Source organism: Melozone crissalis, unplaced genomic scaffold, assembly GCF_028551555.1.
Source record: "Melozone crissalis strain CALT ecotype California unplaced genomic scaffold, PUWL_Pcris_2 ptg000029l_1, whole genome shotgun sequence".
NCBI lineage: Eukaryota > Metazoa > Chordata > Aves > Passeriformes > Passerellidae > Melozone > Melozone crissalis.
In genome coordinates, this window is record NW_026535807.1 from 5,938,790 (window position 1) to 6,515,505 (window position 576,716).

Consider the following 576,716-nt stretch of genomic DNA (forward strand, 5'->3'; position numbering starts at 1 on the left):
AACTCAAAGCACACATCAAGCAGTTCTGAAGAATGAGCAGAATTAGGTGCTGTTATCCCATAGTTCAGGTGGTTTTTGGAAAAAACACCTTCTGCATCTGTGAGTTTGGGCACAGGGTGCTGTGGCTGGACCTGCACTGAGCACTGCCCTCTGTGGGGAATGTGCCTGGTGTGGCTGATGCCCTTTCCTGCCTCTCAGGTCCCCAGCAAGTTTTCTCCTCATGCACAAAGTGGCTCCTCTCCTAAATTATTCCCTTGGTGTGGGATTCACATCCTCAGAACCTGAGAGAAGCAGTGAGAGAAGCGGAGAAAAGAATGATCAAAACAATTCTTATCTCACTGGCTGCTCCTGTGCTGTACCAAAGCAGAATGCAATATGGAGACTGTTTACCCAAAGTGTTTTATTTTTGTTTACCCCAAGGTTTTATTTCCTTGGCCTGTCAGGGCCCAGTGTGTGTGCAGACTGTGTCAGTCAGCAGAGAGTCATGAGATTCTGGGCAGTGGAGTTGAGTTGAGTTGGGTGCTTGTGCAGATTCAGTTTAGATGTAGTGTAACATAATATAGAATAATATAGTGTAATAAAGTAATTAATTAGCCTTCTGACATCCATGGATTCCTCCTCATCATTCCTCCTGGATGTCAGACAAAAATATCACCGATAGTTGGAACATTTTTTTTGATGCAGAGATGCTCTGGCTATATGAACCAAGAAGAAAATTACATGATGTTAGGGCACTGCATATAGCAGAGTCTGGCACAGAATAAAACCTCTGGGAGGTACCTTGCTAAGAGAAAGGATTTCAAATGTAGTGGATTTCCCTGTCCCCAGTGCTCAAATTACAGCTGAGTCTATGCTAGAAGCTTCTCCTGGGAAAGCAATAGGAGTTAAGGATTTAAATTTTTTGGCCAACACTTCTTTGCTGGCAAAAGAAGTTTTATGCTGGCATAGCAGCCATGACTTGTGCTGGCTTGATGTCATGAAAAAATGGTATCCCTAAGGAGCATTGCTGTGCTGTGGAACTTTTATCTACAACTCAGTCCAGGAGATAATTTGTGACTGTGACTAGAGTCAGTGTATTTCTTGCTGTAGTTTATGTCATTTCTTTGAATAAACCAAGCCATCATTTCAGTGTTACCTTGGCAAAGCTTTCCAGCGCAGACAGAGCCTATGTGTTGATTGAGAGCAGATCCAGGGGCGCACAGCACTCACTAGAAAGGTATTTGTGTGATGAATGCTAGGCACCTGACTAACTCCTCTGGCAAGTGTTAAAGCTGTGAAGTGCACTGGCCCTGAGGCAGGCAGGGACCTCAGCAGATGCTGCAGATCAAAGGGAGGAGCAGAGCTGCTCTGTGGTTTCATCACTGACCGTGGCAGGCAGCAAAGTGCTGCCTTGTCCCACATGGAAAGTGGCTCAGCCATTAAGCAGGGTACAGATTTGCAGTTGTGCTGTCTCTTGGTAATTATTTCCAAGGCTGATTTAAAGTATTAAACAGCTTCTTGAAGTGGCGTTGGTTCTTTTGAGATTAACTTGGGGAAAGTAAAATTTGATGCAATCACTGCCAGGAGCTAAGACAGAAATGACTTCAACCAAGGCCCAGAACTGTGATTGACACAAGGGGTGCTGGTCTGCAAGACCTCAGCTGGACTTGTAGGGAACTTTGTTTTTCCCTCTGTGTGAGGGTGCTGAACTGAGCTGGGAGAGGAGGATCTGAATGTCCTGGAGGTCTGTCTGCCACTGTGATTATGTAACTCACCTCAGGAGCCCAGGATAAATGATTTACACTTCCATTTAGAGCCTATTTGTAGCTTCTCATCCAGAGGCCGCCTGGGCCGCCTCCTTCCCCATCTGCACTTCAAATGTCTCAGAATGGAAAAGTGTGAGGAGCAGGATCTTCCTCCCAAGACAGCCCTGAAAGCCATCTTAAATTATGGTTCTTGTGTGAAAAATGAGTCATTAGGAACCACAACATAATCTGCCTTCTTTGAGTAGTTTCAAGCCAAGTTTTCATAGTATTCTCTTTTTATTTCATCTGGATAAGTGCTTGACATGCACTTATTAAAAACATTTCCCTTTAAAACACTGTTTGTGCTCATCACCAGACTTTAAATATGTTTAAGGGGAGAGGGCTGGAACAGATAATTGTGATCTGAACACCTCACAGTGCCAAGTACTTGGTGTCTTGATGGCATTTGCTTCCAAACCCTGCAGTCAAACCATGGTTCCACTGTCCAGGGCAAACATCACACCAGTCCTGGAGAGCCACAGGGCTGAATGATCACAACCATCCCCCTGTGCCTTATCCAGCCATTCCAGCAGCTCCAGGCTTGGCTGTTGAACTCATCTGAGACATTTCTTCTTATCCTGCTCACCCTTCCCAAGGAGATACCAGGTCTGTGCAGATTGGGAAGGATCTGCCTTTCCCTCTGCAGGTGCCCAGTTCAGCCCAGTGCTGAAGATCTACAGAGATCTAAAGATCTGGAGTCCACCAGAGTTAGGGCAGGGCACAGGTCAAGTAATTCCTCCAGCCTCATTGGGAGGGAGAGTTTTGGTCCAGAAATATCTCCTGCTGGCCTGCTCCACGTGCAGCCCCTGGGCCACACAATCCAGGCATCCAACACGCTTCCTTGGGGGAGGATGCTTCTCCAGGTTCAGTTTCCAGTCTGTTCTCAGCCCCTGTTGGCATAGAAACACCCTTTCCAATTAACCTTCTGCAAAACACACACACACAGAAACATTCTGCAAACAAATGATCTTCTCTTTCCTTTCTGTCTCTCTCTTTCCCTTTCTTTTTTTCCTTTTGGTCTGTGAGAATGTGGAGTCAGGAGGTGTGAATCTGGGTCTTTATAATTTTAGAGCATTTCACATTCTCTGCAGGCTGTTGCCAGGCTGGGTAGCTGCTCCCCACCGATAGTAACAGGCAGACAAAATACTGAGCAACCAAATTTTCGCTCTCATCCATCCCTGTCCCGCTCATGTTGTACGGAAGAGAGTGAGAGCTGGGCCTAATAATTATGCAAATTGCTCAAAGCAGGAAACAAGTGAGGATCAGTAGAGCCAGGGCTTTGGAACAGGACAGATCCAATACAAAGGGAGCTGAATTGCTGCCAAGAGCCCCATCCCACTGCAGAGAGTGTGTCCTGCATGCCTGTCATGGCCCATCAGCACCACACTCTTGATGGGTCATGCTGCCTTTGCCAAAGCTGGAGGAGATGGTGTCCAGGCCTGCCTCATCTCTTGCTGAAATTGCTGAATTCACAAGTCAAGAGAGCAATCCCCTGGATTACCCATCTCCTGTGCTCCTGCTGCCTCCATCCAATTCCTCTGCAAGGCCCATGTCCAAGGAGCAACCTTGATATTCCCCTGGAAATAAAGGGAATATGGTTTGCCTCTACATAGTGGTGGAAAGGAGAAGTTCTCATCTCCAGAGGATTGTCCCGAAATCCAACAAGGGAAGGGATCCACTGATGAGAAAAGTTGGTTTTCTGGAGGGAAGGGAGCAGCTGAGCACTTTATCCTTCACCCCAGCACCACACTGCCTCCTTTATTCCTGCATAGCATTAATCACACAGCTCTTCTTTCAGGTCAAGGCTGTTCCTCCTCCAAGGGTGGATTTGGGCACAAGCAATGTCTTCAAAATCCACAAAAAATGTTGTACCAGCAGAGCTGAAGTCTAAACCGACTTTTCCTAGGTTGTTCCTAGGACAACAGCATCTTAACTGTGTAGTATCCAGCTGTGCCTTTGTCTTGAAAAAAGGAAATAGTAGGATTTGCCAGAGGATACAGAAAGCAAGAACACTCTTATTTTTTGCTCCTTTGAAAGTTCAGGGAGGATTGTGGTGTCCTAAAAGCTGGAACAGAGGAAAAGGTCAGTGAAGAACATGCCTGCAGCATGACAGCTGAAGACGTGTGCAATGAATTTCATTTCAATACATTTTTTAAAATCTGGTCTTGCATAGAAAAAATACATGCTTCAAATGTGGCTGGTTACTGACTCTGAGGAAAAAACCACGCTGCACTTGGTGTCTCTGCCCAATTAACTGTTAGAAAAGAGGATATGTGATAAAATTTTTGTGGTGAGAGAGGCTTGAAATACCTTCTAGGTGATGGCAAGATGCAGCACATGGAGGGAGTGACAGGCATTTTAACCCAAATACCTGCAGGCAGGCTGCTGACTGCTTGCAGTGCCCCTGGAAGGGGCTGAAATTGCAGCCCATCGTGGGGGTACAGTGGCATTCCAGCCTGCTGCCATTTTCATTACAGCCTTTGTCAAAAAGATGGATACATGTTCTGTGCACTGTTCTTGGTAATAAAATAAGAAAGAAATCTTTTTTTTTTTTTTTAATGTTCTGTTCTCATCTTAGATCAGCTCTCAGAGTGAGCCATCAGTCAGATGGCAGTGCTGATAGATCTTCACTTTCACTGCATGCTTTCCCTCACTTTTGTGACAAAGATTGCCAGACTAGAAAAGAGTGTGCCATTAATTCATTGCACTGTCAGTATTGGGACTGAAATGGAAGGGGGAACATGGCACAAGATGTGCCTTTGCAATGAGCAAAGATAGCAGCAGGAAAGAATGAAATTACTGGAAAGGAAGCAAAGTTTGGCCAGAAGGTAAAATCCCAGCCATGCTGCCATGCTGTGTCACCTGTAGCTCTGCCATTTGGGTCCATCTCCTCAAGCCTTGGCTCTCTGGTCCTTGTACCACATCCAGCACGGTGGGGCACCAACCCAGGCTGTGCCCAAATATCAAAATGTGCTGAAAATAGATGCTGGGTAGTCCATCTGAGCAGATATGCCTGTGTCTCCCTGGGTCTGGAGGACCTGGCGTGGCTGTGAAATGCCTCATGGCAGGGTTTGAAGAATGTGTGAGCTCAGATTGTGTCCTTCTGTCCTTCCCTCCCTCATTCCACCAGGGACCTTCTCTGCTGATTTTAGCAAGGTTATCTGTGTTCCTCAATTCCAGGGCATCATTAGCCAGGAAAGCACAGCCTGAAAGTGCAGCAGAGCACCAGAAGCATTTCAGCCAGCAGCTCCAGTGGGGTGCCACAACAGCCTGGTGTGTCAGAGCCGTGTGCAGTGTCCTCAGCAAATGTGACATTGCTGTGCCTCGTGCTCCTCCAGAAAGGTCAGGTGCATGTTCAGCAGCACTGGCTGTTGCCATGGCCTGGGACAGGGCTCAGGCAGAGCAGCACACATCAGCTGCTGTCAGCACTCCCTCCCCCTGGGAAATCTGCAGCAGAGGGTCTCTGGATTATAAAATGTCATTCTGCTGTTACCAGTCTGTCACTTCACCTTCCTGATGGCACCCTGCTCTTCTCTCACAGGTCACTTCTCCCCAGTCATTCTCTAAATGCATTAAATATTGATTCTAAGACATAAGGGGACTGTAAACTTTCAAAAAGGAGTTTTTTAAGTCTTAAGGCTCAAATCAAAAGACGTGTGATCCAGATCTCAGGTCTCCCTGCTGAGGCCCAGGAAGAATTAAGGTCTGGACTCTGACACCCTAAACAGTGAAAGATTCACCTCCCTGTGAAGGTCTTACAGCCCATTCTGTCAGCCACACTGCAGAATCCATGTCTCTCTCCAGCTGCTTTCATAAACAGTAATGAGGGAATGATGCTGCTGTCTAGTAATCAAATAATCATTACTCTGTACTTGGAGGGAAAACCAGCCTTTGTAACAATGAGCAATGCCATTGCAATATACAGGGTCTGAGCTAGAGATAAGCGTGGCTGAGAAATCAGCTGCAGCATCAGATCCAAATTCAGCCTGCATGTTCTTCAGGACCTTTAAATCTGGAGATGAAAAGTCCTCCAGCTCTGGGGACAGTGGCTGTTGATCTTGCTTCCCTCCTGCTTTCTGGTTTTTGCTGCCTCCTTTCACCAAGTCCACTGCATTCAGTGAGAAATCACTCAGAAAGCTGAGTAAGGCTTCCTTTTGATTTGCCCATCTGGCCATCTCCCTTGCTATCTGCTGAGATGTAAATAATGGTGGTTTTTGGCTTGTGTTGCCATCTGCAGCTGCAGGAAGAGGCACTCCCCACCCACCTCACACTGCCCCATTGCCCACCCTGTCTCTACCCACAGCCAGCCTTGCCCCACTGGGATTTGCAGTTGTGTGGGGCCATTCCCACCATGCCTGCCCCAGGGAAGGACATGCCCCAGTGTCCTTCACACATTTCCTTTTCTGGATCACTGGGAACTGCCTCAGGAGCTGGAGAGACATCCAGAGCTGCCAATGGGCAAGGTGCTCTCTAACCCAGATACTCAGTGCAAAAGCTGAGATGGCTGGCTCGAGCTTGGACATCTGTCATGTCCATCTTCCCCTTGCCGCTCCATTTCCCTGCGCTGCAGGAGGACCAGGGGTACACAAACAGGAAGGGAGCTTTTGGCAAAGGCTGCAGAGCCAAAGTTTTGGGTTTTTTTCTTCAAAAGATAGGCAGGCCAGCCCAGAAACAGGTGGGAAATATGTGTATTTTCCTATTTCTAGCTGCCTTAATATCAAAACTCAGCTCACAAAACCAGCCAGCAGACACCTTTCTCATTTGCAGATCCTTCCTCCAAAGTTAAATCTCCATATACTCATGGCTATGGCTGTGTCTTTCCCTCCAAGCCTCTGCCTTTTTGCATTTTGGCTCTTTACCCACTGGAGTCCAGTTCTGAAGCAAATACATTTCTTTCTCTCTATCTATTTCTTTCTATATTTCTTTCTGTGGCCTTCAAATCAACCTCCAGGACGTACATTCTCAGGGGAACAAGCTGGAGATTTATCCTTTATTTTAATGGATGTAAACCCTAGGAAATTTCTAAACTTTGCTATTTTAAAACACACAGGCTGATAAGAAAGGTTCTTAATGGAGACTTACCCATGTGCCTTGCTTACACAAAATCACCCATTATGATCCATTAGTATGTTACCAGAGTGAGGACTGAAGATGTTGATCTTCTGTCACTTCTCATTCCCAGGCTGACCTATAGGCTTCTCTGGAGATAATTTTGTAAACATACATGACAGATTGCTGAGGCTGTGTATTCCTTGCTTAAATCAGTCCATCCAGGAAGCAATCCCAAGCACAGAGCAGGGAAAGGCTGGCAGGTTATGCTGCTGAAAGCCTTGTGGGATTTCTCCAAGCTCCATACACTTTATGTCATGTAATTGGTATGCTGGTAGTGGATCTGTTATAAAGAAATGGGCTTAAACATTTTCAGGCACAATTTCTGTATGTAAATCTTTGCCAGCAATTATCATACGTAACCAAGGAGTTTTGCTAATGATCGAATAAAATAAACCATCCTGTTCATTCTTTTCACTCTGTTCATTATAATGTTTTGGCCTCAAAATCTAATTACAGATAGTTTGACTGTGTGCTAAGTTTTGCTTCCAGCCTCTTTTGTAGGTCCATTCCCCAACCATATTTCAGCACTCTGCTGACAATGCTGCAGTTTCTTCTGGACCATGAATTTATAGGCAAGGAAACAAATGGCTCTTGCAGACAGTGCGAGCAGAAGAGTAAGCAAATCAAAAAAGCAGATGGTAAGTGAAACACTTAGTGTAATTCAGGTTCTTAAAGAGAGTAAGTTCACTGCACTGGGCAATTCCAGTATCTTATGAGAGGCATCTATCCTGAGCAGAACACAGTAATGATACCTGATTGAAATTCAGAGGGAAACAGCAATGCAGGCTGTTAGAGCAAAGGCTGGGAATCACTGGAGACTGAGCACAGGTTAGTTTGATGGCTAACAACCCAGCTGAAACAAGCAGAGTGTGTTTGGGTTCCTTCTTTCATAAATCAAAAGTCTGCATCCAAGGCTATTTTTTCCCCATTAAGAGAGGAGGAGGGCAAGAAGTGAAGATCCCCCAGGAAATCTTGCATCTCCATTCTCCTGTGCAGGGACTCCCAGCTTCTTCAGCCACAGGCTTAGTGAGGGCAGGTGCAGGGATGAAATAGCAAAGCACTGGGCTGGTACAGCTGAAAAGCAGAGGTCATGCTTGCTGTTTCTCTGTCACCTGTTTATCCCAAGCTCTTTGCTGCTCCAAGCACTCCTGCAATTACCCCTGCTCCTCCTGAACAGCTCTGTGCTTAAGTAGCCAGGGAGTGAGATGGCAAAGGTGAGCTACCAAATATTCCTTACAAACAACCTTATCCTCTCTCCTCCCATCCTGTGCTGAAAAAAGACAGGAGAGAGGCAGCAGTGAAATACAGGTGTTAGTAGGAAAACAAAACTGTTGATTGTGGAGAAAGAAGTGAAGTAAGTGATGGAGAAATGCACACGGTGGAAAATGCTAGAGGGTAGAAAAAGTGGAGGAGGATGTGAACAGTTTCCAGCCTCAGTGTGTCCCAGGCATCAACACTTGCAGTCAGCACATTTCTGTGCATTACAGAATCTTCTTCAAGTCACTGGAGGTATTCCAGCATTCTGCTCATTATCATTTTCCTTCCTGAACTGGATGTGGCTGGACTCTGAAATGAGGAAGCCTGGATTCTCACCACAGAGTGCTGAGTGCCAACAGGCAGAGGTGGGCAGGAACCTCTCACTGCCTCTCATTTGGGATGGGCACAGTCAAGGTGTCACCGTCATCCTTTCTGGAAAAATCCCTTTGCCCAGGATTCTTCTCCTGGGAAGCTGAGAAGCCTCAGAAAAAAAGGAAAACAATATTATCTCATTTGTTTCTCCTGTGTTTTGCTGCTTTGGAATGTGTTTGGACATTGTTTATCCAACAGGCGATTGTTTCATGTGAATTGTTTTGAGTCATTGACCAATCAGTGCCAAGCTGTGTTGGGACTCTGAAAAGAGTAACGAGTTTTCATTATTATCATTTTAGCCTTTCTTTAGTATAGTTTAGTATAGTATTCATTAATACCATATAGTATCATAAAATAATATAAATAATATTTTATTATTTACTATAATATAATGTCATAAAATAATAAATTAGCCTTATAAGAACACGGAGTCAGATTTATCATTCCTTCCACAAATACAATATCAAGGATGGGGAATCTCTGCTGGAGCCCGCTCACCTCTCCAGCTCCATGCCAGCTTGTGGCTCTCCCTGCACCACCCACCCCAGGCCAGGCACAGCCCCAGGGCCTTTAGGAGGTTCTGTGAAGGTCACCTGCCCTTGCAATGCTTGCTAAGGAAGAATTTTTATCCAGCCAGAAGAGCAAGGGGTGGCTCAGCTACAGCTCTTTAACTTATGTAATGGAAGATGATCCACATCCTGCTGCCACTGAGGTCACCCACAAAATAAGGCTTCTTAGGGAGGCATGAGGTATGATATTTGACCCAGACTCTCTTCACTTTAAACAAGGTTGATGCCAGTTTTTTCTTGCCTTTCTTTAAGACAGTGAGGGGAAAATTGCCTATCCAAAGAGACTTGATGAAGCAAAAGACTTGTAAATTAGAGAAATGGAAGAGTTTCTCCTTCTTTCTAGACCCATTTTAGCTCTGGCAATACTGCACAAAAGCTCAACAGCAGTTCTGGCAGCCAGAATCACTGCCCTTGGTGCTGGGCTGCTCAGGACATCCCTTTTTCCTGCTTAACTTGTCTGCAGCTCAGGCCTCTCAGAGATTATTGATTTTTTTTTCCCCATTCTCTTCTTTCTCAAGCTCTCCCAAGGCAGATGATTTAAACAATGTTTTTAAAAGTTTGTGGTGAGACGATTTAAAAATGTCGTTGAAGGCTCTGATCTCTTGGCAGGGATGGGAGAACTTGCTTATGGCTTCTGCAGAGAAAAAATATCGGTGTGCTAATCCCCTGAAGGGCTCCTTTCACCACAGCAGTTGTTACTCCAGCACGACCACCCTGCCTGCAAAGCACTGCTCTGTGGGCAGAGCCTGGGCTCCTCGGGGCTCTGAGGTAAAGCTGGAGCATGTGGAGCAGTATTAAAGCCATTCTGTTGTTATTACTTAGCCAGTTCCTGTGCAGCCACGTTTCCTTGAGCTTTTTAGCAGCAAATTCATCAAGTCTAGAGGATCTCAAGGAGTCCCGATGGTTTGGCTGTGGAAGCAGTGGTGGAGAAAATGCTCAAGAGCCTGGTTAGGTCCCACCGAAGCAAATCCTATGGAGACACATCCACAGGCTTCTCCATCCATCCTGAAGTTCTTTCTAGAATATGAGTCTGCCCACTGTGCTGGCCTTGTGCAGCTACGTCTATTAATTAAAAATTAGGCATTTAGCATATCCATATCATCCATATCCACCCTGGGTACTCCAGCCACGTTAGGAATTTCAGAGGTGGCCACCAAGGTGTTCTACAGCCCTGGCAGTAATTTATTCCAGTTAAATTGAGCCATACCTGGTCATGGCTCCGTGCTACCCTCAGTCCTGGCCACACGCAGAAGAGGAAGAGAGTGCTGCTTTCAAATATCTTCAAAGTATTGAATTATTGCAGGATTTAATGTTCAGTAGATGAAATTACCCTTTCAAGTGACCTCAAATGTAATAAAGAACCAAGACTAGTCAGTGCAATGGTTTTATTGCAGAAAATTACAAAATGATGTACTGGAGCAGCATAAACTTGTAATAAATTACCTTGAGTAATGAACCATGAAAAATACCAAAGGCATGTAAACTGTGTATTTCTGAAGGAGGATGCCTGAGCTGGGTAAAATACATACACAGATCCCACAAGAAAATTATAGGTGTGATTTAGTTGGATTTGTTACTTCCTGCTGAGACCTGATCATGCTGAGTTGACTGCAGTGATGTCTGTGGTAAAATTCCTCTGAGTGTAGAGTGTCATTTTTATAAATTAATGGAAATGAGCTGACAGCATCAAAAGGCATAAGAACCATAAAGGGAGATGTTTTCTTTGGTTCATGCTTTCTGTATCCTCTACATTTTGGGGTTTTGTTCTAGTTCAGTCATTTAGAGCGTGTTTCCTTCCCGCCAAGCCTCTGCCTTTTGCATTTTGGCTCTTTACCCACTGGACTCCAGTTCTGAAGCCAATAAATTTCTTTCTATCAGTGGCTTTCAGATCAACCTCCAGGATGGTACATTCTCAGGGGAACAAGCTGGAGATTCATTCTTTATTTTAATGGATGTAAACCCTAGCAAATTTCTAAACTTTGCTTTTTTTAAAACACTGTTTCTCTAGAAAATATATTAGGGTTAGCTCCACAACTGGTATAAATATGGAGAGTTCCATCACTTCAGTGGAGCTGCACTGATTTCCATCACAGCCAGGAGATTCTTGGGGAGACTCATTGGTGTAACTGCTTCGCATTCACTGGTACAAGGGAGGATAAAATGCACAGGGACTTTAACTTCGCTGTGAATCACTGTTTTCAGGCTGTGGAGCTTCTCACTGAGAGACACATTCTGCATCAGGAGTACATTTAATCATTTTTAGGGCTCTCCTTGGCCAGGTCAGACTGTCCCTTGTGTGAGAGGATTTAATCCCTCCTCAAAGGCACAGGCAGTGGTGCAGGGGCTCTCTTGGGTTGATGTGCACAAGCATCATGTGGAATGTAACCTCAACTGCACATTACAAAGCCAAATAGGCTGTGAGAGAAGGAATAGGGAAAAAGGATAACATCCTATTTGTACCTTAAATACAGCCCCATGCGTGGAGAAAGCTCCCTGCTGATCAGGAGGGGTGCAGAGCTGGAAAAGGAGATGTTCTCACCATCCTGGCTGTGCAGGAGGGCAGGGTGAGGACATCTGAGCAGGCTGGACCCTCAGGTCTGGGGTCTGGCTCCCCATCTCCAGCTGTGTCCCACAAGCACTGAACTCAGGGTGACCCCTCTGTAATGAAGGGAAGTTCAGCTGAGCAATGGGTGCCTGGTGCCTGGTTTGGAAGGGTCTGCAGGTCCCCTCCTCTCCTGCCACCACCCAGCACAGGGCACAGTGCCTGGGGCTGTGTGAGAGCCCTGCTGCAGGGTGAGCCCTGGCTGCAGGCAGGAGCACACAGAAAACGCCCCGAGAGGCTGCAGAGGAGTTATTTACTTTCCCATGCCATGGTTGTGTATTTTGGTGTAAATGATGGGTAAAATGGGAGATCAGACGTGCTGGGTGTGCATTTGTAAAGTGCCCATATGACTCCTGCTCCTGCCATTATCCACTGGGAAAGTGCCAGTGAATATTTTTGTAGAGCTAATGGGGCTCACAGCCACCTCCCAGCCCTTGCAGAGGATGTGCAATAATACTCAGAGGGCTGGCTCTTGAATTAAAATGAATTAATTCAATTATCTTCATTGAAATGAGAATAATTTTGAATGCAAACATATTGTAATTGATATATTATTTCTATTTGTAAAAGATGAAGAAATAGTTCTGAACCAACACATCAAATTTGAGTTATCTCACAGCTGGGTGGATTTGATGCAGCCTGTTGGGGAGATTAAGTCCAGCGTCGAGTCCAGCATTTAAATTATTATTAAATATTTGTACAGCAACTAGAAGTCATGGTTGACAGTAAATTGCTAGCATGTGAGTGCCATGTATCTGCAGGAAAATCCTCAGCTGGAAGAGAGATGTGATGGAAGCAGACAAGGCAGACAAAGGATGTGCTGTTGGGGCAGATGGCAACAGTGGGAGGGAGTTATTTGCCCAGGGTGACAGAGGATAGCTGGGGCAGAGCTGGGGATGGAAATCAGACCTTAAGGACAGCAAGGGTGCTCAACTGAGCAAAGCTTGGCCTAAAATAAGTCTGAGTTTTTAGTCAATCACTCAAACCCTTTTCAATGGATGTGGTAAATTAACATTTAGCTAAGCTTGGGACAGCTTATGAAGGGATGTGGAAAATTCTGTGCTCGTTGTAGTCTCTGAGCTGATGTGGGTTTCTTTCTCTTAGAGATCTTCCCCACCAATCACAAATTCCTGGATTAAATCTTTGCAGTGCTGGGTACATTTCAGAGGTCTTGGTTCTTCAGAGCCTGAGCTGGGTGACAGTGATGGTCCCTCAGGGCCTCCAGATGTGGGAACTGGAGAATCTTCTGAGTCCTGAGCAAGGCCCCAAGCATGGGCTGTCTGAACTTCCATTTTTGAGATCTTTGATTTCAGCTTAGGGCTGGTTGCTAATAGTAATAAAACATAAATGGATACAAATTCCAATTTTTCCAATTATAAATCACTGAAATATTAAAGAAATCTATAGATTTATTTCACTGAAATATTAAAGAAATCTCCAAGATTTTGTCTCTTTTGAGAACCAGGCAAAAGAATGCAGAATTTATTTCCAGTTTTTTTCACAGTGAAACAATTACTGTGAGAGCCCAAGAACAGACAGCAAAGCTTCAGGCTTGCTGAAATCTTTGAGCTTCCCCTCACATCTCTGAGGATGAATCATGGGAGCAGAGATTGGGATATGGACCAGGCACATCACTGCTGCCTGCTTGCCACAGAACTATGAAAAGTATTCTTGCTGAATTCTCTAATCCCCACAGCTCATGATGAATTACTGGCATTTATCTATCTGGCCATAACAGCCTCAGAGCTCACAAATCATATGTTCATGCCACTGCCTTTTGTAAACATTTATTTTAAATATGCATTGATTTGTATGCACTGTTATTATTCATCAAAATATTCTCTTCTCTTAACACTTAATAACAATAATAAAGATTAATGCCAAGCTCCAATATGGATAAAGGCTGCATGACTATGTATTTATTTTGCAAGTTTAATTAAAGCTGTTTGTTACAATAAAAATTAATGTTATTGTCTTTCATGTGCAGCACAGCCAATGTGAAATAACTGGATTTCACATTGCAGCTATTTGAAATGGCACTGAGCTGGAATCAGTCAAAGGAGATGATACTGTGGATTTGTTTGTGTTTATATCTTTTTGATGAATGATAAGAAAACAGAATTCCTGCAGTTTTCTTTTGCTGGGGGTACGTGGGTGGTCTGAACCACTTCGTTTCTTTTGTCACTGTGGGAGTGCCACTGTGGGTGACCTCTGATAATCCATTTACCCTCCTCAGACCCTGCTTACCCTTCAGGAACTTGTTGGATTGGAACCAAAATTAAGGGAGGGCTTTTAAAACGTAAATGAAAGAGATTAAATAGTTGATTGCTGTATTGTGAATAGTCCTTGGTGTTATTCGGAGGAGGAACCTGGGTCTGGTGATGGGCTGCAAAATGCTGGGCGGTGTCAGTGCATTTCTCTGTCCTCTGGGGCTATCCTGGAGAGAAGGATCAGTCAGATCCCTGTGAGGGATGGACGCAGAGGGGTTTGCTACAGCCAGGGCAGGCAGCCCTGCCCTGCAGATCCAGCCAAAAGCTCCTGGGAGGCTTGACCAACGTGTTCATGGAGAAGGAGAATGCTCCTGCCTCTGGGAGTTATTTCCCATCCAAAACTGCTTCTGAAACTCCCAGTGCTGGTCCCAGGCGCTGGGGAATCATCCAGTGACTCCCCAAAACACTGGCACAACCTGGAATGGCCACTGTCCTTGTCTGTGGTCTGCCAGCTCAGCAGATTCCATGGATTCTGTGCCAGCTCCAGCTGTGACCAGGAGCTTTAGAGGGTGCTTGAGCAAATTGTGCCAGGAGGGTGCTGAGTAATTAACTGACAAAAGTCCTTGTTCCAAATCCTAAATTGTCAAGGATGGCCCCACTCTGCTCAGCATGAATTTTGATCCTTTTTGAAGCTCCTAGCAGAAAGTGTTGCTAAAAGTTATTCCTTCCTGAAGTCTGCTGAGTTCTTGGCTCAGAAAATGAGATCATTTTAATCTGGTGGCCAAGTCCTCACGTGGTTTCAGAGTGCCCTGGCACCCTGTCCCCAGTGCCCACCCTGAGCCAGGGCCAGCCAGTGAGGGCTGGCACACAGGAGCTCCCAGCTCCTCATCCCCCAGGGGATTCTGATGGCCTCTGCTCCTGAAGCTTCATATCTAAAAATGAATAAACCCCTTCACATTTCCCATCTGTCTCTGGAGCTGAAGTCTCTGCCCTGCACCATTGCAAGAAGCAGATGGCACATCCTGCTACTGCAAATAGGCTTCAAAGTAAGATGTATTTGAGTTGCTTTATTTGAATCAATAACTCAAATATACTTTGGATTTGCCATCTTGATAGGCTCGCTTGAAATTGGTGTGAGTACTTAGGTTGCAAAGAAACAAGGACGGTCACAATAAAGAGTAGCAGACACAGCCTGACAGGGTTTTTTGTTGTTGTTCGGGTTTGTTTTTTTGGTTTTTTTTGTTTTTTTTTTTGTTTTGTTTTGTTTTGTTTTGTTTTTATTTTAGTTATTGTGCAATGCAGTGTCAGTGTCCCCCACCCCCTTAACTTTATCAGTGCTTGCAGACCCACTCCTTCCCAGCCTGTTCGGACCGTGAATGCAAATCTGCAGCTGCCTCAGCAAAGTGGTAGCATTGAAAGTACTCATTGGGGCTGAACTGGTTTGCAAATGCGATGTTCCCCTTGGCAAAAAGATGTGCTATCAGGAGAAAATCAGCAGGTCTGGCTTTATCCAGCAGAGGGCAAAGCCACCCGCAGGCTGCCCGGGCTGGCAGGAGACCCTTCCCGGCTCCTTCCCTCCAAAGCAAATCACAGAATAACCCAGGTGAGAAAAGTCCTGTGAGAGCATCGAGCCCCGCCGGTAATGAAACGTGCCCAGAGTCCAAGGATGGCACATGAAAAATGCAGTGTGGACAACGGGTCCCTCTCACAGGTGTGTCCCTGCACGGGGGGCGGGAAGCAGCCTCACTAATCAGGGGGTGTTTTCATCATCTGTCATTTATTGGCCTTTCCTCTGTGTGCTGATTTCCATAAAGGGTGACGTTAAGGACCCTTTCTGCTGGAAACTGAGACAACTTTGCTGGAAAGAGCTGTGAGCAGAGCAGGGAGAGAAAGGGGGGAGCACAGGGCAGAGCCAAGGATGCACCCAAGGAGGAGCTGTGTGTTTCAGCCCTTCTGCCATAATAACCTGACACCCTGAAATACCCCTCTTTGTTGCTTATTGCCCTACCCCAGACACCATTATATGGTTGAATATATGTTTTATATATATATATAAAATATGTGATATATAATATATGAGATATAATATAATATATATAATATGTAATTTGTAATATATATGTTATATGTAATAAAATATATAATAATGTATAATGTATAATATATAATATATAATGTATAATATATCATAAATTATACGTAATATATAATACATAATATATGACATATAATATATGACATATAATATATAATATAAAATATATTATATAAAATATATAATATATAATATATAATATATATAATATAATATAATATATATTATATTATATTATATTATATTATATTATATTAATATATTATATTTATATGTTATGTATTGTGTTCACTGTGTCTGCCCACTAAAAGAGGCGTTTCAGAATGGAGCTTTCTAGGGCCAGGCTGACCCACTGCTGCCACTGAGATCCACAGGAACCAAGGCTGTCCTGCTCACCATAAAAGTGTAGATTTATCTACCATCCCTCTGCATTATTAGCATTTGGACAGGCACATGGTGTGATTCTGGAGCTTGCTCTGTGCAGGGCCAGGAGCTTGGCTTTGCAATCCTCGTGGGTCCCTTTCAGCTCAGGAGATTCCATGGATTCTATGCCAGCTCCAGCTGTGACCAAGAGCATTTGAGGGTGCTTGAGCAAATTGTGCCAGGGGGGTGCTGAGTAATTAACTGACAAAGTCCTTGTTCCAAATCCTAAATTGTCAGGGATGGCCCCACTCTGCTCAGCATGAATTTTGATCCTTTTTGAAGCTCCTAGCAGAAAGTGTTGCTAAAAGTTATTCCTTCCTGAAGTCTGCTGAGTTCTTGGCTCAGAAAATGAGATCATTTTTATCTGTGTTTTATAAAGTTATGATCATATTCTAATCAAAACACTAATCCCAAGGCATTTCCAGACGCCTTGCCAATAACTAACAGAGACAGTAAATATGATTTGATACCTTAGAGCTCCTCCGAGTCTGATTCTCATTGAGATGAAAGCCTTCAGGCAACTGAGAATTTGGCTCCTACTCTGCTGATGAAAACCTAATCAGAAATAGGGGTGGGATTCCCAGCAGTTCCCAAGAGATCCTTGCCTGGCTCTGAAACGAGCATTTGGAGTTTCATTTCTGGCAGTTGTCTTTCGGAAAAATAAAGCCTGACATTTTAATGCAGGCCCTTCATACAAAGGGAGATTTTTAAAAAGCAGAGAGATCTGCAAAGCCACACACAAAAAGAGGAGAAAGGGGGAAAATTAGATGGAGGAAACATCTGCTAAAGTTTTCCTGCTATTTCAGGAATGTTTGTATAACTCAAGCATTCCCTACCTCCTTTTGTATCACAGACAGCATCTTTGCTACAAGATTATCTCCCCAGCACACAGCCTCTCTCCCTGCTTGCTTTTGCTCACAGAGAAAAGCAATATTGGGAATGTTCTTAATGCATCTGAGTTTTGTTTTAATGGAGCAGCTGGGGACAAGAAGGGCACTGCAGCTTGCTCAGATTGCAGAGACCCTGCATCTCCTCCTGCAGCTGTTAAAGCACATGGAATGATGTGATATTCCATAACCTGTGACTCTGCATCCAGTGTAGAGCAAACACCCCAAACCTGAGGCAACCTTGTGTTTCTTGTTATGCAGTTAATGCAAAAGGCTGGTCTCGTTAAAATTTTAGCAGCAATTGGGCTTAGATCCGTGCATAAAATGTGCTGAATACTGGTGTGATTATTGAATTTGCTCAGCCCTTGCTGAAACTGGAATGCACAGAGCCCATTACATTGAGGATAAAAGGTAAAAACTCACTTGGATTGTCCTGGTGCCATCATAAATGAATCATCACTTAGCTATTAAGAGCCATGCTTGATCATGCAGTTTAGAGCACACCAAAAGGAAGCACTGGCTGATTCATGTGGCAGCATCAGAGCACAGCACATTTCCCTGTGAAATGTCTGTGAGGCTGGGCAGAGTCAGATGCACTTCAGTTGCAAAGCTGGAAGAGTGTTCCTGATGGATATATCTACTTACCTCCAGGCAGACTGAAAATCTGTCTTCTGGCCAACCAGAAGGGAAAGAAAAGAAGTAAGGGAAGCCTTAGTTGAACACTTTTGGGTAGGCTGTCCCTCTGGGTGACCTTGTACCTGTCATCATCTCCATCTCTGCCTTTTTCACTGCAATGTGGCCACCTGCCCACAGGAATATGGACAGAAACACCAAATTGTCTCAGTTTTTAAAGCAGCTTTCTGAAACAACTCCCCCATCTGGGTTTTACACAGTAACATGGGGTCTTGGTCCTGATCCTAATCCTCTAAGGGTTTTCCCCTCCTCCATGCCTGTACAAGAGACAAGAGACATAACAAAATCCACCCTGTAAGGAAATTATTTTTTTTTCCTTGCTCAATCAGAAACATATGATATTAACCTGTGGAGAAAAATACATCAACTTTTATGTTTGCTCCTGCAGTAACATTAGGAATTGATTTCAGGACAGACTAAAGCAGTACTAGTTAGTACTTTAGCAGGACTGTAAAAATAGGTATCAAGTTCCTAGTATGAGAATCATTGCCTAGATACCAGAACAGCAGGCAGTATGGGAAAACCTTAAATAGACAGTGATTATGGATGTAAGGGAGAATGTGTAATTTACTGTGGGCATGGCTGGGCTTAACACCTGTATTTAGTCCTTAAGTTCAGCAAACTAATTTCCAGAAGCCTAAATTAATAAACTGAGTGGTGTTTTCTTCTTATTAGAGAGACTTTAGTCCTTGTTTCCATTTCCTTTACATGCCAAGTAAGGCGCTTCTCTCCCTCAGGACCATGGGCTGAGTGAGAATTGAATGTATAAAGCCCTGCCCAAAAGCTGTCTTTCCTCTCCCTGTCCTCCCCCCATTTTCAGGGGGAGAGGAGTGGGATGAAGGTCTCATCCAGAACTGCTCTTCTGATCATGGGCAGCACAGAGACTGTGGGCATCAGGCTGTCTGGACAAGGAAGCATGCCAAATATCGTTTTATATATATAAAAATTAATGCAGACTTAACACCTCCCTTAACTCCCACATGTTTCAAACACCAGAAAACACTATCTGCTAGTAGTTGTAAGCCTCTTTCTAGCACAGACACTGCTCAAACCTTCCATCTTTACATATTTTCCCAGCTGTGATATGACCTGTGTGCTCTCTCACATGCAGATGAGATACCTGGCAGATCCCCTCTGCTCAGAGTTGCCTTCCTGCCTCACGTGTAACCTTTGTGCACTGGTTCCTGCCCCAGCTCCATAAGGAGTTAAATGTTCTTATATCTATCCTGAAGTAGTTTGCCATGCCACCAGTTTCAAGGAAACTTTCCAGAAACCTCAGTGGTAGCACAATGTGAATGACAAAAACCCTGCAATGTGGGATCAGCCACCTCTGCTGTACAGCAGAGCATAATGTAAAACAGAGTTACAGCTCTTAGTTTCTTCTGTGTGCATGTGTGTGGATGTACCAGTGCACATCACTTTTTATTTCTCTTTATAAAGCAAGTTCTGAGAACATGGATGGAGTAAAAGTACTAATTCACTGGCTGAATTCTAACTTTTGGGTAAACAATAGGGATCTGCTGAAGGCAAATAGAGCTTGCAAAGTTTTCTCCCCTTTATATGTCTCTGACTGAGCTCCTCTGGAAATGACAGTGTGGTGCTAGATATGAAAAACAATTAATGAGCATCAAATAATTCAAATCTTTCATCTAGGAAACATTTTGCTGTATTTATTTTTTCCCATAATCTTTAAGAACGTGGGTTCTGCTTTCTGTCAGGAGCAAATTAGTGATCTCCATTTCTTATTCCCTGCCTGAGGAAGAAGGTTTGTGTCAGTAACAGATCAGAGAACGAGCAGAGATTTCGGATCAATTTGCGGCTGATGTTTGTTTGCATTGTTTCAGAGCTTGGTCATTTTATTTGATATCCTTCAGCTATCACATGAAATATCCCCTGGAGCCCAGGGGAGAGCTTGCAGCTTGCCTCTGCAGGGGCTCTGTTCTCCTTGAGAAAGAAAAACCCTTTAGCAAAGAGCTGAGTGACTGTGCAGTGCCTACCCACGTGTCCTCCCCCAGCTCTTGGCCACTGATCCCAGCTAGCCGTGAGCTTATTGACTGCTTTGACAGATGCAGAGCAGAAAGCAGCTTGGATCTTTAGTTTAGTGCACTTAGGGTTGTTTACTGCATCGCCCTGAAACTGGGTTGAAGGTTTTCAAAAGAAATTTGGGTCTGAAAAGTAATGACCCTGCTTACATTCATGAGTTATGCCTCAGGAAGTGATTTGCTGCACACCAGTTTGGGGAGGTGCAGCAGCCTCTCTGGGGGCTGAACAATTCCACAGCCCTGGAACTGTTCAAGGTCAGGCTGGATGAGGCCCTGAGCAAGCTGACCCAGTCAGTGCCCTCTCTGCCCATGGCAGGAGGGGTTGAAATTAGATTATTTTTAAGATGCCTTCCAAGTCAGGCTTTTCTATGATTCCATAATTCTGAGGCTGGAGTCTGGACAGGCCAGAAATTCAGGAGCAGGAGGAGCTCAGAGCTGGCAAAGACCCAGTGTGGCACTGCCCTTCAGAATGGGGGGACAATGAGTGAGCCCCAGAAGCCCTTTGCTGGTACCAGATGAATCCAGGGCTGGGGCACCCATTTGGTGAGGAGGTTTGGTGTCAGCAAAGCTGCTGAGCAGCTCCTGTGACACTCTGTCACCAGGCAGAGAGAGAGAAAGGTGTCTGGACATGCAGGGGAGTTAACAGATCAAGGCACAATTCTGTTACATCGCTTGTGACAGCTGCAAATTTTGCTAATTGCTATCGATTGTCAGGAAATTTTATTAGACCAGGATGTCAGCTCAAGTTTAGCCATAAAAATGTGTATTTCAGCTAAGATAATAATCAATGGCAGCCTTTAAATGCTACAAACACTTTTCTGATCAAGCAGATTGAATGCTGTCTTCCAACAGGAGCAACAACTTCAGGCTTTAATCTGCTTTATTTGGAGATCAGGGCTGAAAACTGGATTGTGCATGTCTGTTGAATGCCAAATAAAAAGCTGTAAATCTTTCTAGTAAGCAAAAAGAAATGATCTAAAATTAGGCAGTTCCACAGGAAAGGAGTCCTGTGGTCTTGCTTGCCATCCAAGCAGGGTCTGGGAAAGTTTGTTGCTGTTATTTGTGTGTTGTACTGGATAGAATAAAAGCAGCCTCATTACAGATCTGCATACTCTCAGCAGTAATTCCATCCATGAGTGTTGTGTCATTTAGTTCTAAAGAGGAAAGGCAGGAGACAGTGCCTAGCAGAAGGAGCAAGTCTTGGGAAAAGCCTTTGGAAATGGATACATAAAAAACCTCAAAGACCTGAAACCCCCATCACAGGTTCCATGGATTTTTTTATTTTTTTATTTAATTTTATTTTATATTTATTTTATTATTTAAATCCATTTTACGCAGTTTATGTAACTACGCAACTTACGTAAGTTGGGCACTTTATGGTACTTTACGCACTCAACTTTACAACAGTTTTGCTTCATGGCACTTAACGACAGTTTTGCTTTATGGCACTTCACGATACTTCGCTTTATGGCACTTTATGACAGTTGAGCTTTGCAACACTTTACTTTATGGCACTTTACAGAACTTTTACGGCATTCACTTGACGGTTTTGACTTTATTTTGTGCCCCAGATTTGGGGTTACCCATTAAGCAGCCATGTTGCTGGGCACTGCTGTGGGCCCAACCCTCATCCTGCTCCCAAGGATACGGCTCCAGTGCCCTGACCTGGGGATCACCAAAACCCCAGTGCCAGGTTGCAGCCACCCTGCCCACCCCACCCACATCCCTGCAGCTCTTCCATGAGGTTTTGGCAGTGCCTGGAGCAGGGAGAGGCACAGAGGGAGGCAGGCAAGGGACAAAGACGCAGAAGCCAGAGGCAGGGCAGGGACTCACAGGAGGCACAGGGTATATGCCTCCTTTTTTTTTTAAAGCATTTATGGGCACACTACATGATCTGTGCCATGCTGTGGGAAGGGATGTCAAAGAGGTTATTTGTAAAACAAGACACCAGGAGGTCAGTGGTCACCCCAGCTCGTGGTGACAAACTCCTGTTTGTGTCAGCCACTGCACAGGGATATCAAAGTCTAACCCCAGCCAGGGATTAAAGCTCAAGTCCACTTAGCCTTGTGAGACAGCTGTATCTGGAAGTTTTGGGACAAGTCAGAGACAGCAGTGAGGTAGATTTAAATAAATTAAAGAACTTTTTGGCATTTCCAACAAGCAGGAGCATTTTCAGCTTTCAGTACAGGATGAGGTGAGGAGGGCAGAATGCAGATTATAAAAAAATTATAAATTATAGATCTAAAAATACCCATCACATTTAGATGCTGCAATGAAACCAATTTTCACTCAGGAACACAAAAAAAAAAAAGAGGAATTTGCTAAGAATCAATTGGATAAGACATCTGCTGAGACTGCTGTGCTGTTTCTGTTAAACATTAAGCACAATTAGCTGCTGGTGAAAAATGCCATTTTAACCAGCCCATACCCAGGTGTGCACCAGGGCCTGTGCATGATCACAGAGCTGCTCAGACCTGGGCATCACAGGGAATTCTTGCTTTCTGCTCAATTTTGCAGTCTTGTCTGTTTAGAACAAGGACTACAAAATCCAAGCTGACTGTGGACATATTCTGTGCCTTTTTGCACATATTTGTGGTCACAGATTGATTGATGGAGCTCAAACACTTTTAGAGACTTTTGGCTGAACGTGGTTTCTCTGCCAGTGACCTTTAGAGATTTACAATTGCTGTCATACTTTCCATGTGAGTTACGTTCCTGAGAGAGGGGTAAGGAGCAGGGAGCTGTGTTCTGTGGGATACCCAGTGCCAAGGATGCCATGGGACACTCATGAAGGAGGGCTGGGTGGCCACAGCAGGGTTTGGAGCCACCGTGTGAGATAAGGACTGAACAACTGGATTTTGAAAAACCTGCTGAGTCAAACTTCCACCCAGCAGCTTGGTAGGCATTCCCAAAGCAATCTCTTGGACTGAAAAGGGCTCAGGAGCTGGAGGCACTTGGAGAATGGAAGTTCACATTAGCTGTGACAGGTACAGCAACAACAAGCTGGAGAAGCTCCAAGGTCAAACAACGCCAGTGAGATCCTACATCTTGTTCAGGAGCCACATGTCACACCTCTGCGTGTTACTGAGAGCCCTGGTGGGAGCTTCAGCCAGCTCCTGCCATCAGCAGAGGTTTGTGACTGCAGACTCAGATATTGGTGTGGGATTGCTTCGGGGGGAACTGTCTGTGCTGCTTGTCTTGCATTGATTCATATTAAATGCATCAGATGTCACACCAGGTTCTCAGTCTAACTCTTCAGGCCCAACAGCCATAGTTCCTTTGCTTTATTGACCGTACATGTTATTTTTGTCCATGTGCTCCTACAAGTAAATGGTTTTGATCTTGCTCTCAGTGTGTTCCCTTTGCTTCCTCCCATGCTTAGTGGAAGGCATAAATCAGCAAAATTAATTAAGGATTCTTTGAGAGCTCTAATGCTTCCAAGTCTTTCAATGACTTTATTTAAACAGTCAAGGATGTGAAATGCTTTTCAAACCCTCTGAAGAGATGGTGGTGTGTGCATTGTTTATGTGGGGGATGGCAGGTTGCTGCCATCAGTTTTACTCAGTCTTCAGGCATTTACTGCAGGCCAGAAGCTGTAATGACAAGGAAAGAAATTTACTCTGTTGCAGACAGAGCTATTAAAAGAAAATTCTTGTCAAAGTAATTCTTATCTCATGACAGGAATGCTGAATTACTGCTTATTACGGGAAAGGGAATTGGAAATGTGTTGGCTCTTCTTCCCATTAGAACTTTTGTTTTATTACAATTGCCATAAGCCCACGCACACTTTTTTTACAAAATCTTTAAAAATATGAAATCATCCTGCATTAGGTACTGAACATAAGATAATGTTATCAAAATTAAAGAGCAGCTTACTCAGATAGGTTGGCAGAGTGAGCAATTCCTTTTTTTGGCAGTGTAAGTTTTTTTGCATGTCCCATACGAAAGCAAGAGTGGGGCACTGGGGAGTAACTCCTCCATTCCTCTGGGACACCAGAGAGGTAATTCTTCCTAGAAGAGACAGCTCAAACAGTCCCTGGCACTGACCCCTCTCCTCATCCCATCCCCATGTCACCATGGCTAACCAGGGTGCAAATCCATGAGCACAGAGCTGTCTGCAGTGGGACTCTGCAGGCCAGCCCCACAAGTAAGGTTCCTGGAAGACACGGGATGACAGTGCTCAAGGTTTTATGTGGCCCCACAGGGTTGTTTTGCATTTGTGTTCCAGCCCAGTTCCTGTCTCTCACCACTCAGCCCCTCACTTTTCTTCCCTTGCCCATGTGGCCTCGGTGGATATGGCAGCCCGATTTGCAGATCTGCAATGCAACAGAGCAGCACAATAAACCATTTCCACTTTCCTCTGGTTTTAGACCAAAATACTAAATCTAATTGTGCTTCAATTTCTATCACAAATGTCCAAGGCAATGGTGTGGAAATAATCTGTAGCTTAAAAAAGAAATCAGAACAAATACTGTTCTCAGTTCCTTGCATAATAGAGAACATTAGTCCACTGACACCTTCCTGCAGAAGCTGTGCAGGCTGAGATTTTTTGTATCATTCCCAAAGTGTGCCCCAAAAGTGCACACACACATCCAGAGGTGTTTGGGGTGTACCAGAGGAGGAGTGGGTCCCTGTCACCCTTCCAGGTGTGGGCAGCAGCACAGCCTGGGCTCCCCAGGGGTTCCTGACCCTGAGCCTGCAGCAGCCACGACACTGAAACCTTTTCCTGTTCACCAAGGGCATCATCTTCTCTTCTCCCACCTTTAGCTCCGTCTCCTAAAGCTTCTGCAGGATAACCGGACACAAATGTGAATCAGGAAACTGCCTGATACACCCTGGCTGACCAATAAATCACTGGTCCTTGTGCCTGTGGTGACAGGCCCTGATAAACAGTGCCACTAACCCTTCCCTTCCAACTGCGTATGTCTCCCAAAATGCCCTCTCCATGAGCTCACCCTCTCCTTCCCAGCACAGCCCCACACTCCAGCAGCAGCCAGCCCAAGGACACAGCCTGGAGTGTCTCCCCAGAGGTCCCTCTGCTAAGGCAATGGGCCATTCTCTTACTATAATGTGCTTTTTTGTCCCTAAACAAGCAATCCCCCACTAGATCTGTATGGCCAGCTGCCTGTTACCAGCTGGGGTGGGGTCCCCTCCAGCCCTGGGAGGCAGAAACCCAATGAAGTCAAGTGTGCACCAACCCCTTGGTCATGTCCTGCTCTCCTCCTGGGATGAGGACAAGGACCCAGCTGGGTACAAAGCCTTTTTGCTAACCTGGCCCCTCCTGTAAATGGTGTAGGAACAGGAAACCATTTTCCTCCTCTTTAAAGTTTTGGTGTAACTTGAGAGTCAAGCTTTATGCAGATTGGAACATGTTAGTAATGTCTGGAAAGTAATTACAGCATGTATTATTATTTTAATATTTACCAAGTGCTGACAGAGTAATGCTTTTATTAAATCTTTAGGGAGGGTGAAATGCATACCACAAGGCATGGTGAGATGAAGATAGTCTTCTGAAATCATTCATTTAAAATTCAATTTTACAGTCACTTCCCTGTGATCTACTTTTAATCATATATTGGTTTCTTTGCATCTTAAATTATATAAAGTAGCTAATGATTCTAACTTAAAGTTCTTTATGGAAGAATGCAAATAACATTTCTGCCTAGTCAAGGCATGCCATGAACTTCTCACTGAAAACCAATTTATCATTATATTGAAGTGCAATGGAACTTTGCTGCAAGCTTGAAGTCTTTCTTTTCACTTATTGCAGTTGTGCAAGAGCAATATGCCAAGGGTTATCAGCAGATCTTAATGTTTAAAATGGAGATTATGAAATTAATTAACTTTTGGCCTCTGAATTATTTTTTTCTACAACAAGGAGAATCTACTAAAGTAATATTGCAAAATCAAAGAGCAGAATTTCAATCAAAGAGCAGAATTTCCTCACATCTAATACTTTGGATAATCCAATCCAATTCAATCCAGATTTTCAACTGACTTTTTTTGCTGAAAGAATACTTATCATAACCAAGCATTAGGGTTAGACTTTTTAATCCAACTTGCATACTCCTTAGAGAATGTATAGTCTTCTGTGACTTGTCACCTAAGGGAATACATTTCTTTATGAAAAAGCATTGAGTTTAACACATTAATTGGCTGTCAAAGTGATTGTAAGAATTAGTGAACTTGATTTAGATGCTCAGTGAAGATTTGAGTCACAATGTTGGTGAACCTCTGAGGTTGGGTCCTGGAATAAATGTTTGTGATGTGTCCAGTCCAGTCTTCACTTTAACATTTGGTAACTCAAGCAATTGGCCCTTGACTGTTTTAATTTAAAACATGTTCACAGACTTGAGAGAAAAATCTATAGCAACATAATTATATGAATATATGAACTTCAAGACAGCTGAGGGACATAAAATGACTGAGAAGCCCACAGTCTAAAAGAAATGAGTAGCTAATAGGTGGGGTTCCCTGACATCTGGATTTCACTACAGCAAACCATTGTGGAAACCTGACTGGGTTTCATTTGCTCATATCCCATGGCTTTAGCTAAAATTCTTAGGTTTTATACTTTGTTTTAATTCCCAGGTTATTAATTGCCCATACAGATAAGACGTCTTAATGTGCGCGCACTCTCCTTCCATTGCATTTCATTAGGAAGAGATCATTCCATTTCAGCCACACATCATTAAACGTTTCAAAGCATATCCAGAAAGGCAGTTGTATATATGAGACACATTATTACAGGTAATATATTTTGCTGAGCCCTGCAGATAAAGAGGCAGCTCTGCCCTGGCCGCTGGCACCGGTGTGCTCAGGGCACACGCAGCATTCATCGCTGTACAACACAAACTCTATTCCTTTTTCCACTTCTTTTTCTTTGCCTCTCCCCTCCCACCCTTCAGACACCAAGGCTGTGTGCCTGCCTTTTCAGGAGAAGAGAACAGGCTGCAGCCTGAAAGCCCAAATCCGCAGTCAATGCAAGGATGAATGCTCCACACCAAACCCCTCGTGTAGTTATTTGTGTGAGAGTAAAGTTCAAAGGCAGCGAGCTACAAAACACTGCCAGCCCCCTCGGTGTGAGAGGATGGGGAACTGAGCCCTTAATCCAGGCTGGGCTGTCTGGGAGCCCTGGCATGGATGGATTTCAGCTTTCCCCAGGATTGATTAGCGCTGCAGCGCTGCCTCACTGCCTGCTGGCTTTGAGCGAGCCCTGTGTCTGTTTCCAGCCACTCTTATCCTCACAGAACCTCTCTCCAAGTTCAGCACACTGAGCTGCCCACAAGGCAGCATTATTCTTGTCAATACAAATATAATAAAAGTCAGCAGGAGAGCGGGCAGGCTCCTTACACTGAACAAAGGCTCAGGAGAGATGTGATTTCTTAGAACAAGCAGCAAATACACAACTGCCCTCAGATATAAAAATCACCAGTCAGTCAGTACCCCATTGAAGGTATTTTGTTTATTTTTTTTTTTCCCAGATGCACTTGTGCATCTGGGCTTCCTCAGAGACCTTTTCTGCAGCTGTATGTCAGATTATACTTAACACCATTATCATGGTGAAGGCCAGAAGTCTCTATTAAGAGACTCCTAGCTGGGCACACAAGCTGGCATATTAATTTTCCAGACACTGTAGTACAACTGCACTAATCCACTGAGCTGGCTCAGATAAATAAGGTCCTCCACAAGTCAGAAGATGCTCTCAGGTGCACCCTGCATGGTGCAGCCCCACAGGGGCCAAGGCTCAGTGGTGCAGAACTGGGTAATCACAGCAGCAGCTGTGCTGAATCTGTGCTGGCCTGGAGTGCACGTTCATACAGCCATAGGATACAGAAGGGACAGAACACAGGGTTATTGGGAATAACTGAGCAAACTGGCTTTTTAAAAATTATTATTCTTTGAGGGAAGGTAAAGAGAAATTTAAACTTAACTCATTTCTCCCAGTCCCCTTTGCTGTGTGGTGAAGTAAGCACTTTGTGCTATTGTGAGCTTTATTAGATGGCTTCTCACACACTTAAACGTAATCCTTCAGCCAGGAGATGTCTACAAATCCTATTCTTTAAACAAGCTTTGTCTCCTGGTGATTTGCTCTTTGTCAGCCATCCATGCACCTATTTTTCATATTTATCCACTTTAAGTTGCATTAGCACCAACTCCACACCAGTGTGCAGCTCCTGGTCTGGCTGTGCCTCACTCATCCTGCTGGCTGCCTGCAGCCAGGCATTGGGATTTAAAGGAGGTTTTTCTTGAGCCAGTTACTGTAGCTGGATTAAAGAACTGACACAACTATCACTGCTTATTCTGGCCTGATAGATTTACTGTGATTCTTTCTCTAAAAGCCACATTTAGAAGGAGCCTGGTGGGGTATCTTTGCACATGTCTAGAACTGCAGCTGGTACAGAAACACAGGGTGCTTGAACGTGGTGCTCTGGGTGTAACCAGTGCTGGCACAGTTCTGGGAGGAATTTTCTCCCCTTTCCAACACACAGTCTGTTACAGAACTGTCCTTCACCCCATGGGCCATTCACCTGCATCTGATGGACTGAACATCGACTATCTCTGAGTCAGAAAACAGGATTTTGATGAGAGAATTATTTGAATGGGGCTATCAAATCCTGCTCCCTCTGCCTTTAAAAGCTCCCTCAGTGCCTGCATTACTTCCTTTCCATTTGCAAGTACAAAAGAGCAGCAACAGGAAACTCTCAAACCAAATGGAAAAGGAATAGCATTGACATGAGACAAAGTGTTCACAACCCAGCCCTGCTCCACTCAAAGCAAGGTCTCCCCTCAGCACATAGGATTAGACAAAAACCCCAGGATTTTCTTTTTTAATCCTAAAAGCTGTTACTTGTATTTGATAAATAAACAGTTGCTTTTATATGCCATTGAGTGGTGTAAATGATAGCAATAACACCCCAAGGTGCTGGCAAACAAACTGTGTATTTCAAACGGTGGGTAATGGGGAACTGGGGAGGAGCTTAATTAACTCTGCCACTAGGCAGCAGCTGACTTTTGTCAGTCCAAGACAGACCAGAGAAAGAAATGCATGTTCCCAAGGGGGCCACAGGATGGTAACAGTGATGGGACAATTTGTGTGGCTTCACACCCTGGGCACCATCACCCACCAGGGAACAACACAGTGGGATGGGAGGAAGGGAAGGGACCATGGAGCAAGCAGGAGTGGAAGGAAAAACGCGATCCTCTTGGAAGCAGCAGAGGGAAGAGGAGTATCCTGGAGAAGTCTGAACGTGGCAGGGGTAAGAGTGGGTTACATTTCACACACAGGAAGGATTGCTTTGGCACCAGCATCTGTATGGGCAAAGGTACCAACCCACGGTACCAACACATGGTACCAACCCCTGGGCACAGGCAGCAAGGAGCAAAAGGGGAGACACTGGTTTGCCAGGAATTTGGGGTACATACCTGAGTGTAGTTTTCTACTGGCAGCACCCCATAAAGGCAACACAAATATGCAGTTTCAAATTCCTAATTAAGACTGAATATAGAAAGAAATCCCCCAGTTCCTCCATGAAGTCAGATAACTCCAAACACAAATTTTCCTCTCTCCTGGAGCAGCTGCTTCATTTAAGTCACTCAGACACCTCCATTCCTGCTCTGTAGGATGCTGATGGATGGAGAAGTTTTGCAGAGGGGCTGAGTCCCAGCACATGCTGAGTCCCACCTGTGCCAGCTCCCCTGTGGGCACTGACTGTGAGTGACTGCCTGGGGAGGGAGATCTGGGGAGCCCAGAAACATCCCTGCTCTTCATTTGCTCTTCATTTCTGTGCATGCTGCTGCACAGGGAAAAGCCACCAAGCCTTTCAGAGGGAGCAGGGATCGATGTCATTCAGATCAATCCAGCAGCTGGGAAACTTTGGGTGAAAGTGTAATACTGTGAGTGCTTCCAGCCAGGTTTCATTCAAGTCCTGATACTGAGGTTTTAGTACGGTGCCAATTTTAGCTTGAATTGCCTGACAGCTCCTCTTTGTGAACAGAAGCAATATTGACAGAATGGTACTTTTTGAAAGGTGAGTGATTTCCTTTTTTCCCCAGAGGAAACACACTCCATGTGTAATGGGATGACGCCGTTTCTTTTCCTTCTGAACTGAGGCTGCTTAAAATGAAAGTCTGAGAGACCTGGCTTTCATTACAGTCATGGTTTTGTGTTTTCTGGGAAAATAGGCATTAGCTATAGGATCTGAGGCCTTGCTATTTCAGGGAGGTTCCCCTTGGAGTTACTGTTCAGGTGCCTTCTCTGGGAAGCTCCATGGAACACCAGCCCTGGGCAACTCCTGACTAAATCCCAAGGGTCTTGGGGTGAGGAAGGATAAAAATCCTTAAAATTGCATTTTAATGGAGCTCTCCTTAATTATTCTCTTGAGCTGAAGGGGACCATGGTGTATTAAGTGGTATCAGTACCACAAAGCAGAATGTGACCTTGAGGGCTATGAAAAAACCTTTCACATGTGCAAAGGCATTCCTACTTCCTGGGTTATCAAACCCTGCATCCTAAATCCCAGCCTGCTGTCCCCCAGACAGAGAAAACTGTTTATGCTAGGAAAAAAACAATCTGACAACTGTAAATTTCTCTGCTAGGCTCCTTTTTTCCTTCATCATATTATTTTTTCTACGTCTTGTCATTCATGTCATGCCACGAGGAGAAGCAGCAAAGGATGAGCAGCTATGAATGAGTCCGGAAATCACAGTACAGTGGTAAATCACAAAGGCAGCGTGGCTGTGTCACCTCTGCAGCTTGGAAAGGATGGCGGGGTCAGTGGACATTTGATTTCCACCCACCTCTGCTGCCTGTGACCTGCCTGCTGCAGGGAGCTGCTTCCCTGGTGAGGGGGAGATAATGGGAATCCTCAACACTCTGTTACACAATGCTCTGACAGGCTCTGCCTAAGCTCAACGAGATCCAGAGATAGAAAAGTCGGTGTCATAACAAAAATCGTAATTAAAGTTTTGGTCAGATTGAATCCATTACATCTCTCCCAAGTACCCAGTATTGATTTCAGCCCCAGCCCCGGGGATGTGTAGCCTGATACCTCTGTAATCCTGCTAGCAGAGTCCTAAGCCCATTGCACATGCCATTTGTGTGGCTTAAGCCCAAGAAAATGCTTCCAACCAGCTCCAGCTCTGTAGGATTCCTGTTTTATTGGCTCTGAGCAAACGCAGGCCAGTGGAAGCTGCCACAAGGAAGATGGCTTTTGAGACACCAGCTGTAAATAGGAGGGAAGGGGCTATTTTGGCTATATTTTTGTGTTGGCATAAAACTGCAGCAGATTGCATTATTCAGTGGGTAATGTAATGTTAATGCAGCCCTGTTGCTGGGGGCGAGAGAACTTAAGGTTTAATCATTTTGTAATGCACTTACATTGCCCGTTTTAGATTTGTCAGCTGTCATAAATGAACTGCAGTTTTATCCCGGGACTATATATAGAATTACTATTTATATATTTTTTCATCTGCAGCTTATGCAGTTTAAATGGAAAAAAAAAAAAAAGGAAAAAAAGAAAGGAAAGAGCCAGGATGGAGCAAGGGGGATGCACCCTTGGCTGTGCTCTGCTCTGAGAATTCCTCAGTGCATCCCTGTAGGAAAGTGCTGCCTTCACCGAAGCCTTGGCTTAGGTAGTTGATATTTTCAGTAAAACAACACCCATTTTCAGCAGAGTTTAAATGTTGTAGGGAGTGAGGCACAGAGAAGTTGCACATGAAAATGCAGCCACATAGAAATGGCAGTTGTAGAACTGCTCTGTGTCTCACTTATCTACCATTCATAAGAACCCAACTCCAGGAAATCCCCTCCCATGGCATCACTCCTCACCAGTTTTTATTGAAAAACCATAATATCCTTCTGCATTCTAAATTCAGACTAAAAGCCACCCACATTACAGCTTTTTGTGTACATATTTTTAGCAGTTCTCAAACAAAGACAATTCCTCCTTGGACTGCCACGTCCTGCTGCTTTCCCTGCTGTGGTTCCTCACAGCATCACTGGAGATCTCATGGCGTGTTGCAGACTGCCTCAGTGCTGATTAATGTCCTTGCCAAGAAAAGAAAGAAGGGGTTTGCAAATGGATTTGCCTCTCCTATCAGCTCAAAGTGCTTGAATGTGTTTGCTTTTTTGGGGCAGCCGTTTGGAAAGAAATCCAAGGGAAACTTGAGAAAGTAGAACGTCCTGCTGGTCTTAAATTCCAAATATTCCCATTGTCTCCTCTTTTAATCGAATTCTTACTCTGAAAGTGATTTCTGTGGGGAGTTTTGCCTTGACTGTTCTCTCTGCTGCTACATCCTACAGGCCAAGGGAATTCTTTTCTCCAGCAATAATAGTTGATGTTTTTTAAGAAGCAAGAATACCCCTGTTTTCATCCATAGCATTTACCTACAAAGAACATGATAATTTATACAGCAATGCAGCCTGTGCTTCCTGCTGGACAGCCTGATTTATCGACTGTGCATCTGTTTCATATAAAGTGCCCTGAGCAGAACAAAAACCTCCATTCTAGCAAAACCAGGACAGTTTCTCCAGTTTTCAATAAATCATGTTCTACCTGTGGGATACCTTGTTAACGACTATACACTAAATCCAGAGGGGGTTTTCCTTTTTCTTTTTTTTTTTTCCTCTTTCCTTTTTTTTATTTTTAACCATCCATCCCAAATATTCTGAGTTTCTGGGGCCATTTTAATGCCCTAGTTGCCCAGACAAAACTCCTTCTGATTTCTGAGGGAGTTTGGCATTAGTAAACTGGCTACATCAAATATCTCATTAGTAAAACACTAATGAGATATAAACCAGCCTTGTAAAACCACGAGGCAAAATCTTCCTTCATTCTGCTTGTAGTTTACATCTTTGCCTTTACCGAGCCAACTTTTATTTCTGCACAGGATGGAGCTGAATTTCCATTAAGGAGCCTGATTTCTATATCCAGGGGAAATACCTGGATCCCCTGTATGGAAAAAGCCTCCTTAGGATGGTTTGTGTTGGAAGAGAAGCAGAGGACAGTTGCTTAATCAGGACAGTGAAGGGACTGACAGCTATGGAGGAGATGGATGAAGCTCCAGCAGAAAATGCTGTTTCCCCTTGGAGCCCATTCCTTCCTGGAGGAGATCCCAGCCCCTTTTGCCCCTCCCTGAGCACAGCCCTGCCACAGGGAATGCTCCTCACTGCTGCTGCCAAGCTCTCGCTTGGAGTCCTCAGCACCAACTTTCCCCAAACCACCTGAGGTTTTGGGAAACTGAAGGATGGGAGAAAATCCATGTTCCCAGTGCTGCTCCACTGAAAATGTGTGAGTGCAGCCAAACCAGGCCCAGGGGGCCTGTGTCTATCAAAGGCGCTGATACAAAGCCAAAATCATCATTTGAAGATTTAAATTGATGTAACTGGGAGTAGAAATTGTTTTTTTACTGAGGGCATAATTCATGCAGGAGGATGCTTATGGCATCCAAAAGGCTTCAAGCTAGAGTTACAGTACTGACAGTGAAGTACAGAGGTGTCTAGGGAAAAGGGAGTACATTCCTGCAAAACACCACCACAGGGAGCTGTGACAGAGCTGGATCTCATTTCCTACCCTGTGGGCTGGAGCCTCACTGCATCGGCATCCCCCTTGTCCCCCTTCTTGTCTGCTGAGCCCCAGCCAGGCCAGCAGCTCCTCAGCAGAGCTGGAAGGTCTCTGCAGCACCAGATCCACCTCAGATCCACAGCATCCACTGAGGGTGCTTCCCTGGAGGGGACTCTGGGGAGCTGACCTGGAGCACATGGAGGCACACACTGCCCTTCATATGGGGCTTTTCCTGGGGACTATGGGGGCCTTGATTTCTGACAAGACCTCTTCTTCTCCGCTGTAATACAAACCGCCATGTGAAAACACCACAGATGGGATGAGCAGAGTCCTTGACCTTGTTTCTTTGCTGCACAAAGCCAGGTGGTGCTTCTGCCAGTTCCTCTATTGCCAGTCAGGAGTCAAACAGCTCCCTGTCATTAAATTGCCAGTCCTTTGTCCCTGGGCATAGTGCACAATGAAGTCACCTTCCCAACACTTTGCCAGCTCTTGGGACGTGTTGCTATTTCCGTGTTATCTGCAGGGTTATTTGCTTTGCCCAGGTGATGTTGTCACCAGGCTGCTGGGCCAGACCTTGGGGACAAACAGGCAGCCTGCATGTGACACTGCTCTGCAGGGGACACAGAGAAGCCCTTGGGCTTGAGGACACCTTGGTTTGCCTGTTCCTCTTCTCCTCAGCAGCAATGCTCCACCTCACCCTGCCACACGGTGCCCAGGGTGCCATTCTGGGCTTCTTCCTCCAAGGAATTCTTTCCAAAACACTCTGGTCTGTGGTGGTTGTGTCTATCCAGTGTTTTATAAGGACAGTTTCTGTTTCAGCTTTTTTTTCAGCTGCTTTTTCTGTCTTTCTGATGCCTTTGCCAGTCTGGCCAGGACTGAATTTGGCCCCTGATAGAAACTTCTCCATTAATCAGAGATTTGCCTCAGTGGCAGGGTTGTTCTGACTTCTAATTAAGTTTACAGTTTCTAATTAAATTGATTTGAGATCCTGGGGTGGAAGGCCTTTTAAGAGAAATCATATATTAAAAATTTAAGATTTTTTGCTCCAACAACCTTTTTGTGTAAGACTAATTTTAACATCTAGACGTGAAGGATGAGTAATCCTTTCTCAGGCTTTGGCAATGTTAGCTTTTTCTCATTCACCTTTATCAGAGAGGCAATAAAAATTTGCTAATCACCTTGACAAAGTTACCCATGTGAGGGTGAAATATTTGGCAACCATACACAGCCAGGATCAAAAAGAATAAAGCTGTGGACTGAGGAGGTGTGTGAGACCCAGGCTGCAACTGTTTTGCCCCTCTTCCTGTGGTGGTTTTTAATCCCAAAAATTATTAATTATGATTAATAAGTGATGTTTGAGAGGGTGTCTCATATCCCACTCCTGAGCCAGTCACTTTGAATGGGCTGTGGCTGTGAGCTGCACATCATCCTCAGTCAGATAAACTTTACAACTTCATTTCTTGAGACTCAATCAACCAAATCAAATATTTCCCATGGAAGGTTTGATTAAATGTCAATAAGATGCGGCAGAGAAACTTACAAAATGATGAAAATTGACCAACACACTCTCCTTGCTTTTGTATGTCAAAGTTATCTTAAATCTTAATAAACCCTAATCAATGCCTACTTTATACTCACACATAAAACAACCCTTCAAGGGCCTCCCTCGGGAGCCTTTAGAGGGTGTTTGGGGTCAGAGCAGGTCCTTACATGGTGTTTTCTCCAGGGCCAGCTGCACATTTGTTCACTTTTAGTCCTAGAGAGCAGGGAGCCTCATTGCCTTCATGCCCTGCTTGTGTTACAGCTTTTTGTGATGGGAACTGAGCCACCCCTTTGTCATTTTGGGGGTCCACTGAAACATTATCTGCCCAGTCCTGTCTTTGGAGAAATGCTGAGGGTTTGACTGATGCCTCATTCAGGATCACTGAGATAATGAGAGGAAGAGCTGTGGACTGAGATGTAAGAGACACAGAACTGTGATGCTCCTGTCCTGCTTCCCTTGGTTGTGCTCTGTTCCCAATACCTGGACAATTAATGAATGCTGTTTGATGGGTTGTGTCATTTCAGGAAACTGAGAAAACCTGACCCCCTCCAAGGCTCTTGCCTTGAGAGATAAGAAATATGCAACAGACAAAGGGCTGAGAGGCTCATGGATTTTTAACTGGGAGATTTTTTTTCCTCCAAAGTAATGAGGACTTCTTGAAAATGCTTTTCTCACCTTGAAAAGAGATGTTTTGATAAAGCTTTTTTTAACACTTTGAAATGTTTTTGATGTTTAGAATGAAATTGCTTTCCAGATATGCAATCTGAACCACGTTCTTGATGTTGAAAGGTAAAATAATTATAAAATAGAATTATAATAAGGCCAGAGAGGAAACGAGAAACATTTCAAACTAATGTAAGCAGATTCAGGATGAACCTTGTCTGAATTTCCTTTCACTTTTCAGCTTTTATTCCTTTTCTCCTAAGCTAAAACAGAGAAATATTTCAGAATCTGCCACATGCAAAAACATTTCCTTGCCCAGCTCTAATTGCTCAATTGAATTATTTGCAGACAGATCACAACTCCCTGCAATTAATCAGTTCCATGAATGCTGTTTTCCCCCAGTCCTTGACCCATGGCTCATTCATGGACTCCATGCTTGTATGATTTAATTTAGCTCACGTGGCCTGGGAGCTTTTCCTGTTTGCACAGGCCCTCACTTCAACTCAGGATTTGCATACAGCTTCTAATTCTCCCTTAACATTCACCCTCCCAAAACCTTTTCTGCCTCTGACCTCCCATGCTGGGATGGAGCCCTGTGGGAAGCTGATGCATGAGGAGCACGAACCCAGCTGGAATGAATTTGTTTGAAAATCTGGGAGGACTTTCACTGAGGTTGTTTTGGAATTGCTCACCCGGTCCTAATTGCTTTATAAGTTTAATGGAGTTAATTCTGACCACTGGGTGCTGGATCAGGGGTATAAAGGCAGCACAGAGTGATAAAACCTCATCTCTTAACACAGGGAAAGTGCTGAGGAGGAAAATGAGGAGCAGGGCAGAGATCTCATGCAAGGGAGATTTCAGACTCCTCTGCAAGAAGTTGGAGGCCAAGGTGATGTTCCTGGAAATTCTTGAATTTCAACTCCCGTAAGCCACAAAGGTGGTAAGGAACTGGGGGTCTTTTTGTTGTTGTTGCTGTTTTGGTTTACTCCCTTCTTCACAAGAGCTGGTTACTGGAAACGACAAGAAAATCAGGGCTGCCAAGATATCTCAGTGGTTCATGAAAAACTGTTGAGCTTGGTTGTTTTGTGAGTTTTTTGTCTGTGTGTTTCTTGTTTACTTGCTTTTGTAGGCTTGCCATAAATTCCAGTTTAGGGTAAATCTGTAGTTCTCCTGTTCCTTTGTCAGTGGAAGAAATCTTTAAGTATGTGAAACCTTTCTGCTGCTGATTATTGCAGAGATTTTACTGCCGGGTGAATCTGCATTTTACAAACAGGAATGTTGTCCAGGTGGATGTTTCTGATATGCATCAAAGGCTATATCTGATAATGTTCTCCTCAATTGAAGGTGACAATAATGATAGGAAATAAATTGGTCTACTTCTGTGCATATCCCAGAACATTAATTTCTCTGGGCAAACCAAGATTCTGAAGAACAAAATACTAAAATTGCTTAAGATGAGGCTTAACACTTAATCAGCCAAATTCCCTTTGTGTCTCTTACCTGCTCACCCAGAAACAGATTGCAATCTGCTTTTGTACATGGTTATGAAGGGTGAGCAGTGGCGTAATTCACAGAAAGAAAATTATATTTGCAAAATACCTTTTCTTGGAGCGTTGCCCACAGAGTCATGCAAAGTTTAGCTGCTAAAGAATCCCTCCAGAGCCTGGCCTGCTGCAAAGGAAGGCTGCTCTGCTGTTGTGCTGCCCCAGGCCATGCACAGGCTCTGCTCTGCTCTGTCCCCTGCTCTGGTCTCTGTTACTGTAAGCAAAGCCCCAGCAGCCAATCCACAAAATTAACTTTGGAGAGCTCTGGCTTTATTTCTAGTTCTTCAGCACCAGGGCTGTTGTTTGACAGAGCCTGAGGTGGATCAGCCAGGCTGGGCCGGGCAGTCCTTGGCCACACCAGGGCAGCTGCAGGGAATAAAGAGCCCAAGCACAGCTCAGAGTGTCAAGGGCAGCAATAAAACCTTATCAAGAAGGAATCACAAGCACCTAATGAGAATCAGATGCAGCATAAAGAGGCCACAGGCAAGCTCTTATCCAGATGCACAGGGAATTATGTACATAAACAGTGGATAATTTGGTTTTACATCTTATTTTTCATCCAAAACTTCGGGGAGAAATGACTTGCTTACTGGAAGTGGGAAACTTCTCCTACTGTGTAGGCAAGCTGCTGTTACAAGCGCTCAGGGATTGCTGCCACAGAGGTTGGGGTGATGGAGCTGCCCTGGAGGACCTGGCACCTCCACTCAGGGTGGTCTGGAGCAAACATCACCAAATCCCCTAAGCAAAGTGCCCAGCTCTGGGTGGGACCCTGCAATTGAGAAGCCTCTGGGAGAGGAGAGATGAGCCAGAGCCCCCATGGCTGGGGCAGGCAGTGATGGTGTGAGGTTGGGGTCCCTCACACAGAAGGTTCTGCTGCTGCAGCTGGGCCGTGGACCACGGGCAGAGGTGGCTTTGGGTTCAGTCCCAGGGCTGAAGGAGGGCTCTGCCTGCTGGGCCTCCTGCTGGTCTGGTTTCCAGGCTGGGTCGTCAGTGCTTTAGAGGGAGATTTGCTTCCCACATGAAAAGGAAGCTGCTGCCAGCTTCACCTGCCTCGTGCTGGTTGTGGTTGCAGATATGGCTGCACTTGTTGTGATAAATGCAGGGAACCTGCACTGAAATGCAAAGGGAAGGGTGGCTGTTAGCCCAGAAGGGCTGAAAGGCAGATATCTTGGTGTGAAGTCTTGCTTGGCCTTGGTGAGGTGCATAAAGCTGGCAAATTGCACAAAGCCCTTGCCTTTAAAATGAAGCATGCCTTAGACTTCAAGGTACCATAGAGGGGACTGGTTTGATGTAATGGAGCTGTGTCTGTTCTGAGGCTGTTTGGGGTTGCCCGACTTGTTCCCAGCACTGACATTCCCAATCTGGTAAAGAGGGCTCAGTCCAACCCCTGCACTGCAGAAGCCATTTCACTCAGGGGGCCTGGTGACAATGGGACTCGTTCTCCCCATGGATCCAAACCTGCCTGACAGCCCCATTCCTCCCCAGCACAGAGCTGACTTCACAGAACCCCTCTCTGGCATGGACCACAGAGCTGAGCCAGCCCAGAGCTGTGTGTCACCCCCACCCCTCGTGCCAGGAAGGCTTCTCACCCTGTGCTGGTGTCTGTGCTGCTTGGAGAGCACAATAATGTGTTCAGGGCACATCTGCAGGAGTGTAAATGCTGCTGCTTCTCCCTGGGGAAAGGGATGCCCTCAAGGATCTGGCCCTCTGTTTCCCTGCATTTTGGTGTGAAATCCTTTTCCAAGGATGCATCTCCCCAGGAGCACCCCAGGATAAGCAGCCCCTGCTGCTGTTACCCAGAGGGGAGCCCAGCATCCTGCAGAACCTGCTCCATTCCTGCCAGAGCTGTGGAGCTGAACCAGAATTGTGTTAATTACCTACTTACCTGTGAAAACCTTAAGGTTCAGCATTAAGGGCAAAGAAATTATTACTCAGGGGATGTTTTAATGAGCAGAAAAACCCATACTTTGTTTCACAAGGCCCTTTTTTTTTACATTAAAACTTCCTGGGCTTATAATTAGAAATTTAATGTTTTGTGAACTGCAATTGTTCAGAAACTATGGGGGAAATGGTTTATTTCCCAGCTGTCCTCTTGTTTAATGAATCCTCTCAGTCTTTTTTTTTCCAGTGGTTAATAACAGCACTTATGCCCACCTTGTCTCACAGAGGAGTTTTAAATCTATGGGGCACCTCTGATTATTTTATATACATATGTAAAAATTCAGGCATATGTACACACATAATACATAATATTCTGATTATTTTATATACGTATGTAAAAATTCAATGAACCATCACCAATGCAAGTGTTTGGCTGTTTGGGAGCAGAGGAGAGGGTGAAGGAAAGGCAGGCAGTGTGGGGTCCATGGGCTCCCCAAGGAATGTCCCCTCCTGGCTCATGGGAGCCAGCCTGACAGGCAGGGTGGCGTGGGGGAGATTCTCAGGGCCAGGACTGTCTCTTCCAGAGGCCTTGGCACCATGCAAAACACTTAATAAATGGCACAGTTTAGAGGCAATTAGGTAATTGCACCTCTCTGCTGTGCTCCTGAGCTCAGCACACGCTCCAAGCTCTGGGCTTAGGCAGGTGTTACCTTGATCCCTGCAAAGCTGAGTTTTTGGAAGGGTCTCTTTGTTATATGGTTTTTTCTTCTATTTAAGTCCAGAAACTGTGGCAGGAGAGCTGCTGGCTGTTTCCTGCTCCTCCTGAGGGCACCCAGCTACCCTGCCCTTCCTCACATCTGCAGCCACAGCCCATGCCATGCCAGGGTGGTATTTTAGTGCACAGCACTCCCCATTTCAGGGGTAAATGAGATGACGAGGCTTGGGGCATGTAGAGACACCTCCCTTGCAGTGCAGTGGGAGACACCACCACTGAAAGAAGCTGCACAGGGAGGAGAGAGCCAGAAATAGCCACCAAGAGGCTGGGTACAGCTTCAGAGTGCCTCCTCATTAATCTCAGAGCAAAGTCACTGAAAATAATCCCGACCTTCCCTTCCCCATCCATTTGCAAGAGGCAACAATTGTTCCTGTTCCATGGCAAAGGACCATGCCTGGCTCTCAAGAAGAAAGGCTGACAGGGCTTGGACTTGTCACTTTGGAGCCCTGAGGAGTGTTTGGCAGGGACAAGGTGCTTATCTGAGCTGGGAGGATTGCAGCAGGGCACATTTCTGGGTCCGGCTGTGCACACTTTTCCCCCTTGAGGTGTCAGGGAGAGGTGTCTAGCAAGAAGGCAGCAGCACAATGGGCCTGGAGGATGCCTGGCTGCAGGAGGAAGGCTGCAAGCAGAGAAGCAGGTTTCTCCAATGTGGGAGCTGGGTTTTCAGTGCAGGAGCTGGCTCCTCAGTGGGAACATTTGGGGAACAGCTGGTATCAGCTATCCCTGCTCCTCCTTGTCCACGGGGATGGGTTGCACTGCTGTAAATCACTGCCTTGGCAGCAGTCCCTGTTCACACCCCGTGCCTTGGTAAAACCGTGGGCTGGCAGTGGAAGTTGTGGAGAATCAATGCTGGCTTTCTGCCACCTGGGAGTGAAGGCAATCCTTGGGTACCATTGGGTGAACTTTCTGGGAGGTTTTTGCTGCCTGAGAAGTGGTTGTGAGGGACAAGCAAATTTAGATCTAACCCACATGATCTACATATAGCAAAAAATCCAGAGACACCCAGAAGGAAAGAAGGGAAATTAGGACAACAGAAGTTGATGGGCTGAAAACTTAATTAACATGTTGAGAAATTTGACCTGATCTCAGGCTCTTCTCCATTCTCTTTTCCTTTGTTGCTATTGGTTTGGTTTTTAATATTACTGCTTAGGATAAATTTTACTCTGAAATTAGGAATAAATTATATCAGCAACATGTCAAGCTAATGTGTTAATTCTGTTGCAACACAGTGGAAACATGATATAAGAGAATTCCCCCTATCTACCTTCCTCTGGTTTACTCTGGAGCTCAGCTAGTAATCTTGCAGCCCTGTAGCTTCAAAAAAGGAAATAACAATCTAAAAGTTGTCTGTTTATTGCATTCATCTGTTGTGCTGGGATGAGGAGCAGCTCCTTGTGATACACTTGGAATAACACATCTGCTGCTGTGTTATTCTGTTCTGTGTTACATCCCAGCCCCTTCCCTTGCTTTCCATGGCAAACAAGCAACAGAATGACAAATAAAGCCATGGTTGCCATTGCCAGTGCCAGCTCCTTGTGCTGCAGGCTGGATGAAATATCCACACAATCATGGCACCAGCCCATATTTATTTAAAAATATTAAACTATTTATAATGGAGGGGTCATCAGCATGCTGCATTCATTAGCCAGGGCTCCAGGGAAGAGATGGCAGCACACAAAGAGCACAAACAGGCTCCACACAAAAGGAGCAAAGAAGCATCCTTTGGAAATGTCAGTGCTGAGCAGCAATTAAAACCAGCAAAAGTTGAAATACAGGGAATTCCAATAGTCTGACTGTCAGGGAACCTGTGGTGGGACTCCCATGGGTGCGAGGATGGGTGGTGAGGTCTGTGCTGCTGCACAGTAAAACATGAATGGATTTTCTTTATGAAAGGAAGATTTAAATTGCTGTTTGTGTGGAGAACCAGCAGTGCTGGAGGCAGGCAGGTGTGCTGCAGGTCGGGGAGGGAGGCAGGGCTGGGTTTGTGCCAGGGCTGCATCCTGCAGGAGGCTGAGCAGCTTCTCTCTGAGCTGTGGGCAGGTGCCAGGCTGCACACAGGCGAGTGTGGGGTTTCTGCCAGGAGAGGCTGGAAAACATCTCTGGAGGGGAAGAGGCTGCTCTGCATGGCTGGTGTGAGTCCAGCATTGGCTCAGGCTGCTCAGGAATGGCCACTTGACCTTGCAAAGCACTCGTGGGCATCTCAGGGCAAGTGGTGTTAGAGTCAGTGGAGGAAAGGAGGGAATGGGGGGAGTGTGGTCTCTTGTGGAAAGTGTTTCTGAGCAAACAGAATTTGTTCAGTAACCCCATTTGAAGTGACTCCATGCTATTGCAGTGATTTTATAGCTCTTAGTCCACTCCATCTCCCACTGGAATCTGTTCGGGAGGGTTGTTACTTCTCGTGCCATTCCATCCCTGCTGATTTTGCATGCAGAGAAATGCTGCTGTGGTCTTGAAGCTCACAATTAGGATAATGAACTGAAAGAGGTCAGAAGAGATGAAATATTCATTTTTGGCTGGCCATGCCCTTTCAGGAATTAATTTACATTGGGCAGTTATGTGGTACTTTTCCTTTCATATTTTCTTTTCTCATTCTTTTTTAAAATAGACATGGATCACATCCAAAACCCAAAGTGCTCAGATGGGCTTTGGAGCTGTCCCTGGCTCTTTATACTTCCCATTTTCCAGGCTGCCTTCTGAAAATGTGTTTTTAGAGGTTTCTCACTCCAATTTTCCCATTACCTGCCCGCAGGATTTTCATGTTTTTAGTGACAACAAAGTTGCAGCTGGTGCAAAGTGGCCAAAACAAAACCAGGAACTATATTTCCCTTCCTTCTTCACCTCAGGGTCTTCAGCCTCTCTGATTTCTGCCTTTGCTCTTTCTTCCCTCCTGCCCTGAAACTCCGCTAAAAACTTCCCAGCTTTTAGCAGTCCCTGCAGGCACAGAAGGAATGATCCTTAATTCCCAATTTCCATTCTGCTGCTCAGGGCTTTTTTAGTCTCAGGGCTTTTTTATTTCAATGCAGAATTATACAGAAATTCCTTCGGGGACTTTTCACATCCATATTTCCTTGTACCTCTGCTGCTGAATCATCTAGGAACTGAAACTTCCTTGGCTGGAGAGCAATGTGTTTTTATAAATTATCGACATGCTGAAACTGGCCCCGGTCCAAGGCAAGCCTTCCACTTTGCTAATGTGCCTTGGGTCTAATCCCCACCACACTGAGGAGGATGAGGATGACTCATCTCCAGCCGGAAAGGCTGGATCCAGGACCCAGTGACACATATGGGAGGTGGAAACTGGGAACAGATATGCCAGGAGTGGAGTTGGAGCCAGCACAGAGCTGCAAACACAACTCTGTTGGTTCAGATGTTGTCTCCAAAGACTCACTGGGGAGCAACAGCTCCCAAGAGCAAGTAATTCACTGCAGGAGCTCTTGTTTTTCCCAGTTCTGGAGCTCTGATGGGCAGTGGACTGTGTCTGTCATTGAACAATGCAATTCTCTTTCTGTGGATCTGGATCTTCACCTAAAAGCTCATTTGATTCACGTCAGGAGTTTTAAGACTTTATTCTACAGCAATAAAGAAAAGAAATGAGCCTGGCAGTAAAAGGGTGTTGAGGGATGATGGTGTCCATCCCTGTGTGGTGCTGCTGGGATGGATTTATTGCCCAGGCTTTGCACAGTGGTCCTGGGGCTGTGGAAAGCCTCCATGATGTCATGCTGGGAGCTGAGCTGTTCCTGCTGTGTGATGGGAGCAATATCCTGATTTGTCCCTGCTGCAGTGGCTGCAGTGACAGGTCTGGCAGGGCTGTGCAGTGCATGCCGTGACCTCTGTGGGCAGAGCAGGAAGGTGGAGCTGCTTCCTCCCCGAGCCTGCCTGCCAGGGACATGATTCAGATTTTACAGCTAATTGACTGCACTGATCTTGCTGCCAGAAAGGGATAATATTCAATGAGTCGCTTGTCTTTCAAAAGCTGCTGTCCAAAACTCTGCATGCACCTTATAAAACCAGTCCTGTGACTTGCCTGGCTGGTGGCTCAGGGGCACAGACTCTCCCACGACCCCCTCTTTATCTTCTCCCTGCTGCTCTGTGCCCTGCAAGCAGTCCCTCACCTGGGCTATGTGCTGACCCAAAGACAGGATTTGATGTGATTCCCCTGTATCTTTCTGTTCCTGTTTAAAGCCTTGCTCCACAGAGGCTAATGAGTCTAGTGGAAATTAATGCATCAGCTCCTGCTAGCAGGAGGAGATGGACTCTAAGCCAACCAAAACTGCTGGGAGCACTGGTTTGAAACCCCATTAGCCCCAGCCCCTTGTGCTGAGAGCTGAGTGTTTTTGTGGACAGCCCTGAACTTGTGGCTGGAGGGCACAAGATAAGAAGCTCATGTGGCAGACAAAAACCCATCAGCCCATCCACACTGAATGCAGCACAAGGAAGGAAATTTGGGGACTTGTAAATGCCACTCTGAGGAGGCTGGCATGTGCTGCTGCTGCTGCTTTCTCCTTGGCCTGCTCATCTGCCGCCAGAGTTCATTTGCTAACACTTCTTCCCCAAGCTGGCTCCCAGCAGGGCTGATTTCCATCCCTGCCCGCACTGGGGAGCGATGCCAGCTCCAGGATACAGCCTGTCATACTTTGGTGATGATGCTTGGAAAACACGGAGCAAACAATGCTGCAGGAACAACTGAGCCCACACAGCCTCGGTGAGAGCTGTTCCCAGGAAGTTTGCTCAGCCCCTGAGTGGTTTAGCACTCGGGATGGGCTGGCAGAGGATGCAGCGAGACGCGCTAATTCGGGCTGCGGTTCTTGTGAGAGAACGGCGAGACGGGCTGGGAGACAATGCCAGCTAATATTAGACAGCAGGCAGGGAGTCAGGAATCCCATCCCAGCTGACCTGCTCCCAGGCCCCAAATCCCTCTTTGGAGCTGTCTGGAGAAAAGGAGCATCTCCCTTTATGCTCCCTGGGAGCCGCTTGTCCCAGCCAAGGCTGCTGGCTGTTATTCCCTATAAATAGCAATGATGATGAGAATCTTTCCATAGCGGGTGAGGCATGGTGGGGCAGTGCCTCACATCAAAGCTGCTGCTTTTGTTGGACCCAGCTCAGATGTGCAGTAGAGGCTGCTTTAACATCAAGATGCTCTTGTGGGGCCAGGGAGGAGGAAGTTGGTCAGGGATGTTTCTGCATCAGGCACCGCCATGAATTCTTCTGCTTCCCTGCTTCAAAAAGCAAGATGGGGTTTGTGTATCTTCCAAATCACAGAGCGATATCTCGTGGTGTGTTAATTGGCTCTGCTCCTGAGAATATTTGTGTGTGCTCAGCCTTACACATGTGGCTTGTCTGGTGCCTGTAAATTACTCTCAGGAGCAGAGTACAGCCAGGCCCCAGATGGCTGCAGGATCAGGCTGTGCTGTCTTTGCGGCCTTGTCTCTTCTGCCTTTTGCCAGGACTGTAATTCTGACCCTGAGAGGGATCTCCCAGCCTCTCCTCACCATGAAGGAACGGCATATTGTGACAGTGTTCACAGGGGTCTCAGGATGAGGGAAGAGACGAGGATCTGACTCCATATTTCAGAAGGCTTGATTTATTATTTTATTATATATATATTATATTAAAAACTATACTAAAAGAATAGCAGAAAGGATTTCATCAGAAGGCTAGCTACGCTAAGAACAGAATAGTAAAGAATGATAACATAGGTTTGTGCCTCAGCTCTCTGTCTGAGCCAGTTGGGCTGTGATTGGCCATTAATTACAAATATCTAACATGGGCTAATCAAAGATCCACCTGTTGCATTCCACAGCAGCTGATAATCATTGTTTACATTTGTTCCTGAGGCCTCTCAGCTTCTCAGGAGGAAAAATCCTAAGGAAAGGATTTTTCATAAAAGATGTCTGTGACAGCATATCAATACTGCTCCAAAGGAACTCCTTTCCCAAACCTTCAGCTTGTCCCATCATTGTGCCTTACTGCCACCTTTTATTTCTTTTAATCTTGCTGAGGGTACTTAGACAAGCCTTTTGTGAGGATGAAATCAATTCTCTATTACAGAAGTCTTTCCTCAACTCGGTGTTTTTATGAGGGGAAAGGTATTTTTGCTGTTTATTCCTTATACAGAATTGCTATTGATATGCTGTGTATTGATTCTTTACTTTTGAGAAAAACAAACCCCTTCAAGGTGGAGCTGGTGGACAAGATACTGCACTGATGTGCCAGTTAGTCTGGGGAAGCTGAGCCTTTGTGGCTAGTTTTATTTTCAAACCAAATCATGAAATTGACAACTCTATAGACTTTGCTATAGGGAGAGATGAGTTATTCCCAGCTTTTTTTTCCTGATCTTTTTCCATATTTAAGCCATTAGACTTTAATACACATCCACCTCAAGGGACCACCAACTTACTCAGCATGCAGCATGTTTGAAAAGGGCAGACTTTGCCTCTTCTGTATGGCTCCATGAAGACTTAAAGCAGAAATCTTTCCTGATGCAGCCTTAGTTTTCAGGATTTTTAGGGGGAATGAATAGCAAGTTTTGTGTTGAAAATACATAGAGAAAATAGAAAGAAGAGGACTTGAGAGAGGTGAGTCAACAGGGGAAGGACAGGGAAAACAGCATCTCCATGAGCCTCAGCAGAGCAGGGCTGGAGTTTTAGGATGCAGTGAGGCTCTCTCTGTGTCTGCAGAGGGAACAAGGATGATAAGGAAGGAGGAGAGAATGAGGCTCTCGAGCTGAAGTGAGTTTGGGTGAGTGTTGGTGCCTTGGGCAGCTGGGCTGAGCTCTTGCTGCACAAATCAGAGGTGAGCCCTTTTCTTTTTCAAGCAGCAGAAACAGAGAAGTGGAGGTTTATCAGCTGAGACAGGTGAATTGGGATCGCTTATCTTAGCAGGACACAGCTAGTGTCTACTGAAGGGTCTTTGGTAACTCATGTGGAGATATGAAAATAGCAAAGAAAAATTCCTGGAGAAGAATGTGACTTAATGAGACCCAATATCTACCAGACTAGGAGGAGGAATTTTCTTCTTTTATAGCTTGATCATGGTCAAAAAAGTCTAGGAAAAACCATTTTATTTTATTTTAATTCATTTTATTTGGACTTATTTTATCTAAGTTTATTTTTATTTTTGTATTTTTTTATTTTCTTTCATTTTTTTACTTTTTACATTTTATTTTACTGATTTTATTCTATTCATTTTATATAGTTTATTTTATTTTACTTTTAAAAAATTATTTTACTTTTCTAAATTTTTAAAAAACTTTAAAATTTATTTTATTTTTATTTTTTATTTTATTTTTAAAATTTTTATTGTATTTTTATATTTTTATTTTATTTTTGAATTCTATTTTATTTTATTAAGTTTTATTATTTAAAAAATAATCTTATTTTAGTCTTTATTTTTAAATTTTAAAATTATTTTATTTTTACTTTTTTTATTTTTAATTTTTTAATTTCTTTTTTATTTTTTATGTTTCGAAATACTCTTGTGGGTACTGGAGACCTCCACTCCAATAAAATCTGGACACTGCATTGGCATTTCCTTCAAGTTTCTTTCAGAAAGTGGAAACATATGGCAGGCTTAGCTTCCCCTGCAAAGCCAATGTGATCCCTGCTCTAACCAAGAGGCTTTGCCTGCTCTGTGCCAGACTTCAGAGCTTTCCAAGCCTGGCTCCCTCCATGCCAAAAAGCCCCACCCACAACAATCCTACCCTGGAACAGAACAGCTTCTGCAGGGAAGAGATGCCTGGATGAAATGAATAAACCTGGGAATACAAGTGCTAATGAGAGTTAATGAAATCTACAATTTGTAATTGATTCTCTAGAATCTTGCTTTTTTAAAATGACTGGGCCCCCCTGAGGCTGGCATCCTCACTTCCAGGTGGTCACTCTGACCCTTTGCTTCCACCCAATAAGCTCAACCACATGCCAACATCCCCAGCCTATTGTGTGTGTTATTTAAGCCATAGGATATGACAGAGCATGTTTTATGGAGCCATTAATTTATGCTGTGGGTGACTTTAACCACCCAAGAAGTATATTAATGGGGCTATAAAATACACCCCAGAGTGTCTTAATATGGTTATGAGATTGATCTTCAGCTTTTTATTCCACTATGTGTGATATTATTGAAATAAATTGTAGAGGAAGGTGACATGAAGTCCCACTAAGGGGTGGGTTTCCTTTTTCTTCCCAGCATCCTGTGGCCACAGGCTCACTCTGAGTCAGCCCTGGGTGGCTGCAGGAGGCTGGAACTGTCCTGCACAAGGGGCTGCTTTTTGAGATGGAGTTTGCTGGCCCAGCTCTGTCCTTGAGCTTAGGCAGGATCTGTCTGTGCTGCCTGGTCAGTGATTTAACCAGAGCTTCTCATGTCCTGACACTTGGGAGGTTTGTTGTAAATACAGGGTTTGTTTAGTACCTGGGGTTGGGTCACCTATTGAAATGTTTGCCAGGACTCAAAGCAGCACCAGCCCATCTCCTCCTTGATACCAGCGAGCAGCACCAACCAGCCTGCTGAAAAATCCTGGATGCTGCACAGAAAATTCTCCTTAACAATAAGAGTTAAGTGAGATTGCTATAAAAACAATTCTTGTTTGGGAAATAACCACAATACATGGCTTTCCTATTGACAGATTCTGGTAATGTGAGTGTGCCCACAGGAAACTTCAATGTCTGGGAAACTGGATCTTGTTTAAAGTCTTTCTTCTCTCTTTTTTTTCCAGGTTCTATGTTCTCAGGCTTTCAAAGCCTTGTGGCCCATGATATCAAATATCTGGGGTTTATCTGGAAAGTAAGAATACATTTTGCCATATTAAATAAACTGTATTTTCATTTGTAGTCTTAACCATTGTCATCTTTCTTTGTGCTCTCTGGTGGGAGTACAAGGCTGTGAACTGCCATAAACCCACAGCATTCTCAGTGACTAGACATGGTTTTCCATTCCAAAAAAAGTCAAACTGTGGTTTCCTCAAGTTTTAGTAGCAAAGCTGAGAGAATGAGTTGATGCTTGGGGGAGCTTTGACCCATTTTGGAATCCAGGACACAGCACGAAATTTCAGAGATGTTTGATACCAAGACCATGGGTCAATATTCTATTTGAAAGAATAATTTGAGCTGTTGTGTGTTTGTAGCAGGGCTCAAAGCGTGTAGAGCACCTTCTGAAGGGGGAAGAAAGATCAGCCTTCTCATCCTGACAAATTATCAGCTGCCAACACACGGGCCAGAGCGATTGCAGACAAAAGAGCAATGGAATCAGGCTCTGCTTAATGGCCTGAGCCCACTCAAATCAGCTTTCACAGGCTGTCATGGGCTGTGAGCTGGTAAAGAGCAGACCTGCAGGAGACGAGGCTGGAGCAGCTGCTGCAGGTGAGGCAGGATAGCTGCAGTGAGGCATCCTCAGATGAGAAGTGTGCCCTGAGCTTCTCCCTGCCCTGTGTTAATGTCCAGCTGCTCCCCAGGTTGGTGCCCTCTGAAGATTCCTTAATTGCTGTTTGTGAAGTGTTTGGAGACGCTCACAAAAAGGAGAGTGTCATTATTAGAACTGCAGTTGACAGAGATGAAGACAGCCTGTTAATCATTAAATCCATCCCCTGCCAAGGCAGGACCATTGTCCCTGGGAGAGAGGCCAGGCTCTGCACTGAACTGCAATGCCAGGTTGGTGTGGAGTAATCACCCAATTATCCATCAGCTGGTGCCAGGGACCCCTCTGGGCAGGAGCAGCCAGGCCATGGGTCAAGGGCTCAGCACTGTTAAACCTGACCAAGAGCCTCCTTTAACAGAGGTGGCTGGAGCAGCTGTGCCCTGGAATAATCTCCTTGCAGCAGCAAGGTGCTGGGCAGTCATAGAGTCAGCAATCAGGACAACAAAAAACCTTGGCTGTGTTTGAGCTGTTGTAAGTGGTGCCAGCTTCCAGGGTCTGGGGTTATCCAGATTGACCACCTGGATGCAATGAGGTGATAAAATGGTAGGAAATTGGTCCAGGACAAAAACTGAAGTGAAAATCAAGATAAAGTTCTGGTAGAGATTTACTAGTTTTGTTAATTATCAGCAAGAACAATTTTGGGAACACGGTGGCCCAGACACGAGTACAGCATTAGGATTACAATGGGGACAGCTCACGCATTCAGCACAGTTGCAGTGTTTGTAAGCAAAACTGAAAAGGGCCCTTGGAAGTCTGTCATCTCATAAATTTTACTATCAAAACTTGTTTTTCTAAATAGTCCTTTCCAAAAATTTTTTCCATGAGGCATGAGTAGTTCTGTAAGATCTATTCAGGGCAACCACAGCTCATGTGATGTTCACATGGATCCCAGATGATTTTTAGCTTAGCAGGGCTGTCACATAAGGCATCCTGCAAAATGATGGTGATGAAAATACGTCACACCCAGGGCTGGGCTGTGAACTAGGGGCTCCCTGCACCGTGAGCTCACGTGTGTGACACAACAAGCCAGTGCATAGATGAGAGAGAAAGCCTTCTTCACAAACCATGCTGGTGCTTTGTAGGGTCTACAGGAGCATTTATTGCCCAGGGGATCCAGCCTGAATGACCTATCCACTCTTTACTGTTGAAGGCACAATAAAAAGTGTGCTGTCATCCTAAAAGTGACAAATGGGGCAGCTGGTTACTGAGCCAGGAAAAGCAGATGTGAGGCAGTGATTGCTGCTCAAACATAAGGGATCAGCACAGCTTTAAGGATGAAAACAAATATGAAAATAAGAAACCTGTTGGAAGCAAATGGGGGCTAGATACAGCAGGTACACTGAACTTCATGGTCCACTCCTACCCAGGAAGGCAGGCTCTGCCCCTAGGTTGGAAAGACTTTTCCTGAGCTCTGGTAATCCCATTTGCTCCCCATGGGGACCTGGCCAGAGGTGCCTGGGGCACAGGGGATGGGGCTGACTCACTGCTGTGCTGCTATGTGACATTGGCCAAGCCTCTCTCGTGCCTGGCTGTGGCTGTGCCACCCGGGCTGCAGAGCGGCGTCTGCAGCCATGGGAGCTCCACAAGACAGCCAGATGAGAGATTGCAGCTGGGGAAAGGAGGATGGAATGCAGGGGGTGAGGGAAGGACAGGCTTCTCTGCTCCATCCGAGGGCAGGGAGAGCACCCCGGTCACCTCGCAGGTCTGTGAGCTAAGCCTGCCGATCAGCTGGGCCAGCATCAGACGATGTTAGGCTGAGCTCCATCCCTGAGCAGCGATTCTTGCCGAGCCTGCGCCTCTCCTGCATCGCGCATCACCGCGGGACACGCTCGGCTGGGGAGAGGAGAGATGGAAAAGCGACGCGGACAGCAGCGAAAGTCTGCGGGCTGCAGCGTCTGAGCACACATTAGGGCAGCGCAGGCAGCCAGAGCTGACTCTTTTGTTTCCCTGTGTCACTTCTCAGTCCCGATTAGCAGCAAAATAGGGCACGCACACATCTGACAAGTGAATTCCTTGCTGGAAGGGGTTCGGTCATGCATAAGACTGCTCAAAATGAGGCCTGGCTTTCAGGTTTGGAAGCATGGAGCATGACCTGGAAGGGACAGCTGGTACGTGCACTCTTACTTATTTTCCCCTTTTGAGTTTTGCACCAGTTTTGAGTAACTTTGAAGAGTTTTGGGCAAGGTCAAACAAATGGATGCCCGTCCCTTTCCCCAGCAGCCAGACCTCGCTATTAGTCTTTCCAGCTTCTAAACAATTGCACGAGGACAAAACAACGTGAAAACATTATTAACGTCTCAAATTCGAGCACTCAGTCAAAAACCGGAGTGGAGAACGGAGAGTAGGAGCGCGACTTTCACTCAGCCTCGTGCAAGCGCTTTGATATTATTTAAATGACAAACTTGTGCAAGTTTTTCCTCAGGACTTTTACTTTGCGTCCTCTCCTGTAACAACCATCTGGAAAGCGCAAGGTAAGAAGTGATCGCAGCAAATTGGAAAAACCTTAGAAATCCACGCGGGAAAGCAAAGATCTGCCGCCCCTGTCCCATAGAGCATCTCCGGGGGCGCGGGGCAGAGCACAGACGGTTCCAGCCGGGGGTTCACCCTCAGCGCGGCCCGGGGGGCGCGGGCACCGATCTCTCCTTAGGGGAAAGCGGTCGGTGGGCGCGGGGAGGAGCCGGGGCCGCACGTGGGCCGGGGGGGCCGCGCCGGCCGGGCCGTGCCGGGGGCGGGGAGCGAGCGGGGGCCGGGCCGTGCCGGGGCGGGCCGTGCCAGGGCGCCTGCGCCGGCGGCGCGGAGCGCGGCGGAGCGGGACGGACCGAACTGGAACAAAACAAACGGCGCTTTGTACCGCCCGAAAGGCTCCGCGCCCCGCGCAGCGCCCGCGGAGAGGGGGCGGCAACACCGCGCGCCTGCCGGATTTGCTTTTTCAGCGCTTTAAAATTATTTTTAATTTTATTTAATTTTTTTTTCTTGATAAGAGGGGAGAAGGGACGGCGCGGAGGGGCGGGCGGGAGGCGGTGCGCGCCCTCCGCGGGCGCGGGGCCGTGCGGGCGGTGATGGCCTGAGCGGGCGGCGGGTCCGCGCCCCCTGCGCACCTGCCGAGCGCGCTCCGCGGGCGCGGAGGGACGCGCAGCGCCATGTCGCGGGTGGTGCAGAAGAAGAACCACTGGTCCGGCCGGGTGCGGCAGTGCGCGCTGACCCGCGGGCCCGGCGGGCAGCTGGGCTTCGCGCTGCTCGGCGGCGCGGAGCACGGCGAGTTCCCGTACGCGGGCGCGGCGGCGGGGGACGGCGAGGCGGCGCTGAGCGAGGGCGAGCTGCTGCTGGAGGTGCAGGGGGTCCGCGTGTCGGGGCTGCCGCGCTACGACGTGCTGGAAGTGATCCGGAGCTGCAAGGACCCCATCGTGGTGAAAGCCGTCCGACAAGGTGCGAGGGGAACGCGGCGGGACGGGGGGAACTCGCTCCGCGCTCCCCGCGGGGCTGCGGGGCCGGGTGGCCACGGGCGAGCGCGGTGCCGGGGCTGGAGAACATCAGCCCTGCGGCTGGGGGCCCGACAGAGGCAGCCACGCGTGTGCGTACCTTCGGCGAGGGCACTGGTGATGCGCGGGCACCTCCTGGTCCGGAGCCGGCTGCAGCCGCCCCGCAGTCCCTGCCTTGCGCTAAGCGCAGCGAGCAATTGCGTGAGACTTTCCCAAAGGCACCGCGGAGCCGCCAGCGCTCCCTGCGGGGAGCCCGCGCTTGTCCCGGGCAGCTCGGTGTCCGGCTGACCCTCGGAGAGGCTGAGGGAGCTTCACTGCTGGGGGAATGGGGAGGGATCCCCTCCTCCAGCAGCTGAGCATCCTTTGGAGCTGCTGAGTGATGAGTGGAGTCTAGTTCTGAAAGTGCAGCGTGTGTTTGCCGGCTGCCAGCGTGGGAAGAAAAAGCTTGGGCTCTCCTGCATCTTCCTTCTCTGGCTGAAAGTCAGCATGGATTTACCTTTCTTCCCCCTGGTTTGCCCTAGGTGAGGGCGCATCCGTGCTGCCAGCCCTGCAGCGCACAGGTGAAGGAACAGACAGGTAGCTCTGCTGTTTGGCTGAGGAAGAGGATAGGAACAGTCCTCCCATGCCGGATTAAAAAGATGCCACTTCACATCCGTGTACACTCCACAGTCGCTCAACAGGTTAGCTAACAGGCCTGGCTGATGGGCTTGTGATTTCCCGGACAGGACTTGAATTTAGTGCCAAGGAGCTGTTGGTGCTGCCGCAGCCGCCGAGGCTGGCTGGACGGGCAGGAGGAGCAGCACTGCAGCTGGACAGCCGGAGGTGTGAGAGGCGGAGGAGCTCCCCGAGGTCAGCTCCAAGTGCAGGAAGGAAGGGAAGTTTTCTTCGTGTTGCCCCAGAGATTCCTTAGGGGAAGGTTTATTTGTCATCCAGACGTGAGCATCCTAACGGTGGGGGTTTCGCTCTGGCTTGTGGTGCGAGGGTTTTTTCCCTGTACTTGGTTCAACCCAGCTGGTAGCTGCAGAGAGCATTTCTGGCCAGCTGGCAGGACTGTCACCTGAAGTCTTGTCCCTGGGCTTGCTGATGAGCTGAGATGAAGGGCTGCAGGCACTTGTTTCATCCTTGGGAGCTCTGGAGCCGGAGCAGATGCCAGCGATGGTGTGGAGAGGAGCTGGGCCTGTGCCCTGAGCCACCACAGCTCAGTGACTTGTTAGTCCCTTCCAGAACTCAGTAGCAATATTCCAGCAAACACTGTCAAACTCCCAAAATACCCAGATTTTTGTTAAACAAATGCCTGTTTTCCCTGCTGCCTTCACTTCATTGGGAAGTGGTGAGGGAAACTCAGCCTCCTGATTTCCCTGCCCAAGTGGGAGGGGGAGAAAAGCATGAAGAAAAGTATGAGGAAATTAAGCAGAGGGTTTTTTTACATACTGATTGTTTTAGCAGAAGTATTAAAATGCAGCTTGTGGTGTTGCAATGTGATCGGTGTTGGTGGGTGAAGGAAGGTGTGTATAAAACCCTGCCCAACCAAACAATTTGTGATCAAACTTCTTGTTGTTTTGGAAACATGAATTAGTATAAATAAAACATGTCCTGGGAATAAACTGCACATGACAGGACTTGGTGGTAAATGTGTCTCAGCTCCAGGATATGGTCAAAAGAAAGGGCAGAGAGCTGAGTTTTAGCGTGTGGGTTTGGTTTACCTGGAAAGTGGGAGAAAAGGGTTCAAAACTCATCTGTGAGTCAGGGCAGGCACTTAAACCTTGGACTGTTCCCATCCAGAGCTGAGAACCAAGCCCTTGGTTACTGTGGGGTTATAGTTTCTTCTTTTTTTTTTTTTCTTTCTCCATATTTTTAAGAAATGCTTTATTAGCCAAGAATGTGGAATAGAAATAAATATTCGGTTGTTAAATCACTAAATATTTTTGTGGTCTGCAAAGCCTGTCAATGGTAGCCTGGCATCTGCACACTGCTCTTTTCAAAGCACAGCTCTCCCTCATGTATCAGAATCAGAAGCATGAAAGGAGAGTATTTTAATTAAAGTTCATTACTTCTGTGTTGATTAAAGATCTGATTATAGGAATGGCAACTGTCATTCAACTGGAAAAGTGTGGCACTAGAGCAGACAGCCGAGGAGTGTGCAGATAAGACTGTAAACATGTTTTTACATAGTTACCCAGATTTTTTTTTAACATAATAACTTCTTACAAAGTTACCCAGATTTTTCTCCTCCTCACAGTTCGTAGTTTCTAAATGATTGGTGCTGAAGCGCTGGGGCAATATTAGTCTGGAAATGTATACATTTGATTGCCAGTCTGTTTTGTATGACATTTACAAGGCTGGAAAAACAGGAAATTTACTATAAGTCAGTCATCTGCAAGCATGAGCGGGAAAATAACGGATCTGACCTTGCCCTTGGTGAAAGGGATGAGGATGGAAATGTAGGTGGGACAGGCTGTGCATGAGCTTTGTCATTCGACCAGAGTTTGGAAACTTACAGGTTTGCTTGCAATGTTTTGGGTTTTTTTCCTTGTTTTTGTGAGTGGTAAGTTTGAAAAATACATGCAAAAAGGAGGAGCCTCTATGAAATCTCTTAATGGAAATTAATTGATATTTAATATTGGTCATATGGGATTTTTTGGTCCTTTGCTTACCTTGGGAGGAAGAGTGAAGAAGGCTAAATGGAGCTTTCTCTTTCTTTTCCCCTTAGTCCCCTTTTTTGCTATGACATTTGAGAATAAAGCTGTGCCATTGTAGTTGCCTGTTTTGGGGGAGAGAGAGGAAGAATCTTGCTGCCATGTATCTTAGTAACTTTCAGAACTGTCAAATGTGTGAAAAAGCCTCAGTTAACATGTAGTGCTTTTATGACTGATTGTTTTCCATCTTACATCTGTGCCTAAGTTCTGATGAAATTGGCAATTAACTGCTGTGGAGTTAATAAATGTATTTTTATTATTACTTGGTCACAGAGTATGGAATTAATAGATTGAATTATAGGAGCAGTGGTCACATATTCTAATGTAAAGCTGGCATTGCCTTCACATAGTGATTTCCCAGCTGTACTGTGAATGTTGTAGCTTCCTTGAATGCATTTCACATTTGTCAAAATAGCTCAGTTTGATAAATTGATAATTGATTTCATTGGATAATCAGTTATAAAGCCAGGCACACCATTTCTTCTCATGGATCTTGGTTAACAGAGTCCAGCATAAAGGGAGAGAAGTTTGTTGTGCCATCCTCCAAAAGAGAAGAATTAAGATTGTATCTGTAAAAGATAGACCATGTTTTATTTGAGACAGGGTGTCTGAGTTTTAATTCTCCCTCAGTGAGAGATTTCCAGGTTTTTCTGCTCCCTGGTTCGATGACCTGTGCCAAACCACACCAAGCCAGATGCTTGGTATGGGAAACTGTCAAAGTTAATATGCTTGTAAATTAAATTGGTTTTTCAGTTCTCATTTCAACGCTTTGCTTCCCTAAAAAAGTCTCAGAATCCCAAGCTCCTAATGACCTATTGCTCTGAAACCAGGAGGTGCAGAGAGCAGTTTGTGCAATTCATAATTTTGATAGGACTTTGCAGCTGGGATGATCCCACGGTAGGGAGGAGTTTTGTGCTTGTGGGGTTTTTTTAGCCCTGTACAGGGCAGACAGGAGCAGGCATGATCCCAAGCAGAAACAGTCACTGTTTACCCAGTGCTATGGGCTGCATTTGTTTCTTTTCAAACATTAACTTGACCCTAAGATAAATCCTGAAATACAGTGCAGTGACTCAATGCTTCAATGTCAGGCTGGCATCTGCTGCACATGAGATGTTAAACTCAGTTACATAAATTCATGTGAACAAAACCAGCCTCTTCCAAAAAGTTTCCATGGGCTGGTATTTAAGTATTTTCCTTTTATTTTCCTGAGAGAGCTTGTGAGACAATTTCTGTTTGTTATTTTGGCATTTTTTGGTAAAACATTTATTAAAAAAAAGAAGGAAGAGTTGATGCATCTGTAGATTGCTGTGTGTTTGGTGGTTTAGCACACACAGGGGAGCAGAGTGTCACCTTGTGAGTGGTGATGCTGAGCATCCCACGCTCAGTGCCCAAGCCTGGCTCTGCAGAATCCCAGCACTGAGTGTGGAGCAGGGCTTGGGCTGATGTGCTGGGCCAGGGAAGGGAGAGGCTGTTTAGAGAGTGAGCTCCTGCTCTTCCCAGTTTACCTCTGCAGCATCACACACGAGCTCCAGAAAGTGTTTTCCTCCTGTCTCTGCTAGCTCAGTGCCAGTGAATTCTCTCAGTCATTTTTCCATCTGACCCAAATTCTTTTTGGACCCAGGTGGATTTCAAGTGGAGAGAAAGAAGTGTTGCCATCTGAAAACCTCAGAGATGTTCTTGTATTCTTGATTTATGAAGCCTGTTTTCAGCTCTGACAACTGGAGTAGTTGTGAACGAAATGTAAAATTAAAAAAGGCAGAATCTCTTCTTCTCTCACTGGGAGCATATTTTGCTACAAATCAGCAGTCTTATTTCTTTAAAGAAGTACTGCACTTAGTAGTCATGAAATGTGTATATCTTGTATTAAAATACTGCCTTGAGCAAGACCTTATCTTTACTGTGCCTGGATTTACAGTGCAGAGCTTGCCAGCATTTAGAAGTTGATCCTGCTTGTGGCAGAGCAGTCATCCATCCTCTCCAGCCACGGAGCAGCACCCCAGAGATGGGCAGGAGAGCCCAGGAGCCACATCGTGCCTGTTATAAAAATTTCCAGCAGTTAATGTGATACTTCTCACAGGCATGAAAGGGGGCTATGCTTCCCACAATAAAGTTAATCTTTCCACCCATTGAGATGGGACTCCTGGCTCCCTCTTTATGGCCAGTCAGATCACAGAGCAATTAAATCACAATTAGGGTCTAATTATGAGCAGTCATTCAACACCACTGCAAAATAAGATGTTAACACCATCCTGCATGTTGTTCCGTGTTTTTAAGACCGAGTTACAACTCCTGCATGAGTGAATTATTGACCTGCTATCATGAAATTTAAGATTCATCTTCCATGTTAGAAATGTAAGAATTTTGGGTTTTTTTAACAGGTTTGAAAACCAAGCCAGCAGTAGCTCCTTGCATTCCTGGGTTTGGCATTGTCATTTTCTCCTGGTTCAGCTCAGGCTGTGATCATTCATGCCTCTCTTCTGGCTGTTGCTGTATCTCTTGATCTGATGCCTGAGAAACACCCTTGCTCCTTTGGCAGTGTGTGCGTGCACAGGGAAACATTTGCCCCAGGGCAGCTGCATTGAGGTGCAAAGATATTCAGAGCAGCGCTTTAGTGGCTGTGCAGAACTGATGATTTGAGCCCTCTCTCATTAGATTTCAGCCTGGCTCAGTTTGAAGTAATGTGGAAGCTGAGAAGATGCTGCTGCCTCAAGGGCTTTTTTCTATTGCATTAGCAGGGTCTGGGCTGTGGGCAAGGACGGGATCCTTGGGACCTCTCCTGAGGTTTTTAAAAATAATTGGCCAAGCTTTTTATTTGCATTCCTTTGCTTAGTTCCAGACACGAGCTATGCCTGCTAGTTATTTCAGGTGTTTGTATTTTTCTTTTTTCACACTTCCTCTGACTTTGACTGGAACTTGTAAATCAAAGCATTTGGTTTTGATCTTTGTGTGCTGCAAGTGACTTACGTTTCTTGGTGAAAAGCACAGAGTCGTGGTTCTCTAAGAGCAAGTGCCATGAATTTATAGAAGCACCGTGAAGAATTTGAGGCAGAATGTTAGCTGAATGTGTAGGGATCCTTGCTGTGAGCACTCAGTGGTACTTGGAGGGCTGATACTCAAATTCTGCATTGTCTGAGCTCCTTCCAGCTCCCTGTCCCAATTCCTGCAGCAGCAAAATGCAGATCCTCCTGGTCATATTTCTCCAGAGTTTTTCTCCACCTCAGCTGTGGAAAATATTTATTTTTTCCTTTTAGAAAGCGAATATGAAGTGACCTTTTTGCACCAAGGGCACGGGGCTGGGTCACTCCCCTGTGATCTCTGGAGATCCTCTCTGCTCCTTGCCTGTCACCGGGGGCATCTCCTGCAGGATGGGGACAGCAGCAGCTCCTGAGTGACAGCGCTGCTGAGCCTGCAGGAGCAGAAACACCATTTTCACCACTGGCATCATTTCTCTGTCTCTCTGGACACTTGAATGTTTGTTTGCTCAGTCTGTGGTTTGGTCTGTGCCTCAGTGTGGCTGTGCTGTGACAGGCAGGGACTCAGAGCTGGCAGCACAGGAGACCCACAGCATCAGATGGATGAAGGTTGGGGCTTCCTGCAAGGATCTGGTGTTGGGAAACACACATAAACCTAGGCTGTCATCCAGATTTTGTTATCTGCTGATCTGAGAGAGAGCTGTGGAAGAGGCTGCTGCTTCCAGAGCAGTTTGGCAGCTTTTGCATTGCACTGGTATGCTGGCAGATTGGGATGTTTATTTTTTCCCCCTTTTATTGTAATTTTTTGCTTTTCCTTCTGAACCAAATAGGTGGGCCAGCATCTCTCTTGGCCCTTCAGGAGCAGTGTGGCTCAGGGTAAATGGGACATTTTTGTTGAGATCCACCCTTCAGTTTCCAAAGGTCACACACTCCATCCACGCTTCCTCCTGTGACATTTTAAATGGTTTCCAGAACTATTTCACTGCTACAAGCAGGAATGATGGCATCATGATTCTGACTCTGGCATAATTCTGTGTTACTAATATTATTTTATTTTAATATTGTTTATTTTGTTTTTGTAATATTATTTAAACCTTTTTTAGTAATATTATTTTAGTAATATTTAATTACTAATTAAATTACTAATTTTTAGCAATATTATTTAAGCCTAATTGTTTGTTTTGTGTTAATAATATTATTTTATTTTAATATTGTTTATTTTGTCTTTGTAGTACTATTTAAACATTTTTAGTAGTTTTATTTTATAATTTTATAAAATTTTATAATAATATTTAATTACTAATTAAATTACTAATTTTTAGTAATATTATTTAAGCCTAATTGTTTGTTTTTGTGTTAGTAATATTATTTAAACCTGCAGATTTTTTTTTTTTTTTTTAATCTGCCTCTAGTAGACCTTGGAGAAACAAAACAGTTTTTCCTTCAGGTCCTGATGTTTTGGATTACATTTTTACACACTTCATTTTTGGCTAAAGACAGTTTCAGTCTTTATGGTTGTGAGGGTTTGTGTGGTAACTTAAAAGAAAAATAAGGTTTTAAAAATATTTATTGAATTTCATTAACTGTCCCTTATTAGACTAAACAAAATACTTACTACACGGTGTGAAAATAATGCAAAGTGCCCTGTCTTCGTAATGGAACAGGAAATCAAAACAAACAAAGCCTTTGGGATGACTTGCAAAGTGGAACAGATGCCCTTACAATTGCAAGGCATTTGAATAAGGAATCAGTTTTGCATGGTTTGCTAATCCCTCAGTAAAGAGTTCATTGTCTTGGATTACACATCTGTAATTTTGGAGCCCTCAAGTCAGTGTCTCAGGACAATTAGAGTGGGAAGAGACTGACTTCTTTCTTCATATCCTTAATCTCTGGCTTGTTTTTTAAGAGGAAAACCTCAACTCTGGGTTTTTCATTTAGTTATTAACAAAAAGCCTTTGAAAAAGAAGCTGCCTGAAATCCAGCTACTCCCTCAACACAAACAGAGCTGGGCAGATATTGTGTGCTTTAAAAAAACCCCAACTTTGATGTTCAACCTGTCTTATTCCAGTGGTACAAATCCTGCACCAAGTGGGTGTCAGACCAAGCTGATGACAGACTCAGATGTCTCAGAGGCTTTTGGATGAATAAGAAAGTTCCCAAACAGGCTGAACTGGGCAGGTGGGGACCTGGGCTGCAGAATAACTGCAAAATGGCTTTTCTTCAAAATCGCAGGAACATGCCCATCCTCCTCCTTTCCCAAAGGCTCAGCCACAGCTCCCAATTAGCAATTTAAAGGCAGGGGTACAGGTGGAGGTTCCTGAGCCTTGGAGCAATTCCCTGCAGCCCTGTGGGAAGCCAGGGGTGGCTGGAGCAGAGGTGGAGAGAGCAGCAGGAGATACACAAATGATACCGAAACTTTGGGCTGGGGGAGAGTTCCCTGTTCTCTAGTGGAGTTGTTCATGCTGAGGCTGTCTCTAAAAACAACATCTGAGTGTTTTCTGCAGGACCAGCTTGTGACAATCCCACAGCAGTCCATCATCTTGTTCTGGCCCTTACAGGAGAGCTGGAGAGGGACTTCTTACAAAGGTGGGCAGTGATAAGATAAGGGGGAATGACTTCAGTGCCCCTGGAGAAGGGCAGGGTTAGGTAAGACACAAAGAAATTCTTTGCTGAGTGGGTGAGGGTGGGAAGGCCCTGGCACAGGGTGCCCAGAGAAGTGTGGCTGCCCCTGGATCCCTGGCAGTGCCCAAGGCCAGGTTGGATGGGGTTTGGAGCAGCCTGGGACAGTGGGAGGTGTCCCTGCCATGAATGATCTTTAGGGTCCCTTCCAACAGAAACCATTCTGTGACTCTGTGGTGCAGCTTTGCTGTTGAATATTCTGTTAGGATGCGGTGCCTACAACATCTCCTGCTGCCCCAGGACATTGTGTGGCTCCCCTGTGTGGCACAGGGACAGTGGGGGACATGTGGCAGAGCACAGCCGTGGGGAAACTGATCCCAGGGAGCTGGGGGTGATAAATCTGCAGCTTGGCTGAATTTGGGGACACTGCTGTCTCCAAGCTGAGTCTCCTCTTTGCAGTGCTGCTGCCTGGGGGACAGCACTGAAGACAGGACACCTGATGGGGCTTTGGCAGCCACTGGTCCAGCCCAGGCTTTGTTCTCTCCCTGTCCTGTGGGCAGAAGAGGGGTTGGTCTGGTGCAAAACAAAGAATCATGTTCTTCTATTTTCCCTGGAATGCATTTTTCCTTAAACAATGAAGTGACTAATGTAGAATATCTTCTCCATGGGCTCTGGTGGTGGTTTGGAGGAGCAGCAATAGCCTGACTGCCATGGGCAAGCCCAGAGGTTCTGCTGGCTGCTCAGCAGGGACTCTGAGGATCACAGAATCTGCTGTTTCTGTATAAAATCAGTGAGTTGTTTACTTAGTGGGAGGGGATGGCTTGCTTTGTTGCTGTTAGATTGTCTTTGCTGGTACCCCAGCAAACGCTGTGTGTTTGTTTGATGTGCAAATAGCAAACTTGCTTAGCAATGGTATACAGTGTTTTGTTAACTTGTGTGTAGCCTGTGTGCACTGTGGGGTCCTCCCTGTCACCTACTGCCTGCTTTTATTAATCAGACTGGTTCCAAGTGGAGATCTGAGCTGACAAATGCTTTTATACATGTCCTGTAGCTTTCCTTCTATTTTTTTTTTTTTTAATCAAGAGGTATGGGCATGCTGAGATTGTTCCCTCAATCTCATGTGGAGCCATTTTTGTCTGGACTAAGCTCCAGTCTGTAAATCCCTCCTGGTGCAGGGAGCTTTGTTTGCTCCAGGTGGAGTGAGGCAATTAAACCCCCACTGTCTGTCTCTGGCTGTCTGTGGGAGGTGTGGAGCTGCTCTGGGCAAAATCCAGATGGGCACTGAGGATATCAGGGCTGTGCTGGTCCAAGGGTTGGCTGCTCAGTGAGGTTACATACAGAGGAAAATTTTATATCCACACACAGCCTGTGCAAGAGGTGGAGCTTGTGAAAGTATTGTGTCACCCATCAAAATAGTTTGAATTCTTTGGTGAGACTCTGAGAATATGTGATGGTGTGTATTTATGAGTATAAATATATTTAACTTTTTCACTTTTCACTTTTTCACTTTAGCATCCCTTTTGTCAAATGCTGCTTCAGTGAAAAGCTCCAGAATGTCCTTTTCTTCACTCTTAATTTTCCTTTAAAATGGAAACTAATCCCATGATTTCAGCAGCTCAGGTTGCTGAACAGCCAGTGCCATGGGTTTCACCATGAGTGCTAAAATTCATTGTTGGCACAGCTATTTGGAAGGTAAATAGGAAGAGCATGAAACCACCTCTATTCTGGCTGAGAACAGTTCCCGTGCCCATTATCTCATCACGAGATGCAGGAGCAGCCTCTGCTCCTGTAGAAACATTGAAAATCATTATTGTGGTGATGCTGTGGTGAAACTGTTTCAGTGATCCTTGTCCTGTAAATCATCTGCAGGAACAAGCTGGTTTTGAGGGATGGTTTTGAGAGATGTTTGCTCATGAGACCTCAGTGGCTTTCAGGTTAGGTGATGCAGCTGCTGAAGAAGATCCAGATTCCTTTTCCTGACCCACACTAGGGGCAGGTGCTACCCAGACCTTAGTCTGGCCCCTGTGAGTCATTCTGAGTGTGCAGGAGGGAATTCCAGAGTTCAGCTGTAAACTGCACCTCGGAAAGGTGCCCAGTTTCACTGTGCACAGCGGCCTCTGGCACGTTCAAGGCCATAAAATGGCATTTAGCTCCCTCATTCCAGGGGCAGGGGGCAGTTACACTTTAACACGGGGTCACTCCTTTGTGAGGGTGGGAAATGTGGTGAATACCTGGATGCAGGATGTCAGTTTGTCAGCAATGATGAGTTTGGGGTTCTCTTGTGCCAGGCAGGGCATGGACCTGAGAGTTGTCCTTGCCTGGGTGTTTACAGGAGAAAAATGAGGGCTATGGAGAGCTCAGTGATGAGTGGGGCACAAAGGCTGTGGCTGAGTTGGGGTGTTAGTGACAAGGACATGGACCCACAAATCTTGGCTCCTTTTTGCTGTGCTTGGGGCTCTGCTGCTTCCCAGATCCTCATTAAAACAGGGGAAAAGGGTGAATTGCCTAAGCTGGAACAGCTCCCTTGTTGTATTTCCAGGTTGTCCTGCTCAGGTGGAGCTTTGCCACAACAGTGTTTCCGTAAAATGCCCTATAGATTGTTTTCTTTTTTTTTTTTTTTTTTTTTTTTTAATTTGTGCTTATAAAACCTGTAAAAGGCTGAAATTTTTATCTGCAAAAGAGATGGATTAGGCACTAGCCAAGGCTACTTTTCCATTTATTTTTGTTTTCTGTTGCCAGTTTTCCAGTTGTATTAGCTGATGCTAGAAATACCCACGTATCAGTTTTTCCAGGAGCTAAACACAAAGAGGTTTTTTTACACAGTTCTAAGCTGGGACAGGATATCTTGGTCATATTGCAGGCTGGCAAATTGGGATGTGCTGAAGTTGTTGCACATGAGAAAAGCCCCAGTAAAAATGAGAGTGCTTAAATTTAAGCATGTGCTAACGTAACACATTGCAGAGGGCTTTTTGTATCTTGTCTGTAAAAGGTGCTGTAATCAGCACTGAGGCTTGCCTAAACCAGTGTGGAAATTGCTGTTTGCCTAAAAAGCCGGGCAAGTTGTCACAATCCCAACATTAAAAGGCTGCAGAGGATTAACCAAAACCTATTTCCAATTGATTTAGTGCAGCTGATGTGCAGCTCAGCTGTGTCCTGCTGAGTCCCCACACCAAGTGGGTGAGCTGGCACTGCATCCTGCTGTGGTGGCTCTGCCTGCTGTCCCCTGGGGGATGCTGAGGAAACAAGGGAGCCCTGGCTCACAGCTCTTGGGTGTTGTGCTGCTGGAATGGCTCCCAAGGTATTAAAAAATCTTTTAAAAGTATTTTTTTCCCAGCCCCACGCTTGAAGAAGAAGTTGAGATTCCTCAGGTCTGGTTTTCAAGGTTGTTTATTTGCTCTTATCTAATACATTCTTTCTCTGACCTGCTGAGATCTGTCCAGCAGGTTGGGTTGAGGCACAGCGACAGCCCTTGGGATGGTGTTACCTTTTTATACTAAGGACTACATATACTTTATGTACAATAATTTTCCAGTACCTATCACCTAACTTAGACAGTCTGTCTCTACCCTAAACCAATCCAAAAGTGCCACCATCCCAGCAGAAGATGAAGGACAAGAAGAAGAAGGAGAAGGACAGGACATGCCTAGATTCCTCCATCTTGCCTCTTGAACCCCCACTCTAAATCCCCAAAATTCTACTTTTCCACCCTGTGATAAATTCGCTGTCATTCTACTCAAACCTTGTGGCTTGTAAATCTTCACACAAAGTTGGGTTAAATAGAAGGCACAGGTGTCTTTGACCCTGTGCCAAGATCTCTGAGCCCCTTGCCAGGGTCTGGAGTCCTCCAGGGCAGCCAGAGGAATGTCCGGGGTTCTGACACCCAGGCTGGCTCCTCACAGTTTGCTTTTATTTGCTGTATCCTTCTCACAGGTTGCTTTTACTCTCTGTGTCCTTCTCCCCCTGGGCAGAGGCTGCTGGATCCGTGGCTGCCCGGATGGGATCTCACCCCTGGCAGGGAGCACCACAAGCATTTTTCCATGGTTCTCTTGAGTTGGCAGGGAAGGTTCCATCAGCTGCCTGGTTGTTGGAGCCTGGCTCAGGATGTGCTGGATACAATAATTCCTTGGTGGATTTCTGACAGAAGAGCGTTTCTGCTGCCTGCAGCACCTCCTGCCCTCCAGGCCCTGGGTGTGTGCTCAGCAGGAAGGTTCAAAACTTTCTTTCAAAAAGCTAGGGACTTTTTTAACAGGCTTAATTAAAGCTGGTGTTCCTCTTTTCCTGTATTTGTTGCAGGTGGAGGTAGATTTTACAAATAACAAGTGACTTTTGATGCTGTTCTGCTGTGGCTACTCCATTTTTGTGAACCTCAAGCATCTTCCAGCAACCTGTGGGCTTTGTCAAGCAGAGCCTGCTCCTCCCTGAGCTCTGGCTGAGGAAAGGCTTCCCATTACCAACTGATAAACAAAACTTCATCAAGGCCTCCAGAGGACAGAGCTTTCAAGTACTGGGACACAGCAGCAGCACTGCTGAATGCTGAGAGCTGTGTGAACAGTGGCAGGAACAGCAGTGAATATTTATTGTGTGCTTATTTCTCCTCAGAGTCCCTGATGTAGAAGAGATTTCAGCATTATGGTCCGTTGTGGTGGATCACGTTCAGAGGACTTTTTGCCATAAAAACATTGTTTCTAGCTCAGGTGTAGCTAAAAGGTGCTCTCAGCCTCAGTTCTCCTTCAGCTGGTGTTGCACATTGATGCCTTGTTGTACCCAGGTGAGCTTTAATTTGTAACATTTACAGGAAATGTGGCTGAAGCTTCCCCCTCTTGGAGGTAAAGATGCAATATTTGCATTTCTTAGCACTTGGTCACATCACTGCCTTGGAATCAAGTTTAAAAAATGACAGAATGGTAAATGCATTGTTTTCCCCTTCTCTCAACTCTGCATTTCCTCTGCACTGGTCAAATCAAACAGCAGTGACATTTCAAAGTCTTCCTGAATGGCAGAATTAGAAATTCTCCTTTTCTGAGGAGTCTGTGGGAGGAGGTTTGAACATTGCATGCGGCCGTTCCGGTAGGAAGTTGTTTGACTTGTCGAAATCTCTCTTTTACTGCACAACCTCGATTGGAAATGACAAATTGCTTAAAGCAGTTTCCATGTTAGACTTTAAAAAATTCAGTTTCTTTCCACTCAGAACACGTGGAAAGCATTTGTGCACTTGCCTGACTCTGTCTCTGTCCTAAGGCTCACACTCTGGCTTTGGACTTCATGTAATTTTCACATGCAGCTGCTCGGGTTTGTTTCCCTCAGCTTTCTATGGAATGGGATTTTCTCCTGCCTCATCTTAGCTGTGAAAACTCAAATATCTGCCTGGTTCAGACTTTGGGGACCATGGAATGAGCACAGGAGAGACACTCCAAAGTCTGTGCTTTTTAGAAGTGATGTTCAGAGCATTATAAAATCCATAATTTAAGCAGGAGAGTCTGGATCCACAGCCAAGTTGCTGTAATGTCCTTTAAAGAGCGTTGAGCGGTGTTAATGCTTCACAAAATGACAAAGCATCTTTTGCTTAAACATCCTCAACTCCTTCTCCGTAGCTGTCACTGTAGCAAAGGACATTTGTGGCAGGTAACAGATACTGAGCCAGGCAGTTGGCTGTAACTGCTGTAAAAATAAAAATTGCTCAGTTGAAAAGGATTTTTCTCTCTCTCTTTTTTTTAAAAAAGAAATATTTCAAGCTGTCATTGTGCTCAGGTGTCCCTGCAGAGAGCAGCACTCTGTGTAGTGTGCATCCCATGAGGATGCATTGCCAGTCCTTGCATTTGGGCTTGTGAAGGGAGAGAGGGTGCAGAAGAGAAGTGGGTCCCCTCAGCAGTGCTCAGTAAATGGCAGGCTCCAGAAATAAAGTGGAAATTATATTTCTGCAGACTTGACAGGCTGGGAGATGGGGCTTTCTGCGCTCTTCCTTTTGCCTGGAGTGAGTTGCAGCAGCGTATGAATTTGCAGAGCTGTTTTTGGTGGCTCTGATGCAGTTCCCGTGGATGGAGCTTGGTCCTTCCCCGGGGCCACGAGCAGAAGGTCGTGTGTGTGTGTCTCTGTGTGTGTGTGTGTGTGTTTTGTGTGTGTCTGTGTGTCTCTGTGTGTGTGTCTGTGTGTCTCTGTGTGTGTGTGTGTTTTGTGTGTCTCTGTGTGTGTGTGTGTGTCTGTGTGTGTGTGTGTTTTGTGTGTATCTGTGTGTGTGTGTGTATGTGTGTGTGTGTGTTTTGTGTGTGTCTGTGTGTCTGTGTGTGTGTGTGTTTTGTGTGTCTCTGTGTGTGTGTGTGTGTGTGTGTGTGTGTTTTGTGTGTATCTGTGTGTGTGTGTGTATGTGTGTGTGTGTGTTTTGTGTGTGTCTGTGTGTCTCTGTGTGTGTGTCTGTGTGTTTTGTGTGTGTGTATTTTGTGTGTATCTCTGTGTGTGTGTGTCTGTGTGTGTGTGTGTCTCTGTGTGTGTCTGTGTGTGTCTGTGTGTCCCCTGGTGTCCCCTGGGCTGGAGGGCAGGTCCAGGGCTGCACCCAGCTCTGTGCAGCTGAGGGCACAAGCTGCTCCTGTCTGGCTGGGAAGGTGCCTTGCCTCAAATGGCATCAGATGGAAAGAGGCTGGCACTGCCCCATTGCTGTGCTTGAGACAGCCCCCTTGCTCAAGAGGGATGGTTACCGAGTTAGACAGCAGTCAGGAGGGGATCTGAGGACAATCCAGATGCTTTTTCTATAACTCCCAGGCATGTCACATCCTGGCATTTCTATTTTTACCCACTTTTCCTCCAATACTTTCTTTTATCTGTTATGATTCCTTCAGTTTTGGCAGGTTTGGGCTGATGTAATATTTTAACTTTCTTTTTGTAGCTATGCCTTTCTTTGCCATTTAACGTTTTGCTCCAGTGTTGTTTTTTCTCGTAGTGGTAGTTTAAATAGTAACAGTTACAAATTTTCTGGGTTCTGTTTTTGTTGTTCCTTTTGTGAGTGGTTTTACAATTACAGTGTTGCTGATGCTGTTTAGTTTGGAGTAGGATGTGTCACAGCAGACTCAGGTGAGCTGTCCTCTCAGCTGCTTTCCTGATGCAAATACTGGTTGATATAATCTGTTTCAGAAGATAGCTTTAGAAACAGGTGCCCTCTAGGAAGAAAAATCCATTCCTGGTGGAGTGTCCAGGTCTCTCTAGGCAGAGGGCAGTTTGTGCCTGCAGGCTGGAGCCTTTATGTACCTTGTTTATGGTGTTTGTTGCCTTTTGTGCAGTATCAGATGCTGCCTTCGGCTCTTTTTGTTATGTGGAGAAATGTCTGATCCATTTCTGAACCCTGCAGAGCTCCCTGATACCAGGCATAAGATATTTTTTTAATAGGCATTAAGCCTGCCTTGCTGGTTGTGTGTGTCTGGCTAATAAAGCCATTGCACCCCAAATACCCTGCAGACACAGATATCTGTTTCAGAACCAGCTTCTTTAGTTATGTAACAGCGTGAGAGCTTTAATCCCTTTCCTCTTGGAAGCAGTCTGGATCCCTTTCTGCTTGTCCAGCAGCCAGCACCATCACCAGCAGGACTGCTGTGTTTCCACAGTTTCATACCCCTGGTTGATAATTAACCCACTCCTTTAATCATGGTGCCATGTTTGCTCTGACCTTTTTTCTTTCCCGCTCTCCAATTGCAATCCAGATTAAACTCAGCCTCTTCCCAGCAAAACACTGGAGTTAATATTCCACCAGAGGTGTGCTGATAAACCCCTTTGTTACCTGGAAAAAACTTAGCTCAGTGTGCACAATTTAATATCTCAGGTCAAAAGAATGCACCAATATGTAGGTGTAAGTGCCTTTAAAATGCGAGCTGAGCTCACAGGTTCAGTTTCCTGATCAGCAGTGTTTGTCATAACTGACATACCAGCGAGGTTTTCTCTTTGAGGGGAGTGTTTGATTTTTAGAGAACACAGACCCACATTCTGTGTGAACTTGCACAAGCTGGGAGTGGGGACGGGCTCTGGCTTTGTTCCCTGTCCCTGACAGGGTGGTGGCTTTCAGAGGGCGGGTGGCACCAGGGTCTGGCTGGGGATGTGTCCTGGGCTCCAGTGGAGAGAGGATGTGTCCAGAGAGCTGCTGCAGCCCACTTGTGGGGCAGGGCTGAGAGAGCAGGGCTCACCCCTCTGCCAACAGGCAAATGCTTCCAGCGTTTTTGGTGCATTCCCAGGTGTGGGCATGGCAAATCACACAGCATTCAAATTAATGAACCCTCATGCAGTTTTAACTAGAATGAAAACTGTTGCAAAACTTATGTACTGAATTACACCAAAGCCTGTTTTACTGGGAAGAGTTGGGTGTTTGTCAAGCCACTGGGGCTTAGCTCCTGCACTGCTCCCCTTTCAAAGATGACATGTTTTGATTTATCTTCCTTTCCCAGAACCTTCTTTCAGCCTTAGAAAAGCAATGCTTATCATCACTGCTGCTGGGAGCCTGTGCAGCAGTTTGAATTACTGCCTTTCCCTTTCTGCTGCCATGTAAGCCGGCATAAATCTGTACATTACACCAATTTACATTTGGTGGGATTTGTCCTGACACGTCCAAAGCTTCTGACTCTTGATTCCTTGTATGAGCAACTCCTTTAATATGGAGCCCTGGGGACAAGACCCAATTTAAAATAGAGTTGTGCAGGTAAAAGCAGGAAGGCATGGACTGTTCTCCTGTGGTCTGCAGCTGAACTAAGTGAGGAGTTGAAATCCTGCTCTGCATTTCATCTCCTAAAGGCAGTGCCAGCTTCTGGGCTCAGCAGGACAGAAGCTGCTGGGTGTGGGCACCCAGGATCTCACAGCAGGAGGAGGCTGAGAACAGCAATTCCTCAGCTGCCTGCAGAATGAATCTGTGTTGCTCTTCTCATATGTATTCCTTTTATTTAGGTTAGCCTTGCTTTTTGAATTAAAATATGTATGCACAAACCACTTCAGGTTCTTGTTGATGTGGGTTTTGGTATTCTTTATGTATTTTTTACCCTGCCTAATGTGCATTTCTCTGTTTGAGGAAAAGGTAGTTTTAAGTAAAGTGCAAACTATAAAACTTCCATTAACTCCATCAAGGGGATAGGATAGCAATGAGCCCCAGCTACCTCTGTGAAATACCTTGGCATGAAGGTTTACTACACTGGCTTTACAAGATTGAAAGCTTTTTGCCCCAGATGAAAGGAAGGCTTTGCTGTAAAACCCTGTTCCTTACTAATCTGGCTGTTCTGAAGTTAGATGCTAACTAACTTGCTGTGTGCTTTGTAAACCTCTAAGGGAGAGCTTGGACATGTGTGAGTAGCTGAGTGATGTATTAAATAAATGAAGCAGGGAAATGTGCCATCATCACTTGATAGAGACTTCTGTCACTTGGGACTGATTTTTCAAAGGATCTAATTTCTAATTCCAATAATGAGATTTTTAAATATGTTCCAAGCCTCTTAAAATCAGTATCTCTAAAGGGCCAGATTTTAAGTGACACCTAAAATATACAGGTTTCTTATGGAGAATGTTATATATATATGCACATAGAAATTCATCCCTATAGAGTTTACAGCTAGAAACTTTTGGGGAAAAAACAGTCTATTGCCAGTTCTGGGCTAACACTTTATTTTTCTTAGATACTTTTGTAATTCTTTTTATGGGTACTGAATTACTTGTGTGACACACCACGTTGCAGACAAGGGCAAAAGTTTAGCAATCTGCTGTGCAGAAGGGCTGATTTCATTGCCAGCTGCTGATTCTGGCTGTGCAGCTCTTGTACCAGCCAATTAAACCACACTCATTACAGCCTTTGTGGTTTGGAAGTGAAGTGTTCCTGCCTTTAACTCGTAGTTTTACAGGATGTTGGTTTAGGCTGGAGGTTTGCAAAGCTTGAAATCTTATATTTTCCTCTGCTGTGTGCTCCAGGGGTAGGGGAGGTGAAGAAGGAGAGCTCCATGGAGAGTGGAGTGGGAAGGTGAGACTGTCTTAGAGCACTGTGAACCTGCAGGCACCTCCTAAAATTTTCATTAAATACCTTGGTATGTGTGTGCCAGGCTGCCACACACAGGAATGGTCTTGGCTGCAGTGTTGGTCCTGGAAAAAAAAAAAGTCCAGTGCTGTAGGAAGTGCTGAGCATCCCTTCCTAAGCAGGTTCCTTCAGCTCCCCAGCCATGGATTTTTGCCTGCCACCCTCGTGGGGAAATCCTGCCCTGCTTGGAGGCCAGTCTGGGAAAGCTGCTGGGCAGAGATGGGCGGAGGCAGGGATGGAGGAGGAATGTGACCCTCTGAGCTGCGACTGGTGACTGAGCTATTTTAAAGTCAAACTTAATTTTTAGCTCTCCATAAACAAATCTCTGTGCCAGCTTCTTGTGTAGCTCTGAAATCGCTTGTGCCTGCTGTGTCTTCTGTGGGTGCCACAGGGAGCAGAGCTGACCTCTCCTTCCCCAAACGCCTCTTGGCTCTCAAGAGAACCTTTGAAGAGGTGTTTTGCAGAGGGATAAACCCTTCAGCTCCTCTGAATGTTGCATGACAGCTTCTTTATCTGCAGGTAAACAGATCTCATGGATTGAGCAGGATGCAGGTTACTGGGAGCTGCTGTCCTTCACCCATCCATCCATGGGACTCCCTTTGTCCCCTGTACTTTCATATTGACCTAGAAATGCGGTGTTTTCCTTGGAAACACCACGTGCAGCATGGGCAGGGAAGCAGCAGGGATCCTGTCCCTCAGGAGGCTCAGTGATGTTTAGTTTCCTTCTGACATTGCTGCCCTGTTGATTTTAACTTGGAGACTTCAGTGAAAACCACACACACTGCTGTGAAAATTCATACTTAGTAACAAGTAAACAAGTGATCCAGCAGTCTGACTGAGTCAGGAAATTCCCTCCAGACCTTGTGGGGAGGAGGAGCTCTGCATTTTTCTTGTCCCTCGTTTATTTTTAGTCTTGCCTCTAACGTTGCTGATAGTGCCATTACAGCCCTGCAGATTAAAGCCCCAGCATGGGGTGGAGTTGAAAGAGCCATGCTGCAAAGCAGTCAAAACCTCCAGGATTTTCCAGCAGTGTCATGCTACAGGCAATTAATTTAGCCCATTATTTGCCTGCCTGGGCACAGCTCAGTGCCACAGTTCTGTGAAAGTCTTTGATTTGCTTGTGCACTTCTTGTCAGAAGCCATGTCTTCAGTGACTCTGTCCCTGTGACTTGAAAGGGATGTGATGCTAATATTTTGGGTGTAACAGCTGTCTTTTTAGGCTTCTTTCTCCCTCAAATATATATTTTGCCTTTGCTCTGAGGGTGTGTTGTGTTTTAGAGTGGAAAGACAAGGGTTTAATCCTGTACAGCTCCCATCACTGATAACCTTGGTCTGAAACTGTCAGTAATCCCCACAGGGTTTGGGTGCCTTGGAGGAGCCAGTTTTGGCAGCAGCACCCATCTGCAAGACCAGATGATTTATCCAAGAGCTCTTGGCATTTCAAGGAGGCCCTTTTCTTGCCATGGCTGGCTGTGTTAGTCTGAGTCAACAGGAGGGTGTTTAAGGAATTGTTGTTGGGTTTTCTGAGTCTTCATTCCCTGCCCTGTTAGTCAAAGCCCTCAGACGCGGCAGAGAATGTTATTTAGGACTGCCTAGAGCTTGAAAACTCTTAGAAACAGCAATTTCTCTGAAGAGCTGGTGTGCAGTCTTGGTTGTATTACATCCATTTCATAGGAAAGTTTTGCCCAAAGGATGAATCTAAGGTCATTTGTCTCCTCCATCCATACCTGGTCTGTGATGAGAGAGGTGATGGAACAGACACAAAGCTCACTGTGCACCTGGGGAAGTGTCACTGATATTTTGGCAGGACAAGACTTGGGGAGCACACAGAGCAGCCCTGACAGTGCAGGACCCAGAAACAGCATCTAAAGCTGGGCTTGGGCTTTGGGCTTTGGCTTTGGGCTTGGCTTGGAGAGCTCTCATCACCAGCAGCCTGTCTCTCTGCTTGCCTGGACAAAGCCCTGTCCTCTGGGAGGGCTGGAATGGGAAGGTGGCTGCTCAGCCCTCTCCAGCACCTCATGGATTTACCTCAAGGCATATCCTCAAACAGTGACTAGGGAGCTGATTGTAGAACAAGGGCCTGGCTGTGCTCAGGTGCAGCTCTGCTGTCCCAAAATCTGTCCCAAATCTGCTGGGCTGTGGAGAAGGAGGTTGGTCTGTCACGGGGAACCTGAAGAACGTGTTTGAAGACAAGATCTGCTGCTTTGCTGTTTGGGGTTTTTGTTGCAGACTTGTGCCAAGCATCTGCAGGCTCTGATCAGCCTCTTTATACCTGAGCAGCTTTAACAAAACCTTTTTGTTTTCAGTTGAACTGGCTGTTGGGTTTGCTTTATTTTTAAACTAAGCAAGATCTCTGGGGGCTGGTGCCAGTGGAAGTCTCTCTGTGATAACATAGAAAGGTTCTCAGTTAAAATGCAGCTGAAAAATAATTTTAAAATACAACAATGTGTGCAGGGGTGGTTACAGAAACTGAGGAGATCTGTTTCTTTACTTGGGAATCTTGGATTAAAATCTGTTGTTACACGACAATCCAAATGACAAGTTTTATTCAGTCTCCATTATTCATGCAGTGAATACCTCTTAGGGCTCCCCATAAATATGTCCTTTTCTAGACTTTCAATGAGTAGGCAAACACTATGTGTTTATACCAAATGCTGGAGGATTTACAAGTAACTACCATGTACTTTGAAGTAACAATATACACAATGTATTGTATATTTTTGTATTTGGCCTATGTTCAATATAAGATTAAATGCACAGGCTTTAAAAAAAAACAAAACCAAAGACTTTCCACTGCTGAAAGCAAAAAGCATGATCTATAATGAGGCTTTACAGTATATAGAATTTTTAAGGGCAATTTTAAATTTCCTTAATATATTTTCCATTTAGAAGCATGTATTTTGCACTTCAAGTAAGATTCTGTTGGTTGCACTTAGCAGCAAACAGCTGGGGATTCTAGTGCCTTAACCACACAGCAGCTGCTAATTAAAAATATATAATTCTACCCTGATTAGCTTATAATGATTATAATCCCCTTAAATTTGATTATTACCACAGCGTGGTAACCTCAGCCATCCCGTTTCATTGTGGGGCCTGGGAGTAACAAAACTAGCAATTTAGAGCTGATATCTGGCTCCTGAAGGATTTCTTCCCAGAGAGCAGCACAGGGGAATAAAGGCACCCTGTTCCTGTGTGGTTTTGGACATGCCTGTTTGGAGTTTGGATTTTTTTGTTCATCTGCAACAGTGCACTTAGTTCTAGGCAGGAGGGAATTTTCTTCAATGCTGCTTTGGCTCTGATCAAATTATTCAGTTTATTCTTGTTTGTTGATCTGAATTTTCTCTTTCCTTCTTTCCTTCTTTCCTTCTTTCCTTCTTTCCTTCTTTCCTTCTTTCCTTCTTTCCTTCTTTCCTTCGTCTTTCCTTCTTTCTTTCTTTTTTTTTGTTTAAACCACCTGGTCAACTTTGCAAAACAAAAAAGCTTTACAAAACATAAAAGTCGTGCTTTCAGCCCTGGGATTGCTTTGCTTTCATCTCGTGCCCATCTGCTTATCCTTTGCCAGTTTTTTCTCAAAATATTTTGTAACTCTCGATATCAGGGAATGGCCTCCTTCTTTCCTCTGCAGCACCTGGGTGACATTGTAGGGCAGAGCAGTAATAAATAACTGCTGCTGGAGAGCAGCTTGGAAACCCTGAGCTCTGGGCAGTTTTTTCCCCTCTTGCTGCAGTCCCAAGACATGAAAAGAGGCTGTGTCAGAAGCCTGTCAGAGAGATGCCCTAATCTGAGAGTGTCAGAGTCACTTAGAGTTCACCTCTGACTTCAGTGTCTGGTATTAATGGAAGAGCTGAAAGGCCAGTTTTAATATATACAGGAGATAACAGAACCTGTCATTAAAAAAAAAATGAAATAACATCTCCCAGAGCACACAGAAGGGACTGCATCAGTGTGTTCATTGGGCAGGGGAAGGCTGGTGCTTGTCCCAAAGGTTTGGACAGCAGAGCTGTGCTGGCCAGTGTGAGCTGAGTTTCTCCCAAGATCTCTGTGTTGGTGGGACAGCCAGATGAGTCTTACTTTTTTTAAAGCCAATTAATTATGATTTATTCTGTATCTTGAATAACAGAGCCTGGATGTCTTACTGTGTAGCTGTTGTACTTCAGACATCAGGGCAAGCCTAGGTACCTCAAACAAGAGATAAAGGAAAGAGGTTGTTTTTTTTTTTCCTTAACATCATTCTGATTATTCCCCTCAGCTTTTTTTAATTGCTTGATTGGCTGTGGTGTTTTGGATTTCTATAAATTCATTTATTGAGATTGACACGAGCATTTTAGCGCTTTTTTTTTTTAAAGTGTACAATTTATGCATGATTTTGATGCCGACATGTTCTCTTCCAGTTTCATTCCACCACATATGGGCATTTGCATACAAATAAAAGGAAATGTCTTCTGTGTGTGTGGATAATTGATAGCCATTCCTTAGGTAAAGTCAGCTAATATAATGCTTGTTAATTTTAGAGCTCTCCTGTGGTTGGCAGGGAACCGAAGGAATCGATCAGGCCCTGAGAGATGCAGTTTCTTGTAGCTCTGAAGGATGATCTGTCTGAGAGTCACGAGTCCACAGTCAACTTCTTCTTGGGTAAAACAGAAAATTTCAGCGATTTCTAACTTTGCTTTCCACTCTGCCTGAGATGTGAGGTGTCTGTGCAGAAACAGAGCAGCAGAGATTTATGGTTCTCCCGGTGAAGAGGCGACGTGCACTGCCGTGACATCTTGTATCTCAGAAGTTAATCACAGCTTTTCTCTGTGTTGCTGGGTTACACTGCTTTGAGAAAAAACAGAAACTGCTATGAACAGTATGAATAGCTGAAACCACAAGTCCCACTGAGATTACAGCCAGCTCCTCCTAAAGGAAACGGATTCAACCACCAACATAGTTTTTCATTAGAGGATTTTTTTTCTGAGCGAACAAAATACCCCTATTGTGGCATAATTGTTTAGTTTTTGGAGATGTAGGCAGAGTTGCAACTACATGACTGGTTGAAATAATAATTCAGCTAGATGAGGGGGGAGGGCACAGAGACATTTGGCTTTTTATTACATTTTGTAGCATGTTGCAGACTAATGCAGAAGGTTTTAATTTTCTTGGTTTCTGTGCATTTTGGCTCTACAAAGGGGGGAAGGAGGAAAGTCTGTCTTACATTTCAGGACAAATCTAAATCTGATGGACAAAAGTTTTTGCTATCTGATTGAAACCTTTTGTTGCTGAGGCTGAGTGACTTTACCAGGCTGGCATGGCTGAAGTGATTTCTGTCTTGGATCCAATGTTTTGAACTGGTAAAATGTATTTATTTGTGGTTAATGGAAAAGTTAATACTTTCATTGTAGCAATATGTAAAAATCAAGCTGAGTTTTAACTGAGGAAAATAAAGTATAGGAAAACCATGTAAGCGAAGTTTGGACCCACAGATGTAGTTTAATGTAAGCAATTTTTGATTTCTGGTACCTTGACCTTTCATACCAGAAACACCCAGAGTTGTACCCAGTTCTTCAAGATGTGCAAAATGATGGTGATATGATAAACCTAATTAAACAGAAGATAGTGAAGTTTACCATATTAATGCTTGTCATCTGAATTTACTTCTGTGTCTTAGCTGGAGGCCCAGAAATTGCTTTGGTCCATTCTTTTCCTGCCCTTGTATTGACCAAGTACATCACTCATCAACAAAAGATGTTGCTGTTTCATCCAGATGGGCTCACCAGAAAGCAACATTTATTTAGGGGTTTAGGAGGTGCAGACAGTTAGGAATTTAAAATTATGATCAAAGAACGGGGGATCTTGAATCTGTGCTTGTTAGTGTGAAGAAAAGACAACAGTTTTCAAAAACTGTTTGAATATCTACCCACTGGAAGCTGGATGATTTAAACAGCATCACTTTGGGATATCTCCATCAGTTTTAATTTTACAAATCGCTGTAGTGTCCCTGTACTGTCCAGGCTAAATGTAGCAACCATACTTGGAAATTTTTAAATACAGGGTTGGCCAGCCTCTGTTTCTTTGTAGACTTTTCTCATGGAATTGTCTGGCTGGTTACACCATGACCACCAAACATCAGACAATGCAAGGAACTTCTTCCCCTTGCCCCACTTGATTTCCATCTCCCTTCCCAAAGGCAGTCCCTTGGAGTGGAGGCTGTGGTTTGCTTGTTTTTTTTCTTCTCTAGGAATTTTGTGAGGAAACTCTTGGACTTACTCATAAAGGCCTTTCTAACATCTGATCTTTGCTAGAAAGTTTTCCAGAGAAAAGCTGTGTACATGTTTGTTCAGAATTCCCTTGGGAATTAGTAACAAATGAGGGAGTAAAATTATTTTGTTGATCTTCTTCAAAAGCTGCTGAGCACCTCATGAGTGCTTCCATGGCCATTGCTGGGTGGCTGTTAAAATGACTGAAAACTGTTGGGCTTAAAAACTGCACTGTGACCCTGCCCATGTTTAGGGGCTCTTTTTATGCAGGCTCTCATCAGATCTTTGGAAAGCCAGTAGCATGCAGTAGGCACTCTGGAAAGTAAAGAATGCCTTTTCATAACTCTGGATTTAAATACTCTCATTTATTTGGTCTTTAATGTTTTGTTAACCATCTAAACCAGTTTAGATTGCAGCTAGAGATTCAGCAGCAAAACCAGATAAACCAGTATGTTTTGCTCCCCTGAACATTTGTTGATAGGAAGATACTCTGAGCACTCCTGTGTGCTCTTGCAGAGAGCTGGGGAGAGGAGCAAGCACGGAGCCCTGGCAAGCCAGTGCAGAAGGTGAAACTCCAAAAGAGGTGGAAAACATCCAGAGGAGACATGTACTTCAAAAAGAGTTTTTTCTAATGAAAATAATCCATCATGAGGAAATGAGAATGTTTGAGGCTCATTCAGCGAGTGGGAATACAGTTTGAGAAACTGATACAAGTAAACTCTGAATTGAAAGGGAAATTAATACAGACAGTTGATTAAAAATAGGACAGAATTTTGAATTTTAAACTTCATAAAAAGGACAAATTAAATGTTGTTAAATGTTGTTTTCATAAGCAAAGACAAACCTGTGAGAGACAAATCAGAATGGGAAATAGATAGCAAGGTACTAATTTAAAAACAAACAAACAAACCTATTAAAAGCAATGTAGAAGAGGGAAATTGCTTTTAGACCATATGAGATGGCTTGTGACTGTTGGTGCAGTGTCCTGTGGCCACGTGAGATGTTGGAAATTCAGTCTGCTGTGCTTCTGGTCACTGCTGTCCTCTGGAGCATGGGGATGTGAATGACCCCAGGTGATTTGAGAGCAGCTGTCATCCCTAAGCCTCTGACTCCTGCACTGCATAATTTCCTGAAGGGAGGCTGGGGTGAAAATTCAGGACTACAAAAAGACCCAAATGTACAATTTGATGGAAAAGTGCCTACACAGCCAGTTTAGGGCCTGCCTGGCCCTTTGGTGTGGATTCACTGGGTGCAGGGATGCCCAAAGTGAGGAGCAGCCCTTCTGGAGCACTGTCCAGCTGTGCTGCACAGAGGGCCACTTTGAATTCTCCCTTTTCCCTGCAGTGTCAGCAGTTCAGAAGCAGGCACTGAGAATCTGAGCAAGGCTGTAAAATAGGGCTGCCAAGGGCCTCTGGAGCAGCTCAGCCCTCCCCAGTGTTGCCTGGAGTGGGAGAGCTGTGCAGTGACATGAGGCTGGGCAAGTTTGTCTCAAGGCCAGAGGCAGAGAGCAGAGACGGCTCCCATCCCTGCAGCTGCAGCAGGACAGTGAGGGGGTTTATCCAGAGCCCCCTGCAGCTGTGCAAAATGGAGAACGCTGCCCCTAAGGCTGCTTGGGGCCTGGAAGCCTCTGGGCTGTGTCAGGGCTTGGAAGCTCCTCTGGTTTATTTGATTTAACTTGCATAATTATGTGAGAATGCTTGTGTGGGGTGTATTAACCATTGCAAAGCAAACAAAGTTGGTTTAGAATCATAGAATCATTAACGTTGGAAAAATCCTCCAAGATGATCAAGGCCAACCTTCAAACAAACATCACCATGGCCTCCAAGTCTGTCATGAAATGCCATGTCTCCTTTTTTAACACTTTCAGGGATGGTGACTCCACAATTTCCCTGGGGAGCCTGTTCCAATGCTCAACCATTCTTTCAGTGAATAAATTTTTCCTGATATATAACCTGAACTTCCCCTGGCACACCTTGAGGCCATTTCCCCTTGTCCTAAAGGGGAAATGTTTTATCATCTCTTGCAGCTTTTAACAGGGGGGATAAGCATAACATTGTTTTATTTCTATGGTTTTTGAGGCAGAAGATTTTTAACCTGCTGTGCTTTGAGGTTCAAATTGATCCAAATATCTGCAACAAGATCACCCTTCTATGCAAGGAGCCTCTTGGGCAGAGCAGCGGAATATGGAGTGGGAAATTATCAATGGCCCTGGCCCACCAGAGCCAGGTCAGAGCAGAGGCTCAAGAATTAACCTAGAAAAAGCCTGGGGTTTGCAGTGGTGAAGTGAATTTACCTGTGTGTCAGGGTGGTCTGGGTGTGAGACTCCTCACAGCCCCAGCTCCCAGCACTCCCATCAGCATGTAGCCTCAGGGAGTGGCAGGGCAGGGCTATTTGCATTGATAAGGAAATGTCAGCTGGTGTCATATGGAAATGAGTTATTGTTTTTATACACACACACAGACACTCTATGAAATCTCTATCTTGTTCCTCAGGAGCCAGCTTTATGAGGAAATGTTTGTCAAAGTGAAGGTAGCTATGGTGCAAGTCCCCAAAGCAATAAAAGGAGGTTCAACGTGCACAGCTGCTTCAAATGTAATAAATTGTGTCTCAGGGCTGCAGGTGTGTAGCAGTATCTGGGGCTTGGTTTTGGTATTTTTTGTTTTATCCAGTTTCTTCACTAGATCTTTAAAATGAATGTGTGTTCTTGTCAATGTGCAATGTTTTTTGTAGGTACATGCTCTAGAGGGAAGATGAAGGTGTCTTACAGAACCTAGGTTTGTCCTTTCATGTTGCAGAGGCAATTTAAAAAGTCTGGAGGGCTGCCTCAAGGACAGCACCCAAAACCTGGGGAAAACAAAGTTATCACATGGGAGTGGGCACCTCATCAGCTGCATTCCTGGGAAATATGGGGGAGAGGAGAGGTTACATACCTGTAAATGGCAGCAGGCTTTGGTTTGGAGAAGGCTAATTGCCATTTGGAAGATAGGATATATATATATATAGAGAGAGAGAGAGAGAGAGAGATTGATGAAGATATAGGTAGATAGATAGATAGATAGATAGATAGATGATAGATAATTTTTTCTATTGAAACATAAAATTATAAAAATAATATAAAAAATATAATTATATTTATATAAATGTAAAAATAAAAATAATTTTTAAATAAAAATATTAATAATATTTAAAAAACAGGTTTTCTACAGAAATCTCTGTAGTCTTCCTAATTTTTCTGGTGTGTAAGCACAGCTGAACCTTGGGCAAAATGCTTGTTGACCTGGGAGCAGTCTGGTATCTCAGCTTATCTCAGCTCGTGGTTGATCAGAGGAGGTGTAAAATCCTTCCTGGACAGGGACATTTGGGAATCTTACCCCAGAAATAAATAGTGCTGTTTTTCTGAAGTCATAACAACATGGCAAAATTTTGCCAAAGTTTTTCCTAGTTCCTTCACTTTACCAAAATTCAGTAGTGAAGAAAAGAAATAAACCAGCCTCTTCCCAAATACATAAGTGATGGTTTTCCAGCAGAATTTCCATTTGCAGCAGTTTTCAAAGATTTTTTTTTTTTTTTTTTTGTATCCCATCAGCACACATGGCCCTGGCTCAGAGCAAGTGTTGATATTATCAGTCCCTCCCCAGCTCAGGAACTGTTTGTTATATTTAAAATTTTGACTCCTTATTAATTAGAAATATTGCTACAGAACTTTTCACTGGGTCTACATTTTTTTCTTTTCTTCCCCATCCTTCTTCCTCTGCTGCATTTCCTTTGTTGCCAAACTGGATTCTCATAAGGTGCTGTTCCTCCATCTCACCTGAGAACTATATTGGGTTAGGTTGGGCACCTGCCAGCATTGGAGGTAGCTGGGCTAGTCCCAAGCAATCCATTGCAATTTGCATACTGATGAAGGTGGGGAACTGTCTCTCATTTAATGCTGTGAAGTGAAATAATTATTTTCCCACCCAGTGACCCGACATGGCTTTATAATTAATTTTTGTAATTGGTGGAACACATGTTTTCTAATGATAGCAGTCAGTTGTCTGCCAGGACACAGTGATGTATTTACCACCAGATTGCTGCCTTTGACTAAATCACAGTTCTACTCTTTGAGCACTGGATGATCCATGGCTCTGTGTCAGAGCAGTGTTTAATTGACTTACAGGGTTTACTCAGAAGTTCTTGGCTATAGCCTTGTAAATACCACTTCTCTGAAAAACCAGTCGTAGCAGCTGGCAAGCTCGGTATAAATTTTGTGTGAAATGTTTTTTTTTTAATGTTTGCAGGTGTTTCTTTGCCTCCCTCCCAGGGGAAAGTCATGTTCTTGTAGTGTTTGTGAAGCAGGGTTGTTTCTGCTGTGGGGCACTGTTATGTGCAGGAAGGACTGTTGATGGAGTTAAGTGTGTGTAAGTATGAATATATTTGTAATTTACATCTCCATCTCTGCCAAGCAGAGATGCTTCTGGTGCCAAGAGCTGCTGAGGGGTCACCAGCAGCTCCTCAGGGCAATGTTTAGCTCAGCTCTGGGCATAAAACAGCTGAGCAGAGTGTGGTCATCCTTGAGATGGGCATGAGAAATTAGCACTGATTTGTTGGATAAAGATTGCTTATCCAACAGTTCAAATCTGATAGGGATGAAAAGTTGTTTTCCTCAGGTGATTTCCAGGTTTTCTGCTTTGTTGGGAGCTTCTGTTCAAAACCGTTCTTATTTCTTATTTCTAGTATTCATTATCTTTCCCAACAGGGAAACCACTTTGTGTTTAGCAAAAGGGTGAGGCAGAACCACCTTTGATGAAAATGTTGGTTCACAGCCATTTCATTACAAATCAGTGCAAGTTCCAGCAGCACTTGGGCATTTTGCTTGCAAATGTCAGCAGACAGCCTGAGTGATGTGCACAAACCCCTGGAATCAAGCTACAGAAGTGCTTAAATAATTAAATATTACCTTGAGGTGAGGACCTTGTGTGGTGGGAAGTAAATGAGGATGATAAAGCTGGGTCTCCTGGTCAGATGGTATTTTACAATGTGAAAAGCCATCTTTTGGGGACTGGGCCCATGTGTACTAGGTCACAGCTCTGTGGGGGCTGGAGATGTCCCTTTCCAGGGGAAGATGAAGGGAGGGTGTCCTGGGATGACAGTTTGTCCACATCAGTGGGTCAGGCCAGCCTGTGGGGTGGGGATTGGTGCAGGACAAATTTAGGGGATGTTTTTTGTATTGTCCCAATAAGCTGATGGGGTTTACATCATCTTGAGTCCTGGGGGAAGCTGTGTGGCTCTGGTTTTGTGCCCAAGCAGCCCTGTATAAATTGTGAGGGGCATTTGAGCATTCTGCACAGACAGCAAGAGATGGCAGTTCCTGACCTGGGTTTGCTGGAGGGAGGCTTCAGTCAGAGGGCTTTGTTTGTGTTTTTGCTTTTCCCAGATGATGTGGCTGAAAACACCTTCCTGCTGTGTCCACACTGAGGTCTCTCTCCCATGGATGTACCTGAGTGAGCCCTGGGAAAGGCCCTGCAGACATGACTGGGAGAGCTGTAATTAATGCCCTGCTCTGAGCAGTCCTGAGTCATTCCCTGCTCCCAGCAGGGAAGGGCTGAGAGGGCATTGCCCCCAAGCAATGGGTTTGGGGCTTGCCATGAGAAAGAAGGGTTTGTGTGCTTCCCTTCAGGTGTGATCCTGTCTCATGGTGTCCCTTGTTCTTGCTGCCCTGGTGTTGCACACCCCAGCTTGCTGAGCTGCTTTCCCTGCTTGCTCTGCACCTTGCCTTTGTGTGTGGCTGCACCAACATTTGACAGATCACAAACACCACAGGAATGGGTCAGACAGAGCCAGGATTGCTGCCTCCACCCCCCCCAGTGACAATTTTGGTCTCAGTGCACATCAGACTGCCACTAAAGGGAAGGGGAACAGAGCTGAGAGCTTAAATACTGGCCAAAGATACACTCTCACCAGGAGGAAATGTACAAATGTACTGACTGCTGAAGCTGACTGTGGGAAAAATTGCTGCTATTTCAGATTTCAAGGTGTGAGGAAATTCTTACTTTACCTAGTGCTAATTTGTAAATTGTAACCACATGAGTGTGGCTGTTGCAATTCAGGAGTGGCATATACAACACTCTTGATGGATGCTGTGCATTTCATTTCAACCACATAACCTGCCTTGGGCTGGTTTTTAACATATCCCTTTGGAGCTGAAATTTTTTTCTGGAGGTCTCTTTAATTTTGGGTGGCCTGCATGGATTGTAACAACTCAGCACAGTAGGGATGAGTAAGAGGAGACAGTGTTATTTCTGAATTTCCTTGTCTTTGAAGACTGAGGTTAGATACTTTGTTCTTCTGGATGAAGTGGAAGCCTATGGTTTAATTTTTCTTGAATATGTGTATGTATTTCAAGTCTGTGCTTTCCCATAAGTGGTTTGCTGGGCTTTTAGAGGTTTCATTTCTTAAAATAAAGAAAAAAAAGAGCTGGAAGCATCTTTTAGGCTGCAATTGCTTTTGAAATCTCACTGGGAGGAATGGGTTGAAGAATTGAAGAGCTGTGGTGCTGCATAACATGGGAACCCCATCTCAAGTGTATGTTCAGGGCAGCTTTTGCTCCAGCAAAGGGCTCTGTTCCAGTGGTCTGGCAGAAACCCAACAATACTGGGTATTTTACTGTCAAACAAATGTAAAATACAAACAGTTTTTGTGCAAGGGGCCCCCAGTAATGCCAGTCACTCCAAACCTTGCTTTTTTGGAGGATGCTTGGCCCAGACAAGAAGATTTTACCAAGCAGATTGAGCCCACCTTCTGTCGAGACAGGGCTCTGCTGTGGGTGCTTTGGGAGCAGCTGCAAAGTGCGTGTTGGAAAATTGGAGCAGTTTTCCTGTAGACTAAGGCAAAAATGTAAAAAATGGACAAGTGAGGTGTCTGCAGCAAGAGGGTGCAGGGGATGAGATGTCTGTGTGTGTCTGGTGCTCTGGGCAGAAATGCTGGGAGGTGAGTCTTGTTCTCACCTTTTTCTGAGGTTCTTCAATTCTCTTCCAGATTCATTGCTCTTTATCCCATCCCTCTGCTAAAAAGACACAGAAATTCAAGACCATCCCACCAGCATCTGCTCGGTTATTGCCTGGGCATCTGTGTCACCCTTGAGAAATCTTGTTCTGAGTTGAACATGTTTGTACAAACTCTCCCAGCTCTGGGCCAACAGTCTGCTGCCAGACAACCTCAGCCATTCTGCATCTGTCCTTGCCTTGTGTCAGGAGAGCTCCTTTGGAACGAAATGAAATTGAAGGGCGTTGTTTCATTTTGTGTGGCAGCTCTTAAATGGGAAATTTCCTTTTCCCTTTCACTTTTTTAACAGTGCATAGGGATGGTCCTGCTCACCTGGCAGCTTCAGCTGAGGCTGCCCAGGACTTTGGGCATCTCAGAGTGGGGATTTGAATTTTTTGTGAGTCAGGAGAGATTTCAGGAGGGATGAACCTGTTGGTTTGCAGTCCCCAACCTCTTGGAAATGTCTTAATTGCCAAGATTTAAGGAAAGATCTGTGGGAAGAAGTTTCTTATAGAAGGTGGTTTTGTTTATCATCTTGCTGCAGTTACATGGCCTTTGATTCTTTTCTATTAAGGAATGAAAGTGAATAAAATTTAGTTACATTTCCTTGGCATTTCCTCTGCAACAGTTCATTTATTATGTATAAATGCAGTGTTATGTGTTCCAGGTAATTTATATAATTACTGTGCCATTAAGTGTGTCTAGTTAGAATCAACAAAATTAAAAAATGTGAAATTTCAGTGTCTGCAGTAGTGGTTGCCTGGTTATATCCTGGATGGGATTCCCATGTGAGATCCTTCCTTTCTCTTTTTTTTGTGTCTGTGAACCTTTAACACCAGCATGAGTTGCATTAACACTAAATGATTAAACAGGAAAAATATTTCATTGGAATGACATATATGTAAAACATGACTTCTTTGGTGATGTTATTAGAATATTTAATGTTTTCATTTCCTGGCCTCTGGGAATTTAGCTATGCAGCTTTAACATTGCACTCCAAAGGAAACAGGGAATGGTTTCCCCCTTGTTAATTCACAGAGCTGCTTGCCATGGGCTGTTACTGAGGGCCAAAATTCAATGTCTGAGACGATGCCAGTAATTAAATATACGTGAACTGTTGGAGCAGCAGAGATTTAAGGCAAAAATCCACCCAAAACAAAACCTAGTCCTCTGAAAGTAAGAATGTTGGATGGGATATATCTTCATGCTTCAGGACATAAATCAATAGTAAGTTTGAATTTGGAAAGAAGGTTTTTCTGAAGCACATCAGGAGGAATTGCTGTCACTTCTCCACCCTGAGCCTCCCCTGCTCCATCAGGATGCTCTCCCTGCCAGCAGAGATGTTTAACATGAAATATCAGAGCATCAAAGGCTTGTAAAAGGAAGGGATATATAAAAAGGGGATTCCTCCATTTCCCCACTGTTTCTGGAGCTGTTTGGTCAATTGCTGGAACCAAATAATCTTTCAGGTCTTTTCCAGCCCAGGCCTTTCTGTGATTCTGTAATTGTTGTCCATCTGTGTTCAGGCCATGGTTTCCACCTAGCCAAAAATTCATAATTAAGGACTGCAGGAGTGCTGGGGGATGTCTGTTCCTGGGTGGGAAGCTCTGCTGAACATTTTAAAAAATAATAATCTGTAATATTTAAAATATCTTTGTCTTTATGGGTTTTATGTGGCCATCAATCATCATACTGCTGTGCTTCTGCATGAAATCACTGCCCTGGGAATATTTCTCAGTTTTCAGCCAAGGACTATCAGGCAGCCCATGGATGTCCTGAATTCTCCCACACTTCCCTATCAGCAGTTGTCCAAGGCTTGATGGCTCTTCTTTCATTCATAAAGATTGGGAACATTGTCAAGCCAGGCATTCCTGGGGTTTAAACATGCTTTTGGACTGTGATTTCTTTGGAGTTTTTTGTAGCATTAGATGACAAGAACTTGGTGGATGAAAGTGGGTTGAATTCCAGCTGGCACCCAAAAAAAAAGGCAAACCAAGAGCTGTGATTTTTTTTTTCTTCTTTCATCCAGGATCCTCCCCAGGTACTGTACTGTTCCTGATTTTAGAAAACAGTGTTTTCCTGCAGGGGTTAGAATTGGTTCATTCAGCCCTGAGGCCTTTCTTTGCTCCACAGTGGCTTTTATCAGTTCCAGTCTGAGAGCACAGTGCCCTTTTCCTTGTGAGAAAATGTGAAGCTGTGGAGGGAGGGGAAGGAAGAAAAAGAGCAGCAATGTTGTTTCCTCTCTGAAGTCATCACTACAGAGCTGGCACCAACGGCATTTTAAGAGATGAGGTGCTCCCCATCCAATATTGGGATAGAAATTCATTGTGTGGAGGATCAGGGAAGTTGGGAAATAAAAAGCACAAAAAAGAAACAAGAAAATACTGATTTGAGCTGGGAAGAAGGGGAAGGGCAAAATGTAATAAATGGGATAGTTAATATTCAGTGATTTAATGGGGTCCTGTCAACCGTATCTAAGAGCTCTTGGATCCTAATGAAAGAATTCAGAAATGTTGGGTATAAACCAGCTGCTCTTCATAAAGCTCCTGTCCAGCCAAATTGCAGTCAAGGGTTTTTTAGATGTTTGCCTGATTGTACATTCAGTTTTTCTATTTGTTTTTAGAAAAGGGTTTGACTGACATGGGATTGATCTCAGGAAATTAGGGTGACACATCAGTTTTGGGGCAAAAATTTGCTTTTCTATGTGGGTGCTTTCTTCTGTGGGGAATAATAGATCAAGCTTCAAAATCTGAGCAATTGCCCGAGTTTATTATTTAGCTGTGCTGGTTTCTGTGTGTGAAATCTCCATTTTCCCACAGATTCAGCTTGTGGAGGCAGCTTTGGAGAAAGAAATTACTTCAGAGCTTCGAAGAAACAAAAAGTGCAACTTTAACAAATTTCATCTTGACCAAAAGCATTTAATACCAAGAATATTATAAATGCTTTCTGTTGGAATTGCTCCCTCTGGGCTGCTAATCTAGGAGCAATTCAGGCATTTGCTCCTGACCTTACCCCCTTCCTGGAGATCTGAGCACTTTGCTCATGAGAGTGCAGGACAAGGGAAGGAGGGGCTGGCAGAGCTGTTGTTTTCCAAAGGAAATGAAGTCATGTCACTGTTGGTTGGAATTGCAGCCTCTGCAATGTCTTCAGAAAAGGTGACGCTCCTCAGAAAGGAAAAACAGCTGATGGGAGGTCCTTGAAGGTGCCTTGAATGTTTTTTGTGCTTTCTTCTCTGCCAGCAGTGCAGGCTGGCGTAGCTTTATGTGAGCTGGTAGTTGGTAATTTTATCACTTTATCTATTTGTTTTCTGATGGATGGCAGATACATCCCTTGGGATTAATTCCCCAAGGTTGCACCTGCAGGAGCATGACACAGAGCTGTGAAATCCCCAGGGCATGGGGAAGGTGGCCCTTGGTGTCCCCACAAACTGTGGTGTGTGATGTGGTCCCACCTCACCTTATCCTGCATAATCTGCATTTTCACATTGTTCTTTGTAAGGATTGTGGTCCTGGCAGAGAGGGAGTGAGGCTGCACACCCAGGCACCTGCATGGGCCTGTGGGATAGGTTTCCACCTGCAGGGCCCTGGTGTTTCTGCATTGTTTTAATTAATGAGAGGGTTTAAAAACCTTTCAGCCTCGGCAGCAATGTGCAAACAGAGCTGGAGCCAAGCCTGGCCTCCTGCAAATGGCAGCTTTGGGAGCTGTCAGGAGCTTTTGGTATCTGCAGCAGGTCCTTGCTTCTGCTGCAGCAAAATGCTCCTTGGGACTGCTCTGGAGGCTGGGACCCACTGGGGAGAGCTTTTGTCTTGCTGGAAATAACCACACTGCTGTGCCCCCAGCCTATTTTAGTGATCAGCTGCCTTTTGTTGATGTTATTTTCTCCTTTTTCTTCCCCCATATGGAAAGTCTCAGTGCTAGTGGAGCAAAGCAGTTTTATATACTTGTTTTTTGGAACTATTAAAAACTTCCAATATTCTTCTCCTGAGCCCACAGCAGCCAGGGAGCATGGTGCAGCCTCTGGAAGGGGCTGAGTGTGGGAGGGTGCATTTGGGATGTTAGAGTTTGGATGTTTGGGTCTGTTAGTCCTCAATTTGCTCCACATCCACCAGGCTTCATTTGCATTCTCAATAAGCCCTTGGCTTTTTGATGCCAAGCCTTTGCACACCCTGTGCCCTGTGCAGGGGGCACCTTCTGCAGCCCATCCCTTGTGAAAGCTCAGGAAAGGTTAACAGAACTGTTTATCCACTTTTTGCTCCATTTTTTACTTCTTCCTGCCTTTCCTGTTCTTACCCAGCCACTCAGCCTGTGGGGGGGAGAAAAAAAACACAACAGGTTTCCTTGCAATATTGGTTTGAATGTTCTGGAAAACAGGAATCATGAGTCACTGGTCCTAAATTAACCTTTGTGTGCGAGGCTGAAATGACATGAAGAGATGGGTCACCTCTGGAGACAGGAAGAGTGTGGTAACATGCTCCCAACTCTCAAGGCTGCAGTTCAGCTCTTCCATTTATAAAATCCTCATTGGGAGCCTTGTAAACACCTCTGTGTACATCAGCCTCACTCCTGGATCCAGGGTTTCAGCCTGGGAACAGCTTTTAAAAACAAACACCCCTCTTCTGTGGCTCTCCCACTTTAAAGTTTCTTTACGTGTCCTTGGAGCTTGCAGAGATCAGCAGTTTCTGGAGGAATTAGTCCAGCCAGGTTTCTTCTGCAGAATGTAAACACAAGGTTTCTGGATTTTGAGTCTTGAGGGCCTGGTTCTGAGCTACTTGGTGGCTCAGAAAATGGGTTTATTTGCATCTCATAGGGAATCCTTATCACTTGAAAGATACTGGGATTTCATTTATTTTTCCCTCCCTTCTTCCTTTCCACCTTTTCTAGACTCTGCCTTGCTATTGTAGCTGGACCATCTCCTCCTTTCCCTTCACACTTGGGCTAAATGCTCCTTTAATCCTCTATTGGCACAACCATCTGTGTAAATGTCCTCATCTGCACATGCTGTGCAGCCAGAAGAGATTATTCCAGCCAGCCTTGATTGCCTCCCATGGCAAGGAGGTCTGTGAGGTTCCCCTCCTGATTTCTGAAGGGGTGTTTTGGCCAGGCAAGGTCTGTCTCACTAATTCAGTCCTCCCTTTGCTCAGGTTCTATTTTTAGGCACTGCTGGCTTTGGCTTTCTTTTTTCTTTTTGACAGAACAAAAATAGAACAATATTTATGCATCATTTGGGTCCATCCTGAGGTGTGTTGTTGTTGGTTTTTGTGGTGTTTTCTTTTTTTCTTTTGTAGCCCTTGATCTTTGTCATTTTGGTAATCAGCATTAACCTGAAGGGTGCTGATTTTATCAAACCTTGGAGTTCTAATGGGTTGATATTGTTTAAGAAGCCAAAACAAGCCCCAGAATCTACCTAGGTTAAAAACAAATATCCTAAGTCAAGATGAAATTCCTCCTTCACTGAAATGTGGTTTAGAAAAAATAATTCACCACTACAATGCCTTTCAAGAGCTTGACCTCGGATTGTTAATCTTAAAACTATGCAGTGCAGATGAGGTTTTTCTTTTCTAGAGAGAGAAGAAATGCCATGTTTCTCAAAAGACCTCCCTAGAATTAAAGGAAACAAAACCAAAACCCAGAGTGCATGATAAATGGAGTACAAGCTAATCTAGGAGTTACAAGAATTTCATGCCATCAGAATCAGCTTTATTTTGTTAATTTGCCTTTTTTTTTTTTTTTTTTGCCTTGCCGTCCCATTATTCTTGTTGCAATTTGCTATCTGTCAATGTACACATGCTAGTAAGTGCTTTAATTTTGTGTGAGAATCTCCAGATTTGCAAGTTGAAATGTTCCATATTTAGCCTCTGCTCATATGCCTTACATCCAGATTTCATCCAGGCTGCTCAGCTTGGGTGGGCTCTGAGCCTTTGGGACAGTCCAGTTTCTGCTGTCTCAGAAAATAACTGCTGAGGTGCCAATTTCACACCTGCTGCCACACAGACCTGTGTTTGGGTCAGTTTGCATTCCTTATGGACAAAGAGCTCAGCCCAGCCTCCCACTGCCACTGGCAGTTCCCAGATTTTACCCTGTTAAACTGCACATCACTTCCAGTTACTTTTTACAAAAGGATGAGGAAATTTCTGTGTATTTATCAAGGAGTTTTATCCTCCAGTTTTTCTTTTCTGTTTTGAGAGCTATTTTGCAGGACTGAGTTTCTGTGGAAAAATGTGCTGGGTTTTTAGTAGCTAACAAAGCACAAATAGTGTGACACCAGAATTGTGGTGTGGGACACCAGGGGTGGCTTGATGCTCTTGTCTTTGTGTAGGGATGTCATGGGAATATGACACTTGGCTGTGAGAAGGTTGATGTATAACAGGGAAGAGTTAATTTCTAATGAAGGGGAAATCTTTGAGGGAAAGGGAAGAGAATTCCTATAATAGAACAAGTGGTAGAATTTCAGCTCCTGCAGAAAACGGGCAACAAATAGAGAGGTAAATAGGAGAGGGTAAAACATTGCAGCTGCAATTGGAAAAGCTGTGTTTGCTGGAGAGTCTTAGGTTAGAAGATGCCCTAAAAAAATAAATGAGAAACAGAAAAAGGAAACCTGAAAAAATGTGGTTTTTCTTCCCATCTATCCTGTGCCAGATCCCAGTTTGATTTCTGTGTGCACCTGCAACCCAGTTCAGGCTGAGAAAGATTTTAGTAGGCAAAGGTCTGCTAGAATGGAAACATTAAGAAATTACGATTTTTATATTATACGCATTTATTTGGAAGATTTGGTTTAAGTTTTTTAATGTGCAAATGCAATAAATATGAGGTGTTGTACATCTATATTAACTGTTTCCAGTATATTATTTCCTGTTGGTAATGCTCAAGGCCTTGTTAAAATGAGGTTTATTGCAATGCTTGTTCACACATTTATAGAAAAAGGGCATGTGTATAGTCATCCATTTCAAAATGAAGCATCAAATGGCAGTTTCACATTGGAGTGTAACAGAATCTATGTTTGAAGGCTTTTCTCTGCTTTACTGGGATTTTTTCCCCTCTGCTTAGAGCCCAGTGCAGTCCTTGCCTTTGTTCTCCTGGCTGCTCACTCATTACTGTTTGCATCTCCAGCTTATAACAAAACAGTCAAATGCTGTAGTCATTCCTCTCTGAAACCTTTAATGAGCTTATCAGGAAAGAACTATAAATATGTATCTTGTGCTTCTTGCAGTGGGAGATGCTTCCTCAGGCCATGAATAATTATGTTGGGCCACCTAAGCTAATTACAGACTGTCTCACTATTCAAAATACCCTCTGGGTAACATTGTTAGGACTCTCTTTCCAGGTTAATGGTTTCTCTATAGCCTGAATATTACCTTGGCCTTTACTGCCCCGATCAAAAATGCTCTGTATGGGACCTTTTGCCAATTTTTTCCTTTTTTCTGCTAAAAGCATCATCTTTCCTCCTCCTTAAATGATGAATCAGAGGGACAGGGCAGAGCCTGTCTGGATCAGGCTCTTTGGAGTGCATCCCTCAGTTCAGCAGTGCAGCTGTAAATGCTTCTGTTGAGTGGCAAGGTGGGAGACAGCAAGTCCTGAATGTCCCTGGGAAATCTGATCATTTGTGCTGCTGCCATGATTACCTTTCAAATCTGTTCAGTGTTGTCTAGCAAACTTAACTCACCCTCTCATCTTCAGGAAAACAAATGTACCAGTTATTGCCTACTAGAAAGTGTGAGCTGAGCTGTGTGGTTTTTTTTTTTTTCCTTTCAGTGGGCTTGCTGTGATTTTGTTTTGACAGATTGAGCTGTGTTTCACTTTGCTTTCATTTTTCACCCTGTCAGAAGAATTTTTAGTGCATTTTTTTTTCCCCTTCCCCAGCCTCTTGCTGTCTGTATGGATCAGTGCACTGAAGCAGTGACTCCCTCTCCTCTGCATTGCTGCCTTGCAGCTTCTCGTGCCACAGGGGCCTGAGCTGAACCTCCCCCATGGGAACCTTGGGTCAAACCTTGGGTCAAACCTTGGCCACCTCAGTGGGCAGGAGAGCTGCTAGGGGTAGGTGAGCCTCCAAGTGGGGATGGCTCAGGCAGTCTGAAATTTTTCTTTACTTTTCACTGTGTGACAGTGGTCACAAGGGTTTTCAGGTGAATTCTACTCTAAACCAATCTGTAAGTGCCACCATCACAGCAGAAGATGGAGGTTAAGAAGATGAAGGAGAAAGGCTGGACAGGCCCAGTTCCCACCATCTTGCCTCTTCAACTCTCATACCAGAAACTCTAAAATCTACTTTTCCACCCTGCGATAACTCCACTATTATTCTACCTAAACTGTTGTGGCCTGCTGATCTTCATCTAAGGTTGGTAATTTGCTCCACGGGTCATAATGAAACCCATAGGTGTTCTGGGCTCTGTGCCAGGGTCTCTGAGACCCCTGGCAGGGCTCTTGGCTGCCTAGGACAGCCAGAGGGATGTCCTGGGTGCTGGCAGTGAGCCCCTCAGCAGTCACTGTGGGGATCTCTGGAAGCTTCATGCCCATGGAGTTCTGAAGTGTTGCCATGTTAGAAGAATTCTGCTGTGCAATAACCAGAATAATTAGAAAATGGGAGGGCTCACACCAAACTCAGCTGAATCCTGCCAGGCCTAAACTGAGCTGATGCTGAGTAGTTTAGTGGTGGGTGAGTGACTGAGCAACACTGATTGAAGCCAGGGGAAGCTGAAGTCAGGTTTAACTGTGCCATCTTCACGGCAGCAGCCTCTGAACAGAGCCCTGCAGAATGGACTGTGACCAGTGGGGTAAATCTCTTGGTGATGCTGCAGCCCCTGCCCTGGGGACCCCCTGCTCCAAGGGGAGCAGCACAGGAGCATCAGCTGCTGCCAACACTGCAGCATGTGTGCTGCTGGAAAACGAGGTGCCAGATCCCTCCTGCACTGAGGGTTCAGTCTGGTGTCATAACCACCTCAGACACATCTTGGTTTGCTCTTTTTTGTGTTCGTGCAGGGTGTGCACATGGAGCTTTCCCTCCCCAGGCTCCAGGTCCCTGTGCTGCCCACAGCAGCAGGTGTGGCTGGTTCCTGTGGGTCCCTGCAGTGACATTTTGCTCCCATGGCTCTCAGTGCCTTGGGATGTGTTCTCCAGGGACCAGGCACTGCTGCTCTGCCTGCAGGGAGCTGAAGTGATCGTGATCATCTATCAAATTCTTAAGTACTTTTTTTCTTTTTTTCTCTTCTGAGCTTGGATTTCTTCTTTTGGCTGCAGTTTCCCTTGTTTTATGGGCTGTATGTGCCACTCTTTCCTGCTTAATACTTCATTTCTTGAGAAGTTCAGTCGCAATGCAGTGATCAGCAGGTCTGGCTTTATTGTGAATTCTCCCAAATCCTCCCTCAGTGTCTAGCAGTGTACTTAGGACAAGCAGAGATTTATTTGCATAACTGGTCAAGCAGAGGTTAGTGTGAAATAAAATACATGCATGTGCTTCTCTGGGGCTCCCCCAGTGCGAGGTCAAGGCTGGATTATTTTTCCTGAGTCCTCCCATTGTCAGAACCTCTCAGGGATCTGGGCTCTGGTCCACTTGCTGTCAGTAGTAGTTTACTTTGCTTCTCAGTAAATTGTCCAAGTTTGCAAACCTCCCCCAAGGCTATCGTATGACAGCATCCCTCACGTGATGGGGCTGGTAGCAGGAAAAAAAATAAAAATCTACTTTCTTGTAGTCCAGGCATACAGCCCTTTAAATTATGTATGAGTGAGGTGCTCAAAGGATGCAAAACCCTTGAAGTTGGCTCAGGTGTCTCATCTGCCCCCATTGTCCACCCTCCCTGATGCTTTATCATGGTGCTGGGGTGAATTTGCCATTCACTGGTGAAACAGAGGGAGAGAATTATCTGGAGAAACCCAGCCAGGGCTATTCCAAGATAACATTTCTGGCTGTGCTGGTCCTTGAGGCACAGCCTCTCTGGTGCAGTGCTCTTTGGAGAAGTACTGCCATGTACTTGTCCTCCTCTGGGATTCCTCCTGAAGCAATTCCTGCTGCTTTTCCTTGAGACAGAACTGTGGAATGGGAGGACACAGGTTCTGACAGCCCCTGGCCTTTCCTCATGGACAGAATGAAGCCCTGAAGCAAGGCAGGTCAGTGCCCAAGTGACACAGAGCTCTCTGGATGGCTCTGGGCCAGTTCAGGTGTTGCCTCAAGTCCTGACCCTGGGGTGAGCCCAGGCAATTCCCCTCTCAGGTATCCCTAAACCTTGGACCCAATATGTTGGTTATGCCTGGATCTGCTGCATGACGTGCTTTGGGCAGGGCCTGAGGACAGGCTGGAGGGAGAAACTCATCTCGTGGAAGGTCTCTCCCTTCAGAAGGTGGATGATTATTGGCATGTGCCCCTCATGCCCTTTCTGGTCCTCTCCTGCCTCCAGAAGTAACCAGAGCTGTCCTGAGGCACTGGGGTGATGCTGGACAAGGGATTTGCCAACTACATGCAAGGCCCAGTGTTCACAGTCAGTGTCTCCACACGTTTCCAGTCCCAAATCTCTCTGCGTCATTGATTGAGAGATTCGCTGCTGGAATTCCCTTCCCTGATGGCTGGAGAGGGATCTGAGATGAAAGGAAGGTAGTGACAACAGAGGAAAATGGTTTTTCCACTCCTTCCCTTTGAATGTAGAATGCTTCATTCTGCCTGGAGTTTAGCTACAGGTTACATTTAAAATGTTTGTTGAAGCTGGCAGTGGTTAGACTGGTAGCTGAAAATAAATAAAGGCAGTGACTTGAGACAGTGAGATAGAAGACAGTGGCAGCAGGGTTGTGACTGATTTATTTATTGCAGCCTTGAGAGCAAGAGCTATTACAGAGGACAAAATTCCTGTAATGTTTATATAAGGCTGTAAGAAATTGATTACAGCTCAGGTATGTTTTGTTGCATGCTGCTGGGAGGAATCATAAAAGCCATGCAACAAAATTTTGAACATCATGTTATTGCTGTTCTGCTCAAAAGCCCCATTTGCCTCAATGGAAACCTTTCATTTGTTCTTTTTGCTAATTCCAGCTGTGTTGGCTTCCAGCTTCTGTGTGTTGCTGCTTGCAGGATTCAGCTCTTTCAGACTGCAGTTCTCTGGGGGTGAATTGTTTCTTCTATTCTCAGCCATTTAAAACAAACAAACAAACAAAAACCTCAGGATTTTGAGGAAGTGTTTCCCCACAGATGTGTTAGCTTTTAGTTATTATTTGTAAATTATTATTTCTAACTTGTATTATTTGTCCTCTTCTCTCATACTAAGAACTCTGGAAAGGCCTTCCTAACGTTCTCCCCACTTTATCACACCTAATCCCATTCTCCCACTGAAGCATGCAGGATTGATGCCGCAGCACAGGGTGCCAGCAGCAGCTCTGGGAGAGGGCAGCTTTCCTACAGCCCTCTGCCCTGCTGGGACCAAGCCTTTCACTTGCATCCTTGTCCTGGAGGATGCTGAGGGTCCTCAGCAGTGGCCTGAACCCCTGGCCACCCCCTTCCTGCAGCTTCAGAGCGAGTATGAGCAATAGATCTTGTAAAGACTCATTTGGGGGTTGGCATTTACGATGCTCTACAGCCAGAAATCCATCTCTCCTCTCGCTGTCCTTCCACTTGCCCAAGGCAGTGTGCAATAAATCTCTGCCTCTGAGCATCCATAAGCCTCCCCTGGTAAATGAAGTTACTTTCACCTGTTTACGTTCTGATATTCTTTCAGGGAATGTGCATTAAATTGTTTTTCAGGTGGATCTCCTCTAAATAAATGACATCTTGTGTCGCTTCAGGAACTGCAAGGGGCAGTGGAATGAAAGTCATAAAAATAAAATATATGCATTGCTGGTGTCCAGCAAGACTAGAGACTAAAGCTGCCAATAAAAGAGACACAGGAGTGTTGTCACAGGGCCTGTGGTCTCTGCAGTCGTGGTGGAGCAGCCTGGGTTGCTCACAGTGATGCTGAGTGATTTGGGGCAGGGATTTCCCCTGGATTTGAGTTCATCCCTGAGAACACACTGCACACAGTGCCTTGCCCCTGTTTTGTGGATAACTTGGAGCTGCCTGTAGATGCTGGTTTGGCCTTTGCTTGGCAGAGTTTTGTGTGCAGGGCAGACAAGGTGGTTTGAGGTTATGAAGCCCACCTGGTGTTTGGCAGTGCTGTTTGAGGTGAGGGAAGGTGAGTGGGGCTGAGTGTGCTGACAGACTGTTCCAGCACAGGTAAAACGGGTTTGATCCAAGCTTGTTAGTCAGTAGCTGAGTTCATGTGTTGCTGCAGCTGTTCTTAGCACACCTCTGCCCATGTGCTCATGTTACTTCAAGGAGAAAAGTCTGGTAAGCTGGACACAGCAGTGCTGAGCTGCACAAAAGCAGCTCTAAAATTGTTAAGCTGCTGATTTGAAGCCATTGCATCACTCTGTCACTGGCATCAATGAAAGCAGCACTTGCCACTTATCTCCTGGCAAATGCCTATGATTGAGCAGCAGAGAGAGGGATTTAGATTGTCATTTCTAGCTTCACTGATGATCTGACACTCTCTGAGCAATCATCCCACCAGATCTCAGAAGATGGAAGTGCAAATCCCACTCAGTCTGTTTGAACCAAGAAGGAAAGTCAATGGAAGCACATCTGAAATATCTGCAACCACAAGGAGAGGATTAAATAATACAGCCCTCACACAAAAGGATTCAGTTGTGTTTATTTTGACATTAAGAGAATGGGGTTGAATGGGAACGTGTGTGGCACTGTTTTCAGCATGTCCAGCATTTTGAGGTGTAGTTTTGTGTGAAAATGAAGTGCAGTCTCTGGTTGCAGAATCTTAAATATGATGATACTTTATTTGAAAGTTCTCAAACAGTAGATGTGGTGCTTTTGGGAGGACTGAAATGTTCACATATGATTGTTTATGAAGCTGGATTTCATTTCCATACTAGAAAAAGTGCCTTGACATTTTTTATTATTGTTATTGCTTTTATTATTCTGTTATTGATTTTATTTTTCTGTTAAGTGCTGAGTGTCTTTGGGCCTTCACTGACTAGAGGGAACTGTAAGAGATTGAGTATATCTGATACTTCCTATGTACAAGATCCAAGCGTGGATTTGAGTGCCTGGCTTCTCTAGTAAGGATCTTGATTCATGTAATGTAAACTTAGAACAACAAAATTAGATTCAGATGCTCCCTTCTTTTTCTTTTTCTTTTTTTTTTTTTGTCCCTGTTGCAGTCCTAAGCCAAATGATTTACTGTGGAATATAGTTGAATTGCTTGTTTTATCTCATAAAACAAATACGCCTTTGTTGCTCTTTTGGGCTGATGTTTTCCTTAGCTTGCAGTTGTGGCTTAGCTATACCCTTCCTTCCCTCTTGGACTTTTAAATATTTCTCACACCAAGCACAGAACTTGAGTTTGGTCTTCTCTGCTGGCTGATGAAGTTGTCTTTGCCATGCCACAGGAGCGTGCTGCCTAGGCAGTGGAGATACTCTGATAAACCCTTTGCTTTTGTGTTAGAATTGGTGTTTTGTTTTGATACAGAGTGTATCATTTCCCATTTGAAACCGCTGTTATTGTATGCTTGGAAAAACCCTCTTACTTGGCATTGGCAAAGGAAGCAGGGTTTAAAAAGAAAAAAAAACCACTTTAATTTAATAAGCAGTATTTCAGGGTTCCTTTTGTTACGTGCTACCTTTTGAACTCTGCAGAGCAGCATGCAGATCTAATCCTCGCTAGCGTCACGGCCTGGGCTGCACAAGTAAACACTTTAAATGGGAGGAAGCACCTGCGCATCGCTATTGTCTCTCTTCTCCCATTAGCAAAGCCTCGGGGCTGACTCTGCTCCAGCCAAACCCTCCAGGCAGTGGGAACCCACAGGCAGAGAGAGAGCAAAGCTCCCTGCCCTGGGCTGGAGCAGTGGGAGCAGCTCCTCGGGGACAGCTGGCCATGGAGGGGCTGCGTGCGGACACCCGCGCACGGCTGGGGTACCGCGCGCTCGCCCATCGCCTCGGCACCATGGGATGCACGGACCACAGGGATCACAGGAGCCTCCAAGGTGGGTCTGGGCAAGGTGTGCTCTGCCTGGGACTCTTATGGGGCTGGGGAGCCTGGTGAGAGCCACACTGCTCTCCACACAATGTTCTGGAATTATCGCTGTCGTCCCGCTCATTTGTGTAACCGAGTGCTTGACGTTATCGTTTTCCCATGGAGTTTGTGTTTTTACACCATTCCTCATCAAGGAGCTGGTGAAATGTGTTATGGGCATAGATATAACCTGCAGCAAGTTTACAAGACAAGTTTTAAAGCTGAAAGAGCTGGTTGAATAGAAGACTGCTAAAGGGCAAAATCTCTTTAATTTACCTGGGACAGGTTGGGAAGTGACTTACCATGGCTCAAAAGTGTCAGCAAACAGAAATACTGGTATAAAACTTCTTTTGAGCTAGGAAACCAAAACATTTTAAAGTTCATTGATTTGAAGCTAAATTTGGTTAAATTCAACTTAAAAAATACTAGGATAAGTCTTCTGTTTCCATTACTGTATTAATGTTTTGGTTTGTGCCAAGTGAGAAATAATGGGGAAGCATAGGATTCACAGGATAAAGTGCTTAGTGTGATATAGGAAATCTTGTTAGAGTAGCATCACTTTGGGATTTTTAGGTTTTCAGTCTCTATGAGACATTTTGTAGTGGTGTAGTACCTGGGGAGCTGGAACTACATCTTAATTTATTGAGTGTTCATTTATTGGCATTTGAAATGCCTTTGATGAGATGTTAGTAATTATTTTATTAATCCTTCTAACATCAGTTTCTATTTAGGAGAAATTGTCTTTGTGCCCTCTAGTGGAAAACCTATTTACTAGAAAGCTTCTAAATTGAGCAAAGTTTTTGCAAAGAAAGGTGGAATGTGTGAGGAAAGCCATAGAGGAGCAGAACAAGGCTGGAGAGATGAAGGGTTGCAAGGGGTGGACGTGATCTGTTCTTCCACTGCTTCAGTCCTCCCAAAGCTGTAGTGGTGATGACGTACACAGACTTTGTCAAATACAGAATATATTATCCAATATTCACATCAGCTGGACTTGGTGAAATTATTCTCAGTATAATTATGAGGAAAATCCAGTCTCAGCAAGCTCAGAAAGCTGGCCAGTCATTAGTGATTGCCATCAATGTTCCCCGGGGATGTCATGGAGAGGGAAGAGCAAAGCCAAGCCCACTGGCTGCAGATAAAATAAATGGAAAATCCCTTCCAGCTGCACCAAGGGGAGCTAGGCATTGCAGCAGGAGGAGAATGGTCATGGTGGCAAGTCTGGAGATGAACCACAGAGGTGGGAGGCTCAGCAGATGAGGCTGGAGAGGGAATACAGAAGGAGCTGTATTTGGAAATATAAGCCTGAGTGCAAGCAACACATTTTCTGATGCATAAAAGATTTCTGTAAAAAGGATGATCATTAGCTCCTAGTTGCCACGGGAGAAAAATACCTTGATTTGCCTGAAAAAAAAAAATATTCAAGGTGCAATTGGAGAAGAGTTTCTTACTAGAAGGTAATGAAGCAAGAGCAAAAGAAATTGTGAATCTGCTTGACTGGAGGATTTGCTGAGCAGTTAAAGCAGTGCCTCTTGCTGATGGTGTGATTTCTCCCCCTCTGCTGCCCTCTGTCCAACCACCCACTACACAGGGTCTATTTCACTCATTACCCTTCCAAGCTGGACTTGTTATTTCTGTTGCTAGAGTTGGTTTCAGGGGCCAGGGGTCAAAACCAGTAGCAGTGCAGTAGGCTATTGCATGGCCTTGGGATATAAATTCTGCTCTCAGTGCAGTCATGAAAACTTCAAGCGGGGATGTAGATCACAAGAAGCTGCTGCTGTCCCATTTATCTTCCCTTCTCTGTTTCATTCTGGAGCTGCTCATTCAGGATGCTGTGAGAGCAACAGATGTGAACGTGAGGGAGTCCCCACACCCCCCTCCCATCACTGTCATCCTCCCTTTCCTCGCACTGGACTGCCATTCTTGTTTATTTTGGTTTGAATTACAATTGCAAACTGCCTCTTGCAGTGTTGTTTGTGTGCTGTGTGCCGTGAGTCACTGTTTGTGTTTGCTGCTGTTTGTGTTGCCGATCCTCTCCCCCGTCTCACACAGCCACAATTCCCCTCCCAGGATCCTGGAGCCTCTTCTGTTCTGAGTCTTCAGCACTCCTGTGAGTGCAGGGAAAAGCAAGCTCTCAGGGAAGATCCAGGATTAGCCTTTTTTTTTAAATTTTCCTTTGTTTTAGCTTTCTTCTGGCATTTTGTAAGGGTCCTTGTCCAAATCAAAAGATTCCTTGGAGATTCCTTCCCTGAGATCTCTGTGCTCAATTAATCTCTTCTCAAATTTCTACCAGGCAGTGAGATCAATACTGTGTTTTCTGGCTTGCAGATTTCAGGAAGGAGGGGTAAATCATGTTAAAAACACCTTTTTTGAAGTTACTGAGGTGCTCATATGCAATCCCAGAACCTGCCATCACAGTGGAGGTGTTAATCCCTTCACGTGCTTTATCACTGGGGTGGAGACTTCAGCATCCTGCTCAAGATCATAAATTTGGACCAACAGTTGACCACACTGGCCTGAGAGTGGTTGTGGGTGCTCTGGGTGGATGGGGAAGAGACTCTCCATGCCCTCATGGCCTTGGGTGATCCCTTGTGCTGCTTCTTCTTGCTCCTGGTAAAGTGCCATCATTGCCAGCCAAGAAAATCCTACAGCTCTGTGCCTGGGAAATCTCAATGGTAATGGCTTGCAAGTCACTCTGTGGATATATCAAGGAGAAAATTTCTTTGTGTCAGCTTAATGGAGCTTCAGCTCACAGAGCTCCATGTGGGAGAATCAACAGTGGGTCTCAAGTCTCTCTCAGGTTGTCCAGAAGCTCAGCAAATGTTTGATTGTGAATCTACTATAAAATAGCTGCAAGATTCCTGTGCCTCAATTAACAGCCTTGGTAGAGAGCAGGCAGATTTTCAGGTAAAAAATGTCCAGTTTGACTCTTTAAGTGTTCTCAGGTGGCCTATGGAATGTAAATGTTTTACTCTATTTGTAATGCAAAACCTTTTAATTATCTCCAATTCATAAATCCTTAGTTTGTTACTTGACTGCTTGTAAGAGAATGCTCATCTTTTAGTGGGTAGTAATCAGTGTCAGAGGAAATGGGGAATAAATGGTGTGTTTTAAATGGTGTCAGTTCCAGAACAGGAATGTATAATTTAAGTCACTTAGATTTAATCATCCTTTAAACACTGAATCCCAGCCTCTGCTACTTGTCTCCCAGGAAGCTGACAGCTTTTTAATGCCACTATGGCAACACTGGGAAGTTCCTTAAACTGCTCCAGGCTGTGATGTGGCTCTGTATCACATATATTGGTGAATCCATGGCTGGTTCTCTGGATGCAGCTGGATGCAGGGGTTGGTTGGGCTCTGCTTCACCCCCTCCCAGCCCCAGTTTTGGAAGTCTCAACTGTTTTACCTTTTTACAGAGCTGTAACAGCTGTTGTAAGTACCACAGCAAATGTAACAGCTGCTGAGGGTGGGATTATGGAGCTGGGGTGTGTGCGTAACAGCTAAACATATTCTAGCAATTCAGCAGGTTGAAAAATAAGGCAGATCAAGCTGTGTTCATCATGCTCTGGAGCTGCACGGTGGGGATGTTTCCTGAGTGGAATTGTGCTGGTTCAGCCTGGGTTCCAGTGCCTGGAAGTGTGAGGCTCTGACCTCATGCATTTCAGCAAGGAGACAGGGCAATGTGGGGTGCAGCAGGTCCTGACCCTGCCTGGGGAGCAGAGCAGCAGTGCCCTCAGTGCTTGTGGGACCCCAGCAGTTGTGACCCTTGTGTGTGTGGCTGCTGGCATGCATGCAAGACGCTTGTATTCACTTCAATGCCAATGTGCAAGATTTCAACCTGCACATGTTGATGCATATATAAATACATGTGCACATATATAAAGGAGACTGCAGGCACTTAAAAAAGCAGCTGAGAAATCCTGTTTGGGATAATGTGGGATTCTGGCCCCTGTGGGATTCTACCTTCCCTCTGCCTGCTCCCTTGGCAGTCTGGCTGTAGATAAAATAATTTAATGCAATTCTTGCTCCCAGCAACTGGTTGATGGCATTAATGGAGTGAGTGGAATTTCACCCATAAAAAAATACATCTGGGCTTGCTGGGGAATGAACCCCACAGTCAGAAAGGGTCAGTGGGTTCAGAACTGGCCACCTTTATTTGCAAATACCCGTCGATATGGCATTAGAGCTGACTGGCCATTTACGTGGGCAATAGGTAGCTCTTGTTGTGCCCAGCAGTCAAATGGTACAGTCTTAAATTAGAATAGTCTTAAATTAGAAGCTGCCACTTCTACTTAGAATAAACTTTGCATTTCTCTGCGTGTATGAAAACGGGAGCGTTTGGAGCTTGGCGGAACGCGCGGCGGATTTGCCAAGGAGCCCATTAGTGCTGGCTGAGAGCGAGGCGGGGCACTGGGAAGGAACATCTTAATGAGCTGGGGTGAGGAGGTGATGTGGGGACATGGAGAGCTCGGGGGGACATGGGGACACGGAGTGCTGGGAGCCACCTTCTGCTGTGCTGTGGGAGCATCCGGCTGTAGCTGCAGCAGCGGCAAACTCGGGGAGCTGCTGGTGCCCAGGGAGGAGCAGGAGGAGAAGGAGTATTGGAATATGACCAATATAGCTGGACAGGACATGCCTGAGCTTGTCTGGCCCTTGGTGCTGAACCAAATAGGGGCAACTGTGGTGTTTTCACCCCAGAGACACTTTTGGCCAGCTGGGTATGTGGCGTTTCACCCCACAGACACCTTTGGCTGGCTGGGTGCATGGTGTTTCACCCCTCAGACACTTTTGGCTGGCTGGGTGTGTGGTGTTTCACCCCACAGACACTTTTGGCCGGCTGGGTGTGTGGTGTTTCACCCAGAGACACTTTTGGCCGGCTGGGTGTGTGGTGTTTCACCCCACAGACGCTTTTGGCTGGCTGGGTGCTGCAGCTGGGCGCGTGGAGACAAGTCCAGGCCTGCAGGAGCTCTGGTGGTGCTGGGATGGAGCTTCCCCCCATAACAGCATCTGCTCCTCAGGTTTCACCTCTGATGGAGAAGCTTTAAGGCGATGGTGAAGGAAAGGAGTTGGTTCTGATGGAGGGTTTGGATCCAGAGCTTTATTCTGGCCCACAGGCCTCTGAATGCAACACCAGCTCCAACAGAACTCCCTGAGCCCGTGGTTGCTGCTCCTTTGAACCCTGGGGAGAGGGGCAGTGAAGGGGTAGGGAGCCACCCACCAGGTACATGAGAGGAGGTGTGATAGCCCAGTAGATGGGTCGAATAACAGCAAAGGGTGTCAGTCATGGTCTGAGCCCAGCACAGCCCTGTGGGAGTGGTGCTGGCTTCACTCAGGCTGCACCTGCTTGGAGTATGGGCAGAACTGGCCCCTCTGGCTTCCAAAAAACCTCTTACAAACACACAGGCTCAGCACCAGCTGTGGTGTGGGCTGGGTCTCCTTCCCAGCAATGCTGCCATGCCACATCTCCCTTTCCCCACACCAAAGCCACCCTGGACGGGGACAAGAGACCCTCTGTGACCCTCTCTGGTGCCATGGGAATGACCCATGTCCATCAGAGCACATCTCAGGTTTCTGTCTTGAGAGATCAGCTAGAGGTGTGGTGGAAAAATCTGGTGGAGAGGGGCATAGGGGTTTATTTTTTATTAGTATTCCTTAATTTTAGTAGAGCTTGTCTTGCTGGAGTGGCTCAGACTTTGTGGAGGGATAGAATGTAAGAAAATAAAGGTAGTGCAGAAGGTAATCTCACACCTGAGGAGCTGCAGCTGTGCCAATCACCAAAGATTAGGAACAGGCCTGCCCTTAACAGGCCACACCTGTGTCCAATTAGAAGATGAGGGCTACAAAAGAGTGGGGTTAGCTGGGTGAGGAGAGAGTTGGAGTTTGTTGGTGGTGCTGTGAAGAAGAAGGTGGTGTCAGTGCTGTGAAGGGCTGACTATGAGAAATCACCAACAAGGTATGGGAGCTTTGCAATATGATGACAAAACTTGGCAGGTGCCACCAGGCTATGCTGCTTTGGCTTTCAGTGGCAATTTTATCTCAAAAATTAGGGGATTTCTAGGGTTTGAGTAGATCTAGTGAAATGTGGAGTCTTTTGTCTGTGTCTTTAGAGCTCTCCAGGTTGTATTTAATTTTTAATTTTATTATTTGAAAGATAGAGCACTCTGTAGTGACAGGAGGAACTAAAGGTATAATTGGGAGTTTGTTCTGTTCATGTCACCTTGCTTTATATTGCTGAAGGAGTGGTAGAAAGCACATAATTTCCTTAAATTTATTCACTGCTCAGAATTACTCACAGCATAAATTTCTGGGGGGGAGAAAAAACCCAAGCAAACAACTTAGATGCTCATGTAATTTGTGAGATAAGCTCAAAAAGAAAAAAGAAGCATTTAGTTTACCTCATGCCCACTCCCCCTGAGATTTAAAGCAACAGTGACTGTTGAAGGACTCTTTGCTCTAGGATTTTCCCAGTTTTGTAATGTAAATGTTCATTTTTCTTGTTTCCTGGGCCAAAAGATGATCTAAAAGCCTTTTCCTTAATAAAAGTGCATGTTTCTTCTTTATCACATAGCTCCAGGAGTGGAGTTTTTTTAGGAAAACCATCAGATATGTGTGAAAATCATCAGTGTTGGCAGCATTGAAGTCGTTGAGGACAAGTTCAGTGCTGTATTTGCTCAGAACTGAGAGCATTGGGACCAGGGAGGTTGCAGCAGTGTGCTGTGCTGAGCAGCCTGGCTGTTTGAAAGCTCCTGCTACAAGTGCCTGCGATCGTATTTTGAAGTTTATTTTCTGCTGCACTTGATAAAACTTTGTTCACTGCACTGTTTGACTTTAAAAGGCAAAATCCTGGAGAAGTGCAAGTAGCTTCTTCAGGGGAACATGGATTTTGCTCTTGGCAAGCTGTTGATGTCAAAGCTGCAAGTGGAGGTGCACTGTGCACCTTTGCTGTTTGGGGTGCTTGGTTCTCATTTTCCTGTCTCTGCTGACATGGGGCTGTCCAGTTGGGTGTCTTGAGCTGTACTGTGGTCCCAAAAACAAATCCTTGTGCAGGAGGAGACCAAAGCCATTCTGATGGTGGCTGGTGTGGCCTCTCGGGCTGCTTTGCTGGTTGTTTGTGCAGGAATTCCCAGTTTCAGCTGAATATCTTTGAATTTATGATTTTTGTGAGCTGGACATTGAGCTCTCCCTGCTTCATGGTAAAGCATGAGGCTGCCAGGTCCTTTCTTGGTATCACCATATCCCCCATGCTCAACATCACTTCCCAGATGTGCTCTGTGGTGGCAGTGAGCCCTGGGGAAGGTGTGTGGCTCCTGCTCAGGGTTAACCCACACCTGCACCACTCCATCCTCCTCTTGCCTTTTCAGGTAGTTCAACCTGTGCTAAATTTCAGAGTAGAGTGATCCTGTCTCATACCACAGCTCCTGTGAGCACTAGGAGGGGCCTGAAGTAAGAAGAGGGCAGGGTGATCACACCTGTGTTACCTGTGCTCATGCTGACAGCTTCTGTCTGTACTTCTGTGTTAGCACCCAGGGACTGGTAATACTGGACTTGAGTCCTCTGCTTTCAGTGTGACTGAGCTGCTTCTGCTCCCCCTGAGACCCAGCTCAATTGAAAGGGCATGTTTACAGGTTGGGAAGACCTGGGGAAATGGCAGATAGGCTAAAAATATCTAATTTACAAGGCAGATATGCTAAAAATGGGCATTTCTGTGGCTGGCTGTGCACATCAGCATGCCAGCTCAGCCCAGCTGGCTGGGGGGATGTCAGGCCCTGCACAGGCCCTCAGGGGAGCCCTGTCCTCATCCCAGCCCTGTGGCCAGTTTGGCACTGGTGTCCTGCATGGACAGCACATTTATGAGAAGTTGCTGGTTTAGGATTTTCACCTGGGGTGCAGCATGGATGTGTTGTGGGGATCTTGCTGAGCAGTGGGCACAGAGATCCTGCACCTGGGAGAGCAGAGGCTGCTCAGCCAGCTGTGGGTTTGTGTGCTGCTGGCATAAGGAGGCTGTGTGGAAACTGGATCAGATTCTGATGCAAGATTTCTGGCAACCTTCGACTCAGCAGTGCCTGAATCAAGTGTGCACTTCCAGCTGTGGGGAAGCAGCCTGCCTCTTTCCTCCTTCTGCCCGTTTTCCTTCCTGATCTGTAAGGTTTCACATCTCCACTCCAGCAGCTTTGGTTCTATTGCTGGCACTGTTTGGATACTAGAGGAGACTTTTTTTGGCAGTCACTTGAGAGCTGCTCCTTATTTGCCTGAGGTCTGGGTTTACAGTGATGCAAGCAACGTGATACCATTTAGCAGCTCTAATAGAGGTCAAGGTGCTGTTGTCTCAGGTATTGTAAAAATGCCTTGTAAAAGGCTGCACATTATCCGAATGGGCTGCAGGGAAGGCAAGCAAAAGAAGGAATGAACCAGGCCCTCACAGCTGCTCCTTATACATGTGAAGATGAAGCACAACCAAGCACGCAGGTGTGTTTTGTCAGCACCTGAAATGGGACCCAGCTCTCCTGAATTTTGCTCTAAATGACTTTTTGCCCATATGGGTTGATTCAGAGTTAGTTGCTAAAACAAGCTGGACATGAGTCCTTGCACCTTCTGAACACAAGTGCTTGGCTACACCAGGACAGGATCAGAGCACTGCCCTTTCTGGCAGCCACCTAACCACAGCCAGGGCAAGAATTTTACTGTTTTCAGAGAAAACCAAGAAATTGAGGAGTATTTTTTTTTCCTTAAAAGAAAAAAAAATCCAACAGTTTTTTTAAATAAACTTTGCTGTTTGTAAATCTAATTTCCAAAAATTAGAAATGTGTGCTCTTTGCTCAGTGCTTTATCCCCCTTTGAGTTTAAATGCCTTGAAAGGGATCCTGAGTAAAGCCCATCCATTAGGGATTCTGGGACATCCCTAATCGACTTTCAGGGAAGTTTTTCCCCCTGAAACCTGGCCAGGGAGGAGGTGGGAGCATGCTCGGTGTCCCAGGTATGAGGCAGGGGCCGCACCCTCTGCCAGCAGCTCATCCCTCTCTGCCTGGGGATCCCAAAACTGAGCGGGGCAGGGACAGGAGGCAGCAGGTAAGGAATGCTGAGCGCTGCTTGCACTGAGCCTGGGCAGGTCCTGTCTTCTCCCCAAGAAGCAAGGAAGGGGCTTGAGTAAGAGGGAGTGAGTCTGGGAATGGTTTTTGAAGGTGCATCCCCCAGGCAGCTGCTGCAGCTCTTTGTTTGCTCCTTCTCCCCATCCTTTGGAGCCATGTTGAGAGCTGGGGTGGTTGGGTTTGTTTCTGATGGAATTCCTGCTCTGGGGGCTGTCAGGGCAGAGCTTGGCCCATGTCTGCATGCTCAATACCATTGTCAGCTTTGGATTCTGCTAATATTTTTGGAAATTAGGTTTACAAGCTGCAAGTTTTATAAAAAAAAATCTGGTGGGTTTTTTTTTCTTAATGCTCAATTTCTTGCTTCTCTGAAAATAGTAAAATTCTTGTCCTGGCTGTTGTTAGGTGGCTGCCAGAAAGGGCAGTGCTCTGATCCTGTCCTGGTGTAGCCAAGAACTTGTGTGTGTTCTTTGCTGCATTGAAAGCCTAAATATTTATGTTACAGTTCTGGTTCCTTGCCATGATCTTTACTTATATATCATTGTGGTTACAGTTCCTAAATGATTTGAGCTCTAATAAATAGTTTATTCTGTTTCATATCAACAAGCCAAAATAATAATTGATCTTTCAGGATATAAACTCCTTTTATTACTTGAGGTATTGTTTACTTTTACGGTTCAAGTTGTTTACAAGGAATTGTTTTTATGCAATATATTGTTCACTTGTGTATTCCAAAAGAATAACAATAAAACATCATTGTGCTCCTGGTTTCCCTTTGAAAAGGCAAAGCAACTCTCCAAGCATGGCTGCTTTCCATGCTGTAATGGTTCTGTGCTCTTTTACCATTGTGTTCCTTAAATAAAAAGCACAAGATGATCCTGCAGCACAGAAACACAATTGTTCCTGTAAACAGTGTGTGCTCTGGTATCTGTGGCAAGTCACTAGTTTCTTGTTTATTATTTTATCTTCTTAATGAGAAATCAAGTTGCTGATCCTTCCTTGCTTTTTGGAACTAATTGTTCCGTGATTTTAAAAGGCACTTAATGTAATTGGGAGTCATTAACTTGTGATACAATGTGATGTAAATGGAGGAAGTCTCTGTCTGAAGGGCTCTCATGGCACAGTTATCCCAGCAAGGATTGCTCTGGATGTGTGTTCAGTGAGTTCTTTAAATCCACAAACTTCTGTTGCTTGCTGCAGGAGCTGGGGCAGGGACCAGCCTGTCCATGGGCATTGGAAATTTGTGTTTCCCAAAGCTAAGCAGGGGCTCAGATAGCTGCCAGAGCTCAGCTGTGACCTGTTCTGTGTTACTGCCTTGTGCCTGCATGTCCTGGAGATCACCAAGGGGCCGTGGTGAGGGTGGCTGGGAGAGTTTGTTCTGTGCTTTGGAGGGCTGGTGATAAATGTCAGTCCCCCTTCACCCCCAGTCATCTTGGTGGGCAATGGAAACAAAGGGCCCAGCTCTGGGGAGAGGAGGGACATGTCCAACAGGTGCCAGAGCTCAGTAAGGGCTGGAAATCCTTCTGGAACACTCAGAGGCTGGAAGGGGCTGTAGGCACTTGAGCTGCACAGGACAGGTGGGATGCAAGGGGCTGGGGGCTGAGCTGTGTTAGTGCTGCTGAGATATGTTAGTGCTGCTGCCCTGCCTGCCCCTTGCCTGGGCAGGAATGCAGCAGGCAAGTTGTTTTCCTTCACCAGACAGGAGGAGTTGATGTATTTTCATGTCTAAATCTTACTACTAAGTAAGTGTGCTGCTCAGTTTGGTAAGCATGACCCCAGCCTAGAAATACTGACTGCTCTCACTTGCTGGTGTGCCTGGTGCTCTTTCAGCAGCAGCTTTGTCACAGTCTGTTGGTGACAAAAGCACCTGAGAAGGGCCTGGGCTGGTTTCCCTGTGAGGATCCCTGGGTGTTCTGCTGTTCCTGCACTGCTGGCAGCTCTCCTGAGCTCCTGCACCATTCAGAGCAAACTTTGGGTTACCTCACCATCCACCCTAATTAGGTGCTTTTTAAGGCAGAATGTTTCTTTCTTTTTCTGTTTTTCCTTCTCCTTTTCTGCCTTGCATTTGCCCTGCTGCAGCCCAGAGGCTTTGTGTTCCCTCTGCAGAATCTTCTGGCAGCAAAGCTTGAGGGATGTGTCCCTGCTGTAAAACACCCTCAGATCACTTGCAGAAAAGGGAGATTACAATCCCTGCTATGTTTTGCATGCCACAGCTTGAAACCTTCAAGCCTGGGAGGTGGGCTGCCCAGCTCCTGTCTTCCAGAGAGAGCCTTGGAGAGGAGAAAGCTGCTGCCTCTTGCTGCTTCCTATCTCCATCTCCAAAACTGGGAATGAGTGTAATGGCAAAACAAAGCCTGGCAATAAGTGGCCTTCCAAAATTGTGCATTTTCAGTCTTCTGATCTTGCTGCCTTTTGTCTCTGGGCTCTTCTGACCTATTCATGTCAAGAGAGCAAAGAATCTGTGAGGCTCTGATAAATTTGTACAGCCCCTGCATAGTCTAGGAGAAGGTTTAATTTGATCTGACATTTACTAATCTGCCAAGACTTTCAGTGATTTGTTTTCATACCAAGTTGAGTTTTATATCCCATTGAGAAATGGGTAAACATATTACACTGGTAACAACAGCAAGCGTGTGAAGCCAAAAATTTGTATTCATGCACTTGAAAATTCCTTTCTGCTTGCTTTTTATGGGGATTTATTTCTCTTGCTAATTGTCAGGTTGCTGATTTCATTCACCTGGTGAAGTGCTGGCAGATTCTTAGCTGTGAATTATGTGAGCCATTTTGTTTGGTTTAGTCTTGCATTGCATTCATATTTTCCTAAGGCTGTTGCCTTAACACACTGGCTGTAAAAGTGATTCCAAATATCAGATCGTTTTTCTACCCACCACATGTGACTGGCCTGACAGCAGCTTGTGTATAGATATTCTTGAATTTATGTCCTTAAATGGCTCTCACACCACAGTGGGAAATTCCTTGATTATTTATGTTTTTCTCACACTTTGTGAGTAAATTGGTGAAACAGTGGAATTCTCCAGTGCGTTTTTTGTGTGTTTTGTTGGTTTGTGTGTTGTTGGTTTTTTTTTCCTCCCTATCAATTTCTTTTACTTCTTTTATATATTTTAGGATACTCTGATTAGGTACTAGTAGAAAAAAATTGTGTTTAGATCTGGAATCTGTGTTCAATGAAGTCATGCTAGGAGTTTACTTGAACCCTTAGATTAAAAAAAATAATTTCACAGTTGTAATTGTTGTATCTGAAGCCCAGAGGATGATGATCCCTTTTTTGTAAATACTGTTTCCTTGCAATGCCACATTTATGCCAGATTTTTGTAAGTTTATGCATGAGAAAATCAGTTAAAAAAATCAGTTGAAAATCAGAGAAAGTTTTCCCTCTAAAGGAAAAAATAAAATCCCAAACCAAGAGTGTGCACCCTGTCCTTACACTGCTAATTTTGACTTCAAGCCTGAACAATGCCACAAAGTAAAGCATAGTGCTAGATCTGACTATAGATATTCCTGAGCATGGGACACCCCAGTAGACTCGACCACTCTGCTTTCCTAACATCCCCTTTCTGTGGGGAAAGGGCTCCAGCCAGCACAGCCAGCTCCAGGCCCTTGTTTCAAGTCATCATGTCCTTGTTTTACTTCCTCAGATTGCATTCCATTAACCTTTAGCTTGCTTGCTCACTGCAAACTGATTTCTGACAAGCACCCGAGCGAGTTTGGGGTTTCTGGCCTCCTCCACCCCTCTGTGCTCACCATCAGGGCACTCCAGCTTCCAGCGGGAGCTTGGGAGTGCTGGCTGAGCTCCTCAGCATCCTCCTCCTCACCTGCTGCACCATCCCTGCCCAGAGCTAGGGAGGGGATGCTTGCTTAAAGCACTGGGGGATGGTTTCCAGCCTGCTAAACCCAACAGCAATCAGGAAGGTGATATTTTTCTGGAATTAGTGAAATGTTAATTGGCTGCCAGTAAACCTGAGTCAGGCACAGCTGCCTGTGGGTTTGGTTTGGTTTAAAAACTATTCGGGATGAAATCTGTTGACAGCTTAAAGATGTGTAGTGCTTTTTAATTTGTTTAAATTTCCATATTCTCACCCTGAGTAAGTTGGCAGAAGGTCTGGGATGCTCACCAACCATGTTACTCAGGTTTTGGTATCAGCACATTAACTGCACACTTGGCACTTTACAATTGCAGTGGCTTTGTGTTAAGCAATTCTTTTGATAATAATCAGAGATTCTGATGAATTAAGAGATTAATCATGTCTGGGTTCTTTCTTAGGGTTTTAAAATTATTACCAAGTTTTGAAGACAAAAGGCTTTTTAGGCAGGCAGCTTGATTTTTAGAGGGACTTCTAATAGCTAACAGTATTGAACACGTAGGGAAAGTCTGAGCCACTCTTTACAGTAAATCCTCATTCTCCAATATGATTTTTGCTATGTATCTCATACTTTAAAAAAAATAAATCAATACTTTTTATTTTCTCTGCTGCCAAAGAGAGATTATTGTCCATTTTGTCAAATGCTGTGAAAAGTGGGTGGGAAAGGTGGCTCTGAGTAGAACTCTCTGCCCTTACCAGTGGTTCTGCTGGCTGTCCAGAATGACAGAGGAGAAGTTTGTCTGTCCATTTTGGGCAACACAGCTTACCTTTGCCCAAATGTAATGTAATTGTGAGTGTGGCATTGCTGGGGAATGGTGCTGCAAGCCAGGGTGCTCTGCAGTCAGGTGGAGCAGGCTTTGCAAGACACTCACAAAGCCAGTGTTGGTAAATACATTTAAATACATTAATTGTCAGTATTTTGGACTGTAAATGGGAAAAGATGGTGAACTAAAGGGGAGTCCTCCCTTAATTTCAGCTACTGCTGCTCTTTAGTTTTATGGTCCCTGAAACACATTCCTCCCCTTAACTCCTCTTATTTTGTGGGGCTGTGGCTCATCCACAGAGTGCAGAGACATCAGCAGAGAACTGCTTAATGTAGTAAAGACATTTTCCCTTTCTTTTTATCTCCATCTCCTTTTTTTTTTTTTTTTTTTTTTGTTAATGACCTGGCCAGTGCACTAAAGAGTTTGATTCTGAAAGCCTTAAAAATGCTGGTTCAGGCCCAATTGCCTTTATATGCCAAGGTTAAGTATGATGTAGGTTTTAAATGTGTCAGAAGAAGCTTATACATGCATAGCTTGCTTTATGTCTTCAAATATTTGACATATGCAAGAAAAAAAGCTGTAACTCTTTGCTCACTGAGATAATTTTAAAAGAAGCTAAAAAAAAAGAGATTCTTCGGTTGCTTTTGCCATGCTGTTACCTCATTAATTCAACTTGATATTCATCATTAGACAGTGCAGTTGGCAAAGTTCATCCCCTCTTCACCCAGGCAGGAGGGACCTGGACAATTAATGCCAAAGTGGAGATGTTTGAGTGGTTTTTGGAGAAGGCCTTCTGCAAAGGAGCAGGTTTTCCACATGAAATATCATCTTGTTATCCTGACCAGGAAGCTGTTTGTTTAATGGCCAAGAACATCACAGGGTTCTTAGTTCTCCTGCCCAGAGTTCATTGTCCAGAGATTTAGCATCTTTGTTAACTGTTTGCTGAACAAAAGTGATTTTAATGCTGTGTATTAAGATAGGCTTTCACTGCAGACTAGCACAGCTGGGAGAGTGATCTAGGACATGTCTGTTATTGTGGAAAGTCTCTTTAAACATCTTACTCATCTTTTCTATACAGAAGTACCTTCTTTTGTGTTCTTTTTGTTCAAGCAATTGGGAGATTAAGTTCTTATTAGTCCACTCTTGAACAGCTACAGATTAAAAAAGGCTTTTTTATTAAAGCTCTGTTGTAATTTTGCAAGTAATGCATTGTCAGGAAATCGAATACATTTTTTTTTACCAGGGTGGATAATTAACCACTAAAGCAATTTATCAAATGTTACCCAGTGGGTTCCCTGTCATGGAAGGTGTTAAGTCAAGGATTGATGTATAGGGAAATGCTGTAGTTAAAGCAGAAGCCAGGGAGGAATTGATGGATATGATGTGGCCTCTGTTACAGGGGGAGATGGGAATAGATCATCTCAGAATCCCTCGAGGCTATAAATCCATATGGATCTGTTACCTATAAATACTGATAGGAGATTAGATCTGGATGTGCAACATGTCTCTAATTTCCCTGAGTGACAATGGTGCCCCATTGAGGCATTGTCCTGGTCCCAGCACGGTGTCACCTTGTGAATTAGTGGGAGATTTAATGAGCACTCCTGGGTGGCTGCCCCTGTGTGTGCTCAGCAAAGGGAGCCTGCCTTAGCTGGACAGAGGGGAGATCGGGGGCTCAGAGACCAGGATGGCACTGCAGAAAAGATTTAATGTGAGAACCATCCTCCTCCACTGTTAGCAGAAAAACCCTCCAAACTGAAATAAAGATACTTATTTGTTTTGGGCTTTTTTTTTTTCCCTAAGGAAAGGTGTCAGTGCTGAGGAATATTTTTTTATATTTTTATATATATATAATGTGTGATATGTATGATATATATGTATATAATATATTTGATATATAGGATATATGTATATGATATATAAAGTATATATTCTATGTATCAGATCTATATATAAACATATAACATATGTATAAGCATATATAAAAACATCATATAAGATATATCTATATAACACATATATAAAACAACATATATCATATATATAAAACCTATGTAACATATATATGTCATATATATATTAAAATATATATATAAAGACTAAATTGATTTTTTTTCTCTGTGCTTTTTTTTGTTGAATGCATTTACTTGCTCACTCTCCTTAATAGGAGAAAACCTTGGAGACTTTCAGGTTTTAATAATCCCTGGCTTTGAATTCCATCCAGTTCTGGTTGTAAAATGAATCCCCCCATTTTACAGCTGAGTAACTTTGGGAAGTGTTAGAAACCTGCATTCACCCTTCAGCATCAGGATACTCCACATGTTTTGTAGGATTACTGGGAGTGTGCTTAAGAAAATGTTTTTCTATTTGTACTTCTCTGCTAGCCATTGGATTCATACTAATGGTTATCTTTACTTTGTATTAGCATTTATATAATCACAGATTTATTTGAGCTGCAGCCTGTTTTGAAAGCCGTTGCTGGCTGAGTGATGGTGTGGCTGTGGTTGGTGCAGGAGGAGCCTGCCCATGAATACTAAATGCTCCTGGAGTGGTGCTTTGTGTATTGGGGACTAATGGAAGGGCTGCCTTTGATCCAATCACTTTGTTATTAAGTGTTGAGAGGGCACGTAGAGTTGAATGAGGGGGTGAGAGAACTTGGATTTTAGAATCAAGGTGCTTAGATGTAAAAACAGATTTTAAGAAGTCCAGAGTTGGTTGTTTACAACCAACTGCTGGTTGGTTTATTGTGAGTGGTTTGTTTTCCAGCAGCGACTCTATATTTACTTCAGTGTTGATGGGTTTCTGCACGTCCCAGCCCTCCCCAGTGAATGTAGATGCTGGAATTTGGGTTCTGTCCCTGTGCTCTGCACAGGGGAAATGCTGCTGGAACCTTGGGGGGCCCAGCTCTGCTTTGATAAAGCCAGGGCAGCAGAGGTGCCCTTAAGTGGACTGTTAAGGGCAGTGATGAGAGCCCTTCCCCTCTGTTTTGGAGATTTTTTTTTTTAAGGAATTATTTTTTTTAAAGGAATTTTTCATGTCCCTCCCTGAGCACTGAGCCAGAGCCTTCCTGGGGTTCCAGCTGCCTCCCTCTCCCCATTCCCAGGCAGGTGATGCTGTCTGGCAGGGATGGAGAGCAGGGTGCTGCAGGGAGCCTCCAGCACTGGGGATCTGCTGCAGTCTCCTGAGCAGGTCCCACACACAGATCTGCACCCTGTCTTTGAGACAGCAATTCTCTTGACCAATGGATTCAAAGGTCCGTCTGTCTCTGCTTTATTAACGCTATTTATTGCCTCAGTGTTTGTTTGGCAGGAGGTTTTTGTGTTTAATACCAGCCCTGCTGCCCATTGCCAGGAAATTTAGAACCTGTGAGTGATTTCAAAGGCCATCTGACTCCAAAGCTTCCAGCAGGATTTATGTTTCTGCTGGTGCAGAGTTACAGTGTCATAAGCTTTTTATTTGTTCTTATTATATCACGGGCATCTGCAGACTGTTGGGTCCAGTTTTCTTCAGCTGTTTATGTGCAAATACATCTCTGATCTTGTAAAAGGAGGTCATTCATTATTTCCACTGACTGCTGCTCCAAGGAAAAGGCTCCCCCCCCCCCCCCCCGAATAAGTCATTAAAAGAAAATGGAATTAGTTGTGCCAAAACTGATGGCTACAAAATGCATATGACTCCACTGTGCATATGGAGGCTGAAAAAAGCTCTTGGTTATTTGGAGTATAGTCTTGATTCGGTGTCTGATCAGGTTTTACTCTGGTAAATCTGCCTTGCTGTCTGCAGTTTAGCTGGCAAGGGAACCTGGGGTGTGCTGCCAGGGCTGCAGTGGGATCCCTGAAAGGCTTAATTTAGTTTCAAATTGTTGTAAACAATCATTTATTAAACTCCTACTCTGTTTCCTGCCTGGCGAAAACAGTAGCAAGTTCCCTTCCAAGATTATTTCTAAAATTTTGACTTTTGATGGAATCCAAAGGTTGCAGAGTGCAGGACTTGGGGTCTGGTCCTTCCTCCTCCTGGTCCTTGCAAATGACTTATGAATTCTGAGTCAGGGCTTACTGTCCAAGCCCATTTCTGTCTGTTTTCAAAATAATGTGTTTATTAATGCAGTGTGATTTGAACAGCTGCCAAATGTAACAATAACTAGGTTTAGTTGTTGAAGTACTTTTCTGGAGACCTTCACTTTTTGCTTTCTGATATTTTCTTTTTTCTTTCCTAAAAAAGGAGGTTTTGCTGACTGACATGATGTATCTCTTTTCCCGTGATGGATTACACATTTTCTAGGTACTGGTCTGGTGTCTGTATGGGGGTATGTGGTGGGTGTTGGGTCACTGTGGGATGGAGCAATACAGTCATGGCATGACCAGTCCTGACCCTTTATTTCTGCTTAAAGCTTTAGTACCTTCTGTCTAAGGATATGATGCATCCAAATAAAGCACATTTCTGTGCCACTAATAAAATGTCTGTAATAAATAATAAAAGGTCTGTAACAGGCTTCAGATCACTGAGTGATAAAAATCCACTTTTACTCCTCCCCCAAGTTTTAGCCATGTCTTTCAAATGTCATGTGGAGGTGTTGTCATTTTCTGTATCTGCTTGTTGTGCCTTGGACAGGCAGCAGAGATTTGTGTGGGAAAGCAATATCCTACACCAGGTAATACAGCTGAATGACTTTTTAGCTTTTTAATGGCTCTGGAGAAAAGATGGATGTAACTCCTGAGTCCTGGCCTGACAGCACTGTTGGAGTGTGTGCCACACTGGCAGTGTGATTTGTCTTCCCCACATTTCATCTAGTACACATTTGCTTATCCAAATATTACTTTGTTATTTTTATAGCTGTCACTTGCAATTCAGCTCAGAGCAGCAAATGTCAGAAAATAGTTACAAACAGCACCAGCATTTTTGGTGGTGTATTTGTTTGGTGGTTCCTCCATGTAACTATTGGAAAGGGGAAGTATGGAACAGCAGAATGATTCTGTGAGGGCAGTCGAGGATTTCTGTTTTTTTCATCCTAGGCATCCCTAGCAGGTGGCAAAGATTACAAGTTTTGTCCTGCAGAGCTCCATTTTTGTGTCTCAATGTGTATTTTTACCCTGGTATTGATCCTTCTTTGTACAAGGATTTCCAGCATGGCAGGGATGGAGGGCAGCCTGTGTTGAGCTCAGCTCCAGCTGGTCTGGAGGCACAGTCACAACCTGCTCTGATATTCTGAGGCACCAGTCCAAGCAGCTCTCCAGTGTGGCCTTAAGGCAGAATTCCTGGAATTCTCTCCTCTGGATCTTTTCCCAAATGTTTCAGATGGGGCTTTTTGAAAAATAATTTATATTATCATCTTTGTAAGGAAAGGTAGTTGTTCTGAAATGCATGTTTCTATGGAGTCATCTTGCTCCCTGAGAAGGTTCTCTTGAAAGTGAGCCCTGCTGTGCTTCACTGCTAGCATGATGTCATCTGGAACCTTATCTGTGAATTTTGGATGTGTTCTTGTTGTTGGAAAGAGCACTGGTGTTGATTCTGCTGATATATTCCCAGATATGCTGCTGGGTTTTTAGCAGGCAGATTGAAAAGGAGCACTGTGGTATCAATTGATGCTCCATGTTCTGCTGTGAGGAGTTCTGCAGTAATGATTTGTAGCAAGAAACTGCACATCCTAGCATGGATGCAGATGTAATGACAATTCTTGAACACACTGATCACTTTGAAATCAGCATTATTTCAGTTTTCTGGCAGGTGCTGGGATAGATAGGGGATCTTGCATGTTTTTCTTGAAGTCAGTGGACTGTTGGCATGGCATTTGAAGGTGTTTGAGGCTGGGAAAAAATTTTATGAAATCTTCAGGAGTCCTGCAGTTGTGGTGAGGAGCTGTTGGGCAAACAGGGTGGTCTGGTGGGAGGGAAGCTCCAGCATTGGCCTCCAAGGTGGTCTCAGCAGATTGTCCCTGTGAAAGGATGATAATGGCAGCACTATCATTTCTTAATTTCTGATTTCTATGAGCTTGGCTTGGGAAATGGCTATTTCCATAAAACCTAGGCCTACAAAAGGCAAGTTTTGTTCTCATTGTTGCCATTGCTATGAAAGTTATTTTGATGCTGTTGCTCCATTTCTGGGCTCATCCAAAAGTAGAAGTTTCCAGCTTGGTTGTGTGATTTGTACACCCAGAGGTGCCATCCCAAGGTCAGGAGCTGGGGTGGTTATGAGATGGTCATTGTCTCTGGGGCTGTAGGAAGGACTCTGGGGAACCTGAGACTAATTTCAACCTTTTTGTTAATATTTTTTTTTTCTCCCTTCTTTCTCCACAATGCAATATGGCTATTTGTGGAAGCTTAATAAAACCCAAAATAAATGTGGACTATTTCATTTTGCTTCCCCTGTAATTGCCAGCCCATATCTCCCTCCATTATCCTTTCATCTTCTTTTCTGGCTAGACTGGCTAATAGTTGCTTAGTGATTACATTTAATGGTGTGAGAGCCTTTTAGTTTGAATACCCTGCTTTTCTTTCCCTCTTCCTTATAGAGATGTTTACATTTTTAGCCAGAGCTATGATTTGTCTCCTATATAATTGCATGGAAAGCAACAGTTCACATTCCTAGACGGGCATCCTGAATTTATTTTGAAGTCATTCTAGTGCCTTTCCCATGCTTATTTCACCCTGTAGAGTCTCTTGATTAGTTCAACTAACTGTTCCCCCTTTCCATAGATTTATTTCTTTGGCGTGAACTGCATATTTTAGCCTGTCTGGTGTGGTCTGTAGGGCTTTTGGAAATTAGCAGTAAGCAGGTTGGGGTGGGAAAGGAAAGGTAAAGGAAATGTTTCACCAGGTTTCATGTAGCTGGAGTCTGTGGGGTCACTGGGATGCTCTCCTTGCCCACAGCAGATGGTGCTTGCGGGGCTTTGCCAGTGAAGGTTCCTCACTTGGAGCAAAGCAAGTGCTGGCAGGAGCTCTTTGGTGTTGGCTCATGGCCATGCTTGGACAGTGTGGAGGTGTCATTTAAAAATTATCCACTTCATCAGTGTTATTGGTGCAAATGATCAGGATCGGGCTCATCCAGGGAGAGGGGCTGAATTTCCACCTCACCTGTGTGGCTGCTGGGGAAGGAGTGGCCCTGAGCATCCTGCCTGTGCCAGCACAGCTCTGAGCTCATCCTTGGGCTGCTCCTCATGTGAGATGGGAAAAGAGGATGGTGTGAACACCCAAGGCACAAAGCATCACCCCTGGAATGAGAGTGCAGTGCTGTTTCTTCAGGAGAAACCTGCTGTGCGGTACATAAAAAGTTAGAGAGGCTGAAGCATTGCAAGCCCTGTAATTCTTCACTCCCCCCATCTCTTAAGGCTTTTATCTGTCCGTGTATCTCCTGTTCTGGCACTGAGAAATTTGGAAACTTGAGGAAGAATGTCCACTCTTAGTCTTTGATGTAGGAGCATGGCTGACTCATGGTCACTAAAGCCTTTGTTAGGGAGCGAGGAATTTTTGCTTTTTGTAAAGAGCCAGGAGCTGTCTGTTTTCATCACTGAGTTTGCAATCCCAGCAGTTGGAATGAAGCAAAATTCAAAGCTTTGGAGAAGTGGCTGGGGGTGTGTGGAATGAGTAATGATCCAATATGAGGCCTCAGCAGGGTGAAGAATGTAAAACTAGCATCTCTTCTGCTGTTGGGGTTTTTTTTAAGATAAATTCACTAGCAATGAGAAGTATTTTAAACGTTGCTGCTGTTGCTGATAGAAACAGGCCATTAAATTGCTACAGTCAACATTCCTTTGGGTCCTGGTCATAAGCCAAGCTGCCAACTATTTGTAAATTTACTGACAGTTAGTAAGCAGGATACAATATTTAAACTGTCAGAAAACTAATATTCGCTCCTTTCAGGGAAACATAGCTCTGTTTCTCTTGGGCTCTGGCTTTTGGTAGTGTTTGGTTAGTGCTTTTATTGTCTGCTTCTCTGAACTCCAACACTGACCCAGGAAAAAGCAGTGAGGAGATGAAGAAGAGGCTGCCTGCTCCCCCTTTCCCTGTGCACCCTGTTATCATCATCCTTAACAATATCCCAGTCCTTTTTGGCAGAGATGCTCCAGATTGCAGCCAAATTCCTGGGCTCCCAGGGCCAGGGTTCTCAGTCTTGCCATGGCTTGCAATAGCTGCTGTTCCATCCCAGAGAGCTGTAAATAGGAAGACAGACATTCACAAGTGCTAACTATAAATGCCTGGTGGCTTCCTGGGGTGTGCACTCAGAGATAGTGCAAAGCAGCTTGAGAGAGTCTAGAAAATACTTTGAACTTATTTATCATGCTACTAAAATGTTGTGGGAAAAATGGCAGGATCATTTGTTTGCTGCTTGCTGTTGAAATGCAGGCCTGGTATGAATTAGCCATGCAAAGAGAGCTCTCTGCTGTGAGCCAGCATTGCTGGGAGAAATCTGCTTTTCTTTACTGTACAGCAGCATTATGGGTTTGCTCTGTTGTGGACCTTCATCTGAAATAGCTTTTTGTGTCACTACTGATGTGGACATTGATAAAATAAGAATCCAGGTGGATTTTCCCTGGGCCCTGCTGAGCAGTAACTTTCCTGTCCCATCAGAAGGGTGAGGAGCTGAGCTGTTTGCAGGGATGGACCTCTCTCAGCATGACAATCCTCCCCTTGCTGTGCCTTGCTGAGGGACCATGTGTTATTTGCCTCTGAGAAGTGATAATTTCACTGGGCACTCTAGGCTGTGGCTTTGAAAAGCCAGGAGGATGAGTTTGAATGGACTGCTGTGGTGATTAGGTTACAGGCAACAGCAAAATAAGATATTTACTTCTTTTTTTGTTGTTTAAGTTAGAGAAGTCTTTTTTTCAGACTTCAGGAAAGCCCCTGTTGCATGTCAAGATTATGCCAAGCCTGGAATGTTTGGACCCAGAGGGGATAAAGGGCACAACAGCTGCTCCTTGCAGAGCAGTGGGTGATCCCTGCTGAGGGTTCATCAGCACTGCCAGACATCAGGGCTTGAGTTCTGAATTTCAGCTGGGTGCTGCAGAGCTGGAGCCTTTCCCCTTGCACGCCAGAGGAGCAAGCATGCCTCTGTCCTGCTGGTTTTGTCAGGATTTTTTCCCTGAAAATAAGGGAATTTTTTTCCCTTTCCTCCTCAAAAGCAGCATTCTGCCCCGAGCAGTCCTGGCCTGGGTGAATCATTGTGCTCACAGAAGAAATGTGTTGAAACTCGCTTGCATTCCCCGCTGTCTGTGCTCCTGGGGCACAAAGTGTGTGGGAAAGCTCTGAATCTCCACCATCACCTCTGAAGTTTGGCCCAGCCAGAAGATGCAAGGAATTGGTGGGTGTTGTGTGATCTGCAGCATCCTCCAGCTACAGCTGACATTACCTGGGCATGGAGAGGCCACTTGTGTGTGCTGTTGCTGCTCAAGTGCAAATAAATATAATATTTATCACTGTGTGCTGTCAGCGTGCTAGAAATTAAGCCCAGAGCCAGCTATAGCAATAAGTGTTTTACCAATCATTGTAGCATTTGTCAACATTATGGGCTGCAGCCTGGCAGTAATAAATGCATGGTGCTCCTGCTGGAGCAAATGGCTTTTCCAAGGAGAGGTGTATTTAATGAAGAATGAACAGCACAGGCTGTAAAAGGAACAAGATCAGTGTTTTTTACAAAATGGTTGTAAATGGAACAAAGTGAGGTGGCACGGGCTGTGGAGTGATGTCCCCAAGGGTGCCCTGGAGTCAGCTGGGTTGGGCACCTCCACTCTTTGGAAAATGCATTAAAATTAGGAAAAAGAGGCATTAAAATTCAGAAAAAGATGCATTAAATTAAGGGAAATAAGGCAAGCAACTGGTTGCTGGCACTGCTTGCAGGGCTGGGAGTCAGGAGCCAGCTTGGTTTGTGCTGCAGCCCCTGCGGAGCCTCCTCACTGGGAGAGATGCTGAGGCAGAATTTCACCTCCCACCTGCCCTGGGGCAGGGATAAGGGGGTGGGCTCCTCACACTGGAGGGGATGGGTGCTCAGAAATGGCCTCAGAAAGGAGGAGGGAGCTGCCAAGGCTGTTGTTCCCTCCCTCTGGCTGGAACTGCACAGCTTGACTTTTGGTTTCTGCTCATCTTATTTCAAAAGGGCAGTTTTGATGCGTGTTCATCTTGCCAGATGGTGGTGTGCAAAAAAAGGCCTGAAAGCATGAAGGGAGGAGGAGGAGGGAGAAGCATGTCCCTGCCTGGGACCTGGGGAAACCTGAATTCTGGAATTGCTGTCAGCTGCTGCAGAACCAGAGGGTGTAGCCTGGACTATGGAAATTGGGATTGTGGTATTCATTAACAACACATCTCCATCCTACCACAGGTGGTGAGGCTTTAATATATGGGGGTTATACCAACTTTTATTCTCTTTTTATTAGCCCTGTACATGAACTGTCATGTGAGAAGTGGCTGTCATTTAGTTCCAGGACTGTTGTGCTCTGTGTGTATGAGGGGGTTTGTCTTCCCTTGTGCAAAAATCCTTCTTTTCCACAGAGGAACATGTTTGCCTTTTTTTCCCCCCTAATAGTATGTGGCAGGTAAAGGTGGTATAAAAGCAATGGCATCAGTTGAGATCCAGAAGGTATTTTCATCTGCTGGGGGGGAAGGAAGGACAAGATGTGGTGAATCTTTTCTGTCTCCATATCCACATTGCTGAGGAGCACTGGAGTGGGACATCCAGGGCTGCTGTAGCCCAATGGTGATAAAATCATTTAGGAAAAGTTGCATTATCAAAATACCAGGAGAGAGGAGAAATGAAGCTCTGAGTCCATTTGTTGGAAGGACAATGTGATTAAAGATTCAACTGAAGTAACAAAGCTGTTGGATTTAAAATTAACTTAATGTAATGTTTGTTTCCTGAAGAAAAGTTGATGTGTTATCTCCCTAACAAATAGCTCATGCTGCAAAAGTGAAGCATGACACCTTCTACAAATCAGACTGTTTGACTTTTATGAATGACAGTGTCACATATCACTGTGTCAGCAAGATTCAGGGATGATTTTTCAAATCGTTCAAAAGCATCTATTTTTCATTGTGTTTTTCCTATGATGACTATTCCGCTTGTACCCAAAATATTACTGAAGTAGACTTTCTCTGTCATCACTGCTTAGAAGTAAACACAATAAATAGTAATATATATGTTATGTACACTATTGTCTACATTGTGTATATATCTAGTATATATATCTATAAAAGCTACACATCTATATTTACATTTAAAATAAAGTAGCTTTAGTAAACACCTAATAGAGAGATTATGCCTATGCAGGTACCAGACATTGTGGCTGCTTTGTTAATTCATGTCTCTTAGCTACAAGTCACAACTCAACTGGAGTAACCTAGAGACCTTAATGCAAAGGTGTCCAGAGGTACAATTGCACCATCTGTGTCAGAAATGGCTCTTTTCCTCCTGTTCTGTACCTCATCCCTCCTACAGTGAGATACTTAAGGTCTTAAGGCTTAATAACAATTCTGCTTCACATCTGTCTTTCACAAATGTAGTTCTAAAAATATTTATTATTCCCTCTAGGAAAGAACTTTCAAGTCAAGTTTCAGAAGATCCTCTGTTGTTGCTCTATCTATATGTTTAATTTATGAAATCTTCCTTAGTTGAGGTGGTTTATCAGCTCTAGGTCAGGGGGACTGTTGGATCATCAAGCCTGACCTGTGTCAAGCCATTGGTTCCTGCATTCAGCTGCAGCACGGACCCCAGGGTCTGAGCAGAGCCCTGGGAATGTGGCTGTCCTTCTCACCCAGCTTGTTTTTTATCCTAAGAGGATTTTTTTCCCCCATTTTGAGATCTGGAAAGCTTGTGTTTGCTGAGTGTGCTCTGGAAGATCACAGGAGCGCGCTTTGTTAGGCAGAGCATCTCTGCTCTCGTGTGAAACAGCAGCATCAGAAGGAGGGGGCACAGCCTGGGCTGCCACCCTGCGTTGATCAGCCTCTCTGGGTGACCCTGTAGGGCTTGCACACAGGGAGTGTAAGAACAGGTGTCACTGTTACAGAAGCAGTGGCAGGAAGGGGAATTTCCATCTGACATGGATTACACATCCCAGCGCCTCAGCTCGCTGATTCACCCCCATGGAAAATGGGAGCTGTGATACCTGTCAGAAACCTGAGCTTCAGCCTTGCAGGGAATCTCATGAAGTGGCAGGCACAAGACTTCATCATCATCATCATCACCTTGGGGAAGGGAGGGGAAGACAGTGCAAGGCAATATTTACTTCTCAGCAGTGATGAGGTCAGGTTTCCAAAGCATCAGTGCTGTGAGTGGTGATGCTTTTTAACTGTGGAGTTGAAAGGATGATGCAGCTTCTGAGTGTTGTGCCAAAACAGGCAAAGTGTGTCAAGAGATGACCATTGGCAGTGTCTAAAGGGAAGAAGGTTGATATTTTTAATTTTATTTTTTTTTTTTAATCTGGCTGAGGAGCTGGTCTGGGAAGGGTTGCAGCATGATAGGACTGAGTTCTGAGCAGCTCATGGCAAACCCAAGTGAATGAGCTTCAGTTCAGTTAGAGCAGGGGAAGAGATTATCCATATCCTTTATACAGAGGTGCTCCAAATTTATGAAGGAAAGCACGGATTTATTTTTTTTTCCCTGTGGCCGACCATGCTGCCTTAAGTACTTTTGCAATCCCCTTTAATTAAAGGGTGTCTGTCAGCCTTTCTCAAGTTTTCTGTTATCATAAGCAGCACAGTAATGGGTAGCTGGAGAGAACACCACATACCTTTTGGTGCTAAATGAGCTTTTCAATCTGCAGTTTAGCTGAAACATTTTAATACCACCCAGGTGTTGCAGTGACAGTACATTCCAACTATTCTAGAGGCTCTGTCCATCTTGTTTTCACCATGTCCTGTTCCTTGTCTACTCTCATCCCATTTCAGATATTAAGTTTGGAGCTACTGTGAAGATCAGTTTCAAAATCTCTGGATTTTAAAACTTTTTTAACCATGGTGACCACACAGAAAGGTATAAAAGATCTGCCTGCAGGAAACTTGGTCAGTAATTCTTTACCACAAGCATATAAAAATAAAGTTAACTTTTTGTAGTTTAAGAGTCTGAAGTTTTGGGTTTTTTTTTTTAAGCATTGCTTTGAACCAAGCGTTGATGACCGTGGCATCACTGAGGAGAAAGTGTTTCATGTTTCTCAAGTGTGTGCGTGTGGTTTTGTACGTGCCTGGCTGCCTGCCTGGTGTTACAAACTAAAACAGTGCTGCTTCATGGTGTTAAAAAAAAAGTCTTAGAGGTCTTGTCACTGAGCTCTTTGTTTGCATAGGGAAACATCTGTCTGAGATTTAATGTGCTGTTGGTAACGCTGCTGTTAGAGAGCTGTAAATCCTTCCCACTTCTTCTCCAGGGATTTGATCATTGTGTTTTTCCTCTCTTCCTAATCAAAGTGCTGTAGTTGAGTGTTGTAATTAGTATGTATTAATTTATTGATTGTCACTGGTTGCAGTAATATGTGATAATAACATGACAGAATTTTATTAGTTGTATAATAAGATGTTTAAATATTGTCACTTTAAATAACACTAAAATAGAGCTTTCATATGTTGTTTTTTATTATCAGTTCGTTATGATTGACTAATTGCACTTGTTTGCATTGACACCATTCATTCCTGCAAACACAAGCTGTTTAAAGATTTAATTCTCATTTTTTAACTTGTTCTCAGGCAATAGGAGGGGGAAGGGCTCTTGGGCAGAGTTGCATGCACTAGGTGTGTGACATAGGAAAATAAATTGTGTTTTCTGCTACTTACTCAGCTAGTTTGGACACAAAATGAAGCATGACTTTTCTCCTCCCAAACTGACAGCATGATTTTTAAAACATGAAGTTGTCATCTCACTTTGTTACCTCACCAGCACCTCCAGCCTGGCAATTTTCTTGGATTGCAGTTCAATTTAAATTCCTGGTCAAAGTGTTAGATAAAACCAGTGCTCCACATCAGTAACTATTACCTGGAACACGAATGTGGGTGTTTTTGCAGGATGGATTGGCATGTTGAATGTTACCTCCTTTAGCACTCTTGTCTCATCTATAGCAGCTTGTTTCAATAAAGTGCTGTGAAATTCCCCTCCCCAGAAGGGAGTTTGTGTGGGGAATGGGATGCCAAACCCTTTATGGGCTCTTGGAAAATGTCTTTGGATTCTCACAGGGAAAGGACTGTCCATTTGGGTGGGGAAGGGAGTTTGGGTGCCTGCTGTTCACCTCTGGGGGTACCTCAGCCCCTCTCATCTTGGCTCCCTGGGGCTTTTCTGGGAGATTAAACAATATTTTTGTCTGTGGGCAATGCTGAAGGTGTCAATTCACTTGCTATTTCTTGTGACAGTAGCTTGGGAACCTTTTGAGCAGTAGCTGAGGCAGCAGACCTCCTCCCATGGGTGAAGTGGTCCAAGGGCCACTGGGGACAGGACAGGCAGAGATGCTGCAGGGCATGGCTGGGACTGTGTGTGCACTTCTGCAAGGCTAAAACACCTTGCTAACTCAGCCTGAGACAGGGAGGCAGCAGGAAAGGAAGAAAGGTCAGGAGGCACCACTAATTCTTTGCTTCTTGTTGGCCCCCTGCATGTCCCAAAATGTTTGTACTCAAAGGCAAGGTGAGCTTGTGTGGGAGAACAGCTCCAGGTGTAAAGAATGAAGAGTTGGTGATTGGTGCGGGAACCTTCAGGGAAGAAGGGGAGAAGATAAAAGGAGTGTTTTCTACTGTGACACAAATATTTGTCAAGTGTAAAACCTTCACAGCTCCACGCTGAGTGTTTTGGCTGGATCTGCAAGGTGCTCTCCAAATGTGTTTGTGTCTCTCCCCAGAGGCATCTGTGCCCAAAGTGCTGCCAGTCCTTAAACAGAGCACTTGCCGTGGGCTGCTGGATAATAAAGCAGACTGGGAGGTACAAGCAGTGAATTTTCCTTCTGAATAAGCACATTTTCCCTGCCTGTTCTAGGAGCACGCTTAATGCTACTATAAAATGTGTAACGCTAATAAATGTCACCTCTGTGGATGGATTTGGTGTTTGGTGTTTTTTTCCCAGATTGTGTGCCGGCCCCTCCCGAGCTCTTGTTCCATAAATCAGGGAGTAATGAGTTGTGTTGCTGTCAGGGGTATCATCTTGCAGTTTGGCAGTGGCTGTGGTCTAACAAATGGTCCCAGAGTGGCAGAGCCCATTTGAAGAGAGCAGAAGGTAGGCTTGTACAGAAGTTTTGCCAGCAACATCCATCAGCAATTTCATCTCTCTCTTATGTCTTTATTTTTTTTTTTCTGGTGTTATGTTTGCTTTATGTTTTCAGGAGACAGATTGCTCTGATTTCTAGGGAGAAATAAAAAAATAAAAACCACCAAAGTTTGGTCAGAAAGCTTTCGCAAATCACTGGGAACTCTGGAGTGTGCTGGTCAGCCCTCTGGGCTGTGTCTAATTGCTCTGTCTCCCTGCTACCATGGGAAATTTACAGTGATTGCTCTGTTCTTTAAAATAATGAAGCTTTTGCCAGACTATTTTGCCTGTAGATAGCGAAATGTCTTTTGTTTACAGCTGCAGTTTGTTCAGATAGGGAGGGATGATTTAACTGCAGATGCAAAGTGTGGTGGCACTGGGGGAGTTCAAGGCCAAGGCTTCCTACATTTTTGCATGTTTTCCTTCTATATACACAGACTTTAGTTTCTTTAGAGCAGCAACAATAGCAATGATTATTGGGTATAAGAAGGGAAGTGAAATCAGTTTTGAAGTTTGAGTGCTATTGAGGAAAGGCGGAGATAAGGAAGGGAAACTTAAATGAACTGTAACATCACACATTTGGAAATATGATAAAGACTACAGTTTATCAGAGACTACCTTTCCCTGGAATTAAGCAAGCAATCCAACATAAAAGCAATTATTTCTGTACCCAGGAGTTTGACCGTCTCATTTTTCATTTTCATGGGATCTGCCATGCAATCACGCCTAATGACAAATCTGCAAACCCAGGGCAGTACATTGCTGCAAAACTCTGAACCCAGACTTTAATTATAAGAAGAATGCTTCCTTCCTTTGGAGGGACTATTTTTCTGCCTTCAGGAAATGAAAAGGAAATTATTTCACTTTTGTATACAGGAATGCAAATGTCAGTTTTCTGATGTAATGGGAAAGAGTTCAGGTGGGATTTAGTGTTTCTGGCTCAAGGCTCTGGTGTGAAAAATGGTGCCTGCCTGTTAGACCCTTCTTGGCCATGAATCTGAAGTTCTTCACTGTATGGAACCTGTCTTAGTCATAAGGAGATGGGTTATGCTATGGGGAGAGGAATTAAGCTTTTAGTCATGCTTCGCCCTGTCTTATTTATCAATTGCAACATGAAGCACAAAGTTAAATCAAAAACTTAAGTTAAAACAAAGAGCTTGTGTATAACGAGCTCTTTGCTGGGAATCCAAACATGAGCCAGTGCCTGGGATTTTCTGTCTGTGCTTATGAAGGGTCAGCATTTAAGATTTAAAGATTTAGTATGTGTATTTCGGATATCAGTGTTGCCTTACCAGCATGACATGACACAAACATGGCAACATCTGGGTGACACCACACCAGTGTGTCTGTGTGTGAAATGACTGTGTGTGCATGCAGGGTAAGGCTTGCCCATGAATTTAGCCTAGGCTCTAGGGATCTGTTAGTAGATGCAGTTTTATTACCAGATTTATTGTTTTTTTCTGAGGATTAAATGGCATTTGGAGCATGTCAATTTAGTCAACTGATGCTTTTGTTAATCATGTGCTTTACTGAAGCAGCGTGGCCTGAAAAGGGGACAGAACTGGCACTTAGTTATGTGTAGCAAACACGGGGACACTGACTATATGAAATACATTTAAAACAAAAAAACAAAACCTAACTCCTTTTTCTCTATGTGTAACATCTGTAAGTTGAGGGTTAGTGCAGTAAGCAAGAGATTAAAGGCAGCAGGAGCTTGGAAGGGATTTGGTTTGTGTTTGCAGTTGGCTGGTGCCTTGACTCCTGCACTGGGGAGTGGAGCTTGGAGCCAGCTGGCCAGGAGCTAAAGCCAAGCTCTGGGCTGGGGCTGTGTGCTTTGAAACCCTAGACCAAGGATGTGAGGCTTACTCAATGAGAGGGTGTGCAGGATGGGAAAGCCCTGAGACACAGCTTGGCATGTGTGGCAAAAATAGAGCTTTCCCTGTGGGGGAAAATGCACTTCCAGCTCCGCTCCTGCCCAGTGGGCCAACAAGGAATCCTGGAGACCTGTTTGGGTGCTGAGGATCCTGAGTTTTGCAGAAGTATGTGGAGTCTCAGCCAAGTTTCTAAAAGTCAGAAAGATCTTTCACGTTCTGGTAACTGACAATGCAACCATATTGCTAGTATAAAATTTAATTGCCAGCATATGGGCCATTTGTCCGACCACAAAAGCTTTTATTCACATGCTTTAAATTTTTAAAGGCTTGTTATCAGCAGAAATATCACACAGCATGGAGGGGTTCCTTCTTTTGCGGCCACTGGGCTGTGTGGCACAGTGACAGAGTGGCAGGAGTTGTGTCACCTCCCCTTTGGGTGGGAGCTGAGTGTTTGGGGTGGGGAGCACGTGCTGGTGGGCTCCCCTGGGTGAGCAATCAGTAAGGGACTATTGTCCATGTTTTCTGTGAGGAGAGGAGGGGCTGGGCACAGGGGAGCTGTAATCCTTTGTGGGTCATGCAGTGTACCCAGGTATTCAGATCACTTCTTTAGAGTGGCATGTGGCATTCTTACGGGTAGTAAATTATTGTCTGTTAGACAAAATGTCATTTTGTTGTCTCTTGCAAGCTTCATTTGTGTACAGAAGTGCCACCATGGTGTGTTACCTCCTGGTCTCATCTATTCATAGCGTTCTCCTGGTGTTTGTGCAAGTCTTCTGGAGGAGAGGCTTCCGAATATTTTGTAAGACTATGGAAGTGTGACTGTGAAAGCACTTGAAAGCACTTATGACTTCTCTCCAAATGATTAGATTCCAAATTAACAATGTCTTTAACAGCAAAAACATGTACTGTCCTGAATTATGAACAAGGTGAAACACATGATGCCATCAGCATTAGGTAACTAAAGACAAACTGTTGTTCTTTTATTCCAAGCACTTGAAGTTCATAACTTTGTTTATCAAAACCAATATATTTTCAAATCTGCTATATATTTAAAAGCTGTCTGGACTGCAAAAGAAATGTTTTCTGCTTGAACTACTGAGGTGTTGCCCCTGGTGAAGGATAAAGATTGATGTTGGTGCTTCATTAGCTGCTGTGTGGAAGATTCCTCTGTTGCATGTTGGAAATACAAAACTGCCAGAGAATTGTGGGTCATTTCTTCAGACCCCTACCTGCCAGAAGGGATCATGCCTTATATATAATGCTTTCAGAGAATTTGACATAATTCTCCTTTTCTTGCCTCAGATGTTCCAAATCTCTTTGGTTTGGTAGTAAAAGCCTTCACAGGGAACCTTCTCCTGTGCCACTGTGGGCAGGTGGGCACAGCAGTGTCCAAAGCACCTGATGGTTCTCAGAGAGTGGCATTGGAGTGCTCAGGAAAGTCCCAGACATTGCCTCATGCTTTACATCTTCTCTTTTTATCAAGATGGTTTTTCCAGCAAATGTGTTTTTATCTATGCCCAGCCCAAGCCTTCCCTGCCCTGTGTTGGGGAGGGCTGGTGTGGGATGCAGGGAGGCTTTGCAGGCAGTGCTCTGGGGCAGATGTGTGCTCGTGCAATTCCTGGGAATATCTGCTGCTCTGGCCTCAGCCCTGATTTGTCTTGGCATGGCATTACCTATTTAGCCCTGTACAAAAATAGAACATATCCTCCTGTTCTCTACAGGCTGTCACTTTTTAATTGCTATAGAGGCAGCACTTCAAAGAGTTTCTGTAAATTTTTTTTCCCCCCCTTAAATACAAATTTTTTTCTCACTTGAAATATCATTAGTGGATCAAAGAAGGCTTTATCATTTCCTTGGGATAACTGCTAAAAGCTGGTGGTTACATTGTTGCAGTGACCAGTTTCTGGGATTATTGTGTAATTAATCATCTTATTGAAGGAGAGAAAACTGAAATGGCAGTTAAATCATAACTAACTTCTTTGCATCATCCATCAAAATCCATCAAGGGCTTTTCAGAGCTTACTGACTCTTTTCCAGGTTGTGAGTCTGCCTCTCCCCAGCAGTCTCAGTGGTTTCCAGTCGAGCTGTTCTCTGTAGGTTGGTGCCTGAGACAGAGCATTGGTCCCTGTGTGAAATGTCACTATAAAGTATTATAAACCATCTTTTGAAGGGATCTTGGGAATTCAAGTCTTTTGTTACCAGACAGGATCAACTTTGCTTCAACCTGCATGAGCAGATATTTATTTAATGTGCCCATTAAAAGACCTTCTGACAGAGACACTCTCCCAGCTCTGTCAGGTCACTTATTTCCATGCTTATCAAGGATGAGAAGCAACAGCCAGAATCTGGAACTTGGGGAAATTTCAGCTTGCTATACTTAAAATTTCTCTCTGCTTGCTTCTCCCTTAATTATCTTGGGTGTGTTTCCTTGTGATTCTGGTTGCTAATTAACATGGTAAAGATTATTCCTGTGAGTACAGTCAGGATTTTTTTTTAAAATTTTTATCTGCTGATATCTGTGCACAGACTGCCTGAAAGATTGAATCATTTAACTAAAGAAAGAACAAACAAGAGGATTAATGTAATCTGTGGGACGGGGACAGGAGCCTGGAGAGGGTCAGGCAAGAGCTGCACAGGGCCCACTCCAGTGCCTGGTGAAAAGCACACATGGTTCACTGCCTGCTGAAACTGGCAAATAGAAATCCTTTAATACTTCTGGCAAATAGTGAATGGCAAAATCTTGGTGTCAAATACGAACGTTCTCATTTACATTTAAATAGTTTAGGTTTCCTTGTGTGTGTGTCGCACATAGGATAAAACAGTGCTCTGTTATTGCAAATATTACTTGTAGTGAAAGCAAATATCATTGTCACCAGTGTTAATCTGCTGCACTCAGGAGTCTGTTTCCAAATATTGATTTCTGGTAAATGACCTTTATCAGTGTTGCAAGGTTTTATTTGGGAAATGTTTTGTGTCAAAGCCTGGCAGTGTTCACTGGTGACCTGGTTACATTTGTTAGAAGCCATCAACATCAATTTGCCCCATGTCTTACAGACCCTGAAGAATAGAGCATCCCCTCTCTCAAAATTTAGGGGCTCTGATGAGGTGGGGGCCGGTTGGGATTCAGTGACAATCACAAGATGGAGAGGGATCAGCAGATCTCAAAGCTACAGGTTGACCACTTCCAGAACATCAGCTGGGTGTGATTTTTGAAGCCCCAGTGTGGATTTGAGTGTGGCACAGATGTTTCAGGAACCGTTCTGGCCTGCAGAGCTGGATGCTGGTCCTCATTTGCCAGCTTGGATTCAAAGCTGGGGACTGACTGAACCTCTCCCACCAAGGGATTTTCTGTTTTTAAAATTATTGCAGTTTATCAGGTCTGACTTGGAAATAGTTTGCTCATCTACATAATTAAGCTATAAATAGCAGAGTAAATGAACTTGCTTTTCAACTTTTCAATGAAGTTGTTATTTCTTCTTGAAGCTCAGGAGACTTATTGCCCAGAATGTGAGTGATTTTCCTAAACCCTTGTCTTTGCCAAAATAATGGTTATTCATCCTGGGATTCTACAGAGTCAGGTGCTATTTGGGAGTAATTAAACAATGATTTTGAGTTATGGGAGCCTGAGTGACAACAGGAGTTAGGGAAACCTCTCCCATTTTTGAATTCTTCTGTGTAAATGATGAAACTGGAAGCTGGAGAGGAACAGGACAAACAGACATGGTTTTCTGTTGTCATTTCACTGTCTCTGAAATAAAAATGAGATCACTGAGGTCACCAGCTGGCTGGAAGTCAGCGAGTTTGTGTTGGGAGCAGTTATGCCCCTTGGCCAATGTTATTGATAAACCAGATAACAGCTCCTGCCATTGAAGTTTGCACTTAATTTATTGCAGAGAAAGTTGTGCTGTGTCTCTAGATGGTTTTTCCTGTTGGGATATGCTCTGATTGGAGCCAGGATGCTGGCATGGATGCTGCAGTGCCAGCCCTTGTGCCAGCTGCTGGGTGCCACAGGGCAGGGAGCCAGGAGCAGCTGAAATGGGGGATTGGGTCACCAGGCTGGAAACTTTGTTTGCTGCCTGTTGGGAAGTGCTTGTCCAAAAAAAAGATGAGAAACTCATGCTTAGTTTTTAGATGGAAATCAGCCATGCACAACAAGAAACAGCTTAAAGTGGCTTGGAACTCAGTCTCTGGTGGTGCCAGAGCAGCAGATGGCCCGTTGTCACTGCCGATGAAAATTATGTTAATTAATATATTACAAAACCGACTCCGGTTGAACATTTGTTTCTTATGAGCATGTGATTATCAGCTTTTCTGGAAGATAAATTTTGGGAATGTTTCAACTGATATATTTCTCTGAAATAGCTTTCTGGAGGTTTAATGAGCTGTTTGTTTTTGGTGCTGTAATGCTAAATGGGTATCAGTCATTCTGCTGGTGTTAAAGAACTTGGAGATAGTGGAAAGCAGAGTGAGAAAGCCTAAAAAATACTCTAGAATGTGCACTCTCACCTGTTGCACACGTGGGTGCCCCAGGGATGGCCACACCATGGCCCTGACTTGAGCAGCAGCTGTTTCCCATATTTACAGCAGTGGTTTTATGGAGGGATGGATTGAGTGAAGATCTGGATTTTTTTCCTATTTGTGGGCCAAGACTTTTTGTGCACTTTTTTTTGCTCTGAAGGAAAGCTGTAGAAATCCAGGGTGTTTTGAGGGGACTCTTTGCCCACCATGTAGATTTTCTGGCTTTTATAAAAACCAGGCTTGAGAATGGCTGTTTCCTTTGGTAAATTGCCCAAGTCAGGGCCAAGTGTGTGTGTTTTTACAAATAAATATTACCTTCTACGTGGCCTGATACAATCAAGATTTCATTTCTGTTCTTCTAATTTACTGAAAAGTCTTACATGCTGCCACTGAGGACCTTTGCACACAACGTGGAAAGCTTTGCATTCCTTGCCTGTAGAAGCTGCTGGCTCAGGCTGAAGAATGGTTTTTTGACAATAGCAGGCACAGATGCTTCAGAAGGTGTAAATCCTCCCCAGTGGCAGATGCAGATAATCTGTCCCCTACTGTTAGCCACATCCTGATCTCTAACAGATAAAGACTGACTTAATCCCCAAAGCATGAGCTTTAATATCCTTTACAAAAGCCTCCTCCTAATTCTCAAGGCCCTGATATGGTTTTCTCTCCCGTGGAGTCTGAGAGCTGCTCAGGGCTGTCTGAAAGGCAAGGTGGTGTTTGCTGGCAGGGCTGTCACTGCCCCAGAGCTGCCACCAGCTTCCCCTCTGCAATTTGCAGAAGCTGCTGACTTTGATTTACTGTTCATTAATTGATTAAAATAAAAAAATATTTTTATTATCCCCTCTTTGGCTTGATCTGTTTTGTTTTCTTATGCCAATGGTTGTTTGTTGGTGTTGCAGCCCTTGCTCCAGTGTGATACAGCCCTGTTCCTTCACCTCTGCAGGGAAATGGAGAGATGGGGCTGTTGGCCAGGAGAAGGCACTAGGCATTGCTTTGTTTTGTGACCAAAGCAGCCCTGTCTGGGAGCCCTTTCCCATCCCAAAAGGCTGGGATTTGCCTTGCTGCAGGTCAGGGGTGGCTGGGTGGGATCAGGAGCCTCTGTGGCTGTGCAGCTCCCTGTGCAGCAGGTGGAGCCCAGCCTGGCACTGGTGCCAGTGTGAAGGACAATTTTGTGCCACAATGGTGCTTTCAGCTCAGGAAAGCACCTTGGATGGGTTGTGAGAAAAGGCAGTGTTGGTCTGTGCAGAGAGCTCCGTGCCCTCTCTAAACACCTGCCCCTGTTCTGTCTCTGCAAATTCTGAGCAAATCTGACTTTTACCCTCAGTAGAACCATGAGTGACGCTGCTCCACCTCCAGCAATCACTTGGAACATCTCCATGTGCCCAACTCTGTGTAAGCACAAGGCTGACTCTTCCCTGCTGTATTTCCCTTCACATTTGTGAAGCGTTCGAGATCTTGTATGGAGATTACAGCAGAATATTTTGGTTGCATTTCCCCAGTCACTGTAAAAGCACAGTGCAAGTGCTTGTTTTGGAAGAATCTGGAGGGAGTAATGAGCTTGTGCTGAAGGTTGAGGGGTTTTGATTTTTTTTGTTTTCTTTTTAGGGAAACATGTTTGTTTTAAGTAAATTGAAAGGGACTCTGAACACTCATGAGAGCAGCTTTTAATTGCTTTGTAGCAAGTGTTATTTTTCTTCACAATCTCACAATTAACCTACTCCCTGTGGCTTCCCAGTGTAAGTTCTGCTGTTAGTACAAATTGATTTTGCCTCTGCTTTTTGTATTGGGAAGAGAGGGGAAATTAATTCCCAGTGCCCTTGGCTCACTGGAAATCTTTTCCTGCCAGGGTCTCTGAACCTAAATGGTGTTCTGGGATTATTTAAGGGCTGAGCATCTTTGTATGGTCCTGAGTGCTATTGCATTTCCTTCCACTCCCCCCTCCAGTCTTTATTTTTGCTAGAATTTAAATTGCAGCTTGTATTAGAGATGAGCAGGATTATGCAGGTGTGAGTGACTCGGGGATAAACCTTCTGTTTCAGTGGCTTGTTAAATTTGCAGAAGGAGTGGGGAAAACATCCTCTGTCATTTTGGGCTGAAAATGTGAGTGCCTGAACTAAACCAGCAATTCATTATATTTGAAGGAAAGTTTGGACAGGGATTTGCTTGCCTAATTTGAAATTGTCTTTGAATTAGTCTGTGACAGCCTTTATATGAAAACTCCAAGAGTTTTATTTTGCTGTCAGTGCCTAATCAGTGTATAATGGCAGCTTGAGTTAGTGAAGAGGTAGCAAATGTGTGCAGTTTGCACAGCTTCCAGGGCCATAAATAGACTCTGGCACACATTTCTTTTAAAATATTGATCTGAGGAGCAAACAGGCATGTGTGTAAGCATCTCACCAATTCCTGCATGGCTCTGGTAGAGGTAAGAAGGACAGTAAAATCCCAATGGGTCTGTGTGGCAGTGTGGACACACAGCTGTCTGTGCATATGCTGCTGGTGTTCTAAATCTGGTTTTTTTTTAGAGTGGAGAGGTGTGGGAAAATAGTGACATTAGATACTGCTGGCAAGTGCTGTGTGAGCTGGCAAGCCCTGTGTCTGTGCTCTGTGCACACATGGAAGGGCTGCTGGAGGCTGTGGGTCATTGTTTCCCGTGCAGGGTGAATCAGCCTGACCTCAGTGGTGGGGAAATGGTGCACAGGAACACCCCAGCTGTGGGCTGAGAGGGTCTGGGTGTGTTCTGATGTGTCCTCAGCTACATCCAGAGCGAGCAGATATCACTGGAGAGGGGAAAACACATCTTACAGCCTGAGAGTGCTCAGGAGAATGAGAAATGATGGCCAGAGGATGTCAGAAATCAGCCAGGAAGGATTTCCTAGAACATGCCCTGGAGCTCTGAGAGCAGCTTCCACTGCCAAGAGGCTGCTCCTGACAAGTGCAGAGAGACTCTGGGTGGGGGTTTGGAGCAGTGCTCCAGTCAGTGAACCAAAGATTTGCAGCCACAACCAACTATTAGTAACAGATGGTTTGATCCTGGAACTGGAGGTCAAAACCAAGAGGCTGGTGGTGTTGGGCCACGTTTGTCTTGTCTTGCTCAGCAGCCTGGGGGTGGTGTCAAATAAAACATCCAGCCTGCTCCTTGGTTTCAGCCCATGTTTCCCCTTAGGGGAGGACAGAGGGGTTCCCAGTGACCCTGACCTGACCATGCACAATGGCTTGGCCATCACTGCCATGTCACACACTGCTACTCCTTCCTGTGGATCTTCTAGAAGTCCCTTAAATGCCTGTGGTCACAGTCTGTCTCTCTTTAGGGTGGGGTATGATGTATGTCTGTTTTTTAGTTGCTCTTAGTGTGCTTTGCTCCATAATTTTTGACCCCTTCACTTGAAAAATGGATCTCAGGTCTGCGCTTTCATTGCTTTGCCCGCTTGTGTAAGTGATGAAAAAGATGTGCTGAGGATGTCAGCCTCACTCATCTCTTGTACTTGTGTTGCTAGCAGGGTTTCTAAAAGCAGAAAAATCAGTGATCTCATTCTGTTGCAGAGATTTGTAGACAGAATTGCCTTTATCATCTCTCTCTCTCTGTATGTGGATGTTGTTCTTCCCTTCACTGTCTTTTCTCAAATACATCTTGACATAGGACATGTCCATGCAGGGATCTTCAGGAAAGCTGAATTAAATTAACTAGAGGTGTGAATTTAAAAAGGATTATTTAAACCTCATTAAACCTCTGTGTTTGCACACTTTTCAAAATTAAAGTTGCTTCAATTTGATTTCAGTTCACTCCACTTCCTAAGTGGAGTAATCTCAATTTAATTAAGGCAAATTAATTGAGTAAATGTCCAAAGAGAGATTTAATGTCAGGTAGAAGAGGAGCATTCAAGGAAAATTAGTAAAAGGAAAGTCGAGCTTATTCAAAACTAATAAAAGCAGAAACACTTTCCAGTGTGAGATGTTGCAAGAATGAGACGTGATCTGTGGCAAACACTGCAATTGTTATCTTGTAAAGGATACTATCAACAAGTAAGAACCATTTCTTTCGGCTCATATGAGCAAACTCATCACTCCTTCAATTCTGGGCACCAGCCCAATATTGTGAAAGGAGAAAGCTACGTGTATTGAATGTCTTCTTTTTTTACTTTATTCATTCCTTTAGGAACCAGAGTAGATTTATACCAAATGATAACCTGTTTGTTTTTATTTTACCTCCCTGTCTCCTCCATCTGTTTCTTGCACAATATTTTTCTAGTGCCTTTTTTCTTGAGGAGAAAAGAGACTGGGAGGAAGAGGGGAGAAAATACCCCCCTTCTTTCATGTGGAGGTGCTTATCTCCACCTGTGCAGGAGGTGCTTGGCCAGATCTCATTTCTATCTTGTTTCCAAAGGAATTCAGAATCTGTCAGCTCTGCAGAAGGTTCCACAGCAGCAATGGTGAGGGAGGTGAAGGGGAGTCACTGATGGCAGCAGGAGGGTGGAAGGCACAGGCAGGATGTTACCTGGTGCTGGAGGTGCTTAGTGACCTTCACTCTGATTTTCATCACCTGAGAAATGCAGTAATTAATGAAGAACCGTCTCTGCTGCAGAGGCAGGGTTTGAGCAGCATTAAACATCATAAAAGACAGGAAAAAGTTGTGATTTACAGTCCTAGGACCTGTTTCCTCTTTGGACAGGCTGAAGCACCAGGGGTTTTAGCTTTGTTCATGCTTTTGCTCTCATTGTTGGGTTAGCAAATCCAAGCATATGGATCAGGAGTTCTGTAAGTATTTTCCAGTTTCCTTGCTTTGCCTCTGTGACAGAACAAATATTTAGTGAACTGAAGCTCATCCTGGGATAAGCTAGGCCAGCAGTTTGTATTTTTTATCCTCTTATGTTGTATTTTTAACGGTGGAAATGAGCTTCTCTGGGTTTCTCCTTTGCTCCCTGGCTTGCAATTGTGGGATTTTTTTTTGGTGTGGGCATTTTGGGTTCTTGCCCATCTCTTTTTTCTTATGGAGCTCCATGCAAAGGGCTTTTCTAAAGGGAACAGAACTGGTCTTTTTCCAATACTTCCTTCATCCCTGGAGATGTTTATGTGTCACAAGTACAAACTGGATGGTCAGAGGGAGAAAATGTTGGTTCCTGCTGTTTCTCTATGTAGTGTTTATTCATTAGAACCATACTGTATCAAAATGTTTGTGTCTGACAATGGTTTTTCTTTCTACTTTGTTAAACCCAAACCCCAGGTTTCAGACATCTCATGGCCATGCAGTGCAAGAGGTTGGTTCAAGACATGTGTAACATATCAAGCTTATGAGGTTTTTTCCCTTTTCTTGGTATTTTTTTCTGCTATCTGCAAGGCCAGGCTGTAGGAAAGGAAAGACTGGGCTGGTTTATTATATGGCATTAGGAAATGGATGTGGTTTTCTTTCCCCTCTGCAGCATCTTGCCTTTTAGAGGGAAGAAGCAGTCAATAGGAAACAGGTGGTGCTTGGTGCAAGAGTTTCTGTAAGCTGTATCTGCTTATGTGAACTTCAGGTCTTGACATGGTTTCTTGTCTTGCCCAGGCTGTGCTGACAGCTGTAGCTCTTCTGAGAAAGCTGGAATGGGCAGACAGTGAAGCCTTTCAAAACAGGAGTTACTTTATCCTTCCATTTCCCGTTGTGAAGCCTTCTCATTAGGGGGAATTTCTTACCCCCTGCAAATCAGGCACTGAAATGATGGAGGCTCTGCCCCCAAAGCCTGTTTGCCATGTTTTAAAAGCAGAGAATGTCTTCCCTGTTAAGAACAGAGATCAAAACGCTTCACACACAGCCAGTGCCCAAGTACAAATCCAGCTTGCCCCGTGAGCCCTCTTGGAAGCCACAGTCCCTGTTCCCAAAGGCTGCAGCCAACATCTCTGTCAGTGGGGCTGGGTGGGAAGGCAGTGTGGGGATGGCAGGAGCCTGGGTACCTCCCTGGGAAGCTGAGCTGCTGGGACAGAGTGGGAATTGCATTGTTGTTCTGTGGGGCTGGCTGACCTTGGGCTGAGCTCTGGCAGAAGCTCAGTGATGTGTTTGCTGCTTTTCCATCTCGTGCCAAAGCTTTAATGAAAAACATTTAAGGAAATATTAAGGAAATAGTTGCAATATTTGTGTCTGCTCTCTGTGGCATAAACTGCATTTTGCAAATTCCACAGTGCAGCAAAGCAAAGAGAAGGTTTTCTCATCCTTAGTTCTGAACTGTGGTACAGCTTATGAATGAGCTTCTAGTGAAATTAACAGACAAATGTTAATATTTAGAGCAAATAACCTTTCTTTTTTTTCCCTTCAACTTTCTTCTGCTTCATTGTGTAAACTAATTAACAATAAAACCTTAAACAAGCACTGTGGCAATGTAACTGCTGTCTTTACATATATAATTGTAATTAAAAGGCATTTCCTTATGGTCTTTCAAATCTAAATCCTTATACAATAGGGTGTCTCTACTGCAATGATTTTCAGACGTTTCATTAGTTCTCAATGTACCAGCATTTATCGCTTTCTGCTCTCTCTCCTGAAAACTCAGTGGCTGTTAAGATTGAGAATTGCATTGCAGTGCTGTCTACGCTAATTAGGTTTTTTTTCCAGCCTTGGTTTATGCCTCAGAGATGTGCTGCAGAAAAAAAAAAAATCCCAGTTAGATAAAGAAAGCTGTTAGAGAACTAATGAATGTGAGCAGCTTGACTGAGAGGTGGCATGAGCTGATGGCAGAAGGCTCTGGGGCAGGGAACACTTTGGGGACCAGCAGTCCATGAAAACCCTGAACTCACCCAAGTGAAACATGACCCCTGTGCCTCATTTCTTTGATTGTAGAACCAGATCAGGACAGCCCTATTAGCAAATAAGAAAGATGCTGCCAAGAGTGCTTTGTACTCTCTTCCGTGAAATGCTTTGCTGCCTTTCCACCAAGAGGTGGGATTGAAGTGTTGCAAGGTATTTCTCTGAAAATGTGGCTGGGGGAGAGGTGAGGACTGAGTGGTCATTCTGTGGCTTCCTTCAGAAAGTTGCCTACTGTCTTGTACAAGCACAAAGTCCTGTCATGCTCCTTTGCTCTCCAGGCTTGGGTATGTGTGGAAGCCTCATGAGCAAAGAAAATGCTGGTTAGGATGCCCTGGCCAACCTGAATTGCACTTCAAAACTCTCCCTTAGAAATGCAGTAGCAGGATCCAGTTTTCCCCCAGCATGGGCAGTTATGGGTAAAGGAGAGGGTGGAAACCTTGGAGTCATCCTGCTGGACCCAGTGCCAGAGCGTGCAGTCATTTTGGCCAAGAACAGTCCTGTTCTTCTGAATCTCCCTTTTAAGCTTACTGGTATCTCTTTTGTTTAAGCAGAAGTGTTGGTGCCAGGATTTTTATGTGTAAAGTGTTTAACGGCCATGGCTGCTGTGGTTCTGATGCCTTTGAGATGGACACAGATGAAGCAGTGAGCAGTGTAATTCCCTCTGGCATGGAGCACTGGTCAGAAATCTGCTGCTCTAGTGGGGGATCATTGACAGGGAATACAAAAGTGAGAGGTGTTTTAAGTGGGTTCTTTTCCCCATCCCTCCCTTTAAATTATTGACCTTTTTTTAGCCTATGGCTTTCAATCAACCAAAAACAGTGTTCAGCTGTAGCCAGCGTTTCTCCCTCTGACATTACTGATGGAAAGGTTCAAATTGAAGATTCCCTGCAGCAGCCTGTCATTTTGTAAGTGCCAGGAGCCAGACTTGAGCCTCAGTCCTGGCAGTGAGGATTTATCCTGCTTAGCTCCAGGATGGGCTCATCAGGCTATGAGCAAGCCCTAAATCTGCCACATAACAGTCAGCTGCAGTGATTCTGCACAGTCAAAGAAATGCTGTCTTATCCCTTTCATGTAGCATTGGCATCATGTGCTGGGGGTTGTTGTGTGTTTTAGCTTACACAGGGTAGCTCTGGGCAGATAGCTGCCATAATGAGGCTTTTGAGAGCATTAACCCTTGGAACATGGAGCTAATTTGGCTCTAAATCAAGAGATGGAAATGCACAGGACTGTCACAGGGAGAGGGAAACATGAATCAGAGGCTGTTTTGATAAAAACATTGTGCTTTTGGCAGAAGTCTTGCTGAGCATGCTGCATCCAGGACACACAGCTTTGTTGTAGTCTCTTCTTTTTCTCTCCAATTGATGTTAAACACAATAATTAAAGCAACAGAGATTAACCTGTCAAGCCAAGCTTTTCATTTGTCCTCCTTTATTTTTTCTTTTTCTGTGAGCTGCTCAATTTTCCCTTAATTCAGCAGATCATGTATTTTAAGGAAGGTTGACTCTACAGCATGTTGGTGGCAGAGGGAGGTAAAAAGTCTTGCTCTCCATCTGGAATTTCTTAATATAAATACTTGGTTGTATGTTAATGAAAGAAAATTGTCTTTGTTAATAGCCTGTCTTCTGGCAATAAGCTTGACATAGCAGGAGTTTTGAGGCATTAAGAATAGAGATTTATTTCCAAATGACCATCCAGACTGTTCAAAAGGATTTTGATTTTCATAATTAGTTTTTTCTGCTTGTATTTTTTACTGTCTTTATCTTCTTTGCTTGAGCAACACGAAGCTTTTCATTTAAACACATGTACTTGCATTTCTTTGATACTATATCGGCTTGATATAGTAAATGCATCCAGACAGCGCTATAAATCTTCTATGGAATTTCTGCCCAAAATGCCCATTATGGTGCAATGAGTGTTAGTAGAACCTCTGTGTAAATGGTGTTATATCACAACAGCATTCTGGTATGAGGAAAGATCAAGCAATTGATCTGTTCCAGAGCAATGGAATGTTTGGGGCTGTGGTGTCCCACCTCATTATCCTGCAGAGGGGCCCAGGAATTTTGCAGTGAAAGGAGCCATAGCTCCCCAGGTGCATTTTTCTGCTCCCTCCTTAAGAGTAGATCTTAACTGTGAGCAAACCACATGCAATACTGAAACAGCCATTAAGTACCTGGAGAAGCTTTTCATGGCACAGCACAAAGCTGGGCTGCTGCCCTTGAGGGGTGCCAGTGATCAGCCAAGCTCCCTGTACAGAACACATACCCTGCTGTGTTGTTCCTGCTCCCTCAGAGCACTAAGTGGTCCAGTTTTGCTCCATTTCCAATTTACCTGCTCAAGCTGGTGATGAGACAGACATCAGAGAGGTTGTGGAGCTGCCTGTGAGCTGTGCTTGCCCTGTGGGGTGTCCAGGGGAAGAGTGAGCATCCCTTGGCTGGCAGGCTGGCACGTGCTCCTGTCCTGCTCTGCTTTGGCTTTAAAGGTGGAGAGTGAAGCTCTGAACTTGCTCAAAGGGCACGGCAGAGCTGGGAGCCACCACCTCCCACCTTTAGATTCCTGGTGTGGTTTATTAGATTCCTGGTGTGGTTTATTAGACTCCTGGTGTGGTTTATTAGATTGCTGCTGTGCTTGGCTGATCTCACCTGGATGGCCAGGCTAGAACCAGCTCCTGAAGGATGTTCTCCTGCTGGGAGGGGCTGGTGTAGACAGGGCAGAGGAGGCTGCATTGTGACACAATGTGGTGCACAAATGCACCACATTTGCTGGAAGTGAGCACCTAGGAGCCTCTCCTGCTGCTCTGGGCAGCCTTGGCCCATTGTGCAGCAGGGAATGGGAGTGCTCCTTTGGCTAGTTAGTTTGGTTAGTGAGGTGTTAAACTCAAGTCCATGAGTCTTCCAGGGAATGAGCTGTAGCACAGCACAGATGCATATTTTACATTTTTTAATGGCATGCAGCAGGTAGAGCTAAACCAGCCTCTCTAACTTGTATCTTTTTTGCTTTATTTATCTGCAAAATGTGCTCTCCTGCTTTGCTGGAAGCCAGAGTGTTTGCCAGCCTGGCTCTTGTGTGTCTCTGGGATTTAGTTTCCACTCACAAAGGCTGACTGCTGCTATGCAGGCAGAAAACCACAAAACTTTGATTTTAGTTGGCAGTCATACTTGGACCACTGTAAAAGAGAAAATGGATCTGGGCTATGTCTGCCCATAACTCGCCCACCCCTCCACACTCTGACTTCTTAGAAGAGATCAAGGCAAATGCTCTGCTCTGGATTAGAGTTGATACAGCTTTGAGATAGACTATTCCCACCATAGAGAAAGGGTAATGAATCTGGGGAAGTTTGTGAAGGTATAGGATCCTGAATGTGTCTCTAATGCAGCCAAGTTACTGCAAGTTATGGAGATAAAGTTGATGGACTTGAAAGTGCAGCTGTTTTGGGTGCTGATCAAGCTCTGCTTTTAGAGCTTAAAAGCACTGGCACTAGCACCTTCTGGGGGTCTTGGTGGCCCCTTCAGCAAGCTCTTTTGGGTATATCTTAAAAGAATCAGTGCAGTTCTTCCCTGCAGTGAGGATGTTCTTGCCCTCTCCAGGACTTGCTCCCCAGGGAAGCAGTGAACCTGTGTCTGTGCTCTTGGTTCTGTGTTCTGTCCATGTCAGAGGATGCTGACTGGCCTTTCTGACCCTCCCAATCTGCTCATCCCTCATCTGCTCTCTATGACCACCATGATGAGAAGCTGTCCAGCTGAGCACAGTCCAAGGTTAGCACAGTTCAAGCAATTACAAAAGGAGGCCTTGTTCTGTTGTTTAACAAGGCAAAAACAGCTCTACAGGTGTCTGGGAGGAGTTGCATAGAAGATGCTCTTACATCTTTTCAACAGAATGCTTTTTGCTCTTCTTCTCAATTACCTTTTGCGTTGTTCTTCTGTGGGCTCTTTTCCCAAGGGTGTTTCAAACCCAGAGCATGTTTTATGAGTGCAAGCTGCTCTTTTTGTCTGTATGGGTGCACCCACGCTCGCTCTTGTCTGGCAGCCCTCGACTGTTTGTGTTCTTTATGAAACAATCTGCTTTGTTTCAGTCCAACAGCACAATGCACAGGATTGCTGTCACTGATTGTGGGGAAAGCAGCTTTGTCACATACTCATCATGCAATGCAGGAGAGACTCCTCTCATCCCTGTCTGCTTTTGCCCTGGAAAGCCTTTGTGGAGGTTCAGCTGCTGCTGATTTTCTGTGTGCTGGCCTCTGGCTGCCACTGCAAAAGCGAGACAGTGGCTCCCTCTGGAGCCAGCGCCACCGAGCTCCAGGGACTGTATTGCTGATGCTGTCACGATTTTCAGCTAAATATTTCAAGCAGTCTTTAGTTTTGCCATTAAGGAGGCCTGTTTCCTGCCCAGTGGTATTCTTAGAAAACCGTAATTAGCTCAAAAGTTCAAGCAAAAGCTGTACAAAGAGGGGCATAGGCTTGATGCTCTATAATTATTATTTTGTACTTCCATTTAGCTGTCACCTTCCATCCCAGATGTTTCTATAGAGATTCACATGAAATCATATCTTTGAAATAATATCTTTGCAATATTTCCATGGATAAATTTCACTGAATATGCCTGGCTGTAAGTGGAATTACCCCTTGTCAGGATAGACCAGTAGAGCGGCCAGCATGCAATGAGAGCAGTGCTGTGGTTACTGTGCATGCTCCTGGGTGAAGTGATTGTCCTGAACAGTGAATACCATTTCCACTGTTGGGCTTTTTGAATTTCATTCTTTAGATGAACTAGCAATTGTCTCAAGCTTGTAACCTGTGCTGGGAAGGAGGTGTGCTCATCCTGGTGGGTGTTTTTGTGCCTGAGAGGTTCCTGAGCAGCTGGGGCAGCAGGACACTGCCTGTGCTATGGACAGTCCTGTACCCAGCCATCATTTTCCTTCTCATGTGCCAGTCCCTGAAGTGTCACCTCTCAGATGTCACCTGTGCTGTGTGCTAGGAAGATGGCAACCTCTAAACTGGGGTACTATCTTATGGAGAGGATTGATAAGCTATGATGGGGGGATTTTGCTTAATTGTTCTGTTTATATTCTCTTAGAATCAAAACTATTTAGTATTTCTATTAGTATAGTTTCTGCCCTCACAAAACTAAGGCAAACATTCACCCCTCCTTTTGAGACACAAGATCCACTAATTTTGATGCATACCAGCTTCTGAAGAGCCTTCCTTAGCTGCTAAGTGCTTTCCAGAGGTGTTTTCTGTTGGTATAAGGATGACCCACAGAGATGTGCAGGTTGGGGTACAGTAGAGTTCCCTGGGCTCACTTGTGATATTTTTCACTGTGCCTCTGGAGCTGCTGTGAAATCAAATGTCCTTCAGCAGCCTTAATTTAAGAAATAACTGAGCATCAACCCTCTGCCTTTGCCAGACAGATGTTGCTTCTCATGCCCCTTTGCTGCTAGAAAATTTTAGCATAAATTGGGCTGTGAAGTATTTTGGCTTTCCTTGATTGTTCTGCCAATATGTGTTTGAATGACTGCTCTGCTGCAGGAATTTCCACTGAATTCATCAGATTTTCTTGCAGGCTGAATTATGATGTTTTCCTTAGCCTTGTACATGGCTGTATTTCAACATAAAGAAAGTTTTGACACAAATGCTGAATTTTTATTATCAACAGGCTTTGTGGTGTCAAGGAGTAGAAAAGAGTCATTGTTAATTGTTTCATTATACAGAGCCCTGATCTCAGGCTTATAGAAATCTGAGAGCAAATGAGGAGAGCAAGTTTCCTTTGAAATGTTTTGAAAAGGTTTATTAGCAGGGAAATTGATGTGGAAAGCCCTGAATGGGATGGCACAGAGTGAGGTATTGGAGCCAGTATTGGCTGCTCCCCTTTTGAACAAGTGTTTGCCAAGGAAAAGTATCACTATTTTGCCTCCAATCAAAAAGGCATAATAACTGGACCTGTGAATGAACTGTGTGTTTTTCAAATAGTTGAATTAAAATGTATTTTTTCTTTTAGGTTGCATGTACTTGCTGTGTTTCCCAGCAATTTGTTAAACTAACATGTAATTTTATTTTGTATTGCAAAGGGATGTCTTATTTGTAATGCTTTTCATAGAGTTTTTGGAAAATGCTAATATTCATCTTTGTGATAAATACTATGGTGAATAAAGGAAAATATATATCTTTATAGCAATTGCATTCTAATGCACTATTAACTAAAGCAGGTAATGGGTTATCTTCTCTGTCTAAAAGAATTGTAGCAGAAGAGCTTTGAACCTGTACAACATGCCTTTACAAACCTGAATTATGAAATAATGACCTTGCTGCAGACCTGCATTCTCAGCTCCCAGGCACCACTTGGAGCAGAGCAGTGCTGCTGCTCTGTCTGCAGCAGGTTTTCTGACAAATGCAGCCCAGAAATAAAGCTGCCAGGGCAGCGTGTGCTATTCTGCAGCTTTAAGGAGAGATGAATGCTTCCTTTCATAGAATATTTTAATATCAGCACTTCTGAGCGCAGTTTAAGCACATAAATCATTTGCTTACCAGAAGAGAAGTGCAGCATTGACTTTGTGGGCATTTTGAAATCTCAGCTGACATTTTGAGGTGACAGCAGAAGTGCAAAGCACCTTTGGTGTCCACACAGCACCAGCGTCAGCAGAGAAATGCTCAGGCTGCCTGTCACATGAATGTTTGTCCTGCATTGAGTGGGCTTATTGGCGTTTCACATTTTCAATCTTTGTGCTGCCTTTGCCCACCTCGTGCCCCAAGCCTTTATTCCCTCACTGGAATAACATCTGCTCCCAAGCAGGAGTTTTCTGCTTTAGGTTTTTAAAACGTGCCCTCTCGTGGTGAGCAGCAGTTTGCGCACTCTGAGGTTATTTATTAATTTATTTGTGAAAATCCTGTTGTAGAACAGGATGTCATGGTTGTCTCTTAGTCCTGTGGGTAAATGTCTTAAGATAAATATTCCTCTTTGACTCTTGTGTCAATACAATGCTGGTTTTGCTGAGGCTGGAGGATGTGCCCCTTAGTGCCCAAGGGATGGTGTGAAATCCTTGGGAATTTGGGGTTGTGAGTTTCAGCAGCTTTGAAAGTTATGGCTGTGGCCATTCACCTTGACTTTGTGAGGTATATTTAATGTATGTACTGCAAAGACTGAATCATTGACTTGTTTGATTGCTCACATCAGGTACTGTCCATCTATTTAGTCTATTCACTGGATTGCAAAGAAGCATTAATTTACTTTGAAAAGACCAAAGAGAAACCTGGAATGTGATATTTTTGTTGTGCAGACTGTGACCCTACCACCTCTGAACCTGTGACTGGTACTGTTCCTTATGGCTTGGACTCCAGCTTTTAGGAAATGGGGGCATTTTTCTTTATGGAAGACAAGTTGCATCTTCCTAAGTCTTTATTGCTATGCCTACCAGACAGTGATTCAGTTAAAGATATGAATACAAATGGGATTGTGGGGGCAAAGGAGCATCAGTGTGAGTAAAATCTGTAATTTTTGAATAATACAAGTTAAAAAAAACCCAAGAAAATCCCCAAAACTATTCTAAATGCTAAAGTAATTATTGTTCTTAAAAGCTTTTTTTAAATGAAACATGCAACCCATTCAGTGCAGACAATTTCTTCAGAATTATGCTAGAGGTTTGAACTTCTCAAACTTCTCCTCCAGTGTCTTGTTAATTTGTGCCCAAAGCCTGTGACTTGACTGACTCATCAGAGCAGATGCTAATCTAGGATAAGGCTCTGTTTGCACAGGCTGAGCAGTGAATCACCAATATCTGAGCTATCAAACTTGAAGCACAAATGCTAGATGGGACAAATATTGATTATTTTAGTCTAGGACAGCTAAAAAATTAGAGCTTTCTCTAAACTTTTCTAGAGCCTGGCTGGGACCCTGCAAAGTCGATTTGAGATGAGTTGAATTAATTTGCTCACACGTAGCTGTAGAGCAAGGCTGTTTGCATTAATAGTGGCAGTGTGGCTGGCTGGTGATGGAAGAGGTCATATCTGCAGTAATGTGTGCTGGAGCATAAATTGAGTGGTTGAGATGAAAGGGAGGCTCAGTAACTTGCTACTGTTGTGGAATTTAAGAAATTTGCACTGCTTCCAGCTATCTATTTAAAAGTCAATGACTGGAAACCAAATTACTCCTTGGCCTTAAAGGCACCTTTGAGTAATTTTTCATGAAGTGATTAGATAAGGGAAGGGGGTGAGCCAAGAGATGATGATTATTTTTCTGCTTTATCTCGTGAATTGTACTTGCAAGCTGTAATACAACCAGAAGTTCCCTTTTAAGAGGAAGTATTTAAATGCAGGCATTACAAATTATCCATTGTTATAATGAAGGCTTCTCTCAGAAGTCAAGAACAGTGTGAAAGCCAGGAGCCAAACCCATCTGGAGGCTCAAATTAGTGATCACAGGCTGCCTATTTAATTGTGACAAGGCTGTAATCATAAAGGGTGCTTGGCAAGGCAAAACCTGTTCATACCACCCATAAACATTGAAGAAAGTGCTGCCTAGCACATAACTTGCTGAACATGGTTGTGCCTCTCTTGGCCCATATGGATTTTAAACATGTGCCTACATCCTGTGTGCTGTTCTCTCTTGAAGAGCTGCCCATATTTAAATTTCAGGGGGAAAAAAGGAGGTAAATCCAAGTAACTTCTTGATCTTTGAAAACAAGATGAGCTCTCTGATATTTACTGTGTAAGGACATGGAACAAGTAATATGGAGATTTGTGGTGAATTTCTATCTTAAAGCAACATATCCTGGAGCCACTCAGGTTAGGGATTTGGGTGAGGTGAATCATGTACTTCCCATGTACTGGAAGCCTCTTGTATTAAGGACTTTTTCCTGAAGCATAAATCTAAGATCATATTTGTATTAAATTCATAAGGAGCAGAAGGAAATACAGTTGGGACTCGGTAAACTTTTGCTGGTTTTACTGGCAAGAGGGGGGGGGATCTGTGCTCTTTGTAGGAATGCAGGCCTTGATCTGTGCACAGCTGAACGAGGCATTCAGATGTGGAGTGGAAACAGGAGAAGCTGCAGTTGAAAGGAGGGTTTGTCAGGGGGATTAAATGGCCACTTGTTAACTAATCGCACAAGTGTCTTTCATCTGCTCCTGGCTGTAGGCAACACAGGAACATGCTTTCTATTAAATCTGTGGTTCCACTGAGGGGCGCCAGCTTTCATTGTTATCATCATTTTTTTTTCCCATTTTGGGTTTTTTTTTTTCCGTTCTAATGGGTGAAACTGGATTTCGTTATTTTAGTGGTGTGCATGCCCAAAGTTCTTATGTCCCTGCCAACAAAATTAAATCTCCTTTCAATTTGATATAATTGCAACATATGTGGGGGTTTATATATTGGTTATTTTTTTATAATAGCTTCTTTTTATACCTTTTTGAAAAGAAAGGAAAGTTTAGGTATATGGAACTACTTCATTTGCAGTTCCTGGAGTGGTATATTTATTTGTTCTAAATGAAGATATTGGCCCATGACATGGGTTATCTCAGTGGTATTTAAAGCTATTCTGCAGATCTCTCATCTTTATGGTCTTTATTACTTTTATTGCTATCATATGAACAAGGCAATATAATGTGTATTTCTGTCATATGGTATTGGGACTTTTTGTCTTTTCAACTTGATCTCCCATGACTCAAATGACAAACCTAAATAATATTTTGATTTCATTTCTGGTCCTAGTCGTTTGTAATAGGTTTTCCTGGACTTCTGCTCTCAGATTTCATGTTTTGGCCATACTATTTGCAACCAAATGAAGGGAGCACCTGATTTTAATGGACAAGATAAACCTATGGAATACTCAGTCAGATTAGATGTTAAAATCCTTGGTTGTTTCTTGCATCAGGGGAGCAAGTCATGATCTAGTGTTGATGATCTGTGTTGCAGGCACTGGTCAGTGCTCTGTGTCGTGTGTTCCTTCATCTCTTGAGAGACACCGGGGAAGTATTTTTCATTTTTCTGTGATTTTTCTACTCATGACACAAAGTACAAGGTGAACTCAACTGAAAGTCCAGTGAGAAAGGGGCTGAATTTGCTGAATTAAAAGGAATTCTGCTTGTGATGGTAGAGAACTTTCCCTAAGGTGTGCTGCTTTACATGATGGAGTCCCAACATTAGCTCAGCAAAATAGGTCTTGTTTGCCTTGGGTGCCAGTTCATCAAACTGTATTGAGGAAGTATTTACACTTCTCCCAGCTGAGAAAGGCATTCAAGCATGTAATTAAGTCCTATCTAAATCTGTGGAATTTAAGTGCAAGGCTCAAGTTAAACACGTTGAAATGCCCTGCTGAACAGGGAGGGGTTGCTGGGTGGAGGGCAAGGCCCATCTGTGTTTTCCATTTTGGTCAGGCAAGTGTGATGTGAGAGGCCAGGTGTGAAAGCAGCTCCTTGCCAACATCCTCGTGCTGTGCTCTCTGCTCTTGGAGCATTCCCAGTCCTGCCAAAACAGCTGTTTATCTGGGGGTGGAGGAGGGTTTGTGGTTTGGTTTGGGTTTTTTTTTCCCTTTATCCTTTGTGCTTTGGTGAAACACAATCCCGCAACAGGAGTGGAGCCAGCCCAGCAAAGATTTCTGTGATGGTGTTCACAGGGGTTCTTGGACTGGGGAAGAGACAAAGATCTGACTCCATGTTTCAGAAGGCTGATTTATTATTTTATGATATATATTACATTAAAACTATACTAAAAGAACAGAAGAAAGGTTTTCATCAGAAGGCTAGCTAAGAATAGAAAAAGAAAGAATGAATAACAAAGGTTTGTGTCTTGGACAGAGAGTCTGAGCCAGCTGACTGTGATTGGCCATTAATTAGAAACAACCACATGAGACCAGTCACAGATGCACCTGTTGCATTCCACAGCAGCAGATAATCAATGTTTACATTTTGTTCCTGAGGCCTCTCAGCTTCTCAGGAGGAAAAATCCTAAGGAAAGGATTTTCCATGAAAGATGTCTGCGACAGAGCTCAGCTGACACCACCCTGGTACCCTGAGCCCAGCCTGGGGCTGTGCTGTGCCACCCAAGGCTTCCCCAACATGGGGCTGGCAGTCAGTTTGCTGCCTTGGTGAGGAGCAAAAACCTTACTAGAGCACTTTAACTCCATCCAAAATAATGGCACAGTTATTATAAATACACCCCTGCTGTGCCCCAGGACAGGAGGAGCTGCAGGGTGACACTGTGGTTGTACAGCTGCTCCCAGGGGAGATAAAGAATGGACTATTAGCAGTGCAAGGCACCTTCCTCCCACCATCCCTGTGTTTGCATTAGTAGTTATAACCAGTGTAATTGTATTGATTTAAAAAACACCACATTAAAGTCATCCCTCCCTTTGGTACAATTATGCACCACTTTATGGAGGCCTTTAAATCAAGGTAAATCTTAAAACGAAAAGAGTGTTGGGCTTGATCTTTTGTTATGGTTAAAAAATAGTGAAATAAACTTGTAGGTAGGGGAGTGGGGTGGAGCCTGGATGCAGCTGTGGGAAATCACAATCAATGTTTTGGATTTTTTTTATTTTTAGCTGTGATTTAACCCTTCACTGGGCATCCATGTCCTGATTTCTGACTCTGTTAACGGACTTAGTTTGCTGTTGCTTTTTAGGCCTCAAAGGCTGAGAAGAGATGAGTAAGCACCATTGCTTTTCACTTTACAGTGAGTAAGCACTCATTGCTTTTCAGCAGAGAAAAACTCAAGATGGCAGAATTACAGTAGAATTACTGCCTTGTGGTGTGGTGACCATGTCCCTCTGCCACCTGCCCACCCTTTGTCTGCCTTCTGAACAGGACAAGGGAAGAACCAAAAAGCTTATTGGTCAAGGTGAAGGCATGGGAGATTGCTTACCAGTGACTGACACAGGCAAAGCAGACTCAGCTTGGCTAAAAGTTCATTCAAAGCCAGTTAAGCCAAGCTTGGGTAGTGAGAAACCAAGCTGAATTCAAACAGCTTTTCCCCAGGCGCAGCTTCACTCCATCATTCCCCACTCCTCTAAGCCCTGCTCTCCCCAGGGGAATGCCCAGTCCATTCCCTGCCCTTCCTTCCTCCCTCCCCAGCTCTGGAGGCTCCTCATGGGCTGCAGTCCCACAGAGCTGCTCCAGCACAGGTTTGTCACAGACATCTTTTATGAAAAATCCGTTCCTTAGGATTTTTCCTCCTGAGAAGCTGAGAGGCCTCAGGAACAAAATGTAAACAATGGTTATCTGCTGCTGTGGAATGCAACAGGTGCATCTGTGATTGGCCTGTGTTGGATGTTTCTAATTAATGGCCAATCACAGTCAGCTGGCTTGGACTCTGTCCAAGACACAAACCTTTGTTATCATTCTTTATTTTTCTATTCTTAGCCAGCCTTCTGATGAAATCCTTTCTTCTATTCTGTTAGTATAGTTTTAATGTAATACATATCATAAAATAATAAATCAGCCTTCTGAAACATGGAGTCAGATCCTCATCTCTTCCCTCATCCTGGGGCCCCTGTGAACACCGTCACACAGGCTCATTGCAGTGAGCTCGATTTTGGAGTCAGACTCACTGTGCACCCTGTACCAGGTCCAGTGGAGGCTCTCGTTTTGGAGGCTCAAGCCATCTGCCAGATTTGCTGTTGAGCTTGGCATTGCTGTTGGGCCGCTGCAGTCCTCATTATCTGCATCCCTGCAGCATTAAGAGCAAACAAAATAAGCTGGAACATTTCAAATCATGTGTTTGAAATAGTTTTAATTTTACCCTGCATGCTGATATTAAAATGCTTTGGTATTTTTTTTTAATAGCAGTTTCTTCCCAGGGTTTCAGCACTTTTCTTTTATCTCCTTTATTCTCATTTTCACCTGTCTTTTGTGCAACCCTTCCACTCATCAAAGCCTTAATGAGATTTAAGAGTGAGTCTGGTTAGCAGGGAATGAAGTAAGTGTTACAGGGGTCATTTGTGAGTGGCTGAATAGTCTTGACTTCAGATTTCTTTAGCAACTATTTTGAATTACAAATTCAAAGAAGAGGAAGAATTAAAAAAGAAAAAAAAAGAAGATAGAGAGGCTACAGGAACAGAACAGCTACCTGATCCCTGAGCTGGATCTGCCCATGTGCTGCTAGCCTGGCTCAGCCAAGGGACTGCTGTTCATACCTGATCTGTTCTGGACTAATATCCCTTTATAAAAATATAGATTATACCCTCCCCAGTTAAGCAGAACAGTAAAAAGGAATTGTACATTTATCTGCTGCCAGTGACTTAGGTTTTTTTTTATTTCCATCTAACTAGTGTGGAAGTACCTTCTTTTTTCTCCAGAAGATTCTGTGTGGCACAAGACCTTTGAGATCTGGAAATGCTTAATAACCTTACTCAGCCTACAGTACTGCCTTTTAGCTGAATTTAACTTGGAGCATAAGGTTTAAACTAGTTTGTGAATATTTCAGTATGAAGTATAGCTCTGTAGTAATTTCAGTTGCTGGAGAATGCCCTACCAAGGAGGGCCCCTGACTGATGAGGTGATGATTTTTCCCCTCTCACTGAAGGAACATTTCCTCTGTTTAATATGGTGCAGCTTCACTTTGCACCAGAGATGAGGAGAAATCAGTGACTCCACAGAGTCTCACCTCAGTCACAAACCTGTCCTGGTTGGGTGAGGGGAGTTCTGGGGACATCAGAGCCACAGCAGCTCTCTTGAAATAGCATCTTCTCTGTGCTGGGTCCTGGGGACTCTTCCAGAGCTGCAAAGAAGCATTTCCCACTGGTTTTTTGTCTCTTCCCTCAAACAATGCCAGTTGCTCCTGACAACAGAGATTCAGCTGCAGAGACAGGCCCTAGGCACTGCCTTGGCTGGCAGCTGGGACTGCAGCTTTTCCTCTGGTGATTAAAATAAATTCATTTTACTGACACTTTCAATGGGCAGGGCATTTCCCAGCGTGTTATGGGAGGGAACAGGTGGTGCTTGCCAGACAGTAAAGGTGTTTCAGGTGCACTGACCTCTCCAAACCTTTTCTTTGGATGCACTAACACCAGCTTCCATGGCTCTCCCATGTAGTTCCAGATGCACACTGTGTATTCTTTTTATTATCCCTGTTTATTAACTGTTCAGATTTTTGGTTTGAATTAATGCTCCCTTTTACCCATATGCCCTTTCTTTTGCATTTAGTGACATGGTTTTGTGCTGGGTTTCCTCTGAATTGTGCTTGCTGATGCTTGAGGGGATGGGGGCAAGTCATATGGATGGTTAGGCTCAGATTCTGTTTGTGTAAATTGCTTTTAAAATAAGCTGAAGTTGAAACAAGTGCAGAAAAACTTTGCCTTTTCATCAGCTCCATGAGCAGCTGTGTCTTGAGGAACTGGGTTCTGCTGATGTGTCCACTCCTGCCTTTCAGGATGAATGATGAGTGGTGTATAACTGAAGGCAACAGCATAAACTCTTTATATTTGGTTGCACTCATAAAACTGTGTGTTATTCCCCCTCTATTTTTTTGCGTTTTGCTGACAGCTCTTGGTGATGATGTCAGTAGGAAGTGAAGGTGCAAACACTGCATATCTTTAGAATTATATAGAATGAAAGGCAGTGTTGTTTATGAACAAATAACGATGTTCCACTTTTATTTCGTGACTTCAACAAATCATCCAAATGGGAGAGACTTTGTATAAACTCTCTTGGGCTGTTATTGACATGAACTAGTGGATTATAACCATGAACCATCAACAGTTTTAGTTACTTCTGACAATGTGAAAAAAAAAAAGTTTTCTGGTATTACTTTACAAGATGCAGTGATTAGGAGTAATAGCCTTGCCATAATTTCATGAGTGTTACCCATGATTATAAACACAAAAATATCCCTGGTGTTGAAATGTGGGCAAACTGAAACTGTGCTGGGATCTACCCCAGGGTCCCTTTTGTGTACCCACAACTGTCTGAGATTGGGGAAAAAAGAGCATTTGGCTGATTTTCCTCTGTGCTGCTGCCATGGAATTTCCTATGGGTCGTGTGTGCATCAGGGGGATGCCTGGCAAGAAGACTCAGACCTTCTGCTGCCCACAGCCACATTTTGTTCTTTCCTGGCTGCAGTTCTCTGCTCTCACAGTGTTGGTGATGCCTCTTCAACCCTTCCCATCATAACCCCAGGGGGAACTGCTGGCTCAGAGCAAATTTAATAAAGTCTGTGTCCACCTAAAGGTGGGGACCCCTGTGCAGATACACTTGGCTGAGAGGGGCTTGTGGGTCTGCATGGGAGGTGAGGGGAGAGGGAAACTGGGAGATGGAGGAGCTGCTGGGATTTTCAGCTTTCCCAGGACACAGGGACAGCCACATCCAGAGTCTCAACACCACAGCTTGCTGGCTGGATGCTCTTGTTGTTCTATTTCTGTTGGCCCCATCTCGCTGAAAATATGGGAAGTTAAAAATCCATTAGCTGCTTCTGCCATAAACCCAGGCTTTTCCTGTTCCTCGCTGAATCTTACACTAGGGAGGCAAAAAAAAAGCTGCCTGAACTTGGTAAATATCACTTTAATAACACTGTAATAACAAATAACACTATAATTTCATATCGACAATTTATGCTTCTTATATTTCTTAAACTCTGGACCAAGAAAGTGTGGTAATAACCGGTGTCAATTTAAATAAAGGAAGGACATAATCATAACCTTTGAAATAACTGGAACTTTTTATGTACTTTGCAAATATATTCTCTGAAAGGTTATGCTAGTGCTTTAGCTAGACACAGAAATTTTAGTGTCTTTCTCCTCATAATTTCTTCAGTAGCGTTTTCTTTTTATTAGTATAATTATTGCAGGTTAGCACTGCTATCATTTTCTCTTTTCATGGTTCTGTAGCATGCTATTATTTTCAGGAAGCAAAAAATAGGTGTCTTTTATAGTGCCATTACTGTTCTTCAGCCTTTAAATTTCCTATAAAAAGCTAGTTAAGGGGTATGATCCTAGTGTTAAAATTGCTCTCCATGGTATGCAATAAGATGATTTATAACATAAATATAAACCCTTAATAGGCACCCAAAATGGCAACCCTCAGAGATTTAGTAGCACCAGTACTAAGCTTTTGATCACTTTAACAGTACATTCCTAGAATTTTTATGCAGAGAAGGAAAATTTATTTCCTTAGCAATGGATCTCTGGGCATCATTGACTTGTCTGGGTTTCATTCTGTTGCCCTGGAATTTAGGCAATTTATTGACAGTATTGAGATGTAGGGAAGGCAGTCCTGGGGGTTTAGGATGTTGGCAGTGAAAATTCAGATCAGTTCAGAGGGACTGAAGCTTTTCATGCACAAAAAGATTTGGTGTTTGTTACCCACACCCGGGAATTTGTTGCTGTGAGTGGCACCAGTTGGCAATTCAGTAGCTGGAACTCTTGGAGCTGTGATGGAGATAATGAGGCAGCCTGAAGCTTTGGGGCCGTGATTTTTGGTGGCCAAAGGTTTCTGACTCATTGGCCGTGTTTTTCCAGTAGTTTTTAGTGTTTCTGCTCACCTCATCCTGCAGCACAGTGCAGCTGCTCTTCCCCTGCAGCTCTGCATGAGTTAACCTGTCATCTGCCAGGACAGTGTTTCTGTTCCCTCCTCTCCTGGGCAGAAAGGGATCTGCAAGTCCATTGCTTTCCCTGCCAGGGGAGGGTGTACTTATTTTAAGTCATTTGGGTTAGCTGACCTTTGTCTGAGGCCCCATTTGGCTGCAGTAAGGTCAGGGCAGAAGGCCCTTGGCAGCAGAGCACGTGCTCTGTTATCACCCACCTACAAGTAATGAAGTTTGCACTGTTCTGAGTTGGGTAATAATTAGTTCCCAAACTCCCTTTCTCTGCATCCTCTCTCAAGTTTCAATGCAGCAACACAGAGCTGAGTCTTTGGTCTGAATCTGAATAATCTCATTATTTTGAATGCTGGGGAATGTGCTAGTGCTACCTGTTGTGCCTTTGCCCTGTCCATCTCCCTGATCCTCTGCAATATGTAGGGCTGGACACTTGTCCCACAGGGCAGGAACTTGGTAACCAGTAGTTGGGGGAAAAACCACACAAATATATGGTTTCACAAAATATGTGGCAGTATCTAATATGGGTACATTTTAATACCAAACATTTCCAGATTTCATCAGCAATTCAGGTGACTGACCTCATTTGCTGTCAATATTTACTCAAACTGCTGAGAAACTACTTGCTCTCTAAGCTGCTGGAATATTAATTTGGCTGCAGATAATGTTCAGTTTTGCTGTTTCCCTTTGGCATTTCTTTATTTGCTACCAGTAAACACCCAGCTTCCCACCCTTAGCCAGGGCTTAGTCCTGAGATGAGTGTTGGTCTGTACCTAAGGCTGCAGTCATGACTTTTTTAGCCATGACATTTTTTAGCCTTTGGAAGAAGCAAATGTTAGGAAACTAATTTTCTCCCCACGCAGCTGTGTTCAGAAAGCTGCTAGTGAAAGCTATTGATGCTAAAATAACACTGAATTTTTAAACAAGTGCCTCATCCTGTTGTACACAATATGGTGTTCTTTTAAAGTTATGAAGTAATGTAAAGATTCTCTTTCAGCTTTTATTGCTTGCATACCATGAAACCATAGAGATGTATAAGCTTGTTTGGCTGTGCCATAATCTTCAAGCTAATTGCTAAGGTAACGTAGCTGCAATGTAGAACCTGCAGCAGTTCTGCAAGCAAGTCTAATTGTTTGATATTTTAGTTTTCCATCCCATTTCAATTGCTGGTGTTTGTTTCTGCAAGTCTGTGTGTCATATTCATAAAGCCATATCAGAATATTTTCAGTTTTCTTTTAAGAACTTTGTTTTTATTACTGTATTTCTGGTATAAACAGTGCATTCATCACCAGGATATTCTCGTATGCCAACTCAAGAAATTAAAAGCATCTGGGAAAGATCAGCTAAATGTTCTGACCTGTCCCTTTCAATTACTTTACATTTTATATTTTCCAGTATAACCAACGCCAGAGTCACATGTACTCAATGTCTAAACGTTTGTTTTACTCTGAAATGAGGAGAGGGAAGTATTTTTTAAAGACCCACCATTTAACAGTCAAAACTGGCTTTGTTATTCCATCTCTCTATGCTGGAAGTGCCTCAGGTGGGATTAGGGGCTCTCTGTTGTGCCCTGTGAGCCCTGACCTCCCAAAATCAGGTGTCTGGGACAGACAGGGTGCAGAGGGAGGGCTGAGGTGTGGAGTGAGTTGTCCAGGACTAGCTGGCACATCAGGGTCAGGATTGTCATTGTTTTCTGTCTCAGCTGATGTGTGATGAATGTTGTGTGTCAATGCAGTGCCCAGGGAGCCCAGTTTGTGGGGCTGATGTCACCAGGGCTGCCATTCTGCCCCAAATTCATGGGGACCTCTCAGCGATGGTAAGCTGGGAAAGAACACAGCCATTAAAAATCTCTCTGAAAAACTTTTCAGAAATGGTGGCAAACATGAAGGAAATGCCAGTGTGAGGTTTATTTGAAGCTTTCTCTAGAAAACATTTAGATAATTCCTGTATGGCTATGAGCAATTTTGCCAGCCCAACACCAAGCAGATAAGTCACTCTGTTCCTCGTCCCAAATGTGTGCATTTTAAATGGGGATGTCACACTTGAGATCCAAGTCCCCAGACTCTATCAGGTTTCCCGTGACATTGAAGTGTTGCTGTGCAAACAGAGTCGTGTGTCACCATCATGTGTTAATGACACCCCTCGGTGTGGATGGTGCCTTCAGGCACAGCAGCTCAGTGTGTGGGTTAGCAGAGCTCTGCAGGAAGGAATGATCCCCTGTACTTAGGGGGGAATGAGGCAAAATCTCCCCTCTGCAGGGGAACCAAGAGGTGCTGCTGAGAATTAACAACCAGGCTTGTGTTGTTTCCTAACATCAGAGCCTGTAACCCTGGAACGAATTTTGCTTTTCTTTCTGTGTAATGTTGAGCTGAGCCAACAACATCTGTGTCAAATTTCTATCAAATATGGTTAAAACCTGTCAGTTCTGACCCACCTCCATCACACACCTGTAGCAGGAAGGGGTGTTTGAGCTGAACTGAGCCAGGCAAGCAGTGTGATCTGTCATTATACTGAAATGGATAAAGGGGACACTTTGTTCTCCTCATGTTTTGGGGCACTGCTGAATCCATATCTGATAAACCTTTCCTCCTTGTTGTGGGGTTGCCTGACGTCCTGTTTCTTGGGAGAGAGTGGCCAGTCATTTGGGTATAGACAATTGTGCTCTGATATTATCTCATGCTGCAAACCTGCAGAGAAAATAGAATGCATCAGCTCTGATCAAGCAAGTTCAATAATGTCCCTTGAACTTGGAGAAACTCTGGAAAGCCCTGTAAATGCAGCTTTGTCAGAAAACCTGTTAAAATATGGTCTGGTTATCTCCTGCATTCCTAAAAACAGGAGAGAAATTTGTCTCTGAAGTGCCTTACTTGCAGATAGAGGAAGTTTAAGAAAATCACATTAAAAGATACGGGGTGCAGGGAACTCTCCCAAATTTCCTGTGCAGTAAAGCTGAACTTCCTTTAGTTTAATTATTAAATGCAAGATGGCTTCCTCACACAAAGAGAAGCATAAATACTGCAGAACTGAGTGTTTTGCAGATACTGTGATTACACTGATGGATACCTATTCCTTTCAGCTTAAGCCAATGCTCTACCCCAAAAGCCTATGACGTAATTAAAATGCAATTAAAAACTTCCAGGGGAAGAAATTTCATAGAGCTTTACCTGAGAAACCCAGGGAGCCAGAAGAGGTTGTTCGAACGTATTAGGTAGTTTTCCTTGTATCTTCATGAGTTTTTATTTATGTGCATTAAGAGTTCAACCCTAGGCTTACTAAACTTTTCTTCCATTGCCTCTAGTAGCAGGATTGGAACACATTTGGAAGAGGAAGAGGGGAGGAAAAAGAGGGCACAGTTTTTGTGGAATGAAATGTGGCCATTCTCAGTTCTCATAGTTTCCTGGGCACTTGCACTTTGTCTGTTTGATTTGGATGGATTCCCATTGCTGCTTGAAGATGTCAGTAAAGAGCTGCAGTGTTTTACTGATGCTTTCTCTTTAGCGTTGTGGGTTTTGTCCCTTGTGGAAGCTTTATACATTAATACCTTTTTTAAATGAGTATAATCTATCTATGACTGCAGCTGAGGACCTCATGGCAGCTGTATGGATTCTGCCTAGATCCCTGTGGAATTCAGATGATTCCTGGCTTATAGGTTTGTTCCTATTTACTGCAGAGACTTGCACCAAAAACATTTAATACCTGAGCAGAGCCTCAGGGGTCTGTTCACATCTAACACAGATTGATCCAGATGGAAAGGAGCTGCAGATCTGATGCGAGTGCAACACAGGGGAAAATGAAAATGCTCTCTGAAGTTTCCCCTGAATGCCAGCCTGGGACTCAGACCAGAGCCAAGCCGCTCTCACTGCTTGAGGCTTCCCTGTGCACATCTCCCACCTGTGCTGGGGCTCAGTTTTAGATCTGTGTGAGACCCCAGAGCAGGGGAAGGTGCTCCAGGAACATTTTCCATGCTCCTGTCCCAGAGAGCATTCGCTGGGTGAAGCAGGACCCTTAGGGGATGTGTGGTGGTCATGTTTTGGGTATTAGCTCCCTCCTCCTGATGCCTCTGGGATCAAGCAGCTTCAGTCCTTGTGCAGGGGGTAATTATGGGAAGTGTTGTACTCCAGTGAGCTTGTATCTGGTAAGAATGTTAATCACGTTGCTGTATTTGGTATAAATATTTACATCTCAGCCGTTTTAATTGGAAACTACTGTTGATTTTAAAAACATTCTACACAAGTGATGCGGCATCTTTGCATGCTTAATAGGAGGAACTGGTTTCGTGTGTGATTTAGGGGACTAAATAACAGATTAAGTTATGCAGAGCAAAATGTAAATGTGTGTTTCTTATTTATGTTTTTCAGGTAAGAAATTGCATTCCGTTAAGCAAGGCTGCCTGAGGGAGTTGACAGATGCTGGCTCTGTGCATTCATTTGTAAGCTACCAAATCATGCAAAGTATTCTAGCATTAATCCTGTTTGATATTTTGGCAGCTTTCTGAATTAAATTATTGCTTTTAAAATATCCAAACAAAGTATTTCCTCAAAATTCTGTTGTTCTTTTCCTTCCCTTTGCAAAACTGTTTTCTAAATACTATCTAAATTAAAGAATAGTTTCTGGTCCTTCCATAAACCTGCATGTTTTTCAGTGAATTATATGCAAATTTTTCCTGATTACTCTAGATCTTTCTGATATCTCTCACATAATCAGTTGCATAGATTTTTTTTTTTTTAAATAAGTGTTGTAAGAGGCAGTCTGCATCTCTAGTTCAGTTATATATTTAGGTATTCCCAGACAGTATTTTATCTCCATATTGATATATTCTCCCCCAGGATCAAAGCTTAATTTTGCCTCCCCCCCCTTTTTTTTTCCTTCTTTTTTTTGGGTCCCTCTCAGCAGTAAGCAATATAAAAGGCGTAAAAGTGTTGCTTCCAGTCTCTTACAGCTAGGAAGTCTACCAACAACAATCAATAACTCTGAATTTCTAGGGTAAATTAAATGAAAGCAATATACATGATTCTCCCTCATTACACAGGAGAGGAACAGAAAGCTAGAAACGTGATCTGGTTCTTGTAGATACTTCATGAAAAATAATACAGCTTTGCAGGAAGATAGCCACCAGGAGTCTAAAATTGATTTTCTTCATTATAGCTGTTTGAGATTTGCATTTTTCATATCAAGAAACTTTTAGAGTGGGAGGCATTTTTCCTTCTGAAATAGTTTCTTTGGTAAGACAGGAAGAGAAAAGATTTTATGTAGACAAAAAAACCCTCAAGTGTTACTTTAAGAAGGCAAAGCTACTGCCCATCTTTGCCATGGATCCAGTGAGGCACAGGTGCAAGAGAGTTAATTCAAGTCATTAATCCTAATATGACAACATTTCCTTGCCTTTCAGCACCAAAAGTGTTGTTTGAAGGAGGTCACTATTTTATCTGTGGAAGTAGATGGAGAAACTTGCCTTAAAATTACAGTATGGGCCCCTGGATCTGCATGGGCTCCAATAAGGAGCTGTTTAAATATTGATTTTTAATGGTGATTATTTTCATCAGGCCTTATCTAGAGCATGGCTCATCTCATGAAAGGGGATTTCAGCTGGTGTGGTTCAAGCTCCCATGGCTTGGTGGGACCAGGGAGCCTGATGAGCCTGGGGCAGCTCCTGGGGCTCCATCCCAGTGCCACCCTGCATTTCCCTGTGCTGAAACTGCTGAAATTGGCTTTTAGACAGAAGGAGCTGTGGGTTGGACACAAGTGAAACCCTCAGCTGCCCATCTACTGGGCTGCAATCTGTTCCTCTGCAAACAGGGACTTGTGTTGGGTGATAGATGATGGCGTGTTGAGAAGGGCTACCAGTCTTTTGGATGATATGGGCAAGCCTTATTGCTCTTAGCTGAACATAAGGCTGGGAAAATATTTGGCAGGAAGATGCCTTTGCATTTTAATTAATCAGTGGTTTTTTTTTTTTTTTTTTTTCTTGGAAAAATATCGAACCCTGTGCACTTGGTTGGCTTTGATGGTGGAGACCAATTCCTCAGCAGAGCCCACAATTTACTCCTTAGTATCAAAACAGAACCCTGGACCTGGGCAAAGAAGGTGATGTGGGGGTTATGCTGGTTTAGAATTTGCCCTGCATCTTCATTTTGATTCCCTGCATGATGTTTCAGCCAACAGAGGTGTCCCTATAGCATAATAAAAGGGATGGATGTGAATGTTTTTGTTGCAGAAGTTAAACCCAGATTTATATATCTGGGAAATTGGCTCTGCTATCCAACTGATGCAGTGTGTGAATTTTCAAACACCAGGCTCTGCTGCAGAGATTCCTCTTGCCCCTTTCAAACTGTTTCCTCAGAAGGAGAAGTGCCAACATAATTTGAATATGCATAAACTGTGGAGGAAATGATGATAATTAACAGCAGGGTGGCCAATTTTGAAATCCTGTATTTATCATTCTTTATAGGTCTTTTTTTATCGTTCTCACTTTTCTTCAGTCTGGAAAAGATTTCTCTTAGACCATGGCTGAGGAAAAAAAATTCTGAGGTTTTCTTGGAGAAAAGAGAGAAGGTGATCCAGGGAAGCCAAAGCCTAGTCCTGGTGTTTAAGTCAGTTCCAAGGCTGTTATTTATTTTACCAGTACTAAGGTTGAACCTCTAGCTCATCCAGCACTCCAGACTTCTGTAGGGCAAAATCAGTACAATAGAAATAGGTTCCTCTTCTTTCTTTGTCCATGCTGCTGCCTTTAGATTTAACACAGAATTTCATTCCTATGCTGGTTCATATGGAATATTATCATCATTAATTCATTTTTGCCATCGTGTAGAATTTGAATCAGCTGGGAACTTCAGTCTTCCAATTCGAAACCTAACTTAAATCCATAAGGAATTGCAGCTGTTGTTAATGACTCTCACATAATTAATTTCTTCATGAAACAGAATGAATGCATAAGTGTCTCAGGTACTAAATGATCTGTATTCTTACAATGCAATTTCAATTTTAATTTAATTAAACTGTGGGATATATCGTTGAGAAACATTATATGTGAAAAAGAACTTAATGTGAAAGGCAAAGTGCTATTATTCTTGCAGTGATAAAACCAAAATCACATGGAAGTGGAAATCTAAATCAAGTGGAAGACTAGTGCAGAGCCAGTAATCTCTGTTTAAAATGAGACACTTTGCAGTCAATAATTTAATCTCATTTGTTTTCAGACCAATCTTACTTTAAATGTGGCTTTTCTTTCATTGCTTTGTGTTCCTCTGCAGAGCAGGTCATGGCATCTGAGGTGGCTTGCACGAGGCACCTGATTTTACTTATTTATTGCACTTTTGTACAACTGTAAATCTACTCAATAAACACTCACTGGCCATTAATCTCTTAAATTCCAATAGATGGCAATGGTTTACACAGTTCTTGCCTGTTGTTTTTACAGGCCATGGTGATTACTGTTCTGCAAAGGCTTGTGAGAAAATATGTGAGCTTTTGTCTAAGCAATGGCCTGTATGTTGTGGGTTGCTGTGGTTTTTGGGGGTTGGTTGTTTGTTTTAACACATGCACTGTAATTTAGTGTTTTCAGAGTGTTCTGTCTTTATAACCATATATCCTGTGTACTAGTGCTTGTGACAAATACCATCAAATTATTTGGATTGGAAAGATTCCTGGGAGATTGTATAGTTCAGCCTCTTGATCAAAGATGGGACAGCACTGATGTTATACCAGCTTGCTCAGAACTGTCACATTCATATTTTCTGAGAAATCCCTTTGCCCAGGATTTTTCTCCTGGGAAGATGAGAAGCCTCAGAGAGAAAGGAAAACATTTATCTGATTTGCTTCCCCTGTGTTTTGCTCCTTTGGAATGTGGTTGGAGATTGTTTATCCAACAGGTGATTGTTTCATTGGTTTCATGCGAATTGTCTTGACTCAATGGCCAGTCACTGCCAAGCTGTGTTGGGGCTCTGGAAAGGGTCACGAGTTTTCATTATTATCTTTGTAGCCTTCTGTAAGTATCCTTTCTGTGTTCTTTAGTATAGTTTAGTATATTCTTTAATATAGTATAAAATAATAAATTAGCCTTCTGAGAACATGGAGTCAGATTCATCGTTCCTTCCTGCCATGGGGCATCTCACAAATATAATACAGGGTTTTGTCTACAGTTTCAAGGACAGAGATTCTTCAGCTCTTCTGGCCTCCTGTAGCAATCCCTAATTATACCCAGGGAGTGTGTCCAGTATTTCCAGTCCAGACAGTGTCATTGTCCTTCCTCAATGAAGAGCATGGCTGTGTCCTCTGTAAGCCCTGCCTTGGTGCTTGGTGGGTTCTGTAGCCCCCCCAAAGCCTTCTCCTTTCCAGGTCAGCCTAACTCAGCCTCTCCTCACAGCTTGCATGCTCCAGTGCTCACCATCCTGGTGCTCAGATGGACTTCCCCAAGCTGATCAACATCTTTCTTACATTAGGGGAGCCTCAAGATTGGAGGCACAATTCCAGCTGTGGCTGAAAGAGCTGAGAAAGGGGAATAATGATTTTCCTTAAACAAGTGCCTTGTGCACTTGTTGTTGCAGCCTTTGGATCCTGGCACCCTTCACTGCTGTTAGGGCTCCCATGCTGCCAAGGGCCCACCTGGATCCCAGGTCCCCAGGCAGTGTTTGTACAGATGTGGTCCTGGACAAAAGTTTGCAGAATACTGGTTTTTACTAAGCAGGGTAAACACTGCATTGACATCCTAAAACTTAAACTCCCATCTGCCCTTGCCAAAAGAGTGAGCCACCTGCTATTAATTAAAACCAGCCTACTACAGCTAATGGCTAAAACCCAATTCAGGCCTATGCATCTTCTGTTTTAACCATTCATGTGACTCTTCTGGCATCCTGTTTCTTTTGAAGGCCAAATTCAATGCTTTCTCTTGACTCCCACAGGCTTTGAGCTGTGCCTAAAACATTTCCTTTCAGTCAAAAGCTGTCCAACTACTGCTTTCTAGACTGCCCACACACGCAATGAAAGAGCCATGTGGAGGCATTAGAGGGAATTAGAATGAATTAGAGGAGCCAGGTTTTATAAAGGCTGCAGGAAATGCACTGTAAATGGTAGTGACAGAGAGGAACTGCCAGTTCCTTCAAGCTGAAATCTTGTTTACGTCTTTGTGTGCGTGCTTTTTCCTCTTTCACAGAACGAGCTGCCTCTCTGCCCTTCCTCACAGCTCGTTGCTGTGTTTGTCTAGCAAGTCACTTGTCTTCACTTATGCACTATATTTATCTTCATCCAAGTCACCTTTCTCAGTTAATACCAGATTTTCCACTGCTGACATTAGTGGGACCCTTTTCCCTGTCCTCTCTCGTTCCCAATTTGCACAGCCTTTCTTGCCAGCACAGACCTTAGACCCCAGGCACCATTTTCTTTTCCCATCAGGTACAGTTTAAAAAAAGAAGCTGTCATTTAAACTCTTGGCTTTTAAAATAACTTTCTGCTAGAATTGTGAGGTCCAGCTGTTTTCTAGCACTTTTCTTAATATAATTAGAAGTTTAGACACAGGTTTATTTCACAAACCCAAACCCAGATTTTTGCAAAAAGGAAGCCCAGGACTGGTAGAAATACTGCTGCTTGTGGTAGCCAAAATTTCTTAATTTATTTATCTTCAGACAGTTCTGAAGTAAGAACTGAACCTTTTAAATGGTGCTTTATTATTTTCAAAGTGCTCTGAAGTACTTTCTGAGAAAGCTGAGAGTGGCTGCAGGCAAAACTAAGAGCAGTTCAAATGCCACAAGAAATGGCAGAATGTAGGGTGTTTTTGGACAAAGGGTCCTTGGGCCAGCACCCTCTCCTTGGCTGTAGCCATTCTGTTGAGTTTCACATGGACAACAGTGCAGAGCTGTTGCCTCCTGTTTTCCCCTGCACCTAGGGAATATTTAACTGTAGGATGTGTGAGTTGGTCTCCTCCTGCACATTTTTTATGCTCTGGGAGTTGTTTTATTCCCAGGGGACTGTGTGTGCCAGGGCATCCTCTGCTGTGGTCTGCCTGAGAGTCACCTTTTCTCCATTCATCCTCACACTCCTGGGATCTGAAGGCTGTGATGGGTCAGACTTGACCAGGTGCAATTTGCACCATGTTCTGTATAGAATTTGCAAAATGTGCCTTAGGAATTTGAATGAAGTCCCTCATGAGCTGAAGTGATGTCGGCTACCTGGAACGTGGATCTGGAAGGGAATTGTCCTGGGGAGGTGCAGCACAGGGGTTTGTGGTGCTGAGGAAACCTCTCCTCCCACTGAGCCCCAGCTGGTTTGCTGGGCTGCAGCAGGAGAGGGAGGTCTGTGGGTGCACAGCTTAGTGCCTTAGGACGTGTTTAGGGGTTTGAGGGGTTTGTCTTTGGGCACAGGGGGATATCTGACCCTGCCTAAAGGCCTTTGCTTTGTTTGAGCAGCTGCTGCAGATGTTTGGGGCTGGCAGTGTCCCTCCAGAGGTGTTCTGGTGCTGGGGTGGCTCTTGGACCTGGGAGCTGTCTCTGCTGTCAAGTCAGTGTATAGCCTTGGGGCAGACTGCTTAATCTCAGCTTGATCTCCTCTGAAGATCTGACCTTATTTCCCTACTGTGTAATTTTTACAGCCACATGAGGATTGAGGATTAATTAGTTAATGTCTGTGAAGTGTTTTGAGTGTGTTAGTTAAGGGTGAAGTATTATTGTAAGTCTCTAGGGGAAGTGTCATCGTGTTTAACATGTGTACTGGCGTCTGTCCTTCCTAGAAACTTGTCACAGATAAATCCTGTCCCAGATCCTTTGATTTCCATGTCTTCATTATTCATTTTGGCCTATTTTGGAATGCGTTTTTCATTTGATTTGAATTAGAAATATAACTTCTATGTGGCAGTAGCATGTAAAGTTAATTTCAGCTTTTGGACGTTACTAGTTTTAGCAGTATGTTTCCTTGGAGAGCTAGCCATTACAATGGGAGATGGAAAAGCTGGCATTCTTGCCTCTGCCTCTAAGATAAACTGCTTTATAGATTTTGATTTCAAGTTTTCTGTCTTCCTCTGCGCAGAGTTTATCCCGTGACTTTTGCTGTGCTTCTTATCCCTTAATTCCTTGCTCCTTCCCATCTCTAATGCTGTCATCAACTGTTGTTTAGTGGAAAGCTTGTGAATGTGCAAACTAATCATCTTTCCTTCTGCCTGAAGTCTTCTCCCTGGGGATCTTTAGAAGGCAATTTCTTTTCTCTATATCGAGGTGTCAGAAATCACAGATTCTTTGCTTTGCTGATTTGGTATTTTTGAGCTCTCCCTCTTCTTGTTAATAATCTGTCCTACCCTCCAGATGTGTATTTTGTGTCTCCAGTGAGTTATGTCTTGCTTTCAGAAGAAACCTTGTAGGTGCTGTCAAGTATGTGGGTTTTTAGACAGTTCAGGAATCCTGAGGTGGTGTCTGGGCAAATTTCTCTGTAGTCCGAGGCAACCCTTGCTGTGGCACAGGGCAGGGGACCATGCCAGGCTGGCATCCTCCCAGAGGATGTGTTCAGGGAGGATGGGATTACCTGGTGGTGCAACCAGCAGCACCTGAGCTGTTGCTGGGGCTGCTGGAGGGCACAGGGCTGTGGTGTTTCCCCATCTGCTGTCTGCAGGCTGCTGTGGAAGGGCCCCAAGGGAAGAATTGTAAGTTCTACATTTGCTCTTGCTCTTTTGGCCTTGGCACCAACACAGGGACTGTATTTGGCATGAAAATTGCTTTTCTACTGCAGCTTGTCACATAAATGGTGCCCTAGGTCTAGAATGGACTAAATAGGACTCCACTCTAGCCTCTGTATATTGTGTTTATAGACAACTATTTGTTCATCCATATGGGAATTGCTTTCCATTTTTAGCATCTGTATAAAAATCCACACTATATATAAATATGTATAAAGATCTGAAACCTCTTCCTGTAATGCTGACACTTTTAGAGAAGTGGGGGGTTACAGCAACTAAAACAAAATCCAACATTTGGCATCCCGAAGATCTGCCTTCTGACACAAAGTGCAGTCATTCTCACACAGGCCAATTTTCTACTCTGCCAATACTTTTGAATACTTGGGAAGGTCAGTGGCCTGGCAATAGAGGTAACTCGTGGCTAGAAGTAATGGGAAGGCACCATCACAGAATGGTCAATAGAGAACCATTTATCTGCCTTGCTTGCTCTGAGCTTAATGTTCACAAAATTGTGGCTTAATTTCATTCAGGAGTGTTGAGGGCAAACCTTGTGTTGAGAATGGCTTTCCAGTGCTGCTCTGGGAGATCTGTGCCAGCCCTTTTTTCCTGTCTCCTTTTTTCCTGTCCCCTCTTTAGCAAGGTAGCTCACAAGCTGGCCAAGGGAGCCAAAGTGTGCTGGGCCCTGAGCTGCAAACCCTGGCTTGCACTTGCTCAGACCTCTAGAAATTGTTCCTGTGCTCTGATTTGTAAAAGGAATGAACTATAACTTTGTATAACTCTTAATCTTGCTTTCTTTTTTGCGTGTTTGTGTAAAATACAAATATCTTGAGGTGAGAATAAGTGGTTTGGTCTAATCGGTTTCCATAAATATTTCATTGGTGTGATTACCTGCTACTTAAACTTATTTTCTTGCATGGCTTGCGCCTGATTAAAATACAAAATGTAACTCATTTCTGTAGTGTCAGTTTGAAATAAGTGTGTGGATGTATTTGTAAAACTTGTTGGAGGAAAGAGGGGAAAAAAGAGTCATGCAGAGGAAAAATATCCAATTGCTTTCAGCAATGTGAGATGAAATCAAAAAATACTCTGCCAAATTTGTGAAAATCACTTGATTAAAAAAGTATTTTGAAATGCTGGTTGTAGGAACATATAGAAAAAGAACAAATCAGGTCTGAATACATTTCCCTTTTTTCCCCTTTTTCATTTTAAACACTTGTGCTAGAGAGCTCATATGTAATACTGCAGCAGGTCTGAAAAATCTGTCTTAAACACCTATAAAAATTACTGTGATCCTTTTGGATGTAGGGACTATTTTTAATTTTTTTCTCATTTTGTTTTTGCTTTTCTCCCCATCAACTGATTTTCTTTATGGCATGCTCTGTTATTTACTGCAAAAGTAGTCAAGGTTTTTTCTAAATTATTTTAATGACATAAATTATATCCGAGAGATCTCTTTAGAGTATTTTGCTTCTTTCTGGAAGACTGAACTGCAGCATGTACAGGAGTTCTTCCTCCTTTGTCTAATTTTTTGAGGTCTTTTTCCCTTTAATTAGACTATGTTTATTGTTCTTAAATCCACACCAAAAAAACCCCAGCTGATGTCAGCAGGCTCAGATCACCATGGAGATCTTCCTAAAGTAAAACCTGCTATTAGTTACTATTGGCCAGTAACAAAAAAAAAAAAAAAAAATCCATGATGGATCAACAAAAGCAAGCTCCCCAAAACCCCAAATCTTCTTGGGCATTTCATACCTCATCAAAAGGAGCTGCAGGTTCATGGCCTGACCCCTGATAAACCCCAGCCCTGCAGCTCCTCTGGAATTGCAAGGGTGTGTTTTCCCAGGATGCCCATGCCTGCACTCTGGGAATAAACCACTGCAGAGGATCATGAATAAGCTTCCATGAAAACAAGAGATTCCCATGTTGACACAGGACAGGGAGTCTGAGTTTATCAAGCTTGAGTTTCACCAGGGTGATCTGGGCACTATGAGCAAATCCTGCCCTGTGAGGAGGGATTGGTGCCAAAATTGGTGCAAAAATTGCACATATTTGGGTCTGAATGCAGGCACTGCAGTGAGAGGGTCTTTGCTTGCACTGAGCAGGGCTGGTTTGTGCTTGGAGGCTCCCTAACGCCAGTACCCAGTGGGTGGCACTGCACAAGCTTTGCATGACTCTGTAGGCTTTTATTTTATTTTTTTTTTTTTAATTCTCCAGCTAGTTTCCATGGTGATGACTGCAGCTTTGATGCCTGTGCAGAAGTGGAGAGAGGGAAAGGAAAATAAGAGGGCGATATTGCATTAAACTAGGATTTGAGTTACCCATGGAAGTCACAGTGGTCACAGCCAGTCCAGGCAATAGTCCAGAGCACAGAAATTGTGGATTCCTGAAGAGCATTTTCCAACAAGCTGTTTTGATAGGGTAGTCTAAAGGTGGCAATAAACCTTAGAGATTGAGAGGGGACAAACCAAGGCAAATGTGATGTATTCACATTAAGTGAACTAAACTCACTTCTGGAGTTTTTAAGGGATTTCTGCATTATACGGGTAAAGCTGTGATAAAAATTATAATGCACAGTAAAACTGAACATGGATTCTCCTGAGAGTAGTTTAAAGGAATACATCTAATTAACATTGTGAATTTAAATACCAGGTCAGAAAACTTTTTTGTTTTTTTTTTTTTATGAACTCATTCAAATTTTTGCACTGATTTAATTTTATTTTCTGGTACAAGATATAGTTGTCAGGCTTGAAATTTGGATTTGTGAAAACTCTGTCTAAAATTCTCTTTTGAACCTGTGGAGCCTCCTCTGCAGCACTGTAACTTCCAAATTACACAGCAGAGGCCTTGGAATTCAGGCACTGCAGTAATTGTCAATACTGTTGACTTTGCACCATAATCTTTTGTGACTGCTATGAGACGTGGCTGAATTTAATGCCCACAATCTACAGCTTATCAGCATAGATTGATCCAGGCATGTTTTGTGTAAAAGCTGCTGATCAAGGAGTGCTACAGGTTTGTTTCTCAGACCTGCTTCTTCCCTGCTGCTTCAATTCTATCAACTTTTCTCCTTTATCTTGAGCAGAGCCTGTCAGATGGAGGGGGGATCTGCCAGCCCTGGTGAGGGGGCAAAGTCCAAACATGCACTTCACCATCTGGAACTCCAGAACCACATTATTAGCTGGAAATTTAGCTGTGTATTAAAGTTTTTGTTGGTTTGTTTGAGCTCTTTTGGGTTTTGTTTCAAAGAGGTAAAAAAAGAGATGTCCAGAGGGATGCTTTACTGGTGCAGCTTGTGGGAGAGAGATGTGGACCATGGTGGTCTTTCGCCAAATTTCCCCCCTCGAGTAAAACTGCAGCCCCAATTCATCATTGGTGATATTCTGGCTACTCCCAGTTTTTCTCTCTCCTTCCTGCATCTCTCATTGCTCCTTGATCAGCAACCAGACACCAACACAAGTCTCCCTGTTTGAGAGACTGCCTCTCTGAGGATCTCACCCACCCCTGAAGTGATTCTGCCCTCATATTGCTAAGCTCACTTTGAGACTCCAGATCTTGTGTTTCCCCCCCCAAAATGTGCTCCATGTACAGCCACAGGTGGTACAGGGGGAAGGTTTGAGCCTGCATCACCTCTGGAGGAGCTGAATTTAAAGCTTCTTGTCTGATGTTGATTCTTTGGTTCTGAGGTAAAGACACATGTAGTAGGATGTGGAAAAGTGTTGTTGGAAAGACAGACTGTTGCTTCTTTGACTGCTTGAAGGGAAACAGGGATGACAAACCTTGTTCACAGAAATTGCAGTGTGTGTTAGTGCTTCTCAGTTTTCTGAAGGATCAAACAGGAGGGAAATCAGCCTTTTGTCAGCTCTGGGTACCTGAGTGTGCACAGGAGGTACGCTGGAGTCTCAGGGTTGGACAAGAGATGAGAAGAAAGGAGACAAAGATTGCTGGGCTTCCTTTTTCTTTTCTATAGTTGCTTTGCTGTGGATGTACCTTCCTTTTCTCATTCTCAGTGTGAACATTTTTCTAATGAAAGATGATCAGCTGCATTAGTCAGATGATTCCTGATCCTCAAAGCAGCTCTTCTGTAAGGGGGGATATCTGGGCATTGCCTACTATGAGTCTTCAACAAGTGATCTCTCTAACAAAGGATGACCAGAGAAGATTAAATAGAATGTCCCACTGTGTTTAATACAGAATATCTAAGGCTATTTTTCCTCTATAGAGTTAAGTTACATTTCAGGGAGGTGACTTGGTTAAATTGACTTAATGGGCATGAAACCTTCACTGTCATTGTGAAAAATCAGCTTACTCAGAGGAGTTGTTTTCTGGACTTACACAGGTTCTTGCAAGCTGTTTAAGCAATGCTAAATATATTGCAGCCAAGAAAAGCTGACAAGGATCGTAGCTGCCAAATTTCTAATAGCAACTTTGTAACTTCATTGCTTTTTCAGCAGCAACAACAAAAGAGAAAAATACTGTTAACTTGGCAAAATCCATTTTCTGTTTCTTGGGGTGTGGAAACAAACCTCACTAAAATAACTGAATGTAAGTCAGCAAAAATATAACCTGCTTTCAACAAAAATTGGAGCTATGTAACCCTACCAGTACCTAAAATCAGTGTATGGCTTCCCTTGTTGAAATTCATCACCCTTCTGCAAACAAATTAGGCAGTCTGAAACTCGAGACGTGAGGATTAGTGAGGGCTTAATTAAAACATCATCAGTGTTGTCCCTGCAGAATCAAAATCCTGACACTCTGGTTACTGAACTATATTTGAGCCTTAATTTTAAGTGACTGCCTTTTACTTTAAAGGGATCATCACTTAGAAACTTTAACGTGGATTTCTTTTCAGGATTGTTACCTTATGTTAGCTTGCAGATTAAAAATAATTCTCAGTATTTTATTAGTGATATGATACCATTTTCAGATGCTGCAATGTGCATCTAGAGTTTTGCCAAGTTAATGATGGTCTTGACTATCAAAATACAGTATTTATAGTTGGACAAAGTCTTTCAGATTTACAACGTTCATCGTCCCCAGAGGTCCATGTTTCTCAGAAGACTGCTATCAGATTTGCTTTAGCCTGTCAAATAAGCCCAAGAAATGCATGCCAATTTCAAATCCTAATTTTCAGCAAAAAGTCTTCTTTTTCAGTCTTGGCAAAGAGCACTGGAGTCAATAAAAATTTAAAATTAAAAATACTGAAGGAGTCCAAGTTCAGTAAAGAAAAGAGAGCTCATATGTCTAAGGTTATGATCAAGAATCCAAATTGGGGACTAGAAGCTAGAAGTTCTGGTTATATTTTGGTTTTTTGGCCTTTCTTTGTTATATGTCTATGTAACAGAAGACACTTCAGAAACTGGTGCAGCTTTTGGCATTCTGAGGTAGAATTCACCTGCCTGTAGCTAAACCAGGGCTTTGTACATGCTGTGCAAGAGGACTGGCGAAAAGATCTCTGTAAGATTGTTTGGTAAGTCAGATGTATAAAAGGAGTGCGCATTAAATGATAGAAAATACTTGATTTTCAAAGGACTGTGATGAATTACAAAGTTTATGTTTGCATATTTTAAGGTTCAAGGAGAACTTGTCTTAGTTCTTGATTTTCTTTCAGAATTGAGACTGTGCACGTTGCTGTAGCAGGTGGTGAAAGCCTGTTTTTCTAGGAGCTTTAAAATAAATTTTGTTGTTTAACCAACTCAGCTTCCCAAAATTGTAGGAACTCTGACTCTGCCTTTGACCTTTCCATGTTTTTCATCTGGCACATTAAACAGTTTGTGGCCAGCCCTGTGCTACTGGATGCATGACATTTGTTAGAGGCTTTGCTGTGGTGAGTAATAGTGCAGGGAGAATATATTTTGTGGACCTTTGCAGATTAAATGCCTTTATTCCTGGGTACCTGCAATTTCAGGAGACTGGATCTGACATTGATGGTGGCCTTCAGCCTGATGTTCCTCAGGTGGTTGGGTGGAGATGTGACTCTCTTGACTTGCAGTCTAATGGGATGGGATCACAAGTGTTACTTTTACAGAGTTCTGTAATTACCTGGGCATATTCTGGGTCTGCAGTCTGAAATCACATATTAAAAAAAAAATAAAATAATTAAATTTCAAATAAATTTGAAGTAGCTTTTTTCTTTGTGACTTGTGGTTCAGGCTCCTTTGTGAGCTGTGCCAGTGTAGTGATTGTCATAGAATGGCTTTAAGGAAATTGTGACCATGCTGTGTCCTAGGAGTGAATAGCTGAAACTTGAAAGTGATGAATTCCCTACAAAACTACTCTGTTTGCCTCTCACTCAGATGTAAGTAAATTAGCTGTAGTGTCACTCAAGTCAGGGCTTGAGGAGGAATGTAAATGGTAGGAGTATGTGATCCTGTATTTCAGGGTATGCCAATTTAGGGGGTTCAGATAATTTGCATAGTCTCAGGTTCAGATCTCTGAATGTCACTTCAAGGTTCTCCCATCTTTTGGGTATAACACCTCCTCGTCTCTTGCAGTTTAAGCAGAGCTCCTGTGCACAGACTGCTAAGCCAAAATGACCTATCCATGACTTTTAGAAAACTCAAAAGGGCAGATCTGCTGTGTTATCTCTAAATGTCAACATTGAATCTACTTGATTTTCTGCAATAAAAGCAGGCGCAGACGTAAACGAAATGCGCATCAGATTAAAGTCTTCAAGAAATTTCAAATAGCTATTGGCCAGCAAGGATTTTCTCAACTTGTAATCTGAGTTTCCCTCTGGGGAGACACAGGACCACTTTGATGGCTGCATGTTTGAATTATTTACTGAGCATTGGTCTTACTTTTTTGGTGTGGCATCGGCCTGAAGCCACCCAAACAACAGGCCAGCAGCAGCACTGGGGACCAGCTCTGTAAAGCAACATCTGAGCTGGCTGTTTTAGTCCCCCAGGCCTGCTAACCACAAGTGAAAAAGCAGAAACTCTGCCTTTGCTTACGTCCTGGCTACGAATGCAAGCGCAAGATTTCCTCGTGGCTTTAACATTAATGTGCTCTAAACTGCTAAGTCAGAGCTCTTATTTTCCCCTTGAGCTGGCAGCTCAGGCGAGCTCCCTTTAATCCACACATTAAGCACACATTTTAAAGTGTGTTGTTTTTGGAAAGATGCTCAGCAGCTTCCCTTTTGAATGCAGACACAGAGGTCTCTTTCCAAAATTGATGGCCTGTACCAGAGTGAACCGCTCTGTCTCTGGGCTTTGTGAAACACCCAGTCTGTGAGTTCAGGGATCACCTTTCTAAATGGGGCCTCATAAAAGGCAAGGTGACAGGAAGGGCAGCTGGAAGGGGGGAAAAAAATAGATGAACCTCAAGAGTTTGGTTTGGCAAGAAACAGTGCAAGTTCATTTTGCCTTAAAAACTTTTACTGGACTCTCCCCTGGTTTAATTATACCTTGTTTTTATGACTTTCATCATGCATTAATATATAAAGCATATGGATGTGGTGCTGTGCAAGTGTGACTTAGTTCCTTGAGCCTTAATTTCTCTCTCATGCAGCCAGTGGTATCAGGGGAATGATGTCCTGGTGGTTTTCCTGACCCTGGCCCTGCCCTGGCAGGCTGATGGTGGAACCCAGCACAGAGGGCTACACGCTCACCATGGAGGGTGCAGAATTAACAGAGCAAACCCACAACTTAACTCTCCTGAACACTTAAATTCTATGCAGTTATCCAGCCAGTGCTCGCACCTCTCACTAATGAGTTATGTCTTGTGAAGAGGATGGGCTGGGGTTGGCAAGGTGAGATTCCATCTCTTCTCCAAACAGCAGGCAATAAAACAAGAGGAAACTGCCTCAAGTTTCACAGGGAAAAACTTAGATTGGATTGTAGGAAAAATTTCTTCACTGCAAATGGTGGTCAGGTATTGGAACAGGCTGCCAGGGGAAATGGTAAAATAGAATTCTGAAAGTGTTTAAAAAAAATGGATGTGGCATTTAAGGGGCATGGTTTAGTGGTGAACATGGCAGTACTGAGTTAATGATGGGGCCTAAAGAGGCTTTTTCCAACCTAAAGGGTTTTAGGGTTTTATGATTCTATGATTCCAAGGCCACTGCACTTGCTGTGTGCTGGCAGTCATCCTTTCTCACTTGTGACCCATCTAATTAAGGCTGCAGCAGGATCTGCTGCTACCTCTCATTACTGTGTTCCTGGGAACATTTCTCAGTGAGGCAGTTTATTTCATTTTGTGTATCTAGAAAAAAATACCTTGGTTTCTTTAGTATTCCTGTAGTCTGTCAGAAAACTTAGCATTTCTTGAAGGCCTTACCTTTTGGGGTCAGCAGTTGTTATAAACAAGTCTCATTCCTAAACATTTTGGATATTTCATATAAAGGCTTCCTATATTTGCAGTTTAAAAAAAAAATTTTTGTGGAGGCAAGACAAATGCTAAGACATTTTGCTTGCAGTCTGCTGATGTCTTTTGCAAACATTAAAAGTATTGCTGTTTCCACTTGATTGATCAAGTGAGCTGCAATGAAATTTAATTTTGCTATGTCATTTAAAATATTTCAGTAGAGTTAGAATGCCTATTATGATGCAGCCCTGTTGTGTATACTTTGTACTTTTGGGTAGATTCAATATCTCAGACTCATCTTTAGTGCTGAGAGGCTGGTGCTTGGCTGTAGACAGTAAGGCTGCATCTACTCTATTTGTGGCATCTTTTCTTTTTCTTGTTAACTGGTCATTTTTCAAGGCATAAATAACTTATCTCCATCTGGGGCAGGCACATGAAATCAGAGAACCCCTTCCAACCTTTCAGTTATTATTAAAATAAAGACAACTTTAATTGGTATCCAGGTGTCTGAAGACATGCTCAGACACAAGAGATATGTGGGAGAAAACTTGTATAGGCCACAGTGTTATTAATACAGCTAGAATCACTTTGATTCCGGAAGGGAGACATTTGGTTTCAAATGAAGTGTTTTTTGCCAGGCCTCACTCATTTCTTGAGCCAATGCCAAGTGTCTGAATTTAAAATGCAGCGTTATCCTAGAAGTTATGTCAGACTTGCCTTTATCAATGTATAGGTGGATGAGGAAAACACGAAAATAAATGCAGTGTTACTCCTTTTAATGTGTGTAGATAGACAAAAATCAGGGTTTTCTAACATCTTACACTCATGAGAACAAATTGCTGATGGAGTCAGATTTTAACTCGTTTACAAGTGTGTTATACTTTCTGCATACTTTTTTACCTGTGTTAATCTCAGGAAGTCATCAAAATTATGCTGGATAGCTAAAGATTAGAGTTCTAGAAGGTAAATATTGGGACATCTAATTGCTAGTGATCAGGTTACTTTTAAAATTTCTAAATTTGTTCTACAAGTGCAAAACATGTCTTGATTTTGGAGGAGTGAGGGTGGATGCTGTAGCAATGCTTTGTTCCTGTACCCCTGAAGCAGCCAAATTTTCATTCCCACATAAAAGCACTGGAAAGTGCCAGCTCTCAATGGTGTTTTCTTGTCTCTTCCCTCTACCTTGCTCTCTCCATATCCAGCTGGAGGTTCTGGCCAGCAGGTTTATAATCAACACTGCCCTCTGCATTTCCAGTTTCTTACAGAGATGTTTTAGTCTCTTTTGATGGTATATAATGACCACGCAATTTTCTTCCATTGCTCAGTGTGGGTTTTTCAATGGCAGAGCTTGCAGGGCTGGAGCAGAGGCTGCTGGAAATGGTGCAGCCCAGTTTTCCTGGGGTGCTTGGAATGGCCATGCTGAAACTCTGGGGATTGCTTTATACTCTTGTCTGTTTTGCTGCAGATCTGCTGTCAAGAATTAAACTTCCTATGGGGAGCCACAACCCTGCCTGTATTGATTTTTCTGAACAGTTGCTCTGTTTTAGTGCCCTCGAAGGGACTATACATCTTTTTAATTAAAAATAAAGTAAATATCAAACGAGTGATGAGGGGTGCAGTGGGCAGAAAACCAACTGCATATTGACTTTTTGTTCTGGAGATGAATTTAGAGAAACAGCTTACAAGGGACTCCAGAACATGTTAGTGTTTTACCCTTACTGGTTATCTCACATGGGGACCTCGTGGGAAACATTCTGGCATAGCTGGGAAATACAGCTGATCATTTACTTGAGACTCTGGAAAATTCAAAGAGATAAATTCACCAACAGATTTTTCTAAAGGTCTCGAGGTTGGTCTTCACTGATGCTGTGGTTTCATCCCTGAAATCTCCACATTTCCTCAGCTGAGCATTTGGCTGCACCCTTGTGGGGTGTGGTGTTCGTCTCACCAGTAAGATGTGTGTGGTCTCACAGAGGGGATTGTGAGTTTAAGGCTCTGGGCAATCCCAGCATGAGAGAGGTTCTGAGGAAAACTTTGTGGAAGTGTTGCATTAGATTTCTGTTAGTGTAGTTATTGTTAGTTTTTCATCCTTATTTAAAAGACCTTATTCATAAGGGTATGTTTATCTACTGCTAGATGCTTAAAAATAGTGCTCCAAAAGAAATTGGAGTTTAGATTTCTGGCACATTAGGAAGCTGGCATGCTTTATTATTTACATCCAAGTTAGATAATGTCTCATACAGGATATCTCATATGCAATTAATTCACAGCTGTCTTCTAGGTCATTCATTTCCATACCAGCAAGGTATAAAGCAACTGAATCAAGCTTGTAATACCTCTAAAATGAGTTCATGAGTTATCATAAACTTTTTTTGCAGATGTGTTAAGTTTCCATTTGCACAAAAACTTCCCATCAACCACCTGCAGCACAGAAATCTTTGCTGGCATCTGTGTAGAGATTTGGAGGCATGAAGGGAGGTGAGGAGGGAGAAGAACTCCTCTGATTTATTTTGCATGCCCATGTTTGGTTCATTGTGGGCATCAGTGATATAACATAAAGAAAAAGGGAAATAAATTTAAAAAATAATCAGTAAATCTGAGCATGTCCAGGACAGTGTCATTATTTCAGATATTTAAGGGTGTAGAAACAGTCACTTTTTGGGGATGCCCCCAGGCTTGGGCAGAGCTGGCAGTAATGGTCTGCTCTTGCAGGCTGTTCACTGGACCACCCTGCAAAAGAAAAGAGAAAAGTGGAATTTCACTTTTAAAATTTTCATAGTAAGCATTGATTAGAATTGCTCCTACAATTGGATGGCAATAAATCTTATTTGACAGTTCAGTTGTGTTGCAGTGGGAGATGGATGGGAAGGAGGGTGCAAACAATTGATTATGCATCTAACTGGGCAAGAGCAAGGCAGGAATTTACAGGAGGAATAGTGAAGCTGTTTGGGCCAAGTAAAGTTTTTAGAAAACAAGCTCAGAATTTTCATGTAGGGATGATGTCTGGCTGTTGGTGCAGAGTAGGGCTGACAACACCACAGGGTGCTGCCTGGGCAGTCAGTGTGGTGGCTGCAGTAACTCAGTTGCTCTCTGGGCTGGAGATAAATTGCAGAGACAAAGGAAATCTTCATTTCTGTGGTTTAAATAGTGGTTTAAAGACCATGTTCTTAGAGTGGATCAATAAAGTAATCTGTGTCAGGTAGAGGTGAACAAAAGCATCCAGGGAAGTAAATCTCTCAGTGCCCTGAACATCTTGGTGGGCAGACTGAAGATGCTTTGTGCTGGCTGAGTCTGGGCTGTATTTTCTCTTTGATGCTCTTTGTTTGGAGACGCTTTCCTTTAAGGCTGATTTGCCAGAGCAACAGTGCATTGATGCACACATAAGCTTGCTTGATAAGATAGGAACTCAAAATCACAGATTACAAGGAAAAGGGGAAAATTTTGAAATCATTCTGCTTCTCTCCCCTCCCCAGCCTTGTAGACTAGGAAGCTTTGTAATGGTCTCCTAATAAGAATTTCCTTTCTAATTCTGGTTCTGGATCTAATTACTGAATTGAGGCAACATTGTTGTCTGTGCAGTCTCCTACTTCTCCTCAAGCTTATGGTCCAGTGGATGCCCACACAGAACTGAAGTGAGTAGTAATTTTATTTTTTCTTTCGAATATATAATGCTGGATTGTCCACAGCCATTTGCATGAAAATTCTAAGAGGAATTGTGGAGAAAAATATCCCTTATTGTTGATAACACCAAATTACTATTTTTTATCTGATGGCTACTGTCCTGTGGTGTTTAATGCTATCATGTACTTTTGTCTTATTAATAATGGCTTGTGGAGTAGCCCTATTTGTCACAAAATAATGAAGCAGAGCCTTCATGGATGAGGGGGTTTTTTGCAAGATTCTTGGCAGCAGTCTGATAGGGAACTGGCCTTCCTAAAACTCAGCTTATGACAGAATATTCTCTTTGAAGCATAGCTACTCTAGCATTTGGTATTCAGTGGCTCTGGGCACAGCACATCTAAAGGAGTTCATCCAATATTGATGGTCTTCCAGCAGAATCAGGAGGGGGAAAAGAAAATCCTATTTCTTAAAGCTCTTACATTTAACTTCTTGTTGCCTGATCTTGGTCTGAAAGGTCACAAGGGTGAAGCTGTAGCAGGGTAAACCAAAATTAAAGAGCTGTGCTTTGTTTTCTATAGATGTTCCTTAATGTTTTCTCAAACTTGCAGCCTTATGGAGAGCAGAATGAGCTGTTTCTGTGAGCATTGCTCTGTATTGTATCTCAGTATAATACTACAAGGTCTGAAGGTGTATTCAAGGCTGTTCTAGATCAGAATGTTGGCACCCAAAAACATGACTGTGCTGCAGTGTTTGAATGTGACTTTAAAAGCAGCAGTCCTGCCTCTCATTTGGCCACAGAGAAAATGGGTTTGGTCTCCTGAGCTGACTTAAGAGAATTGATCTCCTTGGTTTGCTGCTGTTGTCTCCTGCACCACTGCCCTGGCATCCCCACCCAGCTGCAAGGGCCAAGGCAGTGAGGGCCCACAGGAAGGTGCAGGGAAGGGACTGAGGCAGCTGTGCTGTCCAGGCCACTTCAGGCTGGTGGAGATGTCACCTGAAGCTGTGTGTACATGTCACAGAGGATGAACCTGGTGTTTCTTGGGGAGCTGCTGAGCCCAGGTGTGCCCTGTGACTGGCTGTGTGGGGCAGAGCCAGACTGCAGCAAAGGAGCTGCTGCTTAAGCTGAGTTGATTATTTTGGTTTTTCAAGAAGCTGCAACTTCTTGAGCTGCCATCCCTTGCTGAACAGACTTCACCCTGTGTGAGCAAAAGCAACTCCTGGAGGTGTTGGCAAAGCTGCCAGGATCTGCTGATGCAGAACAGCTGCCTGGGCAGCAGAGGCCTTACCCAGTGTTGCTGTCTGGGGTGTGATCCTGGCCTGGAGAGATTCCCTGACACCACTAACTTTAAATGTCAGCCCTGAGCTCCTGCATAATCTCCCTCATGTGGTACCAGCTATGCTCTGTGTTCTGTGTGCATCCCTGTGTTTAAACCTATCAGACAGGATTTTGCATGGTGTGTCTGGGCAAGCCTCACACTTTTTTTCCATGTACATACTCATCTTGGATATATCCAAGATAACAGGTTTATCATGAGGAGCCACTGGAGCCCTTCTTTAGAGATTCATTCAGGATTCATTGAGGGGAACAACAACAAGGTTGTAATGTGGCAGTTCAAACAAATATGAAAATAAGGCTTTAGTTTACTTAAAATTCTCATATGCCACGGAGAGAATGAGTAAATTTGATTTAATTTCTGATATTCTTTATTAGTTTTTCATATGCAGTGTGGTGTAGAAACATTTGTATTTTAATTTATTTTATAGAAAAAGCCTTTTTTCATAATCTCTGTCAGCTCATTGTGAATAGCAACCTCTGATCACAGAAGGCTATTAATTCTTAATTATCTGCTGGTAATTTACTTGTGCATGAGTTTAGCAATCCATTAGGTGGTGATTTATTTTTGAGAGAAATATGTAATGAAAAGTTTTAGGATTTGCTTTCCTTCACCCCCCTTTTGGTTTGCACTGGAATTAGCTGATTGATTAGATTACAGGATTTATCCAAACCACACTCTGTGTGTTAGAGATTGTAGTTAAGTACATTAAGAAAATCTGAAGCAAGACACAGATAAATGTAATAGTGTTTTTGATGGCAGCCTCTGAATTAGGCTACTGGCTGAGAAATTGGAAGTTAAATTAACAAACACTGGAGTATTGGTCTAATTCAGGGATTTTTTTTTCCTTCTAGCCTCTCTTGATTTATGGATATCTAAAAGTTTTTGAGTGGGAACATAAATCCCTCTCGGCAGAGGAGCTCAGTAGCAGTGAGCTGGTTTTGTGCCATGCTGGGGGACTACATGGAATATGGGCTAAAAACTTTGACTTAATGCTGCTTTTTGACACAACAAGGAGGGATGGAAAGCAAGGCCTGGACCTAAAATGCCAGTTTAGCTCAACTGTTGTGTGAAGCTGTGTCCTGCCATCTTGGCTTGTGCTGAATGCAAACAGAGAAATTAACTTGCTGTACAAATAATTTTCCAGAAGTATGCAATTTCTCTGAGCACTCACCCCATGCTCCATCTGTGGGGTGTGAGGCTATCTCAGTTTGGAAAAACAGCCTTTTAGTTGCTTTCTCCTCCAGCAGAAACTCGGCATTTAATGATGGGTGTACCTTGCTGACTCAGTACTGGTCTTACATTTGTGACTGTGGCTCAGCTGTTGTAGCTGTCTGGGGAGGCAGCTTTTGGTAATTTCATTTACTGTTACTTAAGGTGCACAGGGTGGGAAGTTAAATCCAGTTACTTCTGTTAACAGTTGTTTTTCCACACCTTATTCTGTGACTTAAAGGCATAACATCACCATTTGTACTTGGGATACTGAAATATATTTGGCCTAATGTTTTTTTTTTCTGGTAGCTTTGCATGCACCAAATCAGATCTCTTTGCTGAACTGCTTAGCTGAGAAGTTAATTAGTCATTAAAAGAGTTAGTTCCTTTATTAGCTTGAGTTACTTTTAGTGTGGTTTCTGGAAAGTGACTGTTGTAATGTGATTTTTGCAAGTGACTGTTTGGTGTTCCTGACAGCGCAGAGCTGAGAGCAAGGGCTGCTTTTCCTGCCCAATGCCCTCTGCTTGCATGCTGGCTTCCCACTTTTAGCTCTACTTGAAGCAGTGACAGAGTCCGTAGCACATTTGTTATGTCAAAATTTTGTTCATAATTGGCCCTGAGTCTGACAAGATAAATTACTTGGAGGAAGAAGAAGATGTCATGAAATAAGGATTGCTCAGAGTCTTCTGCTGTGCTGGCCTCCACCTCTGAGCAGAACACAGGGTGTAACACAACCTTGCTGATGGCTGGAAATGGCATAAGATACTATATAAGATATATATATATGTAAGATATAGACAGTATATATGTAAATGTGTATGTGTATGTGTGTATATATATATATATATATATTTATATACAGGATATCCCCTGTATCCCCTGTATATCCTTCTATACAGGGGATAAACACTTTGGGGTCTGCACCTCAGCCTCAGTGGTACAGGGTGGAATGGGGTGCACAAACAGGTAGAAAGAGAGACCTGAAAAGAGCAAGGCAGGTCCAATGTCTCTTGACCCATCTGTGAAAAATGAGTATTTTATGATTGGCTTTTCGCAAATATTGAAATGAATATTATGTGTGTTATGTTAGAAAGTTATGCTGTATTAATTTTCTGAAGGAGTGTGTTAAATATAGTTTTGGGTTATAACATAATGTTAAAATAGAAACTATGGTATGTAAGATGCATCTTACTTTTTTTAAGAGAGGAGATAGCAGCTACAGGACACCTAAATCTTTCAGAGAAAAAGAATTTATTGCTTTCTTATTGAGTTCTTCCTGCCTTGCTCAGCCCTGCCATTAGGATTCAGAGGAAGAAGTTGACACTGACCAGACTGAATCCTGTGTTTGAATGGACTTTATGCATCATGTATGAGGTGTATGAATAAGCAACAGGTCATTGCTTTTAAGGGTTAATCCTCTGTTAACATGGGTCCTTTTTTGGGCTTATTTTGCCCAGAAAGAGGTACCCAGTCTGTCCATAACTCTTTGTTTCTATTGTCTCGGATTGTCCTATTCCCAATTGTTCAAATTTTTATTACTCTAATTATCTTGCTATTTTTATAACCATTTTTTACTATTAAGCGTTTAAAATTTTAAAAACAAGTGATTGGCGTTTTTCACACATCTAAGTAGGGTCTCTTCTGTTTTAGCAGCATTTCTGAGAGTGGAGCAGAAGAGCTGCTCTGAGTCTTGGGCAGCACTGCTGGTCTGCTCCTCTTAACCTGAGCTTGATGGTGCCTTGCACCAGGGTTGGGAAAGGAAGGGCAGTGCTGGCAGAAGGTTTTTGGACCATTGCCCATGGTTTTTCTGTCTCACCAGTGCTGTCAGAAATGTTAGCCAGCCCCACTGATGGCAGCTGCAGTACCTTAGAGAAGAGTTTCCAGGTGTCTGGCCAGAAAGACAGGGCTGAGAGGCAGAAATTACATTTTTACATAAGCTGTGTGCGTTCTCCATCAGATGTTGGGCTCTGTCTTGTGTTTGAACTGCAAATGAGCAGTGCAGTTTGGGCAGTTTGTACCCTCTCTAATCACACCAAGCTCTTTGTCAGGGCTGTGCCAAGTCTTGGCTTCCTTGAGTGTGAGGAGCAGAGAGGGCAGCCAGGAGAGGGCCCAGAGGTGCCAGCAGAGTGCTGAGCCCAGCCTGGCAGGAGCTGGGCACTGCAAGTGCAGCTGGCTTGTTTTTCCCTCATGGACAGGCTGTTTATCAAGATAAACAATGGCATGCTCGTTTGGGAGAGGGCGCTTAATCAGCTTTTCCCCTGTAGTTAAGTGATGCCTTTCCTTCCAAGCACAGAGCCCACGTGGCTGAAATAGCCACAGAACTGCCATTCCCATTGATCACAAGGCTCCCAAAGCATCATTTGTTTCCAGAGTCTGAGGAAAATACTCAGTGAAAACCTGATGGCAGTACATTAAAAATGGCTGTTTATCTTTTAAGCATGCCTAGGGTTGCACATTAGCCCTACATGCAACCCACAAGCAGAGAACAGCAGCAATTCTGTCTCACCCATCATGGTCAGTAACTGCAAATAGCCTATCTTATTCTGAAAAAGGGAAGGAACCTGACTGTGTATCAGGACCCTTAATAGCATCATATATCCTAATAAAACTCATAATAAAGTAACTGAAAACATATGGCAATCTTGTCTTCTCTTAGGACTATATGAAACAACCTGATGGATGCTCTGCATTTTCTCCTGAGTGTGCCATGAATGAGAGCTGGAACTTTAATGAGGCTTAATTGTCATTTGGTTTAGTGAGAATTTTTGCAAAGTTCTAAAAGAGTTGGGGCTGTTTTAAAAATGTTTAGAAATAGTTCAGGTGCAAACAACAGTCCTCAGAGAAGAGAATTTCACTGGCAGCTTCCTAGCATGACAAACCCGATTTTAGGTCAAATATTGCCCTCTGAATGTCCAGCAATCTTTGGCTGTACATTTTCCAAGGTAATTAACTCAAAATCCTAGGGATGACATTGGACTCTGTTTGCAAATGAATTAAAAGAGTTTTTTAAGGATGAGGATGAATCCTAAAATTTAACCTCAACTACTTTGCATTTGTTGGCCTTTTAGTTAATAAATTCAAGTTGGGAAAAGATTAAATTTCATTAACAAAAAAATAACTAATCTGAGTTTGTAAAGTTCCGGTGCAACATCCTAACTTTAGAGTTTAAGGTGTGAAATGCAGAATTTGCTTTTATAGGCAAATTCATTTCCCTTCCAGATTTAGACTCAGGGTGATTTACAGTCTGGTTTTGAAGGTGCTTAGCACAGGCCTAAGCAAAGTCTGTAAGCTGGCAATGAGCACAGCTGAGCCCTACAGCTCTGTAAAGCAGTAAAGGAGAGAGGGATAAAGCTTTTTTTTTCTTTTTTTCCTGTGAAACAGAAATAAATGGAGGAGTGAAATACTTCTGTTGATTAATATTTCACTTTGAAATGGATTAGGAAGAAACTGTGAATTATGTATTTTGATTCAATCCACTGCTGCTTAAAATATAATCTTGGTACAGTTTGCAGTTAGCACTGTGCATTTGAATTTTGCCTTTTTGGATTTCTGGAACCCAAACTTAATTGCATCCATGAACATGTAAATTCTGTCTCCGTGTTGCATGTTTTGGTATAAACCCTTAAATGTTTAACCATCTTTGTAGTTTATTTATCTATTTAATATAATTTAAGTTTCTGGGGCTGCTTTAGATTTTTTTGAGGTGCCACCCTCCCCTCCAACCACACAATCAACACCTCAATGTCAGCCAGGCAAAATCAGCATTCTTGATCTTGGGAGTTTGCAGGTTAAGTTGTTTCTATGTTGAAAAGCATCTGCAGGAGCTGGTGGGGCAGCTCCCAAGCAAACAGAGCTTCACTTTGGGTAGAAGTGCAGCAGCAGTGGGTAAATCTGCCTCAGCTCAGACAGGCAGGATCTGCAGGAAACAGAATTATCCCCATTTTACTAAAGCTGAAGGAGATTAACTCTACATGAGAAGTCTGAGGCAGAACTGACTAGTGAATCTAGATGTCCTGGTTCATTTATCCAGTTCCTCTAGCAAAAATTATCCTCTGGTAAGGTGTGTTGGTTTGGCATGGACTGGTTTTGGTATTGGGGGGTCACAGAGGTGATTTCTGTGAGAAGTTTCTGGAAGCTTCCACCATGCCCAGCAGAGCCAGTCCCTGATGGCTCTGAGGATGGACATGCTGCTGGCCAAAACTGGGCCAGTCACAGAGGTTGATAACATCTCTGTGGTAACAGATTGGAGAAGAAAATCAAAACAAAGTGGGAGACAGTTTTTGTTCCAGTCAGAGAAGAGGTGAGAACATGTGAGGGAAGTGAGGGTTGGGTGCCTGGAGGAGGCTGGGATCCATTGGGAGGGGAAGGCCTGGAGCCTCCTGTCCTTGCAGGACTGCACCCCGTGGAAGGCTGACCCACACTGCAGCAGTTTTGGAGGCCTGTGTGTCCCTGGGGGGAATTCACATTGCTGCAGGTGCTGTGGGGCTGCTGCTGGTGAGAGTGGAGCCACACTGGGAACTGTCCCCCATGGGAGGGACCCCACGGCCTCACAGGGGAAGGACTCCTCTCCTGGAGCAGCAAAACAAAACCTCAGTGATGAACTGACCAAGCCCCCATGCCCTGTCCCCCTGTGCTTTGGTGGGAAGGAGGGCTAGATGAAAAGGTTCTTTAAGGGCTTATTTTACTTCTCATTTATCCTCCTCTGACTCTGTTAGTTATAAATTTACCTGTGCCTTTAAGTTGAGCTTGTTTTGCCCTTGGAGTGCTTTCTGCTAGTCCTTATATCAACTCTTCATTATTTTTTTTTTCTCTCCTCTGCCCAGCTGTGGCAGGGGAGGGTGAGTGAGAGGCTTTCATGGGTGCCTGGCCTTGGGCCAGTGTCCAACCATGGCATAAGGCAAAACAGTAGAGGAGTTCATCCCACTGGCAGCAAGACATCCTCTTTCCTTTGGAAGAACTGTATATTATCCTCAGTGATCAATAAAGACAGTTTAAAAATTTTCAGGTTTAAAATAAGCTTAAATGAACTGCTAAAGTTCTTTGGCTTAGAAAGTTACTGCCAGAAGTCCTTGTGTTCAATCAATGTCAGCAGAAAATGGATGGATATTGTAATGTGCAGTTCAGTGGCAGGTGTAATCACCAGTGCCAAAATCTCCATTCTTGAAAGCATTCAAGTCTTGCATATCTTTTAATTTTCCATTAATATAATTTGCTTTTCCAAATTCCAAGGGAATACAGATGCAAAATCAGCCATTGTTGTGTCTGTCTTATTCAAATATTTTATTTATTTTATTTAATGCATAATTCATTTAATTTTATTGATTTTCACTAGACAAAATAGGAATTGTGGGTAGCAGAAGCAACCCACTGAAACACCTACTTTCCCCATCTGCAACCTGTTTACAGGAGTAAACATGGAAGTGGATGTTTTTCTGGTTGATTACAACTCCTGCAATTCACTGCTGAGTGCACACACTCATTAAAAGAAAATTGTTACTTGAGAAACTCTGCAGCAGATGAGAAGCTAAAGCAAGATGAGGTGAAAGGACTGAGCAAACAGTACTTCAAATGAAGATGGGCAGTTTCTTTGTGATTGGAACCATTACTCAGAGTGGGGATTTGTTGATTCATAAATCTTGACAAATGTGCTCATGGTTCCAGTGCAATTAGAAGCTTCTAAATTGAAAAGAGCTGGTACCTCAATGCTGAGGAACATCTTGAATGTTCAAGCTGAGGAAACTTCAGACAGTTGGAGTTGCTGTGTCTTAGGTTAAAAAAGAAATAGTGATTGGTTTTAATAAGGATCATAAGAAAAAGGACAGACACTGAGATCTGAAGCCTGGAAGACTATAAAATTCAGCTGATTTCACTTAGTTTCTAATTTTGCAGCTCAGAATTTTCCAGTCTGTTTCCAGAGCCTCTTTTTTTCCAGTAATCCAATTTTCAAATATGTTCCTGCACCTCCTATTGGCTTTGCTGAAACCAAAGCTCTGAAAAAGCTATAATTTTTTGTTACAGAAAGATGAGATCTAAACAGGAGAGAACGGAGTGATCTGGTGAGAAAGGCTGTGGCATAGGAGTATTTAACTTTTTTCTGGTGAGAGGCAGGCAATTGGATTTGGATAAAGAAGACTCAAATTTTGCTGTGTAAAACCAAAAAGCCCTATAAGGCACTGGTAGCACATGTGACAACCTCAAAATTCAGACCTGGATTTTGGGCCAGGAAGGGGGTGGAAGTTTGAAATGGGTGAGCTGCAGAAGATTCACTTGTAAAAGCAGAAGTACTTTTCACTTCATACTTTGGCACATGATATCCTCCTTGCTGGCACTAATGATGCAGAGACATTTTTCTATCAAATGGTTTCTGACAGTTCAATTGCCAAAAATACTCAAGTGGCAGAATGCAACTGCAATTACTAACAGTGTGCTTGCCCCAGAGTCTGTAAATTCTCTCATGAAAGCCTAAAAAGCCCATTCACGTTGTCTAGAAATAGCAGCAATAACCATGGTAATAAGTTCCTTTCTTTGTTGCTGTGGTTCAATTCTTTTCATGGGTAGGCTGCAAAAAAGCCATTTGATTTTTCTGTAGCTGCCTCTCTTGTAAGGAGATGTTTCTGCTCTGCAGCAACAACAGTGCCACTGAAAGCTCTGCAGCAGCTTCGTCTCCAGGTGCAGAAATTTAGGTCCTGTTCCAGGTAAGGTTAAGCCCAGTTTTGTGTTTGGGCTGTGATGTGGAAGGAGGTGCAGAGGGGGAGGCAGGCTGTCCTGGGGAGCAGCATGGCCAAGAGCCAGGATGTTTGTGGGGATTTGAGCTCTTCCAAAGCCATCAAGGCACTTAGTGCATGTCCCATCACTCCTCTTAGCCCTCTGAAGCAAAACCTGATAGCTTTTACCACCCTGGAGGAGTTTGCCGCATGCTCAGAGCTATTCCTTCATTATACCCTGAGCTGTAGTGCAGTCCATATGGAGAATGCGAGATTTGGAGATTGTTTCCATCTTAAAGTAGTTTTACTCAGGTTAATGGGGCCAAATGTGCTGTGGTCCTGCAAAAATTGTTTCTGCAGGCAGTGCTACTGACTGTAATAAGGTTTATTAAGATGTAGGATACACTTTATGGCCATACCATGAAGGACTGGGTACAGGAGGAGAATAAGAATCAGTGGTGTGAGGCAGCTTGTCTGTGCCAAGTTGCTCACATATGTGAGGGTTTGCAGCATTACAGCTCTAAATCCAGTGCTTAGAGACTGCTATTGAGTCCCAGGGACAGTCAGCTTTGATGCTTGTTAGAGGCAAGGAGCATGTATGAATATAGAATATAGAATGAATATAGACTTATGAATATAGAATGAATATAGACTTACTCTCCCTGTTATTAAAGATTATTTTATCCTATAAGATTGTTGTCATGGTATGATGCTTGAACAATTTACAAATGTAGCTTCAGAATATAAATGCCTTTGCTTCTGTAAGCTCTCCAAATCAGAAACATTGAAGTTTTCAGCAGCTATTTATCAGAGCACTTGGAATGATACAAGCTTTTGTTTATTTAGCTTGAATTTCTAGGACATTCCAAGAGATAAATACTGGGAATGGCTGTCACTAAACACACTCTGAATTTATTTTAAGAAACGTACTAACTTAAAGTGTTGTGAAGTGTCTCAAGAACTGTTGTGGGCAGGAAAAGGGAAACCCCCACAACAAGGTTTAATTTGCAATTACTATTATATTGGAGGTTATCTCTGAGCTTTTAACTGTGTCTGTGAAGGTTCTGGGAGCTGAGGCCAGCTGGTACAGAATGACCCACATCCATACCATTAAAAGTCTCTTAACCTGCAAAACATTCCCATAGGACTGGAAACTGTGCCAGCTCTCAAACTGTGCCTGCGAGTGCATGAGAAAATGATAGTTGGCACAGGCCAAAAATGTGCCAGGGATGCTTCTGACAGCTCAATAGATGGGAACTCATGGCCCAGGGCACAGGAGCATCCCTGGGCACTGCTGTACCCTGAGTCTGGCACAGCTGCAGTCACAGGTACAGCTGCTAAATCAACTTTTGGGTGCTTTTCAGGCAGCTTATAAATAGGTTTGCTTTGTTGCAGAGGGTGTCCCTGAATGACAAAGCTGCTTTTGCTGAAAGGAAGATTTTGTGTCACACTTTGAATAATATTAGTGGGGTTTTTTTTCTGTGTAACTTTAAAATCTACCAGCAGCAGAATCAGATATGAGTATCCTCTAACATAAGGCCTTTAGTTCTTCACAACAGTGAAAATCATTACATTGACAAACGGATATTTCTGTGAGTCTTGAGTTTGTTTAGTAAACAGATATTACCCATAGATCGCTGGGCAACAACAATGCTCTCTGTCAGTTAAGCTACAACTAAGTGTTGTGTGATGTCTGGTCTTATTTTCTCCTTCATGCACTTCACCTCTTTCACTCGACCAGCACTTGACTCCAGCCTTGATTCCTTTCACTTGGGAGCCCCTGGGCAGGGAGAGCACAGAGAGGTTTGGAAATGTTTTAAGGCAAGTCCTTAGCGTGGTTGTTAGAGATGTTTCTGCACTTGCTGTGTAAATGACTTAACATTTCATGAATGCAAAGTAAATCAGTTCTCTCTCATGTTGCTTGGGTTTAATAATTTTTGATTCTTGGTTAGCATATTTCATAGCTGAAGCCTGAATTTTTTATTTTGCATTTGTCAACGATGCAACAATCACCTCATTATGTAGGATGAAGAATTATGTGTGTGGAATTTGGGCTGAGCTTTAAGCTTCTAGGAGAGCAAGAAGCTATTAAGACATCCTGAGACTGCACATAATACAATGTCCTACATTGGGCTCCCTGACACAGCCATGCTAATTTATCTCTGTTCTAGCAGATGACAGCTCTGCTCTTCCTGTCCCAGGCTCCTCCAAAGCAGCAGAATATTATTTATTTTGCAAGTATATCAAGTAATAGTTTTTTCTTAGTCTTCCTAGCCAGGGTCTTACAGACTTTGCTGTTAGGGTTTAATTTAATTTGAATTGACAATTGGTACCAAATATCAGAAAGTGTGTGTCTCATAGCAAAACCTAGGGGGGAAGCTAAGTGGAAACAATTTAAAACAAATCATATTGTAGTTAGTCCAAGGACTTGCATGTCACTCTAATCTTGGTTTCCCAGGAACTCATTTTTTTGCCTTATTTCAGTGTGCAGAAGAGCAAACCTTTCAGAAGCAGATCTTCTGGATAATGCATATGCCACATTAAGGTCTTTGTATTTTCTAGGGTATACTGTGATTTGCTTCTTTTACAGATTTTCATCACGTGATAAGATTATTGTGATGAAAATTTTGGATCTGAGATCCAGAAAAGTCACTGCTGAGCAAAATACTGCCAATAAATTCAACCTGAAAGATTATTCTATTTATTCACAGCCTGTGATTCTTTTGTGAAATGAACATCTGAAAAAAACTAGTTATGAAATGCAGACTGAAGATCCCTGATGACTTGTTTAAGGTGAAATCTTTACTAGGGAAGGGGAAAAGTAACTTTCCATTACTGACTAAGAATACCAATGTACTCCTCAGCATCTCTATTTCACCCATCCTGCAGTACAAAATGTTGCATTCAGCAGGTAGAATTTGTAGCATTAGTGGATTTGAGTTCCCTATTCCAAGTGGCTTTAGCAGTATTTAAGCTGGCTTCACAGTGAGTATATGTGTATTAAAATGAAAATTAAAAGATTTTTAGATAATAATGATTCTAATGAAAAAGTATTGCCAAGAAGCTATCAAAGAGATCAGATGTACTTAGGAGTGCCATGAAAAGAATATTAAATAGAACAGCAGTGATGTGCAATGGCAGCCTTGATTCAAACTGTGGTGCTTTTGCTACTGTAAATGGATGCCACTGCCAAAAACCTTTATAATCTAATTTTAACCTGCTTGCCAGAAAATAAAAATATATATTTTGCCTTTTGGAAAAGGTAAAAAAGGTTTTGGAAAAACAGTGGTTCTTCTCTTACAACTGGTAATGAATTGGAATGACAACCAAATCAATTCTCAGCAGTGCTTCAGTAGGACAAATCCCCTTGCCTACAATAAAGTGGAAGAAATGTGGGAAACTGAGCATTTGCCCTCCAGAAACTGACAGTTTGTGTTACAGGAAAAAATTGGTGCACGTTTTATTGAAGGTTGTTACAAGTAAAAAAGTCCTTGAGGTGGTTGAACTGTGAATCAATATCTTCAAAGAGTTTGAATCTGTCTTGGTGTGTTGCTACTTTGAGAACTGCCCGAATTTGTTCTAGCAAAGGAGAGGGGATGGATGGCTTTTCTTTCCAAATGCCATCATTTCTGCTAGCTTGTGCTCAGATAACATGGGGTTACACAATCAGCTGGGTTAACAGTAGTAGAGCAATGCCTGGTTATTAAATATGCCTTGTTGATAACTGTTTAAAGTTTTTGGATGAGCAAAGCAGGCAGCTGAGCCACCTAGAATTTCTCGTCTGTGTGCTAAGAAAGATAAAAGGGCAGAAATACTGACTTTACAATAGCTTTAAATTGTCATAATCATAGAATATCCTGAGTTGGCAGGGACCCATCAGGATCATTGAGTCCAGGTACAGGACATCCCAAGAGTCAAACCACGTGCTATCCAAACTCTTCTTGAACTCAGGCAGGCTTGGTGCTGTGACCACCTCCCTGGAGAGCCTCTTCCAGTGCCCAAACACCTTCTGGGTGAAAAACCTTTTCCTGATACCCAATCTAAACTTCTCTTACTCAGCTTCACGCCATCTCCTTGAGTGCTGTCAGTGGTCACAAGAGTAAGGAGATCCTCTGCTGTCCCTTATGGGGGTGTTGAACATCACAGTGGGGTCACCCCTCAGTCTCTCCAAGCTGAACAAACCCAGTGCCCTCAGCTGCTCCTCATACAGCCCCTCCACCCTCCTCATGGCCCTCCTTTGGGTGTTCTCTGATAGCTCAATGTCTTTTTTATATTGTGGTACCCAAAACTGCCCCCAGGACTTGAAGTGGCAGGACAATCCCCTCCCTGGCCCAGCTGGTGATCCTGTGCCTGATGCCTCCCAGGACACAGTGCACACATGGGAAATCCCAAATTAACACTTTCAGGTTTGTGCCATAGCACCAATTCCCTGCTGCTCTACACTGAGTGGTTTCACAGCTGCCCTTTGTATTCAGTTTCTTCCAAATGAGCTTCATTTGTTGACAGATTTCAAGATTTTTCTTGTTTGCTCTGCACGTTTCAATGCACAGTTCTTGTCTTTGGTCTTGAAATAATTTATAGCACAATAAATCATTATAGTGCTGTGTGATAAAACCACAGTGACAGGATGGAATCTGAATGAAGGAATGTGTTCACAAACTGTTTAAGAACTGCTCTGTGCCATCTCTGAGTGTTCTCTGTGACCACTGCTGGCCCTGGTGCTCTCTGCAGTGGCCCAGAGTGTAAGAGCACTTGGGGCAGGCAATCCAGTGGACTGGTTTCTCCTCCTCCCCTCTGAATCTGAATTTTTCATGTGTAAAACAAGGCGTGCTCCCCTGCCCTGCATGCAGGAATACATTGCACTAATGCCCACAGTGTGTATTGCAGATATGACTGCCTAAGAGGCTGTAACCACAGTATGTGTTCAGTTGTACACACCATATATATTAAAAAAATGGGTGCTTAACACAGTGATGTTATAAGGTTGGTTTTTTTTTTTTTTTTTTGATTGTTGAAGTAACAGATGTGACTCAAATCCAGCAATCTGGAAAAATGTTTCAGACTTGTGTAAGTAATTCTCTGTGTCCTTTCATTAGGGGTATTTTTACTGCAGCTAATAAGGAACTCAAGATGCTCTCAGCTCCTGAGTAAGTTACAATGTAGAAGATCCAAGCTTTTCAGCCATTTTAACCAGCTACTCCAATGTTAAGACTGGAATGCATTCTGCCTTTTTGCCTCGGACAGTTTACATGGTCTGCTGGTTTGTGTTTATTTTCTACAGCAGACTTTTTTGCTTTCTCTTTATTGTTTTATTAGGTTGTTCTACTTTAAATTGCCTTTAATTTTAGACAGGCTATTCAGCACAAAAGCTGTAATCCTTGAATCGTGCTCTCTTCATAGCAAAACTGATGGGAAATAATTTCTGGGAAAAAATGTTCTGCACTTTACATATGGTAATAACAGTAACTCTTGACATTTGCTCTTTGTGATTATTTTAGGTTCTGTGCAGCAAACAGGGTTTTGTGGGCCTGGTACTGGCCTCTAATGGAACCCTTAAACTGCTTGTGCACAATCACATGAGAATGCACAGCTGGGATTATTTGGGTTTTCCAAGATCCCCATTGCTTTCCAAGATATATTTTGGAAAACTTAGACCAGATACAAATCTATGCCCAAAATAAGTTTCTATCCTGAAGAAGAAAACAGTGTAACTGTGTATGTACAGCATGAAAAATCTGTATATTTCTATTGTGAATATTTCTACTGGCATCTTGTGAGGCTCAGGGTGCTTGGGTACTGCAGGAATGAAGTTGGAAGACAGCTGTTAGTTCATTGAACTTCTCATCTGAGCAGGCAGGAGGGCTGGGTAAAGAAAAGAGTGGCACAATAATTTACTAGTAGGGTAGCATAATTAGGGGCATTTGAAAAATATCTTGTCTTTTTTAGACAAAAAAAGGGGGAGAAAAGAAGGGATGCTTTAAAGATTGTCTGTCCTCATAATGTTTCTTGTATCTCTCTCACACATTCTGTCATTTACTTCTGTTGTCACTGGGTACTTAAACAGCGCAAATTACTTTTTTCTGAGTTGTAGACCATTATATTATGTATTAGCAAGGAGAAATGGGCATTTAGAACATACCAGTGAAAGGACACACATAAGAATAGCAATCACTCACTTGGCAGTCAGGAGCTTTCTGAAAAGCAGCAGGGTGTGGACCCCTGACAAAACTCAGTGTAGTTAAGGAGTTTATCCATCAGTTTTCTTGCCACTCTGTTTAAACTGAATAAAAAGTACCTTGTCTTCCTAAAACCACATCCATTCACTTTTATATTTCTGTAATATTTTCTCAATGAAATTATGGCAGTGATGACAAGCCATGCTTTTTTTCATCTTTTCTATTTTCAGCTCTTCCTTAACACTGTGACACATAGAATATTTGAAGTCAAATTGCAAAAAAAAAAAAAAAATTCCTGTAATATTTAATTTAGATTCCATTGTGAAATCAGGAATTTGCTTAATATCAAGCCTGCAGCTTTGGTTACGTGAAGGACTTGGAAGAGGGAAGCACTGGGTACAATTTTCCGGGCACACAATCCTCAAAATGGCTTTTGATGTGAGCTGAAGGTTGAGTTTATTTGCACAGAACTATTTCAGTCATTTCTAATGATTTGCCAGCAAGGAAAATCTAAGGTGGAGCTGGCAAGCTTTATAGAGTTTTAAGCTGTAAAATGCAAAAGAGGAGAAAATCCATTGTGAGGAATTATGAGGAAAAAGTTGTGGAAGACACCATCCAGAGACACATGATTTCCTGGGGCTGACAACCACAGCAGGCTGCTGGCTTTAATGCAGGCAGCTTACACTGGTGCTCTGACTCTGCTCTGGCTTATGCAGACAACTCCTGTGACAGTAATAAATTCCTGGAATAGCTGATGGAGGAATTGAACTGAAACCTGTCAGGTTTCTTCTTCTTGAGCACCTGTAGTTGTGCTCTTTAGCAAGGGACCAAAATGTGATCCCAAATAAATGAGTTAATCATTTGGTGTATGTTTGCATGTGTGAATTTAACACTCCCAGGTCAGTTCTTTTTATCAGCTGATAATTGCAATTCTTTCTGTTGTATGGGCTGTAGTGCTTGCAGTATTGAAAAACAAATTTCTAAAAGCAATCTGGCTGAAGGAAAAAGTGAATTCTTACTGAAACAGGCTGGTGAAGGGCTGCATAAGTGTTCAAAAGCTCCTATTGCATGTATGGAGTTGGGCACAGGAAGAATCCTCAATCCAATTGTTTTCTCTCCAAAAAGGATGACAAAAATTTGATGACAAACTGAAATGTTTGAGAAAAAAAAAAAGTGTGTGCAGACAGAGAGAGAAGTCATCTGGGGTGAGAAGTGTACAGTTTGTTCAGCTTGCATTCACTTGCCCCTGTAACAAAGCTGGTGAGGGACAGGTGCACTGCAGGTTGCAGTGGTGCTTTGCTTCATGTACTTCTATAAAAAGTGCTCAAGCACAGAATTATTCATGGCTGCTGGACAGTAAAACTGCTCAAATCCTTTCAAAATTAAACCTGGTGGTCAAAATAGTAATGTCTTAACCAGATCACTGAATTTCAAATAAAAATACAAGTGTTTCCTTTTGGTTTGACTTGGATATATTTATGTCTAGTGTATCATAGCAATAGTAACTTAAAAGTAACTGCTTTTTTTTTGTTGGGGAAGCAATGTGACTTTCCTTAAATATGGTTTTAAACATGAAATTTCATAGGCAAGTAGTGGCACTTGGTGGCACTTGGCAACATTATTTGATGTGCAGTGCTCAGTTTTGTTCAGAGGACTTATTTCTATTCTGTATCTCCTACTGAGGTATGCATATAAGCAGCCCTTTTGTGTGCCTTATTTCTCAATTAAATTCTACAAAATTGCTTTGCTATTTTGCCTGGAAAGATAAAGACATTCTCCAGCAGAAGATCTTAATTCAAATTACAAGATGTGTATTTCTGGCTTCCTTTTCAGTAATGTCTTATTCGTTTTTCTTCATGTTAATGAGTTGCTTAGATCTACCTTTAGATGGAAAAATCTTAATGTAAAGACAGAAATGTTGAACACTGCAGTAATTGTAGCCCTGGTGTCCTGAACTTGCGTCTCCCCTTCACTTTTTGACCTTGTACCAATAGGTCACTGTTGTATTTGCATTTTGACAAATTTCTACTCTATTTTCACTCTGTACAAATGAATTGTCAGAGCCATGAATGCTTTGCATAAATAGCTTATCATTTCATTAGACTCTGCTTTATAGCTGGCACTCTGGAGTGTCTGTGCTCTTCAGCCCTTCTGTTCCCCAGGCACTAATCTGCTAGGCAGTGTGATTTGATCAATTCTCAGATATGTTTTGCTCTTGGCTTACCTCAGCTTAGCTGCATTCCTAGCTGTGTTTTGTTTGGCTGTTAATTCCATTCTCTTTTTTCTTTTTCTATTTTTTTCTTTCTTTCCTAATTTATTTTTCGATATTTTTGAGTGGCCTTATTCTTTGATTAAATAGTGTCTGTATAGGAAATATTATGTGTGTACAGGTGTTGATCATTAATTGTAGATGCTCAGGTTTGGATGCTCTATGTTATCCAATAAACAGAAGATATTTGTGTTTCTGTATATGCTGTTGGGTCTTTAAATAGTTTGGAAATGTAGTAGGAGTGTGACCATGTTCACAGGGGTCTTAGGATGAGGGAAGAGATGAGGATCTGACTCCATGTTTCAGAAGGATTGATTTATTGTTTTATGATATATATTATATTAAAACTATACTAAAATAATAGAAGGAAGGATTTCATCAGAAGGCTGGCTAAGAATAGAAAAAGGAAGAAGAAGAAGAACAAAAGCAACTGTGATTGGCCATTAATTACAAACAACCACATGAGACCAACCCCAGATGCACCTGTTGCATTCCACAGCAGCAGATAACCATTGTTTGCTTTTTGTTCCTGAGGCCTCTCAGCATCTCGGGAGAAAAAAATCCTAAGGAAAGGACTTTTCAGAAAATCTCATGGCTACAGTAGGAGGACTTTTGTGTATGAGCTCTTGCATGGGTGATGGTGACTGGAGTGTTTGAAGCTTGGGTGGGATGGGCAGAAGGACAGGGTGGAGTTTGCCAGAATTGCTGGCCATGGAAGGAAAGGCTCAGGGCTCTGCTGCCCTGGGTGAAGCCATGGGGTCACCACACCTGGGGCAGACTGATGCAAACCCCCAACAACCTCTGCCTTCCCAGACCCACAAACTGGAGCTGTGGGGAGCCTCAGATCCATCCACTTCCCTCTGTTGGGTTCGAGTGGAGTGGTGGTGGTGATTAGCACCTAATTCACACTCTTCTGTGCTTTATTGGAGTAGTTTCCTCAAACTTTTAATACCTTTAAACCCCACTTCTTACCTTTCTAATCTCTGTAATTCTACACAGTGGATGATCAATGTTTCCATATTCTGAGCACAGTTTAGGTGGGCATGAAGATAATCCACTTGATTGAACTTGGAGCTGCTAAAGCAGAATTATGCATTTTGGGATTTTGCAAAGTAGTACAAACAAGCAAACAAATAAACAAAAAGAACTCCACGGGGGAAAAACTATAATATAGATGTTTAGATGTAGCCAACCTTGGTGTTAAAATAGTCATGGGATAAAACAGCAGAGGGGGAAAAAGATCTTTGGTATCATTGTTGCTGTGTTTGCAGCTGGTCCTGGAGCCCATGGGATGAGTCAGACCTGGGCATTTCCTTCACTTTCTCAGTGGTGCAGGATGCCACAGTGACACATTTCATTTTGCATTAAAACTTCATTTAATATTAATTATATTGATAAGCCATGCAAACTCTTTGTTTCTATGTTTTCAGGTAACTTAAGTTTATCTCCCTAAAGTAGAGATTTTTTTTACCAGTATATCTTGACTGTCATATCAGTTCAAATTTAGAAACCAGTCTTCTTTTTAATTGATACTTTTCTTGCTTGATTTTTGATTTTTTAAAAAAAATGTCTAACAGTGTGTATGCAGTCCCTGAAACAAAGTTCAATCCAGTTCCTTTTCTTGTCCAAAAAAAAGAGAAACTAAACCTTTGAGTTCCTCCCTTTCTTTTTCAGACCTGGAGAGGTCAGGACTGGAACAGCAGGATGAAACTGCAAAAGAATTAAACCATGTCTCATTGCATCTAAGTGCTGTCTTTGCCAATCTCTGCTGGCACTTTTGGAAGTGGTCAGACCATGCATCTCGTTTGTTTTAATTTAAAATCAGCACACACTAAGCTCCCCTTTGATTTCCAGCTAGGAAGGTAGAAAACCCACTGGGGTCACTGCTCATCATCCAAGACTCTCTCGGGTTTTGCCATCTCCTCCTGGGATAAATGCACCTTTCCCCCAGACCCTGAATTCTCTGGCTATTAGGGTGCAAATGAGGGAAATGAGAGAAAAGGCTCCTGCTGCCTGTGCTTTCACACTGGCATGAGAACATGCTGTAGGTGACAGAGGTGTCATACAAAGAACTTCAAAAAACAATAATGTAGTCTTGCACACCATCCTAAGCAGGAAACATTTTCACACTTTTTACCAAGTGATGTAAAAGGAAATTAGAGGAAAAGGTTGTGTGTTTGAACACTGGGACTGTCTACAAAAGGTTGGTGTCTGTTTTCTTCATGCTGCTTGGAGAAACAATAGCAGCTAAATGGGATATAATTCACTAGTCTGATGCAGCATGTTAAGCTCATGAGCAAAAGCAAGCTCCAAGTCCTTTCTCTTTAAATTGCAGCTAGAACACATTAATATTAATTTTTTCCTCTGCCATCATTTTCATGCTTCAACCCTCCAGATGATAATTAAGACAATAGAAGATAAAATTTTGTGCTGTATAAAATTGCGTTCAAGCCTTAACAAATAAGAGATTATTTTGTCCAGTAAACAAAACATAATCATCCTGGCACCCTTGCGAAGGAGAGCCTAAAATAGAAACTCCGCTTTTTATAGGTCATGTAAAATGTCATCATCTCTCTCATTATCTGTACTGTTTGGATGAAAAAGAACTGATTAATTTAAAAGAACATTGGCTTTTTTGCTAACAAGGTTATTTTCTCATTGATTGCTAGGAAGTCTAGTTCCTTTGCAAAGGGTTTCAAATGATGAGTAAATCAATTGTCAGCCTGTGTAGATGCATCTGCCATTTCTGTGCTGGCAGGGTGATGTGTACATGGTGTTTCTGCAGCAGCTGTGGATGTACCTTGTTTGGAATTTCTGGCTCTGAGCAGAGGTGCCAAGGCAGGACCAGGAGAGAATCAAACCATGAAAGGGTCACACTCCTTAAATTTTTTTTAAAAGCTTAACTATCAAACAGACTGTTACTTAAAAGGAAGACCAAACTCAAATAAATGTAGAATTAGACCAATGAATTAATATTTAGGCAAGCAATTTTTAAAAAAAGCAAGGACAGAAGTGTGAAAAAACACCTGTCAGAGGTGGTGGGTTGACCAGCCTGGCCAGCCTCACTCAGAAACAGCAGCAGAATTTATCTTTAGGAATCTGAAGGTTTCCCCATGGGGTTTATTAGCAGAGGGGTGTGAGTAGCCCAAAGCTGGGGACAGCAGTGCAGCTCCTGTCTGAAACAGACTTTGTATTCTGAGTCCCCTCTGTGAGCTGTTTATCTGTGGCTCCTGGATGCCTTTGTGCATGATGCTCTGTTCTTTATTTAAAATATTTAAAAAACAACCTGCCTTCCAAAGCTGCTCCTTTGTTCATCTGCCCTGGTTCAGAATCTAAAAGTGGGGCAGTGGGACTGTGTTCAGGCAGGGACAGTGCATTATTCTGGATTGCTCCTTTGATAAATAGCCATTCCTTTTGCATGCTGTTTGTCTGACACCTTTTCATGCCAAGCTTTGAAGGTTCTGACCAAAAGTCCTTTTTAAGCCAGCAGGAAAAAATCCTGATGATTTAAAGACCGGAGGCAGAGCTTTCTGCAGTCCCAGAGTAGCATAAAAGCAGAAACCAGTGACATTCACTCAGCAGAAATGCAAAGCCGATCCTGTGCTCCGTTGCATCTTTTGCTGGATCAATTTAGACTTCTAAACTTGTTTTTCCCCTCCAGTAGCAGAGGGAGTATAGGAGGCTTCAGTGTACCTGTGTTGCTTAAAACCTCTCTCAGCTTTGCAGAACTTCCAGAGCTTTGGCTATGCACTCCCAAAAAATGAGAGAAGCATAAAATTAATTCAGGGTTAAGCTGATGAGAGCTTTCCATTTCAGAGTCAGTGTTAAGGATCTCCATCCAAATACATTTGATTAAATGAGGATGAAAAATGTTTATTTGCAAACCAACAAGAAGGTACAAGAAGAGCTCTCCAAAATTAAAGAATAAAAACTTAAGGAGGAATAATTGGTATTTAGACAATTAACTCTGATTCTTATTGTTTTCTATTGCCTCTCTTGTAGTCTTTAGCTGGATCATCAGAAGGCTTATCAAAATAATAAAAAATGAAGTGGCTGTTGGTTTTAATGGTAGTGACAGTAAAGCTACTGCTTGAGCATGCAGATTTCTGGCAGAATTGCAAATTGGTTAAGCCATGTGAGTCTGAAGAGATAGAAGTTACTGGTAAAAATGGGCATAAACCATGGTCAGGTCTACTTGTCTTGTAAAATTACAAGAATCCCATGATGCCAAAGCCAGCAGCAAAGCCTGATTAAGCATTTAATTTCTGCATTTCCTGTTAGTCTTTCACAAAAGGTGTTCATTGTGGAGTAATGTCATGGGAATGAAACCAGTATTTCTTTCCACTTGGAATTCTGAGAAACTCTTATTTTGCCCTCTTCTGGTCTTGTATTTTCCAGTTAATTGTTTTTAGTGCAAGATGCCTGCAGTATCTTGTCTTCCCAAAAAAGCCTGTATTTCCATTTCTACCAAACCAGAATCTGTGAAACTCCATTCTGGAGGTGCCATTTTTGTATCTTCAGAACTGGTCTGGTACTTTGGTTAATTTTTGTTGGCAGTGGGAAGATCAGCCCTGGGTGTTGGTAGCCTTCATAAGCTGCCTGTTTTACATGAGTGTGCTAGTTTTTATCCCTGCAGTGTGCATTGTCTGAAGTGTGTAAGAGGGGCAAAGAAAAGAAGGATATGGGCAGAAGGGCTGGGCTGACTGAGCCTGGAGCCTTAGGAGCTGTGCTGGGGTCAGGGCAGCCTGGCAGGGGAAGGATCTGAGCAGGCACCATCAGAGCTGGGTCTGAGTCCTGCAGAAATGTCACATTCCTGAGGAATGTCTCCATCCTGACAAATGCCATTTTGGGATCAAAAGCATTACCAGGGAAATGTCTAACCATACACATGAGCTGAGTGTTTCTGTCTTTATTCCAATATTCTGTTTTCATCAAAAGAGACCCTTTTTATTCTGCTGCAGAACTGCTCTGCTTTATATCTAAAGGAGCAAGTTGTATGTGGTTTCTTTGTAATTAAAATTCTTATCCCCAAAAACATGTTTTCCATTAAAATTCCTGCACTAATAAGTCTAAATCTTGTAACTATTGTCTCTGGAAATATACATTTTGCTGTATGCTGCCTATAAACATTTATTTCCTGCTCGAGAAAATGTGGGTTTTACCATCTGTAATATTCATATTTGTTTCTTGGGGTGACAGAAACATGAGACAGGCACTCCTAAACTCATTAAGAGAAAAAGACCTTGTGACCAGGGCAAATATGTTTGTTACAGACCCTAGTAAGGTTTTTCATGTGCCTTTTAATTTTTTTATTGCCAAACTTGCTTTATGTGAAGGATTATATTTATGTTAGAGATCTACACTGTACAGGTTATTTGGTTTTTCATTTTAAATGTGAGGTTTTCAGTATTTTAGCTGTTGCCTTTGACCAGAATGTAACCTGAAGGTTACAGAGGAGAAGATTTGCTCTGTGTGATACAGTCCCAAGAATCAGAGATTTTTTGCTTCACATGACTTTATGTACAATAGTTAACAGCAACCTTCCCCTGTTTCACTCCTCTCTTTTACTTTTGAGTTTTGCCAATAAGATGTAGTGGTACTTTATTAAAGCCCATCACTGACTGCCGTGGTTCTTGCTTGTTCCATCCAACTCCTTCATTCTGTCAGTGCTGTAAAATCTGATTTTCGAATTTCAGTTCCATTTCCTGCACAAAAGGGAGGCCCACAATGCTGTGTATTGAATTGCTTTCACAGCACAGTAGCCCTGTTAGCACTTCTCTTTTACCAGGAAGGGTTTCTCAACTTGCCCAGGCTCTTGGTCCCCTGAGCAATTCAGAAGATTCAGCTTATTGCCTCATTTTTCTCTTCTAAATTGCTGTTGGATCCCCCATTCTTCCAGATCCTTTACCTGCTTATTCAACCCACTCTTGGTAAATCACATTTCCAAGTAATAGCTCAGGACATTAGAGAACTATCTTGAATCAATTTCTCTTTAATCTTGATTTTTCAAGAACATTCAATGTTGATGTAACATTTTCCAGGGATGGAGAATATCCTGCAACCCTCAGAAAACACTTCCAATGGTACAATAAAAATAAAACAAAAATGTTTGCAGTTAAAATAATTAAGCAGCGCTAGTTCAGTTGCTTAGATCTTGTTTTCCTTTTGTCTACAACACAAAACTGAAAAAAGCTGCAGTCACTTTCCCTATAAGTCAGGTTTGTTTTTAAACCAGTGTGACCTCCTTACTCAATTTTTGTGGCTTTTTGGGCCTCTTGTAAAATGGGCTTCAACAGCTCCCAACTGTTATACACGTTTTTCCATTTAAATGTTTTTTTCCCAACAGATTTAGTTCATAATTATATTCAGGTTTGAGAGCCTGATTTTGTAAAGCACACAGCATTGTTGCCTGTGTGCTTCCTTTCTGTACTGTATGTTAGTGGTTTGGCATCTATTCTATACGTACATAAATGTGTAATTATATTTAAAGAAGAAAAAAAAAAAAGGTCCATCAGAGGTTAAGCTGAGTTGTGCTCTCTGAAAATAATGTAGAAAGAGCAGGACCTTTACTTGCTAAGGTGAGACCACAGCAAATCTTGTTTCTGGTTTTATTTGTTTCATGGCAAATTTTGGTTCTGGGAAATTTCTTGGGCAAGTTGGAAAATTAACCTGTAGCACTCTGTAAATAGTTATATTGCAAATGAAAAAAATGATTTATTTTTCTTTGGTCAGACACTGCTGCATCTGAGTGTGTATCATCCAACCACACTGGAGAAGGGGCAAAAGCAGCTGGAACATGCGTTGGACAGATTTTGTTCCTGTGGACACATGATTTTCAGCTGCTTTCTTCCAAGGAGGCCAAAATTTTGTTTGTGATAGAGATACTTGTGAGAGGAAAAAAAAAGAATTTGAAAAACAGCCTGAAAATTCTAGTGTTCTGACAATATCTTGATTTAGTGTGTGTTTATAGCCTGACAATCACAGGTTGCCAGCATTAGATTTTATGTATTCAGTTCCTCTGGAAATTAGGCTGTTAATATTGATGTGTGTCCTGGAGCCTGGGAGCTCAGAGGGAAAAACTCTTAACACTGTGATCAAAATTGAGAGGTGACCTGGCTGGGCTGTGGGAATTTGTCCCTCCAGCAACCAAGGAAGAACAAGAATGGCTGCTCAAGAAATTTGAGGTCAAATTTTAAAAAAAAAAAGCTCCAAAAAAACCCCACCATCCAAAAATTACAGAGAAAAGCAAGCCAAAAAATCAAAGAATATGAAGAGCTGTTTAGAACTCCCCAATTCTGGCATATGTGTGGCACTTTTTTCCCATTCTGGAAAAACCAAATGCTGTATTTAGGGAATGGGTTTCAGATTTTGCAAATATTTTCCTTGTGCCATTCTAGAAAATGAGTTTGCTGGCACATTGTTATGGGGGGCTTGTTCTGCTAAAGCATTGTAATGCCGTCTGTTCCTCAAGCTGATTTGGCTTTTGCAGCTCAAATATTATATCCTACTTTTAGAACATATGGCAACTCCTTTTAGGAGACATAGAGAGATGTGCATCTCATTTCCAGAAATGGGTCTTTTCCTTGGAGTGAATTCTGCAAGTGCTTTTCATCCTGATTTTCCCCATTTTTATTATTTTAGCTGGACTTTCTCCTTCACCCCCTGCCCTGCTTCTGCTGCTCCCTGAATCCCAGAAAAGGCAGAGCTTGCTGGCATCTTCAGAGGGAAGGGACAGGAGCAATGCTCCCTTAGCCTGGTGGCTTCACCCAGAGCAGTGTGGTGACCGGGGCCTGTTGCGGGGTGACCGGGGCCAGTGTGGGGTGACAAGGGTTGTTGTGGGGTGACAAGGGCTGTTGTGTGGTGACAGGGGCCAGTGTGTGGTGACAGGCCTGTTGTGTGGCTCCCAGGCAGGCTGTGCTTTCCTGGGAAGCCTTTTCTGGGCTGCTCACGTAGCTTCAGTCTGTGCTCATTGATGGAAATGCTCAGAGCAGACTCCACTGAATCCTTCAAAGGCTGTATCCTGTGGCACTCTCACAGTGACTTCATTCTGCATTCACTTCAGTTCTGGAGGAGGGCTTTTCTCTTCGTACAACTTTTTTTTTTGTTGTGTTTTATTTTTTTATAAAGCCTACGTGGCAACATCAGCGTTTCTTGCCCCTGTGGATGGCTTCGTGCTGCTCCTTGCTGCAGCACAGAGTGCAGGGTGCCCCAGCACAGCAGGGCCTTTGTGTGCAAGGCACAATGCCCTGCTCAGAGCAGCCTCTGCATTCACCTCTGGCTCTGCCTTTGCAGAGCTGAGCCTTTGCTTTGGGCACTTGGTGTGAGGTCACTGCCAAGCAGAGGCATTTATGGACATAGCTTTAATGTTACAGCTTGATTGTCAGCCACTTAACTGATCTGGCCACAGAACTGGATAAAGTATTTAGCATGACACTAATCCAAACTTCATTGGAAACAGGACCAGAGGATACTGCATCGCTTTGTTCTTTGTCCACACACCTCCTGAGCTTTGTTGTGAAAACACAACTTACTTTGTGTGTGTGTCTGTTAATCAGTTCTATAGTTTTATCTTTGAGATTTCAGTAGTAAGATATTCTGCATTTCTCCTCCCAGTGGGTTCCTTCTCTCTTGCTTCTCTACTGTCATTCCCAGAGACCACCTGACAGTCTCCATTTCCTTGTCTGTGGGTTCTTAAAAGTGAACAAGGAAAACAAAAAGCACAAGCAAGAGCAGGGAGCTTGTAGCATTTCTTGAAAATGGCATAGGGGAAGGAAAGAGGTCTCCTGTGAGTCAATAACAGAGTAGGAGTGGTTGATCTCCAGCTTTTGGTTAGTTGGGTTCATGATTAACTATGGCTACAAAGCACAGGGGCAGGCTCCACATCTGCCAGCATCCATTTGGATGAGGCAAATTGTGTTTCATGTTTTGTGCCTGGCCAGTTCAAATGTGTTTTAGAGGTATCCAAGGCCAACAGCCATCAATAATGCTGCCCTTGCCTTTCCCTCTTATATTCATTGCATGCTCTTGTTGCCTGAGTACCATGTTCTATTGTATTTTTGCCTCAGGTGGATCAGATTTTCTGCTCCTTAGGTTTACCTGGGGCAGGTATGGTTCCGCTTTCTCTGGAGAAATGTCATCATTTATCTACTGTTATTTATCATATCTATCAATAGCTATTTATATTCATATTTATCAATATCATTATTTATCATGCTACGGGCTCTATATGGACAAAAATGATATCAGAGGATTTAAGAAGAGGAGCGGAACTTAAACCTCAGTATTTTGAAGGAAAAAATAATAAAACAGATCCTTCTTGAGGTAGAAAAATCTGATTTGTCTTTCCATGGCAGAGCAGGCCATTCCTGGAATGTAGTTGTGGCTGTTTCCCAGGTCAGGATTGCCCTGGGCTGCAAAGATGTCAGAGGGTGAAGGAATTTTCTTCTCCAGGAGCCTCAAGAAATTCAGGGCTGAAACTCTGAGGGCACCAGAAGCTTGAAGGGGCCAAAAAGGGAGAGAGTCCGGGCTTGCTGCTGCATTTGGAATTGTTGCTGATCTGAATTCAGTTGAGAGCAACAGAAGTGTGTCTGTCACAAATGTTCAGAATTTTCAGGCCTGGTGTATAAATAATGACATTTTTTTCTTTTCAATCTCAGTGCCTGAGCTTTGTGGGGTTTTCTGGCCCTTTTCAGCTGAAAGGCTATTTGTTTAAATTTAGTGTAGAAATATGAATCTCTGTTAATGCACAGAAAATAATGTGGAGCACCCTGTGAATACAGTAGATGAGGTGACACGCTCTTAAAAGAGTTTTACCAGGGATTTATGATCTGTGAAGTGCATTTCTGCAGCAGCAAATGCTGAATTACCACCTCAGTGCTGGTTCACTCACCCATGCAGATTGAGAATGATACCAAAGGTGCCATGCCAAGAAGGCTCTTGCCTGCTCCTGATTCTGGACATGACCTGAAAGTTCTGAGTGTGAATACATCTCCTTCAGGTTCACAGCTTACACCTAAAATAACATTTTAAGAAGTTCTCTCAGTAATAAAGCGAGTTATTCATTCTTCAGACAGGAATTACTGGCTGCACTGAAGTGCTCAGTGCTGATTCAGCAGCCAGGCTGCTCCATCCAAGTGGGGTTTTATTGCTGGGCAGGTAGCTCATCCTGGAACTTTGTGCAATTCCTTATGCCATAACCCTCCAGCTTATCATCATTTCCTTCCACTGGAAGTCTTTTGCAATGGATGAGACTTTGTTGTTCAGGGAAGTTTTTAAAGCATAAAAATTGGGATGTATTTTATGTTCTACTTCAGGAGGTAGGCAAAGGGTGAGCAGTCATTTTGCTTTTGTTGTGGTGTGGAGTTGTTAGAATAATCTGGCAGCATCTGGGCTCTGATCTGAGCAGTTCATCTGACTGCAATCTGGTTTTAGGAGGCTGGTACAAATTAAAGTTATATATTGGTTGGTCCTGGGTGTAGCATTTCCAGCAAAGATCCAGTCTGCACCCTCAGAGCAGTTCTTTTTGCCACCAGAGAATGTCCACATTGGAATGGGAGCAATCACTGACAATAACAGATGAGGTTATTGAAGCATTTATGGGGAGCATTTAAACATCTGGACTTTATGGTACTAGAATTGGTACCCAGCAATAAAATTTCATTGGTGGTTTTTGTTTGTTTTTTTAGACGAAAAGAAGATGAGAAAATGGAATTGGGATCAAATTAGGTGTTTGCTGAGCCATGTTAATTGTTAATCTGAACTCCCATGGCAATGTTTAAATATCATTTTGGAACACTGAACCATAAAAGGTTTTTAAGTTTACTTGTGTTAGGAAAATGTAGTAGCAATTAATTTACCAACATGTTATGTGTTTACAAGGTACCTTCATTTCATGGGTGGCTGGAAGACAGAACATGCTTAGATTGTATTGAGTTTAAGAAGCCACAAGAATTCTTAAGGCTTTTAAATGGGTTTTCTCTTCATGGTCTTATTTGAACTCTGGCCAGCCATGATGAATGTCTTCTTGTGTCTTTGACCTCACAAGAGACATGAAATAACAAATGTAGGTACTGCACTTTATTTACTTATTTACTTAGTAGTTAAAACAAGAAAGCAAACAAAACCATGATGTATTTCACCTCTCCTCCCCAGCACCCCCTTGACAAATGGCTGTTGAAAGAGTGTTAAACTGTGACCTTAAAGCCACAGGCGTAATGAAACTCTGATCTGGCAGATGTGACAGCCTCATCTTACATAAATCACTCTCTTTTGTCACTGCTGGCATATGGCCAATGAATCTTCTAATTATTGAATGGCTTTTATAGCCCCATTATTTATAATCACTTTTGGACAGCAGCTGGAAGACAAGGATGGAGCAGGATGAAACGATAGAGCACAAACTATTCTCATTACCATAACAACTCCTGGGATTAGGAATATTTGATGATGATGTGGCTACCAGTGCAGTCTTGTTAAATGATAAAAATCTACTCAGTCTTCTAAGATGGGCTGCTGCCTCCTGGACTTTACCATGAAAATTATTCTATTAATTTGCCCAGAAATAGAATATTAATCTCTCCAAGCATTAGCAGGATATATGTGTGAGTATCAGAGCCACCTTTGCCATAGGACTTGAGGAAAATTGATGGCAAGTATTAGTAGGAGACAGCGGTGATGCCCTGGCATTGCTGTTGGAAAAGTTTTAAGAACTGTCTCCTGTTTCCCAGGAGCCCCACTTTACAGTAAGGATTTAACAACAGATTGAAAAGTTGTCTTGGGTTACATTATTAATATTTTAACTTTTTTTTTTTAATAGACTGTTGTTTTTAAGGGATTAATAGGTTTATAACCAGCTTAGTTAAAACACTTCCTAGCTAAGGGGAGCTATTTTGGCTGTAATTATAGATGAGTTTGTGTTGGGTACCTTCTGCTGGGCAAAGCAGGAGCACAAGTGAAGTCCCCCAGCCTGCAGTGCCAATCATCTGACATTGCAAGCCCACTTGCTGCTCTAGAAAACACCAACTGCAAGTTCTCTGCTCATGTCTCTAAACAAGCCGGGTTTGGATGTTTTGTTTGGCCTGGTTTTTGTAGGGTTTCCCCCCCCCCCCCCCTTATTTGCAGTTCTATGTTTTGTAGCACAGAAATAAAACCCTGCCAACCATGATAATTTATTAGTTAAATACCTTCAGATAGAGATCTTCAGATGATAGACACTATGTTACAGTCAGGGGTTTATACTGCAAATCCAACATGTGCAATCTTTGTGTCTTTAAAAAATTGAATCCTTCCCTCTCAATGTAGACATCAGGGTGGTGAGAGAGAGTCTTAATCCAGATGACTCTATTGCACTTTTATCCCTTTAGTGAGGCCTTTAACCTTTCATTGCTTCATGGCCCTGTTGTTTTGAAATGATCTTTGTCTGACCACAGAGAATGCCCCTGCTAAAGACACCTTTAAACAGAGATTCTGACAGGAGAAGGGGGATTCTGCTGCAATTCAGGCGTGGAAAATAGATTTTTCTAGTTCAGATGCTATCAGTCATTGTGAGTGTAGCAATTGGTTGCCTTCCTAAAGAAGGGTAAAGCAAAAAAATATATACTGGTGTAATCTTCTTAGAGGAGTGTAATATAGGTCAGGGACCAGTGTGTCCCAGGCCTGACCCTGACCCATCTTTGCACGAGCATCTATAGGCTCTGTCAGAGTGTGGCTGCTGATCAGGATTATCTGGGACCATCTCGAGCAGAAATGGGATCAAACAGCTGCAGTAATTAATAGAAACATAAACTCTCAAATGATAGTTTCCAAAGCACGAGTTTAAAATACATCTTCAGCACACACACATATTGCACAGAGCTGGCATGGACTCTCCACCAGCTGGCAGGAAGGTGCTGGCAGCCCCACGATGCTCACACTCAGCTTTTTCTTGGGGAAAAAAAAAAATTCAGATTGTGCTTGGTCATTTCTGCAGTCTGCTTTCATTACTGGAGGGCAGTGGGGCAGGAGGCTCCCAGCCCCAGGTCTGTGCTGCTGCTGGGAGAGTCCTCCAAGAGGTGATGTTCTCACACAGGGTTAGATGATCCCACATGGAGCTCTCTTCCTGCAGAAGCTGGGAATTTTAGCACCAAGTGTCACAGCACAGTTCAAAGCAAAGCTTCCCTGGGGACTTTGTTTCAGGTGACTGTTGGAGGACAAATGTGTGACAGAATTGTGGGTTTGGAAGCAATGTGTTTAGAAAGAGTCAATATTTTTCATTAATCACAAACCCATTTAAGTTACACATTGAGCTACAAAAACCTGACACTTCATTCTTTCTCAGAAAACCATATGTCAGTAAATTTTTGTTTTGTTTGTTTTGTTTTTGCTATGCAAGATGTTTCTCCCTTGGGGTTTTTTTTGGCTACTGAAATGATGTTACCATGTAATGGTTGGGGAGGGTGATAAACATGCTCTACAGTACAATAATTAAGAAGAATAGATTAAACCAGCCATTTTGCTCTGTGTTTCATTCCAAGGATTCAGATAATAAGATGGAAGCACCTCAGATTTGGAGTAGTACTGTGAGAAGTGAAGCAGTGAAAAGTTGGTTCTCTGACTGTACCTTCACATTAAAAAAGGGCATTGATTCTGTTCAGCAGAGAAAAAAAGGGAAATTCTTGCAACAGCACAAAAGATCTTTTAACATCTTACTAGTGAACTATAAATTTTGGTGAATTTTTCATTTTTCCATGTGTGTCTGATGATCTAAGCTACATGTATCAGCCTAATTTTCATTACAGAAATAACAAGGTGTTTTTTCTGGGTGCAAATAAATAATTTACAACATATCCTGACCATCACAAAGGAAGAATGGAGCACTGGGTTTCAGACCTGTATCCTCTGCTTTGAAAACTGCTGTTCCTGGGTTGCATCTCCTGTCCCTCTGCTATTATCACTGTTGGATCTTTTTACATCCTTTTAGCAGAGAAGAAAAAGAATCTCGAAAGAGTAAATGTAAAATCAGGTCTCCATGAGAGCAGGGGAGTGTTTTGAAGGCGAATATATACTTCTGGTTGACACAGCTCTTCTCTAAAGGAAATATTTTCTTGAGTACAATGACATGCGTTTAAATTTTAGAAAGGGGAGGATTTTTGCATAAAATGAGGTGGTTCTGGGCACCTGCCCATCTTTTGGTCTGGTAGTGGCTGGTGCATGGACAGAAGCCATCAAAGGTAAGGTTTGATTTCAGAGGGAGTTTGCACAAGGCAGCGATGCCCCCAAGGAACAGAATGAATTTTGCTGCTAAGATTTGCACAGAGGAGGTTGCTGAAATGTCACTGGCATATTTTTCAGGTTCTCAGGGATTATGGGTGCATACATTTTGGACTGAGGGCACAGCAGAGTTTATAAACTTGTGTGCAGCACTGAAACCTACTAAACAAAGCCACTGTCAACTCAGGGGAGATTTTTGTAAGAGATCAGAGCAGAGAGAAGCATTTGAAATGGTAAAAAATCCAACGTGTTCCGTGCTGGATCGCTTTGGCAGCTTCCCACATAGAGTTAGTTTCTGTGTTAGCTCATTTTCTTCTGCCCTGCAGTGGAGGGAGTTCCTGAACCTGCCTGTGCCCACAGCTTGTGGCCTCAGCCACTGCTGAGCTGAGATCATCAGAGCTGCAAGAAGCCTTCATTTCTGTCAAGGCTTTCCTGGAATTTAGGAACAAGAAGCTTTTTGGGGGCTGGGATTCTTTTTGCCTTTTTTTTTTTTTTTTTCTTCTTCTTCTTGCTTCTCTTCTGAAATAAAAATGTAATAGAAATAAGCATTGCTCTGAGCCCCCAGAGGGGACACTTATGTGAGTGTAAGTGTTGCTACAGCCCCTGTTTTTTGCAAGTGCCTTTTTAACTAGTGCTTCAGTGACTCAGCTGGGAAATCCCAGCTCCTGCATAAACCAAATAACCAAACTTTCCAGCAGGGCCATAATAGACTGAGATGCTAGATGGAATGGGCGCAGAGGGAAGCTGAAAGCAGGATATCATCATTAAATTGCATATATTCTGTGGTCAAACAAGGCCTTGCTCAGCAGAGCTTGTTCACCTCAAGACATTATTGTTACATAAATCATTGAATCAGGGATCACACAGTATTTTGGAAGAAAGTTCACTTATATGATAGATGCAGTTCTGTGCATTAATTTCTTCCCTGGAATAAGCCCTTGCATTATGCCCAAACAGTTTGTCATATTTGTCCTTTTTTTGCTATGAAAATCTACCTTGCCTTAGTCTCTCTTGTGCAAAGAAATATATGGGCTGTTTAGTTAACAGATAAAAAACTACTTAATTTTTTCAGCAGAGGCTCTTTTTTGTGCCCAGTCTCCCTCTGGAGTAAAACAACATTGTGTGAAATCAAACATCTGGAGTTTGGGAAGTCAGCTCTGATATTGAAAAACTGTAGCCCACAGGTCTACCAAACCCTCCAAGTGCCTCCTATGTGGGAAACAAATTTTATGGTGCAATAGCTGGGGACCATTTGTTAGAAAATGGGTTGATAATTCGCTCTGGGAGCGAGAGGTGTTGCTGGTGTTGCTCAGGAAAGTGTTTTGAGCCAATTATATCTCCCACAATTTCAGTTTTGTTGTTTCATTTCTGCAGTGAGCATCTTGATCTTTAAAAATTTCCTTTTGTTAATAGCTGGGCCTGCTGCCTGTGCCTTCTTTTCTTCAATAAGAGATTTAATTAAAAGAAAAAGCTGTCAGGAGGATCTAAATACAAGTCACAAAATTATTTTAAAAAATTGACATTGTACTTCAGACTATGGGCTTTTTTGTGTTTAGTTTTGTTTTTAAACCAACATTTCTAGTAAAATGCTGCCTGGCTGCAGTGGTTTTATCCTGTCCACAGTCTGCACTCTTTCTTATTTCTCCATTTGCCTGGTGCTGCTTCTGCCTCCCAGACCCAGTGTCCGACTGCACTCCATTGCAGTATTATTATTTTTGATTTGCTCTGCAGTGATTCCTAGAGGCTCCAGCCAGGAATCTGCAACTGTGAGGCTGCATTCAGTGTCCAGATGTATTGACATGATCTCTGCATTACACATTCACAATCAAAAAAATCGTAATGCAAATTATAAGACTGAAAACAGCTGCAGTGGTTCAGCCCAAGATCCATGTAGTCCAGCATTTTGGCTTCAGCTGAGGCCATAAATAAGATGCCTGGCAGAGGGAAGGAGAAGAGCAAGATACTTGATATTCCCCCACTTCTTTCCTGGGTCTCCCAGCCACCAGCCATTAATGTTAAGCCCAAGGGATTTTCTTTTCCCTCTTCTTTTCAGGCCAGGTTGGATGGGACATTGAGCACCCTGGCCCACTGGAAGGTGTCCCTGCCCTGGGCAGGGGTGTGGTATCAAGATGATCTTTAAGGTCCCTTCCAACCCAAACCATCCTGTGATTCTGCAGCCCCAATGGTTCTGTATACAAGTGCTTTTCCATCTCCCCTTGAATCTCCTGAATCAGCTCCTTGTCCCCACAGTGCTCTCCAGGGAGAATGCACAGCCTGGGGATTCTTGTCCCTGATGATTCTGAACCAGGATCCTGCTTGGTTTTTCTTGGTGTCTCCCAGTCCTGGTGTTGGGAGAGGCAAGCAGTGCCCTGTCCCTGGGTGGCCTCAGGACATGTTGGAGGCTGATGTCCGCCACAAGCTGCAGCATCCTTCTCTTGGTCCTTGGGTGGCAGCTGCTCCAGGCTTTGATCAGCTGCTTGCATTTCTCAGAAGATTTTCCAGTGGTTTTTTTCCTTTTCATTTTAGAACAGAAGGGTTTCAATCCCTGTTTTTGCTCTTCAGTCAAATTAATGTCAGTGTTATTCCAAACTTGGAAATATTTTTGGGAAAAGACTTCATTAGGTTTCTGTAGTTCATATGTTCTGTTACAAAAAAAGGTTTGGTATTCAACAACTGGCAATGTTCATTAACAGCTACATTTCTTTTTTTTTTTTTTTTTTTTTTTGTATGTTCTTTTTTTACTTTTGTTTTGTTTTCAACTCATTTATCATCTTTCACACTTCAGAAAGTGTTCAAACCTGAACAGGCAAATAAACAGATTTAGGCGAAAAGCATTGGATATTGTTTTTTTTTGTTTTTAAGGACTTTGGGTGCTCTTAACTCATTAAATCAATACTTTTGTAATTTCTGCTGTGTGTAGGATGGATACCAGTGGAAAGTATAGCACTTGTTTGATTTTTTTGCCATGTTGAGCTTTATTAATAGCTCCAATTGGAGCAGCTTTTGCCTTCTGTCTCTCCACCCCTCTCACCCTCCAGACACTTGCAAAAGCAATACCTTTATTATTTCTCTTCTTTTTCTTGTCATCTGTCTGTCTCCATTTGCTCAGACAAATAAGTGATAAACAGGAATGATGATCTGTTTAACACCACAGGAAGAATGTGGCATTATGAGACAAGAGAGACCTCTTGTTTACAGCAAGTTATTTTTGGTAATTAGCCATTTGTAGAGGAAGATGAGCCTCTGCTCATAAAGTCAGCGTGCCATAATTTAGGGGGCTCTGAATGGAAATCTACCATTTTCCTCAATTGGAAATGGTAACTGTGTGCATTTAAAAGTGAATAAATGGCTGTTGCATTTAGAAATAAATAAATAATAGATTTTTTTTTCCCTTGCAGGGGGCAGACTGACCAAGGATCTGAGGCATTATCTCAACCAGAGGTTTCAGAAGGGGTCACCAGACCACGACCTGCAGCAGACCATCCGGGACAACCTTTATCGCCACGCTGTGCCTTGTAAGTTGTCATCCTGGTTTTTTTAAGTTTTTCTATGATGTTTGCATTCTTGTAAAGAACTTTCTCACATACTTTATGTAAAGAACTTCTTGGTTTGCATTCTTTTATGGATGAGGAGAAATCTGATGGACTGTTGGTTTGTCCAGTGTCATTGGAGAGGTGGCACTGTCACCCTCCAATCCACAGTCACTTTTGGAAATTTATAAATGTTGGAATCAGAAATAAGAAGTGCTCTTTTTACCTTGGGAGAGCTGTGTGTGCTCGTTGTGTTATTTTGTGTTCTGTAGCAACAGTAAGTGACAAACCTTGCCCCGCTGCACTCCCTGGGGCAGAATATTGTGGGAATCTTTAAAATCAGAGGGTTTTGGGAAAGCTGTAAAAGGCAGGCCTCAGAGACAGCAGAAATGTGATTAGAGCTAAGCAGTAGCCATGAGATAGGTCAGCAGAAAAATTATGTAAGAAGTAGAAAAGTAACGACAAATAGAACAATGGTCTGTGTATTAACGCCTGTCTAGGATATCTCCCTTAGCTGCAGAAAAGTTTATCTAGTGAGATGTTAGGAAGTTTCAAGCTTAATAATGGAGCTCTGTGCCTTGTGTTTTAAGGCTTACAAGCAGGTATTTGAAATAAGCAAGCATTGTTTAACCAAAGGTACCTGTGCTTGTAGTGATTGGATAGAACTACTGTCAGTGTGCTTTTGCTTTGTGGGATTGGTCAGAAAACTTATAAAGTGAGTTGTAACATTAAATTCTTGGTCTGCTGCCTGGGATGTGAGCTGCTGGCATCTTCCCATTGTCATAACCATGTAATGAGACTGATGCTGGAAAATAAAACAGCTCAAGGCATGTTCCTAGCAGTGCCATCCTGTTAATGATTTGTACAGAGTCCCCAACTGATGGTAGAATTCCATCTTCATTTTTGGGGCAGCCTTCCTGTGGGGGAGACTGTTTGCAGTTTGGGCAGGCTTCCGTGTGTGACAGCAGATAGGGTTGAAAAGGAAAATGATTCATCTCTGAATGAGGCTTTTTTGATTACCTTTTTGGAGCAGTTGATGGTGTGGTGCAAGCCTTGTGATGCCTGCTTTGGAGAAAAGCCCTAAAAAAAACTGCCATGAAGTGATTGCTTGGCTTAGAAAGAGTCTATATTAATATCAGAATGGTGAATGTTGCTTATTGGTTTAAAACCTATGAATATAAAAGAGGCTTCTATTTTTATTTCCCGAGCAGAATTTTATTTCAGATGCTTGTTTAACTTGTAGAATTGAACAGCATTTTATGGCTGGGTGCCATTGTTGAAGGCATCTGCCACTGTTGGAAGGTCATCCTTGATTCATGTAGGAGATAAGGAACAGGAGTTAGCAAAGCTGAGAAAGAAATGCTTATTTTCACTCAAAAAAACCAAACAAAAAAAACCCCCCACCCAATACACAACAACAAAACCTCAAACAAAAAACCAGACCAAAAACCCCAAACAAGCAAACCAAAACAAAACAAAAAACCCCAAACCAATTGAAAAAAAGACAAAAGAAAAAAAAAAAAGCAGAAGAAAAACTAAGAACTCTGAAGCATGGTGGTCCTTAGAAGGTCAGAATAATTACTAAAATGATATTGTCCTTGGCATTTTGGGAAGACATACAAAGAGTGGAGAGTGATCATACTCTGTTGCACCTCAGTTTGACATTCTCCACGTGGCAGGGGACACTCTTCTAAGGAAGAGCTTTTTTTCCTTAATTTGGCTGAGCTGTGGAAATAATGATATGCCCTTTAGATCAGGTTGGAATAAGTAAACATCTTAGTTATAGATACTGAGATAAGCAGCAAAATAATTTGAGGATTTCTGTCTCGTTGTGAATCAGAGATTGTTTATCCTGGTAGACTTATATAAATATTGAATAATTATGCTGCAATTCAAAAATCAGTATTTGCCAACAAATATCACATAGTGGTACACACAGTAGCAGTCATTTTCAGTCTAAGTGTTGCATGCAGGAGGGCTGTGTAAGACCAGTTAAAATTGAGTGGTAACACTGACAAATGTTGATTCTTCAAATGGCAGATGCTGTTATAACACCATGGAGTTTATGCTCATTTTATCAGTGAAAAGCACGAAACAAATTATGTTTAAACAACATAAAAGGACATAAAGAATAAATATGGATTACTGTTTACTATTGAACACTTCCATTTGCCATTCTGTCAACGTGAAATATGATTATTTTTCAATCACCTAACTTGGCAGGCTGCAGATTTTTAGGGCATACTGCAAAAAGTGCCTTGCAGGAGAGCACGTGCAGTGCTAGGCTTGGGAGATGCAGTGTTGTGATACTAATGCCCTTCTGCCTATGTGTGATATTTCATTTCCTAAAACAGCAAATAAAGCAAATGAGTGTGAGTTCTGGGGAAACATTTTGCACGTTACCAAGGTTACATTTTGAAATGCTTTCCATTGATTCCTTTATCTGATTTATTGAACTTGATGGTGAGCTAAGCTGCTTGGTCTTGCTTTTGATTTAAAATTAAGAGCAGTGAAAGTGATTCCTGCCTTTTCAAAATAGCTGGGGGAGATGTGGGTTGTTGTTGTATTATAAGAGCATCAGTACTTATGTTTCACTTATGAAACAAGTGGAAAACCTGAGAAGTGGTGTTAGTTATTGTGTGTCTCCACACTTTCTAAATTGTTGGGCAGGTAGCATTTAATTTTTGCTTCATTTACTGTGGGAATGGCATTAATGGTAGCTTTTAAGAATGATGCTAATATTCCTGTGTGGCTTGGAATGAGACTGCTGCATGGTGGTTGGGATGCTTTACAGGTCTGGAGATTAATCTGGCTGTATGCTCATATTTTTATTCCTTGGTACACGTGACCAGTAAATCCAGAGCCCTGGACCAGTCTCTAGTGCTAATGGATTATGAAGCCTTGTATTTTGAAAATGGAATTCCCTGATGCTTATGTGGTAAACACAAACAAGAACACAAGGTCACTTGGACTGAGCATGCTTGGCCTGACAGCTGCTTTTTATTGCACTAATATAAGGGCTAAATGAAGTGATAATTAGTAAATGCAAAATGGAATAAGGTGCTGTTAACCAGTTATTGTCCAGAAATTCTGGTGAGAATAGCTTGTGATTCAGCCCTGATTGGTTTGGTGCAGGTGGTGAGAAAACCCAGAATGTTTCTGTTTCCCACAAAGCCCTGTGCCCATGGTGTGAAGTTGTGACAGCTTTTGTAGAAGACAGAGGTCAGGCAGAAGGGAGGGAAGATGCAAGATGTTGGGCTCAACCTCATTATTTTGTAATGACATGCTGATTAAGCATCATTTAGATTTTTTTCTTTAGGAGAGTTGGTTAAGAGTTTGATTTATTTTCTGGTGAACCCTTGAGGATGAGTGGGATGATGTCAGCTCCCAGATATGAGCATTTGCCTGTATGGGTGATACAGGATGGTTTTCTGAGAGATCAGAGGGTTTGATCCCTAAATGTGTGGACCATCATAAACAAATGAGACCTTGAAATGGATCCACAGGTGAAGTATTGTTGAAATAACTTGGCAAACCACACAGACATTTCTGCAAACTGAATTCTTCCCCTGCTCCCCAGTGCCATCTGCCCCTCCAGCACGCTTCCCCCGAGTCCTCATCCCCTCAGCTCCCAGCTCCCCACTGAGCTGATTTCTTCCTGCAATGCTCTGTAGTAAACAACAGCTGTGACAGGATTCCAGGTGGCCTCCAAGTTTGGTTGTTGTGAGTCTCAAGTGCTCTGGTGTTCCTATCACACCAAACCCACGGGTTTATTTACAGAGCCAAGGCATTCTCTGAGTTTGCAACTTGAGCAGCAGCATGAGCTAGGACCAAGAGACAGTAAGGAAGAGAGGCAGGGCACCTATTAATATATTTGGGTGGTGTATAAGTGGTTATAAAGCCATGCTACAATGAACAGATCTTTGGAAGAGTTTGTGTAGTTCAGCTTTTACTTCACATGAACCACCACTGGGCTGTTACTTCCTTGACTTTCTTCCTGAGGCTTTAATTTCATTGTAAACTTCACCCAAGCCTTTACTGTGGAATATTTTTGTCTTTTGCTTAAGAAAAATCAGGATTTTAGAACTTGAGCAAAGTTATTCTCATAGATGTTCAGATGAGTTGCAGTTTTCATTCCTGGCATGTAGTTTCCATCATCAAAACTAGACAAAAGTCCATCAATACATCATCCAGATTAGTATTATATTGGTCCAGTCTCTAACTATCCCTTTTCCTTCTTTTGTTTGGAAGTACCACATTTTTCCTGTTTTTTGATGTGCCTCGTGAAGGGGATCAGAAATAATGTTTTGTTTTGGGGTAGTTAATGGCTCCATTGAGATTGAGCTATATTGTGATACTGTGAGATGGCAGCAATTCCACAATTACCCCTTGGCCATGCCTCTTCCAGAGGTGCTTTGACTGATGCAAAGACCTGGTCCACACCTTACTTTCAGAGTGGATTTCACTTACTCCAGCTCAGTTTTGCCCGCCCAAACACTTGGGATCGAGAGGGAAGGTTTATCAACTGTGTGAGGCATCTTGCTGGGGCACCCTGTGCCACATTGAGTCCATCTGTGCTCACAGATTTGGGGGAGGCTGGAGGTCAGTGCTGCAGTGTGGTGCCTTAGGTTTCAGAGGGTGTTTCTAGGAGAAGGACTTTCCCAAAAAGGATTGCTGTATGTGAAGATTTACCCAGTGGAATTTGTGATTAGTTGGAAGCTCATGTAAGAGGATATCCATTAAATAGGTGTTTCCAAACAGCCCTGCTGGGGATATCTATGCAATAATGTTTATTGAGAAAGATATGTGATAGCAACTCACTTTAAGGTACTAAAGCAGCAGCCTGCCCCAACCACTGCTCACAGAAGGCTGAACACCCAGGATTGTCTTCCTCTTTTTGAAATTATGGCAGAGGGTATCTGTTTATTATAAACATTCTGTACTGGCTATTTGTCCTATACTCAACAACCTGGCAGCTGTTTTCTTTTCAGAGTGCATCATGAGGAATCAGAAAGATGATACTTCCATAAAAGCTTATCTCAGCATGTTGTTTGATTTTGGGTTTTTTTCCATTTACTTGATTCTCCGCTTGTTTCAGTCCTGTGTGACATGCAGGGGCAGCTGTGGTGGGTCTGATGTCTGTACCTGTACTTGCCAAAGCAGAATACCTGGTGCAGACTGACTGAAATAATAGCTAATCCCCACTAATTTCAGTCCTGTGCAATTCCTTTCCTTGCCAGGCTGCAGTCTTCAGAAGCAAAGCTGTGGAAGGTGCAAGGTCTTTTTGATGGTAGATGAAAAGGCAACAGTGGCTAGCCTAGAGTTAAGTCAGACTAGACACTGTATGGCATTCTTCTTTTTATTTTTCCCCTTCTCTTCACAAAATTGGCTTTTAAAATGTCAGAAGTTCATCATTCAACAGTTGATTGACTTCCCCAAAACAAGTACATGTCCTGGGATTAACTGACTGGAGATCTGAATGTTAGAGATTTACCACTTCCATTCCTGCTGTCTGTTCTCTCACCTTCCCAGAGTTTGATCTGTTCCTGTCCTCAATTACAGCACAGTAGCTCCAGCTGCTGTGCTTGGTTTTAGAGAGGAACATGGAGCAAAATGGATAAAAATCAATAGTTGTAAGTGTTGAGTGACCTGTGAGGAGGATCAGAAAAAGCCAAGAACACTCAGGCAGCTGGCTGGCCTGAGCTCTCACATTTCACAGGGAAGTTTGAGAATAACTTTCTCTGTTCCAGGTGATCTCCTGGTGCAAAGGAGAAGTCTCCTTTCAAGGCAAAAGCAATAATATTGAACAACAGAACTTCACAGTTTTGATAGGACAAACTTTAGTAAGTGATTGTAGACTGCACATTGAAGCTTATTCTCCAAATTGAAGATTTTCATGGGTAATTGAGCTTCCAAAGGGCAGTTTATAAGCAGTTCTGTGCATAACTACCATCATCTGCAGGTATGGAGGACTGGAGGGACTAAATGGGCTGGGGTGTGATGAAACTCCTGTCAAATGTGCAGACTCAGGTGATTTCCCAGGATAGTTTTTAAAGTCCTATAGCTCTGGTTCCCCCATAAGTATTTCTGAGCTTCAGAATGAATTGATAAAAGGGATATGCAAACCAGCTCACAGAGGGTTATTTTCATTAGACTAGAGAGCATCAAAGTGTATCAGTATACTGGGAAAAATTGCTGAAGTGAAGCACAAAGACCTTTATGTTACAAATGAATGTGTTTTTACATGTGTGGATATTTCAGTTACAATTTCAAAGTTATTTTTAGTTACTAATTTTTATTAATGATAAACAGAATCACAGACAGTGCACATTAGTTTTCTTCCCAGGCAATAAATCATCAGTTTATGTACACAAATGTTTTTGAATTCTCAAAAGCTTTCCAGACCTGCAGCTGTATTTATTATCCAAGGACCTTTTGTTGCAGTTGCCTTCCTAGAGGTGTAATTCTGCTTTTGTAATGAGGAATAGTTGCAGGGGCCATGAAATATTCATTTGAAGGCCCACACTGATAAGGTGAGGAGCAGCAGACTTTTTTCTATCACATAAAAATAATTAATTTTTTACAAGATTTATGTTAGGAAAAAAGTTTTAATTGCTTTTAAAATAGTGCCATTATCACTTGGTTGCAGCATATGGATACCAGCAGTATGTAAAAATAATTTTTCTTAAGAATGTTTGCTTGTGAGTTAATCTAACTCTGTATAATATGAGGTATATTTCTGTGCCAGCTAGTGTATACCCATTTGATTTTTCCTGTTTTCAGCTGGGACTGTATCCTGAGTACAATCACTGACTTTAGAAAATCCTTATACCTGTGTTCCAGAGAGTGCCAAATTGCAGCACTGTCCCCTGCAGTTTTCAAGGATATAATTAATTCACTAATTAGTGAACCAGATGTGTTTTCACTTTTAAAAGAGAGAAAAATACCCTGTTTTGAGCAACAGAGCCAATATTTCTGTAGTTTAGTTCCTTTCTATAGACAATCATTTTTGTTTAATCTAGAAGACTTCAGGACCTTTCTCCCATCTGGTCTGTCCTTTCAGATCAATAGCAAATTTTGTGCCAGTCAAACCATTGTTTGGGGGTGGGTTTGTTTGTTTTGTTATTTAATTTTGGAAATAAAAGCACTTATGATGGCAAATATTGCTCCATCTGCTTCCCCATTTGTGAGGAATAGCTTTTTTGTGTTTCACTGTACACCCAGTTGGAATTGCATGAGGCACCAGAGAACAGCACAAAGCAGAGGAGCTCAGCCTGAGATGCTCTCCCATGGCACTTGCCAAAGGAGATTTGGGTAAGGACTGTGGGAAGAGATTACAGGGCCACTTTCCTTTGTTTTCTTTGTTGCTCCCCAGTGTACTTAATTTTGCAGGTTTTTCATTGCAGTTGCTTTGTGCTCTGGCAAAGCAGCTGCCAGTGGATATTTAGGTGCAGTGCAAACAATGTCTGTGCATTTGTTTTAGAACATAAAGCCTTCCAAGATCTCTGGGAGAGTAGAGTGAATCAGACCTGGGAGCAGGTACTGCTGTTTGGGGGTTGAAGGGGTGGAGATGAATTTTCCCACATTATTTACTTCAAAACTGCCTCTGTCCTGCCATAGTTTATCATATGATGTCCTGATTAGATCTTTGGTGATGGCTGCAGTGGCACAGCTTTAGATATCTTGGCAGTTTGATTTCTTTTCAGCTATCACCATGCATCTGTTCAAGGGTTTCAGTGTATTGATTATGCTGCAAAGCAAGGGAATGAGTGCTCCAAGCAAAAGGATTGTTTTAAAGTGAGGTAAAATTAAATGTGTAGCTGTTCTCTAACCTGCTTTTCCACTCACATTTGTATTTGGGCTTCACATTTGATATTTCATGATTAACTCCCTGCAGAAAGCGCCCATCACTGTGTAGGTATGTTTGTGCTTGGCTGTGCTGGTGGTTTCACCATCACAGAACTCCTGTGTTTTCCATCAAAGATGTCAGAGTTTAAAGAGGAACACCTGTAAAATCACATTGATTGGAGATTCCTCTGGCCCAGTATGATCCCAGAGGAGGAGTTTGCTGTGTGATTCCCAGCCCTGCTCCCGTGACAGTCCCTGAGCCCAGGGGGGCAGTGGCAGATGCCAGCTCCTGATGGTTTGATGGGCATGAGGAGTTGTCACATCTCATCTTCAAACAGCTCTCCTTTCTTTACCATTACATGCTTCCTCACATCAGGCATGCTGTATTTGTCCTCTAAATCCTTTTTGTCTTTATTTCAGCAGAGAGGTGATTAGCCATGGAATAATTTATAAAGCTGTTTAGATTCTGCTAGCTGGTTTTCTTTGGGGAAAGTCATATCCAGTACCTTTACTGGGAATAACTCTGTAAATTCACTGATTTCCTTCCCCCACCCCAAGTGAATAAGAGGGTAGAAAAAATAGAACAAATATTTGTATTTCTGCCCCTATTGAAGGAAAAATAAATCTTTCTTATTAGTCTTAACAGTCTAGATGTATCCTTTTTTTATGATGTTCTCTTGAATAATTAGAGCTGTGAGTTATGAAGTCAAGATTCCTGGGTCATTGCCAGAACAGATTTATTTAAGGGGGGACACTAGCTCTCTGAATTCCTTTTAAAGGGCTTTGTTAATGTCCCAGGCTGCTCTTAATTAGTGATTTAAGAGGGAATACATCTGTTTCACTGAGGATTGTGAAAATTTTTATTTAAATGGAAATGCTTAATAAATGGCTCTTTAAAAGGCTAATGTATCTTCAAAATGAGGTGCGTATCACAGAGTAATCAGGTGAATAGTGATCTGGCACTTCTTCTTGCATGGTCTTTTTCAGCTGAATAAGGAGGAAAACCTCATCAAAGACCTTTGGTAGTATCATCTGCTCTTGAATTGTACTTCATACTTCATCATTCATTCTCTACCTGCGCTTTTTCATTGAACTTCAGTTTTAACACTCCACTTACCAGGGGAGAAAACAGTAAACAGAGGTTGATGTTGGTGAAAGGTATGAAAAGGCTTATTAGAGACATTGATGATACTTTGTTTTTTACCTAAGACCACCATGGCAATTCAAGTACCAAAATTTAAAGTTATTTAATGGGACATTTGTCATATACTAAAAATGTGCAGGTGATCTTTGCTGTATTAGGGATTGGAACTGGCAAAGCTCAGAACAGAGGGGCTGGAGCAGATGCTCAGGGAAGGAGGAGCTCCACATTAAGAAGCTGCTGCTGCTGCTTTTCATGAACTCTTCCTTGAATACATGAGGAGATAGCTATTAATAAACACAGCATTACCATCTCCTACTGTTCACAGGGCTTTTGAATTAGTAATCAAAACCTTGAGACGAGGTATTTTGACTTTATTCATATAAGTGTTGATTTATGTGCCCATCTCTGTTCATGTTTTTCTAGGGTGTGAGTTTTTTAGTGTTTTCTTTTGTTCGGAGGGGGATCACACAGGAGAGCTGAAAATGTGCTTGAATAATGAGGTTATTAGCAATTTTCCTAAATCCAGATATGGAAGGTTTTCAGGAGAGCAGCAACTGTTGCTAGATGTGAAAGAAAATCATGGAAAACCCAGCAGGACACTGTATGTGCACAAGTAGGAAGGCTGCACTCAACAGCGGGGCAGAGCTGGACCCAGTTCTTCCAGGAATGTGAACATCCCATCATGTTCATAAACACCTTTCCCATATTTGCATTTCCATAATTTTAAAGATCTAGATTGCCATCTCACTTAGCAATCCTCTGCGAAATTCTCGGTGTTTTCTGGAAGAGAGAAGCTGATGAGATGCAGTAGTGCTGCTCCTGTGTAACTAACCACACTGGAGAATCACACTGACAGACATTCAGTAAATTGCCCACATTATAGAACATTGATGATACCATTAAAGTGGTAAATTTAATATTATAGTTCTATTAGATTTCTCCCTCATTAACTCTGATCTGATAAACAACCTCCGGCATATTTTGAAGGTAATAATCACCTTACAATCACTCCTGCTCCTCTCTATCTGGCATTTCAAGCTCCTATAGATTTACAGCTCTTCTGTCATTTAATCTGTACTTACTCCTTTATTTCTCCTTTGAACTTGTGCTTACAGGCAGGCAAACCTTTTCTAGAAGGCCCTGGGCATGCAACTAACACTTCATAGCTAGAATAAAGTCATCCTAAATTCCATTCCTCAGATTTTGGACCAAATGGGTCTGAGAGAATGAAATTAACCCAGTGTTCAGGCAAGCAGGATGGAGCCTGCAGAGATGTTTTAGGACTGAGCACTTTGTAAGGGCTGGTACTGGGGAATTTTGGCAGCAGTGGGTTGTGTTCTTGGTGTTATAGATGGATAATGAGATGATTGGCTCTCACGATTAAGGGATGACTATTGGGTGAATTTAAAGAAAAGCTTTAGTGATGTACAGTTATGTTATTGTAGTTTAGATGTTCTCTGCTCTCCCCACAGTTCCCTTTCCCCCCTGTATTGTTGCCATCAGACAGCCTGGGCTGTCCAGGACAGGTACAAAGAAGCTGCACATGTGTCCCTGGCATGGGGCAGCTGGGAATGGAAAAGCTTGGGGGTGCTTAGGGGGTGAGGCATGGCAACAGCTGACTCCCAATCCAGTTACAAGAAAGCAATTTCTATCTATAAATGGCAAAGTGACTGACAGACTTTGGAGGGGTCAGGACTGGCTGATGCAGCCCCCAGGGGTATAAAAGACTGAGCATCCAGCTTGAAGATGACCTGGCCATGTGGTATCCACGAGGGGCAGTTCCCAACACTGCAAATTTTCCCTTATGTAGTCCTTTTTTGTGTTTTTGTCAAGGTTTAATAAACCTTTTTCAATTTTCAAAGTGAGCAGTTGTTTCTCACACTGGCTTTTGCAAACAGGTGTCAGAGCAACCTCTGCAAGCTCTTGCTGGCAAGGGGGTGGTGAAGAGGGGACCATGCGGGCACTGGGCACAGCCAGGCAGAGCAGCCCTGCTGCAGCCAGCAGGGAGATGGAAATGCTGAAGGAACCTTTGTTCAGCCGTGTCTGTCTGGTGGAGACAATTTCCACTCCTGAACATTAATCCTCCAGCAGCAAACCCGCAGCTTAACCAGGTAACCTTAGCTCCTCTCGAGTGCCAGGAGGCTTCCAAGGAGCCTCTTGTTTTCCTAAGTGAGTCATGGTTTGATCAGAGTGTTGTCTCGGGGAGAAGGTGGTTGTTATACATCACCTATCACAATGTAAAAGTGGAAAGTGACGCTGAAATGCTGACCCTTAATCTGAAGTGCACCATCTGTGTTTTATTTCCACATCTTGCTGAGTTTACAGTTATTTGAATTCACAGTTTGTTCCCCATTTGCTGTTCCCACATGGTAAGTGAATTGGATCCAAAATGTACTGATGAAAGAATGAGAACTCTGTTGCAGAGGTTTGTTCCTACCTACAAGAGTGCTCTATCTCACACTTTTTCCACCCTGTGAGCTAAATCCCAGCTGTAAAATCTTGTCTCAAGATGGCCTTCTTTCATGGTGGGAAGCTGGGGTTACTGTAAGGACAAAGGCTCCTTTCCCCATCCTGAAGTGATTTGTGATTTGCTTATGACATTCAGCTCTAGAAAAGGTGGAGAGTTCTTACATCTGACAAAGTATTTGCTTTGCTGTTCCTGTAAATTTCTGTGGATGCTTATCTGGTAATAAGCTCTTGCTGTTGAAGCACCACTTTTATTTAGTAATTCTTTTCTGTTCATGTGAGCCAAAGTGTTTGATGCTAAATTAAGACTGGGTATAATATAATGATGAGAGCTGTAATTACAACTGTAATAGTTTTTCATGGTGCAACTTTGAACTACTCTGATTTTAGAATGGGCAAACAGCTCAAAAACAGGTTGAATTTCATTTATTCTCCTTTCCTTCTGTTTTTTCTACCAAGAGCAACCATTTTCTTAAGACATAACTAACTGTAAAAAAAAGATATAAAATTTAAACATGTCGTATTTCAAAACCAAGCCATCAAAATGCTGAAGGCTGTATAAACTCAAATACCTTCTTTGGCTTTTGCTGCAGACCACACAAGCTCTGAGAAATTGATTACTCTGGTACTGGAATGGGCTTTCATGATACAGAAACAGAGGCTTGCATTGAATTTCTTTCTTTGTGTGTGGGACTCTTTTTTTTTTTTTTTTTTTTTTTTTGAAGAAAAAAAAAAAAGCCTTTAAACCCCAGATTAAAAATAAGTCATTTCATTGTTTCCGTTTTCCCCTCTTCTAAATCTTATGAACGAGTTTCCATAAATGACTGGAGAGCTGCATCTCTGAATAAATCTAAAGTAAAATGCTCCATTTCTTTTTTTAATAAAGAGGCTTTTTTTCTGGAATGTTCCATGTAGGTACTGCCTCATTGAAGTTTCATGTGGTTGAGAGAGTTTCAGTGTGGCTCCTGCAGATTTTTTTTATTTTGTGGACAAGGAATTCAGAGTAATTTATTTTCATATTGCAGTCTTCCAAATTTACTGAGTGCAATATTCTAAACCCAACATTATCAAAGGCTTTGGAGTTCCCACAGCAGCTTTGAGTTGACCAGACATATACCCAAAAACAGTCTATGGCTCCAAGAGGCCAGTGTTGAAAGATCAGGAAGGTGATCTTAAGCAAAGAATTTTTGTGGGTTTTTTTAAACAAGAGACATATAATGGGCCAGCACCTTGACCCAGCTGGTGTTTTCATGAAAATACTGATGTCAGATAAATTTAAGACTGTTTATAAGCAGTCCAATCTCCTGTTAGTGCGTGGCCATGTCTCCTATGAAGGTAATGCAAGGGTTGCTGGCTCAGTGATGTTTTGCCCTTACCTAGTTCAAGCACTTTTGAGTACATCAGCAAGAGCAGCGTCTGTGTTTGCTGCTGGGTTTGGGTGGGAGAAGATGTTTTCTTTTTCCTGGCCTTTCCACACGGGTGCTGTGAACCTGTGAGCTGTGTCCTGTGCCCACAGCTGGACAGAGCAGCTCTGCCAGCGATGCCTCTGGGCTGGTGTGGATCCAAATTCTGCTTGTTCCAGGAGCAGAACTGGTGCTGCACCCCCAGGGCCATGGGAGCAGTGGCAGGAGTGTCCCTGCAGTGCCCTGTGCCCACCCTGCAGTGCCATCCTGGGCATTCCCATTCCCTGCCTGCCTCCCTGCAGCTGCAGCATCCCTGGAGCTGCAGGGGAGCAGCTTTCCTTGCAGGGCTGGAGTCCCTCAGGGTTTCCAAGCTGCTTCTGAGCTATCACGTCCTGTGAGATATGTGGAAAGCGTCCAAGACGGACACCTGCTGGCTCTGAAGCAGTCAAGTGTTTCTTTCAAAATATCTTTGCCCTTTTCTGGATGTTTACTTTTTAAAAGATACAGGCATGTGTTGGCTGTAAAAGAAAGGGGGGGGGGGGGGGGGGTGGGGAAATCATTGTTGCTGCTGTCACTGAAATTCCCTGCAGATTTAAAAGGAAGATGAAAGTTGGTACTTTAAGGGAAACTCGAAGCCCTTGGGATGAGCACGGCAGAAAACAGGAAGATGCTCTGTATTCTGTCCAATTGCTTGCAAAAATGAGTGCTGTATCTCCTGCAGAGAGAGAGACAGAGCCAGGAACACATATTTGCATCGTTCCCCCATGCTTGAGCCTTGCTAACTAGGACAATACCATTTTGCACTTCCCTGGGCATATTTTCAAACAGGAACTCAATGCAGGTGATAGAGGAAAAAAAAAAGGGTGAGGAAGAAAGAAGTGAGGGGAGGAGATCTGCCTTGTGGTATTTCAGATCTCCAGTATACACAGGTGCTTTTTAATCCCTCTGGCCTACATATTCCACAGCCCCTAGGAATAGAGGAGTCGTGATGTAATGCTCTTTTCCTCACACTCGCAGCTTAAATACAGATGGAAATTGTTGTCATGTGTTAGAAATGTCACCAATAATATAAAAGGCAGGCTTCTGCATTCTCCCTTTTGCACTGTCAGCTGCTGCTGCCAGCTTATTCTTCCCTCTCAAACCCATTGTCATGTGGCAGAAACCCTGATGTAAGTAAGCCCTGTCCTCCCCCTGCTTATGATCCCTGCATTTTTTATTCCCCTCTGCTGCAGTGCTGAGGATCATTACATACCACGACTTAAAGACAAGACCTCACAAAGGAAGGATTAATCTTGTATTTGTGCTTGAATTTCGAAGGACTCAGGCAAGTGAGAATGTTCCGTTGTATTCTCTGTCCCTTTTCCTCCCCTCCCCTGTTTCCTCGCTGCTAAGGGAGGGATGAAAGGCAGCGATGGTGCGGGGCTGGGTGCGCGTTCGCCGAGCCGCAGGTCGGGATGCGAGGGAGGCTGCGGGGCTGGCGGCCCGAGCCCAGCCCGGGAGGACAGATGGACAGATGGCTAGTGCTGCTTTTTAATTCATCAAGCAGGCTTTACGTGGGGCCCGTTGGCGAGCGGGTGTGCTGCGAGAAGCGGGGTCAATGGGCACGAATGGGCTGAGCTCGGGAGCAGATGCCTGCCGAACAATGGGGCTTTTGAGGGAAATGCGGGAGGAAGCGTGGCGCGGGCTTTGTGCTGCCTCCGCATTGCAGGTTGGAATGGGGCAGCTCCGATTTAATGAAGTGCATTCCTAAACGCGCTCGTCAGCCCGGGCTGCCGGAGACAAGGGGACATGTCAGAAGGGGGCTTGTGGGGCCGGCGCTGGGGAGAGGGGGGGAGCAGCCATCCACTGATGGATCGCCCCGAACAATGCGGGCTTAGTGCTTGGATGGGAAAAACCATCCCTACATCCCCGTGCATGTTAATGCGATAGAGCAGGTGCTGCTCAGTGTCTGTCCCCGCATTGTCCTCGGGCGGGGAGGGGGCAGGAAGGAGAGCCCCGGCAGGGATGCGCTGAGCCCGGCTGGGAGCGCTGGCTCCGGGCGGAGCGGGAGCGAGAACGGCCCGGGGTCCGTGCCCCGATGGGTGCCGGGCTCAGAGGGGCTGCTCACAGCTCAAAGGCACGGCAGGGTCCTTTTTTCTGCGAATATTCCCCCAAACTCAGCAAGTGTGAATCCCCCGAGAGCAGTCTGGGTCAGCAAGGGGGAGGCAGGAATGGTGTCTCGGTTGGAATTCAGCAATGAAAGAGTTAAAAAGTGGTTGAGGGAGGGATATTTTTTGAGCTTCTCCAGAAATCCATCGATTGGGGATGAGTTGGGGAAGCTGTGTGAATGGCAATAAACAAGGTGTACAACATGCATAAAGCCAAACAAAACATCTATGTCTGCTTCTGTGTGCATCCTGCTGCACTGGCTGGATGGACCCTTCCTTTCTGAGAGTTTTCTGTCTAACTGAAGTAACATCCCTAAACACTTACAGCCATGTTTGCCATGGCTTTTAATCCTTGAAGGGTTGGGGAGGGGGAGAGTGTACACAGTCAGTCATTATTGTATGTATTTCTTAATAAAAATACACCCATTTAATTGCTGTCATTGTGTTGTCTGCTCCCCTTGTGATTTGTGACATGCTATACTGTATTTGTCAGCAGAATGAAAGGGGTCTTTGTTCCCTATTCATATTATGGCCCACTGCATCTCTCAGTGAAAATGGAATATTTGCCTTTAGAGCTAACTTAGCTGGTGATCTGTGCCTGCTGTTACACTGGGAAGGATTTGCTTTTTTTTTTGCTGTGAGTTTCAGAGGAATTTGCAAGCAAGGCTTGAATTATTTTGCTTATTAATTTTTACATATCCATGGGTTAATAGTGACGAAGGGTGATCAGCTTGTTTTGCCCACAGTTCAGGTAAAGAATGACCAGGGGCTGCAACAGCCTCACATATTGCAGCTGCCTTTCTGTGTATCCCTTTTCTGTGGATGAATGGCCAAGCTGACCATGAACCAGGATCATTGAGCACCTTTGATCATTTGTTGCTGTGTAAATTGCCAAAAAAGGTGATGAAAAATAAACTAAGTGTATAATATGGACAAGCTCATGTGTCTGCTCAAAGACTGGCCAAGGCTGCAGATAAATAAGGGCTGTTAGAGGCTGGCCAGCTGTGGGAGTGACTGTTTGGGGGTGCCAGGGGCACTTGGAGAGCACTGTCCTGGCACTGGTGGGGTGTGCTGGGTTAGGTTCTGTATCATATAACATCAACAGCATTATCACTGTGATCTATTTGCTGTCCTTGCTGTGGGTATCAGTCTGTGTGCCTGTTAGTGGGAATGGTTTATAGGGCAGCAGCTGGAATTGGCAGCCAAAAAAGATTTAAGGCAGCGCTTGCACAGACAATTCATAAGACTTATTCTAGCATGGCCTGAATGTATGGAGCTTGTTTTTAAATTGAGCTACCAGGTTCAGCAGCTTGAGCTTTATGTTGTTAATTATGCTTATTTTCTATTCTGCAGTGCCCAAGGAAAAATGAGCAGAAAATGCAAAGGCTGGCTGAGCCTGGGAGGCTGCAGTGTATGCAAAGGGCTGCTCTGTCACAGGGGCTGCCTCAGCAGAGGGCTGGGCTGTGAACCTGTTGCTGTTGTTGTGTGGCTCCTTCTGCCATGTGGGAAATCCCATGCAGGAGGAACTCTGGTGTGGAGAGAGCAAGGGAGCTCTGGGAGGTGCAGAAGCACAGGGAGGGTTTTCTCCTTTGCCAGCTCGTTTCCACTCATCCTTGTCTTCTGCTAAGTCCTGTCAGATGGGAGCAATGATGGATCTGTGTGGATCCAGCAGTGATGCTGCACTTCCTCCAGGGAAGCTGCTGTAATGTTTGTGAGCAGGAGCACAGGCAGCTCTTCCAGGAGCTCTTCAGCTGCTGCTGCTGAAGTGTTGCAGAGCCAGGTTTTGCTGTAATAGCAATAACCCTTTTGGTTTTTTTAGCACACTCGTCTAATGCAGGTAATCCAATGTGAAATATGAAACTTGGAGTATGTCTTTTGTCATTATTGAGAAGCCCTAGCACAGGTAAGGCTGTCATAGCAGTCAGTGTTGCAGAAAATAAAAAAAAGGAACAACAAAGCCATTAATTCAGCAGCAGAAGTTGATTGAGTAGTGTTGGGTTCCTGACTCTGCACCTGACAGTAACAACATTTATCTTGAGTTTCAGGTGTTTAAAAGTTCCTTTGCTGCAGGGAAGGCTCTTCCCTGCACTTTGTACAAACACCTTTCTGCCAGCTTTCCATTGCACCTTTCCTGTGCACCAAGTCTCTACATGGTTGCACAAGAAATGCTTCTAAAACCAATGCACATCAAGTCATTTCATCCAAAAGGTGCTGGGTGCTGTGGTGTTCAGAAAAGCTTATTCAAAATGTGGTGCTATTTTCAGTCAAGTTCTGCTAAATCCTGTCCTGAAATCCTCTGAATGTTTTGCTCTTGAATATTCTGGTAAGCATGATGACTGGTTCACTGTGTTAATCCCATGTGGTCTTTCTGTCTGCAGCTAATCCTGAGCTGTTGTTGCTGCTCTGCACACATGAGTAAGAATCTGTCCCCCCTCCTCTTGACCACATACAGTAGAATTCCAGCTGACTGCTGGAAAATAACAGATCAAATATGCTGCTCTTCCTTTTTCTCATCCTTTAGTGGGAGAGTTGAGTTCCTTCTACTTGAAAGACAAAACCTGGAGACGTAGGAGGAATATTCTTGGTCTGTTGAGCTCTATCTGGGGGCATCAACTGGCTCAGACTGTGCAGGATGTCTTCAGGAATCTCAGCTGTAGACAAAAGTGGGAAAAAAAGGCATGGTTAAAGCAAGTTTCCAAATTCACATAGATTGAACAGAATTTCTATTGCAATTTCACATTAATTAGAGATGAAGCTGGCAGTGATGGCTAAAAGTAAATATTTTCCCCCTAAAATAAAGTTATTGGATTTTCCTATTTTTAGCCTAGTGATCTTTTATTTTTTATTGCTGAACCTATCTGTGGAAGATGGCTTGGCAAAATCTATCCCTTTCTCATGGAAAAAAAAAACCCCTTTGCCTTTGGGACAGTTAGTGTCACCTCAAAATTATTACTTGAGCATGTTTCAGGTTTAGGAAAAAAGCTGATGGAAGAAAGGGTGATAGTTTAACCTTGGGTTGATTCTCCCCACCCCCTCTGATTTTACCCATGGACCGACATTGTATCTCCTGGTAGTCAGATTAGCATATTTGCATAAATATGTTAATATCCATGTGGCCTATATTGGCATGGTTACATGGCATGTATGTACCTGGTGTGTGTGTAACACAAATGCTTACACTTGCTTTTAACTACAAACATCAAAATGTCATGAACAGGAGAGTCCATGATAACTAAAGTCAAAGTTTTTTCAAAAACTATGTAATATTTAGTTGATGTAAAATATCATGAACACCCACTCTTTTCCTTGGAAGAGATTGAAATTTTTTTTCCTTCTAAAATAGATTTTCAAAGGATTCATTAAGAAAATGAAACCCAAGAAGAAAAATAGTTGACCCAGCAGTTCGAGGCCAATGAGGCAATTACCCAATAAATTTGTGTCAAGTCAGCCCTAAGTGAGCTGTGCCTAAATGACTTTTTTATATATATTTTCTGAAAATGTTCCATATTGAAGTAGGGAAAAAAACCCTGCTAGATGAATAATGTCATTCTGTCAGCAACTGGAATATGGCTGTGGATGTCATTCACTGTAGAGAAAATAGCTTATTGCTTTGCCTGCCTAAACAGAGGTGGTGTCCCACCTGGAATTTGCAGTATTACCACCTTCTTTGTTGGCCTGAGGAAACACTCAATCCATTGCAGATTGGAAATTTTAGTTTGTGGGGGATTTTTTAATGTGTTTTGTTTTCATCAGGGTACAACACTGCCTGTTATTGCATATGAAGGTATGAGCCAGGCACACAAAAAGTAAAAGCTCTGAAATAACTCTGTAAATGAGATTGTGATATGATGGGGAAAAAAGTAGATTTGCTCCTTTCCCCCCCGTGTTTGTATCTTCTTTGAGGCTTTCTAGAAGTCTTTGGTAGGTTTGTTGAGAACTCTCTGGTGTTGATTTTTTAACTCTAATTTAAATGAATGGGCAGCAGCTGAATAATAATCATGTAGAAGGTGCAGTTGGAAATGCAGTTCTGTCAGCACTGCCTGGTGATGAGCAGTGTGTCACTGCTTTGATGGCATGCTGACAATTCAGCACCACAATGCAGCCCTTGGTAAGGGTGGGGATGTGACTGGGGGAAAAAACAACTCCTCTTCCTGATTATTGCATGGACCACAGCAAGAGCCTGAGGATTGAGACATCCCCTGAGGCTTAGACTGAGGATCCAAGTTCTTTTCAACAGCAGAAGCTGGAAATGGGCTGTAGCAGAGTATGCAGTGCTGGTTTAAAGTGTGTATTGAATGTAGGTTAGTGGACAAGTGTCCTGGTGTTGACAAAACAATAGTTTAACATGTGATAATCTGTCATCCTAAACGCTAAAGGGAAACCAAGGGTTTACTGCATTTAGATACATGAGTTAAAACTTTGCCTTTTCTTCTTCAAGACTTGAATTTATTTTTTTTCCTGGTGAAGATGAAGTCAACTCAGTTTGAGTCCTAATCAGGAAGTGATTCAGAGTCTGTGCTCATTAAATCCTTCCCTTCACTCCTGGGACTGTCAGGGAGGATGTCACACATTACCTGCTGATGAGGTGATGTTTTGTGAAGGAGATGAATGTCCCAGAAAGTATTCTCACAGTGGCAAACCACTGGGAAGCTGGAAAGGGTTTAGATAGCCACAGTGAGGCTAGAATACTTGAGCTGGTTTTATCATCACTCTGTTAAGCAGCTGCTTATCCCTTAGAAAGAACTCATCTTTAGTTACACGTGATTTGGGAGACGTGAAGGTTGAGCCCTGCTGTCCTCATTATTTGAAGTTTCAGATTTTCTTTGGGTTATTAGGGTACAACACAGAGCATTTAATTCCCCTTATCAGCTCCTTTAGTGATTGTTTGATTGGATGGACCCTTTTCAATTTTTTTCCATTTTCTTCTTTCTCACACTTCATGGATTCTATTGTTTTATTAGTTCACTGGCCTTTCTGGGTCACTGCAGTCTGAGCATTCTGACTTTTATAAAGGTCTTGGTGACTAAATATTAGTGACCTCTATTCATCTTCCCTTTGCTTCTCCAAGGCAGAGCAGTTTGATTTTGAGCTGCTCTGGGTTACAGTATCAGTGAGTTCATTGCATGGGGAATCAAATTCCATTTCTTCTCCACAGATGAAGGTGTCCAATCAGTATATTGAGCTGCAGAGTTTCTGTGTCAGTGTTTGGATAAAAGAATCCCTGGAAAAGAGATGGAGAGAAGCTAACCTATTGAGCTTCCCCAGCCTAACTAAAATAATATATCATCACACAATTAAAGCAATGTTGCTGGATTCACAACAGTTCTACCAAAGTCTAACAAGCTGAGCATGATTGACTTGAATTTCCAAATTATAGAAGAGGAAATGGAAAAGTTGCCACTAGCTGCACTGGGGAGCTTGTTATACCAACGGAAGCCTTTTTGGAAAATTCAGCTTTCTGTTGGCAGCCTTGTGTTTCGAGGCATTCCTTCTAGGGCACCATCTATGAGGCATGTCCCCAGCTCAGACTCTGCCTGAGGTATGAATAGACATTTTCCTGTGGAGAATTTGAAGTTGAAGGTTAGGAATGGATGCTGTCACAACTTGAACTTTCTGCACATCATATTTGCCATTATCTGGGCAAGTCTTGTCAAATAATGTGTAACATAGGAGCTTTCCTCTTGCTCAGTCTTGCTTTCTCCTTCTGATAACCCTCTGCCTCATTTGTTACTCTCTGCCGCTCTGTAAGTGAAGTGAGAAATGGGTTTTATAAAGGAAATAAGAAGGTCTGACTTCAGGATGTGGAAGAGTTCTTGAGAAATGCTTACAAAAACAAAGAGAAACAAAAACTGTCTGAACAACCTGAACTGCAAGCTTTGGTAGCTCAGAAGTGCTGTACTTGGGAGACTATATTTTAGCAGGTACTTTTTTCATGTTTAATGTTGTAGTGCTTTTTAAAAGGCAGGGAGGAGCAAAGGAGCACCCCAAAATTTCAAAGTTCTACCTTCCTCCCTAAGCCCTGCCTTGAAGCTCTTAAGGAGGGTCAGAAAACAACTGTGGGAGATTTTACCCATAGTATTTAAAGTTTGGGAAATGGAAATGGGAGTCTCTGAAAGTAGAAGCTGATAATGGTGTGTGTGAAATGGCTTTTCAGGTGTTGCTGTATCTAATACATGCAAAGCTTGCACTTTCAATGCAAGGGGAGATTTGAATGCTGCCCAAAAGTTGCTTTCATACATGGAACTTTTTGCATCTCTAGCTGCAAATGGCCCACTGGCACCATGGGGAGGTCTTTAAATTGAAGGACCTTTCTCTAATAAAAGGTCTGCTTCACTGTAAAAGAGATACTAGGGCTGTAGCATCTTGCAGCCAAGCTGATAAATGAGATATTATTATCTCAGTGTGTTCTTTTAGTGAAATATTTAAAAGTGACTCACTCCTGGTGAATTACCTGCTGGCTTCATCCTTTAGCAGCCTTATTGAATAGTTGCCTGTTGTAACATTCTTTGTAAAGTTAAAGCATGTCCCACTGCACTAAGCACTATTTCAGATATCCCCACTATAACAAAAAATCTTTATATAGTAATAGTGCAAACCAATGGCTCTCGTGGGTGCTTTCATAATGAGGTTTTATGGTGGCTGTTCTCTGATCCCTTTTCTTCTTTTTCAGTGTATCAAATGTACTCAATTCTTCTCCATATTCATAGAGCTTAACAAGTTTGCTCTTTGAACTCCTTCAGCGTTCCAAACATCAGCACTTCTGGCACGGAATGGGTTTATCAGAACAAACAGTGGCAGAAAAGAAGGGTGTCTTTGCAAAGCAAAGTGCTTGGGCTGGGATGGCTCAATGAGCCACTGGAGCCATGTCTGTACTCCTTGCCCTGAGCAAAGGCAGAATGAAAGGAATTCCTTTAAAATCTTAAAACATTTGCTGTTCAGAAGCTTGGCTTCTGCTTGAGTACTGGGGTGCTCTGTTGCTGTTGCATGGCAAATAGTAACTTGGTTGCTTCTGGTCACCTGTCTACAGCACATTTTTAAATATTTCTATTTGCCGTAGAGGTTTGTAGTGCTGTTACAGCAACCAAACTAACACAGCTGTGAACAAACAACACCTGAACAAACCTTGTGCTTTGGAACTATATTCCTTGGATATTCTTGGGTGGAGTGGAAGAAATCTTAAGCTCCTTTGATGTCTTTCCTGGCCTCATATCTAATTACACATTTTTTGATAGTTTTCCCTGAGGAGTTCCTTATTTTAAATGCATTTTACAAATACACATCCAAATAAGCCTGGCACTATTAATTTTTGTAGTCTAGTTATTTTGTGTTGCTGACCATCCCCTTGGTACTTGAACTTCTTCCTGCAGACACTATTCACTGTACTTCAAGAACTTGTGGTCTCTCCTCACTGAAATAGAAAGTGTGGCTGGGTGAAACCCTTCTGCTTTTTCTCCTTTGATTCATACACCCAGTTTGTCTTGGTTGATTTTATTTGGGTGCATCCAGGCAATAACAAACAGAGGTGCTCAGGGCCTGCCAGTTTTGGTTCTGTGATTTGTGGCAGTCAGGTTTGCCAAACCCCATCTTTGTGCAGGGAGGGGTGGGAACTGATGGTCAGGGCCACAGCTGAGCAATGGACCTACAGGTGTTGGTCCAATCTGGTGGATCTCTGTGTATTCTCTGGAACATTCTGTCTTTGACACTGGCCACCTTCATCTCTGCATGCTACAGGCTCATCTACCTTGGAAAAAAAATAAAATAAAAAAGTGGGTATTGAGAAAATGACCTGTCCTAAGTTACCACAAGCTCTGTTAACAGGAGCTTGTTATGGCTGGGTGCAATGATTGACTTTCTGCATATTCTTCCACAGTTTGTCTCCATCCACACAATTGTTTTTGCCCTCTGAGGAGATATTTTGCTGGGGGTTGGCTGCATTTCAAGAAAAAGAGGGTTAAAAAAAAAAGAGACATTTGAAAATACTACATAAAGCAACAGCAAGGAATAATCCTGGTTTCTGGAAAAATGCTGCAGAAGCTGGTGTGGATGCTCCTTTGGTCTGTGCTGCTCTTTGACACAGCTAAAGACTGCTCAAACTATGTGCAGCAGTAGAATTAAAAGAGTTTCTGTATTCAAAGCTTCTCTAGCTTAAAGTTTTATTAAAAAAGGTCTGTTGGGCTCTGCTTGCGAACCCATACATCCCACACCACGCTGGCTGTGAGGTCTGATACCATCTCAGTAATTAAGTGCCAGCATCCTCCAACTCAGCGGGTTTAAAAGGCTGTCAGCAGCTTAAATGCCACCTGATATTAAATCTATCAGTCTAACTTTTCAACATTGTGCAGCTGACCCCCAGGAACAATGACCATGGCAAGTTATTTGTAGATGGTGCCTGCTGCACCCTTGCTGCTGGGCTGCTTTAATTGCTGATCTCTAATCTTGCTCAAAAAGGTGGCAGTGCAGGAGAAGAAAGGCAGCACTACACTTACAGTGGGTTTTTTTGCCCAGCTGCCTTCAGTCTGTTCTCTGGGAGATTTTTGATTTTGCAGTTGTGTCCCCTGTGCAGTGGTCAGTGCTCAGACCCTTCCCACAATTTCCAGGTGTGGTGATTCCATCACTTCCCCAGGCAGCCTGTTCCGGTGTCTGACCACCCTTTCAGCAAAGAACTTGTTCCTAATGCCTAATTACAGCTCCTCGTACTCCCCCAAAAATGCAAATAGTGGCATGGATTTATCCCTCTCTTTCTCCCATTGTAAGCTGAGGGTAATGATATGCTCCTTTTTTAAAGCTCTTTGGGATCTCTGGATGAAAAGCACTATGTAATTATTAAAATGCAGCTTTTATGGTGCTGCCTTTAGAGGGAAGGGGAAAAATATATTCACTTGGCAAAATATTGTGTGGTAGATGCAGCTTTGGAAATCTGACTTTCATTGTTAAAGCTAAAATTAAAAAGGACTGTTCCACTGTGGAGTGTCATACTAAAACCAGGCCTGTGTTGAGGCTGCATGGGAGCTTTGTGTGCCACTGGAAATGTACAAAAAGAAAGAAGAACAAATTGAAACAAAAGGAAGGCTGGTCAAAAATAGAATTAAGTAAAGCCAGGGATGGCTGTGAGTACCGCTTGTGTCTTTGGGACCCAGAGCTGCTTAGGCAATGTAACATCAAGTTCTCAGCAGTGCAGATGCTTCTGGCCACATCATTTCCATGGCCATTAAGTTCAAATGTTTGGCTGTTTCCTGAGATGAAAGGAGTGAGAGCTCTCTCAAAAGAAGAGGCCTGCAAATTCTAAAGCAGCTGTGCTCTATGCCATTTGCCTAGGAATTTTACCTCAAAATACCATTTTTACCTACTTTGAACAAGGCAGAGGCTGATATGAATGCCTCATTGTTTTGTGTCAAGATTGTTTTCCCAGAAAATACCTTTCAAAATATTTATTTTTTGGTAAATACATGTGTATAATTATAGATAAAGGCTAATTTTTGTAGCTGATTTTTTTGCTGTCAAATGGAAGCTGAGTGCTTTAATACCAATATGGGACTTCACATTTAAATCATGCCTATGTGCTTTTTATGTTTTTTTTTTTTACAATAGATTCAGTAGCTAATCATCACCTAAATTGGCTTTTCTAAATAACAAGCCATATTAGATAATCTAATGGCTTACTTGGAAACTGGGATGCAAAAATGATACCACAGTGAGTCAAGACTATAATATTGAAGTTAAAAGGAAGACAGAAAATAACGTCCCATTTGTCTGCCCATGTGCACTCAGCCTTGCTGATGTATTTCCCGATCACCAGAATGATCAGGAATGTTTGAAGAATATGACTAATAAATTGAAAATCTCAAAAACATGTAATGAAAATTAGCAAATATATAATTTTTTGGGTAGCAACATCCAAAGTGCAGGATGGTATCTTGTTGAAAACACCACAGAGTGTTCTCGATGCTCAGACCTTAATTCCAGTAAAAGCCCACCTGTGTGCACAAAATGAGAAGGATAAACTCAAGGCATTGTCACCATGAGGGCATCATCAAAATCAGAGAAAGAAAAAGCTGTGAAAGTCAATGCTTTCATTCTCAAGATCAATAAAAGCAGAGCATTTTGGGGGGAAATTCTGCTTTCCAATGCGTTAGGCCAAGCTGTTCATGCTCACCATTTATTTTTTTCTTTACAATATCAGATGTGGCAACATCAAACAGCAAACAGCTCTGTCCATCACCCAGCTGGAGGAAGGTAATGCACTGCAATGCACAGCTCAGTATTCCTATGGTCAGCCACATGATAATGATTTAAATGATCATAAAGCTGTTGTTTTTATAATACAGAACTTTAAAAAAAAACCCAAAGAAATTATTTGGTAAGCTTACTAGTTGCCAAACTTTTCAGAATTCTTCTGCTGTGGAAATCTTTAGAAGTTCCTGTAAAATTTGTGTTATTTATTTGTAAGCCCAAATAAAAATGTTCAACTAAATATGACCCCAATCAGTTAAAACATTTGCAAGTTACACAACTGTGGCCAAAAGTTCTGCTTTTGCCAAGAAAAATAGTTAATTTGTACGTAGGTGTACATGCACTTAATTTTTAATGCAGAAAGGTGTCTTTTTGGTGTTTCAAACCTGCCTTTTATTGGGCAGGAGATACTGAAAATGGGATGGCTATGGAGAGCTTGTGGAAACTTGTTTTGGAGTGAACAGAGCTGCAAATTTAGCGCTTAGTATTTTTCTAGTGGCCTTAAAAATGGCTTTTATGTGGAGAACCAAGGGGAGCATGTTGGCTTTACCGCCCTGATGCATTCCAGGTATGAGTTTTCCAGCAGTAAATTGTCTGAATTCTGGTTTTGGAGTTTGAGAGGAGCAGTTGTGTTTTCTGGAACACACCTGCCTGTGGCCTGGCCCCATTGGTGAGCACCAGGTGGGGCTTTGTTGCTTTTTTGTGGCTGTGGGTGAAGCCTTGGCAGCAGGAGCAGTTTCAGCTCTGCTGTTGCTGTATAATGAACACTCACCAGCCTTACAGCTCAGTTTAAGCCATTTTCTACCAAATTTCCTGGGTTGCTCCAGGAGATGAGCATCCTCTGACTTGGGGGTTAATCAGTCACTGGATTTTTAAAGTGTGCTCATTTCTTGGGCTTTGATTTGCTTATTTGTTGTGTTACTTATTGGATGGGAAATGCCTCTTTGGGGTGTACATGTGGTTATTTGTGTAAAGAGCTGCTGCACTGACCCCTCAGGACAGCACTCCTCACTCTGGAAATGCTTCAGGAATCTGCAGGACATGAGCTAGAGATTTAAAGGAGCAAAGACAGATTCCTCTTGCCTCTCTTGAAACAATTAAGTACCTTGCCTTTGTTTTATAGCATTGCTACATACAAGCTAGGTCCTGACAAACTTCTGAAAGAATGGGGTTGGATTCTTCCAGTCTTTGAGGCATCCAAATGCTTTAAATATCATCTTACTGTGTTGTTAAATGGGAGTTACAGCCATGGTGGAGGTATTACTGGGTGAAACATTCTCTGCTTGTCTAGAGAGATCAGACTGAATTGTAAGAGTGATGTTTTCATGTGGCAAAGACTCTTTCTTTTGGATTGTTCTAAACTTGAGTTGTAACAGGAAAAATTCCTCCTGCATCACAAGAGAGGCTGTCTCCCAGTTTAACCTTCTCAGCTGGCATAAATCACTGCAGCTTTTTTTAATGTCAGGTCACAGGCTTGGATAAGCATATTTATTCATATCAAGCCACTGAATATTTTGAGGTTCATCTATGACTAACTGAAAGTCTTTAAAAATAGACCAAACATCAGAAAGCTGTTGAAATGTTTTGTGATATAAAGTCTACTTCAAATAAATGGGATGGTCTCAATGGCCTCTTACAGCTCGTTCATTCTAATGGATTTTTATCCTCTTTTCTTTCCCTGATGAAACCAAATGCAGCTCACCTCTGGCACGAGGTCGGATGAGTGCTTGATGAGATTTGCTAATGTCCCTGGTTATAATAACAGCCATGGGCCCACCTGATGTAAAAGGCCCCCTTTGGACTTATCCCAGGTCACATTATTTGCACATCCAGGTCACCTCCCCTGTGGGGGCAGGCTGGGGACTCTCTGACACATAACTGGGCATCTTACTGTCAACTGTATAAAGAATGAGGTTTGGTATGTGGATAACTGCTGTGGAAGAGCTTCAAATAAAAACAAAGTGATGGGCCAAAAGATCCAGAATGGAACAGCCCTTTAGGTGAGGCTTCCCTTTAATTCAGGATCTGCCTCAGGATTAAGAATGACAGTTCTCTCCTGAGATGGTGTTGGTTTGGAGATCCCCATTGAGGGGGTTTCAGTTGTTGAGACTGTGGTGCTTATCTTGGGATGCTGCTAAAATAAGGCTTGTGGGAATGGATCTTGGATCTGAGCTCTTTGGTTCTGTGCTTTGCCTTACTAATAACCAGCACCAGTTTGACCTATAGTTAATTCACATGGTTGAGGTGCAAGATAGAAAGGAGACACATTCTGAACAGTTTCAGTTGAGGATAAGGGATGGACAGTCCAGGTCCACCAGCCTACAGAGGTGCCAGAAAATTAAGATGTTATTTTTTGTTTTTCTATTCATTGTAAAGGGATGAAAAGTTTCCTCTTAAGTTCAGTTATGCTGTTTTAATGATATGAAGGATTTAGTGGGGCAGACAGTTTGAAGTGGAAACTGAATTCAAGAATGTTGATGACTCCTACACTGGGCAAGTAGATTAGGGACCACACATGCAGGCTTGAAAACATTTAATTTTTAAAACCTGGTTATGTAAGGGGGCACAAAACAATGTAAAAGACTTGGGGCCACCCTCACAGCTGGCATAGATCAGTGCAGCACCATGGATTTCAGGGCAGCAACACCAATTTCTGCTGGTTGAGATCCTGGCCTTTAATCTGCCATCAATCTAATAAAATCGAGCTGCTCTAATTACCACCGTGTCAGTCAGAAATATGTTTGCCTGAAATGATAAAGCTGAGTTGGATCCTGGAGCCCACACAAGTCAGCAAACACTGTGCAAATCTGAGTTAAACCATTTGTTTGCCCACTTAAGGAGAGGTTGTCCACGGTCATGGTATGTGTGGAAAGACAGCGGGGGAGTGAGAGGAACAACTGAAACATATGGCCCAAGTGAGCTTTCTCTTTATTCCAATGCATCAGGATGAGACAAGCTGTTGAACCGATGAGAAACCTTCCTTAGATACCATATTTCAAGATTAAAACTGGGAGAAATTCAGTACCAGTGATCTCACGTCTATGTTTGACTAAAGGTGTAGAAAACCATTAAATTGAAAGCAGAGGAAAAAAGCCCCCAGGCCCAGCCTCCCCTAATCCATGATAGCTGCATCATTATGTAAAAGAAAGCAGCAATTTCCCCACCAATGTGTCCATAAATGGAAACCTTATCAATACCTCCAGATGCTCCCTGCCTTTATGACACTATTAAGTTTAATTGCACTGATATAATGGATTTGTGTGGAACAAGGTCTTTTCAGGATCGGGTTTGGGGAATGTGCAGGCACAGGAGAGGGGTCACATACACTGAGACGTGCTCTTCACTGCACCTTAACTTCATTTTGACCTCGTGTTTCTTGAAGGAAAATGTGGAATTGGCATTTTTGCAGTGTGTGTGACCTCTGGAAAGGTCAAGATTGAGAACTTTATTGCAGCTGCACTTGCTGCAACTTAACGCTCTTGCAGTGAGAGTTAATTTAGTTTTCAGTAAAGAACATTGGATTAGTATTTAACATGAACATAGGAGTTACAATTTTGATCTATAATCCTTGGGCTGCTTCTCCCCAAGTCAATGGAAAGAGAATTTTAGCTTTAGTTTCAGGATGAGCAGAGACCAACTTCCACTGGGTGTGAAAATCCCAATTTGTGGTGAATCCAGGGAGGATGTTGATGTCTGTTCTTGAAGTCCTGTATCAGCAAAGCCTTTCCACTCCCCCAGACCTAATGTTTGCAGGTTTTATCAGTTGTCTTAGCAGGATAAATTAATCTTGTCCATTCCCTTGTCATTAATTCCATTCATTCCATTCATCTTGTCATTAATTCAAAATATCTGCTTTATTTTATGAAATGCAGCCACTCACCGGTGTTGATGTATCAGTGAGATTTGACAGCATAAATACATTTAAAAAAAAGCAACACTATTCTTTTCTTGCCTCTCCCCCAGAAAACTCAGACACCTACAGGGTTTTCTTATTTCCAAACCAAGATACTGCCTCAGAGCCAGGAATGGAAAAGACACAGATTTTGTCATCTTATCATCTTTTTTTAGCTGCATGTGTAAATAAAGATACCAGCATGACAAGCAGTGACTAAGTGCAGCTCACTGTGAGTAACACCAAGAGGCTGTGCCCCAGCTTTGCCTCGGCAGGACCTTCTGAAATGTCCCCAGTGAAGGATGCAAAACCCATAAAAATTGTCATTGTTGCAGGGTTGGTATCCCAAGGCAGAGGCAGCAACCTCACTCAGTGCAAGGGAACAACAGTAGTGACTGGCTTTGTAGGACAGGCAGGGATTTAGGAGCACATCTTCCAGTGCCCCAAAGCTGCAGACGCTTGGCAAGATACAGGGATAGGGGTTTCTTTCTCCCAAATTCTTCTTTGGTTTAAGGTGGTTGGAACTGTTGCTGACATGACAATATCAAAGGAATTGCCCTTCATCTAATACAAAATAAAAGTGAATCTTTTTTATATTTTCTGTATTGAGGGTTTGTAATTTTGTATGTTAATCTTGGAGAGCTTTCGCCTGAGACAGCTTTTTCTCTGCATCATATATGTCATAGTTATGCTATATTACTTAAGTATTTTTGGGAATGGATGGAGTGCTAGCATTGGCTGACAGCTCTCAACAATCCCAGGGCCATCACCTGCACTTGTGTTCCTCCATCAGGTACTCTGCAGAGTGGTTTTATTGTTTTTCAAAGTTGCCTCTCTGAAGTGATAGTTGCTGTCAGAAATCTGTATCAGTCCTGGTTGAGACTATGTGGATAAATATCATGTATATATTTGTTTTTCCATTATTTTGAAAGATTCTTGAAAGTGTTTCTAGGAAGTGCATAGATCTCTGCTTTTCTTTCTCTGGGTGAAGTATTCCTTTTTATTACCATAAGAAAATCTTTACCTCTTCTCCATTACTGTGTCATTTAGTCATCATAGGCAGATGAGTTTATCTTCTGAAAAGTGCCTTTAAGATGTTAAAGTGGTAGCATTACAATTTAAAATCCTTCTGACACTGCCTGTTCCACTGGAGTACTAAATCTTGTCTTCAGTGTGAATGGAAATCAAATAAAGCTTTCACTTGCTTGACAATTGTTGCAAAATAGAAGAAAATGTTCAGGCTTTCATATAGTAATGACTGTGTCATCTCAGTGCAGTTCAAAGAGCAAACCCTTTTATGCACACAGACAACGTTTACTTTTGAGATCCATTGCTATTTCCTAGACTTTCCTGGCAAAAAAAATTAACAAAGGGTTTTGTAGTTACCATGCCATTTGCCACAGTGTCACTTAAATGATCTTGCTCATTCAAAAGAAAAGAAAACTACATTGTCAAAAAACCCCAAAATGTTGGGAGCTGATAGACCAGAAACAAACTGAGAAGCATGGAAGGTTGGGGTTTTTTTTTTGTCTTCTCTGCATGGTGATATAGCTGACATCTGCATAGTGCCATGTAGGAAGGAAGAAAGAAATGGTTTATCAGTAGTTCCATCTCCAAAGTACCAAAGAATGAAAAAAAAGAAAATTAAACCAGAGGAAGCAAGAGCTTCACAAAAGCAAAATTTCTCTCTTGCATCACAGGCTTGAAAACAGGAAAATGTCATGGTTGAAAGGCAGGCATCAGGGTTGAAAGTGTCATGTGTGCTTTTTCTTCAGGTAGACAAAAAGCTAATAAATCTGCATGCTCATTACTTCTGTAATATGCACTGATGGAAAGGGGATAATAATAATTCTTTACTCTTTATGGTTTTTTTTCTTCTGTAGTTTTTGAAATCTGGGTTTCCACAGGGTGTTGTGTATGTACAGGTAATCAATGCTGCAAACAGCCCAGGCCATGCTCTCTGGTAACAGAGTAACAACTGCCTGCTATGATTTGCCTTTTTAATTATCACTTTAATCATGGGTGCTCAGCATTTGTAATGGCAATTGATACAGTCATCAAGGCATAACGAGGAATCATTGAGTAGCATGAAATTCATCACATTTATTTAGCCTTTGTGACCCTTGGAGGAAAAAAAAAAAATCTGTTTTTTTTTAATGAATTATTGTATCCATGAGAGTTAAGGTAAAGCTGGATAAGAGGACATGACTTCTGACATGAGATGCAGTCTTGTCTCACCCTCTCTGCCAGGACAGAGCAAGCCTAGTCAGCCATGTAACGGGTATTTTATGGGGTACATGTGTGTGAACTGAAGGGACTTGATAAGAGTTTCCACCTTCTGTGTGCAATGGGAATAAATAGGGGCTGCTGAGCCTGCTCAGATTTTGGGACAAACTGACAATTTTCAAACCCAAAGGAAGGTCTCTGCCTTCTGCCTGTGCTTGTCATCCTTGTGAGGCTGAGCTTCTGCTTAATCTGCACACATTTTAATCATCCACATCCCACTCCCACCAACTGTGGGATCTGCCTGTACCTTTGAGCAGGACTTGTGGCAGCTGGCTGCATTCTCTCCATGGAGTCTGCAGTCAGTCCTGCAGGTTGGTTCTTCTGTTCCTGCCAATCCCACTTGTGTAAATCCAGACCAGACTGTGGTTAAAATGTGGTGTAGGGACCACTGACCTCTCAAGCTTCTGGTAGCAGATTCTGGGCTTCAGGTTCCAAAAAAATGAAAATATCTCTTTGGGAATTAATACAAGAGTCCTGATGAATCCATGTCTGTGTATTCTTTCCCATTTTTCCACTGCCTGGGTCAATTATCCCTATAGTTGCATGGTGTATTTGTTGTTACTTGTGTGGGGCAACCCATGACAATTTGTTTTCTAGACTTCAGGAAGGATATTGTTTTCCATCAAACCCATTTCAAGATCTCTTCATAGAGACAAAAAAATAAAATGAAGGGGTCAATTCCTACAGCAGTTATTTTGTAGAAGCTCTGTTGGATAAAACTGATTACTTACATGGCCAGTGAACTTGCATTGCTTGTTTGACTTGGGTTGCATTGTATGAACTGAAACAGAAACCACATCCAGGCTGCTTTGGAGTGGAAGAATTCTGCTATCAGTTCAATCTGTTTTCCTTGTTGTTGTTTCCATGTAATGAAAAGATAAATATGCAAACATATTTACTTCATTAATTTTAAACAGTGCCAGGAAAAAGGCTCTGTCTAGGGATTGGGGAAAAATATTGTGAAAATTAGCTCTACATATTTTGCTTTCAGTCAACTCTGTTAATTAGGATCAAAGTACTGCAATTTTTAAAAGTTCTCACTGTTCCTTCCCACACATTTTCATATTTCAAGAAGATGCAGTTAACTAAGTCTGAGACTGTCAGTGAAGCCCATGGGAATGAGGGTTCATGTACTAATAGCTGGGTACCAGCATCCCTGAGGCCTTTGAAAATGCCAGGATTAGCTGTGCAGGGAGGTCAGATGGGGTTGCCTGTCCCTTGGGTGGCCTCTGGGATGGAAATGGGGCAACTGCTTCCCCACCCATCCTCACTGCAGGGTGTTTGAGTGTGGTTTGATCTTCACTCTGGTAAGACAAGTGCTGTGAGGAAGCTGCTTTTACAGGTGTGAAACATCTCTTTTTTTGCATCAAAATGAGCAATTGGGTACTTGCGGGAGGAGGGGAAAAAAGGGGAAATAAATTGGGTTGGTACAAGGTACTGGTAGATTGTGGTTTACCAAATGAAGTCCTTAAGGTGATTGTCTGAAAAGGAAACTGGGACACAGAAAGGTGATGTCCAGTCTCCCAAACCGTCTGCAGGCCATGGTCACACCAGAGCCATCCCATATAGGAGGTGCCCATGCTGTTTCATGTGCCTTTCCTCTCAAGCATGAAGACATTCCAATTTTAAGCAAGCACATAGTTATAAAAGGATGTTGAGTCAGCGTAAAAATCGTGCTGAGATAAATAATTTACCTTTATTGGCACTGATAGCACTTAAAATTCTAAATACTATTTTTCCCTGTGTTTCAAGGGGGATTCATGACAATAATTTATGTTGCTGTGTTGCTTTTTCTCAGTTCAGTTGCAAGGCTTTTTAGTTTTGTGCTTTGATATATATTTTACTTTCCAGTTGTTGTGCATTGAAATATCACAGCATTTGCCTTTAAAACATTGTGTGAACTGCTCTGGGTTCACTGCTGGATCTCCAGCACTGGCCTGTTAAGAGTTTCAATGTTTAAATGCAAATGGTGTGTAGCTGTTTATAAATCTGACAAGCACCTATACAATGGGCATAGATCTGCCCTAATTTAATCACACTAGAAAAGTGGCAGGAGGTTTATTTTGCCCCCTCTGCAGAAGTGTCAGCCCTCCTCCCCCTGCTGAGAAGCCCTTGGCACTTTGCTGGTCCATTCTCAGCGAGAGCAGCCTTGCCTTGTGATTCCCAAGGGCTGGCTGAGTAATGGCACACATCAAACACATGTTTTCCCAAGCCAGTGACTGACAGCAGCACATCAGGATGGGTCATGGCTCAGGGATTGCTGCTGCTTAGCTCCAGGTGCCTTGGAGCAGGAATCAGCCTCATTATTCTTTGCTACTACAGCATCTTCCTGAGAGTGGCCCTGGTCTGCAGCCTGGCTTTAAAACAAATCCTGCTGCAGGCTCTCACTGCTCTTGACTCCCTTCCTTGGCTGGGAAATGCAAGGGGCTGCACCTCACCAGAGGAGGGACAGGCTGGCCAGAATGGCCTTCTGCAATCCAGGCCATGCAAATTCTGCCTTTGGTGCCAGGAATTGTCTTCTTTTGCATCTCTTGAAACTTCAATTTGTTTGAACCCATCACGTGTTCCACCTCCCAAATGGGTGGCAGTATTGTCCCCTGCCTTTCCTGGGACTCTTGCTGGTGATCTAATCTGGCTGGACATGCGTAGCAGCCACCAGCCTTCCCTTGGTCTTGCTTCTCACAGCCATCCTGGCTGTAGCTGCTGGTACAAAGCACTGTTGTGTCTTGGTTTTTTTGCAGAGGGGGGCGTGGAGTGTCTAGTGGCTGGACAGGGAGATGATTTTCTTGCAAAGTGCTCAGCTATTCAGTTAACTTTTAAGTAAAATTCAAAATCAGTCCATTTCTGTCGTTGGGTGCAGTCTAATGGGAGGCTGGCGTGTGGCATTAATCCTGGCAGACTTGTGCAGTGAGGCTGGGATGCATTTGTATGCAGGCAGAGGATTTCTAGGTGCAGGAGGAGATTGGAGGCTGATTCCAGATGCATTATAAGCAGCAGGCCATGTGTGCCTGCCTCCATCCCCATCCCACCCCTGCATTCTCCTGGGTGGTGAGCACAGCCAGGGCTCCCCAGCACAGACAGCCCCAGCTGTGGGAGCCACAGGTCCAAATCCCAGCCTTGTTTGGCTGCTTAATTCTCAGAAAATAACCTCCCTTCCTCTGTGTCCCTTTGTGCTTGTCTTTTTTAAACAAGTAGGAATGCTGCTGTTTGGTTCTTGTATATTGAATTCCCGACCCTGTGCTCTATTTAAGGGCTGACTATTACTTGTTATTTCACCAAAGTGCAAACAAAAAGAATGAGCTCTATTTAGTCCTTGATGTTTGGTAGGAGAACTGGGGGAAATTACCTTTAGGTTGAAGCAATAAAAGAAAGAATAAACATATATTGCATTTTCTATCTAATAAAAATTAGATATGTGGTTTCCAATCCTCAGCTTGATCTCCCTTGCATTCCAATTAATAAGAATAGCTTCTATCACAGAATATTAATTTAAGGCAGAGTTAAAAGAACCAGTTTCAGGCAGGTCATCTGTCTGTCTGCAGTAGCATGGGGTGGGTGGTACCCCTGTGCTCTCTGAGCAGCTCAGGTGTGCTGAGCTGCAGTGGGCAGTGGCTGGGGGGCAAAATGGGCAATGGCCGGTGGGGCTGGGGGGCATGGGAGTCCCCAAATCTGTGGCAGGGAGAGGGGACAGAGCAGAGGGGCTGGCAGCTGAGGTGGGCAGGTTTGGGTGGGCCACAGGGCACACAGGAGCTGCAGAACCTCAGAGCTGCTGGCAGGACGTGTCCTGTGGCTCCAGTGTGCCATTTGTACACACATCTCAGGTTTGCAAAGTTCAGTCCTTGGCAGAGACATGCAGAAAGCCTGGGGACATTGGATCCTGAACCTGTGCTGGAAACCCTGCATTTTGAGTGGGCTTCATGAACAAGGTGTGGAGTTGTAGCCATCAGCTGGAAACAAGGAATTGAGGAGGGGGACAGTGAAAAGAGCTCCCTAAGGGGTCTGTGCTCAAGGGAATGCCCTCACTCATGTACAAAGGGTCTCAAAAAGCTGCTGAGGAGCTGCTGAGGAGGAGAGATTCTCCCTGGCTGAGGAAATTCATGGGGCTTTCAGCAGTGCAGCTTGGAGGCTGCAGTGTTTGTGGGAAGAGGGCTGGCTCTCACCTGGCAAGAGTGAGCCAAACTCCCACTGCTTGTGGTCATGTAGGGCTGAAAGGGCAGAATATGCTGCAATGGATCACAAGGATTGCAAGCTGCTCTATTATTATTACTATTACTATTATTGTTATTGCATAATAATAATAATAGTAGTAGTAGTAGTAGTTGTAGTTTATGTTGTTCATTGAGGCCTGTGCAGATGAGTAGTTTGCTGCAGGTGTCCTCGACTTACAAGAAGCATCCTGCCAGTCTAAAATGAGTGGGTTTGTGGAGCTGGTCTGACTGGGCAGCTCACCTGGGCAGATTGGAGGCCGTGATCTGAATTGTGCTGGTTTGGGTTTAAGTCTAGTCCACTACAGTGCATCTTTGCAGTTAAAATTAATAGCTGAAAATGGAATAAATTGCATCAAGTGGGTCCTTGGATGTCAATCAGCTGCATGTCTGAGTCTGGCTCATGTTAGCAGTGTATCAGGAGGGAGGTGGCTTTCCCATGGATCCGTGGATGGAAGAGCTTCTAGTGTGTGACAAAGTGAGTTGTGGCTGCCACTTTCTAAATGCTGGTTTTATTCTTCTGTTTATTTATTTTTAAAGAAGACAGGAAGGTGGGGGAGGATTGAGGACAGCTTTGTATTCTTCCTGTATTTGTCAGCTCCTGTCTTTCTGAAAATGTCAGATTTCAATTTTACTGTCTCAGTATTGCAGAAAAAAAATTATCCCTGATCATTTTGTCTCCTTGTTTCCCCTGGAGTTTGTATCACCCAGTTTTTGTTTCAAATCATCCTTTAGGCCAGAAAAGAAATATCAAGGCCCAGAATTGCAGCTGTGGTAAATCTGCACAGCTCCCTCAGTGGGGAGCAGCCAGGTACTGGGCTGTTACTGGGACTGGTGCATGCATCCATATCCACCAGGCCACGAATCCAGACATAATTTTCCAGTCCTAGAACACTGCATCAATGCTAGGAAGTGATGTAAGGCACAGGAAAGCACAAACCTCCCTCCACTGCAGGCATTTGTAGTTGTTCCCCTGGGGTCTCGAGGGCTCCAGGGAATGGTTTCTTGGCTCTGTGCTTCTTTGCTCTCATACTCCCCTGAACATTTGCAGTGTTTCCACCTTCTCCTGTCCAAAATCAGCAGTGCTGTGCTTAGCACTCAGCTTTTTCAAAGTAACAGTCGAGTTGCTTATGATCCATCCCCTTCTGGTCCATCTCAGCCCAGATGCTTTTCCCCCACACTTGCACAAACCTGTGTGGCTCCCTCCTCCCTCCCTGAACCTCAATGGCATCACTTTACACACAAGTATCAATTTCTGCATTGCTGGTGTCAGTTTTCCTCATGTTAAAGAAATGTTAAGCACCATTAACATAATCATACATGTCACTGGCACTGAACATACCTTCAGAGGTGCCTCAGTGAGTGCAATGTGAGCTGCCCTCCAGCTATGCAGAACAAAAGGTGGTGTGTTAACAATATTAATGGCTGCACAAACCAGTGCAGATGAAATCAGGCTTGCTTTTAATCAGTCTTCAGGGGTTTCATGTGCTGAGGCTATTTGTTTATAGTGGAGGCCAGGTTGTGCCAGAATCTATTAAGCACGGGGAAAATGATCAGTCCATTTTTTTTTGCTCATTCCTAATGTGAGAAAAGGAGACACTCCAAGGCAGGGAAACAACCTGAAATGACACTTTGCAGAGCATCTCTTGGTCTGAGTGAGGCTGGGATAGAGTGATAAACACCGTGACAAATCTGTAAAAGATCCTTTTAACATCAGTGATTCTACTTACATCCATAAGCATCAAAGCTGAATGGATTCTCTGGGGGAGTCCTCAACCTCTTCAGGGGGCTCTGTCTGGCAAGGGGAAGAAAGGGATTGTCACGTACAGATAAATGCAGCATCTCATCTTTGCTTGTGGTTGGTATATTGGTAAAATATAAGTCATTCACCACTTACCTGGGTGAAACACTTCTGTGATTCAATACAAAAAGCACTGTTTCCTTTAATAGAAAGTTAAATTCATTAGGAGGGTTGTTTTCTTTCTGTTCTGTGAATATTTGAAGTGTCATTTCCTATATATCAACTCTTAACTGTGATACTTTTATGGCATGGGGGATGCATTTTAAACATTATTTTTATTATACAAATCCACAGAGAAGTTTAAAAATGAGAAGTTTATTATGGTAACACTGTAAGATTTTTCATGTTTCTGCTTTTGCAAAGCAAACAAAAATTCATAGTGGAATGTGTACCAGAGTCTAAGTCAAAGTTTCATATTGATATTTTTCAAAACTAGACATTTTCAATATATATATTCAGTATACTTCCATTTTTCTGTTTAAAAATATTGTTCAGATAAGCTACAATATGTGCTTCCAGACATTGTATGTAAGAGCAAGAAGGAATATCAGAACAGTGCGGGTTGGGTTTTGTTTTGTTTGTTGCTTGGGGTTTTTTAAGCTGATAATAGTTCTGCAATTTTATCTGCCTGCGCTCAGTACCAGAGGAACTAATTGAAATTTTAGGCCTGGCATTATACAGTGCAGATTAAATATCTGTTCCTAAAATCAATGACCATGAAGAAAACTCAGTGCATAATAATGCACATAGTTGATTACAGTTTGCAGACAACAGTGAATGTTGCTGTTTAGAATTGTGCCCTCTTCATGTACCTTTGTGTAGTACTCTGAAAAAAGCCAGATTTGCTCTCCAAGGACACACACCCTTGTGTTCCTTGCTTAGCAGGAACAGATGTCAAGGGCCAGCTTACAGGTGAAGCAAGGACCTGAGATCTTTTGACCTTTGTACTACATTGATCAGGCTTTTATGGTATTCCTTCCCCTCCTGTCTGCCTGAAATATATAAACATAGCAAAGTAAGTGTCAAATTAGAGTCTGAGAGAAGTTGGAAACCACCCAGTTGTGCTTCCAGCCAACTTCAAAGAGTGAGATTGTTTTTTTTCTTCCTTCTGCAACACAGAATCTTGTGGATATGGGCTCCAACTGTTTCTCTGAAGTTAAGTTTTTAGGCTGCTTTAAGATTGCCTCTGTGCTTTTCTCCCCCCTTTGTTTCTTTCCACGGGGTCTTGGGCAGCTCCAGGACTACCCGGTGATCATTAGCATTTCAGCAGGAGACAATGGATGGAGAGGCACATATGTCACCTGTTCTGCAGTGACACTGCAGCCATCCCTGCTCTGCAGGGTGCTTCAGGGATGGTGAGCATCAGGGGGCTGAGATTCCTGGAGAGAAAGATCTGGGGATTTTTTTTAAGAGCTAAATTGCATTCCCTTAACAAGTGATCAAATATGCAGGAAGAAAAGTGTCTTATAAATGTCTTTATCCTGCTAAAAATTATTTTTTTAAGAAATACTAAGTTAAATCCTAGCAATACACTAAGATGTCATTCAGAAATCAAATGTGACAGCAAAGAATGGACTTCACCTATTCAAGGTGATGAATTGAACTTTTATTTTCCTAATGTTCCACATCCTACTGCATTTAAGGACAATGACAAACCCCTATTGACTACAAGAGGAAATTGTTTGGCTTTTATCAGGGCTAAATTCTAATTAAGCCTGAAAAAATAGGTCTTCAGCCAACTGTACTTTACCATGCCAGTATCACATCTGGCCCACATATCTTTACATTGCGCATATTCAATCTCCTGCTGCTGCTGGAATTTTCACGGCCTTTGTCCCGTGCTATGGGCACCTGGAGCTGCTCTGAGATGCTGAGCAGTGGATCTTGCTGAAAAGGTGTGGAAAGGTGAGGATGTTCACACTCTGTAGAGGTGACAGTTGGTCATGAGGGGGGCTGCAGCATCCTTCACCTTTCTCACACTTTGATTCTGCTCATATGTGGGAAGTCCTTCCTTTCCACATTTTTACTCCTTGGGACTAAAGCTGTCCCCCACCACCCTTGGGTGGATGTTCCCCACCTTTCCCAGAGCGTGAGCAGCAGCTGTAGCTGTGGTGGCAGCATGGACTGCCCTTCCCTGCCTGGTGGATCACACTTCCCTGTGGGATCAGGGACAGTGACGTGCTGAGCTTATTAAATGCTCTGTAATGCTGTTTAAAATAGGTTAGAAACTGTTGTAAAATAGCTGATAGATCGTTAAGCATGTACTGTTAGTTTGGTTGTTATACTGTAAAAGGGGTTAAAAGGGTAGTTATAAGAAATAGGGTACTCAAGGTACCATAATGCACCTAAGTAAAGTGCACCATGAGCCAGCCTAGACAGAACTGCAGTGGCCCAATCAAGGCCTAAAACCTTCATGCAAATGAAGTATCCAAACAGAAACCAATCCAAAGGGACAAAAAACAGGATTAAAAGGGGCTTGTGACCCACTGAAGTCATGCCCCTCCATCTGGGACATCGGGGACATCTCTGCAGGCATTGCAGCATCCTCGACAGGAATGCTCCTGCTCAGCCCCCTTGCTTCAGGCCTGCCTTTTTTTTTTTTTTTTTTATAATAAAAGCTGAAATCACTTCAGTACTGGGAGCCTGCTCCCGTTTTTATCACTGCAGTCCTGAAGTGACTTCAATCCCGCCTCCTGCTTCCTCTCACCTTTCAGGCAAGAGAGGTAATGAGTGAGCAGAGATGAGCAGAGGGGCAGTACCAAACCTTCGTGTTCAGACAGGGGCAAATTAAAGATAACAATGCATTGCTGAGGCTGGAAATTGCAGGCAGGCAGAAGAACAGTGTTACCTTTCTCCATTGTCAAAGACATTGCTTGCTCCCTGCTCACCCAGCTCATGGGGTTTTGGATTCAGTTCTTCCCCTGACTTTGAAATTAATTTATAACCCATTCCAAGAGTTTTCCTTTGTTGAGATGTTTCTTACTTCCTACAGTCAAATTTGGATGGTGGCCCTGAGTAAAGTATCATTTGCTTTTGGGTATTGCCAGCCTCTCAACATTAGAAAGGTGGGAATAGCACAGGAAGCATGAGGTTTGTTTCTTTGTTATTCTTTTTCCTTCCTCAGCCTTTTATTGTCTTTTCTCTTTTCTTAAGCCTCTGAGGAATTTCGGGAGTAAGTTCAAACTTCTCCTTCAGAGCCATAAAGTTCCTTTCCCATTTCAGAAAAGGAAGGAGAATTTATGGAGTTTTGTGGTTGGTGTGTGACGGCTGGAGGAGCCAGTGCTGTGATGCCATGGTGGGTTTCTATTCACGGCCTGGATGATCCTGCTTCTAGTCCAGCATCAAACACCTGAGCAGTGCTCACCTCTGGCTCATATGGGTGGGGTACAGGAGCTTTCCAAAGCTGAACTGGTTCAATCCGCTTCAAACCACTCCAAACTGGTTCAAACCAGTCCAAACCAGTTCAAAATAGTCCAGACCTGCCCAAACTGGTCTGGACCGGTCCCCACAGTTGAAACCAGTTTAAACTGGTCAAAACTGGTTTGAAACTGTTCAAACTGGTCAGAAGTAGTCGGAACCGGCCGGAATCTGTTCAAACCAGTCTAAACCGGTCAAAACTGGTCAGAACCATTTCAAACCAGTCTAAACTGGTCCAGACCGGTCAGGACTGGTTTGGACAGCTTTAAAACAGTTTGCACTGGTTCGAACTGGTAGGAAAGCCAACCCTATCCTGGGCTGCCCAAGATGTGGTCAGCAGGTGAACAGAGGGGGCTCTTCCCCTGTCATCCCCTATGGTGAGATCCCAGCTGGAGTCCTGTGTGCAGCTCTGAAGATTTTTACTGGGGCCTTTGAAACCTCGAGAGGGGAGATTTCACTTGGATATTTGACACCATTTTTTGTGATGAACGTGATGAGTCACTGGCACAGGTGTCCCAGGGAAGCTGTGGTTGACCCATCCCTCAATGTGTTCAAGGCCAGGCTGGATGAGGTTTTGAGCAACCTGGACTAGTGGAAAATCTCCTGCTCGTTGCACAACTAGATAGTGTTTCAGACCTCTCCCAGCCAAAATCATTCTGTGATTTTGTGATTCTAGGATGTGCAAATTCAGCAATGCAGTCAACCTTGCTGTGGTTTCAGGTCCCAGTCTCTCAGTTTCATGTTCCTCATTTTACATCTACAATACCTCTGTTTACAGCAACACTTGAAAATTTTGAATATCAGCACAATGAGTCTGTATGGCTCCCAAGTATCAGCAAAATCCTGTGCTTTGCAGGGCTGACTGAGGAGGAAATCTACCCTATCCTACTGTGTAGGGCTGTGTGGACAGAAGTCTCTGCTTTCCAAATGCTGACACGAAGTAGGCAGCCATCAGGGATCAGCCAGATTGTTTGGAGAACTCTTCCAATTAACTGTGTTACTTCGCAAAGAGAGTTTAGATAACCAAGAGAAGCTGCATTTTATAGGATATATATATATGTGTGAGTTTATTTATAGCTCCATATGCATATTGCTTCCTGTGTTGGAGGGGACAAAGAAGGACACTGTTAGTCCTAAAGATTTATTGGAGTGCAGAAAAGGGCTTAATTCTTCTTTACTTTGTGCAGTTACAGAAAAACTGAATGACTTTCATAAATGTTTCTTCTTCATTTTTGACCCTATGGGTCCCACCCATGAGTGTATTTAAGGGGAAGATGCCTCCAGCATGCTGTGTCTGACACCTTTACTCCCCACTCCCAAGGATGGCACAGTGGGTGCTTTATTTCAGATTGTGTGTGTGTGTGTGGCTATTCCTGTATGAATGTCTCAAAATGGTTTATAGTGGGGAAAGGAGGAGAAACAAAGGGCTTATCGCATTTTCTTCTTTAAAACAACAAAATGGAAATCAGTGGCTTTGTACTGATCAAGGATGCACTAACCGTGGTCAGCCTCACTCTCCAAGAACGTATCAGGCTCTATCCAGGATCTCTGTCTGATGCTTTGTGCTTATTAGAAGTCTGAATGGCACTTCATTTTGGAGTGACACTTCATTTTCCCAGCTGAGTCGATTAGGAAGATATCACCCATCCTCAAATCTTTGCGTTCAGTTTTAATTTTTTCCCCCTCCTTGCTTGGGAAGGGGACAATAAAGGAAGGGGTGGGGGGCAAAGGAAAGGGGAGAGGGAAGGAAAAAGAAAGCTTTTCCCTTTAAAGTGAAGCCTTTCTGGGGCTTAGCCTTTTTCCCCAGGCTGGGGGGAAGCGAGAGGTCCGGTGAGATGATTGTCAGGATCATGTGGTGCGTGCGGTGGGTGCTGCGAGGGAGAGCCGTGTTTATCCAGGGCCATGTGGAGGTGGGCGGGTGCCTACCCGGGGACAGGGGACAGGAGAAGCTGGGCTCCTGCAGCAGCCACGCTGTGAATAGCCCACATTGACTGAACTGTCTAACCGGACTAATTTGCTGTGCCTGTGGGCTTGATAAAAGAAGCAGCTGCTGGAAAGGGCTCGCTCAGATGCATGTAGATGAGGCTGTGGACTGCCAGAAGGATCCAAGCAGATTTTTTTCCGCTCTTCCTTGCTGCATTTCTGCTAGGATCCCTCTACCTCCGGCTCCCGTGAAGTTGCATTGATCAGGTAAACTATTTTAGCTTTGGGGCTGGCTGGCCAGCGTGCCAGCCCCGGGATGGAGAGCGGGATGAACGGGCTGTGCTGCAGGAACAGCTCCCTTTGGAGCAGACACACATTTTCACTGCTCCCTGCAAGCTGGCAGTCGGGGAGGCTTTGAAAATTGTGCAGCCATGTTACACAGCCACAATTATTTGCCTTTCTCTCCCCCTCTCGTCCCCGTTTAATTTTGCTGTGAATAAGGCTAAGTCTGGTGTTTCTCGTTTGCATCTGTCGATGCACCAGCCAGCCATGTTTTTCATATGATTATGTGCTGTGCGGGTCTTGCTGGGAACGCAAAGATGTTCGCTGTCCTTTCGGAGTCAAGCCCTTTACGTCTCCTCCTGGGGGGAGGGAAAAAGAAAAAAAAGGGAAATATCTGTAGCATGCTGCATGGATTCTGTGAGCGCTGGGGACGCGGGTTAGAGGGCTCGTTTGGAAGCAGGGGGAAGATGAGAGCTGAAGGCTCCCTACATCCCCTCACCCACCAAATTAATTCTTTGTATTAAAATAGGTGTTGTCCTATATCATCTCCCTCCCCGCAATCCCTACCCCCTCCCGCATTTGCATCTATTTTTAAGTGTTGATTAAATAAAGCTATGGCTCAGCTGGAGAAAATGAAGAAGGAGAAGGATGAAAAGGATGGCCTTTTGTGTGGAGATCTTTTGTGCGGCTCACCCGCCCCCCTCCAGCTTCCCGGGGTAGTACCAGCAGCCTTTGGTTTAACTGGCTGCTGCCTGCAAAAACAGCTTGGCAGAATTTGGGGAAGGGGCACAGATCTGGGGGGTAGGGGGAGCTGCCGTGTGTCTGCTCGCAGCGTGAGAGAGATGTTAAACGGGATTGAGAATCTGCAGACTGGAAAATGCTGCACAATTTAACGGGAAGGGTATTACCTGCAGGGATTAACCCTATTTACCCACAGTCTCTTCTCTTTCTGCTTTTCTGCCCCTCGCACTCGCTGTGTAAGAGCTCTTGCGTTTCTGCACAGAGAGCCTGGGTGCTCTGGAGCACAGGGGTGATTTTACCTGCCATGTTTGAGAAATGCCCTGTAAATGCCTTAAAACCCGAGTGTTCCATTTCTCCTCGAAGGAAGTGTTAGAAGGTGTTGTCTCTCCCTGCAAGACGTGTCAATCAGCAGGGTGCACCTTACGAACTTTTATGAATGAGTATGGAATTCACTCACTGTAGATATTTCCCCACTTTTCCCCACTTCAAGTGCTTCCACCCCAAATGTATCTATGTGAGGTCCTGCTGTAAGTGTTGCCACTGTTGGGGTCACAGCTGGTTTGCTGTGGTGGCATCGGTGGCTCCTGTGTTGTGGCAGGTCTCTGAGAGAGCCCTGGCATTCCCTTCTGCTCGAGGCAGTGCTGTTTTATCTCCACAAATACATCCAGGTCAAGATCCTGGTTAAATGGGGGTGATTTTAAGCTGTTTGTCACCTGCACTGGAGGGTGGAGCATCTCTTATTTTAACCTTAATTTCAGGCTCTGCTGTTTTAAAGATGTGGGGGAGCACAGCACATTGGGCACTCTGACCCACTGGAGACCGGAGCATTCAGTTCAGGGATGCTTGTGCTGCTCTGCTTTCCTTCTTCTGTGCACACTCACACCTGAATACAAAAATTTGGCTTCACAGCCTGATTGCTGTTGGGTCTCACAGCCAGAACCGAGCAGGTTGTAGATTGCAATGTGCCAAAATGGGCTGTATCTAAACCCTGATTTTCTCTGTCTCATTGTACAAACCAGAATGAGCCTTGCAGTGGGGTAGCTTTGGATGCACGTCATTCATTCCTGAGGGAATATGGGGGTGTCATTGTGCAAACATCTTCCAGGGTTTCAGAGAGAGTGCAGTGGGTCCAGGCCATTCCTGGAGGGGATCTAACCCCTAACCCAGCAGCCTGAGCTTTGTTGTTCAGGATGTCAGTGCTTGATTAATCCCTTCTCTTGTGGGATATGGGCTGAGCAGAGATTGGCTATTGTCAATGTGAATTATGGAGTGGATGAGCATGTCATCTGTTGCTTTTAGAGGTATGCACTCTGAAATACTCATGCAGGCAGTAGAAGCAATCTGAAAGAATCTGAGAGAAGGAAAACAGTAAAAATTGTGGAACTTCAGGTTGCCTATGGGCTGTCTCACCAGAGGGGGATGCTTTGTAGGGATTCAGATGCCTCTGCTAGGTGAACCATATGAAAACATAATTGACTCAGTTATCAGTAGGGTTAAAAAAATTCAACCATCAAATTAAAAGCAACAGCAGCAACATATCATTGCATAGAAAGACAGTTTTAATTTTCCAATTTCTGGGTAAATTTCCAGCTATGATTTTTATCTGCTTTTTGTTTGCCTTTGTTTTTCTCCCAGATGTAAACAGGTGAACATAGAAATGAAACAATGAGATGAACTGCACATAGAATATTGGAAACTAAAATTGTAAAATACAAAATTATTAAAAATGAGGGAAAAAAAAAATCTCAATTCTGCTGTCATCTGCCTTGCAGGCATAATTAAAGCTAGGACCAGTTTTCAGGCAGAGCAGTGATTTTCAGCTTGGTGGTGTCATTTTTAAGCCCTCACTGGTTTCCTAGCCAGTGACTGTGTCTAGATGGATACATGATTGGAAAGCCAGTTTGCAAAATGAGGTGCTGTGCTTCCGCTGTCCCTTCACAGCGTATTTGAAATACTGCTCTTCATGTGTCTTCTGGCATTTTGTAGGATGGTGAGGTTATCATACCGTTTTCTTGGGTTTCAATTAAAAAAAAAAAAAGGAAAGAAAGAGCTTTTCAAGAATTTGGATAGTAATAAGTAGATAAAAAAACAAACAAACCCTCCATGCGACTACCTAAAAGAGTTTCACCCATGATGTTGATCTGCTGTATAGGTTGTCACTCTGCTTAAATTCCACAGCAGAACTGTGACACCATCTGTTCCCTTTCACTGTGTGCAAAAAATGGTTTCCTTTCATTAGCATTAAGCTGCATAAAGAGACTGGAGATCTAGAAATATCCCAGTCTTTCCCTGACACATACCTTCTTATGACAGAGTTCATCGCAAACATCACTCCTATTCCTAAGAGAATGGGAGGGTTTTAATTATATTTTATTAAAGATCTTTGAATAGCAGGGAAATAAAATAAAAAATCACCCCATCCATATACTGCAATGAAACCAGAAAGCTTTCTGAGATGTGTTAAGATGATGTTGATTCATAACAGCTGTCTTTACTATTGCATGCCCTGAAGGCAGTAGGGCTGCTGTCTGCCAGTGTTGGTGGTATCTGGACTGCTTTGGGGCCTCTGGGATGCAGTGATTTGCTGAGTGTGGGTCAAACCCCACTGTGCCCATCCTCAGAATGTGACATTTTATCTTACAGTAGTTCACTTTCCACTAAAAATTCAGATCAGAGACCTCTGCAAAGTCTTAGTAAGGTTCTCAGATGTAGAATTGTTCTGGAAGTTATGCATTTTGCTTTCATTGTCTCTTTTCATTGGCCACACTGTGTTTTAATGTTATTTTAATGCCAGTGCAGTGACCTGTTGGTGATGACACAGAGATGTGAATTCAGCACTGCCCTGTTGCAGGCTCATCCTCTGGCTACCAGGATAACCTGGTAGATAAATGCTAGGCAGAAGAAATCAGCATCATTGTTCTCTGAAATGCTATCTATATGTAAATCTGTGGTGCCATTTAGTCCCCTTTAAAAGTTGCAAAGCACTTCAGTTCCTGTTTAGTGGCTGCTCCCTGTGAATTACATGAAGCAGTGAGAGAGGTCAGCCAGTGCTGTCCTGTGGGAATGAAACCTCTTTTTGTTGTCGTTCAGCTAAGCTGTTGCAAATAACATTGGAGATGCAGGGAACACAGAGCAAAACAAGGCACCAGCATTGCACTGCATACCCAGTGGATCTCAGCATCAAATATTTACCAGGCACTGCAGATCTCGGTTGTCATCTCCTCGTGTGGAGCAAGGCACAGAGCCCCACTCTGCCCCTTCCTCCCAAAGGTCCCAGAATGAAAATATTTGCTAGCTGTGATTAATAGAGACACCTGACTGAGCCTTTGTCAGGGAGGAGCCTCTCAGCATTTTGGATCAGGTTTAAGGATCAGACTTCAGAGCTTGGTAAGGACAAGCCTAAGCTGGAGGGAGTGCAACATACTTGGTTTAAGCTTATCCCAACTGGTTAAATTCAGTTCCCTCAGATGTGACAGGGAGCCAAATTTTGTAATGACTTTTGTCATTTTTGAGTCATGTTCGTTATGACTTAAAAATGGTTTTGCCCAATTATCTTTTATTGATTCCTATGTAATTTAAGCCCCATTATTTCCTCTCAGTTCTCTTTTTCAGTGGAGAAAAGAGCACTGTTGCTCAGGTGCATTTTGAAACTTCAGTTCTGGTGACATCTTCCATTCCAACCCAATTTAACACCACCCCAGCTCTTTCTCCTCAAGTTGGCAGACTGAGGTGAATGGGCTGTCAAGGTGTAGGAACTTTGCTTGTCATGCAGTCACAGGGAAAGGCTTCTAAAAGAGGGTAGACTCTTGGATTTGGTATTGTCTGAGCAGCTGGTAATTTCCTCTTCACCCATCTAGTGAGGGCCTGCTAGTCCTGGTCAAAAAACCAGCATGTCCTCAATATAAAATCTGGTTTGGTTTGTGAGTTTGTGCCTTTTAAAGAGACCTAGGTCTGTGGGATGCTGTTGTGCATGACCTGTCTGCTTACAGATGGGGCTGGCATGAGCTCTTCTCCACCAGGGCCTTCTCTCCACCTAAGCAGCAATTTGCATTAAATGTGTCAGAGCTGAATAAGTTTTAAATTTTTCTCCTGTTGCAAAAGAAAAGGTCTGATTTTTACTACTCACATTAATTAGAGAGAATTTGACTACAGCAATACCATGACAATGGTAAAAGAAAGGCAGGTCTTTGTAACTGACTACACTGTGAAAGTCCTGGGAGCAAAATTAATCCTGTGCAAAGCAGTTCTGATTTGGGGAAACCCCCAGGAGTGTCTCCTCTGAATTCTTGCCCAAATCACATTGCTTCAAGTCACAGTTCTTAAGATGGCCTACAAAAATATGGAATCTAATTTGGGGCAGCAATTTGTAATCCAGTGTATAAGGGGCTGATTTGAGATAGAGATGGAGGAGAGAGGATGTGTGATTTCAAAATGCTGTGCTGCAGGTTTTGCTCATCATGACAAGGAGTTAACACCTGTCCTCCAGCAGCCTGTCCTGGCACAGAATTGCCCCTGTGGAGTCCTGAGGGCAGCTGAGCATTCTGGCCAAGTGTGGGAGTGAGCTGCATCCTGCCCTGCCAGGGATGGGTGGTACCCAGGATCCAGTCCAGCCAGTGGGAGAAAAATGGTGTTCAATAGAAGGAGGCTTAAAAAGGAGTAAAGCCATAATGCTGAAATGTACTGAAAATTGCTCAAATATGCTCTGAAAAGAATCAGATCTTCCCCTCAGTGTGTGTTGCTGCATCTTGCAGATGTATTGAAAATCTGTGTTAGAGCTGTGAGCAATTAACACATTTCCTGAGGACACATGGAGAGAAACTAAACTTGCATGTGATCTAGCACAGTTCTGCCTTTATAGGTCTTGGCTTTACCTGTGATTTAAAGTGGCCTTACTGACACACAGCCACAGTCAAGGGGTGCTGCTCTGGCTGTGTGGAGAGGGCTCATGGTGCCACTGCAGGCTGCTTACACCCCTGGTTGGAGCAGTTTCCTGGGATTGCAGGAGTCTTCCCATTGCAATGGATGCAGGCTTTGACCCAAATCCAGACTGGCAGTTTTCACCTGGAAAAGGGTGGTTTGGTTTCTCTTCATGGAGATGCCTTCAGAAAAAAACATAGGTAATGAATACAGTTGTATGAGAAACAATTTTCTTTCCTACTAAGTATCTTAAGGAGCAAGAACATTTTTATAAGTTCAAGACCTATTTTTGTTGAGCAAAAATGAGACAAAAATTAAAAATAACCCTCACTGCAGCCAAAACACCTGTGGGGAAGATTATGGAGGAGGATTATGGCCTTTAATAAACTGGATTTGTGCTACCACCCTGCTCCTGGAGCATGGAAAGCACATCCAGTTTGTGCACTACTCCGTGGAAACAGGTGCATACTGAAAGGAAAATCACTGGGTGAACATCTGCACGAAGGGAAAACAGCAGGTAAGAGGATTTCTTGGAGAAGAGGAAAGGGTTGAGATGAAAAGCAATAGAGCAACTTTTCTGATCTGGAGAATGCTTTTCAGGTAGTGTGGAATGGAGAAGGAGTAAAGATAGTGGATTTTTTGGAAGAAGGTTGCCAGTCTCAAGTTTCAGAGATTTGAGATGAAAATTATGTGATCTGAACATATCAGTGACTTTTCTCTGCAATTAGAGTTCCTGATAACTCTTGGATGCTGTGCATGTGCTAAGACCTCATTCAAAACATTCAAACATAGATTTTAGTACTGTGCTGGAGTGGGGCCACCATGATAAATAAAAATGTTAATGATTTTCCAGGCTCATACTTAAAATTCAGTGGTGGAAGTTTGCAAACGGATTGTGCAGATTGCCAAATTAGGTCCAATTACTCAAATTTAGATGAGCTTAGCATAAAACATACAAATGTGTTCAATGCAGTATTCTGCTTAGGTCTGTGATTTCATTTCACCAGGCTTATATTTGCATGAGTTCATTAAAATTGGTTCCATTTCTTTTTTCCCTTAGCATCGCTTTGAAAAAGTGGTATTTAAGCTGGGGAAAAATAGTAAAGAACAGACTTGTAATTATAAAATGAAGCTAACTGGAGTCATGCAGCACTGCTGTGGTTCATTCTGTCAAAAAGGGAACTGGAGAGCTCATTACTGAGCCCAGAGTTCAAACTGACCACTCTTTATTGAAGGTTCCTGGTGTATAAGTCAATTAATTGCAACCTTCTACTCCATGGTTACCCAGTCTCTGCAAAAAAAAAAATTCCACTTCAGCAGGACTGCTCTTGGTTTGTATTCTCATTAATATTTATTTTTCTTATTAAAAATAAGAACTTGAACAAGGAAGCACTGCTCCTCTTCTGTTTGTTAATCCTTTCAGAAAAAAAAAAGAAAAAAAAAAAAGTCATCTCAGCCCAAACAAATGAGAAAATCTCCAGACAGATCAAAGTCTTTAATGAGGTTGTTACCTCTCTCTAAAGCCACACGACCCTTTCTAAAGGTGATGGCCTGGTATCTCCTGGAACATGGAGACATGCCTACTTGTCTGTATTAATGGCTTTATTTATTGTTGTATAAGGTATCCAAATGTCAGAATAATGATTGTGTTTATTTAGAAGTGCCACTTAGTGCTCCAGTAAGTTGTGTTTGTTATTTGGAAGTTATTTTATCTAGTTCACAGTCCAGATGTGAGAAAGCACACTTACTCTGCATGCAAAACCACTTTTTAAAAAAGAGCTGTAATACAGCTCCACACCCCCAATATGTGTATCTGTATTGGCATAAGAATGAATTATCCATGCTGTGAGTCTGAACACTTTTAAATAGCAGTTTAAACAATACTCTCCAGCAGTCTCAAAGAAGCCCTAATGTTTAATAAATTGGTAATGAGCTGCTTTAAAAGTGTATTATGGTATCATAACAGCAACTTTGTAATCGAGATTGCAGACTGTTTTTCTACTGCAAGCAGGTTCTGACTGTCTGCTCTCACTCAGCCTTCTCCAAAGAATGGGTTTCAATTTGAAATTCCTTGTGTGTGATGGGAAAGGGTTGTTCCACTTCTCCCAGTCCCTGTCTGCTGAGGATGATTGCCCAAGGTGTTTCCTCTCATTCTCATCTTTTGTCAAGATGTAGTGATTTTGCTTTTGAAAAAGTGTTCTGGCTCTTGAATAAAATGGAGTATGTCAGAAATTGTTTGGTACAGGAGAAAAAACGTTGTTTGGTCGACTGCCATGACAGTTATGCAGGTGTTTTCAGAATAGTGGGATTGTTTGCAGGATGTAGAAATTCCTGAGACAAATCCTCTCTGACCTTGGTAAACCTTAGTTACCGCTGGGTGTGGTAGCTTAAATACCTTACTGTAGTCATAAAATTAGCCATGAAAATAGAATCTGATCTCTGGAGAGTCCAGAGTGCCCTATTTCCCCACTACTTCCCAGTACAGCACCCTAAATAATCAAAAAATCAGTGTGTGCTGGATGTGCCTTTGTTGGTGCAGCCCCTTTCGGCGTAGGTGTTCCCGCGCCGTGTGCTTCTCCTGCTGGAAATGGGAACAGTAGCTCCATTATTTGTGGAATGATTCCTGGTGAATGCTAACATTGCAGCCACTTCCTCTGAGTGCCCTGGTGCTGTCAGTGTGAGTTTGTGGGGAATGCAGTCACATTTTATGTTTCCACGCTGTCACCACCGAGCCAGGCAGGGCAGCCTGGGCAGGGATGTCTGGCACAAGCGGCTCTCAGTTGCTTCCTCCGTGAAAGCTGTTGCTTATTCATTTCATTTGTTTCTCTTGCTGTGTTTTGGAATAACCCCCCCTAGAAAATGCAGACCTCCAAGTGATAATTGTGTGAAGTTTTGAGGCTAGCCTCAGTGGCTGAGCTGTGAAACAGGGAGTTGTAAATAAGGGCTGCACTTGCCCTTGGACAAGTCTGGAATGAACGTTCCGGCATTTTCACTCCGTCTGTCACTTCCAGCCACACAATCAGTCTGAGTTGCCTCATCTAAAAAAATCTATATTGCTAGGTTTTTGTGCCTCCCAGGGGTGCAGGTAGCCTTCATGGGACAAGCTGTGTGCCCATGGGACAGCCTGGCTCCCTGGCTGTGCCAGCCCCGCACTCAGAGCTGTGATGTGTTTGAGTTCAGTGGGAGCCAAGGCATGTGAAAACAGTCACTGAAAAGAACATTTAATCTGGGCTCTTTTAAGCAGACATGGTTTGAGGTTTCTCTTTGCTTTTGGAGGTCAGAAGGGGCTCCCATCTGCAGCTCGTTTGGCCAAAATCCATGTGATGGATCCAATGTTATCCAAAAACCAGGTTTTGTTGTGATGGAGGAGATATGGCCCAGTTAACATGATATCTTATGGGTGTCACCTCCCTCACAGGGAAATACAGGACATTTCTGTGTGTTCTGGCTTGCTGTATGCATCACCCTAACTTGTGTCATGATGTTTTGTGCTATTCCTCCATGAGAAGGCTCTGAGCTGATATCAGTGTATTAACTCAAGAATCTCTCTCTTGTGTCTTCTACCTTGAGATTTAGCAAGCATTACCTAAATTTGGATTGCAGGACTTGAAATATTTCTTGGTCTTCCTGTTTAAGTGAGATGCATCAGGGCCATCTGTTTTTCCTCCAAATTTATGCAGAAGTAATGCTTTGAGTCCCTGCATTTCTAGAGAAAGAAATCAGGGTCATCAGTGTTGTTCAAATTAGAGGTTGGCCTAATTCAATACAACTTAAGAGATAAAGTACTGTGAGTTCTCTTAAGTTTGTTGAGAAACTAAGCTAAATGTTTACATAACATTAAGTGTTTATATTTATGTTAAATATTTGCATTTAGCATTAACACAGTACTCAATCTTTGAAGCTCTTGGAGTGTGGCTTAATGGGCAAAGCACAGCAGTTCAGGTATGTAGGTGGTGGTTACAGATATGTGTTCCTGACCTTCTTCTGTAACCTTGGGGAGCTTTTCCTTTTCTGTAAAACAGGGATAACAATGCATCTCTGCTTTAGCAAAGTGCCTTTAAGCAAGCTGATGAAGTGCTACATACAGCCAGGCCAGGATAAGAGCCTTTATCTGCTGTGTCAGTTATTCCTGTTCTAGGGTGGCTGCTGGGGGAATAAATAGAACCTGTTCCTCTGTGTTACAGCCCTGCCCAAGTTCATGTCTGTTCTATATTTAAACATGCAGTTATATGTTTTAAGACACACTTCTTTACCAGTTTTGTTATTAAGCACATGTGCCTTTAATAGTGTCATTGGGACCATAAAGCTTGAATGCTGGATGCAGAAAGGGGAGAACAAGGAAACCTTTTAACCTGCATGTTATTAGAAATCCATTTCAGATGATCCCCATGGAAATGTTACTGATAGTTTTGTTTCTGAAGGCAGACAGTAACTAGTCATGATTTTTCCAGAAAGGAAATGCTATGAACTATGCAGAACCTAATGAAGGGGAAGTGGCTGATTTATTGTGAACAGTTATAGCTTTCTGATGTTGCCTGGATTTTATGTTAATCTTGTTGTGTCGACTTTGTGTTGGGAATAATTGAGAAACATGGAGGATTGAGTAGCTTTTGTAGTCCATAAATTATTGCCTAGTGAGTGTAGGTTATAGTCTTGATCAACTTCAGCACCAGTTTCTTTTATAACTTTTCCAGAATTTTAGCCATCTTAATATACTGAGTTATGATACATAATAAAGTCAGAATAGAATTGTGTCCTGTAGAAGATTGCTTTAATGGAAGGGTTCCTTTAAACCTGAAGAAGAGAGGACAGGAGGAAGCGAAACATTAAAGAAAACCCAGTCTATGTAAAGTGTAAATTCTCTCATTTGAATTCTGAGCATATGTTTCTTTAGATATAAAGACATACAATGGCAACAGCGCTGCTGTATTTCCTGCTCTTGCACAAACTGGGAATGCCACATAAGACCTTCCATGCTGGGAATGATCAAAAGCCTCCCCCAGGTTTTTGGCTCATCCTTTGGTCTTAAAATGCCTTTTGAAGGCAACATATGTGGAAGAAGTAAGAGCAGAGGACAAGGTGCCAAGGTTTCTGCTGTGATGCCCGAGCACCACTGAATTCCTGGAGCAGCAGGGTGCAGGGGAGGTGAGCACCTTTGGGCATCCTTTGAGGTGCCTTCCAAAGCCCTGCCTGTGCTGCAGGGTTTCACCAGCCCCTTTTGTTTTCCTCCCAGCCTTTACAGGGGCAAATGAGCAGTGGATTTTGCATGATCCATTGGTTATCTCTCCACAATGACTCCCGATCAGAAAGAGGCACCATGTAGCTCCTAAATAGCTATTTTATGAGAGCTCTGCTATTTTATGGGAGTTCTGCTGCAGTCTTTTAGGGGGAGCAGAGCAGAATGTACCGAGCTTAAACCTGTGCCTGCAACATCTTTCTGTGTTAACGGGAATTAACACATTAAAAAGGGATTCTGAAGGTGCATTATGTAAATCAGTCCTAGATTTCAGAGAAGATTGGCCTTTCTGTGTTAAATATGATTTTGAACAGTAAATTATGTGATTTGTATAGAAAATATGTGGTCATAATAACTGAGAGTCTATTATCATATATACTTGAATTCACCATCTCAGCTAAACTTTGAGCTTGTGACATCTTCTGCTTGAAAAGAAAAAAAAAATCCATGTCCGGCAAAAGAAAGTTCATCTTTTCTGCTTTCTACCCAGAAATTAATCTTCCACATGACATATTTCTAATATCACCCAGGAAGCTGGGAAATCCTCCTTTTTTCTTACAAAATTCAGTGTGTCAGGGCTGAGGACAGGATGGGTGTGGATTTATGCTGCACTGAGTACAGCTCCAGTTCTGGATGCCAAGATGTTGGGTGTTTAAAAAGCTTTCCTAGAGAGCTCAAGAAACAAGAGCTTGATGGTACTGCAGCATGGAAATTTTTACCAACTCTATGAGAGGCCCAGCTCTAGACTTGAGAGAGAGCTGTGCAATCAGACTTGAAAGCTGTAACACTTAAATGCTCTCTCTTTATTTTTTTTTAGTGTTTTATTATTTCCTGCTGAGTTCCTATATTGATGTAAAAACATGTTCTGTTACAGTGCACGTATTTTTATTAAACCAGAGGTTTTCTAATTTTTCTGTGCACCAGTGCAGAAGGAGGAGAAGCTGCAGCAGACTGGAATGGCTTCTGTATCTCCAGATGGGCTGTGCTGAATAAAGGTTGTGTGAGTTTGTAACAGCTGAGGAGTCCCACTGATGTTGGTTCTAGCATGGCTTAAACTTAAAGCTAAAGGAGAGACAGCTTGTGCATGTTGGCCAGCAGATTTAGAGCTCTGACTGGTTTTTATTCTTAGTTTAGTGTGGGGTAGCCTGAGAAGGGCACATTGGTCACAGGTCAGAGCTGTGCTGGGTGTGCAGGCACCCAGCATGCAATCAATATGCAAGATTGCCAACAAGACACGATGCACACTGATGTAGGCAGGAAGGGACTGTGTGAGACAGCCTGTTGGGCAGTAGCTGGTGGTCCTGGCTCCTTGGCAAGCCACTGGCTGCCAGGAGGGGCCTTGGATTTCAGAGCACTATGGACAAAGAAGGCTGGGAAACCTCAGTGTGGATGGGTGGCTGCTCACCCCCTCTGTGTTACCGTGTACAGGAGTGGGAGGGATGGAGCAAACACTGCTGGTGGCAGGTGGAGGGAATGAGGTGTCAGTGGATATTCTACAACATAAAATAGCGATATGTAAGAGACAAAGGCATGAGTTAACTTATTAAGGTCTCATATTGACTAGTGTTTAAAGATCTCTGTTATTAGAAAAGAGATTCCACTTTGAATTTCTCCATGGATTCTCTTTGAATTTCTCAGTTGCTGTGATCCATGCCTGGGCTGATTTTTACTGTGAGGATGGTGAGGTACTGGGAGCAGATTCCCCAAGGGAACTGGGGATTCCCTTGGGCATCCCTTGGAACCCCTAGCAGTGTTCAAAGCTAGATTGATAATGCCTTGATCATCCTGGTCTAGTGGGAAGTGTCCCTGCCCATGGCAGGCACGGTTGGGACCAGGTGATCTTTAAGGTCTATTCCAACCCCTTAAGATTTTATTGTTCTAATGGTTGTCAGTTGGGCTCTCCATGAGTTTACCACAACTCTCTTGTAATCTCAGAAGCAAAGGTAGAAAGAGATTTTGTGCCACAGCTCTACTTTTTCACTCCTTCTGCTTGAGGGAAGTTTGGATTTTCTCCACCTTTCACCCTTGGCACTCTTCCATGTTGTTTTTAATTTCAAAGCAACATGGTGCTTTTTGCTCAGCTGGAAGAGTTGGCACATAGTTCTTTTGTACAACTGAGACAATAAACTGCTGTATTAATCACTTCACACAAGGTAATAAACAATAGCAGAACTGTTGCTTTTCCCTCTCAGGTTGCTACTAAAATAATCCAACTTCCTGAAGACCTGTGAAGTGAGATTATAAAACTGGATTTAAGTCTCTGCCTTTCCTAGTGTCTTCTGCCTGACCTAGCACCATGTGAGATACCAAAAACCTAATTGGCAGTGTAATTACCAAAATGTGTTCTTATTTGGAAGCAGGATTGTAGACAAACTTTGTGTGTCATGTACCTGGTAAAGCCTCGTTTGGCTGGGGGGAAAAGAACAGTCCCTGGCATCCTGAGCCATATGGCTTTCTGTGAGCTGTTGCTAGGTGCAAGCTGCCTTTCTTCTCTGGAAAGATTAAAAGGAAAAAACGAGCTAGGATTGCCCTTTGGGGATGGTTATTGATAGGATGTGAGAAGCCCTTCAAAATTCCTCTTCTCAGCCTTGCTTATTTTGCTGACAGCACAAAGCATCGAGCACACACCACAGCAGATAAAGGGAATTTGGAAATCACAGGCCCAGACCAGTTTTTTCACAGCCATGGGTTTTGATCTTTGGAGGTTGACACTGTTTTACTGCCCCAGCCCACTGCTGTAAACACCATTCTGGGAAGGCACAGCAGGAACAGCGATTTCAGAGGCACCACACAAAGGTTACAGGCTGGTGTGCCCAGGGAAGATGATGTTGTTCTTTTCTTCCTTCTCTTCTGAGGGGTGGGAAACCCATGTAAAGCCTTTGTCAAGAAGATGTTACAATTAGAAAGTGAGCTGAAGAAAGTGAGAGTGTGAATGCGTTTAGCCCAGTGCACAGGCAAGGAGAAATGAGTTTTCCTCCTTTATCTCACCATATTTAATTGCACAGTTGGTCTAAGGGGGAATTTGCAGTGAGGTGCTGCAGCACAGCTGGGCGCTGGTCCGTGCTAAATGCTGGTAGCTGGATTTTGAAAATCTCGGAAAAACTCACATTTTGTTGTTTATTTTAAGTTTTGAAAGCAACAAGAGTTGCTTGCTGGGATTTAAATACACTTAAAACAAATGCCAGAATAGAGCAATTTTTCAGGTTAACAGCTAGCAATGTTAGTGGCAATATTTCTGTTCAGGGCAAGCAAGGCACAAAGCAGGAGTGCCTGAAAAGCAGAAAACCACAGCATTTACAGTGGAGAAAGCTGTAGCTTTTCCCTGCTGGGACATGGTGCCCATCAACTCAACAGCTGTTCTGCTCTGCAAGGACACTGCCAAGGTTATTAGTGTCTACAAATTGAGTGTCTTGCTGATGATCTTTTGTGAAGGATTTAATTTCTAGGTGAAGGAAGAAGGAGTGAATAAATTGCTTTATCCCCTGTCAGAGCTCTTCTTTATGAAGTGCAGTCATTTTACTCCCAGTTTGGGATTGGCTTCCATATTTTTTAATAACAAAATTAAAATATTCTAATGATTAAACTCTGCTCAGGAGCAATAGCAATCTCAAATGTTTAACAAAAAAAAAAAAAAGAAATAAAAAAGCCCATACACTAAGTTTCAATGTGGGTCATGTACACATGAAGTCTATTACAATATGTTAAAAAACAAGGTCACTTCAGTATTTCAATATTTCAAGGTGTTTCTGCAGAATTTCTGTGGCCTGGTGTGCGACTGCAAATTCCCAGATGCATCAATGTTGCTACTACGAGGGAGAGAAAATGCCAGAGCTTCATGGAAAACTGTAAAATTCTTCAAGGACTGGCTGCCCAGAGTAGAATGGGCTTTGGGGAGATTTGCTTATAGCAGAAGCCTGCATGATACTTATCTCAGTGAATTGGGCAGACAGAATTGTAACAGGATCAAGAAGTGATCCTGAGCTGATTCTCAAGTGCTTTGGGTGTTTCTTCACTGTCAAAATTTACTTTTTTTTTCAATGTCAAACCGTGATTTTCATTTTCTTGAATAACACTCAAAATGCATGAGCTGTGAGCATGGAGTTGGCTTCCTACACAGTGAGAATTACATATGCTTATGTGATTTTTTCCATTAAAAACAATGGTGGGAAGATTCAAAATTCAGAATCCGTAAGAGACATCTTCATAAACACAGATGCAACCCAGAGGAGAAGATTTCCCTTCCAAATTGTATCAGCAAGAATTTTTAAAATAAAACTTGACCTACATTAGCAGTCCCACCTAAAATAGCACACCTTGCAGGTGATTTTCATGTGGTTTTATTTCCTAGCAGATTAGTGTGCTGATGGCAGAATTTCCTCTTTAATAATGCAACAGAAGTGTGAGGAAGCAAAGGCAGAGCCAGAGACTCGTGGTTGGAAGGAATCTGGAGATTGGAAGAGATGGCAGAAGGTGCTTCTGCCTTAGGTGGAGAGAAAACTGTCTGTGGCAGATCATGGATGTGTGGCTGGGGAGAGGGAGGTGATGGAGAATGCACCAGTGAATCTGAAAATAAAAGACCTATCCAAGTTTGAAAGAGTGTCCAGAGACACAGGAGCAGAGATGGAAGAGGGAGAGGAGGGTGGATGCACAGTCTCAGGTACAGGATGAAGAAGCTGAGTCTGTCAGGTAAAATACAGAGGGATTTACAGTGATGGGAGAGATTGACCAAAATTCAGGGCCACTGAGACAGCCAGGCTGGTGCCACTGGGCTGGTGATGCTGAGTGGGCTGTGTTCTGAGGCAGCACTCATCTCACCCAACTGCAAACATCTGCACCTGAGCTGATGTTCCAGAAGGCCTTTGAGGCCAGTGCAGGTGGATTGGTGCTCCTGGGGCTCACCATGAGGCGGCTGCTGGCCTGAGCTGTGCCCTGGTTTCACTGGGGGTGCCTGGTGCCTCAGAGCACAGGGAGCCTGGAGCTCTGGCTCAGCCTGAGGTGTCTGCCCTGCCAGGGCAGAGCTGGGTGACATCAGTGCCACCCCAGGACATGGCCCAAGCTCCACTGCAGCTAATGGTGGGGGGACATCAGGGGACTTCACCTTTGTCAGCACAACAGAGGAGAGATTTCAGTGGCAGCACAGCAACAGAAGAGGTTTCCAGCAGATCTGGCTGAGTGGCTGCTCTGAAAGCTCAGTCCTTTGGTTGGGTGCCCACTGAGTGCTAATAAGGTGCTTTGTGTTGCATTAGTTCATGAGGTTGTGTCAAAGGCCACAGAAGATCTTGTTAGTGGCTGCAGGAGGACTGTGATATATTCTGATTTTGTGTTCCCTTCTCCCACAGGAAAACAGTAATTTAGCACTTTTCTCATGGGAACCAAACACTGGAATAAACTCTGAGGTCATGAAATCCAGTGACCCTGTTCCCTCAGGCAAACACATAATATCATCCCTTTCATAAACTGATCAAATATTTGATCTCACAGAAACCCAGCAAACTACAGGTTATGCTGACAAAAATAAACGAAGCTTTTGTAGGGGAGAAAGAGACATTTCTCTGTGCCTTTCCCTAGCTCTTTTGTTTCTTGTTTTATGCACTGTGGTGTCAGTACTCAGGGCTTTACTAAGGCTGTAAATATAGATTTTTAAGAGAGGATTTGGATTTGTTTAGTATTTGAACATCTTTGTGCTGTCCGTGGTAATTCTCACCTATCTCCTTGTGGCTTTGAAATGGCAGTTGTGTTTATAAATGGCTTTAAGATAATTGATGAAAGGGGTGATTTGCATGGAGAACAAAGTGGTGCTGAAACTTCCCAGAGACCTATCCACACCTTTTGGTGCATGGGGAAATGTAACATGAAAAGGGGAAAAGGGTTTTTGTTGGGTTTTTTCCCTCCACTTGTCTTTGTTCCTGCCCATGGAGGATGTCTAGGAAGCACAACTGCTCCATTCCCAAGATAGAATTTATTCAAATAAATTCCCAAAATAGTCTATTCCCAAATTCCATCTTGGGAATAGATCACAACTGCTCTATTCCCGAGATAGAATTTCTTTATTTTAAAGAAGTAATCAGTTGGTCAAAAGGATAAATAACCTGCATCAGCTTAAGTAAGTGGAATAAGGTCCCACAATTGCTATTTCCCATTATTATAAATGACCTTTCCTTTTCACCCTGCAGAGGCAGCTAGCTGGCTTGCAGGAAGGTTGGGGTGCAGATCCATGGGTAATAGAGCTGGAAGGTTAAAAACAGACCTAAACTGAGAAATAGAAGTAAAGATCTACTAAAGGTTTAGAGCTGAACACATACCTTTCTATGTGGGCTTTTGAGTTGGTTGGTGGGGGTTTTTTATTTTTATTTGTAGAAGAATTGAGCAGTTGCTCAAAAAATAATGAAGAGAAGAACTCATCAACTGCCTACAAGGAAATTGAATGAAGTCCTCTATCAGTTTTATTTATTTATTTTAAGTTAGTTACCGTAAATAACCTTTGTAAAGTATTAAAAAAAAAAAAAAAAAAGAAAAGAAAAAAAAAGAAAAGAAAAGAAACTGGGAAAAAGCTCTTGGACTGGGAAGCCACCAAACTTTCCCAGCACCAAGGTTGGCAGAAGGTCTGGGGTCGAAAGCTGGTGCTGAGAGGCGCTGGGTGTGTTTGGGTGTCCGGAGGGCAGGATGAGGGTGAGGATGCGATGGGCGGGCGGTAGCCGCTCTTGGCGCTCCCATCCCAGCTCCACACCCCCCCGAGCATCCCTGAGTGCTCTCCACTGTGGGGCTGCTCCCCGCAAGCCTTTTCCCTGCAGGAACCCTCCCAGACAGCAGCTCCTCATTGCCCACTCGTGCAGGTTTTTCTCTCCTTCCCTTCTGTGCTCGGCATCGCTCGGGTCTGGGGGCTCCGGGTCTCCCCTGCCGCTCGGTGCAGCAGCCGCTGATTGATGTCACGGCTGGGAGCAAACAGCTGCTGATTTGATTATCGCTGTTTCATCTCCCAACCTTTGGCAGCGTTGTGGCAATACTCGTTCACCTTGTCACGCTTTAATGGCATTCGGCGCGGTGCTTCGCCAGGAACAATGGAGGAGTGGTGTTGTACGGAGGCAGTTTAGAGATTCCTGTTCTTTGTGTTTATTTACAGATACAGGGAGAGAAGCGAAGATCTTGCTGTGTGGGGGAATGGAAAATTCATCTGTTTGACTGGGAGCAGTTACAGACATAGATGTGCAATATGTTAATAAAGTAATTGTGCTATGTTGCTATAAAGAGGACGGCTTCATTATAAAATTCTTGGTTTAATACTGTCATTACAGCAGATGTATAGCATATGAACTAATTTGCATGCAGATAAGGAGGCTCTGACAGCTTGGTAGCATAATTACTGCATAGCATACAGCTCACTAGTGCTGGGAGCTGAAGCTGTTACTGGAGGGGTGCTCATGGGACTAATTACATTGGCTTTGTTAAATTCAAAATAGTGTATAGCCAGGAAAGAGACCCTTCTCCTGTGCTCCATGGTGTTGTGCATGAAAGTTACAGAATCCTTGAACTGCTGCAGCCATTTTAAGCCATGCAAATGTCTGGATCTCAACACTTCCCAGTGTAGTGGAGTCATCGACTTGCATTTAACCAGGGTGCCTGTATCAACTTTGAAAACTCTGATATTTCTGTATATTAAAACTCCTGTATTAGGTCCTTTGGATAAGTGAAGAAAACTACAGCTGCAGTAACTTTATTTTGTTCAGGATCTGATGGAAGTGATGCTGAATGGGTGAACTCAGGCTGGTGAATGGATTCTTCCCCCTCTCCTGGCTGCACCTATTGCCTTGCTGCATCACATCTGTGGCTTTGTGATTTGTCTCCGCTTAATTTCAAACATATTTCTGCTTCCTTTTTTTTTTTTTTTTGTCTTTGCTTTGACTGTGTCTGCAGTTTTTAAAGATCTTATTATTGAGGTTCCTTTATGGATTTCAAAATGTCTAATTCATTACTAAGTCATTATAAACTGAAGGCATTTTATTTTCCTGGGGAAATCAAGACAGTGCCACAGGAGATTATTTCCCCCCCTGCTACTGTCAGATTAGCTTGCAGAGAAGGGAGGAATTTGTGAATGCACAGTTGACTTTGATTATGTAAGCTGGAAACTGGCGAACAGTATGGATTTATTTCAATTCCACTTACTTTAAAAAGAAATACATATTAAATTGTGAGTGCCTTGGGGCCTCAGACAAATGGGAAGCCAAGCAGAAAGTGTGTCTTCCTCCCTGACCTCTCCCGCAGAGCAGTGGCCGATGCCAGGTAGCTGGGCAGACGGAGCTGCAGGTTGTGCTGTGATGGGATGGGTTTGGGGAGGATGGGAATGGAACAGGGGCTGGTTTATAGCCAGGATCAGGAATTCTGCCCTCAGGGAGGGGAGAGGCTGCTGCTGTGTGTGGGGCACTGCAGGATAAGCAATGGAAGCACTCTTGTACCCACCCTGGCAGTGCAGGTCCAGGTGATGCTGTCCCATCCTGCCTCCATCAGCTCCCAGCAGGTTTTACCCCTGAACCCATCAGAGCCTGGCTGTCCTGCCAGGAGAGCCCTTCTCCCAAATCCTTACCTGCTGCCAGGATGTGGAGCCATGCTCCTAAAAATCCTCAGCATCAAGGCACCACTGTGACACTCAGCAGCTCTGTCCCATGCCGTGGGTAAGGACATTATGCTCCATTTCCTCCATACATTCCCTCCCTCCCAAAAATGTTGCAACTCCCACTCTATCCATCTCCATAATACCCCATGCTAAACAAATATTAACTTACACTTTTTTCTTTTGTGCTAAATATTTGCCCAGGTATTTTGTTTTGCAAAATTCGAGCTCATCCTTGTATGATCTGCTTGCATTTTGTTAATCTGAGAATATTAATAGCCTGCTGGCATTACTGCTAATTTGGAGTTCCAGCTGTGGAGTGAAAATAGTAACAAATTTTTGGAATGGTTTCTTAATCTTATCAATGTTCATTATGTATTTATTAATAGTAATTAGAGCCAGTCATAGTGATGCATTTGGAATTTTTTTTATCAATCAAACAAGCATTTGTTGAGAGGATGATCGTTTAATAGGAAATTCAGTGTAAATATGTAAAAAATTCAATATGGTAGGAGAAACAGTAGAGGAAAACACTGAACTGATTTAACAGTTTTCACCAAAATTCTTGTCTTGTTTTATCCTCCCTTTTCCACCATCTCCCAAGGGTAGAAGAAGGGAAAGCTCTTATACCTCTTTTTAAAAAAAATTACTCATTGAAACAGTTCTAATTGGGCTTTTTTCCATATATCGGAGATTTCAAGGCAATTTTTTGCAGATTATGCCGTTTTAATATGCACATGCATATTGAGATTTTTGGTGGTGAACTTGACTTATTTCAAAGGGGTTTGCTTTTTCGAAGGCCAGAAACTAACAGAGTTCTTTTGCAAATCAGGGCTCTGTGCTCTCTTGACTGGGTCTCAATCATATAATCAAACCTTTCCCAGCCATTGGTGTTGCTCACTCCTCCAGATTAATGTCACCATGTCCCTTTAGGACAAGTCCTGAGTGAGTCCTTTAGGTCTCTTGCAATCACATGAACAACAAAAAGAGTAAGAGCATCACTGAGGAGTCATGATTGGACTCTGTTGTTGTTTCCTCCCCAACTCTGCTCCTCTGTGGATGCTCTTTAGGCCTGCTGTTGCCACTCAGGAAACAGATTATCCAGCATTTCCCCATCTTCCAGCCCAATCAGAGATTTCTCCTGAATCAGCAGGGCTTACTGTACATAATTATGGTAGAGAGGTTGCACCATCATAACTGAATAATGTCAGCATTTCTATTACAGCACCATACTTTTAGTGTCCTGAAATAGGGATATAAAATCTCACTTTAGCTTTATAGTCCTTCCAGTGGTGAGAGATAAGTGTGTGCAATCAGCCTTTAAGCAGTTAAAGAAACCCATAAAAAAATTCCTCTTTGGGATGTCAGTTGTGTAAAAGCTTGTTACAAACTGGGGTTTAATGCACTTTGGGAAAACTGTTAAGCACCTGAAGCTAGCAGGCAGCCATGAAAATATCAATAATGCACAAGCACAGAATGATTTGCAGGTTGCTTCAACAAAAGAAAAAAAATAAAATATGTGGGCTCCAGTTTTAGCAAGTCTGCCAAAATGTTGTGAATATTTAAGGGTGAGGAATGACTCCTGCAGAGCTGTTTTACTCCAGGAGACATTTGAGTATACATATTTAACAATCTATTAGTACAGTTGTATAAAAACCTTTAATACACATTTAATCCTTTATGAAAATTGTTCTTGACATGTGAGAGGTCAGCTTTTTGCAGTTGTTTTTCTTTAAGTTTTTAGTGGTTTTGGAACACTTTTTGAACCCTTTTTGAACCCTTTTTCTCACTGCAGTCTGCTCTCCCTCCTGTTACCCCTTGCCCTGTTTGCAGCATCATGAATTAAAGCCAGGAGGTTGGCATTAACCAAGGCTTTCTGCAGAATGAACCAGCCTGATTTCTTTAAAACATTCCATATGATCTTTTTCAAGCGGGAGAAGAGGGTGAGAGTTCATCCCTGTTCAAGAACTCGGATAGAAGTTCTGCCTCATGCTCTGCTGCTTATCATATTCATGCCAGCAGAGACCAGTGATGATTGCAGTGCTCTCTCTGAGTTCTGACACACTCCTAATTATAGCATACACTGCTGTAAACTCCAGAGGTGATAATGAAGCCCAGACCCATGTGTCAGCAGAGCTTTGAAAGGGTAATGCATTCCTGTTCTGCTCTACTGGTCCTTATTTGTATGTTTGCAGGCACCTAGACTCCAGCAATGATGTCTTGCTTGTTTTCACTGAGCCGAGAGGTGAAACATGCAGAGCAGTGGAGATGTGTAATTTTATCAAGGTAATTGAGTATTAACTATTTGCATGTCCTTTGAGAGATGCACAAGGAGAGGGGCAAGGGCAGGAAGATTTTCATACAGGACTTTGTATAAGCTTGTTGCCCAGAGAGTGGTGACAGGTCTTTAGCACTTTGCTGTCTGATGACAAACTCTTTCCACTCCTGAGCAAGGGGTGTAGGAAATGAGTGACCCCTGCAAACCAGGCTCACTTCTACAGCACAAATCAGCATTGACAAAGTCAGGATGTGCTCAGAGTAAGGGAGGGACTGCACTGAAGAAGAGTTAGAAACTTGCCATAGGAAACTCTTGGTGAGTGATGAAAACTTTTTTTCTTTTTTTTTTTTTTTTGTGATGAGCATAACTCTTCTGCTCTCTTGCACTTTCCTAATTGAGGTGTGAACCTATCACACAAACTTTTACATATTCTGCTCTTTAATCTTAGCATGTGAACCAAGCTAGCTCTCAGAGAGGGAGAGCTTTGCCCTTCCTTCAGGTTCTCCAAGCAGAAAAAATATAATCTTCCAGCCTTCAACCACTAGGAACAGGAGCACCTTCATGTCTGGATGACCTGACAAATGAGTCCTGCTTCTCACCTGCAGATGTATCAGTGCAGTCTGTGTGACAGATTTGGCCTTCCATTTCCTTTGCTGGTGACAAGAAGTTTATCTTGAGACAGATCATGAGGGTGCAGCAATTGGTGTCTTCTGTAGCCATCATTACCTGGAAAAAGGAGATAGAAGTGACCTTATGGTCCAGTGTGGGAAGGGTGTCCCTATCTGAACTTTTCATCCATCTTTGGTGGGAAGGTTGGGGCTTTATCCCATGGTCCCAGCTACTCATTTGAAAGTTAGAGTCACTTGACTCTTGTGGATGTGCTACCTGTGGGCCAAGGGTGCCAGGAACATCTGTAATGATGCAATGTCAGTCTCCAGGAGAAACAGAGGTTGTCCCCTGCCTTTGCTGTGGGGTAGAAGCAGCTGAGGAAGAGAGAAATCTAATTTAGCAGAGGTTTAACAGCTAACACGCTCCAAAAATTTTGATGTGTTGGGAGCAAATCTGACATAACTGAAGTGATACAAAAAACTGACATTTTTTTACTTCTGATCTCACCTATTTTTGTCCAAGAGAGGGACTGAAACCCTGGTTGTGAGAGAGGGGGAAATTGTATGAACTGGTATGAGAATGGAATGGAATGGAATCACCATGGTGTCAAGATGTGCTAAGCCAAGGAACTGCATTCCTGTACAAAGCTGAGAGCTGCAGAACATGGGCCTTTTGGTTCATCCCTCTCTTTCTAAATGCCTTCTTCCAGTTGTGTGTTACCAGCTTTCATCTGCCTGGACCATGAGCATCATCTGCAGCTGTCTGCAAGGTTATGGAGAATATAACTTAAAATCAGCTGGTATTGTTTAAATCCAAGTGCAGCCTGCTGAGGGCTGCCAGGCTGTGCTGCCCCAAGGGCTGTGCCATGCTTGGTCATTCTCCTCTACCTTCAGTGGGACTGGGAGGAAAGGAGGAAAAAGTAAAACACATGGGTTAAGATAAGAAAAAAATAATAATTGAAATAATTTATTTCAATAAATCTAATAGTAATAACAACAACAACAACAATAACAACACTAATCTTAATGAAAATGAGAGCAAAAGAAGAAGGAATAAAATCCTCCACCCAAGACAGACAAACTATGCACAATGCTGACCACCTGCTGACAAAGTCTCAGCCCCCCAAACAGCGATCAGCTCCTCTTGACCAATTCCCCCAGTTCCTATGCTCAGCATGGCGTTCCATGGTATGGAATATCTCTTTGGGAGGTGGGGATGTGCAGGGGCTCGGGGAGGGCAGCTCAGAGGTGAGCAGGGGCTGGGAGCCGGCACCGCTTATCTGGGTGGGAACGCAAACTTTTAAACCTTTAATCTGCAAGGGGAGGTTATGTAAGGCTGCTGTGGAGGTGTGAGGCTCACAGGGCTGCAGGTGAGCGGGGCCGGGGGGGATCATTGGGATCTGGGACACAGAGCGGGGGCAGCCAGGAGCTGCAGGGTAAAATCTGAGTTACAGGCAGGGAATTGACTGTTCCTGTGAATAAAGGACTCTGTGAGCGCCCCGGGACTGTGCCCTGGGAATGCTGGGCTGGAACAGGGAGGAAAGCTGGGCTGGCCAGGAGTGGGGAGGGTCAGCGGGGTCCCTGTGAGTCACCGGAGCTGCTGTCGTGAAGGGCTCATCCTTATAGATCATCTGTAATTATTTATAATGAACATATTGATTATAGAGTTATAAATGACAATATATAACAGTTCTGTATAGAACAATTATATAACAATGTATATAGATATAAAATTTATATATTCCAAGTATTAAATACAATCCTGGAGTGTGCAGAGCCAGGCTGGGTGGAACAGAACAGTGCTGCTCCAGCAGTGAGTCCCACCCTGGACCCTCCTCCATCCCTCCTCCATCATCATTCCTCTCCCAGCCCTGCTGGGAAGAGTTTGGGTCTGGACAATGCTCTCAGACACACAGTGGGATTGTTGGGGTATCCCGTGCAGGGCCAGGAGTTGGATGATGATCCCTCGATGATCCCTCCCAACTCAGGATATTCTGTGGCTGAGAGTGTGGCTCTGTCTGTGCTGATCACAGGTGTGTAAAGGTCCTTGGCAGGATTTGAAGCTGAGTGTTGCTCATAATCCAGACACATGATCTCTTGCCCTTGGTAAGATGCAGCACCTGCCCTAACAAATCCATAAATACTTGGCTGCTGAGCTCTGTCCTCGAGTGACTGCAGCGTAGATTGCACTTTGTAAAAACTCATTTGAAAGAGGCCTGCTCTAAACAGATGAATGAGTTGGCTTGGATACCTTTGAAAAGAAAAATCCTCTTCTACCAGCGCACCTTACAGCTCTGACATAATTTACAACGGCATTGTCCTCTTGAAAATTCTGCTACATGATTACAGTGTTGCCAGCACCTGTGATTTTCAAACTTTAGAGGAGACCTTGAAGGAGGTAATTTAATCCATTCCTCTACCTGAAGGCAGGAGCAGCTTTGCTTAAGCATCATCTGTGAAAGATGTGATAGGGAGTGTTATTTTTCTGCTCTTCATGGTTTCAAAGCCACTGACCACTTGTAGCAGCAAGTGCAGAGCCAGTCCTCCTGCACACTTGAATTTTTGATGTTGAGCTCTCTCAAAATATACCTGTAAGTGCTATAGTTTTTAAGTAGACATTTAAATATTACTCTGGGAATCTGAAGTCCTTTCCAAAACTTGAATTTTTGATTTTGAGCTCTCTCAAAATCTACCTGTAAGTGCTATAGTTTTTAACTAGACATTTAAATATCATCCTGGGAAACTGAAGTCCTTTCCATGGGAATGGTGTATGGGAAAATAGGATGTCAGTATGTAAACAGGTGCCATCAGCAGTCCACAAAGTTACTGGCCTGTGTACAGAGTACACAAAATAAACTACTCACTTTCCTCTGCACTACTGTTAGGCCTGGGAGGAAGAAAAGCAAGCACAGGATGTCTGAGAATAAGCAGCTTTATAAATCCAGTTCTATAAATATTGTGACCATTGCTACCTGACTAGCAGAGATACCACTCTAGATTCATTCATTTTTTTCAAATTCACACATTGTGGTAACTTGTAGTTATGGATTCCAATGAGATGAGGAGGGTAAGCTAAAGGTCATGGGATAGTACCTCAGGTAGCCTGTGGATACTTTCAGCAGCTGAGCTTTCATTGTGTTTTCTCATGGCCACACCCTCCAGGCTCCCACTGATCCTCATGGGAATGGTTTGCACACACCAGGTGGGGAATAAACCAGGAAATCACTCACTTGCCCATTAGAGAGGCTGTATGGACAGCGAGAGTCACAGCTGCCACTGTCTGCTGTGAAGATTCCTTCTGAGTGACCCTGATCTGTGTGCCATGGATGGGAAATACCTGCTTAGGTGTGGTAGCAAGAGGCTCTCATTGATCAAAGCATGTTTCTTGAAGTTTAACTTTTTTAAAAGTGTGTGAATTCATCGCTGTGCATTTGTCTTTCAAAAACATTCCTAATCCAAGTTGTGGCTGATCAATGGTTGCATTAATTATGCACAAAAGGGTCAATTCTACCAGTCTTGTTCCCTTTGAAAGCTGCTTTACCCTGGGAGGAATTGACTTGCATTATGCAGGTTGGACAAATTCGCCTCCAGTCTGAACTTCTGTAAAAGTCTCCAGGGAAGGTCAAGTTTCTGTTATATTCAATAATAAATGAGATTTCCCATTGAGTAAAATGATCCAGGAAATCAGCTTCGGCTCTCAGAATAACAGTGTTGTGGTCTCTGATGGAGGGCTGGGAAGAAATGATAAGAGTTAGAGGAGAGATGAATGAATCTCTCCAAGCTGCAGGTTTTACAATTCCAACCTAGTAGAATTGGCTCCCAACACAAGTGTTAATAACTTTTGATTTGTTTTGAAGGTTGTCTCAGAGTTGTGATCTTCAAATACACTTGTTTACAGTCTTATCCTATCTCAAGTAAAATTTGTATAGGTGAAAGACAGCTACAACAATAAAAGAGAAAGTGGTATTTGTGTGATAGACAATGATTTCTCACAGCTCACAGGAATGTCTTCCCTCCTGCATGTTTTTCTGCCAAATGGGTGTTTGGAAGCGTTAATGATTGCGTTTTCCCCTTCAACTCTGGAAGTAGCCTAATTTGGCTGAACAGTCGGAGGGGAAAAAAGAAATAATTAATGTGATTCATTCATCTAGAAAGTGTAAAGCAGAATTTAAATGGCAATAGTGGTAGAAAAAATGCTGTAGTGAATGTTTCAAACTTTAGATTTTCTGTTGAGGTATGAGGTGATCTGAAAGGAGTGAGTGGCAGTTCATCAAAACGATGTGTGTTTTCTTCTGACACTGCTTTATTGGCCCTTTCCAGTTATTAATCTCAGAATTGCTAAAATGCATGGGATAATGGATGGTTGCTGTTCAGAGCCCTAATTTACTTTGCTGCACAGTCACTGTGGGAAAGTGCTTTAGCTACTTTGGCTCTTTTGTATTGCCTGGAGAAAGAATTTTCCCCATGTGTTTTGCTGCAGAAGTCATCTGTTGTTTTTCAATGTATGCACATAAACAGCTCTTGCCATTATGCCTGACTATTGAGTCAGCAGTTCCCTGTGATGAAGCCATCACCAAGGCCTGTCACGTTTATCTGCACAGATCAGCATCCCAGAGCAGTAATGCTCTTAACTCCCAAACCTTGTGTGCTGGCCACAGAGCTGTGGGACACCAGTGACCTTCTGCTGCTTCCCTCCTAATCGGCTCTGGGCTCGGGCTGCCAGCTTGGCTGTGCTGTGCCTCCAGAACCCATCTGGGAAACGGGCACAGTGTCATCTTCCCACCTTGCTGCAGGTATTTTGAAGGCAAATGTGCTGATAAGTGGGACCTGCTCTAGGTTTTTCGATGTATGGTGGAAGATTGGGGTGTTTGTTTTATTTTTATTTTATATTTAAAATGCCTCTAATGAAATGATGCCTCATTTGCTTTGGTCACCCTCACCTGCAGTGGCAGAGGTAGCAAGGATTTCTCTCTTTTTTTTTTTCTTTTTTTTTTTTTTTTTGCCTTTCAGCAATTCATCCTTGACAGGATGAGAGAATATTTCTTTTAAAAAGGGTGGTGGGAGATGAAACCTTTGGCTCTTTCCAGTCCTGTCACCTCCACCAGTGCCATGGGCAGCAGTAAGGAGCACCTTCAATCAGCAGTGCCCTGACTCAGTGTCGAAGGAAGGGGACCAGGACACCAGCTGGTTCATCACAGGTCCAGTTTATTGAAGAAAGCATCAAACACTTATACAGCAAATAATAAGCTTATGAATATTCTGTAAGCCAAGCAATCTATTGGTTAAACTATACCATTAACTCTTCCTCATTCCTTAGGGGTTACATCTCTCTTTTCTCATGTCTCTTTCACTATTTGTTATCCTACTACAGCTAGGCCCAAGGACACACTATCTAGCAGGTGCAGGACTTGGAATTAGCCACGGTCTTGTACTTTTCCATTCTCTAGTCTGCTACATTCTCAACAGACACCCTGCCTGCAAAAAGGCCTCTGCCCTAGTTAGGACATCTTTACCAAATTAATTCAGCTGTGTCCTCTCTCCTCAAGCCACTCTGACAAAACTCTCCACAACTCAGAACCAAAAGACAATTTTTTTTTTCATTTTTCTTTTTTTTCCCCCACAAAACATTTATTGCCCCAAGGCTGTTACCCTGCAAAAGCTTGAGCATGTGTTTAACACCAATCAGGGAAATGGGTCTTGAAGCAATTGGCTTCCTTGTGTGCTTTGAACTGAGCAGGTGATTTGCAGCAAGTCCCATTATCAGTTCTGTACCAGCATCTGTCTGCCAGAGTGCTTTCACCTGCATCTGAAGGACTCAACACACCTGTCAAAGGATAAATGCTTCACACTTTGAAAATAAGTGCTGGAGTTTAGATTTAAACTTTATTTTTTTTAATAAGGTCTTATCTGTCATATGATACTCTTGTGCTGAAGAAAAGAGCAGTCTATCTCTGGTAATCACTAGGCTGTCCTCCAAGTCAAATAACATACAGACACTTCTGAGAGAAAATCATCTCAGGGTTTTTCTGAAGCCTGCATCTGATTGTGTGCTTCCAGGCATTCATTTTCCAGGCATGCAGTGATCCAGCAGCATGAGAAATCAGATTTCTGGGGAAACTGTCTTCTCAACACCTCAGATCACAGCACCCTCCACCAGCCATGTCTCAGCTGAGGAAGTAATTGGGGTGTTGAGGATTTCTTCCTTATCCTCCCTGTGATGCCAACACAACTGCCAGCTAAAACCTGGTGGTGTTTTTCTTTTGCAGGGAATTGGAGGCAAGACAAAGAACAGCTCATTTGTTTGGGCTGCCAGGCAGTTGCATGAGGATAATTATTGTGTGCTGTTTATTTATGTTGGACTCAAACCAGTGGTGGTGGGGACCTGGAGATGCTCTGGAATTCCTCACCGCAGTGAAAGCTGGAGCTGCTGGTGTCACAGCTCCCCGGGGCATCTGGTGGTGTCTGCTGCCCAGTCAGCACCAGCAGGGCATTGATAAAGCAGCAAATGAATTTAAAATGGCATTTAAAATTGGGGCACTTGCAGAAAATGATTTGCAAGGAGCTAATAAAGTGACGGGGTGTGTAATGTGATGGAGTGATTGTTTTGTGTGAAGGCAGAGCTGTAATCGAGTATGCAGGGACATTTACCAGAGAGAAGGTAGAACTGGAGGTAATCAGAGGAAATGAAGCAAAGATCATTTAACCAAGCACTGGAGTATTTTATAGGGGTGTTTCTTGGCTTCAGAAAGGCAGAGTAAAGCACCCTGTGAGAGTGTGTCCTATGAAACTCCTAGGTGATGACAGGATTTGTAGGCGAGGTTTTTATTGTTTGTGTACAACTGGAACAGCAATAAAATCAATGGAGAGGCTTGTATACATTATCAATAACATGACAGTTAATTTTGGACTGCACAGATGCAGAGTTGTGCACTACCTAACCAGCAGGCTTTTGCTGTACCAGGAAATGTTTTAATTAAAAGTGAGGAAAATGTATTGGAACTTGACTTTTCTTTAGTATTCTATTGAACTTAGAAAATGTCAAGTTCTTTCTATGTTAGAGCTGGTGGATGTGGAATTTGTAGCAAAGGAACTGTAAATAACAAAACATTGTATCAGGTTTTATTTTAGTGAGGTAAGAAAACATTTTAAATGTACGTATTTGATTTCTTTTACATTTTAGCATTCCACTTATCAATAGGGATGAATCTGAAACTCAAACACCAATCAGCTTCTCAATGTTTGGCATTTTTTCAGCATCTTGAGCTGTTATCTAATCAGCCGCACAGAAGGTGAACCAGGAGAATGTTTGCAACCAGCTGAAGTGATAGCAATCATGAAGGACTGAAGCACGCCTTGCATACAGAGCTACTGAAAAAAATGCAGGAATTGGTAGCGGTTAAGAACAGGTAAAATTAAGGGACAGGATCTGTAGGGATTAGTGCCTAAATGTGCATATTGCTGGGTAGATTTGCTGTCTGTTCTAGTCCTTCCCTTGAGTTTCACAGCAAGTGCATCCATATGGTTACAGGAGTGCATTACACTTCTATAGTCTGCATCTTCCTTGCTATAGCACAGGCATTTGCAATTTTCGGGCAGTATTGAATAGGAAGCTGGAAAACTGCTTAAGCAAAGGCCAGGGAAGATTTGTGAGGGAAAAAGAACAATCTGAACCAAGGGTTGATGAGTGGGCAGAGCCAAAACTTGAGGAGCCACAGGAGACTCTGACTCTCCTAGAGTGTGATGAGGCTCTCACAGTTCAAAGTCCATTAGTTTTATAGCGTTTCATGGCTCTGGGCTAGGGGAGAAGGTATTCCATGGAGACAGTGTTTTCAGTGTAGGTTGTTCAGGTGAAAAGACTGCTTTTAATAACTATACTGATGTCCTGTGGATGTGTGGTGGAATGGAGATGGTGGTAGTTGTGTGTGTTTGTTTTGTTGGGGTTTTTCTTGGTTTTTTTTGTTTTTGTTTGGTTTTTTTGTTTTTTTTTTAATGGGGAAGAAAACCTCTCTGACTCTTTCTTCTCAGTAGACTGGATGTGGTCACTGAAACAAATTTGAGGCAAAACACCAGTATGTTTTCTATGACTCTTTCTTTCTGTGGCGGAATTTTACAGAGATTAGACTAATGAACTGATCTTCCTGCTGTTAAGTGAGGTGTTTTATTTACTTTTAACTACAAGTTAGAGGTCTGCTGCAAGGGCAATTGAAGTCAAAAGAAGGAGTTTTATATCACATCCAAACAGGGATCACCCACATTGTATCTCAGCCATACAAACAGCAAAAAGAGGAAAAAAAATCTCTATTGAGGCAGCTGAGCTGTTGGACATCAAATAATCTGAAATTTAGTACTCTGGCTTTTCAGTGCAGAATATCTCTTCATGGATATATGTGCACATATGTATGCAGATGTGAAAAGCAAGCATTGTATTTGAAAAAAAGCTGAATTGAAATACTGCAGGTGTTCAGTCTGTGTTGGAAATGCCATTTATTATGGGCTTAATGATGGTATTTGATCTTAGGGGCATGTCTGAAGCCTTGAAGTAGAATAGAAAGCAGGATATCTTGTTTTGTGGAATTTAAAAGGTTTTGGTATCCAGCTTTAAAGAAAAGAGTTACATTTTTTTATTCCAATAGTGGTGTCAGCTTGTGTAGTGGTGCTGTGGAGGGATTCACCTGGTCCAGGCTGCTGGGCTCAAAAGATTGAGATGGAGATTGAAATGCAGGCTTGGGTGGAAATAGCCCAGAGTGAATGATCTACAGGATTAAAAATAACCAGCAGCTCAGGATGCTCTGTAATTAGCCACTGTATGTATTTAATTTACCACCCTCAGACAACCTTTCCCAAGACAGACATTTCTACTGAAAGTAACTATGATAATTGTTACAAAGATGAAAGATGGACCTTTTGGAATAAAATTGTGTGCCATGGCTGCAGAATTATCTAAGCTTCTAAAAATGTATATGTGAGAGCAATGGAATATAAGTGCATGTATATAATCACCTTGTTAATTTACTGTCAGCTAATTTCACTTTCTGTAAGTTGCATCCACACTTAGACAAATGGCAATTTTCATTCATTTCTGTGCCAGTATTTAGAAGCAGAACATTACAGTGCAATCTCATTACTACAGCTTTATTGATTTATAAAATTACACTTTATTACACTAATCCATATATTAGAATGAATAGAACTGTGCATAGCTACAGCTAAGGTATTCTTGCCAAGGAGGTACATAGTTTGCTTTTACATCAGCAGTTCACGATTTAAATTAGTGGATGTCATGCTGTTGGACTCCAGGAACACGGGATTAATGGCAAACTCATTAGTTCATGAAGTTTAATCTTCTTGGTGGGTGTCCCACCTCGTGGGAAATAAGAGGGATTTGGCTGCAGGTGTCTGTGAGGTAACAGCAGTCACTCAAAGAAAGGGATCCAGAGCTGCTGCTATTGTGAACCCAAGAATATTTATTATTTATGCTTTATTTGGTGCCAGAATACTCTTTTCTTTGCTCAGGAGAAAGCAAATGAATGCTCTAAGGACACATGAAGAGGCTGTGACTGCATAGGTGCCACATGGCAGTGGAACCACTGGTGGTACTTGGGTCGGGGGGTGATGCTCTGTTGGAAAATTTGGCATAGATCCTTAAACAAATCTTTTTAAAGTGGCTTTTTTGGGGAGTGTGGCAGGTTTTATACCCTTACTTCTGGTCATCAGGCCATTATCAGTTTTTAAAAAATGATATTGCAGTGAGGAGTGAGCATGCTGAACCGGCTGTGCCTGGCCTTGCCCTGGTGTTTCACAACACACACAGATGAGCCTGCAAAGCCCCAACACTGTGGCCAGTTATTTTTGTCCCTTTTAATCTGTTAGGCCCTGATCCTGATCTGTAGGGTTTCCTAAATCCCATTGATTTCTCCAGAATTAGGTTCCTGGAGTCCTCTGAGAGCCTGGGTTTGGCTGGTCTTGTGCTATTAACCAGAAACAAACCCACATTCTCTACCTCAGAGCGCTCCGAGGATAAATGTGTTGAAGATTATCTGTGTTCTTATTTAGTGGCAGGGAAGGCCACTGAAATACCAAAAATAGGTTTATAAAGGACAAAAATAACTCGCTGCCCTGGAGGGTTTACACAATCCGAGCTGTGCTGTGTGCCTTGGCTGAATCACTTCTCCAGGGAGGCTCGGGGCAGTCCCTGCCTCTGTTGGGGAAGGGCAGGGAAATTCAGGGAGATGGGCTGGTCACAGCAGCTCAGAGAGAGGGAGAGAATCCTCTGTGTGTGCTGGGGGTCAGCCTGCCAGCTCCTGTGGGCATGGCTGGTACAGCCTGCTGAGCAACAGGGGCTCCTCACAAGCTGCTGCTCTGGGATCCTTCTCTGGCCACGTGCTGGAAAGGCAGGTGGGAGAAGGAGCTTCCCTTCCATCTCCTCCATGGATAAAAAATTGCTGTAGACAGCAGCCATGAAATGCATTTCCCTCTGAAACATGTCTGTAGATAGACACTTCTGTCTTGGTCAGCTCTTTTCTGGGTTTAATCATTCGTTCCTGCTGACCACAGTGACAGAAATTTGCTTTTATTCCTGCAGTTGTGTGTGTGGCCAGGAAGAGTCAATCAGCATCTGTTCTTGTGTGTGCATCATTAGCAGGGCTGGGAGTTAATTTCTGATGGCAGACACATTCTTCTTTGGGTTGAATTTCTAGTCCTCCACCAAGACACCTTGAATGCATGTCACGTTTTTGGGGTTTATTGCTGGCTGGAGAAGGGATGGACTGAATTTAAAATCCCAGAATGGGCTGCCTGAGTTTCGAGTTTCAGGAGAAAATTGTATTTATAAGCTGAGCATGTGTGGTTTGTAACAGATTGGGGCTGTCAGAAATGCCCATATTTTATGTAGTTACAACTATGAGTGACCCCTCACCACAGGTACGTGGGGTTACAGTGTATAATGGATTGCACAACAACATCCAAATACAATTCCTTTTACTTCTGTTGGGGTAAAAATAAGATATTCTTAGTTTGAGTGACCCCAGAAGTCAGTAAGATAAGGCAGTTCTGTGTACAGTGTCTTCTTGCAGACAGGTTACACTTTATTTTTGTGAATGTGGATAAGGCTGTTTTTAGTGCTGTGCTGCTGATAAGTTCTGCTGGAGCTTGGCTGCTGATCAGGTTCCCTCTTGTGGAGTCAGACCAGGCTGTCTCTGTCTCTTCCCTCCTCCATTTGCTATTAGCAGATCTGGGAAGTTTGTTCTGCCTTCCAGTTATCTGGCACCATAGGTGACAGATGCAGGAGAGCCAAAGCAGGCTCTCCAAATTACCCTGAGATGAGAGGCAAGAAGGTGACCTCCAAACACAGTGGGAGGGAAAAGGGGCTGCTTTTCCTAATGTGTTTCTTCTTTAGCAGCTGAAGGATTTTTCCGTGTAGGTGATGAGAGCAGTCTCTTCTTGCTGAATTAACAAAAATACCACTTTTTTAGAACTAGTTTTTTAGGACAATGGGAAGAGCAGCACCTTGCCTTCCTCCCATCCCAGCCTTCCCAAAGCTCCCACAGCAGCACTTGGCCTTGCAGCCTCCCGAGTCAGGAGGATCCCTGCACACTTCACATTAAAACCTTATTTACTGCAGTTCCACCCACTGCTGCTGACCACCAGTGGCTTGAGCCTGTATAAAATATGGTTGTAGCAACTCTTATCATCACTTTGAGTATACAGCTCCCACATTATCCGTCATTTTAAGAGATGCTGGCCAGTGGAGATGAGGAGCAAATGGCTTGTGGTTTGATGAGATGTATTTTGGTGGCTCACCAGATTGTCACTGCTAGCCAGTGGAGCTGGAGAAGGAGCTTGCAGAAATTACTGCTTTGCAAATGGGAGTTGTAGGTATTCTGAACTTGAAGTGGTCATGTCCATATAACTTGCTAGGGGCTGGTTTTGGTGCACACTAACAGCATTACTGCCCAAGAATGTTTTTCTTTTTACATGGAAGCAATCGAAGTGACTGCAGCCCCATTAAGTCTTATTTTTAGATTACAATAAGCAAGACTCTGATTAATTTAGCAGCAGGGCATCAGTGAACATTAACAGCTTAACTTGAAGGCCTGGTAGATTGATAACTAAACAGGCCCTGAGCTGTATATTAACAGTCTGGCCATGGTATTATTGAGGCTCGTGTTGGGTGAGTGTCAGCATGGCTGATAGGCAGCACAACAGCAGAAGCTATTTGTCTGTTAAATGGCCACTTAAATTATTCAGTAGAGTAGCTGATAGTCATCAGTACATCTGAGCCACAGCCCAGTTATTCTAGGCATGTGTGCACAAGCTCTAATTAGTTCAGGTACAGCACTGAGCTCTCCTTGGGCAAACTCACCTGGTCTAGAAGCAGTTTCTCAGGTGGGGTCTCCAGCCCATGAGGAAATCCCTCTCCTGTGGCACAAGCATTAGGGATACATGAATAAACTGGGATGCAGATAGCTTGGGGGTGATAACCAAACCAACAGCTGGGCAAACATTTCATCTGAGCCACTCACGTTAGATGTAGTTTCACTTCTCCAGCCCACAAGAGAAAGTAAAAATTGCAATGCTACCAGTGGCCTTATGTTTTTGTTTTCTTAAGTCTTCTGTGGTTACAGGAAATTTGAGGAATTTCCCTGTGAATGTAATGTATCTAACTAGCTGTGTATGCTGTGGGACATGCTAGCCAAATCAGACTGAAAGCTTATGAACCATTAAATGTGCAGAAGGAGTTGTTAGCCACTCAGTTTTCCCTCCAGTTCCTTCTTGTTGCAGCATTAGCAATTCTGAGGTAGTAACACAATGGACATGGCTCAAATTAATTAGCTAAATTGGTACCTAAAGGCAATAAGATTTCATGCCACTTAATATTTCAATGCAAACAAGACAGGCAACTAAACATATTTAAATATGATTGGCTCATGTTCTGGAGTGGAGTATCTTATCTTTTGTTTGGGCTAAATACAGCTCTCATTGTGCTCAATTTATTCTGCCATTAGCAGTGGTCTGACCTGCTATTAGCTCTGATAAAAAGTAGCCATCCCCTTCACCGAAGACCATCCTGTGGAAAGGATGTTGAAATGCAATTCAAGGGAGGAAGGAGGATAGACACCATTTGCTTTTGTACATAATTAAGCCGTGATGGGAGACTTAATTACAATGTGAGTTTATCAGCAGAGAGCTGCAGTGGTGGCCAGCAGGCTGTGATGCCGCTGGCCTGTGCTCTGTGCACACACAGCCTTGGAGCAGTTGTTCCAGGCTGTGAAGGGGCTCTGGCTGGAAGGTGCTGATGATTCCCAGTGTTATCCTGGGAAAAGTCAGAGTTTGTGCCTCTTGGCTTTCTTTTCTCCCCCTTTCCTTGCCGCCCGCCCTCTTCCCCCACCCTCCTTGCGAAGCAGCCCTTCTGGCTTTGTTGTAAGTGTGGTTTGTAATCATTGTACACATCCCAGATGGTTCATGGAAACTCTTTGAAATGCCATCTGCCAGGCGTGTGTCCAGCCGGCAGCCTGTCATTCTGCTCCGGGAGGAGCGGAGGCGGGCTCTCCCTTCCCCCTGCCTGCCTGCCTGCCTAACACTTGCTCAGATGTGGAGCAGGAGAACAGCCCGAGCATCTGCAAGCAATCTCTGCTCCAGACAGCAACATGGAAACTTGCTGGGTTTTTTTTCTCTTCACCCAGATAAGATATCCCAGCCAGTGCAGTTTTTAGTTTCCCCGGGTTTGCTGCTGAGGACCAGCTGAGGTGACAAGTGTTATCTCTGCGATGCAATGTTTTCCTTTTCTGTGGTGACTTTCCTAATGCTTTCTCTGTGTGTTGCAGGCACAGCTGTGGTTTTTTTTTTACTTGAACATATTCAGGAAATTAAGAACACTGAGATGAAACAAATAGATCCATTAAAATGGCTCAGAGGAATTATGGCAGAGATATAATTGTCATGTCAAATAGGCAGCCTGCACTAGTAAACTGCTGACTGCAATTTCACCACTATAAAAATTCAGAAGGAAGGAAAAAATGATTAATAAATATGCTCTGTGGGAAGATAGAGATAAAGAGAAGGAGAGGCTTTAAAAGATAAGGTGAAAGCAATCCTGATCTTTGTGTCTCATCAATGTGTTAGCAGTTATTGGGAAAACACAGTCCCAATCTTTGTCATTTGGCTCACATGGCTGGGGGTGACGTTTGCCTGATTGATGAACAGTGCTAGAGAGTATGATTCTCACTTCCATTGTGCTCTGGGCATGGGACAGCTACAGCAAACCACTGGTCAGAGTTACTGGTGTGGCTTTTCATCCTTCCTGCCTCCCACTCGCAGCCAGGTTTAGGGGAATGTGGCAGTGGCCACCAGACACGATGCCCTGGGGAGGGTCCTCACAGCCTCAGTGGCAATTCAGTGCTCAGGGAGGAGATGTGGATTGGGCTGTGATCATCCTGGCTGCTGGGTGTGTGCTCCCTGCTCCTGGTGTGCCAGGGAGGGACCTGGGTGAGCCTCTCTGCCTGCCTTGGGATGGAAGCACCAGCATGGGGCAGGGACGGGCACATGGTGCAGCTCCTGCATTCCTCTGGACTAGATCTGTGAAAGAAAATTGTCTTCTGATACAATCTCTACCCAGTAAATATTGCTGTAGCATTACTATAAGCATTCAGAAATACAAAAAATGCGAGGCTGAGTCCTTTTTCAAATAGGAAAGAGTAATTCTGCTAGCAGGATACAGATATCCATCACTATTTCCATCTCCTTCCTTACTTTTTATCCTTCCTTCACCCATTCATACAGCTCCAAGAGGAGGAATGATGGAAAAAAGCACAGGAATTTATAGACTCTCTGAAGGCTGATGGTAAATAATAAAAAAGAGAGTTTCTATTTTGAAACAAGAAATGGAGGATGTTAGAGAAAGTGGATGTCAATCAAGGAAATTAATCTAGTGATAGTCTTTCAAGGGTGTCACTCTGTCAAGACTGACCTCTTGAGCAGTCTCTCAGATGAATAGGAGATAAGCAGACTTTCCGTTTTCCTGGCACTTGAGGAAAACATTTGCCAGATGCAGGCATGGTAAATTTATGCTCTTTCAACTTCTGAGAACTGGAATCTTCCCAATTAGTTTTCAGAAGCTCAGCTTCTTTATTCTTTCTTCTGTCCTTTTATAAAAGGTTTAAAAAATTGTATGCACTGAGAAGACACTGCCCAGGGGCCAGAGGAGTCCCTCAGAAGTGAGAAATTGTGCTTTGTTAAATGTTAGGTATGACTTCCACGTCTCTGAAGTTATTCCCAAGCCAGCAGACTGGTTTCAGCCACAGCACTCAGACACCTCCAACTCTGTAACTCTGGTCTTCCTTCCAAAATTCAGTTTTCTCTACCATCTGTAAATCTGTCATTTGTATTTAATCTCAGATGTACAGAATCCAGAGTGATGGAAAATAAAGGCTGTTGAACAGAAATGGATCCCTATCAATGAAGCTGTGCTCAGTGACCTAAAATGCAGCATCCCAAGTCATCTTAGGGGAAAAAAAAGTCATGAAATGACTCATCTTACACTGTGCTTCAGAGTGCTGTAAATTGGCCAGAAGGGACAAGAGTTTCAGAGCTGGCAGAGTGGCAGTGATCAGAGCCAGTTCTCCATGGGCACTACAGAAATTGTTGAGTGCTGAGGAGAGAGACTGAGTGTGACTTATTGCTCAAAATATTCCTGAACTGGAACCAGCTTGTAGGTGAGCTTCTGTGAGAGGAGTTGTCAGGTTGTCTCTTCAGTGAGCATGTGTGGATGGTGCATCAAAACCATCTCATGCTACTTTTTAATGCTGAATAAAAAATAATAGCATGAATAGAGATAAAACAGTAAGAAGAAACAAGGGAGAAATTATGTTTATGATGTGAGAGAACATTTGATGAGCTAGTGATACAGAAGTAATGGAACCTGGAAAATAGTTGCCTTATCTGGTAATACAGATTGCAGTTTTAGTGAAGTATGAGAGACAGTGCTAACAGTAGGAAGTAATTGCTGGCATATTCCCAGTACCAAACTTTTCCAGCTGTGTTTCTGGACACAGAGATGAGAGGTTTCTTTGCCAGAGTCTTTCTGAGAACACAAGAAACATCCCTCAGTTGTTTTGTTCTAATTGGTGCCACTGGTTCAACCTGAAATCTGTGTCTTGTTTTTACATGGGCTCCTAACTTCAAACTTCTTTTGACCCTTGTAGCTCCCAGAACTGTGTTTTACACATACTCCTGTATCTTTGTGAAAATTTGTTACTTATTTCTTAACTCTTGATAAGAAAACAGCTCTGATAATGTTCTGATTTTCCTTTCAGGCACAACCCGCCCTCCGAGAGAAGGAGAAGTGCCTGGTGTGGACTATAACTTTCTGACTGTGGAGGAATTCCGGGAGTTGGAGCAAAGTGGGACCCTTCTGGAAGTAGGAACTTATGAAGGTATGGAGCCAGGGGCAGTGAAAAAGCACTCCAGATACCCATGGTGGGACACCACATTTGCATCACTCTCAGTCAAGTTAGGACCTTGTTTCCATCCCAGTGCTCTGCTTCCGTTTTCTCTGGAACATGAGAGAGGGAATTCCAGTTTTGTTGTTCTTTTATCTTCTGGACTCAAGTTAACTGCCTGAAAAGATCAACAGTAGGCCAGGAAAATCCAATATATAATCCTGTAACATACTGGGGCAGTGTGCATTTATCCTTTGTGTCCACTAGGGCTCATCTCCTTGTTCAGTTTTTCTTTCCTCTCGCTCTTTCTCTTTCCTTGTCTCTTCCCTAAATACACTTCCTTCATCACCCAGTTGTGTGTCACTATGCAGCTATGCATCATGCACTGCTTTTGGGTTTTTTTTCCTTATTCTTGGATAATTGCTTATAACTTGGGTCATTGTGTTGATCCTTTTTTACAGCACAACTTTGCAAACAACAGTACTGAGACAGCCAAGGGGCACTGAAATGTCACCAGGGTGAGAGCAAAAACAGCTCCAGAGAAATGCAAGGCAAATTGGCCATTTTTAGGTACACAATCAGATTTGTGTAACTAAATCTGCAGTCTGTAGCTCCTTTAAATTAAAAACTCTTTTTGGAGTGGGTTGGGGTTTTTTTCCTCAGGAGAACATTCAAATGTACCTCTTGACAAGACAATGAAAAGAAATACTTTACAGATTTGAAAGTCCTTCCAGTGTACTTCAGTCATTTCATATTTCCATTTGAAAGAAGTTTAATGGTTCTTTCTGTAAATCTGAGAGATTGAAAAAGCCCTATCCTTGCACCCTTATCCTAATTATTCTTTATAATAAGAAATATGGAATACATTTAAAAATACAGACTATATACAACTAGCCAAAATTCTTTGAAAATTGAATTTCTGCTCATCAAGCATGAGCAGAAGAAATTGTGACATGTGGCTTTGATGTTCAGGGTCTGAAGGAAGACTCCTGAAATACTGTTTGTCTACTTCTTTAAAAACTCCTTTTTAAGGGCACCTTTAAACCTTATGCTCACTCCCAGCTGCAGACCTGGTTTGCATGAAGATGCTAAATGTATCATTTGGTTTCACTCTTCCACTTCTCTGAGCTGATTAGCTCCATCAGCACCAATGCTAACGTTCCAGCAGCAGCTCTTCTCCAAAATGAGCTTTTTCCTCTCTGTGTTTCTAATTATAACACCAAATTAGTTTTCTTTGTCGTGGTGCTTGAAATAGATCAGCTGAAAGGCCTCGCCATTGCTTCCTGATCTGTTTGTTCTAGTGACCTTTCCACTTGGAAAGACAAAATGGGTAAGTGTCTGGAAGCTGGCTCCTGGGACATGCTGGGAATTAGTTCTCAGGAAATGCTGAACCCACCTGGGACAGTTAGAACATGGTCATTTCATTGCTTATGTGATTATGTGCAGCAGCAGCTCAGCTGTTTGGGTTTCATGGCTTGCTCTTTTCAGCTGCTGGAGATGAGGGTGATTTCTCATAAGTCTAATGTGTATTTCATTTCTGTGGGTGACAGAAGTGCCTGAACTTTAAAGGAATAATTTGTCAGAAGTGCTGAGAAGCTTCTTTGCCCGTTGACATCAGTGATGCTGGTGTGCATTGTGGTTCTGGAGTGCTGGCCCATGGAAGGAAAAATCAATAAGAATAAAGGAAATAATGATGATGCATGTGTGCACATATGCATCAAGACACATTACTATTTGATTGTAATGTGAAATAAATAGAGTTCATTTTTCACTTACGGCTTAAAGAAATTATTTTGCTGCCTTCTGAGATTTCTTTAATGGCTTTGTTGTACTTTTTTTGGGAGCTCTTATTTTACAGCTGTATTGATCAAGACAGTGTTGATCTTGATTGGATCTTGGAAGATGAGATGATTCAGACTTGATGCTGCCATCACAAGCTATTTTGTCTATAAAAAAAATCTGCCAAAAACCCAAACCACAATGCAAGTTAGACTTTTAATGGTCAAATCTCTGTTATTGTCCAGCTTTACAGTCTTAGATATTTTAATTATCACTTTTTTTTTTTTGCTGCATTTTGCTGCCATATTTTTTTAATAAGTGTTCCACCATGATAAATTTGGCTGTATTTTTGATCAGTGGTGGCTTATTCTAAACAAGAGAAATAAAACCCAGCACAAGGACATAATCTTCTAGTTCTACCTGCTGTGCTGAGTAGAAATCAGAACAATGGAAGAGATGGGGTTGCTTGTGATTTAATGCTCTCGAGTGATTTAGAGATGAAGGAAGAGGAATGCCATGAAATGGACTGGAGGGATGAGGAATGGGGAAGTTTTTGTGTGCCAGCCCAAGCTCATGTGGCTCAAGCAGGGTGGTGGGGTCACTGTGGTCCCAAGGACCCTTCTGGCCTTGTAAGCATCACATGGTTGTGGAGAAGGTAAACATAAGGTCACCTGGATTCTGTCACTGGGAAAAATCTCAGTGAAGAAGAGGCAACAGAAACATTTAATAACAGCTACTGAAGAGAATTCTGGGGAGAAAGATTAGAAAACAGGGAGGCATCAGAAGAGGGGTAATACACAGGACTTTGATGCTGATACAGATACTATTGATTTGGAAAGAATAAAGAACAAGCAAGAAGAGAAGAGTTGGAAACCATAAAAAAGTAGGAGAGTGAATCAGGTTTTCAAAGAACAACCTGGGTTTTGAAAGTGCTCTAATTGCGAAGAGAAAGTGCAAGCTGACAGGAGAAAAGAGGTGTTGCTGACCTGCAGGGCTTTGTAATGCCATTATTATTTCTTCTGGTGCACTCCAAATAGGTTCCTCTGGGCAGCTTTTGATTCACATCCCAGTGAAGGCAGAGCAGGCATGGCTGTTCTGATCACCTCTCATCTTTTGGGTGTGTTCTGCACCCAAAAGGCTTCAAAAAATGTAATCAGGTGGGAGGGGGCATTGGCAAGCCTTAATTCCTGGAGTTTTCAGTTTGGGTTTTAACATCCTGATTTTTAACTATAAAGCCCAGAAACATCTTCTTTCCTCTCCTGATGAAAGCTGCATGTTGATCACATGAATCCAGCAGCTGGAGCTGGAAGACCTGCCCAGAGCTGTGGTGCTGCCCCAGTATTGGTGATTTTGCCCCACGTGTGTGCTGCACACAACCCTCTCAAGCCAATTAGAAATTCCCATTGACAATACTCATTAGGAAGGAAAATTCTTTTTAGGCTGCACATCGTCTAGGTCTTCTGGTGGATAGGAAATCACTGTAATTGTAGTCTCAGGCATTTATTGACTGTTCCTTCAGGGCAGAAAATACTGATGGATGCATGGAAGTAATTGTGTAGGTTACTAATTATTTAGCAATTACTTCTGCATTTGAATTGCAGGCTCTCACAGGCACCCCAAGGGAGGGCTCTTTTGAGCACAGCAACCGCTTCCAGATTTTATTCCCTTTTTTTTTTCCCAGCTGCTGAGTGGCCCTGGGCAGATCAGGTACTTCAGGTTACTGGCCTGAAGAATATTAAAACAACACTTACTTCTCTCCTCATTAATATTTCAGCAGATCCCCTGTGCCTGCAGCTATCTGCTGTTTGGAATAGGAGGGGGAGAGGGGAGGCCGGGGTGTTCTGGAGGGCTGTGCTGCATTCAGGCACTCAGCCCTGCAGAGGCACACGGGGACATGGGCAGGGGGATGCTTTTTGAATGGGGATGGTTATATCACCAGGGTTTGGTGAGGCTGTGTGAGTGAATGCCTGCCCAGCACTTAGTGATCCTCAAAAGAAATAGTGCTGCACTCCATAACATGTGAAGGGTTATTACATTATAGGGTATTATTATCAAGGCATCATCTTTCATTCTCGGGACAAGTGTTATGTGATTGCCAAGAAAAGTAATAAGTAATCTGCATTAGTCTCATGACTGAGATGTAATGGGGTGACTTGCTAACACTCTCCAAGTGTATAAAACTATCTGCTGTAGACAGGGTCTCCGATTGTGGTACTTAATGATTGTAATAAATTACATTAATAGTGCAGTTTGAATTTCAGCCCAAGTAGAGAGGTGTATTCAGCAACATGCTTCAAATCAAGATGCCTTAGCCTAATTTATCTGATGTGCTGGCTCTCCTTGGGCTTCTCTGCAGCAGCCACACAGCCACACTACCCCAGCTGCTTTAGCAAAATGGGTGGATTATTTTTGCTGGTACCTTTGCAGCCTGTGGGTGTCACCAGCTCAGGCCCACCTGGAAATGAGAGCTGAGCCTGTGGCAGGCAGAATGTGAGGGGAAGATGGGAGAGGAAGGGTGGCAGGTGCTGGAGATGCCCATGCAGGTGAACAAGTTAATCAGATGCACTGATTTTTGTCTCCAGACTGGAGATTGTCTCAGTAAATCATAATGGCTTCTTTAGCACTGTTATAATGTGTCACACAGAATATCCACACACTAATATCTGTGTGCTGCAGAATGATTCCTCTTCTATCTTTGGCTCTTAATACTTTGCTTGCTTTTTGTCTTGTTATTTTTTAAACCACTGGTAGAGAAAAAAAGGCCACTCCTTGTTGTGTATATGCACAATTATCAGTGCTAACTAAGCATGAGTGCTGCTGCACTGAAGTGTCATCTGATAACAATGCTTCATTCTGCAAACAGCTGAAGTGGTACCTGAGTAACTCTTGTTCTCTAAAAGCAAATATTCAAATATCTGATAGGGGTTTAGAGTGGCTTTGAATTTCCTGCAGCATTCCTGACTGCCTTCTCCCTCTCTCTGCACTTCCAATAACAAGTTTCTCAATGTGAGCTCTGTCAGAAAGAGTTCATTAGCACTCATGTGTTTTAAAACACAAACCTCAGGGAAAAGGTTCCCAAAAACCTCTGGCAAAAAAGAGATATTAGTGAATTATGTTGAGATATGGTGAATTAGTTGCTTTCTTCTTGAGTTAGAGTTCAGCTTATTTCAGGCATCATTTCCTGTGTAACCATAGTTTGATGTGTTGAAGGCTGTTCCCAGCAGTCCAGGCACATTTTGGCATTGGTTTTTTTTGGTACAGGATGTTCTTGGGGCCCTCCATCAGTGGCTGCTTCTTGCTGGTGTTACCCTGCAGAGGCAGCCTGGGCTCCCCAGCCTGCAGCATTTCCCTGCCACTGCCTTCCAGAGAGGGGAGGTGCTAACGGGACACATCCCCATGGTGGGACTACACACATAAATATTTAACTATTTGCGAGAAGAGTTTCATGTTGCAATGGCTTGACAGGGTGTTTTCTTTATTCCTGCAGCCCTGTGCTAGGTAGGGTGTTTCCAGCTGCTTCTCCTGCTTTCTGCATGCACCATACACAAGTACATGTTTATTTGTGTTCCCTATGATTTTTTTTAATCTATTTGAATGTGGATATAGCACAGCTAGTCTCATGGAACTCCCCAGCCCCCTCATGGTCCATGCTAACAAGGTTGTACTGTTTGTTTATTACTTTTAGTACCATTGTTTTGGTTTTGGATTTTTCCATGCCTTAAATGTGCTTGGATACGCTTGTACATGAGTGCTAACAATAACACCTAGTGATAACACAGCAAAAATGAGAATAAGTAAGAGTGATTTCTTCTGTGGGTGACTTTCTCCTGTGCTGCCACTGCCTTTAGGACACTAATTGGAGTATATGTTAAATTTCAGACCTATTTGAAAATTGGAACAGTTTGTAACAGTTTGACTTGTTTAACAAGAAACCCAAACTGATCTTTCACTTAGCCTCATCATTAATAACCACAAAAATTGACAGAGAATCTCCTGTTTCAAGCAAATGTAAATATTGTGGGTTAATTTCTCTGAGGTCCCCTTCATTGCCTGTTTTCCTTCCGATCCAGCTGCTGCATCTGCAGCCTCCTCCTGGTTGCCTGGATACTCTGAATTTCCTCAAGGCAATTGCTAATCAATGTGCAGTTGCAGCTAGGTGAATCCTGCAGACAGCAGCCAGATCTGTCATCTAGATGTGGAAATCTGTAGCAGAATGTGATCTGGGAGGAAAACAGACAAAACACCATGGCAGGAGCTCTGCTCCCAGGAACCAATCCATCCTGTGCTAATCAGACACAAGCACTCCTGCTGGATTACATGAGCAGGAGCTCTTCTGCTAAAATTGAAGTTCAAATTGAACAATTGTTTATGTTCTTGTACAGTGCAGAGAAGGGGAGCTGAGTCTCAGAAAATAAAACAATTACATTAATAATTGCATTTCAAGTCTTTGTGTCAAGGCCTTGCTTAATTTTGCTGCTTATCTCCAAGTGTCTTTCCCAAAATACCCATTTCCTCCAAGACAGAAAGCTATGAAGTGCTTTTTGAAACATGAGCTATTAATGGAGTCCTTGTTAGCACAGAGTGGTGGCTTTGAAGATGAGATGTACTTGTCATGGACACAGAGCCCTCTGTGCTGCACTGAGGCTTTTGAGTTTCTTGGGATTTTTATAAAATTAGAATTCATATGTAGGCATCAGTAAATTCACAAAAAATCAGTAAATTCTTCTTGCTTCTTTGCTGAGACACAGATGCACTCCCAGTCCCAGGCATAGACATCTTTCACCAGAAAGGAGAATAGCTGCTGCAGAGCAAACACCTACAGGTTAAAGTAACTCAGATATGTGGTTTGGGAGCACGTTCTTCCATTGCTGTAATTGCACCATCTGAATTAATGCTCAAACTCGTGTTTGACCTTACATTTAGCTACTCTGCCTTCCTCACCTCTCCGTGTCAGCTCCCTGTCCCTACCCCAGCAGCCTCTGTGGTCTCCTTCTCCCTCTCTGCTTTAGTGTCCATTCCACTTTTGAACCTGTGTGATTGTGCCTCTCTTCTTCTGCATTTCAACCATTTCTTGTGCATTCAACCCATTCCAGGAACAGCATGGCTCCTGGATGGATGGAGTCCTTTCAGCCCAAATGGAATTGAATTCAATGGTGTGAATTTAAGGGTTTTATGGAACAGATTCATAGATATTTTACTTAACTAGTTGGTGTATTTTTGTGAATTGTGTTTTAAATTCCAGTCACACAAACAATTTAAGGTGAATTTACTGCCCATCAGGGGGAATACTTATTAAGAATGCTTTGTTATTTGGAATATAAGACAAATTTTCCAAAAGCAACATTGTCAGTCAAGAGAACTTTCTTTTTAAGTTTTAGAAAATGTGCTTTAATTCAGGACAGGGTGGAAGCTGCTGTAGATTGCTTTCATTGATTGTGATCACTGCTTGAATTGGCAGAGCAGGAAGTGTTATGATGATGAGAACTTGTCTTATTGTTGTGATAAGCTGTTACCAAAGTCTAATTACTGGGTGTGATGCTAAAATGTGTAAGCTGCCGACACTCAAAGATAAGGAGATGAAAAGAAACAAACTCGTTCCAAATAGCTCTTCTGTTTGGGGTTTTTCATTATTATTGTTATTTTTGTGCACTCTCCTGAGTGGTGCTTCAGAGTGCATGGATTAAGTCATGGATTTGGCTGCAGATGCTGCCATCAAACTTCAGCTGTGGTTAAATAAGTTTTAAGCACCAAGGGACTGAATAAAATAATGGTTAGTGAAAAGTGCTGACGAGGGATTCAGTTAATGGTGTGTGCATCTGTGGAGTGAGTGGGTTGTTATTAGCTATTAATTCAGGTGCTGGAGGCAGGGTCCAAGTGTGTTTAAGAGGAGGGTAAGGGGTAGGGGCCCAGTTCCCATAGGAATTGCACATGGGAATGTGCCATTCCTGCCACGCTGGCTGCTTCAGAGCTGGCATTTCCACAGGAAAATAAAATATCCTGCAGTCTTGTCCTGGAAATCTCCATTGTCTGGAGGACAGGGACATCCTGTTGGGGTCAGGACCCTTTGCAGAGCTTCACCTGAGCTCAGCACCCCAGGGACTCCTGCCCTGACTGCTGTGCTGACTTCAGAAAACGTTCTGGGATCCTCTGGGATGACAGATGCTTGTGTATGCACATGTAACATGCTGTTAATAATTAGAGCTGATTGGATATTCACTACAAATTACACTGGCTATGAAGTTAGCCCCTTCTTTGGGCTTACAAGTGGCTCACAAAACACTGTTAAAGCCTATTTTTAAATGTATGTTTCTTCATAAACATTGATAGATTTAATTTGAACGAATAATGTCAAGTCTGAGTGTTGTAAAACTCTTGCTGGGCTGTTCGCTGTCAGTTGTTAATGGAGCATGTTTGGATTTCTGAGTCACAGTGTAAATATTTTCTATTTCCAATGTTGAGGATGAAACATGAGGTTTGGTGATTATTTTTACCAGTCCCCCCTAATAGTGTGTCTGCTCCCACGCCCAGGCCCACATGCCACATCTTCAAAAATAACTGCATGGAGAAGAGAAGTAGGGCTGACTGCATCCAGCAAACATGAGGGAAAGATAGCATTTCCATTTTCTCTCATTTTCCATGTCACCTGGAAGCTGGGCTGGAGCATTCTTTTAAAGATTTTCATCATGAGCTGAGTTATTTTCCCAACCTGTTTGTCCCTGTGGGAATCTGAAGGAAGAGCTCTGATTTTTTTGAATTTTGACTCAGGCTTAATCTGCCTCCTGTGGTGAAAAAAGAAAAGTTCAGCCCCAGTGGCTACATTTCCGAAAAACCCCACACACGGAGAGCCATGCTCAAATTCATATTTGCTCTTTTTATATGCTCATTTATATTTACAGGGATCCTCTAAGACAGCACACTGTCTTGGTAGAGAGCAATTATTCACTAATGTTAGTACCAACAACCATGGCTGGTTTGAAAAATGACTCATGATTTTGGTGTAAGAAATCCTGAAATACTTCAGAGAAGCCTGTTTTTCTGTTGAGGAACAGCTCTCTGTGGACTGGTAGGAACTCCAGCTTTGCTGTTGCTAGAGGAACTGAAGAGGAACAAAATTCAAAGATATAATCATACATTTCTCCTTAATTGGAGGAGGGATGGTGCCATCTGTGCTTTGCTCTTGTCCAGGGGAAATAAAACCCACACTATCAACATCTACATATCCCCTTCATCCTCCTTGCTGCATCCATCCTAAAGAATTCAACCAGTTAAAACAGACCCAAAATAACTTCTGCATAAAATGGTGATGTGCAGTGCTATAAATAAAAGTAATTTTCATGTGTATGGCACACACATGGCTCTCTCTGCTTAGCAGTTAATATCCTTAGAAAACTTTTTTTTCCTCTGGAAAACCAAACAAAGCAACAGCCTAAAAAAACCCCAAAAAACCACAAAATCCCAGAGTAGTGTTGTTCTTCATGAGAAAGAGGATAGATGGGAGCAAGGTTAATTATCTTTTTTTTTTTTTGCCCACCTACGTTTATATTTTCCCTTTGCGCTCCCTCTCCCCCATTCTGCCTCTTTTTGTGTAAAACAGTTCTGCAGTATGTGGAGCATAAGAATTATTTCTCTAGCAGAAACTGCAACCTGCTTGCAGAGCCTCCGTACCCATTAGAGGCTCTTTCCAGAAGCAGTAATTTCCTTCTCCCCATAAATTATGCATCAATGTACATTTGAGATTCTGAGCTGACGAACAGAAGATGAAAGCGCTGCTGCTCCCGCGGAGCTGCATCCACGTCCTTGTGTACAGGCTGGAGCACACCTTGTTCAGACAAACTGCACGTGTTGCTGTCCTGCTACTCCGGCTGCAGCAGAGCTGGGAGCTGCTCTGGCTGCTTGGGCCTCTGCTCTGTGAGAAATACCTTCACAGAAGCACAGAATAATGAGATGAGAAGAGACCTCTAAGGTCATCGAGTCAAATTTATGCTCTAACACCTCAACTAGACCGTAGCACCAAGTCCAGTCTTTTTGTAAACCCATCCATAGATGGTGATTCTACCACCTCCCTGAGAAGACCATTCCAGTACTTTATTATTCTTTTAGTGAAAATTTTTTTCCTAATATCCAACCTGTGCCTTCCCTGACGTAGCTGGAGACTGTGTCCTCTGGTTCTGTCAGTGCTGCCCGGTGAGGCATTCAATGAAGAATGTAAATAGATGTATGTTTTAGAGAAGGATTTTGCACTACTGCCACAATTGAGCTATTTGGGAGGGCATCCTTTGTGTTTTGTCACGTCAAAGGGCATAGGGAAAATTTTTAAGTCTACCCTTGGAATCTGAAGGGTAGTTTTATATAAAACTGTTGTATATAACAGGTCATTGTGTAAAAATTACAAGATTCACCTTGCAATGGGTCTGAAATACCTCTGTGCTGTGCTGGCATGAATGAGCATGCACTTATTCTGTGTCTCTTCCACAGTCACTTAAAATGGCAGGGAGGCAGCCCAAGCACTCTGCACTGTTTCCATCACAACTGGTGATGGATTCTGAGCATGTGTTGGCATAACCCCATGTGCATCTGTGTCCCTTCAAGCTTAGCTTTAAGGTCTGGGTCTTCACTTCCTACCCAAGTTGACCCAACTGCTGAATTTCCTCTTTGAACAAAGCCATGTGGTATCTTTCCTTTTCTCTCCTTTGACTAAGTTTTCTTCTAGAGAGAAAATAGTATTTGCTTTCCAAATGCAACATCCCCCCTAAAAGAACCTGTGTACTAAAGCAGGCCATCGAGCCTTTCATCACTTCTCTTGGTGATAGCAGTCATGAATTTTTTATTTTCTGCAGGGCTCACTCCAGATCTGCCACAGCATTGTGTGGGTGCACACATGTAAAAAGGCTACTAATTGAAATTCAGATGTAACGAGATGAAGTTTTGCTATTCACCATGACTGCCTTTTGTTTTAGCCCATGTACGCTCAGTGCACCTAAACAATACAACCATTGCTTCTCCTTTTAGATTTGACAAGAATAACTAAAAAGGCAAGAAATATTTCTGTGTCTGCTGTGGAGATGAAGCACGCACCCCCAAAAATGGGAATGGCACGTGTTAGCTTCTTTATATACTTATCTGTGGGGAGGGACAGAAATTTAATGGAACTGTAAAGAAAATGAAATGGAAAACTTACTGCTATAAACTGTTCTCTTTTGACGATGCAAATGTGTCTCTATTGCCTAGGTAACTATTATGGAACGCCGAAGCCTCCAAGCCAGCCCCTCAGTGGGAAAGTGACTTCCACCAATGCTTTGCAAAACCTGCAGTCTGGCTCCAAGCAGTCGACTCCAAAGCGAACCAAGTCTTACAATGATATGCAAAATGCTGGCATAGTGCATACAGAGAATGAGGAAGAGGATGATGTACCTGAAATGAGCAGTAGCTTCACAGGTAAAGCAAAAATACTGCTGTCCTTCAGTTAGAATATGTGGGGAGGACTTTTGGAGGGTGTTTTGAAGAGGGGATGTTGTTTTTAATGTGTTTTCTGCAGAGCTGTCAGTGTCAAACAGAACTGGCAGATACCCAGGTGTGATCGACCACATGCACAGCTGGGTCTTTCCAAAAAGCCTTGTGGGATTGAACTGGTTGAGACAAAAATGTGGTAAAGTTCAAATCCATTAATTGCAGAAAGGTCAAGGAAGAGTTGAGCTATGGTTGACAACTCTGAACAGTATGAAATGACTCAACCAGGTTTACATTTGAAATTAATCATTGCTCCTTCCTAAATATGTTGCTGTCCTTTATCCTTCCTTGCATCTAGAGCTGCCCATCACAAACAGTTGCTGTCCTAGTGCCTCTTCTCCAGGTACCTCCCAGCACATGGAGTGCTGCTTGCTGCGGGAGTGAGATCTGGAGCATGGGTGCAAGTTCTGTATTTCACAAGAAGGTCTTGTGTCCTGCTGAGCACAGATCTTGTTCCCACCATGGCTGCCATCAGGTCTGGGCTGAAAGATCACTGGAAACCTTTGCAATCTCAAGTCAAGTGCTGTGCAGTCAGATTCAGACTAAAACATCATTGGAGATCCATTGAGTTTCCACAGAAATCAGCTGGAAGTTTGTGAAGCTCTGAGGGCCAAGAGCTCTTCCCCATGCCCCTAGGCCTAGTATTTGTTAGTGCTTAGGGCATTGTTACCTCAGCTCAGTTTCAAGCACTGAATTCATCTTCAGGGCTCCTTTTGAGGCAGGTACTGAGCAAGTATTATCCACATCTTCAAGGCTTTCCCAGCTGATAGCCTTGGGAGCTCACCATAACTGGCACCCACCCTTGTCCTCTGATCATTTTCTATCACCATGAAAATTTTCCTTCCCAGCCTTCTGAGTAGAAGATCTGTCCTGCCGGATCCTACCTGCCAATGTCCTGGCTCTAACATCTGTTTAGAGCTTTAAAAGGATTTAGGCTGAGATTTAGTTTTGGTCCTCTGCAGGCCAAACTATCAAATGGCTTTTGAGGGTTGTACTCTTTTTGGCTGCTACCTGCTACATTTCCAACTCAAATTGCTTCTAGCCAACCTAATTTCTCCCAGGTTAGTATTTCTGTCTCTGCTTACCAGCTCATTGACAAACCAAGGGTGGTTTCTCACATGTTGTGACATGACAGCAGCCCCAGCCTTTGTCATGGGATCTGATTTTGGGAAGAAGCTGGTGGGAGATCTGTTATTTGATTTCCTTGCTGCCTGTCTCAGTTTGGTGTCCCTGAAGTAGCTTGAGCATCATTTCTCTTCCTTGTTTTCCTTTGCAAGATGAAATACTGGAAGATGCAGCTCATTTGTCACAACGTTGTCACACCCTGGCCCCTTGCCTTCATTAAATGAGCACAGAATCAGGGAGAGAGTTATTTCTCATATACCAAAGTGATTCCTTATGCTTATTTCTCATGAAAGTGTGCTAGCCATATTAAAATGCTCCTGCTTCCCTAGGAGACCTCTGGGTAACTTGTGTTTTCCAGATTTTGGCATGTTTGTACTCTCAGTTTTTAGCTGGCGATGATTCTTTCACGCTTCTTTATGTTGTCATCCTCTACCTAAAAATATCAAACTCCAGGAGGGCTGAAAAACAAGCACTGAGGGTACTAGTGTAGTCTAGATGTTTTCCTTCCTGTTCCTCCCAATGTTCTTATCTTTGGCTAATGGCAGCACGCAGACTGGAATAATGAAGGAGCTGTTTCCAGGGCTGTGGGCTGTGAGCTGAGGATGTCCATGGTCTCTGGTGTGGAGAGCAGGGAAGGTCCTGTCTGGGAAGCCCCTTCAGCCCCACTCCTTGGGGACTTGGCAGAGGGTGACACTGATCTGTGTTTTTTGCTCAGTGCATTGTCACGCTGTGCTTGTACTGATGTTCTCAGGGGATGTGGAAGTGCTGCCATAAATTTTCAACACCTCGAAGAGCCAAACAGAGAAAGTCCCTTTGGTGGACAAAGGGCTCATTTTAGAATTTGTCCATTGTTGCCAAAACCTCTCTGTGAAGGAGTGAGGGCACAGACCTGTTTATTGGGGAGTATTTACTGTCATTAGTGATGCAAGGGGATGAGCAGCATTGTTTCATGGATACAGCTCGAAACTGCATGGATACAACATCAGAAATATTTCCTTAGAGGGAGAAGGGCCAGATACAGCATAAAATACTCCTGTCTGACTTTGGCTTGAAGGATACAGTGATGACCCTTGGAATAAACCTCCTCAGACAGCAAGAATGGGTACTAGTGAGCAGCAACACGTGGACACAGGGTACAGTGCTGACATTCATTTTAATTTTTAATTTAAAATAACACACTGCACTGAAGACACTCACCATTAGCTTGTTGACTTTGAGCTTCTGGCAACATTTTGCACTTGTAAAATCTCTTCTGATCATTCTTCAAACAAGAAATTTTATCCTCCTAATCCTGTCCCACAGTTGGCACTGCAGGAGTGAACCTGTAAGCCTGCTTGAAAACACACTGAACACCAGCGAGCCCTGGCCTCAGACAGCCTGGAGGAATTTGATAGCTCAGCAGGGCCTGCTGGAGCTGATCACAGCTCCTGGTTTGCTTGGCTGGCAGAGGGTGTGTAGGCAAGGAGAGCTCGCCCCTGCTGCCTCAGAGACTGCCGGGGCTCTGCCCTCGCTCCATCTGCTGCCGCGCCTCGTGCGTTAAAAGGCAAGGAGAGGAAAACCGGCAGGATAAACCTGGAGGAGCAAACAGGGAAGGAAAGGACTGATTGTCACCGATTGTCGCTTGTATCTGTGTGTGTTTGTTCACAGCAGAGTCTGGTGACCAGGACGAGCACAGCGCGCGCATCGGGAGAGAGGCAGCGCCCACGTCCGCGATTGAGAGGCACACCCACGTCCCCACCACGGACCCATCTCAGAGCCTCCCCCAGTACCTACCTCCTGCTGCCGAGGATAACCTAGGTCCTCTGCCAGAAAACTGGGAGATGGCCTACACGGAGAACGGAGAAGTCTATTTTATAGAGTAAAGCACTTTTTTGTTGTTCTGATTCCACCTCCCCGCCTCTCTTTGGGCATAAAGTGAACCTCCATGGATGCGTTTTGTGTGTGTATTAAATATTTAGTGTATACAGTTAGGTTGCAGAGCTGTTAGCTCTTTACTGCTTCTGAAGGGGGTTTGCATTTCCTGATTGGATTAACATCCAAATCACTCCTGAGTTCCAAGGCAGAGGGAATTGCTTGTTTTATGAGGGTAGTTACAAAAGCAACAGACACTTATAAAATACAGGCCAGTTGTTTTCACGGGTGGGATGAAAGCTCCTAATTGGAAGGGCTGAGACTTCATTCTGTGCATAATGCAGCAGAGACAGGGATTCCTCCAGTCCTGGGCAGCAGAGACAGGGATGGACTTTGTGTGCTGTCCCCTCATCACAGCAAAGGGGCCCAATGTGTTAATGTTCTCCAGTGGCTTGCAAAAGGCACAGCTCAGTGCAGGGTAGGCACAGCAAGTTTGGAACACCTCAAGCTCTGCAGTCTTTGCCTAAGAGCTGATTGCTGTCAGCAGTTTTATGATGATATTGATTTTTTTCATGCCATAAATAATAGTCTCAAATTATACTTGTCTAAATTTATTGAGGTAGGAGTAACTTATAAAATAGGAGCTGTTAGTGTAAGAGATGTCTTGCACAGAGTTTAGCTAGACATTAACACTCAATTAGCCTTTGAAACTCAAACCCTTAGCTGCCAAGTAGAAGAGGGGTTGAGGAATTGATTTTGGATTTGATGGTCTGTTTAATGCAGTTGTGGAAACCCTACCAGAAGCCAATGCCCAGTTACTGCAGAAGAACTTCCTCTGTTAATTGGCCCTGTCTCCTGTGGAGAGTTACACTGGATCAGGGCTGTGAGGGCAGCAGTCCTGCCTCATCCTCAGGAGAGGAGACTTTTGGACAGGGCCAGGGGAAGGTTCAAGAACAGGTTTTCCCTTGGCTGCAGTGGCAAGGGAACACATGAGAGAAGATTGCCAGAATATCTGAGGAGCTGGGATGACTGAGGGCACTACAGCAGCCCTTCTTCAGCTGGGAGAGGGCTGCTCAGAAAAAGGCCATTTTCCAGGGTACTCTCGATTACCTGAAGAGGCTCCAACAGCCCCGGAGTGTAAGACAAGGTCAGAAGAAGGCAGAATGCAAATTCTCATCAGATGAAACCAGGATGAGTACATTACCCTGAGCATGGCTTTCTCTCCTCACTGTGTCCTCAGGGTGCCTCGTTACTTGATGTACTCTCTTTATACTGAGACCAGCCTAATAGCCCGTTCAGCCTGCCACTTTCCTCCTTGGAGGAGGACAGATGATGAGCAGTAAATGCTGCCCAAGCAGTCAGTTGCTCCCTTTTGGACCCCACAGGGGCCCCTGCTGTCCTTCCTTACAGGTGCTTCCATCGGGAGTTCCGCTGCCGCCACTGATTTCCCCAAACCCACCCCCATAGCTGCTGGGTCTGTGGTCTCTGAACAGTGCAGGACTGCAGCACCTCTGAATAATTGTCAGGAGAATCATGTGTGTGTTGGGAAAACACAGCCTGTAACAGAGGCCTGTGTGATGTGAAGCTCTGATAGCAGCACCCGCTCTGTCCCTGCAGTGCGGTTTGAGGAAATGCTCCCATGGGGCTGATTTTGTGCATGAGCCTGTTGCTGTGGATGCAGCACTGAATGACTGCAGTTCTATTAATTCTAGAGACACCCTGAGCCTAGAAACCATTTAGCTTGCTTTGTATTAGATTAAGAAAGCAAACTAATGAGCAGTGTGGACCCAAGCTGGCTCAGATGTCTGTTCCAGCATCTGTGTGTTTCGGGTATCAAGTCAGGGTGCTGAGGGGGGCAGCATGAGCTTCTTGCAGAGAACCAGTGCAGGTCCAGTGGGGCCAGGGCTGTGTGTCAGATAGCCAATCCTGATATAGCTGGAGCAGTTTGGTTCTTGAGATATGTTTCTCTGGAGCTTTAATTGAGATTTTCATTGTCCCAGTCCCCTGTTATCTGTGCATGTTACAGGTCTAACACAATCCTTTCCACCTGAGAGTGTGATCTCAAAGGTGTTTAGCTAAATTTTCTGTGCCTCAGCAAACTGCACTGTTGTGAGCCTTTGCTTAGCAAGTACAAAATTGCAAGAAATATGCAAATATTCTATTGCTCTCCTCCCACCACCCTCCTTCTCAGCTAGACTGCAGACTTGCTTATAAATAAGGGGGCAGAGCCCCTCTGCTTTATTTTTGCTAATTTTCCTGACTTGCTGAATTTCTGCCATTCAGTTTTCTAGGTGCTGATCAATTGCTCTGAAGCACACATAAGGATTAAATACATTTGCTCATCCTGCCTTGAGAGGGCTGGGTAGTAGGATGTGTAAAACAAGGACCTTTTATTTACTCACTCAGATCCTGGGAGCAGGGCTGGCCCCATTTCTTCCAGTACAATACAAGTTTGCTGGTTGGTTGTTAGTTCCTCAGGGATCGTGGCCCTCATTACAGAGCCCTCATGAGACTGTTGTGAGGCTAAAATTCAGTTTGTAAACCTCTTTGAGACCTTGAAGGAGAAGAAAATGGCATCACTACACTATTGAAACTTCAAACTGTTAAGCAGTGTTAGAGGCTAAGCTAGATAAGTGATACCTCAGGGACTGCAGGTTGTGTCTAAGATGACACCAGTTTGCAGAAGAGGCATTATATTATCAGATTGTCTGCTTATGCAAATGAAATTATGGGAGAAAATAACTTCTAGAAAAATGTATTTTAAGCCTGTTTACTATGCAACATTCACCGCTGGGACTGGCATCATGAGGCTGTCAGGGGACTTGTGGAAAGGAAGAGTTGAAAGTAAAGCTGTTCAACTTCCATGAAAGGAAGACAGAACATCTTTATTTGTGTAATTATAAAGTTTTCAGTCAAAACCATTTTCAACTAATGCTTGGGCCAACTCTAGACATGTCAAAGGTCTTTTGTAGGAACAAAGCTCACTGCATAATTTAGTGAGGAAGGGAAACTTCTGCCTTTAGCTCAGAGACAGCTCTTGAAATTGAAAACAAGCTACCAAAGACAAAAAATTTGGAAATTAACATTATGATATTGAAGCATTCACATGCCTCTTTTCAGTTAGGAGTGCTGATTTGTATATTTTTACTTGTTACCTTTGTGTTTTTAATGCCAAAGTTCTTGTGATTTGGTCGACTAGTTTGCACAACATCCAGTTGTAGAGCTGTTTCTTTGAATCAAAAGTATGCCTTCAGGTCTGTTGAATAATAAGGAAGATATATACTTTTATGTCATGGATACTTCAACTCTGCTTTATTAACAAAGGTTGTATTTCCATTTTTGGTTTCCAGCCATAACACAAAAACAACATCTTGGCTAGATCCACGGTGCCTGAACAAACAGCAGAAGCCTCTAGAAGAATGTGAAGATGATGGTAAGAGACTAAAAATAGTGACATAATACTGTGTTTGGTCCGTTCCTAGGTGACTCTTTTCCTTTTATCTTTCTAATAACTAGTGTTCAGAAAGACTTTTAAAAAATTAAAAAATATTTATTAGGAAGTACAAAGAGACAATGTTGTAAAATCGCTGTGAATGTAACACGGCCACTGAGGTGCCAGATCATTTAATAAAACCCAAGGAGGTACTACAAGTAAGTTTTTGCAGAGGCATTTGAAAAGCCACTGGTGCTGAACAAGACTCAAAGCTGTCTGACATGTTTGCTTCGTGGATCTCTGTGTGGGAGGGAGTGACTGAGGCTCTGCGTGCTCCGCTGTGTTCCGCTCCAGCCGCCCGCTTCACGTGGATTGAGAGAGTCATGTTGCTGTTTCCTTGTCTGAGCAGAAATAACTCAACTGCTTCACTTGTGCTGTTAAATGCTGACAGTCTGTGCAGTGTTGTGATTGCTGAAGCAATTTCCATTTGAAAGGGTAGATTTCTGACACTGAAAATTTGCACTGAGATTTGGTATTCCTTGAGATGTTGGAAATGCAAGCCACTGTCCGATTTAGAGCAGCCAAATGCAGGAATGTTAAAGGAGGTCCCTTCTCAGCCTCCTTTATGAGATGTTGGAAGAAAAAGTGAATTATGAAAATAACTTAAATATTTGGGAAAACCTGTGAGGGAATTTTGGTCTGCTGACCAGGAAAGGTGATGAAATTGAAATACATAATCTTGGCTAATACAGGCCTGTCATGGTAGACACTTCTTAAAAATTGAAGGGTTTCCTTTATCAGTGTTGGTGCTGTCCTTGTAAAATCAGTTTTCATAATACAATGAACCACCTACTGGTGTCAGTCATCTTAATAAAAATCACAATTTTATTTCATAAAAGAATCAACTCAATCCCTTTTCACTGTTAGGTTCAACTCTGGCCTCCAGAACTGCTGGTAACTGTTTTTACACATGTAGTAGTGTTTCACTCTCTCCTATCTTTCACTTGTGAGATTTTGCAGGGTGTGAGAATTAACCTCTGCAGTCTAGGCTGCTGTGATGAAGCAGGTCACCAGCTTGCTAGAGCACAGTGCAGGATACCCTCAAACCACAGGGATGTGCCAGGCAAGGAGCAGTCAGAACCACAAGGCTGCAGAGGGGGACTGAGCTCCTCTGTTACACAGTTCCTCACAGAAGGGAAAGTCTTACTCTTGTCCTCTTAGCAATTATAAAGCAAACATTGGAATAATTTATTTAATTTGGAATAGAAACATACAGCTGGTATTATTGTATTTCATTGAGTTCATCATTTTGGAGAGCAGTGGCATCTTTGTTTATCAACTCCTTAAAATCAGCTAATTTCATCTTCCCACACACCCCTTCACTTCATTCACCAAGTTGCTCATTAATGGATATTTTTAACATTCACTAGTTAAACCAGTTGCTTCATAGTTACAGTAGTGCTCTGCAGTGCTTTGCTTGGCTGCTCTAATCTTGCTTAGCACATAATAATAATAATTATGTTTTAAAAAACAGGGAGGAGAGAAGATTAGTTAGGTTAGTTTTGCTTTGTCATAGAAGCTGGATGGTTTTTGGCAAGGGTCACTGTTGTGTGTCATTCCTTAAGAGTCAGTGGGATGACTCCTCTGTTTTGTTTGGTGTGTGTGTGTGTGCATGTGAGTTACCAGGCTCATCCCACCCTCTCTATAGATTTTATAAATGTTAGATATTGTTTGGATGCAGTTAGTTGCCTTGTGCTCTTGTTTCATCAAGATATGTGTCCCTTTTTACTTGTTTCCCGTTGTTCAGGCTATCAAAGGAAATTGCAATTTTTATTTCACACTAATGGTCCCAAACAACTGCTTTGATAGAGTATTTTGCAAAGAGGTCATGGAAGTAGTTTTTTGGGTGTCCAGATGTTTTTACCCTACAACCTCTGTTTGCCTCTGTCACTCATTTATGTGGCTTAAACTTTGCTGTGCTGGGTCCAAGATTGTTTTTACCATCTTTGTTCTGGTTTTGTCACCATCTTTCATTTTCAGACTGCATTATTATTATTTATAGGCCAAGCAATACTTTAATCATCTGTGTCACTGTTAACTTATGAATATGGAGCAGATAATGATAAATGGAGCAACAGCGAATATTGATGGCTTTGTATCTTTAAAAAATTATGTGATCTTTGTCCCAGGTGCCCTGCTAAAACTGGTGCATTCCTGTCTGTGTCTCACCAGTGCATCTGGACTGGAGGTCTGTGCCTCCAGTTAAACAAGGCTTCATGCCTGCCTAAATCATCTGAGTAGGACAGTGAGGTCTGTTGAACCTTGTGTGCACACAAATTCAGATGTTTTCTTGAAAACCTTGCTACATTAGTTCCTTGTTTAGGTGCAAGGTTTTCCTCTCAGATTCCTTCATTAGTGTCCAGGTCTGGCCTTCTGCTAGATCCATGTGTCTGTAGAACAAATTGCAAAGGTTGGACTGTAGGATCTGAGGGAACAGTGAGAACATCACAATTTCATGACTTTGCCATATCAAACCATGACATGGAAGTAGTCCATTGATGAAGATGTTTTGAGAGTGCAAGAACCACTTTTTTCATTATCTGCATCAGATCCATCAATATTCTGGTCACTGGAGTGTGCTAAATGGGAAGCTTGGGCTCGGTGTGTAGAAAATTAGTGCTGGTTCTGCTGTTTGCTCTAGGGAATTTCTTGCTTGGGGCTGGTATCTGAAATTTTCTTTTAATTTTTTCTGTCTCATTTACTGCTCTTCCCTTGGAGAAGAAGGGGTGCACACGGAGGAACTGGACAGTGAACTAGGTAAATCATCCATCTCTCATTTTGATACTTGATTTCAACTGCAATGTTTTGAACCTTTAATTACTTACTTTCTCCTTTGTATCATTTTGCATCTTTCAGGGTTTTTTTTTAATTTCAATAGGAGTAATTTATCAGCAAAACTTCCCCAGCACACAAAGCATTTATCTTTCCCTAGCATCAGATCTGCAGTGCTTTTCTTACTGATTCAGAGTTTGAAGAAAGCTAGAGAGCCCCAGTCTTGCAAAGTTGTTTCGAAGCTGGACTCTGCAGAAGTTGGGATCTTTTCCTTTGGCATCTCTGGCTCCAGGAAAAAGCTCATAGATGCCAAAGATTGAATGAAGTAGCTCATATGATGCTTTTTCGCTGGGGCCCAAGCCATTTCCCAGACAATAGAAGCTAAATGTGATTCAGAAGGTTTAAGTATTACATCAGATGCTTCAGCTGAGCTCGTGAATGAAGCAGCTTAAAATTCTCCCTCAGTCAGTGATTTTATAAACAGATGATTTTCAGTGATGTGGTACACTTTTATTTGCTGCATCTCTTTGTGAAGGATGCTGTCTGGATATCTAATCTCAGCAGTGCTCATTGTGTTTATACTGATGGCAGAGGTAGTTGTGATTTCTGTTCAGCTATGCTCTAGTAAACTCGCAGAGCTGAAGGGATAAGAGGTTGCATAGGATTTTATTTCCACCAGGACTATTATTGCTTTTTAAAAGGACTGTAGTTACAGTTCATAGTTCTGCATACTGGAGGAATTGTATTAGCAGAGAATTAAGCTCTGGTTTCTGTAATGACTTGCAAGGAAGTGTATTCTGCTCCCTGCTTCTGTGTGATAGATACGGCATCAGCAGCCAGCAGTGGACTTGGAGCACTGCACCACGAATGGTTCTTCTGAATAATATGCCTGGAATAAAATGCCTAACTTCTCATAGAGCAATTTGAAAGAAATGACAATTTAAAGAAGAATGCAGTCTCTTTAGTGGTCCATGAATTATGTGCAGCTTGCACAAATGATCAGCAGCAGACCAAGTAGCATCAGAAGTAGGTGGATGCACATCAACAATCTGCAAAGAGTTCTCACTAAGGTCTTCACAACTAGTGACTTAAAATGAGAGGGAGGTTTTAAAAAAGCAAATTTAGAGGCAATATTGAACAGAAATTAGCCTTCTTTCAGTCTGCTGTCAGGAACTAGTGCAAGAGCAAAGCTGAAGAAATAGTTGCAGGAAAACTCATTAATTGATAAGCCTGACCCCAGACTTGCAGGCACTTACGTACAGAAGTGTTCTGCTCCAACACCACGAGATTTTCCCTTTGTTTCAGTGCAGATAAGTTTTACTGAGCTCACAGCCCATCAATATGCTGTTAAGATGTGCAAATGTTGCAGTGTAAAGAAAGACATTTTCAAATTACTCAATTGGTTACAGTAACATTAAGGAGAGGGCATGAAAACTTAGTATAGTTATAGTAACTCAGATTAGTAAAAACTGGTTGGCACCAGCTATTTAGTGCCTTAAGTTATCAACAATTTCTGTTCTAAATATAAGAAGACTTGAGGTATTTTCACAGCTTCTTGTTTTCCAAAGAGCTATGGAGTAATAGGTCACATTCTAACAGAGGGTTGTTCTTCAGACACAAAAATTTAACCTATAAAGCCTATAAAAAATTTAACCTATTTAACCTGTAAAGAATTTGACATGGCTTGGACCTGGCTTCACAGGGAGCAGTAAGAGCTGAGTGTGCTGAGTTTCCCTCCAGCTCATTCACAGTCGTGCATGGCTGCAGCTGAAATACCTGATGGCTAGAGAAGTAATTTTTTAGGAATCCATCCAGCCCCTCTGTATGTAGGGCAGGATGCTAGAGCATCTCAACAGGAATCCATGTGCTTATCCAAGGCTTAAAATTGTGATATTAGATATGTGTCCATTGAATTTACCCACCTGCTGATACATGATCTGAGACTGCATTGGTGCTGCATGGATGTACCGAAATAAAAACCACATGGCTCACCCAGGCTCCTAATGATGCAAAATGTTTTTTGAAATCTCATCTCTGTGATAAAATCTAATTCTCTGGGTCATCTTCAGTTTGGCAGGAGAGATAAAGAAAGGAGATTAATAATTTAAAGCAGCTGGACTGCAACATGGCTATGGAGAATATTGTCTTTTACTTTAGAGAACTTATGGAAGCTTGTAGGAGTCAAAAAGTGCATCTGCATAATCAGCAAGAAATGTGTTAAAAGCTGCAGTTTTGTATATTGTTATATCTGAAAACATGGAGATTTGTTCCTTTAAAAAAGCTGCAGAGATAGTAAACTGGAACGATTTTGGCATTTTGGGGGTTAGTAAAGTGCTGGTGTTCTGATCTTTTGTGAAAATACTTTAAATAGGAAGGAAAAAAAATACATTAACTATCAAAATCTTTTGTGAACAGAAGAAAGAAAACAATTTTTTTTTTTTTTTTTGCTTAAACTTTAAAAATAAAAAAGCACTTAGCAGTCTAAAACAGACAAAAGATATTTAGCATGAGAACTGCTGGAACTCATTTGAAGGCATTTGTGCATCACTTCTTTCCCTCATTGACTTTTTATTTTTCTTTCACCCCAGCTTGATCTCTTTACCATTCTACCTTCACCACAGTGCAACAAACTAAATTGATACAACAGCTTGTGATTCTCCCAACTGCATGCTGGGTTGTAATTGAATCCCACTGAAACTCTTGGAGCCAGTCCCAGGGTGCTCTCACCTTCTGGGGCTCCTCTGCAAACCTGAGAGTTCCCTTTGTGAAAAGACTTTCCAGATTGGCCTCTAGCTTTCTGACCTTTTCTCAGATAAACTTGCAGGATGTAAAGGAATATCTAATTCTGAAGTGTTCAATCTCTACTGATAAAAACATGGAGTTTTTTCATGCCCAGAAGTTAGCATTGGCTTGCATTTAATGGCTTATGTCTCAAGGAATCCAAAGATGTTAAACACAATGAGGATAAAATAAGGATAAGAATGGAAAACCTACCTTTTATTTGCAAATAAGGGACACGTGGAGCAAAATTCATGAAAGCTGATTTCATCTGATCTCCAGCCAATTCTGAACACAAACATAAACTTTGAGTAATTAGTCCATGTGTGTTGGTATAGATTCTGTTCCTCTCCAGTCTTGAGATATTTCTATCCTTATGGCAACATTATTCTAATTAATGGACCATTGTTGATTATATTGGCTCAGCAATTGATGCCATTAATGGAAATAAATCTCTGCATTTGATAATGAACAAACATAGATTACTGTCAGTGTTGACAAATTTAATGTTAAATTTTGACAAATTACTTTGCATGAGCTATTTAAACTTGTATTATCCATCACTGTTGGGTTTTTTTATATTTAAATGAATGTGCAAAATTTGTGGGTCCACATGTGCACAGTCCATAGTGTGGTGGAGGTTTAAATAAGTGGCACAAGGATCAGGCCCTTAAGAAACACATACAGCTTTAATAACCCTCGGTTGGATGCTGCAGTGATTGCATTACATTCACTAATTACAGTTAAAGTACTGTCTGCAGCCTAGAAAATCAACAGGAACAAAAGCAGATCCATTTTAAAATGTTAATTTCATCTTCAGAACATTTTTTTGTCAATTATGGTAATGAAAGGAAGGAAATCTCTGTTCCATGTGACTGTGGCAGTGTGTGTTCTTACATGAAGTGTTGTGGAATGAAATGCACCTCCTGGGTGGGTTCCATATGATGGCATACATGTTAAATCCACCTTTTCCTGGTTTTGTGTTGGGCTCATGGCTGAGCGCTGCAAATCCCAATGAAAAGAGTAAAAAAATTCCTCTTTTCTGCACTGGTGAGCATAAATGGCTCAGCCCTGGTACAGGAGGTGGAAGTGGTCTCTGTCAGCGGGGTAGAGTTTTTTGCCATAGTCTCACTCACCTTCATGGGTTGGTGTTAAAATGCCCTAGCCTTTCCTGCATTGATTTCCCCTGCACTGCTCCCTCCAGGGCCACTGGCCATGGTGGAGAAACCAGGGGGGCACTTGAGGCAGTCCCAGACAGGAAGTGTATTGAGCATTTGCTCATTTAATGCAAAAAGCAAATCAAACATTGACCAGTGTGGGCATTTCCCAGTGATGACCCAGCACAGGGGGCACAGGCTGGAGTGTTGGTGTCACAGTGCCAGCCCTCCAAAGGAGGCTGTGATCATTCTGAAAAGTACCCAAAGCAAGGCCTGATCCACTGATGAGTTTTGCACGTTGGGCAGGAGCAGCTGCCTGTCAGAAAACACCTGCCCTGGAGGTTTCAGTAATGCTTTTTCTGTTTCCAGAGTTGCCTGCTGGTTGGGAGAAGATCGAAGATCCTGTATATGGTGTCTACTATGTAGAGTAAGTGCTGCTGCCTGCTCTGGTTGGGGTGAGGAGGGGTCCCTGCACCCCACTCTGTGCTTTGCTGGTACCACCTGAGGCCAAGGAGGAGGAGGAGACCCTGGCCCATGACAGGCTGGGGGATGTTATGGGGTCTGGGACAGGGCAGCCCTGTCTGGCCATCCCCATCCACCCCAGAGTGGGCTCAGGGGGACAGGAGTGCCCTGGGAAGGGGTTAAGCTCAAAGAAGGCAGGAGCAATCCAGGGCTGGGATGTGCAGGAGCCCCAGCACCCCACAAATTATAATGTTCTATCCAGAGAACATTAATGAGTGTGCACTTAGCTGAGTTTGGTGGGCTTTGTGCAGCACTGTGGTCACAAAATGAGTGTGCAAAGCAATCCACCAGCCAGAAGATGCTCAAAAGGAGGATTGGAGAAGATGGTGTGACCAAACAGCCGTGGCAGAGGCTCTTCCATCAGGCTGTGTGATTGTGAATACAATTACAGGTTTAATGGGACTCTCTCTGGAATTGGAGCAGCCTCTCCTTTATCGACATGTCAGATTGCTCCTTTGGGAAACCAGAGATCCGAGTTCTGTTTCATCACTGACCCCATAAAATGAATTTTTAATTATGTGTATACTCCTGTCTAGTAGGATGGCTTATGATAGCCCTCAGAGTAGACATGGAATACAGTTTCTGTCTGCTTTGGCTCATTTCTGACCCTCCCATCTGTGCCTAGGGAAACAAGGTTAGCAAACTGTGTAATTAAGGCTTGACATTTATTTACCAAAGACATCAAGAATATTTTTCAGCTATTAAATGCCATGCCAAGAGATCTTTACAGGATATTGTCCTGTCACTTTATATACACATGCCTGTTAGTTTTGTGGCACTCCTTACTGATGGAATTAAATCAAAAAGTAACTTCAATAAGACAATAATTTTATTTTACTTGCTGTCTCTAAGCTAGCATGATGGCTGTAATTTCAGCATTTGTCTCTGTCCCTTCAAATCAGTCACTTTGTTATTACATAATAGTTTTTATTGAGAGACAATTGTATCATGAAAAAGTTTATATCATTTTTAAAGTAGTTATAATTTTTTCTTGGCCCTCTAAAGATATCTTGAAATGGGAAATCTTTTTCAATGAGTGGTTAGAGCTCACTTTCAGTGAGGTAGAAGTCACTAACTTGTTTTTTATTTAGTAAGTTAAATATTTTTCTAGTGATTTAATATTGATCTTTAACAGAAAAATTTCTGAATATAAATCCATGGAGTGCTTCTGTCACAATTACTTGAAAATATGGTTGGTTTTCACATGGGTTTTTTTATAAAGGCAGACTGGATAGGATATATAATATAATAGCAATTACTCTTAATGGTAAACTTTGCTTTGTATACAAAGACAGGCTTTAAGGTAATATATTTTTTGAGGTCTTCCTGTTCCTCTGCTGTAGCAAAATCTCTACTGAAAATGGCTCTTGAGCAGTTGATGAGGCATTCAGGGAGTCCCAGCCCTGCCCCTGCCACCCCAGCATCTGTGGCTGCTGTTCTTCACTGGGTTTAATAACATGGTGAATCCTCTGTTGAGCCTTGTGTGCTGTGATGGGGCTGGGCTTATTTTTTTTCTTTTTCTAGAACTGGTACAAAATATTGGCTCTCAACATCTCTTAGTGCTCAAAAGCTGCCTGAGGAAAGCAGCTGAAGTTTCACTAAATGCTGGTTTCCACTGGGAGTATTTGCTGGTGGCTCATTCTGGATAGATTTTGATCCATTTGGAGCCCAGCTCACAGCTTGCATCCCTGCAGATATTTTTAAGACACCCTGTGTGCATTGATCAGATTGCTGACAGATGTTGGGGTTTGGTTTGCTTTGTTTTGTTTTTAATTTGGGTGAGCCAGGAAATGACTGCACCTCTGGGAATCTGATTAAAGCAGGGATGATACAGGCCTGTCTTTTAAAATGCAATCAGACAGTATGCCTTTCCTGCTTTAATCTCATTTTTCACAGATAGATCACTACTTTAATGTATTTGAAGGAACTACCCATCCCTACTCGCGACATCATATCAATACCAGAATCTGCTTGTTTTTCCTAATACTCCTTTTGGATGAGCCTGGCTCCACACCACTGCTGGGTTTGTTTGGGATTTTACTCCTTTCCTCAGAAAGAGGAGTTCCAGTGCCTGGCCCTCATACCTGTCTGTTGCACCAAGGGTTTCATTGCTAACTCTTTGCTCTCTTCCATCTCCAGCCACATCAACCGCAAGACGCAGTATGAGAACCCCGTCCTTGAAGCCAAGAGGAAGAAGCAGCTGGAACAGCAGCAGCAGCCTCCAGAAGGTTGGCACCTTGAGGGCATGGTGGGTGGGTTATTCATGGGGAATGTCCTCCCTGGCATCCTGCCACTGTTTGTGCTTCCCTCCATGGCAAAGTGATGTGCATGGCAAAGGCTGTGTCTGTCCTGCACAGAAGATGCAGCAAAGGAGGAAATCTAAACTGGATTATTTAAGTGTAGAAGGTTTCAATCTTGTTAGACAGGAGAGATTTTTCTTTGTATGTCCTTTGTTTCCTCTGGAAAGTTTCTAGACTTCCCAGAGACAGCTAAAGCACGTTTTCCTCTTCAGTCTGCTCCATCAAGTTAGTCACTGTAGGTGTTGTTCCAGTCTGCACTGGACTCAGGCTGTCAGAGGGGATGAGGAGTGGGCTCTTACATGCGCCAGATAAACCCTGCATGAGAGATTTCTTAAACCAAGACCTTTGAATGTTGTCAGGCTCTAAAATCTGAAGCAATTTCCTTATTTTGAAACACTTTTTAAAAATTATTTTCCTCCCTCCCGGCCCCTTTTTTTTTCTTTCTTACTTTTTCATTTTTTTTTTTGTTCAAACGGAGCCCAGCTGCAGTGAGGGCCCTGTGGTATTTGGGTTTGTTCTTCTACTTAGATGCCATGAGTGGCATGTCATGGCATGTAAGTAGAAGTACTTACATACTGTGATTTCAATTTCATGTCAAGTCCACTTAGATGCAAATCACATCCCAAGTTTCAGTGTGAGATAGGATGTCCCAGCAGATGGATCCGTTGACCTGGATATAGAGATCCTTCAGAACTGGTTTTTGGACATCCCATTCGTTGTGTTCCCTCTGTCTGTGGCTCTGTTTCCTCTCTTGCCATGCTTCTCACCTCTCCTCTGCTTGAGCCCCACACTCCCAATGTGTGCAGCAGCTCCTGGTGCTGTTGTGAAGCCAGTAACATTTCCCTCTCTGCCCTCTCCAGAATGGACAGAGGAGTGTCCATCTCTCCCTGCACCTGCTGCTCCAAACCATGTTTCAAACAACCAAGAGGCAGCTCGGGAAGCACCAGTACAAGGTAACAGCCTTGTTAAGCCAGTTGTAAAAGAGCAAAAAGGTTTTTATTCCTGAGAATTCCCTCAGCCACCACAAGGGCAGTATTTCCACCACTGGTGACACACCAGGCGCTGTGCCTGCTTATCTGAATTCCCAGATTTTTGAGGCTACTTTATTCCAAGACTACATTTGTTGCTGAGTGCAAGAGGTGAATGAGATTTGGTGCACACATCAAAAAGAGGATTGTGGCTATTCTTCCAAGTTTTCAAACACAGTGGGCTTACTCAGAAGTTGTACTTGTGTACAGGTGCTTTGGGCTATTACAGCCTTATTTATTGTGTCAGTGGTCACAGACCAGTTGTTTGCCTTAAATAACTCACCAGGCAGGACATGAATCATTCCTGAATTTGCAACATGAGCTGAAGCATTGCCAGGTCAGGTCACCAGCAAGGGCAGGGAGTTCCACTTGTACCTGTGGCAGTAAAGTGCTCTCTGGTTACAAGTGGTTGTAAATAGGCTTAGTTTTGACTACATCTGAATTGCATAGCAAGTGAGTGGCACTGCCCTGGTCTGCAGGAGCCAGAGCCTGGGGAAGGTGAGAGGGAATCTGTCTGAAATGCACCTTCCTGACAGAGCTGGGAAGTACTCCCATGGTCTCTGAAGGCAAACCTGACTGGAGTGCTACTGTCCCAGGCAGCCTTTCCTGCCAGGAAAAGCCAGGAAATGCTCTCTGCAGCAGGAGGAAGCAGATCAGCCCTTCCAAAACAGACGTGGGATTTCACAGCACCCAAATCCCCCAGTACAGTCCTAAGGGATATTAGAGTACATTAGAGTAATCCAGCCTGGTAGCGAAGAAAAACATGGGAGGTCTGAGGCTGGCACCCTGACCAGCAGGCACCTGAGTGTAGAGATGTCATCAGAGTGCCCCAGAAATGCTGATCTTCCTCCTGGAGGCCTCTGTGGACGCCACCTTTGCCTTTCCCACAGTCAGGTTGAAGCAAGGGCTGCCCAAGCATCCACACATGGCAATGCAAAGGAGCTGTCACACAGGGCTGATGTTGGGAGCTCAACATCACCCAACAACTCAGCCACCAAAACTGCGCAGCAGTGTTAGAGCAGGGCATTAACCTGTCTCAGCACCACTCTGAGTCACATGTCCTGGTATCTGCTGATGATTCCTCTCCTCTTTCATTCCTTCCTCTTCCTTTCTCAGTGCTGCTCCTTCTTCTCTCTCTCCCCATTTGCAGCAGTTTCCATGCCTGGAGGTTTCCATCTCTCCCCTTGACGGCACTGCTGGCAGGGACGTGGGCACAAGGAGCCCTCCCTGTGCCCCTGGCAGCACTCTCACAGCCTGGGTTTTGTAGATAGACTCACTTCAAATGTGAGTTCTGTATGTGGGATGTAGCCTGTGGTGCTGCTGTCCTGCTGCTGCAGGGCAAGCTCAGCCTGTGTCTGTGGGCAGACACCAGCAAGCTCTGCTTGTTCTGCTCATCCTTTGAACCAGAAATGAGCCCTGCTGCACTCTGCCCCTCAGCTGTGAGTGTTACCTGGGACTCTGGGCTGCCTTTGATAGTCAGGGCTTTTATTGCAGGCTGGGGTCTGAGCAGACCATCTGCCCACGATGTGCAGGATTTCCATGTTCCTCTGCCACCCTTCAAAGGCAGAAAACTACAAGTCCTCACACTGCCTCCTCATGAATAATCTTCAAATATACATTTGTTCCTCCCAGTCAAAGGCTTACAAATCTCAAATCCCCTCGCTCTCCCCTGAGGTCTCCTCTCTGAGCAGAGGCCCACAGCAATGCTGCTGAGGTGTTTGAAAGAGAGCCAGCCCTGCTGGCTGTGATACCCACTGCTGATCCCAGAGTTGTCACCAGAGGGCTTAGTGGCACAGGCTAAGCGTTAAAAACAATTAAAAGTGCAAAGGTGTTTAGTGCTGGCACTGTGAAGTGCAGCAGCCCTGATCCCTTTGCTGAGCCTGTGCAGCATGCTTTGCAAGGATGTGCTTTGGTCCGTGGGGCACCTCTTTCCCTCTGAACTGTGCTCCCAGAGAGCATTCCCAGCCCTCCAGCACAACTGCTCTGGTCCTGGCTGCTCTTTGATTCAAACTTCACGCCAGCAGTGTTTCATCCACAACAGGCAAGGAGCAGAAAGGGAAAAGACTTCAAACAGTGTCTGAAGAACAACATCAGCGTCCTCCCCTTTTCTCAGTGGAGGTCATAGGGCAGTAGCAATGGTGGGGCTGGGGGTTATGCTAAAGGGTATCTGTCTTATCAGAGCTCAGAACTTGCTTTTTGTTCAGTGGGTTGGGAGAAAATCAAGTGGTGAAAAACATAATGATGCTTCTTTCTGCAGAAACTCTCACTGCAGACTCCTGTAGGAGGCCCCCTAACCCTGCCCCATCCTTCCCAGGATGGATACAACCACCTCAGGACAGAGATGAGACACACATCCAGCCCAGCATCCCTAGCTTTAATGCATTCCATTCTTTAAAGCAGCATGTTTTCCCTTTTGTAGCCTTGGGGCTTTGGTGAGCACGACCACAGCTAACAAAGTGCCAGGTACTAGGGTTTTGTTCACATCTTTTAGTGCCTGCCTGGATCCAGGGAGACAGGCTGAGTGTGATGAGATGAGAGGCTGCAGGAGTGAAGTGCAGCCCTGTCCCTGCACACTGCTGTGTTTGTCCATGGACTCCTTGCAGTGGGGAGGAGCAGAGGAAAAAGAGATCAAACACTCTTGCCTGCCCGCTTATAGATTTTTTTTCCAAACTTCCTACACAGGAAAACCTTTTTTTACACGAAACCCTTCTGAGTTGAAAGGGAAGTTCATCCACACCAAGCTAAGGAAGAGCAGCAGGGGCTTTGGCTTCACTGTCGTTGGAGGAGATGAGCCAGATGAATTCCTCCAAATCAAAAGTTTGGTGCTTGATGGTCCTGCAGCGTTGGATGGCAAAATGGAAACAGGTACTGATGCTTTCTATCAAAATCATCACTATCACTTTGGTTTGTGTTTTTGCAGCTGGTTTGAGGTGCTGTTCATAAAGGACTGCAGTATTCATCTCTTTCTTGGGGAAAGGCATTCAGCTTTCCTATCAGTAAGTAAGGAAGTGATATGCATTGAAGAATATATCCAGAATCTTGGAAAAAGACATTTCATGTATTGGAATTCTATCTCAGTGTCAAAATACCAGCTGGGACACTGCCAGCTCCTGCTGTCCCCACGCTGATCTGAGGAGAGGAGCCAGCAGTTGTGGGGTTCCACACCAGGCTGTGGGTTCCTGCTCCCTGCTGTGATTGATGGATTTTTGTAGGGCTGCACCACCTTGTGTTTGTGTCTCTGCCATGCTGCTTGCCTCTTTCCAAAGCTGCTCCCAAGGAATGGGCAGAGCAGTGGGCTAATCTGCAATTTCCCTGTGTGGAGGCACCAAGGGCAAATTCATTTTGCTGGAGATCAGGTCCATCACAATTTAGTTGCAAAATATGAAATATGGTTTAGTGGTGAGCACAGTGTTGCTGGGTTAATGGTTTGACTCAATAATCTTGGAGGTATTTTTCCACCTTGATTCTATGAAATCCTCTTAAGGCTTTGTCTGAGGTCACAACTCCTCACTTTCAGCTTGAGCATCACAGCACTTAACATCCCTATTTTGCAGCCCCGGTGTTAATAAAATGACTCATAACTTTATCAATATCTGGATTTCAGGCTGAAGTATGAGACATGGCATGTGGCACTCACTGTGTCTGAGCAGTTGGTATTTGAGAGCCTTCTGTTACAGCTCCCATGTGCTCTCAATTTTGTTCCTATCATATGTCATCATGTAACAGTGAGAGCTGGACTTCAAAATAACTGTGAAACGGCCCATATACCAGCATTTAAATTTATTAATTTTTTGCATGAGCCAATTCCATTTTCACTTCCAAAAACATTTATGTACATAAAGGCTTTATGCCATGAATCCACAGAGTTTTTGCTCACCCAAGTATCACCACTCTGTGGCATTCACATTCTCTGAACATGATTCCTTCGCCCAGGGTTTTTCTCCTGGGAAGCTGAAAGTCAGTGAGAGGCCTCAGAGAAAAGAAAAGCAATTCTTATCTCATTTGCTTCTCCTGTCTTGTGCTCATGTGGAATGTGTTTGGAGATTGTGTACCCACAGGTGATTGTTTCATTGGATTCTGCTTTGAGTTGTTTTGACTTATTGGCCAATCAGGGCCTAGCTGTGCTGGGACTCTGGAAAGAGTCACAAGTTTATTATTATCTTTTTGGCATTGAGTATCTTTTCTGTATTCTTTAGTATAGTACAGTATTCTTTAATATAATATAGTACAATCAAGTAATAAATTAGCCTTCTAGCAACATGGAGTCAGATGCATCGTTCTTCCCTGCCATGGAGCATGCTGTGAATTTACAATATCGTTCCTTTTTCTTGTGCTGAAATGCTGCTGTTGCCTGTGAGTGGTACCTGTGGATGCTGCAGATCTGCTCTCAGGCTGTAGCCCTCTGGCCCTGTGGGTGCTGCAGATCTGCTCTCAGGCTGTAGCCCTCTGGCCCTGTGGGTGCTGCAGATCTGCTCTCAGGCTGTAGCCCTCCCCTTCCTGCAGTGCACAAAATGTATTTCCTTGTCTGTCTGTCTGTGTCCACTGCAGGGGACGTCATAGTCAGCGTGAACGACACCTGTGTGCTGGGGCACACTCACGCCCAGGTGGTGAAAATCTTCCAGTCCATCCCCATCGGAGCCAGCGTGGACCTGGAGCTGTGCCGGGGCTACCCCCTGCCCTTCGACCCCGACGACCCCAACACCAGCCTGGTCACGTCCGTGGCGATTTTGGACAAAGAGCCCATCATTGTGAACGGGCAGGAGAACTACGACTCCCCGGCCAGCCACAGCAGCAAAACAGGGAAAGTGAACGGCACAAAGGAGGCCAGGCCCAGCAGCCCGGCCGAGGTCTCCTCCAATGGACCCCACGGCTACCCCAACGACACGGTGTCCTTGGCGTCCTCCATAGCCACGCAGCCTGAACTCATAACTGTGCACATAGTGAAGGGGCCCATGGGCTTTGGGTTTACTATAGCAGACAGCCCCGGTGGGGGAGGCCAAAGAGTGAAACAGATTGTGGACAGCCCGCGGTGCCGCGGCCTGAAGGAGGGAGACCTCATAGTGGAAGTCAACAAGAAGAATGTGCAGAGCCTCACTCACAACCAGGTGGTGGATATGCTGATTGAATGTCCTAAGGGAAGCGAAGTCACGTTGCTGGTGCAGCGAGGAGGTAAGGCTTCAAAACTGCTTTGAAACACCTCTTCTTGAAATTAGAAAAAGGAAAAAAATGCATGTCATGAAAGATCTGCTCTCCTAAGCTTCTCTGTAGAAATGGGATTTTTTCCTGAGATGTAGGAACTGCCCCAAGTTGGCAGTTGTCAGGTCACATAGGTGGTTAAAATTATTTATTGTGTGTTGGTGCACTGTGGGGGATGCTCAGGTTCCCACATGCACACAGAGCTGGTAAGGGGCAGGAGGGTGGTGTGGTTACACCTTTGCTTACATAACAAACCCTGGTCTCATGCTCAGAAAACCTGAGTGTTTTAAATAGAACATAGACATTCCTTGAGCTATTCTGAGATATGGAAAAGGCTGGTAATATGTTCTGCAATTTGCAGTGTTCAAAATCAGATACTTAATGACTCTTCATTGGGAAGGATTATACCTGGGATACATTTGGGAGCCTAGAAGAGAATTTAAATTTCTCCAAGTTGTAAGCAATTGCAGTGTGACTTCTGCACATTTGTTTGCTGTGCCATTGGGAGCTGAGCTCATTTTTTGGTAGCACTGCTGAAGCCACCAGCAGGTACAAAACCCATCCCACAGGCAGCCTACATGGAGAATGGCTGGCAAGTAACCTGTCAGTGATCAATCCATGCACAGGAACTCTTTCCCTGTACATAGTAAATGTAAAGTAACCTGAGGCAGCACCCCTTTAACCTGTGGATTGAGATTGCTGGGGTAGGGAAAAGGGTCTCAGGAAAGTCCAGGTTGGCTGTGGAGTGCAAAATCAAGAGCAGAGGGGTCAGCTCTCCCTCCCTGCCTGGCACTGGGGCTCTCAGAGGGACAAAGGGCTGTCCCCACTGTGCTCCCTGTCCCATGCAGGGTTTTATGGACAGAACACACATGGGTGCCCTGTGGATGGCAGCAATGACCTCCCTGCAGAGGCAGAGTTAAAGGCACAGGTAGGTGCTGAGCACAGCCAGAGGGGAGTGTGCGCTATGCAAGTACTTCCCTGCTGACTTTTCTAAAGTGTTTTGATTGCAGTAAACACCAAAAGCCAGTCCATTTTAACAAGGGACAAGTTGTTTCCTGAATTCACAAGTCTGGTTTGTTGTTTTCCAAGACTTATTTCAAGGCGTTGAATACATTGATTCTGCAGTTAATAGCAGCTCTGGAGAAAGCACTGCCTTTCCTATACTCCTTTCTTTCCAAGTGCTTACTGTATTTTTGTATTTTGATAGTAAATTAGAAAGTAGAGAACAGAATATATTAAGAATTCTTCAATTTTCAAAGTGTGAGTTCCTTAAAGACTTTCAGTACTAGAGAGATTTTAAAAATGCACTTCATTCTCATGATTAATATATGTATTATGGAGAAAATATGGTTGGAAGAAAAATAGCAGCTATTATTAATGCTCCTGGAGAGTGCATATGTATCTGGTAACACCATATATTAATTATTTGAATTGTGCCTGACATTTAATAATCCTCCTAAAGCCTTGAAGGCATAATGAAAAGTTTTAATGAGGAAATAAAAGCCTAGTTTTAATAAAATAGTAAATAGCTCCCTGATAATCATGTTGAATCTTTTTTTATTTTTTTTTAATTTAATCAAGATACTAACCACATTTGCTATCACCTTCCTAGATAAGGTGCCATGTCAGTTTCCTTGAACTGCCTCCCTCCCTCCCTCAAGGTCCTCACATTTCCATCTCAGCACAGAGCACTTGCAGTTTTGAATTTCACACTCTTGTGGTACAGAACTTGGAGGTCTTGGTGGCCTTGGTCCACAGTTATTTTTTGAAACAAGGTTCTCCTCACATCCAGAGGCAAGCTGGACCAAGATGCTCAAGCTATGGCAGAGAAGCCAAGCAGAGTATGCACAGTAGAAGCCTCAGACCCAAAATCTGTCAGGTTTGTTTAAGACTTCTGATGTTGGGGAGTGAGAGGCTGGACATGCCCCAGCCATGTGCACTCAGAGCCCAGAAATCCATCCATCACCTGGGCTGCAGGTGAGAGGGGGACCCTGCCCCTCTGCTCCACCCCTCCTGGAGCACTGCATCCAGCTGGGTGCCAGCACTGGAACCTCCTGCACCTGTGGGAGCCAGCCCAGAGGAGGCCACCAAGATGATCAGAGGGATGAGGGCATGAGTAGCTCTGCTGTGAGTACAGGCTGAGAGCTGGGGTTGCTCAACATGGAAAGAGAAAGCTTCAAGGAAACCTTACAGCACCTCCCAGGACATGAAGGGGCCTACAAGGTTCACCTCCTAGGACATAAAGGGGCCTACAAGGTGGCTGGAGAATGACTTTTCACAGGAGCTTTTCACAGGACAGGGAAATGGCTTTGAACTGAAAGTTGGCAGGTTTAGATTGGATATTGGGAAGAAGCTGTTCCCTGTGAGGGTGGTGAGGCCCTGGCACAGGGTGCCCAGAGCAGCTGTGGCATCCTTGGGAATGTCCAAGGCCAGGCTGGGTGAGATTTGGACACCCTGGGACAGTGGAAGGTGTCCTGTGCCCAGCAGGGCGGTTGGAACTAGATGATCTTTAAGGTCCTTTAGAGCCCAAACTATTTAAAAAAACAAAGGTGGAACTGGCTGAAATCCACCTGGCACTCAGAGCTGCTGCACTCCGGTCCTTTCCCTGTAACTTCACCTCGTGTTGCCCCTGCCAAGTCTCTGCTCAGCAGCACCATCCCCAGACAAGGCGCCGCTCTTTATTTTGGTGCGATTGCAGAAATGTATTTGGCTCGGGTGTCTGATAAGCTCCTTCAGGGCTCTTGAAGCTGTTCTTCAGCTTCTCTGTCACTTGTCCTTTCCTCCTCCTCCCTCTGGTGTCCAGTGAGGAAAGTGCTCAGCTGCTGTCAGCATCCTTCCTTCAGCCCAACTTGCGTTCAGTCCCGCTGTGCAGGAAGCATCCCTGCCACGCCAAGGCTTTCATCCAAGAGCTGCTGAAAGGATGTTCAAAGTGATTACTAATCAAGCAGAAAAATATCAGAAAGAGATGTGCAATATACAGGAAAAGCTCTGCCTGCTCCAAGCTGCTGGTGCACTCCCAACAAGGAGGTCTAATTGTTAAAATGCAAACGCAGAGTTGCTGAGAGCAGCCTGTGAAATGTTTACTGTGAAGTGTGTTCAGCTGATGCACTGCCTTATGGGAGAGGGCCAATCCTGCTGCTGCCTCTGAGTGAGGAGCACAAGGATGATGAATCCTGATGATTTCAGGAGGGGTGAACCTGAAATGCCCCCTCTGTGTGCTCAGGTGTCATCTAAAATCGTTTGCAGGATTGGGATAAATACTTCAATACCAGTTCAGATCACTGACAATTTGCTTTCCAGAGGCCTCATAGAAAATTTACTTTGTCTGTGTTCTGGTTTAATTTTTTTTTTAAATTTTCTTCTCCTTCCTCTCCTCTGTAGTATCAATCGTATTGCTGTTGTTTTCCTCTTTCACCTATATGTGGATGAAACTCAAAACCCCTGATATGAGGGGTTCAGAAAGAGTTCACCCCACCCCAGGGTGCAGAGGGTTGATTGGGCTGCCTGGAAAAGCTGCTTTTGCTTATCAAAATGAAGGGACAGAGGGGACAAAATAATTATTGTCTCTGTTAGGCAGGAGAGATAGAAGGTACTTAAATGAAGGAGCTGGCTGAACAACTGTGTGTTTGGCTGAGAGTAATTTAAACTGAAAATGAGAAGGGGGTGCCAAGCCATTAGAGCCTGTAAGTCAGACTGGAGGAGGCGTGAAGGCTTTACTGCCTGAAGGTGAAGCTGAGCACGTTTGAAGGGGACAGGACATGGTGTCTGCAACAGCAGAGGAGATGCTTGATAAACCAGCAGCACCATTTGAGAGCTCCGCACCTGAAAGTAAACCACTGCTGCTGCTACAAAATGCAGAATTAAGCACATGTTTTTGTCCCTGCACTGGAAATTGTGATTACATACCTTGGTTATTTTAAAGAATTATTGTTAAGGCAGCTGTAAAAGGTACAACTTTATTTGGAATGTTTGTAGCAAAAAAGGTTCTTTTAACCTTGTACCTACCAAGTACATGAAGTACTTTCTACAAAAAAAAAAAATTGAAAGCAAAGAAACAAAGTAATATTATTTGCCACTTGAAATCCATTAGTCATTGAAGCTTTGCCTATGCACTGTAATCAACTGAAATAAGCAATTCTCAAATACCTCTCCATTCTGCACAGACTATTCATAATACAAGAAACATTTTGTCACAATAATTTCCCTGCTTCCCAAGGGACTTCTATTCTGGAAGTTGTGCCTGTGTTGGGACAGGTGGGGGGCTGTGTCAGAACAGGTTATTCTGCAAAACTACTGGGCTGTATTTTTTGGAATCACTGAGACCTAATATTTGTTTCAGAGAATATCTTAATGTATTTTATATTTTGTGAATTGCCCCTGATTAAAGAGGATTTTTTTTCCTTTTTTACCTCTTTTTTTTAGGTCAGTCTTCAGGTTAACCAAAATATATGTGTTTAGTTTTTGTTCAGTTCCAAGAATTACACTGAGTGTTCATGCAGGTCTGAACAGACAATTTACCTTCAGAGCTCTCACAGTTAGTGCTTAGTTGCATCTTTATTCACTGGAAGGTCAAAAATAGCATAAACCTTAGCCTGATCTACATAATCCCCTGGAAGATGTGTTCCCACTTTGGTCCAGATCAAAGTAAAGGCACGCAGGTGAAATGTCACTCACATCTCATGTGCAAATCTGTGCCATTTCTAATTGCTTTCCCTAGTGCCAAACTCACATTAAACTGGGGAATGGAAATACATATTCTGAAAAAAATATTAAATATAAATAAATAAATAAATATGCTAAATAGATTTATAGATATACACAAGATGTCAAAACTAAATGTGTTTTATGGGAAGAAGAATCAATGCAACATCTACTTATCTAAATGCCCATCACTTGCTACCTGAGTACTTCACTTCATGTGAAGTCCATGGTAAATTCCCTATTTATGGTTCAGTGGAATGAAAGGTGCTTGTGGGAAGCTGTGAGGTTGGTGGAAATGGGGAGAGGTCTGTTCCAGTAGTCCTGCTCACTTGGTCCTCAAGTCAGTAGGTTTAAGAAGTATGGACCTTCCCTTGCTGGAATTCCCACCTGGAAATGAAGTTTCCTCTTCCTTTCTTAAGGTGGAACTGGATTATTGAGTGGTTAAAAAAAAAAAAAAAGTGGTGGAATTAAAGCTCCTTTTCATTTGCTGTCCCTAATGATATAAAACCACCGTATAATTAGAGCTGCAATCAGCTATTCAGTGCAGGCTTGAACTCTTTTAAACAAGCCACTCATTGCTGTTTACCCTTTAGGCTTGCAGTGAAGAGTGAGTTGAAAGTCATGCCACTTAAGCAGTGAGCTGCCAGAAAGTTTCAAACTGTCTTGGCAGCTGCTGAATTAGAGGGAGAGTGACTCCAAACTGCATTTGGGACAAAAGTCGCAACCTGGGACTCATCTGATGGTTACCACAGAGCACGTTTGCCAGTGCCAAAGCTTGTGGGATAGGAAGGAAAGTTCACCATTTCCAGCAGTGTTTTCAGCCCCAGCAGAGAGGGAGCAGAGTTTACACAAAACACACAGAGTTTTGTGCTGTTTTTATCTAGGGGCTCCCTGGATCCCATCTGGCCGAGCACAGAGCTGCTGCTGCCAGGCTTCGTTCATTGCCACCGTCATGGTTGGTTTTCTTGTGGCTGCTCCTTCCCTGGACCCCCAGAACAGGGACAGATCAAATTCCTTTCTGCCCTCTGGTGTGCTCAGTTGACTTCTAAACTGTTTAAAAATCCCTTTTCAAATCACCTCTTTTTTCCTTGTCTTACCTTCTGTCCATCACCACCAGCTCTCCCAGTACCTTCCGCTCGGGTATCTCCCACCAAACCTGTTTGTTGAATCTTTCAATTTGTCACTCAGTAGAGGTTGTTTTAAGCTGTGTGCTGAAAAATACCTGATATTGTGGTACAAATAATACTATCCAGGCTCTTAGGCACCCCTCACTGGGGTTTATTTAGGATTGATTTAGGAAATCAGAATTGTACATGCTTGAAGAAATGTATGTCCATGTGTAAGGCCAAGAATTATTTTTTAAAGTTCATTATTTTGTGTTCTAGGGTCATTACTTCATAATTACAGTGTTATGGATTTCCTGGTTAAACTTGGAATATCATATGGCATTTTAAATTCTGTCTTCAATTGTTTCCTCTTGTTTATTTTTGTTACCGTTTCTTTTAAAGAGCTTTGCCAGGCAAGAAAGCAATTAGATTAGTGAAGCTGGTTTACAAACTGTGTTAGAAATGAGATGTTTTTAAAAGTTTTGTATTGTGCCTTTTTGCCATTTTCTGAAAACAGAAAATCCTGGTAAAAAGGCATTGTTAAAATTTAGGTGCAGGGAAGGAGCAGGACTGGGGGAACCTTTAGTTGGGAGTAGCTGAATCTTTTTTTTTTTCCAAACCACCAAGTCACTCTGTTATTCTCTTCTCTCTGTTGACTGGAATTATGTTCTAAGAAGCTGTTGAGATTTTTTAAAAGGTTTAAAGCAAGTTTGATGTAACATTTGCTATTCTCTCACAGCGTTTTTCTGATTAGGCACTAGTATATCAAGGAGCAGAGAGAAAAATCAATTGAAGTCAGGAAAAGATGAAATAAAGGAAATGTTATAAGTTTAGGTATTTTTAATAAGAAGTTCGAAGTTCCTCCCCCTCATTAGAATTGCTTATGTGCATGTGTTTCAATCCAGTGTGTGAGTTAATTTTCCTGCAGCACTGGGGAGTGTTAGATACGCCTTTTTGGGACAATGCTGGGTATTGTTATGCAGCACCATACACTGATCTCTGTAATTGGTTTTGTAAAGCAAGCAAGCAGAAACTTGTTTTCTCTTTGTGATAAAAATAAGCCGAACTTAACATTTAAAATCAGGTCGTCTGATAAATAATGTAATATGTTGGGATTGCATGGTGTTTTTTCTCCTTCAAAGTGCTTTACAGGTGTTAATCTTAGTGACATTAGTCGTTTGTTTTTGGTGATCTGAATTTGTGAGGTTTGGGATGATTTTGCTGACCAAAAACACAAAGGGGGAGGTTTTTGGTGGTGCTGGAGTCCATGGCACAGCTCCCATTAGACTCCAGGAGGCAGCAGGGTTTCACCCAGGTTTTTCACTCCTAGAAATGCTGCAGCCACTAAGGGTAATTGTTGTTAGCATGCTCAGACACCAGATAGTTTAATGTATGTACCCAACATTCATATAAATAATGCATTTGCAGGAGCTAATGAATTAACATTGCCAGGTCCTGCTGGAGTTTTTCAGTACAAGGCATCCAATTGAAATAGTAATTGAGAAACCCAAATATCAAAAAGCCCATGTGTGCAAAAACCCTTCCTTAAGCTCCCAAAATTCCAGATATAAAAATACCACATTAAAGTTGTTTTTTTTTAAATTTATTTCAAACTTTAGTATCATATCCAACTGGCCTTCCTAAACCATGGGAGGCCAAGGAGCTCCAAACAAAGCACATTGTCCTATGAACATTTGATTCCAAAACAAGCAGCTTTATAATATTATAGTTCTGATAATGAAGGACACTCAGCATTGCTGGGATATGAACATTTTAATTACCTGCAGAATTTCCAGCTATTGCTGGTGTGATACATGTGAATTGCTGACACTAATCTGTTAGGCATTGGAGGCCCAAGTGTTTTCCCCTCAGCTACCCTTCATTAACTCCATTTGCACTGATTCTCTCCTAGAAATGAGTAAGCAAATGAAGAGATTCCTGTGAAATCTGCTTTTTGGGTCAGCAGCAGCTTTACATGAGCTAGCCTGCATTTTTGTGGCAGCATGGCCTATCTATGCTATAGCTTGTGTCCCCCAGATATATGTGTCATCTGAGCTCCAGAGTTGCTTGGAAGTGTAAAATAGGATAGAACAGTTGCTGATTCATTATTTGGCATTTTGTTACACATTTTGCATTTATTTCAAGGGTTGATATAATCTTCTAAAGCTTTTTGCTATTTCATGAAGTGTGCTTTAAGGCCAGGAGGAAAGCTGTGCTTTAATCACCAAGGAGATGAACAATTAACATGTTTGGAATAGGGAAATAATGTCAGTTTTGTGTAGTCCTGCGTGCTGACAGCACAATAGTGGTGGTGTGCACGTTACATGCATGGCTGCCTTTCTGTGGCAGGGAATCTGGATCTGCTTTAGCATCAGTAAGAAAACCAAAGCATTTGCTGAATGCTGGAAGAAAAAAACGTGGCTGAAATCTCCTCATCAGGATGTTTTATTGCCAGAACCATCCTATCTTGCAGAAAGCAGTAGGCTCTGAGATGAGAATAAAACAGGTTGCTTATCAAATGAAAGATTAGAGCTCTGAAACTTTTTCTAAAAGGTTTTTTTTTTCCTCCTTAGCTTGAGGTTTTGAAAGTTCATGCTTTTTTTTTTTTTTCACCTTATGTTGATTGGGTTTTGGTATTAAATGCTGAAGTGATGTAAATGGAGCAACTCAAACCCACACGGCGTTGTTTTATATCAAATGTGATGTGATGTAACACAAGGTGGCACAGCAGAACCTAATACTGTGCATTAGATAAGGCAGATTTAGCTGGAGATGTGCCTCCCACATCTTCATCAGGATTTGCACGGCAGGAAGTGGAGCAGACTTGGAGGTGTGCAGCAAGGAGGGTTTTGTTCCACTTTCTTTTCCTCCTACCCTTACATGCTGCCTGGGTGACATTTTGGTGTGCGAGTAAATAATGAGTTTTTATCAGCCACACTGCAGGTAGGTGCAGTAGCTGCTGCCTTGATTTGGCATTATAATAACCAGCCATAACAGAAGTAATGAGGTGTCAGAAATCCAAGAAAGGTCTCTGTTTATCACTGTAATTAAATACATTTGGAGAGTCATTAAAAGCAATAGCAGGTGGGCAAAACTGAGGAAGAAGGATGACTTTGTAATGGGGTAGTCAATGGTTTTGTTCTGAAATGGATTGCTTTTAAATATCTGTTTGCATGTCTCTAAGTCTCTCCATTCTGAATTTAAATGTTTTTCCCATTCTGCATTAGGATTTTATGTTTATTTATTTTAATGGGGTTTTTTGCCTCGGTCAGATAGATTTATTCTTGTGATGGTGATAGTAATTAAGTTATACCAGCTTTAAGAGTCAGTTAAGCTGTGCCTTTAGAGCCAGAAGACCTGCAGTGCATCATAAGTTGGGCTTAAGAATTTGGCAGGGCTTGTAGGCCAGAGAGACTTGGTAGAAGAGGCTGAGCTTCAGGGAGGTGACACGGCTGGGACAGGTCAGGACCTGGTGATGTTTGTAGGGGTGTGCAGGTAAATATCAGTCCTCAAAAGTTTTCTTTCCATCCTTCAGGATTAGTTTCTGAGATGTACAGGTTACATCCTTGAAAGTATATCAAGTCATTATCTATTTTAATAGAAAACTGTTTTCAGGCTAATAAAGTGATGTTTTGTGAAAGCATCCATAAAACCATTGCCCTCTAGTAGAGCTTTTTAGCTCTACTAGCCATGTGTATGTGCACTGCCCAGGTCTGAATCTGCCTGAGCATTCTGTAAATGCTAGCTGATTATTAAGGGATGTTAAATATTAATAGCAGCATCCAACTAATGCCAGGAGCCTCTGTACAGGCTGCTCTCCAGATATGAGACACAAGAATCTGCCATAAACCACCCAGTTTGAGCACATGGATTTACACCTTGTGGCAGGGCTGTGGTAAGTCTGAAGACAAACACTCTCATTGAGCAGGATAAATACAGATGTGACTGTAGCAAAATATGGTTTGGCACCTTCATGGTCATGGCAGCTGGGGACAGGAATTACGGGACTGGGCACCTTCAAAACTGCAGCATGCCCCAAAAATTTTGCAAGAATTTGCACAGAAATAAAGCTTGTAAGTGATAGATTTTGTGGGCTCCTGGAAAAGGAAAGTTTCCCTCATGGATAGCCACACATGTATGCTTATGTGTGTGAAAAATAGATACATAATATTGTGTGTCCACAGCCCCTTATCTGTGTAAGAAGAATGTGGGGGTCTGTAATTACTTTCCAATTCTAGTGTTTAGCCTCTGAAATTTGTGAGATTTCAGAAATTTAATGTCTATGTACATATTTGTTTAAATATCAACAAAGGTTTTCATTGAAGCATATGACTCTGACAGCTTGAGCTTTATGATAAGCACTTTATTTAATGAGCTTCAAAATGAAAATACAAGAACTGCTGACATGCTTTCAACCATAGGCTAGATGGGTAATTGTCACACTTATTTTCAATCTCTTTATTACCTTACTGTCTTGAAATTATCTTATATATATATATTACTGCATAGTTAAATTTATATTTTCATAGTAATTAAATAGCATTTTATTAGCCTGTATCTTTTTTATTGCTTCTAAAATCAATTCTCATTTGAGATGCTGAAAATATGACTGAGACTTTAATGGCAGGGAATTGTTCAGCATCCCAACCAAAAATGAGTATTTGAGGCTAATAAAATTTAGCATCTTTAGAGCATCTAGAACTGAAATTCTTCTTAATGGCAATAATATTCTATGCCTCATTATGCTTTTCGTCAGTGACGGTGGCGTAATAATGCCCAGGATGATCTCTTCAAAACATTGCTTTCTTGGCATTAGCATTGAACATTAGCATCAGAAATGTAGCATTTTTCACTGCTTTTGGTAGTTACCAAACTTGATTTATGGCAGGGCTATATTACTGCAGTGTAAATTATTCTCTTGCTTAAAGCTTATCTTGCATAGCTAATTTTTTTTTGCTAGTGCAGTGTCACTCTTGTTATGCAAATCACAATGACGAGCAGAAAAGTTTGGCAGGGACAGGCTGGGGATTTCTTCTTGATTTTTTTCTTTCTTCTCCTTATGCTTCTTGATTTTTTCCTTTCTTCTCCTTATGCTTGCACAGACTTGCCTCTCTTGCTACTGATTGTTCTGGTCTGGAAAAGATGAACTTCCATCTACTCTTTTAAATAGTATTTGTCCTTTATTAGAAATTCTTTGGCAATGGATCATAGGGAACCAAGGGCATTGCTTTGTCACCACCAATCTCCTGTCCCCTGCCCCCCCCCCAGCAGCATTAATGGCCATTAGCTTTAATTATTTAAAGTTCCTTGTTTTGCACACAGATCAATGTTCAATGCCAGGTATATGGCTGTGCACCCCCTGACTCCAGTACTTTACCTAAACCTCATCTTTCAAAGTGTCTGTTTTCTTTGCTACAGCCTTTGGTTTTTATTCAGCGCGGTGTAAGTGCTATTTAGAAAGCTTGAAGGTTTTATTTTTTTTCCAGGCCAGGAACATTTTCTCTGTAAATGTTAACCTTGAGACACAGTCCGAAATCTTTATTTTCTTGTGTTTTCCTTCATGTCCCAATTAATTTTGAGCACTGGTGCATTCTGGGCTGCAGGTGATATAAGGGCAAAAACTCACAGGTGACCTTTCCTCTTAGACTCACCTTTGGCTTGTTCTGCTGTTGGATTTAGATGGTCCACAATGACCATCCAAGGTGTTGGATGGGTTAAGGAACTCTGAGAAGTGAAGATCTGAAACCGCTGTTTTTTTCTTTCATGTGCAAAACCACCCCAAAAATGAAAAGTGTCGAGCAGTAGGCAGACATTGTAAGCCATACATCAGATGATAGCAAGACCTCCAGACTGGCTCTTAGCAATTCCAGGAGCCTTTGTCCTGTGGGTGGGTGGTGCAAACTACTGGATTGTTCCAACTTAAGTTGAAATTCCATTGAAATATATAATTTGTTTGTGTATGTGTGGTGAAAAGTGAAGAATTCAAGGCATCTGGCCTCTACATGTCCGAGCTGTTGGGATGGGCTGACTGCATGACTCTTGTAGTGCCTAGAGATAAGTCTTCCTTAGCATTCAATTTCAGATAATTTTGACCCACAATCTCTAAAACATGAGGCTGTGGAAGAGGGCATGTTGTGTCTGGTGTCCATTTAGGTAATTTTAGGGTGTTTGTGGCCTTCTGAGCTATCACCAGAAGCAGGCCCAGGCTGTGGTGTGGGTTTGTGGTCACACATTGCATTCTGTGAATGCTCAACAAAGCAAATGTTTGCCATGTTTTATGGTCTACCTGTGTTACTTAGTTTGCACAAAGACAAAGGAGTTGAGGAAAAAAATGTCCCTTTAAAAATTGCATGTTAGAAACACCAACACTTGAGGTCAAGTTTTGTCCCATGTGTTCTTCCATGAACTTGTCATAAATTGGGTTAGCAACCTTACAGCTTCCTGAAAGTTCTACCACTCAAGACTGCACAGTTAACACAAATAAATATGAAATAAGTGGATGATGGATTTAATTCACAGGTCACATCACTCAAAACATAACACAGTGTCATGCAACAGAAGTATAGCTCCTCATGGGCAGTGGCATTAACGGTGCTGAAGTCATGCTACAAAACTTGCTTAATGATTTGTGTTTTTTCCCCTATGTTACAAAATGTAGTTGAGCAGATGGATGCAGCCAGCTGTACACAGAGGTTTAGGGAGTACTGGGGAGAAAAGAGAAAGGGTTTTGTTAAGATAAATGTAATAATCTCTGTGATAATTAGTTTAATTTAGATCCCTGCATCTGACTCATTTTTGACTAACCTTGTATGAAGTCTTTCTTGCTTTGCTCATGGGCCTGTGAATTTACTTTGATTACAATCCCTTTTTTTGTTCTTGTGGATTGCTCACTGATCACTGATATTTTTCATTAAGCAGTTGCTTTATTACATTGTTATTTAGAGGGAAGTAATTTGTGTTTTCTAATTAATTTAATTCTAGGCACATTTAGCTACAATGAGCCCATTCAAGGGGTTTTAGGTCATATTGACATTGTTTACCAGATGTGCTCATTTGTTTTAAAACATTGTTAACTCTGTGGTGACAACAGCCTTGTGTGATTGCTTGACTCTTCCATCTTCTCTAATCTGTATGTCCAAAACCCCCCAAAATTTGAAGATGCATTTCAGGTACTAGTGAGAGATAGGTATCAAATCACAGGGAAATTATATTGCAATGTCAGTATAAACTATTACTATTCTGGCTTCTCCTAGCCAGGGATGTGAAGCCATTTACAGAACCACCAAAAAGCTGGATAATGCCAAAAAGATGCAGATGGGGTGTTCAGTCTATGCTTGGCCCATTTACCTCTGAAAAAGTTGCAGTGAAGCTTCAGGAGAGAACGGGGCAGCCAAGAGGATGAGCTTCCAAGCAAGGCATGGCGTGAGCAGTGCTGGAATTCCATGGTAGTGGAATCCTAAGGCCAAATTCACAGGCTTGGGAAATGTTTTCACCAGAAGCTTTTTGGAAAAGCTCAGCATTTCCTTGCTGGTGGAGCTCCCAGGATCTGGGGGTTATTCAAGCACTTGGCATTCATCTCTGTTAAATACTGTATCCATTCCATCATCTGAGCGTGAAAGCTCCCCATTACACCTATCATTTACTCATTTGGCCTGCTTTGCCAGGAACTGGAGTTCTAAAATGTGACCCTAATTAGATGAATAAATAATATTTTCACAGGAAAATGTACAGGCAGGTTATTCCCTTGACTATAAGCTTGTCCCATGAAAAACTACCAACATTTGTTAATGTGTTCTGCAGTCACTTATTTTGGTAAGAAGTAAATTATTGCTTGTTCTGCAGCAAAGTCTGGCACAGAGCAGTGGCACTGTAAGATTCATTGGCCTCTGAAGGACTCACCAAACAATAGCCTTGATATGTTTTCCTTTATTTTTCAACTGTTTTCCATCTCTTTGGGGTTGGAAGAGCCAACATTAATGACTGAAGGAAAGGTTTGTTCAATAGTTCATGCTTACTAAATTTTAACATTTAACACTGGTGATGCAATACATTGAATTTTGATATAATTTGACCCAGCAGCTCACCTGCATTTCTGCTTTATTTTTTGGAGGGAACATTTAAAATGTTGTTAAATCTTTTCTGTCTCATGCTGGTCAGTTAAGGGTGTGTGTATGTGCATGGGGATGTGTTCCATGTATTGATTTAATAGGAAAGATCATCTCTTGGAAGGGGAGAGTAAACGTGTGTGCATGCATGTGGAATGAGGGAGAGAGAGAGGCGAATCTCTATCTGTCTGTTTATCTCTGCGATAAATGATGCCTGTTAAAAATGTGATTTGCCACGAACGTTATGAAGTGTTTTCCTCTTTAAGGGTATTATACAAACAGTCCCTATCAGCAGAAATGAAGCTGCAGTCTCGATTGTTTAGTTCAAACAGTTTGATGTTTCATTGTCCCTCAATCAATCAGTGCCTGGAGGAGTATCAGCTAGTGGCTGGGAATGCATCTGAGTGACATGCAGAGCACAGATATTCCTCAAAAGCTCGAAAATATTTCATTTAAAATACTCCTTACAGTATGCATCCCAGTCTGAGAGTAGCAGCAAATAGAGCTCTGATTATCATTTTTAATTGTGGATCTTCCCTATTCAGTGCTAAGATCTCCCAAATTACCTTAAAATCAGCATCTTCCTAGACAGATTTGTAATTCACTTGCACTGCTTGTTTTATTCTCTGTGTAAAAGTTATATGAGGGCATGGGGTTTAGAATAAACAAAATGCATAAAGTAGAAAACGTAATGCGGCATAAATGCCACATAAATTACATCCTAAAGACAAAAGCAGATTTCAAACATCTGAATTACTGAGCACTTAATGTGGAGTGTAATCTGTGTTTTGGTTTATGTTTGTTTCTGGAGTCTCACACAGAGAAAAAAAATATTGGGGGTATTTCCTCTGTCTTCCAACAGCGGGGGAAAAGGGAGGTCTTGACCCCAAGAAAGAGCTTTTCCTGCATTGTAGGTAAATCCCCAGGCAAGTGTCTCCTTTGCTACTGGCAACTAGGCTCTATGCACAAGTAGCTGATTGAAATATCACTTGAGTTCTCTTGCTCATCACAGACTGAGTAAGAGGCTGCTTCAAAATGCAAAATTATCCTTGAAAAAACCTTCCCTGGTGCCCTCCCAGTGTTTGTTCCTTTACATCACCTGCAATCTGTGTAAGCCCTGCTCCCCAAGCTCCCTAGCATCCCCCGCAGGGGTCAGGGCACTGGTAGTGTTGTTCCCAAGCCACAGCTCTCTGAAATTGTACCTTACAGATAAAATCTCAAAGATTTCCACTTAGGATAGACAGGAAGGAAAACCTGTGTTTTCTCAGTAACATTCATAATTGTAGGGAGAAAAGCATATTCTTCCTCATGCTTTTGTTTTCCTTTGCCCAGCCCACACCTCTCAGCTCAAACCCAACACACATTTTCTGTTCAAAAAAAAAAAATCAATTCCTAGAGAAATACTTTTTGAAAAATCAACCTGTTTCCCCTGCGCCGCCGCGATTGGTCCGATCAGAACCGCCGAGGCGATCGCGTCAAGAGGAAAGAGCCTCGGCTTAATTGTGAGCTAAACCTGCTGTAATCCAGGGGAGCATTTGAGATTCTGCCCAGGCAGGCGCTGGGTTTGGGCAGCGCTGAGGGCTGTGGGTTTCTCTCTGCAGCACAAGGCAGCATAGCTAATGCAGAGAGAGCTCTCCCCCCGCTGCCGCTTCCCCGGCTCTGGCTGGCTCTGCCTCTCGCCGGGCTTTGATTCGATATGAACAGACTGCTAACTCCGGTGCCAGAGCGAGAGCTGACATAACTCTGCAGATGGCTACCTTCGGATCATACACCTAGGGATGGTTTTTTTTTTTCTTTAAGGGAAGGTAACGCTTAATGCTAATGTTTATTTTTCCCTTGTTGCCATTTTTCAGGACTGCCGGTCCCAAAGAAGAGCCCAAAGTCGGTAAGCACTTTTCAGCTACTATTTCTGTGTGTTTGTCTGCTTTGAAGGGAAAAAAAGCATGAGTTCGGCTTGTTTGCTTTCTGGGTCTCGATTGTTTTAAGTTGTCTTTCTGTTGCAACCATGATTACCTTGCACGGCTCCTGCTGCATGGGGAGATGAGAGGGGGATGCAGTACGGAAGGGAGACTTGTTCGCAAATAAAGCCTCAGGTTTACAAATCCGATTCCCTGACAGATGAGCTTCTATATCGTTTAACTTACCAAAAAAAAAAAGCTATTGTTTCCTTTTGGAAAGATGGGAGGCTCCACCTTCTTGCTAGATACCAATTCCTGTCGGGTGCTCATAGGCACCAACCTTTTCCATTAACTCAATGAGTTTTCTTGAGAACCTTTGGCTGAATTATTAACAGAATAGGAAAGCATGCACCTTGTCGTGAGAGACAAAGCATGAACGGAGCATGGTTACAGTTCCCAGGGAATACAGCCAGCTGTCCGAGCGCTCCAGCTGCTCTGGAGGCATTTCCATACTGAGCAGGATTGTCCTGCAGGTGTAAGATTCCTCTTAGAAGGAAGATCCTTTAGAAAAGCAATAACAGAACAATATTTTCTTGTCCTCCCGAATGAATTTCCATGTAAAGCGGTTACCTGGAAACATCTTAGCATCTCAGCTAGCAGCACAGGAAGCTGTGATCTCAAGTATCGTTAAAGCTCCATGAATGATATTATGGAAGAAATTAATGTGCTATTTGTATGCAACAAAAAACAGTGTTTTATTTTTAAAGGGAATGAAATACCTAAAGCCTGAAAGTTTGCACTTGTCTGTTGAGAGTGGGGGAGAGACAAAATTCTCTGCCAGGAGCTTTGGGGAAGCAAAGCAAGTGAGGTGTTTGCCGTGCTGTAAGATGGTGTGAAACTTCACCAACAGTCCCTGGTGGTGCCAAAACCTGCAGCTGGGCACAGCCCACCTCACCGCAAACCTGGGCAAAAGGTTTGGGAGGCGGCTGAGCAGAAGGCTCTTGCTTTTAATACGAGCTCTCTGCTCATCCAAAAAGAAAGCCCTGAAATAATTAATGTGATTCTGATGGCTTAGGGCAGCGCTGATTAAAGTCATGTGAGCGCAGGCCTCTTCCATTGTCAGCTCGCATTAATGTTGGGAGGCAGAAGCGCGGGGTGTGCTCTCCGCGGATCGCGGCGCTGTCACACACAGGGGCTGCTCCAGCCCTCGCCGAGCCAGGAGCCAGTGTGGAAAATACAGACGTGTCTGGCACGTTTCTGTTCCCTGCCTCCACCTTCTCCCCCGGTCAGAGCGGGATTGGCTGCACGCGATCTGGGCTATGACTTCTGTCATTAAAGCGGCCCTAATCCATCAGCTGCGGTCTTCCCCAGGCGTGGATGCTCCCACTTTGCCACACGCACAGCGGGATCCTGCTGTGTCAGGCACCTCTCTGGCTGGCAGCTATGCACAGTGAAAATCTGAGCAGCATGTAAATCCGTGGCTGGATAATCCAGCCTGGGTGAACAAAGAGGCTGCTTACAAACAGGTGTAGCTGTGCAACAGCAGATTTCTCTCTGCTGTTTGCTCTGAGGAGCCTGTCAGCCTGGGGAAAGATGGCATTCCTTCGCCTGCCTCTCCCCAGCCTTTTCAGGGTTCCTTCAGTGATTTTTCCTACAGTCTAGGTGGTGCTGTTGCCTCTAAAGTGCAGGATTCCCAAACAGCAGAGCCTCCTGTTCCCCTGGCTGCTCAGGGGGTCATCACCAGCGCAATTAGCAGTGATGCTGGACTCACTGCAGCACCGTGAACAGCTGCTCCTCAGAGGGCAGAGCCAGCGGGGCTCAGCCGCTGCAGCCGCTCCTTCCTCCCCAGGCATCGCTGACATGCGGGCACTGAGCGTGGAAACCTGGGGCACAGTGCCTCAGGGCATCTCCAGGGTGGATTTACACCAACCCAGAGCTCGTGTGGCCAAGGCAGCAGTCAGAGGCAGGGAAAAGGTGGTGTCTAACACTGTCCGTCCTTGGTTTATTGAGGGGCTGCTGCTCCACTGCGGGGAGTGGAGAGTCCAGCCTGACCTTCTGGCCATGAGGATTCCCACTCACGACAGGCAGGAGCCAGTCCTGCCCTGCTGGCACGGTCCCTGTCTGGGATCCCCTCTCTGAACTGTGCCCATGTGTTTCCTGGGGATGCCCTCAGTCCCAGAGACTCCCAGTTTGCTGCTGCACTGGCAGGGATGGGGTGAACACAGGAGCTGCCATCAGAGTTGTGTGCCAGGGCTGTCCCCAGCACAGCACAGCTGTGGGGCTTGGGGGGACGTGCTGCCCATTGCCCCCGTGCCCTTTGCTCAGCATTTCCCTTTTCCAGCACTCCTTGTACAATAAACAGGCTGCAGTTACAGGACAGCACACACCGAGCTGGGAGCAGCTGGCTTTGATCTTAGCTTGTGCTTGTTTTTGGTTTCTTGTGCTGCATCAGGGAAGTCACGACTCAGGTGTCCATCTTCTGCTTTGCTCAGGAGGTGAACCCTCTCTTGTTCCCTCATCTCCTTTCCCGAAGCCCAGACACATTCCCCACTTACTGCCAGTGGCTGGTATTCCTCAAACAAATCCTATTTTCTGTTCTCAGCCCCCAGCCCTGCATTCCCCAAAGGCCAGCTTCAGGCTGGTGGTACCTCCTGGCTATGGTGAGGTGTTAATGCTGAGAGAGGTTTGTTGGAGCTGGGGCTGTGACACAGCCTAGGAAGTTTTCTTGCCTTCAGCTCAGGTTTGCTGGGCTGTATTTGTCAGTCTGTATGTATCTTCTGACAGATTTTCCTTTTCTTGGATTTTAAGGAGAGTTTTTTCAACCTTGGTGAAAGAGTTAAATTAGTGAAAAACCCCTTTTCAGCCATACATTGGACTGGATATGTTGAAGTTCTTTATTCCCTTTCCCCTCACCAAGTACATGCTCCCAGCAGCTCTCTGTGCTGCTCCTTTTTTCTTTTCATTTCCTATTGATTATTTTTTGCATGAAAATGGATAATATTTTGTATTGAATATCTAGAGATAAACATTTAAGCCTGAAAGTTCTCTATAATAACATTTTCCCCTGCAATTATCCTGGTGTAACATGGATGAGCACAAACTTTTTTTTTCTTTTTTTTTCCTTGTTGCTTGCATCAAAATACTCCACAAGGGGGCAAAGATCCCCACTTCCAGCTCAGTTTGCTGTCACTGCCAGGACCTGCTTCTCCAAAAAGCTCTACAGCACAAAATCTGCATCTAGATCATCAGAAGATGGGATCACTGCAGGGGGGATAAAATGCTAAACTCTTCCAAAAATCTGATGTTTTTCTTTTGGATTTAAATAAGTGCATTGTCAGCATAGCTGACTTGTGATCAAAAATGCAATTCCTATGCACAGCTAGTCCCAGACAAGAGATTTAGCACATTTTTTGGGTGGATAAGCAGCACCAGGGACTCTGCCAATGTCCTGATTTTGGAAGAGAAATTGGTTCCACATGAGTCTGTACAAGACATCCCTCTTTATTCAGAGCCCAGGGGCTTGGGTAGGGCATGAGAAGCTCCAGCTTCCCATGTATTTATTTTGTCCTGGCTGTAAATCAGAATCAGTATTTTATCTCATCACTTGTATTTAAGTGTGCAGTCAGCCTGAATGGACTCAAGGTAGTCGCCATAGCCTTGATTTCTAGCCACAAAAGGACCTTTACCACCACCAGAAGGTAAAAGTCCTTCTGGTGAGTCTCTGATGTTCATCAGTGGCTCTGGAGGAGATCTCTCAAGAATCGGGGGTGCTCAGGTAGTTCAGTGGCCCAAGCTCTTTGTAGCTCCTGGCAGAGGTCAGTACAGTTCAGCTGATATGGAAACCATGATCAGCACCTCAGGGTGAGCTCAGAACCTCCTGCTCTGTCACCAGCCACGCCCTGAGCTCACCTGCTGCTTTCCTGGGCAGAGAGGAACTGTGTGTGACCTGAGCAAGCTGGACAGTGAGATTCATACCAGGAGGATTGGGCCTAAAGCTGGGCACAAGGCAGGAGATGGACAAGCCATCCTTTCATTGGCATTTGGTCAGCTCATCCCTCTTGGGAAAGCTCTGCTTTTTGTTTACCAAGACACAAACTTCATCTGAGCAGGATGGTCAGACCCCTGCAATTCCTCATGGCTATGATGTGCTGAAGCTGCTGCAACATGTGCTAAGAAGTTTGGCCCCAAACCTTTCTGGCCTCCTCTGTTGATATGAAAGTCAATAAATATTGTCTTGGATTAATTTAATTACATCCATTCCTCATTACCATGGTTATGTTGCCCTTGCTCTAAAGGCATCCCCATCCTAAATAGAGATATTTCAGGCTTGTTGAAGGAGTTATTTTTTGGAAAACCACCAGTCCCACTAAAGAGGTTATCACCTATTTCTTGAAAAATACCTATTTTTGCAATTGCTACTCTAGTTTATTAGAGGTAGTTTTGCTTAAGATGTGCTGACACTTCCATTTGCAATCCAAATACAAAACAGAATTCACAGTTTGTTCAAAATGTAAACCTTTTCTATCACAAAGTGAGAACACTTCTTGAAGTTCAAGCTTTGTTTCTTTTTAAATCAGAAAGCTTTCAGAGAATTCTCATTATTTCCCTAAGGGCTGAATAAAGCCCTTAGTCCCTGTCCTCCACATTCTGTAACCAGCTATTTCCAGTGGGATTGGCCTGAAGTTTCACAGGATTTTTGTAGTTATTTTAGTGGTTTGGCCAAACAAACCAATCCAGATGGCTGGACTGAGAGATGGGTTGTTTTTTTTTTTAAGTTGATTATCCCCAGCATAGCTGTTTTAAAATGGTTTCATTAAAAATTGAAGGACTACATGTGAATTAGCTTCATTTACCACTTAAAAAGCTAAAAATGTTGGAAATTGGTTTAGATATTTGTATTTGAAAGTCTGCAGTTGAGTAATCACAGCAGGTAAGCTTTGTTCAAAATTGCTTTAAAGGACAAAGGCAATTTCACAATCTAGTCAATCGAGATACCCTTTAAAAAGATGCTGGTGGTGGATCAACAACTCAAATGCAGGGCTGAAAGGTCAACATTATTTGGGCTGTTGAAGCTGGGATTTTTTCTCAGTGTAAACCTGAAGAATGTACAGCCTCACAATATTTTTACCTGGGGTTTTGGGTTTTTTACGGCTTTAAAAGAGGGCACTTTCTATGTTTACTTTCTCCTCTGTAGTTAATTCAGCTGTTCTGTGATGGAGCGTAGGCTGCCTGGGGTCTCGTGTTCAGAGTGAGCCAAGGGGTGCCCAGAGCCGTGGCCAGTGAGCCCCCCATGCTGATCCAGTCTGTGTCTGCTGCTGGCTTCTCTCCCTACCCCAGCTTGGATTCCTAGAGAGAAGTACCTGAAAGCACACAGAATTCTGTTGCAGTGTTTTGAGATACCCTCTACCAGCAGGAGGCTCAAATTCCCACCTGAGGTTTATTGGTGCTGGTAGCTGACCCCTTTTAGCAGGGAAACAGTGGATGTTGGATAAACAACCTGTGGGATGCTGTTTTTCTGCCCACCCTCTGTGTCACAGCAGCCCTGGGAGTACAGTTCCCTGTTCCAGAGCAGGTGGGAGATTGCACTCAGCCTTGGTGGCAATCCAAGGTTCATCTCAAAAGAGCATTAAAAAGCATTTGCTGCACAGTGTGGGGAGCTCTTGTTGAGGATTTTGCTGCATGTTGACTAGTACAAATCCTGGCAATACAAATGTGACTCGTGCTTCATTTGAGCTCACAGTTGTAAATTTGAGTTAGGAACTACATACCTTGCTTAGCTAAATAGTAAGCAGTCAGAACTCTTGACACACTACTTTGGAGTAAACCCTGAGTTTAGATGGATGCATTTTTTCCTGTTTTAATATATTTAATTAAAGCATATCAAACTTCAGATAGACATTTTCACATTTGTTAAGGTCTGTAGAAGTCCCTTGGATGCTCTGGGGAGCAGAGCCATTAAAGGTGTACTCAGATGTCCGCAGACTTGTTACGTGGGGAGAAAAAGTGATCTTGCATAGTAAGGGCTGTGCTTGCTTCTCTTTCAGAGGGACAGTCTGAGTTTTCACAGTGAAATCTGGTAGTTCTTCCATTTTCTTTCAGGCTCCAGTTAGACTCAAATGTTATCTGAATAGAAGGTTGGTGAGATTTTCTGCCTTAATTCAGGAAAAAATAAGTACACTGAAACTAGTAACCTATAATGAGATTTAGCTCTGTCTTATATGTGAGATGGAAAAAAGCTCTTTTTTTCCTAATGATGAATTACTTTGTTTTGTATATCTCTTTCTGTCAGGCTGCCTATCAGAATCTGTCACTGGGGAATTCAGCTGTACCCAGCATTAACTGAGTAGCAGCAAAACTGTGACTTATATATTTACTTATGTGCATGCAGAAAAAAAGCCTGATCAAAGAAGGGAGAAAAATTGATGGGAAAACACCCACTCAGCGACCAATAACCGTCTGTTCTCTCCCTTTCCACTCGCTCCCCTCCTTACAGCAACCACTTGAAAGGAAAGACAGCCAAAACAGTTCCCAGCAGAGCGTCTCGAGCCACCGCAGCGGGCACACGGCGTCGCCCGCGCACAGCACCCAGGTGCTGCCCGACTTCACCGCCCCCGAGGCGCCGGCCGCCGACCAGCCCGACGCCGCCGGCCAGAAAAAGCCAGATCCATTCAAAATCTGGGCCCAGTCCAGGAGCATGTATGAAAGCCGACGTGAGTACGAAGCAGGTGGAGTTGCTAAGGCTACAGCTCCGGCGGCTGCTGCCTGGGTGTTTTCTTTGTGGAGAAATGAATGTTTTTGGTTTCTGCTGGAGGTGTGGGGATTCTGTTGGTTGGTTTGGTGTCTGTCGGTGGGATCCACTTGGTAGAGATGCAGTTTGCTGTCTCATGAGGATTTGGTTTAGGTCATCTCTAGGAATCATCTAAAGTTCATCTCTTAATATGAAAAATCCCTTTAAAATTAAAGACCGTCTTTTCCCCTATGTTTTTATTGCACTTTTAAATTAGGCTGGAGGAGAGTTTTCAAGTTTGTTATCCAGATCCTAACCTCTTTTTTGAGGTTAAGACTCATTATCTGATATGCATAGGAATTTCAGTAAGAAGGGGAAGTATTTAGTTTGCTGAAATTTATATCAGATGCTTTTCAGCCTCACTCTGGGGAGGAGAAAATCCAGCTGAGCCATTTTACTTTGACCAGAGTGGACACTTTAACAATACAGATATTAAATGCATATTGTAAGTGGCTTTTATGGCAATTAATAATCTGCTCACTTGGCTAATAATTCAGCAGGGTTTTGACTCTGTTCCAAGACCATAAATGTGGTTTCAATCAGTTTCTTCTTGGGAAACAAAATAAACACATTGGTTTTGCTTTAATTGCACTGCTGAAGATGATCAAATCTGTAAAAGCTTCTTAAAGAGTTAGAGTGTTAGGTTCATTTTGAAAGGCAGTAGTTACTTTAGTTAGAGAAAGGGGAATTTCAAAGTCTCAGTGCTGAGAGTACCACCCGCTGTTTGATTTTATTGTCTAACTGGAAATTGGTAAAACCAGTAAGAAATTAACCTTTACCTCAGAATGAAAAATGGTAGGACTTTTTCTCACTGATGAAATGAATCACTTTGAAGTCTTATATCCTGGGAAAATTAAATCATGAGTCACAGTTTCTTGGCTGAAGATGCCTCTCTTTGGATTGAATGCCTCAGCAATGCAGTTTGTAGGTGTCTCTGTTTTTGTGCTCTGCCTCCTTTCCCATCCTTTCCTGGGGATTGGGCGTGCTGACCCTGCGGGCTCTGGGGGCACGCTGATCTGCAGAGTGCGGTGACAGAACTTGTATGTGCAGCTCATTGAAATAGGAAAAAGGGGTGAGAGCTGAGGGACAGCGGCTGCTGAGCCCTGCAGAGCTGTGGGCAGAGCTGCCCCCCAGTGTCCCATGGCACTGGCCTTCCCACTGCCAGCCCGCGTGGTTCCTGCTGGCGCTGTGCTGCCATTGCCTCCGACCCCCTGCAGCTACTTAGCTAATTTCTAATTAACTGTTTAACTCATACTAATTAGTCATTAGTATCAGCTTAGCAGCCTTAACTCCTGCCTGTCTTCTCTGATAAGACCCAAGACTGAGCTGGAGAAAGCACAGGCCGTTGACCTTCTGTGTCACCTCCAGCACCATGTGCTAAATCCTCCTTCTTTCCTCGATGGCTGCAGTTATCCTGTAGAGGTTTTGTCCTTGGCTGGGACTAGAGCCCTTCCAGAGGCCTTTTCACAGTCTCTTGACCTGCTGGCTTCCCACACTCCATCTTTGCCACAATCATCACTGCTTGGGCCTGTTGCTAGACTGGGATCTGCTAGACCCTTTCAGCTTCCCTGGCTCACCTTTCCTTAGTCCAGCATCTCTGTAGTGGGGCTGATCCTCTTCTCCTGCTTCAGTCCTTGTCTCTTGCCTCTTCTACCAGATAAAACCTCTTTGAACATCAGTGCTTTTCTATGACCTCTTCCTCTCATTGCTGTTCCCTTCCAAGAAGGTGTTTTTCTGAGATTTCTTGGTTTCATAGTTAGGGTTTTTTTGGAGAATGGTGGAAATGTGATATGGTTCATATCTCCTTTTAAACCATTAGAGGTGTCCAAGAGCCTGTGAATTTCCAGCCCTAAGCTGGAGTGAAACACATTCCCTGGGGATTAACCTGCACTCTTAGCTAGTGACATGGCTTTGCTATGGGTAATGAAATGTGAAGAAAAGCAGGAAAGATAAGTGAAAAATTGAGTTGGATGTGCTTTTTCTACTTTTGTGGTCTGATCCCAGAGCATGACTGGTGGTTTTACTTTGAGGCCAGTGGTCAGCTCCTCCTTGCCTGACCAAGCCCTTATTTACCACCAGTCTCATAAGCAGAGTCTGTGGCTCACAGCTGAAACCTGGCTCTGCTGCCCTGGGTGCTTGGGGTGAAGCCCTGTGTTTCTTTGCCTTTCTTAGGAACCTGAATCATCCCTTGGAGACTCACTCCCAGTTTTTCCCAAGTGTGGTTGTCGGGTTATCTGCAGGGAGCTCTGCTGACACTGAGCATCAGAGTGTGTGATGGGAGGAACCATTCCCTGGGGGCTCCAGCTCTGCTCTCTGTCAGCTCCACCTGTGCTCTTCCTCACGTTTTTACCCATCTGCAGTTGGGTTTAACTCCAGTGCCACCTTTGAATGGTGGGGAAACAGCCATATCTTCTCTTTCTCCTTTACTTCACCCATTCCCTCAGGCTTTGGGGCTGTCATCCCCAGTGACAGCTTTGGGTGCTGGGTGTGACTCTCTCTCTGCAGCCTTCTGATGGAGGTGTGAGCAGAACTGAGTGAAAATCTTATGCACAGCAGGAGGATGCCACCCTAGTGCCAGGGCTGAGGGTGGGTGACACATGCAGTCACCAGGGAGTTTGGGGGGTTCTAGAAGGCTCCACCACTTGAGGAGCCCCCAGCACAGCTCTTCTGCCACTCAGGGCTTGCCCTCTGGTAATTGCTGGCCTTAAAATGCCTGAAAAAGGGTTATAGGATGTTCTTCAGGGTTTTGAATCCTCAACAAGTGGTCTGAAAAACAGGAACAAGCCTTTCTGTTGAAGTATATGATGAATTTAAAAAGGACAGAATTTTAGAGTGTTAGATCATCTTAAGTGTTTTATTTTGTCCCATTTTTGAAATTGTTGAGCATAAAAAGAGCATAGTGCAATTTCTCAAGTGCAGTTGACACAAGAAGATGAATTCATTAGCTCCAGCCCAGACAGATTTTTTTTTCATCTAAAAATAATATTGTTAAGAGGTTTTATTCAGTATATGAATTCCTCTTCTCCAAGATATTTCTAAGAAGTACTGAATCTGTAATGAGTACTTACTGCCTTTTTCTCTGGGAATGCATCCCACTGTTACTTACATTAATAATAAGAATGTAGACACAGAAAGCAAAGGCAACATTTTAATATTTCAGAATTTCTAAAATTCGTTCCTCCTGTACTTGAGTTGTCTTTGGATCAGTAATTCATTCAAAAAGACTGTAGTTGCCTTATGTGACCTGTCTCACTGAAGTCATTGGTAGAGAACAATTAGGTTGAAAAGGACCAGCTAACCCATAATTGGGAAAAAGCATGTGTTTTTATGATTTACCCAAAGCATCTTAATATCAGAAAGTTCTCCAATTCTGCGGGGGAGAGCCACAGACGCTGCTTGTTTAGGAGAAGGAAAAAAATAATAGAAATTAAGCAAGAATTACTAATGCAAAGCTAAGGAAAGGCTCCATCACTGTTTCTGGACTGGCTGAGGGGAAACAGATTAGAGCTGCAACTTTATTCCACAAATGTGGGTTAAAGTTCCTCCATGTGGAGCTCCCTGGGGCGAGGGGATCAGCCCTGCAAGGTGCTGAGTGTTTGGGCTGGGGCCCAAGGAAGCTTATTTCCAAGCTGTAAACCCAAAGGCATGCTCTGAGGCTAAGGCTGAGCTCAGATGTGCTGTGCTGCAGTCTGGCCCAGGGTGACCAGTCTTTGCTGGATTAAGATGTTTGAGAATAGCCAGCTTTGTGGGAATGTGAAAACAGAGCATTTGGCGGTGGTAACAAATGCACTCTTTGCTGGTGCTGAGCTTTAGCTGCCTGAGCTGCTCGTTGTGGGTAACTCATTGCTGCTCGTGGGAGTTGTGTACATGAATCAGAGGGAAGGACAAACCCTTAAGGTTTGGAAGCTGAAGCAGCTCCAAGATCCAGGAATGACACACTTGAAGAGCACTCAGAGAGAGAAACAGCTATTGAGTGGCTGAGCAGAGAACCACAATTCAGAAACCTCACACTGTTTTATTGAAATATATTTTTATAATATGCTTTTTACTTTTCAATGTATTATTAAACTTCCTTAAAGATTAACACAATCTGTTGTCAAATTTTTCTCATGTGGCCTGATTGCTTTGCAAAATACCGTATCCTACATATGGCCATCTGTCAAAACAGCAGTGACAAAATGAATTAATCTGAATTGCAGATGTGTTAATGAATCCCTTTGAAGGGCTTAAGCATTTAATTAAAAGTAAAGCAGAACACGATAGAGAATTTTTAAAGCTTTTAAAATATTCGAAGTTATCATTAATATTTGAATTTTATTTTCAGGCACACAATTTGTTTGGGAGGATTTTTCTCTCCCCAAATCTAATTAAAACAATACAAACAAGCCTTGACCCTAGCATGTTGGCTCATCAGCAGTTACATGGAACTAAAAATATTTGCACAATGACACAAACATTAGATAATTTCCCCTTAAAATAGAAAAGAAGAATACACTCATAAATTTCAGAGTATTTCAGAGAGTATTTCAGCCACCTTCTGATCAGACTGAGTTGAAAGATGATTTTTAGTAAAAGCCCTTTGGCAGGGTTATGTCCTTTTATTATATTAATAGTAGACAAAGAGTTGCAGTGATACTCTTGGGCACACAGATGTATCCGTGCCCTTGGAGAATGTGTTGCTAAAAGGGACCGTGGTACTCACAATAGCTTGTTCATCTTGTCAAGAGCTCCTGCTGAAGCCATCTTTCAAAAGCTTTCCATGCCACCACAAAGGGTTGGTTAAAGGGAAAAGACAAAAAAAATTTGAATTCTCCTGCAGTGGGATAGTTTAGAAAATGGATTTCTTGCAGATATGGAGCCTTATGAGATCTGTGGGTAAATTGCAGGTGTTTTCATCTATAAAACTCTCCATCAGCTTCAGTGAGACTGTCCACTCCTAGTTTCAGACTTGTCCTCATGGATTTTGCTGAATCTGGGCCTTAAACATTTTGTGTTTTGCCAAGCTCTGAGTCACTGAAGGTGCTGCTGCCTCAAATGAGCCAGTGACTAAAGCAAACTCACACTGATCATTGTTGAATCCATCCTGTGCTGAAATTGATGTCACACTAGGCAGATTTTTATTTTATATAACATGTTAAAGTTTGCATAGTAAAGTTTGATTAAAATTATCTGTAATTAAGAACCATGTTCATTTTTCATCACCACATATTTAGAATTTCTTTTAACATTACGTGAAGATATTTCTATATGGAAAACTAACTTATGTCATGAAGTTGAAAGGTTTTTTTGTAGAAAAGTATGTTTAAGGTGTTCTCACATAAATTTTACCTCTAAGGTGAAAAAAGGTTTTTCAAATATACCTGCATGCATGTGTATAAATGTGTAAATTCATATGTGTGTGTATTTTAGATCTACACATGCACAGAAATGTGAAACTTATTATGTCATAATCCACAGTAGCTATAACCTCAACAAATTGTGCATGCAACCCTAACATGACCCATAAAGTCACAATTAATTAAATGAACTAACAAGAAAGCAGATACATTAAGCTTTGCAAAACTGTAAAATTAATATTACAGCTATGTCACCTTCACCTGCAACTGGACTGAGCAAGGGTGAGAGAGAGAGAGAAATCAATTCCACGAGTTTTGGAGAATGTAAGACTGTGCTGAGAATGTATCTGTGTCTTGTGATGTCTTGTTCTGGTGTCATCGCTGCTCTGTGGCGGGGGCTCTTCATCACCAAGGGAGTCTGGCAGGGCCATAAGCCAGCTTTAGCCAGCCAGGGGCAAAGCCTGGCTTTGCTGTCCTGGCTGGATGGTGTAGGTGGTCGAGGGTGGGTGTATCATGTTCCTGTTTCCTTCATGTGTTTGCCCACGTGGCTCATCAATGGGGCTGCATCACCCATCTGTCCTGATATTCACAGAACTCTTCTTACCACTTTTGCACTGCTCTCCAAATGGTCTGGTTTAATTTGGGACAGGGAGATTAAGTTTTGCTGCTGTTAAATTTTGCCTGTTTGGGCTACATACATGTTTTGCCAGAGTCAGACATGCTTGAGATCAGTTAAGGTGCAGAGTTGCAATGAATGACTCCTAGAGGCCATTTTCCATTCATTTTCAACAAAGTTTTAGCAGCACCAGGTTCCCATTGAGTAAGAAAAGTGGCTCCTCAGAAGTGTAACTGAATAATGGGGCAACCTAAAATAATTCTCCAGTATGGAACCTCAGAGGGTCCCACCTCTGAAGCTCGGGGGTGGATGGGTGTTCTGGGCTGTGCCAGTGAATCACTGCCCTGCAGAGCTGTTGCAAAAAGTGGTAAAAGGAGCTTTGTGCTCATTTTGTGAAACAGTGTGTTGTCTGTATATCTGTTTATTTGTTCCACCTCTCTGAAATCCTTCCAGTGGAAGGATCACTATGTGAAAGGACCAGCTTCTTTGGGGGCAGACTTGTCTTTTTCTGTTGCTCTGGTCTGACATGGCTGGTCCAGCCTGGCCTGCTGTTCCCTCCAGCAGTGTTAATTGTGTAGCTGGGACCCAAACCAGGGCCATAAGGCATCGCTCAGTGGGACTGGAGGGGTGACAAATGGGAAGGTGCTGAGAGATGCCGCGGACACAAGCCCACACCAGAGCTCTTCGCAGCAGCCACTTTACCTCTGACAGATCCAACATACACTATTAATTGTTTGGGGCCAGCCTGTGCCAAAACAGCCTGAGAAGGGCTGAGAGACACTCCTGACTGTGTGTGCTTGTCATGCTCCCCTTGCTGAAGGCAGTGGCAAACAGCAATTAATTCATTGTCTGGATGCTGTTGTGCTGCACGTCTGTGCGTGGCGAGCTGCCTTCAGCCAGAGGAGATGAGGCACACAGGCACCCGGCGTGCTCATCACCCCAGCGCTCTGTAATTGTGTCTGGACAAAAATCAGCCTCTGATTCAGTGAGGGCACGGGTGTTAAGCTTGGTTTATAATTGCAGGTAATTAAAATGTAAAAATATTATCTGTAAAGCCAGCTTAAATGAAAATGTGGTAGCAGACATCTGTAGCTTACCATTCACCTATGCGTTTAATTTTTAGTATTCCCAATTGTTCAATTAGTGTTATATTTTAATTCATTGAAGAGAGAGCTTCAGAGGTAACCAAAAGTCTGATAAGCACCAGAGCAGACCCAAATTTTTGCAGAATAAGCACAGACAGTGGAAAATCCAATTAGGGCCAAATCTGACATTCACTGATGCCAATGGAAAACAACCTGTTCATAGATACAGAAAGCTAGATGATGTGTCATTAAACATGCTGCATCCTGTGTCTGAGGAGGCACTTTTTTAAATTGGATTCCTGAACAATATACTTTGTTTTTTTTGCTGGAGTTATAGGCAGCTGACTGGTAAAGCAACAGCTTTTTATTATCATTAATTATAAATTTTGGGAGGGGATCATTACAAAATTAGTCGATGTTACAGATACTATCCAATAAATATTAAATGAACCTGAAGTTGCCTTCTGATATGATATAATGTTAGCAATTAGTTATGCATTTTTAAAAAAGGGATGAAAGCAAGCATGAGTGAGTTAATATAAAACATTGCTGTTCAACAGCACTTCAAGGTTAGTGCTTCACTGTATGTAATATTCATTCTAAAAACCTTGCTGGTCTTCCATACTAATGAGTAGGTGAGGTTGGGCTTTTTTTATGTTTCCAGCTGGTTTTATCTCTTCAGTGCTTTTGCAGAGCCTGCACACAAGCAAGTGAGAGTCAGGAGAGCTGCATTGTTTTGAGCGGAGCCCTTCTGATTTACACCAACTGGGGATCTGTCCCACAGTTATTTGAAGCAGAGTTGCTTGACAGATAGCAAACTATGCTTGGGAAAGTTAATTAAATAGTAGAAGTCATAACAAGTGGCTCTTCTGTCTCCCATGTAAGAGGAGGCAGCTGTATTGTTTCTGGCAGAGTAATTCTCTGCTGTACACATTTATTTATTGATGGTTTGGAAGAGACTCTTGCGATGGGTAATGATGCTAATATTGACAGAAGGAAATATTATAGTGATAAAGGGCAAGTCACAAGTAGATGCCTAGAAAGTAGAAACCACTGCATAGCTTTTAATGGTAATATAAGTAATAATCCTTTATTATTTAAAACTATAAATGTTGATGGTTATGTCTCTTTTTTTTATGTAAAAAGGAGGTGGTCTCCAAGCCCATCTCATTGAAAGGTTAAAATTGCATGGCACATCCTTTTATGTACATCTGAGTAGTCCTGATTTGGGTAAAAAGGTGTGGTATTTTGATTAAAAATGATAGTTTTTCTTCTTTCCCTTCAGTTCCAGATTATCAAGAGCAGGATATCTTTCTATGGAGAAAGGAAACCGGGTTTGGATTTAGGATTCTAGGTGGAAATGAGCCTGGAGAACCTGTGAGTATCATGTTTTTGTTTGTGGCAGCTTTCAGAAACACAGCAGTAGAATGTACAGCTGTGCAGAACTACGCTTGTAGCATCAATGCTAAATAGTTACTGGACTAAATATATATATAAATATATCCTGCATCTCCCCACTCTCCCTCCAAAATAACCCCAGAACTCCATAACTGAAATGGGTTTGGCTTCTTCTTCTACTTTAATGATAAACCAAATAAAAACACATAGGTCCTTGGACACTGAGAACAGGATGTTCTGGTCATGTTTGCAAGTATTTTGATCTTAGAATGCCAGGTTCTCAGAATGCTCAGTTCTCTCCTTGAATTCAGTTAATTTATTTACCATAAATCCAGTGCCTGTGGGAGGTGTCATCCTTTCCTGTGCTGCACAGGTCACAGCTAGATAGTGGCAGGATGACTTTCCATGTTTTTCCCTGCCAAAATTATTTTGCTCATTTATGAGAAGAGAGACCACGAATTTGTCTCATGTTAGAGTAGCTCCACAGAACTCACTGAAGATAAACCAAGACTGAGTTGGAGAAAAGCGTGTGGTGCAGAGCTTGTAAACGCTGCAGGCAACTGAAAGGGTAACTCAATCTCAGCTTCCCTGACAAGACCCTCAGTGCTATTAACCATCTTCCTGTCTGGTCACTGTCTGGTTGAAGAAGTTTCCCAAGGCTATCTGTCCTTAGAGTGAATGGACTGCCTAAAGAAACAAGATGTCAATTTATTACAATTTCACAACGTGCTGTATTCACACAGAACCGCTTTCACAGAAACAACTTCCCTTCCCTGATGGGACAACTTCCCTGACCAGCAGACATTTGTCAACAATTCCCTGTCCCTCCTAAACCAGGTCTAACTGGGAGTGCCCCTTGCTTGCAGCTGGCTGTTGAGCTGGTTCTCATGGCTGTCTCTCCTGCTGTGCCAATTCCCCAGATTTACATCGGTCACATTGTACCGCTGGGTGCTGCTGACGCCGACGGCCGCCTGCGATCGGGCGATGAGCTGATCTGCGTGGATGGGACGCCCGTGGTGGGCAAATCTCACCAGCTCGTGGTCCAGCTCATGCAGCAGGCAGCCAAGCAAGGCCACGTCAACCTGACCGTCAGGCGCAAAGTGGTTTACACAGGTAGGCTGCAGTATCACCCCGCAGGGGTGGCTTTTCTTGCCAGCATCCCATCTGTTCAGCAAATGGTCTAAGGAAAAAAAAGCTTCTAGTGCTGGGAAAACTCAAGGGATGGACTGTTATTTTTCCTCTTTTGCCTGTTTTTAGTCTTTTTTGTTCCTGATCAAATAAGTTTCAAGTATTTTTTTTCCAGTCAAGATTCTCTTAGTTGGCTTTCCCAGTGTTCATAAGGTTTCTGATAAAATGGGGAACTGTTCAGTTGCAATGTACAATTTTTAGTTTGACTGATGCAGCAGACACTGTGGCCAACTGTTTGTGCTTTCTGTATACTTCCCAAAATAAATGTGCAGCCTGATAGTCACCCTTAAACTGGGAGCGAGGGAAAAGATGATGAAGAGTCCAGAGAAGGGGAGGCAAGGGCAGAGTGTGAGTGAGGGCTCTGGTGTGTGGTGGCTGCTGCCCCAAGCCCAGGGCAAGCTTCAGCATGTAGTAAAGTGATCTCAGGATGGGAAACTGCAAACATTGTTGGTTCTGGTGGGCCAGGGTATTGGTGTTTGTTGTCACAGAATCATAGAATGCTTTGGGCTGAAAGGGACCTTAGATATCATCCATTTCCAACCCTCCTGCCGTGGGTAGAGACACCTTCCACTAGACCAGGTTACACAGGTCTAGAGAGTTTTCTGTATGCTGAGTTACACTTTGTGTACACACTGCACAAGTGTAGGATCTAAATGAGCAGAAAAGAAGCTGTGGTGGAAAGACAAACATGCAAAGAGAAGTGACACTGGTACCATTTTGGCACCCAGATAAGTGATTGAAAAATGTCATGATAGCAGAGAAAATGAAGACATGAGCATGAGCTTTCTAAATAATATGTAGCCATATGTTTAATACTGGATGGTAACTTTTGAGTGCTGCCTGTCCCTTTGAGTCCCTTTAGGAACTCAGGTGTGGGATTTGCTTTTACTCACTCAAAGAAAAGGATATTATATAGCTTTTCAAGTTTAGGCATCATCAGATAAACAGGCAGTCATGTACTTTGATCTTAGAGAGAATCAAAATAACATTCAGGTTGGAAATTAGGTCCTCAGTGGAAGGTAGGACTAGAAGAGTACCTCTGAAATAGCTCTGCATTCTTATCCAGGCCTGAGTTCCTTCTGCACAATAATAAATAAATGTTCACTTCTCATTTCTTTCTTTCTTCCCAGTGTGCATAAACACTAGGTTATGTCTCTCCTCTGACAGCCTGTCTTTAATTCCTGACCAAGGTCTGGTGTGAGAGAAGCTTTAGAAGAGCATTGGGAGGAAGGGGAAGGGCAGCTGAATTTTGGTATTGTTTTTGTGTGTAGATTTTCTATGCAGTTTTACAGCCTCCAGGCTAGAAATTACCATGAAAGATTTAGATGCCTGAGATCTCTCTTGGTATTTCATTCAGAGGCATGTTACTGCAGATTGAGCTATTTCTGAATCATTGCAAATGTGGACACTTACTCTAGGATAAATTATTCAGAATCCCTTCTTTCACCTTATATTTACAGGCTTTTAAATTTCAGCAGAACTTTGTGGAGAAGGCTGTTCCTGAATTTTGGTCCCTTGTTCCTCCTGTCATCTGTATGCCAGTAGAAAAAGATTGTTCACCTAAATGAGTACTCTCTGTCCTGAGATTCATGTAGGGGACATTTTATGCTCCTGTAGTCTTAATATGAAGAATGCCATCTATTTAGTACATACTTTTGAGTGTATAAGTGCAGACAGGACTTCTATCCAAGGATATTTTAAAATCCTTTTTCTTTTTCATCATGAAATTACAGGTTTAGATTTTGTTTGCCATCCCTTTTCATGCTGATGCTTTTAAGATCTTCAACTTAATTTTGATTCACCAAATTGGAGAAGTGACCTGATTAGCAGAGGCAGCCATTCAGCAAGGACAAGTGCAATATGCTGCTCTCAGCTGCACAAATGGGCTGTGTAGAACAGGCTGAGTAACAAGAAGTGGAAGCTATTGTGGGCCACGAGCTTTATGCTGAGGTTGGCTCAGGTGAAGAAAAAGACTGTGCAGGGATGTAGGCAGGGGGAAACTCTCCTGATTTCCCCCCAGATGATGGCTTAGTGCAATATGGTCCAGCACTTCAAGAAAGACATATTTGAGTTGGAGAGAGCCCAACTGGAAGGAGTCCAGAAGACCAGGGAAAATAAGGAGAGCTCTAGAAAACATGGTCTGAAAGGAAATATTGAACAAATTTGGATTCTTTAGCTTAAAGCAGAGGAGGGGGAGGAGGTATTAAACTTCCCAAGACTATAAGAGGCTGCTGCAAAGAGGGAGGGAGTAATATGTTCTCCATATGCCTGTTAGATAGCACTAGGAATAATAGCCTTATGTAGCAGCAGGGAAGATTTAAGTCAGATATTGCAACCAATAGATTGCTTGGGGAGATATTTAACAGCTGATTAGACAAACATCTGTCAGGACCGATATTAGGTATAGTTGGCCCTCACTCGAGCAGAGTCTGGACTAAGCAATTTTTTTGACATTTCTTCAAGCTTTGTGGTAGCTGATTAGATTTTAAACTAATACCCCTTCCAACTTCAGTTGCACTTGTTTAATATTAACGTTAACAATGTTTAATGTCTGTAGCAGACTGTACAGATGATAGTTGCTGGTTGTTCCAACCAGAAATGCTTGGTTCACAAGTTGTTTTGCTCATGTTGAGAGATTGTTGTTATTAAAGATCCCATTAATCAGAGGCAATCAGTGCACTAATTGATAGCTTTCAGTTTAAAACTACACAGAAGGTGGTGTTGTGAGATATGACTGCCTCTCCTTGTGGGTTGTGCATATATATGTACAACATATATATGGTTGTACATATATAACTGAATGGGGATGCAATAGCAAGAGGAGGCACCTTTGAACTGATGAAATCCAGGTTTAAAATGCCACAGAGCATCCAAGCACGCAGCACTGAACTGGTTTAACCAGGCTGCAGTTTGGCAATGGATGGCTTTGGCTGAATGAGACACACAGGAGAGGGTGAGCAGTGTGGGCAGTGCCACCACCGAGCAGAGCCATTGAAAGCGTGGCCATAGATAGAATAAAGCAGGTGATTTTCTTTTACCCTTTTCTCAGTAGACACCCCTGTCCAAGCACTGTTAGGAAAATTAATCCACAAACATTAGAGGTTTATGTCCAAAAAGGAGAGAGAGGAGTGCTTTTACTTTGTTTGAATAAAGGGAGAGGCCATGGGGCGTTCCCCTGGGATCTCTCAAATTTTTGGAGGATGCAGCCTCTGTTTTGATCCTAATTTCCCAGCCACATTTCCCTTCTCTCTTTCCCCATTGGCTGAGGTACCTGAGAGGCATAGACTTCTGATTCACCTGATACTGAAGATTTCCCTCTAATGTATAACTCTCCCTTTTAATTTTTAATTAATATGGAATTTAGGGGATTTTCTTCCCCATTATTTCTTTCTTCTTTCAATGTCTAATTTCATTTATCAGCAAACCTAAAGTTTATTTGTAAAAGCAAATATCTTCTTCCATTCATCAATCAGTGGAACCCTTCCCATCATTTCTTTTATCTCCCAGTGCTAGTGTTATCTACCAGCAGACCCACAGCTTGTTTGTAAAGACAAATTCACTATTCCTCTCAGCACTAAATGGTGTGTTGGGGAAGATGAAACAGGAAAGCCCTATAAATATGATTACCTGGCAAAAGATTTTGAGAATATAGAAACTATAAGTGAGATTGAAATGAAAGCAAGCTTTGAGATACCTCAGTTACTGAATGATGAGAAAACAGTGGTGTGGCCAGCTGAAAGTAATCCCCTTTTGATGAAACAATACTCTCTGCTTGCAGAAAGGTGCAAGGCTCAGAGCAGACCCTACTAGCTTAGCAGAAAGAGTCCAAAGATGAGTTTTTAGAGTTTAAAATGTAACACAGTATGGCAATGTAATGATTCTTATAGGCTGTATATAAATGCTATAAGATTTGTATTTTGTATTAGATTGGTTAGTGAGAATGGGAATATTCAACACGGAAGAAAATTTATTGTATTTAATGACAACCTCCCTCTCTTATCTTCTTATCCTCTCTCTCTCTTTCTCTTTACCACTCTCTTTACTTCTCGGGCCTGCTCTGAGCTGTGGCTGGCAGCTCCCAGCAGGGCCCTGCACCCAGGCCCTTTGCAATAAACCCCAAATCCCAGCCGGGCCCTGCACCCAGGCCCTTTGCAATAAACCCCAAGTTCCAAGCCCTGCCTTCAGATATCTCTCATCTCCATCTGTCCTGCCTGTCCTACCCCCATCACTCCTACACTGGTGCAGCCTGCTCCAACACTCTTTCTTCTCCCTTCCCCAGTTCCCAAGGCAGAGAATGAAGTCCCATCCCCGGCCTCCTCCCACCACAGCAGCAACCAGCCGGCCTCGCTGACGGAGGAGAAGCGGACGCCGCAGGGCAGCCAGAACTCGCTCAACACGGTCAGCTCGGGCAGCGGCAGCACCAGCGGCATCGGCAGTGGTGGCGGCGGTGGCAGCGGCGTGGTCAGCGCCGTGGTGCAGCCCTACGACGTGGAGATCCGCCGTGGTGAGAACGAGGGCTTCGGTTTCGTCATCGTCTCCTCCGTCAGCAGGCCCGAGGCGGGGACGACGTTCGGTGAGTCCCGTGGGTTTTTGGTTGCACCTCCAGTGAGAGGCAAAGCTTGCAGCCTGAGGAGGTGGGTGGGGATCTGTTTGGTTAAAAGTCATGATTGTGCCCCGATTTATGTAGTTATAGCAAAATCAGAGGTAAAGACTCCGTAGGTGTTGCCTCCTGGGTGTTGTTCGGCACTGAATTGAGAAAAGTGAAATGACATCCCAACTTGAAGAGCTAAAATATGTCACTGATGCAATTCCTGATGCTCACTTTCTAGGAGAGCCTCTCTGGGGTTTGCTCTCCCAGTGATGCTGTTTGCCAGTGCAGAAATGTAGCAGGTGGAATGAAATATGTCTCGTGATGGTGGAATCAAGCCAGTTGATTTAAAAGCAGTAATGCTTAAACTGATTAACTTCTCTTTGGCAATCAGGGTTATTCTGATCATCATTATGTTGTGAGCATGCTGGTAGCTGGAAAGTTTTAATTAATACTGCTTCCTGGTGAGACATAAAATGGGGAATACTGTTAAAAGAACAGGATGTTTCTTTTACCTATTTGACCTCTTCCCAAATGCATTTCTTCAGAGTAGGAAGAAATTAAGTTTAAGCTATGTCACACGTAATATCCTGACCTAATAAAGGTGACCATGGTTTCTGTCTCAAGTCAGTCTTTCTGCTAGGCAGATATCCATTTCCAACAGCTGCTGCAGAGGAGATATACATGAGCTGGTTTTGCAAATATGCCCAGAACAGCCTATTCTCAAGCAGAAGTGTCATTGCAAGGAGGAAACCAGTCAGAGATGCTATTTTCTTCCCTTTCCATCTCCTCCAAAAGGAGGCCAGAGGCGGCATCCACTTGTACTTTGTAAAGGAAGGTGTTCCCTTAGTCTGTGGCACATGATAAGGGTGGAGGGAAAGGAAGGACAGAGCACTGTCCATCTTCACAGTGCCTCCCACAGCAGTGCTGTGGTTTGCAGAGAAAATGCATTGCAGGCTCCCTGTGCAGCCTGAGTGCTCCTGGGGCATGCAGGTGCAAGAAGTGGCCTTTCCCTCATTCTCCCAGGCTTTATTTCTGATATTTCTTGCCATTACCCATCAGTGACACCCTTAGTAACACATCAGGGGAGCACCACCACCTTTGCTGGTATTGATGTAGAACGGGCCATTCCTAGCTCTGTTCTGGGAAGTCTAGCAGCAGAGATTTCAAGGGGGAATTCTGTAGTACAAAACTAGTGCACTGAGTTCTGTCAGTTCTCAGATTCTAGGCTCTCTCACACTGTCCTTGCTGCTGGAAACTGCTCTTCCAAGATAGGTGTTTTGGTGCCAGGACACAATGGTGTAATGTAAAAAAGATCAAACTGAACACAGTCTAGAACAGAGAGCGTGCTTTTATCTTCTGAACAGATTTGCAAACTTGTCTAAATAACTTTTACTGTATTAAGATTATGCTGTAATTCTTCTCTGCAGAGAAACCTTGACCTGAGGTTGTTAAAAGTTGTGTTTGCTTTAGCCCAAAATTCTTGCTAACTGGAAGTTTTCTGTGCAGGGGCTCCCAAGGAGATCTGTTGATCTGTGACTGTTTTTCCTTTAATTTTTTCAAGTATATTCAGTTTTTTCCTAACACTCCGCATGAGATGTGTTCCCTCTGCTGTCTGGTGCTTGCTCTGGACCTGCTTTGTAGTTTTTTTCTTTCATGGGTAGTATTTAGAGATGGGCCAAACTGGTTCTAAAACCCACCTTGGTCACTTTGGTGTGGGCTCTTTCATCTGTATTTAGTGGATTGGATAGAGTAGAAACTCGCATCCTCAAAACAGGAAAAACTGCAAACTGGATGGGGCTTTGTATTACTAGAAATAGAAACTTTCTAACATCCTGGTAAAATTGAAGACAAAATCAAAAAAGAAATCTCCCTAATGTTTGTAACTAATATAACTAATATTGACACTTTCTGCCAGTTTTCATTGCATCTTTCCAACCTCACATATCCTTGTCTTAGCCTTTTCTTCTTTATGGTCTTTCTAGTGTTGTCATGTGTGTGTATCTCTAAAACTACTAATCAAATGAAGACTACAGCAGAGATGGGAAAGTGCATCTTGAGGGTGAATGTATTGTGGATGCAAAGTGTGAGATGACCAGTGCTGTGTGCCCCAAGGCCTCTTGCCCACACAAAGGAGCTGTAAAAAACCTCACTGGATTTATCTGAGTGATGTTGTATATCCCCTGTGTCCCAATTCTGCATGTTATGAACAACCCAGTGTTTTAGAAACAGAACAACTGCATGGAACAGGAGGAGAATTTTATCTCCAGAACACATTCATCCTGAAGTGCTCTTGCTCTGTGTGTCAGACATCTCAATGGTTTTGTGCGTGGTTTTAGAGGTATTTTAATGAGGAGAACCTTATTCCTTTTTTGTTCCTACCTGGTGCCATCTAAGATCATAAAAGAGGAAGGGTTAGTAGAGGCTGAGGTGGGTGCCAGTACCAAACAGGTTACCTTTGTCAGTCTTGGCCCATCTGTAGTGGTCCTGTGCCTTCCCTGGTAGTACCTTTATTCACAATGGAAGAAAAGTGTTTCATGTTGCTTCCCCATGCAGCGCTGGTAGAGTGGGTCCGTGTGGTAGATAGGGAGCCACACTCCCTCCTAGGCCTAGAATGATTTTATCTTTCTAAATTGAGAAAGAACAAAACATTGGCAGAAGCTTGAACAGCAGTTGGCTTAGAGAAGGACTGGAGAGGCTGACACTGATGTAATCTTGGAGGAGGAAAGTTGAGTTTTCTACGAACAGTTTCAATTTTTTTCTTCAAAAACAAAATCAGATTTGGGTTATGATGGAGCTGCTAAGTGCAGTTGTAGTCAATAAAAATTGCACCATTTATTAACAGAAATCCACTTGGGGGGAGTTTTGAGGGATTAACAAAACACCTTTTTGTGGAAGAAGTAAAGTGTTCTGCACTCAACTAGTTGATTGCCAATGTTTTGAACACTGGCAGCAAAGCTATCCTATAATAACTTTTGCTTGATGCATTAATTAATTAACCCTTAACCTTCTCTTTCCCTTTTCAACCCTTTTTTTCCTTTTCCCCTTCACCATATTCCCACATACGTAAACAATAAAAAAAAACAAAACCAAACCAAAACAATACAAAAAAAACAACCCCCAAACCGATACAAAAGCGGGAAATGCATGTGTGGCCATGCCTCACAAAATAGGTCGGATAATTGAAGGGAGCCCCGCCGACCGCTGCGGGAAGCTGAAAGTCGGCGACCGGATCTTGGCCGTCAATGGGTGCTCCATCACCAACAAGTCGCACTCAGACATCGTCAACCTCATTAAGGAAGCGGGAAACACCGTCACCCTGCGCATCATTCCAGGAGATGGTAACGTATCTGTTCCCTGCTCTCTTGCCTCGCCCTCTCCTTGGTTCTGTTCCCCGGGATTTTTCTGTCGCTGCAGAGCCGTGGAGGGGTCGGTTTCCGCTCCCGCTGTGGGAGTTAGCGGTGAGGGAGGTTGTGAGACTCCCGTAGATTTATTTTTTGTTTCTTTTTGTAGAGGTGGTTGGTTTTTAACAGGGAGGTGCTAATTCAACATTAAAAAAAAAAAAAAATTCCGTTCCATGCATCTGCCTAAAATGATCTTCCATAAATTTGATGGATCTCTTGATACACTTTGGTTTGATTCTTAGCTTAATAATGCAGCTTTAGAATATTTGGGAATCATTTGTTAGTATGTGTGATTCCTGAAGCTTTGTATAGACACAAGCAGGCTGTAGAGTAAGGAGATCACAGAAAGAGATAAACACTTTGGCATGTTTTAAGCTGTTTCAAAAGCAGATTTGCTTTTATTCTGGGTAAGTTGCTTTGGGAGCAAGCTCAGTACATTTTTAAATGACTACTTAAATGAGGATGGTTCTGAAGTTCCATTTTAAAAGTTACCCTAGACAGAATCTCACTGTTTCAGATGAGAGGGAATGTGCAGATTCCCTTATTAAGTTGACACTTGGTGCTCATTTAAGGTCACTGAAGTAGTTAATAAAAATAAGGATCTGTGTTATGTGTCAGTTCCATTAAATTAATCCCTGGCTTGATCCCCAAATAGGAACTGATCAGAAACCTGTTAAAGTATCTGCAGCAGAACTAAAATTGCTGTGGTTCTAAATTCTGAGTATTTTCTTTCTTTATTGTGCTTCTCTGCCATGAATGGGTTCAAAGTGAGAGGTCTTTGGGCAGAAACCTTTCCGCATTGCTCCCCACAGACCAGGATGAGAAATGATCTGGTTATAAATTATTTCTGTTTAGGATGATCTGTTTTGCACAAAAGCTTTATTTTCCTACTGTCTAGTGAGTACCAGGTCAAATGCTATATAACCCTCTGCTGCTTGGAGTAAATAGGGTGTTCATGAATAATAAAATGGCTGTGAATCCCGCTAACATCTGAGCTGGCCTGTGCATGCCTGTTTTGGAAGATAAACTGAGAGAGAAATTGTTCATTACCTGTACTTTAGTCTCTGATAAAAAGGAAGGTGAATCTTTAAGTAAATAAAGTGATTATTTTCTAAAAAAGCAAAACCATCTGAGAACTAAGCAACTTCTAAATTATTTAAGAATTTTTTAAGAATATAACCTCCTAACATAAATGCTGAGCAAGTCTTGCTCATGCAATGATGTGTCCCAAATATCATGTAAATTGCTTAGGTTAGGGAAACATGTGCCTCTGATTAACATCACATATTCCTAGAGGAGATGGAAAGCTGTTCTTTGGGGAAAGGACCAACTCTGCTTTCATAGCAATTCAGGCTTTGAGTCTTTTTATTTACTGTCACTTTGAAATTCCAAGTCAGAGTGCCAACTTTGCATAGTATTACCTGCATTTATTTTCCAGAAGACAGTAAGACCCAACACTCTCAAATCTCTGAGGGGTTTGCTCTAAAGCCCCATGAGATACAAGAAATCTGTCTCAATGTTGTTTTCTTTTTGATGTCTTTGTATGCTTTTCTTGATTTGTTGTTTTCTTTTGTTTCTTTTTGAGTGCTTTTTTTGGCAAATATAAATGGTCTGTGTGCTTCAAGGAGAGGGGAGCATAAATCAGAAGCCAGTTGTCAGATAAACATGAAACTGAGGTGCATCACAAGACTCACAATAAACTCACACTGCTAATCTCTTCTAACATTATTAAAAACACCAAGGGTTTTTGTTTTGTAATAAGTCTCGCACAAGTTAATTGGCACAGATGACTGCAGGATTGTGTTTGCAAGGAAAGGATGATGCTTTACCACACTTCCAGCAGATTCAAGGATACAGAATGCTGGAACAGGACAAGCTTAGATTAGGCATGTAATTGGTGACAGAGAGTTTTAGGGCAGAGCAGGACAAGGAATCAATGAAATATGTAGGGTTTAGAACACGTAATTATAATTGTACTAAAGATAATTTTTGCTGTATTCAGTTCCAGTTTTGCATGGTGGCTGGCATGTGTCCTGAAGCAGTGTCTAAAACACTGGCAAAATTATGCACAACTCCTGACTCATGGGAGAGGGTGGGCTAAAGATAGATGCAGTACAGTGGTGTGAAGATACATCTGTACCAGAGATGTGTTGTTGCTCTGCTTGGTATTATTAGTGTGACCTACTAAAGGGTAGGAATCTTGCATTCTCTTTGAAGCCCATCTTCATCTGATCTCCAAATATTTGTGGAAGATTTCAGAGGCTTTTGTTCTGGATGAGTACAGAACACTTAACCATGTTTTGGGGCTTTCTTGTGTAGGAGACAGATTTTGACATCAAGGCATCTTTACAAAATAAACAGAATTATTTCTTAGACCCCAGCTGTGTAGCTGCACGTAGGGACATCCTCTGACACAAGCCAGCTGTCAGTGGCACATCATCTCAAGGGTGTGGTTTGGTCATGCCTACACTGAGAGGTGCAGGCAGACCCAGGAGCCTCTCTTGCTCTCTGAGCTGCTGGACACAAGCCAGCTCTGGTCTGGAAGATGTTTCAGCTCCATATGCTGAGGGTTTGGGCATGTTAACTTGGGCACAGCACTGCAGGCAAAGGAGCTGTGCTCTTGTTGCACCCATCTGTTTAAGTGGTTCTTGTTTTCCTCTGACCCTTTCCCTGAATTTCCCTTTACATGCAAATAGCTACAGAAAGGAAAAATCTTCCCCTTATCTAGACTTCTCCAGAATTAATATCAATCCATGAAGGAAATGAAGTTAAACTCCCAGGATCCACCACATCTTAATTCAGGCAAAAAACCTCCCATTGATGCAATTTTGTATTACAGCTGGACTCTGTTTAATAATGCCAGATTTCTCCATAGCCAGTAAAATGAATTAGTGGATGCCTGTAGCTCAAGAGGCAAACAAGGGCAGGGTAGAAGGCCTTGTAATTTTATCTTGGAGACCCAGATGTTTCCATCCAGTTTTTGTCACTGTTGTCTTAGTGGGTGTGTATTCAGTTTAGATTTTGGTCCTGAAAGGTGGATCATGGTCAGTGTTTTGTAGGTATTTGCAATCTATGGGTCTCTCCTGGGTACAGTGGGTGTAGGCAAAAAAGGGGGTCTCCTGCATGCAGAGCTGTTCTGCAAAGGAGCAGCTGCCTGTCAGTGCAGTGGCTTTAGATACTACAAAATTAATCCACCCAACCTGCAGTATTTAGAGACTTAATTTGTTGGAATTCATGTCCGTAGATAACAGACAAAACTTTGTTCAATCCTTCTATAAGTGAGTCTTTATGAATGCGTCTAATGGTCTGGGGGGGGGTTCCAATCCAGATGGGCTAATTTAATTTTTTTTTCATTTTCCAGTTGAGTGTACAGTTTCATATACATACTTATTAATTTGGGGAATTAAGAAATTTGATCCCATCTCCAGTTCTATAAAAACAATGTAATGTTGCTTTTCTGTGAAATGCTTTTGCAAAACTCTTTTTTTCTTTCAGTGAATAGCCTGTGGTCTTCCCTCATAATAAAAACAAAATCTATTTTGCAGAATCCTCCAATGCTACTTTATTGACCAATGCAGAAAAAATTGCTACCATCACAACCACACATACTCCTCAGCAAATACCACAGGAGACCAGGTCAGATTGTTTTCCTTGAGGAGGGCATCTCGACATGCCCTCTCTTCAGTTACTTCTTCATCACTTCCAGGTCCCATGAGCTGTATTTTTCCTCTCTCCCTCTCATTCATTGCAGCAGGAGCAACACCAAACCAAAGCAGGAATCCCAGTTTGATTTCAAACCACCCCAAGCAGCACAGGTAAGGAGTACCTCTCCAATTGTTTTGCTTACCACAGACTTGTTTCCAATCTGCCTGAGGGCTGTGTTTAAATAGTCCCCTTGAAAATTCCTACTGGGAAGCTGCTCTCCCTCGGTCTCCCGAAAAGAAAGAGGAATTTGCTGATTAGTTTCTTAATATGTGTTGCTGTTGTTTCAGCTGAGAAACATTTCCAACACATTCTCATCGAGACTTTGAGGGAGTAAAAATAAAGAAAAAAAAAGAGCTGACATTTTTAGGGCAGTAATAATTTTTGTGTTTGTTTATTGAATTGTCTGTTGTGAGGGGCCTCTCCAGAAAGTATTGTTGTGTGCAAATGATAAATTCAGAGAATAAAAAAGAGGAAAACTTAATAAGGGGCGATAGCTGGAGTGTTCCAGTTTGCACAGACGGCATCTTATTAGAAAGATTATCTGTCTCACTGTTAACTTTCCTTGCCACTGGCCATCCCAGAAGTAACATCTTCCATTAGGGACTTCAAAACATCCCTATAATAGCATTTGAGAAAAACAATGCAAAGACTTCTGAGCTTCTTGCAAAGAATAAATGATGTGGTATCAACATAAAAAGCCAGCACCATGGCACAGGCTCACCTCAGGTGCCATCAGACACTGCAATAAAGCTGGCATTGGAAGGAAGGTTGTCCTTGCCTTTCCTGGTTGGTAGAACCTTTAACCGCCTTCCTAAACTGTCCCCTCCTGCCCTGGGCACAGGAGGTGCTGTGTAACAGGGATGCCCAAAAATGCACCACAGGACATGGCCAAGCCCACTCATTCCAGCAGCACTTCACCAACCACCAGAACTCCAAATTGCAGAGTGGGGTCTGAGGAAGCAGCAAATCCTGGTCTGCGTGTGAAAATTCAACTGATTTTCCATTTTTAATTATTACCAACAAAGCATTGCTTGAATAATTCCAACATGAGAGTGGAGCAGTACTTGACTTTCTGTTCAATTGTGTGTTTGCTGTCTTCTCTCCAGCAGGACCAAGACTTCTACACTGTTGAGCTAGAAAGAGGAGCCAAAGGGTTTGGCTTCAGCCTGCGAGGTGGCCGGGAGTACAACATGGACCTGTACGTGCTGCGGCTCGCTGAGGACGGGCCTGCTGAGAGATGTGGCAAGATGAGGGTAGGCACAAACTGGCCTTGAAACCACTTTGCTTTGGGATAAGCTGACTTCTCTGCCTCTCCCTTCTGCTGTTCTAGCTAAAAGGGAAATTAAATGTGAACTGAAAGTGGTTTCTATTTACTGCTGCTGATGGCATCTGTCACTCTTGGTGCACTGTCTAGTGCAGTGTGTGTTCAGTGGAAGATTTCACCCTCTTCTTCCAACACTGCTTTCCAAACTCTAGTACATGATCTGTTGTTTAATGCCCAAGGGCACATGTAGCAGTGAAAATGGAACAGCCACAGTCTTTGCCTGCTAGTGGGCAGAGAGGGGACAGAACATGTCTATGGCCCAGGGGTTACAAAATTAAAATGTAAGTTCTGATTAACATTAATTGTTAACTTCACATATCAGCTAAATTACAAACATTATATAACAAGGACATATGTTTTAAAATGCCTACTGAAGAAATAATTTGACAGGCTTTATGTAGTCTTTGGACCTTTGCTGGAGAATGCATTATAACTTTCCCACATACATCATTGTCTCCAGATATGGCATGTGAAGGGCATTTTCAAAATTCTTGTGCTAAGAGTAGATCTATGGGTCCAAAATTTTTGCTGATGAAAATATGATGCAAAATCAGTGCTGCCCTGTGGAATTCAATGCTTTGACAAGCTCTTCCATGCCCTGTTTTCTTCTCCTGATAAATTATTTTATTTGCAGAATCAGCTTTGCTGATTCATAGTAGGTATCTATGTCCAACTTATATCAAATTATATCAAACTATATCCAAGTTAGAAACAGACCTGAAAAAGCTCTTTGAATATCCCAGCTGGAGCAGACTGTGAAACAAACAACCACTTTGACTGAAGACTTTATAAATAATCAAAATTAAATAAAATAGCACCAGTAATCAAAATTAAATAGCACCAGTTTTAACACTACTATTGAGCAATACAGTAATAGCAAAGTGATTTTTCAGAACAGCAGTGAAATATTTTGATACCTTAAGCTTTCTCCATCATCTTCATGTCTCCCAGACTCCTACACAGTGGGCACTCACTGGAAGGAGTTGGGCACGTTTAGCTTCACCTGATGCATAGTTGTTCCAGCTTTGCCATGGCCACTGTCTTGTGGTATGCTGCTAGGGACCCTTGTGGGCACTTGTTTCTAATCATAATCTCTTTATTGCATTGGCAGATTGGTGATGAAATCTTAGAGATCAATGGAGAAACTACCAAGAACATGAAGCACGCTCGGGCCATCGAACTGATTAAAAATGGTGGCCGCAAGGTCCGCCTGTTTCTGAAACGTGGAGATGGCTCTGTCCCAGAATATGGTGGGTCAAACTATGAAAACATTCCTTTCTTCCCTGGCATCACTCCATGAATATTTGTCTCAAGATCTGAAGCGGGAATTCTTTTTTATTTTCCTTTCTCACCAGTGTCTTACCAACCTTTGCAACTTATAATTGCCTCGCTTGTGCTGAATTTTCTACACATTTCATCCTTTGCTTGCTTCCATGGACTTGGGGCGCAGTGTAAGGCAAGATCATCATAGCAGTATTTTTTGGTGATCAGAGAGGAAAGCAAAACAAAACAAAACAAACCTTATTGTCTTGTCCAGCCAAAACAGGAATGTTATTGAACTGTGCCAAACTGTTTCTCAGCGGCTGAATTGTTGTTTCACATAGGTCTCCTAATCAATGCAAAAACTGGGATCCCAAGTTGCTATTCTGAAGCAGTGATTTATCTTTTTTGGTTAGGTTTTTCTCTTAGTTCCTGTCTGTATCCATAGACATGAATGCTGAGATGGCTTATGAGATTTTTGCCTTTCCTTAATATTTATGTAAATATTTATAAAGTTATTTGAGAAAAAGAAGGGAAAAAAAAGCTTTACTGCAAAAATATATTGATTTGGCCTCCTGAGCCCTTTTCTCCCCCCTTAAACAGTCTGCTGGTTTCAACTAGTTCATTTGTAAGGTCTGAAAAGGTGAGGAGGTTATGAAAAGGTGCTCTCGTGTCTGTCTTGGGGGAAACAGTCAGTCCTGGTTTCTTACTAAGAATTGCATTAGATTTCCTTTTCTTCCCCTGGAGGTTGGATTGCTGGGTGGCTTAACTTAGCACACTATTTAATATTATAATTATGTCTTATTTATTTGAGATAATTGTCAAATATTGTGCCCTCGATGGAGGGCTACTCCCAACCAAAGGTCTTTGAGGTTTCTATAGAAACTGATGATTGAAGGGATGTCCTTTATACTTCCCTCCCCGTATTTGGGTTATTTCTGTGTCAGTGAGTTCTGTGTTTATCATTCTCTCCATGCCCTAACACCAGAAACAAAACCCTTCTGCACAATTTATGAACTAGACTTTATTTTCATTTACTGTACTATGTTTGAGAGTTTCTGCTCAGTCTGCTCATTATTTAACTTAAAATGACCAATTCAGAGTATAACCAACAAACAATTGAAGTGTTTAACGATATGGAAGGGAAGCTGTGGGTTTACACTTCTGTAATATAAATAGCACACCAGAAGGTTCAATGATGGCACTGAAATTCTGTAATGTTCTTTCTACTTTTGTCTTTTCCTATACTCTTTGGATGTACAGTACTGTATCATATGCTAGACTGCATAAATACCCTGTAAATTAAGTGCTTCACTTCTCAAAGCATATGTCTGTTGCACTGAGGATGGAAATCCATCACCAATTTTCTTTTGGCTGATGCTAACCACTAAACGTTCGTTCTCCAAGCAAGGATTTAATATACAGGGGTTGCACTACTGTAAAGAATATCCTTGTAACATTTGGGACTCCTTTCTCTCTTCGTTCTGTTCGCTGCAGTCGCAAATGGTTCCTCTAATAATGTTAAGTTCCAATATTTTTCTGACTTGATTGGAACGTGCTTCTCTATGAGGCTGTATATTTTTGTAATGAGTTTTGTACTTATTTTTAATGTTGTGGTCTCTGGTGGACTTTATTTTTCGTTGTTGTTTGATTGTTACTGTTTTTTCTATGACATTCTGTGTCGCTGTTCCAGCTGTCTTTTAGAATGGATGCTCTCGTTGTCTGGGTTATTGAATCACCTCTTAGATGTCTCTTTATGTCACAATAACAACTGCTGTCTTTGCAGCCTTATATTTGGGTGAAGCCTAGACAATCTGACTGGAAAAATAAACTTTCTTTATTCTAAGATAAAATATGAAGATTTTTCTTTCTTTCATCTTTATTATAGGGAATCTAAATTTTCTACTTTTCTCTTTCTCTTTCTCTTACCTTTCTTGGTGCTGGGCTCTTCCTTCCTCAGCGATGATACCTCCTAATATCGCTGCATGTATGAGAAATGACAAGCTCGGGGAGTCTTGCTTCTACCTTATGGGCCATAATCAAACTACGGTTTGTAGCTAAAATCAATATTAGGTGTTTTTGTGCTGTGGCCTAATTCCCTCACATTGCTTTTCTGCTTCGCTATATTCTATATGTACAGCAATTCATCCCGAACACCCTGCGTCCCCCAAATTGTAAGTACACACACCACAGGACATGTTTGAACCTCGCTTGTACCTTGTGTGAGAGGCAGGTTGCCACAAGCCACGTGCTTACAGCCACAAGAAAGCAGCATGGTCCCATCCCCAGCTGTGGCCTCATACAGCAAAACTGCCCACGTGTGAGTTGCAACATGGGTTTCACCTGGAATTCACAAAAATCACAGCCCATGCACACACCAGCCCTCCCAAGCTCAGGACTGGAGGTGCCATCAAATGGGAGACACTTGGCATGGTGGCAGGAGGAATGTAGAGTGTTTAGCTTGGTGGGAGGGAAGGCAAAAAGGAGTAAAAGAAGGGGAAAAGAAAAAAATATGTCCTCACAAGTGTTTGTGAGGGTTTTCAGTCATTGCCAGCAGGGCACTCCACCTCAGGGTGGGTGTTGGGGTACAAGTGTAAGGAAGTGGCTAATGCCAGCCAAGCTACCACGAAGGAGTTACTTTAAGAAAGAAAACAATAAGCAAATAAAAGCAGCACTTGCATTAAGGCAGCGCAGCTACTTTAATGTTTTTCATGTTTTTAATGAATCATTCATAAACATCCGTTACAAATGATGGGAGTAATTGTAGCTTAGCTGCAGCACAGGGCTGGGGTTTAGTTTGGATGTTCTTTTTCTACTTGTGCTTTGCAGTTTGTCTTGCAGAGGCAGCTGAGCTGTATTTTACCTCAAATAGGACATGAAAAATAATGAACTGGAGATTAGATTTGAATCAAAGTCATCTTACATATTACAATATCTTTCCATTGCTTTGATACGAAAAAATCATAACTACTGTCATCGTTGTTTGAATCATTGTGGCAAAACCAAAATCTACCCTAGGACTTTACATAACATGGTACAACAAAGTGAGATTAAGCTATGCCTTAAATGAAATGGAAATGGCATGATTACAGTCTAATTCTCACACCTTCAAAATGTTATTTTACATGGTGAAAACTTAATAATCAATTCTATTTTCTGTACATTTTCTGCTATTTGAACCGAGGCCTCCCACACCTGGAAGGCAGTTCTTTATAATGTCTTAAAAGACAAAAATTGTTTCCTAAAGGCCCTCTTTATTGGAAGCTATTAAAAAAAAGCAGCCAACAACCTGAACTACAATGGTTTTTTTCCACTGGAAAGAATATAGTATAACTGAAACATTATGAATTGGGCTCGGGGAGAAATGTAAAGTGCCCCATGCCCAGAAGAGCATAAAGATGAGATCAGCTTGGACCAAAACGTGGCTAACGATCAGAGCAGCACCAGTACTAACCTGTAACTCTCGTTGTTCACAGTTAAATTAACAAAAGCCTCGGTTAGCCTTCGCTGACTGCTTTAACAGTTGTTTGTTTTTGTCACTAATGAAGTCTGAAGAGTGCTAAGTGGTGTCACAGCACCACAGAAGGCATCAATACCAAACCCTTTGCTGTTATTTTCTTTCAGACCCCAGCAGTGACAGGAACAGTCCCGCCACAGGTTCACAAAATGTATCGGAAATGAAACCCGCGCCATCCGACCGACGGCAGCACCCATCATCGGAGTCCAGTTATCCACCAGACCTTCACAAATCATCACAACATGGGGACAAGCGGACTTACGTTAGAGACCTAAAAGGCAGCAGAGAGTTTAGCAGACATCCCAATGAACACCACACTTGGAATGGGACTTCTAAAACCAACGACCACGTGCCAGGCAGGAAGACGGAGAGGTCGCCGGAGAGGAGGCACGAAAGGCAGCCAGAGAGGGCGGTGGTGAACGGCCAGAAGAGGAGGTCTCCTGAGAAGCGCAGGGAAGGGACGAGGAGCGCTGACAACACTTTGGAGAGGTGGGAGCGACTTGAGAGGAGGAGAGAGCTCTCTCCTGAGAGGCGCAGGGAGCGGTCGCCCGGCCGGCGGCGGCGGTCGCTGGAGAGACTCACGGAGCCCAGGAGGTCCCCTGAGCGGAGAAGAGAGAACTCCCTCGACCGAAGGGCCAAGTCGTCCGACCGGCGGAGGGAGAGGTCGCCCGAGAGACGGCTCAGGGAGGAACGAGTTGGCCACAGGGAGAGGGAAGAGCCTGGCTGGAAGCACGAGCCCAGCCGCAGGCACCCGCCCGAGCAGCGCAGGCGGCCCTACAAGGAGTGCAGCACCGACCTCAGCATCTGAGGGGCTCCCCGTGGTCCCCGTCGCCTTCCCCACACCAAGGGAGCAGAGGAGAGAGTGGAACCAACCTGGCTTTCGCAGGCGACGAGACGTCCGCCACCTGCTGATCCTACAAACCGTTTATGCAGATGAAATCTTAAAACAAAAAAAAAGCGTTGTGCCTGATGTATAATATTAAAGAAAGTATTTTTCAGTGTATTCTTTTTTTTTTTAATTACTTGCCAAATGTTGGTCCTAAAGGATTATAAAATTTTGTTTCTACATTCTTTGTAGATTTCTTAAAAATAATCCCTTTATTGGGCTACTTTCCCCTCCTCCCCAATATAGTAAGTGGGGGTAGCCAGTAATATAATATAGGCAAAGGATTTTATGACCAAGTTTGAATAATTTGATCCAGACTGTTCTCTAGTGACTCACTGCTACACTGTATGTAGAAAATTTTTTAAGGGTTGGGGGTGGGGAAGGAAGAAAATTGTTCATCTCAGTAGGAATGGAGCGCTCCTGCTGAAGGAATTAAAAAGGAAAGAGACAAATGTTCCTAAAATTACAAGAACTGTTTGAAGAGACTACTGTTTCAATGAAGGATATTTATAATAATAATAAATAATTAAAAAAAAAAAAAAAAGCAACCAAACCCACACAGCACAAGACGATTTACAATAAGTAATTTGTAGTTTGTTCCATGAACAGTTTATACTTTCAGGCCCCCTTGGACAGGATGCGCAGAGGCAGAAGGACTGGTCAGCACCATGCCTGTGTCACACGCTAACGTGGACTGTTGAGCTCTCATTAGCCTCAGCAACATGTAACGATGATCTGTCATTAAGGCAGCAGCCCTGCTCATCTCCCAGCTGTATATGGACAGCAACCCCAGCATGCATGGCATTGTGTATCTGCTTGGAAGCAAGGGGAGGGATTGGGATTCTGGGACAAGGCGCAATGCGGTGGGAGCACAGTCCCCCTGCTCGGAGTGGGTGTATTCCTTCTGCTGAGGCCAAACCAGTGGCTTTCATTTTGCCAAATTCCAAAAGCTCTCAATTCTTCTTGCTCTGTAGTGAAAGGGTTGGTTTTTCTTTGATTTGCTGGTTCATCCTTACTGAGACAAAAGGAGTGCACTTGCTGGGGAGGGAAAACAAAAAAAAAAAAAAAAAAGAAATGAAAAAGTATGAAAAAGTATCAAAAGAAAATCACAGGCTAAAAGAGGCAATCAGTGGGACAACCTGGTTGTGGAAGCCTATCCATACCTGATTATATGCTGTAAATTTGAGTCTAAGAACAGCAGCAAAAGAGAAACCTGCAAGTTTCTGAGTTGTATTTTTAAATTTGCAAGCTGTGTGGTAAGTCTGCTGTAGCATTGGTCTAAGATTTAATGGATTACTGCCTAGCTGAGCCAAAATGTTTGCCGTTACTGTTGGACCACTAAAGTAAACTGCTGCTTTTTCCAGTGCATTGGTGTGTACATGTATACTGACTCACATCCTCCATATGAACACAAAACCATTGCAAGTCTATCACTGTTGTTGCCATGGTACTGTAAAAACAAAACCAAGAAAGAAGATGGCCAATCATTGTGTGTACAGTTGAAATTGTAATTAATAGAGCCTGTTGGAAAAAAACCACAAAACTGTTGCCTTTTTCTTGTATAAAAGAGGATTTATGACAAAATTTAGGTGTGAGGAATGTGATTAAGTGTTTATATTTCTAAAAATGGAAAAAATTTGATTCAGGGGATATATTTTAATGTAAACTGAATCAGGTATGTAAAGCTGTTTTAAAATGGGAGACTGTATCAGTAATTCTAAAGCTTTTGTTGGTTTGAAAATATCATTTCTTTCTTCATGGTGGGCCTGCTTATGTATTATTAAGCACTTGTATGCAGTCTATATTCTCCAATCATCATTTCTTGCAACATGCTATAGGCAAAATGCTCTTTTCTGTGTTGATGAAAAGCAGTATGTGGGCCAATCTTTTTTATAAAACACTATGCATATATAAATACTACATTGTTCATAGCTTTATTTGACTTAATTGGGTTTATACATAACACTAGGATGAGTAGATGTGGACTTACCCAGTAAGAGCTTCTTTCCTTGGAACAGACACTATGTATATGATGTAGCAACAAAGAAGGAGAAAGTCTGTGAATGCTATTTTTATTATCAAATAAAGTTTTCCATACAAAGCATGCATGCGAGTGTAGTGATAAGATAAAGGAAGAACCACACCTTAATGTTACTTATTCATCCCTGCCTAAATTAATAAAACCATAGGTTATGGTCACAAGGGCCATCAATTAAATATGAATTAATCATCCATTAAATATATATTATCATTTGACAAGCCTTAAAGTAAAGTTTCCCAGTCTTCCAGGATAAAATTTCTTCCCCTAAAATAGTCAGAAACTGAAGGTTTAGGTGAAGCAGGGTCTGTAATTGTGTCTGAGGTTTGTATCATTGATTCTTCATAACACATAAGCACGTGTGACCAGAAAATAATCAAGGCAGCAACTGGAGGTTGTTGGTGCCATATATATATATATATATATATCACATATATATATATATAGATATAACACATATATATATCTGTGTGTGTGTATGATGTAAGTGTATACACACACACACACACACACATATATATAATGTATCACCAAGGCTGTAGGTCGCCCATCTCTTAGTTCTTAAAATGCAGAAAGACTTTAAGACTTTTAAGGTTTTAAGGTTGAAAAATGTTTCATTTGCATAGATTTTTAAAAGAACTTTTAAATCTTGCATAGTTTAACAGGCTCCACTCATCTATTTACCTGAAACTTCAAGCAACCTGCTGGGAGTCCTGGCAGCTAGAGAGAGTAAATGGTTGAAGGATTTGTATTTCCAATCACAGGGATTTGTCTGGTACAGCCTGAGTCCTTGAGGGTATGGATATTTTAAATTTTAATCTCTTATGATGATCAATGCCTTTTTACTCTGAAATCATTTTGTAGTGATATGCATTGGCTATGCATTTTTACCTTCTGCTGTTGCTACTATTTTTCTTCTCCTTGTTCATGTTATCATTTAAATGATCTTACGTAGGTGAGTCTCAAGCTTTGGAAGAGTTGAGTCTCAGCTAAAGATATTACACAGATAATACCAAAATTACAGAAACATTTAATTTTAAAAATACTGCAAGTTGTAAAAAACAAATTCAAAATGCCTTTTCAGCGGTGGCATCCTTTCTAGTGCTTCCAAACCCCCCGAGAGCTGGAGCCCTGCTGTGCAGCATGAGCACTGCAGCTCCATGCTCTGTGGTGCAGCCTTAGTCACTTTAATTAATTCCAGCCTTACTTTTGACCAGAAAATATTTTTCAAAACTTCTAAAAATGAAAAGAACCTCTTTTTAGATTGTAACTTGGCTCCTGTTTTGTCAAACAACATCCTACAACTGTGAAGCTGCCAGGAAGATGAATTAGAGTCTGTTTCTTATGAAGAACAGGGAAGTTTCTGAAGTGGTATGTGAAAAAGCTCTGCAAATTAATTCTGTTAGGGTTTGGATTTGTTTTGGGGTTGAGTTTCACACCTTTTTTTATCAGTCAGACATGATCAAGTTCCTGAGCCATCAGTGTGCTCAGTCCTGCCATTTGCATTGATTAATTCCTAACTGGGAAAGTTTTGACTGCAGAGGGATTGTTCAGCCAACATGGGGAATTATGTGGGGTTTGATCTCTTTGGTTAGTCTGCACAAAACTTCTGGGTTAACTGAGCTGCATTTTCTCCCTTTATACATTTTTACTCAGTTCACTCCTTGAATATTCATCCCTTGGCATTGGAGCCAGTGTTTTATTTAATAGTGATCTTATGTTAAACCATCTGCTGTAATATGCTTGTTTTATCACTGGAGTAGTAATTATAGATACTGTTCTCCTCCTCACTTTGATACCTTTTGTTGCAACAGGCTTTCAGCTCTGTCTCTTGGCTGACTGTTCTGCTGAAGAACATTATAAATGGCTCATAATATGTTCAGTTTTTTGGCTCTCATAAATAGTACCAGGAAAAGATGTCATTTATGACTCACTGCTGCCATCTGTAAATGTGTGCCTGTTAGGCCTTTGGGATTGTGTTTTCTTAAGATTTATTTCTAAAAAAGGAAGAGTGGGAACTAAAAAAATTATCCAAATTTACTTTGTAGTTGCTGTAAATCTCGTGAGTCTGAGATGATGCCAGTTTCTGTTTTGGATGTGATGTTAATCCATCAGCATTCCTTCCTGGGATATAATGAAGAGGCAATAAAATGCCACCCAGATGGAAATGTTGGGTTTCAGGACAGAGAGGAGTATAAAATGCATGGTGTCACAAGGACTGGTGCTCAATGAATGTAGAAATTCAGTGGTTGAGACTGACCATGAAAACCTGAGCTTCCATTCCGAGGTTTTTTTTTTTTTGCCCCAGAATTTAAGGCATACTGTTCCTGAATTCCTGTGTCTGAATTCTCTATAAATGCCCCAAGCATATCCTACAAAATAGGGTGCAAATGCCATTAAAATGCAGTGAGGTTTATGCATGAATTCAGTCTCAGGCAGTGTTTCCCCCTGTATTTTGGCAGAGTTTAGACTTTCAAATCTGGGTCTAGAGGCACCAGGAGATGAGCTCTGGCAAGTCGGCAGAAAATAATGCCCTGGCCCTTCTGCATCCATGTCAAACTTCTCTGCACAGCCCATTTTGGTGATAATGAGAGCTGCAGTGATGTGCTCTTCACTGAAGCAGCAGAGATGAGCACCCACCATCCATGGTGCTGACTGGACAGATGAGGAGCTCCTACCCTCAGCAAATCTTCTTTGGCAGCATTTTCATTGCAGATCCTCCTTTCAAGGAACAGTCTGAGCCTCAAGATGCTGAAGTTGGAACGGGGGCGGTTTCATCTCCTTGAGGAGTCTCATTAGCTTTCATTTTTTGCAGCAAAGAGTTTCTTAAAAGAGAACTTCTGAGGAGGTTTTGCTGCAGCAGGAGGGAGAGGTCATAGTCAAGCAAATCCAAATTGCTGGCATCGTGCCTCAGTCAAGGTTCTTTTGGTCCATTCTTAAGGTGATGCAACTTTGGTGCTGACTATAAGAGGCTTATGTGGAATGGAGATTCCACCTTGCTTATGTAGATTTTGTAGACCAGGCTTCATCTCTGCCCCAGGGTCATCTATTACCAGTTTTAAATTTCCTTTCCCTTGCATTTGTAAGAAATTTCAGTCTTCAGGTTTTTTGTGTGTCACTGGCTGTTCAGGCTCATGTGCCATCACCTGACATCTGCTGTGGGCTAAGGGCATGTGTGTGCATATATTTGGATGTATGGCTGAGCTTGGCTGCATCAATTTGTTGAGTCAGGAAAACAGGATGGTGAGACTGTCCCTGCAAGCCTGGTGGCTCCTGTTCATATGAATGAAATTTTGAATTAGCTGCCTTGCTTCTTTCTAAGGATAGTCAGAAATAGGAATGTCTGGAGGAGGAAGTTGGCTGAGGCTCATTCCATATGTGCTAAAGAAAATATTGATTGGATGTGGAAGCAGCTTGGAGAGCTTCTTGAGAGCTGGGGCTTTTGTTCCATATAAATGAGCAGGGTTTTTTTCCTCATTGTTTCTCAGTAAATTCTTCTGGATCCTGTTTTTCCTTCTGAGACTCCAGTTTGCTTCAGGGACCCACAGGCAACTTCTTTCCTCTCTGTTTGATCCAACAATTGTTGCCACGGCTTTGAAGTGTGGAGTCTGCTGGCAAAGCCTTTGCCTCTGTGACCTCTGAACTGCAGTTGTGTAACTCAGGGCTGCCTTCCAAGGACACGAGGCAGTTTCTCTGCTGTACACTGCAGCAGACATGGTCAGCACGTCCTGCTCCTACTCCTCTGTGGAAACAGAGGTCCTGACCACAGGCATGGAGAGCTGAGGAAAAGCCAAAACTCTGAAGGTGCACCCAAGCACCATGCCCTACTGGTTTCCAGATGTGACATAAAAACTAAAATAAATCATTAAATTTTGAGGGCTGATTCACAGTACTTGAATTCATTATTCTGTGAAATGGTTTACTGAATGGTTAGAAGATGTTTAAATATTCCCGTGCACATTATTTGCATGGTAACAACAGAAAGAGAACAAGAAAAGACCATAAAAATATTCATGGCATCTGTTTTCTTGTTTCTCGTTGAGGATGCATCAGACATCCGTTTTCCTTCTCCAATCCCTTCCTTAGTTGGAATGATAACCTGATGAGACAGGTGTTTTTAGACAAAATGCTGGGGATGTCAACATGAAATCATTTTGCTGGAATCTCAGAGAAAAAGTCTAAAGCATTGGTCCTTGAAAAGTATTGTTTTATAAAAGTGGTACTTCATGTCACTTAATATACATTAGATAACCTGTAAAAGGTTTAATTCTTTATAAAAGGAACTACTGACTGTGTCTTGCTAACATGCCCATGCCCTGACTCACATGGGCCCAGTTTGTTTTTTAAACCTCTGACCGATTACCCAGCTTGAAAGTTGACTGCCACTGGATTTCCTTGTGCTCTTAGACAGCTTGGTCACAAGTCTTCAGCTTAATTGTGCAATAACACTGCAAAAATATGCAAATATGCAAACTGTAAATGGCTCTGAAGTGCTTCAAGTGACAGCACACACAGTTTTGATGTGGGAGCATGGCACAAGCCTGTGTGAGGGACCCTGTGCCTGCTGGGCACATCCCTGCCTGGTGCCTTCCAGCTGCCCACACAGCTGGAGCAGCTGGGCCTTGGGGGCTGCTGGGCTGTGTTTATTCCAGCACTCAGCACTGTGGGCTGGTAGGCACACAGCTCTGCTTCCCTCCTGAGTGCATCTCTGGGAGCATCCCAAACCAGGTGAGGACTCTTTCCTTTTGCTGAGAGCAGTGGTTAACACTGCCATCACCTGTGGCAGTGCATCAGCTCAAGTATTTTACCCTGAAATTCTGCCTATCCTAGAGATTAATCTTGGTTTGTAAGTAATATTAATGATTGTAGCTTCTGTTATTGCATTGCTTCAGCATATTGTGAAAATCCATATCCCTCTGCTTACTGAGGATTTCATTCATCTGCCTGACTCTTCTTATTCCAATTATGACTTAATAAAGAGAGAGCCTTCTAACAACTTCATGGCAGTTACAGATTATTAATCCTTTCTGTGACTGACATGTTTCACAGGAATGAAGTCTCATGATTTTTTTTTTTTTTTGCATCAGAATTTCTTTTTAAAAGGGATGCACTCTAATTCATTGAGCCAAAAATAGACACACGCTGTCTTCAGGTTTAGGTGTACTTTACTCCCTGTTCACTGTGGAAAATGATCCATAAGGATAGCTGTTCAGAAAGAAAAATCAAATTAATTTCAAAGTGCTAAGTAATTAGACAAGTAGACTGGTGAGCTTATTAGAAAATGTCCATCTGCTTGCTTGCAGTTCTCTGCAAAATGAGGTTTGGTTTGCAGTATTTTTTTATAAATAAGCTTCTTCTACTTTGTGTTACTCAGTTTGCCTTCCTACCTGAAATCTTCTAGAGCTGCTAAAGCCTGATGATTTATATCACTGTCTTGTTTTATCTCTTTTGATAAAGTGGCATCAGGTTGATTCCTTTATTTTCGGCATGTTCCTTAATTCCAGCATGCTCTTTGTCTTTATCATTTTTTACTGTAAAGCAGAGCAATTCATTCTTTCTCAGTCTCTGGTTCCTACAAGGTCTTTTGCTAAAGGCAGGATGTTGTGAGGTTTTGGGCTTCATTTATCACAGCAGAACTGCATCAACAGTTTTGCAGCAAAATGGAGAGGATGGGTAAACAGTGAAAAGCTGAAGCAGCAGATTTCATACACCAGGCTATTAGCAAAAACTGATTTTCCAATTTTGCACAAAAACAGAGCAACTTTTGTTTGTGTGTAGTCCTGCCAAACCCACATTAACTGTTTTTAATTTGATTGCTTGGAGTCCAGATGAAAATGCTTTTCAAATAATTAGTTGAGTGTAATCACGGAGATCCTGATTCCCAAAAATGCCTTGCTGAGGAAAGCAGAGAGGCAGACGCCCGAGACTTGCAGAAGTCAGGGGACATAATCATTTAATTAAGAGCCTTCCTGAGCAAGGTCAGGAATGTTCATAGGAGTTAATGATCAGTGTTCTCTCAACGTGTGCCAGAAACAACACCACTTGCGGTCTACTGATTAATGGTTTTCGTGGCTTCCTGTCCTTGCCCTTTTTTTCTTGAGCACTCTGACAAGGATCTCCATGTCTGGGACTTGTTTCACGTGGGCTATCAAGTGGCAGTGCCCCTCAGGAGCACATTCAAAACGTGGTTGTGGCTTTGTGTCCCATTGCTGTCCTCTTGCTCCACAGGAAATTCCTCTCCGGGAAGCTTTCCTCACATTGCTTTGCTTGCTCTGCTTTGTGGTGCTCGAGTCCTCCAGAGCAGAAAATGGCACTGCACTGAGGGCATCCATTCATTGGGCCATGCTGGATGAGAAGAGCATCTCTTCTCCCTTATGATCACTGGTAGCAAGTATTTAGAGGATTTCTGGTTTGGATGAGAAGAGCATCTCTTCTCTCTCATAATCACTGGTAGCAAGTATTTAGAAGATTTGTTTTGCCACAGGTCCTTACAGTCCCTATTTCAGGCAATGTTCCCATCCCTGTCATGGTGGAATTTCATAACTCAGCCTCAGGTGTGTTCTCAGACTCAGGGGATGCATTGACATCTTGGGTATCACCAGATCCTGGCTGAGGAACATGCACCAGGATGCTGTGCTGCCCTTTCCCTCAGTAAAGCCCTCTGCACTGTCAGTGAACACAATTTTATATTGAAATTAAGATGCTGAAAAACAGAAATACCCAGAACTATGTGGGTGATTCAAATAAAATAGTGTTTCCATAGCAAAGAGGTAGTTATAGACTACATAATGGTCTAGAGTTATTAAAGAATCAAGAGAAGATGAAGTTTGAGTATTTTCTATGGTGGCAGTGAGCCAGTAGTGGTAAGGGAAAGGCAGATGTTGAAGCAGAGATAAAGCCAAGTGCACAAAAATCCATTTTCTTAAAACCAGCACAACAACAAAAAAGGCCTGTCAAAATGATAGTCAGGCTAGCATTTAGCTCTTGATGACTAAGTTAAGAACAAAAAGACTGAAAAAAACAAGCAATAAGAAAAGGTAAGCAACTTAAAAGAGATTTCCACTCAAAAATGTTTTCCATTTCTTCTTTAAATTTTGTCAAAATGTTAACCTTTGGAAAATCACATTTTCCTATAAGCATATAAAAAAACAAAAACCCCCACCTTAAGCATCTCACCTTTCAAATGTAACCATGTTTTCCCTCTCTTGGTACACCCATAAGAAGATCTGGCATTGGACATGTTCCTGTGTAGTGTGAGTATTAGAGATAAAGTAGCAGAGAACACTGAGGAAATGGGGAAAGCCTCAGACTGCTTTCCCCCACACGCTGTTGTGCTCTTTCTTTGCATATTTAGCAGGGTTAAAACTAGGTCAGAGTGGCCCTGCCATGTGCTGGGGCTGTGGCTGTGACATTAGCCCGGAGCTGCGTGTGGCTGCTGTCAGTTTGCAGGGCTGGTGGAGCCAGCCAGCCTGATCTTGCAGACCAGGGGTAAAGCACAGCGGGTCTGCAGAGGCAGCAGGAGGGCTGGGGAGGGATGGAGGAAGCCTGGGCCAAGTGCTTGCAGATGCCTCAAGGACCAGCAGCTCACTGATGGTGAGGCCATGGCCAGGAAGGAGCAGAGGGCTCTGTTGGAGGAACAATGCTCCCCCTCAGGGCATGGGCCTGGATGGCAGCAGGGCTCATGGCTGGGGAAAAGGGAGGCTTTCATGCAGCCAAAAGCTTTGTCATTGACATGGACAGGGTGGGGGACAAGATGTGTGGGCAGGAACACTTGGGTTAAATGCAGCTCTGGCTGTCAAGCACCTCATCTCCCCTTGCTGAAGGAAAGCAGGACACATTTCTTCCCCATGTGGTACCAAGAGCACATCAGCATGCAGCTGCTTGCCACCATTTGGTGCCCTTTTTGCTTGCGCAAGGGACTGAGCCCTGAGCCCTGAGCCAAGTGTCAGCATCAGAGGGGATGAAACGGGCTGTGCTAGAGACAATGGGATGGGATGGGACAAGAAATGGGATGCAAGAGGCAGCAGTGCCTCAGAGAAGTTGGGATCCAGCAGGGAAGGGCTCTTGCCTCCAATGGTTGAGGCAGCCCAGTTCCAGTGGAGCCTGTGGACCAGAGGGTCCCAGTGGAGGTTCTGAAGGCAGAAGGAGACAGGACCAGCCTGGCTGGGAGTAGTCCTCATCTCTCGTGCTGCTGTTATCCTATTATCCTAGGAGAAGCAGAATATTTCACTGGGAATATTGGAACCATTCTGGTTTTGTTGTAGAAATGGGCTCTTAGGCTTGGTATCCAGGCAGGAGCTGGCTCTGAGTCCCCCTGGGTGGCGCAGCCTGTGCTGGGCAGAATTCACTGTCCCCAGCCCTGCAGCACCCATGTCCCCTGGGGCAGCTGGGGCAGGCACCCTCTGGCATAGTTGGTGGTGAATTTGGGGCCAGGGTCAAGCAGAGCAGGAGCTTTCAGAGACCTTCCAGCTGGGAGCTGAGCAACAGCTTCCAAAAACTGAGGATGCAAATCTCAGTGCCCTCCCAGCCAGCTGCAGTGTGCGGTGCAGCTCAGGACAAGAGATTTGGAGGAGAGGATTTTCTACCAGAGCAGATGGATCTGGCAGCAGTAGATGTGACAGTCCTGGGCACATTCTCACTTTGAATGTGCTGGTTGCTGTCTCAGGAAACAGACACCTGCAGTTTGTTTGGTGTGCATGCACACATGTAGGTGCTCCCCAGTTTCCCTCCAGGATTTCCTGCATGCTAAACGTGGCCAAACACTGTCAGGTTTTTTTCCACCACCAAACAAGTGAATCTAATGGGTTCCTTGAATCAAGGTTTGAATGCATCAGATAACCTGCCCTTATCTAAATGCAGTCTGTTGGGTTCTCCTGGCTCTTGGCAGCAGCTCAGCCCTGGGATGCCCTTCTCACCCTTGTGATAAAGGCTGCTTGTCAGATAAATCCACTGTGGCCTTGGGGTGAAAGGGGAGATGGCTTTTCCAAACTCTGGAGGTGTGGGGTGGTTTTCCCACACCTTTTATGTCAGTCCAGCATTTGAGCACGTTTTTTCAGGCTGGGATATGGCCATGGGAAGTAGGAGTCAAGTTGAGCAGGATCTCTTTAGTCAATGGGCATAGAAGAGGGGAAGACAAATGGGCTGCCAAAAGCCACAGTGAGCTCAGTGTGCAGCAAGGCCTTTGGGTGTTCTGTCACAGGCACTGGTGGCCAGCACAATTCAACCCCTCTGTGATCCCACTGGGGATGGGGGCACTGGAGGATGCCAGGGGCAGCTGTGCAAGTCAGACACCCATCTCCACAGGAGACAGACTTGCAGAAGCACAAGGAACTTCTGGTCCTTCTGGAGCTGGCCTGCAGTCCGTGTCCCTGGGGCAGTGGGGGTAAATCTCCCATTGTGTTGGGGATGGGGGTGGCATGCTGGATGCTCCAAGGAATATTATACCTGAAATTCTTTATCAAGCACCCACATGTTTATCTTGGAGAACTTGAAAGAGTTATGAATCTGCTGAGTGTGTGTCAGGCTGGGGTGGAGAGCACAGGAACAATGATTGCTGTGGCAGGCAATATATTATGGCTGGCTTGCCAGCTTGGAAAGTGAATGCAATTATTCTTTGTGTTTGCTTTAGCCAGGGATAAGAGACTGTTTTGCTTTCTCAGGTGTTTTTGAGTCTTTTAACTCTGCCTTTGTCTTGCTGGGTTTGGGAATTAGCTCCTAAGTGTTTGTGCATTCCTCCCTCTCAAGCTGGAGGTTGTGTGTTTGTGTGGAATGAAGCAGGTTTTCTGTATAGGATATTACCTCATGCTCCCTTAATTGCTTTGCTGCTGCTGCAGTTTTGGAGGGGAAGTGGCACAAAGAAGATGAGGCAGCATTTCTGTTTGAGAGGAACAAAACCCAAAAGTGTGCTGTTTATTTAAGAAGCTGTTGCCAGGCTTGTGAAATCAGCCTTGGTTTGTACAGTTCTCCTACTGCAAGAGAGGAGAATGAAAAGAAAGCATTCCAGTTCAGGTTAAAGGACTAAAGGGCAAGACCTGAAAAGGAGACAAATATGTCCAAACAGAGGCATTCAGAAAACCACAGTGGCAAAAAATTTGTCCTCTCTTCTTGCATAAGCTGTCACCCTGCTAATGTGGCTCTCTGCTTCTAGAGCAGAGTTGCTTTGCATCTGGCCAGCTCGGAGCTGGGGCACGGAACATAAGTCTGTCAGTCCTCATCCATGCAGCCATGCCCTTAGTGTGACATTATTGCCACATGTGCAGCTGGTAATAATTTTTTGGGGGAGCATTATTGAGTTTGACATTGACATAGCAAGGATTTTGTAGGATATCTCCAGATTTTGTTCCTGCAGGGAAGAGGAACCACGCTGTAATAACTCACCATCTGATTTACCTAGAGATGTCACATAATATTCCCTCTAAACGGCCTGCATGAGTAGAGATGGGTAGAGAGAGAGATTTTTTTGTTCCTTAATTCGCTGGGAATAATTCATTGCCTGACAGCTGTGCTGGTGCCACGAGTAGGTGCATCCCTCCAGAACAAGCCCTGACAATGCACTCAGCACCCACTTTGGCTTCACAGCATCTGTGCTCTTGCAGTGTCTCTGTTATGCAACCTCTGGGCCCCTACCCACAGTCTGTTGACGTTCATTTATTCATTTGATTTCATCCTCACAAGCAGAGCCCGCTGTCATTTCCGCATTACAGAGGGAGGCTGGGAACATGTTGACACAAGGCTTGGGCTCATGTCTGTGCTCAGAGAGCAGATGGGGAAAGCTCTGTGCTCACCAAGGAAAAGAGGGTATTTAAGGACACCTTCCCTCTGTAGAGAGGCTCTGTTGGATGAGATGATCAGAAGTGGGACTTGGTTTCCTTGAGACAGGTCATAATGAACATTTTGTCCCGTTTTTGCAAAATAAAATTCTACTTTATATGAGTGGGAAGAGGCAATAGCTTTGCATGGTTCAGTACAAACAATCCAAATGCTCTGAATATCTGAAAAATTAATTGAAAAATGAATCTGAAAGGCCAAGCAAGAAGAAAATTGCTCTGGATCCTCCAAAAGACCTGGGATCCAGTCTCCCTTGGTGAAAATTAGTAAAAACGCTGGAGCATTTGAAAATGGCACTCCCAGCTCTGCAAAAGAGGAGGAAGCTCCAAAGTCCTCAGAAAAGGCAAATTTTCAAGTCTCTTTTCCCTATAGCCTCGTGCCTAGAAGCACCCTTTGTTGTGTGAGGAATGGACAGCTTGAAGCAGGCACACAAAAAAGATTTTAAAGTGATTTTTGGGCTGGATGGTTTCATGTTTGCCCAGGACTCTTGGGAGGGGACTGGATGGCTCTTACTTGAATTCTTCCTGTACTCATCTGTCCAGCTAATGCTCTTCTATCAGTCCACACCCCCAACATGTGTCTCCCCCATTCCCAATTTGATCTGTCAGCTTGACACAAGAAATACGGTGTGGATAAATTTCTCATTTGTATTACAGGATAAAACCTGCTTTTTAATTGTGCCATTTGGAGAGGAGAGTAAGGGTGGATAAAGCTCTCCTTAAAAGAGCAGCAGGTGCCATTTCATTTTCTGTGGTGGTCTGCTGCTTCTGGAGAAAATGGATCTTGGCTGGGAGACAAAACCAAGGAATTGGTTTTTCACCTAGGGAATTCACCTATTGAATAATATTCTGCAGGTGAGAAAGGTTTCAGCGATAAGGGAAAAGAGGCACTTTCTTGAGGCAAAATGCAGTTCACCTGGAAACCCTGACTTTAACCTTAGAATATCTTCATTTGACCTCCTGTCACAAACCAACCAAGGCTCTGAAATGATCCACTTTATCTCCTCACAGGTAATGATCCTGCCTCCCTGTAATTTTTATCCAAAGTAGTTATGCTGTGAAAATGTGATGACTGCCTCTGCAGCACTCACCTGCTTCTATAATGGGATAATTGCAGTTAAAGCTAATGTGGCTTTAATTTCATGCTATTATTGGGTTGCTGGTAGGTAAATATACAGGAGATGGTCTAACAAAGCAATTTGAAATCTCCCACAGTGTGCTGTTGCAAGGACTTATCAACCACGAGTGAACAGCACAGTCTTAATCAATATTTGCAGAATTGCTGGAGAGGAGATGAAGAGGGGAGCTAAAATGGGATGGCTTCTCCCTCACTTTGGTGCTTTGACAAAAGCTCAGGGCTTGGGATTAACCACGGGGCCAGCACTTCTGCTGTGCTGCTGGTGCAAGGCCCAGGAACGGTGGCTCCCAGTCCTCCTTTGCCAGAGATGTTGTTCCTGAAGCCAAGGGACTCTTGTGTCACCACAGGTGAGGCCAAAATCATTCCCTTTCCTCCTGCTCTGGAAAGGCATCGATAAGAAATGTTCCCTGAGCACCTGTGAGTGCTGGATGCTGCCAAACTCCCTGTTGACATCCCCTGGGCTGATTGAGAACCAAACGAGTGCTCAGCAAGCTTGGACTTGGATATCCTCTTCCACTAACGGAGAAAAATACCGATTGCTTGGTCTGCCCTGCATGGTCTGACATAAAAGCTGAGCTGATGTGTTCCTGGAGGCTGGTGAGGAGCAGCACCTGGTCTCTCCTCTGAGGGGAAACTCATCAGGGCAATTAGAGGAGCTGCCTCCACACAGGTAAGAAATGGGCTCTTAGTCCTTCACTGGGTGTGTTTCGTCCACGGCTCTTTCTTTCTGCACAAGCATTTTTTCCAGCACTGAAAGAACAAGGTTTTTTTTCCTATTATTCAATTTCTGCTTCACTCCCCTCATTTGGAAAGGAGAGGGTGCAGAACAATGCTGGATCTCCAGCTCTCTGGCATTCTTTGATTTCCCATATTGTCCAAAAGCTCTGTCATCTCAGTCAATAGCATGCTCAGCCCTTCAGCCATGCAGGGAGCATCAGCTCTCTTGTTAGTCTCGAGACACTCAGTTCTTTACTCTGTTTTTGCTTTTCATTTTTCTATCTGGCTCACAGCCATATTTTTCACCTTATGGAAATCCTACCCGGTGTGTTCAGGCCTTAGTGGAGATACATGCTGTTTGTCAAGCAGCCTCTCCAGCTGCTTTCCTTCAATTCATCTCTGCTTAGAATTCAGCCCCTGACTTTCAAACCAGGCAGGACTGCAGCAGCCAAATCCTGCCAGATTCACATGTTAAAATTCTGTATCCCATGTACGTGGAAATAATTTAATGGCCCTGAATATGAAGTACAGATTCTTCTGCAGGGGATGGAGTTTTGACTCTGATTAAGCTCCTAAAGGTAGTGTTACTATACTTTGGTAATGAATTTTTGGATAAACAAATTATTCTGGACTAATATTTGTCAAGAAAGAAGTTCCTTTATTTGTGTTTATGCTTGGTGGCTCAAGTGTAGGATAACCAATTCCATCTCTCCATTTAATTAATGCTCACAGGGCAGCACCTAGGGATGCCCAGCAATAGGAAATATGACATTTGACTCAGCAAACCGAAAAGTCGCGGTAAAAAGTGATTATTGTTATTTAAAAATGCAATTACTATTTGGCCCAAGGCAGGTTTGGCTCTCCTATGACTGCTGAGGAGATGCAGGCTGGACATGAAAGGCACTTGGTGCTGCCTGCTCTGGGTAATGTAAATGTTTTGTGACTTCTCTCAACTTAGCAAAGGTGCAGTGCCAATCTGTTACAGCAGCATTCTTAATTGCTCTGTAACAACACTTCCATTGTTGTCTGAATATGCACTGAGGCCCTGCCTTCACCCCACCCCTGCCCTCAGAGCCCTTGACATTAACAGCTATTGATGGATGAGCTCGTTTTGACTTGTTTTGAATCCACTTGAAAATTTCGTGTTTGAGAGTTCAGTGCTGATGTGCCCGAGTTCAGTGCTGAGGGAGAGGAGGATGCTGGCAGAAGGGGAAGGAATTCCAATGGGAAAAACAGCTGGAAGGGAGAGAAATGTCTCTCCTCACCACCTCAAGACCCAGCTGGTGGGAAAGAATCAGAGGCAGAGCTGGGAATGGAAAATGCAGTACAGATGGGGATGGGAGGGAGGCACGTATTTGGCTTATTCCTGAAGCTGTGCTTAGCAGTGGATTTTCTTCTTGTCTGAAAATTAACTTAGTTTAGAAAGTGAAATCTGTCTTACAATGAAAAATATCTGTTGTACATGTGATGGGCTGAAAAGGATGATGAACTTGATCTTATATTTCAGACCATGTAAACTTAGGGATTTGACTTTTTAAAGAAATCATGTCCTCCCTCCCCACCTTTCCCACTCTGGTCTCTCAGCTCAGGCATATGGAAGAACAGGATTAGCACAGACACACAATTCTGACTGACATGGAAAAGGCAGTTTTCACCTCAAGGGAACTGAAAAATATCATCAGACACAGGTTGGATTATGTAAGGTCAGGTGCTGTGTGAGACTGCACTGAGCCCTGCCACGTGCTGAGGGCCCTTCCACTCCCCCAAAGGGCTGGGGAGATCAGCAGAGGGGGCTTAGGAGAAGTTAAGATGACATAAATTAATCTCATATTGCTTTCAGCATCCCTTCCAGCATATGAGCTCCCTCTCAGCACCATTCATTAGTATTAATGCCTGCTCCACTCCTTGCATCACATCTGGATGGCTGGCAGGATACAATAGAGGACAGGAAGGATTTCTGTGTCTCCACTCCACTGGTCAGGAGCTGGATGCTCTGTTTGAGCCATGCTTGCTTTGAGGGCAATTTGTAAGCCTTTGCTTGAAGCACTGCCACCAAGTCAGTTGTACAAGCAGAGCTGATCTGAAATCCAAGCCCCTGATAAATCACTTCAATGCTGACCTAATGAGTTCTTCATGACAAGATTTCTGCTGTGGCTCATTCAACAAGCTATTTTTTATTTTCTATACCGGTGGTGAGGACTGAAGAAATGGTTTCACACAGAAAAATGAGGAGCAATGGCACTTTGTGAGATTAATTGGTGACTCTATGGGTCTCACTGTCAAACACCAGATGTTCTGGCTTTTGTAAAAAAAAAAAAAAAAAAAGTGGCTTAATTTAGATTTACTTCATTAGCTGCTGATGTCACTGCATTCCACCCTATTCAAATAATTGATAAGATTCCTCTCTTTCCTTCCCAAGAGACTCATTTCCCTCTTTGAATTAATTATGAAAGGTTGATTTGAGGAGGAGTGGGACAAAAATCTCCAACCCTGCTTTCCTTCTTTCCTCCTTGCAGAGGAGAGCGTACCAGGGAAGGTCTGGATCCACATGGATTGTGGATAGGGGAGCAATGCCAGCCCTGTGGGGCTCCTCAGCCTGTGCCCTGTGCAGAAACCTCCTCCTAAAGCAGGGCTGAGGTGAGGGACCAGCACAGCCTCTGGTGATGCTGACACTCCCCGCTCACATCAGGAGTGCTGAAATCAATACTCCAGCACTGTGCCTAGGGCTTGAAGCACCAGAAAATGTGTCAGAGTCTCTTCTCCCTCATTATATGGGGACTGAGGTGGGGAGGCTGATCCTCTTAATAATTGTTTAATTTCATAAACAATTATTTAAGAAAAGTTTATTGATGTTTCAAGCAAACTCATGCTGCTGGGTGCTTTGGGCGTTTTTTAATGGCAAAACCCAGAGCCTCTACACAGCCACAGAAGGGCTGTGCAGGTGCCAACCCTGTCCTGTTCTTTCCTCCTGGGTTCCCAGCCTGGGATCCTGTTCTCCTGCACCGAGCTTCAAGACCTCAGTGCAAGATGCAGATGGAGCTATTTGAGGTCTTTAAAAAACGGTGTTTTAGATGACTAATTATCGTGAGCTGACTAATAGCTAATGCTTCTGGGCACAGCTGTACCTACAGTAGCCAAACATCTTTATATTTGCTAAAAATGAGGAGGAAAAAAAAAGATGAATTTTGCCTAAGCTGGAGCTTTTTCCAGGTCAAGTCTCTTCTTATTTAACTGTTAATCTTGAAGTATTACATAAAGTTTGGGGCTGTGAAAAACTTCCGTGAAGTCAGGTCGGAGTTAATTAAAAGGAAATCTTTTCTCTCTGGAGGTGCTGTGTCAATTTGGGCAGCATAGGGCCATCCCATGGGATCTTCCCAAGGAGACATCTCACACACCTGCTGCTGTGTGTGCAGGGTTTGGGTCTCTTTGGGGGATGATGCAATGACCTCCCTCTAAAATCTCCACAAAGCCCCAGCAGGCTCTGCTGAAACAGAAGGTAAAAAGCACTGCTTTAAACCAGCCACAGGGTTTTGTACTGACACCAGCCCTCTACAGGGAGATTTGAAGTTGCTGTTCAAGGTGAGAGCCCAGGGTGCCCAGAGAATCAAGGCTGAATTGTCCAGCAGTGCAGCAGTGGCCACACTTTTTGCTGAGATGTTTGGCTTTTCTCATATCCACCATGCCCCACCTTGGACTGCTGACCCCACAGTCTCACCCAGAACCAGGTATTTCCTTGCCCTTTTGAGCCATATTGTTGTGGGTTATTTTTTCCCTTTCTTCCCAAGAAAGTTCCTGTGTTGGTCACACTGGTCAAGATTGGGTTTATCACCAACATTTTTGTGTTCCCTTTTCTTATGGGAATTTCACTCCACAAAGACCTTGAATTCTCTGTGGGAGCCTTTGGCAGGCTCCTTCAGGGCTCAAAGGAAGAAAGATGAGGCCACATCCATGTGCATTACCCAGCATGCCAGCAGTCACCTCTATTTCTGTAGCACCTATAGGAGCTGCAGACCATGCAGTGTGTGAAGGCTGCAGAGGATGGAGGAGAAAAATCCTCCTGGCTGCTGTAATTCAGCATTGCTCTGTTGGCTTGTGACCCCAGGCATGCTAACAAATTGTGTGTGTCAGAGGCAATAAGTGATGTGAAAACAGAGGATCACTGTGTGTCATTTAAAATCACAAAAGGTTTAAAATATTTGCCAGGCTTCAGTCAGTTTGCACAGGATGGCTTTTTACTTTTATGTGTGGTAATGGGTATGTGCCTGGATGTAAAAGCTTTCTAATAAGCCACCATTTTAGGAAGCTCATTCCACAAAGGAGTCTCAAAACCAAACTCATGTTGCCACACTGGCACTTCTACTGGCACATGAACTGTGAACTTTAAACAATTATTTAAGAAAAGTTTATTGATGTTTCAAGCAAAATCAGGCTGCTGGATGTTTTGGGGTTTTTTTAATGGCAAAACCCAGGCTACACCAGCAGAGATAGATTTAATTCAGTTATTTGTTTTACTTTCTTTCTGGGCTGACTTCACTTTCTGCCCCATTCAATCTTTTGCTGACTCAAGCAGTGGTAATCAAGGTTTGACACCTGCATGTCTTTAATTGTAGGCTGGCACCTGATTGTAGGAGCAGTGCATTCATTGTAATAACCAGGAGAAGAAAGATGTGTGACATTTTTGGGAGGGAAGGTGCGTGCCTGGTAAAAAATTAGGCGAGTACTTCAATTCCCTATTGACAGCCAGGACGTGCCTTATCAGCCACCTCATCGTGCCTGTGTTGAGCTATCAACAGCTGTGATATCACAGCTGTCAGCTCCTCCAACCTTGAGACTTATGATTAACAGGATTTCCTCTTCAGTTATTAAAGCAATAACAAGAGATGCTCTGTGGGAAGCAGCAGAATCTGTGACAATTGAATGTGCTCTTTCCCTGAGATACATCTCCACTTATTTGCTGGCAGGAGGCATTAAGCAGCACACTTTTAATACCTGTGGGCAGGCAGAGCTTTACGTGCTGCAGCTCACCAAAGGTGAACAGGGTGAGCCCCCTTGATGTCAATATCAGTGTCAGACCAATGCTGAGGCTTTGGCTCTGTTTTAGCTCTTCAGTGTTTTGTCTCTGGTGGGACCTAGAGACAGCCAGGGCTCTGGGGTGGACGTGCTGGGACCTTCCTGTGGACTGACTGCGCGAAGGACATCAAAGGGACTTTGAATTATTAAAGTGGCCTAACATTGGGTGTCCAGAACATGCACTAAATAAGACAACTTTTGAAAAGGATAAATTTAGATCTGATGAATAAATAAAAGGGTTCAGAAACCAATTTCTCCTCAACCTTATATATACCCTCAGCAGGACAGACGGTGCCCTCATGTTGGACTTTGAGTCCCACCTTTGCTGTGGACTCCAGACAGATCCCCCTGGGTCCCTGATGCATCATCCTTCCCATTTCCAATTGAAGGGGCTGGCCTCAGCTCCCCAGGGCTCCCAGAGCTGCCCCAGTCCTGCCTCCCACATCCAGCCCTTTACCCAGGCTGTTTGTGCTGGTGCCTGGCAGGCAGCTCACACTTTCTCCCCTCCCATCACCTGGGGTGTGACAGCTGTCACAGCTCTTTTTAAGAGGGCATGGATGGTACTTGTGATGGCACAAGTACCTGGATTACTCCTGAATGTCCTAAATTTGGCAATTCCTATTTAACTCATCAGCAATCTCTATTTCCCTGTGTGTGTTGAACTTGCTCATGGCAGTAGTCATTGCCAAGAACTCTTCTGCCTTCTGCCTTTATTCTCTGTATGTATCACCAGGGCACAACAGCAACCAAGAAGCCATTTAATTCTCAGCCATTCTTTGGTGTCAACTCCGAAACAACCCCTTGCTGTTCAGCCAGGAGCTCAGCCACACAGTGGAGGTCAGGAAACACAGAGCACAGGTTCTGTGTCATGGCTGCAAGTTTGGAGTCCCTGAACATGGGGAGTTCTTTGTCTGGCCTCAGTGGGCTTGTAAGGTCTGTAGCTATTCCTTTTCTTCTGTGTCTTCTCTGGAAGATTAAATCACTGCTCTGCATTTTCTAGAAAGATTCAGGGCGAGCTGGGCCAGAATCTCTGCTAGAGTCAGCTGGGCCTACTAGAAATGATCAAGCAAAACTGAAATTTGGCATTTTGTGGTCCAGCTCCAGTATGGATGGCTGCCTGTCTATCCATCAATGTACACATATGCATTTGCCTGTCTTTCTATCTTGTCCTGTAGCCAACTACTACACACATATATAAAATTATATTTCAGTCCTGATTCACAGAAGTATTTATTGCCTCATAAATCTCTCTGCAATTCTGGACATTTCATCTTTTCCTCTGATATTTTTGGCGTAAATCTGACAAATAAACAGAAAAGCCTTTCATTTACTGGCTGCTGTAATCAACCAGCTGTAAGACGAGGTGGCAAAGTTATTTATATTTTGTTCAGAGAGAGTAATTCTTTTTTCTCCTTCCACGTGGCAGAAAAAATGCTTTGGTAATGTCGAAGCTTAGATTTTCCTTTGAAACTGCCTCTAGTTGGCTTGCAGGACAAATGAATGTGGTTCACTTGCATTAAAAAAATGTTTTATAACCTTTCTATACAATGAAAATGATGTGTGACATGTAAATAATACAGAGGGAAACTTGCATCCATTAACATTTGTGAAAGGAATAACAAAGGAAAATGAAGCTGCGAGCGATTTCTCGCCTGACCTGGGGCTTTGCAGTTCATCAGCTCAGTGGTCCTCTGCTGCTTTCCAGTTTATTTCAGGTCAGCATGCCTCAGTGCACAGTGCACTGAGGATTCTTAGACTAACACTAAATGGGGAGTTTCCATTGGAGATAAACTTAAGCACCAAGGTCAGAATTCTTCAATGTCTGAGATGCCTCTTGAGGGATGTCGATGTGGCCGTGCTCAGATCCTCAGACAGGCTGGAAGGTCCTCTTGGAAATCGAGGAACTCATATCCACTCTTCAGGAAATTTTTCTTAATCTTTCTAGGCTAGAATTTGCTGCCAATTTGATTCCATGAATGTCGGGTATTTTAGACCTCATATATATATATATATATTTCTACACTTTTTCCCCCCTAAAAACTGCTTTCCCATTAAGAATGAACATTTCCTTGAAATACTTTGTCTTTTGTCCATTTTCTCTTACCTTGAGAAATAGTCATCTTTGTGTGCTTGTTTACTCCTAAGATGAAAAAGTACCTTTTCTTCCCAGTCACCATGTACGAACCTACAATAAAAATGAGGCGTATAAGCCATCAGAGACATAGCTACAGGCAAGGAGCAAAGTGGGCTTAGTGACCTTGATGTGCACGCTGGAGTTGTTATGGCAACAGGCAAGTGAAATGACTGTTGCTAAGGCTCAGAGAAATGAAGCAATCTCAGTCACTTAGTGGTCATTATTCTCTAGTAACTTCATTTTGAGTTTGCTGCAAGCTAAACTGGAAGTGAATCAGCAAACCACCCTAAATACTTAGGAGAAATATGAATGAGAGGGGTTTTCTTTGCATTTCTCTTCCCCTGAACCCCTGGAGTGACACAGCCAGGAGCAGCCACAGAGGTTTTAGAAAACTGGGTGAAAAAGGGAAATAATTCCCAGTGGCTCTTGGGATCCATGGAGTGCCAGAGTTCAGGAGCAGTGGATGGTGCAGGCTGGCCCCCTGAAGGAGCAGGAAGCATAATTTAATTTTTATCATCAAAAAATAATGATTTTCAGATTATATTTACTCACAATAAATTATAGTACTATCCCAAACAATACTAGAAAGTTTGGCTGTTTTCTTCCTTTCCTCCAGTTGGCTTGATGGAAAAGTAGGAAGATTTTATATTTTATTCTTGCTTGACCAGAGCTGGTTTGGCTGTTCCTCTTAGGTGTGTGAAGACTGGACTAAAGTGTAGTTAAACTGGGTGAAAAATAATTAATTTTAACAGATAAAAATAAAGATGCCCTTTAAGCAAGTTAAATGTTGGAAACCAATCTTCTGGCACGAATTTTGTAAACCTTAAGGAGGTTTAGGGGTTTCAGCAGAATAGAATGTTGTCAGGCTTCAAGAAAACAGCAAGTGTACAAATAGCAATGCCAGTTTTCATTGAAGATGGCAAAATAAAAGAGCCATGAAAAATCTTAATCCCAGTAACATTCGTGGAAATTGAATGCACAGTGGGAAAGCGCAGTCAAATTGCATTTTGCTGCAAAAATGCATTTGGAAAATCACTGTTCCTGAATTCTTTCATAGACCAAAGCCAAAAACGAGGAGAGCCTTTCCCTAAAATAAATCCATAAGCCCCCATATTATACACACACCACCAAATCCCTCTGAAATGTCTCTGAGGGCTCTGGTGTCCTGTTCCCTGCTTGTGAATTAGTGAAGATTTCTTTCCAAAGGCTAATTGCCAACCCCTTTCGAGTCCCAGCTAATTTCCAACAAAGCCAGATGTGAATTTGCAGTTCAGGCCTGGGTATTGTCCCAGAAAAAGCAGTGGCATTAGCAGCTGAGAGCAGTCATTAGGCGTTTGTTCCCGCAGCAGACTGATTGCTCATCAAGGGAGCAGAGCCTGCACAGGCTGAGCTGGATGCAGAGCTATACATATGTATTCCCCCTCGAAAATGGACACAATCAGGCCATTCATGCATCCTGCCAAGATGCCTCTTGGTTGTAGAAGCCCTGGGTGATTGCAGGAAAGATTTTCCTCTGCCTCTGTATAAGCTGGCATTTGTCGCGATGGTCTCTGTTGAAATCAGATTTTACTGAAATGTAGATGGGATTGGAATCCATCCTCAGGATGGAAGCCAGTCCTATGTAGGGCATTAGGACTGGTGTCCCTGAATTGGTGGGGGTTTGAAATTGTGCCTGGCCCATCTCAGAGATGCCAGCATGGAGGGGAGGGCTGGGGATGCTGTCCTTGGGCACTGCTGCTGCCTCAGCGCTGCTCAGGGGCTTTGGCTGCACGGCCATGGCAGGGATGCTGCTGCAGAGCTGCTTTTCTGTGTAGCTCTGTCACAGCTGCGTGTTGGGCATGAACACACTTCTGTTTCAGCCCCAGGAGAGCTGCCCAGTGTGGGTTGTTCACAGGGGTCTGAGGATGAGGGAAGAGACGAGAATGTTGGCTCCATGTTTCAGAAGGCTTGATATATTATTTTATTATATATAGTATATTAAAACTATACTAAAAGAATAGAAGAAAGGATTTCATCAGAAGGCCAGCTAAGAATAGAAAAAGAATGATAACAAAGGCTTGTGACGGACTGAGACAGTCTGGACAGCTGGGCTGTGATTGGCTATTAATTAGAAACAATCAACATGGGCCAATCACAGATGCACCTGTTGCATTCCACAGCAGCAGATAACCATTGGTTACATTTTGTTCCTGAGGCCTCCAGCTTCTCAGGAGAAAAAACCCTAAGGAAAGGATTTCTCAGAAAATATCATGGCTACAGCCCAGGGTGGGGGAGAGCTCTGGGGCTGACCCGCCTGCTGCCCCTGTGAGCCCTGAGCCAGGATCTCCCCCTTGCTGGGAAACCCCAAGGCCACACTGCTCACATTCAGAGTGGAGCATGTTTGTGAGGTGGCACAGGCACTATTGGAGAAGCTGATGGCATACACAAGGATAAGGGCACCTGTGTTACCATTTTCTTTCTGAGGTTTACATCTTACTTGATGTAACATTTAACTTCCAAAGTTTGCAGAACAGAGCCTTTCTCTGCTGTGCTAAGGGCTTTGCTGCAGTCTGATACAGGGACTCCAGCGCCTCTCTGACTACCCCATATCAGCGATTTTAGTAATTTCACTCAGTTGCTAAGGCTCCTCTTATACCCAGTACTCTTTCATGTGCTTTTTTAAAACTCAGACCAACAGAATGTTGGTGGGCCTCCAGCACCTAAGTGTAATCAAAGTATTCATTAAAAAATTTTTGATCATTAACTTAAATTGTTGTTGAGAATGTTGTTGCTAAACAACCAAGCTGATGATGAAGCAAAGCTTTTGCATGAATATCCAGAATAGCAAAAAGCAATGGTGGAAGTTGCCACTGTCCTTGACCTGCACTGCAGTGCATTCCCACTCACATGGGAGATTTCAGTTGTATCAGCAGAAGAGGAAGAGCTGCCAAGAGATCTGCCCCATCAGTGTGTCACCAAGGGGTAAACAGGGTCACATTTGTGATGCCTTGGTGTGACATGGGCACCTTTCTTTCCCTTGACTCTAGAATTATGTGTGAAAACAGGAGTGTTTGAAATGGCCCAGTTCTGAAAGAAAACCTTTTTTTTTTCTTTTTGATGGAATGAAATGAATTTCAGCTGAACCCTCAACTTGCTGAATTTTCTATCTTATTCTATTCACCTTTGAAAAACACTTTGCCTCTTACTCTCCTATGCATCCTTCAGCAAGACATCCCCAGCCAATGCATCTGTCTGTAGCAGGGACTTTATTTTAGTGATCAATGGCATCAGAACTGCAGCATTTGAAGTTTTATGGCATTCTCTGATTTATTGAGGTTTTTAATAATACATTGTGCTTGAGACCTATCTCTGTGATTGAAATGTCACTTGGAGCCAACGTGGCCTCTTCTTGGGAGAGCAGGAGCAAGAAAGGTCACACTTGAAAATAAGAAAGATGGAAAGAAACAAAAATCTTGTGGATGGAAAGATGGAAAGACAGAAAGAAACAAAATGCCCAACTGCTTGGGAAGAGCTGGAAGTGTCTATGAGTAGTTGTTGGGAACCTCCACACCCTTCCATCATCTTTCCTGATGCATTGCCATCTTTTGGCAATGATGAAAAAAAGTTTTGCTACAAGCTCAAAGCCAGTAGCAATTTTTACCTTACTGTTCCAAACATTGTGATGTTTAGAGGTTACAATGATTTTTTTGCACGCTCATTTTTTGCATGCTCATAATAAGAGATAGCTATTGTTTGAAAAACCTTCTTCTCAATATAAGAGGAAAAAAGTCAAAAGGTAGCAAGAAGGGGTTATCTTTTCACTGTTAGATAGTGTGGGTATAACAACATCACACATCCCAGCTGTGAGGAAAGCCAGTGGAAGCAGTGGGAGCTCATCCCCAACCTTCTGGATCCATTTCAAGGATCTTTCAAGGTGTTTGGTTCATTCCTTGAAAAATGCAGTTTGACTGCAATAATGCAGTTTCCTTTTTGAATGTATTTGGGCAACAGATACTGAAGCTGCTGTGCCCACAGCTGGCACAACAAAGTGGCTGGAGTGAAAGTTGGTGTTGTTGCTTGTGCACTGTCTGTTCCTGCACATTTAATCAACACTCAATTCCTCACTGCTTTGGTTCTTAGCATTGTCATTGCTGTGTCAGGTGCTGGAAAGGGCAGCAGAGAAAAATAGAGATTTAATTTTAAGCCTGGACATTGTCTTGAGGTAGTGGAAGAATCCATGTAAATCAAGCTGGTTGTGTTTTCTGGTCATCAGTAGCTGCCAACACTTTTTTCTGCATTCTTAATTAACAGTGTCCTGTAAAAGGCCCTTGTGGAAAACTTGGGGCACCAAAGAGTAGTTTGACTGTCTCGTCTGTGCCATTTGCCAGAAATTCACTGGGTTCTTTCATTTGTTTGCCAGGGTTTTGGATTGAAGGCGTGAAACACAAAAATAGCATAAAATAGTTTTGTTATTTATTTGATTAGGGAAAAAATTATCCTTTTGTTCCCAAAAGCAGCATTTTGGGAGAAAATGCTCAGTTTATTGATTTAATACCAAGCATGCTCTAACCCCTGGCTTCACCTCTGCCTGAAAGCAGCTCTGAGTGGGGAGGGAGATGTGGTGCATCCCTCTGCATCATTCAGTTTAAGGCTTGAAATAGTCTTGAAGGATGTCAGCTCATACCAACCATCACAGCTCCTCGAGGGGAGCTTGTCTCTCTCTGTTCATAAATAAGTGCAGACTTTACAAGAGAGATTAGAGGAAGAGATGTTTTCTTCTGTTAGCAAATAAAATAACACAAATAATTTAGGAAAAAATTCTTTACTGTGAGAAACAGGAAAGCTGTGACTGTCCCATCCCTGGAAGTGTTCAAGGACAGGCTGGATGAGCAATGTGGTCTGGTGGAAGGAGTCCCTGCCCATAGCAGGGGGATGAAATGAGATGATCTTTAAGGTCTCTTCCAACTCAAATAATTCTATTACTCAGTAATAGATGATGGAGAATGATGGAGAGGCCCTGGGTATCTGTAGAACCAGTACAATTTGCACTATAAGCAAGGTTCTGTGGAGTGCTTTTGATGGGAAGGTTTAAACCAATAAAGAAAGGGGAAATTGCCTCCTGTGCCCTCAGCTAGGGTGGAAATCAGACAGCAAACCCTCTCTCCCTCCTCACAAACCATATGGGCAGGATGTCCCTGGCAATGCCATGTGGAAGGAAGGGATGGTTTGGTTTCCCCACTGAAGGTGTAGAGCCTTGGCCATCAGACCTTGGTTGAACCTCACAGCACACAAAATCTCTGGGTGCTTCCAGAGCCTCAGACCACTTGAACATTGCAGTCAGGACGTTAACCAAAACATCCTAAAAACAGCTGGTCTGCTGCTCTACCCTTCTCTTGGTGCTTGTTAGCCTCACAACCCAGCTGCCTTGGAGAGCTGTCCAGAGGAAAATGTTTGCAGCATGGGCAATCGTGTTGGCAGTCGGTAATCAATCAGCTCCCTTGTGCAAACACAGAGCCAGCCATTGATTGCTTGCAGCTCTGCCAATGATTGCTGCCCCAGGGCTTTCAATGGGCTAAAAATTCATAGTTGCTATTTGGATCCAGTCACCTTTCATCCAACTCAGGAAGTTAAAAATAAATTAGCTTTTTGCTACCAGGATGCTTATAAAATCAACCTGCTTTAGTGCAACCCGTAAGCTCTCTCTGGTGAATAAATTGCTGAGTGGGAAGGAGAGCTTCTGATGCTGTTTTCATGTTCCTCTGCAACTGCTCTGCTGCTGCCTTCTGCCTCTGTGCCAAATCTGGCCAGGAGTAAGAGCTACAAAGATTTATGTTTGTGTAATTGGTGTCAGGTTTGACTGGGGAAGGAGATGCTAATGGCACCATGAAACCACAACCTGTGCTCTTGGGTGCTTTGTGCCAGGTTTATGCATTGCATGGTTACACTGGAAGCACTTTGGAAAAGATCAGGGGAAAGAACACCTCTGGATGTTTTTGTTGAAGGTCTGAAAATGCAATCTTCCCAGTTTCCTTCTTGCATGGCCATCCTGTGGAATGGTGCCATACTAAGCTGCAAGAGAGGGGAATACGCTCAGTTCCTCTCAGTGAGAAGAATGAAGCCTTCAAGGTGACAAAATACATTAATTTTGTTCTATTTGTCAATTTGTTGTCAGCTTTTCACACAGTTCTAATGTAGCTCTGCCTGCTCTATGTGGCAAGAGCAATATGGAGATAAAGCAGCTTTACAGGGTAGCACGTGCCTTCCTGAACAGTAGGATTACCTGCTTTTTAAATAGTTTCCAGTACGTAAAATGACACAACTGGATTGGAGACAAACGTGAAATGGATCTCTCCACTTCTATTAAGTTTCATTCTCAACTGAGTGCCTGCTCAAAGCAGATACATCTTCACTGCACAGCAGGCTGGAAAATTTATCTAATCTCTTCCTCCTCGAAATGTATAATATTCCCTTCTGTAACTCAGGCACTGTCCTGCAGGATGGAAATCCCACCTCCAGAGGGCTCACACTGGAAAACCCCAGTGGGGCTGGAACACTCAGCTTTGAGACCAGCAAGAGACCCCTGTGCATCACCAGAGCCCCACAGACCCCCTCTCCCTGACACCCTTTCTCTCCCCTCCCCACAAATTCCTGGTTCCTTTCCCCCCTCCATGGCTGTTTTGACTTGTGGCTTCTTTGTAGCTAACATCATTTTTCAGAATGTCCCCTAAATTCACTTCTGCAGTGTGAATGCATTTCCCTGTTGGTTACAGCTAAGCTGATGTATCTTTTGCTAAGTCAAATCAAAATACTCCTCGGTGTTGCTTCAGTTATCAAGGTGTGTTAGCATCAATGACTAAGCACCGTCAGAGTTTAAGTGATTCAATTGAAATGTCTTAAAGCAAAGGAATTATGCAGGGTAAGGCCAAAATCTGTCACTTTGACCAATGTTTTATTGGTTTTGAATGTAAAACTAAGTTATCAGAGAACTGGCCAGCATCCAGACATTTTAACATCTTTAGATGCTTTAATATTTTTGAAATATTTCATTAGTGAAACAAATTTTCACTAATGAAAGAGTATCACAACTCCTCTATCAAATGGGACTTCCATCCCCAAGCTCAGGGAGCAGTTCTGCCCTTCTTATCAAGGCTGGATAACAACTAATTCCTCTAGGATTACAATGCTACTCAGCCAGACAAAAGGAGCAAAAAACAGATCCAGAAGCAGAGTGAAAATAATAGAAATAATAGCCTCTTCTGCACCTTGAATTAAGCCAGAGATTTAGGAAACAGTTGTTGTTATGCTTTATGTCTCTGGATTTTCAATGCTAAAGGTTTCATTGTGTTAGTGCTGGGGTTTAAATGTAAGTCATCCTCAGAACAGACTGTAATTATAAAAAGGAACGATGTAAGAGGATGCACTGGAGAAAAATACAATTATACAATTAAACAGCAAATACGTGAAATTGCACTTGAGGCAATTAGCAAAATGATGGAGTGAGGGCTCAGGGCTGAAGTACAGGGACCACTGGTGTCCTCTTCTGGCACTGCCTGAGGGATTTTTCAGCCTTGTGCTGTGATAGAGGAGTTTGGTACCTCAGATTCGTGGACTCCAAGGGGGTGGGTGTGCATACCTGGGACATGTCTGGCTTTGGTTTCTTTGTTAGGTTGAAACACTTCTCAAACTGGGCTGTTTCAGATAAGATCTCATGGCTGAAGCAGATCTCAGGCCTTTCTGCACTTGAGAGTCAATCTGCATTTTCCTGCTGGTTCAGCTGTTCTAGCAAGAGCAGCTTCCTCTCCCTGTGGAATTTGTGTCCCTTTTTTTTAAAAAAAGCACATTTCTGTTGGGTGTTAACTTGCAGGAATTTGCTGTCCTGTTGTGTAGCTGTGACAAGGCAATGCAGCTTTCCAATGAGATAAAGCAGTGAATATCAGCAGTCCATGTGTGTGATGGAGGAGACAGAGACTGACCGCACTCACTGTCTCTAAAAACTGCCCACACCTTGAGTCAGGTAGCGAGGGAACAGTTCCATCACTGTGCCAGAAAGGAGAAAACCCAGAAATATTGCAGTTACATTTCACAGCACACTCTCCCCAGGGCTCAAACATTCACCTTCTAAAGGGGCTTTGCCCCTTGGCTGCTTCTCCCCAGGGCACAGGAGGAGTGTAACACCTTACCAAGAAATGATCCATATGGCAAGAGTGAGGATGGCTTCTTTTGGGACCAGCACACCTCTGCTGCTGCTCTGGAACAAAAGAGCTACAATTTTTCCTGTGAATCTCCCTGGATTTGGGTGAGCAGGAGACACCCAGCGCTGCATGTGAGCTCTCACCACCTGAAGCAGCTTGCCCTGTGACAGCACCAAAATCCAGGTGGGCACTGCTCCCAACAGTCAATTTATCCCTCACTGATGGAGGGCACTGTTGGTGAAGGCCAAAAATCTGACAATTATAGTCATTCTTTAATTGTAATTCGAGCTGTATTCTCAAAAGGTTAGTCTGGTAGTTTATGGCTGGCTATTTTATCTTTTAATTAAATGCCCATCAAAGCTCTTTGATCTGAGGAACAAGAGCTCATAAAATGCAGAGTCACTGCTCTGCCCAGGTAACTCTCAGTAATCCAGATTGTCTCATCCTGCAGCGTGGAGGAAATTTGAATTGAGCTATGGGCTGCTGCTGGGCTCCTGTCAGCGCTGGACTTGTTGATTTGCATTCTGAGAGGATCTTCCAGAAGATAATGGGATTTGTGAGGAAAGTTGATTCTACCTTGTTATCCAGGGAGGGAATAACGTCATCCTTTGAGCGAGAGGCAGTGCAGGATGGTAATTACCCAGATAACAGGGAACCAGGGAGGCACAGCTGCTTAGCCTGACCAGCTCCAGATTGTTCCCTGTTATAGAAATGCTATCACAGAGTTTCCTTAAGCAATTCCCTGAGGCTAGGACATGAGAGAAAATAAACCTCCAGTCCTCAGCGGCAGAAATGATGACACAATTGCAGGAAACCATGAAAAGCTGAGACTTCATGAGATAAAAATTATATAGCTTTGGTTTTCTTTTGAATGCATCCTACAAAGATTTTGGACTCCTAAGTCTGAATTTAAAGCTCCTTCTGACACCCTAAGAAGCAGTAATTTTATTTATTCTTGAAGTTAAGTGTATTTCTCATGATCACCTGAACTGAAAAGTGCAAGAACTGCAAATAATTCGTGGTTCATAACAAAATGTTTGTGAGAACCTGTCAGTAAAGGTTTCCCAGGTCTGTTCAGTGCCACCCTCACTGCTTTGGGTGCTGTGTCTCACTGCAGCAGCCCCTGCTTTGGGGGCTTTGGCCTCATGTAAATGCACCTTGAGGGGTCTTTGCTTTGAGCTTCCTCTGCTCACATGTGTGTGCCTGCTCTGTGCATCTCAGAGGAATTCTCCTGGGAAGCCCCTGAACCCTGGGGGAGCCCCTGGGGACTAGGCAAGGAGCCAGAAAGGAATGGTGGTGTGACAAGAGGATGTGGAGTAGGAAGAAAGCAGTAAGAGAGGACAAGCCACTGCTCAGCAGGGCCCTGAGCAGCCTCTCAGGGCTGAGAGCTCCAGGAGCCTTGGTTTCTGCTCAGCCTATCCCATCCTTTCTGCTCCTCTTGACCAGGTGTTTCCAGCCCTGGCACTACACTGGTCCTCCCCATTTCACCTCCCGGATTTCTTCAGGAACACCCTGGATGTGCTTCTGCCAGCTCCCAGGAAATGCCCTCCCTTTCTCCTCACCTTTCACATCTCCCCAGCTTGAGAATTGCTTCATAAAAATTCATACGAGATAGCAGAGCCCAGAACAAGCTCAGGCAGTGGCTTTTTACGCACATAAATTTGTGAGTCTGTGTGCCAAGCTTTTCTCCCCATCCAAGCTCTTCCCCCCCAGGCTCTCTCCTGGTCCCTCCAAGAGCCCTTCAATAGGAGCACTGGAGCACCCACCAAACCTCAGTGCAGGCCATCTAATCTATATCCCAAGCTGTTTTGTAGTGATGCTTCACCCCTCCTCTGAGTGCTGGCCTGGGAGGTGCATGAAGGGCTACAGAGGAATTCTGACTTGATAAAAATAAGATCTGTCACCCCATCCACACAGCTCCATACAAATGTGCTGGTGATCACTGTCATGGCTGACTCCTCCTGCAGTATTATACCCTCTTTTTTTTGCACATTTTTGCACATAAAGAAATGTTTGTTACATTTCTTTGCCATGAAACCCGATGAGTTGGCTTAAAGAATCAAGTGGAGTATCTTCACTGCAAAATAAATTAACAACCAACTTTGTTCATTCTGAAACTACTGGACCTCCCTGTGGGTCTCCTGCTTTCATTTGTGTGCAGTGGCTCCTGGATCTCCCTCGTCCTCTCAGGGGTATAACCACAGTTTTCTTGTCCTCAAGAGCTCCCTGGGTTTTTGCTCCAGGTCAATGGGGCAGGACAGCAGCTGCAGTTACATGAGGAGCAGACTGATGTTATCCACAGAAGCATTTGCAAAGCATACAGTGCATCACAGTCAGTATTCCTTATGTGATAGTTAAACCACTTCACTGCAGCACTTAATCTTGCTGTTAAATCATTCACACAGGACTCTGTCACCAGAGGCTGTCAGAGGTCAGCTCTTTCCTGCTATCTTGAAAGCCAGAGTTTGAGTTCACTAATGGCTTACAAGGAGACAAGATGCTAAAACATCATTTTTTGTATATTTCAGATGGACTTCAAACTCGACTGCCTTCAAATGTAATATTCCTTATTTCTCTTTGAACAGAAACTTTTTTGCATGAAAGTAAGTCATAGTGTAACTCTGATATGAGATATTAACTGGCTTCTACCATACAAAATATTCTCATATATTTTGTAGAAACAATGAATTTTTTTTATTAGACAAAAAAACTCACTGTTTTTTGTTTCTGTTTGTAGACTTTGATTAGATATTACTGGCAAATGTAAACATTTGGATTTATTCCCCACTTCAAGCAAAAACTTACTAAAACTTCTTTCAAGGGAAGTGGGAATAAAAGCAAAGTTCTCCTAAATTTTTAAAACTTGTAGCTAATCTGTAAAAAGCCCATAGTTGATGTTGTCCCTGACCTTTCTCATCTTTTAATGTCAGAACAGGGAAACTGAGCCTTGAAGAGCTCTATGGCACTGAGTTGCAGATATTTGTGCTGTAGCTATGCATTGTGAACTCCAATAGTAAAAACCGGTATTAAATATTAGCGTGACTATCTATAATCACTTAAATTTCTCTCTTAAAGATAAACTTTAAAGGTATTCTCTACCAAACTCCATGTACAGACTTTGACCTGTCAATTAGCCACCACGATGCAGCCACACGAAAAATGTGCAGCATAAACAAAATCAATTCTATTGATTTCTGAGGGTAAGTTCACTTGAGGGACGTCTCACAAAGCCCTAAAAAAGCATGATTTCAGTGCTAAACATTTCTAGAGGCAGGGCTCTTTTTTCATCAGTGCACTGTATGTTGTTGCTCTCATTTGAGCTGAACTCTTTCAAGACTAATGTGTTTAATCAGCACCCTTCATATGGCAGCTCTGAGACAGTGAACACCTGCTCCTGTCCTGTGCCACTCCCTATCCCTCCCCATACACACACACAAAAAACAAAACCAAAAAAACCCCCACAAATTGGTCTTATTTGGACTTTTGAAAGCCCCAAGCTTGGATGGGTGCTCTTTACCAAAGTTTTGTATGAATCAATTTGCAGAAGAGAGAAAGAGGCACTAACCTGGAAGTGATGTATGTGAAGGGGAGCTTAGAGAGAGCTTTGGAGTCATGAGGAAGGGGACATTTTCAGTGGTTTGGTCTTCATGGTGGTCACTGCAGTGGAACCACCAAACCCATCAATTTCGCCTGAATGGCAGAAATCCCAGGGTCTGAGCTGTGACTCATTACTCAGGGCAGCAGTACAAGCATTGCCAGTGCTTTCTGTGCTGGTACCTGTTCATCACACTGCCTGTTCAATCACCAAGGCCTCTGACACTGTGCAGAGACATTAAAGCCCAAGGAGGATAGCAAATGTCATCACTCATTTTCCTGTGCAGGTGGGGAATTCAGCACCAGCTGCTGGGGCACACAAGGGAAGGCTCTGTGTCCACTTGCACCTGCAGAGAGCATGCACTGGAGCCAAGAGGAGCCTTGGGAGAAAAAACCCCATCCCTCACAAAATGCTCTGTAAATCACACCCCTCATGCACTGTTTTGAGTGTTTGGAGCTGTTAAACACATTTGGTGTTATGGATTTTGCCTTATAAAAATTTTTTTCTTGTTACCATGAGTATTACAGCTATAACTCACTGTACAGCTTTTCCCAAATTCTTCCTCTCATAAATGTCCACTAGCACGACTGAAGGAGGCTCCCAGGGTGGTAGAAACAAAACCTCTTTGAGAACAGCTGCCTTTATCTGCAGGTGGCAGAAGAAGCCTTTTGAAAGCCCAATAAGGCCTTCCATGCCTGACTTTGAGGTGCCCAAAGGAAGGTTTAACCCCCTTCCTCATCTCTGGAACAGCTGCTGCTGCAAAGGGGTTCTTCAGCAGAGTAATCTGTCCCCAGGAATGGACACATCAATTCTTTACTGCATGATCAACACAGCTCCATCCAAGGGACAACTTTCCCACGATGGAGGTCACTTTGCAGACTTAACTAGTTAAGCTTGGCTGGTTGCTTTAAGAGGTTGGCTTATTGTGCACAGGAACACCTTCTTTTATTAAGAAAAACCTCTGAGTTGTAGATATTAATGATTTATAAATGTACTGACCTCAGAGGAGGAGAGGCTTCTGTTTCTTTTGGGAAACATCTTGATAAATGTAATTCAAAAGGTCACAAACCCCCAAACTCAGACCCTGCCTGAAAGGCCTGATTGGAAAGGGATGCTCAAATCCTCCGTTTCTACAGAACCTGCTGAATTCTTCATGAGCTTCCCTATGAAAATAACCAAATAATACCATTTCTATTTAAAATATGCATTTTGGAATTAAGCCTGTGAAACCCCCATGCTTCCCTAGTCAAATCCTTGTCCACTTTTTCACAGATCATGTGCTCTGTGAAAACACCTGCAATTTTATTGTTGTTTATCGTAATTTTATTGTTGTTTATCTCCTTTTCCTAATTAGGGCTGCACTGAGCAGCTTTCAGTCTGTCACAGCAGAGATGGAGCCTTGCACTGCATGGGCAGTGGCTGCAGCAGCAGAGACAGGTGATGGAATTGCTTTAGAGGCTCTGCCTTGATTAGCAGTGAGGTTTTAATTAGCTGACATGGTACCTGCTGCAATTTGACCCACTCTAAGCAGAGCAGCCAGCATGGTGTCAGCTAACCCAGCTCTTCATTCACGACCGCATCCCTGATGAAGATCAGCACTTTGGTGGAATTCTGTCATGGAATGTTCCATCCTTCTCTCCTGCTCTCTCTGCATGCTGTGGTGGACAAAAGCAGGACAGTAGATATTTGCTCACTGGTCTGGCCTTTACAGGGCTCAGGGCTCTTGAGCTGAACTCGGTAATGTGAGGAGAAATGGGAAGGATGGGTCAAGCTTTGAACAGGACTCCGCATCCAGCAAGGATGGGATTACTTCTCCTCCCCAGTTATCTCCAGTTCTGGAGCATGTTCTGTCAGATATGGCTAAAGATGAGGGGATCCCTGTTGGCCTGGGGTGCAATATTCCTCTGGTGTTTCCCTACCAGCCTGGGCAGTGAGCATGCAGCCCTGCAAACTGCCATGGCTGTTGGTTCACCTTGTCCTTCATGACAGAAAGTGACTCTTCAGTAATTCACATTACTAAAAGTGCATTAGGTGAGGGCTTTATCATCAAAACCTCCTGCTTTAAGATGTCAATGATGCCTCTCTCTGATTTTTAGAAAACAATTATGCTACTCTGCTGGTTTCTCTCCTCCCCCCTGCTATTTTTTTGTGTCTGCATTTTATTTAGGTTTCTGGTCCTGAAGTCAACAGTTCTACAGGTTCACATTTGTAAAGGTAATTAGACATTGAAAAACTCAGTTTAAATTTGTGCCTTTTGAAAATACTGCAACACTTCTGTCTTTTCCTGCAAGCTTTTAATTACTGATACACATTTGGCCCTTAAATTGTTTTTCTGAAATCAGATTGAGTTCAGATGTTTCTATTATCTAAAGCCTGTGCCCCACATTTTGGCAAATCAATCATTGCTATTCCTGCTTCGGAGCTGTGGAACAGGCTGTCAACTGATATTAATCAATCTTTGTCATTGCCCGTTTCCAAAAGTCATTAGCATGCTCAGCCTCACATTATATTTTCCAGCAGAAAAATAACACATTGTCAACTGTTCTTTGTTATGACTTACTACACAAGTGACCTTATTGACTGCACACATGTAATAGAGGTCTGTATTTACTGAGAACCTTGAAGTCTTTGTGTTCATCTTTATCATACTTCCACTTTCTCTTTTCTATTTTTTATGTCACTTTTTTTTTCCTTAACAGGCAAAACAGCTGTTCCCAAGAAAAGGAAGATAGCTGAGGAGCTGATAGGAATGTTACAAGCAAATGAAGATATGAAGTAAGTACATCTGACTGTTGGAGATGACTAAGAAATGATTAATGGCCCTTTAACACATTAAAAAAGGTCTGTCAACAAATAGCTATTTTTGTTGTCACATAGTAACACTTTATATTCCTATAAATGTGTCCACTATGAAGTTGGCATGTGTGAAAATCCTTCTTCTCTGCCATCGAGGCTTTACAGATGGATTTCTCTTGCCAGTTATTCCTCACAATGCTTGATGGAGGCTGAACATAGGGAGACCTCTTTTTTTTATTTTCTCCTCTTCTTTTTGAGAGAACATTTCAAAGAAAGATTTCCACCCCAGTGTCTTGGGAGCAGTGGACAGATAGCACCCAGCAGTCCAAGCCAGCCACAGCCCCAGTTCCTGGCAGCTTTCGTCTGGGAGAAATCCTCTGACATTTTCAATTTTAGAGGCAAAACCATTTTGCAGCCACAGGCAGGCTCAGGGCTCAGCAAGTCCCATCCCCTGCCCCAGTGGCAAGCACACTATAAACCTCTTTTTAAATGAAACAGTCTTTAATATAAAGCAACTTCCTTGCAAAGCAGAAAGAAGTTCCAGCCCAGGATGCTTATAAACCTATTTATCATTTCCAGAGTAAATCCACTCAGGGCAATAATAACAATTTTTGCCCTTTGTCCTGCCTTCTCAATGTTTCCCCAGTGTTGGCCAAGAGTGCATTTGGGAAAAGTTCAAGCACTTGGTATAGGCAGTGAAGTACACATCAGTTTTGGGAGAGAGATTTTTTTTAAACTTCCTTGAATAAAAAAGCCCTACCACACTTAATAAGTAGGTATCCTCACTCCCTACCATTTCTAGAGTGCCTTAAGGTGTAGCCTCAGGAAAAATACATTACAGACTCCAGTCCTGACCAGATGAATACAACTCTTGTGAACAAATTCTTTCCAGTTCTCACAAGCTGAAGTCAGCAGCAAGTAATGGGAAGCATTGCAGGGCATTGCTGTTGAAAAACCCTTTCCATCAGCTAAGGATCCACAAACCCCCACAGTGCAGCTTATGACATCAAATCATCCTCCAGTGGAAAAGAAAATACAATATTAGTCAGGGCTTCAACAGCCCTTCAATATGTCATCAGCTTTATTGGGACTAAATCTCAGGCAGGCAGGTCACTCTGCTCTGCTCTCATCCAGTGCTGTGATTTGCTTTAACTGGTTTATCAGAAGAATCAATCTTGCTGGTATAATAAGGGTTCTGGTAACTCTGGAAGAAATTCCTCCTCCTGTCTGTCAGAAAAACAAGAATGCAGAAGTTCTAAATCAGTTCACACTAGGACAACTTAAACTCTGCCCAGTAAAAGCTTCACAAAATAGTTTGTTGGTCTTTTCCCAGGAAGTTTTATTATTAATACTTAGTAGGAGGTGCCAACTCTGAAATGTCAAGTTTCCTGGTTATCTTTTCTTCTCTAGATTTTATTTAGAAAAATGAATGCAGGATTTTCTGACATACCAGATCCTGCCTGAGTCTATGACAATAGTAGATAATTGCCAGCAAACCACTTAGTGCATTTTAATAATGCCTGAAGAGCTTCCCAAATCTTCAGCCACATCTCTTCCTGAACAGAAACATTTTCAATATTTATTTAATTTGGGAGATGCCATGGAAGGCTGCTCTCCACTTCCTGCCAGCCAGAAAAACTGGGAGCAGGTCTCACAAACTGGGGGCAAACAGCAAAATTGACCTCAATGGTGTGATCATCCACTGCCAGCTCTGCTATCACAGCAAGAGGGGAGCAAAGAGCTGGATTTTAAATCCAGTTTAGAAAGTTCTTTTTTCCCCTACAGCTTTGTGCTGCAGCAAATGATCTTCATCCTGTTTGAGGCAGCACAAGCTTCAGTGATTACATATTTCATAGGCCATTGATTGAAGAGCTCTTACAGTCCTTTCCCCTTGTGAATGAATGTTTATCCTCCTTCTTCAAAGGACCCAGGGACAAAGGTCTCAACTCAAGGAAACATTTGTAGGTCCCCATGGGCAGCCTTGCCTGCATGGAAGTGAGCACATTGGAGTTTATGTCGTGATAACCCAGCCAAGCCCACGCCTGAGTGTGCAGCTGGAGAGGGACAGGCTGCTCTAAAATCAATTAGGAAATGATGCAGGATCTCCATGTCTGTATTTTGGCACCTATTTTATTTTCTCTCCTTTTTTTTTTCCCTTCTGCTTATGTAAGTAATCCATTAAATAGCAATACCCAGGAATGAATCAGTGCTGTGTCAGAAAAGGTCCTTCTTCCTCAGAATGAGGAAACATTATCAGGTTTTCTTTCTCCTCTGTGAGCATCACTCCTTCCTCCTCCAGTGAGTTTCTAATGTCTTTCTGCTCCAGTGCTGACTACTGCACAGCACACACAGATTTCTGAAAATAAGTTTTGTAAGTGACCATTTCTGTCAGGTATAAGTTCTGTCCAAGGCAGGTCTGATAAATACTGAAATAAAATCATACCTATCTCTGTCCCTTCTGCAGAAGACACAGGTGATGTTTGCAGCCACTTGAAAGGAGCTGTGAGAGCACAGGCAGAGATCCTGCAGGGTAGGTAGACAGACAGTGCACAACTCTGTGCTTTCCCATTTCTGCAGCCTCTCTCCGTGGGCTGTCCCATCAGTCCAGCCCTGCTCCCAGAGACCAGGGGAAGCACAGTGGGTGCTGTGGGGTACCACCATCCTTGGGAGGGTGAGGCAGTGGATGGCTTCAGGGGTGGCACTTCATCTCAAAGGTGTGGCAGTGCCACTGAGACCTTTATCCCCAGCAGAATATAATCCAAACACTGTGCCACCCATCAGGCCTCCTGGGATAATAAAGGACTAAATGTGTGTCTTGAGAACTCCCTCCCTGAAATCTCCTGGAGCTCTGTGGAGGGAGAGCTCCAGACATGCTATTGCCCTTTATCGCCCCATGCTATTGTTGCTCTTTCTAGGTAAAACATTAATCATGATGGATTTTTTTTTTTATTTTAATGCTTGGGTTATGTGACTCCACAGAACTAAATTTTAACACAGTATTAATTAAATGCTGATTTCTGCCATTAACCAATGCTTTAAGAATTTTAACACAGCCTGTATGAGGCAAAGTGCTTTCCTAACTGTGCAGTTTTCTATTTTTCTCTTTTCCATTGTTCAGATGCTTTGAGTTGTGGTTATATTGTTATTTTCCCTTTGAGTTTATAACTTTCACCCATCATTTTAATCTCCCTGGAGTGAGTGAATGGGTAGCCTGAGCTGTGCAGGACATCCATGCTTTTATAATGACAAGAGATGGAGATGACCTGGCCTCTTGGGATAAAACTGGCACTGATTTACAAACAAGTGGGTAAAACTGGTTTCATAGATTGCCCCCCCTCTAATTAAAACACGAACCAGTCACCTCCCAGCAAAGGCCCCTCGTGTGCTGCAGCACAAGAGGGCAGTGTTAGGTTGGATTGAGCTGCACAAAGGTGTGATTAACACAGGAACAGTTCATGGCTCATTGATTTTGCCAGCCGGTGAAGATCATGTGTGGGGTGAGGGCAGCTGCCACCGGGGCTGGGCAGTGGAAGAGGTGGCCAAGCTCCTGAACCACCTTTCTTGCCTGGATCAGCATCAGCAGCCATGCAGCACTGCTGGGCATGGCATTGGGGGCACCAGGCTCACCCCAGGGTGCCACCAGCCACCCTGACCCCACGGGGCTTTGCTGGGTGTCTGTGTGTCTGTCTCTGCCCTCTGGGAGTTTCCATCCTGCCCTGGCACGGGGTCCCATTGATGGCACTGGCTGCAGTGCTCAGCAGAGCTGCTGTTCCTTGCCCTGTTCAGCAGGAATGGCAGAACTTTACCAAATCCCTTCCCTGGCGTGGCTGGGGTGAGGTGTCCCAGCTCCCACACCTCTGATGGGACTGCTGGAGTCTTTGTGCCTTGTGACACCACCCAGCACCTGCAGGAACAAACCCACCAGTCCAGCTCAGGATCTGGCAGCCTCGACAGCAAAAGGCAAGCTCATTGTCACTCAGGGCCTTTCATGGGGCAATAAATGAGAAAAAGCTGAAAAAGAATTATGCATGGAAAGAGCTGTGAGGGTATGAAACTGATGATGTGCTCCCAAGGAGAGGAGGGATGGGAAGAGGAACCTCTCCACAAAACAAGCATCACATCCCCTGCAAGACACTGGTACCTGATCTCTAACAGCACGGTCCTGTTCTACCCAGAGCACTCTGGCCTCTGAGGCTCCTTTGTCAGCCTCTGGTTTTCCATGAATGATCTGAGAGTGTGGGTATCTCTAACTTTTCCCTGTTTTCAAGGGAGCATGATGTTACAAGCAAAGGTTTCATGTGCAGCTCGTGGCTCATCTCAAACGTGTATTGCTGCGCACGCAAAACAAGGGCTGAGCAGAGCCATACATAATTTATTTGTGCCTAGAGGCTGGTTGCTTTTGTGCTCTCTGGTTTTCTGGTCCTTGTATCATGCTTGGGAATGATCTTGAGCCACGGACATGAGCACACAGTGCTCCAGCCCCAAAATGGAGGCCACTGAAGGATTTTCAGTGCTTCATCCTCCTAGCCAAGGCTGTCAGGCTCAGCTGGTGCACAGTCCTGGGAGATCCCACTGCAGGCTCAAAGCCTCAGGCACCATTTTTTGATGTACACAAAAGACCTTGTTTTAATAGGAATTAATTAGCAGTTTAAGTACTTGCAGGGTAGGAAATCCCCCACAGGGTATGCTCGTTAAGGTTTCTTTACACATTACCTCCCAGGAGGATGCAGACTTTCCCTTCGTTTCCTGCATCACTCCCTGCTTCAGCAGTACCTCCAGTAACTGTACTACAGCCCCAAAACCTGCAACTGCAACCATAAATCCCTGCCAGTGCTCATCTGTTCCCCCCCCCCCCCCCGTGTTAGACAGGATGGTGATGGGCAATAATTCATCAAAGAGCCTGAGGTTACAGTGTCACATATTCATGCCCAGGGAGCAGTGATGATGTGATAATGTCAGTGTAACCACACATCCTGTTTGCATTATTTATTGCTCTCATGAATGACAAATTTGTATTTTAAAATGACTGAGACATTTATCTGCTGTCCCGAAAAGCCAAATTATGAAGGTGGCATAATCTTATCTCTAGGGCAGACATTCCCTTTTATTATTGGCATTTAATAAGAGAATGTATAATTAAAAGAAAGTAATTAACCTATTTCTAGGAAGTTTGTATCTTGAATAAACAGGCAGCTGTAAGTGTGCTGCCGGGAGTCCTGTCTGCCCATGCTGTGCTCTGAGGGAAGCATTCTGCATCCCAAGGGAGAGAGGGGATGGATTTCTCCAGAATGGTACCATGAATTTTCTTTAGGAGTGGTTTAAATTTTGGAGGCATTTTGCATAGGGGTGACTCTTCTTCCTGTAGGATGATCAGACAGTTGGGGCAGAATCTGAAGTGAGATGAACCCTGGCGTGGTTTTACCACAGATATGGCAGCCCTGGCAGTTTGGGAGACTCCTACAAGTGGGGTGACTGAGTGGGACAAAGATCCCACTGCCTTCCTTCTCGAGTGGCACTCACCAGAGTAGAAGCAGGCAAATAGTTAAGTAGTGCTGAGTTACCCATCAGCAGGAATCAGTGCTTGCCTCCTGGGCTGGCTCTCTGTGTGCTCTGTAGCGTGTGTGACTCTTGTGCCAAACCTGCTGCAGTGTGCTTTGCCATGAGCAGCAGGAGAAGACAATCACAAAAAAATCCTGTAAGTCCTCTGTCACTGTTCTACATTTCACCCTTTTGAAAAATGTGACTAGTTCCTACCATTTTAAAAGCTTTCCTGATAGACCACTTCATCTTTCAATAGCAGAATATATTGTGGGGGTTAAAAGTGTATGAAAGACAATGGGCATGAGTAGCAGCAAGAGAAATTGCAAGGTGACAAATGGGAAAACAGTTTCACGATGGATGTGAAAAGCTAGCAAGGGAGACTGGAAATATTCAGGTACTGTGCAGGAGGCCCTGAACAACCCAATCCCCCTTCTTGGAGCAGGGGTTGGGTCAGTGACTCCCAGTTTGGCCTCCCAAGCCAAACTACTCTGGATCTGGAGGGTGCTGAGCTCCCCAATCCCCTGGGTGACAGAGAGTGCTTGTGTGGCTGCCTGGGCACCCCTGGGGAAGCTGAGGATGGAGAGCCCTGGCTGAGGCTCAGCCTGCCTCAGACACAGGAGCTTGGTGTGCTTCTGGTGCTGCTAGGCAGAGCAGCCTTTGGTGCAGCTGAACACAGGGATTCAGAGAAATGCTGTTCAGAGCTTGTGCAAATCAGGCAGATGCTGGGAAGCTGTTCTGACACCTAATGAGCCACTGTTGTTCTGCTCTAAAAGTGCTCTGTATCTGCTTATCCTTTGCAAAGTGACACCAGTATGAATGTGTCTGATTTTGTAAAGTGTGTTTTTTTCTGCAGGCATTCAAACAGCTCTGAGCTGCATGATTATGAGAGCTGAGCCTCAGCTCCCACTTTGCTGTCATCGTCAGCATTCATAACCAGTGCTGAGAGGCGTTGGTGGTGAGAATCCAGCCCTGGTGCAGCTCCAGGTGACTGCTGCCTTCTCCCAGAGCCTCAGCACACACTGCATGAACATCACCATGCAGGGGCTGCCATCACTCTGCTGGATAACCAGGTAAGAAAAGCTGTGCCTACCATTTAGATGAGATGCTGGCTCATCTGAGATTCACAGCCCTGCCATGAGGTTAATTAATTTTCTTTAAATAAATATGGTCGTGAAATCATCCATTCTTTTCTTTGGAATGCTGGAAGAAATTTAAAGAAAATGAAAACTGATGTGAATTTACACTTCACAATTGCACTGCTGAGCCTGGACAATAATTGCCCCAGTGCAGATGCAGGTACACTGGAGTCACAGATGAAGCAATCACATGGAGAGTAAGTCAAAAAAGAGAATCAGCTTGAACATTTCTCATGTAACCAAAGCCCAACCAAAGCCCTGCAGACCGGAGAGGTGGCCATGGCAGGATGAAGGTGCATTAAGGCAAGTGACCATAACCGCCCAGAGGTTTTGGTATTTGCTGTGGCTGATCTAAGCTGGGTGTGTAGAACAAGGTGTGCAGCACCTTCCTCAGACCCCCAGCTGCTGCATGGGGTGTCAGCAGGCTGGAGATTTGCAGTTGCAAAATGGATTGAAGCATAAATGCAAGTCTTGATATTATCTCTGGAGACAGTGTCAGAACTATTTGACACCTTATCAATTCACAGCACATCTGTTCCAAAGCTCCCTCCCTGCACAGGAGCTGTGCATGAGGAGCTGTGCTGTGCAGGGGGCTCAGGGCAGCTGTCACACACTGCAGATGTCAGATGCTGTGCCTGCTGCCCAAGGCACAGCCAGCCTGTCCCTGCTAGGGCTGCATTTCTGGCAGTTTGTTCTGATGTTCCCTAAATGAGGGAATCACTACAGTGGCTCCTCAGCGCTGGCTCTTGAGAGCCTCTGGCCCTTTCGCCTCTGTCCAAAGGTCCCTGAGCTGGAAGCCAGCCCCTGAGCAATGGTTGGTGCTCCAGCACAGCTGCAGGAGCAACCTCCTGCCTTGACAAGGAATTAAAAGGGGAGGGAGATCCCTTTTCTGCAGTGAGCTCATACTCAGGGAATGGCCCATGGCAGCTCATTACTAACACATGCAGTGCGAGACTGGCCACAGGCAGTGGGGGGCTGCTGGGGACTGCCTGCAATTCCAAACAACAAAGCAGGAGAGCTTTGGGCAGGGGGTGACAATGGCAATTGCACCTCTTCTGATGCAGAGATCAGACACCAGCTGGCCAGGTATTAACACTGTTTTAAGCAGCCATGGAACTTTGAAGTGTTTTTCTGAGCTCTGAGTGTATTTTCTTGAAGGCCAAAATACACTTTGAGTGCTGGGCTGTCACTGCAGCAAAGGATGGGTGGCTGTCTCAGAACAGAAGGCAGATATGTATTTTTGTTGAGATTTAGTCGCTGAACTGGTGAAGCATCGAGCAATTGCCATAAAGCTTTTCTCTGAGTAATACTCTTGTCCTTCTAGATTTGGGTGGCTATCTGACACACTCTGTTGGCCGAAGATCAAAGGGTAGAGGGAGCCTGTGTGTCTGGCTGCAGTTTCCTTCCACCCTCTGGCAAAACAAAGCCAAGGCAAACGTGACATCCCCCTGTGAGCTGGGCCTGGGGGTGGTTTGGGGGCTGCAGACAGGAGGGCTGGGGGAGCTGGGCTGTGCTGCCCTGGCTGGTGGGGCTATGCTGGGTATAGTAGGATTATCCTAGTAAATATCTGTATTGTGTAAGTGGCTGTGCCCCAATCCCAGTTGTCTAGTTGTTCTAGATGGGCTACAGCTCTGAAGGCCTTAATTGGGCAGCAGCTGTGGCTCCTGAAGGCAACTAGGATAAAGGGGGTGGGCTTTCTGGTCAGGGTGAGCTTTGGAGGAGCCCTGACTAAGAAGCAGCAACAAGCAGAGGAAGAAGGCTGTGCTGTGAGGAGCTGCCCATGAAAAATATCACCGAGAAGGTACAGGACTTTAGAAATATGATTGCAACAGTATGGGACTCTAGAAATATGAAATACAACAAGATAACAGCAGCTGGGTTCATTTTCCCTGGCCGCAGCGCCTGGAGAAGGAGAGCTCAGTGGGAATTGAGGTGTGTCACACTGGGTGCCACAGGGATCCTGGTGGAAAGGACGGAAAGTGTCCTGAGAATTTCCTGGGAAAGACCATAGAGCCTTTGGAAAGCTCTTCGGACATGCTGGGCTAACATGCATTGAGAGAGTTGAGGTGGAGCTGATTCCTGGGACAATGGGGTGCTACAGAGCAAAAGTGTCAGCTGAAGTCCTTCCCTTCTTGCTCATGATCCATCATCTCCCTCCTCTTGATGGGACTGGTTCTAAGCCCACAAAGGATCTGTGTTCCTCAAGTCTCAAATTCTGTTTTGCAGAGGTGTTACCAGGCTCAACACCTTCCACATTGTCATCTCTCAGTGACAGCACTGCTTTACTGAGCCTTTGCTCTGAGCTTCTCTGTCCCAGGGAAGGGCAGCCCAGGCAGAGGGATGCTGTGGATTTTGGGAGCTGTGAGTGCACCCCAGGAGCCATGTCCTCATGCCCTTCAGAAGGTAGGCAGCCCAAAACTTCACTCCAAGGTCTTTCCTGGCCAGGAGTTTCTCTGCCCCTTCAGGGCTGATGTCCCTGTGGTGGCCTCACTCATGAGAACAGGACCTCTGGAGGGGTGGGAAGAATGGGCCAGGAGGGACAGGGACAGAGATAGGGCACTCCTTTCCACGTTCCTTTTCCTTCCACTGATCCCCTGGCACCATCCTGCACTGCATCTCACCTCTGCTTTTGTAGTGAACTACAGAATCTGGGGGGAGAAGCACTTGTTTTGTACCTCAAAGGGAGAACAGCACTTGGAGCTACCTCCAAGGCTTAATCCAAAATGTACCAATCTGCCCTGAGACTTTTCCAGCCTGCACCGGAACGTTGCTGCAAAGAACCCCATCCCCTTCAGGGTGCAGAGAAAGCTGTGCATCCTCCTGCAAGAGAGGGATGGCAAATGGGAGCCATTAGTGGTGCCCCAGCCCCACTGCCAGCTCAGCTCTGAGCACTGAGGTGCAGCCCCCTCAAAGTTGTGCCAAGGGTTTGCTGTGAATGGTCCATCTGGGTTCTCTGGCAATGGGATGGACAGAGGCTGAGCCCACCCACAAGCTCCTGCCTCCTGCTCTCCCCACCACACTTCACAGGGTTCCAGTGAGAAGTCAGGTCTGGGGCCATGATGAGGGTGCTTGATTTGCACCAAAGTCCCAACACCCACATGTGAGGCCTGGCCCTGGGACTTCAACAAGATGTCTTTGGGATGAGCCCCTTGGCCTGGTGGGGGAAGCTGTTCTCTTTCCACAGACTTCAAAGTGTGCTTGGTAAATCTAATTTGGCCCAAATTTACTCCCAGAGATGCTCTCTTCAGAAAAGCCTGTTTGCTTTCCTCCTGGCAATGACCCAGCCACGTGAGGCTCTGGTTGCACAGAATTGCAAGTGCAGTGTATTAAATTATTGCTGCTCCTTCAACTGACATGCAGAATGGACGTTACAACTGATCTGGTTTTCCATGGAAAAATTTATTGCATTTAAGTGTATCTAATTGAGTGAATTTTGTTTGCACGCAGGGACTGCTTGTCCTATTGCCTCTCTATCACTCTGGAATTGTGTTAACAGTGCCCAGGGTCTGTAGCCTTATAGATCCTTGTGTGTATCCCCCTTCCAGCCACATTTCTGTCATCTTTTCAGCCAACCTCCTCCAGGCTATGCCTACCAAGGAAAAAAACCCTCCAGCTCTCAGGCCTTAGTGCAGGCACTGAAAACCCAGGTTTTTGCCTCTTATTCCAGGCAGGCACTAGCTGGTTGATTGCTTTCTGCATAGAGCAGTCTCTTCTCCCAATTACTGCGACTGTTGGAGCTTTAAAGTTGATGATTATGTGTTGTTGGAATACAAATTGATCATTAGAAACATTAATAATGGCTGCTTGACTTTATAATTAGCCACGTATCTGTATTGCATTCAGGAGCTATTAGTCTTCAATGAGCACATTCCAAATAATCCATTTATATTTAAATAAATTGACACACAATAGCTATCTTAATCAATCTAAATACAATTCCTATTTAGGAGCCTCTGTTTTGCCACTTTTATTTTTTTCTCAGGGTAGCAGCAGCTGGGTTTGGTGGGATTTGGAGCTCCAGGAGGGCTGAACTGGAGAACAGGCTGTGGTTTGCCCTCCTGCAACCTCCCAGTCCATCAGGTAAAGGCAAATTCAGATCATGATAGTGGAATGGGACTTGGATCTTCCAAGGGGTTTGGATCTTCCATCACTTGTGTGAATTATTGGATGTATCCAGCAGTGTCATGGTTTCACCCCAGCCAGCAGCCAAGCAGGAGAAGGGAGAGAATTGGAAGGTTAAAAGTCAAGAAACTCGTGGGTTGAGATAGAGACAGTTTAATGTGGAGAGCAAAACCCAACAGAGGCAAAGAAAAACAAAGAATTAATTCACTGCTTCCCCTGGGCAAGCAGGTGTTCCACCATTTCCAGGAGAGCCCCAGCACATGTAGCAGTGACTTGGGAAGATAAATTCCATCACTCCAGACATATCTCCTCCCTTCCTCCTCCTTCCCCCAGATTTACACATGAGCCAATGTCCCATGGCATGGAATATCCCTCTGTTCACCGTGGGTCACCTGTCCTGGCTGTGCCTCCTCCCAGGGAACCCACCTTCCTCACCAGTGGGCAGTACAAAACACAGAAAAGGCCTTGGCTCTGTGTAAGTCCTGCTCAGCAACAAAAATATCTCTGTATTGCCAACCCTGTGTTGTCCAAAACAGTGCCCTGCACCAGCCACTGTGAAGAAAATCAACTCTACTCCAGCTGAAACCAGCACAAACTATAGGTTTCCTTGGATCTGGGATCATTAAAAATTAACTTCCATTTTTCCATCCACAAATTTTTTAAACATTTAAAAAAAATGTTTATTTAAAAATAGCTTGATTCAAGTTTGTTGATCACTTTATAAATTTGATAAGGTAAAGACTCTCTGGCTTATTGTTACACCTGAACAAATTCCAGGTAAAAGGCATCTGAGGGAGGCCACAGCAGTCACCAATGATGTGCAGATGAGATGATGGCATACAGCTGGGAACTTCAAGCTGAGTTAGCACTGAAAATTTGGATCCTGCCAGACAGCTGAGTTTTGTGATTCAATCTTCCACCCATGATGTGAAGGTTTTAATTTTCTGCACCCTGAATCATCTAATTTACCTGTTTGGTGCAAATATTTGAATATGGCTGAGCAAGGGACCGCATATCATGCCTGCTAAAAATCACTCACCAGATTTTATTGGGAGGTGGAATTGCATTTTTATGCCTTTTTGGACAGTCAGCATAAATTTTTCTTTGCTCATTGGTGAGGGTATTTAAGACTGTGTTGTTTTGGGGATGATAGGACCATTCTTCAGCTGGTGGACACTCCCTGTGATTTTGCTTAAACCAGATTAGCACTCAGAGAGTGAGGATCACATTTTTTTCTTTTGGGAAGTTGTTTGCTTTCACTTGCAAAAAAAAGAGGAGTCTTCGAGTCAAACCCTGAGGAAATTATCCCTCCCTAGAGGACCAGAGGAGGTGTGAATACCTGAGCAGACTGTTACACCCCACAGGGAGTCCCTGAAGGTGATGAAAACAGTTTTCCACTGTTTTGCAGTATGCCTTCATCCCCGTGCAGCTCCTATGGAAACAACCACACAAAACCCCCACGTGTTACTGCAGGCTGATCTTATTTCTCTGTGCTGTGAGAATAGGCAAATAAAATAATAACAGGGGAAAAAATAAAGGAAAAAAAAAAACAAAAAAACCCAGCCTATGATGCCAATGGAGATTCTTAAGCCCTACAGTGCCCGGGGTGGTCAGAGTGTGTTGCACATCGTGTGGGGTGTCTGTCACTGTCCCCAGCCCTGAGCACTCACAGCAAGGCAGCTAAAGCAAAGAGGAATGGATGGGGGTGTCCACATGGGTATGGCTGGTAGGTCACCCCCAGGTGAGACCTGGGTTAGCTGGGATGGTGGCAGAGCTGGGGGACGTTGCTGATTGCAGGTGTTTGGCTGCAGAGGTTTGCGTGGCTGTGGTGTCCTGGCCAGCATCTCCTGTTCAGAGATGCGCCATCAGATGGACAGAGCTCTGTCCTTCCCAAAATGAGGAGTGGCCTTGCTGGGCAAGGCTCCTGCCAGGAAGGAGCTGAAATCCTGCCAGAGCTCAGCTGGGACGAGCAGAGAGCCCGCGTGGGGCTCTGCTAATGGGGAGCTCTCAGGGCCTGCTGAACAAAGGGACTTGTCCTGTAACAGTACAGTAGGCAAGGAGAGCTTTTGTTTGTTTGACTGTGTTTCGTCCAGGTCTGATGGGGTTTTTTCCACTTTGAAAATTCTTTTATTCTCTTTTGTGTTTCCACAGAGCAGCCTCAGCGTTTCAGGGCTCCTGGGGTGGTTTTGTGCTCGCAGTGGAGAGGGCTCCAGAGCATGGCTGCAATGGGTTCACACCACAGGCCAGAAAACTTCCCCTGGCCCCATCCAGTGAACTTTAAACCTCCCATAGCCCAGATAACACCTAAAATCACTGCAAGATTCCACAGTAGGAGAGCAGGAAGGACGAAGTGCAGAAACAGTTTGGTTCAGCTTTACAGGTAGAGAGAATTCATTAGGTGAGAATGGCCATGTGGAAAACCCCCAGAGGCTCTGCCAAATTTAACCTGGGCATGAGAGTGGCCTAGGAATAATACATGTTTTATACAAGCTCCCATTGTTAGCTTTTCCCAGAAAGATTCTTTATCTGGTGGGGTTTTGTTCAGCTGAAGCTCTTTGATGCTGCCTTTCATTTTCCCCAGTAATTCTTCCTTTCCAATGGCCCGTTGTTGTCCATCCTTATTACCTGAAGTCATTTGGATGACATCCATTTTCACTTCTTCACAAAAATCCCACTATCTTTGCTAAAGGCTGCATCACATCCTATTTAAAATCAACAGAATGATTTCAAAGAGCCCCAAACTGGACCTGAAATTGTTACCTCCTTTCAGGTTTCTCAATATGATATTTGCCTCCTAGCAACCACCATGCACTGGCAGGGGTGCGGCAATATTCAGCTCTCAGCTGAGCGCCACAACTGGCATCCCAGGGCACCCTGCAGAGCCTTACAAAGCCCTCAGTAGTGTCAACTCACTCCCCTTGCTGTAAGCATCATTTACACACAGGGTTATGCAGCAGTCTGAAAAGCAGAGGGAAGTTCTGCCCTGCAGAGGCCGTGGAAGGAGGGTGGGGAGTGCTGCCGGCTTGATTTATCCTCCAGGTGTGACAGAAGCACCCAGAGGATGTTTGGGGACCTCCTGTGCTTTCGCTGCCTGGAGTATCCCAAGATCTAACCCTGTGAATCATCTCATCCCAGGCGCACTTTTGCAGTCCTCCTCTTTGACAGCTAATTTGGTGCCTTTTTCTTTCTTTAATTACAGCAATTTATCACATTCCCTCCCAGCTCATCCTCTCTAATATACCATCGTGATGGTGAATGTCACTTGCTCAGGAAGGACAAGGTGAAGTTTGCCTGCTGGGAGCAGTGATTTTCCCTTATAGGCTAAGAAAATGTTCTCAGCTAAGCTAAGTCTTCGTCTCTTTTTGGCTTCCTTATGCTTCTTTTCCTCCTGTTTTTGCACATCCATTCCATAAATTCAGTTTTTCTGATTAGCCCAGTTGAATCAATTGTGGATCTGTTTGGGGAAGCTCAAGATCCTTTTTTTACCTTCAACTCTTTAGGAAGAAATTCTGAGTTATTCCAGTGGGGCTGGAGAACCAGCCATGTCCATGCAGCTCCATCAGCAGGACATTCCAAGGGCTTCTGTGGCTCAGAACAGCCTGACTTCCTCAGCTCTTTCTTAATAAAGAGTAACAGACATCTCAAAGGGTTTGGATGAATAACCTCCCTTCTGGTGTATCCTATTTGAAAGTTGCCAGTGTCTCCTCCACCTTTGTTAGTCACTAATTTAAGATCTAAAGGACTTTTTTCTCTTGGTATTGGTGAGCTGATATGAGGCTGTTTGGTTGTGATGTTTCATGAGAATCTCAGCTTTCATTAAGGGATAGGAAAGGAGTAAATATTTAGTGCACTAACAGACTCCAAAAAGAAAGCTGAACATGCAAAGCTGCAGGGCCGAAATTTAGAAGGCAATTTAAGAGTCTGCCACCTTCAAAACTTTCATTTAGTAATTATTTTTAGATGTCATGATGTTTTTAATGAACTGAATTTTTAGATCCTGGAGCAATTCAGCTGGGAGGAATTATATTTTAAAGCTGCAGCACACCTTTGGAGTCTTCCCTGGTTTAGCTGAGAGGAATGAGGATGCACAAGGGATCTGTGTGTGCCTGTGGGGTTTTGTGCATATAAACTTATTATCCCATCCATTTTACTTTAATTGTATCTGTCTTGCTAACTGGACAGTTTGCAAGAAGCACATCAATAATCCAAGAAGATAAAAAGTTTAAGAGCAATGGCATAAATATATTGTGCATTTTACTGGTTCAACAGTCATAATATCTGGATCATATAAAAATAGCTATTTAACAACAACTGTTTCTCCCACAGCAATTAAGAACCTAAGAAAGTTGAAAGATGATGAGCATCATATAATTGGTTTCTGCAGAGCCTAATGAGACTCTATTTTCTCAGTGAAGAGACTATTCTCTTTCTTGAGAATAGAAAAAATAACCGATGATAAATATTTATAAGTGACTCTTATCTTTCTCCTGTCATGAAGTTTTCATCAACAAACTACATTAAAAAAAACAAAAGAAAGAAAGAAAGATGCTCCCATTAGAAATGTAGTTCATTTACTGCTGTTTAGTATTTGTTCTGCAGTGGTGCCCAGAGACCATGGGGGGTTCTGGGCTCCAGGCATGACCTCCCCACAGGGTGTCCCCATGACACCATTATGGTTTTGGGGAGGATTTGGGAAACTGGAACCATCCTAAATAATGAACCCTCCATTCTCTGCCTTATGTTGTTTCTGCAACTCCACTTAGGTTCCTTGTATGGATTTGGGGGATGCATTTTCTGTAGTAATTCCAGGCACTCCTGGGGGTACCCATGGAGAGCCATTCTGGCCATGGTGTGAGCTGTGCATGGGCAGTCTGAGCCCCTTTTCCAACATGGATTGTTCAATGTACTCTTGTAAGATCTCTTGGCCAGCTTAGTTGACATGTACTACAATAATGGTGTGGCTGCAAGTAAAATAACGTGAAGATATATATTGATGTTTCAATTACCTTTTAAATTGTAGTTGCTGAGATCCCTGTGCCTGACCTGGGTGTTAAAGCACGGATGGTACCTGGCTCTGTGAACACATTGTTTTGTCAATGCATATAACAGCTTATATTTCCATCCTTGAGTAATCACCTCTGCTTTAAAGAGTGACCCTAAATTGTATTTACTCAATAAATTCATGCTCGGTTCTTGCAGGGAACAAAAAAATTTCTTCAAGGAATCTAAGTGCAATTTTCTCTGCTCTTCTTCCATGATCTCCATCATAAATAAGTAGCTATGAGTGCTCATGGGACAGTGCAAGAGCTTTTTGCAAGCAGCTGCTTTTACAGCTATTTTATGGCTAGCGTGTTGAGGAACTAACAGTTAGAAATTAAACCAATGGTGGTTATAAATACATCTCTTTATGTGGCTATGTCTTCATTTTTTTTTTCCAAGAACGAGATAATGGCAGAACACAGATTCCTGAAGAGCCTCTTTTTGAAGGCAAAGGTGACCTCTTTTTAGCTGCTGTGACTGCAAGGCAAGCTTCCTTATTTAAGGGGAGAAAATTCTTTCTTGTCACCAGGGAGAATTTTGAATGCACAAGAAGTGTCTCATGCAGTACTCTTCGCTGAGGAAAGAGTGCACTCTTTCCTGAGGCATTTGCCTACATAGGATTTTCTCTAAAAAAAAAAAAAGGGGTGAACATCATGTGCCAGATGCCTTCTTAAACATACTTGCTAGTCAAGATCATGTTAATTCTTCTGGGTTCAAAACAACTTCATTTACTGGATCAGGGATTAATATTTAATAGATATACAATAAAAGGTTCAGGTCTTAAGAGGAGAGGATGGTTTTATTTTTTTTTACTGGTATTCTGAATGGAAATTTTATTCTCTTCTTAGAGGAAATAAAATGAAATAAGGCATCATGACCTGTACATCTGCTGAAACCAGGGACATGGGAGAACAGGGAATGAATGGTTTAACCTTCTCCAACTCTGTTGTTATGGTGAGAATAGCAAATGCAATTCTGGCTCCCACATCTCAGAAAAGAGGTTGCAAAACTTGGAAAGGACACTGCAAGGAGCCATAGTAAAGGGCAGGAAAGTGTGTCTTATGGTGTGAGATTTTACAGAGCTCATTCTGTTTGCCTAATCAGAAAGATTGTGGCCTTCATTTGATTACAGGGCTTACATATGTTAATGAGGAATAAATATTCTAAAAGTAGTCTTCCAGCTATGCCTATAGGTATAGCAAGATCCAATGTCTGACAGTTAAATTAAGAAGTATTTATGCTTTAAATAGCACACACAATTTCACTGATGGCAGGGTTAGCCACCAAGAAGAGAGGAGGAAAGTCAGAAGAGGTAGCAGCAATTTGTTTTGATGCCAAAAACCATGATAATGTGTGTCTAGAAAGAATTAAAAGGGATTTTTGCAGCCAGTGGAGAAGCCAGACATGAGTGTCCTTGCACCATGCAGCTCTGATCACTCAGCTGAGCCATGTCTGTCTGTGCCCAGTGTCTGTATCCAGGTGTCCATTCCTGTGTCCAAGTGTCCATGTCCAGGTGTCTGTGCCTGGTGTCCATTCCTGTGTCCATGGCCATGTGGAGCTGTCTGTGCCTGTGTCCGGGTGTCCATTGCCAGGTCCGGGTGTCCATTCCAATGTCCAGGTGTCTGTGTCCAGGTGTCCATTTCTATGTCCAGGTGTCCGTGCCTGTGTCTAGTTGTCCATTCTTGTGTCCAGGTGTCTGTACCTGTGTCCAGATGTGATTGTCCAGATGTCTGTTCCTGTGCCCAAGTGTCCGTTCCTGTGCCTGGGTGTCTGTTCCCATGTCCAGTGTCCGTTCCTGTGTCCAGGTGTCCATTCCTGTATCAGGGTGTCCATGCTTGTGTCCAAGTGTCCGTGTCCAGGTGTCCATTGCCATGTCTGGGTGTCTGTGTCCAGGTGTCCATTCCCATGTCCAGGTGTCTGTGCCTGTGTCTAGTTGTCCATGTCTGGGTGTCCATTCTTGTGTCCAGGTGTCTGTTCCTGTGTCCAGATGTGATTGTCCGGGTGTCGGTTCCCGTGCCCAGGTGTCCATTCCCAGTCCGTGTGTCCGTCCGGTCCGGCAGAGCTACAGCAGAGGGTGCTGTGCTCCCGCTCCCGGTGCGCATCCCGGTCCGGCTGCTGGGGGCTCCCAGGGCTGGGAATCCAATCCCTGCGCGAATCCGGGGCCTCGGAGCTGTCGCTGCCCGGTCTCTTGGCCGGGAAACTGGAGCAGCGCCGTGTGTGCGATTCCCACCGAGGGTGGCTATGTAAATACCGCTCTCACGGCAGCTCTCTAACAGAATTAACTCGGCTGGGAGGCACAAGCGACGCTCCTCTAATTTGTCCTCCACGGCCCTTTCCCCACCACAATGTTGGGGAAAAGACCTTCTTTTATCAAAGCTCTGACAGGACTTTAAATCAAAATAATTAATTCTAGAATAATGTCTCATCTTTGCTTCTAGTTTCCTTCTCTGTCTTTCTCTCTCTCTAATTTTTTTTTTTTTAAGTTTTCTCACTGAAGAAAAAGGACAAAGGGCAGTCAGGAACATGGAAAAAATGCACTGCCCATTTCCCAGTTTTGTTTTTTAAAAGTTTCAAAATCTCTGAAACAGTGCTTATGAAAATTTCCTATTTCAAAATCAGGGCATTACTGGGGCCTGGGAGAGAAGCCCTCCAGCCCAACCCAGCCATTTCCCATATAATTTTAAAGGACTGGTAGCATTCAAGCTGAGGGTGGAACAGCACCTCCTTCCTGAAGACTTGGGTGGCATGGCAGAGGAGCACGTGGGAAGCAAATCACTTATTTTATTTTGCTAATTTTCTCTCCCAGAGACCCACCCTGCAACGTGGGTTTGGGGATGGAGGAAGGAGAAGGGATCCTTGTCCCAGATGCTGCAGAAAACACAATGGTTTGGGAGGGGAGAAAGCCACGGCTGGGCTTTGGGGGTGCTCTCTGGTGGCACGAGGCTGCCACGTGGAGAGGCCAAAGCCCTAGGGCAGCAGTGCCATGAACGTGCTCCGCGGCATTTGAAGTGTGGAATGCTGTCAGCTGTGGTTTGTTACTCATGCTGGGTTCCTTGCCCCTCCAAATCTTCAAGGAGAGGCTTGGTATTTGCTCTCTGACAATTTATTTACCAGAGGACTGTTCTTAAGATATTGTGGTTTATGTTCAAAATATTGTTTATGGATAAAATAGCGCTGAGGCTGGGTTGGGTCCTGAGCTGACCTCTGCCCAGCCTGCAGATCCTTCAGCTTCTCATTTATGTGTTTCACAGTGTGAGGGATGCTGCTGCCCCTCTCCCATCCACACAAAGCTGCCTTCCCAGTACACATACCTAATTTGTAGCTAATACTCTCATTGTGGCTACTTCAATAACAGTACAGATTTTTTTTCTAAATGAAATACACATGTGGCTCCCAAGCCAGCATTTTTCTGTTTCAAATTAAGCATATTTTTTTTTCTCAAGAATGCCACATCATACATAATTTTCTATATTTTTTTCTATTGATTTCCTTCTTAGCCTTCATCAAAACTGTGCTGGAGCAATCGAGGAGCAGATTGGGACCTACCTTGCAGAGAAGAAAAGGGGATGAGGAATCTGCTTAACACCATTACATTGACCTTCTGCTTTGTGAGTAATACCCCTGGGTCAGAGGAATAGTTTTATTGAAGAATGATGCTCCCAAGGGTGGGAGTTCTGGCTGTTTTCTCCCTTGCTAAGGCTCCTAGAAAGTCTATCTCACCTATGGGACACAGAGCTTCTTGTGGTGCCATTTCCTTCCAGGCCAAGCTGGAAATTTGCAAAATGCCTGTGACATTCTTGCAAGACCACAAGCAATGAGCACAAAAAGGACAAGGCTGAATCTCAAATGGGAACAAAGCTATAACTCAACCAGCTGGAGTTGAAAAAAGGTCACTGGCTCAACTCTAGAAAGACTTGCATGTTTTGATGTTTGTGGAATATCCTCAGGTTCCTTAGCAGGACGCACTGCTGGGACAAGATCATGCCAGAGCAAGTTTATGACGCTGAGGCATCTCCTGGGTTTGACTGCAGCAGAAATACCTTGTGGTTTCTCTACATCTGCGTGAAATTAGTAAGTCCTGGAACACATGAAAATTAGTAATAAAAATAAAAGCTTTCCTTCCACCCCCAGTCACCTCCTCCCACTGGCACAATTTAAAGATTTAGAATCAGTTTGTTTCGTGGCCAGAGATTGAAGTTACGATTGTAATGTTTCCACTTAGGACAAGGAAATTGAAGCAGAGCAATTAATCAATAGCAATATGGGAAAGTAAAGACTGAGATAGTCACTTAGAGCTTGCATGCTTAGCTGCATAAGGGGAATTTTAGAAAACTTGTGTCTTTTACTGCCCTTTTAAGTTTTATATTACCAACTTTCAAGTACAGAGAGAAGTCATGCTTTGTGCTGCCCTACTTCACCCAACATTATAAACCCATTCATTTGCAGGGAGCGGATATTTAATTATGAATAATCCCAGAGTGTTTCACTGAGTGTTGTACAAACTGTGCACTCAGGCCCGTTTCATACAGTCATGAAATGCCATCATCCCTCAGGTGAAACAAAGCAACTCTTGAGCAGCACAAAGCAAAGCTGCACAGCAATTTGGGGAAGGAAGTGAGCAATAATGGATTCATTTGAAACTGCAGGGGGATTTTAACTATGCAGAATGCAATTACCAGAGCTGGAGTTTATCCAGGACACTGGGGTTAGGACCCTATCTATTACAAAAGATGCCACAGAACTTCCAGCATCCTTCCCCTCATTTCCTATGTGTTTTACTCTCTGGGCTTCTAAGTACACACTGAGGCCAGTCCTGTTTGGATTGTGAAAAATGATGGGACCTCAGGGCAAGGTGCAGAGGAACAATTAGTATTTCTTACTGACCAGAGCTTTCTCTTTGCACATAATGCAAAGGGCTTTGTACTGGAGAGAGAAATGAAAAGCTTTTGGGTGTGTGTCTCGATCCAGAGCCACCTAACCAGGGCAGCTGTTGGTCTGTGGTGTGAGCCAAGGGCTGCTGAAAGGGCAGGGTGGCTTTGCAGCCTAATTTGGTCCTCAACACCTTAAGACAAAAATGGACCTTTTCCTGACTAACATAAGTTAGGCTGAATTCACTTAAATATCTAAGTACTTCTTAATTGGGATTGGAAATCCCATATTTCCATGAGGGCAATAAAACAAGGGTAGTAACATCCTGGTGAGGAGGACAGAGCAGCAGCACAGCACAGAAAAAGGACTTAAACCTCATCTATGTGGTGCCTGTTAGGAGCTTTCCTGGACTGTTTTGGTTTTGGGGAGCTGCCTGACCTGCTGAGCCCAGCTCCCTTCAGACCCTCTGCCACCTCTCTACTGTGAACACACAATCCCTTGAGAAATAACCAGACACTTTTCTCTTGGAGGATTTACTCCCCAGAGTAAAATCAGCTTCTACAAACAGGTTTATAAAGAGAAGAGGAGCAGGGAGGAGCAGAGCAGTAAAGCCTGGCCTAGGCAGGGGTTGAGGGGCAGAGATGTGGCTGCTCCACAGGGTCCCAGGGCTGTCCCTGCCTCCCCTCTCACACAGGCAAACAGGCAGCATCAGGCCTGCATGGCAGGAGGAGTGGAAATATTTGTTCAAATATGTATAAATGTATTTTTAACTCCCACAAAAATACCAGTTGTGAAACTCCAGGAGCAGCACTTTTTATATTGGCACGAAAGCTAGAGTGTATCTGGAAAACTTTCAGCTGATTTGTGAGGTGCAAAAGTCAGTATTCAACACTTGTATTTCTGGATATTTAAACTGATTGCATTAAAAGTCAGTAAGGCCTGTGTCTTTTTGCCTAGAGATCCAGGTATTAGATGTGCTCTGTGCTGGAAACACCTGTCTTACCTCCCCTCCATTTACTGCTGAGAGTGTTTTGCTCTTATTTTAATGTATGTAGCTCAATACCCACAACAACTGTTGTTCTCACGTGGCTGTTGAAAACAGACAAGTAAATAAAACAAGTAATCATCCCAGAAAATGCGTAACAATCCCCTTGCACACTCACAGGTGCTGGTGGAAAAATTACCAATTACCAGTGAAGCCCCAATAAATAATGCTTCAGTCTTGTAACTGCAAATCTTTCTAATAGAACCTGGTTATTTCATGCCTTGCATCATAAATCAGTGCCCCCGATGAGTGCGCTCTGAATGGCTGGACAAAAATAATTAATCAAGATTAAATCAAAAGCAGCATGATGCATGCAAAGGCAGTCTTAGCCAGGATGCATTCCTAGGAATAAAATCACTCAGAAATGGCTTATAAATCTGGAGCATGGCTGAGCTGAATGTGAGGAAATGTGACTGGTATGGATTTTCAGGTTTTATGCTGCGTAGATATTGCATGTGATTAACTTTGCTGCTGCTGAACAGCATCAGATTTCAGGCCATGTGTACCTTGTACCTCTACCAAAGACCATAGGTGACCATGGTGGGCTGGAGAACCACTCTCATACCCCTCCTGGAATCAGAAACATAGAATGTTCTGAGCTGGAAGGGACCCATCGGGATCCTCAAGTCCAGCTCCTGGCCTACAGCAGTGTCTGACTGGTACAGGAGGGCCACAAACAACAGAAAAAACCTCATGAGATCAGACATTACTGATGCTTTTACTGAGTAGATGAAGGTCATGCAAAAATCTAGAAAAATAAACCTTGCTGGGGTAATTTTACGTCATTATCTGTTCCTGTCACTTGTGGTGTCTGAGCTTGGTGTTGTGTATATTCTCAGGCAGATCTGAAGTGACTGTTCTGATAGCTGCAGTGCTGACAATTGGCCCAATCATTCAGGCTGTATCCAATTTTCCTCTTGTATTTATTGACCATTCATGAATCAGGACTTATTCCTCAGAGAGACTGAGCTAAAGCTGCATCTCTGATAAAACCAGGAGTAATACTCAGAAATACAAGAATACCAACAGGAAAATGAAACAGGCATGAGAGAGGGTCTAAGTACCTAATGCTAAATAATGCCCTGTTTCAAATTCATCCTTAATAGCCTCTCTTAAACCTAAAACTCTAATATATTTTTAACGTGTAACATTCCTGTCTGGAATATTTTCTTTCTCATTTCTCCAGCTCTTCTCCAGGGGAGCAAAGATTTACATAACATTAGGTCAAAAGCCAGCTGAGGATATACTACATGGAAATTTTGTAAAAGACAATAATCTCCTGTCTGTGAAGGGGAACCAGGCTCTGAGCAGCTTTACAAAGGCACCAAAAGCCAGGCAATACCCAGAGGTTCTGCTTGATACCAACAGTGCCTGGCAGGAAATGTGAAGGCGCTGAATAGTTAATAGAGCCATCACTGTGCTACATAAAGCAGACAGTGCCAGGGCAATATAAAACCTCCCCAGAAGAATGATAAGGTGCTTACTGAAAAGTGATTATGATTTATAAGCTTATAGAGAGGGCAGGGCTGGCGCTAAATGTCCCAACATGGTTGAGTCACTATTAATGTAGTAGCTGCACACCTACTACTCACTAACAGGGCACACCTTGTTATCCACAATTCCCATCTCTCAGCATAGATAAAAGTTTCTATTTGGGATAATTTTTAACTTTTAAACATTGAATCAGATACTTTTTTTTGGAACTCCACCTTTCAGCAAAAGAACAATAACTTTAAAATTTTTAATAGCCTTCATCATTCAGCAATCATGCCAAAAAGATTAATAGTAACAGCCATATTTTATTATTTTTATAGCAGGTTGTAGAGGAAATGCTTTTCTGTTTCCGTGTCAAGTGAAGGTCACTCTGACCACCACTTGTTCTAGGGCAACTTCTGTGCAACTGGTTCTATAGTCCAAGTTTAGAAAACATCATTACTGAAGAAGGGAAAAAAAAAAAAACCTAAAAATTCAATGCACAAAAAAAAATCTGCAGTGTCCAAACAAAATCAATAGCACAGTATGAAAAATAGCGTGGGAAGTAAAACAGCTGATGTGCTGGCTGTTTGAGAAATGCTTCATTCTGACCAGAAATTCAGCTTAAAAAAATTACAAGTTTTGTACCTGGTGTGCAATATATATAGGGTTAGGGTTGTGTTCATATTTTAAATGAACTCCAACCTGACCAAAAAGGTCAGGGAATATAGCCCGGCCTAGCGTAATGTACCCAGGCCTAGCGTAATATGGCCGGGCCTAGCATAAAATAGCCCAGCCTAGCGTAATATGGCCGGGCCTAGTGTAATATAGGCTGGCCTAGCATAATATGGCCGGGCCTAGCATAATATACCAGGGCCTAGAGTAATATTGTCTGGCATAGCGTAATATGGCCGCGCCTGGCGTAATATGGCCGGGCCTAGCGTAATGTACAGGGGCCTAGCGTAATATGGCCGGGCCTAGTGTAATATACAGGGGCCTAGCGTAATATGGCCCGGCCTAGCGTAATATACCCGGGAGCCTCATTTCTGGGCCTCACTTTTCGGCAGTTGCTCATTCTAACTATCTGTGAAAGCATTTGGCTTGGATAAACTTATTTAGGTGGGACAAGACTCCTAGTATCATAGAGTCCAACCATTAACCCAGCACTGCCAAGCCACCCCTAAACCATATCCCCTGGTGCCACATTTACATATATTTTAAGTCCCTACAGGTATGGTGACTCCATCACTTCCCTGGGCAGACTTCTGTGTTTTTTGTCTTAGTTTGCTCTGAAAACATGTGGTTTTGCAGCCTGAGTGAGCCTGGCTCCTCAGCTGAAGACAAGCTGCTTAATTCCTCTCCCAAAGCCATCAGGTGCTGATAAGAAAAGTGGCCACAGGTGATTCTCCTGAGTGCCCAATGAGCACCTGCTCTGCCCAGCCTGATCAATAGCCTTTAAATAGACCAAGAAAGAGGGAAGGTGGGTGTGATTCCCTCCCTCTGAGGGAGTTGGGGTTGAGTGAGAATGTGTGTAGCACTGCCAGCATCGTCTTCTCAGCAGGATGGTGAGTGGAGGCTGCTGCTTGTGCAGCCCTTCCTTTGTACCTGATCAGCTTGGATTGTGTGGAGCTTAGTCTGGGATTAAACCAGGGGAGTTTGGGGTTCTCAGCTTTGGGTTGTGTTCCAAAAACCATGCCTTCCCTTATCAAGTATGGTTTGTCTCTCCTGCTAACTTGCATTGTTATAATGGACCCTGCTGGATCATGGGCAATATAAAAACAATGTGGGTGTGCAAGAATAGAAATGTTCCTTAAAATATATTGGCATGAAGTGAGGATTGGAAGTGGATAGCAATTGTCTCTTTATGTGCAAGAGTTTTCCCCACCCAGAATCAGAATCCTGCCTTTTTCAAAAATAAAGGCTCTCTTCTATCCAAAACACTTCAGAGTTATTTCATCTCCTGTTTAAGTCCTGCCTAATAATTTCATCTTTCATTTCCTCCTATTCTTCACTCTGGCACGTATCCCATCTATTATAAGCCTCAGATATCAGAAAGTAATTTTTTTAGGGAGAGGAAAGTAAGAGTCAGCTGGTTTGAAGTAAGGTTTTTATAGCAGCACAAGTTCTGGAATCATTGTGCAGAGACTGGTATTAAAGAAATAGCTCCATGAGAGGAAACTGGATTGAGGAGACAAAGGTTTCGGTAAGAGCTGTATTACTGTCAAAGCAAGGGTAATTGCTCCTGTTTAGGACTCTAATACAGACTTGTGTTTTGCAGGCACTGAAGAGAGATATGAAGTAGTCACTAGATAAACACTCATGGGAGCTAGCCTTTTCTGAAAATCTCCGGCTAATTACTTTGCTGAAGTAGTTGGCTGCAAAGCAGCCTTTTAAGAAAATTCAAATGTCTGTAAATATGGCTTTTGCCTCTGTGTCTGTGCACATGGAGACACAAACTGCAGAGTCCATCAGCTGGCCTAGAGTACGTGTCTCGCATCAGGGACTGGGCTCTGCTCTGGGGCTGTGCTGCTTCCACACCTTCCTTTATGTCCCTTTTGTCTTGTGAAGGTGGCTCAGACTCCCAAAAATATCAGCAAAGCCTGGGCTGGAAGTCCTGTCTGAGAGTGCTGGCTGGAGCCTTGCAGCTCTGCTAATGAGCCCATCTCATTAGCATCCCTTTTCCCTCGTACACCCATACCAGAATGCTTTACCTACCAGAATGCACAAAGGTGTGTGAGTGCTCTTTGGCCATTTGGGCAGGGCAGGTTTATGGGGCTTTCTGGACACATAATGCTGATCCTTCTGGCAAATCCATAGAGGAAGTGGGTGAAGGAACAAAAGGTACAAATATTGGAAGTTTTTTTTTTTGCACTGGTGATACACATTCCATTAAGAAACAAAATATATGGCACGTGGGGGATGGGATAGTGCATCACAAAACTGTTCAAGGAGTCCCAAATTGTAAGAGAGACTCTTCAGATTAGATTAGGAGCCGGATATCTGATTGCTGTCCTGGACTAGCAAACCTGTCTCCCTAAAGGTGCATGGGGTCAGAGAGGTCTGAAGGTTCACTGAAACTGTTACATGGCTCTAAATGGTAGTGACAAGAAGTCACTGCTAAACATGTAAAGACCCAGAAAGGTGACTGGAAGTCAGTGTTTTCCTTTAATTCTTCTGTTAGTAGTCTATTATAAAGAAGTGGCTGGTATGAGGCAGCAAAGAGCTAAAAACTACAACAAAAACTCTAGACAGATTAAACATTAAATTATTCTGACACTCATTATATTAAACAGTTAATTATTTACTAGTAGTACCAGGGAGAGCACATGAATTCTCTAGATTGGAACAAATGCAGTGATGCAGTCCAGGCTATTTTTAAGAGCAGAGCTTTGGACACAGTGTGCTGAATCTGCTGTGTCCCGTCACTGTGTGCATCATTTCAAGCTTTTATAAACAGCCATGTTTTTTCAGGAGTCAGACATTAGGCAAGCACTCGGGCAGCACCACGGAGGAGTGACATAGCAGTGTCATAAACATTCACAGAGATCCAAGCAGGGCCTTGAGATGGCTAAATGTTTGGGAAAACAGATTATCTGGGGAGGTTGGGTTGTTATGGGACTTGGAAAGCTGCACTGGCTCTGCCAGCAATGTGTAGAAAGCAAATTCTCTTGAGCTTCCAAATTCCCAGAATCCTTCTGAGGTCTATGCCATTCCAAATAGCAGCACTTTGCTGGAGAACTCTCTCAGCAAAGGGTAATGTATTTCTTCTGCTCCTTGCATGAAGGTACAAATAGCAGAGGGAAGTGCTGTGAACATCAGGAGGCAGCTGTATAAGGCAGGATGCCACTTTCTCCTCCTCTGCCCCAAGCTGGCTGTGTGGAGATGAGTGCAACTTGAAAGTGCATGGAGCTCCTCTCTCCTGCAAGGCTGCTGCATTCGAGTTGTGCATGCAGGAGTGATGGCATGAAAAGCTTGTCAGAGTTGTGGAGAGAGTGATTTTAATGTACAGAGTAGAGGTGCTGCTGCACCTCCTGTGTAACAGCAGTGCATCTCAGAATCCATTTCCTTGGAAACACTTCATTGCCAGCAGCTGCCTGTTGCTTTCCTGGTGCAGAAGGGGCTGTGGGTGTTTGGGAAGTATGGTGGTGGTTTAGGTTCCCTAGTTTTTTATCTTAAATATGAGTTCAGGAACTGACCTGCAATACAATACAAAGATGAGCTGTAAGGAACTAGTACAGCTGATGTGGGACCCTGTACACTATAGTGACGTGCATTTTGGGAATCTAATTGCTGTGGATCTTTGAAGGAGAGGAGCTGCTGTGTCCTGTAGGGAGGCAGTTCATCAAAAGAGGGAAGAGTATCTTGTGTATGAATGGGACATAACCACCCCATTACCTCTATGCAGGCTGCAAATCCTTTACAGCTGAGATGGGCTTTTGGTTGTTTGAATGGAGTGGACCCTTATCCCTATTGAATTAGAGAGACAAATTGGATATGAGTGACATCAGAAAATATGTTATCTAAGTGACCTTTAAATATTATTTGACAGCAGTGACAAATGCACTGACAAACCTTTGGGAAAAAAACCCCTAAAACGTAAGCAATAACCATATTACTTAAACACAGAAGGGAAATGCAGAACTGATGTCCAGAGTCTGTTCCCTGTGCTGTGCACCCGTACAACTGATGCAATTCCCATGGATCTCTTGGCAGTACTTGTTACATCCTATCCCAAGGGAGGTGACCCTTGCTTCACTGAGAGGGGAAAGAAAAGTCCCTTCCAGATTCAACAGCGCAGTTCCAGTCTGACCACGTCCTTTTAGTGACTTGCTGAGCTCTTACACGTTTACTTACCCAATGCCTGCGTAATGAAAATTGGCAAAGCTCTTTGGAGAGAGCCCATGACTCTGCACTTCCTGAGCAGCATCAGACTGCTGAGCAGTGCCTCCTCTTTTGACAGCTCACATCATGCTGTGACTTATTTCCGTGTGCTGGAGCAAAGAGAAATCTAAGGCAGAGAGGCCCAAATGGAGCAGGGAGAAGCTGCCACCTCTTGCCATGAAAAAGCAATCCTAAAAAATTTGTCTGGGATTAGACAGGTCACACTGTGCAGTAAGAGGAGTCATCACTGACAGCAGTTCTTTCCTATCAGTGTGAAGGAAGAGAACATGTGTCCTTGAACCTTGTGTCATCACTAGTAAGGGATTGATTGGTGAAAGTGAGGTTTATAGCTCTTGCCTTACAAAATGGAAAGGTCAAAACTATGGGGAGAGAGAGTGAGAGATTAAGATTGTTATGTCAATCTATTGGGAACACTGATGACAATGGAGTAAGGAGAAGGAAAAAAATCTGAAATTTAACTCTGCATATTAGCACAGCAGTCAGAAGTTTTAAAAAATTTCTTGGTATTTTTCCCAGACAAATGTTATGGAGAACTTTAAGTGAAACAACTAAAATATGGTGTAACTAAAATTTCTTTCATGTACTGCTCCCCAAATTGAGCACTGCACAATGTCACAGGGCCATGCCTCTATCTTCTTTCCAATGACTTTGTAAGCATACAGTAATGTGAAATACCTCTGCAAAAGTCAAAATGTGAATGCTGTGCACCCTGTCATGGTTTTGTTTATACACAAGGAAATAGGAGCTTATACTGAGAGCTTTGCTACTGCCCTCAGTCCTAAGCAGGTTTCCTTTCAGCTGACATCTCTTGATGCTGCATGATGAATCACATCAGGTCCATTGGCAGAGAAACTTTTGCAGAAGTATTTCAGATATGGAGAGGGAAATGGATAATGTGGTAGGCTCAGAGCATCTGAGGAGGCTGGCTTAGTTTTAGGAGCCACTCAAATATTTGCACCTTTTAGGGATTTAAAAAATGTGTCTTCTTCATGGTGCCATGGAGACTGTGGCAGCATTTCAGAGGGATCCAAGTGAAAAAGGAGTTCTCAGGACTGGGGTCCCTGAGGGTGTGGCCGTGGGATCTGCTGCTGCCCCAGTGCAGCTGTGGGTGCAAGGGGCTGGTTCATCACAGGGTGCTGTCACCTCAGTGTAGAAGTGCCAAATGACAAAAGGGGTCTTGCAGCCTCCAGCAAAAGGAGCGTGAGGACAGGAGAGTGATGGAGTAGTGAGGCAGAAAAGGGAAAACACAGAAGGCCCACAGGAAAAGCAAGTGAGGTATTTTCTGTTTGGATATACACCGTGGTAGCTGGCAACAGCCCTTTTGAGATTGTCACACTCAGTATTTGGATTTGTTCAGAGGTTTTGAGAGCTCTCTTGTCTTAAAATAAAGCTGTTGTTTTCTTTTTTTTTTTTTTATGAAACCCTCTATTATAAAAACAGATTTTGCTTGCCCTGCCTCTGGGATAACTGCTGATATACTAAACCTGGGACAAAGCAAAGGGCTTGCATTTCATTTAAAAAGTGCTAGATGGGAGATGAGCATAACAGACCCCAAGTTTGCTCAAAACCCAGAGCACTCAAAAATGCAGCATGTCCTCTGCTTGCCTATCCTCCCTGTTTTGATATTCATCCACAGCTCTATATTCCCTACGGGTTTCATTTTGCCAAATTTAAAAGCTTTGGCATTGCAAGACTGCCAGTGATGCAGTAGGACTCTAAAATGAATCGGTTTTTTTTGGCTGCTCTGAAAGGACCATTAAACTAAACTTGCCTCTTTCTCCATTTATAAAGCTGCTGCTTCCCTTTCTGATCTAATCTGCAATAGGTGGTTGTCATATCCTGAATACTTCTCCACCTGGATCTCTGTGGTTTCCATAAAAAGTCAGGCTTTCATACAGGAGAAATGCAATATGCACATAAATCCAGCATACCATTTTTTACAGAAGGCTGAATCTTTTATCATCAGCCCCATGAAAAAGCCCGAGTGGTTGCAGTAATGTTCCCTCAGAGATCAAGCCCCACAAGCTTTGCACTTCCTGGAATAAACACCACAGTTAAAATGTGAATATATCTCTGCAGCTGCTGCAGTGTCACTGCAGTGAAGAACAAGTAGTGTTACTGATTCAGCTGAAATGCTTCTTGCAGAGCAAGCATCAAAGCAAGGCTGTTTTATCAGTTTACATACTTTGAGCAGAGAGTTTATTTCTTGTGTAATCCTCCCTGAGGCGCTCCAGTGGCTGAGCAGAACCCTTGCAGAAACGTCTGCTTCCTGCTTTGTAAATGTAATTTCTGCTCCCTTCCCTCTGTTTTTGGGCTGACTTCTGTGAGTTCTTTGTATGTGCTGTTCCTGAATCTGAGAGAGATCTGTTTTATGAAGAAAACATGGATTTGGGGTTTTAAAGGATTCCTGGCTTTAGACAGAAATGGCTGATTTGCTTTGAGATCCGCTTCATCTCACTGTGAAAGTGAGCTGAAACACACAGGCTGGAACCAGGGGTGATTTTTTCCATGTGCAAGGATCACACCAGCACTGAAAGCTACTGTGTGCTGCTGAGCTGCAGGTCTGCAGCACTGCACTTGAGCCATCTGTTCCTCAGGCCCTGTGGCTGTGAGAGAGCCTTGGTAAAGTCCATGAGCTGTGAGCCATGTGAGATGGGCTGTTTTCTACCAGCCAGAGCTGACTTTAAATGGTGCACATTAATGCAGGGCTCCTGCAGCACCATGCCCTTGGAGAACTCTCTCCTCCTGCTTTTGTGCTCTCCTCCTGGTATTAAGATGGATGTGTTACAAAGGTAACTTAAACTTTGAACCAAAGTGAGGGCTCTAAAAAGCAGCTTATTAGTTCTATCTTTTCATTGATTTCAGCTCAGGGAATCTTCCTTGTGTGAACTTCATGGGAGATGTAAAAAACCTGTTTTAGGCTATGGGTGAGGTGGGTTCATTGCTTTCAAGGGTGATGTGCCTGTCTTGGGTGGGAAGTCCATTGCAGGTCCTGCCAAGCAGGTGTTTAGTGTGAAAGGCTTTTCCCCTGGTAATATTCAGAGGGCACTGAATGGCTGGATGTTTCTGCTGCTTAGAGCAAAACCTGGGCAGTGCAGATTGAGTCATGCTAAGAGATGAGCTTCAGCATCAAGCAGTGTCTATCTCCTGTTGTTTCCTATCCCCATGCCCTGCTTCCAAAACCAGGCTGAGGTTCTCCTTGGATGCTTTGGTTTACACACAATTAATGTAGTGGTTCCCAGGTAACAAGGTTGCTGCCTAAACTGAGAAATAATGTGAGACCTGCTATTGACTTGTTTTCCTACTTGTGTGGAAGCAGGACTTGTGTTTGATGGTTGGACTTGCTGATTTTAAAGGTCTTTTCCAACTTTAAAAATTCTAAGAAACCCAAGCCTTTGGTTGCTGTGGGACTCCAACATCAGGCCCCTCTGGCTCTGCTGGCCATGGACTCAGGAGATGGGAAGGGTGCCACTCATTGTGGCTGTCCCCTACACCTTGTCCCCTCTGTCTTTCTACCATTGGTTTTAGATAGATAAAGAATTTTTCTTCAAGGCAGATATCCCAAACAAAGCTTTTTCAGCCAGAGCCAAAAAACCTTAGCCTTTCCAGCCAGGCTAAGGTTCTTCTTGCCCCAGATTTGCTGTTGCAGTTCCATTTGCCATTCTGCCTTTGGGATGATAAATGGAAATTTATCAGTGAAATTGTAATGCCTACTTTAAATCATGCCATGTTGATTTGGTAAGCACAATGTATGTAACTCTACCCAGGACTATACTTGATGGGATACAATCTAGGAATTCAGAAACAACAATATGCTGGCTTCTTTGTTCTTACCCCTTTTTATTTAAGCAGGAGCTTTAGAAGACAATTCTTAAAATAACTATCTGTGGCTCTTTGTTACTGAGATAAAAGGGTTAGAGGAGTTGTTAGGTTTAAAAGAAGTTGTAGCATTCTTGGCTGCTGTGAGGTTCTGAAGCTGGGTTCTGCTCTAGTTCTCTCCTTTTCAGTGTGTTGCATTAGAAGTAGAGGCAGAGCAGCCAGCCACTGAGGGAGAGGGAAATCTGCTGTCACTCCGGCAAACTCTGAGAAACTCTGGGTCCTCCTACGAGCTCTTACTGTGTCCCTGAAGTTGGTTTATACTTCTAAACAGACATATCCAGCTATGTTGCAAGAAGTGAATGGTTCTTCACCCTGAACAGTCTGCAGATAAGGACTGTTTGCTACCAGAGAACCTGTTTTTCCAAGTAATGAAGTGAAACCAACTGGATTGGTGATAAGGGCTGGCTTTTCCTAGACAGGATTCATCCCAGGAGAGCGTGGTGCAAAGTAGTCAACAGTTCTAACACTGCTGCAGGAGAATAACCCTTCATCTGGGGTGCTTCCTGGCCTGTGAGTACTACAGAGATTTTTTTTGGAGCCTCTAGGAATGGCTTTTTAGATGGAATCATTAGATGTGGTGCAAGTAATTTAATGGTAAAAGTTTAGTAGCGTGTGTGCATGCTATACTCTGATTGAAAAAGGGATACGATCCTTATTATTGCACAGGGAGCTGAAATCCTTCTAAATGTGCCTTGCATATGTTTTTAAGAGTTAAATTGCAGGACTGGATTATCCCATGGAGAATACATCTCTGCTCAGAAAACAAATCGGGGTGTAATGTTACACATACTGTAGGTCTTGAGTATGTGGAGTTTGTGCCTCTCGTGACAAGCCTGTTCAGTTATGGGCAGCTTTCGGAATAAATCTCATTATGTGTGCCACCAGAGCCACATGCTTCTGTGGTTACATTCGCTGGGTTGTGCTGATATAAATTTAAGCAGGATTTGTCTGTGTAAAAAGAAAATGTGTTTGTATCTAATCAAATTCCACCTTGTTTTATACTCCTGTTCAGCTCCAGTGATTCCTGCAGAGATAGGACTAACATCAGCTTTGGCTTTGCTGCATAGTTTTGCAGAAGATTTCAGCAGAGCAAGAATCTGCCATTACTCAATGCAGAATTTCTGTCACTGGTAAAAGTTGTTATATTCATGAAGGAAAAGGCTTCAGTTAGAAGCTGGTTGTGTTTCTGTTAGTTTTATGTTTTCTGTGATGTTCAGAGCAACTCAGTTCACAGAATTAACTGTCCCCCTCTGATGGAATGTGAGTGTGAAGCTGCTGAAAGCAGCTGAAGGACCAGGATAGCTGGGAAATCTGCAGCCTATTGGCTGCACTAACAATGCTGAGAAACATCTGCTCTGCCAGTCTCTCAGTTCTGCTGGTTCCACTTCATTATTTAGAGCAGAGAACACACTTGAGTCTGGCTTTTTTCTTCCTCAGAGAGTGGATGCAGTAACATTTTTCCTGATGATTTGTACAGATAAGGCAGTGATTCCAAGTGTGTCTCATGATGCAAGAATTGCTTTTGGAGACTTTCAGATAATTAAGTGAAGAACACAAAATTGTCTTGCTATTTCATCAATCAGTGTAAAATGCTGCCTGTGATTAACATCTCCATTAAAAGTACTCTCTTGAACTGCTCAAAAAAATGTTTCAAGTGTGACATATTGGTACATTAAAAAGAAAGTACTGAGCAGTGCAATGTAGTGCCACTGTTAGTTTGCAGGTTTGATAGTTACAGTCTAGATCAGCCTGGCCATACTACTTTTTTTTTGTAAAGAAGAAAGTATGTAAAAAATAGAAAATAGTATATTTTTCTGATTTTAACAGCTTCTATATTTCTAGGCTTTGTGCAATGGAAACGAAAGCTGTTTGTCAGACTGAATAAAGAATAATGAAATGCATAAATCTGAGAGTAACATGACTTTCTATAATAATTTATTAAATATTTCCAATAAGCCATATAGAGATGCCTAACATCCATTAGAGGGAAGGAGCTCAGGGCTTTCCTTCCCTGGCTGGGCAGTAGTCTTTTTGCTTGGAATAAATATTTTGACTTTTCCATTGTGCTATTGGCTCTAGGGGTGGCTTTCTTCCCTGATGCTACTGTTGTAAAGACCACTCAGTGTGAGTCTGTAGAGTTAATTAAGGATCAAAGCTACTACAGAAGACAGGAGTCAGACAAAAGTTTATATGCTGTATATCTGAAGCACGTGCACCAAGTAGGCTCTTCAGAGAATAAAATGTGCTGAAGTGTCATCAGTCACACAACTTTGCACATCTCCCAGAATGGCACTTGGAGGTCAGACTGTATTACTCTGGGGAAGCACTGACCTGACCAGGTTACAAATGCAATCTGCTCCAAGTGAGCCATGTGACAAGAAACGCAGCCATGCCTAGAAATGACAGCATAAAAATGAAAGTTTGTACTCAGTTGTTCTGGTTTTATCTTTGAGAGAAATCAGCTGTTGATTCTTGCCAGTGTGTTCTCCTGCTCTTCTTCAAAGCAGCAGCAGTCCTGTGTTGATGTGCTCTAGTTGGAGGATGTGACTAGTCATTATTTTCTGGAGTGTGGGATGAGGAAACCCTCATGACCATTACATCTTCCCATTAAATCAAAGTACCACACTCCTGACTGACTCCTCTGGAGTCACCCATGTCCTAGGCTGGTTCTTCAACAGCTGAACAAGCTCTTCATGCTTCTCAAGCATTCATTCTGGACAAAATGCTGATAGTTTGGAAAATTTAGCACAGGATGACAAAATAAGTGGTGGGTCTAGTTGTTTTGAGCATCAGGAAAGGTTTGGTTCATCTGAAGGCCTAGTTCAGAGCCTGATGATACCAGGCTCTTATTGTTTCATAATAATGTGCTGAATCTTTGCTGAATCACAGCTGAGGAGCTATGTCACCCCTTGGATTTGTTGATCTAATCCAGCATGAGGTTTATTTTACAAAGAAAATGTGGGTGAGGCCTTGTGTAACTGGCTTGGATAATTGAGCATTAGAGGGAACATTACAAGCTGGAGTGTCCCCCCTGAGGTGTCAATGAGAGAAAACATAAGATATGACATACAAATAACCATGGCAACAGTATCATTTGAGCCTGCCAGGTGGTGCTAATAGGGCCTTGCCCCCGTGTTGCATTATCACAGCCCTGTGTGGTAGGACCAGGCCCAGGACACCTGGAGGGTGCGGAACACCTCAGTTTTGTGAACAAAAGGAAAGGTTTCATGGCATCGTTGTTCCTTCTGCATCTAAACTATGGAATGGGCCATGCCCAGAGGATCAAGGCCATTTTTCCAGCAGCAGCAGAGAGAGAGGGGGTGACTGGGTGGTTGCTTCACTCAGGGAGGTTCACCACTATCACAGGCTTGCAAGGACAGCTTATCCAAAAACAATGTATGGGAGCAAGTGCTATGAGGAAAGAAACCAATTTTAATGTCCTGGGCATTATTAGATGAGTACAAAGGACTCCATTCCTCATTTGCCTGGTCATGTTAATCAAGTGTATTATCAGGAAACCTGAGCGTCTCCTAACACATTCACTGACAAAAGGGCTCTCATTAAAACTGCAATCAATTACAGAAGTGCCATGGAAGTTGAAAATTAATTTCACTGGGAGTTGACCTTCAAATTTTCTTTGCCCAGAAGGAGAATGTATCAGAGAAGAGTAGGGTAATAAGTTTGGAGAAAAGAAACAATTCTGAATTAAGTAATTCAGGTACAGCTCTCCTCAGATACAGGACAGCTGACCAATCCAATGGGAAGAACACACAGAGGACTGAAGGTGTGCCAGCCATGAAGCCATCAGGAGAGCTGAAGAACAGGATACTTTAGAGGGTGGACACCAAATGTGCAGGGAGGTGTCTCCAGGAAGGTATGTAATTCAGGAGAAGAGCCTAGATGGGATACATTAGGGAGCCACTCAGGTTTCAGGCAAGACACCAAGAGCAGGTACTGGTGAGGTAGCTTTAGATGCCACCAGTGGAAAGATGTGGTATGAAATGTCTACCATGAGGAAGAGTTCTGCTCACCCCAGCTAAGCAACAAATCTAGTGAAATTTAATTTTACTTGCTTGGTTTCCAGGTAAATTTTTTTGTTTGAGTATGGGAAAAAGAATAGTGTTGGTTACAGGCTCTATTTTCTCCCCTGCTGGTCTTCCATGCACACATTTCCTCCTGTGTTAAGTAAATGAAGGCTTTGGAAGGCTTTTTCCTAATGTCCACAGAGTCTTTAGACTTTTCTGTATTTTTGGAGCTTGTCTTGTTCAAGGCACATCAACCTTTGCAATGTTAAGCCAATGGCTCCAGCTGAAGCAGAATTGTCCCACTGCATTGGTTCCAAACTGCAAAAGGCTAACTTCAAAGTGCTTAAAAAGGGCAAATTTATAAATAGTTGCACCTGGGAAAGGCTTACAGGGACAGAAAGGAGAAAGGCATATAAGGAAAGAGCTGTTGAAGTAAGACCTCAATTTCTCTGTTTAGAAGAAGCCAAAATTTCAAGACGTCATTAGTCTCAAATTGTTTTGGATTGGATATTTTTTCTGATTAATTTGTTCCTTGGTATCTATGTCCAGAAAAAAAAAAAGTTTAAATCTTCTGAGTGATATTAGAAAATAAACATTTCCATTTGATTTGAAGGAGTTAAACAATGTGGTCACACTTGAAGACACTATATTAAAGTGCTGACAGATGTCCAGGTCCACTTTCCTCCATAATGAAAGCCCTACTTGAATAAAACCTGAAAGGTTGTTGCCAGATCTCTTGTTTCAGCCTTCTTTCATTACATTTGAGGTTCAGGTTTTGTATAAATCTTGGCAGAAACTTGAGAACTACAGTGAAGTCCTGGCTATATATGACAAATAGAAATTAGCATGGCTGGGCATTTGTGGCCAAGTGCATTTTGAATTTTTATGACTCTTTGCAATGGAGACTTCCTTCATCAGTTGTGGTGTTCTTTGAAAATTAGTTTGTCTCTCTTTTTGTTGTCAGAATCAGGGTATTTGCAATCTAAAATTCAAATATTTTTATTTCTGTTGCAATAGTGTACCCAAAGCTTTCAACACAAATATTTTACTTCTCATTCGTTTCTCACTCAAAGTGGAAACTTTTTGCTATATTTGCTTTAAAGCAGTGGTTTTGAAGTAAAGTCTTGATTATTTTGTTATGGATGCTCATTCTAACAGCATGGTTAAGCTGATATGCTTTGTTCATGACTACACAGGATCCCACAAAGAAATCTGTATCTTCTACTGTAACTAGAATCTCTCACACTTTTTCTGCTGTATGGCTTTATAGCGAGATCTTATCAGCCAAAGCTGTGCTTTTTTCTGCCTATTATCTTCCATGAAATCCCTGACTGAGGTTTATTGATCCTTGACTCCTGTTCCAGCCCTGTCAGGAGCAGGGCCTCCATTTATTTGGAGTGCTCCTAGCTGCGGAAGAGGCAGCTCTGGAGATCTGTTCCTAAGCAGTTACAATGCTGTCTGTTCAATTAGCTGCCACATCCTAAGTTTTTGCACTGAGTGAAAGGCATTTGCAACACCTCTTTCTGCAAATGTGGATTAGGTACCTCATACATGCTCTGTTCCTTGGGGAATGCAGATGACATGTCCTCTTTGGAAGGCAAGGTAATAATCAGTGAAGTCAGGTAGAAAACTTGTTTTATCTGCTGAACAGAAGGGTGTCTCAATGACTTTGTAACTGCTAAATACCCCAAGGACAAAAAACACAGGTAGAATGCTGTGGCAGGGTAGGAAAAGCAGCTGAGAACGAGCCTAGCCTTTTCCTCTGATCTGAAAAAAATCTTCAGGTATTTGTGATCTGTCTGAGAGTAGACAATTCTAAAAATATTGCTGGGATGGACTAGGGGTCCTTGCTGTGATACTGCACCAAATCACTGTGGGATGTCTGCAGTATGTCATTATCTCTGTGCCACCTTTTATTAAGACTGCAGAGTCTCTGCTCTTCTGAGATGAAATTTTCCCTTGGCTGTCTCAAAAGGCTTAAGCACAAAGCAGGTTGGGTTGAACACTTTATCCTGAAGTGAACTGTGCTCTCAGGAAACGCCCTGTAATTGTACCCAGCCTGTGCTGGTTTTTGTCCTGCTGCAGTGATGCATGTCTGTGTTTTAGTGTTACTGGGTGAGGGCTGTAAGATGGGTAAAAGTTGGTAATGCAACACTTACAGGGGAGGTGGGAGTGCAATTATTTAGTAGTTTTGAAAATCTGAGTTGCTTGCTGTCAAGTATTCACCTGCTAGTTTTGAAAGAGAACAATTTCTGCTAGAAATTGTTCTGTTCTATAGTTGTTTTAATGCCTGTGCATTCTTAGTACTTTTAAAGAGAAGGAACATACTTTTTTCTTACTCTTCATTCATTAAAATCTTACTTCTAATTGTGGAAGAGTGGTTGAATCATTAACAGGTTGGGGCTACTCCAGTACAGCTGAATAGCTACAAGTCTCCACGTTTTCTGCAAATCCATCTACAGGAATCCTAATAAATGAGGCTGTATCTAAAAGCTCTGATTCCTGACTGTAAAGGGAACAAACCCAACTGTCAGTCAATAGACACAGAAAAGAAATATTGACAAAAGCAGGGCATGAAGCAGAAGCAAATTTCAGAATTGGTCCTGTAGAGAAATGTGGTTGCTCATGTGAGTAAAGGGGTTTCCCGCTCAGTGAGGCTGATGGCATGGGGTGGGGGGGACACATGCCTTGGAAAAAGAACATGCAGACATCTGGAACCCAGAAATGGAATCCAAACTGGGCAAAGAACTGAGTCTGAATGAGTTTTGATACCTCAATACTTGGGGCTATGGACTGGTGCTGGTGGGGAGCACCTACAGGCGTTTATGTAAGAAACTGTTATGCTGAGAAATTAAATCAAAACTCAGTGTTTATTCCTAGCACATTTCAGTTAGACTTTATCATCATTAGATTACTTTATCTCATACTGTTAGAGACTTTATCTCATACTGTTATTTTGGAAATACTGTAATGCTAAACCATGCTTGAAGTTGTTTTAAACTTAAAAACACAACCCCTCCCCCAAAATACTTGATGGCAGTGCATTACCTAAATTTACTCTTGTGTTGAGCATTTTAAATTTGCTTTATTGCAGCTTCACTGCAGTTTTATTTTTAGTTAATTCCTAGTGAGAATAAATAAATAGAAGGCCATATCCAAGATTTCTACCTAGGTTATTTTAGACATAATTTTTTTTCCTTTGCTGCATGTAATAACTCCTAAGTACTGTTGTAGGTACTGCAGAAATAAATCGTGCATGTTTAATTTTAGAGGAACTGCATAAATATGGCAAAATAACTAGAAAGCAGCATAGGAAAAAAGGTTGCTGGTTCAGATGTTGAAGGCAGAATAGGTGAGACACTGGGGCTGAGCAGGGAGGCAAAGCCCAACAGCTCACCCAAACAGGGCTTGTAGGAAATGACTTTAAACAATTCTTTTGGACCTAGGTTGTCCAGGCAGAAGTTGGCTGAGCCTAATTCCCTGCTCTGGAGGAATGCTGAGCTGCTGTAGGGCATCCTGCAGGCTGTTCTGGTAATCCTGCTTTCTGAGAGAAGCAAACATTTTGCAGACATGCCAAACTTAGCTATGTAAATCTCCTCTCAGGAAAGCAAATACCCACAGCAACCATGTATTTAAATTCCCAATCTGAAACCTCCAACACTACTTGTTTTTTTAAATTTCATTTTAATTTAGGCAATCATCATATTGCAAATGGAAGCTATTAAATCTTTGCACAACAGGAGCATCTAAGATTGAAGTTTCTTCTGATCTGTCCCAGCTGCAGACAAAAAGCCAATCCTTACTGGGAGATCATTTTCTAAGCTCCTGTCAGTGAAGCAAATAATGCAAAGGGTTGAGTAACCCTGTCTGAGGAGTTCCTAGAGGAAGGATTGGGAATCTGGACAGCCTCACTTGCTTTAAAATGGTCATTTCACTGCACAGACCTCCTGACATGTGTGGAGTAGCATCAGCTTGAAATATAGTGTCAGAATTTTCCAGGCTTTCTTTTTTTTGTGTGCACTGCTTTTGTGCGTTTGTGTCACTCCTATATAATATTTTTGCTTGGTGGCACCATGTGGTTTTTATACTGCTGCAAATGCTTTGTGAATGTCTGTTCTCAGTGCTTCTTTTGACTTTTCTTTTAATTAACATCTGCATGCCAAAGCTCTATTTTTGAGGTCAAACCTATTCTACTGGTCACTTTATGGGAATTTGTGAAAAAGAGTCTGTTGCAAGTCCAACAAAGAATTTGTTTCCTGGTACTGTGATTATGTTGTTCAAAAACTTTTGCAACTTTTTTGATGACACTGGTCTGAATTTTCTTTACAGATGACTCAGGGCTTTGCTGTAAAACTTGTACAGATCTAATTGGATAATTTACAAACTGTTCTTCTGGAATAAACTGGAGTCACTTGGCCTTTGGGGGTTTATGCTGGGGAAATGATTTACATTTTTGTTTGTAGGGCTTCAGATTAGAGGGCGTGCTGAACTTCAGTAGATGTGGAAATAGTTTTTTCAATGCTTTGCTATGTACTACAATACTGCAGTGGGAAGCTGCTCACAGCTTCTGTAAGAAATGAAAGAAAGAGGTTTTTTCCATAGTGACATTCATTGTCTTTTATAAACCCATGAGCTGAAAGTTTCTGTCTCTGCAGTGCCTGACTGGAGCAGGGGCACAGATTGCCATTTCACACTAAAAGACTTGCATTTAGATGGCTGAGAGTGTGGGGATTCCTCTCTGCCTCTGCTGCTCCTGGGTGGAAGGAGGATTTCAATTGCAAAGGAAGAATGATGCTCAACAGGATGAAGAAGGGTAGCATTAGGGCCTAGAATATATTCTGGACTGATTATTGAAAGCCACAGGGATAAAATTCTGGTGATTTTACTAAGGTAATGTTCTCCTTTTAAGGCTGGCTAATTTCAGCTGAGCCTAAGGAGGTCACCTTCCAGCTAGCAGATGTCTGTGGAAGGGAAATGGTGCCCTGAAGTGGAGGGAAAAGATTGTTACCTTGAATAAAAGTGTGCAATAAGTAGGACTAGGAATGCCCCACAGCTGACTCCAGACTTGATATGTGCAGCAGACAGAAGAAGCTGAGCCAAGGGTTGCTCAGGGCAGGCACAGGTTTGAGAGGTAAACCAGGATTTAACAATGATGAAGATGGAACACCAGTGCCCCTCACTTTCTTCTGTCACAGCATGATGAAGTCTGCACTTCTGTAGTCTGCTCTTTCTGTGATTTAAAATCAGCTTCCTCCACCTCCCCTCCCTCCTCTCTGCTGTCAGCAGTAGCATTTTCCAGATCCCTTCCCAGGGCTTAAATCACATTCTGAGCCTGAGCAGTCCTGGCTCTCGGGCCCTGGATGGAGATGCTGTACAGTAGTGTGTTTTATTTACAGGAATGTGTCTGCAATGAGAAATGCCCTCTAGAATTTCCCTCAAAGAATAGCCTGGCTGTTGATGTGTCCTGTTCTCTGGGAGACCCACAGACAAGGCATATGGAAAAATATTCCTGTGAATGTAAATTTTCTTCTGAAGTTCTTAGGTATATTGGGATCTGTGGTCATTTTGTGTGGTTTGGAGTGCTGCTCTGCTCTTTGCCCTTTGGAAGAGGGGGTTGTGATTCATAGTGGTTCTCTGGGAGAAATGGTATTGTGTGATTTATAATGGTATTCAGCACACAACAATTATTTCCCAAGTGCTCATTTAAGGAAAAAACCCTAGAAGTGCAGGGGGGATGCTTATGCTGCCTGATAGGCTCAAGACAGCCTCCATCATGCCCAAAATACTCTGTGGGTACTGGTGGGAAGATCTGAAGGAGCCATGTGGCATTTCACTGCAAAATTTGACAGAGGCAGCCTATAAGCAGTGCAAGAATCCTTGGGAAAAGCTGCAACCCTTTATGCACCCTCCAGAAAGGACTGGGCAGGCTGTTAGGCCCCTAACTGTGGGGAGTGCCTGCGAATTTCAGAACCACAGCATCTGTGCAGTGGGTTTGGGCTGGCCTTTGCTTGTGGGAGCTGCAGCCCTTGCTCAGGTCAGACAAAACCAGGTGAGGAGCTGGCCCATAACTCCTGGGCACTCTGAATGCATTATGTTCTGTGAGTTCAGAGTGTACCTCCTCCTGCATTTGGGTAAAACCAAGTGTCTTCTTAGGTCCAGGAGTGGTCTTGGGATAGCTTTGCATCTAATGGTTTGGGGCCTCTGGGCACTGCTTGGGTGTAGGAAGAGCTGTTCCACACTGATGTCTTGGTGTTGATCAGTAATTCCCTCCATCTTGCATTTCTGATAAGATCTCTTTCTCTCTTCACTTAATCCCCTTCCCTTGGTGTGTGAGCTGGTGTCAGAAATGAAATGTATAGGTGCCCTTTATGCTGCCTCCTTCCTCTAAGCTCAGTTGGTGCCAATGCCTTGTCCAAGAGGAACAGACCCCTTGGGGTGAATAAATACCTTTTCAATAAAGGGAAAAAATACTTTACTCTCCCTGGTGCCAAAGGGCTTTGCTTGCAACCGCAGCAGGCAGTCCCTGCCTGATTCTCTGCCAGCACCTCCTTAGCCCAGGGTTTCCTAGAGGGGAGCTTTTTGCCTTCAGTGATGTATTACTTGCAAAAATAAAGAATTGTGCCCTTTACTGACTAGGCGTAGCAAGTTTCTCTTGTTAAGAATATTTCATTAAAACTTTATCCCTGTGTGCTGCAAAACTGCTCCTGTCATAACAGTGTCCAGATGTGCATTTAAAGTTGTCTGTATCCATTGGTTTTGATAACCTCCTTTGGCAACTTACCCTCTGTGCTGAACACTATTCATTATCATGAGAAGCTCTGCTTGAGTGCCTGGGTCTCTCCTGGTTTTTCCTTTTTTTTTTGGTCTGGATATTTTTTAGTGAGAGGCTCAATACACTCCAACTTATTCCATGCTGGTGAAGGCTTTAGAGTTACAGTTCTCTGGTTGCAAATAAGTTAAAACAAACCCCAGTCATTTTGCCTTATCTTCCTGGTGAAGCTCTGTCTGCTGGAGCTGAATTCATCCTCTTGTTTCTGCTGCTTTAGTGTTATTCCCCCTGCCTTTTCCATTCAATGCACCCCAGCCTCCCAGCACAGCACAGCTCTTCTTTCCCAAGCTTTGATTGAAGCTTCCTCCCATTTCAGTTGTGCTTTACCAAGAGTACTTTGTGCTGGGCAGTAAAGGGAAGATGCAGCTCCTCCATGCTGCCCTGTGGAGCCCATGCTGGGAATTCTTGTTCCCATACAATACCAGCTTTCCCAAGGCAGGCTGTGGCAATGGCATGCACATGTCATCCTCACCCTGGCAGGCAGTGGCATCACTGGGGCTGGGACGATTGTTCCTGCACCCTCTGGACCTATTTGCATTCATACATACACTGGGAAATTGTAAGGATTTCATGAGAGCTATCACTAATAATGCTTCTCAGGAGGAGCTTCCGGGAGGGCCAATGTTCTTTCCGATTTGGGAGGTTTGCATTTTGTCTGTTTGCTTGCAAATACTTTACATCAGTCTTGCATTTTTGTTCTGTTTTTTTGTCCTGTTGAGAAGGCATATTTTGAATTCTCAGCAGGATTTTTCTTTATGGCACTCTAGAGTCACAGCCGCAGATAAAATAAAAGTTGAATCTTCAGTTTTTAAGTTATCAGCAATCTTTGGTATCTTATTTTCCTTTTCTCCCTCATGATGTACAAATCTATAAAAGGGACTTTTCCTGATTTTTCACTTATAATCTTTTACCAGTGGCTGCTGATAGTTTTGACTGCTTGCTTCATCCTTACATGTGAGAGTTTTCTGTGGGGGTATTGGTTTGAATGACCTGGATGTTGACATCCCTTGGTACTGACAGAGCTGGGTGTACAACCACAATCTGTCTCAGTAATGACACGTATCAGTTTCAGGAGAGTCCTTAAATTGGGCAATTTTTGCATCATCCTGTCACCTCACATTTGTGGCTTGCAGCTGTGCCAAGGGGAGTTGAGTTCAGCAAACCACATACTTTTCTTCATCCTTGTGTATTTGTGAAGTGGTTTCTGGATGTTCTTGTGTCTTACTCTGCTTCTCTGATTAAGTCTTCCTCTTGAAAATCTATTTATGATGCAAGTGATACTCTCTTGCATGTTTTCTTGAATATTTTTCCATCATTAATTTTCAGTTTTATCCAATACCAAGCCTATTGCTGAAAATTCAATGCCTAGAGATGTAAAATAAGTGAACATGAAGATTTCAGTAGTAACTTCTTGCATAAATCCATTAATTGACCCTTTTTTTATCTTCACTGACAAGAAAAGATGGCATTAGGTAGGAGAAAAATTAAGGAGTTATGGTTCTGGCTTACTGGATGCATGGAAGATCAGAATTTCAGAACTTCCCAGATTTCATTATTCTCTGGTCTATCATTTGTCGTTCCAAATGGATCAGCATCCTGTCAATGATGCAGTTTTGTTTCGTTATTGCAGGAACAGCATGAGTCAATATGAGTTCAAGCAGATAAGCAGCACTTGAGTAATGTCAGCAGGCAGAAACAGCAAGTACTGCTTGTGCCAGCCCAAGGCTTGGCTGGAGATCTGCTCAGTGCTGCTGGGTCCAGCCTCTTGCTGTCCTGAAAGCCAGACTGACCCTTTTCACTGCTGCTTGATATGCTGCCAATGTCCAAAAATGACCAAAGTACTGACTTGTATCAAAATTTTGTCATCACTAGAAAAGAACTGTTTTGTTAGCATTGGAAAAATTACAAGTTAAAGAATGGACTAGCCCTAGTTGTGGTCTTACCTTTGCTATGTGAAGTAATTTTCTAGTTTCTTGTAGTTTTATTTCCTTTATTTTTGACTGCAGTGGAATTAAAAGTGGGTTAACAAAAAAGGCATTTTTTTCTGATTATTTCAGTATAACAATTGCATAATACTCTAAAATTTCCCCTGGAGTAAATAGTGCTGTTGCTGTGAGGCAAATGCGTCTCATAATCTGAACCTTTGAGTATCCAGTACAGGAGAGCCCCAAAAACCTCATGGAGCAGGGAGGAGGAAAATTGGGAAGAGAAATCCTTGGATTGCCCATGCTTGTGGCCTCTGCCCTCTGCACATCTTACAAAATGGTAAACTCTGTGCATCCTTTTTTCTAAATGACAAAAGAATCTGACCCTTTAATCCTCTTTCTCTAATTGCCTTACATCTGTACCTCGCTTGATTTCAGTCTTAATGTAGCAAAGCTTTTTAAGCACGGTAAATAGTTTTCCTTAATCAAATCTTTGGGTTCTAATTCAAATACTCCCAGAGGCCCTCCTTTTCTGGTTTGGACTGTTTCCACATTTCCAGACAGAAGAAGCAAAACATGGTAACATTTTTGCCTCCTTGCATGACTCACAGAAAGCTCTTATCAGTGTTTGAAAGCATTTGGGCTCTTTTTCTCTGAATAGTGGCAATAAAATTTGTCTGATGTGTAGGTACAATCAGGACAGGGCTTTCCATCAGGGGCTGCTGCTCACACTGCTGAGTGTGCTCCAGGATGAGCAGCTGTGTCCCCCTGCCCACCCTCATCGCTGGGGGCTCCCAGGGCTCTCTACATCCTACTACCTGTGACCTGGCAGCACATTGCACATGAAACCACCTCCCTTTCTTTCTATTCCAAGACAAAGGACTTGAAATCTGACCATGTGCTTCTAGGGTTTTTTTTAATGCCACTTCAAATCTACTGCAGGAAGTTGATTTGCTGTTTTACCACCCAAAATTTGTTCCCACCATCCTCCTGTGCCAGCAAGTGGCTGCCCTTCTCCTGTTCTGCAGCACCTCCACTTATATTTGGTGCCAGCCTGGGTTCTGATAGACTTTGTGTGGTACAGTTCTCACTGCAGGCAAGTGTCCAGCACATTTAGCTTGTTCTGTCCATTTATGACCCTCCTGCACCCCTGCCCTTCCTCATCAATTCCTTCTCTGGTCTTCTCCAGCTAATTTGCTCCCAAGATTTGCAGCCATCCACAGACAAGAGTCCCAGACAGGATGCACAGGACTCCTGGCATTTGCAAACAGTTCTTGTATTGTCTCTGCACTAAGCAACATTTCCCCCATTTTCATCTTGGTCTTCTCTGCTGATGCTGCAGGGCAGAGATCCCTTCTCTATTTTCAAAGATGATTGTGGTTTTGGCTGAGCCCTGCAGGCTTCTGCACAATACAGGGTAATATTTGGTCTAATTTAGTTAACTGTTAGCATTGTCTTGATATAATGCAGTCTATGCTGAAATTTTTGTGTTGAAATTGCCAAAAAACCCAGTGGTATTGAAGAGCAGCCCCATACCTGTTTAGAAGGGCAGTTCAGGCAACGTTGAAGAGTGTGTCATGATGTGCAGCATATTCCTTCTAGGGTAAAGCTGGATAATTTATGTGCCTATAGAGCTCTCTCTATGAGAGTCTGTGTGCTTTTAAAGGGAGATTTATCATTCTGCTCCGGTTTTATAGAATTGTATGGGTGTTGTCCAGGTTTAAAATTTTATTGGTCATCTTCATTGTGACAGAAAATTGAGTTTTGCTTTTATTGGTTTACTTTAGTTGTGGCTGGTATATGTCATACCACTCACAGTAAAAAAGAAGACCTAACAAAAAAAGACCAACCAAAAAACAAAGTCTACTTTAAAGCATGAGACTGCTGTATTTCATATTTCCACTGCCCCAAGGAAATAGCTTAACATTGCTCTACTGCTTTTGAAGGAAAAATGTTCTGGCTGGATTGGGAACTGAGGTGGGCTGCTGTATCCCTATTTCACATTAAAGAAGCTAAACTGTAGGGAAGAGCTGCTTCTATGCTTGTCACAAATCTGTGGCAGTGAGCCACGGGTTATGAAGTGCAGATGAATACTGAGAAAGTTTCTCTCTAATAAAAAGTGTGGAACCAATTTCACCAGCTCTCTGTCCAAGGAATGGCCAGTGGGCATACAAGACAAAAGGCACCCTGAGATAATTGATACAGATAAAAAAAGCACCAGAAGTGACAATGGCATGGAAGACATGCCCTACATCTGAGGGACATGGTGCATACTCAGATTTGCGGGCTGCAGCTCCAGAAAGTAATTCTTATTTTCCCCCCGTTCAGATTCCCTTGTTCACCTTGAGTCCTCTTTCAGCTTGAGAGCAAATCCTGGCTGAAGGCCACAGGGTTTCATCCTTCACGTCCCCAGCCCTTTCTGGGGCTGAAAGGAAGGGGTGACTTTTCCCCACTAGTGTCTCTTTTCTAGAATGCAGCAGGCACTTGGGAACCAGGCAGGCTTGGGTTATCCATATCTTTATGATACTTAATATGTCAGCTCTGCATTTCAGCTGGAAATTTGAAGTGTAACTATGATATTATCATAATCATCACAGGTAAATGGGCAAAGGATTCTTGGCTCAGTAGAGGTTTCCTCTTCAGTTTGGCCACTGCCATCCCCTGTGTGTATTCTGTTGCCATAATTTTGCCTGAGCACACCACAAGTGCCCAGAGTTTATTTCTGAGATCCATCAAACACATGATTAAATTACTTTGGCAGGTTAATTGAAGGAGCTACATGAGTTCAGGCAATGAACATGAGCTGGGATGAGCTGAGTGCTAATCCCCTTGGTGTGTTCTGAAAGCTCCTCTCAAAATCAATAAGTACGCAGTTATTTTCCACTTTTAAATAAATATTGCCACAAAGAGCCCTGTCCTTGCAGGTGTAGGCAGTGCTTCTTGGGCAGTTGTGTGAAGATATCTTTTGGAGGAGGACACAAAAGGGCAAACAATAAACCCAAAGGAAAACACTTTTATAGAGCAAATCAGATTAAAATCAAGCAGGTTGTGGAGGAAATGATGCCTGGTTTAGTGTACTTTAATTAATCTTCTTTAGGTTCTCATCACTAATTAATCTCTTTTTATGGTCCACATTACTGCATGCAACTGCATATTTCCAATGTGATAGCTTGTCCTAACTGCTAGTATATCCTTGTAAAATAAATAAGCAGTCCTTTTTGCCTGCAGTTTTTCTCTGGGGATTTCCAACCTGCCAGTGCCTCTCCTGAAATGCAGAGTAGCTGTGGTGGGAGACAGGAACCTCTGCATGATCAGAAAAAACTTTTAAGAGCAATAACTGGAGCTTCTGGCTATTTGAAGGATGTGATGCAATAACGTCCCTGAACAAAAGACTCTTTTTTGCTTTTGGGAATTTTAACTCTTTTTAGAATCACCCCTCTCTGATGACTAGTATTTGTGACAGAGTCAGTGTAAGATGACCAGGGCAGAGGATGTGTGATGGCTGTCACCATGGATGGAGACACCATGATGCAAGTGAGAGTGAATGTGGAAATGCCAGAACTGACTCTTCTCCTGGATGTTGCTATGATCAAATCCATCTCCGTGCAGTCAAGTGTTTGCACAGCCCTAGAAGCATCCAGGGCTGGACAAAGTGCTTTAAAGTTAATTCATTTGCTTTGAAAACAAAACCCTTTGGAGGTCTTGCTTCAGCTGCTAATCTATTGGGTGTCTCTTCTTCCACTGCCAGCTGTGGTGTCTGGTGTGAGGTGCAGGACCAGGCTCAGTCTGTAAGCACTGGAATAATCTAAAAGCAAAGGCAATCATGATCAGACATCACTTTCAGCCTACTCTGTATCCATGCCTGCAGATGAATGGGACTGTGGCTGGCCAGTTGTTGGATTAAGAGACTTTGACACCCAATATTTTATCAAGAGGCAAAGAATGAGATTGATTGGCCTGAGTAATCTAAATGCAGAGGCTGTGTTTAACTGAGCAGTAGGAAAAAGAAGGCTTCCATGTTTCTGACAGGGTCTTAAAGAGGCTTTGCAGATCCTGAGGAATCATTGATATCTGGCTGGAGAGAAGCTGAGAAAAATTAATTGCTGCTGTGTGAAGGGAGGCCCTTTCACTGCCAGCGGTGTTCAGCATACCGCCTCTGAGAAAGAGAGAGTGAAGAGGGAAACAAAGCATGAGAGTGAGATGCATGACAAATTGAACCTCTGGATAACCCCATGTCAGTAAATCACTTGCCTCAAACGCCAGTACTTCATTCCTCAACATGCCATGAAATCGTGTAAAAGCAGGGCTTCACATCCTGTCTGTTTGAAGCTGAGGCTTTACTTAAATGCAGAAAATAGTGGCTCTTGGGAAAACTCTGCATGGCCATTCAATGCCACAGGGTGTACCTGGAAATGGTGTTGGAGTCAAAACATCCCGTGGTTAAGGTGGAAGTGGGGAATTACCTATGCTGTGATATTTGGGTATGTGGAAATTTGGGAATGTTATCTTGAATCTCCACAGAAAATCAAACCAAGCTTCATCAACGTGGTACCAGCCTCAGTTCTGTACATTTGTGGCAAGTTGGGACCTTTCTGTGCAATGTAAGGTTCTTTTCCAGACCCTCATACGTGAATGAAATTGTTTAATTGCACCAAACTCTCCTTAGTTACTAAATAACCAAGATAACTGTTGCTATACAGTGACTAAGGGTAATGCAGCATTACCAATTAAATTATATATGTGCTGGAATGGGGCCAGAAAGAGCACTTTGGGCAATCTTTCCTCTGCCTCCCTGTGCTGTCCCCACTGCACAGCCCCCCAGAGACCTCAGGCCAGATGCAGCCCATGTGTTTGGACAGATTTGCTCCTTTGCACTTCCTTTGGTAGGCAGGGCAGAAGTGGAGAGGATCTCTGTGTGTGCACGTGTCTTTTCAGGCACATGAAGGAATTCAGTGTCTTTGTTAATGCTGTTTTATTAGAGGGCTCAAAACACAATGACAAGCTCTCAAATGAGCTCAAAAAATCCAAATTCTTCTGCCTTTTGCATATCTTTGTGACAGTGGTTACTCAGAAGTCCTGTGGCTAAGGCAGTAAAACGTGGCTCCCAGCTGAAGCTGAATTGTGGTGTAATACTGCTGCAGACTCCTGGGCGTTGCTGCATGGCAACAGTTCTAGGTGCCTGTGCTTCCCAAATGGTGCTACATTTCAAATCCAGATGCAAATTCTGATGATGCCCACTGTCCTTCAGGCTCCAAAAGAGCCCACCAGCTCCAGCCAATTGTGGCCACATATAAAATCATGGAAATAGGTGTGTTATGTATCTCCTCCTGAATGAAATGTTGACATTTGGTGTGTTTGTGATGCAGGGATGCTGCCAGGAAGGAGAAGGAGAGAAGTGCATGGGCAGAGTGCTGGCAGCTGCCCCTGCACAACTGACTGCATTTAGGTGTGACCCACTGTAGGTAAGGGCAGGTTGAGCAGAGGGATATCCCCACCTGAGTTCAAGGAAATTGTTATTTGGGTTTGCTTTATTTCAGAATGAAAGTTTGGCTGTAAACTGGATAATGTCCACTTTGTGTTTTACAGTAGCATCCCTGAATCTGCAGGGACAAGGCAAATGGGGGGAAATGAGAATACAGAGGACTCTTTCCTAACAGAGGTTTTAGACCAGCAGTAAATAAGTGGAGACTGTTTTGGAGGGTTTGGTTTTGTGCACCAGAGGCAAGCTCTCATCCCTGGCTGTGCCTGCCAGGCTGGGAGCTGAGAGCTCAGAGCTGCTTCTCCAGAGGGTCCTCGAGCACCCTTCTACCAGGAGTAGCTGGTTGGGGCTGTGCCTAGAGAGCTCTGAGACTCCTGACCTTCAGCTCAGCTCTGGGGTTTGATCTCCTCTCTACTCTGGAAGAAGCTTTGTCTGGTTTGTTTCACTCAGCCAGCATGGAAATGTGCACATCTCTGTTTTCCAGCCTGAGACTGTTCTCCTCTTTAAGTCTCACTGAACAAATGAGATATTGTTCACTAGTTCTGAGAGCTGTTTGTTAGTTAAGAAAAAAAATCCTTTTTTCTCTTGTAGCAGAGAAAGTTACTTGTAGTAACAACTGAGTTTACACTATCTTCTTTTTAAAAAAATTCTAATAAATGTTTAACACATTAACAAAGTCAATACATGTTCAAGCAGCAGTGCATCTGTATTTCCTGTAGTCTTTTTTGAAGCTTGGCATACAAAGTACCATTTAAATACCATGGTGAAAAGGGCAAGCATTCAATTTAATGCCTTTGAAATAATTCTGGAATTAAATCCTGGGCAATATATCTCAGTCAAGCAGTGTTGCATGTAGCCACATGCAGCTAATGAGCCATCAAAGGCAATGCTTTAAATCTCCATGCAAATAGTACACAGATCCTTTATTTCTGCTGTCATAACACAAATCATGAACCTTGATTCTAAATCAAACACAGGTAAAAGAAAAAAAGGAGAGAAAATAGAACAAGAGGGAAAAGGAGGGAGTAGCTTCGTGGCTAATTGGAAAGAAATTTGAAACAATGGAGGTTTCTTTCAACACCATTAATCACCTCTGCTGGAACATCCTTCCCAACCCAAGCTTTTCTTGTCCCCGTTGCTATTTCCCCTCTGTAACATGGTACAGAATGTACATAATGATTGTTCTTGAAAGCCATTTCTCTCATGCTGTGGTGGAAGGGCTCAGAGTACAGGCCTGTCACAGATCCTTTCGGGCTTGGTGGGGCTGGAGGTTTTCTGCCTTCATCTGTGGCCCTGAACTCCCCAGTGAGGACACGGCTGCTCCTCCTGCCCCACGGGCTGTGGGGGAAAGATGCTGATGTTTGCCACCCAGCACAGCTGGGACACCAAGGATGCAATGCAATGAATGCAACAACCCTGAATGGGAAGCAGGGGGAGGAGGATATTTGTGTACAGAGTCAAGACGTGGGTTCTGCCAGCACTTCCCCTACTTTGTTTTCCCCCAGGCAAGGTAAACATGTGCAGCAGCTTAAGATCCATGCTGGTTGCCTCCAGGCTGCTTAATGGCCAGTGTCAAATGAGTGATGGCTGTTAGCCAGCTCCATAAGCATGAGCACTCACCTTCCTAAATCCTTGAGATACCTGGAAGGAGGAGGAGGAGGCTCTGCTGAGGGCTGCCCAGGGCTCCTGCTGCCCTCAAGCAGATGAACAGCACTGGCAATGTATGGGAAGACATACCAGTGACCTTGGCTACCTTAATTTCCACAGGGACTCTGGGAACATCAGAGTGGGTTATTCCCATTCTGTTTTCCATTTGGTTAAGCTACTTGCCAGCAAAACAGCTGAATGGGCACTCAATGTGGATAATTACTACTACTGCTATTATTTTATATATATATATATATATATATATATATATATATATATATATATTTTATTTTTTTTTTAGAGGTGAGAAGCCACTGCACCTAAGAAGGTTAGTAGCTGTGAAGTGAGGGGCTGTGAGCTCCACATGCATCATTCCCAATGTCTTTTCTTGGCTGGTTAATGTTTTGAACAGCTTCATGGGGAGGGGTTTTAATGACTCATGGCAGAGATCCTTTAATTGCATGATGCTGATGGAAGCTGGAAAATGAGCAGCTGTAAGAAGCACCATTGTGCTGGGTGAAAGGGGTTTGAAGGCTCACAGGTAGCGCTCGCCTTAAAATGCCCAGGGTGAAAAAGGGGGGAGGAGGGAAAGGTTATTATTGCTGGTACAGCTGCATCAGCGTGGCACAGAGGAATGAGCTGTGCTGGGATGTCAGGGAGGGGATCACCCTGGAGCTGTGTTGGAATGCTGTGGCTCAGTGTCCCCGTGCTGCTCCCACCTGCACAAAGCCACATGCACACGTGGATCACATTCATGTGTGGAAAGGTGTTCCTTTGCAGTATTCTCAAGTGGTGAGTGAAGGAGCCTGAGTGGGAATTTGTAACAACAATAATCCTTTCAAAAATAATTAATTATCTGGTAAGCAATAATGAAAAATACTTAGGAGAGTGGAGGAGAGATCTGTATATGTCCTTCAGCTTGCTGTGTTAACCAGAGTATTCCCAAGCTCTTACTGTTTATCTTTGTAATGCAATTTTTGAGCAAAATAACGTTTTTACATTCTTATTTAAATTTTATCACCAGCTTTCACTAATGGAGTGGTTAAGAGGTTATAACATTTTAGCAAGCTTTGAGTTTTCTCTGGTTTTGATCCTCAGGCAATATGACTCAGATTCTTGTGAGATACTTAACTTTGGCAAAAGAGGCATAGAAAATAAATCAAGCTTTACCATTATAATTAAAATAGCATTTTCTACTTTAAAGCATTTTTTGTCTGTGTTTATATAGCACAAACAAATTCAGGTTTTTTTCCTATAGTGGAAATTCTATTCATGTCTTAAAAAAGACTGGTTCTCTGTATCCAGCATACATTAATATGATCAATACAGATATTTTCCACATTCTACTGCAAATATTTATAAACTGCACACCAATACAATTTACTCTAAAATGTATTTTCTCTCACAAGGGTTTCCTGCTCGTCACGGTATTTATCCAACTGGAAAACACTGAAAAATGGGAATGTGTTAGCAGAACAAGCTAGAAGGATACAAATCATCCTCTTTTTTCCCCTCTGTGGGGAATAACGTGAATATTTATAGATCTGGAAACTTACAGGAGTCTGTAATGAGTAAGAGCTGAGCCATTCTTTGTGCTGATGCCACTTCTTGCTTTGACCTGAACATCCATCAGTTAGGAGCTGTAGCACCAAGGAGACTGAATCAAATCAGTCATCTGTACTTAAACCAAATTTCTGGGCGTGTTTTCCATTAAAATTGCAGTAGAGCAGGAACAAAGTTGCAAAGCCCCACAAGGATAATGCTGTTTGCAGCACATGGCAAAAAACACACTTGAATGTTGTGGTCCTGGGGAGGGGAAAGAAGGTGGCTGCTTGTTTTTAGACATTGCTGTGGAGTTGCCTAGGTCAAACACAAGACCTATTTGACAGGATTCTCTGGGGCAGCCAGCAGTGCTCCCACATGGAATTTAGCAGTGTTCCCAGGCCTTGGAAGCCATCATTTTTTTGCCAAACTGTTTTATGTGGAAGGTGGGTAGGGTTTTATGAGAAGTGAAAGCATGCTGATAACACAAAAGAGGAGGTTCCAGTGAGCTCCTCTCGCTTATTGAAGCCAACTGATGGAGCGGGGAAAGGAGGAGGGTTAACACAATCCAGTGGGAAAGAAGAGAGCAGAAAAAGCACTTCAAAGCAAAGGCTGGGCAGGGGTCAGGAGCAGTGTCAGGTCCAAAGAGAAATGGAGAGGGGAAAACCTGAACTCCCTGCGACTTCCCTGACAAAGGGAGCAGTCTCGGGTACTAGAGGGAAGAGGGGAGGCCGGCTAAAATGGACGCACCACAGGGAAAAGATTAGAGAAATCTGGAAGAAAGAAAACTCATGTGGTTTTAAAAGTAGGGAGAAGAAAGAAAGACGAGCAGGGTATCTCATAAAAAAAACAGTGAAAGCTGTCGTGTTTTCTGGCCTGTTCTGGGTTTCCGGGAAGCAGGTAGGAGCAGAGCTCCAAAACCAAGTGGGAATGTGCACATGTCTTGTAAGAGGAGATGTAAGGCTGGGGTTTAGCCTAGCTCATTCTTCATGCAATTCTGTCATGCAAAGGTCACATTGGAGTTTGTTGTTGTGTGCTTTAGGACTAAAGGTCTAATTCTGACTGGGACAAAAGTCACTCTGTAACATGCGAACAGCCTAAGTTAAAACTGCAGGATAGATCCTCAATTCCTTGTTGATATATAGCCAAAACTGATCAATAAAATATATTTAAAGACTCGCTTGGGATCATAGATCTTATAAAACCCTTCTAGAATGTTTAGCTTTTACCAAAGTGTTTTGGCTGGTCATGAAGCAACTGTGTCTTACGGCAGTAAATGGTCATAGAGGAACTGGGAAGCTGTCTGTTATAAAATGTCCTTGGTAAAATTGTGTTGTCTCAGGGTGGAGGCAAAGCAGCCTCAAGCAAAGAACGCAGGGCAGGAAGAATGGATTGTGTTCAATCTGGCTTTGGAAGGGGAGAGGAAATAAGTGTCAAGTGTGACACAAGATGTGCTGCTGTGTCCTCACACAGGGGCTGGTAGGAAGTGGGGTGTAGGGCCACACATGCAGCTTCCCAGCAGGAATGACAAGCATTCCCTTCAGGAGAAGTCTGACTAGCTGATAGCAAAGCAGAGAGGAGGCTCCTACTGACTTGTGCTGAAGCACTGGCCCTTTGCCTGGCTGCTGGCAAGCTGCTTGGCAGGCTCTCAGGCAGTCTGGGTTTCCAGGGCCTGCTGACTCAGCCATTCAGGCTGTTCCTGGCTCCAGCACCCACAGGTTTAGGATAGATGTGTCCCAGCAGCTGCCTGGGTTGATGGTGCCCAGCTCCATGGTTTCCATTTGGAGAAGCCAACAACCTCTACTGTGCCCCTCTGACAGCCTGGGAACAGGCTTGGGGACACCTGGCTCCCTCTCGGGTTACTGGAAAGAAAAGATGAGTGCCTGGCAGCTCAAGGGACCGAAAAATGGGAATCTCAGCTGTTGTCTAATTTGGAAAAACTTAATATTGTTTTGATGGGTTTTCTTTCTCATTTCCTGCCTGTAAAGAGTGCTCTAATTTCTGGTCTTCTCTCCAAAACAGAATGATGATGATTTTATTCCAAACTTCCCGTGGACTAAATTTCAGTCATTTTACCCTCCAGATTAATTAGATTTTCTCTTGCATTTCTGTTGTCCAGACCATAGTCTCTGTTTTTCTGTGTTTGTCCAACTGATCCCTCTGGCCTAGACCTCTCCCCTTTTCATTTTTATGTTGTATCTGTAAAAAGGGTTTGTGAATCATATTGAGTTGTTCATGTTAGAAGAAATCTGGGGATTGGTGGATTGTCTGAGGGATGGATACACACACAAGCAAATGAGGGCTGTGGGAAGCTGGAAGAGAAGAAGTAAAATTATGTGGAGAGCTGACCTGGTCTTCTATCCCCAGGAGTAAGAACAGTTCTCTAGTCCCTACAATTACTGCATCTAAAATCATGGCTGAGTAGTCTCAGAGAAACTAGGAGAAGGAGTCAGAGAAGTGTAAATTACCACAGCTTCAAAAACCTACAGCTCTAGAAAGAATAGCATGTCCTACAGAGAATGGCAGCACTGAGAACAGCTCTCTTCCTTTGTGCAGCCGAACTACACAGGGATGATTTTTGTGCTGTAAGATTTTGAGTCACATACTGAAGACTGAGATGTCCAAAAGTGAGTGGGATCTATACATCTGATTTCAGGAACAGGATTTTGCACTCCCTGAGATCAAACATTCAGTTCAGAAATGGTTACTCAGGGAAAGTATGATTGCACACCTTGTACTTGCAGATGTTTTAGTTGCATGTCTTCATCAATTGAAAGCTGCAGAATGCAAACACAGCTTTGGGGTACCCAGCTATGAGCTCAGTGTGCCTCAACACACAGGGAGATGTTAATTCTATTTCTGATGGGCCCTAAGCAACTGTGTGCTTGCTTGCAGCAGCTTCCTAAAATACAGTTACAGAGATGTTTCAGGAGTCTCCCCTGCTCTTCTGAGGCAATAACAATTTTGTTTTGGATAACAAAAATGGTTCTTACAATGGTCTTACTCTAAATATCCTTGAGCTCACTGCTTTGCAATTCAAAAGCAGGCAGTAATAAAACACTCCTGGAATGTAGAGACTCTTTCTCCACCCTGCCAATAAAATCTTGAATCATTTGCACATTGCATTTAATTCTTTTATTGTACCAAAAAGAAAGTTCTGCTGATGTGCTCATTTAAGCAAGATGTTAGTGTCACTCTTTTCTACTCTGTGGTGCTGCATCCATCCTCAGTCTGCAGGAATGTGCTTCTCAATGCAATTGGGTTTGGGTTGCGTGCTGGTTGGTTTTTATGACCTTCCTTCTATTCCAGCAGTTGGGTTCCTGGGGGCAGCAGAAGCTTTCCTCTGGAGATGGGTCATTGTGACATTCTGTCTGTTCCCTTTTCCCTTCTGTCATTGCCTTCTGCTCCCTCTTTCGTTTCTTCTTCCTCTGCAGTGGCTGTTTAAGGGGAAGGGGCCATTGGTGCATACAATGCACTGGACCCTCAGCCCAGATTGTTGTTCTTCACTGCAAATTCTAGAATTGCGGTGTGGTGCTGAAAGAATGTGAGCAATATTTATGGTATTGTGTATTACAATAGCAGCCAGAGGCCCAAAGCAAACACAAGGGCCTTTGTGCTTCCCATCCAGCAAACAGAAGTCCTACATCATGAAACAGCAAAATGCACAAGACAGGCATTGAGTTGGGGAATGTCCAGTCACTGGGAGTTTCCCACTTCTTAACAGTTGCATTTCAAGACTGGGATTCTCTCTGTAGAGCTGGAATAATAATTTCCTCTGTCCATGTTGTGTTTAAATCTTTGTTATATGTTAAAAGTTTGTCTGTTCTTGTATAAAGCAATCATAAACAACATTTCATTTTACTTTTACTTTTTATGTCCCCTTTCCTCTGAGACTGTATGTGTTTCCATACATTCACTTTCTCCTCACCTCCCTCTCTTTTGTTTAAGCACAGACTCACAGCAAATCCATCAATCCCAAACCAGCCATTATCCATTTTTGTCCTCTTGAGGAATGCATTTATGTGTGTAGCAAGGTCACCAATCTCTCTGAAGACTGCTTGTTTAAAAATCTATGTGATTGCTCACATTTACATAACTCTTGCTCTGAGAATTGGGCAAAGCCTACCAATAATGGATATTTGACCTTTATCTTTCTGGAGACCTTTGATGACAAGGGGTACTCAGAGTTCCCATTGCAAGCACAGCTTGCTCAAGGCTCTGTGGGTGAACATGAGCTGTAATTGGTGGGTTTACCTGTAAAATAGCTCAGCTGAATAGGATAGAGCAGATTCTTGGCTTGGCTTTTTCCCACCCTTAAAGTTAACTTGAGGTAAAGAACATCAGTCATTGTTCTCTGCCAGCAGAGTGCCTGGGAAATACCTTGGTACACCTGGTCACCAGAAATCTTTGCTAGATCTTTTCCATCAGTTAAAGACTTCATGAAGACCTGCATTTTTCCAAATCTGGTTAGAAAGTGCATGAAAAACATTTGGAAAAGGCTACCTGGTAGTTAATGCTGGTAAACTTTATTTTAAAGCCTTTGGTAAGGGCTCCAATGTTGCATTGGTTACAGATGTCATGAGGACAAAACCAAATGTCAACGGGCTCTTAGGGTAAGGCAGTAAAGCCTTATGTATGCTCTGTTACCTTAAGATGGGTTTTTGGTTTTGTGGCACTCTTGCACAAACTGGAAAGTCAGATTGTGAGTAGGATGTGATGCTCATATTAAAAAAACAAAAAAAGAGGGAAAAGAAGGAACCAGCATCTACAGTAGATATAAAAAGTGAAATGTTTTTCCCTTTCTGCATTTTTGTTGCAAAACTGTGGGGGTTTTTTTCAGGTTTTTTTGTTTTTGGCAATATTAAGAGAATGTTTGGCACAAAACAAAGTAGTCTTCGTACCCCAAACATATATGATGAGCTCCAATAAGTTGTAGATGTATTTGACTGGGAGTAAATTTGCAGGGTGTGCCCCATGTTAAGCAAGAAACATACTTTGCAAACTAAGAAAAGTAATATTTAGAACTGGAACTTTCAAGGTCCTTCTGAGCTTTTAAATCTTTTTGGCTCCAACAGGTGTGTTGACACAGAACATGCTTATTGAGATCTTGCAAGGTGTAACAATATTAATATTAGTTTTGTAGAATATTACAGAATTAGAGTAGAATTATTTAATGCATGTAGAATTAAAATATTTAGAGTATGTATATATTTAAAGTATGTAGAATTATTTAATAGGGTTTTGTAGAAAAATATTATATTGCTGCCTGACAATTGGTAGTGAAATACTTATTCCTTATATAGTAACGTGGCTAAAAATGGCACTTCAGGAAATTACAGAAGCTCCACCTTACACTGTTTTTCCATGGCTGCTGTTTCATTTGAGATTGGACACAGGAAGAAGAACCCACAACCATGCTTACCTGATGGTGCCAGAAGAGCACAATCCTCTTCCACCTTTTCTTGCACTGTTAATGGTAAGGTATGAATCACAGTTACTGCTGGCTACGCCTTCACGATGATGTATGGTGGCTGGGACATGTGTGTGTGTAATTAATGAGAGGGAATTGCATGGCTAATTCCCTGTGCACTGCTGACATCCTGTCTGCAGCTTTGTCCCTGAGCTTTTACTTACGTGCCTCCAACAGCCGGTTATTGCATTACATCCTTGTATTATATAAATAAAGCCTTGACCTTTGTCCTTTGCAATATTGGTTCAGTGCAGGTTCTTAGTTCAATTTAGAAAAGAAGCCTGAGCATTAAAACTGTTTGAATCTCCTTAAACACCTCAAACGTTGATGGGGCTATTTCTGCTTAAGAGAAAGCACTAAGGCTCAGAAATTGCCTTCTAGCTTTTTGTCATTGACAAATGAGTGCGTGTTCCTTCACACTGAAACTATGCAGGAAGCCCTCTCTGAGCAGGGAGTACACATCCTCCTCTGCATTGCAAGGCAGCATGGCTCTACAGAAACTGTTAGCAGTGCAGTATTTTGTTTATTATTTCATCAAACAATTCTGAAACAATAACCCTTCTCTAAGGTAAATAACCCTCTCCCTGCTGCAGGAAAGTCTTCAGTACTTTTCTTATTTTACCCCACTACCACATTCTATAGCTAATTTAAGGCCTGTGTTTCTGCATCCTCCCTGGTAAAGCCAGGCTGACGCTAGAAATATTGCAGTGCATTAAGACAGACACCAGTTTGTGGGTGTTGGAAGCTCAGGTGCTCTCCAGGAAAGGTCTGATCTCTTTTGCCTGTTACCATCCATGTGGTTGTGTTGGGGTTTTTTGCAATGTGTGTGTTAAAAGTGAAGGCAAGCAGGTTGGTTATGTCTCTGAGTATCTAGACGCTGTTACTGCTGAGCTTCAGTTCCCCACTGGTTAAAAATGGGCGTAAAGGTGCTCAGTTTTCTTCTGTGGATATTGTGGGATAAATTTATTAAAGATTAGGAGTATTAGAGCTAGACACAATCTGACTTTTATTAAAATCATCGTCACTGTAATGCTGTTAGTACCTCTGTGCAAATCCTAGCAAAAGCAATTTTTTTATAATGATGAGATACAGATCCTCTAATTATCCAGGACAACTCAAATTAGCACCATGAAGATCTGCTATAAGTTGAGACTGCATGATGTGAAGCATAATTGATTTTTAATATGGTAGGGCACAACTGCTGTTATATACAATGTCATTTTCTCCTGTTGGATGTTTAGCAGTGTTTTGAAGAAACCTGCATGTGATTTATACCATTACTAGAGATTTGGGCTTTAGATCAATTTTATATTGATTCTAAACTTGATGCAGTTAGAAAATCAGAACTAAGAATTTTTATTTTGTATTTTATTCTTAATTTCAAAATTTTTTTTAGTAGAGCAAAAAAAAAAAAAAGATTCCTAGCAAACCTCTGCTTCTCCTCTTTTGGGAGAAGTAAAATAAACCTTGAGCACTGATAAGCTGATTTACTCCCCCTGCCCCTCATTTTTGGGACAATTATGTGCAATCAGTGATTGCATGAAGCTGCCTGGATTCCATGTAAATGATACGCCTTTGGCATATGAGAGTTTTTGTAAATCATTTAAAGCAAGGCATTCTTCTATGCTTGGCAGAGGAAGGATACAGAGAGCTTTTGTACCTCACTTGCACCAAATTGACTATTTCTTTAATCACCCTGGAGAGGAATGCACTTGATTGCATTCTGTGAGTTGTGAATTATTGTTTTTGGGTAGACCTGGTGGGTAATGAATGACCTGGCTCCTCACTGCCACTGCCCAGCCACCCCCTCAAATCCACCAGCTCTTCTCCCTTGGGCAGGACCTGCTCCACAGTGGCAGCAATAGTCCAGAGAAAAGAATGTGAGGGGACAGCCATTAATAACAAAGCTGGCAGCCCCCTGTGAGGAGAGCAATTTTCACATGAAAATCTTCTCCAAAGTAATGAAGCCTTGCTTCATTTGAAGTCTTAACAGGTAATTGCACAGAAGGTGATTTCCAGGTAAAGATTTATTTTCCCCCTGAATGAAGGGTGAATACTCTATTTAAACACAGACAAAAAGCCCAAACTGTCAAAGAATTAGCACCTAGTGCAGAAGTTTAATGCTTGAGGGTTTTCCCCAATAAGTTGGTTAAAAGGCAGTAACACTAATATGACAGATTATTAATACTACAGAAGAGGGAAACTGATGAACTCTTGTGACTGTTTCTGCATGTGGCTATGTGGTAACATATTTAATTTTGAAGTCTATCAAATCTGAACCTTTTCTTCCCCTTTTTCATTTACAGAAAACAGTGAAGGTGAGGCCAGAACTGAAAGAGATATTGTGCTGTCATCAGTTTAGACATTTTCCTAGGAAATACTATGAAAAATATTCAGGGGGAAAAACATATTTCTCCTTTTTTTTAATGCTCAGTTTTCACTCATAAACTCCAAGATTAAAGTAGTCACTTTAATTAATCCTGTCTCAATCCTCAGACACAAACAGTGGAGAGAAGCCCTGTTCTGCTGGGGTATTAAATTGACTGAGTCAGAGTATCAGAAAGCTCAGAGGAATCACAGTCCTTGGCCCCAGTTTATGAGCTACTTACCAATTTGACAAATGTAACTTTTTCAGTGAAGATGCAATTGTGTTTTGTGACAGTGGGGAGAAAGGAGTTAAACTGCAGCTGCTGCTTTCCCTCTGCAGAGAGAGCAGTGATGCATCTGCAGCCAGCCTGTCCCTGGTGCTCAGCACAGAAGGGATAAGCCACTCCCAGGAGGCAGACAGGGTAATGCCATTAGTGAGGAGCAAGAAATGCTCATCCCATGTTTAGAGCAGCTTCTAGAAAGTGATGTGTGACATCCTGAACCAGCATGAGCACATCTCATCCCTACTGAGCTCAACCAGCGTGTGGGGGCAGAGCTTTGCCCATCCTATTTTCATTGAATCCATGTGTTGGAGGCTTTATTTTCACAGTGGTCAGCAAAACCTCTGGATACGTGTCTGCACAACACAGGTGCAAGCCTTTGGTTTGTGATCCCCATCTGGGAGTGAGGCAGGCCGGGCTGGGAGCTGTGCTTTGTGTGCTGAGGAGTGGAGCTCGGGCTGGGTGACGCAAACAAAAAGGGATTTCCCAGCTGCAAACCCTTCACATCTGATGGGACCCAAGCATGTGCATGGCTGCCTCTGCCCATATGTGCAGATATATCAAATGTAAACATGAATCCAGCTAATTTTCACACACTTGTTACAGCTTCCCCTGTCTCAGTGGAGGCCTCTGAGAGCCCTCCTCCTTCTTGATCTTGCTGGGAAAGCCTGGATTTATGACATCTTAAGCTGTTCCTTGGATGAACACTGGGGTGCCAGATGTGGGACAGTGGCTTCATCTCAGCATCAAGGAGAGAGATGAGCCGGGCTGGGGGCAGATTCAGTCTCATCAATCCATATTGTCATCGTAATTTATCAGCCACTGCCACAGAGAACAGGGAGCCAAACTGGTAAAAGGGAAAGGCTTCTTTAAAGAAAGACCCAGGAGGTCATAAAATGTCTTGAATTGGGAGGAAGGGCTTAGTTGTCAGTCGGTGCTTTCCTGCTCACAGTGTTCCTGGCATGGCTTTCAGATAAGCACATCCCTAAATAGAGTGTCTGGGATGGGAAGTGATTTGTCTCCCCCGTTTAATGCTTGCTCTTTTAACCAGTACCACGGAAGAGGAAAACGTCAATGATTTCTCCTATGTGTACTAAACACATGAGTTGTGATTATTTATATTTGGGGTTTTTTTTCCTGTGAGTGTCTGGGGTCCATGGGGAGCAGCAACAGCTCAATGCTCTGCTAGTGCAGCAGGTGGTCAAACATCAGGAGAGGAAAGCAAATAAGGGTGAAGTTGCTTGGCTGTGCACAGGGATCTGTGAATCCCACTGAGGTTTGGGGTGCCAGGATGCAGCTCTGTGCCAGGGTGGTGGTCCCAAGGTGCTGGGACTGGGCTCTCCTTCCTGTGCATGAGTGTGTGGGACAATGGCCCCAAGCTGGCCAGTGAATCAGAGCCTGGACTCGCCCTCAATCAGAGTCTCAGTGCTCGGGAAATGAGGCACCTGCCCTGCTTCCTCTCATTTAATGGGTTTATTTTTAATTGGAAAAGGCTATGAGATTTGTTCCTTTTTCTCAGGGACTTCACGTCCTCTGGAGATCCCTGAAGGATGGGGTGAGGTATGAGCAGCCTCAGGGACCTTCCTTTGGGAACCACGTCCTGGTAGCTTCACTCAGCACCAGGCACCAAAGCTGAGGCTGTTCGTGGGATACACATGAACCAGTATACTGAGAGCATGGCAGAATCTCCTGATGCTATCTGAGCTTCCTTCCACCACGTTCCCAAAGTGAAAACTGTTGCTGAACAAAAAAACCCCCACATCCTGGCTCTGCTGAGCCAGTTTTCCACATCTGCATCTGGTGACTGTCACTGTGGTCCTGGTGAGCAGTGAGGCTCTCAGACTGGGAGGCAGCACCATTGCAGTTAGTTTTGTCTGGGCCTTTCCTGAGATCTACAGCATTTTGGATGGTGAGCCTGCCTCACTGCCCATTTGTGACCATGGCACCACTTCTACTGCACATTTTGTGGGAGGAGACTGAAACTGAGATCTGTCTGTGGAGCAGTGGATTCCTCCATGGGGTTATTCCTCTGGGCAGTATTGAGATGCTCACAGACTGCCAGCTATCACAAAAATCATCCATATCAGACACAGTGAATCTGATTTTCAAGAGTATTCCTTCATAAAACAGGCCCAGAAGCATCAAGGCAATCTAATGTGGTAGAGGCTTATTTTCCATATTTGGAAGAGATGTGTTGTGTTTGTGCTCTTCTGTTCAGTGACTTCTCTATCTCCATCCCACACTCTGTTTCTCTGTGGGAAGACATGATCTAAGTGTTGTCTGGGTGCTGCAGGTCTGGATCTGGAGCTGTACCAATGTCTCTATGAGCTGATGCCCTTTTGGGGACCTGAAGTGGTTTGTCTGTGGCCCTGCTCTGTGCAGACGTGCTGCTTTCCTCATCCAGCTGCCTTGGGGATCTCCAGCACACCTCTGCATTACCTGGAGCAGGCTTGCCTGTGTTTGCAAAACACCAGCAATAATTAATGATTAAGTAGGAAACAAAGGAATGCATCTAAGATCTTTTCTTCAAGCAGTTCAAGGTCTATCCATGCTTACAGCTCCCTCTTTTATTCTACACTTCTCTATAGATATGTTAATTTACTTTAGCACCAATTAATCCATGTGTTTCAACCTGCCTGCCGATCCTCTTTATTTTTTTTTTCTCCAGGTTAGAATAGCTTTGGGAGGTGGTTCTTGAACTTTCACTGAGCTTTTGCCAAACCAGAAGTGTTCTCAGAGAGGAATGTCAAGTGCTCAACTACAATTCATTTTAGTCAGAAAAAGAATAAAAAGCACACCACCACATGTGTCAGAACAAAACCTGTCTGTGTGGAGTTTGGGTAGGTTTTAACCATAGCTCCACTTAAAGGATTATACTGCTTTCTGTGGGGAAGGGGAGGAAAAGGGGGACTCTCCCAAAGCTGGAAACGGTGCACACAATTGCATTTTACCTTTACACAGGTGTTAGTGTAGGTAACTGGAGAAATTGGTCTTACCTGTATGTTCTTCACTTTAACCTGGTTATCACTGTTTGCAAAGCAAAGCTCTGCAGATATAGAAGTAAAGACTGAATTGAACCTAAAAACCAAATGTTTTCACTTTTGTGATCTCAGAAGCATAGAAGGGTTTGGGTTGGAAGGGACCTGAAGATGATCTCATTCCATCCCCTTCCAACACCTTCCACTAGACCAGGTTGCTCAAAGTCCCATCCAAGCTGGCTTTGAACACTTCCAGGGATGGAAAATCCACAGGTTTTTGTGTTTTCTGGGCAATCTGTGCCAGTGCCTCACCACCCTCCCAGTAAAGAACTCCCTATCTGCTGTGACTAAAATCTTAGTGGGGTTTTTTAACATTTAAGTCCTTTTACAAGGCCTCAAGTTTTCACTAATGAACAAGGAAGAGATCTGTAGACACCCATCTAAACTCAAGTTTTTCTGGATTTCTGATCTTTCCTCTCTCAATCTTTTCATCCTATTTTAAATATCCTTATAAATCCTTATTTCAGCCATTGTTCAGGAAGTAACTAACAATATTAACATAAACCCTGCAACCAAGGCAGCATTATATAACAGCAATGTCTGACACTATTCATTGATATTTCTAGCTATGATAGTTTCCTTCTCCTTTCTTGAATTTTATTTTGTTTGGACTGTACCCATTCTTTCCTTTCTAATGTTTGTTTTTTTCCAGTTGATGAATATATATTTCTTACAAAACATGAACCAGCCTGGCTTTTCTCATTAACTTCCTTATTAACATAAGCACCACCACCTGTAGCATTCATCATGTGAGCAGCAGCATGGTGCTGGGAGCTGAATATATTAGATAACACATATTCCCTCTTAGAGTTGAATGTCAGGATGGAAAGATATTGCAAGTTCAGCTTTCAGGACAAGTTTAAGGGTTTTATTTTCTTCAATTATTTTGCAGGGGTGCAATAAAAAATCTGGAGGAGATCAAACTCTGGCTCATTTGGCACAGGAAAGCCAAGCAACCATGCAGGACTGGAAACTTCTAGCTGGTAAGACTAGAGTTAAATCAAAGAAGAAAGTCTTTTACTCAAAGTCATGCAGTTTATTACTCCACTATAGATTCTCCAGAAGACTATAATACCTTGCTGTAATGGTAACTAGGAAAATACTTTGAGGTTTTAAAGCAGGATGTGCAGTTCATGCTGGTTACTGAGTGATAAATGATACAGGCTGCACAGAAAAACTATACAAACACATTATTTCAGCTAGAACAGCAAAGCACTTCAGATATAAATTAAAAATAACTACAGTCTTGTGGTCCTTGTCAGTTATTTACAAGCCTCTTGAAATATTTCCTTATCTGCCTTTCTCATAAGAAATTAGGCAATTATAGTATAAGTCTGAAGCCAGAGAACATCAAATAATGAATCATTATGACATTATTACATGGGAAGTAGGAACAAGAGGAAGGCCAAAAGAAAACCCAAAGGCTTTTCATCTTCAGGAAATCTATTTTAAATAAAATTGAAATAAAAGCCTTAAATAAGTTTAACGTAATTCTGAGGAAAAGGCAGTTGCACAATGAAGAGGTATTTGCAGTCTGAAATTCATCTTTGGGGAAAAAAAAAATTCCTGTCATTGAGCTGGTCACAAATCTTTGTATAGAGGAATCTTTCATGAAAGAGAAAGATAAATGTGATCTGGAAGTCCAGTGACTCAGGAGTTTCTTAAAGATGAGGGGAAAAGGAAATACATCAGTGTATATGCATTCCTTGTTAACTCTCAATGGCATTGTAAGTTATCTATATTTATGCCTCTATGAAAATATATTGTTTTGTAACAACTGTCATTAGAAGGACTTTTAGGATGAGTATAGTTGGAATTTTGAGTGTTGTTGGTATTCTGGTTTTGGTTTGGGTTTTTTTCACAATTTGAATATTGACCTAATTTCTTCTGATTCAGCATTAGAGCACATTTCAAGATAATTCATGTGTTTTCATCTTCTTTTCTGGGTCAAAATTCTGGCTTTGTTAAAAAGGTATTACATTCCCTACAAACCAAATCAGACATTCAAAATATGTCCAGCTCTCCTGAGCATCAAAAGGAGGAGGGATCTGCAAGTCTCGGGCTTCATCTTAATTTGACAATTTAGAGGTAACATAGTTAGACATTGTCCATAGCAGAAGCAAATAAAATGAGCCAGAGGTCTCCAGTAAAGGGGTTGTTGAGATCCTATTCTGCTTGTGCTCTGTGGAAGATGAAATCAGGAAACTGATCCCCACACTCACCAGAAATTTCAGTCTGATCACAACAGTTAGGACTGATGGCTTTGATTGCTGAATTCTTCTCACAGCCCTCTGCTCAGCTGCACTGCTATTCACTGGAGCAATGGGCCATCATAATTGGGCAATATTCTGTTGTGTAAAAAAATTTATTTCTATTTAACTTTTTAATTCAATTATTTCTTTTAAATGAATTGTGGCAAGGCAGGGCAAATTGTCTGGAAAAGACACTATTTGAACAGACTCAGATTTGCTAAGATCCAGTGACTCTTTGACTCTTTAAATGACACCTCTATATCCTATATTTAGTATTGGTCAATCCTAAGAATGTGATTATACTTGAGTTTGCACCCAAGTACCCACCTGAAGAATGAGAACCTAATCTTTTTTCCTGAACTCAAATGTGCTGTAAGGCAACAAATGGTTAAAATTTCATTTTTTGAAGGATAAGGATGCTCTGAGGTAGTTAATGTAGTTCAAGATATGTCATTCCTGATTTGGGAAATGGCAGGGGTGAGAACTGGATATTTTGGGTAAATGGGGTGCTGGGTCACCAGGTCTACATGAAATACTGCTGAGAAATATATAGGTAATAATGACAGCTGGCTATGGCATGCCACTGTTCACAAAGGATAAGCTATAGCAAATAGAGTCAAGAGAAGGAAATCCTTGGTCTTACTCTAAAAGAAAATATTAAAAGCAATTTTAGAATATTTAGCTTGGATTCAGAGCAAATAATATTCTTCTTCTAAGGAAGTGATAACATATCCTTCTAATAAGGATGTGAACATTTTAACATCAGTATCTAACCCACCCTTTGTATGGACTCGCCACTTAGGAAAATGGTGAGGAACCTCTCACCATCCTATTGAGAGGTGCAGGATATAGAGATTGTGAGCAAGAGGACTTGCTGAGCAATCTCATTTTCCAGTTTAGAAACACCAGCAGCTTCTCAGAGCAAGTGTTAGTTATGTTCTTTCTTGTGTTGTGCCTGTCTTTGAATCCTTTCCTCTCAATAAACACACAGGCTTCACTGTTTGTTGCCAGGAAAAGCCTAAGTCATGAAATGTGAATAATACTGACTTACACATTTCTAAGGGCCTGAGAGTGAATGAGGATCCATCATGCAAGGTGCTGTCTAAACATGCAGCCAATACTTAGAGTCTGAGTAAATAAAACAGGAACAGAAAAGTTCAGTGACTTGCAACAACCTAATGAGAAGAAACAACAGCCTGGAGTCAGTCCAGCTGCTCTGACATCTCGTTCATTGCCTTTTCCACTGGATATTGCTGAACTGACATCTTGGATTGTGCAAAAAGTACTGCATGATATATACCAAATGGGAGGCTTATCACAGTTATCTCTGCAATGTCTGGCACCAGAAGGATTTAAAAAACAGACATCAAATTATAGAGGCATAGATCTACCCCGAGCGTGTCTGTTCAGTGCAGTAATGCATAACTGCTTGATTATCCTCAATGAAATCCTCATGCTGCTACTCATCTCTACCTGCCTCCAAATACATTGAGATCAGTGTCTGGATTTATTTCTTGCTCTTGGTCTCAGGTGTAGCAATTAAAGAAATGTTCTGAATTGCTGAGAGCACCAGATGTGTGCAGTGGAGCATCCTACCCTGACAAGCATTTTGCTTTTAATAGTTCCTTTGGGTGCACATTGGCGTCTGGTTTTATTTTTCTGTTTATACTTTGTTTTTCTGTTTTATGGCACTATTTTCTTGATGGGGTTTTTCTGTTTCTTGCTTTGGAGAGTGGTTTGGGGTAGCATGGATTATGGCACAGCAGCATTAAGAGTTGTCTCCTGTTCCTGTTTTCAGTCTAAGGTCATTCTAAGTTCTCCGTTTGACTGCTCCTGTATGGAATAAGCAAAGAAAAATATCCACTGATTCTGAAAATGGAGTTGTGAATTGTGCTGATGTCTCTCTTGTCTTCCTGGACTTGGGACCTGATTTAACACATATGTGACAAGATTTCTTTGGGAGCAAGGTTGGGGAACAAGGCTTTTTAGTCACAGAAGTTACAAACCTTCTTTCACCTGCTCCCCAGAAATGGTGGGCACATAGAAGGTGGCAGGGGTTTTCCTTTGAAGTCTGTTTGCAGATTTTGTCCTCCAGTCTAACTTTCAGATGATTCTTCACTGCAGAGTGGAACAAGATGCTGAACTGCAATCTCAGTGCTAGGGTGCAGCAGCAGGCATATTCTGATTTACAGAAATCTGATCTATTTTTCTCTGAAATGCTTTGTACCAAATTGAGAATTCCATGATGGATATGACCAACAAGAGCTACAGACTATGTTCATTCCTACAAGCAGAGAAGAAAGTCTTTCCTGACTTCTGCAAGTGGTTTTCTTTACTTCCTGAAGAGTGGAATTTGACTACTTTGACTACAGTGTGAGCAGCGTTAAATGTTACTCAGTGTGGTGAGTGCTATTTCTTCAAACAAATACAGGCAGTCAAAAAAATACATCCTCACACACTTATTATTTATAAGGAATGTTGGGTGTATCATGACACCGTGACCAGTGGTATCAGGGTCTAATATTGGAACTTCTTATCTCACCAAAACCTAATTTATTTAGTTTTTAGAACAACAGTTCAGGTGAAACCATGATAAGCAAAAGATTAAAGCTCTGTCAGATAAAAAGCAATCCTGTACCATTTCAACTATCCTAGTTTTCAAAAGGGAATGAAATCTGCAGTAATTCATACAAACATAAATATTGAATAAGCATTGCAATGGATGGGATTAATAGATACATAAGATGAATAAAACCATATTTGATTTAGTCCTCTGCTGATAGTGCCAGCAGATTACAAGGACTAACCTATCTACTGCAATGTTACCCATCAAATAGCTATAATTCAAATCTTTCCTTTTTTTTTTTTTTCCTCTCAGAAAAATAGCACAGCCAGGATAAATAACAGCCTTTACATCATTTTGTTTCGCTGGAGATTAATCCTGATCTTACCCATCCAATTTCATGCACATGAATATTCCTGTTGATTAGGGTAGGAAAGTTTTTCACATCCACAAATCATTTTGGAATTTTGGGCCAAAATGTGTCAAATTAATTCCTGACCTCACTCAGCTACCTGTGCATCTACTTGGCCTGACACCACAGGACAGAATTTGGGCATAAATTTGGTGTGAGAACTCGAAGCACAAACAGGAGCCAGACCCCCACTGATGGTCCCTTGGGATCCGGTCCCATTCTGCCCTCTCTGCTCCTGTCTTGTAGGGATGAGCATTCCAAGGGTGGAGGTTAACAGGCATTCCTAACTATGCATGGCATCCTACTCCTTAATGCTGACACAAATGGACTGTTTCCTAGGAGACAGCTCAAAATCAAATAAATTATTTGAGAGATACTCATGTTAAAAGATTCCACGGAGCTCATCCTTACATAAAACTCCTGTTCCCAATTAGCTGGCTCTAGATCAGGGCTACAAGATGGGGCAGATATGATCTACTTCCCTCTTCACTGTGTGACAAAAGCTGTGTGTGGTCAGGCCCCCAGACCCTTTTTCTGTGTTGTGCTGCCAGCTGAGTGCTCCAGAGCTCCTGCATTGCTGCCCTTGCTCTTCAGGGCTCTTTATTTCCTCCTTGTGCCCTCACAGTGACATCTCCCACAGTCTGAGGGTAAGTGTGAGTGATGTTAGCTGGAGGATTCCTCTTTCTGTCCTCCTGGATCCAGGGTGGTGCAGTGCTTCAGGCCCCAAAGCCTTGAGGCGGCAGTTTATCCCCCCACCTTGCATTTCAGAAGTGATAAATCAGACATTCTGCTTTGTTTTTCTGCACCTCCAGTGGCTTTTCAGATTGCATCTAGTTAAAGAATTGCCCGTGAGCTGGCATTAAAGGTGTACCTGTAGGAAATATATTACCTGAATAAAAATGTTCTAATTCGGAAATTTCTTTCCCACCTTTTTGTTGCCCTTGTTAGGGAAAAATGCTCCACTTTAACCTCCAGCTAACTGATTACCTGCCAGTTCTGATGCTGTGCTCAGAATTAATGTGCTCCAAAAGCCAACAGAGATGACTTGTGTTTGGGCACCTCATGGGAAAACAGGGAGATGAAAAGCCTTAGGAAAACTTTGACAAATAACTTGGAGTGTTTGACCAGCTATGCACAGCTGCTGCTGAATGGAGAATGCAAGTAACGTGCCAAGCAGAGACAAAAGGGGATCAGCAGGGAAAGCAGCTTTGGTATCAGAACTGGACATTTTACTCTCAGAAAAGGAGAGGAAATATGCTGAATTACCTGTAGGAGGTGTGCCTGCTTTTGCTAATAGATGTGCATGGTTAAAGAATTCCTAACCACCAGATCCTGTACCAACGTATGCTGGAATTCTCTCTGAGTCAGTGGAGATACATCCATGCACAGCACCTTAATTTGATTGATTGCATCCTACCCATCTAAACATGCCTTAAAGACTTGTTTGCAGAGCCACAATCTCTCTGCCCACTCCAATTCCCTATTTGAGGTGATAATGTCTCCTCATAAATCTTGGATGCGATAGCACCAGCATGACCCATCACTTCATTACACCAGAGCTGTGCAGTGCACTGGGGAGGAGTTTATCTGGACAGAATGGATCTGGTCCAGGAGCAAATAAAGGAGTGAGGAATCTGATTATTGCTGGGCCAACTCTGTGTGAGTTGCAGCTTCTCAGTTTTCCTGATGTCAGCTAGTTTTACTTGTTTTGTTTGCCTTCCTCACACAGGAGGTGAAATACCTAGCTAGCACAGACATCTCCATGAGCTGCTGGTGTCAGGAAAGCCAATCTGAAATTGAGATCTGGTTAGCATTCAATGTGCCATGTACTGTGTCATTTGAGCATTGGCTCTTTTGGTGCATGCCAGGCTTGTTCCAAAATCAGGGATCACCTCACTGTCAGCAGCAGGAGTGTGGTGGCTCCTCAGATACCCCTGTCTGTCTTATCCAGTGCTGTCTGGGAGGAGCAGCCCAATTTCCTCAGCTTTGTGCAAATGAGGAATCCTTGCACAGAGGCAATTTCTTGATGACCAGGTACAATGGACACAGTATAGCATCTTTCACTGTCAGCATGAAGGGATTAAAGGAAAATTATATGTCCAGCTCTAGGGCACTCTGCATTGCTTCAGACATGAGTGCTAGGGGAAAAGAACTATTTCTTCTATTTTATTTATTATTTCAAGTGTTTCTTTATGATTACTTCCTAGTGATTTCAGAGATAGCTGCTCTATCTTGGCCTTGCATGGGCTTGTTTAGTCTGATGCCATATATCACTTGTTTGTTTCTTCCAAGGCACTACTTTTTCCATGTATTTACTTCATGGTTTATATTTGCTTAATGCACATCTTTCAACAAGACACTCAGACTTCATTCAATGATTGCTGGAATTTCCTATGTGTTCCAAAGGAAAAAAATTACATCTGTGTGTTGAGCCTTCCCTTTCAAAATTCCTCTGTGATTCTCCTGTGCAAGTTTTGCAGACTTGATGGGCTTAGTGGACATAACTCTTGCAGGTACTCACTGAGGTTTTAAAGTATTTAATTGGTCTTGAATGCACAGTGCAGCTCTCCAAATACAGGACTGAGGTGTCTCCTGGTCCTTTTTTTCTGTTCTGCACGTTTGAGTTGTCAATTCTAGGTAGGCTGGCACTTGCACAAAGGGATTGTGAACTGTGGTGGTTTTCAGCAGAAAAGTAAGTGTTGCTAAGGGGAACTTGTGGGTGTATGTCCTTAACTGCAGCACAGTGACAGCTCCTCAGTTACTGCTTTTGGCACTTCTTTTTAGTCTGTGCCTGCTCTGAAGTTTAGAGTAAGCAAAAAATCTTATTCAAGAGAAATGCTTTTACTCTTTTGCAAAATTTTTGTTTACTTATCAATTTTTTTTTTTTTTTCACTCAGGTTTTCATTTGATTGGGAAGTACTTCTGCAAGGCTTTATGGAAAAGTCCAGCTGGGTGTTTGTCCTGCTCCCTCCCAGGTGAGTCCCTGCTATTCCCAGTTCTCCCACACCTTTAGGTGAGCATATTCCTGTGCTGCACGCTCACAACTGGTGAAAAGCTAACTTGCTTGCTTGTTGAATTTAGTTTCAAATTCCTAGGGCCTAAGCACCAACACAGAATTCTTCCTGGTTATTGGTTAACACCAGTAACTAAATACCAGGTGGCATCTTCAGCATGTCATGCAGAAATTAAAACAAATGTCTCTTATTTCAGAAAAATGATTGAAAATTAATATAAGGCTGCATATTCTGGGGGCTGACCAAGGTATAAAGGACTTAATCAAACCCCCATTGCAGACTGCAGTCTGGATGTCTCTTATGTGATCTCTGTTACCCCACATATTTTTGGCCCAGACAACACAATTTCCTAGTGCCAAATAGCAAGAGTAGCCCAGAGGAAAATTATTACCCTGCTCCAAAGGGCATTGTGAGTGCTGTGGTGCTGCTGCCCAGCGATGGATCCAGCCCTGCCCTCCTGCCAGCCTGCCTGAGCAGTCAGTGCTGGTGCCCTGCCCTGCCCTGCCAGGGATGGGATTCACAGAATCATTAAGGGTGGAAAAGACTTCCAAAATAATAGTGTGCAACCTTTAGACTTGAGTCCACTGAAACCACTCATTGCCCTAAGAAACTGTGCTGCAAACTTGCATCAAGTACTTGAATGGAAAAGCTCTTTTACCCAGCAGCCATATAGTTAACCAACATAGTTAACTAAATTAGCTAATTTCTAACCAGGTAGAGGTTTAGATAGAATCACAAATAAGATTTGGATTAAGAAACAACACTGATATTAGAGCTGTGCCTTTTCTCTCATGTTGTGTGAGAATTGTGGTGTAGGGAGAGTTCATTGCCCAGAGTTTTCCTTGTAGGAAAGGGAAGAATCCCCATCTAGGTGCAAGTGGTAAAAATCATACTTTGTCAGTTGAGGGCAGGAGAAAAATCCTCTAGAAAATAAAAATCTGTAGTGTTTTTATTATGTTTCCTTTAGAAATAGATGGCAATTTGTCCATTCACATTCTTGTCCTTTTGTCTGTGGTTACTTAATGCCAAGAAATCGGTGTGTGTTTTTACAACACACATTCATTCATCTTTGAATTTTTAAATTAATATTTTTGTCTTCTGAAAGTAAAACTTGAAATCATGCGTTCTGAAATGATGACAGCTTAAATTTGTTATGAATGCCCAAAATAAAATTTTATTTTCTTATTAATAACCTCTTTCATAGAAATAACAACCGAGTATATATTCATTGCCAGAATTCTGAAGAATGTCATATCACTAAAGGGAAGAAATTACTAACTAGACACCTGGAATTGGAATTTCTTGAGTAATAAACTAGCTTGTGACAGCTGCAGCCCTTTTTTTGCAGGTGCAAAAAGTACATTTTCTTCTTTTTGTTTTATCTGCTTTACATCACTTAATGACTAGAGTATTCCAGGTTGGGAAAACAACTGGTAGTTGAAAGAACAGAAAAATTTGCTTATCCTTTCCCATTTTATGAGTAAAAGTTGGGGTGGAGGGGAGGGAAGATCTGAGATCAACCAGTTCTAATCTTGAAGAATAGGAAAGCAAGGAAAAGATAACTCAGCTGATTATTGCTGTTGATATTTGCACTGTGCAGTACATCAGCTGCAAGGAATATTTTGATAATATTTCCTAAAATATACAGGACACAATGTAATTCCACTTAAACAATTACGTTGTTCTGGATATTTTTGGTCAGAAGCAGCATGACACAAAGCACACATTAAAAAGGGAATCAGGTGACTAAAACCTCCATGTCCTGTTTTTCTCATAAATCAAACATAAAAATCGACCCCCAAAATAAATGCTTAGATATATAGTGACGTGTGACATTAGTGTGCTATTTGTTTTTGTTAACTAAGAGTTAACAAAAACAAATACTAAATACCAGCTCAGAGCTACCTTTCATTGCAATCAAGCATTTTTATTAGGTATCAGTCTCTGAGAATAACCCTTTGTCATGAATATCTGCTAGAAAGCACAACTGCAATGCAAATTGAATTATTTAAATTGTGATTTAAATCACAATTAACAAAACTGATTTAAATCAAAGTGATATAAATTGGTCCCTCCTGCTTTAAAATTAATTGAGGATGTGCTTTGAAAGCATGCTCCTATCAGTGCTCTGACTCAGTGGGTTCTCCATATCACTCAAGTTTTAATAAATCAGAGCAAGGGATGGAATTTTTATTTAGTTCAACAGTCTCGGTCTCTGAATTTAAGGCCACTGAAGAATAGATTAACATTTATAATTGCTAGGCTGATCAGCAATGCAAATTAAAAATGGGGATTTCAAAACAAATTAACCTTTGCAGTACATCTTGTGTAGACAGACAGACAATGGTATTGTTGAAAAGGTTCCCCTCATCCTTGAAGTCACAAATCACTGTATTCTTCATGGTGCCTTGCTGCTCCACAGCCTCTGGAGTCTCAATGTCCAAAAAATAAACTGTGATAGCCGAAAGAACAGCATGGGCTCTTTGAGGCTGGAGGTCCCTGCACGGGCTATCGCTGCTTTGTGTCGCTGCAGGCAGACTTGTGTATTTTGGGCTGAGATTAGGATGTTTAGGCTAGAGGTAAATGGGTTTATAATTAGATATGTCCCAGCCCCTGACCTGTTAATTGAACCTCATACTTGCCTCCATTTACCCTCCACCTGTAATGAGACTGTGATTTAAAGCAGTCGAGGGAAAATGGGCTTTCTGTACCCACACACTTTTCTGCTTCAGTGTGCCCATCCTGTGCTCTGCTGAGAGACTTTCTGTCCCTCTTTGAGATGTCTCACAAATAGAACAAGACACTGTGTCAATAAGGTCTATGCTGTATTTATTTATTTATTTATAGAATTAAGGGCTTAGATTTCATCTGGAGAAAACCACCCAGCACCTCTGCATTTCCAGTGTTTCTCCTCAGGCAGAAAAGCAGTCATAACTGAGAAGACGGAGTGGATTTTGATGGCACCATACAGAATCTGAGGAGGTCCAGGGCTGTTCCTTCCATGCTGAGGCATCTATGGAGCTAGGAGATGCAGACCACCGTGGGGTGTTGTGTGGAGAAAGAGTGGGGCAGGCTAAGGACAACTTTGGATGGAATGGAAAGAGTGATCACCTATGAGAGCAAACAGGTTTGGTGTCTCCTGCTCCTGGGAAATTCTTGCCAATCAATGCAGCTGATGCAGGAGCTCCGAGCTTTCTGTGTGGTGGTGTCCCAAGGAGCAGAAGACAAGCAAACCACACTTTGTGTGTAGGCATGTATGATGTGTTTCTGACATGGCTCATAGGCTCCCAGAAAATTGTTGTTTTCATATCTGCAGTGCTTTGCCCAGAATTTAGGTTTCCATAGGCAACCTTTCATACCTTCAATGCACATCACAGAATATGCTGATTTGGAAGGAATGCACAAGCATCATTGAGTCCAGCTCTTAGCCCTGCATAGGACACCTTAAGAGACACACCAGAGAGCTCTCAGAGTTGTCCAAACATTTCTTGAACTCTGCCAGGCTTGGGGCTGTGCCCGCTTCCCTGGGGTGCAACCACTAATAACTGAAGTTGAATGTGAAGAAATATTCCCTTTTTCTCATCATTTTTTTGCTTCCACAGTCCTTACCAAAATTGAGCCATTAGAAACAATTGCAGAGTATATGACCCATTAGTCTGACCCTGTGGAAAATATTATCTTGTGCAGATGTTGATGCACATCCTTTGTGTAATGGTAGAGCTATTGTGTTACTTGCCTTTTTTTCTGTGAGCAAACTTACACCAGGGGAAGCTGGTAGTACTATTTTCTGATCACAGAGATCCAGAAGGATATGAATAGGGAGTGAAGAATGAACAGTGATATTAAAAGCTTGCTGTGAATGGATTCTTTTTTTTTCTAAGCTTATAAATAGAAACAAAACCTAAACAACTAAACTAAACAGACCGGAATAAACACAGAACTGGGGCAGGTATTGTCATCACTGCTCACACCAGTGAATGGTTTTTCGGTTAATGAGAAAGCAGAGCCAGGAAGGAACCTTAAAGATGTCCAAGTCTGAGCAGTGGAGATGCAGAAGGTTTTTTCAGGAGGCAGAGCACAGATGAGGAGCCCAACCCCTGGTCTGGTGGAACAGGGTGTCCATGCTCTAGGTAGGGCTTGGTGGTGCCACATCAGGCATGGGAGGTGGGGACAGCCCTCCCTTCCTGCCAGGGCCACACCAGCCTCTCCCAGCTGAGATGCTCCAGGCTTCTGTCATCCAGAGGATGGCAAAATGTGGGTGGTAGGTGAAGAAATGCTGATGAAGGGGATATTGATGAGGCTACTGACTAGTCTGCCAAATACTTGGAATATTTTTCAAAACTTTTGGCAGTCGGAACAGGATTGCAGCCTGGAAGAAAAAGACTTGTGTGTCTTGTTCAGTAGATGTTTCCAGCTGCTGGTAATGGTATTGGCAATAGGAGTTAATTAATAACGGGAAAGTTACTGCTTTTTAATGCATGCAAGTGTTGTGCAACTGCCATTGACGTTCAGCAAAACATGCCCTACTTCATATATCTAATTTTTTGTCATCTAAATAAATTGCAAGTTGTTGAAAAATCTCTTCCTTTCCCAACACTATATTATTTGCTAAACAATTTTTGGATTTTTTTTTTTAAATTTTTGTTTTGATTTTTTTTCCTCTCTGAGAAGAATAAAATATTGCACATGGCCCTTTTCCAAAATCAAAGCTCTTTAGTATGGTTAGTGTTTCTGGTCTATCTTATTACTGATATTCATACAGATTACTGGCAAACACAAATTTATTGCAATATTTATTGGGCTGAATTTGAGGTTGCTTATAATGTGGTTAGATGGCTATTTATTAGACATGTCACAGTAGCTATTTAACACTTCTATAGCTGTCTAGCTGGAATTAGGACATAAAACAGAATTTATTGTGTTCTATCCAGAAAATGTTACAGGAAGAGTAAATTCTAGGAAAGACACAACTGTCAGAATAATGAAGGGACCAGGAAGAAAAAAGTAGTTTTAAACAGCAATTCTCAGCCAAACTGAAGGAGGGAAATATTCAGGATGTGAAGAAATCCAGGTGCAGATTTTAGGTTCTCTTAAGTGCACCAGCACTCTGCCTAACAGCTGACCTTTCCCTCATGAAGTGGACATTTTTCATTTAGAAAAGGAAATGAGAGTCGTCTTCTTTGATTAGTTTTGTGCTGATTAAGTAGAGTTTAAAAGTTCTATGGGACCATTTTCTCAAGGAACAATTTCATAAGAATCAAGCCTTTCACAGGCAGGTGGTATTTTGGTGTTTTTAATGTGTTGTGTTAAGGTGGTATTGACTAGAGTATTTCATTGTGATGGATTCAAGTGACTTTTTTTTCCACATTAGTGTGTTTTAGCTCTGCATTTCACTGTTGTGAAAGCTTTTTGCAGCATCAGGACAAAAAAGCTTTATTTTCTATTAACATCTATGGGGTTTGGATCTTTTTCTTATTTGAAACAGAAAATGAGTGCACATGTTGGATGTCTGATGAAGAAATGTGGATGAGACTTCCCTGCAAGGAAGAGGCTGTAAGTGCAAAAAAAATTTCAAAAATACTTATGAATTTCCTTTAAAAATAGTTTCCTGTAACTTTCAGAAAATGTAGATTATTTAGGAAAATAAGTCCCTGCTTTCATACACAGACCATCTTAAAATACTTCACCAAAAGAAGTCAATCTTTCTGTTTAACAAATAAACCCCTTTCTGTGGGAGGATGTGGAGGAGGGAGGAAATGAGGCCATGGAAAGGTTTGCAGGTGTGAGGGTGAAGCTGGGCAGCCACTGCTTCCCACTGCTGGTGAAGGTGCAGCAGAGGCAGGACAGAGTGAAGGGAGCAGTTCTCCTTTTCCTTGTGCCTCCTTCTGGCACCTTCTCAGGGCAAAGGAGAGTTTGTGCCCAGTGCCACTGCTGTGCAGGAGCAGCAGACCCCACCCCAGCCTTCACCTTCCCAGCCTAATTCAAATTGTTCACCCCAAATCCCATGGGAATTCCCTCCCTGCATGTGTCTAATTATCTCATCACAGGATGGCAGCTGTTGTGGGCCAATAAATACATATTTATTCCTTGGTTCTTGCAGGTGGAGGAACCCAAGTACCCCAGCCTTCAGATACTGCAGCCTTGAATGGCACAGGATTGAGCAACACAGAAGCAGGAGATCATGGGGGGAACCTCTTTGTCCAGATTACACCTGCATTGAGATAAGTTTTAATGATTATTTTTTAGAGTAAAGCTGCCAACTAAGTTCAAGCTAATGCTGGTGAGAAACTGCAGTAGGAAATTCAAGGAGGCTATGTATTTTCTTAAATTCATTAGCTGCCCATTGAGGGTTGAAGAGAACATAACTAACAATAATTACATATGAATTATGAAGTTCAAATTGAATGTGTTACTTTGCTCACACAAAACTTCAAGGGAGACAAGTCAGAGAGGTTTATTAGCATATTCTTCTTTTCCAACAAACCTTACAATAAAGGGAAAACATAATAATGTAAAGGAGTTGAAGATTCATGTTTCCATAGTAGCTATATCTGCACTATCCTTCCTGTGAAATTCATTCTCTGTGGGTGGTGGTGCTGTTGAATAGTTTTTATTTCTCAGCCATCTTTGTTTTTTCCCCTGTAAGCAGCTCTTTTGTGTATATCTATTAACATGCAATCCTCTCCTGCCCAGAGCTTTCTTCAGCTGCATTGCACCTGAGCCAGGGGTTTTGCAGGGAGCAAAGGGCAGCACGCAAAACTGATCAGAAATACACTCCCAAAAATTCATTTTTATTTGAGCTCATTCATTCTAATTGTTCTCTTGAGGCTCGATTTGGAGCACAGAGAAACCCAAAGGGGGCTCACTGGGCTGTGGGTCAGGTTTTCAGGTCGCCTGTACATGGCAAGCGGTGAATAATGAGCAGCACAGTGCCAGCCCCGTAGGCCTGACCCTGAGGATGGAGCGAGAATTCGGGCACAGATCTCATCAAGGGCAGTCTCAGGGATGGAGGAGAGCACAGCACCCACTCCTGCAGCCAAAGGCAGCCACAGAGCTCAGTGACCAGCCGGCTGCTGTGCCCCAGTAATGCAGCTGACCATGCCCTGATTAACTGGGGCAAACTCTGCCCTGAACATTTTCTGTGTGGAATTAGTTCTTTTGTTGATGGCAATGGTCCAGGATATTGTTAGAGTCACTGCTGGGACTTGATATGATTACAGATACATGTCCATGTTCAATTAGGAGTGCTGTGATGATCAGTTTGTCCCATCCACAGGTTAGGATTAACACACGTATTTTGAAAACCAAACTACATATGTTAAAAACCGTTTAGGCTGGATTTTTTTCCTTCTTTTTTTATTATTGTTGTTGTGAGGTTTTGGTTTTGGTTTATTTTGGGGGAAGGGTTTGGGGTTTTTTTGTGTGTTTGGTTTTTTGGGGGGTGTTGAAGCTTTTTTCCTAAACAGAATCCTTTAAGCCAGTTTAAAAAGTTTATTCTTGCAGACAGAAAAGTTCTTACCTTTAGTCTAGATTAGGCATTTGGGCGGGAAATGGAATGTGGAGGTCCTGGCCCAACTTTCTGTGCAACCACCTGTGAATCAGTTCATGCTGTGGCCCCTTGTTGCTGTACCAAACTCCACCCTACTTTGCTTGATTTAAAGCCTACGGGAAGTGGTTGTCATCTTCTGTCTTTTTTAGGGACATCAGCATGAATGATGCAGGACTGGGGATTCTGGACATCTCCACAGTAACCATGATAAAGGTCTGAGAGCCTCTTGGTCAATTCCAAAACTCCCACCTCTTTCCACAGTGTCAGAAACAGATCCTTGTTGAGCTGCTTTTAGCTTTTATCATCTTTGATAAAGCTTTTAGCACTTATCTTCTCTGTCTCCCTGGGAGCCCCTTCCTGGTGTCCTGTTGCTTTCCATACACTGAGTTCTAATGTTATCACAAATGATCTGGAAACAGATATATAATTACAAAGTGTAAGACAGGTAATTGCATGGCAGAAAAAGGAGCATTCAAGCCTGGAAACAAAGGAGTTAAAATGAAATGAATTTCTCTTACCCACTTTCCAAAGATGTCAGCCTTTCTGTATAAACTCCTCTGTCATTAATCTAATAGAGCTTTACTTCATTCATAATTTACTACAGTCTTGAGTAAGCCATTCTAATATTTGTGCAGGGCAAGTACATAAATCACTGTTGCCCTTCTCTATTTTTTTTACTTATCTGGTTCTTTCAAGGTCAATAACCTACCTTACAACTTTCATCTGGTTTAAATATTCAGCTCTTGCCTTTTACACCTCTCTTCCTTGTACATGTCCATTTGGATATCTGCAGCTGTATCTTCTCAAGTAGCTATTGATCATGTCTCCTTGCTAGCTTCATCAGCAATAATGGTACAAATTACATCTGTTAGGGTTCACTCACACCTCTCTTTTAGAAGGAGAGACTGCCTTCTGACTTTGTTGTTATTGGCCATCTTTTCTGCCTAGGATATCTAAAACTCAGTGAGAAAAATTATATGCTGGGAAATATCCTCATTGTGACACATGTAGGCTTTCAGTGCCCAGGTCATGCAGAGAAGCTAATCAATCCGTACTGACCTCCAGGAGCCTGGAATATAGCTGGGTAAGGCCCCAGTCCAGCAATGCACTTAAGGGTATGCTTATGTAAACATAGGATCCATCCCATTTTCAGTGCAATTTGGTGAGAAGTGCATTTCAGAGCAGAGCATCTCTGGGATGCTCCTTTTTTGCAGGGGCTGTGCAGGATGAGGCTGTACCAGCTGCCAACATGACACACCCCAAGGTATCTGGTAATCTTGCACAGGGCAAAGTAACTTTCTTTGTCTAATTTGTGGGGAGGCTGCTGAGGTGCCACTGCTTTGGAATCAGTGTGTGTTTGTGAGTGTGAACCTCGTCCTCTGCAGAGCTGATGAGCTCTTAAGAGCTTGAGTTTCTCTTACTGACTGTTTAAGAGAAAATTAAACTATTTAGGATTAGGCAGAATAATTGGGTGCTGCAGGACCTTATGGTTATGCCTGTTGTGTGCTGACTTCATCAGGTCCTTGATCCAATTGTGTTGCTGCCACAAGATTGCCAACTTGTACCAAAACACACAGGAGTGGAGTTTTGTCGTGCTTGTCTGCCAAGGGGTGAGGCTGGAATAGTTACCACCATGGTATAGACGAAAACAGGGCTGGAAAGGACCTGAACAGGTCACCTCATCCACCCCCACAGAAACCACTCCTGACCCATTTGTCTGCAGTGTTTTTGTAACCCCGTCAGCCGTGGAGATCCCCCAGCCTGCCCAGGCAATCCCCTCCAGTGCCCAGTGACCCCTGCAACAGGGAAGTTATTCTAGCTCTGAACTCAGGTCTCCCTGGCTGCATTTAAACCCATTACTGTTTTTGTGCTTTTCCTGTGGATGTGGATAACAATTTATTGCCTTCCTTTTTGCATAAGCCATTTATATAATTGAAGACTGTTATCACGTCTCCTCTCTGTCTTCCCTGCTCTAGACTAAATAGCCCAGATAGGATGAAAGCTGGAATGGGGTGTCAGGGAGAATGAAGGAGTTAGAGGAGGAAATCAGAGGGGGATTAATCCTGCTTTCAGTCCCTGTAGAAACAGACTTTGCCTTCTGAAGGATGGGGATGTGGGAGGGGGAAACAGGATTTTCAGTGCTGCTGATTTCCTAATGCAGCTCTGTGAAATGTGTATCTGACTGATGGGCCACTGCCTCACAGACTGAGGAAGAGGGGCTTGGACTGGGTGTCTGCTGAGCTGTGACCCTGCTCTCCAGCCTCTGTGCTTTAATTTCTTACACTGGTGAGGAGCATTTCCAGCTCACATGTCAGCTCCTGTGAGCTGTATCTGGTTGAGCTTCTGTGCATCCCAAAAGCTGCTTCCAGGTGCTGTGTGTGTAATACAATCAGACAACATGATGATGTAGAACCATCCAGAGCCCTGACATGAGCCCTGCTAGGGAGCAGGAGTTCTCTCCTCTGATGGCAAAACCTTGTTTTTGCTGCCCTGACCTCAGCTCTGTGCTTCCCACCATGGCCAGCATGGAACCACTCACCACACATGCTGCCTCCATGGTTACAGCTTGATTGCTCTTCATAACACCAGCACGTGGAACAGGCAAACTGTCTGATCCAGAGAGCCCTGGGGTGTATTATGTCAATGTCAAACACATCAGGAAAGTACAGCCACTGCTCAGAGTGACTTCTCTGCTCAGAACTCTTTTCCATTTTTCACATCTGCTGTCAGAGCTGCAGCATGTGTGCAGCCATTGCTGTCACAACCTGAAACAAAAACACCTCCCAGCTTGGAGACTTCCAAAAGCACAAGGTGAGGGAAAAACAAATGTTTCCTTGCTACTTAATGCTCCCAAACAGCTTTTGGTGACAGTTGTGCCTTGCTCCAAGAACAGCACATAAGGTGGAGCTGTTTTCCCTAGGCTCCTGGTGACATGGGATCACAGGATTATTTACATCAGAAAAGGGCTGGCCTTGAGGAAAGCAAAATATTAGATGCTGCTTGGAACAGCAAGAAAGTTCATTGCATTTCAAGAGCACTGCAGCCTAACTCCAGCACTCCCAGTCTCTGTTCCTCCCCCACTGGCTCATCAGTCAGCTGTTAAGACTTTCCAGTTCAATTTCACAGTTTAAAAAAATCTTGACAAATTGCAATCCAATTGTTTGGTTGGGTTTGTTGGTTTTTTGTTTGGTTTTTTTTTTTTTTTTTTGCTCTCCCTTTCCCCCACCCTTCCTTCTCAGAGTGACTTTGAAGATGACATTTGTATTTCTGAATTAAAACCACATTTGCCCAATACTGCAGATGGGGGAGGCAGGGGCAGAAGAGAGAAGAAAAGCTTTTGTTCTCCTCCTCACAGTGACCCCTCACCTGCCAGGGCCAAGCTCCACAATAATTTCTAACAGCTGAGGTTAGTCAGGGACACCTAATCCCAAAAAGCTGGCTCTGAATTCCAGCACCAGCACACAGTGTTTGAGTTCCACCAACAGCCATTTACATCTAATTCTCCCAAACCTCTGAAGTGTGAGTATATGTACAGGTGTGTGCTTATTTAATAAAAATTTTTTTTTCCATTAATCTGAGCCCCAAATGGCATCAGCAGCAATGACAACATAATGTTTTTTAAAGCTAAGCAGTTCAGGAACTGTTTTGAGGATGCACTGGGATATTTTGAGTGTAGCCTAAACAGCCATGTCTGCAGGATGCTCAATAATTGTGATCCTCAGACAAAGGGAGGGCTGGATCCCCATTCCCTGATTTCCTGCAATGGAAAAGGAGTGCTCTGTGCAAATGGAACTGAAATAATCTTGCTGAGTGTGCTGAGACCTGTCCTGTGTGTCTCCAGAAGGGGCTGAGGAGCATCCTGGCAGCACAACAGAGAGAAACCTCCCAGGGCTCAGCTGGTGGGAGGATGTGACAGCAACGGGCTCACTCTGAAAGAAATGCACCTTCCCAGGCATGAACAGGGATCAGGTGAGATGAGGTGGGAAAATTACAGTTTTTTCTTCTTTGGAGTCAGACAGAAGGAATAATGTGTTATTTTTCTCAGGAGAGTTTTAATTTTTTCAAAGATAGTCCCCTGGCTGACCCTAAGTATTGGTGACCCAAGGATAAAACTCCAGTTCTGTTGCATCCCTTCCCACAAAGGAAATTTCCAGCAACTTTTTCTATTTGTGGTGTTTGCCTTAAGACCATTCTCTTTTTATTAAAGAAAAAAACTTTGGTTTTGCTGTTTAGCCAGTTGAAATGAGTTATGAAAATGTTATTTACATGGGACAAATGAAATGTTTTCTTTGAAATTGTTACATCTTACTAATTGATTAAAATGGGACTGCTTGGATGTGTGCAGCATACAGCATCCACTCCCTCTGTTAGAGCAGGTCTTCAGCCCATGTGATTTAATCCAGCCCATGGGACAAAACAAGGGTAAGAGGTGTCAGGTATTTAAGGCTGAGCATCCCATGGATCCAGTTCAGTCTCCACAAGGAAACAATTAGGGTGTCTGAAAAGATGTCCTAAAAATATTGGAGGTTTCTGCAGAAGATGAAACTCTAGAGAATACTGATAATTAAAAACATAGACGAGAAATGAAAAAATTATCTAGAGAAAACTCCTCCAAGGAATAGGTATTTTCTGTTTTTCAGTGCAGACACCACTGAGAGCCTGCTAGCATGGAAAGCACTTGCTATTGATGAAAAGTAATAATATAAATCCACAGTATGTCTGAATTTAAATCAGAAAGGGAAAAAATTAATATGAAGGATTTAAGTGTTACAGCACAATTCCCTCAAGAAGAAAAAGAATCTCATTTTTGGAACTGATTTAAGTATAATAAATTTCAAATATTCATGGCTGAAAATTGTTTCCTAAATGCAGTTTCCAAAATGTTGCGAGACAACAACAGTGTCCTGAGCTGATTTCAAAACCATGGAAAATAATATTGTTTCACATAAACACAGAAGAAAATGTGATATCAACAGAAATTAAGGGGGAAAAAATTGTCCGGGTCTGTGTGTCAAGAATGGTGAAAAACAGAGAGAAAAGGCTTCAACAGGAAAGCTGGGAAAGCCAGCATGGAGAGGCAATGTCATTCCCAGCTCGCCAATGCATCCATGTGATTTGTGTGGTTGAGATCCATTCCCCCTTGGCTCCAGCAGCCACTCTCAATGCAGCCTGCTGCCAAGAAGTAGGTCACAAACCTATTTTTGTCCCTTTTCTTCTGTGGCCACGCCGTGGTCCCTGCAGCAGTGAGCAGAAGGGAAGGAGTGGTGGCAGCCCAGGGTCTGTCCTGGGTAGGGCTGGGTGCCCTGGGCCCCAGCTCCTCTGACAAGAGAGGGAATGATCCCTCCAACAGCAGGAATTGCCTCTGGGAGTGCTCACCTCTCTCTGCTTGCTGGAGAAGGATTTTAAGGGAATTAGAGACTTAGTCTGTGGTTAAATGCCTAAACTGAATAGGATGACTCTGAGCCAAAACACGTGTGAAGTGCCAGCCCCGCAGGGATGCTGCACCCAAGCAGTGCAGGAGGTTTCTGTGTTAACCCAGGTCTTGCTGGTCTGGCTCAGAGGGGCCTGGCAAACCCTCGTGGCTGAGCTGGGGATGGAGGGGACTCAGGAAGAAGCAGGAGCTGGGGATGAAGCAGAAGGAATTGTGTTGTGACAGAGCATTTAGTGCTCTGGGGGTAAAAGCTGTCTACTTTTCCTGCTGTCCCCCAGGGCTGGTGATTTTATCACTTCTGCTCCTAGCATCCTTCTTTTCTTCCCATATATCAGCTGCCCCTTGCCCCCTCCTCTAAATTTATCCAGTTGATCAACATAATTCAGTAAAATTTAGTAATTGTTTTCAACTTTTACTTCCCTTTGAAGTTAGTTAGAAGCCATGTTGGGAAGCTGCTCAGATTCTCCCACAATATAATCTAGAAATTATAAAAACTACTACTGAAGATACTGTCTCTCCTTGTGGAGTTGCCTTATTTGTATATCTGTGTTGTAAGTGCCAAAATCTTCTTGTTCCTCACTCCTCTCTTGTCAATGGCAGGCAAAGACTCCTGGGGACAATGGTTTTGCCACCCTGGTGTCCTGTGACCTTTGGAGGATGAGTGATCCATCTCCCTGTGGGAGATTTGGTGTTTTGCCACTGGTCAACAAAACGCTGTCCTCGAGTGAATAGTTTTACAAGTGGCAGGCACAGTCAATACTGCTGCCTCAGGGCCTGGCACAGCCCCAGAACTCAAGGGTTTGTCACCACCGAGGTGATTGCAGGAGAGGCCAAGCAGGAGAGTTAATTCTGATCCGTCCCTCTCGTCACATTTCTTTAAAATATCTGCAGCTTTCAGTCCAATGCTGCAGTACTTCATCTCAGCCAATTGTGTTCCCTCTGACATGAAACAAACTGCAAAGCAGTTGTCTCATCATTCTGCCTCTAGCAGGTCTTGAATCCGGCTTTTCAAACTGTTTTTTCCCTTTTCACATTGCACCTGTCAAGATCCCACTCTGGAACAGAAGATCAGAGCAAATGGGGGCTGAGGAGAACAAAAGCTGCCCCAAACCTTTGACCTAAATTTAACATAAAGCCAAATGAAACCTTAGAGGTTTGTAAATGTTCATGAAACATTTCCACCTCCTGGTCCCCTCTCCTTTATCTTTGGTTTCTTTATACTTCTACATTTAACTGTTTCTAATTGAAAGTCTAATGTAAAGCCCTCCTAAATTAATGGAAAAGCTCTCACTGATTTTAGTGCCTTCTGATTCAGCCTCCCAAAGAAAGGAAATAATTTCTTTAATGAAAGTGTCTTTTAACTTAAGAGAAAAGAAAGCCTGGAAAGAGATAAGGAAAAGCAGAGATCAAATGCAATTTTCCAGCTAGCAGTACATGTCCTTGATGTGAACCCCTCCCATAAAATTGCTGTGGATACTGGAAAAAATATCACTGAGCAGAAACAGAGAATTACTGAGACAATGGTGAATTGGTTTAATAAGCTTTAATGTCTTCTTATAAGAATGGAAAAATTTCTGGTTTTTGCAACCAGGTTGTGCTTTAAAAGCTAACTACTGGTAACCAGTTGGCATTTGTCACCTGAAATCTCCAGCTGACATTTGTCACCTGAAACTTTGTATATGTGAGAATTTCCTTTGTACCTATATTGCAAAAATTAAACACATGAAAACTTTATTAGGAATATAACTATGCTGCTCATACAATTTTTATCTTGCTAGGTGACTCTTCAGAAGGAGGTAATGATAGCTTATGGGCTCAGTTACACCTGAATTTCCCTAAAAAAATGCATTGAATGGTCAGAATAAGCATGTTCTTGTCCAAGTTATATTCTGGAGCCACAGACAAAGGCCTTGAGGAAGGCTGGTGAAACCAGCACAAACAAAAATTAAGATGTGGCCCATGTTGAAAGGTTCTGACACTGTCTTTTGGCAGTGACAGGTCCTGATAGATTGTTGTTGCCAGTTCAGAGCTTGGTCTCTGTAGTGCTGACCTGCCTTGAGCCCCTGTTTTGCTCTTACAAATCGAGTGTTTTCTGTGTGCACACTGCTGTGGCTGCATGTTTTGCTTGTGAATACATGCATAGCTTATCTAGGGAGCTATTCCCCAATATCTGTGTAACAGACAGCTTTGGTGTTCAGTCACAGGGCAGATGCACACACAACATGTGCTCCAGAGGCTGCTACTTGATGCTAATGGAAAACACAGATGTGCAAAGTGGCCCTAGAATGATTAATAACCAGCACTGCTTGTTCATCATGTGCCTATAAATAAGCATTATTTTAATATTATTCATATGCAAATTTTACACAGCATAGGGTTTTTTTCATTCTCTCATTTTCTTTTTGTCTCTTGTGTTTTTTCCCCTTACTCCTAGATTTTCTGCTTCTGAGCTCCTCCAAAGTGTCAAGGCTGGACTGAGTGGTGTGTGCCAGCAGTGCATGTCCCTGTGCCAGTGCCTGAGAGCAGTGATGGCACCTTGTTCAGACCCCCCTGACCAAAATATTCAGAGTATCTGCTGGGTGCCTTTGGAGGTTTGAATGGTTCTGTCCATGCATTGACCAGAATTCAACACCTGAAAGAAAATAAGGACTGTGACAAAAGGTGCTGGCTGAGCTCCATGGACCATCCAGTGTGGGGATTGCAGTGGTGGAGTGAATCCAGTGGACAGAGAAATCAGACAGAAGAAATTATCCTATTTGCTTTTTTCAGCCCAAGTTAGAAGGGGAAAATTCTATGTGTTGGCCTAGTGACAAATCTATTTTGACTGTCAAAACTTAGAAAACTTTTCTTTTTCTCACAACTTCTCTTGGATCCAGTGGTGTGGGTTTTGTAAATGCTTCATCTATCTGTTTCTAGAAACGTACACAGCATGAATTACTGGAAATGAAGCAAAATCTACCAGACATAAACTCAGCCCATCCTCTATAGCTCATATTCTCTGAAGACTCATTTGTCCTTTTCCTCTTTTCAGATATTTCCTCTCTTCTCTCTGGTCTGTTCTTGTTATTTGTTTCATCAGCCATTTGTTATACAACTCTTGGCAAAATATCAGGGAAATCTTCCTGACTGCGAACGGGGAAGTGCTTTCTTAAGGGGACAACAGTTTCTTTACTTGGGAGAGCAGAAAACAAGTCAAGCCCAAGTATTGTCCTTGCTGAGACAAAGTTCACGAGGACAGTGATGTGCTTTGTTGGACTCAGAGGTGCAGCTGATGAAGCTTGTCCTCTTGGGATTTTCTTTGGTTTTGTAAACGTTCAAGGTGTTATTTCTCCATGTGAGACTTGCCTCACTGCAGTGCCAGGGGTCAATAGGCAGTGATGGAGGGATGGACTGAGCTTGTGTCTGGTGGGAACTGAGCTCTGTGTTTGTGGCTCCACGGGCACGGTGGGTCTGCTCATCCAGGGACTGGGATGCCTTTCTGGCTACAGGCACCCCAGCAGTCATTAAAACAAGCAAACTGCATGCTTTCATCTCTCCTGGGCCCACAGCTTCCTCAGCTCAGACGAGATGGCCTTAGACCCAGTCTGAGCCTCAATAAACTTTTCACTTTTGCAGTTTCACCCAAGGCCTGACTTTGCGCTGGGATTATCCTGAGATTTGTCTGCTCCAGGTCAGTTGGGTTCCTTTCTGCTTCCTCTCCAGCTAAAAGATTATAGCAGAGCTGCACAAGCATGTCCTGAACTCAGAGCAAACTGAAGGAGAGGCAGCTCCAGCTGCAGCTCTCAGCCTGCCAGAGAGACTCCCCTGGCAGGTCTCTGACGAGCCTGTTACTACAAGTTCACCCCAGGCGGCAATTCCGGACAGAGCAAAATTATGCATGAAGTTCATATTAGTTCATATTAGCTCACATTTCTAATTGCATTCAGTAGCTCCTTCCCAGTGCTTGAATCTCAGTTGAAAGATTTATGTGGGCTTGCCATGCAGCCTCTCTGAGGAAGTCATGAAGGTGGGCATGCTTTCAGTTTTCCTAAATATCATGGTACAAGAGAGTTGTGCAATATTTCTGGAAGGACTGAAGACTTGATTTTAAGTCCTAATACAGAATTGTCATCTCTGCAAGATGTAATAGCATTTAGATTAACTTCCAAAGCAGCAAAGGACACCGTAAAAGTAATTTTATATAGTAATTTTTATTTCCACTCACTGAATAAGTGAGGTCTTACATCTATTGAATAACCCAATATTTATAAAACTTTTCTTTTAAAAGAGTTTTTAATGCTTTGACTGCATGCATTAAAACTCATTTTGTGTGTTTTAAATGAATTATAACCTATTCAAAAGCGCTTTCTCACCCTAAAGCACTCTGTGCATTATGTCTCTGTAACACCTTTAGCTGCTACAGAGATCTCACAAAGATGAGGATGTTCATGATAAATAGATTTGGGGAGTTTTTTTATGTTCATTTGATTTTGTACATTTGCCAGAAGATTTTTTAAAAAATTAAGTCCATGTTATTCAAATTTTGGAGAAGAGTTGGTTGAAAAATTTCTAATTTAGTTACTTTTGAGTCACATTTCAGTGATGGTTTTTAATGAATGGCAAATGCACATATTAGCTACATAGCTAACATTTTCTGTCCTCTCCTGATTTATTGTAGATTAACAAGAATGAATTATTGTCTCACCCCTTGTGAACACTATGTGATCTGGGCTAAGACTAATGAGCCAAACTCAGTCCTCAACTGGACCTGGAGTGAGGCAGTGGCTTCTCAGCTCCCAGCAATTACAGCAGTGCAAAAGGCAATTCTGCACCCAGTGCCCTGCTCTGGTGCCTGCTCACACACTGCTACTCCTGGAGCAAAGCCCACCTCCATCCTGCTGGGAAGAGCTTTGCAAAGAGGAAACAAAATCCTGCCCAGTGCTGCAAAGAACAGACAGAGGCTTTTTGGGGTGTCTGTGGGAAGGGGAGCTCGCTGTGCCCAGGAATGGGAGGCATGTCTGCAGTGGGAGGCAGCGCTCACGGGGCTCCCCACTCTCACCATAGAGCATTGTTCAGAACAAACATAGATGCTGTACATGGATGCAAAGCTTGATTTGTGGTTTTTACACCCACCACATTTCTTGGAGTTGACAATTCTAAAATTTTGGGACTTTTAATCTCCAAGCTGGTGCTTTCTTCAGGGTTTTTTCTTCATTTTATAGGAAGCGAGCATGCAAACAAACCAACCCACGCTGTGGCCTAAGCAGCTGTGTAATGCTGTCCTCCCCTCAGAAGTGTACAAATCTGCAGGGCAGTGGGGACACAAGTTGGGTTGGTATAACACAGTACAGCTGCACCATGACATTGCTTGGGTGGATGCTGAGAAATCTATAGGAATTCCCTGGGGAAATGTGGAGTTGGAGGGGGAAAAAAGCCTGCTCTGCCCACTCTTCCCCTTTGCTGGAAAATCCACTGCCCTACAGTGAGAACAGAGTGACTTATTTTTCAGAAATGCCGGCTGTGACTGAATGGTTGTTTCTTGCTCCTGATAGTTCCCAAAATGTTCAGGGCATTTTCCAGGTGGAAGAAAGTTAGAGCTAAAGAGACACAGCAGAAAGAAGGAGAAGATTCAACTTAGCAGTTGTTTAGTAGAAATGGAATCTCATTCATTCTAAAATTTCAGCCCTTGCTGATGATTCACAGTTTTAAAGAAAAGAATATTTTTGAGCTTTCCTAGGTCTGCTGAAAAGCTCCTTGTTCCTCTTGCTCTGTGGCAGAAGATGCTGTATTAGGATTTGTACAAGGTATGTAATGCCCACCTCTGAAAATCAAGGTGGTATTTTCTCTGAGGAAGGAAAAAGGATGGGCCAGTTACCCTTTCTCTGGGAATTTCCAGCCAAAGGGAGTAGTTATGTACTTTAATTCATTAGTGAGTGGGCAGCAATGTGGATTGTTGGATCCTCTTGTTGGGCATGGAGTGAGAGACAGACATGTGAAGATGGCAGGACTGCTGTCACCTTGCGCTCTGCCATCATCAGGTGTGTGGCTTCAGCAGACATCATGGCTCAAAACCCTGAGGGGTCCTTTCAAACCCTGCTGTACCCTGACCTACCACAGTCCTCCTCTCAAAGCTGTCCCTTCCTCCTTTACCAGCCAGAATGGTGGATTTGAGTACACAAAGAAATGAAATCAGACAGAACTGACTGGAAACTAACCTGTACCCCCAGGTAGGTGTTGATGAACATTCTCCATTGGCTGAAAGTTTCTTATCTAGTTTCAAGGACACTTTTATTTTTAAATCTCTTTTCCTTTGGACATGTACATGGGTAGTCAGGTAGCAGATACAGAGGCTGGCTCAAGAATAGCCACAAGCTGCCTGATTTCTATTTTACACCATAATTACAGTAGCATACACTTTGGGCTGACAGCAATTCTCAGCAACAGAGTACTTTAGAAATATTAATCTCACATCAGCTATTTGTGTTGAATATTGGCTTATTCAGCAGGTGCTATGAGCCAATATTATCATACTTTTATAGACAGCAAAACAGAGTGAGAATGAAAGATTAAGTGACCCAACCTAAGGTCAAGCAGTATGTCCAAGAGAAAACCTAGTTGGGCTTGAGGATTACTGCCTCCCAGTGATTGAAAAATGTCTGCAGTATTTCTGAGAAGCTAACATATATACATCTACAATAAATTAAAAATTATACTGGCTTAGGTTAGTCCTTCACTAGTATGAGGGACATTTTCATTGCGTGGTACTGCAAAAGCCAACAGACTTGGTGCTTTAGACAGCAACAGCCAGATCCTCCAAAATGTCACCGTGTCCCTCCATGTGCAAGTCCCACAAACTGCAGTTTCTTAAAGAAGAGCTCAATCTTCAGCTGGTGATTAATATAAGCTGTGATTAGCTTGTGATTTGGCAAAAATAGCCAAAGGTTTGACTCTTTTAACCTTGTCTTCTCACTATTCAGCATTTCCCATTCCATGAGCTGAGAAGGATTCATACAGATGGGACTTTGCCCATGGGGATGGGCTACATGGTGAGCAACAGGAGTTCTGTGTCCATGCAACTTGTACAACATCAAGTCTCAAGGTAACAGCACCTCTTAAATTGAATACTGATGTTGTAGAAATTTGAGGAAACTAATTATCCCATGAACAGTTGAGTAAACTTCTGAAGAAAAAGGTTTACATTGAGAAATTGACTAATAATAGGGATAAGATAATTATACGTAGGGGGGGAAAAAGCCAAACCTTTTGTTCCTGGACTTTATTCTCTTACATCACATTATGGATGGCATTCAAGGAAGCAGAATAATTCTAAGTGTTAACTAATCATGTTTCAACAAAAATGAGCAGGGTCTCAGATTTTACTTGGCTTGGATGTCTAAAGGCAAATTATAAGTCACGTAATAAAACAACAGAATCATTCAACATTGATTTACTTGTTTGTTTTGCTATAAGAAATGAAATTTTTATTGGAACGAAATTAAACAAAGGTTTATGGGCTTGTGTTCCCCATAGCCTTTTATACTGTACTAATATAGTAATATTCATAAATCATATCAGAGTTTTCAAATTTCCTCAGCAGTGACCTAGACAACAAATGCTTAACAACTTGCTGAGAGACTTTGAAATTAAATTCAGCTGTAATATCATCATAACTAATTTATGGCAAGTTTGGTTGCTACAAAGATGCACTTAAAGAAACTGAAGTACATGGTGAGGATAAGATAAAACATGGGTTTAGTATCATGTAGTTATTCCACTAGAAAGATTTATTCTACATTTCATTACTTTACTGAACATGGCAAACCAGTGTGTTCCTTGGGAGAGAGGAAATCTTAGATAATTAAACATGTAAATACTAGGCCTTCAACCAAGTAAAACATGGAATGCACTAGATAAGAAATTAAACCTTTATAGTTATTGAAGGAGCCTTGCCTTTGACATTTGTTAATATGAACATTCATGTAGACACATGGGCTCTCTATATTAATGTGTATCTATAAATATATGTCTCCTTATACATGCACACAGGCTCCACAACAGGCATAACAGTAAAATATTATTTAGGGTAACACAGACACTATCTGGTGCAATTGGAATCATGTTTCAGAATTGCCCAACATCCCTTAAGCCCATTTTTGTCCCACTGCAACTTTTGAACTTCCTGCAAGGCTCATTATGGCAAATTGAGATTGATGACAAAGTGCAGCATTTTTAAATTATCAGTAACAGAAACAAGATTTTTCTTTTATCATTGCTGCTGCTTGGGAAAAGCCTCAGAATTGCTTGGCTTTTGAAGGTCCTCTCCCTGTCCTTTCTAACCCATTCTAAGCAGCTAGCTGGCCAATTAAAACAATCTTTCCTTTGGAAAGCAAGCATTTGTCAGAGTTAAGAATGAAGGCTTTCTTCTACTACATCTATTGTCCCATTCATTCATTTACATAACTGCTCCAGTGTTAATCAAGTGCCTGTAGGCATATCTCTAGAAAAGTGTAAGGCCATAAAAATAAAGGCAGACATATCTGGTTGTAGATGAACCTTCCATATGCTGCAGATCTTTTCTCACACGCTTATCTTGGTTTATCTCCACCTCTTTAAATTGGAAAACTCACAAAAATCCATCTCCTGTGAGATTTCCAAGGTTTCTTGATTTCATTTGGGTCAGAACTGACACAAAATGATGCATGTCTCAGAGCATTTCTGAGCTGCTGCCAGGAACAGGGAGTGCTGGACTGTGCCACTAAAAAAGAAAAAAAAAAAGGTTTTTTGAAAAGTCACCAAATTTTTTAACCTTTAAAAAAATCGGCCTAGTTCAGTCTTAGATATGATTAAAAGAGCTGCCCTGATTTATTGGTGTCAAACAAAGTATGTTAGGGTAGAACATTATTTGTAATGGAAAAAGTGTCAGTGGAAGCCCTGCCCACCAGCACTGCTTGGGCTGGTGAGGCCTGAGCCTTACTCTGTGTCTCCAACACTGGAGAAAAAGACTATTTAAAAAAGGGAAGAATGCTTTACCTGAAGACCATCTCTTAGTCTCCCAGATAAAGTTGGCTATGAAGTCAACTTCAGCATCTGGGGTTCTGCTGATTAAATTATCACAGAAATCATGAAATATGCTGAATTTGAAGGGACTCATCAGGTTCATCTGATATTTGCTTTGTGCCTCACCCTGGCCCTGCAAAGTAAAAGAAAACCAGTTTCTCATTCCCCATCCCACCAGGAATGCTAAACCATGAATATGGAGTGATGGTTTGGGGAATGTTCCACAGAATAAACTTTCCATACACATAAATTTAATAAAAAAAATAATATTCTCCAGTTGGTAACATAGTTGCTTCCTGCTGTCCCTTAATTTTGCACTTTTTCTTTTCTCTTGTAAATGACAAATTAATTTTATTTTGACTGTGTTCTTGTTCTTGCCCATTGTCTTACCCAGAGCAATGTCACAGGGACGTGCCAGGACTGCCCAGAGACAAATGGAAAATGCAATGTAAGAGATGCAGGGGAGCCAGGCCTGCTGTTAATAACCCAGTCTGTTTCAGACATACTTGTCCCACCATCATCCTTCTGAAGTATTTTTAATAGAACCCCTATGCAAAGGGATGCCTACTCCTGCCCTTCCTGGAACCACCATGTTCATTTTTCTTGAAAACATTCAACTGTGGTAACTTTTGGCTTTTAATCTGATTTATGACCCTTTGAGATGCCATTGAGGTTATAGCTGAGGCCCTTAAACTGGACAAAATTAGTAGAAAATGTTAATTTGGTAAACTTATGATAAAAATTATATCGAAAAATCAGCACTAACAGGAAAACTCTTACATGAAAAATGATGCTGGAATTAGCAGAGTCCTCTGCACCTATACACATTTCTTCTAGCAGATATTCTGCCTGTCCTACTTTTGGGCAATTACTTTTGATCAAAATGCTGAAGACTAAAAAAGATGGTCCTCATTTTCTAGTGCTTGTTTTGGGTGAACAAAATTGTCTTCTGTCTTTAGATGTTTAATGATTATTTGAAAGCAACTTGATGAATAGAAGACCGTATACTCCCACTTGGGGCAAATGTATTTTTTGATTGATTCATAATAATTAATCTTTGTCTAAGTGGAATGCATTAATTTCTCCTACTGGTGGTGACTGTACTTCTGTTTCTTTTCCTGAGTGAGATGGTTGTGCTGCAGAGGCATATTTACTGATTAAATTGGACTGCAACTGGGTACTTAGGTTATGTCACTGTTACCCAAATGATCTTTTAAAGAACACAGAGTACTTGTTTTTGCTGCTCTTACGTGCTCCACATTTAATCACAGATCTTTGTAGCTTGTTATTTTTAAAATTCAGATTACTGTGACTTAAAAGCCTCTCTGTCCTTGCCAGTGCTCAGTGACATAAAATAAACCCACATATTAAGAAAAGAACCACAAAACTTGTCGAGTTGCACTGAGGGATGGAAAGAAAAAGCAAGAATGCTTTACAGTGATTTGAAAACGCCGTCTGCAGCACAGCTATAAAGGGAAATGCTATAATAAGTTGATATTATCCATGAAGCCAGAAGTGATTTGAGAGTGCTGTTCCAGAGCAGCACCCTGGGGCAGGGGTGGGTCCTGTTGAGTGTGGTGTCCCAGGGCATGGTGAGACACAGACACGCAGCAGGAGTGGGTTGGTGCCCTGGGGAACGTGCACTGGGCAGGAGGACTGCGAAGGGGAAAGCAGAGGGAGAGGATCCCCACCAGCGTCCTGCTGCTCCTTGGTGAGATCAGCCCCCAAACCCCTTGTGTGGGCTGGCAGAGACCCTCGGCCTCACTTGTGGCCGGCCCTGAGCCGCCAGTGCAGAGCAGAGCGCCTGCTGCCATTTCCTCCCACTGCCTCCTCCTCCTGGTTGCCAGGGACTGAGCGGGCTGGAGACAGAGCTGGCACAGCCTCATGCTGGATGGACTGAAGTGCTCCAAGTTCCTTTTTTAGTAAAATTGCTTTGTCTCCCAAGTGCTGCAGAGCAAACCCACTCACCCCGTGCCTCCCTCCTTGCTCTCAGGCTGTGGAGGTGCCAGGGTGATGTGCCAGGAGCACTCCTCATCCTCAGAGATGGAGCACACCAGGGTCCTGCAGCCCGTGTCCCATTCCCCAGTTCAGTGTTAGGTTTCCCCAGGACAAGTGGCCTGTCCTGCAGCCCCAGCACGTCCCTCTCTGGTGAGGCCTGGTGGCAGCATTGGTCCTTTGTTCTTTTAAGAGATGGCATCTGAGGAATGGACAGAAACCAACAACTCTTTTTTTTCTTTTTGGCCTGGGATAACAAATAGCTTTCATGCTGTTGTAAAACACTGCACTTGGGCAGGGTTTCACTGGCTGCAGGCTGAAGGGCTCTGCACAGCTTCATTAGCTCCTTCCACATTCAGCTTTGCCTTTTCCTTGCTGCTCCTCCACAGCCCACGATGGTGGTGCTGGGGCATGGCCAGGGTGCCAGGGAGGAAAATTATACCAAGGGATGAGGGGGGCAACATCTTGTCTCTGTCGTGCTCCATTCCCAGTTCTGGTGCCTTCCAAATTCAGACACGGCTTTGGCCCTGAGTCTTTGCCAACATTTCACCCCATTAACTATTTCCTTATCCAGACAAACACCTCTTCTAGGTCAGATGATAGTTTGGGATGGGGATGAATGACATCAAGCTGGCCTCACTGAAGATGCCCAAGGGAGGCAACTGTGTACAAGGGCTGTGAGGAGTGGGTGGGTGGGCAGGGAGCAGAACCACGTAAAGGGGGCTTTGGAATATGGGAGTCAGGGAGGTAATGAGCTGCTAACAAGGCTGATAAAGAAAATGTGGGGATAAATACAATGATAATTAAGCAGGGTGAGACTGGGTGTGGACAGAAACAGTGAATATAAAACAGGAATGGAATTAAGGTGAAGAGGACAAATTTACATAAGAGGTGAGGCTGCAATGAGGGCAAGACATCTGGAGCTGCAGGTAGGAAGGGGCAGCCTTACATTCAAACATTTAATGAACTGCTGTTACCTATCAAGATGTCATTTTCTCCAGTATCTGTTTGGAGCTCAGTGCTCCTGGTTCAGCTCTGAGCTCTGGCAAAGGATCCCTGCCTCTCCCATTCCAGAGGCCACCTGCATCTGTGACAGAATACAGAGCAGGGGCCTGCATGTGCCCTGTCTGTGTGGCTGCATGAGAAGTGGGCAAGAGAGGCTCTGGTTTGGGGAAATCATGTGCTGCACAGTGACGCCATCCTTGGTGACATGACAGGGTACTTCTGGGTGTTGAGGCAGGTTCTGTATTTTTATTCATATTTTGTTTATTTATTTCTAAATAAATCATCTCCTGCCATGCTGGGTGGCTCTGCTCTAGCATCAGATCTGGGAAGTAGCATGTTATCTTTCAGAGTCATCTTCCTAGGTGATGGGAGGTGAGTGTGGGATTTCAGGGCAAGGCAAGGTTGTCCCATGATTAAGGGCTCATGCATTTGAGTGCCCTCCCAATGAACTGGGTTCAGTTTCCTCAGTTACCCAAACTAAACTCTTTCAGGATGATTGCTTCTGTGGTTTTGGCCAGGGACTGGGGATTTTTGCAGATGTTGCATATTCCCAGTACAGATATTAATGAGAGCTGAGTCTTGCATGTACAGTGTAAAGGCCCTTGTGAAGTTTTTTGGACACCCCAAAATTTCTGAAACTTTTTTTATTTTATTTTTATTATTTCTCACCCCTCCCTGTTCTCACAATGTGTGATTTAGCTGCAGGAATACTTTTGTTGTGTTTGGATGATTCACTAATGAGAAGTACAGAAGACCCATGAGGATATGAACAATTTTCTCTTGTGTGCTCAAGCAACAGGCAACAAGTAAGGCTTGGTGCAGTATACAGCAAGTAGAAAACCAAAAGTAAAATCATAAAATGTATCCCCCATGCTGTGCAAATGAAGGACAGAAAACCCCTAGGAAAACCTCTGGGAATTCAGCTGCACTTGCATAACTCCAGTTAGTGGGAAGAGAGTGTTCATGTAAGTCTTTGTACTTCTGTGAGGTAAGGTCCCATTTGAACTTCTCATTTAACATTGGATCGTATTTACTCTGACACAAGGTGTTGTGTTGCACTGTGAATAAAACAGTCAGTTACTGACAGAGTAACTTTTATGTGCCTTGATGTGGTGGTGATGTTACTGGCCCATGCACTAGAGGCTGAAGTTGGCTGTTCAATTTCTACATCTCTGAACCCCGTTGGGAACCTGAACTGTTCACCTGAATGCTCATTTTTTATGTTTTCTACTAAAACAGTTTTAAGGCATCTCTGAATTCTTGCTTGTTTGTCATAAAGGAGAGGAAAAAACACCAAATGAGAATTAAAGAAAGGAATTTCTTTGTAACTTCAGCTCCTCATTAGGAGGTTTATGATCAGGCTTAGGGAAAGCTTTCCTTGAATTATTTTAAGGTTCTAATGATAAAAACCTTGGGGAGGTCATGCACATGAGGGATTTAATACCCATTCACAACCATCTGGCATTAGATTACATGCAGGGAAAGAACAAAATCTGGCAGTAATACTTATCTCCATTAACCCAGAGTACAGGCTGATATGATTGTAGCAGAGAAAATGCCCTCACTCTTTCACCAGGAAGAGCTCTTAATAGACCTGGGCTAAATTGGCTTATAAAACCAAAGACCTATTGAAGCATGGATCTGCCATCTCATTGAGCACATTTGCTTTGGCTTTTAATATGTAATTCATATCTCTTTAACCTTGACAACTAATATGTTAAGGCATAAAATATTGCTGGGATGAAGGACTGTGTTTGCAGCTCCTAACTTACTCTGTGGGAGTCAATAATGTAATCATCATGCTGAAATAAAGCCAATATTGCTCCTGTCTCTTCTCTAGAGCATCACAGAGTGCACAGTCCCAGTGATATCCTCAGCAAAACCCCTGATGATGTCAGTTGTGACAGGAAACCTTCCCTCCAAGGCTCTGAACCATCTACATGCTGAAGCACCTGCTTGGCCTGAAGCAAACTGACCAGAGAGTGGTTTTGTCCAAGCCCAGGTGAGAGAGTGAACAGTGCCAGGGATATGATCCTTTCTCACCCAGATTACCTGCCTTTCACCCTACCTGCTGGGCAGGCTCTCTTCAGCCTCCTGAGCTGCCCATTTCTGCTGTACCATTTTCATCCTGTCATATTCCATCAGGATCCTCCATGGAGGGTTTCTCCCTGCCCTCCAAATTTTTCTCTCCTCTTCCCTGCTTTCCCAGCTTGGTGCAGTCTGATAGCTGCTCTCTTTCAGCCAATGTTAATATTCACTTACCACATGGAAAGCAAAACCATATGGAAGACAAGATAAAGGCCATTTATCTTGAAGTCTACTGAGATGTGAACATCTCACATTAAGGCTGCAGTTCAGCCAGGCTGTCTCACACATGTTGCTGTCATCTCTTTCCACCAGAACAGAGATGGACTCCTGCGTCAGCCAAAACAATCTCCTTAGCTTGTCATCTGCTTTGTACTTAACACAGCCCTGCAAGCAAGACATTCAAAGGAAAAAAGAAAAAGCTACTATTGTTGTCTTTTCCTTTGTTCTGAGAAGCCACCTGTACCAGCTCTCCCTTTGAAAGCTGCTGCCTGGTGAAGGAAATTGCTACCATCCTGAGGTAGGGCTGAGTGTGGTAAATGCTATGGGCATCAAGCTTGGAAAAGGAAAGTTTGATCTGTATTCATTAATGAATGCCTCTCCCTGAGTGGATGAAAGAAGCCCATGGAATGACTTGTGTTGGAAGGAACCTAAAGATCATCTTGTTCCGCCTCCCCCCTGCCTTGGGTAGGGACACCTTCCACTCTGGAGCCACATCCCTCATCTCATAACCCTGGTGACAGTTCATTCTCTCTTCATTCCAGCACAACTACAACGAACAAACCTGACCACTGGTTCTGGACTGAGCTCAGGGTGAATATCTTTCCTACTCTGTCAGCCACAGCCCTCCTGAAGCAGCCAGGGCACTTCCCTTGTGTAAGCAGCACTATTGCCATCTTTCAGTCACTGCTCCTGGGGAACTGCTCAAACTCTCACACTCTGAATGATTCCAGCTGCTCTCCACTCCCTCAGAGACAGCATGAGAAAGCAGTCCCTTACACTGAGATTACTTCAGTGATATCAAAGGGTGTGGAAGAAGGCTGCTAATTAGTAAACCCTCAAGGTATGAAGATATAAATAGCCCTAGAGCAGTGAGAACAGATCCAAATCTGCAGACTAACATTATCTAGGGATGAAAGCATTACATTTAGGCTGATTCCACTGGAGAAGAGCGACTGAACATTCCTATTGAGGGCTTCTTTTCATTGATAAAGCTCCTTGTTGGGTTGTGCAGCATATTATCAATTTATTGAGCCACGAGGAGTGGTAGCAAGAACTTAGTCTGGGATGAGCAATCATTTCTGGCTTGTACTTTTACTTATATAAATAAATAAATACGTATCTCAATTCCCTTTGCCAAAAGCCAAAAATGCTGTGGAGGTCCAGCTAAAAGGCAAAACATTTGTGATAAACAGCTGACATTCATCCACTAAGCATTTCCTTAAAAAGTGAACTTATCCTGCCCAATGTGCTTGTGGCAGAGGGGAAATGTCAGGGCTGGGAGAGATAGAAATCACACAATTGACTCTTCTTGATCCCTCTGCATACTCAGGAGCCACATCCGTTTTCTCCTAGCCTTGGTGACTGTTCATTCTCTCTTCATTCCAGCACAAATACAACCAACAAACCAGTCAGCTGTCCTTAAATGGCTCTCCTGAATTTTGACATAAAATACTGCACTCCTCCACACTTTCCATAGGGATTACTTATGGGGGATTTTTTGTCTCCTACTAAAAGTAGAGTCTCTTGAACATTACACAAAGCAGCCACTTGCAGTGGCCTGACAGCACTGTCCCCCTGTGCTAAATTTAGAGATCTTGAGTTAAAGTGAAGGCTGTCTTAAAGGAAAAGGAGGAAAAACACATAAACTAAACCAAGCTTCCCTTCAGAATACCAGCCCAGCCATAAGTGTGGACTTGCACAGCTGTTCTCAAGGGCAGGATCAGAGCAGTGTGCATCAGGAGCTCTTCTGCAGGACCACACAAGTTTACTGCTGTTCTTAAATCCCAGCCTCACAACTGGTAAATTCCTGCCAAGTTGTTTGAGATGGGGTACCTGGGAAATATTAGATGAGTCTGCATTGCATCATGAGAACACTATTTGGACTTAATTATGCGTATCCCTCCTCTCCCAGCAGACAGATGCTGCATCCACAAAGTGAGAAAGAAACAGTTTTCAAGTGGAATCTGACAGCAAAAAGCCTAAGAGCAGGCTTCAGACAATCCCAGCAATGTAGATCCTGACAGTATTGCACAGTTTAGACCAGTGGATGTTGGTTTTCTCTGCATCAACAATTCCCATCTATTCCAGTCCAGTTAACATCCTCATTCAAACAGGTCCTCTTGCACTTCTGCCTCCTTGTGCTGGAATGCTGATGGAGAGGTCCTGACTTCCCTTCTCTCCCTTGGGCCCTCTCTGTGAGTCCATCTTTCAGCCAAAAGTCTGGATGTTATCTCCTGCCAGGTGTTCTGGATGGGGCTCACCATAACAGCCTTACCCAAAGCGTGTTAAGATCCCTCTCCAGGATTACCCTGCCTCTGTGTCTGAGGCAGGAGCTTTATAGGCACCAACTGGGCTATTTCATCTCCTAAAGCAGACTGGTATTCCAGGGATGGATGTTGGGCAGCCAGGAAAGCCTCCCATCAGTTATGCTGGCCCAAGCACAAACTGCAGCATCACCCTGCAGTGTTTGAGCAGAGCAGATGCCCTGAAAACAGACACAGCTGGTAAGGGAACACAGATCCATCACCAGCCAACACCTGCCTGGACTAAATCCCAGTCTGTCTGCTCCTTGGAATGGTTGGAAGACAAGGTGCTTCTCCTCCATAAGGCAATCCCAGGGTGTACTAACAACAAATGTGCAAACCAGGCTTTTGGAAGCAATTCCTTGGAAGTGTGAGTCTCCAGGAGCATTTCTAATTTGGGCCTGTTGTTCTGTGTACTCAGGGGCTTTACCCTTTCATCCTCCCCTCCTTTACACATCAAATACCCCGTCCCTGATCCAAGACAGGAAATTTCTGTTTACATCAAGCCATGGTGATGCAGACACTAATCTGGCACAAGCCTGGGCTGCTGTATGGGACTGATGCTTTTCTCACCATCTCCCTCACACTGGATCTATAATTCATGGGTTTGGGCTTTAATTCTGTAGGTACCTAAAAGAAGTCCCAGAAGGTATGATGGAAAAGTATGTTTATCAGACATGATATAGCTGAGTGAATAAAATGAATGGTCCTCTACTTATGAAATACAAATTCATCAAGGAAACTTTCAGTTTACCTTGTTCAACAATTTTGCAGATGGGGATTATTGCCTTGGGTGAATAATTCCTCCATATTTTGTCGTGTCTGTTCATCTGTATGGAGCCTCTTGACACAAAATTTGAGTTCCTGCAGCTGCCTCAGCCCTGCTTTTCTGTAGGATGGCTTTCTGTACAAAACAGGGTCGCTGCTGCAGTTTCACTTTAAAACTTAGTCTAACTAAATCTGTCACTTATTTAGGCACATTCTGGATTTTTAAGCAGGAGAAGGAAAATACATGTGAGCAAAGTGGCACTCTTCAAAATTTCAGATGTCTTTTCAGGTGGGTGTGTAAATTCATTCTGTAGATGAATTAGCAATTTTTCAAATATATATTCATTTTAAAATGTATTAGGGCTCCAATAAAACATTGTAATGCTTAAAAATTACCAACAAAACCCCACAAAAACCGAAAACACATCCCAACCAATAGTTTAGTTTTCCTGTTTACTTTGGCATGTGGTTTAAACACATTCTTCTCAATATACCAAGGCTAGTTGGTGTCTTGCTTATTTGACACATTCAGAAAACATATGTGTCTAACTTTGCAGCTGAAATGTGAGACATCATTGCAATTAAATGTTTATATGCTGAGAAACACAGTGTCTTTATACAACACAAGGCACTGTGTTCAATGCATATTAAATACTAGATATTCAATGCATACTGAATAATGTTGAGTGGAAAATGTTTCTTTTGCTACAATCATAATTGTTTTCTTTATAGTTCAAGGAAGTTATCCCACACTGCTTTAAATGTGTTTCCAAATTTAATGAAGTGTCTGGTTTAATGATGTGTCTGTTTTAATGACATAGGAATCCCAGTCAGAAAGCTTCATTATGTGAAGATGAAAAGAGGGGGGTTTTCATCCCAAATCCTGTTCCCCTATGAGGCAATAGCTCAGGTTTCCTTCTGTTCTGGAAAAAATACCACAAAGATGATCTCATGGGTATCACAGCTTTTCAGCTTTCTCCAGAATATGGTTGACTGGACAGTAAGTGGACATTTCCATGATTAAATTCCTTTCAGAATTGGGAAACTGGTATTCATTCACATTCAAGGCTTCTGAATCTGATTGTGTGTCATATGGCCATTTAATTATTCAATAAGCAGTGCTGGCCAAGGAATGTAAACTGAAATTGTTGTAAATTAGCTCTGGTATGACACAGTCCCTATAATTGATGTTGCTCTTGCACAAACTTTCTTGCAACTTTTTGGTGTTGAATTAATTCTGTTTTTCATATTAGTAGCCAGGTAATATTCAGTAGAGCAAGATCTTTTACCTATATTGGGATATTTTTTGTTGTAGTGGGGAGGACATGTACTTCAAACTGAGTTTAATTCAGCTGCTACAGAGGCAGTGACTTGCCAGAATGAAAGCTATTTTTGTGGCTGGAACAAAAGAAAAGCAATTGAGATTTCGTGGAAAACTGTTTGGATGCTGCTGCGGCTGAGAGGCTGAAGCGTCTGTCTCTGCAGGACTCCTTCTGGACGTCCCTTCTGGTTACACATGTGCCTAAGTATTCTGTGGAACTGAGCCCTCAAAGCAAGCAGAAACACCCACACACTTCCACAGACTATCCAGGGACACAAACACTTTCCAACCTTCCCCCAGAAAAACTCTCCTTGTCCTTGCCCTGCTGAGAGGCTCAGCCTCAGCAGCAAAGACAGCTCTGCCCAGATCACCCAGCACTGCTGGTGTGGGAGGAACAGATCCCCTGCATCTCTCAGGGAGCAGCTGAGGTGCTGGGTTTTCCTCTGGCTGCAGAATATCCCTCCTCATGCAACTGAAGGATTTCTGGATTCTTGTTTTATGAGTGTTTTTCCAGCCAGAATCTGCAGCCATCTCATCGCAAACCAGCTGCATACAGCCAGAGCAATGCGAGGGTGTACTTAGAGGGTATAATCTTTTTTTAAAGCAGGAATAAATGTTAGTCTTCTCTGAGCTAGGAGAAATATTTATTAGATGTGCTTAAGCATGCGTGCTGCTCTAGGATCAGGCAAGAAAATGAGCAGTGACTCTTACCTCATGTTGTAGGTATGAGGAAGGATGGGCAGCAGCTGGCCCCTGCCTGGATGCTCTGAGTGAACAGCAAAACGAGTTAGGTCAGGGTTTTCCTCACTCACACTCCTGTTGGGTCACACAGCCAGAGCTGGCCTGCTGCCCTGCTGTCTCCACTGCAGCACTGAGGATGGAAGTGCAGGATTTGCTGCCCTGTGAGGCTCAGCAAGCTGGGGATGCTCTGCCTGGCCAGCAGGACAGGAAACCTTCTGTGCCTGCTGAAAAGCCTCATAAAGAAGCAAAAAGCTTTAAAGATATTATTAATTTGCTTGCTTGATTTGCTCTCTCTATTGTGTCAGACAGACAGACTATGCCTGCAGGGCATGAGGGGATGCCTGGAAGGAGGGATGTGCCTCTGACTGCCCAAAGCTCAGGTTTTCTTCATCTTCTCCATGTGTAGCACCTTCACTTCTGTGTGGCACTGAATGGATGCTGCACTCCCAGCCTGGCTGAACCCCTGCTCTCCACTTTTGGCTGGGTTGTGAGCGTGGTTCTGCTGAAGCAGCCCAAGGGCCAGGTGTCCCTGGGTGCCAGGGCAGTGGGGCTGGCCCAGGGCTGCAGTGCAGGGGCAGCAAAGGCACCGAGATGTGCCAGCCCCAAAATCAGCCCCACTGAGCCGGGAGAGCCTGCACTGCCCAAAACCTACCTGGCTCTGAGCCCTTCCAGCATTCTGTGCACACACTGAGCTCCTGCCTGCCTGCTAGCCACTGTAACCTGAATGTTGATCAATCCAGCCTACCTTGACTTGAATGGCTTTTTGTTTAAAGTTTGTCAATCTTTTGAGAATGCCTGGGTGAAATTTCCTTTTTCCATTTGAAAGAAAAGAAAAATGTGCACACTGGAAGATGCAAAAGGCATTCAAGAAATGCACAGATCATCATTTCAGGCATTCTGAGCAGTGGGATTGAGTGAAATCATTTATAGCATCTGTTTTGATATTAGAGTGGTTTTAAATTGTAGAGTTCCACTAAGCAATTTTGAGTAAATAAATCTTTCCTAGGTAACTTTTAATCTGTTCCATTGTTTTCTCACTCAGTATTGCTGTGCTCTGCCAAACATCAGTTGTGTAACTACAGCAAGACACTTCCAGCCAGATAAACCAATACTTTCTCATAGCACTGCAAAAAAAGAAATATATACAAATAAATAGATTCAGGGACAATTTGTCCAACAATAATCTATAGCACAGAGAGGGTTCTGGAGTCATCTTCAAAGTATATGTTGATGTTCTTAAAATGACCTATGAACATCTCTCTAGTCTGCAAGGAGTCCAGAGGGATTTTTGATATAATAGATTTAGGTTATTAAATTACTCTTGGAAATGTGGAGCTGACCTCCAGTGGCAAAAATTTCTGTGAAAACATTGGCAAACACTTAATTTGGTGAATTTTCCTCTAGCGTTTCTTTCCTAAAATCAAAATAAACAATAAGAATATATTGAATAGGGCAAAACCACCACAATAAGCCAATTTTGTTGCATTTTCTGATACATGACATTGTCTAACTGCTAATAAATAATGGGCACACCTACTTTTAGCAGCTACTCCAGGTTCAAGATGCCTTTGAGCTTGCATGTGAAACGGGATGGATTTACCCCCCTTTTGTACTGATTTAGCCTAGAGCTGGTGAGAAGCCCCAGCTCTCCATTGCTCAATGCAGACACAGGAACAGGCTGTGCTGGGATGGGAGGGGATTCCTGGGGACAGGATTTTGGCTCAGAGAGGCAGGGAACGGTGACACAGCAGAGGAGCACTCGGAGCCCTGACACTCCCTGAAATGAGCCCGGCTTGGAGACCTGCAGGGGCATTTCCACCTCACCCCAACAACGACATTACACTGGCAGGAGCTCTCATCTGATGAATGCTTCGCTTTTTATACAAATTAAGCAATTCCAGCAGGAGGGAGGGAAAAAACCCCCTAAACCTGTAATGAGCAGAAAAAGGACTTGAACCTGAGCCTCTTGCACTGAGATGAGTACTTGCATGTGTATTTTTTAAATTAAAAAGACTGGTTTGATTTTGATGATTAATAAGCCCAGCTTGGAGAGTTCAGGTGATGGATTTCTTGGTGCTTTCGGGCTCTTTACAGAGAATTTTGATTAAGTCCTTTAGTAATGACCTGAAAAATTAAGGCATTTTCCTTATGACCTTTTAAATTTCCAGACTGAGCATGCTATAATAAAACCTTTGCAGAATCTCTTGCCCTACTGTATGTAACACTTGTTTAACATGAATACCCCAAGAGCAGTTTCCCATCTGACAAACTGAGTTTCTCCAGCATTGCCCAGCTTGTCCAGCAGCTTTTGCTGGAGAAACCCAGTCTGGTAACTGATGCTGTTGCCATGTCTGGATCTCCTGGGTATCCTTAAAGGTAAAATCCTGTATTTGGCATTTTTCCTGGGCAGAAGGGCCCCAAGGTCCTGTTCCTTAAACCCAAACTTCATGCTAGAGTAGTTACATGCCTCTAGGCATTTTGTGAGAGCTCATTAACCAGGGAAAAAAAAAAAAAGGAAAAAAAAAAGGAAAATAAAAAAGAGTGATAAAAAACCATGGGACACAGGAATAGCAGAGATATGTTTTAAGTACAGGAAATGTTATTTTTAAACAGCTTGAGAGGGTTAAATCAACAAAACTCTAAACTCTTCCCAGCAGACCCCGTTCCCATCTCCTCAAAAGCACAAGGTCTGGACAGCATCCCCAGGCCAGATCTCAAATCCTGCCCTTTCTGAGCCCTGCCTTCTCAGCCCTGCCTGTGGAGGGGCTGTTGGCACACTGGCCCCTTTTCACACTCAATTTCTGGTGTTCTGGCTCAGTAGTCACAGAATAAAATCATAGAATCATAAAGGTTTGAACAGACCCCTAAGATCTCTGAGTTCAGCCATAACTCTTAATGCTGTAGTTTGCTATAGTCTTTCCATTTGGTATCAAACTCTTCCAAAAAAAAACCCCTCCTTGATATTTCATGTCAGCACAGTGCAAAAAAGCCAGAATTATGAATCATAATGCAAAGTAACAATGTAAAATAAAGGGGTAGGGTAACATAAAGGTCTACAAGGCAAAGCTATGATCACTGTTATTTGTACCATGGTTCCTAGTGGTAAATGTTGAGATAATTCTAACAAAAAAATTGTAGCACATGACCCAGATCAGATTCCAGAATCCTGAAGTTCCTGATGTGTGGGAAACAGAGCTGCATCTCTGCCATGCACCCCAGAGTCCTTTGCCTTGCAGCATGCAATCAGCAGCTCTGTGGTCATGAACTAAAGCGCTGCTGCAGAGGGAAGCACAATGAATGCATTGACACGTCTGTGTGCTGTGTTTTACAGTCACTTCACTGCTTTCTGCTCACCTCAGGAAAACATGCAATTTGCTCATTGTTTTGCCATGTGCTCCATAGCATTAAGAGGAGTGATCATTGATGAAATGATAATAACTAGGCAGGGAGTGCAGCTCCACTTTCTCGCTTCAGCTTGCCAAGCCTGGGGAGCTGACTAAGCAGTGTCCAGGCTGGGAGTGGACAGAGAGCAGATCTGGTTATTTTATATATTGAGTGGAAACACCCTGGGGGGAGCTGCAACCTGAAACTAGCTCAAGTGGTTTGGCACACAATGTGATAGAACCTTCACATCAATAGCATCACCTATGAGATGCAAGACAAAGGCCATGCTATTGTATGGAGTCTTTTTTTCCCCCCAGGCAGAAATGGATCCTGCTTCCTCAGTGCTTGCCAGCTACCCAAGTTGTTCAGTAATTGTTTTAACTTCACGCTGATGAATGAATGGTAAAACTGAACCAGAGCAGCAGAACACAGTTCAAAGGGTTCAGCTCTTCAGCAAGATGAAAAGGATGGATAATTTATGGGTAGCAGTGTCCAGAAATGAAATATGAAAACGCTGATAAATGATAACTGGGTTTCTAAGTTTCAAGAAAGGAACACATGGAATGGATAAAAATTGAAGCATAAGGCATTAGCATTACGTGGCCTTGCTTGTCACATGATGCTGATTTCCTGGACATTTGAGGGGAAATTTTTGTGTTTGCCAATCTGCACCCCTGGTGGAAGCATTACCCTGACTCCTCAAAAGACCAAGCCATGCAAGGCCCCTCTTTTCTGCAGCATCCTTCTGGAAGCCCATGACACACAGTCCCTGCCCCTACCTGTCTGCATTGGGTTTGACCATGGAATAACTCATTTCATCTCACCAAAGCAAACAATCCATGTGTCAGCAGTCCCATGCCTACCATGCTGTCAATTCTCACTTTGTTCCCAGATGTTATCAGTGATACGTTTTACCTCTAATCAGAAGTTTCTAATCAGCTTACTTACATTTTTTACCTTTTTTTTTACCAGAGGCTGCAGCAAAACAATATGCTCTTGTGAGTGTGTGTTCTATTTCTTTAGTAAGAGGAAAAAACTTGAAAACCTTGAGCCAAGGGAGTTCTTTGTATTCTTTCTTTTAGTTTTGCCCTTATTTTGACAGCTACATCTCTATCTGCTGCACAGGCTGCTGCACAGGGAGCAGCAGCTCCACCCTGATCCAGAGGTGGTTCCGAGGTTATGAAAATTTACTCACCGATTCGCTCCATGCACTGTGGCTCTGGTGAAATGAATTCATTTAGAAGTTTAATTACTGGAGATTAAATATATGACAGTAGAGGTAGACTGGAACATAATACTGATGCTCAGCCAACCTTGAACTTGCACGTTTGACTTGCTCAGCAAAAACCCCATCAGATTTGTTGAAGCATCAGATTCGCCTTCGATGTTTTCAGGCTGGTGTTTGCAGGGGCTGGCATTTCCTTCTGTGATTTTTGTGATGCTGGAGAATTATGCTAAAAGTACTGAAGTCTGCATCTTTTTTTCTTGGCTTTGAAAAAGTACTCAGCTGTGGATTAAAGAAAGTGAGTACTATATACATAGTGGCCCTTTATACAATCTCTTTGAAAGATGCTTTTCCAGTTTTATTTTGCTAACAAAGGCATGACATCCATGGGTCAAAGCCCACTTTCAGTTTTACTGTGTTGTAAAAAAAATATGTGATAGTTGATGAAGAGGGACAGAAATATGTAATGAAAATAATAAAAAAAGAGAGCTGAGCCAATAAAATCCCAGAAGGCAGAAATGGGAGCTGTAAAATGAAAAAAAAAAAAGTTTAAAACTATTTTAATTAAATTTTGTAATAAGCTCAAGAAATGACCCATTCTGACTATGAGGAAACAGTCTGTGACAACCCAGGCACTTCTTGTTTTTTAAATTGAACTGCTAGTGACTGTGGATGGATCTCACCAATCCACTTGCTTGACCATTTGCTTGATCTGGGAGCAGATTATGTCCCAGTCCCTGGCCAGTTCCCACCTGGGAATATTTTGCACAGATCATATTTCTCCCCTGGGACGTGCATGGGGTGCATGAGTGGGTGTACAAACCAATATCCACCCGCATCTGCAGCAGAGGCTGGGAGGTGTGAGTGTGACCAACACCTCTCCCCTGGGGCACAGAAAGAAGGGGATGCTCCTTGCCCCCCGTGTGCATTTCTTGTACCCAAGGGAGCTGGAAGGAAATTTGGAAACACCTCCTCCCCAGGATGATAGAGTGACACTGAGACAGGGCCTGGCTCATTCTCTAGGACAGACCAGCTGGGTCCAGGCTGCTCCCTACAGATTCCCATCCAAGCTGAACCCAGTTACTGAGATTACCTGCCCAAAGGGTATAAATTACTGCAGGAGAGACCCACACAGCTCACCTGTGTGGGGTGGAGCATTAGGAGTACGATCTGGCCACGTAAAACTCCTTAAAAAACAGCCATGGGTCAGCCTCTGCTGTTTGTTGGCTGAGCAATCTTCTGGGAGGCAGCACGGGCTGCAGAGATGCCATCCTCCCACCTGTCTGTGGTGTCCCACAGGGAGTCCAGCACCCTCTGAGCACCAGCATGGTCACTCATGGGGAGGAAGAAGAAGTAAGTGAACTTTGGCTGAGCTGTACTGATTGTTTCCCTGCTGTCAGTGTGGGTTTGTCTATATAAATCTACACTATATAAATTATTGCACCATTTTTACAGTGTATTTAGCTATTCCACTATTTCCTAACATGGTTTTAGTTGGCTGTCTTTGCCATTCTTCCTTGCTTCATCTGAAAATACAGGTTTGGCAGTTGGTGCACGCACATGTTGTTGTACCCCCCCACCAATTTCATTAGCCTGCACTGATTTAAATCAATATGGGATTGTAGGGCTTAAAAAAGAAAAAAAGGTGAGAATAGACTTATCAGGCTGTGGAAAGTAACGTGCTGTGTCACATATCAGTGCTGGTATCATGTTGATGAGGAGTAGAAAGGACTGACTCTTCTTAAAGATGGTTCTTGTGTCACTACCATGGGGACACTTATGTCCCTTGTGCTCTGCTTGTGTGTTATGTACCCTCTGAACACTCATGCATGGTCTTCTGGGTGTGTGATTACAAAATCACTGTTTCTTTTGATGCTTTCCATCAGTTAAATGGGAAGCAGCAGATTTTGAGAATGTGGAGTCAACTGCTGCACCTCTGGATCCCAGGACACATCTCTGGGATGCACTTCTAGGGAGAGCACCACACCATAACTTTGCAAGGAATAACAATAGGACCCTACTCGTGCATCAGGGAGAGCTCTCTCATGTGGTGAGGCTGGCACATCAATAGGAGATGGCACATCTCTTATGAAGCACCAAGTTTGTGAAAGGAAATGGGGTTTTTTTAATACCCAGCTCATCAGGGCTGGGCTGGCAATACAGTCCCCAGCCCCCTGGCTGGGGCTCTCCCAGCAAGCTGAACCCCAACTGCAGACATGACTCTTGGGGTTATTTTTAATGCATTTCAGCCTCTCAGTGTAGGCTTTGGCACGCACAGCTCCTGCAGGCTCCTGCATGCTGCTGGGTCCAGCACAGATTGCGGCACTGTGACCCCTCCTGCGGCGGTGGCCCTGCTCTCACACAGAGCCTGTGCAGAGGATGTGGGTCTCACCACCCTGCTTAAGGAGAGCATGAAGTGGAGGCATGCTAAGGACAGCTGAAAATAAATAATTTTTAACTGATCTGGTGGAGATTAGCCCTTAGAAACTGTTTGATTTGTGTGAATGAATTTCCCAGGAATTACACTCAAATGTTCATGTGATGAAAAATAACACTTCTTTCCGTAGTTCTGTGCTCTTTATGTTGGCATATTTAGAGTTATTTTTTTTTAAATCCACATCGATATGCCAAGGAAAACTTCCTCAATAAACATAGTTCTTGCATCTGTGCAGTAGTTGGTTTTCAAAGTTAAACATCCCTGCTGTTTCACATTTTTTTAGATGCCAGCAGTGATTAGACATTACCATGGGCTAATTGCTTGTACAATTTCAGTTCTTACCTTTCAGCCGCCTTGAAATTTCCAGCTGCAACAACAGGAACCAACCCCATGCTCTCAGCAAATACAAATTAGTCAAAAGCAAAACAAAACTGGTTTTTCTTGTGTTTTCATTGCAGCTGTTTATCCAAAAATTGGAGAGCTGCTTACCTCTCCTCCATCTGAACCTTATAAACAGACATTACCCTGGTCTGAGGCAACACATATTCCATTTCAGCCAGAGCTCAGCAAAGACACCTTCTCTGCTCAGACAGAAATACTCACATTTATGATTAATATGGCGGATCTTGAGGATTTTCTTTTAGTGCAAGGGATGCTGAACTCTCTGGTTAAAGGATTTGTGCAATTTGTCTTTTTTCATGTCTTAGATACTGTTGTTCAAAATATATTTAGGCAAACAGGACTCTGCTCCTGCTGCAATTATTGCAGGTATGCCTGAGCAGGATTGCAAACATTCAGTGGGGAGCAGCAGAATCCTCAAGCTCATCTGTGCAAGCACTGCCCCTCAGCCCCTAACTGGGCCTTGTAAACCACTGTTTGGAAATTATATATATTTCATTATTTCATGTGCAGTGTTTAAAAAAAAAAAGGCCCCAAAACATGAAAAGCATGCAGACACACACCCTGACTGATGCCTCTCTGGGGCATTGGGTCAATGATTTCTGTATTAAGGAACATGCCTGTCCTTAGGGTAGGGATGCCTGGACAGCAGGATGTGGGACATCCCTTTAGCAGAGCAGCTGTAGCTGACACCACAAATGTTTCCAGCCTGCCCTGGCTTCAAACAGCCCTCCTGACCCAGGCCCTGACACCTGAAAGAGCAAGGAATCACCTCCCTAATTTCCCCAAATTTTGAAATGCAGTATTAGGTTCAGATGCTGGAGCATGTGCTGGTGCTGGAGAGCCCACATCAGGCCTGAGGATGTTTGCTAATCCCAAATTTCAGCGCCTTCCTGGCCTTGCCAGAACATCAAAGCCTGGTGGAGCGTTGCAGCCCAGATGAGGAAATTACAGCAGGACATTTCATGGCAGGTAATGGATTAGGGACTGCTAGAGGAGTGAATGTTTGGCCCAGGAAAATGATAGGTAATTATGAACAGTATAGGAGTTGGGATGGTTCCAGGATTCATTTCTATCCAGCTGTTTATTCTCTAGTCAGCATTCCCTCTGCCTGTCCCCTGTATTCCCTACAGGCAGCAGTACAAGAGGGTGAGTGGCTGCCCTGGGGGAAACCTTCCTCCCACCTCCTCTTCCTCCCATTCTGCCTCCAGGATCTGCCAGGCTCAGGCCCTGCCCTGGCTCCAGAGGTTGTCTGCTCTGTTGTTGGCAATTCTTCTTCTTGCCTGTTACAGAAACATATGGCAAATCCATCCCTCTGCCCTGTTTTATGGGGTCAGATCCCCAAGCAGGAGCTCAGACACTCCCACGAATGCTGGTGAATGCCAAAACAAAAATAGGAATAATAACGAAATCTGAAGCCACCCTTGTAAACTGTTTTAAAAGCATTTATTTAAGTAACTGTAAAAAAGTATTTTAAGACCTGGGCTAGTTTCAGTTCCTAATTCTAGGAAAGGCCTTGAAACAAAATCCTAAGCTCCAGTTAACTGGGCATGGATGAAGTGAGAGCAGCTTGGTGAGGAAGGGATGTGGATGGTTGGGCTGTGTGGCTTGGGGGGACCAGAACTTGGCCGTTCTCTCTCCAGCCATACCCAGAGACAGCAATATGCCACTTAAAGGTTGCTTGAAGTGCCCAAGTGCTGGTGGAAGCAGGGTGGGTCTGCAGTGAGGGCTCTCCTTGCCTCCTGGCTCTGCAGGTGTGTTTTGGGGCTAAAATACCTGCAAGCAGAAGGCCATCCTTGCAGTGTACAAACCTTGAATGGCTATTGAGCCCAGGGCAGTCTCTGGGCTGTTGGAGTTAAGGCACAATGGGATATTTATTGCTGTATTTTCCATCTAGCATGGCTTCTAACAACCACCAAAGCAGGCCTACTACTTTCTGCTCTCTTATCTCCACTTGCCTTAAGCAACCTCTGCTCCCACCTCTCCCAAACACCTTGCCCTTTGTGGGCTCTTAAAAATAAACAGGGCCTTCAGAGCCATGGAATTTACCTACAAACACCTCCAGCAGAGCTTCTCTCCTCTGGTCCAGGGATAGGACACAAATACTTTAAATGCTAAGTGGAAGGCTCCAACCTACTTCCCTGTGGGAATTCCTTGGCTCTATAAAGATTTAGGATTTGCTGTCCAGTCCAGGTGCCTTTTGATTTCTGTTGTGGCTGCATTAGTCTCTCAGGAGAGGAGGTAACATATTTCACTGGAGCTGCTGGGAATAGACTGTGGCCAGGAAATGAGAAAATGTGGCAGTCCCTCACCTGCATTTTCATTGCTTTCCTCCCTTCATGCTCCAGTCTCTCCTGACACATCAGGAGGCACTCAGCAGTTTGGGGAAAGCATTTGTGGATGTGTTGTGCTCTCACTGGGGTCTGGGTAATACCTCACTACTGTTATTTGCAAGTAAATTTATTTCCTTAGCAAAAATGGGAAGGCTGATAGTGCAGTACTGATGGCTCTAAAGCTTTGACCAGTAGGTCATTCCATTATCTGCACCCCACAGAATCAGCTACTCTGTTTATTGCTTTTCTTCCTCTCTCTTTTTTTCATGAGCAAGAAATAAGACCCTGTCCTTTTCCCTACTTATCTCATTAGGACTTTATTAACAGAAAGCACATTTTTGGCAATTAGATTTAGCAGTCATCAGCATTTCTTTTTTTTTTCTTTAAGCAAGTCTGTACCTTTGCAGCAGCCTCAACCAAAAAAAAAAAGGTTTCCTCCCCCGTTTTCTTTTTTTTCTTTTTTTTTTCTTGGAACCTTAAAAAAAGAAAGTCTGTGACTGTGCAATGTTCTTTAGTGGAACAACTAACTTTCTATACACTTAGCAAAACTGAGGAGTTTACAGTTTTTCCAGCTGTTCTGTGATGCAACATAAACAGGGAGAATGATAGCCTGCCTTGGAAATGTCCTGTGCAAGCCATACAATTGGATTCCAGCAAGATTGGATAGGTTGTGCTGTCTGCTGCTTCTTGTTGTTCTCCTCAAATTTCTGAGTCAGCAAAAGCAGTGAGGAGAAAACATGCAGATATCTTGCCATCACCCATTTTCATTCTTTCCCCATGCCAGGAAGAATGCAATAAAATTGATGTAGGACGCAGGGAGTTACCAAGGAAGTTTTTGTGGTTTCTGGAGGAGATGCCTCTTTTGATTGTGAGAGGGGAAAAAAAAAGAAAAAAATTCTTGTGGCATTTCCAGAAATAAAAACTTGCTTATTAAGGGAGCTTTCATGACTGTGCAAGGTGAGCAGGGTCATTTCCATCAGCACAGTGGCCTCAAGGTGCTGGGATTTGCCTTTGCTGTGAAATGCTCTGTGGATGGATGTGGCCATGGGTGCTGTCGCAGGCTGTGGTCAGACACCAGGCAGCTCTGATCTCAGCTGAGGCTGGGTTTTATCAATCTGCACAAATCATTCAGTGCAGGAGACACAAAACATGTGATTGTCTCCCCATCATGTGGAAGCAGGCACAGGATGAGAGAAATGGAAGGAGGCTGTGTCCCACCAGGGCTGGTTTGATGCGCTGACCCTCTGGCCTGAGAGCCAGGCTGGAGAAACTCTCAGTAGACCTAAGAGCAGGGGGTAGGAGTTGAGTTGGAGCAAGTACAGCAGCATAAAGCTAAATATCATCCAGAAACAGCTCTCAAATGGTAACAAAGCACCAGGTTTGGGTGGAAAGCACAGGATTTGAGTATCTGAGCTAATACCTGCTCAGAGACTGATCCATGCTGTCTGTGTGGGAGTCAGCCAGTGGAAAGTTCAATCAATCACGGCTGTGAGTGCTGTGATTCCATATGCTGATGAAGCATGAATGTAGGCAAGGAGCTGAAACACCCTCTGAAAATGGATAAACACTTCTAGAGCTCAGAATCCACTCGAGAGCGTGCTGCCCAGGGAAGATCAGTCAACAAAGTGTATATCTCTTTTGTCCCAGGGCTGAGCTTTCCAAAACAACCATGTCCCTTCATTAAAACCAAGGGAAAGCTGTGGATATTCTGTACCTTCAACTCCCATGGCAACCTGCAGGCCCAAGATGTCTTTACAGGTCCAGACATCACATACCTCCAGTCACTGCAGCTGGAAAGGCACATTTCTTGTGAATGCTATTTTATGATTGAACTTCAGGTGAAAAATCAAGGGGAAAATGGCAAAAAGCTGCAAGCATCTGAGCCCATTTCTGGGCTAGACCTTATCCTTCCAAGATTTCTTCAGCAGGTGAGAAATGACAGGGTCTGATGCTGGTTTTGTGCTAAGGAAAAATCACCTGAATCTGAATCACAGCCTTCCAAAGAGATTTTAGTGAATTACAAAGTTGTTTTATTCCCCTCTGCTGTGGAACAAGATCTCTCCTGCCCTCCCCATGCCTGTCTCTTTCTGTGGCTATGAGGTCTGGCCGTGCCCTGGTCCATGGAGAAGAAGCCAGGAGGGTTTGTAGCTGTCCTTGCCAAGATACAGGGGGAGGGTCCCCAGCCCCTGTGCCAAGCTTTGAGCTACTGAGAGCACCCTGTGAGGTGCAGACTGACTGGCCCCTTGTTAATGAGATGGCTGGTGGCAACAAGCAGCATTTTCTGAGAAATTTTGGGTCAATCCTTTAGGCAGACTAAACTAGAAGACAGAATAATCTGTGCTTTGATCTGCTTGGATACTGGCATTGATCAATGTTCACAAACAAATGGTGAAGAAGAGGATTCAGCAATGATGTTATTTGCAGTCTTTCCCTCAGAAATCTCCAATTCTTGTTCAGTCAATGACTTCAGGAAAAAGAGCTGGGAGAGAAACAGGCTTTTGATGCTTGAAGATTTTTTAGATTTCAGAGATTTTTCTGTTCTGCATCAACACAAACTCAAGGCCTCCCAAAAGTTTCTGTTGTAAAAAAGATTTAAAGAGCCTGTTCAGGAATAACAGAGAGCCTGAGGGCAAGGCCAGTTGCGTGGGCTTTGGGAGGTGCCTCTTGCCCTGAGTCACCAGCCAGGCTCTTAAATTTGGTTCTCTCACATTCCTGAGGAGGTGCCCAGTGAGTGGGCCATTCCTTACACCACAATGGTCGTCTCCTGGCCCTGCTGAGGAAACCTTTCCCAGTGAAAGTCTCATCAGCATCAATACATTCTCACAAAGTCTTTTGGTGAGCTGACACCTTTCAGTGTAGAAGATATACTGGCAAAATCCCAGCCTGCCCTAAATACAGCACAATAACAGACTTAGCAGCAGGGTGAACACCAGCTTCAGTGAAAGATGTTCAAAGAAATATTCTAATATTCTCTCTCACACTTTAATGGTACTTCCATGGCATCATCTTGTAGGGAAATAGAGCAGTTTCCTGTGAGGCTGCTCAAGCTTTCCAGCACCCACGGCTGCTGCCTGGAGCGCTGAGTTTTGTAGCCAATTGAGAGGTGCATTCAGACAGAAACCCCCTAATTGCTCAAATGCCTTTGTTCACCTCAGCCTCACATCCCTGTTCCACATACAGTGCATCAGATTTATTTAGCCTGGTAACGTCTATACAGGGAAAATCTCCTATAGAAAAGTTTCTTAGAGAAACTTCTTCAGCCCTTTCAGAAATACATAGCTTTAGGTGCTCTGCCACTGAACCTTTTCAAGTAAGTATGAAATCAACTCCATTACAAATTAATGATTCTTGCAGTGTTATTGTAACAGTGTTCTTAACATGCCACTTTATTGCTGTTCTGCTCATAACTTCAAGCTTCTTAAAGTGTTCATGCTTGCTTAGAAACCTCTGCATCTTTTTCAATATATAATTTTTAATCTTCATGGTTGGCTTAATCCTGGGTTTAAACATGACCTTCAAGGCTCTACATCCAAAAAGTTAAGTAGAAAAATCCTTGATACATTTTTCTCTTCATTTATTTTTTTCATGAAGAAAATTTGTTCATTCTAAATGCCAGTCTGTTATGAAAGACTAATAGTGACCAAGGTTGCATTGCTTGCATCACCTTTCCATCAAAATAAAGCATGCACTACATTAAAAACCATAGTGTTTAAAATGAAAATATTGTTACCATGGAAAATGAAGAGGGAAGCATTGTTGCAAATGAAATACACCAGGAGAAATCCTTAACATTTCAAGTCTCCTGTATTGTTGCACAGGTTGATAATAAAGTTATTAATACAGAGATAAAATAAAGTGCAGAGCATTAGATGGGATACAAAAAAAATCTTCAGGCTAGAAACTAGTTAATAGTTTTGAGCATATTCTTCTGAGACAATGTGAGAGAACCTAAGAATGGAAAACCTCGCCCATTGATGCTTTGAATGGACGTGGGTGGAGGAAACAGAGATTGCCAGTGCTGGGATATTCTTAGGAGCCATTAAGGGGACACATCATTGCTGTGTCACCCTGGGACTGTGGGCAAGGGCTGTGTCCCACTGGGGACAATGGCAGGTGTCTCTGTGGGCAAGAGCAGGGTCACGCTCTGGCAGAACAAGTTTTGGCAATTGAACTGTTCCTTTTTCCTTTCTGAAGTATTTTTTGTTAATCTCCTTCCTGCAGAGGCCCCTGGACTTTGGCTCAGCTGGCAAAGGGTGGGTTTGTGCAGCAATTCCTTTACTAAGCAGAACCTGGGGCCTCTTTGCTGTTGCTGTCATAAAGTCCTGCACAAACTGCTACCAGCTCTGCTAACCAAAGCCTGATCTCTCCTTCCACAAGGAGCAGCTGAGCTTTGAGTCCATTTGTTAGCTTTGGCAAGCTTAAATTCCTTTAATCTTCCAATAAGTGCTTTTTCCCGCTCCAAACACTGGATCCTTTACTAGAAGGATGTTTCAAACCACTCCAGAAGCAGAGGGGAAGGAAGTAAAGAACACTCATCCAACTACTCAGCATGTATCTGAAACACTCCTTTTGCATAACCAGTGTCAAGGATGTTTTCTCAAATTGCATTCCATGTTTTTAGGAAATGGGCACGGATTTAACAGCTTCCCTTATGCTACTTTGTTTTACTCTCTCACACTGGTGCATGTGTTCCTCCACTCCATACATGGTGTGGCAGCTCAGAGTTGACTGTAGCAGTGTGGACACCTGTAGAAACTTGGCCTTGAGTGTATTTGGAGTTTCTTGGCAGCCTTTCTCCAGTTTATCTGGGATTGAAACAGCAGTAATTGACTTTCAGGAAAGGAGTAGTAATTTCCCTTTCCAACCCCAGTGCCAGATTCTGACAGGACACAAATGCCTGTGCTGGAAGGAGAGCGAGGCTCAAGCTTGCCTGTCATCTAGAGCTGCACTGTGAGAGAGACATGTGGGACAGGACATTTCTGTGTGCCTGGCTCCTGGTGGAGTTCTAGCTAAAGTTTTGCCCTTTTCTCTGCCTAGAGCATGCTGGTCCATGCTCTATTTGCTCCAAAAGTAGAACACAAGGGTTGAAGCTCTGGCAGCAGGGCTTGCACTCAGGACCAAAGGCAGCACCAGCCCTTTGTGCTGGCCAATGCCACAGGACAATGGGCCTTGCACCCCTTCATGCCAGCATGATCAGGCTGCTCAGCTGTAAAATGCTCTCCAGTGTCTGCTGCAGCTGCAGGTGGTGGTGAGAAACAGCTCCCTGGCTGTGCTTAAACCCAGAACCCCTCTTTGTGCTGTTAAGTGTATTCTTCTGGGCTGAGTAAATCACCACTGGACATCTGTAAAACACATTTATGTGTCTAGAAGGTTTCTGTAGACAAAGATGGGTTAGCTCTAGCTACCCTCCCAGTTTAGCCCCAGGGTAGGTTTCTGCTGTGGATGTCTCCAGTGAGGAACAGCATTCAATTGCTAACAAAAGGCAAGACAAGCATTTTTGGTCTGTGTTATCCATTAGTGTCTGGGAGCTTGTGCCAAACCAATTCTTATTGTTACATTTGATTTGTGTGTAGATATCAATGGATATAGCTCTAAGAGCATTGGAATTCTCTGTACAGGAACCCCTCTCCAATAGCTCATATTTTTATGGCTTTCCATGCACTGCACTGGGTATTGCACATTATTAATACATGTGCTCTCTGATTGCTAAAACCCAGGGGAATACATAGCTTTTTCTCATTCCTCTGACTTGCAAAAGTACATTCATATGTTCCAATTTTTGCTTGGTTGCTGTCTTTATTGACTTCATTGGACAAATCACAACATTGCATTAGGCATACATGGTTTTTGGAAGGATCAGAATCTTATTGCAACCTTTAAAAAAAACCAAGAAAAATGTTAACTTTGAGACAGATACAATTCTGTTGTCCTTTGTCCCTGTGGTGCCTAGTTGTGGATTCCTCAGCCACAAATCCTGTAGCTGTATACCATGAATATTTAAGGAACATCTACAGAAGAGCTTTATGCCAAGGTAATGGAACAGACAGGGGCACACTCTATCCCTCTGCACATAAATATAGGCTAAGAGAGCTCTTCCAGACAGGTGACATTGCTCACTGCACAGAAGTTGTGCATCACTTACACCTAAATGAATGCACCGGAAAATTTGATAACCATTAACAAATTTCACAAGTTCTTCAAGGTGCAAGCAATTTTTCTCATTTTTCAAACTAATTCAAAGAAAATTAAGCACCAAAACCTTTTCTATTGGCAATGGCCTCTTAACTCTGGGAATCAAAATTACCTTTTAGCAACAGCTAACACTTGGCAAGCAAATGTCCACTGAGCCCATTTGCTGGAACTTTTCATGCCTTGCTCTCAGTCTGTATGGGAAGTATATTGCTAGCATAGCACTCATCTAATTTAAAGCTGGGAGTGAAGCCATTGTGTACAGCAGAAGGTAAGAGTGGGGAAATCCAAAGGTATTATTTTCCAGGCCATATTTGTTTTTAAATCCAAGACATGTTGCAGTGCAGTTATTCCAAAGGGGGACAGGAAAAGGGAAATTTCTCCAGGAGTATTTTTATGAACCATGAAGATAAATCACCTTTTTCAGAGCTGAGCTAGCAGTAGCCAAAGAAGCCATAATTTTCGAGCAGGGAAGGAACTCAGTGTAACCCCAGTTCTCTGTGTGCTGCACCCACAGAGTGCTTGTTTAAAAGCCCAGGTCCTCCAAAACCCAGGGGAATCCTGGTGAAAGGGAGCTCTAAAGATATCTGAAGCTTCTAACTGCTATTAAAAGCAAGCCTGCAGTTTAAAGCTGCCAGTGCATGAATCTTCTCTGATTAGAGGAAGAGCAGCTGATAACCAGATAGAGATATCTACCAGAGCTGGCCCAGAATATCTGCAGAGCACAGAGGGAAAAATTGGGAAGGGTTCCCTGTGAAAAACCCTAATTTCATCTGCCCCTAACATTTCTACTGAGTGATGCCCCTGCTTTACATGTGCAGTTTAGGCACCAAAGGGCCAAGCAGATGCTGTGCTCACCTCTCTGCATCCAGCTGGGGCTGAATTTGATGCCTGTAGGAGCCCAATGAAAGCAACTTCCAGAGACATCTTGGACTGCAAGAGCTGTTTGCCCACGATGCCTCAGAGCTGCAGAGGAAGAGGCTGAGCCTTTGGAGGGGTCTGAGCCTCTCCCAGTCCTCACACCACCCCAGTCTGCGCTCCTGCTGTGGGACAGCCTTTGAATGGTCACATTATCTTTTGCTGAGCACAGGGGCCCCTCTCCTGGAAGGGATCTCCTGGGGAGGGATTTCATCTGCCACACAGTCCCTTCCTGCTGGCTAAAATCAGCCAAAAGGCACCGTGGGATTAACCCTTGGAGGTCTGGTTCTGTGACTTTGGTCAGGGATGGCTTTGCAGATTTTAGACATAAGCAAGCACAAGATCACATCTTTGATTTTGTTCTCTGGTGTCCACAGCTGAAAATGGGATTTTAAGTGCCAAAAAAAAAAAAATCACGGCAAAAATAGAGAATAGAAATGTGTAACTCATCTAAGGTACTAGACAGTGACAGACTATATAAAATGTTATTGTTCAACAAACACTGTCTCTAATAAACTCCATTTACTAGTGTTAGCAGCTTGGCAACTTGGAAACCCCAAACTCCAGTTAAGTAAGGAAACAAAAAGCAGAGTCATATGATGATACCCATAAACTACACAGCTGGTTTCTGTTTTAAAAGATATTCTACTTTCCATATTAAATAAAGCTGCTTAGAGAGAAAAAAAATCCCACATGGCCTTCTGGAAAATGAGAACCAAGTTCCAAACTAAAAAATCCCTGGCCATGTACCACCATTAAAAATAAAAGTGTGCTTTCTCTCTAACCAGCTACTGTAGCACCAGAGATGAACCCACCTGGGTGGAGTGAGGAGTGGGAGAAAGTTCTGCTTCTGATCTCAGGAGGCATTTGGAGCTCAGGAGCCCCTGCAGTGGAGCAACAGGCGCTGTGGTGCTCAGAATCACTCTGGTGTTTGTGTAAGGCCAGGTCCTGCATCCCTACCTGCCACAGGTTTCAGTAGGAATTGAAAGATCTTTGGGGTTTGCATGAAAAATATATATTTTTTTAAAAGAAGCAGACCTTCTCTACCATCCTCATCAGTGCAGTTTGACCTCATATACTCATTTCTGGTTGTACCCTAAGGTTTCTGACTAAAGATGATTTACCAAGCCATAAAACTATTGCTTTACTTTACCAATCTTGTATACATCTGTGAAATGAAGATATATGAAGTATTGCTAATTTGTTTGAAAATATTTAAAACACCCCCTAATTAAATCCTCAGCTACTGATGGCAGCAAAAGAGATGATTGCTAATTTTGCCTTTGGTTTGGCCAGTCTCCTCAAGTATTTCACTTGCAGTGCTTGTCTGCTTTTTGAGAATTCTGCTACATGAAAAATCCTGGAAAGCACCCAGTTCTCTGTCTTGCAATCAACAGGCTAGACAGCCTCTGACAAAATAAAACTCTGGCATTGGCCAATCACCACTGCCATGAGCTGGTTCTGCCTCTGCATACTGGTTACATGTACTTGTGGCCAGGTAAAAGTAATTTAAGTCTTCTTTGCATGGCTTTGTTTTTTAATATATATTTATAAATGGATTTATAACTCTGCCATGGGCTGGTAAAGTTCTCCTTCAGCTGTGCTGGATTCTGTACAGACAAAAGTCATGGAGCCAGGGACATTTACAGGGGTGGCATTCCAGTGCCTTTCACTTCTCAGATAGAGTAGTGAGGTCATGTGGAATTATTTGTCTAAACCCACAGATGTCTCATTCTTCTGTGGAGGCTGGAAGAATCACCTGAAAAATTCTCATCCAAGTTTAGTGTGGATTTTGAATATTTCTAATCTTCCTATGCTGTTTTCATCTGAAACTTCAGGTTCCTGATAGTACCAGGGCTCACAAAGGAAATGTGATGTGGGACACACCAGTCATTGCTTTTCTGGTGGGGAATTTGTTCTACAAACAGCTGTTCCTTTGAAATCTGTCAGCAATTTTAAAAATATCCAAATGATGTTTTACTGAGGGTTTTATAAAAGAATTTTGAACACAGACCACAATTTTCTTCTATCATACAATTTCATAAATAGCCTTTGAAGAATAACAAAACTATTTAAGCTACAGCACTTAAATTTGGAAAGGAGTTTTGGCAGGCTGAGTAACTTTAGGAAGCAAATCTTTCCATGGGCATGCATGTAAGTAATAAATATAGATTACATGTAGATTAATATGGCAGAGATGAAAAAAACAAAGTTCAGAGAAATTTGTTGACGTTGCTCATCAGAATTGGAGACTTTGTAGTAAGAGGCAAGTCTGGGTTCAGAACTGGCAGCAGGGTTGGGGAAGATAAAGATGAAACATCATTTCTTTATCTCATGGTGAGGAGATAAGGAGAAGGTGAGCTGCTATTTTCAGAAGGAGAGCCCCATTTTCTGGACCTGCCTCCCAGGGGTCACACGAGCACATCAGGCTCAAAGAGGAGGTGAATGATGTTTTCAGCTTCAGTGAAGAAGAAAAGAGGAGGAATTCCCTGGACTGTGCAGGACTAGAACTGCAAGTCTGGAGACAGAAGATCTTGCTAATTACTGATCAGATTATTTATGAAGTGTGGGACTGCATCTTGCAGGAGCCAGCGGTGAGACACTCAGCTCTAATCCTGGAGAAATGCCTGCTGAGAGCCAGCAGCCTGGGAGATAAGCAGAGAGAGATCCCAAGAAAGGAAGAACATGAGTTAAACAGAAGGCAAACAGAAGCTGTCTGGGGTCATGAGCATCCTGGGTCTCAGTGTGTGCTGGTCCATCCCTGAGCTATGAGGCAAAGCTTGAGAGAGGAGCTTTGCCTCATTCCAAAGCTTCAGTGACTGCAAGAACTAAAAGAAGAAGAAGAAAAAGAAAAGAAGTGAAAAGGAAGAGACTTGCAGTGTGAAGTTTACAGATCCAGACTCAATAAATCCATGAGACAGGAGAGGACTGCCAGCCACTTGGCTCTGTCCTCATGTACATTATTGACTCAACAACCTCTTCCCTGCCAACTGAACTGTCACCGGATAAGCAGAAAAAATTAGGCTGGAGAAATATAATAAAACCATTCTGAGCACAGTGGGGAAATGCAGGCCAGTGATAAGAAGCCTCCAGAGCAGGGATTTTACCTTCTGGTGCATGAGGGCTGCTGGCACAGAGCAGTGCCACCTCCAGCAGTGCAGGAGGAGCTGTGGATGTGGCTGCAGCAAACACTGTGGTACCCCCAGCCAAAGCACAGGACAACAGCCCTGTGCAGCTCATCTGGGGCACAAGGCTTTGTCAGGCCTCATTCTGCAGAGATGGATGGATTCAGAGAGAGTTCTGTTTAGTCTTGATGGAGCCATTAAATAATGAACTGGCAAACTTTCACAGCAGACTCATTAATGCACCCATAAAAGCCAACAGAGACTGGATCAGCAGCCACATAAAGAAAAACCTCAAGGAAAAGTAAAAAGCAGCTTATCTAAGTGGAGGAACCACTTAGCCAAAGCTTTTCACCACTATCAGTGCTTCAGGACAGGCCAGCTCATATGGCCCAGCAAAGCATTCTGCAGCTGCTGGCACCCTGAGCCATGCAGGAGCAACATCACAACCATTCCAGGGCAGCTGGCTTTCTGAAAGGTGAGCAGGGAAGATGTGCCCAGAAGCCTGGAGACAAATCTTCCACAGATTCAGAACCCTCCCTCAGCTTCCTGCTTTAGTTTTTGGATGGATGGATGGATGGATGGATGGATGGATGGATGGATGGACGGACCAGCTACAGGTGAAGAGAGATTGAAAGATACATTAAATATCTTAGAGTATTAAGACTGTAACAAATCAAAATGTATCAAAGCAGGGAGCTTCTGGGTGTAACACAGACTACAGCAATGCCAATCCAAAGATTAATTCTGCTCTGGTTCAGTCCTGCACTTGCTGTGTCCCTGGCCACCCCTGTGTCTCTTGGCTTCCCTGTGGCATCTCCAGGTCTCTTCTGCAAGTCCATTGAAGGTCCTGGCACATCCCAGATATTCTTCTGGAGCAAGTGACTTCAGCAGCCACTCAAGAAGCCCCTCTGAGGAATATGAAATGTGTCTCTTCAGGCCTCTCTGTTTCTGCCTCCTCAAGAATGACACATGACATTTACATTTTGGACAAGCCCCTTTTTCTCTCATGCTGCCTCCAAATGTAACTGAAGATTAAAAATCCTTCTTTTGTGCTCCAACACACAAGGAACAATTTTTATCCACAGTGTGATGGTACAATACATCTCAGATATTAGCCAGCCCAAAAGATTATGTCTTAATAGTGGAGACCTGCAAAAATTATGCACAAGTTTCAGCTCATTTTCAAAGGAAAAAATATTAGAGATGTGATTTATGTTTTTAAAGAAAACTGCATGTATGTTCCCTGGTAAAAGGAGAATCTGATCAGAAAGGAAATGGGAAATGACTCCAAGGGTTCACACAGGACAAACCAAAAATTGCCTATGCAACCCAGCAGAGACTTCACCTTTCTCCTGAACTCCATTTAAATCAGAGTATGGATGTTCTCTTTGAACCTCCCAAGTTTCTCTCAGCCCAGGGAAAGGGTGATATATTTGAGATACAGTTTATTCAGAGAAGCCCTAGAGATTGTGAGCCTTGGAAACAGCACAGCAGGAAAAGGACTGGACATTTGGAGACAGCCAAGTGTGGAATAGCCCCATGGAACAGCACTGCCAGGCACCAGGGAGTCTGACAGGGAAGAAAGAGTTTGGCAAGGGGCAAAAGTAGGCAAGTAATGAATATACAGGTCTGGTAGGATGGAAAGGAGGAGATTGAACTGAGAGGCTTCAGTGTATAGTGGGTAACAGGAGAGCTTTGGGGAGAGCTCAACACATTTGGAAGGATTGCCAGACTGAGTGACCCCATAAGGCAGCTGGCATCCTTGGTAGCATCCAGTGGTAGTGCTGTTTGAAAAGCAAGGAGCAGTGGCCAAGTTTCAGAGGCGTGGGTTCACAGAGTGCCTGCACCTGCAGGCTGCTATATTACACACTCTGCACACACCCTGCAAGCACATCAGCAGATTAAATGCAGACCTTAGGTGGACTCTTGGCTCGTGCACTTCCAGGGAAATGCTCGGCACTACTTTAAAGACATTGCAGTGTGTTGTAAGTACACAGCCTTGCTTTCATCATGCCTTCAGCCACATCTTTTTCATAAAGAGCTCATTTCATTACTTGACTGACATCTAACACAATCCTTGTGGCAGAAGGGGTGCAGGTTGTAAATGACTGTACTGACCATAATGACCTTGCTCCATTACCCCTCATTTGCACAGCCCTTCCTCTCACAGCTGTGATATTACCAGGCTGGGACTTCACAATCTCAATTTTCACTCTGAGCATGCCAAGATGGTTTTTCAATCCTGTGCTTTAATCAGGTTACGTCCTTTAACATGAGTGCAACCATGGCTTTAAAATCCTGGCCCAGTACATTTCAGGATTAAAGGACCACCTTACCACTATTTCTCTAAAATAGGTTCACTCTGAACTGGGACAGATGTTGGAGATCTCACTTCTGGAAAGCACATCTGAGCATCTGTGTTCTTCTACCAGATACTGTTAGTCCTTTGTATCCTTGCTTACTTTGTTTGCTCTTTCCAGCATGCATTCCCTGCTGCGTTAAAGCTGTGATGCTGGTTACAATTGCTTCATCATTTGTCTATTAAATTAAAAGATCATCAAGGCACTAAAGTGTTACTTAGTAGCTGCTGTTTACACAGATTGGTCATTAAAGATTCCAAGCCCCATTTAGCTCAGAGCTTACAAAGCAACTCATTAAGCTAAGATTGCAAGGCTCCCATTCAGCAAAACAGCTACCATGTGCTCACCTACAATTAAATTCAATGAGTTTTAGGCTCATCATTTTGACTTTTGCCATTCTGTTCATTGGACATTGCAACTGTTCCTAGTGATTATCTGAAATGATACCTTTTCCAATGCCATAAAAAAATCCTTTAAATATCATCAGAGTGTTGAAGGCCATTTTAGAAACCAAAGTCTCTCCAGCTGTACCGTGAAAATTTGTTTATGGTATTTGTATGTACAAGCTTTATACTTGAGAGTGGAGCTCAGAACAAGGTCTGTTGCCATTGGAGAGGAGGCAGCCAAGAGACAATGACAGGGAGACACCTTGACCAAGGTGACTCAAGTGTTAACTTTCTGCAAGGCTGAAAAAATTAAACCCAGTCCCAGAACACCTGCATCACTCATTTATTATGTTATTCAATAGAGCTTTTTGTGTCGGCCTCTTTGTTTCCCTGTCTCCATTGATGCTATCATAGATTAATTGGCACCACTGCAAATGTTCACAGCTGTCCACAAGATGTTGGTGAGTGCATCGTGTCAGTCAAGCATGCTATCACCAAGGAGATGATTTCAGTCTTCAGGAAGACAGTTCTGTAATGTGACCTAATAAAATAAAATCTTTCAGCAAGAGTTAGGAGAATATCCATCAGTCTTCAAGTTAAACCAAAAAAGCTAAGCTTGTGCTGATGCTTTATTGTTTTAACAGTTAGGCATTGAAATTTTAATAAAGTGGTCAGGAGACAAATCATGTTAGATGATATAAGCAAGATTCCAATTTAACTTGAGATGTACAACTCATGTCTCCAATCTGGCCAGAAAGGAGATGAGTTTGCCTGTTTTATCTATGTGTGCACACACAGAGGTGTGATTCCTAAGGATTATAAAGTTGCACTTTGGCTTGCTGGTGAGGTGATGATTATTCACTAAAACATTTCAGCCCAAGTGACACCATATAGTGCTTGAGTTCACTGCTGTGCTTTTGTACCTTGTACAGACTGAAGCTGTTGCCTACAGTCACTCAAGATTCAGACCTTTAGTGTATTTATATTTATTTACTGACTCAGTAAAATTACAACTCAAACTGGGGCTGCCCCTACTCATAGACAAGTGCTGGGAGGGGCAGCGGGGCCAGCAGAAAATGCCACCCACCTGCAGCCCCTCAGTGCCCTTTGCTAACCAACTCTAACAAGCAAGACTGAAAGCAGATAAAGGTGCTCTCAATCTGTGATTAACATGAGTTTAGTTATTTCCTCTGGGAGGAGTGATTTAGGAAAGGAGCTGATGGGTGTGTTGGCTCTTTTTGGTTGGAAGGTGCCCTGTGGCACACGAGGTGGGAGTGAAAGAGGTACTCCTACATTCCCAGGAGAAATTTCAGCCTAGGCTGCCTCACACCCATTTTTGCATGAAGATAGAAGGTTCTGCATGGGCATCTTCACCCAAGGTAATGAATTTATGTGTATTGTATAAATGTGTATTGTGACCTAAAATGTTGGTGGAATTGGAATACTCAGCTTTATTTTGTTTTTTTAATGAGTGTTTGCAGAAAGTCTTGGTCTGTGCTTTCTGAAAAATTGTGTTTCTGTCTTTTTGCTATTGGTCTTTTATAACAAAGGCAGTATAATACATCCTGTCTAATGTTATATTGACTTACCATACCAGACTGACTGCTAAGTGCAGCTAGAATGGAGTCATTACACCCTCTATTAAAGTAGTAACCTTCAGTTATGTCTACAGAGACTTGTTTTTTAGATGACAGAATAATTTACCTAAGAACACTAACCAGATTTATTTTGATTTAGTTCTACTATCAGAAAGAACTTATTTACCCAGAGCAAAAGCATTTGACCACCTATGAGATTTTTACTTTTTAAAGTCCAGACTAAAATGCTTTTAAAGCATTTGTTCTGTGTGACCCCTGCTTAAAAGTGCATTACAGGGTGATTGTTGTAGTATTTCTCTTGAATTATGAGCATTATTTGAAATGGCAGTGCATCTCTGTCTAGTGCTGGTATGCTCTCAGCATTTCTAATTTTTTTAGGGAAATAAAGTAATAGAAAACCTAGCAGTATGTATATGTTGGGGATGTATGAAAGGGGAAAAGGAAATTGGTTCATCAAAACCATTTTGCATTACAAGTCTGAAGAATGACTCCTTCAAAACAGTGGTTTCCTGAGGGCCATAAATCTTTCTGCTTTGGCAGCCTGTCTTAATTGTTCCTAGCTCTGAGCTGTTCATTCAAAATATGTGCTCTTAATGACATTCAGTTGTGATTTTTAGCCCTCAAAAGACAAGGGGTGCACTTGTGTTAGCAGCCTGTGCTCAGCAGAGATGCCATCAGGTGTTCCTTTGGTGGCACCACAATTGACAAACCAGGGCTGTGTGACAGCCCACCCGAGCGAGCTGAGCTCAGGCACTGTGACACCAAAAGCTGGGTGTGTGCTGGGGTTAGAGGTTTGTGGGACAGTTTGCAGAGGTGGTCTTCAAAAGAAGTTAGATGATCTGGAAGAATGCCCTTCCCATTAGAACTGTGACTGTTGCAAAAGCAAACATTGAATCCCAATAACTCGTGTAGATGTTTCTGTGCTCTGTGCAGGAAAATCCCTGCAGGGAGATGTTTTGATGGCTCAACCAGAGAAACAGCAGAAGTTGTGCTACAGCAGGCCCTTGGGAGCAGGACTGCAGGGCTATGTTTGTACCACAACAGGCGGCACAGTTGTCCCAAAAATGTGTGAAAGTATTTCAGGAATTGCACAATTTCTCGGTTGTAAGGAAAAAGTTATCCCTGCCTACTTGGGCTCTCCTCTCCTGCAGTTATGGTGCCAATGGTGTGTGTGGAGGGGTAGCCCTTTGCTTCTCTTTTAAAGTGATTGTTTTGTCCTGTGGGTAGGGAAGCAGCTGAACATCTCGCCAAGGCTGGGGACACACAGGTCCCATCCCTTGGGTGATGTTCTTCCCTGTGCTGTATTTCTGCTCCTGCAGCTCTCTGCTCTGCCCAGGCAGAAGGTCTTGGATCATGTCAACTTCCCTTTGTTCATGCACTTCCATCCTTTTAGGGTCTTTTGAGAGAGAGCAATCTGCTGTCTTATTTTTCAGTGTGTGAGAAATGCTGAAATCAGGTATAGGTTCTGTAATGCACAATTCGAGTCAGGAGTTTGTTATGGTGTAACAGTTAAGGCAATGGGCTTGGCAGGAGTTAAAGGAAAATTAAAATGAACAGAACCAAATAAAGGTATTTCATTATTCCAACTTTAGGCTGCAAATTCATATAGTTTACAAATACAAATATATGAGGTGAGAGAAGAATGCTCCTCAGCACAGCTGATGAATAATTATCAGTTAGGAGTGTTTTAATTTCCACAGTAATACCAGGGACAGTATTTCATGAGAGTGGACATAAATCTCCTGGCAGAACAATGGTTTTGTGTCTTGTCTTATGCAGTAGAAATGAAATTGAACAAATGGCTTAATACACACTGAACAAGCATATTTCAAGTTCAGACATTTGTACAGCTATCACATGTAATTATTTCTTATGGTATTGACTTTTTTGAAGGTCTTTTAGTGAGAGTTAACAGTTCTCTAGTATTGACCTACTTAAAAATCTTTGGTGTAGATTCTGCTGCCATGCAGCAGCTGGTGTGCCATCTGAAATTCTACCTGCTTTCTTCACAGACCCTATAGACTAATAGCAGAAAGGTCCCTAATTCTCAATTACATTGGCACTGCTTCTCGTGGTTTAAAGAGAAAGGGGTGAGGAAGGCAGGATATTTGGTGTTCTGAGCCTGTCTTCCTTTATCATTGAAAGCAGGGGAGTTTGAGTCCCCACCCCCTTGGGGCTTCATTAATACTTCTCCCAGGTGAACTTAGCCCCACACAAAAGGGTTCTTTGTATTTTGTCTAACCAGCTCTTTGTTCGGGCAGATATCCAGGGCAGTAGGGAAAAAGTCAATATTCTCTATTGAATCAGTGGCTTTTTCCTGCTATGTTTCAAAAGAGCATTTCAGGGACAAATTGGTTATAATTGACCAAAGAAATAAATTCAATAAATGCATGTGTGTATTTATATATGTATCTAACAACAAGGAAAAATACACTATTTACATTGAAAAATTTTCCTTGAAGAGGAAAACTAGACATTAGGGTCGTTGTTTCAATTTTAAAAGATACAACAAAAAACTCTCAAAGCACACCAAAAAAGCCTCAAGGGCTTTGCTGAGATGGATATAGGCCTTGCACAGCTGAGCAGTTGCAATTCTTATTTACAGTACATGGTAAGATGAAAATAGCCAGAAGTTGCCCTCATGCCCCCTGACCTGACACCAGCATTTTTGCTATGTGCATGTAGCTATGGATGAAGGGAGAAGTGCAGAACTCTCCTAATCCAGGCTCATTTTCCAGAGGATAGACATTAATGGTGTGTTTGGGAGCATCTGTACCTGTGAAGTGCTGCTGGCAGAATTCTCTGCTTGCTCTGCAGGATGCCTGGGACTGCCCACAGCAGCTCTGTGTGCAGCAGGAGCTTTCCTGCTCCCCACAACCACTGTGTGGAGGCTGTGTTTAAAGCCTCAAGTGGCTCAATTCTGTTCCTCCTTCTTCTTGCTGGTAATTAATGTCCTGAAGAGCCTTGTACTGGTAATAACTTCTGGAGAGAGACTGAAAACAGGCAGCTTTAATATGAGATTGTCTCAAGGCTTGGAGGCACAGGTACTCTGCCACACAAAGCTGTCTGATGCCATTGTGTCTCCTGTCACCATGAGATCTGAGCACTGTGGGTTCAGTAGAGTTGTTCTCCCAATACAGAAGGTACAGAAATGCCCCTGCCCTCATTCTAAAAGTGTGGCATTTAAGTGTGGGAGCTGCATCCAATTTCATCAAAATATTTCAATGTCTTATTAAGGACAGAAAAAATAATGTGGTTTGGGCTGCAAGGGATTTTGAAGATTATTAAAGGGATCTAAGATTATCTTATCAGTTTCAACTCCCTTGCAGTGGACAGGGACATCTTCCACTGGTGCAGGTCTCTCAAAATCCTGTACAGCTTGGCCTTGGGCATTTCCAGGGATGGGATCCACAGCTTCTGGGGCAACCTGAATGTCATTGTATGTCAATCAGGCTGTCATTGTCTGCAGGGCAATCTGTAGGACAGTGAATGCAGCAGTTTAATTATGAGACTAGCATCCTAACTGCCAGACCAGATTTCTTTCTCTAAACCAATTCAAGAGTGATTGTTTCACCATATGAGTGTTGCAGTCAGGTTCTTCTTCCTCAATGCAGAATCATTTCTAAATAAATTTCTTTTCCCGTGGTAAACTTGTGTCTTCTGAAGGCATGAAAGCGGAAGGAAGAAAAAAGTGGAATTGCTAGGCTAATTTTAATTTCTGAGTTTGAATAGACAGAGCTCCTCTATACTTGAGGATGGGAAACTTTTAAAATATTTTTTCCTTCCCCCCATGGAGAGAACGTGCAACAACCTTTGTAGACAATCATCACACTTTCCTGTGCTAATCCAGCACTGAACTGAGACTCATCGGTGGCATGTCCTTTAATAAAGAAAGAAGAGGAGGAAAAACAAATTTAAAAAAGACCCAAACAAATTGCTTTTACATCATCTCACCAGAATGTAAACTAAAGTGGATCTTTGATGTTACGTGCACAGATGTTGTAGCTGACATGTCTCATGGCAGGCACCAAGCAAGAAGTGACAGAACGGCAGGAAGCTGAGGAGACCACAAACATCCAACGCTACAGGGATGGCCTGGAGCAGCAACCTACACAAACACAATGGTCTCACTTCATTGTGAATTAAAGCAGTGCTTCCCAGGGTACAACAGAAAGTTGGTGCTGTACTTGGGATTCTGATTTATTGTGTGTACTGATTTCAGCTGTGGTTGTTGACGCTAAAGGAAGATTTGGGAACAGAAATCAATGTGTGGGCACCTGCCAAAAGAGAGATTCATTCATTGTAGACTGTCTGCATGCAATAAGTTGTGATATCTGGATGCTTGTTAAAGAGTTAACATACGGCAGCTGTTTGCCCATGGATTAAACCATATTTTATCAGTCAGACAGATACTCCTATTTCATAAATTATTATGCTTCCATTCTTGGAGTATCAGTGAGCAGGGAGGACATCTTCCTCTTGTCACACAAATAAACTTGTGCAGAAATTATTTCAAAGGATATTTAAACTTAGTCACAGACTTCTGACTCCACATATTTTTTGCTCAGTCTTAACATGGGGTTTAAATCAGTTCAGTTATTTCTCATCAGTTGCATTCATATTTCAGGTCTGGGACTTGAAAGTGTTATAGAATCAACTGCATTGTAAAGAGGTCACAGTAGGAAACTACATAGAAATGTAAAGGGTGGTGTTGCATGAGAAATAAGCTGAGAATGTCTGTATTGAGTAAAATGCACCAAAAAGACCTAACAAGCCGACAATACCCAACACCATTCCTATATGGGCTAGTAGAGCTTGGATTTTCTCTTGCTGCAAAATGACTGCATGTGTTTGCACAGTCATCCCAAAAATATATTTCACCTTCATGTTGTTCATTTAATTCCCCTTTTGAATCCTGAGTGGCTTTGGGAGCAGCAATTTGTACCATGTTAGCAGCAGTGATCCATCCTCTGAGTGGCTTCTGGGGGCAATGCTTGAGCTCACCAGCTTAAAATTCCCTATTGCACTCACTGATGCAGCAAACACCAGTGGAAAAGCCTGGCTGGAGCAAATTCATTTCAAATGCAATAATAATGCTCACAGGTGATTTTTATTGTTCTCCTGTTCTTCTCTCCATTGCCTCTTTGCTTCCCTGTGCACTGCTGTGATGAGATGCATAAAGAAAATCCAGTGTTGGAACCATGCAAGGAGAAGTTGTTCTGTTTGATGTATGTAGTAAGGTTCTATTGAGAGTATCCATAACACTCCTGTCATTGTCCTGATTCTGCTCCCTTAGCTTTTGATGGGTTTGATGTTGACAATGGATTGTTCTGATTTCTCTGGACATTTTATTTAAAGTTCAAGATGGTAGGAGAAAGCCCAATGTAATTGGATCTAAATATTATGAAAATGTGCATAAAAAGATCTGTGCAATCTGTCACGAAATGTAGCACAATAGCTGTTAAATGTTACCAGTTTATCACCAATATTAGTATCCCTGTGTGAGAGAATATGTTTTATATCTGTACTGCTGGGAGTGTTCCCAGTGGGGAGTTGGAAGGGACGTGCTTGGGACAATGCACTGTTTCTAATCAGCTATGCAAGTGTTGGTGAATGGCAGCAGATTTATCATCTGAAATTATTCTCTTCAAGTAGTTTTTATTGTAATACCAGGAAACTAGTCTCCTTTTTTTAAGTGATTTATTGAAATCATCTGGCTATACTCTACCTAATAAAACGTAGTCTATGGCTGCTGGACTTCCTGCAGGAAAGAAGAATTAATCAGATATGCACAGATGCTATAAAGAGGAATGGAAGTTCTATCAGTTGCTGTAGCATAATGGAAAATATGTAGGATCCAGGCTCAGTGGGTGTAAGAGGGTTAATCACGGGGCAGGTCACCGGAGCCATATCCATTTTCCCCAGCTGAAGATGGTGTGTTAGTGTTGCAGTTGCTTCTGTGCTCAGGGCAAACCAAACAGGAGCACTGGTGAAAATATTTCAGGAGTTATTTTACTTCCCTTTCAGTCAGCAAAAGCAATCTCTGAGAGCTGTTCTGGGTGGAAATAATTCCACATGAGACCTGAACATGAACAGTCCATTCTCTGCTGTTTGCACAGGGCCTCCTGCAAATAAAAACTTGGCCATCAATGGGCTCATCAGCCGTGTGCAGGTTGGGCCGTCTGTGATGGTGGTGAGAGCTCTCTTTCTAGAGCCACTCAAATAATTTAGGTCTTTATTAGGAGAAAACCTTGCTTCTTGTTTGCCCTGCATATGCTGTTGCAGTTGTCTCATGCTGTAATATTTAACAGCTCACTAATCATGCACTAAGTGACGTGGCTAATACAGACCCTGTGTGCTTATCCAAGGGCAAATCTTTACTGTTTTGATTTTAGAGAGGGGTTTTTTCCTCTGAAATTTATTCCTCTGCCTCTTGCAGAAAAGAGATCTAGTTAAAAATGCCTTTATTTTCCCTAAGAAAACTTATTTTCAATTAATAAATAAGAAAGTCAGTAAAATAATGTTTTTATGCAGGTTATTTCTTTCTTTACCACCTGAAGAGAGCTAAGAAAAAAACTATTTGTTTTTCCAAGAGCCAGCAAGTTAATTTTAAAAAAATGTGGGCTTGGTCAATCTGAACATTCTCCTCTCCCTGTTACCTGATGGATCAAGTGAAAATTCTTGCAAGAAGGAAAGAAATCAACAATAAGACCAAAATGATGAAGACTGTGAGACCATGAGGAGACCAGGCTGCAAGGCAGACTGATAGGGGAAAATGTAGTGTCTGGCAGCAAGATAACAGGACTTGTGGTGTCTGTGGCTAGATTGGTTTTGATGAATGACCAGCTTAGTTTTCTTGCCTCTGTGACTCACTTCTTAGTTATCTGAGAAGCCTGAGGTCCCAGGTAAACTGAGCTTGCTTTTTTATACTCAACAGTTTTCTCTCTCCCACTGTGAATTCATGGCTGGAAAGAGCTTCAGTTATCTCTGTCCAGGCTAAAACTTTGGTTTGCTTGTTTTATATCAAAAATATATTTTTCTTGCCTGAGAGAAAATAATTTCCAGAAGTCTTTTGGAGAAAAAAGAAACGTTTCTCACCATGCATTGTTTGAAATATGATTGATATACCATGTCCTAATTCTACACTAGAATCCTTATGTCAGTCCTTTTATCATGGATTGAGAATACATGAATTCTGGAGACATCCTTGTAGATCTCATGATGCAGTTGACTCTTGTAGCACGTAGGATTATACAGGATTTGAGCTGGGAAGTGGCATTGGCACTTGGAAAGCTGATCCCTCAGGCAGGAGAGATATCCTTTCATATCTCTATTTATTGAAGGTGGGTCTGACTTTAAACATGAAGAAATCTAGTGAGCCCTCAGGATGAGGATGTGAAATTACTTGTAGCTGAGCCTTTTCTTTCCCCAGTTTTTGTTCATTAGTTCCAGTTTTTGCCTGAAAAGCTCCTGTTATACTACTGCAGAGTTCAATGTGGGTGGCTTCAGAAAGCAAGGGTCCCAAGTCAGACAGGGATGTGGGGAAGCAGTAGTAGCAAATCTGAGATCCTAGGTATAACTGCTGTCCTTGGTATTATTTTAAGGGTTGGTGAATAACACAAACCCAACAAAAATGTGTCATGCAGCCAAGGAATATCCTGCAACATGCTTTCAAGCATTGTATCCAACACTTGAAAACTGTTGGTGTTTCCTTGTTTCTCTTGGGAATTATACAACAAAGTGTTCTCCACTGGAACACCTCGAATCAGTTGGTGAATGGAATTGCTCTGAGGAGGCAGCCACCATCCTTGGGGCGAGAGTGCTGGAGCTGCTGCCTGGGGCACAGTGAGCAGAAGGTGCCTTCATGGGCTGGTCTCCATGCAGCTGGATCTGCTCCAGTCCCCTCCTCCCCTCCAAGGGAAAAGATTTTCAGAGAATGCCGTGTATGTGGCAAGATCTGCTGGCAGTGAACAAATCCCATCCCCCTGCTGCCCTGGGAGCCTGTGAGACACCAAGGTGGTGAAGAATCACCTTTGCTTCCTTTCCCCTTTTCCTTTTGCACCACCCTGACCTTCACCTCTGCCCCAGCTTTACTTCATGAACTTGTTTTGTTCCCCTTGACATTTTCCCAAGTACATTTTAATTCATTCTGACGCCTTCTCTTCTTCAGTCTCCTGGCTACTGTTCATCTATTCTTCATGTACAAACAGAAATAAACAGTGGAAAAGTGGTACTACTCCAGGTCAGAGCTCAGTTAATGCCTTCACTTCATCTTCAAAGGCTTCAGCTGTCTGGACAAGGAGCTGCTAGTCATGCTTACCTTGAGATGCCTTTGGCACCAAGGCAAGCATTTTTGTCCACTGGCCAGGATATTCTAGGTTTTCACCCTTGGGTTCAAAGGCAGAGATGTTACCTCCAGAGCCACTCACCACTTGGAAGTTATTTAAAGTGAATCATTTTCCCTCTGTGCAAGATCTTTGTTGCTAGAATGAAATAATCAGCTTTGTCTGGGTTTCTTGTGTTTTCCAAGAAGAGGGTAGTTGTCTGGGTGTTGTATGCACATTTGGTGGGAGGCCATCCTCTTTGTTGTTTCAAAGGGGTAATTGCAATCATAGCTCATAAATCATTGGGGAGGTATAGGACTGTCCCCTCCTAACGCAGCTTTTTGCATATGAGTGATGATTATTTGCTGGTGATGGTGCAGTTGTATCTGGTCTGAACTTCCCATGTGGATTTCATATTGCTCTGATCCTGGATTTGCCTCTCTGAGGCTGCCAGGGAAGCATGTGTGAGCTGACCCCTAGCAGAGGCCCTGCAATTGTTGTTTCTTACTCCTTAATCCCATTCCCAAACTGTGGTGTTGTTAAGGCAAAGTTTACCACCTGAACTACCTCAGCAGGACAGAGGACAGCTGTGCTGGAGTGAAATTTATCCTGGGGAAGGATATTTCAGTCCATTTGTTTAAGTGACAGTGACATTGTGAGGGGAGTCACGAGGTTGTAGCCAAAATAAAGTGGCTTAAGAGTTGTATTAATAGACCCATAATTACTAATGACACTTTAAGAATTAGACACACTATCACTCAAGTTTGAACTTGAGATGTGGGAGCAAGCTGGCAGAGATTGGTTCTTGATGTGAAATATCTGCAACTGTTGGAGTACCACAAAAGGGGTTGACTGCAAAGCTAAGTGATGGTTGCTTACACAAAGGAGGTAGCACCAAGGGAAAAGCTGAAGTTTTGTTTGCAATACTTCCTCCCTTTACAAACAGAGGAAGCAGCGGCTTTGGAGTTAAAAAGCTCAGTGTAACAACAATGCTACCTACGCTTTTGGCTGGGAAAATAATTTATTGCTCCCTGTGAAATCAGCAGAGAACAAACCTTGAGCCAGGTCTTGTCAAACTCACCAGCTCCAGGACTGGGCAAGTTCTCCCTCTGGCTCTGGGCTCCCACTGGGTAGTTCCCACCTCTGCCCATTAGCCCCATGTTCCCATCCCATGTTCCTAATCTATTTGGCTGTGAAGGTCTTTGACTAAAATTGTTCTGAATTTCACTGAATAATTTTTAAAAGGATGAAAGAAATCCTGGAGTGTATTGGTTAGAATACCCACCTGGAAGTGGTGATACTCAGATCCAGGCCAGTTGAAATTGCATGGTATTGTTTAAAAGCAGAATAAATATGTAGTTTAGGCTGTAGGTTAGATCCTATTGTGATATCAAGGTAACCGAGTACTTTGATATATTTATGTATCTAAACAGATGTTTATCTGTCTAAATCTGGTATGGTCCTAGTGAGATCCTTCCAAAGGATACAGGACACTTGGAACACCAGCTGTATATGGGCATCTTTAGATATTTTCCTTACTTTGCACATCTGTATTGTTCTTAAAGCCATGTATAATTCAGGAAGGAAACTTTTCAATGAGGAGGAGTGGTGCATTCAACCTTACCTATATTAAACAAAAAATACAAAAAAAACCCCACCTGCTACAGTGCAGAACATTTTTGCATGTTTCTAGATGTCAGGAAGAGAGCAGGGGAGTATACACCCTAAAAAACTTACGTTTGTTAGATGCATATTACAGTGAGAATGCAATGTTCAAACAATTTTGCTTGTTTTGTTGCACACCCAACTATCCTGGCTCTTCAGAAATGGTTGCAAATTCAAGTGAGCTGGAAATTATCCTCCAAGCATCCCTCAGAGCTCCAATGAGCACTGGACAGGCCTTGCTGCTCATACACAGCCCGTGCCTCTCACCATGATGCCCTGAGCTTTGCTGCTGTTGTGGTGCATCTGAACAGACAGCAAGTACTGGAAACAGATAAATCTTTCCTTAAAATACATACCAAGCATGAGAGAAATGGAGCTGGACAAGCAATTTGTAATCTGTTGTTGTAACTTTTCATATTCACTGAGTTAGAGAATAGAAAAAAGGAAAGGTGTGTTGGGATCAAGATCATGGTTATGTTGTAACCATAGCTCATTAACTAATTCTGATCTATCAAGTAATGTTGTTCTTCACAAAATCACTCTTTTTACCCTTTTTCTGTCTCCAATTTTGCCCCTTTACCAAGGGCGATCCTTGCTTTTGTGCCCTGCACACGTCCTGCCAATGCCCAGCTCTGTTATCTCAGTTTTCTGGTTTGGGGTGAAGGTTTCTCTAAAGATGGGCTCCCACAGTCAGACATGGGTACCTCATCTCCCACTCCCCTGGCTTGGGGTGATATTCTTGTGGCTGGATTAGAAAATTCACTAGTGTACCTAATGATGCCTAAAAGACAGCTTTTGGGACACACTGCATCTTTCAAAATTGGTTTATTTTCACATGTGACTGGAAGGGAACCAAGTTCCTCTCAAAAAACTAGAACAAACAAAATCCCACTTAACTTCCTGGGAAAGATTTAGCTCCTTGACTTTAAGCAGAAAAAAAAGGAAAGTTTTATATAAATACATCCTGAAATTCACTCAAATTTGTTTACCATTAAAACTTATCTCTAAGTTTGCAATTGCAGAATTTGATGTTGTAAGCATGGTAGAGCCACATAGCACATACTTAAAAGCAATTTACAGTACTGAGAATCTAATAAAGGTAGCTGACAAGATAATTGCCAAATTATAGGAATGCACTGCCACCACTCGCACACAAATGCTCTTTAATTATTTTTTGGCATCCAAGGAAAGAAAAAGGAATGCTGAGTTAACAGGCAACATGTAATCCATCTGTGTTTGTTTTGGTGCATCCTGGATTTGTGGAAGACCCCAAAATGAGATGTTGTCTGGGGTACAATGACCTTTGTGTGCAGGAGAAAAATTGACACTCGCTAGACCAACAGTGTAAAACAAGAGAGCTGCTTGTCTTTGGATTATGACCTGGTCACCAAAAGCATGTGGGAAAAATGTGTTCAGATAAAGGCTACAAAATTGTTAACACTTTGAATTTCGTTTAGATTACAGAGCTTTATACAACCAGCAGTCTCTGTGTTATTGAAAACCTTATCAGCTGCCATTCAGTGAATGCACTCACTAATAAAGTGCTTGGTGGAATTTGTGCATGTGTTTGTGCCTGGTGTTTGTCCAGCCACATCTTGAGGATTTCCTTCTCAGGCATCCATCTGATCCTAATCCCAGCCAACAATGGCCATTTTATTCCATTATAGTCTATCACACAATAATTAAAGAAATTATTTCCATGCTATTGTTGCTATAGTCTGTGTGTACATCACAGATGAAAATAGGAAAAATATTTCTTGTTAAGACAGTCATCTGTGGCATTATTCAGCCACTTGTCTGTTATGATTTCTTGATCCATTTAGAAAATGACATCAAATTACAATGATATGGAGCTCTCTAATAGCATCATTGTCTGATTTCATTCTTTCAGTTTTCTTTTAATTAAGTCAGGAGTCTATTCTGTGAGGGGTAAATGATCTTCATTTATAATACCCCATTCAAAGCTTGCTGCTTCAGATAGTAGAAACAAAAGGCCTAATGAAAACTGACATAAACTAGAATAGGAAATCTTGGTCAGGCATTTCTTATGGATAAGACAGATAAACAGATAATTCTCGTGAAATACAGCTCACTGGCAGCACGGAATACCAGGATTATGTGAGCATACACCTCTTGCTGACTGCGTTCAGCATCCCCAAATTACTCTGTGGAAGCAAATGTGAAACCCTGCTTGGGAGGTTTGGCTCTGCAGAAGCCCTGGATGGGCTGGGGGTCAGTGTCAGGGTTCAGCATGGTCGCTCTGCTGTGCTGGGGAAGGAAATGCAGCAGCAGCAGTGGGGAGGTGTGGAGAGGAGCCTGGGGCAGAGGGAGTTAATGTTGTGACTGCGCCATGGCCTCACCCAGAGCACGTTTTCCTTATCTGTGAGGAAAGGCTGAGAGCCTGAGCACATGGGGCTGGAGATACCTGGCACAGCCTTGCTGGATGTTTTCTCACACCAGACATAACAGAGTTCTCGGGGAGAATAAAAGAGGGGAACCCTCTCCAATAGGTGCACTGAGCTGTGATGACAGGAAATGGATATCAGCTCACTGAGAGCTGGTTGGAAATCCTTTCCTTTCAGAACCCAAAAGCTTGGACTGTTTCACAGCCTGAATCTATTAGTCTAGATTTCCAAATGGAATCTTCCAAGAAAAATAAAGGCTTGTCCTGAGGTGTCATTGGAAAGCCCTGATTTTGTCTTGCAGGGATGGAAACCTGCTTGGAAAAAAATTTGGGTGGGGATTATTGCTTAATACCAGTGAAAAGGCTGCACCTCTTTTTTTTTTTTTTTTCTTTTTTTTTTTTTTTCCCACCTTCAGGGTTTTTTAGGTGGTTTTGGTTTTTTTTTCCCTTCTTCAGAACTTCTTGTTTTTTCCAGCAGCGAAAAGAAATCGCTCCTGTAGTCACCAGGGTCATGCTCTTTAGACACATGAAGAATTTGAGATGGTCAAAAAGAATGGCAGGATTTCATGTAGTTGCAATACCTGGAAGAAAATTAAAACCTGATCAGAGGATTTGTGTTGACCGCCCCAGCAGTTGGGAGCTCCTGGAGCCAGCATAGCCTTGAATCAGGTCTGCTACCAACCTGCTCTGCCTGGGACAACCTCCCAGCAGCTCCCCTCACTGGGCATGCAGATCCAGTGCTTTTGGCCACCTGAGTGCAGGTATTCCTACCCCACAGAAATTGTCTGGCTTGGTGTGGGTGCAACAGCACTGGAGTGAAACAACTGGATCAGCTTGGAGTGCTCAGGGAACAAGGCACCCTCAGCCTTGTCCCAGGTGAGGTTGGCACAACCAATAGACTGCCTACAAGGAAGCTCTCAATGACAATGTAATTGTTTTGGCTAGAAATATTTCTTTTTGAAGCTTTGGATCTTGCAGGCAGGTCTTGTATTTGTTGTGTGAGTCAGGGCTGTGGTTACAGCTGTGGACATCACATCTGTTCTCCTCAGTTTCTCATGCTCAGCCGTGTCTCTGATCGGACCTCCCTGGTTCAAGCACATGGTGCAATTGCAAGTTAATTGGCTACCAAGGTGCTGTTCCTGGACAGGAATTTTGAGACCAGCTTCCTACTTGGTTCTGCTATTTCCTACTCAAATCCAATTTTCACTGCCAGTGTTGGCATAAATGGGAAATTTTCCTCTGCGTGTTTGTCAAAATCAGAGCAAAGCCTACAGCTCTCAAAGCAGCACACATCTTTTGGAGGGATGGTGAAGGGATATTTTTAAAAATCTAAAAAAAAAATCTAATTTTCAAAACCCAAAAATCTCCAGCACAGAATAGCGCATCCTTACTTTAACTTTTTGTGATCAAAAGTGCATGTCTGAGGTGTATAAGCTGGTTTTCCAACAGTATTGATCCTTTATGGTACTTAAACATGTGCATTCCACAGGCACCAACACATAATGAATAATAAAACTGCAGAAGCTTTACCAGAACATGGGCGCTGAAGTGGTCTTGTCTTCTGTGATCAATCTTTCAGAAGATTGACCTGTATGTGGTTGATGAGGAAAGCTAAATGCATGTTATCACCCTTATAAAGAACTCAATCCTATTAATTTTCTTTATTTCTCTGCATTTTTAGTCAATCTAACACTGAGGAAGACAAACATCCTCAGTGTGCAGAAATCTCTGAGGGGTGGGAACATACAAAAAAAATCTTCATTTACTTTAAAGATCTCTTATTTCTCCCCACACAGGATTTCTACTTTCAGAAATCCTCCAAGTATATTTTCATTCGTGCTTGGAATAATCTATACTTGTAACCAAATTTTGTTTGAATTTTTCTTTCTCTTTTTAAATAAGAAATAGGGTAAAGTCAACAGAGTATGTTTGCACTCAGCAATGTTGTCTATCACTACTTTTTAAACAACTTTCCAATTATAAATTATTTCTCATTATGTTTTTCTTATCTAATGGCATCTCTAAATTAGGATTCACCTCTGTGCAGTTAAAAATGTAAAAACAGTTTAATAAGACCTAAACAGGTGCTTAAAACTGAGGGTGTAAGCAAAGGTTTCTCTCAGATGTAAACAGCTGGAAGTTCACACTGCTGCTGTTTTCTGAAGGCTCTTGTCTGAGTCACTTTATTCCAGCACTGCAGTGGTCCTGAGCTCTGTAAAGTCCCTCGTGCACGTAAAGTTAACCTTGGATAAGTGGTTGTGGCATCTGAGCTTGGGTTTTGAGAATACATTTTGTAAATGTAAATATTGTCTCTCATTAGTATGCTCCAATATTTGCTTACGCTGTTGTTTGTGTGAATTTCCTAGCAGAGAGATTTGCTAACAAATTGTCACTGGAGATCAGCAAAACTGAAGCCAACTCATTTGCAGAATAGGAAAATAAAAGCACACAGGGTACTACAGACAGCAGCCGCTCAGTTTTTAGTGACAGCATTTGCATTTCAGCACATTTGTGATTAAAAACCCATCACAGGGGCACAGTAAGAGCTGGGCAAGGGTTTCTCCTTGTCTTCAAGAAAAGAGCAAGTATGAAGATTCCCTTACTCTCAACATTTATTTTTCAATCTACCATTCATGATACTTTCAGTAGTTGCACTGCTAGCAGGTAGTGTAGGTAGTGTAATAACTGATAAAAGCTGTTTCTTAACTGCTTCTGGTTTGCTGTAACTAATTGACATAAATATTTATGCTGTAGTTATCAGTAAAATATATTTTTCTGTAAGTACCAACAACAAACCAATCCTTTAATTATGATATAGAACAGCTGGTGGCATTCACAGAAACATTTCCTTTTTACAGATAACTCAGGGAACAGTGCTATTTTCACTTGGACCCTTTCAAAGAAACAGGAAAATAGGAAGGGAGTTTTAATATTGTATTCTACGTGAACATTAACTCCCACATTGTTTTCTGTCCATGATTATAAACAATGTTCGTTTGAGAGGCTTTAGATTTATTCCTATTTTAAATACTGTAGGGAGTGATTAAAGATACTGAGCATTAATCTTGTGAGGATACATCAGAGGCACTTCCAGCTTGTGCCCTGCAAGCTAAACCCCGTCTGTAACCTTTCTGCTGCTCCCAGATCATCTGCTAAAATTTTCATCAAATACTCAGCCCCGTTTGATGTCTGCCTATGTGGTACCTGTCAAGAGAGACAGATTGGTGCTGGATAACTACTGTTTGGACCCAAAAGGCATTTAATATCTGTTACAATCCCTAGAAACTGCTCAGGGATCCTTTACCAGCACTTAATGAATGTGCTTTAGTGATGAAAACAAAATAAAGTCAGAGTGAGCTCAGCTCTTCCTAATGGTTTGTAAATCCTAAACACAAGATGGATTCTGCTCTTAACTTCATCCAGCAGTTTATAAGTTGATATGAGAATGAGGATGATAGGAAGATATGGCTTAAGGTCAGCTGTTGTCTCATGGTTTTTGAGAGCGGCAGACTCAAATTCAAAGCATCTGTTGCAAAACTAAATGAATTCTAGTTGAAATTTATTTCTGCAAAAGTTGTCCGTTGGGACATTCCTACAGTAAGTTGAATATTTATTTCTGCTGTGAGACATAATTGCATCTGCTGTGTGTTTTTGATTTCTGAACGTCTGGGGGCAAAATCTCAGTTGCTCTAAATGGGTAAAGCTGTTCTCCCTGCTTTTGTTATGGAAAATTCTGCTTGAGATATCAAGCTGTGGGAAAGTTGTTTTGTTTTGGATTTTTTAGTAAGAAGATGCCTTTGGATAGGTTCATTTTTGGGTGGGTTTTGGGTCTTTTGGAGATAGGGTCAAACTACCAGTAGAATACTTGCAGAAATGTTGTTCTCCCGTGTCTGGTAAAAAGCCTAAGTGAAATAGTTTCCTAAATTAAAAAAAAAATGGACCGTTCTAGTAAAAGTTATTGTTTTGCTCAAGTTTTTTTTTCCTATGAGCATAATAATATATCATTAAGAACCTAAATATTTTCATTCAAAATGGTGCCTAGTTGGGAGTATGGTTCTCATAGTTGGGAGGATGAAACGTCATCCTTTCATCCCTCACTGTGGGCCAGGTTCCAAGGCTGAACTGACATGTATTATGGGGAGGAACATAAACTCGTCCTCTGGCTGGTTTCCAGTGACAGAGATTTGGGGCTTGGGAGGTCTTTTGAGGGTTTTTTGGAGTTTTTGTGTTCTTGGATTTGTGGGTTTGTTGGTTGGTTGGTTTTTTCAGTGAGAAAATATTTTATTTTTAACATCTCTAGCTTTGATGTGTTTTTAAACAAATTCCACAGCAAGGATTTTTTGCTCAGTAATCATTTTGCCCTTGTGAGAGTTTTATATATGATCTCCCAAACCATCTCCCCAAAGCTTCTCCAGAGTCATTTATTGCATGTTGAAGAAGGTTTTTATGGAAAGAGGGGCATGCGGGCAGAGTAGGTACACATCCCTTTACATACCCCATTGCTAATGTCCCATGCTCTGTGGATCTCTATGTGAGAATCATGAGATACCTTTGTAATGCTAACATTTTAGTACAGAGGTTTGGGGGGTTTTTCGAGGATTTCCAGCTGTTGTTTCTTAGCTCTTTGTCTAGCTACTTTGTGCATGAAATAATTCATGTGGTTTGGACATCTATTCAGGAGAAGGCTCTAAGTTCAACTTTTAAACTGTTTAGTTTGTGTATGAGAAATTTTTTTCCCACTAGCTTTACTTTGGACTATTAGCCATAGCTGTATCTGGGCCAAGATTTTTCAAGAAGCATCAAGAATTTACTGAGTACGTATGTTCATTCTGTTTTTCCCCCTTGAGACTACCTTTCTCCTGCAATCCAGCCTGGAAAAGAAACTTACCACTGAAACAGCCTTGACACTTTGCACAGCACTTCCTCTCCTTCATGAACTCCTCCTCTTGGGTTTTTCAGGAAACCACTGGGGCAGTGTACAAAACTGCAAATAAAATGCAAGTTTACAGTTATACCACTCATGGATAAAAATCACAATTTAAATAAGTGTAAATATTGGACATGTGGCAGAAGACAGAACAGATTAGCACTTAGCTGATATGCAGAATTCTTTCCTGCTTTGTTAGAGTTGATATCATGTGCTGGTCTGTGCTTTAGGATCTTGAAAAGAAATTTCTAATCACAGAGGGTCAAAACTGGTAACAGGGTGCTCAAACCTCTTGCTTTGAACTGTGGACCTGCTTCATGTTGATTTTAATTTTTTTTAATGAGACAGAATCAACAAGTTTCAACTTCCAGCAAAAGATGGGTGACCCAGGAAGAGTAGTCCTCAGCCCCCTGATTTTTATGACTCCATCCTCCAAAATCTTGTCCTTTCCCACTAAGTTTCCCAGGAAATGCAGACCCAGTTTTATTATTTACACTATTTGAGATTGCCCAGCTTGAAAGCAGATTTTCCAGTAAGGGTGAAGGTGCTTGGGTCTTTTAAACAGCCTTAAACTTGACAACCAAAAATCATGTAAGCAATTTATGTATCACACCTGAAACTCTGGGCTGCTGTTTAGTTATATTCAATAACTAAAGATTCTCACCAGATCCCTGTTTCTGTTGAAGCTGTGCATGCCCACAGCAGAGGGACAGAAACTCTGCTAAAAATCCTGCACAGCCACTTTTCTGGGTGCTCACACTGTGGGGTTTGCACAGCTCTTGTTTGTCATCTCCTCTCTCTTTCCTAAGTAAAATCTGAGCAAGTTTCTCTGCCTGTTTTATGTCAGTGATAGCAGAAAGGAGGTTGCTGGAGAATGTGGACGTGAAGAAAAAGTTTTTGTAGGTTTTATCTTAGTTGGCTAGGGTGAACTGGAGTTGGTAGAAGTGAACTTTACCTTTAGAATATCACTTTTTCTGTAGCTGTTGTCTGTTTTCTCTTTGCCCTTGACCTCCAGAGGCTCTTGTGTTTTGATTCCCAGTCCCTGAGTGTGACTGACCCAAGGACTGAGAAAAGAATCACCAGAGCAGTTTTACCTTCTCCTCTGACTGATTGCCAGGCAGGACACAGATGTTTTCAGGTTCTTCTACTTGTTGATATCAGGACATCAGTTTGTAGTTCATTGCCTGAGGCAAATTCTCCTCATGTGCATGATTGCAAATGCTACATAAGCATTATGTATGATAAAATGTAAGAATGTGATAGATGAAGTTGAATAAGTAACTGCACTTTGCAGAGTTCATATTTGGTATTCAGCTTGCAGCAAGAATAAGAAATTGAATTGTTTGGCTCACTATTTTTTGAGGACTATCACTAACAGTGATAAAAATGACAAGATGACAAGACCACATGTGCACTTAAGCCAGAAAAAAATAAAAGCATGGAATAATTCAATCTGTAGATTTAATTTTCATGCTCTTGCAGTCTCTAAGGACGTGCATGACTGACAACTTGAATAACAAAAATCTGGATTTGAGGGTCTTCCTCCAGTGACCCAGCAAACCTTTGCCAAGTCATGATGGCTGCCTGATGCACAGCCTGAGTGTCAGCTGGAGAAAGAGAAACACCTGGGATTCACGAGCTGAAAAATACACTCAGAAAGGAAATGCAAGATGAAGTGGAAGAAGGTCACGGGCAAAGAGCAAAGACTGGAGTAGCTAAAGCTGATGGTATGGACATTGCTGGGGATGAGACTGCTCCTGCTTCATGGATCACAGGGATGTCCAGCCTTGGTTTTGTCCCTGCTGTTAACACTGGGCTGCTGTGATATTACTAGTTTGAGAGTGGACCTTTAAACACCCATCATGGGGCAATGCTCTGGGCAGTGGGCAGTTCTCTTCCTCTGAATAGAGCATCAGCTACACCTGGGTGTAAGAGAGGTGAAGGATGCACCAGGGAGCAGCGGGCTGCAAGGGAGGGCTCTGCTGCCAACTGAGAATGCCACAGAGCTCATCTGCAGATGTGAGCTCGCATTTAATGTGATTTCCAGCAAATCTTTAATTGAGCTCATGACCAGCCTTCTTATGTCACTTTTATCTGGATCTCTCTCGTCTCACCCCGTAAAAAGTGGCTTTTATGAAGATGTGGAGTAGCCTACTGCACAAATGACACATCACCTCCTGAAATCTAATAGAGCTGTCATCCTCGTGCTGCTGTTGTATCTGTTAAAGCCATCAGCTGAACATCTGTCCCTCTGTATTTTATACATTACAAACCACTTTGCCAACTGCCTCCACCCAGCTAGGTTGCCGGAAACGCTGCATTTTAAATGCTTTTAGAGTGGGAGGAAAGAGGGAGTGTTTTTTTCATTTTTCAGTCAGCTGCATCTGATAAAAGAACACTTTGTAGTGCTGGGTAACCCCAAACATTTAAAAGCTGGTTTGCAAGCTATGCTGCAGCATTATAAAAAGGACTGGAGCTCTTCAAAACTCATTCGATTGGAATCACTCTGGACCCAAATTTGGCAAGAAAACCAGCTAATTTCAGTGCTGAAATCTCTAACAAACTGGAAGTAATTCTCCATTAGCATGGAGTTCATATAAATCAAGGCTTCTGCTTCCAAAACTGAATTACCCACAACAGCATAAGCTATTGTTGCTTTTAGGAGCAGACATCCAAACCCAAGCATGTCCACTTCCAGGTGTTCAATGCTGTAATCGGGGCCAAGATTTTTTGAGATATTTGAATAAGTTAAACAACATGTTGAGCTCTCCTGAAAAAAACTGGTCTCCTTTTGGAAGGGATTTCAACACTTTCAAAAAAATATCTGTTTTTTTCTGATTCTGAATATTTTTAGAAATATTCTCGATTTCTATAGAAATATTCTAATTTTCTGGCAGGATCTTTGTATTTGGCTTGATGATGCCTATGGGGAAGAGCTAGAAAGAGCTCATGGGCCTGGACCGGCAGCAGAAGGCTGGAGAAAGCAGTGATGAAACGGAGGGAGCAGGAGCAGACTGCAGGGCATGGCCAGAGGAGCTTCCTTGGCAAGTCCCTCTTCCCACACACAGCTGGGTAACACAATTTCATCACATGCACCTCAAACAGAATTTGATCTCCTTGTAAAGAGTGAGGAGCTGAGCAGATTGCTATTAAAATCAATCATATTTCATAGAATTAACTGTAGGGTGGCAAACATGAAATAGCCAACTGCTATTTCTTTTTTACTCTTGTTTTAATGCTTTTTTGCCTAAACAGCAGCAGGTGTTTTGGGCTGCCCTGTCAGCGTTTCCATATGGGTCAGAAACTAAATCAGCTACCAAATACGGATGCAGAGTAATTAATTACTCCTCTTCAGTAGGTTTCTCTCTTGGCTGATATTGCATTTATTTTCATTTTGGGCTGAGTGGCAATTCCCAAGGCAGTGTCTGACTTTGTTTGCAACTTGGTGTAGTGAAAAGAACATAATTTGCTATCCCTAATTCTAAATATTGCTATTGTGTTATGGGGTTTTTTTTTACCTGACACTCTTTTGCTTAGACAATGCTGGAGAGTCAAGCCATCTTTAAAGATGCTGCAAGTTTAATGCATTGTGATGGGGATTGATATGGAATATGGTGTATTTGAGAGTTCATCTTGAGGGAAAAGTCACAGTACAGCCAATTTATTAGCTGTGATGTTTCTTAATATCTTGAGAAGCTCACCCTGTTGCACCTGCCAAGAAAGGCTGTCTCCTGGAAGAGCTCAGGCAGTTTATCTCAATAGATACTTGGATACAGCATGAAAGACACTTGCTGGCTGTGTACCTGCATTTAAAATGGGTTAAGACTAAACTGTGTGTGTCTGCAGCCTAAGTATGTGCTGCTGATAAACTCATAATCAAAGAAGTGAAACCTTTTTGAAGATCAAAGGCACTGTTGTTATGTGTATCTGATTACAAGCAATGGTCTACGGTGTCTTGTAGCAGCAAATACAATCAGTGGCGCAAACAGGAGTGGTTGGGATGGAGACATGGGGATTTAGGACTCTTCTGTGGTCTTGGGCACTCTGACCCAGTGTTAGGAGCAAAATACACATCATTGCTGCCACATACTTCCAGTTTCTCCTACAAACTGAGTTTTCAATTAACTGAAGAGACCTGGGAGGAGCAGAGAAACTGTCAGATGTATTCTGTCATGGAAAGATATCCTGACTTTTAGACACAAAGGAAAGCTGTACTTGCTCCCCTGTTTCTCTTTTTCCATATCAGACATGTCCAAGAATGAGGGGGGGGGAAAAATCACACTTAACTATGACATGTCTCATCCTTGCATTTTCTGGTGTTATGAATTCATGTTGCATGGTTTAGGTTTTGTTCTAGCCCTAACATACTTTCTAGTGTGGAAATAATAATATAACCATAGCCTTGTCTGTCTCCTGAGGTTTGAGGGGAATTTCTGTAGACTCAGGGCACACAGCTCAAGGAGTCCCTGAGACTAAAGTAGCCACGTGCCAAGATCAGTGCTGATGGGGTGTGGAGGAGTTTGATTAATATGCTGAAATTCAAGCTGTATCTGCCAGAGGCTGGTACTAAAATACCAAAAAAAAAAAAAAAAATCTAACAAGATAGATGTTTGAGAAATGCTGTAGATGCCTCACGTTGTCAGGGGCACAGGGAGGAGAAACTTTGCCTTGTACTTCTGCACAGGCCAGATATTATGTTGTTGGTAGATATCAAGAAGCACGTGAGAAAGGATAAATGGAATATGTGGAGACAGGGATTTCCACCAAAGGCACCTCAGTGGCAGCCCCAGAGCAGGTTTTCCAGTCTGAAACAAATCACATGCACTGTCACTAATCCTTCCCTCCCATCCTCCATTCTAGGCAAAATTTCTGTGCCTGGCAGCTCTTGCAGGAGTTGTGATGTGGAGGGGTCTGTACAGTGATTCTGTCTCATCTAGGGTATGAAGTGATCGTGTTCTCTTCCTCTCACCTCCTCCCCCTTCCATACATCCCAGCAATGCATTTCCCAGAGTACTTCTGTCCCATAGATAAGGCATGGTGTCACTCTAGTTTGTCTGTCACTCTTGTTTCTGCCTGAAAATCTGAAGAGGAAGGAAAGGAATATTTCATTATAAGTGATTTCTAAATGAAGAATTTTAGAACAAGCAAGTCAAAAGTGTATCTTGAGGAGGAGGGAGGTTCAGTAAGACACTCTGTGTTGGAAATCCTTGCTGTCGTTTATAAGAAATGCTGCATAGATTCATAGCACAGCCCAGGTTGAAAGGAATCTTGAAAGATCATCTGGTCCAACCTTGTCATGAAGAAAAAATGTGATTAAGAAAATGTCATGGTCTTGCTATTTTCAGGCATGTTGGATTGTGCCTTGCTTTTGCCAAGGTCAGATGGTTTAACTCTGATAAAGCAGAGTGGGAAATGAGGCTGGTAGGCCATTTCTATTAGTTTTCACATGCTCTATGTAACCAAAAACTGAAGCACAATCTGTTGGCACAAGATTGTCTGTGTATCCTTAGTTCAGTCAAAGAACTTTTATGAATACTTGATATTTTAGTCTCAACCACGGTTCACATCTGAAGTAATTTGAAGGTTTATTTTGATTAGAATCTGAATAGTCATTTTTGATTAGCAGTCTGCATAGATCAGAAATGATACTGCGAATCTGGAGCCCTGCTGATTGCCAAAGGTAACACATTCTCTGTGCTTACTCAGGTTTTCGGTGCTGAACTTTTTTGAAGTTGAGCTGAACCATGGAATATTTGTTTGCTTTGCAACTGTTGTCTGGCCATCTGCTTTAGGTTTTGCTTGATTTCAAGAAGGCTTGGATTGTTTTGGCTTTTTGTTTTTTATTAAAGATGTTGGATGCATTAATCCTCTGAAAAATCAAAACGCCCTCAAGATTAATTACAGATATGGGTCAGCTATTTGTTGCAGTCTACCCATATGAAACAGGTGTTTGGGTTGGCAAGTCATCCAGGGGCAAGGAAAGGACTTCATAGAGGTTTTTTTTTTTCCTTTGAGTTTATGGTGAAACTGAGCTTTACACATTCTCCAGCTCAGTTTCACCAATTACTTCAAATGTCGTGTTCTGCAAACAATCCTTACTGGAACAGTTTCATAGAATCACAGAAAAACTGAGGTTGGATAGAAAATGTACAGGTCATTTAGACCAATCCCTACACACAGCAAGGCCGTCTGCCTTTGTCTTTATCATAGCCATCCATGAGGTAGCTGGAGAAAGCAATTAGATGCACCTATCCTCAGCTTGTTGCTTTCCAGGCTGAAAAAATGCCATTCTTGTTCTGTCCTGTGCTCCAGTCCTTGCCTGACTTGGTTACAGCATTTTCATGCCTTTCTTGTCTGAACTACTTCCTATGGGAACACAGGGCAATCTCTTCCCCTTAGTGGTGTCTGCACACGTAGCCTGAAAGGTTGGGCTGGGTTAGAGACCAGTGCAGGCAAGGCTGGGGAGATAGAATGGGCAGGCAGTAAATTCCCAGCTGACACAGGCACCTGTGGCCGGCAGCTTTCAGGGGGAGCTGCTGAGCTCACGGTGTTTTCCTGGGGGGAATTCTCCAGCAGCATATTGTGGTGTTGGAACCCAGGTTTGTTTTCCTTAGGTTTATTTGGCAAATGAATAGTGCTTCCAGCAGCCAGCAGCACTTCAAATTTGATCCAGCAGGGAGCCCTCTCATCAGGTAGAAGGGATTCAGACTGCTGAGGTTAAACTCAAATGCTGGAGTCCCAGCTCAGCACCCCACTCATTAAAGCTTGCTCACCATATGCTGACAGATGACTGTCTTTTCCTCAACAGCTAAACTCTTGTTTAGCTTTATTTCAAATGTTTACTTTTCTGCTGGGATTTCAATAAAAGCCCCTTGTCCTGCAGCAGCAGCAAGTCATCCAGGACAAGAATGGACTCTGTAAAACTGTCCTGGTTTTGTGCTTGTAAAGCCCTTTGAGAGAGACTACACTACCCATCCTGTGTTTTGCTTTTGGAAGGAAGTTAAACATACATTATTTAAGTTATTTGTGTTGTTGTTAGATCATGGGGACAAAGGGGCTGACTGGTAACAAGCATAAAATAGTTGAAATGTATGCCCCTATGATCCTTTTTCTAAAAAACTAAACAAAACAAACTTCCAAAACAGGAAAGGAAGAGGTGGGGGGCAGTGAGGATCAGTTGTTATGTTTTGAGTTGCTTTGGTTTATGTGTTGCATTTTTTCTTTTTGAGCTCCTGTTAGCCTACTGCATCTTAGGCTATCTCTGGTCCACAGAAATAAGGCCACTTATTCAGTTTCTCTAACAGAATAGTTGCCTTTGAAAATTAAATTCTAGATCACTGGTGTGTTGGTCCACTGAGGAGAAGTGCTTCCAGCACAGTACTGTGCACTTGCCTCTGTTTCCTGGTGGCTTTTCCCTCTGTTACTGCACAGTGATCAACCCTCTGTCACAGAACAAATGCTACAGCAGCTCTGGACAGGAGCAGAAAGTGTATTTTAAATTTCTCTTTGCCTTTTCTGTTTCCAGCTTTAAATGGTGCTGAGTAGTGGAAAAAAATCAAGCCTCGAGGCTAGAGGAGCAGCAGCTCTTGAGCCTGCAGTTCCTTGGGTGTGCTCAGTGTTGATTGTGCAGCTCCCACAGCATCCAGCCCCAGCGCTGTGCTGGATTCAGCCCTCCTCCAGCTTCTGGAGAGGAGCGAGCCAAACCTGCCAGTCCTTCTCCCCTACTGGTGTTGACTAAATCATGTGAGAGGGATTAAGGAGAGCAGTGAAGCATTTTAACCCTGCTCTCTCCACAAGAGCCCTGGGGAACCGGAGTGTTCTCTAACAACTGGGCATGTGCATCAAAGGGCATGAGAGGGGGAGAGAGGTGGAGTCTGACAAAGAGCCCCTAATCCAGTTAGCTCTTGATGCTGCTGATGGGGCCACAACATGGAACTAAGGAGTGTTTGCTCCAGGATTTCCTCCCTTTGGACGCTGAGCACTAAGGATCTTTTGGGTTTCAGGAAGGCAGCAGTGCCATAGCAGATTGGTGTGGTGCTTCCACAGGCGTTCCCACTCCTCCCTGGAGCTTTCTGAAATCACTCCGCCTTTTGATAGTGGCCCTGCTCCCCAGTTCAGTGCCTCCTCTTTGTGCAGGCCCCATGGAGTCCAGGCTGGAGGGAGATAATACTTCCTGAAGTGCTCATTTATCCCAGCGGGAGAGAGGCGGCTTGCAGCATCCACACGGGTTATTAAGCTGCACTGAAAAGAAAGAGCAAACTGCAGAGTTGTATTAGTTTATGTATTATCAGCATTTGTAAGGTACCTGTTGCCCTAGTAACGAGCAACAATGTATATAGGTTCAACCAGGCAAAATCGCCCTCTGGTCAGGGAAATAAAAAATTCATGGCCTTTCCTCCGGAGCCACTCCTCCAGCGCTTGGGGAGGAGGGCTTAGGAGAGAAGAAACTGAGCTGGTTGTTATGATCATACAATCCCAGTTTCTGTTCATTCACTGCTCCTGGGAACCCTGCAGAGCTGCTAACAAGCTGTGTGTGTATTGAGAGCACGCAGGGATATGCTGGAGGCAGGGGGACAGAGGGGTGGGCAGGTTCACATCATTTGGAGCCTGCTCAGTGCCTGCCAGTGCAGTGGGCTTGGGGATATCTGGAGCTGCCCTTTCCATGTCCCTCCTGCTCTCATCTCCAAAGGACTGGCTCGGGAGCTCACCATGGGGCTTCTCCTGACCCCATTCACCCTGGGACTAGTTTGTCTTGGCATGAGAGAGGTGACAGACTGCTGTTTGTGTGACAAGTGCATGAGCTGCCCTGTCCTCACTTCGCAAGGCTTAGTGTTTAATCATTTAATGGGAATCACAGCATTGCCAAACCCGAAAACTGCCACAGGTCTCACAGCAGCAGTTACTGTTCTATGAGGGCTGGATGAGTGAATGAACATGCTGCTGTTGCTGATTGTGTCATAGGATGGTCTGAAGACCATCGTGCTGGGCACTGGGAGCTCACCATGGCACCGTGTCCCACTGGTTGCCCCATCTCTGGAGCAGGGACCCCAGCTGAGCACATGGTCCTCTGGACTTTCAGATGCTTGACACTTGATATTTTCCTTATAGAAAAATAGATTGTTCTGTATACACAGTATAACAAGATAAACATTGTGCTCAGTATGACGACCAAGAAAAATACTGCAAAGATACCTTAAAGGCTGAGATGGGTTCAGAAGACAATGCTGACTTTGTGTCAATGTCAGGGGGAGAGCCATTGCTCAGGTCCTGGCAGTTGTAGGAGATAAAACAGCACTTTCTATTCCATGTAGGTCAGCTAGTATGGACTTGTTCCTAGCATTGATTCTGTATGCTGGCTAATGACAATACAGTTATTGTTCTTACACCTGTTTGCAAAGGGAAATGAATTGATGACAGAATTTTAGTGTCTCTCAATGAGGCAAATGGGTCAGGTTTCTTTATTTTTGTCATTTAGTGCAGTACATCTAGTCTTTCAAATCTGAGCTGCAACCCAAGATATATATAGGCAATTCAGCCCCTTGTTTTATCATCATCTAAAAGACAATAAAGCAAGCCATTAAAATCCCCACCAGAGTGAAATAAGAGGTGAGATTCTGATTGCTGTAAACTAGGCAGCCAGCTAAGGGGAATCCAATTATTTTTGGCACTGCAGGGTTTTGCTGCAGGATAACATCACAACTGGTAGCCAGCAGCATAAAACTTACTTCACTTTGGCTTGATGCTTGTCACAATTGCTACACAAACAGTAAAACTTCATCATCTGTTACTGTTCTGTGTTCCTATCAATCTCTCTTTGTTGCATCAGAAGAGATTTGTCTTCACTCTCTATCAGCCACCACAGTGATTGCCTCACTGTGACTTTGACTGTAATTTTAATTGTCTATAGATCCTGCACTGATCTTTCTGACACCGAAAGATTTAAGAGTAGAATAAAGCTCCAGAATCGATGTTAACAAGTCTTTACTTGGGACCCTTATTTAATAAACTCTCATAGCCTCTAGGGGTGATAGACAAAACTGACCTTCACTGACTGTCTGTAAAAGCAGAAAATCAGTAAATACATTTCTTCAGGAAGTAATGGATGCTTCCTGATTGGAAATCACCATGGCACCTGAGCCATGGCCACAGCTTTACCTGCCCCAAAGCACGACTGCTCTAACTCTTGAGTAGATGATTTATTGCCCTGCAAAGGGTGGAATAAACCCAACTTCTTGTTCAATACACATTAAGATGTTGTAGCAGAGGTAGAAGTAGCTGATTACTTGCAGTGCAGAGCCTCTTTCCATGTCTAGCAGAACTGACAGTGTCATTTTAAATGGTCCGAGTTATAGGAGTCTGAACCAAATGTTGTAAAAGATACGGTATGGAACAGCCAGGCTTTGATGAAGACATGGCTGGATAACCTAACAGGCATTCCTTGGCTTAACAGCCCTGCAACAAAGTGCAATGAATTGTGTGGCTCTGAGTTCAATATGAAGGTTTATGCTTTAAAAATTAAAAGGGGACAAAAGTAATTGAGTTGGGATTCTGTTCTGGCAGACAACGTGCTGCAGGGACCGTGCCCCCAGTGAAAATGCCACGGAGACAACGTGTCTGCTCCTACCCATCACATTGCTTTCCATGCCAGTGCCTGGCTCCAATCCATACACAAAACCCAGGCTGCTGGCTGCAGTGGTATTTGCAAAGGTGAAATCATGCAACTGTCACTGAAGCCTGCTCGTTCCTGATAGGTAAAGTCGATAAACATTTTACAGATGATGGGTTTGGGCAGCAAGTCTAAAGCGACTCTGCTCTGCCTCCTT

General features: G+C 43.2%; 1 protein-coding gene across 22 annotated transcripts; it reads left to right on the forward strand.

Annotated features, from left to right (window-relative positions):
* The first annotated feature begins 52,565 nt into the window (after positions 1–52,565).
* Positions 52,566–384,531, forward strand: MAGI1 (membrane associated guanylate kinase, WW and PDZ domain containing 1). 22 transcript variants are annotated; one of them, XM_054281290.1, is made up of 25 exons: positions 52,566–52,851; positions 216,019–216,135; positions 297,890–298,009; positions 309,023–309,229; positions 312,074–312,284; positions 315,628–315,710; positions 318,489–318,527; positions 322,847–322,904; positions 325,139–325,227; positions 326,160–326,252; positions 329,010–329,192; positions 330,876–331,496; positions 347,289–347,320; positions 353,827–354,043; positions 359,703–359,780; positions 362,443–362,534; positions 363,476–363,668; positions 368,023–368,316; positions 371,469–371,672; positions 375,281–375,371; positions 375,487–375,550; positions 376,547–376,693; positions 377,876–378,014; positions 379,985–380,073; positions 381,649–381,793. In XM_054281290.1, the coding sequence occupies exons 1-25, from the start codon at positions 52,566–52,568 to the stop codon at positions 381,703–381,705; spliced, it is 3,804 nt and encodes a 1,267-aa protein (XP_054137265.1). In that variant the 3' UTR covers positions 381,706–381,793. The 22 variants fall into 22 exon arrangements, with proteins under 22 accessions (XP_054137265.1, XP_054137267.1, XP_054137266.1 ...); XM_054281292.1 differs by having other exon boundaries at positions 375,490–375,550; positions 376,550–376,693; XM_054281291.1 differs by having other exon boundaries at positions 318,492–318,527.
* The last annotated feature ends 192,185 nt before the right edge of the window (positions 384,532–576,716 follow it).

What these genes read in the sequence shown, in the direction of transcription:
- MAGI1 (XM_054281276.1), top strand. Translation starts at nt 52,566, where the DNA reads ATGTCGCGGGTGGTGCAGAAGAAGAACCACTGGTCCGGCCGGGTGCGG. An exon ending in GGAACTGGACAGTGAACTAG is followed by an intron (nt 318,528 to 322,846) that starts GTAAATCATCCA and finishes TTCTGTTTCCAG; the next exon opens with AGTTGCCTGCTGGTTGGGAG. An exon ending in CAAAGAAGAGCCCAAAGTCG is followed by an intron (nt 347,321 to 353,826) that starts GTAAGCACTTTT and finishes CCCTCCTTACAG; the next exon opens with CAACCACTTGAAAGGAAAGA.